At 47.7% G+C, this 574,158-nt stretch overlaps 6 protein-coding genes and 3 pseudogenes across 63 annotated transcripts; 5 read left to right on the top strand and 4 right to left on the bottom strand.

The window, feature by feature from the left end:
* Nucleotides 1-29,408: 29,408 nt before the first annotated feature.
* Nucleotides 29,409-63,638, top strand: Ccdc63 (coiled-coil domain containing 63). Its single transcript, XM_021257486.2, has 12 exons — nucleotides 29,409-29,878; nucleotides 32,294-32,395; nucleotides 32,774-32,937; nucleotides 35,806-35,995; nucleotides 41,851-41,970; nucleotides 50,937-51,118; nucleotides 52,139-52,320; nucleotides 53,949-54,169; nucleotides 58,446-58,520; nucleotides 60,622-60,814; nucleotides 61,328-61,516; nucleotides 62,171-63,638. Exons 2-12 carry the CDS (start codon nucleotides 32,387-32,389, stop codon nucleotides 62,314-62,316), a joined length of 1,671 nt encoding a protein of 556 aa, XP_021113145.2. The 5' UTR covers nucleotides 29,409-29,878; nucleotides 32,294-32,386; the 3' UTR covers nucleotides 62,317-63,638.
* On the bottom strand, nucleotides 63,483-68,493 carry Myl2 (myosin light chain 2). Of its 3 annotated transcripts, XM_004843807.4 has the most exons (7): nucleotides 68,340-68,493; nucleotides 67,488-67,577; nucleotides 66,217-66,292; nucleotides 64,993-65,097; nucleotides 64,529-64,607; nucleotides 64,405-64,453; nucleotides 63,483-63,639 (listed from the first exon to the last, which is right to left on the bottom strand). In XM_004843807.4, exons 1-7 carry the CDS (start codon nucleotides 68,340-68,342, stop codon nucleotides 63,541-63,543), a joined length of 501 nt encoding a protein of 166 aa, XP_004843864.1. In that variant the 5' UTR covers nucleotides 68,343-68,493; the 3' UTR covers nucleotides 63,483-63,540. The 3 variants fall into 3 exon arrangements, with proteins under 3 accessions (XP_004843864.1, XP_004843865.1, XP_087054679.1); XM_004843808.2 differs by lacking the exon at nucleotides 67,488-67,577 and having other exon boundaries at nucleotides 68,340-68,457; XM_087198553.1 differs by lacking the exons at nucleotides 66,217-66,292; nucleotides 67,488-67,577 and having other exon boundaries at nucleotides 68,340-68,463.
* Nucleotides 68,494-156,335: 87,842 nt separating this feature from the next.
* On the top strand, nucleotides 156,336-393,232 carry Cux2 (cut like homeobox 2). 23 transcript variants are annotated; one of them, XM_087198182.1, is made up of 23 exons: nucleotides 156,336-156,564; nucleotides 219,433-219,641; nucleotides 305,860-305,970; nucleotides 309,457-309,504; nucleotides 341,904-341,982; nucleotides 360,699-360,851; nucleotides 363,747-363,870; nucleotides 365,206-365,282; nucleotides 366,005-366,071; nucleotides 367,041-367,089; nucleotides 373,012-373,116; nucleotides 375,422-375,613; nucleotides 375,705-375,763; nucleotides 376,434-376,482; nucleotides 376,557-376,677; nucleotides 377,501-378,169; nucleotides 378,567-378,668; nucleotides 382,614-383,377; nucleotides 383,747-383,906; nucleotides 386,231-386,500; nucleotides 388,381-388,569; nucleotides 389,745-390,018; nucleotides 390,293-393,232. In XM_087198182.1, exons 2-23 carry the CDS (start codon nucleotides 219,591-219,593, stop codon nucleotides 391,092-391,094), a joined length of 4,515 nt encoding a protein of 1,504 aa, XP_087054308.1. In that variant the 5' UTR covers nucleotides 156,336-156,564; nucleotides 219,433-219,590; the 3' UTR covers nucleotides 391,095-393,232. The 23 variants fall into 23 exon arrangements, with proteins under 23 accessions (XP_087054308.1, XP_021113136.1, XP_087054310.1 ...); XM_087198183.1 differs by lacking the exon at nucleotides 156,336-156,564 and adding an exon at nucleotides 157,113-157,253; XM_087198179.1 differs by lacking the exons at nucleotides 156,336-156,564; nucleotides 219,433-219,641 and adding exons at nucleotides 192,904-193,028; nucleotides 194,161-202,455.
* A 5,070-nt stretch (nucleotides 393,233-398,302) lies between these two features.
* On the bottom strand, nucleotides 398,303-405,600 carry Pheta1 (PH domain containing endocytic trafficking adaptor 1). Of its 13 annotated transcripts, none has more exons than XR_001183365.3 (6): nucleotides 404,575-405,595; nucleotides 404,181-404,261; nucleotides 403,676-403,785; nucleotides 399,994-402,066; nucleotides 398,690-398,736; nucleotides 398,303-398,487 (listed from the first exon to the last, which is right to left on the bottom strand). XR_001183365.3 is itself a non-coding variant. In XM_004843796.4 (6 exons), coding segments are annotated over exons 4-6 (672 nt in total). In that variant the 5' UTR covers nucleotides 401,969-402,066; nucleotides 403,676-403,785; nucleotides 404,181-404,261; nucleotides 404,575-405,600; the 3' UTR covers nucleotides 398,303-398,485. The 13 variants fall into 13 exon arrangements, 12 of the variants coding, with proteins under 12 accessions (XP_004843853.2, XP_087054320.1, XP_087054319.1 ...); XM_004843796.4 differs by having other exon boundaries at nucleotides 401,346-402,066; nucleotides 404,575-405,600; XM_087198194.1 differs by having other exon boundaries at nucleotides 401,346-401,940; nucleotides 404,575-404,667.
* Nucleotides 405,214-406,760, top strand: LOC147822026 (uncharacterized; annotated as a pseudogene).
* An 11,143-nt stretch (nucleotides 406,761-417,903) lies between these two features.
* On the top strand, nucleotides 417,904-449,526 carry Sh2b3 (SH2B adaptor protein 3). 3 transcript variants are annotated; one of them, XM_004843791.3, is made up of 8 exons: nucleotides 417,914-418,299; nucleotides 428,737-429,480; nucleotides 443,851-443,952; nucleotides 444,036-444,127; nucleotides 444,216-444,310; nucleotides 444,382-444,599; nucleotides 444,683-444,851; nucleotides 445,008-449,526. In XM_004843791.3, the coding sequence occupies exons 2-8, from the start codon at nucleotides 428,764-428,766 to the stop codon at nucleotides 445,301-445,303; spliced, it is 1,689 nt and encodes a 562-aa protein (XP_004843848.2). In that variant the 5' UTR covers nucleotides 417,914-418,299; nucleotides 428,737-428,763; the 3' UTR covers nucleotides 445,304-449,526. The 3 variants fall into 3 exon arrangements, with proteins under 3 accessions (XP_087054531.1, XP_004843848.2, XP_004843849.2); XM_004843792.3 differs by having other exon boundaries at nucleotides 417,917-418,299; nucleotides 444,385-444,599; XM_087198405.1 differs by having other exon boundaries at nucleotides 417,904-418,299; nucleotides 444,683-445,191.
* On the bottom strand, nucleotides 448,995-569,697 carry Atxn2 (ataxin 2). Of its 19 annotated transcripts, none has more exons than XM_087198371.1 (25): nucleotides 569,154-569,697; nucleotides 537,766-537,802; nucleotides 535,995-536,054; nucleotides 535,336-535,407; nucleotides 533,852-534,002; nucleotides 504,970-505,094; nucleotides 501,334-501,425; nucleotides 500,625-500,822; nucleotides 499,207-499,385; nucleotides 497,091-497,336; nucleotides 493,763-493,945; nucleotides 490,660-490,857; nucleotides 490,228-490,335; nucleotides 489,563-489,633; nucleotides 475,924-476,225; nucleotides 474,792-474,855; nucleotides 473,743-473,895; nucleotides 473,315-473,381; nucleotides 465,631-465,815; nucleotides 465,200-465,332; nucleotides 459,858-459,911; nucleotides 453,934-454,079; nucleotides 452,713-452,940; nucleotides 450,440-450,608; nucleotides 448,995-449,626 (listed from the first exon to the last, which is right to left on the bottom strand). In XM_087198371.1, the coding sequence occupies exons 1-25, from the start codon at nucleotides 569,360-569,362 to the stop codon at nucleotides 449,598-449,600; spliced, it is 3,459 nt and encodes a 1,152-aa protein (XP_087054497.1). In that variant the 5' UTR covers nucleotides 569,363-569,697; the 3' UTR covers nucleotides 448,995-449,597. The 19 variants fall into 19 exon arrangements, with proteins under 19 accessions (XP_087054497.1, XP_087054498.1, XP_087054499.1 ...); XM_087198372.1 differs by having other exon boundaries at nucleotides 473,321-473,381; XM_087198373.1 differs by having other exon boundaries at nucleotides 497,091-497,300.
* Nucleotides 483,897-489,208, top strand: LOC110348909 (eukaryotic translation initiation factor 1A, X-chromosomal-like; annotated as a pseudogene). Its single transcript, XR_015446288.1, has one exon. The product of XR_015446288.1 is annotated as a eukaryotic translation initiation factor 1A, X-chromosomal-like (transcript).
* Nucleotides 552,469-552,604, bottom strand: LOC147822025 (U2 spliceosomal RNA; annotated as a pseudogene).
* Nucleotides 569,698-574,158: the final 4,461 nt, after the last annotated feature.

Here is a 574,158-nt window from a genome sequence, read left to right as displayed (position 1 = left end):
TCTTGTATTTTTAAAGTGTTTGAAAAAAAAGGTTTGAGAATCACAGCTATCACAAACTGATTAGTTAAAAAATAAGTATTATATTTGATGGGGAAATAAGTATTATGTTTGGTGGCTTAGAATTGAGAAGCGAAGGGCCGGGGATTTAACTCAATGCTTCCGCCACCTGCCTCGCAAGCCCGAGGTCCTGAGTTCGATCCCTGGAACCAAAAAAAAGAATTGAGAAGCGAACCAGGCATGGTGGCACAGGCCTGTAATCTCAGCTCTGGAAAGTCTGAGGCCAGTGGATCGCTGCAAGTTCAAGGCCAGCCTGAATTTCGTAACTACATAGCAAGACCCTGCTTCAATACCCTCCCCCCCAAACCCAAACAAATGAAAAAAAGAATTGAGAGAGAAATATTTGGCCTTTGGTGATTTATTTAAAAATACAATATTTCTAGAAAACATGAATCAATAAAGATTTTAAATTACAAAAAAAAAAAAAGAAATCATACATGCTTTGGGTACTTATTGTCACTTAAGAACTTCACATGGCTTATTTCATCCGACTCTCACAACACCCCTCTGATGTAGACACTGCTATTCCCATTCTATAGATGAGGCCACTGAGGCCCGGAGAGCTAAAGCAGCTTGCCTAAGGCCACACAGCTTGTAGGTCCCAGGAGAGGGATTTGAACTCAGAGAGTGAGAAGTACAGAGAAACACCTGCCACCGGAGCTTGAGGCAGCCTGCTACTCCAGCCTGACCCATCTGGGATGGCTTTCTGGGCTCCGCTGGTGCCTGATGCTGGGGCTGAGTTGCATCCGGGAAGCTAGGAGTTCTAGGTGCTGGTTTTGTTGAGCTTTCAGACCACAGGGTCTGCCCCTCAGTGTTTGCATGTGTGAAATGGGGCAGAGCACAAGGCAGGGCCTTCCGGGATGTGTTCTCCCAGCAGTCCCCAGGGTGGCCCTAGAGGCTCCTTCCTGTCTTACCCCATCTTCCCCAGGCCCTGCTCGGGTAAAGATCACCGGACCAGGCCAGCACCAGGTTCCTTTGCTGTGTGCTGCAGGAGGAGGCAGGAATGGGGAGCCGTGGAAGGGTGCCTCGGAGCGCTGGGGACCAGAGGTGGCCTCTGCACAGGGTCTTGTGAGATGATTCGCGGCGGGGTTCAGGGAAAACCAGGAAGGTGTTCGGTGATTCAGCTGTTCTGTCTAAATACTGCACATCTGGTGGCCTAGAAATCTCCGGTGGCTTTTCACTTTATAGGCATTGATTTGCTGCCTGGAGCCGTTGTCTGAGCTGTAGAGAAGGAAGGAGGGGAGAAAAAAATGGGTGGAGTGGAGTCTGGGGATGGGAAAGGAAAGAGAAAGAGAGAGAGAGAGAGGGAGAGAGGGAAGGGAGGGGAGAGAAAGGAAGAAAGGAAGAAAAAGAAAGAAGAAGAAAAGAAAAGAGATGGGGTGTGGTGGTTCACCTCTATATAATCCCAGAACTCTGGGAAACTGAGGTAGGAGGATCTCAAATTTGAGCTTACCTTGGGCAATTTAGTACTTTAGCAAGATCCTATTTCAAAGTAAAAAATAAAAAAGGGGTGTGTAGCTCACTGTAAAGGTCCTGGATTCAATCCCCAGTACCACATACACACACACACACACACACACATACACACACGCACGCATGCACACGCGCACAACAAGAGGTGAGGCTGTAGCTTAGTGGTACAGCAATTACCTAGCATTCAGGAGGCCCTGGGTTTAATCTCCTCACTGCCAAAAAAAAAAAAGATGAGCTGGACGAGATTCACATAGTTAATCCAATGCCAATAGCATAAGACAAATAGAGATTGAGAATGAGAGACCCACATGCAGAGAGAGACAAAGAAACATAGGGACATGCAGGCACACAGATACTGCAGAAGATAAAGTCACACAAAGCCATGGCAGAGGAAGAGGGAGAGAGAGGGAAAGAGAGACACAGAAGAGAGCTGGAGGGAAAGAGAGAGAGGGAGGGGGAGGGGAAGGGGGAGGGGGAGAGGCTGAAGCTCCTGGAAATCTGAACATTAGATCTTTGTACAAAACATCATCTGTTCAGAGGAAAGAGTGGGCTTAGAAATGTTCTCTTTTTTTTTTTGGTATCAGGAATCGAACTCAGGACCTTGGGCTTGTGAAGGAGGCGTCAGAACCACTGAGCTAAATCCCCAGCCCAGAAATGTTCTTACTATAAGTCATAGCTCCCAAAATGAGTTATTTCATGTATTTATTTTTTTCTCCTTGTAATATCAGAACTTTCTGAGCCGCAGCAAAGACAATATTCAAGTGTTGTTTATCTACTTTCTACTATGTAGCATCAGTGGTTTCTTTTCAGCAGCAGAAAAAGTTTCCAGGTAAGAATGAGGCCTCCTGATGAATGTTGTGAGGTACAGAGAAGACTGCATGTAGAAAGTGTTGGAACAGGAAGGGAAGTGGCCTGGCCCCTCTGGTGCCAGTAGGTGATTGATTAGTAGCAGCTGCCTGGAGCATTGTGTAATAAGATGTTCCCAGGAGACCATTCAGGGAAAAAGAGTGCTGTAATCCACTAGTGATGTCTGCCAGGATATGGAATGGGCAGCGGGGTGGGTTTGCTGTGTACAGTCAGCCCCCAAACCTGCAGGCTCCACATTCACACATTCAACCAACCATATATTGAAAATATTTGGGGAAAAGGTTTGCATCTATACTGAACATATACACCATTTCCTAAACAATACAGTATAATAGTAACAACTATTTATGTAGCATTCACGCTGTATTAGGTATTATAAATCACCCTGAGATGATCTAAAATATACATGAGGAGGTAAATATTTGTTTAAAAACAGTGAAGCCATCCTCCAAATGGACTTCTTTGTATATGAGTTCATTTTAGTCAATGTCAAGCCTTATACTCAGCAATCTTCTCAAAGGGGAGGGGCCAGGGAGTGCTGAGGAGCAGGAGCTGCTGGTTCTATTTTATATTTTTGTGATGCTGGGAATCAAAGTCAGGGCCTTGCACATGGTAGTAAGTGGTGCACCCCTGAGCTACACCCCCAGACCCTGCTTCTGTTTTATACAGGTGGTCAACCGAGGACTCTGGCAAAGTGACGCATGAGCAACCACAGAGGAAGTGAATGAGCCCTGAGGATCTGTGGATGATGTTCTGGGTGGACAAAACAACCAGTGCAAAGGCCCTGGAGGCAGGATGGTGGCTGGTAGGCTTAAGGAACTGTGGGAAGTCTGGTGTGGCTGGGACAAAGTGAATGGAAGCGGAAAGTTCAGTGTGGCTGTAGTTCGCACTATATCTCTTTCCGTGATGTCAGATCTTTGCAACCTGGGTTTCCCACAGTGACTGTAATAAAGAGCAGTTATTACCGATAATCAACATGGAACAGGAAATAAGATGGTTTACAATCTGATTCTGAGGCTTGAGAATCTGTGCTGTCCTCAACAGCCACACATATCCCATTCAACAGCAACTATGGTTAAGAATGAAGGGCTGGGGATTTAGCTCAGTGGTTTCACCGCCGCCTGCTGTGCAAGTGCAAGGACCTGAGTTCGATCCCTGGTACCAAAAAAATAAAAAATGTTTTCTTTCATTTTACCCTTTCATATATCTGCTAAATTGTTAGACCATAAATACTTACTAAGTTGTTTGGACCTAACTACTCAATAATTAGGTCCATTTAAGTATTTCTTTTGATCTAAAAACACCATGACCAAAACAAACAAACAAAAAATCAAGATTCTAAGACCAACTTGAAGTGAGAATGTTTGGAAACTGCTTTGCCTGTTAGAGAGACTCTGATTGATTACTGGCCAGCCAATGAGTTGACTGGCTTTAGATCAGATGGCCATGGATGGTCCAATTGAGGACCAGCCTGTTTAGAGCCACAGTTTATGGAAGGAAGGAAGGAAGGAGAGAAGGAAGGAAAGAAGGAGAGAAGTATGGGTTGACAGATCAGCAAATCACTGTTTTCATTAAAAATGCCCCTACCCTTTGATTTTGGTGTTGGGGATTGAGCCCAGTGTTTTTACACTGAGCTACATTCCCAGTCTTTTCTCCATTTTTTTCTTTTCCCCATTTTTTATTTTGAGCCAGGGTCTCATTAAGTTGCTAAACTGCCTGAGCTGGACCTGAAATTGTGATCCTCCTGCCTTGACCTCCCACACTGCTGGGATTACAGGCATGTGCCACCACACCCACCCAAAAATACCCCTTTTCCTAGCCATCACCAGTCAAGAGTTAACTGCAAAAACTTCACTGTAAATCTTAACCTGAGCCTGCTGGTGACAATTCTCATATCTGACCACCATTAAGATCCTTAAGGATCTACATTGGTGTCTGTCCCTAGTTTGTGACCCACTAGGCAGGGTGAACATTGCAGCCTGTCATTTTTCAGCTGCTCAGCATTAGTGTCGCCACACTGAATTTGTGCCTTCCCCAGATTATGGCTCTCATGGGGGCAGGCAGCATCCACCTCAAAGAGGCAGGTGATGCCCAGTCTCCCTTTCCCAGCATCCCTTGCAGGCAGCTCAACCAATCAGCTGCACCCCCTGAGGATGTCCACCTGGGAGTGGGCCAAGAAGCAGTGAGAAGTCTGGACTGAGGGATGGCAGTACCAGCTAGGTTGCAGGGACAGCAGCAGCAGGCAGTGGTAGGGAAAAGTTTTAAAGTAAATTTAGTAGATCAGCTATTAAAGTAGTTGTGGAAGCAAAATAGGCAGTGTATCCCTTTAAAAGCTTGCCTTAGCCCATTGCTTTTGTTGTTTAAAGTGAATGTTATATAGCTCCTTTGATCTGTAGCTCCACTATAGACAACATCCTAGCTCTGAAGAACGAAGTGGAAATCCTTGAACAAACTTGTGATATATGTGCCTTAACTGTCATGTGTTTAGGACTGTAATCAGTGACAGAAACCACCTGTGTCTAACCATTAAACAGGAATTGGAACTTTATTTACTTAACAAAGACCACTAGGGATGAGATAATGACTAACAAAAGTATAAAAGGTGATGGACAAAGAAGGCAGCAGGGGAAACTGACCAGATTCATTTTCTGGTGGTCCCTGCCTGCTTGCAAGTAAAGCCTTTTGTTCTTTTACCCAAATTCTGTGTCTCCGTGCATTTCTTTCTGTGATTCTGGAACAGCAGGGCTCAGCAGGAGGAGCCACGGCCCTCAGCTACCTGGATCCCAGCAGGTTTCTGGCTGTCGTTCCCACGTGTGCCTTCTTGGCAACCATGTGAGCTCATGGCTCTGCCTGTGGTAAATCCCTTTTCTGCTGAATTTAGCTAATCTGAATCTGTGACTGGAACTGCTACTAAAAACCCCAAACTGGATTCTAGAACCCATTTATTGTTTGGGGAAAAAAATAGTCTTGGAAAGATATCAAACATAGAAAATACACATTGTGTGTGTGTGTGTGTGTGTGTGTGTGTGTGTGTGTGTGCGTTCTGTCCTTATAACAGAAACCCTTAGATAATTAACTTATACAGAGAAATGGTTCTTTTGGCTCATGTTTTTAGAAGTTTCAGCCCATGACTGGTGGACCCACTGCTTCGGGTTCCTGGTGGGGGTCCTGGATGGCAATAGTGGGGCAAACTGCTCCCCACCTGTGCAGTAGGCAAAAAGGAAATGGATAGGGCTGGGCTCCCACTATCCCCTTTGCGGGCATGCCCCCAGTGACCCCAGAGCTCCCACTAGGCCCCACCTCTTAAAGGTTCTACTACCTTCCAATAGTGCCAAGCTGAGGACCAAGCCTGTAACATGAGGGCAGTTGGGAAATGTTCCAGAACTAAACCATAGCAGATCTTTCAGAATGCTTCACAGTATATCTTCTCCCTTTTAAAAAAACTAAGATATAACTACAGATAGGAAAGTGTCCAGTTCCTAAGTGCAAATCAATGAATTTTTAACCACATTTGCACTTACATAATCACCACTAAGGTCAAGATGTAGAACAAACAAGTTTGTCTCTTTCTAGATTTTTGTTCTACTTATAGGCCTGTAACCACATACATACACTTATGTACTAATACATGCACTGATATATACAGGCATGTGCTAATATGCAATACAATATATATATATATGTAATGATCTTATTTTTAAAAAATGAGATCATCCTCAATGCAATAGTCTGTACTTTTCCATATCAATATGTAAAGATCAAGAGACAAAGCATGATCTGGCTCCCTCACACATGTATTAATTTACTCAATCAACCCACTCTTGTTGGAGCTTGTATAACACGCTCAGCTGGAGTCATTGAAAGGATTTAAATAGAAGAGGGACACAGGAGGGGCAATGCAGCCAGCTTTCCTTTTTTCATAGATCATTCGGGAAGAAATGCACTACTCTCTACCCACTTTAGTGGAAGATGAGGGCCAAGGCAATTCCCAAGGTGCGTGGCAGCTGTGTTTTTCTTTTAGAATATCAAGAACTGATTTCTGAATAGGTATTATGCTCAAGTGAGTCAATATTCAGAAGGGATGAAAGGCTATTTTCCTGGAAAATCTTCCTGCCATCCCATTCCATCCTGTGACCACTCACTTCTGCTCTGGGGAGGGGACCACTATTACTAGCTTTCTTTTTTGGACTGGGGATTGAACCTAGCCTTTACACTGAATATTCTCTTTCTCAAAATGTTGTATAATTATTTCACTAAGATCTTTTATTAACATTTTGTAAGAAAAGTTATTTTCAAAATGTGTACTATTATCCAAGGGTCCCAAACACTTCACAAATTACTGTTCTTCAATCACTTTTTTTTTTTTTTTGAGCTATGGTGTTGCTCTGCAGTTTAGTCTGGCCTTGAACTCACTAGTACCCCAGGCTTGCCTTGAACTCACAGTAATCCTCCTGCCTCAGCCTCCTGATTGCTGGGATTATAGGCATGCACCGAGATGCCCAACATTTTAATCAATCAATCTTTCTTTCTTTCTAGTTTTTTTGAGACAGGGTCTTGCTATATAGTCCAGGCTGGCCTTGAACTCTCTGTGTAGCCTAGGCTGGCCTCAAGCTCACAGTGATCCTCCTGCCTCAGACTCTCGAGTGCTGGGATTACAGGCATGTCCCAGCCACCTCAATCACTTTTAAACACCATCCTTAGTAGGGATGTACATTTATGAAGTCAGCCAGCAGTAGCAGACCGAATGTGTCCTAAGTAATCTCTACTTCTAAATTTCTCTCAAGAGCCCTCCTTTCATATTTTTCCAAACTTTTTTTCTTTAAAGAAACAATTAATTTAGTCTCCTTAAAAAACCAAACCAAAACAAAAAAACCCAAAAACTGAAAGCCAGGCACAGTGATCCTGGTGAGTTCAAGGCCAGCCTGAACTATAGAGCAAGACCCTGCCTCAAAAAACCAACACAAGGGCCGGGGATTTAGCTCAGTGGTTCCACTGCCTGCCTCACAAGTGCAAGGACCCGAGTTCTATCCCTGGTACTGCAAAAAACAAAAACAAAACCCCCCCCCACAAAATGCTGAGTATATCTTCTATCTGTGATCTATGCTGGGGTTGCAAGTGTGTACCACCATGCCCAGCAACAGGTTTGTCATCCCCAGGGTTTGTTTTACGAAGCCAGGGAACCAGAGTCTGAGTGCAAGGAGGCAGCGCTGAGCCAGTGGCTTACCTTGAGCTGCGTCTCGTCTCTTGACTGGCGACAACGGGGACAGAGATGCGGAGTCTTTATTGCCCAAGGCAGGCATTTGCTCCACAGCAATCCTTGCCTGGATTTATCACCTTTCTCTCCCCTTCTTTCCTTGGCTCCTCCTGCTTCCTGTAAGATCCTGGGACTCCTGATTATTATGTTCTTGTTTCCTTGCCCAGACGTAAGTGATGCCCTCCCACCAGGTCTCAGGAGTCCAACAAGCTCTTGGCGAGCTGGGCTCTCTGCCCTGCTGCTGCCAAACGGTGAATAACAGCGATGGGGATACAGCCAGCCAGGAGACCCGCTGTGGACCAAAACTGCCCTCGTCTTGCAGGCAGAGGCTTGGGATGGCCTTTCTGTACAGTTCTCCACAAGGTTTTGACTAGGACCACAGGGGATCCTTCTGCCTCAGCCTCCCACTCCAGCTGTGTGCCAACATGGCTGGCAATGCTTCTTTACCATTCTCTGGAAATAAGGGAGGAGTCTCTTTCCTCTGGCTGTCACGACCAAAGAGAAACCCATGGGCCCAAAGATATGTAGATTCTCCTGTCATTGCTAGAAAATCCCACAAGGCAACATCATTGGCACAGTGACGCCGCCTGGGTGAACTTAAAATCCATACCAACCTCTGACCCCAAACTGACAGACGATCTTGTCCTCAGCGGCAGAATGTGTGTTGTGAGCAGGAATTCCTGGCCGGGGCCAGACTGATTTGTAGTCATGGACAGGGTGAAGTTTAATGTCATCTTCCTTTTCTCCACAGCACCACAGGCCCGCAGGAAGCCCCTCAGGAAGCAGCTCATCTTTCTCCACACTGCTGTTCTCACGGTAGAATTCACAGCCAAAGTGCCTGAAGCCCCAGCTCCTTCCATTATGCTCCTTCTCAACATTCAAGAACAGAATTGTCTTTTGTGCTAAATAATCCACTGCTTCTTCCTGATTGAGGGTAACATCAGCACTGCTGGATTCTTCTGCAGTTTTGTGTCTTACAGGGCAGTGGGGTGCATGCAGTGGCATTAGGCAAGCCCACATTTCTCTATAACAGGAGCAGTTGCTTCCTCCACATGCCATTATCCAAACCACCACTGACAACAACCAGGCTCTTTGTGCCTCAGCAATGTATGCCTGGTTTTAATCTATTTCCTTAAGAACTCAATTTTACCGGGCGTGGTGGTGCACACCTCTAATCCAAGTACGCAAGAGGCTGAGGCAGGAGGATCGCCATGAGTTTGAGGCCAGTCTGGACTACACAGTGAGATCCTGTCTCCCACACACACACACACACACACACACACACACACAATGAAGAACTTCTGATTTTTATTGTTTATTTATTTATTTTGAGATAGTGTCTTGCTATGTAGTTCAGGCTGTCCTTGAACTCACTGTGTATGTAGCTCAGGCTAGCCTGCAACTTGTGGTGATCCTCCTACCTCAGCCTCCTAAGTGCTGGGAGTACAGACATGCACCACCACACCTGGCTCTTGTTTTACTGAATTTGAAATTATTTTGATGGTTGATGTCCATAGCAATACCACACATGACCATGTAGCACATCTACATCCCAGCTCTTTTTTATTTTCGCTTTGAAGTAGGGTCACTATGTCACTAAGTCACCCATGCTGGGGTCAAATTTGTGATCTTCCTGCTTCAGCCTCCCAGAGTGCTGGGATTACAGGCTTGTTAGTAGCTTCTTACACATCCTTCCAGAGATGGTGGCAGTGTACATTTGCAAATCCATATAAAAGTTTTTAAATTCTCTTAGAACTCATCTTTCCTAACAGCGTATCTTATGAGCACAGAGGGCAGCCTGGTGACTCTGAGTCCTTGCCAGGGTTCTCGTGTCCCCAGCCCGTGGACACATAGGTGGCAGCATGTTAGCCTGCCTGCAGAGCCGGGGAGGCTGCAGCAGAGGGGTGCACAAATTCCCCACCTCCTGACCTGGACCCCTGGAAGCCACCCTGCAGCCTGAGGCAGTTCCACTCTGTTATTTCAAGATGTTGCCCTGCTCATTTTTGGTCTTTTTCTCGCTTCTTCCTGTGGCCAAGTGGGTCACTGCAGGCCTCAGGGCTCTCCCTGTCCCACATCCGTTCTTGAGCTCCCACCTACACATGTACCCCGCTGTTCACAGCTGTCAGTGCCCGTATTTTCCAGGTTGGCTGCAAGCAGAGCTACCCTTGGCTGAGAGCCACATGAGTACCTAGGTGCTAGGCAGTCTGGCTGGCTTTTACAAGGAAATGTTTAATTCTTACAGCAAGTCTGCCTAGTAAGTATTGTTCCTGTTTTGTGGATGGAGAAACAGAGGCTTTGAGAGGGGAGGCAGAATTGGGGAATGGTAGAGACTAGATTTGAAACCCCTGATAACATATCTTTTTTGGGGGGGGTGTACAGGGGATCAAACTTGGGTCCTTGAGCTTACGCAGCAGGTGGCGAAACCACTGAGCTAAATCCTTGGCCCGATAACAGACATCTTAGTTACCCTTCCACACTTGAGTCACAAAGCAGGGAGCCTGAATAGGCATGTGCTCAATGAGTGAATGCATGACCTTGAGAGATATTTCCTGAGCAGATCCTGAATGTCAGGGACTGGGCCAGACAGAATTTTTAGAGTTGAAATTCTAACAGGGAAGATAATCCAGACAAATAAGCATTCAACAAAAATAAGATAATGAGAGCAGTTGGTTCCGTGTAGGAGATGTAATGAGATGAAGCAGTGGGTGGGGACTGGGTAGGAGGATGGGCAGGTGACCCAATGTTAGGTAGGTGATCTTCGGACTGAGAGCTGAATGGCAAGGAGGAGGCGACTTCACAGATTGGTGGGAGGAGGGAGGATACCAGGCAGAGGAAGAACACATGCAAAGGTCCTGTGGTTGCTCGAACTTGGTGTGTTTTGGAAGCTACAGCAGAGCAGTAGGGGAGAGTGGCAGGTGTGGAGCCCAAGATGGCAGGCGAGGGCAGTACAAGACCCACGTCAGCCACATAGACGCCAGGAGATGCCATATTTCCTCAGGTTGCTGTGTGCAGAACGGCCTGTGGTAGATAGAGCAAGAGAGGAAGCGGGGAAGCAGGAAAGGAGGCTCTTGTGGTCACCATTCCCAAGATGACTGTTACCAGGACGGAGGTGGGGCCATGGAGACAGAGGAGAAAAATGAACGGGGAAAGTTTTCGTTTGTTTCTTTTTTGAGACAGAATTTTGCTATGTAGTTCAGGCAGTGAACTCACTGTGCAGCCCAGGCTGGCCTTGAACTCACCCAGATCCTCCTGCCTCAGCCTCCCAAGTGCTGGGATTCCAGGTGTGTGCCACTACACATGCCCAGTTTGGGGAAACATTTTGAAAGGAGGACCAATAAAACTTCTTGCTGAATTCTAGTTGGCCGATAGGAGGAAGAGCAGAGCTGAGGATAAGCAGCTGAGTGGGTGGTGATTGAACCACTTATGGAGTAGAGAGATGGTTTGGTGCCAGCAGTGGGGAGCGAGGAGGAAGAAACAGAGCTCTGCCTGGACCTGGGCAGCCTGCATCCTGGTGGATGGGAGATTCATGAGTCGCCCTATCAATGGGATGAAAGCCATAAGTTGGATGAGATGGTAGGGGAGCGAGTGAAGATTGTTCCCTCTTCAGAGAAAGGAGGGAGGAAGATGCTTGTCCAGGATGGAGTCGGACTTCCAGAATCCTGAATGGTGACATCCGGCCTCATGTCCAAGCTCAGAGGGCCCCTGAGCTGCCCTGGCTGGATCCTGGCCACTGTGCTCAGGACCTTTGACCTCTCTGCCAGTGCTCCCCCACCCTGGGGACCTCCGATGGTCATTCCTGGATTTGCTGTTAACTGAACACCTTCCTCCAAGAGCATCCAAAGCTTGGCCAGGGTCCCAGAGAGCTGCCGTTCTCCCCAGAGGGTCTTCGCCAGGATGCAGGCAACAAAGCTGGGACAGCAATGATCTCATTCAAGGTCACCAGGGCTGGGGGCGGGCACCGCCTGGAGACCCAGGGAGGCCAGTCATACCATCCTCATCCAGGCTGGTTCAGTGCCCAGTGGGATATGGAAATGAAAATGAACTTCTAAGAGCTACAGAGATGTTGAGCAGGGAGGGGAGAGAGGGGAATTTAATCCAGAAGCTTGAGAATGTCGAGTCGGTTGTGTGTGACAGGATGACCCCGTCGCTGGTCTCTACTGGGCCACTTCTGCAAGATCCGTTGTACTTCAGTGCTTTGGAAGTTAGACTCAGGGCTTGAGTGTGGAGCAGTGTGTTGGCAGGGACCCTGCGGCCACAGGGATGTAGCAGAAGTGATGGCGTGTGACTCCAAGGCTTGGTCATAAAGGACACTGCGACTTCTCCCTCCCTCGCTCTTTCTTGGATCACTCACTTTGCATGAGTCCAGCCAGCATATGTGAGGAGACTCAGGAGGCCCTGACAATCACAGACACACACAACAGACTCAGGATAAAATACATGGGGGCCTGTGTCGCCTGGAGCCTGGCACTGGGAGCTGTGTCTGAGCACAGTTTCGCTGCCAACTGGGAGACGCCTGTGCTTCCAGAGCAGGGAGGATTTCAGGTAAGAGAAAAGACAGATGAGCGACTTGCCAAATGCTTCCTCTGTGACAGCAGAGTGCACAGGAAACACTTGGCCTCCTTGTGTGTTTCTGTCCAGCTCAAGAGGTACTCACACATAGCCGGCTGTGGGGGTGCACCTTTTAATCCAAGTACTTGGGAGGCTGAGGCAGGAGGACTGCCATGAGTTCAAGACCAGCCTGAACTATATAGTGAGGCCCTGTCTGAAAAAAAAAATGAAAACAAACAAAAAAAGAGGTACTCACACATGAGTATCATACTGCAACAAGCGTAAGGGACTGATACTGAATGCTCCTCAGTGATGCTGCCTCCTGAAATTCACACCTGTGCTGGGGGCTGGGCGGGAAGTGGATACAGCCAGGTGTTAGGATTTCATGCCTGCGACTACCTTACAGAAGATCAGAACTGCTATCTGGCTTGCTGACTCTCTCAATTGACCTCGCCTTTGCCAGCTTTGATTAACAAGTGTTTGGTAGATGTTAAAGATAGGGTAGTCCAGGGCCGGGGATTTAGCTCAGTGGTTCCGCCGCCTGCCTCGCAAGTGCAATAATCCAAGTTCAATCCCCGGTACAAAAAAAAAAAGCTACACTAGTCCCACACTGAGACTTCCTCCATAATAGTCATTTTCTTTCCCCTTGCGGTACTGGGGATTGAATCCAGGGTATTTGGACAGAGCTACATCCCCAGCCGTTTTAGACAATTTCCCCAAGCTGATAAATTGCCAAAGCTAGGCTCAAACTCAGCTTCTCAGAGTGCCAGGTTTACAGGCAGGTTTTTCAACTCCATAATATTCTCGAACCACATTATCATGAGCTTGTGACAATCACACCACACCTTACAAAAGTGCGTGAAAGGGGTCTTACTTTGCTCATGATTGGGACCAAACATCTGGAACCCACAATTTAAAGGCGGAGAGGTTTATTTTGGCTCATGGTTTGTAGAGGGTTCAGTCCCTAGTGGGCAGGGTGGCATGGCACAGGGACATGATGCAGGATCAGCTGCTCACAGCATGGTGGACAGGAAGCAGAGTCAAGGGAGGAGCGGGGGAGGGAGACAAGTATGCCCTTCCAGGCTACGCCCCCAGCGGCCTTCCTCCTCTGATCAGACTCCACCTCCCAAGATCACAGCCGTAAACTCATCAGCAGAGCAATCCACTGATGAGTATCACACACCCATGGTCCAATCACCTCCCCAAAGCCCCACCTGTGAGTACATGAGGCTCTGGGGGGACATCTACATAAAAAGCATAACAAGGGGAAAGAAAGATGAATAATTTTTTTTTTTTGGTACTGGGGATCAAAGTTGGGTCCTTGCGCTTGCGCAGCAGGTGATGAAACCACTGAGCTAAATCCCCGCCCAAGATGAATAATTTTTAAACATTTCTTATGGAAAACTTCCAACATACACGCGCGCACACACACACACACACACACACAAGCGTGTCATAAGCCCCATACTACACATTACCTAACTTCAATAGCTACCATCTCCACTATTCTTATTACATCTATTACCCCTACACTTACCTACTTCCTTTCCTTGCTGGCTTGTCTTTAAATTTGTACTGCACAGCACATAAATAAAAATACTTCAGTATGTACTTCTAACAATAAGGACATTAAAAAATTGATATTACCATTATTGTACAATTCCTTATTACCACTTAAGATCAGTCAATGTCTAATTTTCCCTAATGACTGCCAAAATGAGGTTTCACAATTGATTTAAGTCAAAATCTAAACAAGAGCACATATTGTGTTTGGTTGATATATACTTTTTTCTTTTTTGAGATGGGATCTCACTATGTAGTTCAGGTTGGACTTGAACTCACTGTGTAGCCCAGGCTGGCCTCAAAAGCACAAGGATCCTCCTGCCTCAGCCTCCCAAGTGCTGGGATTACAGGTGTGTGCCACCAGGCCTGGCTGGTTGATATATGCTATTAAAAGAGAAAATTACAACAAATCTAGTTTTACAGAACGTAATTGGCTTTAATTGCCATTAGAGTCAACCAAGAAGCATTAGCGAACCAAGCAGCAGTCCTGCCCAAAAAAGATTCAGAAACCTTTGCTCCACCAAATGCGCAGGTTGTATTTATAGCCAGAAAAAGGAAGTGACATACAGAAAATGGAAGTGAGGCCGAAACAAACTTATAGGTTATGGCTTGTGTCTGTGTCATCTGAACATAGCTTGAATAGTTGGCCACTGAGATTGGCTGAGATGTAGCTACTTGCTGCGAGAGTAGGTTACAGCCTGCTTACCTATCAAGGTAGGTTACAGTTCATTATGCGTGGAGAAACTTAATTTATGTACAGAGCCAACTTTAGACCAATCTTTAAAGTACTTGGTTTCTTTTAACTTTGTAGTGGATTGATTGCAAAAAAACCCAAAAAAGATCTCTGCAATCATGCCCTTGGCAAGGTGACTTTGCAGCTTTTCTTACTAGGAGGAAGACTCTCTCTCCCACCTTTGAAGCTGGCCTAGATCATATGACTTGCTTTGGCCAATACACTGCAGCAGAAGTGGAGCTGGATGATTTTTGGCTCTTGGGCTTGAAATGTCCAGTGTGATTCCACAGGTCTCCTGGACCCTTGGCTCTGCCAGGAGAGCAAACCCAGGCAGCCTGTTTCAGGGAAGAGGCCCGAGGAGACCCAACTGGTGCCACCTGACCAGCCAGCTGCCCACGGAGCCTCCACAGGCCCTGCACACATCAGCAGAGCTGCCCCCCAGCCACATCACACGACTAATCATAAAGTATTATCTTTAAATTATAACTTAAGTTATAGATTATTTCATAATATTATTGTGACAAATAGAAAACTCATACAACTCTACAGAGCTTCTCTTTTTTAAAAAGTCACTTACTTGCTGAAGATGCTGGCTTTGGACTTTCAGTTTCTCACTAATTACATCCCAGGTGTTATTTATTGTCAGTCTATATTCCTGGAAAACTAGTATTTGATCTACAGGCTGCATTTGATTCCTGTTGGTGTTTTGACCAGAATACTTTACAGGGATGTTTCTCTTCATTGCATCAGAGAGCACTCGATGTTTGGTTACTGCTTGTTGTGATGAGACGTTTGAATAGCTGGGTCCTGTAACTAATTTTGGACACGTTGGGAGACCCACAGGAGGATTCCTGAAGGAGTCAGGTCTGAGTTGGACCTTTTTCTTTTTTTCTTTTTTCCAGGGTACCAGGGATCAAACTCAGGACCTTGGCTTGCAAGGCAGGTGCGGCGCCACTGAGCTAAATCCCCAGACCTGAGTTGGACCTTTTTGAAAGGCAGGTGGGATTTTTTTTTCCTGTTCTAGAGTTTTAAACCCAGGGCCTTTCTACCATGATAGATACCTGCCCATTTTACTTTATTTTATGTCACAGTCTTACTAAGTTGCCCAGCTGGGCTTGAACATCTGGTCTTCCTTCCTGAGCCTCCTGGAGTGCTGGGATCACAGATGTGTGCCATCACGCTGGCTAAGACAGGTAGGATTTAGACAGGTGAAGAGGAGGAAAATCACATGTGAGCAGGGATGAGTGGAGAGTGTGAATCCTGCCCTAAACTACAGAGCAAAAGCCAGCCTGCCCTCCCCTGTGTCAGCGTCCTTTGCTGTCTGCTCCCTGGTACAGAGGCCAGGGCAGGAGCCGAGAGGACTGGGTTGTCATCCTAATGACAGTCCTGGTGCCTGGTGCCCTCTGTGGTGACACCATTCTGTGCCTGGTGCAACCCTTGCTGTGAGGGCTGTGCTGACTCCTCGGGTCCACCCGCTCAGTGATGGCGATTGCTCTGAGTCTGCCTTGGATCAATGACTTTGTCCCTCCCTCTGAGTCTGTGACGTGGGACCCTAGAGGGGAGATCTGAAATGGACCGACTCACAACATTCATTCACCTTTTTTTTTTTTTGCTAATGGAACTTTGGTTGTCTGATGTCAGCGACTGAGTGAGACACGTACAATGACCTAGTTCTGACCAATGTGACTTTCAGGTCTATTCTCGGCATTTCTGCAGAATTTTGTTTTTTTCTTCCCATGAACTAAAAGAAATGCATGAAGAGATGCTTTACCCGCATGCTTCCTCCAGAGTTGGTTGTATGATAACATGATGACTGGCGGTGGCAGCTGTCTTGTCACAATGAGGACATGGGCAACATGTCGAGGACGTAGGAAAAGAACTGCAAAGAATACTGGTTCTTCATAAACTTGCTGAGTTGTGAACTAATCCCGAAGCCACTGTTGCCAAATATGTCATTATGCAAAACACAAACCCCAGTGACTTCATCCATGTTTAGCCAGGCATTCTTTTACTTGTAGCCAAAGACACCCCGTGGGCACAGCCTAGGTTAGCGTTTTCAAATCCATGGCTGAGCGAAATCAATTAGTGGCCCATAACCAACATTGTAAAAAGTGAAATATAGTAATATAGATAATACAAGGATGCTTGGTGCATAGAAGGGATTAAGTATTGTTTTTCGAAACTCTTGACTGAATCACGCATGTCCCAGGTTAGGTTCCCAGAAAGCAGCCCCTGAGGCAGGCTTTAGAATCTGGACAGAATTTCAGGTGCTGTATGATGGACGCCCTGGGGTCCACCCCCGTGGAGGAAAGAGAAAGAGGTTCTGCTTCGGGGAAAAAGTTGCCCTGAGGGTCATGTCCAGTATCCACCTTAACTAACCCTTCCTGGAACCTGGAAGTTCAAATGGCTCTTGGGAATCATCCAGAGTAGGGCCAAAGGGCCATGTCTTTGTACTGTGCCTTGATCGATGGACCAGTCATTGCACAAGGGCCCTTCCAGGGGAGTGGCATGACCTGGGGCAGGGGCTCACATCAAGGGGCCACCAGCTGCAGACTCTCTGAGGACAGTGTCCCCCACAGTGGGAGAAACAGGGCCCTTCTTGGAAGAGAGCGGAACATTTCCTTTCCAATATGGGGCATCCGAGTGCACGTGTGTGGGGGGGATGCAGACCGTGAGGCAAATGTCCTTACTGAGGGTCCTGGTCCCTGAAGTCTGCAAAGCTCCCCGGCCTGCACTCTTCTCCTCCTAATCACTCATGGGGTGGAGTCGGCTCCCCACCTGGCCCCCTGTGAGAAGAAGTCTGGTCCGGCTGAGACAGCCCCGGCACTGAGAAACACCAACACCACACAGAGCTGTTGGTGCCTCGCATGCACTGGGAAACAGCAGCTGCTGCCAGTGTCCCCAAATGAAAATGACTGCGGAGGCTTTGCGCCAGGCAGGACACTGTTCTCCCTGTGAAGTGCACACTCAGGAGCTCGCTGCTTCCCCAGGGCCCCTCCAGCTTGTCTTGCTGCCTCCTCCTTCACCCAGTTTCTTTCTTCCCGTCTCCCTTCCCTAGCTGATTGTCCTCAGTGAATTGTTCTGTGAGCCCTGTAATCCAGAGGACCCTTCCTGCTGGTGGCTTGCGAAGCCTCCCCACTCCCCGTGGCTCCTTCAAGCCTGTGTTATACCAGGGAAAGGAAGGTACAGGCCAGGGGAAGTTCAAGGTTTCTGCCTTCTGATTGGCAAAGAGCGCCTCAGTTTCTGCAGAGCTGGGAATGATAGTCGGCCTTCCTGTGGGTTGGAATCCATGGCAAGCTTGCAGAAATGCAGATTCCTGGGCTGCCCTCCAAAGTTCACTGCATTGGCTCCGCAGGGGACTGAGCCAGGAGTCTGCATCAAACAAACAAACAAACAAGTTTTTCACCAAAATAATTTTACTCTTATAAATTGGGCATAGTGGTTCACATCTATAATCCCAGCACCTGGGAGGCTGAGGCAGGAGGATCACCACAAATTCAAGGCCAGCTTGGGCTACATAGTGAGTTCAAGGCCAGCCTGAACTACAAAGGGAGACCCTGTATCAAAAAACAAAACCAAACAGAACAGAACAAAACAAAGGTGATGTCTCTTTACCTGAAGTTACCTACCTCCTAATAACCAGAGAATTCTCTTACACAGCCAGGTGTGATTATCAAATTCAAGACGTGTATCTGTGATCTAATCCACAGAGGGAATAAATTCCTATAATTTTCCTCACCTTTGAAATAAACACATGGGGCTTTTAGTCACCTCTTTTGATGGATGCCTTTTAATCTGAGATGTCCTTCGCTTCACTTTTTTCCTGTGGTCATCCCTGACCTCGACATCCTTGCAGAGTCCAGACGATTGTTGGGTCCACTGTGCCTCAGTCCATGTGTCCCAGGAATTGTGTGTTGAACATCTCTGTTGACCTTGAAGCCCTGGAGTGGAGGCGGCAGGCCTGTCCAAGATCCCCTTCGTGATTTTAACTCTTACTCTCAATAATTCCAACGCCAAAAGGACTTTCTAAAAAAAATAACTTTGTGGGACACCAGATGTAGTCCCTCAGAGAGATTCTGAGTTGAGGAGTTTTTTAAAGATCCGATTTACTGGAAACTGAAATCCCAGAGACTTCTTTAATTGCCTGGGTCACTAAACTGGCCAAGTCTGAGGGAATCCTGCTGGGTTTTTAATTTCCCTGCCTTTGATCTTCTGGAAGGCAGGAGGGCTCAGGCAGGTCTGAGTAGGCTGAAGCTTTGGGGTGAGAATGGGCTGGGACGAGGGAGGGGTCCAGGCTGGATGGCAGGGACAAAAATAGCCGCAGCGTCATCCATGTGCTAGTGCAGGCAACCTGTGGGCATCTGGGCTGCCTCCTTACCCAGGATCCTCGCTGCTTGGTGGAGGGAAACAGAGCTAGGCATGGTGGCACATGCCTGTAATCCTGGCTCTTGGGAGGCTGAGGCAGGAGGATTGCTGCATATTCCAGGCTAGCCTGAGCTACATAGTGAGTTCAATAGCATTCTGGACTACACGGAAAGACCCAGTCTCAAAAAACCAAAAACATAAATAAATAGGAGGAAAAAGCGTTAGCTCCGTTTTGTAGGCAGGGATTCAACTTAAACCTGTTTAACTGCAGAGCCTGTTTGCTTAACTGTGACTGAACAATGTAAATCAGGTCACGAGTGCTCTGGAAGGAACCCCAGGTCTGAGGCTGAGAATGAGATGAGACCTAACTGAGGCCATGACCTGCTGGTGCTCAGGTCTAAAGATCACTCAACAGAAGCCAAGTGTGGCAGCACAAGCCTATTAGCCCAGCACTCTGGGGTCCATAGTGAGTTCAAGGCCAGCCTGAACTACATAGTATCACCAAAAAATAAAAGAAAAAGAAACAAGAAAATTGGGGTGGGGGCTGAAGTGAATTGGGACGTCCATACCCTCCTCAAAGAGGGCAGTAAGACCCAGGGGCAGCTGGTTGTGGGTCTGGATGCTGCCTCTCTTCCTTTTCCTCTCTGTGTGACATCACCCCCCCTCCCTGTGCCTCAGTTTCCTGATCTGTAAGACTGGCAGGTAACAGACTGCCGCCCCCCCCCCCCCCCGGAGCTGCTCGAGGCCCCAGGTGGGTGTTGGTGCGGCTTCTCCGTTTCTCCCCCGCGCGATCCTCCCGCTCTGCAGTAACTCATTTCCGTCAGGGTGAGGCCGCGGTTCGGCTCTCCCGGCTGGCGTCCGCTCGGCTCCTCAGGGCACCCAGCTGAAGGTGCGGGCGCTGCCTGGAAACACCTCACCGTCGCCCTGCGAGGGAAAGAGCAGCCACACAGCTCTCGGGTCTCCCCAGAAGTGGAGGCTGTGAGCTCTGCTCTTCGTAGAGAAACCGAGGCTCGGAGAGGGGAAGACGCTTGTCCGGACTGCACAGCCGCAAAACAAGGATTCGCACCGGTGGGGCAGACTCGGAAGCCTCTCTTCCCACACCCTGGCGTCCCTTTCTTCTCGTCCACAAACCCGGGAAGAGGCACAAGGGACAGCGGGTGTTGCCCAGGTCCACCGTCACTGGCAGATCCGCCTGCTCCCCGAGAGGCAGGTGCCCTGCAGCTGGGCTTTGGGGCCCCGAAATCTGAACCCTCTCTGGGGTTCGGCTCCAGCCGCCCCCTCCATCCTGTAGCTCAGGCTGCTTGCATCGTCCTGGCTGGCCGTGTATTTCACCTCGTCACGGTCACGCACCGCTGCTGCCAGAATGGAGAGCTGAGCAGGGCGTGGTGGTACAGGCCTGTAATCCCAGCACTCCAGGAGGCTGAGGCAGGAGGATCCAAAGTTCCAGACCAGCCTGGACGACTTAGCAAGACCCTGTCTCAAATATAAAAAATTAAAAAGGCCTGGGGCTGTAGCTCAGTGTGAAGGCCCTGTGCTCAATCCCCTGTGCTGCACACGCACGCGCGCGCACACACACACGCACACACTCAAGAATGAAGTGCTGTCTGTGAGACTCCACTGACTCAAAAACTGAGGCCTAGAGAGGCTGCCTTGCCGAAAACCTCACCACCAGCTAGGGGCAACCTGTAACCCCAGGCCCCCCACCCCAGAGCTGCAGCTGCCCCTCGCTAAGCCCAGCAGGGGCCACGAACAGGGTGGGGGAGGGGAGGAGAGGGGAGAGAAGGGAGAAGGGAGTGCCCCTGGTCTCAGAGCTCTGTCTGTGCGGGGCTGGGAAAGAGAACCAACCTGGTATTTCACTTTTCAAAACAGAATGACCAGATGGTTGTTTTCAAGGTTGTCCATGATTTGAGCTGATTAAGCATAAGGAAGAATCTCTCTCAGAGTGGAAAGCACTCTCTCATTTAGGAAGCTATCTGGATAGAACTTTTTATTTTATTATTATTATCGTTTGTGGGGTTTTTTTAAGACAAGGTCTTGCTTTGTAGTTCAGGCTGGCCTTGAACTATGTGGCCCAAACTGGCCCCAGTGAACTTGTGGCAATCCTCCTGCCTCAGCCTCCTGACTCCTGGGAATATAGGCGTACGCCACAGGTGTATGCCTGGCTTAGATGGAACTTTTTAGTTTGGGGAGAGAATATTCCTCCCTCTCCCAAATCCTCTCCAGGCTGGTCTAGAAGGATAAGGAGACAAAATTAAGGGTTAAATTTATCAGCAGGAAAAAAAAATTATTAGCAGAATTCATTAAACTAGGATTTGGATTTTTGGAGGTGTTCAGGAGAAGCAAAGACTAACTCTACCCACGACCCAGCTGCCTCATCTGTAAAATGGGGATAGATGTGAGTAGCCACCCTGTAGAGTTATTGTGAAGATTTGGGGGGGGGGGGGGTGAGGATTTTTTTTTTGAGCATACATTTTGGTATTTTAAATTAATTGTTGTATGGAAGGTATTTAGAACAATGCCTGGCAGATAGTAAGTTTTTTAACAATTGTTATTAGCCAGGCATCGTGGCTCACACCTGTAATCCTAGCACTCAAGAGGCTGAGGCAGGAGGATTACCATGAGTTTGAGGCCAACCTCGGGTACACAGTGAGTTCAAGGCCAGCCTGCACTACATAGCAAGACTCTGTCACAAAAAAACCCAAACAATTGTTACTATTATTTTTATTATCAGTAGTGTTATGTAGGGAAGAGATTTTGAGTTGCTGGGGTTGGGCAGGAAGTTATAGACTTGCAAAGCCATTAGGGCCTAAGGAGGAAGATAGTCAAGGGAGAGATTTCCTGTGGTGAGAAAGATCATATTTTATTGGCCTAATATATTGGTAGTTATGTAGGCTGCTCTAATATTTGAAAAAGAATTAAAGTACTATTTTTCTCTCTATAAAAGAAGTCTAGAAGAAGTATGAGTGAGGCTACTGATTCCACAAGATTATCAGGAATCCACAGTCCTGTCCTTATGCTTATGCCTATTATGGTTCTAAGATGACTGCAGGAGCTTCAGGCATTACATCTGCATTTCAGGCAGAAAGAGGGATAATGCCAAAAGAAAGAATGAGACAGTGACAACTGAGTCGGCCTTTTGTTGGTTTGGTGTGGTCATTTTGTTGTTGTGTTGCTTTGGTTTTTTGTTTTTTTAAGACAGAGTCTCACTACGCAGTTCAAGGGTGGCCTTGAACTCACTATAGCCCAGGCAGGCCTCACACTCCCTGGGATCCTCCTGCCTCAACCTCCTGAGTGTTGGGATTACAGACATGCACTGTGATGCTCGGCTCTTTGTTCTGTTTTTTGAAGTTGGATCTTGCTTAAGTGTCTTCTCACTTTTTCTTTTCTTTTTTAGTTTTAATTCCTGGGTTGATGCTTGTAAATTACGTATGGCAAGTAGCTTTATTGCTAGTATTTAGAACCCTTAGGAAATGACCACTTCTCAGAGATGTCTGTTTTGTTTTTTGAAACAGGGTCTCATTACATAGTTCAGACTGGCTTTCAACTCATTAAGTAGCCCAGGCTGGCCTTGAACTCACAGATGTCCTCCTCCCTCAGCCTCTTGAGTGCTGGGATTACAGGTGTGCACCACCATGCCTGGCTGAGTCAGTCTTTTTTTAAAAGAGCTTTCTTGAAAGCCCTAGAAGACCACCTAAACCAAGGGGCCAGATATAAGTGATTTATTCAGAAAACAGTCCCACAGAGAGGGAAAGGAAGAAGCTGAGCAAGCTGCAGATCCAGCTCGGCCTCAGGCTGGGCCCAGAGGGAGCTGGGAGTTTGTCCTGCCTCAGAAGAAAGGTGCTGGGCTCCTGCTTGGGGTCCCAGACAGACACTGGCACGGGGTCCCTGGAAGAGACTGGGAGGAAGTCGAACTCCTGGGGACCTGGAGGCAGTGCCTGATTCTGTGCTGGTACCAGAGACGCTGCAGGCGCCGGTGAACGTGGCATGGAGCCAGTCAGGGCAGTGACGGCATTGAGGCCGGGCACCCTGAAGCTTTGGTCCCCTTGAAGAGGAGCTGGACAGAGACAACCTTCTCTTCGTGCAGCCGAGCGCACAGTGAGGACAGAAAAGACCCAGAGCAGGGGCTCTGCTGCCACCTCTGGACGGGTGACCTGGTGTCCCCAGCACCCCGTAGTCCTTGGCAGGGGCTCCTTGAGCTGGGGTGGCAGCGAGAGGCCGGCAGTGGCGCAGAGCCAGGGGAGGGCTGGCTGTTGGCTTCTGCACAAAGATGCAGCATGGGTGCAGCTGCTGGTGCCAAACTGAAATGAACGCTGGCTTCCCTCCCGGGACAGAGTCCCCGTAGCTCTGATTCAGGGTCACCTGCGTGGCACAGAGGAAGGGTGGGAAGAGGCTGTGGCCGTCGGGTCCCAGAAGAAAACAGAATCTGACCTAGGTGGGTCGAGGGACTTTGAAGAGGGGCCTTTCGTCCAAGCGTGGTGGGGCTGAGGGGACAGAGAAGGGAGAAAGACAGCAGCAATGAAGAAAGCCATGGTGCCTGGGGACAGGAGGAGGCAGGGGAAGGGACAGCGTGACTGAAAGCCCCCGAGGGGTCATCTAGACAGGCACTGTAGCTGTGAGGGACGTGACAACCACCAGAGACACAAAGCCAAAGCAAGGGAGGACTTGGGAAGAAATGTCTCACCTGTCCTACCTCTCGCCCTGCAAGTCCCCTGCTGGCCCCTGCCATTGGCCAAACCCGACAGGAAGCCAGAAGGCCAGGGAGCCTGTGAAGACAGGACCACAGTATCCACTTCTGGGGACACAGGGAAGGCAGAGAAGGGCAAAGAATGAATTGGAGCAGGGAATGGACTTGGTAAAACCAGATATGTGGCTGAGTGTGATGCCACACGCCTGTGATCCCAGCAACTCAGGAGGCTGAGGCAGGAGGGTCACAAGTTGGAGGCCAGCCTGGCCTACTTAGCAAGACCCTGTCTCACAATGAAAAATAAAGGAGTGAGGGTGCAGCTCAGTGCCCCCTGGGTTCAATCCCCAGTACTGAAAATTATATTATGTATATGCTCAATAAATGGGGCTATTTTCATAATTATTTTTCAACACTCCAGAATGTTCCACTAATAAATATGCCACAATATACTTAAAAAATTCTCTTCTGGTACATCTTTTTAGAAAACTTTGTGGTACTGGAGATTGAACTCAAGGCCTTTGGATTGAATTTCATCCCCTCCACACTTTTTTTTGTATTTTGAGACAGAATCTCACTAAATTGCTAAACTGCCCAGGCTGGGCTTATGCTTATGATCTGCCTACCTCGGCTTCCCAGGGCACTGAGATTACAGGCGTGTACTACCATATCCTTCCAGAAAACTTTTTCTTTTTTTGTTTTTTTTGAGACAGGGTCTCATTATGTAGTTCAGGTTTGCCTTGACCTCACTATGTGTGTAGCCTAGGGTCGCCTTGACCTCTTGGGGATCCTCCTGCCTCAGCCCCCTGAGGGCTGGGACTATAGATGTGCACCACCATGCCCAGCTTTATACTGTTTTGTTTAGAGAACAAATGACAAGAAAAAGCCTGCGTATTCAAAACAGATGCTGATGTTCTTCCGAATATTTTTGATCCACAGTTGGCTGAATCCCTGGATGTGGAGGTCTGACTGTACCTGGAGAAAATGGTTGCCATAACCATGACTTTACACAACCCCTCAGCTACCTCGACCAACACCATTATCCTATTAATCAGTCCTTGTTGCCCAGGATATGCCATTTCCTGGGAAGGAAGCTGTGACTGGCTCAACCCAGATGGGAGTTCCCTTCTTATCCAATCAGCCATGGTAGGAGGCAGGACCGGTGACATCACACTCTGCAAACCTGAGAGTAGGCCCATTCAGCAGTTTTGCAGATTTAAGTAAGACTAAGCCTGGGCCAACAGCTCCAGGAAGTTGGACGCCCAAAGTGTTTTTGTTTTTTGGTTTTTTTTCTTCCCTGGAACGATTTGCTATGTCATTAACAAACACTCCCTTAATGGTGGAAGGCAGAATGGAGTCAGACAGCCTGACACTTATTTTATGAATTAGCATTATTTTAAATTTCAGTGTCATCCGAGGGATGAAATATTTAACAGTACTTACGGGCTGTAAAGTTTTCCGTTTGGTGCTTGTGGACTCAAGAAATTGAGGCTCAGAGAGTCTCCTGCCTTCCAGGGGCATGCAGCCAACCTCCCTGCCTGTGCCTGTGTCTGGGGACCATTTTCACAGTTTCGGACAGCGGCTTTTTACCACCTGGCCATGGGCCTTGACTCTGTTTGGGCCAGGATGTCAAAGCTAGGCTGGGACAACTGTATTCTCTTTCCTGGGAAGTTGTGATTAAGACTTTAAAAAATAAATAAATAAACTGGGCCCCAAAATGGGAACTCACAAGAAGCAAAGTGAGCAGAAGAGGGGGAAGCAGAGTAAATCGTTTTAAACAGAGGCCAGGTGGTTCCTGAGAGACAGCTGGGGAGAGGCACTGCTCTGGCAGCCTTCTGGTTCTTGGTTCTGGTTGCTTATAGCGCTCTGCTTGTAGCTTGCATGACCTAGCCCTAGTATTCATTCATATAATTCAATCTGCAAGAAGAAACTGCAATCTATACTCAATAAGAAAACTTAGTAATTCATGTAACAGGAAGTACAGAGCTAAGGTGGGTTTCAGGCATAGTATGCTCAGGGTTCAGTCATTTTCTCTATGCTCTTTCCTCCATCATGTCTTGTTTTTTATCTTATACTGCCTTCCCTCAGGGTTACGGAAAGGCTGCCAGCAACAACAGCAGCAGCGTACTTCTTTGTTCCTATCCATGGAGGTAGACTATACATCCTTCCTTCCTGTCTGATTAGGTCACTGTCAGCTATGTCCCTATCCCTGGGGCATCCAGTCTCTCAGAGAACTTACATCTTTGATGCAATCATTGGCAAGAAGAATGGGATGGCAGTGAGTGTCGAAGATGAATGGAGAAATCTACTCTTCTGGGCCTTGGGCTGAGGGAGAGGGCAGTTCCCTGAACTGGGGCATGATGGGAAGGAGGGAGAGGTGACAGGTGCTAGAGGTTTAAAGATCATTTTGATCTATTCTTTTTGTTGGGGTTTTTTTTTTTGGTACCAGGGATTGAACTTGGGACCTTGCATAAAGATCATTTTGAGTAATTTCGGGTGGGATTCTGATCCTTGTCACTAAGCGTCCCTTGGGTCTCAGCCTCCTGGCCTGAGCCCCATGCCTCTGCCTGCCCTCTGCAGCCTGGCCCCAGCCCCCCATCTGCGGCTCCAATCCTGCCAGCTGGTGGCCTGGCCTTCTGGCACCACCTTCCTCTCCAGCCCTGCCAATGGCCACAGAGCCCTTGGAGCAGTGAATGTTCTCACAAAACCAGCCGGTGCTTCTCTGCCATGAAGACAGGGGGAGCGGGTTCTTCTGAGGAAGGCCTATTTTTAACAGTCCCTGAACTAAACTGAACTGAACTTCATCATCTTTGTGTCGCTGACACTTGAAATATATGAGTCACTCACGTGGGGCTGAGGGCTGGCGCGGTGCTTTAAATATCAGACGTGGTAGAGATCAGCGTTCAGAGAGATGCTCAGGCTGGGGGCCGTTGGCTCCCTCAGAGTTGTGGCAAAGCATGGGGCTTTAGAGACAGAAGTCACCAGCTTCAAATCCTGCATACACTCTCCCCTTCCTCTGTTGGGAGCAATGCTACATAATTTTAGGGAAAAAATCCTAGTTCTCCTGCTTACAGGCCAGCTATGGCATTTCGAGACATAATTCCATTTTGGCCCCAGGTCACAACTGAGACCTCAATGATCCGGTGATGCTGTGATGCTCCAGGACAAGATTACAAGAGTGGGAAACATCCTGGGAGGAACAAAATCTTCATCTACTCAGTTCCTCCTTGATCTTGGATTTTCGCTGCCCCCCAGTCATTTGTAGACTTTGTTTATTCTGATGTCCTGAACTCTCTGTAAGTCATTTGTTACATTTGTTTCTTCCGATGTACTGAATAAAAAGGTGCAGCAAGCCGCCCAGAGCAGACCCAAAGTTCAGCTTCTTCTCAAAGTCTCATTTTTCTACCTTTCCTGTATAATAAGTTAATTTGCCTTGAGGCTCGCAGGAGACCAGGACTTACTGCAGAGCTTCTAGTAAAGTCCCCTTTCCCTGTTCCCTACATTCCTCGAGCTTCAGTTCCCTCATCTGTAAAATGATGATGATGTTTTGTGTGTCTGTAACACCTTGATCATTTGGAGGCAAAACTCCACATGGCACTTGGCATGTGTATTCATGTCTTCTTGCAGAAACGTGTTTAAATCCCCATACCTAACATACCATCACACTGACTTCCCTCATGGTTACAACATGGCTGCCAGCAACATTGGGGCCAACATGCTCACTTGTGCACCATATTACCTTTCTAAAACCAAAAATATGATTTAGTTCCAAAATACATCTTGTGCCAGGAGTTTAGGGACAAGAGAGAGGGAACCCCTAGTGTGGCTGGGTTACAATTCACTCAAAGGGCTGGGGGAGAAAGTAGAAATCACAGGGAATTAAAGTGCTCTAGAAGCCGGGGATTTAGCTCAGTGGTTCTGCCACCTGCCTTGCAAGCACAAGGGCCGGAGTTCTATCTCTGGTATCAAAAAAAAAAAACCAAAAAGCAAACCAAGACCTCCAATTATTTCCCACTATCTCTGTGGCTATTTCTTGAGTTCGGCCCCAAAGGAAGTAGTCAGCTTGTCTTTCAGGGCTGCTAAACTAAGAAATTCCGGTAGCACAGTGAAATGCTTATTAGTTACACTTGACCTTGATCAGACTGGGGTTCTGGTCAGGTAATGGTGTGAGGGTGAGGGATGGTGTTTAAAAATTGACAGGCAGAGGGCCAGGGATTTAGTTCAGCGGCACCATGCCTTCTTCACAAGTGCAAGGTCCTGAGTTCAATCCCCGGTTCAAAGAAAAAAAAAACCCAAACAACAACAACAACAGAAAAACAACTGATAGGCAGAGCTGGGTGTAGTGGAGTGTGCCTGTAATCCCAGCTGCACTAGGGAGGCTGAGGCAGGAGAATCACTGCAAGTTAGAGGCCAGCCTGGGCTACATAGCAAGATCCTGTCTCAAAATTAAAAAAAAAAAAAAAAAAAAAAATATATATATATATATATATATATATATATATATATATATGATAGGCAGATTCCTGGACACTGGTGAAATTCTTTTTTTTTCATAAATGATTTCTCTCTTTTGCATCGTGGGAGAACTGGGCTAAGTTAGCTGCGTGTCAAGTCTGATGCTCAGTGCGGTGAGCGGGAGGAGAGGAAGGAGCGGAGGGAGTCACGAAGTTACGCTGTCACCTGAGTCTCCTGAGCAAGGCCGGCCTGCCAGGGGTCTCGGGTCGCAGAGGAGAACGTCGCCCAGTCCCCTCCTGGAGACCGCCGCCCCTGTCTGTGCATTCACAAAGGCGTGCGTTCCTAGGTCTGTGGCTGCCACGTTCCAGCCAGGGCTGGGCAGCGAGGGCCCGGCGAGCGCGGTGGAACCTGCGCGTGGCCTGGGACCGCCTCAGCTGCCTGTGGGTAAGTTCCCTGCCCTCTGCTCCACAGCGCCCCCTGCCGGGGAAAAGCAAAGAAGTGGTGGCTGCCCAGAGCCTAGAGAACGGCAAGGTCCCCCTCAATCAATCACAAATAAGTGACAGTGTGTAAAATAGCTCCAGAAAGCCCAGCAGATTTCCACTTTCCTCCCACAATGGTCCTCGTGTGAAAATGAGTTGTGGAAGTCTTTCTGCGCCCCAACTTGACTGGGAACCCAAACACATGCCTAATCCCATAGCCTCGGTGCACATGGCTGCCTCTGTCCATGAAAGGACCTCTGCCCCGGGGAAACATCATTCAGACTGAGTCTGCCAAGAGCTCACCTGTGCCCAGGACTGCCGGTGCTAGAGTGGTCAGGCTGGGGTGCCGGAAGTAGAGGGCACTTGCCTGTGTCCCTTGACCCGGACCCCAACTTCTCACCACTTTCTCTTCCACACATTGTGTCCTGGAAGCATGCAGGCTTCAGATTTACCCCAGGAATTGCAAACCCAAATCCCTGCTGGTTATAGGAGAGGAGCGGTTAGATGGGGCTTGCAGCCAGGAGCGAGTGCATGGTTGGCCATTCATGATTTAGAACTGTGAGAAGCTGGGTGTGGTGGATACACCTGTATTCCCAGCACTCAGGAAGCTGAGGTGGGAAGACTGCTGTTTGAGGCCAGCCTGGGCTACACAGTGAGTCCAAAGCCAGCCTGAACTACTTAGCGAGACCCTGTCTCAAAAAAACAAAAACAAACAAACAAAAAAACAAAGTAAACCCTGAGATAGGTAGTTCCAGCGGTGGGGCATTAGCAAACAGTGTCAATAAGGACCTAGCATTTCCCTCATCTTTTCTCTTTGCATTCCTGTGTGCTGTATTTCTCCTCATGGTTATGGGACAGTTGCCACAACACCATCTTTTTTTTTTTCTTTTGTACCAGGGATCAAACTCGGGTCGTTGGGTTTGCGAGGCAGGTGCGGTGCCACTGAGGTAAATCCCCAGCCCAGCACCATGTTTCACAGTAAAATGGGGAACTGGGATAGACATCTCCTTATGTCTCATTGGTAGGGAGCTAGGTCACGTGCCCATCCTTTGACCAATCATTGACAAGGAGAAATGGCATCACTGTGATCTGCGGGAACCAATCATAATTCATCTTCTGCGTCTGGATACGTGTGGTGGGGCAAAATTGGAATTGGGTCAGGAAGGAGAAAGTTAACTAGTTAGCTATAGACGTGGGCGCTGCTTGACAAATCAGCCCCCACGTCTCACTGGCATAAATATAACAGAGGCTGCTTTTTCATTTATCTGACAGTCTGATGAGGGTGTTCATGGCTGGCAGGTGACTACTTTCACAAGTTGAGGCAGAAACCTGTTTTATGGCTCAGGCTCCTGCAAGTGTGTCAGCAGGGGAAGAGAGGTCGGAAAAGTCACATCCATTTTTAAGTAAGTCTAGGATCGCACACTTTCTCTCTGTTCATGTCCCATTGGTGAGAATTCATCACACAGTTCTTCCTCGATGCTGGACTCCCTGGGAATTGCAGCTTCTGGCCAGGCAGCAACCTCCAGCAACAACCCTGTGCGTGCGTGTGTGTGTGTGTGTGTGTGTGTGTGTGGCTGTTGGGGAGGAAATGAACTGATCTCTTCAGGCCCATTTTAGGACATCTTTGCCTTTAAGGAACATCCATCCAGCTGTTCCCAGACCTCTTGGCCTGTCTCTTCTCACTGGGTGCTGCCACCTACAATAGACCACAAATCTTTTTCTGAATACTCCTTTTATTTACTTGCTTAACTTTTGCCCAGGCTGTTCTGTCTAGAATTTTTTCCTCCAGTTTTCATCTACTTGATGAACTCCTATTCATCCTTTAAAACCCAAATTAAAAGTCCCCTCTCTCGTGGAGGCTTTCCCACTACATTACCGTGGACTGCCTTCATATCTTGAAGGCTACTCACCACTGGATTCCCTACAATGTTTAGCACACTCTAGGGCCTCAGTTTTTGTACTAAATGTAAGTACTTCAGGCTGACAGAAAACTCAGATTGGTTTAATGGAATATACTGATTCATATAATCGAACTTGACCCAGAGGTATCATTAGGCTTGGCTAAATCCAGGAGCTTACACATTTTCTTTCTTTCTTTTTTTCCCATACTGGGGATGAACTCAGGACCTTGCACTTGTGAGGCAGGCATGGTGCCACTGAGCTAAATCCCCAGCTCTGCTTATACGTTTTCAAGATTTAGTCTTTTAACATATAAGCTTTAGGGGCTGGGGATTTAGCTCAGTGGTTCCACCGCCTGCCTCGCAAGCGCAAGGTCCCAAGTTTGACCCCCGGTACCCCCCCAAAAATATATATATATATACACATACATATACATATATATACACATACATATACATATATATGACATATAAGCTTTATTTTTGGGTCCCTGCAGAGGCAAGACTGCTTTCAGCCACTACTGATCTCCCTTACCTATGTTCGAGTAGAGCAGGAAGAAAAAGCTCTCCCTTCCCTCCTGTCCAAGCGCAAATTCCTCTGTTCAATCACTTGGACTAGCTAGGGTCATGCACCATTCCTGAAGGAACTCCCCCACCCCCTGGGGGGGCTGGGTTATGCAGATTGGGCAGTTATCTGGTACCCTGATTGGCCCATCCAGAGTCACATGCTCCAATCATAAAACTGGTGGAGTGTAGTCTGCTCCAGGGCAGAAACAAAACTAGCTTTGGGAGGCTGAGGCAGTAGGATTGAAATTCCGAGTTCTGATTGGAGAATTTAGCTTGACCTTATCTCATAGTAAAAGTAAAAAGCTGGGCATGGTGGCACACACCTGTTAATCCCTTCTGAGGTAGAATTATTGAGTTTGAGGCCACACAGTGAGTTCAAGGACAGCCTGCACTACAAAGCAAGACTCTGTCTCAAAAAAACAGAAAAGAAAAGAAAAGAAAGGAAAAGAAAAAAGAAAGCTTGGGTTCAATCCCCAGTATCAGAAAAAAAAAAAAAGAAAAAAGAAGAAAGGAAGTTTATGGTGAGAGAGGACACAGCTTCCCACAGGAAATTTGGAGCATCCCTATCAGGAAGTGAGAGAAAGCTGAGTGCCCTCAAACTCTCAGGAACATTCACTGTGTTCTCAGGAACACCTCACTGGGCTTTGAGCTTTTGAGATAATCCGTGTCACACCAGCCACTGTATGCTGAGCACTCCCTACCTGCAAGGCACAATGCCGTCCACACAGTGAATGACCAGTAAGGTGGCTTCTAGAATTTTTTCCAATTACCAGATGAGGCCAAACGACTTGTCCAAGGCTGACAAGTGGCTCTGGAGGAATCGGAGCTGAGACCTGATGACCAACACAAGCCCTTACCTGGCAGGACCCCTTGGGGGCTCTGTTCTAGGAACCCAGCAGTCTGGACCAGAGTGGCCACAGTGGGTCTCACGGCCCCGAAGGCCTTCTGAGGCTAATGCCCCCTCCTCTGAGTCAGGACCTGACAAATTGTCTCTCAGTGCCAGCGGCTCCTGTTCTAGGACAAGGGCCGGGGGTCCACCCACAGCTGCAGCCAAGGTTGGGCACATTTTGCTTTAACCCATCAGGGGGCACAATACCCCGACGCCATGTTGCCCCCTCTCCCCTGGGAACACAGGAGCAGAAGGGTAAGTGACACGCTGGAACCATCTGCCCAGCTCCTAATAATAAACGGTGAGAGGAACAAGTTCCCAGACAAATACTGCTTTGGGGGGGCTCTCCCTGCACCCGACCACCATCTGCCGTGTCCTCCTCACGTGCCAAGCTGTGGGTGGAGGAAGGGACGGGAGAGAGGGCTGGAGGAGGTGCAGCCAGGTTCACAGTCCTCTTCCTCTAGCCACTTTGGACAGGACATTTTGGAGAAGGAGGTGCCCTCACTGGCTTTGACTTCCCTGGTCCCTGAGCAGAGGACAAGCTCCATTCCTTCAAGATGCTGATGGTAGGTAACGACAGCTGCTGGGCCAGTCAGGTGCTGTGCCATCCTGCTCCTGAGTATCACCATGACACATCCATGTGCACCCACTTTACAGATGGGAGCCTGAAGGCTCAGAGACTTCAGAGTCTTGCCTAAGAGGGCAGAGGCAAGGCTTGAAGCCAGGTCCCCAGGGAACACCCTCTTCCCAACATGGCCAGGCCCCTCTTCAGATCCAACAATGAGGCCAGCTGCATGGTGTGCCATGTAACAGACCAGCAGCTAATGTCACTGGGGGGTGGGCTTCCACCTCTAGTCCTGCCCCGGCTGCCCTCTGCCCTCGACCACCATGCAGCTTCTCTGGTCACCTGATCCCTGGCTCTCTGTTGTCTCCCTCACTCGAAGAAGTACAGGAGAAAAGACTCGGAGGCCCCTCCAGAACTTTCAGAGAAGGTCAAGGAGCAGCTGGCCGAGGCAGAGCTCTGCAAGCTCAGGCAGCAGCTCCGGAAGATGGTGGAGAGCCAGAAGTCCTTCAACTTCCTCAGCCAGCAGAAGATTACCAGCCAGTGGTGAGGGACAGCGAGGGTTTGCACCAAGGGCCCTGGGGGACAGGTGGGGTTCACTCTCATGGCCCCTACCTTCTCCCTGGTGGCTGCTGGGGCAGGGATCCCCTTCTGAGCCCAGTCAGGGTCTTTTAACCAGACTCTGGTGTGGAGAGAACCCCATTTGGAGTGGCTACGGTGGGAGGCAGGATTGTTTATCAGGGTGTCTGGGGCCCCTCTGGGAGCAGGAGACCCACATTTCAAGGGAAAGCCTTCAATGAGGAACCATTTCCGGTTCCTATTTCTCTTTACACATGTTTTACTCTTTCCTCTCTTTCTCTCTCTGAATTTTAGCCCTGGCTGGCTCCAATCTTGAGTTTGCCAGTGACCAAGGGCCAGGTGAAGAGATTGTCTTCAATGACTCCAACGCCAAATTCCCAGGAGAGGCAGAATCTGATTGGCTCAGCTTGGGTTAGGTATCTACTCCTGGTCCAATCAGCTCCATCATGGGTGTGGCTATCGCTGCCCAGTTCTAGCCGGAAGCAGGAGAGTCCCAGGGCCCTGAGATGTGATATTTAGCAGCGTTTCCTCTTTGTGTGTCCTTGTGGGAACCTCAAGATAGACTGAGATTGGATTGCTCTAGAAACAACATGGTGTACGTTTCGCTAGGCAATAGAAAGGTATTCCCTTGAGCTGCATAAATAAACGTTAACATTCTTCGATTCTACCAAAATAATTTTTTTAAATTTTGTACCGGGGATCAAACTCGGGACCTTGCGCTTGCAAGGCAGGCGCAGCACGCTGAGCTAAATTTCCAGCCCCCTCTTTTATTACCTTTATTAAAATTCTCATGTACAGGGCCAGGGATTTAGCTCAGTGACATTGCGCCTGCCTCACAAACGAAAGGTCCTGAGTTTGATCCCCGGTACAAAAAAAAAAATCTCATGTACATAAAAAAAAGAAAGTCTCACTGATAGATGATGCGTGAAGTTCAGAGGATGGAGAAGAAGCATTCTCTAGATTTTCCATAGATTCACTTATCAGGGCCAGGACTCGTCCTTTTGGAACATTCATGGACATTTTTAAAAGGCATCTTTTCTCAAGACTCTTTACTGCCATCTGTTGGGAAAATGGTCATTATGCAGGGATTGTATTAGAACAAGAAAAAGTGTGTCCTAGAAAAGAATACTACATCAACAAATCAGTGATGCTTTGCTGGAGCTCCCTCGGGTTGTGCAGTCCACAACCTGCACATCTGGCCCAGCCAGCCTGATTCTCAGTCCACTCCTAATAAGCATCAGGAAATTCCTCCTTCCCGTGTGACTCTAAATCAATCATTTGATCTGGCTTCCCTTTGATGGCACTGAAGGGCAGGAGTGTGGGAGAGTAGAGATTTTAGGTTCTTTATAGGATCAGAATTAGGCAAGGTGCCTGGGGCATGATATTTAAGGAGGCTCTTTCCCCAGCACTGAACTGCATCACACCATCCTGAGAGTGAGCACCTCCTTAAATTTGGGGTGCCTTACTACCCTCACCCAGTCTCAGCCCTGCCTACAAGACACAAACCTCCTTTTGCTCTAACTTCCTCCTTCTGGCAGACTACCTTGGAGCTGTCTCTGTTTTTCTCTCCGCTATGTTAACAAAGACCCCTTCTAGGAGCAGGGAATTGGGGGGAAAAGTCCCAGCTGCAGATGGACCTTGTGCTCTGGTCATGGGCGTGTGTGACTATTGAAGTTGTAAATCAAATGAAAACTTCAGTTCTTCAGCACATCAGCCGTGTTTCAGTGCTCACTAAACATGCATGTGTCAGTGGATCCTCCTGGGCAGGGCCAGGCGGGGTGGGGGGGCATTCCCATCTTTGCAGAACGTGCTATGGGACAGCATTGCTGCAGGACAGCTGGCAACCCAAGGGCCAGCTCTGGCTGGCTGCTGGCTTTTGTAAAATAAAGTTTTATTGGCACACAGCTGTGCCTATTTGCCCCTGCATTGCCTTATGGGTACTTTCCCACTGCAGGGAGAGGCGAGGGGTTGCAGAAGGGACTGTGTGGCTTCCAAAGCCTCAAATGTCTACTCTTTGGTCTTTTATAGAGACAGTTTGCCAATCCCTGCCCTAGAACATTCTACAGCCGTGCTTCCCACTCTATAACGTGCATATAGAGCACTTAAGGATCTTGTTACAAAGCAGATTCTGCCCCACCAAGTCCAGGGCTGGTGCCTGAGAGTCTGCATTTCTCCAGGCTCCCAAAGGACACTGAGGCAGTTGGTCTGCAAACCACACCACAGCCAGTGTTGTTGGCAGGAAGGTGGTTACTGTGCCACTTCCCACTGTTTGGATGCGTGTGCTGTACAGTCTCCTGAGCCTCCTTTTCTTTTCACAGAACCTCACCCCCATTCCCAGCTCTTCTCTAGTATAGAAAGAGGGAGGGAGAGGAGGAGACTCACATCCACTAACAATCCATCGCTCTCCCCACCCCAGCACAGAAACTGGCAGGGTTCAGGGCTATCTTGCATCTCCCATCTCTGTGTTGATGCAAACTTGAAAATTCCTGCCTGATGGTTTGCCCCTCATAACCAGAGCTAATTGGCTGCAAAGTCTGGGAAGATGATCAGCAGAATCCAGAGGATGCCAGTGAGCTGCCGTGAGAGTGAACTTCCCCTTCTAGCTAATGGGTTTTGACAGGGACAGCTGCAAATTATTCCCTGGGAAGAAAACACCCCCCAGAGCAGACAGAGCAGGGGGAACTGTGGCCACCCGGGGCTCGGTGATCCAGCCTCTAGCCCTGGATCTGGGACCTCTAGGCCACCCCCTTCACTAGCTGGGGCAAAGTCTGTCCCCCAGGCTCTATCCAGGTCATTTTGGGGTGCAGGACTAACTCTGGGCTGCTTTTGTGACAGCAAGGAAATCCAGACTCTGAAAGCAGAGCAAGAAGAGATCACCCTGCTTCTGAATCTCATGAAGTCCCCCAAGAACCTGGATCTGAATCAGAAAAACTACCTGGAGCTGCACTTCCTAATACAGGCCAAGGAGGACTATGAGGTGCTGATCAAGTCCATGCAGGCACTGCTGGCCGAGATGGATGAAAAGGTGTGGCCTCCTCAAAGGAGCTCAGCTCAGCTCAGGGCAAGGGGAGCAGGGGATACCATGATGCCTCACGTGGACCTGACACTGCCTGCTGTGACTTCCCCAGGGGGATCTCTAAATGCCACTGGCCGTGGTCCCCACTGCCTGTGTGCCCTCAGGGCTCCCCTAAAGCTCCAGTACAACTGGAGCCTATCCACACATCCCTAGCACAGCGGGGGCACGGGGAGGTTTTATGCTGGCAGCAGCGCCACCCTGATGAGCTAGGAGGACAGAGAGCCCTGGATGGTCTCACCCTGGCCACTGAGCCCATGAATTGCTTCTGCTTGTTACTCTGTGGCTCAAAACAGACCTGTGACTTCCCTGCCTACGGAGGGGCTCAAGCAGCAAAACCTTCCCATGTGGACCCAAAGGCAAAGAGCTAAGGGTTAGTAGGTAGGTTAACAATGGTGCCCTGGACTACGCTTGAAAGGCCCTGAAGGATCTGCCCCTGAATTTTTCCTTGGCTGCAGACTCCAGAAATTTCCAGGGGCTGGGGATTTAGCTCAGTGGTTCCACTGCCTGCCTCGAAAGCGCAAGGACCCGAGTTCAATCCCTGGTATCAAAAAAAAAAAGAAAAAAAAAAGAAAGGAATTTCCTGCTGCCCTTGTGGCAGAGGCCAAACTCCCTAGTGGGGATGCCTGGCCCAGCTGCACGGGGCTCTCCTGCCTCTCCAGTCCTTTCTGCCTCCACATCCCACCCACTCGTGTTCTTCCTTCTGCCAGCCATGTGCCTCCCCCTCCTTGACCTCTCTGCTTGACAAACTCCTATTCATCTGCTAGATCCCAGCTCAAATGCTATTGCACTCCCGGGAGGTGCCCCACATACCTTGTCTGTCCCTTTCCAGAGGGTCATCACCCTCCATGGCTTGTTCCGGTACTAGATTACAAGTTCTCTGAGTGCAGGGACCTCAGGGTATCTTGGTTACTATCATAGGCCTGCTGTCTGGCACAGAGCAAGTGGTCAGTACACATGAATGAATGAATGGGAAAGGAGGCCATAGCAGTGAAGAGGAAAATTGTAAAAGGAAGGGGACCTGGGTCTTTAGAAGCATTAGGAAAAGGCAGCTTAGTTTGGGATCCTCCACAGGTCATGGTGTCCCCTTCCGAAGCAGGGTGCCACATGCCCCCTCCCCAGGTTGGCAGTGTCCAGAACTGCATTTCTTTGGCCCAACACACAATAGCAGAGCCTCGTCCTTGCAGGATGTCCCTGAAAGGGGGGGACCTCATTTGGCCCTGCCTGGCCTCTGGGAACATTATCAGCCAATGGGAAGGTGGCATCTTGCTTGGGGGCTGTACTTCTCCTGCAGCCGTGGTCTGGGATAGTGGCTCCCATTGGCCTCCAGCCTGACTCTCAGCATGGAGGGGAGGAACTGTGAGCTACACAGGACCCCTGGGGACATGCTCTGCAGGGGGCAGAGGCTCCTGGGCTCTGGGATTCCCTCTAGGGTGGAGGGGAACATCCCTGCAGGGAAGCTGATGTCACAGTCTCCACATGTCAAAGCTCACTTGTAGATATTAAAATGAGTGAATGAAGACTTTTTTTTTTCAGTTCTAGGATTGAACTTCACATTGAGCTATACTCCCAGCCCTTCTCATTTTTTATTTTGAGACAAGGTCTCATTAAATCACTAAACTGCCCAGGCTGGGCTCCTTTTGATCCTCCTGCCTCAGCCACCCAGAGTGCTGGGATTACACCCTGCTATTTTGTCATTTTATTTCGTACACAAAAACAAGCTAGTGAGGCTTTGTGTTGAGGATGCTGCCTGTGCTTAGAACAGGAGAGAAGGAGAAAGCAGAGCAGGAAATCTGAAATTTGATGAAAGGTCAGGCTCAGGGAGCCCTGCAGAGCTTCTTTGAGAGACTTCAGAGGGAGAATATTTGTGTCCCAGCTGTCTTCCCATGTTTTTAGTCACTTTCCAGTACTCTTACACATACCTGAGATAATCAGCTTACAAAGAGGAAAGGTTTGTTTGGGCTCACAGTGACCAAGGGCCCTTCCATTCACTCCCCCCTCTTAAGGGTTCCACAGCCTCAAATGTCCCAGCTCTGGGCCATTGGTCCTTGGGAACAACCCAGACCCAAACCACAGCACTCTGCATCCTGCATTGTCCTGCTGGCCCATTTGACTTTTTTTTTTTTTTGGTACTGGGGATCAAACATAGGACCTTGTGCTTCTGAGGCAGGTGGTAGAACCACTGAGCTAAATCCCTGGCCCTGGTCCATTTGACTTCTGTGTGCCACCTGCCTGCCATGGCTTGTGGCCATCAGCATAGATTTTTCTCTCAGTGCCCCATGGTGACAGCTGGAACCGTACTCTATCTGTGACCATTTAGAAACAAGTGAGGGCAATGAAAACTCCAGGACACTAACACAGGTTCCCAGGGGCACCTGCTCCCAGAAGTTACCAGCCTAAGCTTGGCACTGGGGCCTGTGTGGCCGGTAAGGTTTCTAGTTCACTACAGCCTTGTTTAAAACCTCTCAAATCTGGAGCAGGCCCTGGGATATAGACTGTTCTCGAAGGGGTATAGAGCTGCCACCTCTCCACAAACAGGGATGCAGCAGGCTGCTTTAAATGGAAATGGTGCCTTTGTTGTCCTCCTGCCCTTGCCCACAAGCACCCCCCAAATAAGTAAGTAAATAAAAAGTCAGAGCTTCGTCTCGGCCACTCAGAGGATGTGGCCCTAGTGTACGAGGACCCAGTCCTTGCCAGCCTCGAAGGATACTTTTCTTCAGAGGACAATTCCACAAGTGTGTGCAAGGTCTCCTGGGATTTCACATAAGCCAGCTGCATCTTGAAGGAGCTAAATATTGGGCAGAGAATAAAGCTGGTTGCCTGGTTGTGGACTGAAGCTCACAGTGGGCCGGTTGCCACAGCTGGTGGTGTGTGGGAATAACACGTGAGTGACTGTGGCATGAGATTTATGGGACAGTGTCCGAGGTGGGTTTGGATCTGGACCACTGATCCTGAGTTTACAAGAACAGAGAGAGACACCAAAGTCCTTCCCTGTTCACTCTGGTGGGGCGAGTGTTCCTGATCTGAAGCCAGAGCCAGTTATCCCAGTGGGGAGATTGGACGTTGTCTCATAGGACTGCTTTAGGCTGCAAGTAATATTATACCCAACCAAGGGAGGCCGGCACCAAAGGATATGTATTTATCCATTTTTTTAAGTAAACCTTTTACCTTGGGATCATTTTAAATGTGCAGAACAGTTACAAAGATAACAGATTTCTCACAGACCCTTCATCCTGCTTCCCCTAATGTGAACATCTTATGTTACCTTGGGACCTTCATCAAAACTAAGAAACTAACCTTGGCACATGACTAAATCAAACTGTGATCTTTATTGATTGGGATCTTGCCAGGTTTTCCACTCATGTCCTTTTACTGTCCCAGGGTCCCATCCAGGGCACCACATTACTTTTAGGTTATTTATTTTTTCACTTAACAAGAAGTTCCGTGGGCACAGGTGGTCTCAGGATCCATTGGCCTGATATAAAGATTGTAACAGCTGACTTCCCTGAAGCTGGACCCTGCCTCCCTCCATCCTGGGCCACATCCACTTCCTTGGAGGTAGAAGGTCCCACTGCCCTTTGATAAGGCTGGGCCCCGCCTGAGCTCAGTGAGTCCCTTCCTTCACGATGACCTGACCATCTCAGTGACTACCCCATGGCTCTCAATGGAACCCTCTTTCTCCAAGGTATCCTTCTCCAAGGCCCTCCTTAAAATAACCCAAAATCCGAGCACAAATACAAAACAAAACCAACTCTTCTGCAACTCCAAACCACTGCCCACTTCTGTCCTAGAAAATTCTGTGAGGACTTGACTATGCTCTGTTTCTTTTTTTTTTTTTGGTACCGGGGATCAAACTCAGGATCTTGCGCTTTCGAGGCAGGCGGTACCACTGAGCTAAATCCCCAGCCCCTGCTCTGTTTCTTTTCATGGGAGGTGTGATCTCCACTTCCACCCCCAGTGGAGCAACATATTCTCCACCGAGTCTCCTTTCTCTGGGGCCACCAGGGTCCTCGATCTCTCCAGATCTAATGGCCTTGCCTCAGCTTTCACCCAGAGACTTTGAATCTGTGAACACTGAACTTCCCAGCAGGAAGTGGCCTCCCAATGCAAAGGCCATTGTTAAATCCCTCGAGGATGGTGGCTCTTAAACCTACCACCTCCAATGCCCATTTCTTTTCCTTTCTTTCTGTTTCCCTCCCCTCACTGAGTTATTAAGTATACACAGTCAAGTACAAGCATCTTACAAGTGGTAGTCAATGAACTTTTATTTCAGTACCCAGAGAAGGATGTAGATCATTCTAGAACCCAAGGGCTCCCTTGGTCCCTTTCCTCTAACGCCCCTCAAGGAGTCCCCATCCTCCTATCTAGCATCCTGGGTTTGTTTTGCCTACCTAATGAGCTGTATGTAAATGTCCTCTTCCGGATGTGCTCTTCTGTCTGACTTCTTTTATTAAACATCATCAGCAAGCATCACCTTTTTAACACTAAATAAATACCCTGTTACAATCCTAAAATGCAATTCATAGATGGCATAGTTCTTTGCCCTTATTCTTTTTTGGGGGGAGGGTACTGGGGATCAAATTCATGATCTTGTGCTTGTGAGGCAGGCGCAGTGCCACTGAGCTAAATCCCTGGCCCTTTTGCCCTTATTCTTTAAAATCAATATGATAGGGCTGGGAATTTAGCTCCGTGGTTCCACTGCCTGCCTTGCAACCGCAAGGTCCCAAGTTCGATCCCCAGTACCAAAAAATAAAAAAGATAAATTCAATATGATGGCCTAAGTATAATAAAAATGAGAAATTTAAGGAAATCCATTTATAGAACAATAAAATTTATTTTGACATGTGAATGTTCTGGTCTACAGCAAAGTCAGTAAATAGTGTCTGCAGAGGACCAGATGGTAGATATTTAGGCTTTGTGAGCCACATGGTCCGCAAGGAAACAACTTAACTTCACCTGTGTAGTGTGAAGTCTGAGGCCATACACAATATGTAAATGAATGGGCAGAGCTGTGTTCCAATAAAACTTTATTTATAAAAATAAGCAATGAGCCAGATTGGGCCATAGATGTAGTTTGCAGACCCCACACTGAAGACTGATTCAGGCTTGTGTATCCCTGACTCAAAACTGGATCTGGAGAGTGCTGGTAGCAAAATTTCCACAATGGTGACTAACTCTTGGTGAAGGTCCAAACAAAGAACAATTTTCTCTTGATTTATGCAGTGACTCGATCACTGGATAATTCAGTGTTTATTAGAACTGAATGAAAAGCAATGTATTCACATATACAAAACAGTTTGGTTACAGGTACAGAAAAGCATAATTTTTTTTCACTTATGCAATGCCCTGATGGGAACTGGGTGGTTACAAGGGCTGGGGGACAAGTCTTGGATGTCTGGTGCTGTCCCAAACACTGCAAGGTGTGTGGCATTTGGTGACCCAACCATTAAATGCCAGAAGCACCCCAGTCATTGCAAGCACCTAACAGCACTTGTGCACGGTTACAGAAAGTCCCTTGGAGGACAATGTCCTGTCTGCTAGAAAGCAGGGCTTAGGGAGGCCAAACTTGTATCTGCAGGTGATAAAATTCATGGCCACAGGTGAGAAGCAGAACTCAAAATTGCCTCATTTTACCCTAAATTGTCTAAGATTAAGTTCAATTGAACAGGCACCAAAGAGATAAATCACACTTCTCTTTACAAGACAAGAAAACCTACTACAGATTTTGCTTTAGCCCACATCAGGGGGTGAACTGTAGAATTTGTATCCCTGCAGATATTAACACAGCTGGGTGCCCTCTTTTTCAGATTTTTCAAATGGAAAAAAAAATCAAAACCCAAAAACAAATCTTCATAAAAATGCAGGAGGCCAGTAACCCCCGGAAACTGCAAAAACAGATCCAAATTTTGGAAACCCGTTTGAACCTGGTAAGTTGTCCCCTTTGCTCAGGACACACTCATTTCTGTGGTTACCTCAGGAGATGAGGATGGACAAACCGGCTGGGAGGCTGCTGTGTGTCTCCTCCCCCACCTTCACTCTCTACCCAGCCCCCACCATGCCTTTGATGTCTGCTCTTAGTTTCCTGCCTCAAAAACTCCTGCTTCTAGCCTGGGGGTGTAGCTCAGTGGTAGAGCACATGCTTTAGCATATGTGAGGCCCTGAGTTCAGTCTTCAGCACAACACCAAACAAAACAAAAATGCTTGCTTGTTTTTTAGAAGCAATTTGAATGTTACCCTTTTTCAGGCAGAATCAGACCCTCCTCCTCCACAGCAATCTGCTCAGAGCAAGCGCCTTCTTGTTGCTGAGCTTATCGTCTCTATGAATAACTAGACATACACTCACAGAGCTTGATCATGGGGAAGGTGATGTCTGAGGACTCTCAATTTTCAGTGACTTTTGCATTAAGCTGTTGAATTCAGAGCCTCACACATGCTGGACAAGCTCTCTACCCAAACTCCATTCCTCACCTCTTTTAAAAATTTTATTTTGAGAAAGGTTCTCCCTAAGTTGCCCAGTCTGGCCTGGAACTTGCAATCTTCCTGCCTCAGCCTCCCAACTAACTGGGATTACAGGCATACACCACCATGCCCAGCTTAAACTAGAATCTCTCAATTGCATACTGGCTCAAAACCAACAAATAGGGACTTCGGGGAAGATAGCAGCAGAAAAAGAGCCTCTCTGAGATTTGGTGTCCAGACACTGAAATCATAGCAACATGAGGAAGAGAAGAAGGAAGGAAGTGGGTCCCTGGGTCCCAGGAAGGATCTGAAGGAAGAAGTGAAGGCGGAGAGAACAAAGAGAGAAACTTCAACAAAGAAGAAGGAAGTAGCAAGCGACGCTTTCTCCCTGAGCCCTGACTCACTGCATGGGAGGGGTGGCTTGAACCTGCAGATGCATGGTGAGTGCTGGCAACCCCAGAGGCCTCCACAGAGAAATGCACCAGTAGAATGGACTGCAGTGGCTGGTGTGTTATTTGGGTTCAGACATCCCCCAGGAGAGGGTGATTGGATGGTAGCCATCTTGATGAGGGGTCAACCAAGCTCAGAACTCAGAACAGCTGTGGGCTGGCTCCATCTAGTGGCTCCCAGCATCGGTGAGTTCAAGTTCAAGTTCAAGTCAGCAAGAGGTCAGGGAGCCAAATTCAAGCTGGCAGAGAGCCGAGTTTAGGGCAACAGGAAGCACACAGACTGTTGCATGCTCAATAAATCTGGTTCCATCCTCACAGCCAGAAATCAACCTGAGCTTCAGTGGAACTGATGGTGTAGGCTTGCTAGGATTATCCACTACCCTGCCATAAAGCTATGTCTGGCTTGCTGGGATTAATTAACCTGGACCTGGGCTCTGTCTGGCCATGTTGTCTATCAGTGGCAGCAGAGACATGCCTTGAAGTGGACTTTTTTTTTCTCTTATTTTCTTCTGCGTGTTTGTGTGTGTGGTACCAGTGATCAAATTCAGGACTTTGCCCTTGTGAGGCAGGTATAGCACTACTGAGCTAAATCCCCAGCCCTGCTGTTTTTTCTTTTTTGTTTTTGTTTTGTTTTGTTTTTTCTTTTTTTTTGGTACCAGGGATTGAACTTGGGTCCTTGCACTTGCGCAGCAGGCAGTGAAACCACTGAGCTAAATCCCCGGCCCTATTTTGTTTTTTCTTGATTGTTTGTTCTTGTTTTTATATGAGTGTGAACACACTTTCTAGTTTTATTGTTATTCTGTTCTGTTCTTGTTTTTAGTTCTTCCCTCTCTCTTTCCCTCCTGTTGTTATGGGTGAGTGAGTTAGAACAATACAGATGTGCCACACTCTGCATCAGATTTGAGTCTGTTTATTAAGCCGGTGACCAAGAGGGGATTAGTGCCCAGAAAGTTCTCTCAGCACCAAGGAGTGGTTTGGTTTCTCCTTTTAAATCATACTTTCACTTGGGAAGGGCTCAAGGGGCAAGGAAGCAGAATTTTATAGAAGCAGAATCATGCCAGGTTAGTGGGGGGCAAAAAGAACTTTCACACACTAGGTGAGCTACAAAAAAACAACTTACAACTGCAGCAAGTGTTCTGCCAAATAGGATGTGGGTTCTGGGGGCTTTGTCCATACACAAGCACACAATGGTGGTAAGATTCAAGATGGAGTCAGGTTGGTTAGCACACTGTCTTTTTCACCAGTTTCCCAAAGTTTGCATGATCTTCTTTGATCTCCAGCCTTGCTTCTAATCTCTTCCTCTTCTATTTCTCTAATTTCCCCCATAACCCCTTTTAAATTTTCTTCCCTGAGGGCAAAATTGCCATATTGAGGGCTTATTCATTGCATCCAATTTTCTGGTTTGGTTTAGATTTTGTTATATAACCACAAATCTAGTTCTTAGGGTTATAGGTGGCAAATTAATAGTTTGTCATTTTCTAGGCTGTGTTTGATGCTATTATTATTGTTGATTGTACTACTTTAGCCAAGGTGACATAACTGTGCTAAGTAATTGCCTAAGGGTCTTAAGAAATAATGCCAAAATAAATATTAAAATAATAAATTCAAAATAAATAATGCCAATGCCAAAGAACCAGGGGTTGGGCCAAGTAGGTAGCAACTTTTCATCCCCAATAAATTGAAGAGAAAGGATCTTGCAACAGACTGAAAACCAAAGGCCACTATACCTGGAAGATGCCACTGACAAGTAGCCCTAAGGGTTCAAATACTAGCAATAAAGCTACTCACCATAAGCAAATTTACAAGCACCAACCCAGGTATTAAACTAAAAAAGAAAGAAAGAAAATGAGAAGACACTTAAAGATGCAGTCCCAGACTTTCAGCTCACCAAAAGCAAACTGAGGGATCAATGAGGTGGAACAATCCAAAAGCCACCCACCTGGACTCTCTGAAGTAACCAAGCAGATGAATGAGGCTTTAGAAAAAATCATTCAGAAATAATTTCTCAGGTAACTACAGAGATGGTGATCAGAATGAAAGACATGCTTAGTAACTCTAGAGCAGATAAATATTTAAAAAATAGAGTTTAGGAAAATGATGGATATCATGAACACCCAGCATAGAAAAGAAATGGAACCCACAAAACAGATTCAAACAGATATTCAGGAGATTAAAAATTTCACTGAAAGTATACACAGCAGAATGAGCCAATATGAGGACAGAATATCAGATATGCAAGATAGGATTATGGTTAGCAATGATGAAAAGAAAAAAATTCTTAAAAATAACAAGGGAGGGGCTGGAGATTTACCTCAGTGGTTTCACCGCCTGCCTTGTAAGCAGCAGGTCCCGAGTTCAATCCCTGGTACCAAAAACAAAAAATGAAAAACAAAAAAATACCAAGGGAGCATGAGAAATCAAACCAGCAGCTGATAGATGATGCAAAGAAGAATAACATAAGATTGATCAGAATCAATGAAAAAGCAGGAGATGGCACAAATGACATAAAAATTTGTTCACAGAAGTAATGGCAGAAAACTTCCCAAACAAGGAAAAAGAATTTGACACACAGATAAGTGAGGCATATAGAACTCCAATTAGTGATGATCAAAAAAATCTACACCAAGGCATATAATAGTCAAGATTCCAGAAATTCAACATAAGAACAGAATATTAAAAGCAGTTACAGAAAAGAAACAAATCACCTATAAAGGAAAGCCCATCAGAATCACAGCATACTTCTCAACACAAACCCTCAAGTCAAGGAGAGCCTGGAGTGAAGTATTTCAAGCCCTAAAAGAAAACAATCTCCTACCCAGATTGATGTACCCTGCAAAACTATATTGCAAAGTTAATGGAGATATAAGACACTTCCATGACAAAGAACACCTGAGGAAATTCATGAACACCAAAACAGCACTCTAAAGTGTTCTGAAGTATACTCTAGAAAGAAATAGCAAGGATTATAACTCTATGAACTCCAACAGAATGAATCCACCAGGCAAGGCAAGGAATTAAACAGAGGAGAAAAAAAGGGAGCTAAGAACAAGAAAATAACATGGCAAGGGTAAGCCAATACATGTCAGTTATAAACATCAATGATAATGGTCTCAATTCACCAGTCAAAAGAAGCAGACTGGGAGAATGGATCAAGAAGCAATATCTGACAATATGCTGTATACAAGAAACAAATTTAATTCAAAAAGAAATTTATAGACTGAAAGTCAAAGGATGGAAAAAAATACTCCATGTGACAGGAACCCAGAAAAAAAGCAGAGGTAGCTATTCTGTTTGCAGACAAAGTGGATTTCAAGCCAAGGCTGACTGAGAGACAAAGAAGGTCACTACATCCTTGTAAAGGGAACAATCCAAGAGGAAGACATAACAATCATAAATATATATGCACCAAATACCAGCACACCCAACTATATAAAACAAATATCAACAGACAAGAAAAGTTAAACAAGCATTAATACAATTGTAGTGGGGGACCTGAAAACCCCACTGTCACAAATAGATCAACTAGACAAAAAAAGCAACAAAGAAATATCAGAACTGAACCAAACTTTTGAACAAATGGACTTAGTAGATGTCTACAGAGTCCTACCAAGTCTATCTTCCAGCAGATTTAGTGTTTCTGTTCTAATAGTTAGATCTTTGATCCATTTTTATTTTATTTTAGTACATGGTAAAAGATGTGGGTCTAGTTTTAATCTTGGGCATGTGGGAAGCCACTTTTCCAGCACCATTTATTAAACAAGTTATCTTTCTTTCAGTGAAGGTGTTTGGCTCTTTTGTCAAAGATAAGATGGCTGAATATGCCTGGAGTTGCTTCTGCATCTTCTGATCTGTTCCATTGATCCTCAGGTCTGTTCTTTTGCCAGTACCATGCTGTTTTGTTGTTGTTGTTGTTTTGGTACCAGGGATTGAACTCCAGACCTTGAGCTTGTGAGGCAGGGGGTGGCACCACTGAACTAAATCCCCAGCCCAGTACCATGCTGTTTTTTTATCACAGTAGCTTTGTAGCATAATTTGAAATCAGGGATTGTGATGCCCCCTGCCTTGCCTCTGTTGCACACAACTGCTTTTGCTATTCTAGGTCTATTTTGGTTCCAAATGAATTTTACAATTGTTTTCTCTAATTCTGTGAGATATGCTATTGGTATTTTGATCTGGATTGCATCAAATCTGTATAACAATTTTGGAATATGGCCATTTTCACTATATTGGTTCTTCCTACCCAAGAACAAGGGAAATCTTTCCTTTTTTTTTTGGTACTGGGGATTGAACTCAGGACCTTGGGCTTGGCGGCAGCATCACTGAGCTAAATCCCCGGCCCCTAAGCTAAATCCCTGGCCTTTCCATTTTCTGATATCCTCTTCAATCTCTTTTTTCAGAGTACTGTAGTTTTCATGTGAAGGTCTTTTATTTCCTTCATTAGATTGGTCCCTAGGTATTTAATTTTTCTGGATGCTATTGTGAAAGGTATTGCTTCCCTAATTTCTCTCTTCTTGAGTTTGTTATTTGTGTACAGGAAGGCTATTGATTTTTGAGTGTTGACTTTGTATCCAGATATGCTATTGAATTTGGTTATTAAATCTAGAAATCTTTTAGTGGAGTTTTTGTGGTCTTCTATGTGGAGTATCACGTCATCTGCAAATAATGATAATTTACCTTCTTCCTTTCCTATCCTCATTCCTTTTATTTCTTTCTCTTGTCTAATTGCTCTGGCTAATGTTTCCAGAACTATATTGAATAAGAGTGGTGATACTGGACATCTTTGTCTTGTTCCTGATTTTAGAGTGAAAGCTTTCCATTTTTGTCCATTTAGTATGATGCTGGCTATTGGTTAGCCATAGATGGCTTTTATCAGAATGAGATAAAGACTATCTAGTCCAATTTTCTGTAGGTTTTTCATCATGAATGGGTGTTGGACTTTGTCAAATGCTATTTTCTGCATCTATTGACATGATCATATGGCTTTTGTCCTTGGCTCTGTTAATATAGTGTATTACATTAATTGATTTGTGTATGTTGAACCATCGCTGCATCCCTGGGATGAATCCTACTTGGTCATGGTATATAACTTTCTTGATGATTCACTGCATTCTATTTTCCAGTATTTTGTTGAGGAGTTTTAAATCTATGTTCATTAGGGAGATTGGCCTGTAGTTCTCTGTTTTGATTGGATCTTTCTCTGGCTTTGGTATTAGAGTAATGCTTGCTTTCAGAAATTAATTTGGGAGTATTGTGTCCCTTTCAACTTCATTAAAGAGTTTGAGAACCAGTAGCATTATATCTTCTCTAAATTTCTCTCTTTCTTTCTTTCTTTCTTTTTAATTTTTTTGGTACTGGGGATCAAACTTAGACCAAGTGTTTGAGAGGCAGGTGCTGTGCCACTGAGCTAAATCCCAGGCCCTCTTTTCTAAATTTCTTGTAGAATTCAGCAGTGAATCTGTCAGCGCCTGGGCTTTTCTTTATTGGTAGGCTTTTAATACAGCTTCAATTTTATTGACTGATATTGATTTATTTAGAATGGTTATATCTCTTTTTTCTTTTTAGTACCAGGGATTGAACTCAGGACCTTGAGCTTGTGAGGCAGACATGGCACCACTGAGCTAAATCCCCAGCTGTTATACCTTTTTGATTCAGCTTTGGCAATTCATATGTCCCCTTGGCTAAAGTAGTACAATCACCAATAAGAATAGCATCAAACCCAACCTAGAAAATGACAAACTATGATAATTATTGATTTACCACCTGTAACTGTATGAACTAGATTTGTGATTATATAACAAAATCTAAAATAAACAAAAAAATTGTATACAGTAAGTAAATGTGCCCTCAGTATGGTGATTTTATCCTGAGTGGAGAAAAGTTAAAAGGGGTTGGGGGAAAAATAGAGAAACAGAAGAAGAGGAAGAGAGGACAAGACAGACTACGCCAGCTTTGAGAAACTGTTGAAGACAGGAGGGAAAGAGAGAAGGAAGAAATAAAAATAAGACTAGAAGGCTGGGGATTTAGCTCAGCGCTTTCGCCGTCTGCTGTGCAAGCACAAGGACCCGAGTTCGATCCCTGGTACAAAAAAAAAAAAAAAAAGACTAGAATAGAACAACAACAAAAAGTACTAGAAACAATGTTCACTCATATAAAAACAAGAACAAACAATCAAAAAAGCAAAGAAACAAAACAAAACAAAAACAAGAGAAGGAAAACAAAAAGTCCACTTCAAGGCATGTCTCTGCTGTCACTGGTAGATAGAATGGGCAGACAGTGCCCAGATCTGAGTTAATTAATCCCAGAAAGCTAGCCATAGATTTACAGTGGGATAGTGGATAATCCACCAAGTCTGTACCTTTACTTCTGAAGCTGAGAGTGGTTTCTGCTGTGAGGCTGGAACCCAATTTGTTCAGTATGCAACACTTCTTGTGCCTCCTCCCAGCTTGAACTTGGCTCCTTGACCTCCTGCTGACTTGAATTTGATTCTCCCTCACCCTGACACTGGAGCCTCTACATGGAGCCAGACCATAGCTGCTCTGAGTTCTGGGCTCAGTTGGCCCCTCTCCACGATGGCTACTGGCCAATTACCCTCTCCTGGGGGACGGCTGAGCCCAAATAACTGAGCAGTCACTGCAGTGTGCTGAGTCGACTGCTCTGTTCCATTGGTGCATTTCTCTGTGGAGGCCTCCAGGGTTTCTAGCAGTCACTGTGGATCTGAAAGTTTGAGCTTCCCTTTCTAGGCAATGAGACAGAGAGAAAGTGCTGCTTGCCACCTCCTTCTTCATTGAAATCTCTTTTCTTGCTCTCCCTATGGGCCTCACTTCTTGCTTTAGATCTTTAGATCCCTTAGATCTCTTCCTTCCTTCTCTTCCTCATGCTGTTATATTCCAGCATCTGGATACCAAATCTCAGAGAGGCTGTTTCTCTGCTGTTCACCACTTCATCTCTTAAAATTAACAGTTTTCTGTTACAATCACAATACCAGTATTGTGCTTTAGAAGATGAATATTTCCTTAAGTATTACCCAATGCTATATTAAAATTTCTCTCATTGGTCCCCAAATCTCTTTAAAAGTTGATTCAATCAAGGTTCATACAATTGTTTTGAGAATTTTTTTTTTTGGTACTGGGGATTGAACTTGGGTCCTTACACTTTCAAGACAGGTGGCATAACCACTGAGCTAAATCCCCAGCCCTAGTTCACGTAATTGTTATTGTGTCTTATGTTTCTTTAATGTAGAATAGTAGTTTTTAGTTGGAGTGTGATTTTTGTCCCCAAAGGGATACTGTCACGTAAGGGAGACACTTTCAGTTGGCACACTGGGTTGGGGTTGGGGTTGCTACTGACATCTCGTGGATATTTAACCTCCTATGAAGCACACTAGCTCCTGTCAAAGCCATATCACCCAAAACACCAGTGATGCTGAGTTTGAGAAATTCAGCTTCAAACAGCCCCATGGAAATTGTTTCATGCCACCAACTTGCTGAAAGGTCCAAGCCAATTGTCCTGTAGAAAGTTCTGTTTGTTTTGAGACAGTGTCTCATTATGTAGTTCAGGCTGGCCTTGAACTCACTATGTAGCCCAGGCTGTCCTCAAATTCATGGCAATCCTCCTGCCTCAGCCTCCTGAGTACTGGAATTACAGGTGTGCTCCACCACTCCAGGCTAATTCTGTAGAAAGTTCTGCCTTCTTGATTTGGCCAATTATCTGCATTTCCCATGGTGCCATTCACCTTGTTCCTGCCTTGCATGTAACCGCTGAAAATTAGAAGTTTGGACTAAAGGCAGTTGAGAAATGTGAAACTAGAATAAAGACCCACCAAAGACCACTTGGCCAATTGGTGGCCAACTCAGGCTCTCACCCAGTGCTCCAGTCCTTGTTCCGTGGCCCTAGGATGGGAGGTAGGGAAAGAACTTCTGAACCCCCAGATGTCTTCTGGAAACTTCTCTCTTGCCCCAAGGGTGACCCCTATGTCCACCCAACAGGTCACTGTGCACTTTGACAAGATGCTGACGACCAATGCCAAGCTCCGGAAGGAGATTGAGGATCTGCGGTTCGAGAAGGCCACTTATGACAATGTGTATCAGCAGCTGCAGCACCGCCTGCTCATGCAGAAGAAGACCATGAATGTGGCCATCGAGCAGTCTGCCCAGGCCTACGAGCAGAGGTGTGGGGCAGTGCTGGGGCCGTGGCCCATGGCTCCTGGCTGAGCTTGGCCTCCTAGTATGTGGGGGACCTTAAATCACAATGGCGATAGTTCCACGTGCTGCCTACATGCCCAGCACGATGCCAGGCACTCTGTGCAGTGTTTCAACCTTCACGACTCCCCTAGGAGTTGTTGTCCCCCTTTTCTAGACCAGGGCGTGGAGACTTGGAGATGCTAGAATACTCAGCTGGAATCCACGGAAGCGGTGGGTGGGGTGGAGCTGAGACTCAAACCTCTGGTTGGCACCAACCCCTCCAGGTGTCCTGCTGCTAGTCCCAGGATCTTTCTCAATCTAGGTCTCTGGAAAGAGAGTTCAGCTAAGAAGAGAACAGGTGTTAGAGTCAGACACTGCCGGGTTTGCAGCCTGGCTCCATCACTGCTGTGTTGTTATAGGGTCTCTTTTAGTGGTAGAGAGATTCAATAATATACGCACGAGGCCCGGGTATTTAGCTCAGTGGTTCTGCCACCTGCCTTGCAAGGGAAAGGTCCTGAGTTCAATCCCCGGTACCAAAAAAAATTATATATATATATGCATGTAAGGGAGCACTGCGACTCAGCAACTGACAGGTGATGGAGATGGTAGTGATGTTGGTGGTGTGATGATGGTGATGATGGTGATGGTGGTGATGGTGATGGTGGTGATGGTGGTGATGGTGATCGTTATGATGATGATGGTGATGACGGTAGTAGCCATGCTGCTGTTGATGGTGGTGATGATGATGATCTTGGTGATGAGTCTAGTGATGATGGTGATGGTGACAGTGCTAACAGAGAGGGGCTGGGGACAGGAAAATCACTCCCTGGGGATGGCCTAGAGCTTCCAGCTCCAGTAGCTCAGGTAAGAAGAGCTGTCCTTCTGCTCCAGAAACTTTTATTAAGAAACCCAGTGGTCCATGGTGAACCAGAAAGTGCCTGGGCTGGCAGGGAGAGGGCAGAAGGAGGGCGGAGCCTCAGGATGCCCCAGCTCTGCACCCTTCCCAGGCTGGAGGCCATGGCCCGCATGGCAGCCATGAAGGACCGCCAGCAGAAGGACGTCTCCCAGTACAACCTGGAGATCCGTGAGCTGGAGCGGCTCTACACCCATGAGACCAAACTCAAGTCCTTCCTGCTTCTCAAGCTCAATGACCGCACCGAATTTGAGGAGCAGGCCAAAAGGGAGGAAGGTACACTCCCCAGGGGCTCTCTCTCTATCTCTCTCTGTCTCTGATCTTTGTATAGCAGCGTTGCCAATTTTACCAAATAAAACTCCAAGGTGCCAGGTTAAGTTTAAATTTCAAATAAACAATGAATATTTACATGGGTTAATTATGGGGATATACTTACACTAAAGCATATTTATACTTTGAGGGATGTAAAGCGTGCCTGCAGTTCACATGTACCTGGTTGCCCTCTGTTTTGTCCAGGTTCTCACACCAAGACTCTCCTTCCATTGTTCAGGGGAGACTAGTGTGTCTCGGGTCCCTTAGGGCACCCCTAGGTTTGGGGATTTGCAGGGAGGATGACAGGGAAAGTGCAGGGATGAAGACCAGAGAAAGCCAGGAGTGGGTATCTGCTGGTGATGACACATGAGAAGAGTTGGCTGCTGGGGGAGCACACCAGAGACACTGCACCCCACATTCTTACAGGGGCTGGCCACGTGGATGCCCCCTGCCTGGCACATACCTGGCTCCCAGCCTCCCGGGGGAAAGCAGGCGCCCCCATAGGCTGTGCTGTGTGCAGCCAGGGGCTGTGAGCCCCTGATCAGATGGGAAGTTTTATATCAGTGACTAGTGAAACTGGTGACTCTCTGAGTTCCCAGATGCCAAACAGAGCCCAGCCTTTGAGCAGGCCTTTCTATACCTGTCACAAGGTCAGAAGCAGGTGGGACCCAGTACAGCAGCCAGAGCAAGTCAGGCGGAGGAAAGTGTGAGCACAGAGGCCCTGAGCTATGGATAGGGTGGTTTGCTTCCAGAACAGAGAGAAGGTCGTGTGGTTGGAATGAATTGTTGCCATGAGGAGAGGCAGGAGAGATGAGATCAAAGAGGTGGGGAGGGCTAGATCATGGGGTCATCTAGGCTACAGAAGGGGGCACACATTTATCCTGCATGTGGTGGGAATCATCAGAGGAGCCAGGCAAAGTAGTGACAACATCTGGTGGTGATAGGCTCTGGGTGGTAGAGGAGATCAGATCTTAATTAATGCTGAGAAGCTTTTACTTTCTTCCAGGGACAGGAGGGAGCTACAACTTGGAAGGGGTCACATGGCCAGAAGTACCTAGAAAAATCTAGAAAAGATCCTCTAATTGCCATGTGAAAGCTGATCAGAGAGATAATGCCAGGTTCAGGAGAGTCAGGGCTGATGCAGGATTCATGGCTGGAGAGAGCGAGGCTCAAAGAACTTTCTGGAATCTAATTGCATTTCCTAAGCTCTGAGCCTGCCTAAGAACCCACCCTGGGGCCTTCCTTGGCCACTTCCTTGACCTTCATCCTGCTCAAATGTCACCTCATAGAGAGGCCTCCCCTGTCCCCATCTAAAGCAGAACAATGAGTGGATTTTTCTGTTTACTGGGGTAGCTTCTTTTCCTTCCTCTCTTTGTCTGACTCCTCCACTAAAGGCTCCATGGGGCAGGGATTCTGCATGAGTGAGCCTGGTCCAGTGTGTGATGCATAGTAAATGCTTAGTTAGAATAACAAGGGGGCTTCTTCCCTCACTTGGAAAGATCCAGCCCCCTCCCCAAGGCACCTACTCTCTGCCTGTCACTGAGCTGAGTGGCTTCCAGTATGGACTCTGGCTCTGGTTTCCCCTTTTCTAGCTCTCAAGGCAAAGAAGCATGGAAAGAAGAGCAGGGGCACGAGCTTCAAGAGCTACGAGGTGGCTCAGCTGCGGCTGCTGAAGCTGGTGGAGGACGGGAACCTGAACCACCTCATCGAGGACTTCCTGGCCAAGGAGGAGAAGAACTTTGCCCGCTTCACCTACGTCACGGAGCTCAACAATGACGTGGAGATGATGCAGAAGAAGACGCAGAGGATCCAGGTCAGGCCAGCCCTCACTTCCCTGGGCCCTGGGCCGTTGGTCCCCACAGCAGCCCTCCCCAGAGCAGGCTCCTGGGGCCACCTGTGAGTGGCTCAGAGGAAAAGGGCCTCAAGTTTGCCCCCAGGTCTCCCCTGCATTTTCGCTTCTCTGAAATCAGATTTGTCTTTCCGTTGACATCTACAGTTAAGGTGTTCAGGGCCTCCTGCCTCCAGGGGTGATGTTTATATTCCAAGGCTCATTTTATAATCCAGGGTTCAGTCGACCATAGCCCATGGCTGTTTTTCCATGCTCACGTGCTAAAAATGATTTTATACTTTTAAAGGACTGTAAGGAGGTGGGGAGAAAACTTTGTGAAAGAGACATAGTATTTACTCTCTGGCCCTTTGCCTTAAAAGTTTGCTAACCCTGGTTTATCAACAGCTTCAGAGAACTGAGGAGAGATGGTTACCTCTCATCTCAGAGAAACTTGATGCACATGAGGATAGTAAAGTCCTGCAGGGAGGAAACCTATTTACCTTCTTTAGAACCCATAATTTCCCAAACTTAATTGTCTCTTTGGGCTACTTCCTTCCCAGAACCTAAACAAACACAATTTCCTCCTGCTGTTCCCTCTCCCTCTCCTCACCCCTTCTGATGACATCCTGCTCTGATGATCCTGCAAATGTCACCTCCTTTGGGAATTCGTTACTCCTTCCTTCTGCCTTGTGTTCTGTTTATGTGACAAGAGGAGCTGCTCTCTGTCACATAAGTCACTGTCCCCAAATGTGAGGCGTGTGTGCTGGCCATGTGCAGCCTGCAGCTGGAATATAGGTGAGAACACTAACCTTTCCCAGTGATGGATTAATTGTAATGAGTATTAGGAAAATACAATTTTAATGAGCAGAGCAAACTTGCGATTTAGTGGATATTATTACTCAGGGAGGTAATGCCAGCAAATACAGGCCTAGTAAACTAACTAATATTGGCTGATTTACAGAATATTGTTAACAGATAACAATAGGTATTAACAGACCATAATAATCCAGGTGAGACTGGCAGGAAGAAAGGTAGTTCTGAGTTTTCATAGACGCAGATGGCACAAAGGGGTAAACTGAGGCGAGTTTCTTAAAGGGATCATTTAAGTAAATTATGCAGGGCGAGTACAGGCCCAGTCTGCTCCAGAGAGGATGAAGAAGGAAACACTTTCTGGAAACACAAGGGGAAATGTGTTGCCAGTTTTGACCTCCCATTGGCTAGGCCCGACAGGAAGCCAATGCCAAAGATACCTCCCATTGGTTGAGTCTAAGAGGAACCAGGCAACAAGGAAATCCTAGGCACTGCCTAGGCTGCTGATGCGAGGCATAGAAGGGTGGTAGGTGGCTCAGAGGCAAGTGGCAACTGTCCAGCTCCATGTGGGGTGGCCAGGGGAGGGGCTGCTCTTGACCCTTCCTGGAGGGATCATACATAGGACAGGCCTGGCATCCAGAGGGGCACCAAGCGAATGGGTTCTAAACAGAATTGACCTTGACCTCCCCATTCACCTTGAGGGTGCTCTTGTAGGGAACAGGGGAAGGGGACGTTGCCAGAACCTCTGCAGTGAGTCCTGGTCTCCTGCGAGCCACGGCAGCACACAGCGAATTACAGGAAAGGTAGAAAAATGACACTGAGAAGAAGCTGAGCTTTGGGTCTGATGAGTGCTGCTCTGGGCAGCAAAGACAAAAGCCCCCAGTTTACTGCACATTTTAGTCAGTACATTGGGAGAAACAAACGTAACAAATGACTTGCAGAGAGTTCAGTAGTTCACATTGGGATAAACAAGGTGTAACAAAAGGCTTGCAGAGAGCTCAGTACATCTTGGGTAAACAAGATGTTAACAGTCCAAGAACAATGAAGAACTGAGCAGATGTTTGTTCTCCCAGGATGTTTCTTGTCCTGGAGAATCACAGCATCACTGGATCACTGAAGTCTCAGTTGTGACCGGAGGCCAAACTGGAGTTATTCTGTAGCTGGGCTGTAGGCAGGAGAACTAGGCTAACCAAATGATTTTTCCCTAGAATTATGTAGCATTGCTCCCAACATGCTCTCTCCTCTTAGCCACTGCCTGTCTTCCAGGGTTAGGGGGACACACGTTTGCCTGCCCCCTCTCAGCCTCAGTGTCCCCACCTGTAGGATGACATAGTTGGACTAGAGGAGTTTCCAAACTTGTGTCAAAAAGCTACAGAGCATTTTCGTTTAAGCCCATATTATGAGGAACCTGGTATATAAGACAGAGAGCTGTCCTGGGTGAGAGGGTTACTGGGGCGGGGGATAGGAAGGGATACCCAGGCCTTTCACCCTACCTAGAGGGCTGGGGTCCCGTGGGGCCCAGGCAATGGGAGGCCAAACTGGCGACACGCCTCTCCACGTTAATCTGCTTGGTCTTGTCACCCTCCAAACCCTCCAATTTATTAATTTATTCACGGCCAGCATTTACAGATCACTGTATTCTACATGAGAATCCGAATTTATGGTTTCTCTTGGAAAATCGGATCTGACAACTTTGGCATACATTCTCCCGGGGAGCTGAGTTCCTATAAAAGTCCAGGCTCTCCCTCGCCATCCATCGGAATCAGCTGGTTCTGGTTCTGATTCAGTGGCGGGAGGGCCACGGGCTGGGCTTTGAGTATGACAAACGTAGGCGCACCGCTACTGCCCTCTGGTGGGGATCCATGGTATTGCGGGGAAGGCTTTGCAGGGCCCTGGACTCGCGTTCTTCAGGAGGGAGCACCTCGCAGGTCCCAGTGGGATGATGAAGACCAGCTCCTGCTGAGGAGTGAACGGACGCCAGCTGGATGCTCGGTGTTCCTGAGCAGAGGCGACCTTAATCTTCCCACGAGGACCTTGTCTCTCAGCTGCGCAGCTGATCCCCAGCTTTAGCATGAGCGTGCATGTGTAAGACGGGCCAGTCTCGCCCTTCCTGGGCCTCAGTTTCCCCGTCTGTAGAATGATGTGTGGACCAGAACAGCAGCTTCCCAGGCCATTTTTTTTGGCCACAGAACTGTGCAGTTTGGGGCACAGAGCTGCCAAGTGCCAGCTGGATGCGTCTGGAAAACATGGATTTCCAATAGGGAGGTTTAATTTCACAAACACACACACACACACACACACACACACACACACACACCCCTGGGTGCCCGTTTATGTACAGGATTGCACTGTTCGTCTGTTTAGCACCCCCCTCCCCCCGCAAGGGTTTACCATAGATAATGCCCAGCGCCATCTAGGGGTTCCGGGACCCCGGTGCCCCACCGCAGAATCACAAGATGCTTCGTGAAATGCAGATCCTCGGGGCCCAGCTCATATCCGCAGCCCTAGATTCTCTTCGAGGGGCCAGGAATCTGCATTTAGCTGTGTTTCTGTTTGAGATTTGTCCCGTGTGTTGACGGACCAGCAGCGATTTAACCAAGCACCCTGCAGTAAGCACTTGGATTGGCCCCGAGCAGACGGCCTGGAGGGTCCACCTTGGTCCTCTTGTTCTGTTGCGTTGGGAACAAGGTCCTGGGGGTAGAATTACTCAAAAAGTTTGGACACCCTGCTCAAGCCCCAGTGGTTCTCAAAGCCCAGCTCTGCAGCCGAAGCGAAGCACCTAGCACCAGGTTAGAAATGCACATTCTCAGCCGGGCATGGTAGTGCACTCCTGCAATCCCAGCATTTGAGAGGCTGAGGCAGAAGGATTGCCATGAGTTTGAAGGCAGCCTGCAGTACACTGTGAGTTCAAGACCAGCCTGGGCTGGACTACAAAGCGAGACCCTCTCTCAAAAAACAAATAAAAATTACACTCTCATCTACGCTTCTTCCTGAAAGAGTTAAAGAGATCACATTACAGTGATACATGAATAGCCATGTTTATAGCAGCATAACTCATAATAGCTAAATCTTGGAAGCGGCCTATACGTTCATCGATGGATGACTGGATAAATAAAATGTGGTATTTACACACAAAGGAGTATTACTCTGCTGTAAAGAAGAATAAACTTGAGTCATTTGTAGGAAAATGGATGCACATTGACCCTAATGTTAAGTGAAATAAATCAGACACACAAGCTTAAATAGTTCACGATTTCTCCTATGAAACCCAAATCATAAATAATTTAAAGATCAAAATAAAAGACAGATAATAGGAAACAGATAAAGTGGCAATTTCGGTTTAAAGTCATTCCTGTGAAAGAAAACCAGACCTCGCACCTCCGTGGCAGCGCCCCCGTGTGGCCGCTCCCGCAGCGTCGGCCCCGCACCTCACGCACTCCTCTCCCTGCAGGATGAGATCGCCCTCCTGCGGTCGCAGCAGAAATCGTCGCACGAGGACAGCCGCTCGGCACTGAGGCAGCTGGAGGTAAGCCCGGAGGGCCGTCCAGTCTGTAGGTCCATCTGTCCGTCCGTCGGTCAGGCCTGTCGGGGGCTCTTTTTTTCTCTCACTAATGGGCATTGAGTGTAGGGTCTCCTACCTGCCAGGAGAGTGCTGGCCCACGGAGCCCCGTCCCCAGCCCTGTTTTGAGAGAGGGTCTTGCTAAATTGCCCAGGCTGGCCTGAAACTTGTGAACCTCTGGTCTCAGCCTCCCGATGGCTGGGATTACGGGCATGCGCCACCACGCCACAACTGTTTTCATTTGTTGAGACAGGGTCTCACTAAATTGACCAAGCTGGGCTCAGACTTTCCATCCTCCTGCCTCAGGCTCCCAGTCCTGGGATCACAGGTGTACGCCACCACTTCTGGCCTGTAGATTTAATTTAACAAAGTACTGTAACTATCTTGCTTTGGCCACTTTATTAGCAGCTGAATACAATTAAGTAAAACCAGAAAAGGGCAGACCATGGCCTTGGCTCCTTCTAGCTTTTTGTTTTGCTATCTTTAATGTGTGGCTTACATTCCAAGGGTGCCATGTGGTTGCAATGAAGTTGTCACAGATCTAGCTATCATATCCATTCTAGGCAGGAAGAAAGTGGGGGAGAAAAAAAAGCTTAAAAGTTCTTTGCCTGAAGTCTAAACCAACACTTCTGTATTAACATCTTATCGGCCATCCCTATTCCAGGAGAGGTTGGAAATAGGATTTTTCGCTGGTCACAGTGCCACTTAAGAGTCAGGGTTTTGTCATTAAGAGATAAGGGGGTCCTAACAAAAATATGAGCTTTGAGCGTCTGGCCACAGAGTCCTGTTCCAAGCCGGCAGGTCCTGGCCAGGGACTGTGGCCCTGGGTCATTTCCAGTTCCCACCCAAGACCGGTGGTTCCTATTCTGAGCCCGGTGGACCGGATGGCAGCGCCACTGCTGCTGGCCACCAGGGGGTGGCAGCGCACACGTGGCCAAAGGAGCCACCTGCGGAGGGAGACCCGGGGTGGGCGCTGCAGACTCGGGTCTGAGGACGCCATTCCCAAGCGGGTCCCACGTGCTCCCTGGGGGCCTCCCGGAGTCCAGGCTCTTTCCCAGGGGACCCCCGGGGTTTACCCCGAGTCCTCACAGGTCCCTCTGGCCCTGGTGACTCGGACTCTCTGCTGCGTTGAATGCCACCCGTCCCACCCTGCCCTCTGGGGACCGGGTGGCCTCCCTGGGACGTCACACCCTCGCTGGGTGACTTTCAAATAGTGACGTCACCACTCTGAGCCTCAGTTTCCTCATCTGTAAAATGGTTTGAGCCCCGCCGCAGCCAAGGGCTGTGAAGGTTAGACCGCGCCTGCGCACCCAGGGCAGTAGCCCAGAGAGCTGGGAAACAGGCTCTTATCCTTGTTGTTTATCACCACAGTGAGAAAACATCTGATCACCACCTCCTTGTTGCTAAATCCCTGCGGATTAAAGAGCTGAGCCTTCCTGCCCTGCGGCTCCATGCCTGAGTGTGTGTCGTGCCCCCCCCCCCCCCAGAGCCTGTGGCAGGAGGGTTGTGAGCCCAGCCTGGGCAATTCAGTGGCCTAGTGTGAGCCTGTCTCAAAATAGAAGAGAAAAAAGGGGCTGGGATGCAGCTCAGTGTGAAGGCCCGGGGTTCAATCCCAGAGCTCGAGCACACAGCTTCATGTGTGCACACATACACATATGTGCACGGAATGAAACTTCCATGAAACTATTTACCCCTGTGGCCCTTAATGCACAATGCTATTTTCTCTTCCTTTCTTTTCTCTTGTATTTTATTTCATTTTCATATTTATTACTTATTTATTTTGAGACAGGGTCTCGCTATCTAATTTGGATAGGCCTTGAACTCACTGTGTATCCCAGGCTGGTCTCAAACTCACAGAGATCCTCCTGCCTCAGCCTTGAGTGCTGGGATCACAGACGTGTACTACCATAGGCAGCCCTTACTTGAGTTTTTAAAAAATGGCAATGGGACCCATTCAATTGGCCCTGTGCCCTTGGAGGGCTGAAAACCTGCAGCGACATAGGGCACAGGGTCTGCAGCTTCAGCAGCCAGGAGGACAGGCTGATGGCAGGGTGGCGTCTGTCCCCAGGAGAAACTGAGGAAGACCTCGGAGGAGGCAAATGAGTACGAGAACAGAGCCAGGGAGATGGGCAAGACCCTGGAGCGCCTCAAGAGCGCGGTGGAGAGCCTGTTTCAGAAGATCGACTGCAATGCCAGCAGGATCCTGGTGCAGCTGGGAGAAACGGGGAAGATCACCGATGCCAACCTGCTCCAGTACCTCGGTGAGTCCCTCCCCGCGCACTGACCTGCACCCAGGCTGGCCTCGAACTTGCAGCAATCCTCCTGCCTCAGCCTCCTGAGTGCTGGGCTCACAGACGTGTGCCACTATGCCTGGCTCTGTGGCAGGTACAGTACTTGTGGCCCCTGATTTTCACATAGAATAGCAACAGCTTGGAGGTGAAGACTAGTCAGGGTCATTCCAGGAGTGTAGGGAACAGCATTTCAGGCAAAAGGAACAGCATAAGCAAAGGCTCAGAAGCCGGAGCAGAGCAGACTGGGGAAAGACAACAGTTTAATAAGGCTGCACTGGCCCCGTCCCTGATTTGTAGGGTAACCCAGGGTTCCTCAGCCTCAGCCACCTCACGGGGACCCTGCAGCTTAGGGTGTCCTGTGTGCATCTCTGGGCTTTGTGCACTTAGAAGTCAGGGCCTTGGGGCTACCTAGAACTAAATGTTGCCCTGCAAGGGTGACTGTGCGGTGTGCCCCGTGGCCATGCGCTGTGTGCTGTCTTGCAGCCATCATTGAGAAGCGGACCAATGACCTGCTGCTGCTGGAGGCATACCGGCGCATGCAGGAGGCCGAGGGCCCACAGCCCTTCGTCAACCCGTTCTGGGGTGGCTCTGCACTCCTCAAGCCCCCTGAGTCCATCAAGGTTGTGCCCCCCATGTTCGGGCCTGAGCCCTTCAGGGACAGGCTGGAGGACGGTGAGTCCTGGCACCCATGCCTGGCCAGAGAGGCCTCGGTCCCCTCTACGAGCCCCTGGGAAGCCGCTTGGGAGCCCCCTGGTATCCCACTCGTCACTCAAGGGGACTTTCCTCCTTGTGACCCAGGGAGGTGACCCAGTCACAGAGCTCCAAGCTTTGTTCTCCTAGCTATTTTTAAAAATCACGGCTGCCAGGTGTTATGGAGTTCACCTGTAATCCCAGCACTCTGGGAGGCTGAGGCAGGAGGACTGCACGTTAGAGTTCAGCCTAAGCAATTTAGTGAGACCATCTCAAATTTTTTTTAAAAAAGTGACAGCTGATCACTGGCAGTTGGTCAGGTATCCCCCCACCTTAGCACAATGTCCTCAGCCCTTCCAGTTCCTATGATGGGTGGGCACAGCTGTTGGCAATACTACCCTCACAAGGGCAATGATGTCTTTGTGCAGTGCACATCTTGAACAGCTGCACATCAGAGCCCTGTCTCCTCACATTCTTCTCTGGGAGAAAAAGCAGTCCGTTGTCTAGGCGTCCCTGGAAGTACATCTCTGCCCACCCGCCCCTCCTTGAGCCCTGAGAGCTTTTCCCAGCACTTCGAGGGTCCCCAGTCAGTCTGGGCAAACTTGCACGCCCCTCACGAGCCTGTCTTCGGCGCAGTCGATCACCCCCTGGAGCACAGCAACCTCCGGCAGCTGGTGCTGGACGCCTACCTCGCCAGGGAGCCTCAGAACAAGGACCTGCGCCCGGACAGCCTCCCTGAGAAGGGCGACGAGCTGAGGCCGGAGAAGAAGCTGACGTTCTGAACCCCGCCGCGTTTGTACCGGAACCGGAAAGAATAGATGTTTTTTTCCGTAACTTCCGGGCCCCTGAGCGCCGGGACCTGGGCTCTCGGGGTGGTGTGGGGCGCGGAGGGCGGGGCTGCCACAGGCTGGAGGAGTGGGTGGGCCAGTGCTGTCCCCAAGAACCCCGAGAGGGTGACCAGCCCGGGGCCCCCTTGCTGGGCCACTGGACAAAGCAGGGACGAGCAAAGTGTGGAGGCCGCATTGTGCCCCAAGTATTGCTTGATGGTTGTTTTTTTTTTTTCTTTCTGGATGCTAGGGATTGAACTCATGGCTTTTGCACTGAGCTGCACCCCCCAGCCCCCTTTTTTTTCAAATTTTGAGACAGGGTCTTGCTAAGTTGGTGAGTTGCCCAGGCTGGACTCCCAGAGATCCTCCTGCCTCAGCCTCCCGGAGTGCTAGATCCTAGACGTGCACTACCACACCCGGTCAGTGTATTGCTCTTGAGACTACAGGGCCACACAGGGCCCCTCGGGTGCTCACAGCAGGGCCTCAGGCGTCGGGGGCTGGGGCTGTATCTCTGCGCATGCGTGTGTGCACCGTGTGTCAGACCTGGTGTCTCTCAGGGGCCAGCAGGTGGCCCTGAAGTGGAGCACAGACGGATGGGGCTGGCACGGTGTGATTCCTGGGCCCTAGGATGCCCCTTCCGGCTCCTTCGGCCTCGGGCCCTTTGTTTCCTCCCGAAACCCCGGCCATGCCCTGTGTGGTCAATCCCGTGACCAGGCTGCCAGTCCCCAGCTCGGCCCTGAGCCCAGGTGCCCAGTTCCCAACTGCGTGCGGCCGGGCAGAGGGACGCACCCGTGTCTGCCGGGTCGCTGAGGGCCAGGAGAGAGCCCGGAGCAGGGGGGAGCTCCCGGCCACCACAGGGAGCTGCGGGGCCCCCGGGCGGGCGCGCTGAGCTCCTGAATGCAGCTGCGCCTGAAGCCCAGGGACTCAGTCCCGCGCACCCATCTGTTTCCTATGCTGGGAATCCTGCCCCGCCACAGGCCTGACTGCTTCCGCTGTGACTTCGGTCAAGATGAGGTGAGCCAGAGGCCAGGTCTGGACCCCGCCGGCCGGCAGCAGGGCCCCGACCGCCTGTGGGCGCCTCAGCGAGGGCTCGTCGGTCGGCAGACAGGAGGACGCCAGGCCAGATTCGCACCTCCTGTTTATTGGGCCGCGCTCGGGCGGGGTTTGCAGCGGGGCCGCTCAGTCCTTCTCCTCGCCGTGGGTGATGATGTGCACCAGGTTCCGGTAGTCCAGGTTGCCGGTCACGTCCGGCGGGAAGGCCGCGAACATCTGGTCCATCTGCAAACAACCGGCAGGGGGCGCTGCGGGCCTCGCCCCGCCTCCTGCCGCGGTAGTGGGGACCCAGCATTCTGGCTCATTTTTTATCCGCAGACAGCGTCTCCCAAACAGGGCTTGAACCTGTGATCCTCCTGCCTCAGCCTCCAAGACTACTGGGATGACAGTTGTGAGCCACCACGCCTGGCTGACAACTTTAATAAAATGCGGAATCTGATGGAAACAGGCCCGAGAGGCCACAAGGGCGCTGTTTTAAATGGACTCATTAAGGTTCATTAATAATGTTGCTAGGACCCCGGCTTGCTCTTACAGGACCTTTGGCAAACTGACAAGTGGCCTTTCTTCCACACGCATTACTGCTGCCTGTTGAAAAACGACTGCAACAAATACTACTGCATGGTGCCTATTATGAGGTCAGTGGCTGGGAGAGTTGTGCAGTGCTCAACTTACACAACAGTATGGGGGAGCCCCTCGGGGCACAAGACAGGAAGGCTGTCACCATTGCCTCTATGGATCCTGGGAAGACAGATCTGGTTTGAATTTTAGTATTGTCATTTTTGGCAAGTGACTTTACTTCCTCTGGCCTCTGTTTCCCCATCTGCAAAACGACAGTGATACCGATCCTCACGGGGTGATGGAGGGAATGAAAGCGAGGCAAGGGCTGATTAAGGAGGAGCCAGTCTTGGTGTGGGGTGAGTGGTGCAGACCCCTGTGGCCCGAGCCTGGGTGCTGGGTTTCAGGGAGCACCCAGAGGACCCCGTTAGTTACCTCCTCCTTGGAGAACCTCTCTGCCTGCGTGGTCAGCATCTCCCGGACGCTGCAGAGAGGAAAGCAGGGCCGTGTCAGGGGCCGGAGAGGAAGCCGGGGTCCCTCCACCCCAGAACCCACTCACTAGTCAGCCTTCAGCACGCCTTTGCCTTCGGGGTCGAACACCTTGAACGCGTTGAGGATGGTCTCCTCGGGGTCCGCGCCTGCAAGGGAGGGTGGGGCTGGCAGCAGGGAAGCCTGGGCCAGTGGGAGCTGGCGGCCGCCTGACACCAGAGACGAGGGCTGATACCAGGTCAGGTGAGGCGGGTTTGTGGTTTTTGGAGACCAGGTCTCACTATGTAGCCCAGGAGGGCCTGGAACTCCGCAGTGACCCTCCTGTCTCAGCCTCCCCAGTGCTGGGATCACAGACGTGCGCCACCACACTGGTTTTGGGCAGCCAGATGTAGAGAGATGAGAAATTCTGACTTGGTGACCCCAGGAAAGTGGAGCTGTACCTGTGTCCTCAGCACCTAGAGAGCCACCAGCTCCGCCCACCCTGCTCCTCTCCTCCAGACGCAGGCACGCAGGCAGGCACGCACATGTGCTTACCCTTCAGCTTCTCCCCAAACATGGTCAGGAACACAGTGAAGTTAATTGGCCCAGGAGCCTCCTTGAGCATTTCATCAATTTCTTCATTCTTCACATTCACACGCCCTGGGGGACACAGGGGCCTCAGAGCTGAGGGAAGTGGCTGCCCGTCTGGCCTCCTCCCTGGGGATCTGGTCTAGGTCTGGTGGGGGAGTGAGATGTTTTTGTCCCATCGGGGTAGGGTGAACGTCTTTAGAATGGTGTCCTTAGAACCTGAAACCTGCTAGACAGATTTTCATTTATTTATTAGTCTTTTGGTCTTCTGAGCCAGGGTCTCCTTCTGAACTTTAGGCTGGCCTTGAACTCACACCAGTCCTCCTGCCTCAGCCTCCCAAGCGCTGGGATTTGCACACCGGCTCATTTTTGACTCAAATGGAAAATGTTAGTATTGTAAATGCTCCCCAGTGGGAGGTGGGAAACAGATCTGAATCACCCAGGGGAACTTTTTCAAATTACACCTGCTGTAGCCCACAGCAGTGGAGATTCTGACACACCTGCTCTCTCTCCTGCCGCAAGCCTACAGAGCAACTTTGCGGTCCACACACATGAAAAAGCAGCCCTTTCTTAAGATGATTTATGTTTTAAATATAAAAAGTGACAGGGGCCGGGGATTTAGCTTAGTGGTTCCGAGGTGCCTGTCTCAAAAGTGCAAGGACCCGAGTTCGATCCCCAGTATCAAAAAAAAAAAAGAGCTACAAACACAAACAGTGCCCTGTAGAACTGTGCAGTGCCCAACCTGCACAGCTGTTCATGGGGGTCCTGAGTTCTGAGGACAGGAATTAGTGATGCTGGGTGGTGACAGATTGGATGTGTGCATTTTGAAAAATCTCCACGCAGTCCTGCTCATGCTGCTGAAATGTTAAACTGAACCCAAAATAGATCTCAATTATTTGAAAAACCCAAACCAAACAGGCCTAGAAAGACTTGGAGGAAAGAGATCAAAATGTCAGCGGTGGGATGTGGCCTTTCGGGTAATGTTTTCTCCTTTCTACCTGTCTCTGTGTTGTAAGTTTTCTACTGTGCGCTGCCTTGGCACTCAAGTCACACAGAAGAAACCATCTCAAAAGCAAAAGGAAAGGTGTGAAGAGGCTGAGCTCTTCTTTCCCAAGTCTGTGTCATTTCACGAGCGGTGGCGGGTGGCTCTGCTGCTGTCTGCTCCAGCCCGGTGTGGGGCAGGAGACGTACCCAGAGCAGCAAACGTGTCCCTCAGGTCATTCTTGTCAATGAAGCCATCACGGTTCTGGTCCATGATGGTGAAGGCCTGCGGAGGGAGGGTTGGCATCAGCCCGGTGACAGCTGGAGGGCCTGAGAAGGCCGGGGATGGGGTGGGGTTTGGGGGTCACCAAGGAGCTCGTAGGATGTTAGGTCAAGAGCCAAAGATCAAAGCTGGGCTCAGGGTACACAACTGGAATCCCAGAACTCTGGGAGGCTGAGGCAGGAGGATTGCAAGTTCAAGCCCAGCTTGGGCAACTTAGACCCTGGGAGGGGGTGTAGTTCAGTGTGAAGGCCGTGGGTTCAATTCCCAGTTATTTAAAAAAAAGACTACATTTTACAGCTCTCAACATGCTGCTTTTCCCTCCCAAATGGCAAAAAAGAAAAATGAAAAGAAAGTTTCCACTTAATAACTAATGACCCAGTATGGAGGGAAAGGCGGGGAAAGGTGGACTCCAAGGCTGCAGAGGGAACCGGGATTCACACGGCTCAGAGCTCTGGAAAGCAATTCCAACAGCAGGTCTGCTCCCTCCCTCCTTTCAGGTTCTTTGACCCCAAGGTTCTGGTATTAGGGTTTTACCAAGGAAATAGCCTGAGATATTAGCAAAGACTTGTGTATCATCCAACCATAGGAAGCTGTTTAAATAAGCAAGAGAAAATGTTGATGCTGAACTGCTCAAAGAAAAAAAATGTAGGCACTCATAGGAGGCCAGGAGAGTATAACTGTTTAACAACTATGTAACCAAAATGGCTTGGACAACACCAGCTGATAGAATTGCGGGTAGCTAAAGAATTTTCCTACATTTTAAATAAGGAATATATTTGTTTGATAACCAGAAAAAGTTATTAAAATAATTTCTTGGGCTGGGGATTTAGCTCAGTGGTTCCAGCTCCTGCCTTGAAAGCACAAGGTCCTGAGTTCGATCTCAGGTACCAAAAAAAAAATTTCTTGAAAAGGTTCACATATAAACCAGGCATGGTGGTGCACGCCTGTAGTCCCAGCTCTCAGGAGGCTGAGGCAGGAGGATCACTGTGAGTTTGAGGCCAGCCTGGGCTACACTGTAAGACCCTGTCTCAAAAACAACAAAAAAGGCACACGCAGGCGCGGAGCAGACTCTGGAGGAGACAGACCTCCGTCCCAGGTCCTGGCTGGGAACAGGGAGGACAGGAGGGCTCTGCATACAGGGAGCTGGGAAGTGGCCAGGGGCTGAGCCCTCGCCGGGCACGCAGGACCCCGCTCCTACCTCCTTGAACTCCTGGATCTGGGTCTGCTCGAACATGGAGAACACGTTGGAGTTGGCCCCCTCCGCCCTCTTCTTGGCTTTCTTGGGGGCCTGGGGGACAGTGGCGGTCAGAGGAGGCCGGGGTGGAAGCCGCGACGGAGGACCCTTTCCTGGGGTTGCGACCCATCTGCGCTACCTCCCCAAAACTCGCCTGTGGCCCACACGGGAGTGAGGGCTCAGCGAATGGACATGGGCGGTGCAGAGCAGAGCGCACACCCCGCCTACTTCACTGACCCCAACAATTCAGGATTAATTCTCCTAACCACGCCGTCAAGTGAATGCAATGATTGCTGTGCCCCTTTCACAGGGAAGCAACTGTGGCTCAGAGAGGTTAGGTCACCCGCCCAAGGTCACACAGCCTCAAAAATGCAGAGTCTGAATTGAACTCTGGCTGTCTGACTCCAGACTCTGTGTGTGCTCCTGACCGCTGACCCACCCTGTCCCTGTGCTGGGGCCTGGGAGGGGACACTGCCCAGACAACACAGGAGGAAAGGTTTTAAATTTGCAAGTTCAAAAGGTGAAAAAAAAGATTCTTTTCCCCAGCTGCCTGAACAAGAGAAAAGAATTACAATTTGATCCTTAAAAGCGCTCGATCCCATTTTGCAAGCCCTGAGAGTTATTGATTCCTCGAGAGGTCAGTAGACAAGCCATAAAAAGCCAACTCTCTCATTTTGTTTCTGAGTCTCTGGGGCTGCTGTTATTTGTGGCCGACTCAGGCATTGACAGGGGTTCCTTCGCACGGGCGGATCCTCAAAGCCACCCTCTCCCTCTTGGCTCAGGTCCTGTCGACCCCAGCATCCTCCAGCCACTCACCATGGTGCAGCGACAGCACGGCTTCCCGAGAAGAATTCCACCCGCTGCCCGGCTCTCCTGCGCCCTCGAACAATAAATACTTCCTCCCCGGGGTTAAAAATAACCTCATGACCACTTTTGGCAGTAATAGGTGAGGCAGGCACCACCTAAGGCCCCCCCACCCCATGCCGTTCTTCTGAAGTAAGGGTTGCTTGCTGGCTGCCATCACCGCCCAGTGACACGTGAGACCCAAAAATGCATTCAAGGTTAAAGAGGCACAGCTGGGTCACAGTCAAGGGGAGAGATGCTGTGTGCTCTCTGCCACTCGTGGGCGGGCGACACTTGTGCTTGTCAATTTGGGGAAAGAAAAAGGAAGAGGAGATCTCGAGCCTTCTGTGACACTATCAGGCACGGGCAGCCCCAGGGCCTTTGCGCCTATGGTCTGCTGTACCAGGCACACCTGTCGGGCATCACCCTGGCTCCCTCCTTCCATCTTTGCTTGAATGTCACTCCCATCTCCCTTCTCTGCTTTGTTTTCCTCCACAGCTTCTATGGGTCCCCAGCATCTGGTGCAACTCGCTAATTATTTTATTGGGTCCCCTTCTGGTCTCCTCCAGTTCCTGCCTCCTGCCTGGTGCCCAGCTGCTGCTCAGCAACAGATGTCTGTTGACTAAAGAAATGGCAACTCTACGTGCTGCGACCACGTGCTTTCCCTGTGCCAGGCTCGTAGGAAAGCATCCAACCCCCTGTGGGCTGGGGACCACCGGATCATCTGTGTCCCCATTTTACAGATGTGGAAACTGAGGCTCAGAGAGGCAAAGTGAGCTTCCTGGGGCCACGGAAGACTGGAGTGGGAGTGGATGTGAGGCCCGTTATGGGCTCTGAGTGGAGCCAGGTGTGGGCACGCAGTGGCTTCCTCCATGGCCTCGAAGCGGCCAGGACTGCAGGCGAACTCCTGCAGGCGAACTCCGTCCTGGGCTTACCCAGGGGCTGTGGGCGGCAGGTCTGAGCAGCAGGCCCCCGCCTCAGGGAACATCTGCTCCACCCCGGGGTGTGGCACAGGGTGAGGCCACACAGGGGTTCAGTCTGCTGGGGCGGGGTGACAGCCCCAAGTGACAAAGACCCGTCCCTCTCTCGTGCTGCTTCCATGCCAGGCGCAAGTGTATGAAAATAAGCCAGTACATGGCCCAGGCCGAGCTGCGCAGGAGACGCCGCGCAGGGAGGAGCTGGTCGTGCACGGTGATGACCAAGCGGAGGTGCTCCAGCTGGGGTCCAGGCGTCGCCCTGAGCGACTAAAAAATAAAATAAACAATGTACGGGTATCTCCTCTCTTCCGCCACACATAGGCCGGAATTACTCAAGAGCCCCTTATATTGGAATTTCTAACAGCAAAGGGTTTTGGGATGTGTGCACACACGCATGCGCGCGGAGGCAACCACACCAATACATGCGCACAGACAAAAAGCAAATCACATGTGCATGTGCAGAGAAAAGCAAGTTTGCTCGTGTGCCTGCAGACAGACGAAAGCGCTCCCGTGAGTTTGCACCCATGCAGGACGCACGCACCTGCCTGTGTGCGTAGATGGGCCAAGAGGGTCTTGTTGGATAGGGCTCTATGCCAGCCCCATCGCCGTGGTCTCTCCCATGGCTAGTTGGTGTGCCAGGGATTTTCATTAAAGCATCATGTGAGCAGTCGGGAACTATCACGGCCGAGCGAAGCGTGTGTCACAGTTGCCGCAGACATGGAGAGCACCGTAGGGTGAGGAGCCGTGGGTGGGAGAGGTGTGGGTTCTCAGGGCCCCCGAATCACTTAGGGTCTCGGTTCATCATCTGGACCGTGGACAGCATGACAGGCCCATGAGGGAGGTCGGAGTGGGTTGAGTCAGGGGCTGGGGGGGCGCAGTGGCCGCAATGGGTGTGGGCTGTGTCAGGCTTTGGGGTCTAGGGAGGAGACTTGGAGACCCAGTTTCTCCTCACCCCTACTAATGGGTTGGGTCACCCCACTCCCCAAAACCAGAGACAAGGTCCTGGGAGTGGGGAACCTTGGGAGAATTTGGAGTTTGATTCTGTGTGGACTTGAGGGGTGTGTGTCAGTCTGCACTGCCAGAGCGCATGGCGTGGTGGAGGTAGGAGCCTCGAGGGCACCTCCAGGCTGGTGGCTGAGGGCCATCCCCTATGAACCCCCCTTTGCTGACCCTGGGATTCCTACAGCAAAGAAGTTTCCAGCGCCCAGATCTGAGTACCACTGAGCCCAGGAGAAAAATAACTGCACACCGGAGGCTTTCAGAGGCCAGAGAGAAGACTGGGCAGAACAATCAGACAGCAACTTCTAGAACAATCAGAAAATAAACCAAGTGCGTTCATTTCCTATTACTGCTATAAAAATATTATCATAAACCTGGCAGCTTAAACCAGCACATATTTATCATCTGGCAGTACTGGTGGAGGTCAGAAGTGGAAAATGACCGGCAGGGCTGTGTTCCTCCTTCAGGCTCTTGTGGAGAATCTGCTACTGCCTTTTCCAGCTCCCCACATTCCTTGGCCCATGTCCCCATCATTCCAGCCTCTGAATCCAGCCACTCAGACTCGTCTGCTTCCCTCTCATCTTTTGAGGACCCTGTGACTGCTTGGTCCAGCTGGCAAATTCAGGATCATCTCTATCTCAAGGCTCTTACTTAAGTCACCTCTGCAAAGACTTTCTGTCCCGGAAGGTCGCATATTTTCAGGCTCCGGGGCTTAGGACATGAGCTTCTCTGGGAAACCTTTTTGGTGCCTTCCACACCTAAAGAAATAGGACCCTGCAGGAAACAGCTCAACAGCTTAGTAGCATTAACAACAATAAAGCTTAGGTATGCTAAAATGCTTGGAAATATACACCAGAAAAACCCCCAAAACCAAGACACCGAAATCTCAGCCCCCCTCAAGAAAACCTCCAGAATTATCAGAACTAAATTTCTCATCTCTGTAAATTTCCCAATCTGTGGTGTTGTGTAATAGCAACACAAACTGGACCAAATCCAGGGAGATACATACATATAAGAACCTTAAATTTGAGAAAAGTGCGAGTTTAGGGTCAACTGTGCAACCTTCAATTTTGGAAAGGTAGTAATGTATTAACTTGCTTATTTTTAAAAGCCCAGACATTAGTTTACTCCATAAAACAAAACCAAAAACTCAAAAATGAAAAACAAAACCTTAGGGAAATTCAAGTGAAGCAACAGATGACTTCTGGAAGCTTTCATCCTGATTTCCACACCAGGAATTGAGTACATGAGTTACAGGAAGGCTGGTCCCTATTACAATCCAAATAGCAGGCTGGAAGATGATGTCTCAGAGCAAATGAAGAGATGCAAATAATAAACATTCCAGAAACAAAATCAGTAAGTCATAGAAGAAAATGTTCTTAGGCTGAGAAAAGAACAAAATGTGTAGACTGAAAAAACTCCCAAGCTCTAAGAAGGAAAAGATTGAAAAATGTACACCATCCAAGGGTGTCAGTGTGTCCCTGGAATCCCAGCAATCGGGAGCCTGAGGCAGGAGGACTGCTAGGAGTTCAAGGCCATTCTGGGGTACAGTGAGTTCAAGGCCAGCCTGAACTGCATAGCGAGACCCTGTCTCAAAAAACAAAATAAACAAAAACGCACACACTAAAGTATATCCTGGCAAAATCCATGCACTCCAAGGATCAAGAGAAAATCTGATGTGTTTCAGAGGAAAAAGAACATACCTGGTGAAAGCAATTGGACTTGCCCCATACTTCTTGGCAAGGACTAAGGCAAGGACACAGAAATCAGAGAGCTTTGATCCAGAGACCCTGTCTGTAATGTATTTGTCACCTTCTGGAGTGGGGACAGGAGGAATATTGGGTTTCATTGCTCCTTGTCCCAGCCTAATGTGGTAGCCCAGAGCTTTGTCAGTGGACAAGCCAAGGTTTGAATCCATGCCAGCTTGGGCACTTTAGGTAGACTTCGCCTCTCAGAGTCTCAGTTTTCTTGTCTGTAAAATGGGGACAATATGTTCACCTCATTGGGTTGTCATGAGGATTATATCCAAGCAGAAGTGCTCAGTAAGTATTAGTCACTGTGATTATTTTGGGATGTTTGTTCATTCTTGGAATGCCCAGTTGGGACCAGGTGATTTCTGGCTTCTTCCCTGGCCTGGGAAATGTATTCTTATTAGGTGGCAGGGAATCGATGTCCGGGGACAGTCCTCTCTCCACTTACCGTTTGGAGACCCATGGTGTGCCACAGGGTCTCAGCTCAGTGCTTCCATCTGGACTTGCGTTCAGCACCCTTGCCGGATGCACCCTGCTCTTAATAGGAGGGAGGGCGTGGAATGAGGGAGAGAGGTAAGGAGCTTTTGGATCCCTAGAAACCCTGGAGCCCTGCTTTGCAGATCATTGCTCCTGATGGCTTTTTCAAGTCAATATGAGTTTCAATTTCCAAACAACGTGAGCAAGAACAGGCGAGACAAAGTCTGTGCTCTTCAACGCCCGGCTAGCAGAGGGCAGTGACTAAGGGATGATCAGAGCTGGGGCGGGGGTCCAAGTTGAGCATAAGAGCAAAAGCAGAAGCAGAAAGTCCAGGTTAGGCAGAATTTGAGATAATAGTGAGAAATGGGGCCCTTTGTGGGGTGGGAGGTCATGTGTCTGAAGATACTGTGCCAGGCAGATCTAGGGATGTGACCCAGTGGTAGAGCCCTTGCTTAGCATGTATGAGTTTAATCCTCCTTGCAGCCAAAAAAGAAAAACATTAATTCATGCTATTGTGTGTGAATACGTTCTATAGAGCAGTTCCAGAAATGCATGGATTTCAGAGAGCCTTTCAAGGGTCTCCTCCCGTCATGGCAGCCAAATACTCCCTACTGGGAACCTGTTGTAGCTGCCTGGTGTTCAGTTCGTTTGTTTTTCAGTACTGGGTATTAAACCCAGAGTCTTCACTCTGAGCTACATCTTTCCCTGGCCATTTTTTAAATTTTGAGACAGGGTCTTGCTAAGAGTCACTAAATCGCCTGGGCTAGGCTTGACTTTCAATCCTCCTGCCACAGCCTCCCAGAGTGCTGGGATTCAGGCATGTACAGTCATGTGTGACCTGATTCTTTGCTTTTAAAACTGAGATACACCTGTGGTACAGTGCATGTAATCTCCCAAATGTCCAGCGTGGTGACTTTTCACATCGGTGTTCACTGTGTGACCCAGGTCAGGATGCAGAGCCTTCTGGCTCCCTGATTTTTTCTAGTTGCCCCCCTCCGGCAGTGCCCCTGAAAGTCCTGACTTCCCAGCCTTGCACCATGGCCTGGTTTTGTGGTTCTAAAATTTCTTTCTAAGTTAAACTTTTGTTTTAGAATTTGCATAGAAGTCATGGACTTCACCACACCAGCCTTAACATCAGTTTTTCCTGATGTTAACATCTTCTGTGACCACATCGGCCTGTCACCGTTGACTACATGTCGGAAGATATTCAAATGCCACAGGTTTTCCACTCTTGTCCCTTGTCTGCTCCAGGTTCTAACCCAGGACACAGGTTGGATTTGGCCTCCCAGACTTCTCTGTCTCACATACACCTGTACACGCAAATAGACCTTGGTCATGTTAATGGCATCACATCATGGACATACGCACACACCCCTGCTGTGGGTTTGCCACTCCACGCCAGGCCTTGGAGATCTGCCTCGCAGTCCCTTGATCCCCGAGATGGTGGTGGCCACGTGAGCTCCTCTTTGCAGCTGAGCCCAGCTGTGATTCACACTCAGAGCGCCAGCTAAGCAGGGTGCCAACAGTGACAGCAAAATACCAACAAACTTTGTGGAAGGACTAGGTCTGTTTCTTTAAAGGGCTAAGGTCGCCATGAGGAAATCGGAGCGTTATGAGATGTTCTTGTGCTAGTTGGATCTCAGGCGAGTGTGTCACAGAGTCGGCATCTTTTCAGCCTTTCGGGTTCCCAGCCCTGTTGGCACATTTTAATTTTTCTCCTTTGCAGGTGTTTTTTCCACTTTTGTTTCCAGAATCCAAGTCTAAGTCTTTACGACCTCCATTGTCAGGAAAGAAAGGAAATCCTTTTCCACATGGTTTTGGAGGACCCAGCGGCCCACAAGGGGGTCCACTGGTATCAGTGGACTGAGGCATTCACTAGTGACACATTAACATTTAAGACAGCCTGGCGGGGCAAGTCTCCTGTAATTGCCGCACTACACTGGTCAGTCTGCCTCAGGCGGGAGGCCCAGTGAGGAGGGTGTGGAGTCGGTTGTCTCTCACAGAACAAATGCCTACCAGGCCCTGCCAACCTGGGCTGATGGGCTCTGTCACCAAGTGATAGCCCTATCTCCTCTGTCAGGGCCCCAGCGTGTCAGTGAGCACCGGGAGGGGAGGTGGCTTCTCTAGCAGGTCAGACAGCATAATGTCAGGCACCCATTGTGTCCTAATTGCCAGTCAGGCAAACAACGTCAGCCTCCATGACTCGGTTTCCTCATTTGTGAAACGGGAAGGTAGTGTTCCTGTCTTCAAAGAATTATTGTGAGCCAGGCACTGTGGCACATGTCTATAATCCCAGCTACTCAGGAAGCTGAGGCAGGAGGATTGCCAGTTCAAGGCCAGCCTAAGCAACTTAGTGAGACCCTGTCTCTAAGTAAATAAATAAAATAGGCAAGGGGTGTAGCTCACTGGTAGAGTGTTTGCTTACATGCTTGAGGGCCTGGGTTCATTGCCAGCCCAGCAAAAACACACTCCCCCTCCTGATCCTCCATGCCCTACTCTGATACCCCTCCATGAGGACTCCAGTGGCTCCCTACTGCCCTGAAGGAAGTCTGTCCTCCCTGGCCTGCCACTTGACCCTGACCTGACATCACTGAAGCCAGCTTCCAGGTCAGCTCCTCTACTTTCCTCCCTGGAGGTCTGGACAGATGGCTTCACCACCCTCAGCCTCAGACTCTTCAGTGAGAATCAAGGAAAATGATGCAAGCCTTTGGAGACTGCCAGTGCTAGCAGTTCTTGTGTCCCATGCTGACTCTGCCAGGCACTGTCCTTGGCCCTGGCCTTGTGGTCACTCATGCAGCAATGTAGTTGGCTTTGCACATGCCAGGCACCGTGGGAGAGAGGAGAAGGAATGAGTGTGTGTGTGTGTGTGTGTGTGTGTGTGATCGGTTACCTTTCCAGCCTCATTTCCTCCTCCAGGCCCCATGCAGAGCCCTTGGAGGCAGACGCTGACGTGTACTGAGTCCTGGGGGAAGTCACGGTTTGAGCTCAGTCCCTGTGGGTGCATAACAAGCACTGGGAAAAGCAGACCTGCCCACCATGGCCACCACCCAGCCACTGCACACAACCTCACCAAGCTGATGTCCTCCAAGAAATCCAGCCATGATGTCCCATTTCTATGGCTGCCTGTGCTCAGTACGGTGGGGCAGGCACTAATACAAGCCCATTTTCCAGATGAAGAAACAGAGGCTCAGAGAGGAGCTGTCACTCCCCAAGGTTGTCTTCCTTCAGGCCTGGGACCCAGCCTCGTCCTCACCCTGCTGCCCCCTGCCTGGGAGCATGGAGCTGCAGCCCCAGGCAGCCAGACAGCCCTGGTGGCTTTTTCTCCCCAGGTATTTTTAGCCTGTGGCCACCTGCCTGGCCTCTGTGGGGGACACAGGCACCCGGACAGTCCCATTTTCACTGGCGCCCTTCAGATGCCCATGGCTCAGCTGTTGTGCAGCATGCCTGGCGTTCCGGACCATTGTCCTCCGCTCGGCCTGCTGCCAGCAACAGCTGCACCCAGCTGCCCCCCAGCCAGAGCCCCTTGAGAGGAACTTGGCATAGTAACAGCTGGGCCGGCTCCCTCCTTCGGGCCTGTAGCTATATAAAGGCCATGGGGCCGGCTCCTTAGTCATCCGACCTGGGGTCATGGGGTGAAGGACCTTTCAGGTGGTCTTCAGCCAGCACCAGCTCTGCAGTGGGCAGGCCTTTCCAGTCACTGCATGGGCCTTTGCGGCTGTGACTCGGCCACAGGGCCTTGGCCTTGGCTGTGGGAACCTTTGGGCCAGATCCTCTTCTGCTGTGCCGGCCGGAGGGTGGGGCGTCCTGTGCATTGCTGGGTGTTGTTGAGTGGTATCCTTGGCATCCCAAGCCCTGAGACCAGAAATGTCCCCAGACATTGGCAGCTATCTGCAGGGGAGTGGTCCCGGTTTGAGGCCCACCGACCCAGAGAATGATGCCCGGGCAGGACAGACAGGCCTTGGCAGCAGGGTGTGAGGGTCGGAGCCCACCCCTCCTGTCTCCTGGCCAGGGCCTTGGGAAGGGAGGGGAGCCCAACCCTTCCCCTCAGGGCCCAGACAGTGGTGGGCCAGCGTTCCATTCCTCTTGGTAAATCCCTCTTTCCCCTGCAAGTGGGTCGGGTCAGAACTCAGCTTCACTGGGTATGTGCGGCTTCGTTGTGGGGTTGTTTTGAAATACGTCTTCTTAAACTCCACTCCTCCACTGATCCACATGAGGCCTTGGGTGAGAAGTGGAGGCTTCCTGCTCACTCTTAGCAACCACGACTGGCGGTTGTTCAGTCCCAAGCCCCTCCCTCCGGTACTGAGAATGCCAGGCCCTAACGGTCGTGCAGATCAGGATGCCTCCGTGACTTCACTGGACTTAGCTGTCTTCCCTCTGCCTAGGGCCACTGTGGGCACACAGCCGCCCTGTCCAGGCCCCATAGCTGCTCACCTGGGTGACACCCACAGCCTGGGCCAGAGGGACCTTTGCTGAAGTCACTGCATGCACTTGCAGGTGGCAGCCGCTCCCTCGGGAGAGGACCCTGTCCTTGACCTCTCTCGGGTCCTCCAGCCAACACCTAGCTCTTGGGAGCCCTAGCCACCATGCCAGCCTTCTCCCCTCCATCAAGACCGGAGCTCCCCACCCAACCCAGCCCTTTGGAGGGGCTCCTGTGCCAGGACTGTCCCTAGGTGCCACCAAAGATGCCTCCAGACATTGCTCAGTATCTCCTGGAGACAAAGTCACCTCCACGGCGAATTGCTGGTCCGTATCCCTGTGGTTCCTTCTTGCTCAAGCCCTTGAAGCCGGCTTTCCTGTCATCATGCTCCTCTCCCCTGACGCTGGGCCACAGTTGCAGTGCATGCATTGCTTCCTCCAGCGCATATTGATGCCTGGACGTGCAGTTGTGGAATGAAGAAGTGAATGAATGATGGTCTCTGTAGCATTCCTTGCACTCTGCCTTATGTTTTTTGTTAGTGTTTTCTTCTCTAGAACTTTCCAGGACAGGAACCAGGATTTGTTCATCTTTGTAGGGTCCATGGTTCTGGCACATGATGAGTCACCAGTATAGACTTGTTCCACCGAATTGGATTCCACAGAGACCGAAGATGCTGAGGAGCGAGTCCAGGACGCTCTTCTTCAGCAAGCTCTTTGCCATATTTCCTATGTCTTTCTACCTGCCCTGCCCAACAAGGCTCTGTGGGCCAGCAGGGTGTTGTATCTGAGGAGCTCAGCCTTTACTCTCCAACTCCTGCCTCCAGCCATGGGGCCGAGGTCACAGATGTCACCTTCTTTCCCCTGCTGACTCCCCTAGGCTCAGGAAGACAGAGCATTGGGTTCAAGTCGCAGTGTCTGCCCTGGGTACGGATGAAGGAGGGGCCGTGTGTGCTGTGATCAGTGAGCACTGTCTGCCATAGGTTCTGGCTAAAGGAATGGAGCCATGTTTGCCCTTTGCCATGTTTGTTTTTCCTTCCTTGTAGGTGTCCTCTGAGACCTGGGACAGGAAGAAAGCTCTTGGCGCTGTGTGGTAAGAAGAAAGGGAGAGAATTTCGGGCTAGTCAAACATGGAGCAGCTCTGTTTCCCCAGGAAAAGCCAGGCAGAAAAAGCTAAGTGGACCTTATTCTCCTGGGTGACTTTGGACAGGGGAACAGGAGCCTGAGGGATTAAGGGCGGGGTGTGCTAATACCTCTGTATCCTAGTTGGGGGCCAGGGCATTTCACAAAAGACGAAAATAGACAAGATGAGAAAGACAGAGGGCTGGATTATAGAGGAATGGAAGTGAGCGGCCAGCCGGGCTGCTGAGGTGAGTCATGGTTTCCCAAAGGGAACAGGCCCCTGGCAGGGCATGGTGCTGCTCAGCCAGTGGCCAGGGACTGTCCTAAGGTGACCAGGAGCACCGAGACACGGGGAGAAACCTGGCCCATGTCAGTCCGGAACGGATTGCTAGGACCCTGGGTCAGTGAGGGATGCTTTGGTGGCAGGTGTTAGAACCCATTCACAGCATCTTAAACCTATGGCAGATGCGTTTTCTCTTCTAATGGAGTTTGGGAGTGGGCGCTGCTCTGTATGAGGAGACTCTGCCTTCCAGGCAAGCCTCCAGGAGATGTAAATCTCAGCTCACGGCTGACCACGGTGCGGTGCCCTAATCCTCACCAGGCCTAGCCTACCTTCTTTCTTATCAAAGCCTCTTTGGCCAAGTCCTGAACACAATCAGAGTTCTGTTAGCAAGAACAAAGGTGGCAAATTATTTGGAGTAGGGAGTAAATACTGTCTGCCCCACACCCCCAAATAGTTTAACTAAAGCAGTATTTCCCAATGTATGTAGTGTGTCCCAAAATGTGTAACAGAGTGTCTCCAGCCGCTGAATGAGTCCAGTTTCATAGCTTCCTCAACTGCAGAACTTCTCAGAGTCTTTATGAGTAGTAATGACCACTTATTGAATAATTGCTACTTGCCAGGCTCAGTATCAATTACTATATTTTAATTATCTCATTAAGTCCCTATAATATCTATGGGCAAAAGAAGGCGAAACCAAGCAAGAGAACACAGCCAGATTTCAAATCTAGGGCCTTGATTCTAAACCCTAATGCCGTACTGTTTTCTGCAGAGCAAACCTCAACTAAAATGGACAAATTGCTCCTCTCTGGGGAGATGTTTCTCTAAAGCTGAAAGCCTAGAAAGTTCTAGCTTCTCTCGCTGTCTTTCCTCCTACCCGACTGTCCTTTGCCACTGGGAGAAATCAAATCAAGTAGATTCCCACAACTGATGTCTGCTTGGGCTACTTTTTCATAGCATCCTTGTTCCTCTCTTTCTGAGCACTTAACTATAGGTTTTTGTTTTGTTTCATTCTGTTTTGAGATAGGGTCTCAATATGTATTTCAGGCTGGCCTTGAAGTCACTGTGTAACCAGGATGTCCTCAAACTTGTGGAGATCCTCCTGCCTCAGCCTCCTGAGTGCTGGGATTACAGGCGTGCACTGCTTATGCCCATCTAGAGCACTTACCATAGTTTTGAGTCAGATATTTGCATCTGTTTCTGTGTTGAGCTCCTGTCTCCCCTACTAGAGTGTCAGCTCCCTGAGGAGCTGAAATTTGTGTCTTTTTTCACTACTGTATTAATTCCTTGCACCTACAACCATGCAGGACTCACTAAACGCTCAGTAAAAATACCAAATCAATGAAAAGTCTTGCACATTTGTTAAAAGGTGAAAATTGGATTTAAATTCTGATGGTTTGGGGAGGGTTGGGTAAAAGAAGACACACTAAACACAAAACCTGGAAGAAACTAAGGGAAGCCTGAAGTTCTGAAGAAGACCCCCAAGGAGTTGACCTTGGCTTGCAACTGATTTCTTCAAGGTCAGTCGCGGGGAGTCTCTCAGCAGGGAAAATCCACCCACAGCTGCAGCTGACTGCCTGAATCTGGATCCCACAGCTGAGATGGGGTTCCTTTCCTTCTGGGCAACAGTTCCAGCCCGAACCCCACCCCTCAAAATTTCTGTCTTCCTGAGGAAAACACAGGCAAGCATCTCCATAACCTGTCCATCAAGTCCCTCTCCCTCGCAGTTCAATTGTTGCGTATTCATTGGAGCTGAGGTTGTGTCCTGCAGTTCTCTAGATGTCCCAGCAGGGGGCGCTGCGACTTTAGTGCTCAACTCCACGTCTCGCTGGAGTCGCCGCCGAGGGAGCGGAAATCTGGAAAGGGAGAGGAACATCTTTCGTCCCACCTGACCTTGCCAGGCCTGCCAGACCCATCTCATCCATGCTGCTGCTTCTGGAAATCACATAGGTGAAGGTGGAATAGAGGCCTCCTATAGGAAAACCTTTGCCGGTTTATATTTCATTCATGGATTCGTGACTCAAATATGAAGCTCCTACTATTCACGGAGCCCTGTTGGTGGTCCTGTGAGTCACCAGTGAGCAAAACTCAAAAATCCCTGCTCTCCTGGAGCTGGGGGCGGGGTCCGAGGTTAGAGGTTGGTAAGTTCTATGGGATAAAGGGGAAATGAAGCCGGATAAAAGGGAAGAGAGAAAAGACAGAGGGAAGGCAGTCCCCCTCCCCCATTGTGGGGTTTGAATCCGGGGGTGCTGTACCACTGAGCTACATCCTCAGCCCTTTTAAAAATACATTTTGAGACAACAATTCACTAAGTTGCCCAGGCTCACCTGGGACTTGAGATCCTCCTGCCTCAGCCTCCCAAATAGCTAGGGTTATAAGGATGCACCAGCTAGATAATGGTAATTTCAAGTACAGTGGTCAGGGAAGGGTCTTGCAGAAAATGACATTTGAGCAAAGACTTCAAAAGGTAGTATTTTGGCAAAAGCATTCCAGGTACAGGGAACTGTCATGGCAAAGGGCCCAGGGCGGGACTGTGTTGGTGTGTTAGTTTTAGTTAAGAGCTAGGTAGGGCTCGGGTGTAGCTTCGTGAGGCCCTGGGTTCATCCCCAGCACTACAGACAAGTAAACAAGCTAGAAATGGTGCAAGCTCTGATATCTATTTATGGTGGGGAAATATTAAAAAAGAAAAATGCCACTTGTAGTCCCTCTACCCACAATAGCAACTGTTCATGTGGTGGTGTACATTTTTCTGGTCTATTTTTAAGCATATTCACGTACTTGGGAAGGTATACATTTCTTCTTTCTTTTTACAGAAACGAGAGACATTCGGAATAGTTTCATAACCATTTATTTGCTCAGCAGTGTCGCACGCCGATGGTTCTGTGTTGATCAGTATTGACCCACACGATTGATTATTAGACCTGCTGTAGAATGTCCCACTGGGTGAAGGTCCTGTATATAGTCCGACTATTCCCCCGTTAGTGGGCATCTAGGTCACCTCCCATGTTCCCCAATCCCATGAGGCCACCATTCTTACAGCATTCCTTTTTGTTTGTTTTTGTTTTTTGAGACACTGTCTCACTTTGTATTGCAGAGTGGCCTTGAGCTCACTATGTAGCCCAGGCTGGCCTTGAAGTTGTGGCGATCCTCCTGCCTCAGCCTCCTAGTGCCGGGATTACAGGCCTGTGCCACCACACCTGGATTGGGTTTCACAGCATTTTTTTTTTTTTGGTACCGGGGATTGAACTCGGGTCCTTGTGCTTGCACAGCAGGCGGTGAAACCACTGAGCTAAATCCCCGGCCCTCAACACAGCATTTTTAATGAAACATTCTCCTGCCAAACATTCTCAAGCCAAACATCAATTCCACTTTCTGTCGCTATGATTCTGTCCACTCTAGGAACTTCATACAAGTGAAATCACACAATGTTTGCCCTTTTGTGTGTCTGGCTTATCTCACTATGCATAATGTCTTTAAGGTTCATCCACATTGTAGCGTGTATTAGAATTTCTTTCCTTTTTAAGGCTGCATAATATTCCATTGTGTGTATTAGACCACATTTTGTTCATCCATTCATGGACGTATGGGCTGTCTACCTTTTGGCTGTTGTGGCCAGTGCTGCCATGAACATGGTTGTGCAAGCATCTGTTTGAGACCTTGCTTTCAGTTTTTTTCCATATACATCCAGAAGAGGGTGTCTTTAACTTTTAATGCTGTTTATGACTCCTTTTGACTACAGGAGCTTCCCATTTTAGAGTCCTCATCTGTCTGTTTTTTTTTCTTACTGCTTTGGCTCCGTGGCCTGTTAAGAACCTAGGTCGCACAGTGTGGAGTAAGTGGCAGATGAGAGAGCAAAGCTTCATCTCTTTCCACCAGCTGCCCCCTCAGAGCTTCGCCTCCTGTCAGGTCACCTGTGGCATTAGATTCTCACAGGAATGCAGACTCTGCTGTGACTGTGAACTGCACGTGTGAGGGATCTGGCTTGCCTGCTCTCTATGAGACTCTCATCCCAAACCACCCAACTCCCAGAATTGTGGAAAAACTGTCTTCCACAAAATCGGTCCCTGGTGCCAAAAAGTTGGGGACTTGGGGCCGGGGATTTAGCTCAGTGGTTTCGCCGCCTGCTGCATAAGTGCAAGGACCCGAGTTTGATCCCCGGTACCAAAAAAAAAGAAAAAAGTTGGGGACTCCTGCTACACATTATACACTATTTTAGAAAGATGTCTATGTAAGGACTCTGTGTGTTCATTAAACACCCCCAAAACTCTGTAGCTTGAAAAACTGAGAATCATTTATTTTGCTCATGAGTTGGCAATCTGGACAGGACTCCGAGTGGTCAGCTTGTCCCTGCTTTGCGGGCTTCAGTTCCCAAGGCCCTAGCTAAGGACTGCGGTCTCTCTCCACGGGCGCCTCTGGAAGGGTGTCTTGGGTTCCCACAGCGTGGTGGCTGAGTGAAAGAGTTGGCATCTTAGGAGATCACGGCAGAAGTGTGTGATCTTGTGATCTTATGATCTTGTTACAGAAGTCAACATGCTGTCATTTTTGCGGTCCTCCATTGGTCAGGGAAGGCCAACCCAAGCTCAAGGGAATGGAACATAGTTTTGCTCTCTTGATGTAGGCATTAGGAAATTCTAGAAGACCATATGGGATGGGAATACTGTTAAAGCTGTTTTTGGAAAACATAATCCTCAAGTCTGCTGTGGGGCCACCTTCTCCCACATGCAAGAGACGCTGGAGACCTCCCAAGTTCCAGCCCCTTATGGGATTCAGCTCAGTGGCTAAATCAAGGCCCAGGTGCTCAAGAGGCTCCTCAGGGAACATGCCTTGGGGACAGTTCCTCGAGTGCTTCTCAGTGGGAAACCTGTGATGAGCGCTCACCATGCAGAGATGAGACAGGCATAGGACGGGTGCTCTGGTCGCTCTGTCCAGTGAGGGAGAAGACGGGAAGTACGCAGCAGTCACTGGTCCATAGCAGTTTTGAAATCCAGTGGGCAGGTGTTGGTAAATGTTGTAAGCTCCTTGGTTAGTACTGTCTTGTTTCCTGAATAAGATGCTGAGCTGTTGTTCTTTTGCTGTAAATAGACACCATGTTTGCTACTGAGTGGTTTTCATGGATTGCTTCTTATCCATACAAGTTTGGGGACCCAAGCCCTCATTTTATGTTGTAGTGGCCCTGCTTCTCTCAGTTCAAGTGGGCCCTGCCCGCCTCAGAACACTTTTATGAAAAAGCTACAAGCTGTGTGTGAAGGTACACACATGTAGCCCCACCCTGCTGTTTTCTGCATTGGAGCCAGCTGACTATGGACGGAATCCCCCAAAAACCATGAACCAAATTAAACCTCTTCTAAGTTGTGGGTGTTGGATATTTTTGTGCCAGCAAAGGGAAAGTTGACTAATATGTAGGCTAATTTGATGTTGTACATGAGAAATATATGCCTAATCCAAAGTCACGAAAATACTCTTTCTTCTAGGAATCCTTAAATCCTTACAGTTGTTTGTTTGGACTGAGGATTGAACCCAGGACTTCTGCATTGATCTATATCCTACAGCCCCCCTTTTTTTGAGACAAAAGTCTTGCTGTGTAGCCCTGGCTGGCCTCACACTCGCAGCAATTCTCCTGCCTCAGCCCCCCAAGTGCTAGGATTTACAGGCATGGGCAACCATGCCCAGCCTATAAAGCATTTTGAGCCACTTTTGTTTATGGGATGAGTGTGTCCATTCTCACCATTTAGTAAGGAAAATAAATAAATGGCATTAACATTAGAAAATAAGTCACATTGACAGATGACATGATCATCTGTGTAACAAATCTGATGGAATCTACAAAAAAAATGCTACTCAAACTAGCAAGGGAGCTTAGCAGGGTTGCAGGATACAAGCTCATTATACAAAAACCAATTGCATTTCTACATACAGGTGATGAATTACTGGAAATGAGAATTTCAAAACAGTACCACTTACGAGAGCATCAGAAATAAATAGGGATGAATCTGACAAAAGATGTGAAGAAAGACTTATAAACTAAAAACTATAAAACTCTGCTGACGGCAAGGGATTTAGCTCAGTGGTTTTGCCGCCTGCTGTGCAAGCGCAAGGACCCGAGTTCAATCTCTGGTACCTAAAAACACCCAACAACAACAAAAATAAAACTCTGCTGAGTAAATTAAAAAGATCTAAATGACTGGAAAGGGCTAGTCTGTTCATAGGTTGGAAGACTGAGATTTCAGATAAGAAAATAGATTAACTCCAGTTCCAGTCAAAATCCCAGATGGCTTTTTTTTTAGAAATTGACAAGCTAATTCTAAAATTCATACAGAAATGAAAAGGAGTAGGAAGCCAAAAAAGTGTTAAAAATAATAACAAAGCCGGAGACCGAGTATTACCTGATTTCAAGACTTACTATAAATCTACCATATTCAAGACATTGTGCTGTTTGTTGGTCAAAAGACAGGAAAATGGGTCAATGAAACAGAATAGAGTGTCCATAAATAGACTCACACATAAGTGGCCAACTAATTTTATTTTATTTATTTATTGGTATGTTTTAGGTATACAGTATAGTTAAATTCATCATTGGGATCTTGTACCTGTACATGATGTATCTTGGTTCTTATTTTTTCCCCATTCCCCGGCCTCCCTTCACCCCCTCCACCCTTCCCTATTTATAAATAATTTGTTTCCATTTTTGCTTTTTCTCATATTTTTTCTTTTCCCTTCTTTCCTTTCTCCTACCCCTCCCATTTCCCCTATTCCTTTAGATCTTTTCTTTCTATTTCACAATATCAATTATACATTTTGATCCTTATTTATGCTTTTAGTTTTTCACACCGGAGAAACTTATTCGGTATTTGCACAAGTGTGTCCTATTTATTTCACTTAAGAGTATGGCCTCAATATGCATCCACTTAGGTATAAATGTCTCTAGTTTCTTGTTCTTTATGGCTGAGTACTCCATTTTATTAAAAAACCACGTTCTTTATCCAGTCTCCAGTTGGTGGGCAATTGGGCTGTTTCCAAGTTTTAGCTATTACAAACTGCCACTGTAAACATGGGTGTGCATATATCACTGTGGTATGATTCTTTTGGGAAGATACCCAGCAGAAGAATTGCTGGGTCAAATGAGACTTCTAATCCTAGTTGTTCGAGTTATCACCATATTGATTTCCACAGTGGTTGCACCAGTCTGCACTCCCACCAACAATGAAGAAGGGTTCCTTTCTTCCCACAACCCCACCAGCATTTGTTATTGGTTGATTTCTTGATAGCAGCCATTCTTTCTGGGGTGAGGTGGAATCTCAGTGTTGTTTTCATCTGCATCTCTCGAATGACCAGTGTTGTTGAACATTTTTTCATATGTTTATTTGGTGCTTTTACTTCTTTGTCTGAGAAATGTCTGTTCATTTCAGATGCCCATTTTTGAATTGGGTCTTTAAATTTGGGGGGTCTGATTTTATTGAGTTCTTCATATATTCTAGATAGTAAACCTTTGTCTGAGGAACAGCTGGTAAAATTTTTTTCCCACATGTAGGTTGTCTTTTAGCTCTGTTGGTTTCGCTTGCAGTGCAGAAGCTTTTTAATAAGATGAGATCCTAGTTGTTGATTCTTTGTGCTAGTTCCTGTGCTACTGAGGATTTGTTCATAAAGTCTTTTCCTATGCCAATGTCTTCAAGAGTTTTACCTAACTTATCTTTGAGCAACTCTAATGTTTCTGTTTTAATATTTAGATCTTTAATCCACTTGGATTTTAGTCTAGTGCATGATGCAAGATAGGGGTCTAGTTTTAATCTTTGGCAAGTTGAAATCCAGTTTTTCCAACACCATTTATTAAAGAGGCTGTCTTTCCTCCAATGAGGGTGGTTGGCTCCTTTGTCAAAGATGAGGTGGCTGAGTATGTCTGGAGTTTTTCTGCATCTTCTGATCTATTCCACTGATCCTCGGGTCTGTTTTTTTGCCAGTACCATGCTGTTTTATCACAGTGGCTTTGTAGTATAGTTTCAAGTTGGGGATTGTGATACCCCCAGCCATGTCTCTGTTGCCTATAATTGCTTTTGCTATTCTAGGTCTCTTCTGGTTCCAGATAAATTTTTGGATTGTTTTCTCTAGTTCTGTGAAATATACTGTTGGGATTTCAATCGGGATTGCATTGAATCTGTATAGCAGTTTTGGAAGTATGGCCATTTTCACTATATTGGTTGTTCATACCCAGGAACAAGGGATGTCTATCCATTTTCTTATATCCTCTTCAATCTCTTTTTTCAGAGTGCTGTAGTTTTCAGTGTAGAGGTCTTTTGCTTCCTTTGTTAAATTGATTGCTAGATATTTCATTTTTGGGGATGCTATTGTAAAAGGAATTGTTTCCCTAATTTCTCTCTCAGTGAATTCGCTATTTGTGTATAAGAAGGCTATTGTTTTTTGAGTGTTGACCTTGTATCCAGCTACTCTACTGAATCTGTCAATTAAGTCTAGAAGTCTTTTGGCCGAGTTTTTTGGGTCTTCTATGTAAAGTATCATATTGTCAGCAAATAATGACAGTTTAACTTCTTCTTTTTATTTCTTTCTCTTTTCTAATTGCTGTGGCTGTTTCCAGAACTATATTGAACAGGAGTGGTGATAGTGGGCATCCTTGTCTTGTTTCTGATTTTAGCATGAAAGTTTTCAGTTTTTGACCATTTTGTATGATGTTGGCTATTGGTTTTTCATAGATAGCCTTAATCAGGTTGAGACAAAGACCTTCTATTCCAATTTTCTGTAGGGTTTTTATCATGAATGGGTGTTGAATTTTGTTGAATGCCTTTTCTGCATCTATTGAGATGATCATATGGTTTTTGTCCTTGACTCTGTTATTATAGTGTATTACATTTATTGATTTATGTATGTTGAACCATCCTGGCATCCCTGGGATAAATCCGACTTGGTCATGGTGTATGATCTTCCTTTTTTTTTTTTTGTATGATCTTCTTGATGACCCTCTGTATTCTGTTTGCCAGTATCTTATTGAGGATTTTTGCATCTATGTTCATTAGGGAGATTGGCCTGTAGTTCTCTTTTTTGGTTGGGTCTTTCCCTGGTTTTGGAATTAAAGTAACACTTGCTTCCAGGAATTTGGAAGTATTGCTTCCCTTTCAATTTTATTGAAAAGTTTAAAGAGTAGTGGCAATAATTCTTCTTTAAATGTCTTGTAGAATTCAGCAGTGAAGCCATCAGGACCTGGACTTTTCTTTGTTGGTAAATTTTAAATTATGTTTTCAATTTCACTCATTGTAATTGGGGTGTTTAGAATTTTTATATCTTCTTCATTCAACTTTGGTAATTGATATGTATCTAGAAATCTGTCCATTTCTTCTGTGTTTTCCATTTTATTAGAGTACAGGTTCTCGAAGTAGGTATTGATGGTTCTCTGCTAGATCGGTTGTGACTTCACCTTTTTCATTCCCAATTGCATGGATTTGAGCCTTTTCTTTCCTTTTTTTTTTTTTTTTTTTTGGTACTGGGGATCGAACTCGGGTCCTTGCATTTGCACAGCAGGCAGTGATACCACTGAGCTAAATCCCCAGCCTTTCTTTCCTTTTTTTGATAAAGTTAGCTAAGGGTTTATTGATTTTATTCTTTCAAAAAAGCAACTCTTCGATTCGTTGATTTTTTTTGTATTGTTCTATTAGTCTCCATTGCATTGATTTCTGCTCTGATCTTTATAATTTCCTCCCTTGTACAAGCTTTGGGTTTGTCCTCCCCTTCTTTTTCTAGGAGCTTAAGATTAAGCATTAGGTTGTTTATTTGAGCTCGCTCTGTTTTCCTAGTGTGGGCATTCACTGCTATGAATTTCCCTTGTAGAACTGCTTTCATTGTGTCCCATAGATTCCTGTATGTTGTACTGGCAATATCATTTACTTGTAGAAACTGTCTAATTTCTTCTTTAATTTCCTCTGTGACCCATTGGTTGTTCAGGAGAGTGTTATTCAATTTCCATGTGTTTGTGAAGTTCTTGTGGCTTCTTATGCTATTGATCTCCAGTTTAATTGCACTATGGTCTGATAATATACACAGGAAAACTTCAGTTCCTTTGCATTTACTTAAACATGTTCTATGCACTAGTATGTGGTCTATTTTGAAGAATGACTCATGTGCAGCCAAAAAGAATGTATATTCTGATGTTGTGGGGTGGAACACTCTGTAGATGTCTATTAAGTCCATTTGTTCAAAAGCTTGGTTCAGTTCTATTATTTCATTGTTGATTTTTTGTCTAGATGATCTGTCTATTTGTGACAGTGGAGTATTGAGGTCCCCTACTACAATTGTATTAGTGCTTATTTGGTTTTTCATGTCCCTTATTATTTGTTTTGTATAGTTGGGGGCATTAGTATTTGGTGCATATATATTTATGATTATCATCTCTTCCTCTTGGATTGTTCCCTTTACAAAGATGTAGTGACCTTCTTTGTCTCTCTTAATTAGTTTTGGTTTGCAATTTACTTTGTCTGCAAATAAGATTGCTACCCCTGCTTTTTTCCAGGGTTCCTGTTACATGGAGAACTGTTTTCCATCCTTTTACTTTCAGTCTATGGGTTTCTTTTTGAACTAGGTGCATTTCTTGTATTCAGGATATTGTTGGATTTTGCTTCTTAGTCCATTCTGCTAGTCTATTTCTTTTGATTGGTGAATTGAGGCCATTAATATTGATGGTTATAACTGATATATATTGACTTATCATTGTCATGTTATTTTTCTTTTGTTGACTTTTATTTTTTCCCCTCTACCTTTAATTTCTTACTGTGCCTGATGGATTTGCTCTGTTGGGCCTCATGGAGTTGTTACCTTCATTGTCTTTTTCTAGGCTAGTTTTTAGAATTGTTTGGAGTGCTGGTTTGGTATTCCTGAAGTTTCTCAGGTGTTCTTTTTCATGGAAGTATCTTATTTCCCCATCAATTTTGAAAGATAGTTTTTCAGGATACATCAATCTAGGTTGGAGATTGTTTTCTTTTAGGGCTTGAAATACCTCACTCCAGGCTCTCCTTGACTTGAGGGTTTGTGTTGAAAAGTCTGCTGTGATTCTCATGGGCTTTCCTTTGCATGTGACTTGTTTCTTTTCTCTAACTGCTTGTAGTATTTTGTTCTTCTGTTGGGTTTCCGGGATTTTGATTATTATATATCTAGGTGCAGTTTTTCTTTTTTTTTGGTACCGCGGATTGAACTGGGGGCCTTGCACTTGTGCAGCAGGTGGCGAAACCCCTGAGCTAAATCCCCAGCCCCTGTAGATTTTTTTTTTTGATCATGGATAGTTGGAGTCCTATATGCCTCACTTATCTGTATGTCAAATTCTTTTGCTCTGTTTGGGAAGTTTTCTATCATTAATTCTGTGAACAGTTTTTTTAATGTCATTTGTACATTCTCCTGTTTTTTCATGGACTCCTATCAGTCTTATGTTATTCTTCTTTGCATCATCTAGGAGCTGTTGAATTGATTTCTCATGGTCCCTTACAATTTTTAAGAAATCTCTCTTTTCATGGTCACTGACTGCCATCCTGTCTTCTATATCTGATATCCTATCTTCAGATTGGCTCAGTCTGCTGTGTATACTTTTGGTAGAGTTTTTAATCTCCTGGATATCTGTTTGAATCTGTTTCATGGATTCCATTGCTTTCCTATGTTGGGTGTTTATGGTTTCCATTTATTTCCTACACTGGGCATTCATGGCTTCCATCATGGTCCTGAACTCATCTATTTTTTTTTTATTTGTTTCTGTTCTAGAGTCTCTAATCGTGTCTTTCATTCTGCTCACCATCTCTGTAGTTATCTGGGAAATTATTTCTGTTTTGAATTTTTCTAGAGCCTCACTCATCTGTTTTGTTACTTCCTGGGCTATCAGTTCGGGGTGTCCAGGTGGTTGATTATCAGTCTGGGATTGTGCCTTGCTTAGACGTATTCGCATTTCTATTTTTGTTGTTGGTACTATCCTTGGTTAAATTCCAGGATTGATACTTTGATAATGCTTATTGTAAGTATCTTTGTTGCTTGTATTTAGAACCCTTATGGAATGATTGCTTCTCAGAGGTGTCTTCCAGATATAGCTGGTCTTTAGGTTTTGAGTCTCTAGTGACTCTTGGGCAATCTCATTTTCATTATACCAGTAAGGTACCTGATTAGATCAATCACAACAGCTTAGCCCAAGTGATACAATTAGCAACAACAATAGCATCAAGCACAGTTTAGAAAATGACAAATTTGTAGTAGTTATTAATCTATCACTGTTAACCATGTGAATTAAATCAAAATCAAGGACGAGCCCAAAATATGTTTATAGTGAATAAACTCTTCAATATAGCAACTTTACCCTTCGGATGGGGACTTAGAAGGAGTTGGGGAGGGAGGGATAGATAGGTAGAAGGATAGGGAAAGGTTAGCAGTGAGGCCAGAGGACAGAGGAAGATTGCCCAAACTCTAGGAAACTGTTGAAGACAAGAGGAAAAGAGAGAACGAAAGAACAAAGACAAGAACAGAATAACCTAACAGCAATAGGGAAGCTAGAAACTGTAAGAAAAAGGGAGATGAAGAACAATGTGGGAGAGCAAGAGTGAGAGGAAGAGAAAGAAAAAAAATTGAAAAGAGTAGAGAAAAAAAATGAAAAATTAAAATTAAAAATAAGAGAAAAAAATAATTTTGAAAATAAAAAAATAAAAATGAAGGGCCTCCTTCAGGGTATGTCTCTGCTGTCACAGTAGACAACCTGGGCAGCAGTGTGCAGATATAAGTCAATGAGTCTCAGCAAGCCAGAGGCAAACCCCTGAGATTCAGGCAGATTTCTGGCTGCAAGGCCCAAGTTGAGCTCCCTGACCTCCTGCAGGGTTGAACTCTGCAAGGTTCTACTGCAGGTTCCAGCTGCCCTTCCCCTGAAGATAGTCTGGGTTCCGATGGGAGGTGAGGATCCCTCCAGTTTACCAACTGCAGTGGTCTGGTGTGCCTTTATTGCAGAGATTCTCTTCACTTTTTCAGTGGGCTTCAATTTTCATCAAGGAGCCTGAGAGAGGCCCTCTTCCTGTTGTTCACTTCTGCTGTATCTTCTGGAGCTCAGGACAATGGTCTTTATGAACCCCTGTGCCTCTGTGGTGTGGATCCAGGTACAGGCGCAGTCCGAAGGCGGGGGGTGGGGGTGGGAGTGCTGCAGGCGCCCGCGCGGCTCTGCTGCTCACCTCCTCCATCGGACACCGGACTGCTCCTGGCTGGGAGGCGCCGGTGGAGGCGGGGCAGCGCCAACGGCTCCAGGAGGCTCCACTTCTCACCGGAGGGCTCCTCTGAGCAGCTAATTTTAGACAAAGGTGCAAAAGCAATTCAGCAGGAAGCAGATAGTTTTTTGCCAATTTTAAATTGGGTGGTTTGTTTTATGATAAAATAGTTTCTTTTTCAAATTGAGTTTTGGGAGTTTTTATCTACTTAGTCTGGAAACCAGCCCTTCATAAGATACGACTTTTGCAAATATTTTCTCCTGATAGGTAGTTCCTTGTCATTTCATTTTCTTAATCATGTCTTTGAAATTCTAAATTTTTTTTTTGTATCGGGTATCAAACTCGGGTTCTTGTGCTTGCGCAGCAGGCGGCAAAACCAGTGAGCTAAATCCTCGGCCAGAAATTCTAAATTTTGATGAAGCCCAATTTATCTTTTCTTTTTATAATTTGTGTTTTCATGTCCTGTATGAGAAATCTTTGCTGAACTCAAGTCACAACGATGTTCTCTTACGTCATCTCCTAGAATTGTTATTGTCTCAGTCTTCACATTAAGTCTATGATCCATTTTAAGTTAATTTTGTATAGAGAGCCAGGTATGAGTTAGGAGCCCCACTCCCTCAAACCCACCCTCCCTCCCTCTCTGCTCATGTCCAGTTGTTCAAGCACGATTATTGAAAAGACTATCCTTTCTTTATTGAATTGCCTTTGAACCTTAGTTGAAAATCAATTGACCCTATATGCGTGGGTCTATTTCTGGACTCTGTTCTGTCCCATTGTTCTATGTGTCTGTTCTTTCACCAATACCACACTGTCTTGATTACTGTAGCTTTATAGTAAGCCTTGAAGTCAGGTGATGATAGCCTGAGATCTTTTCTCAGAGTGAGAAATATTTTTTTTCCATCTAAAGAGGCCAAGAATGAGAAAGTTTGTTATTTGAGCTCAGCAAGTCCTGGCTTTAGGTTTAAGAGCTTCTTCTTCAGTTCGTTTCCTTTGTTTTGCATTTTACCTTAGATAGCAAGAAAAAGCCAGGTGACACTTTTGATATTGCGCTGTCTCACTGCGCTCATTAGGTGCCTTTCCTCTTCCCCATCCTGCTGCAGGTGGGAAACTTTCTGCCGCCCCATAACAAAGATCCTCTTTGCTCTAATTCCAACGGCAACGGCGTTGTTCTTAAGTCTATGCTGACCTCCTTCTCAAAGCTGGAGACTTCGAGGTCTTCAAGCCCAGAATCAGGTCTCAGATGCAGCTCTTCCCCCGCCTCTTGTGCAGTTGGAGTAAAGTGGCGCTGGGCGAGGCCGGGAGGGGGCGCTGGAGGCCGCCCGAGCGCGTCGGCACAGTTTCCAAGCTCCAGGTGAGGACCCTGTGTAGGTTTGTGGGCCTCCACCCAGCGTGGTGGCTAGGTCGTCAGACTCCTAACGAGGAGGCTGCGGGCTTAATGTGTTCCAGCTCCCAAGGAGGCCAGTGCGACATCTTTTCTGACCTGGCCTCAGAAGTCACATATGAACGGAATCCACTTCTTTTTTTTTTTAATTAAATTCTTTTATTGGTACATTGTAGGTATACAACACAATTACATTTCTCAGTAAAGGTGCAAATTTCCAATGATGAATGTCATTATATTGTATACCTAAAATGTACCAGTGATTAGAATGAATAATCGAAAATGTAAAATAGGAAGAAAAGGTCCAAAGGGGTAGGCATAGTGGGAGGGGCAGGGGAGAGGAAAGAAGGGAAAGGAAAAATGATGAGAAAGGGAAAAAATGGAAATAAAGTCTTTGTAAATAGGGAAGGGTGGAGGGAATCCACTTCTATACTATTTGCCCGTGCAGTCCCGAGCTCAAGGAGGGAGAATGTTGTCCCCACCTCTTGATAGAGGCCGGTAGAATTGTAGAACACTGGAAAATAAGAGAGATCTGGGGGAGCCACTTGGGAAATTATGATCTAACATGGTAAGGAAACCTCTCATTTATGGAAATTTTTTTCTTTATGGCTAATTAAAAATGTCCCATAATTATTTGATCCATTTCCTCATTTATTTTTCTTGAAGCTTCCTCTGGTGATTTAGGTATCAAAACCAGTGATGAGCTGAACATAGCTCACACAAGGTTCATGAAAGCTTGATTGTTAAATTTTGGAGAATTTTGCAAGCTGGTTGTAAAACATAGTAATTGTTTTAAATTGTATAACCTTACACTTGAATAGGTTAAATTTATTTATTTGTTTATTTTGTGGGGCTGGGCATTGAACTTGAGACCTTTGCACTGAGACCCATCCCCAGCCCTTTTCTGAGGCAGTGTCTCAGTCAGGCTGGACAGTGTGTCTGCAAGGCCTGCACGGGGCTCAGCTCCACTCTGTTTGCCGGTGGCCCCCTGCAAAGTCTACCCACTGGACTTTGTGTGGAGCAGAGGCCAGGCCTGGCAGGAGGACCTCACAAAACAGACAGCCCATGTTTCAGTGGTTGCAGAGATCCAGCTGGGGCTCCCATTTCTCTCTCCCATCGCTCCTTGCTTCCAGAGAGAAAAGACCAGGCCACGTGGAATGTTTGCAACGTCCAGTCACATGGACGTTCCTTCTGTGTTCCCAGCATTCACTGCACTCTCTTGGAACTGTGCCTACCCTTCTGCATAGGCCCATGGGCTTCTGGGAAGCAGATGCGCTTGTCTGGGGGTGGAGCCAATCAGGCTGACCCACCACCACCACAGTGACTGGTCTAAGAATGGGCATGTGGCCCAAGCTGATCCAGTCAGAGTTAAAGCGAGGATTTCACACATTGTGGAAGGAGACTCCTTTTCTTGCCTGGTTCGCAGCAGGAATGATCCTTCTCCAGGTGCTGCTGACAGCCATCATATGCAGCAGAGCAGCCCTGCCTGAGAACAGAGCCATTAAGGAGGAAATGGGGCAGAAACATTGAAATCAAATCTCATCTTTTCAGCTCTAGATAAACCTGCCTTCTTGTTTCCCATCACCCCGCCCCCTCATCAGACTACCAAGTTGTGAATTTCTAATTTTATTCTGTTATCTTTTATGTTTCAGCTGGTTTAGCCCTGCCTGGCTGTACTGGGGATGAGCCCGGGCCTCACACAAGCTCTACCTCTGAGCCACACCCAGGCCTATAGCTGGCTGCCTGCAACCTCAACTTTCTAGTGCATGTTTTGAGCTTAACAGACTTTATCCAGGATTTCGTGAAGGAAGGAGTTGGCCTGGACAGTGGCTCAACTGAAACACTGTCTTGCTGGCTCTCTTACTTCTCTCCAGCCTTCATCATTCATTGAAAGGTGAAGCTTCAAATTCTTTCCGCTATTACAAGGAACCCATAGGTTCTCCTTTGCTGCTGCTGCTTGGCGCCTTCTCTAGGAAGGAGCAGTGCACCGTGGCTTCAGCCCTTGGCGGGGTATTTGTCTATATTGAAAGCAATTCCCTTCCTGAGAGATCCAGGTGTTGCTGATAAGAGAGAAATGGAGGAGGAAGGGATGTTATGGTAGACACTGTTTGCCTGCTAATGGAGCACTCTTCCTCTTTCCTTGCTGGCAGGACTTTAGTTTATTCAGATATTCAAGGAAGACAGACTTAGCAACTGGCCTTGAAGGTGAACATGCAATCTTGTTGGGCTATGAAGGTGCAAGGGGCAATCTCTGGGGCGTTCTGTGGATGTTTTTCTTCCCTGATAAGAGGAAAGCATGTTCTAAGATAATCTCTCTGCTATATGCTTCTGATTACTTCCTCCCCTGACTGCAGTTGTGTGGGGATGTGATGCCTGGAGCTATGGCAGCAATTCTGTGACCAGGAGGAGAAGACTAAGAAGATAACAGACATCAGCCTAGTGCTTTGAGTATTGCTCAGCCACCGCACTAACCCTGAGAGCCACCTCCTCCAGACTTTTTGTTATATGAGAAAAATCAAGTCATATTTAGGCCAGGGTTTAGCAAATGTTTTCTTTAAAGGGCCACATAGTAGATATTTTAAGCTTTGCAAGCCATATGGTCTCAGTTGAGACTACTCAACTCTGCATTTATATCATGAAAGCAGCCATAGACAATATGTTAACAAATGGCTGTGACTGTGTTCCAACAAAACTTTATTTTCAAAAACGGGCAGTGTCAGATTTTCCCTGTGGGCCAGCCTCTACTTTTGGCCCTGTGAGCAGGATTCCCTGTTACTTGCACCCAAAGCTTTCCTTGGGTGGCAGTCTCCCACCCCAAACACAGCTGTGCTCACTGCCCCTCGTGTTGCTGGTAGCACTGATTTATTTTTTTCTGTCCACCAGCATTCATTCATTCAGCAAGCGTCTATTAAGCACCTATGAATGGGAAACTGATCTGATGGTAGAGCCACAATAGAGACTGTCAGACCCTGGCCTTAGGAAGCTGCATTATGTAACAGTGGCAATCAAGAAAGCCTTCCGGGAGGAGGTGACAACTGAAGGCTCTCAAGGGATGCGGGGGAGATGGGAGGGAGGGGCAAAAGCTGTGGGGCGCCGGGCTAGTGGAGCGCCTTCGGGCACACACGTGCCTCCAATATAGACTGAGGGAATCAGGGAGGGAGCAAAGCTGGAGGAGTCATGCGGGACCCAACCCCGCGTGTTCTGCTGGGCCTGAGTTCTGGCACCACCACACCAATGGCTTCCAGGCCAGGTGGCTGCAGGGGAGATGCCAGGGACAGGCCTGGAAGGACTGGAGGAGGCAAAAAAGAAGTGGCGGAGGGAGGTGGGGTAGCTTGCTGGACCCTGACTCCCGGAGTAGCTGCGTCTTCATCTGATGAGCTGAGCCAGGTGGAGGGGAGGTCAGGACAGCGTGGCCTCCATGCAGACAGTGCCTCAGATGGCATGAAAGGTTGTGCCACTCGGCTCAGGCTCCATCGCAGTCGCCTTGGCCTTGTTTCCGTCCCGAGAATCTCATGAGGTTCATGGACTTCTTCATCTGTGGCATCAGGTAAAATCTGTAAATGTCAGGATACAAAGCCCAGCAATGTGCCAGGCCGTCCTAGAGGCTGGCACATCTGGAGGATTCTTCCCTGAGCAGCAAGGGCCATGTCCCTGCAGGGGACATGGCCTGCTGGACAGGGAGCTGAGCCCCAACCCAAATGTGAGGCGACCCTGGGTGTACTGGGCAGTCCCTGCGGCCAGTTCCAGATAATATTTTATTATTTTTATTTAGTTAGTTAGCATTTTTGGGCCAGGGTCTCACTATGTAGTCCAGGCTGGCCTTCAACTCATTATGTAGCCCAGGCTGGCCTTGAACTCACAGCAATCCTCCTGCCTCAGCCTCCTGAGTGCTAGGATTACAGGGGTGCACCACTACACATGGCTTAAATTTAATGTCTCTCAAAACATTGTGTATACATTGATTTAAAAGTCAATCAGTCCTTAAAAATCAGCTCCAGATTACACATAGATGCAAGTAACAGAAAATCCAATTGTTGATAACATAAACTGTCGGAGTTGATTTTCATATTTTTGTTGTGATTCACAACTAAAAGTCCAAAGATAAGCAGCTGGTTAGGTAACTCAGTGCCATCAGGTCAGATGTTTCATTTTGTTGGCCTTTTCCTCATGGCCACAAGATGGCTGCTGTAGCTCCTCCATTTGTGTTCCAGATTGGAGGAGGGTAGTAGAGACTTTCACAGAAATCCTCATCAGGTTTCTGGTTTATGTTATTTGGCCGGAACTGGGTGTTGTGACTATTCTAGCAGCAAGACAGGCTGGGAAGTGAAAGTTTTTCTTTTGTAGTTTTTCAGCCTCCATGGTAGAAAGTCAAAGAAAATAAGGTTGAGAGGGGTGAGGAGTGAATCAGTTCTCAGCATCTGCCGTGTCCAGCCCCTCCTCATCCTGAATTCATGCTTTGCCAAAGCAATGACTTTCAACTCTTATTTATTTATTTATTTTGGTACCGGGAATCGAACTTGGGTCCTTGCGCTTTCGAGGCAGATGGTGGAACCACTCAGCTAAATCCCCCACCCTTTCAACTCTTTTTGAAATCTTCTTTCTCCATTTTTCTAAATAAAATGTGTATTTTGTTTCTCATTTGTTTTTATCCCATTCAGATGTTGTCGCTCACTTTGGAAAATAAAGACATCTTTCCTCATTACTGCTCTCCCTATTCCACATGACTCATGTATACAAATTTCCCCACTCCAAATTCCAAGTGTAGTTTGACAGTATTTAAATTTTTCATTTATATTTTTACTTTATATATATATATATATATATATATATATATATTTTTTTTTTTTTTTTTTTTTTTTTTTGTACCGGGAATTGAACTCAGGGCCCTGTACTTGTGAGGCAGGAGACGGAATCACTGAGCTAAATCCCCGGCCTTTATATTTAATATTATTGGAGTCAATTTATTGTTCAATTTGAAATCTCAACAACATTCAGTCTTTCAACCTATGAACAGAATAGCCCTTTCTAGTCATTTAGATCTTTCTGATTTTTTTTTTTCCAGTACCAGGGGTCGAACTCAGTACCTTGTGCTTTCAAGGCAGGTGAGGCACCACTGAGCTAAATTCCGGGCCCTAGATCTTTTTCATTTACTCAGCAGAGTTTTATAGTTCTTAGTTTATAAGTCTTCACATCTTTTGTCAGATTCATCCCTATTTATTTTTGATGCTCTCGTAAGCGGTACTCTTTTAAAATTCTCATTTCCAGTTGTTCATCACCTTTATGTAGAAATGCAATTGGTTTTTGTATAATGAGCTTGTATCCTGCAACCTTGCTAAGCTCCCTTGCTAGTTCGAGTAGCATTTTTTGTAGATTCCATCAGATTTGTTACACAGATGATCATATCATCTGCCAATGTGGCTTACTTTCTAATATTAATGCCATTTATTTCTTTTCTTTGCATTTTCTGTGTTGTGTTTGCCTTCAGTGACCAAAGTCAACATCAACAGTGATAAAACAGTTGATAATGTGTCCCTTTGATGCAATGTGCAGATTGATGCTTTACCTCTGGGTCTTCCGCACAGCACCCACCACCCAGGCTCATTGAGGGGGGAAACACTAGACAGTCCTCTAGTGGGGGCAGACATAAAATACATGACTAGGCCTGCTCAAAACAGTCAAGGTCATCAAAAGCAAAGCAAGTTTGAGAAACTTCCCACAGGAGGTTAGGGAGACATGATGATTAAGTATGATACAGATTTTTCCTGGCTTGGGTCCTCGAAACAGACTTTAGAGAAAACAGGATCTGAATCACCTGTGGGCTACAGTTGATAATAATGGAGACATTATTAATCCATTCATTGTAACACATTTGCTGTTCTGATCTAAGATGTTGGTGACAGGGGAGATGGAATGGAGGGTGCGGGAACTTTCTGAGCTATCTGTGCTATTGGATTTTCTGTAAATCTATTCAATGTTTATATTATGATGATTATTTCTATTGTTTATAACAGGACACTGTGTACTCTGACTACATTTGCTTTTCCTAGAGTTAGCAGTTGCCTTTTTTTTTGTTTTTTTTTTTGTTATCAGTGACTCACCCCTGATATTGTATTAGCATGAATCTCCTAACACATTCAACCACACTGAGTAATTCACCCATTTAGTTTTTCAGCTCTAAGCACTGCTTCATTGTCTTTTCATACTCCCCCAGTCAGAAGGTAGCAGGGGTTTTTAAGCATTTGAAAGTTTTTTTAAATCTCTCTTTTAAAAAAGTCTTTATTTTACACCTGGAAAAAACTATAGAATTCATCAAAAGGACTAGGAACTGGACTCACCTCTAACTACTGAATAGTCCTTTCTTTTCAAAACCTGGCTCTTCTTATCCTATTCTTTTCTTTTATTAATTTTAAGATTTTTATGTGTATGTTTGCAGTGCATAATGATTACTTCTCTTCTCCTTTCCCTCCTCTCTCACCATTTTTTGGCCCCCTTCCTTGCAAAATATCTACCTCTCTGTTTCCTATTATTTGTCTTTTATTTTCTTCTTCTTCTTCTTTTTTTTTTTTGGTACTGGGGATCGAATTCTGGACCTTCTGCTTGTGAGGCAGGTGGCAGAACCACTGAGCTAAATCCCCGGCCCTTTTATTTTGTCCTTTAAATTACTTATACATTGAATTTCTCATATAAGAGAAACTATGATATTTCACTTAACATGAGTGTGTGAAGTTGCATCCATTTTCCTACAAATGACTCAAATTTATCCTTCTTTATGGCAGAATAGTGCTCCATTGTGTATAAATACCACATTTTCTTTATTCATGCATCTGTGGATGGACATACAGGCTGCTTCCAAGATTTAGCTACTGTGAGTTGTGCTACTATAAACATGGGCATGTATATGTCACTGTAATATGACGTCTTCAACTCTTTCGGGAAGACACCTAGAAGGGGAATGGCTGGGTTGAATGGAATTTCATAGACTGCAGTCACAGAATCAGTAGGACTTTGGACTTCTTGGGGATTTAACATCTTCAGTGTAGAACTTCCTTTCAGCCTGATGTGCAGCAACAGCAAGAATCATAGCCACCATGGTTCTGCCACCTGCCTTGCAAGCACAAGGTCCCAAGTTCGATCCCCGGAACAAAAAAAAAGAATCATAGCCACCATCTCTTGAGCCCCATCTGGGGGCCGGCACTGTGCCAGGCACCCACATGCAGGATCGCATGTGCCCTTTGGAGCCCCTCAAGGAATTCCCCACCTTGGGCCCAGGCCACCACCCTCCCCAAGGAACCATTGGCAGGGGTCTTTTGCCACCTAAGTTTGGCACCGCCAGGACTCGCCACTCGAGGGAGGCCTGTGTCCCCAAATCTTGGGCGAGATGGCGTGTCAGGGCCAGTGGCCTCCTGTGCAGCCCACACCCTCATCCTGCAGGCGCTGCCCTGGGCTCCACTCCCCCCGTGCAGGACGTGGTGACAACCAGGAGGGCCCGAGCTGAGGCTGTGGGGGTGGGAAGCTCTCCAGACCCCTGTGGTTGAGAAGTCGCAGCTCAAGTGCCAGCGCTGCCTGGGCTGACCCCTCTCGAGTCATTTCCTCTGAGTTCTTGCTTCCCGTTAGGAGTAACTCGTGTCACCTCCTGTGTGTCTGGTACAGTGTCAGGCACTGGTGGGTCTACCCCACAAGGTCACACGCCCTGCCGTCTTCCTGCTGTGTGTTTCCATCCCCCCCCCCCCCCGCAGCCAACCTAAATGCCAGGCACCACAGTCTGTGCCCTTGGGAGCAGCTGCTGTGTCCCGGGCCCCAGGTCCTCTCTCTGAGTTTCTCAAACTTCAGTCTTTGCTTTGCATTTTTAGTACGGAGATTGAACATAAGTCCTTCACACTAAACTACATCCCCAGCCCCTTAAAAATTTTTTTTGAAGACAGAAGTTCACTAAATTGTTAAATCGCCCAGGCAGGGCTAGAGATTATGATCCTGCCTCGGCCTCCCAAAGTGCTGGGAATACAGATGTGTGCCCTCATGCCTGTCTTTTGAGTTCCACTTCATAACTGTTTGAAAGTTTCATCTACACGACTTTTCATTTATTATTTTTTTAAAATTGGTTTCCTTTTTTATTTCAATACATTTATTTTGAGAAGGAATTCTCAATCTGCCATCAGTGGAGAACCAGCCCAAAGTAGAGAATAACCTTGAAGATGAATACATAACTATTAAAACAAGGATGATCGGTCTCTGTCTCATACCCCTTGTCACACCTGTACCCAGGGGAAGCTGCTTCTCACCTCTGCAAAGTGAGTCCATCATCTCCCCTGCCTACAGTTGTGGGGACTGAGGCTCAGAGAAGCGAAGGCAAGGAGGTCTCAGGAGAAGGTGTTGGCTGCCAGGCGCCCATTCCAAAGAAATCCATGAAAATCCACCTGCATCACACTTAAATCTAGTGACACTGAGCATTTTCTATTTCTATCAGGCCTCTCAGGGTGTAGGAAAGAGGTTTCATAACATTGTGAATATTTCAAAAAATGACCCAGTAGCTGAGCATGGTGGTGCTTCCCTGGAACCCCAGCCCTGGAAGGCTGAGGCTGGAGGATCTCAAGTTCAAGGTCGCCCTGGGCAATTTAGCAAGGCTATTTCTCAAAAGAAATAAAAATAAAAATAAAAACGCTGGGGCTGTAGCTCAGTGCAAAGGCCCTAGGTTCAATCCTGAGTACCGGGTGGGAGGGGGCCCAGCAACTGTCGGTCAGAGACCACCAGAACTGAGTGCTGGGCTCAGAACTGCCGGGCACAGAGGATGGGGATCTGGGCTCCACATCACACATGTGCGGGTGACGGATTGCTGGACCTCGGCAGCCTGGCTGCGCTGCTAAAAACATATGACTCCATATGGCAGCGCATGGCGCGGGGTGGAATCCTGGCCGGCACGCGGCTGCAGATGGCCATGTATAATTCACGGCATTTGGAAGACTCTGCATCTGCTCCGTTGCTCATTCTTCAGTTGTCAGACAGACATAATCCCGAGCCTCTTATTTTATAACACAGATCTGCCAGCGGGAGTGGGAGGGGCCGGTGGGGCGGGCGCTGCCTGCAGAACTCAGAAATAATTCTGGGGGAGCGGGGCGCCGAGCCTGGCCCACTCCAGGCAGCTTTCTGTGCGGTGGGCAGCGGGTGGGAGGCCGGGAGGGTGAGGCTGGCCTGGTGCAGCCTTTCCTGCAGACCCTGCGGCATCACACGGGCGGGAGGGGGGGTTAGATTGTGCATTGTCCCAAGTGCTGGGATTATAAGCATGTGCCACCACACCAGCTTCACTTCTTTTCTTTCATCTTTTTCTATTTTTTTCTCCTCTCCCCTCTCCCCTCTCTCCTCCCCTCCCCTCCCCTCTCCTCTTTTCTCTATGCCAGAGCTGGTTGGGCTGTGTGTGGGACAGGACAGGCCAGTGTGTCAGTGAGTTGACATCCCCTGAGGCTGGAGAGGTAGTGGATAAATAACCCGGCTACTCCCCTTCCCAGTCAACTCTGCGATGAGACGATGAGACGATGAGACGTGTTCTGTGCAGGTCCCAGAGTAGTGGCGGCGAACCTTTTAGAGCGGTCAATAGCAAACAGCCCACCATAGCACATGTGCCATAGGTTCACCATCACTGTCACAGAGCCAGGGCAGCATAACCCTGGCCCTTAACACACTTTTCCTTGTTCAACTTCCTCTTGCCGCTGTGGACCCAAGTCCATTTGCCCTCAGGTTCTTGCCTCAAGTTCGGTTTTGGAAATCCAAATTAAGACAGAGACCCTTTTTCTTTTTTCTTTTAAATTTATGAATTAATTTTTGAGACAGGTTCTCACTGTCGCCTGCCTGGGCTGGTCTCAAACTTGGGGACTTAGGAGATCCTCTCAAGTAGCTGGGCTTACGCCTGGCTCAGAGACCCTCTTTCGCCGATGCTTAGACTTAGATTTCCTCTCTCCTCTACTTGATCCTATTAGGCTGCTGGTGTGTTTCATTTCCTGTCTCCCCGGGCCTCTGTGGGGACAGAAGCCATGCTGTCTTATTCCTCATGCTAAGCGTGGCAGCTGTGGAGGCCCTGGCTGACCACTCCTCGGCATTGAGCTCTGTGGTAGTCACTTACACCCCTCAGGCCTGTCTAACACATGGACAATAACTGCTGCATTGTCGGCTTCATGGTGTTGGAGTGGAGAATAAATGAACGGATGATGAGGAGAAATGTAGTGGATTCTGGCACACTCAGCCAAAGAACGAACCCTGCCGGGACAGAATTTTTCAGAAGTGTTACCCTCCCCAGGCTTATATGAGTTAATTTCGGATAGTACCCACAGACAATTTTATTTGAACAAGTGTGTATTTATTTGAATTAATGTTGAGAAAAAGTAAGCAAGACATCAAGCTCAAACTGTTAGTAAGGAATGCATTTGGCTTCAAATAACTGAAAGCTCAACCAACAGTAGCATAAACGAGGGAGGGGTTAATTGTTTTCAGGTAACCAAATTTTCAGACCTCAACAGTCCAAGGCTGTGGCAGCTATCCAAGGGTGTTGGCTCCTTCTAGCTTTCTGTCTTCAACCATAGCATGAGGCTTTTATCCTTTCGGCCTCCAAATGGCTGCTCCACCCCCAGCCATTATAGCATCATTACAGGCAGGAAGAAAGGAAAGGGAGGAAGAAAAAGGTGTAGGTGTCCACCACCACAGCTACCATCACTACCACTGCCATCATCAGTTTTTTAATTAGAAAAACAAGAAATCCTCTGGGACCTTTATCCGCCAAACTACTGCTTATGACTCATTGAGAGAACTGTCCCCCAGCCATCCTAGCTGCATGGGAGTGTGAGAAGGCTTAGCCCTGTTGCTTCCCTGTCCGAACACCAGTGACTTCAGAGATAGCTCAGCAGAATAAAGGGAATAGGGTTAAAGAAAAACATCCTACACAACAGTGGTGTTCGTGTCACGTTTGAGAAACTTCCACCTCGTTGCTCCATCCTTATGCCTCCTACTCACAACTGTGCTTTGAGTTTTGGCTCTTTCCTCCTGGCCCTCATGCCTGTGACCTTCTTGAGGACAGGGCTGTGCTCTGGTCAACACTGTGTCCTACACACCCACCACAGTGCCCGATGCCAAGCGGGTGGCACACTCACCACTGTTGACCAGTTTGGTTATTACCCTTTCCGGCATGGTGTTAAAGCATTTTGGACCCAGTCTCACGGCTTTCTCAAAGGAAGAACGGATCAAAAACGCCATAGTGGGTGAGAGCAGCCTGACCCCAAGGCGCACATGCTGCATGACCCTGTGAGTGCGAATTCTGGATCACGCTAGACTAAGCCTCGGTGGGAAAAATCAGGACAATGTTGGAACCAGCTGGCCACGGACTGAATCCCCAGAAACTGTAAGGCAGTTTCTTCCCTGCAGTTGTCTATATCCAGTATCTGTCCTGGTGATAAAAAGCTAACCCAGGTATGGACAGGGAAGGGCCCAAGAGAGCTTTCTGAGTTGGTGATGATCTATTGTCTCTGTAAGGATTGGGTCACCTGGTTGAGACATTTGCCAAAGCTTATACAGTGACGCAGAGAGATTTGTGCATTTCACTGTATTTCAGTTTCACCTTAAAAAAAAAAAAAAAAGGAAAGCAAATACTGAAGTCTAGTTCATGACATACATAAGAATGAAGTGAATAATGTCTGGAGCTCACTTTGAAATGCAAAAAAAGAGATGAATTAATTGATAGATGGAAAGGATGGAGAGACAGAGCACCATCTACTAAAACATCGTTAATGCTGTGGCCTGCTGTTAACCGTAGAGTGGAGGAAGTGGTTTCTGAGTGTTTCCAACTCTTCTTACTCTTTCTATATGTTGGAACTGTTCATGATAAAATATATTGTGAAAAAAACCCTAAAACTGCCATCAGCAACAACATACATAAGAAGAGAGTTGTGCTGATTTCCCAGGGCTGGTGTAAGTCGGTGCCACACACTGAGTGGCTTCAGTGACAGGAGTGTATGGTCTCAGGGTCCTGGGAGCTGGAACCCTGAGATCCAAGTACAGGCAGGTGGCTCTTTCTGTTCTTTCCTTCAAAGAATCAGCTCCAGCCTCTCCTCAGCTCCTGTCATCCGCAATCCTCGGGGTGCCCTGGCTTGTGGATGCATCACGGATCTCTGCCTGTGTCCTCTTTCAGCGTTCTCCCCGTGCCAGTCTGTCTTGGCCCCAATTGTCCCTTTGTGGAAGGATGCCAGTCATATTGGGTTAGAGCCACCCTAGTGGCCTCATTTTAACTTGATCACCTCCTGTAAAGACCCTGTCTCCAAATAAGGCCACATTTTGAAAGTCCTCAGGGTTAGGATTCCAACATATCTTTTTTGAGAGACACAGTTCAACCCATAGGAGGCCCATGTGCAGACTGAACTCAGTTGAGGGTAGGAGTAACTGTGCGCACTCACTAAAAGAGTAGCGTTAGATGGGGCGAACACTTGCTCTCAAATGTCTCCTGCCTACACAGTCCCCGTTTGGAAATCTCAGAAGGCTGTGAGGATATTTTTATGCTGAGGAGGGGACAGCTGTCCCTGGGAGCCCCACCCTTCCTGGCCGCAGCTCTGTCCTGGCCCAGTGCTGGACCCTTCACTGCGCAGACACAGCTGGGGCTGACGGAGGCAGAGCAGGAGGCAGTGAAGGACATGGCGGGGACATGGTGGCCTCTGGGAAGAGCCTTGGGGAGGAGGACAGGGGAGACTGCTCCCACAAGCACGGCCCAAGTGACTCTGAGGCAGCCTGGGGAGGCCTGGCTGTCACAAGACCAGGTAGCTGGCACCTGGGGACCTAGCATGGCCGCCCTTGCTAAAGCCCCAGAAAGGACTCCTGCTCTCCCTGGCCTCTTTGTCCCTCAGCTCCCAGCTGTTATTTAGGGGCCAGAGCTCCTGACCTGCTGAGTGTGGTCATGGACCTATGACATAGGCCACCCTGCCGGGGAGACAGGGACAGTGAGTACCAGGCTTCCCACTTCCATGGAGGGATGAAGGCTCTGCCTGAGCAGCTTCCTTGACTGATGCCGCCAAGGGTCCCCCAAATGCAGGAAGGGACCCCAAGTGCCAGACGATAAAAGGGGTGACAGAGCCTTTGGCATCGATGCTCTTGTCCACCCTCACAGGAGCTCAGGGCAGGAGGCCCATCAGGGCCTCAGGGCCCCACCTTCAGCCAGGACATCCAAGGCTTTTTGAAGCTAATTCACCAGCTCTGGTCACACAGCTCAGCAGTTCTCACCAGGACTGCCACCAGTCAGGACATCATCCAGAGCCGCCGCGTGGCCCAGCTCCAGGTGGCAGGGGCACAGTCCCATTGAGCTCGGGAGCTCAACACAGCAACACGGCAGCCCCAACCCTCTCCAGCTCTGAGCACCGGAGTTCTGTTCTTCACCCCCACGTTATGAGGCCAGCACCCTGTGGCCTTCGTGCAGGACGGGTGAGTCCCTGGAGGACCTCAGACCTGAAGTCACTGTGTCTTTTCCGGCCCCACCTTTGTACACCCAGTCAGGAGCCCACTGATAATCGAAGGACACCCCTGCATTCTTTTCCTGCTGTCCCAGAGTGTCAGCCTCACAGGCAGGGTTTGGCTGGCTGAGTCTTCTGCAGGGTGGAGAGATGGCTGGGGCCAGTGTGCTGGGGCGTCCACTCCCCTGCCTGGTGGCGTCCTGTGCTTCCTGGAAGTCTGGGCTCTGCTGGGGACCCCACTGAAGCTCCAGCACGTGTCCTGTCCAGCATGGTGGCCGTCACCACCCTCTGCAGATCTAAGTGACAGCAGAGACCCCCTCCCGATGCGCAAGCTGTCAGCAATCCTCGGTCCTGTTTTGCAGCCACCACCCCCATCTCGAGAGATGTCACCTGCCACCTAGCCTGACCCTCTGAATGAGGAGGAGAAAGAAGTGTCTAATTTCCACATCAACAAGAGAAACATGAAATCAATGAACACATTGCTCCATGACCTGCTTTGACCTCAGCTTTTTGGGCCACAAGTGTCACTGAGAAAGCCAGCAGACAGACACCCAGTGGTCACAATAGCTACGCCTGCCTGTCCCTTTCTGTCCCGGCTCAGTCCCTGACCTTTTAACTTTGAGTACACACAGGGCCACCCTTCCAGATGTTTCCTCCCATCTCTGCTTGGCCCAAACCTCCCACCGTGGGTCTTGGGCTGAACGAAATGTATTATTTAGGGACAAAGGAAGCCTTTGTCGCCTTTCCTCCCCAGGGTGGGCCGCTTCTGCAGGAGCATCCAGATTACCCTTGCGAAGCCTCGAGCAGCCGCGGGGGCGGTCACCTCGGAGCCCCGAGGTCCGAGCTGTCCTGCTAGGCGCGCCGAGCGGGCTCACGGAGGAAGAATGTTATCGCGGGAAGCCAGGAGGAGCCCGGCTTGGCTCCGTTGCAGAAAGCACATTTCACTCATGCGGAAAACGCCAAATTGAAAAGATCGTGGGTTAATCAACTCCTTTTCTCCTCTGTTTTTTATCAAACTCAAGAGGGGCTGGTCTATTAATTAGAAACGCTTTTTCATGTAAAACACGGGCGCTTTGGAGATAAGGAGGGAAGACCCTTGATTCCGCAGTCACAATGATGTTTCAGTTATTTCGTTACAAGGCACCGCGCTCCTGCAGCCCGGTGGCCACAGCACGCACCTCCCAGCGCTCTCCTGGCAAAGTCCCCGCGATTCAGAGAGGTTTCCGCCGGCCGACAAGGCGAGAGCTCCTTTTACGGGAGTCCTGAAGCAGTGCGGGTCTCGGGTCTACACAGCACTGACAGAAACGTGTAGCAGACCTCCCTCCCCACCTTGGTGGCACTAGGAATTGGAGCTACATCCCCAGCTCTTTTAATTTTTTTGTTTTTTGGACAGGGTCTCGCTAAGTTGCTAAGTTGCCCAGGCTAGGCTCGAACTTGCCATCCTCCTGCCTCAGCTTCCCAGAGTGCAGGGGTTACAGGCGTGCGCCCCCATACCCAGCTCAGATTCTCTTTTTGAGAATTGGATATAAAGATGAAATTGACTAGTTGAGAGTGGATTCATAGTGGGCGCACTAGACTGAGAGCGCATGCGCTTGAGTTGCTGCGAATCCTGACGCTGCTGTTCTCACCGCGCCCCCCCCCCCGCCTCTTTTTTGTACCGGGAATCGAACTGCGATCCTTGTGTTTGCGCAGCAGGTGGTGAAATCACTGAGCTAAATCCCCAGTCCCTTCACCCCTTTTAACAAACCATCCTGACCTTGAGCTGGTTCAAATGGGTGTCTGTCTGTCCCTGACCGTCAAAAGTTTGGAAAATGTTTTATTTGGACCAATTAATTCTATTTCTAGGAATTTATTTCCAGAAAACAGTTGAAGTATATGTACGAAGATTTAACCACATAGATATTTCATATAATCCTCTGTATCATGTTGGGAAGAACCTAGATACAGTTATGGAGGCTCAATTAAATAAATCCTCAGACACAACCTTAGGTGCTCAGTAGTTGCTGAGTACATGAATGAAATAATGAATAGCTATAAAATTATGTTGGAGAAATGTATTTATGAACATGGAATCTATCATGAAATATTAAATGAGAAAAATGTTATGCAGTGGTATATTCTGTAGGATCTCAGAATTGACAAAGAGAATCCCATATAGGTATAGAAGGTTGGAAGAACTATTAGCACCAAGATTTTTATAGTAAAGGCTTCTGAGTAGGTGGAAATGTAAGGGTTTTAAAATTTGTGTTCTTTTTAAACATTTTCTTCTTTTTGCTTCTTTGCTTAATTTTTGTTTTGATTTTTGGTAATGAAAGTACTCTTACTAAAGTACTCTTATTAGAAGGTACTGGCTTCCTCTTCCCTTATATAAAATAGTCAAGCCAGGTGTGGTGGTGCAGGCCTATAATCCCAGCACGGGGGGAGGTGGAGGCAGGAGGATCGTGGGAGTTCAAGGCCAGCCTAGACTACACAGTGAGACCCTGTCTCAAAAAAACAAGCAAACCAAAAACTTGCCTGGCACTCAGTCAGGGCTCCCCAGACAAGATTACTACTCCTCAGAGGAAGTAGAGGGGTGGGAAGCAGAATCCCCATATGACCCAGCCATCTTGCTCCTGGGTATGTATGGAAATGTGTTGAAAACAGGGACTTGAGCAGATACTTGGTCACCAATGTTCACACATCACTACATGCAGCCACCAAAAGTGGAAACCACCCAAGTGTCCATTAGCAGAACAAACAAACAGAATGTGGCATCTCCGTGCAGTGGAATATTACTCAGCCAGCAAAAGGAATGAAGCACCAACGCAGGCTACCACATGGCTGAACCTTGAAACATGATGCTCAGTGAAAGAAGCAGACAAGAAGGCTACATAGTGTGATTCTATTTACAGGAAATGACTAGAAGAGATGAATCCATTGCTCGAGGCTACCAGGGGCTGGGAGGAAGGGAGAATGGGAAGAATTATTACTTTACTACAGAGACTTTCTGACTGGGGTAATGAGCAAGTTTTGGAAATAGTAGTGGTGGTCACACAACATTGTGAATGCATTTAATGTCACTGGATTATATTCTTAAAAGTGGTGGAAATAGCAAATTTTACATTACAGATATGTAATGATGATTAATTATTTTTCTTCGAAAACAATAGGGGATTGTGTACTGAGAGCAGAATGCTTGCTTGAAGCAACTCATCCCTGCCCTTGTGGTGACCAAGTCAGCGCTAATTGCCAAATGCAACCTGCCATATCAATTTGCCCCCAAATGGGGCACTGGGAGTCTGTCCAAGGAGTAGAAATGCACGTCCAGCCTCACCAGCCAGTGAAGTGATTATTGAGCACCTACTATGTGCTGGGTGCTGAGCTGTGTTGTCGGAAATGCAGTGAGGAATAAGGTGTGCGCTATCCCTGCTCCACAGAGTTTATGTCATAGTTAGAGATCTGGGTCATTAAATGGAGATAAAATCGCCTACTTGATCTTTGCTGCCATAGAGGGAGAGTAGAGGGCTCTGGCTTCCTAGAAGGAGGCCACTTAGCTGGACTCCAGGTGCAGGGACAGGAGTCACTGCAGTTTTTCTGGGGACGTTGCATTTATTCTAAAATCTGAAGAATAAAGAAAATTAAAGACAGTGCCAGAAATACGCCAGGTTAAGACATACTCTGGAGGAGACTATGGTGGAGATTTATGTATGATATTGTGCAGCCAAGTAGGTAGCAGAAGACTCGAAAGTATACTGAGATTCTACTTGTGTTCCATGCTTTTTTATTTGTTTTTATTGGTGGGGGGGCGGGTACCAGGGATTAAGCTCAGGACTTTGTGCTTGCCAGGCAGGCGTAGCACCATTGAGCTACATCCCCGGCCCTTGTTTTTATTTTTTAAATTTTTGCTGTACTGGGCATTGAACCCAGGGCCTTTGCACTGAGCTACATCCCCAGGCCTCTTTATTTTTTAAATTTTGAAACAGGATCTCACTAAATTGCCCAGGTTGGGGTTGAATTTGTAATCCTCCTGCCTCAACCTCCCAGAGTGTTGCGATTATAGGTGCGCACCACTGTGCCTGGCTTCAGTGCTGTTTTGGGTGGAGATTAACATCTAGAGCATTTCAGATATTTGGAGTATCTGGTTTCCTGGCACCCTGCACATGAACTGAATTGGTTGCAGGGTTAGAAGAGTGTTCTGGATGGAGGAAACAGCAAGCACAAAAGCTCAGAGCAGAGGGGCGTGGCTTCTATTTGGAATTTTCAACCTGGGAGTGACAAAATTGGGCGGGAGGGCACATCCAGCTGTGACTGGAGATGGGCCAGCAGAACCGAAGCGTGAAGGGCTTGTGGGTCATTGGGAGAGTTTCAGCTTGACCTGCAGGCTGATAGCAAATCGTTGAAAGGTTTTAAGCTAGGACAGGCTGTGCTACAGTATTTCTGAAGACCTTCTTTCCCAGTTAACAAAATGAGATATTATTAGCCAGAGTGGCTAGGGAAATTGCTGTAGAAAAAAAACCCTACAGGCACGATTTTTAACTTGACAGTGTTTCCCAGACGTGCTGGAGTGGATTTTTTTTTTTAATTCATTATGCTGACACTAACTATCAAACCCCATTCCCTGGAGCTCAGCTGTGTTGTAGCTGGAAACTTGCTCAGTCTGTTTACTCTACACAGCACCCAATTTTCCAAATCTCTGCAAATTTGCCCTTAACAGTAAAATACTGGGTACAGAGCAGTTTCCCACTCCACCCAAATTATCCCCCTTGGTGTGTGCTAACAGTTTGATGCTATGATTATTGTTATGACGGAAAAGATCAGAACCATGTCTTCGCAAGCCTCCCAGGAGGAACCTGGGGGTGTTTTCTGCTTAACATTGTTGATAGCACAGATTAGGGCCATGGTGCAGTTCATTTACCCTTGTAACAGTCAGGAGAGACTGGGTTATGCTGCATAACAAACATCTCCTAAGTCTCTGTGGTTTATAACCACACAGTGAACTTCTCACTCAGGTTATATGTGGATCACAGGTAGGTTGTGGCTCTGTCCCCTGTCTTGCTGGGGAGCAGGCCAGTGGAGGAGTGTCTATCTGGGTCATCACTGGTCTCGAGGTAAAGGAAAAAAACATGATGAGCCACATACTGACTCTTGAACATTCTGTTGGAGAGGAAGCTGAACTCGTTGTTTCCCCACTGCTGTGCTCTCTACTGGCTGCCCTGCTAGACATTCTTAATTGTGCCCTGAATCATGAGCGTGATGATAAAATAATTATACTGAGTCCCATTTGTTGAGAACCTACAATGTCCCGGATGTCAAGAGTGTCTTGCATGCCTCATCTCGTTTAATCCTTCACCTCGGATGCTTATTATCAGGAAGATGGAACCTCCCACATTTTTCAAAGCTTTCCCCTCCCCTTCTGTCCTCTCCCCCTCCTTCCACCTCCTCCTTTTCCTTCTTCTTCTTTGTGGAACTAAGGATCAAACCCAGGGCCTTCATGCTGAGCCACGGCATTTGCCCTTTTCTATTTTTTATTTTGAGAGTGGGTCTCAGTAAGTTGCTAGGTTGTCCAGACCGGGCTTGAACATGCCGTCCTCTTGCCTCAGCCTTCCAGAGAGCTGGGATCACAGGCATGCGCCACCACATCTAGCTAAGCTTTCCTTCTCTTGCTTTTGAAGTGGAGATAGTAAGGTTATGAGCCGTGCCTAAAATCGACATCTAGACTGTGGGAGGACCAGACTCAAGGCCAGGCAGCCTCAGTCCAGAGTCCAGGCTCCCACTGCCAGGCCTTTACGCCCTCTATATCAGCAATTCCTCTCTCATCCGTCACATTACCGGTGGCATCTATCCCCTCCTCTCTAGTTCCACTGAGCCCCGCTTCTTCTTGCCTGGACTATTGCAGTATCCTCTTGCCTGGTTTCCCAGCTTCCAGCTTTGCCTCCCACTGCCACTTTTCCTTGGGAAAGATTGGGCTTGATCATGCTCCTTTCTGCTCAAGCACCTCCAGTCGCTCCCCAGGGTCTCTAAAACAAGCCGTGGCTTGGCATCCAAGTCCTCCCTGACCTCATCTCAGCTGTGGGCCCACTTTGCTCTTCCTGGCTCCCAGAAGGTGGGACTAATTGCTCTGAGCTCGCCCTTCCCATTCTTGCCTTAACCCTTGGAGATTCTTACTCTCCGTCCCCAGCCCCCCTTGGAACTCTCCAGTGCTGTTGGAATGGGGCTCAGCTTCCCTAAAGGGAGAATCACAAGAGGAGGGTGATATCCAAGAGTAAGTTTGTTTTTTTTTTGGTACTGGGGATCGAACTCAGGTCCTTGCGCTTGCGCAGCAGGCGGCGAAACCACTGCACTAAATCCCTGGCTTCCAAGAGTAATTTAACTCCTTAAAAATAAGTCCGCAGGGCTGGAGATTTAGCTCAGTGGCGCCACACCTGCCTTGCAAGCCCAAGGTCCTGAATTTAATCACTGGTACACACACACACAGAAAAAGTCAACGGAAATCTAGAACAACACTTTTTTGCCAGCAAAGCAAGCCAAGGGTACAGAGGACAGCAGAAAATAGAGAAATGTTAGTACTCAGTCGCATTGGAAAGAAACTAGCTGGCATGTATGGTGTTATTTAATTACCTATCTAGCTGTCTGTCTGTCTGTCTGTTGGGTTTTTGTTTTCCAAGACAGGGTCTCACTGTGTAGCCCAGGCTGGCCTTGAGCTCGAGGTGATCTCCTCAGCTCCCTGTGTCCTCTCATTACAAGCGTGCGCCGCCATATTGTTTTAGACCCAGGTGGAATGTGTGAAAAGTACTGCTATCATCTAAATATGGTTTGTCCCCCAGAATTCACGTGCTGGGGATCTGGCTCCGATATTGTAGTGCTAAGAGGAGGTGGGAGTTGTAAGAGGTAATTGGGACCCAGGGTGCTACCCTAGGATTGAGCAGTGCCTTCTCTCAGGAATGGCTCAGCGTGTGGGAAGGGATCCAGTCTGGCAAGCGAGTTTCTAAGAAGTGTCTGGCATCTCCCTGTCTCTCCTGCTCGTGCCTCTGAAAGCACCCATGTCCCCCTCTGCCTCACCACCATGGAGTGAGGGCTCTGAGGTGCTCACAGAGGCAGAGAAGATGCTGGCAACATGCTCCTGGACCTTCAGCATCATGAGCCACACAAACCTCTGTTCTTTATAAATTATCCAGCCACAGGTATCTTGTTACAGCAACAGAAAATGGACTAAGATAAGTGCATATCAGAAGTGTCTGACTCTGGGTGTGTTGACAAATAGATGCACCTGTCGGAACGCCATTCACATCAAGATGTGACAGAAGGAACGTGTCCAGCACCACATGCTGCTTGCCCACCAGCCCTGCCCCATCAGACAGAGTCATCATCTGACCTGATTCATCTTCCTGTCTTTACCCTAATGTAAATGAATTCCTACAGCGTCTGGCGTCTTTTGCTCAACATAATGTCTGTCTCGCATGGTTTTGATTACAGGATAAAGCATAAAACAATTTGCACACACTTAGAAGAAAAACAATTATTAAAATTAGGGTTTTTCAGCAAGAAAGAACGTGGAAGACCCAAATAAATTTAGGACATTTAAGCCTTCCCCTGTAGCAGAAGTTTGCAAAGATGAAAGGAAGCAGAAGTTTGGGCTTAATTTTTATTTGTTTGGTTTTTTGAGACAGGTCTCACTATGTAGTTCAGGCTGGCCTTGAACACACTATGCAGCTGGGGCTGGCCTCAAACTCACAGCAATTCTCCTGCCTCAGCCTCCCAGGACAAATAGCACATAAAGACTTTTCTGAAGGAGATTACAAGTAGGAACTGAGTGGATGGAAGAGAGGGGTGGAAGAAGGAGGGGTCTGTAGTTCTGTGTGAGGGCATAAAACCAAGTCTGGTCCAAGGTTCTGGAATGAAGCATTTCCTTCTGGTGAGCCCCTAATCTGTGTGCCTTCAACGGAGGAGATCAACTCGGATCAGCAGCTCTGCCAAGTAGCTGCCCCAGGCCGGCCTGAGCTTGCTCCATGGTTGCAGCCCAGCAGAAAGCCACAGCCCTTGCTATTCTGCACCCCACCTCTTTCTTACATGTGAATGACAGCATCTCAGAGTCAAAATCACTGAGAGTGGAGAAAGTTCAAGGACCAAGTTAGTTTTCTGGCCAACTCCACAAGATAGTGTCTGGGGGGTAATTACTATTAGCCTTGCAGAAATCCATTGTATTCTTTTTTTGGGGGGGGGATGTGTTTTTGAGACAGGGTCTCTCTTTGTAGTTCAGGCTGGCCCTGGACTCACTATTGTGTTCTTTTTTATTGGAGATCCCTATTTCTGCAGATCTGGGTGCAGCGAGGGAGACGGGTGATCTGACCTCAGTAGGGGTGCCTGTGTGTCACACTCAGGGTATCTCCTGATGATATGCACCCAGAGGCACCTACTAAGAGCTTGCTGAGTGGAAGAGAGAAAGGGACAAAGGGAGAGGGAAAATAGAGAGAGAGGGAAGCGAGGTGGATAGGGAGAGAACATGAAAGAACAGAGCAAGGGAGGAGTGAGGTAGTGAAGGCTGGGCAGCTGGCATCTGCATGAGGGTCTCTCCTGGTCAGTGGTGAGGGCTACAAACCACAGTGGGACAGGGCTGCTCCCACCTCCCCCTCAGAAACTCATCTCTCCTGCCTCCAATAGGACCAGTTACCCTGTTGCCAGGAACACTTCCAGCATGGAGAAGAGGCTAGGACAGGTCGCTGCCCTCTTTCAAACTGTGCTTCCTTATCTATCAAGTGGGTGTAATGGACCCAGTTCCCAGTTCTCAACTTGCCAGCTTCCACTTGATCACTTCATCTGCCAACAACACTGGCTGATCCCTAAAGGAGAAGGGTCCTGGAACCCTGGTCTGGAGGCTTCATCATGTTCCACTTCTCTCCTGGATGACAGGGTGCCATTTCTGGGCTCCTAAGATGCACATCTGATGCCTGACCATCCACACAGGGTCTTAGGAAAGATGGGAGTAGTCGAGACAGTCCTACAGGCTGTACATGTAAGCATGAACTTAATTCTGGTAGCAGATTCGTGGAAAGAATTAAGTTTGTGAACCAAGGTACCACTGTACTGCAGGAGTTTTTCAGACTCTATTTATTATTTATATGATCATCATCAAATATTGGTCAGCCTTGTTATTCCTGGAAAGATTGCTGTGAAACAGAACCCTCCATTCAATGGCTTTCCAATTCAGGCATCCTTTGATTCAGATTCACTTCTTGGTTGACTAGAGTGTATTTCTAAGTAGCTTTTTCACAATCTCATAGAAGTGTTATATTCTGACCCTTTAATTATCTGAGACTGTTTCTTGGTTGCTTTTACATGTGAATAATGATTTGACTAAGGATAAAATGACAGTTATCTATTTACTCTTCCATGATCTTGAAAATATCACTCTAATTTTGGGGGTTGCATATGAGAACTGGTTTTTATTTTTCTCAGGTGGCCTGTGCTTTGCAACTGGGATCCTTACAGGATTTTCCTTAAATATCTTCCTTTCTTTGCTTTTTTTGGTACTGGGGATCAAACTTGGGACCTTGCACTTTCGAGGCTGGCAGTGGAACCACTGAGCTAAATCCCCAGCCCCTTCCCTTAAATATTGACAATGTGTTGGTGTGAATGGGAGCTTGGCTGCCACTACTTCCTCTCAATGAGAAGTATACTGTCTTTCTCCACTCCTTTGATTTGACCAATAGAGTGAAATAGGAGGAGCATGTGACTTCTGAGGTGAGTTCATACGAGCCTTGAAGCTTACCTTGGGCCTCAAAGAACATTCATCCTGAAAGAAGCAACCACCACTGGAGAAGTCCAATGACTTTGATTATTGAGGCTACCATGCTGAGAGGAAGCACAAGCTAAGTGCTCATCTGAAGAGAAAGAAGTGCCCAGCCTGCTGCTAGCTGGTCCAGTCATCCCAGCTCGGGCACCAGACATGCAAGGGAAGTAACCTTTTGTGTCAGATAGCTTTTCCATACTGTGACAAAATACCTGAGAATAGCAACTTGAAGGAGGAAAGGCTTACAGTTTCAGAGGTTCCAGTCCATGGCCTGGGGCTTCGTGGCTGTAGGTCTGTGCTGAAGCAGAATATCAGAGAAAGGCAGAGAAGGGTGGTGGGGTAAAGCTCTCACCTTAAGGGAGTGTAAAAGCAGAGAGTGAAAGAGCCAGAAAGAAGGAGCTGGAGACAATATATATCTTCAAAGGTAGCCCCAGTGACCTACTTCCTCCTGTGGTCCCTTTCCACCAACGGCCATTCAGCTATGAACTATCAATGGATTAACCCATTCATGGTCACCCAGCCATGTTGCCTAAAAAACTATGTCTAATAATGAAATTGATGTGGTTTGTTACAAAAGATAACCCCAAAATGTGTGCCTCCTCCCATTCATTTTGCATGACATGTGACATGACCTTTTTTCACTGTACTTGAGCCGTGTTTTTCCTGAGCCAGAAAGCTTCCTGTAATTTTTTTGTCCTTACTTGTTATTTTGTTTTAGTCTTTTTTTTTCTTTCCTTGTGAAGACCCATTTTCCCCAAGATGATCATAAGTAACTTTTATAGTCAAAACTTTTACCGTTTTCTTCTCCTCTTTTTTCTATGAAAGTTTCTTGGGTTTGCTTTCCACACTACTGATTTGGATTTTCTGCAAGATTGGTTCTACACATTAACCACTTCCCCTGGGAATTTACATTCTGTTGTAATTTTAGTTTTCCTTTTGTTTTTAAATCTCCACCTATACTATCCTTTAAAATTTCTGCTCTTATTTGATCAAAATTATGTTCCTTTTTTAAACATTCCATTTAGTATGTAGAGTAACTTCCCTTTTTTTCCCTTCTGGGACATATGATAATTTTTTCAGGGATAGTTTCTTCCTTTCCCTTATTTACTTATTCTTTTCTTGCCCTTTGGTTTACTCATCCTTGCATGTGCTGGTCAGAATCTCACACAGGTCTAGTGTGAGGATTGTCCTCAGGACTTCTCACTGTCAACTTAAACTACCAGTCAGCTTCTTCACCTCACTCCCTGCCACTTTATCATCCAAACTAGGAGAGGGAAGGCTGGTTTGTGTAGCAACCAGAACCAGTGTCTACAAGGAATTTTATCTATCACACTGTGCTGAACCGCTGAGGGTCCTCATCTATTGTACTGCCCAGTGGGCTCCTTGGCATGGTGAACTAAGAGAAGTACATAAAAAACTACCATTCCCAGCATGCACTCTGACTCAGCATCTTCTTTGGCCTATAGGATTCCAGGGAGCTGATCACCCCTGGATACTCTCGGGATGTCTGTAACTTCCTTTTCTGGGTTCACCCCTCATCTACTGTCTTCTGGAAACTTCAGTCCCTAAATGGTAGGAGTATGGGCCAGCAGGAAGAAAGAGCACCTTGTCTACAGTCACATGCCCTTAAACCAGGCAGGGTGGCACATATTTGTAATCCCAACATTCTGGGAGGATGAGGCAGGAGGATTGCAAGTTCAAGCCCAGCTTGGGCAACTCAGCCACATAATGAGACCCTGTCTCAAAATATAAAATTTTTAAAAAGGAGTGGAGAGGCTGGGGATGCAAGTTGGCATGAAGGCCCTAGGTTCAATCCTCAATATATACCAAAAGAAAAAAATTGCGTGCCTGACCACCCCCCAGTGGAGAACACTTCCTTCACTCCCTATCCCAGTTTTCTGTCTGGCCCAAGCTCTGGGGCCCAGAGTCTGTGGATGCTAATGGGCAAGGGTTCAGCATTTTCCTGCTTCCTTTTGGCTCCGATGGCTGCCCTATCCAAGAGATAAAACTTGAACAGGCTTCTGATTGTTTATTGAAACCCAGCTCCATCTGCCTTGTATTTATGGAAATTCCTCCCAGACCCTGGCATCGGGTGCCTGTCAGTCTTAGTCTCAGCACTGTGAGTTTTTAATTTTTCTGCCTTCTTAGGTGTTTTAGTGGGAAGCTGGGAAAATACATCTCAGAGGTTGCTGCTCTGCTGCCAGCTTCAACCAAGCACACCCAACCTCTTCTACAGCTTCCTCTACTTTTTCACTCATTCAGTCAACAAACATTTATGGAGTATAAAGTATGCTGGGTGTGGTACCATGTGTCGGGAATGAGGAGGTGAATTGGAGCTCCTGCTTGCCCTTAGAGGGACTTTTTGAGAAAGCAAAGTCATAATCACAGTCGACCTGTGCCAGGCTGCGGAGTAACTGGGAGTGAGGTCCAGAAGAGAGGCTGGTGCCCTCAGCCCATGTTCTCCTGCTGTGGCTCCTTCACATCACCTCTGCCAGGGTGGGTGCTGGCTGCTGCTCCCTTCCTTGGAGATCCTGAGCATCTTTCCTAGCTCGCCACAGCCTGTTGCCTCTCACCTAGACCCTCTTCCCAGGCTATGCACAAAAATGAGCAGTCTAGAGGACCCTGCTGCTCTCCTATCAACTTGGTGGCTTATGGCTTAACCCAGCTGCTTTTCTCCTTTGACCAAGGAGTCCTTGGGCACATCAGGTGCTCTTAAGCCCCAGAGTCGGACTCAGAGCCCTCGCCTGCCACCTCTGCTGTGTGCCCTTGGGCAACTTTCTTAGTGTCTCTGAACTCAGACTTTCACCTGAAGAATGCCAATAATAACCCTGATTTCTCCATTGTTGTGTTTAAATGAGCTTGTCTAAACACATGTTTAATACCGGACTTGGTGTACAGTAGGGGCTCAGTAAATGACACCCACTGTTATTATTGTTGTCACTGTTGTTGGTATTGCTAGTATTCTACCCTGCTTCCCTCCCAGCACTGACACTGGTGAAATGTTCATCCAGTGTGTTGTTTTGCTGTCCTGGAACTGGGGATTGAACCTAGGGAATGCCAAGCTCTATCTCCAGATTTTGAGACAAGGTTGCACTATGTAAGCCAGGCCGGCCTTGAACTCGTGATCCTTCTACCGCAGCCCCCTGAGTGTTGGGATTACAGGTGTGTGTCATCTCATCCCTCTCCCCCTTCCCTTTTAAGGGAAAATCAGGATATTAAAGTGTCTGACAACTCCTGTCTGAAACAAAACGGTGGGACTTTGTTGATCCTCCTGTCATTTACCGTTTCTCATGGAACATCTGTCACCAGCCTGCCAATTTTTTCTGCTAGAGCACACTCTCCAGAGCACCTGGTCCACACTGTTCCTGAATCCCATCCTGTAGCTGCCATCCAGGAGGACAGAACGGCCTATCTGATGGGCTTCTAGAATATCTGATAGGACAGAGTGCACTCAGGACATGGCTCTGCCAGCATCCTTTAAGTGGCCATGGGCAGATGGGGAAGCAAAGGCACAGCAACTTTTTTTAAACAACTGAATAGTCATCAATATGTATTTTTTGAAGTCTTTGATTTGTGGTGGAAACAACAATATAAACTGGTTTTCTTTAAAGACATAGTTCACATGGACTCACCAAAAGTTGATGTGAACAATGAGCCATTTGCAACTGACCTGAAACTGTTCTTATGATGGTCTCTTTGCAAGCAGTCTCGCACTAAGTTCCCAGCAGAATAACTGTTTTCTTTTCTGATACAAGGCATGATGTGAGAGCCAGCTACTTTAGCATTGCAATAAATGTTACAGTCAGAAGGTGGGGATTCCTGAGTCCCCTCCAGCATATTAGGTGGTGTCTAGAGGAGGCAGATTCTGCCACCAGCCCCTCCAGTCACCCCTGGTCCCACAGGCCCCTTGCCGGGCACAGGCCTCACTGGGTCCCTGCAGGTCTCTCCCCTCACCTGTATGAAAGTTGATAATAATAGTAACTTCCTTCGTTGGGTCACTTACTACAGGCCGGATCTGCCAAGACCTTTATCTGGCCTAACCATCACTGATTGATTTCTTCCCACAACTCTCTGAGGTGGAAGTTTCTTGCTTACAGTTTGCAGTGAGGAAACTGAGGTACCGAGAGGTTACGAGACAGATGACAGGGTACTATCTCCACTCCAAATGGTCACCAGGCAGGCAGAGCATTTTCACCCTGGTACTTCGGGTTGGATTTTGTTTTTACTGAGGTGAAATTCACATAACCATTTTTTTGTTTTGTTTTTGTTTTTGTTTTTTTGAGACAGGGTCTCAATAGACAGTTCAGAGTGTCCTTACCTTAGGTAGCCCAGGCTGGCCTTGAACTCCTAGTGGTCCTCCTGCCTCAGCCTCCCAAGTGCTGGGACTACAGGTGTGCACCACCACACCCAGCTACATAACCATTTTAAAGTGATCAATTCTGTAATATGTGGTGAAAAGTCTTGTTTGGTGTGTGTGTGTGTGTGTGTGTGTTACAAAAACAGTTAAAACTTGAGTTCCTGAGGATAGAGGCCAGGTCTCAACCACTTCTCCCTCCCCAGAAATCAACACTGGAATGCCACAGATATTTACTGAAATAAAGCAAGCTTAAGGTTTTGCCTCTTTTTTTTTTTTTTTTTTTTTTTTTTGGTACTGGGGATCAAACTCCGGACCTCGCACTTGTGAGGCAGGCGGTGGAACCACAGAGCTAAATCCCCAGCCCATGTTTTGCCTCATTCTTAGCTGTTGTTTTCTTTATTACCTGTTGAGTTTATTGAGCACCTTTGTGCCACAGTATGAATCCTCAAGCTAACTCAGGAGGAGGCAGGAAAGATTGTATCCCATGATGCAGAAGAAGAAACTGAGGCCAGTTCCTCTGTGCTTTCACAGCTGCTGTTCTGTCACCCTGAACACCCTTCCACTAAGTTCTCCACTCCTAATGCCTTTGCCATCTCTCCCCTCTCTGTCTGGGGCCTGGCTTTGCTCCTGTGCTAATAAAGCCAACCCTAACCCCAAAAGGTACCACACATTGGCCTTCCCTGAGCTGCCCCAGCTCCTCAGACACCCAACTTTGCTCTTGGCTAGAATTCTCTCAGCCCCAGGAGCCCTGCTAATCGGAGCCCTCCTGTCTGCAGTCTGTGGATCTTTGCGGAATAAAAAAGGGGAAAGCGAATTAATTATTACTTAATAAATTCAGTTTGGTTGACAAAAATCTTTCTAAACAGAAGGCCCCCAAAGTTGGAGGCAGACCAGATGTCCATCAACGAGTGACTGGTGCAACAGACGATGACGTCTTTGCACTGTGGGTGCCAGGGAGGGACAGCCCCTGGCAGTGACACAGGAAGGTGGCTGGAACATTGCATCAAAAGGGTAAGGGAAATTGCAGAGGAGTTTGGGTGGTGCGAGCTCATTCTTGTGGATAGAAAAGAAATACGCAAGCGCATGAATGTAAATATGATGAATTCATGGAGAAGATCCTAGAATGGGAAGTTTTTATCCAGAGTGATCTGTGGGTAAGAGGGTGGAATTATGGAGGAACTTTTGCTTCCTTTCCCATGTTGCTGGTAATTTATTTTAAATTACAAAATGATATAGGTGTGAAACTTTGAAGTGCTACAGAAATATCCCTAGTACCCATGCATCTTACTCATGTATAGTCACAGTTTGGAATATATTCTTCCAAGATTTTCCTTTGCATACATCAGCATAGTATGCATGTAAGGTACTTTTGAAAATAAAAACTAGACTGTGGCAATATATAGCTTGTTCTGTCCTCAGACTGCTATCTGATGGGCATTTAACCAAGTGTGCTTAAGGGCATCTGCTTTATTCCTTTTCACCCTTCATAAAGTTCTCTTACCTCTGCATTGCAGGGCTTCAATGTTTAGCCAAAGCTCTGGCATCAACACTTAGCATTTAGTTTGTATCTCAGGTTTTTTCTGTGATAAACTGCAAACATTTGTCTATGTATGAAGTGAGTGTAACTCATTGAGAGATGCTAGTTGGATCTTGAATGTTCCAAATACCCATGAATTAAGCACTTGGTTATCCCATCACCTCCACTGGGAGGTGTTGGAGCCTCTGAGAGGTTTGGCCTAGCAGAGGTTCTCAGGTCACTCGAGGGTGCCCCCCAAGGCTCTCTTTGCTCCCTGGCCTGTGAGGTGAACAGCCACAGCTGCCACCATGACAAGCTGTCTTACCGCCAGCCCTGGGTCGTGGGGCCAACTGATCATGGACCAAACCCTCTGAAACTGTGAGCCGAGAGAACCCTTTTTCTGCGTAAGTCAGCTGTCTCAGGTGTTTTGTTACAACACAAAGCGGACTAACCCTAAAGCTACATTCCCAGAAGCAGAATTGCTGGGTGATGGAGATGCGTATTGCCACAGCTTCTCCCCCAGAGTGGTTCTGATTCACCCCCATCAGCTGTGTGAGCGGAAGCACCTTTCTCCCATCTTCACCAATGACAGGTATTCTTCCAGTTTTTATTCTGATAAAGATGAAGCTTATTACCATTTCCACCTGCCATCTTCTTTCTTTTTGTTTTCTTTTTAAAAATTTATTCTTATTTTTGTATTGTTGTGGATGGAACCTAGGGCCTCACGCATGCTAGGCAAGCACTCTACCACTGAGCTACATCCCCGGCCCTTCCATCTTCAGTTACAAGCCCAGTTGAACTCTTTCCCAATTTAGCAGCCACTTGTGTTTCTTCTGTGAGTATTTATGTGCTTTGCCTACTTTGGGTCTAAGTGAGTTTTCTGTTTCCTTGAGGTATTCCTTTCTACATCATGGCATTTGACTTTCTTATCACGACCCAGCTCAAGTCTGTGCTCCCTTACCTGAAACCTGTGGGAAGATGTGTTTCAGAATTCAAAATTTTTCTCAGCTCTTAGAAAAGCATCCGGTCCATGCACCTTATCTAAACTTCCCAGTAAGGTACGGGGCTGCCGCATGCGATCAAGAACAGTAATATTTCTTTTTTTTTTAATTCTTTCATTGGTACATTTTAGGTATACAATACGTTTACATTTATCATTGGGTGCCTGTACCTGTACATGATGAACCTTGGAAGAACAGTAATATTTCTTCAGTGAGAAGCATAAATATTCTCACAAAGTGAGATGGATAAAGAATAGAAAGAACCTCATAGCTGTTCAAATCGGATTTTGCCACCAAATGTGTTACCCCATAAGAATGCAGTTCTCAGAGCTTTTCGGGTTGTAGAACTTGAAATGATGAGAAGGGGAAGGAACCAATGCTGGGCTTCACTCCCGGTGCTTTTTATTTATTATTCTGAGACAGGATCTCGTTAAGTTGCCCAGCCTGGATATGAAATGGAGGTCTTCCTGCCTCAGCCTCCCAAATAGTTGGGATTGGCCCAGCTTGTAGAATTTGAGCTAATGGGTTTTGGACCTGCCATTGCTTTTGTTTGCAGGGAGGAAAAAAACCTAACATAGATAACTTTAAAAAACTAATGCCCACTGCAGGAAAACTAGCAGCAGGTGACAAGACTGGGATCTGTTCTCCATGTGCAGACCAAGAGCACACAGGCAGGAGGCCAGTTGGGTGCTGGTTGGGAGCCCGGGCTCTCAGGGATAGGCACACACACTTCATCAAGGCCACTAGCTGGCTCCAGCCCTCTCCCCAACACATGGTTTCTGTTTCCAGCTCAGCAGCTCTAAACCCACTGCCCACCCCATCCCCCAGCATGCTCCCTGGGTATGGGGACCATCAAAGGCCACCTTTCATCAGTCACTTCCCGCTTGACCACTGCGTCCCATTTTCTTCCCTCTGCATCTGAACATAGATGACACCAATTTCCTCCTTGGAAGAGTCCAGCATAAAGTCCCTCACCTCCTCCCCAGGCATAAGTCAGTGATTCCCAAGAGGAAGCCATGACGCTAATTCTTCCCCCAATATATAAAAACCAGGTACTTCCAGGAACTGTAAATATGAATCTACTTTAGGCTTTTGGAGCTACTGTGCAATTGAATAATCATAAAAGATACTTCTTCTGTGGAGATTTATGTCTTCCGTGCACCCCCAGCTCCACTTCCCTACTGATAAAAAACCATATTTTACCAAAATATATCTCCCATCAGCGGTGTTGGAACACCTCACTAACTGACTATATTTATTGGGAAATGATTCCCATTAATTTCAGGCATCATCCTAATATTATATTTATGACCCACCATGTGAGCATGGGCAAGGGCCCACCTCGTTCCGTTCCGGGCCGACATTCTCTGCTTCTGCAAATGCATTTTGTAAACTCTGCCTGCAGGGATGGAGTCATAAAACCAAAATAGGTTATCTTTGGAAAATCTGTTAATCCTAATCAAATAAGACAACTGCTTGCCTGGTTTGAGAAGCTAAGAGGCTTCACCAGAGGTCTGAGCTTTTCTCTTGGAACTTTCTTTTCCAATACCACCCCCTCCATTCCCATTCTAAGATGGAGACCACTTTTTCACACTGGAATGATCTTCATAATGAACAAGCTTGACTGATAAATCCTGCTGAGTGAGTAGTTGCTTACTGTGAGGAAGAAGTTAAATGGAGAGAAGATGGAGGTTTATTTGTTCACTGAATCCATTTTGTGTGGCCCAGGCACTAAGACATGGGCAGAGACCTGGAGAGAAAATAACAAAACATCTGCCCCAGGGCCAGGGTTACTTTGGACAAGCCAAAGGCTTTTCAGGGAGGAGTCCCTGATGCTGAGAGGCAAAGGCCCAAGGGTTTTTCAAGAATTCAGGAATCTGACATGGGATCTTAAATTGTGTTGAGTGTTGTGTGGTGTGACAGTGACACACACCATGAAAGGTGCCATGTCCAGTGAAAGCCACCATCCAGCACAACCTTGTAGGGGAATCCTTTGGAGAAAAGGAACCAAGGCCTTTACTCCACTTTGGGGTTACTGCCCCAGGCAGCTATTCCCACCTGTTCTTCCTTCAGCCTTACATCTGGGACCAGCACCCTCACCCTTCCCTCCCCACAGCCCAGAGACTTGGGTGAAGTTCACCTCATCACTTGGCCCCATGGATAGGCCTGGCCAGAGCATTTTATCCCCCTCCACGTACAATGATTGGCCCTTGGTGCCCATGTGACTAGGCTTGGCCAATTAGAGCATGTTATCCCCCTGTACACAATGATTAGTTCTTGGTGCCCAAGTGACTCAGGTTGGCCAATCAGAGCATCTTATCTCCCTCCACACAATATTGGTTCTTGGTATTCATGTGACTCATCCTGGCCAATCAGAGTGTTTTATCCCCCAGAGACAATAGTTGGGGTCAGACCTTGTCAATCAAAAACTTCTGGTCACAGTGATTGGTTCTTGGATTGACATGTGAGCCAAGATTGGCTAATAAAGCAGCCCCATCTCCCTGACCCTAGAGATTGGAAAGGTCAGGGCTCAGAGCCAGGCCAAAGAAAACTACTGCCAGGGTTTCTGCTGGAATTTTGGGGAACGAAAGGACAGCTTTCTCTAGATTGAGGTTTTTGAGGGATGGGATATAATCTTGAATACCCGACAATCATTTTGCCACCAGGGAGAGAACATATCTGAGAATAGACCACAAATGAAAACAAAGCAGATAAGAAAGCTAGGTTCCCGATTATGAAAAGTGACCATAATACTAATAATGGCTGACTCGTATGTATATAATACTAATAAAATGGCTGACTCTGTGTATTGGTTTGTTTATGCTGCTGTAACAACATACCTCAAACTTGGTGGCTAAAAGAATAGAAATTTATTTTCTCTCACTTCTACAGGTTAGAGTCCAAGCTCAGAGTACCATCGGAGTAGATTTCTTGTGAGGGCTCTCATCCTGTGTTGTAGAGGGCCACCTTCTTGCTGTGTCCTCACCTGGCCTCTTTGTGTGTGCACACAGGAAGAGGGGGAGAGCTGATATCTCTCCCTCATTTCCCAAGCACCAGTCCTGGTGGATGGAACCTCACCCTCACGGCCTTGCTGAACCTTAACTGAGTTCCTTGAGGCCCTGTGTGCACACAGAGTCACGTAGGCCATTAGGGCTTCTGCATATGAATTTGTGGGAGGCACAAGTACCTGCTCTCCAGGAGCTTGAGGAGGAGGACAGGCCTGTGTGTGGGACCCAGCTGAGTCTAGGCCAGTTGCCCTCCCCCTGCGACTGTCACCACCTACTTCGATTTGCAGAGAAACTCATTCCATCAGAAGAGCAGCTCTGGCCTTAACAGGCCTTCACAAATGTCAGGGGTATTTTTAGCCTGGAGAGCTGGTATGTCCAGTGGCAGATCAGAGAAACAGGCTGCTTGAGGGGAAACAAAATGTGAAGCCACACGGAATACTATTTCAGGAGAGGGGCTGGGCTCCGGGAGGTCTGGGAGCTTCCAGGGGGCACAGAGACCAGGCAGGCTACAGGGCAGCAGGAACTGGACACATGGTCATGTTCAGAGTTCTGGGGCTTGGATGCTTCCCTGGTCCTCTCCAGAAAGCATCACTTTAGCAGTGTCCATGGGGAGTGGCACTCAGAGAGAGATGGCCAAGTGAGCACACGTCACGGGGACAGGTTTGTTAGTCATGCAACAAACCCATATGTTATTGCTCCAGAGCCCAGCATACTATCAGGGCCCCAAGCACTTTGTTGAACAAAGAGCACCCATCCCCTGGGTGAGCAACTATGGTGTGTCAGAACCCAGCCGGGAGCCTGGCCTGATGGCTGGTGGAAATGGAAAACTACAGAACCATGTGGTCAGGACGAATGCAATTTGGCAGCCTGTGGGGCTGAAGTTATGCAGGAGATGGTCTCTTGGCCCATTTTGCAAGGTGAGTGAAGGCTACCTGGAAGAGGTGACCTTGAATTGAGGCCACAAAGATCATCTGAAGGGAGCCAGCCAAGAGGGAGTCAGGTGCAAAGGTCTTGGGGTGTATCGAGAAGAAAGATAAATAATAACAAGTAAAATGCAGGAGTGCCTGAATAAATGCTCCGATTTTCCTATCACACATACATCTGGTGGAGTCTAACTTATAAATCAGGCACAGTAAGAGATTAACAACAGCTAGTGATAAAATAGAACAACAATAACAATATGCTATGTAAAACTTATTTCAGGCCAGGGATTTAGCTCAGTGGTTCCTCTGCCTGCCTTGCAAGCGCAAGGTCCTGAGTTCTATCCCCAGTATCGCCCCCCCCCAAAAAATAACTTATTTCAAACTTGTGAATCACTTATTTCTGGAGTTTTTCATTTAATACTTTCTGACTGCACTTGATCACAGGAAATTGAAACCTCAGACAGCAAAACCACAGACACAGGGGGACACAGCGCAGGTCTCTGTCTGCTCCCACCCTGAGCACTAGGTGTCAGGTGAGCCCACGAAGGCAGAGCCACCCATACTCTCGCAGCGTCCTGAGGAGGAGTCGCTGTTTTAACCTCCAGTTGGGACCTGGGTGTGGTGGTGTGTGCCTGTGAACCCAGCAGTAGGGGTTGAGCAGGAGGATTGCTGAGAGTTGGAGGCCAGCCCGAACTACATAGCGAGACTGTCTCAAACACCAAAAACAACAAGCAAACAAACAAAAACCGTCTAATTTGCAAAGGGGATACATGGCCCCAAAAGTAAAGAGCCAGACGACCTGAATTCGAATCCTAACTTTGACCCTTGCTAGCTGTGCCAACCAGGGTGAGTGACTTCCCCTCTCTGGCTTCTGGTCACCTCGCTGTAGAACAGGGATCCTGATTGCACCCAGCTCATTTAGGGTTAGATGAGCTCCTATGAACTGCTCCTAGCAGGGGCTCAGAGTCCTGCTTGGCATAAAGCCATATGTGAGAAGTATTGCCAAATGGACAGATGAAATTAAGGCTCAAATAGAGTGACTTTCTAAGGTCACATAAAGAGGAAGGTTACGGCCTGAATTTGAACCCAGTACAACTCTGGATTCCAAGCCTCTATTATTGTTGAGGCTGGGGATTTAGCTCAGTGGTGCTGCCACCTGCCTCAAAAGTGCAAGGTCCCGAGTTCGATCCCCAGTACCAAAGAAAAAAAATTACATGCATATTTCTTACTGTCAACTTGGGTTTAGAACAATCAAATAATGAAAAAAATCATAATCCCCAAGGCTGGCGTAGGTGGATGGGGTGCTAACTGTGTGCTGGGTATCAGGCTAAGTGTTTTCCATGTGCCAACGCCTCACTTAGCCCTGTGACCACCACAGGGGACAGGTACTAATACTTTCCCCGTTTCACAGAGGAAGAAACTGAGAGTCAGAGTGACAGACTTCCTGAGCCACACAAACAGCCAAGGGGCCAAGCTCTATGTGGCCAATTACACAAGTCCCTAAAGAAACAGCTAGGCATGGTGACATGCATCTGTAGTCACAGCTGTTGGGGGAAGGGTGAGGCAGAGGCAGAGGCAGGAGGATTGCTGAGTCTGGGAGTTCAAAGTCAGCCTAGGCATTGTAGCAAGATCCTGTATTGGGGAGTGGGGGGTGAGGAGAAGGAGAAACAGGGAAGGAAGAAGGAAAGGAGGAACAGAAAGGGAAGGAGGGAGAAAAGAATAAGAGAAAGAAATGGAATGGATCAGTGACTTGCTACAGTGCATGGATGACTTATAGATAGGTAGTGGGCTGTCTTTCCCATTTTAAAGGTAAAGAAAGCAAAGCTCAGAGAGGTCAGTTGACTTGTGTAAGGCCACGGAGAGAATAACAGCAGCTCCCTTGGTCTAGCACCCTCTGAAAAGAAAAGGGCTCTGCAGTTTGTCAGCTCAGCTGCCTCTGGAGCTGCTCAGGCCACAAGTCCTGGGCCTCTGTGTTCACAAACAGCCAAGCTGGGCCCAGCTGGGGCCACAGGCTGCCACCCGGCCCTTGTCCCACCTCCCCGGCCATCCCACCAGCCATGTGCTCCCTCTGCTTCTGGCCCCCAGTGGAGTTCTGTCCCCTCAGCTATAGCTAGGGGTTTGTTGCTCTTGGCCACTGTGTGCTTTGTCTGTCCCATGCTGATTGTTGGTTAGTTCTGCACCAGTTCCCGGGTGTGGGGTCCACACAGGCCTGGGAACAGCTCCAGCTGTGGGTTGCCCTGCCAGGGACTCAAAGCTGATGGTGATAGCTCCAGGCCTGGGAGAAGAAAGCCCTTCACCTTGTCCTTCCTCTTTCTCAAAACCTGTCCTGGGCCATCCTTACTGCCCAACTTGCAGACATTGTCACCGGCCAGGCCAGCAAGGTCCCTCCTGAACAGCTACAGTGGCCACACACTGGTCTCCTGCAGGGATGCTGTCACCACCCCCTAGTCCAGTGGCGGAGACTCAAGAGGACTGAGAGCTAGAGCTGAGCCAAGTATTTGTCACATGTTCGTAGCAGCACAATACCCTACAGTCCAAGGTCTGAGAGCAGAGAGGGCTACACAAACCGTGCACTTCTGTGCTTTGAACATGCTTCAGCTATGAAAAGGAGCGAAGCACAGACATAGTCTGCCACTTGGGTGAACTAGAAAGCATGGTGCTGAGTGAAAGAACCCAAACACAAAGGGGCACAAGTGTACAATTCCATGTGTGTGAAATGTCCAGAAGGGCGGGTCCACTGAAACAGAAAGCAGACTGCTGGGAAAACTGATGCGATGGTTTGAGTTTGTCCCCCAAGAGTTGGTATTCTGTGAGCTTGGTCCTCAGTGTGGTGGTGATGGGAGGCAGTAGAGCTTTAAGAGGTGGGGCCAAGTGGTAGGCTCTTAGGTCATGGGGGCGGTGCCCTTGGAAGAGAGTTCTCATGGGCTCCTGAGTTAGTTCTCTTACATAGGAAAAAGTAACAGTGCACAAGCCAGCCAGACCCCACAATATGGAGAATGTCAGGTTTATAACACCAGAAGTGTGGCCTTGGCCACAAAGCACCAAGAAGGAGACAGCTCCACTCCTGGGGTCTTACTGCCCTGAGTGTATAACCTGAGTCTAGTCTCAGGAAGCATCAAGCAGCCTAAGGTGAGGGACAGTGAAAAATGTCAAGGCCAGTGGGTTTGTGGCAGAGGTAATACACATTCATTATGACAAATTCAAGCAATGAGCTGGATGTGGTGGCCCATGCCTGTAATCCCAGCGCTCTAGGAGGCTGAGGCAGGAGGATTGAAAGTTTGAGCCCCGCCTCAATTTAGTGACTTAGCAAGACCCTAGCTCAAACTAAAAAATAATAAAAGGCTAGGGATGTAGCTCAGCACAAAGGCCTTGGGTTCAATCTCCAGTACTGGGGGAAAAAAAACAACAAAAAACAAGGTCAAGACAGGCAAAAGAACTATTCTTGATTAAAGAAGACAAAAGAGACAAGTCAGCTCATTTCAATGTGTGATCCTAGATTACATCCCGAACTGGAAAAATAATTGCTGTGAAATATGGTATGAGGACAAGTCGGGCAGTTTGAGGATGGAATTCTAAACTTCAGATTACAGATTTATATTAATGTTAAGTATCCTGCATGTGATAATCACACAGTAATTATACACGAGGAGGGCCTCACTCCTGGGGGCTGCACCCTGAACTGAGTGTGGAAAGGATCCGGCAGTGACTGCGTGAATTCACAGTGGTTCTAGGGGTGAGAAACAGAAAGAGACCAACACACAGAGTAGAAATATGGTAAAATGTCAACATTTGGCGAATCTGGAGAAGTTCTGGGAGTTCATTTTACTTACTTTTCTTGTAGCGGTTCTGGTATAATTTTTTTCCACAATAAAAATGTCCACCTAAGGACAGCAAAAACAACTCCCACATCAGCGGGGTGGGGCCCCCACTTGGGGATATGCTATTCACTTGGTCACAATTTCTCCACCTTTAATTCTTACTCTTTGGTTGTTCTCCCCTTAGAGATTCTTGACCCACATTAGCATATTAAAGGCTCTGAAAAGTCCTGCAGCCACAAGAATATGTGGAGTTTCACTGAGAGCCTTAGGAGATGGATGTGGTCATTAGACCCATTTCACAGATGAGGGAGTCAAGGCTCAATGAGGCCAGTCACTTATCCCATGATTTCCAGATTGGAAGCTGTTGAGCCGAGATTAGAATATTCTTCCTTAAATACCATGGTACAAACTAGTTGTGGTGCACATGTCCATCGTCTCAGTGCTCTAGAGGCTGAGGCAGTTAGATTGCAAGTTCCAGCCTAACCTAGGCAACATTTGTGAGACCCTGTCTCAAAATAAAATAATCATCATCATAATAAAAAAGGCTAGGAGGGTGGGGATTTAGCTCAGTGGCGCCAAGCCTGTCTCTCAAGTGCAAGGTCCTGAGTTCGATCCCCAGTACCACAGCTCAGTGTGAAGGCCTGGGTCTAAGGCCTAGTACCACCAAAAACTGTAAAAGTAAATTGAAAATAAACCTGTCACACTTGCCATGCACACCTCAGTGCAAATACCAGCTCCACCTCTTGGTGGCTGAGTGACCCAGGATAAGTCATAGTAAGTGAACCAGTAGATACGAGGCACTGAGAGCAATGTGTGCCAGTTTTGGGGAAGAACAGAGACTAGAGAGGGCAAGTGACCTTGGGGAGGTCACAGAGAAGTGTCGGGTACAGGATCAAATCCCAGGGCGAGGTTGGCCCCAGAGCCCCGACTGCGTTCCATGTTCCATGGACCCTGAGTTCACCTCCCAGTTCTAGTCCCCACCTGTCCCGATTTGAAGGCTTCTTTGCAGTTCCCCAGGCCCTATCAAACCCTGCAGCTGGCTCATGATGAGGGTGTGGCTCCCACAGCAGCCTTCAGGACACAGGAGGTGCAGCTCCCCGCCCATCACTCGGCTGAGGGGCTCACATCTCACAGTCACCTGGGCAGGGAAGCTGGATGCACCCTGGGTGTCACTGAGGCTGCATCTGCAAACCCACGCACCCTGAGTTCCCTACCTGCCTGCCTGCCGGTGAACTGGGCCACACTCAGGCCTGTGGGAGAGATTTATTCAGCAAGAGAGAATAAAACAACAACAATGAGGATGACAACAGGGTTGGAATCCATTTCAGCCTAACTGGTATTTTACACAATTGGATACGTTTGACTAAACTAATACATATGTATGGAGACGGGTGCATTTCCATTCAAACCAATGTAAATTACCTTTGACCAATATATTTTCCTGGAAATCAATGCATTTTAACACGAGATAATATTTATGAAATTGAATTTTTTATTGAAGCTAATGCAATTCTATTCTATTTTATGCATTTTTATTAAACTAATGCATTTTAAATTAATCCATTGTATATTAAGTACAACAGACATTGGTACTTACAGTAAAATAATATATGCCCGCTGAAATCAATACAGTTTCAAAATTCACTCTTTTCCATTTACCTGAAGGATGTCAAGAATACACAGCTGTGAGGGAGTTCAGGGCATGTGAATGCGAAATCCCATCTTTTCTCTTTTTTTCCAAAATCATTATCACATAGAAGATATCATGCCTCAGGATATGGCCTGAAGCCCAAGGATTTAGAATTAATTCCCAATTATAACAGCCAAATAAATAAAAACATTGGCATTGACTGACTTTTTGACCAGGTGGACAGGTAATTCTTAATGCTGAGATATGACACGAGTCGCTTATTGTTACTAAGAAAACACGAAAGTTTGCAAATAATTTACCTAGCAAAAAATGTTCCAAATTAGTCAGACTCTTGGCAGGAAAAAAATCACATGCTCCGGTTGGTGCAGCCACCCTGGGTGAGAACCCAGGACCGACAGACGGAAGCTGTGACTGTGAGCCCCTGGCAGCCCCCGGGAGGAAGCCGAGGGCGGGAAGAGACCGGAGTTCCCTCTTACCTCTCTGTCTCATCTCCTGTGGATGACTTCCGGGAAACAGGCAGAGAAGGGTGAATCTAGACCGGCAAGTAGAAGACATCAGCATTCCTACCAAGTGCTTGTGATATGCCAACCGCTTTATCACTTAATTCTCACAATACTCCATGAGGAAGACAATATCTCCATTTCCAGAAGGGGTAAGTTGAGGCTCAGAGAGATTAAGTGGAAGAGCTAGGGTTTAGATAGAAGTCCATCTGATTTTGCTGATGAAGGGGATAGTGTCTGGAAAATATCTTCCATAAAAGAAGATAAGGTTCTCTTTCGCCTTGTCAAACCCCCTTCCTTACTGCACTGGGCTGCAGTGTGAGGACTTGACTTGTGGTGTCGTGGCAGCCATGTGACCTTGAGGGGAGACTTCACCAACACACTGAGTCGAGCAGAACGGAAAGAGCAAAAGAGTACGGCTCCTTGTTATCATTCTTGGGACTCTAAATCAAGCTCAAAACTCCTACTTTCAGGTTTTGTGCTAATTAACAATAAACACCCTTGTCTTTGAAGCTGGTGTTGGTACAGTTTTACTGTAACTTGTAGCTAGAAGCATTCCTAATAATACACCACTACCTATTTATTTATTTGTTTACTTAATTGTATTGAAGGTTGAACCCAGGATCTTATCACCGAGCTACATCCTCAGACCTTTTTTAAAATTTTGAGATAGGGTCTTGCTCAGTTGTCAAATTGCCCATTCTGGAACTTGAGATTCTCCTGCCTCAGCCTCCCAGAGGGCTGGGATTATGGGCATGGGCCACCATGTCCAGATCTGTGTTTGCTTTTCATCATGATTATATATTACCTTTGTGAATAATACAAAATCAAATAGTGAATAAACTGCACCACACCCTCACCCCACTCCTCCACCCTCATGGTGGGATTTTTCTTCCCTTCACGACAAAACCCAGATGTGCATGGTTTTCAAAGGCTGGACTCACAGACCCATTTTCCTGCATTTTTATGTGGGTTCCTCTCATTGTGCACATTTAGACGGCAGAACAGCCTGAGCTGTGCGTACCAGCGTCCCCTCTCTGAGGACCCACACGCAGCTCTCCCCCAGAAGCAGTGCTGCTGTGGTGACATTGCCTGTGAGGGTCCCTGACAAGCCTGCTCCTGCCCACCCCCGGAGCTCTGAATTTGCCTGGGGAGACTCCGGGGCTCTCAGGTCCCAGGGAGCTTGTAGCATTTCCCCGATTGCTCTCTTGACACCAGAGAAGAATTCTGCTCCGAAGTGCGATCTTGCTCCTTTCTCTGAATATAGACTCCTAAGATTCTGGCCCTCAAGGGTTGAGGAAATTTTCTTGTACCTCTCTGATTACCAGTGGTGAGATGCCCTGACCTCACCCACTCGTCTGAGCTGAGCCTCAGTTCCCTTGTTTGGAACATAGGAGCAGCCTAGGACCTCCTTCAGGACTGTTGTGAGGGAAGGGCTGGGACCTGTGGGATGATGGGCCTGGAGCACAGGTCCTTGTGAATGGCAAAAGCCACATCATCGTATCTCTCTCGAGTTCATACTCAGGCTGAGTGTGTTCATCCATGCCACAGTTGCTTCGGTGGGGACCACCTTCTCATGGAGACATTTAGGTCACAATCGTGGCTCACCTTTTTTTTTTTGGTTCCAGGAATCGAACTCAGGGCCTGTGCTTGCCAGGCAGGTGCTGTGCCACTGAGCTACATCCCCGGCCCCTGTGGCTCACCTTTGATGAGTGTGTAGTCTATGAATTTCTCCCTAGGCCCGATGAGACAAGCAGAATCACAGGGAGCCAAGAGTTTGGCCTTCAAAGCTAGAGAGTCTCAGATTCAAATCTCAGCTCTATTTCCCAGCTGTGTGACCTCAGGCAAATCACTTGGCCTCTCTGCGCCTTGGCTGCCTTATTTGGAAACTGGGATAGCAGTAGCTGCCTCACTGCCTGGCTTGAAGATTAAATGAGGTTATACACGGAAAGCCTTGAACACAGGGCACTTGGGAACATCTGCCATCTCTCTTTATATAGACGTCATTTTTTTTTTTCTCTTGCCGTGCATGGAAATAAGTAGGGAAAGACGAATGCAAAGTTCCGTGGTCTACGTGCCGTTCCATCTCCGGAGACAGATGGAGAGAGGAAGAAAGTGCAAGGAGGTTATTGGTTAGGTTGGAATATTTTTCTTCAATAAAAAAAATGATCTCAAAGTTACTAAAAAGTTAGAAGGGATCCTTTACTAATATTTTAATACTGCTTCTAGGTTCCAAGCTCCTAGTGGGCTGAGACCCAGCTGTGAACCTTTGTGCCCTGGACAGTGTCTGGCACAAATGCTTGTGGCTCTACAAAGTCTAAATGGAGTCCCTGTATTAGCCAGCTCAGGCCCCCATAGCAAACTGCCATACAGAGGGTGCCCTGGCCAACAGGAAGTAATTTTCTCACCATTCTAGAGGCCGGAATTCTGAAGTCAGGGTGCCAGCCTGGTTGGGCTCAGGTGATGCCCTCTTCCTGGTTTGCAGATGGCTGCCTTCCCAATGTCCTGTCACATGGGGAAAGAGGGGATTCTTGGGTATCTCTTCTTATAAAAGCACTAATCCCATCATGACAGCTCTACCCTCACGACCTCATCAAAGCTATAATCTTGCAAAGGCCCCATCTCACAGTACCATCACTCCGGGAGTTAGGGCCTCAGTGTATACGTTTGGGAGGGCCACATTCAATCCATAGCAATGCCCTAAAATGTCACGTTTCAACTGCAAAGTAACCTCCAGTTTAGGAAAATTCATGGGAATCCTTGGATGAGGAGCTGGGGAAAGAAAGGGAATTTAGAGGAAGCTGATAGGGAAGCCCAGGCCCACCCATTCTCTTGCCTCTTGCTGGCAGGGGGTGGAATGGCTAAGCATTCAGGATCTAAGTTTCTGTATCAGTAAAACTAAGACTATGGGACGCAAGTGCTGCTTTTGCCTTTCTTGATTTTCTTTGACCAGTTTATGTCCTTGTGGCTTTACCCCTCATCACCACTCTGCCCAAGTATAGAACTGGGTATGTGACCTGGGCCTGATCTAGCAATCACGATGATTGGTTCAGGCACAGGCACGTGATCTAATCTGGCCCAATAAGAATCTTCTCCAGGAGTTCTGATGAAACTTTCAGGAGTAGGCATTCTTTTCCCTGAGGATATTAATTGGGTGTTGGGGGGGGGGGGAGTAAAAATCGTCTAAGTCTAGCACACAGCGCTGCCACCTTGGGAGGAGAGGGCTATCTGAGAATGAAGACAACAAGGAAGAAATCAGATTCCAGAGGAGAAATGCAATTTCAGAGCCTTTGATCCAGCTGTGCCTGCAACCACTCACATCATTACTCTCCAAAATTATTTTTGGCTTAAACCTACTGGAGTTGTGCTTCCAAAAGTTGAAATCAGGATCATGTGACTAGTTCAAATATGCCGTTTAGAACTATCCTAGGGTGTGCATAAATGTCACTTGATCCTCTTAGGTTTGGGATGACCGGTTCCTCATTCACAAAATTGAAGAGAATTACCAGTTGAATAACTCAATCTTACTTCTGGGGTGGGGTAGCCTTGCAGCGGTCGTAATCTGCAGCAGACACAGTTGGTTGCCTTTCCTTCCTCTTTTTCCCTCTTCCTGCTCTATTTTGCTCAAGTTCCCAGTCATCTCCTCGCTAAAACATTTGCTTCAGGGGCAGATAAGCCCACCGGAAGTCAGAAACAGAGATGTGAACAATGCAGGCCAATGAGGTTGGAGCAAAGCTCTGATGGGTGGGACTTCTGGGAGATGCCTTCTGGGTTGGTCAGCCCGGACCTGCTCTTGGCGTCAATTTTCAGTTAGCTTTTAGTGGTGTCACAAGGTACGTGAGGAAATTAATTTAAAGGAGGACAGATTTATTTGGGTCATGGTTCCCAAAGTTTCAGTCCATGGTCGCTAGGCACACTTGTCCCCAGCGAGCGAGCGGGTGGAGCAGAGCTGCTCAGGTCCTGGAGGCCAGCAAGGGGAGAGGGAGAAGGTAGTTTAACAATAAAGCCCCTCTCAGAAACCACCAACCTCTGAATCCTTGAAAAATTTAATCCATTCATGGAGTCAGAGCCCTCTCAGTCCAGTCATCACCCAAAGGCTCCACGTCTGAGCACTGCTGCAGTGGGGACCGAGCCTGCAACACGTGAGCTTTTGGAACCACTGCCTCCATCTTGCTTTGTGCTGAGGAAAACCCTGAGGACAGTAGCGCAAAAGGTGGCACCCGCCCGTGCCAGGGATGACGGAGTTGTGCCACCAAATCAGTCTCCGTGAGATCCGGTCCGGTCCACGTGAGGCATCCCCCAGACCCCCTTATGGAAGTAATAATTGTCTCTTTCCTTTAAACCAGTGTGGAGTCCAGATGTCTGTTACACTCAAAGCTGTCTTAAGGAACACTCTTATCTTATAGAGGATCGGATTTCAGAGCTGGAAGTGGCTTTCTCTAAGGTTTGTCAAGGTGATTTTGGTTGCAGGTGTCAGAAACCTACCTCAAACAACCTAAGAAAAGAAAAAGGAATTTATAGGCTCAAGTAAATGCAGAAGATAGGAGTAGACAGATGTCACTCAGGCTGATGAATGGTAAACTGATGGAATGGAATATTGTTACTCAGCAGTAAGAAGGGATGCAGTACTGCTGTGCCAGCGACATGGATGAGCCTCAGATACGTGAGACTGAGTGATGAAGCCAGTTGCAAAAGTCTGCATACTTGTGATTTCATATATATGGCATTCTGGAAGTAAACCTTTACAAACAATGGGGCTTGGAGGGAAGGGATATGGGGAAACAGATTAAAAAGGAAATTGAGCAGCCAGGTATGGTAGTGCACGCCTGTAACCCCAGCACTGTGGGAGGCTGAGGCAGGAAGATCACAAGTCTGAGCCCAGCCTATACAATTTAGTGAGGCCATATCTCAAAATGAAAAAGGAGCTTGAGGCACTTGGGGATGTGAAGGGGGGAACTGTTTTGTACCTGGACAACAGTGCTGGTTACACGAGTTAGGACTCAGAACCACACAGTAACAGGTGAGTTTTACTGTATGTTTATTGTACATTTTTTAAAAAGTTGGGGTGTAGAATGAGGAATTATTGTTTAATGGGCACAGTTTCTGTTTTGGATAGTGAAAAAGCTTTGGAAATAGTGATTGTGGTTCCAGTGTTGTGAGTCTCATTAATGCTACTGAATTGTACATTTAAAAATGGTTAGACTGACAAATTTTATGTTATAGATACTTTATTACAATTTTTTTTTTTGGTACTGAGTATCGAACTCAGGACCTTGCGCTTGCAAGGCAAGTGGCAGAACCACTGAGCTAAATCCCCGGCCCACTTTATTACAATTTTGAAAGAAAGAGGAAGAAAGGAAGGAGGGATGGAAGGAAGGAAGAAAGGTATGTAGGGAGTTCATTTATAAATTTCAGGTATGGCTGGATCCAGGATTCTTTCCATCAATCAGACTCTTTTCCACCAGCTTGGCTTTATTCTCAGCAGGCTCTTTCCAAGTGGTAACAATAATGGTCTCTGGCAGTTTCAGGTACCATTTTAGATAGGAGCTAGCAATTTAGATGGATGCTCCATCTGTGCCAATAATTCTGAAAGTTCCATTGTTTAGGTTCATTGGCTGGCCTAAGGCATGAGCTCTGCCTCAATTAACATCTGGGTCCAGTAGGTTAGAATGATCTGATTGGCCAGGCCTAAGTCACATGCCCACTCCTGGGGGATGAGAGGAGCCCTGAACAAAGCCCACCAAGGGAGAGTAGGGAAGGTTGGAGCACAGAGAAAACTAGGCTTTTGCCAGTGGTCCTATACACCCAAGTTAAATGTTGAATGGCTCAGTCCCAGTTCCCTGCCCGACATTGAGGCCGGGTGTGCCATTCTGTCCTTGCATTCTCTCCAGCAAAGCCCACGTAGGTACAACATACACTCATCATTTCATCCCTGGGTTTGCATAAAAACCCACGTCCATGAAGTAGCAACTGCAATGTTTTTCAATCACACAGCAAAGATATTTAAAAATATCACCCATATGTGTTTTAAATACAGGCAAATAGCTGGCAAGGCAGCCGGCTTCACACCCGCGTGCCATTCTGAGTTATAATCTTCTCGCTTCCAACTCTCAAAATCACACGTTGAAGGCCAGACAAGCCCAGAATGCTGAGGAGGCTGCGCATCTACCCACAATCTTCCCGACCTGTGCAGCTGGGATTTCTTTTCATATGGTCCCAGGGAGGAACGTAAGGGTCCTAGGCTTCAGCTGGGTCATTTGCTTGTGATTGAGAATACAAAAATGGAACCAGGTTTTAATGGCCCTCCAGTCCAACCTCCCTTATGAAACCATCCTTAGCAGCCCAGCCCCCACCACTCCCCTGCATGCCAGGAGTGTCATCTCTCTTGTGTCAGTCTTCAAAGACCAGCCCTGTCTGTGTGGGGTCTTATCCCTTGAGACTCTACCCCACTTTCTCACTTTCCAGATTTATACTCCTTTTAATATCTAAATTATTCTTCGATTATAGCATATAATACCCAAACCAGCTAAAAATGTGTTTTCTTTATATAGTCATGCATCATTTAACCATGGGAATACATTCTGAGAAATAAGGGATTTTCATCATTATGTGACTATTAGAGTGTACTTACACAACCAAGACAGCTATGATGTCATTAGGCAACATGATCTTACTCGACACTGTCATATATGCAGTCCATTGTTGAGTTAAACATTGGTATGTGGCACATGACTAATTACCCAAGAAATGCAGAGGTAGGCAAATTCATGTTTGGTACGAGTAGTGGCTATGTGATGTCAACTCTCTACTCTGCTGTCCTCTGTGTGATCTTTACCCTCAGCCTGCTTTTCTCCTGGCTCTAATATGGCTGCTCCAGCACCAAGTATCACATCTAGATGCAAGACACAGTAAGCTTTCCCTAGAAACATTTTCTCCTCATCTCTCATTGGCTAGACTTAAATCACATGTCCATTCCTAAACCAATCATCACCAAGGGTAATAGTGAGCATCATGATTGGCTTAGACTCTAGATCAATCAGGATTTGGCTCTGTAGTGGGGGAGTATTATTTCTACTTCCCTGAAACATGATTTGGGGCAGGTGGACATTGTGAAAAAATAGGGGCTAGGTCAGCAAGGAAATAGGAGTTATGGCTGTTGGTTTGATGTAACACAGCCCATTAGTACCCTGCCCCTACTCCCTTAACCCTCTCATTTCAGTGCATGTCTTCAGACTGCCAGCCACTGTGGCCTACATGTCATTGTCAAGGGACTTCAACCTGCTGCCTGAGCCTGCTCACCCATCTGCAGGTCCCCAGGAATGAAACCCCACTGGGAGCAGCCCTGAGCAATGACTGATAGGTCAGTGGGTAAATTGCCCCAGCTCCCACATTCCTCGGGTGGGAGAACACTGAGGAATGTGTGTTATGCTGTCTCCCAGTGTCCTGGTCTAGTAAACGCCAGTTGGGTTGCCCACTGTAGTGACTGGCTTAATAAGGCATTGTGTTTGTGGGCTTCCTTCTCTTCCCTGTGTTACTTCCCCACACAGCTCAGTGTGTCCTCCCCACAGACTCTGCGTTCGAGTGCTTATGGGGGGGTCTTGAGACAGTTGGACAGGACTGCCTACTACTACAGAGTGAAGATGGAGGAAGAGGGAATGAGAAGAAAGAAGGGAAGGAGGAAAAAAGAAGAGCCGGAGAGGCAGGGTCACAGGGAGAGTTCTCAGAAATTTGTGACACCCTTAAATCCCTCCTGCCGTCATTGATGCCACAGTCCACTCGATGGTATCCCGTGCTCTTTCTAGATCCTTTTCTGGGGCTCTGTCATCTCTTAACCCCCTGACCCAGAGCCACATGAACTTGCTTGGACACTTACTTTGAGCCAGTCATTCTGGGGGCTTTGTACCTCACTTAGTCTGCTTCATCCCCACCTGCTCAACTTCCCTTGAAGCTGTGCAAAACCCACAGCTCATGGTCTGTGGTGCCCAAATCCCAAGTTTTGGAATAGGAAAAGTTTTATTTTTGAGTTTATAGAAAATTCTTTTGCCTGAAAAATTTGGCGATGACTGGTAGAATGCATAGACTCTTTAAAGAAAATGCCATTTTATATGAACAGACACACATTTATTGCAGAAATATCTGGGTGCTTGGTCACAGGGTGCTGCCTGATCCAGCCCATAATATATGGGATTGGGTATTTCAAAAATCTGAAAAGTTCTGCATTCTTAAATACATCTGGTCCCAAGGGATTTGGATAAAGGGGATTATGAGCTCTAATGATGATGGTGATGATGGAGATGATGCCCTCCATTTCACAGATGGCGAATCTGAGAACCAGCTATGTGCAACAGCTTACCCAAGTTTATATCACAAGCATGGCCCAGATTGAAATTTAGGACTTCCAAGGTCAAAGTTTAGCCCACTATCCAACACAATCCTTCAGTTCCCCCCGTACACCTTCACGATTTTTGCCATATCTATTGTACTCTCATTATTTATTTAATATTTTTCTCTAACCTAGATTATTTTTTACTTAAATGTATTTGTAAAAGGAAACCTCCTATCACCTAAGTAGAAACTGGCATCTCTTGCTGTAAATCGAAAGTAGCTATACAGAAATATGTTGAGAATAAAATGATGAATTAATTCTTGCCTATCAGAGGAGCTGAGCCTGAGACCTGTCATCTATTTATCTATCTATCTATTTGGTTCTGCTATGTAGTTCAGGCTGGCCTTGAACTCACTATGTAGCCCAGGCTGGCCTCAAACTTGCAGCAATCCTCCTGCCTCAGCCTCCTCAGGATTATAGGTGTGCACCACCCTAACTGGCTCTTCCTATTTAAAAGAGAGACTTCGAGAGGCCGAGGTGGTCCACTAGCCTAGGCATGTGCCTTTAGGGTGATGAGAGACGGAGTGCGTGAGAGATAAAGGGGACTGACAGCTACCACGGGTTGCCCATCTTTCGCCTGAGATGAGGAGGGGTTTGCAGTAGAAATTAAGTTGCCTTGTAAACTATTTCTTGTGTCCCTGTTCTGTGAGCTGAGAGTTATATTAGTGCACATAGAGCTGGCAGTCTGGTATCCCTGTACACTGGGGGTCTGTTTGACCCATGTTGCCCAAGGACTCCCCGTGCAGCCCCCTCTCTTAGCCCTGGACAACCTCACAAGCTGAGGCCTGCTCCTTCTACCTGACTGTCCCTTCTCTCACGCTCTCTTAGAGGACAGGAACTTTTTTGCTCCCAGCCCTGGGACACTTAGAGGAGGCCACACATTGGTTGGCATCGTAACAATTTCTTTACCTAAAATTGTCTGTGTGTTTCCCTCTGATTAAGAAAAACAGATTAACTGTGGATCCTGTTTTGTATCACCGATGGCTCATGAAAGTGTTCCCCCCCAAAGCACCCAAAGCACCCGCTCCTACCCCCAGTACCTCCAGAGCTTGGTGCAAACTGGAGGATTGGAGAGATGCTAAGGTTGGCATCCAACTCAGCTCTCCTTGGGGCTCATGGTGGCACTGTCCTCACTTCTTTGAGGCTGGGCAGAGAGACCTGTTTTGGCCGGTGGGGTGTGAACAGATGTGTGTCATAGCCAGGCAAAGCTTTTTTGAGGCAATACATGATTTACTGTTTCCATTTGTCCTGTCCTGACCTTCAGTAACAGGGGCTCCGTCATCCTGGGTTCCTGAGTGAGGATGGAGCAGCTCCCTCAGCTGGCCCACCATGAACACACAGTGGGACTGAGCACAGGGAGCCAGGACAAATGTGATGCGCATAAATCCTCTAAGGAGTCTCTATCCGAGAGCACCAGAGCACAGGCAGCAAAACCACTGAGCTACATCCCCGGCCCAACAAGGATTTTCTAAATACCTACTCTGCCCCAGTCACCCAGAATCCAGTTACATCAGTGCTTGATTCCAGGCTATATTGTGCACTGTTACTCTCTGATTGCCTCTCGTAAGTCAGTTGCACATCCTTTGGGCTGTGATCACCTAAACGACAGGAACTCAGGATTATCTCGTGGTTGTCTCCACCACTAAGCAGAGAGTGGGTTTTGATCAGTGACTGGTTGGCTGACTGAAGGAAGGCATCGAAAGTTCCGGGAGAACTGTGCTTGGTGATATCATGTGCGGACCCACTGGCACATTGCCCTGGGCTCATGGAAGAGCCTCAGTGTCTTCTATGGACTGGGATGTGTGCAGAATGGTGTGGGAAGTCCACATCTGGAGCGCATTCCTTCTGTCTGCCAAGCCTCAGTGTCAGAGCCACAGCCAGGCTGGACTGCATCTCTTTCCAGCCATGGGAGAACATGCTGATCATGAAGATGAGCAAGCATCAGAGTACAGCGACTTCTTCCGTGCCTTCCTCAATATTCATATTTTGGGGGACTCCAAGACACCTTGTTCTAAGAAAACTGACATGAAAATTGGAACTTACCCATGGGATCAACTGTCAGCTCCAACAACTATCATGTACTTATTCACACCAGTTATACTCCTGCCATGATTTCAGACTTTCACAGTTGCCCTGGAAGGAAACTAAGGTCCAGACACCTAGGGAGCCTTGCGTTCCCCATGAAACCAAACAACCCTCCCTGACATTGTCGTGTTTTGAAATATATTTTGATCTATTTCAGATATGAGAAGATAGAAAAAATAACATCATGCCACCTATATACCTACCACCCAGCTTCAAAAGTAAAAGATTACTACCTAAGCCCATACCTGTCTTTCCCCACACTTGGTCTTTCCCCACTCCCATCGGGAATCTGCCTCCTGAATTTGGTGTTTATCATCCCTGTGAATTATACTTTATTGAGACATGAATACATCCCTAAACAATATAAAGTGTAAAGTTCATATGAACATTACCATGCTGCTTGAGTTCTTTCCCAATGTGCTTTCTTCACTCAGCTTTAGTGTGTTGACTAGTGGAGATCTAATTCATTTATTTTCCCCTCTTACAAATTTCATTGTGTGAGTGCAGTAAATTTTATTTATCTAGTCTATGGTTGAAGAGCATTTGGGTGACTATCTCTTTCCTGTTTTGAATAATCTTTTATAAACAATCTTATGTAAAGATGCAAATCACTTGGGGGTGAGAAAAAATGTGATAAATGTTTAAAATTTTTAAAAATTTAGTACAGTAAAAGACATCATGACATTAATCTTCCTCAAAATATCCCCTAACCCCCCACTTCCAATGCATTTATCCCACTTTGTTCTTGCCATTCCTTGAAGCAGTTCTGGAAGTCTTCTTTCATGAATGTCTTTAAGTTACACTGTGGTGGTTGTCTTGTTGTCCAGAATAGAGTCAAAATATTTTCCTTTCATGGTCATTTTGACTTTAAGGAAGAGCCAGAAGTTGCATGGTACCAGATCTGGTGAATAAGGTGGATAAGGATGAACTGTAATGTTTTTACAAGCCTGTGTTTCCATTAGATGACACTCAGTAGTGGCATTCACCACACTTTTGTTTTTATCACACCTCATAAAGACATGAAAGAGGACTTCCAGAACTGGTTCCCAAAGTGGCAAGGATGATGGAATGAGTGTGTTTGAAGCAAGAGGGAATATTTTGAGGGGGATAAATGGCAATGTGCCTTTTATTGTAACAAAATTTTACATTTAAACATTCACTGTATATTTCAATCACACCTCTTGCTTCCTGTTCTTAGATGAGAATTCCTGCTGGAATCTGTTCCAGGAGTGGACTCCTGGGAGGGAGCCACATGCATGTCTTCTACTTCACTAGGTCATGCCAGATTGTTTCTTCAGTGGCGGTTCCAGTTACACCCCCACCACAGTGTATGAAGGCTCTATTTGTTCCACATCCTTGTTAACACTTGATATTGTCAGGTTTTACAGTTTTGGCCAATTTGGTGAGTGTTAAAAGGTACCTCATTTTGATTTTAATTTGAACGTTTCCTCATTACTAGGGAGGCCGAGTAGCTTTTTAACTATTGGCCATTTGAGTTGCTTCTTCTGTGAAATGCCTGTCCAAAGCTTAGAAAGGGATCTTTTCACAAGACCATTTTGGGAAAAATTAGTTAATTGCACCAGCTGGCTAAAAAGGTTGAAATTTAAGGCCTTAACAAAGAGGACAAAGAGGAAGAGGGCCAGGGTAATCTGGGGTAAAGGCAAAGGGTTTCTCCTCTTTTTAACTCAGTGATGTTCCTTAAAGCCAGTGTGGAATGATGGTCTCATGACACCTGATGTTCCAGGAGGACCCACACTTGTCAGTTGTGAATCATCATGCCACCAAACCTGGATCAGGCAACAGCACTCTCCTTTTACCAGTGTGAAAAATGAAGCCTTAAAGGGGCTAGATGCCAGGGAACTTGCCCAAAGCCACATGGCATTGTGACTGTGGCTAGGTGTATGCAAGACCTGCTGGGACCTCAGAACCCAGGGATAGGCCCGGAGGCCAACAGGGAACATCACTCCTGGGCCAAGGAGGATCCTGCCAGGCGACTGAATGGCCCAAGGGAGGACTCAAGGAGCCGAGGACTGAGTGCAGGGAGCCCACAGTCTTAAGGCAAGAGACAACAGCTGAAAGCACAGAGTCCCAAGGCATCCAGACTGTGTGTCTGTCCATGGAGGTACATCAAAGTTGGAAGACCACAGGATTGGCTTGGGAATGGGTGCACGGTGCAGCTGCCAGGAGGACAGCACATGATCCACTTGCTGCAGTAACAAAGAGGCCGCCGGTGCACAGTCACTCAACACTAGAGATGTTGGGTTCTTAGCCATGCAACTGTCCTCAGCTGGTGAGCTTTTGGTGCAGAGACTTCTATTATCCCAGGCTCCTCCTGATCCTTTGTGTCCTGTCTCCTCCTCCTGAGACCAGTGGGCTGGCTCAGGGTGAAGGCAGAGATACAGCAAAGCAGGTGAAAACACATTTCTGGAGATGCAGTCAGAATTGGAAGCCAACACTTCTGCCTCATTCTGTTCGCCAAAGCAAGTGATAGGCCCAAACTCAAGGTTGAGGCAGGAAAGTATGCCTCACCCACGAGGGGAAGGGCAAAGTCACATGGCCTTGGGCATGAATAAAGGAGGGAAAGGTGAAGAATTGGGGCCAGTGACACCGTCTAACACAAGGAAGTATCACTCTTCCCTTTCTCTGAAGGAGAAAGCTGATGTCCAGAGAGGTTGAGCAACTGGACTTAGACCATACAGCCAGGTCATCGCAGATTCAGGATCCAAACCCCATAACTGTAGAACTTCCAAATCAAGGCTCCTGCCCCACACCACACCATGCCACATCCAACCTGACTCCACTGTGGTTGGCAGCACTGGGCAGCCATTTCCCAGTGAATGACTTTTAAATAAAGTGTGGAGTGTACAATTTCTCACTCCTAAGCTCTCATTTACATTTGTCTCTTGTCTGAGCCGCCATCTGTCCCTCTACTCTGCAGTGTTACTTCAGCAGTGGGGCAAGGCCTTGCCAGCCAGGTTCCCTCCACCTTCGTGCCACTTAGCAACATCCAGCAGATGCAAGTTTTCTGAAACAGGCGCCCACGATTAGCAGATGCTCTCTAATTATTGTAATTTCCATCACGTTTATTGCCTCCCTGAGATTATCTTAATTCTGTAGCCCTGTGGGACATGAATGATGCTTATGTGGCCATTTGCCTCCCTGGTGATTGGGAGGAAGAGTGGGCCTATCGGGGACACTCATGGTGGAACACTTGACCTCTGGAATCAGTCTTGGGGCCTTAGAGAAGCTTCCAGACTGGAGGGGCTGGGAGGTCAGCACTGGTAGGATGGCTCAGTGGGAGCAGGGAAAGAGAGAAGTCCAGAAGGCTCTGGAATTAGTCTGCCTGGATTTTAATTCACTCTCTGACCCATGATCCTGAGCAAGTTCTATCACCACTATGCCTCAGTGGCCTCACCTATAGAGTGGGGATTATGCTTTGTGGGGTCACTGTGAAGTTAAATGAGTTAATGAATGCTTTGAATAGTGCCTGGTACACAGTAATTAAATTATAATTACATTGGACCCCTAAGGGTCAGCTTCCACCCCCTAGTTATCACATATCCCACCCCCCAAATAGCCACACTCATCATGACAGCCTGCATTCAAGAGTACTTCACAAGTACCGGGATTATCTCATTTAATTCTCATCACAGCACTGAGAGGTTCCCATCGTGCAGTGGGGGAAACAGGTTCAGGGAGGTAGAGTCCAAGGTTACATCTCAAAAGTGGAAGAGCCAGGACTCAAATAAGACTTCAGACCAGGTCCCTCTGATTCCATCCCTGCTTCTGGTTACCCCTGAACTATCCCTGTAGTTGGTTTGAGAGAAATGGAGACAGAAAGTAATAGATTTTGCCTCCATTATGTTGATTGTTTGTTCCAGCTGCCTTGTCAGGGATGTTGACCCTCTTGAGCATTAGCAGGTTCGGGAGGTGGAGTGACGTGCTCAGGGTCCCCACACACCTAGATAGGGGCAGAGCTAGGATTTGCACTCTTGTCTGAACTGGGCTCTGACTACAGACGTCTGGACTGGCTGTCTAGAGACACACAGCAATTGCTTTGATGTCATTTGTGAGCTTTGCCCCTGTTTTATAGCTGAGCAGGTGAGGCCTGGCCAGAGAGCCAGCTCTCCATTTGATCCTCTTTCCTACACCAGTGCCCAAGGAAATTGCTGTGTGGAGAAGGGAAAGGAGAAAAGAAAGGAACTGTAAAGGGGTGGGAGCCCCAAAATTTACAGGCATTACTAGCCAGCCTGGTCCCGGGGGCTCCCTGCTTTGCTGTGGGGTTGGCAGATACACTGAGTGTCCACCAGGTGGGGCTTTCTCCAAAGGCCGGGCTCTGGGAAGCCCCTGGAGAGTCAGCATTGCCCCACTGGGAAGTTTCAAGCCGACACACACACACTTCGTGTATCCATCCCCTCAGTGCACTTGCCGCTGTGCACACGCAGGCCGTGCAAATGTGTGTGAGCAAACAGGTGCATCTCAGAGAACCTGCTTTTGAATGTGCGTATGTGTGCACACACGTGCAAACCTCTCCCTGGGTGTGTGCAGACGGGTGTGGGCACCCGATGTCTATGAGTGGAGGTGTGAGCGAGTGTAGAGGAGCCTGTGCCTATGACTGTATCCCTGTCCACACGTGTGCAGATTTGTACGTGTGTGTGCAAGAAAGGATGTGGGGACACAGCAGATTAGACCTGGCCTTGGGTCCTGAGGCTCATTTTAGAGTAGCCTTTCTACCCTGTTTGGAGACGGGGGGGGGGACAAATGACCTCTTGGGGTCCCTGATGCCTGGGACATTTACCAGAGACCCCAGTGGATGCCGAAAATGTGCAGCAATAGGGCCATTGCTGGATTATTCAGTTTGCTTCTTGGGTCAGGGAGTGATTGACTGGGGGGACCTTTGTGTCCCTACATGCTGAGTTCTTTAGTCCTCCAAGGTTTCTGGAGTTGGAGAAGAGGCGAGTTTCTAGGACCATCATCCTGGACCCAAGGAATCCTGGGGAGCATGGATGAAGGCTGTGTGTGCAAAAGAGCTCTGTGTGCTACCCGAACCCAGCCCCTTACCAGGTGGGGAGTGAATTCAGCACTACATGAAGGAGTCAGAGCCACCGAGAAAGGGAAGAAGGAAGAGGGTGTTGTTAAAAGTCCCTGCCTCAAACAAAATAGGATTTGACCTCCTAGCTCTGTGGCTCACAGGCTGAGTGACCTTAGACAAGTCACTTACCCTCTCTGAGCTCCCATTTCCTCAGCTGTGAAAGGCAGGAAATGACCATGCTTACCTCCAAGTGCCATTAGGAGGAGGGAATAAGCCAGCTTGTAGAAATCAGGCCATACGTAGCAGCATTTTCATTGTCTGTCCTTTGAGGCCAACTGGATCATCTTTTGGTTTGTGGAAGCCAAGTGCTGAGGAACCGAAGACTCTGAGGAAGCAGTGAGAGTGCTTCCAAGACCAGCTGCCAGGCAGCAGACATCTTCCTCTCCCCACTGCCCAGCCCTAGTGTCTCCACCTATCTTAATGGCACCCTCCCAGCTCAAGGCCGAAGGGTGCACTTCCCACCCAGCTTCCAAATCACTTGCTGAGTGAACCTGGGTGTGCTTCTGCCTCTCTGAGCCTGTTTGTTCATCTGTAAAGTGGATACAACTAGGCTTGATGTGAGATTTGAGGCAAATGCTGGTGAAGTCCCCGGTGCATAGTAGGCACGATTAAGTCAAGACAATGGCAATGATGTTGATTGGACAGGGACGAAGAGATTCTTGTAAGATTCACATCTCCCCATCTTGCCAAAGGAGTAAAAGAATTCTTTCTTTTTTGTTTGGCTCCTTGCCCAGTTTGCTGACTAGATTAAACGTGTGAAGCTCAGATCTGAAGAAGAGGGAAGAGAAAGAAATGAGAAGAAGGAGAAGTAGTGGGGAAGATGAAGAGAAGCCCAGAAAGAGAGATATGCCAGAGAAGACAGATGAGCTGAGCGGTTGTAGGGAAAGAAATTAAAAGCAGAGACAGGAGAGGTCGCTTTAATGCAGGTAACTTTGGGGGAAAGAAAGAAGCCAAAAGGCACTAAAACCCTTGTGTTTGCCCTGACAAAACCTGTGCGAACAGCCAGCACTCTCCATTGAGGCCTTCGGTCCAGGGTGGGGGTTGGGGCTGGTGGAGGGCTCAGTTCCCAGAGTACAGCGAATGCCCAGGCTGATGGAGGAGTGGTGGCTGCTCAGGTCAGATGCTGGGATAGACAAATCAGTATCTTGAATTTTATGATGGTTCTTTATGAGGACTTCTGTCACTCTGAGATTTGAACACTCAGCTGCCAAAATAGGCATGTGGAGCTGGGAGGTGGGCCCCTGCCCTGCTGGAGGCTTCTGTGTGCCTAGGAGCCCCCGCCAGTGCAGAGCAGCACCCAGGAGCCCTTGCTAGCTAAAGTTTCTAAGTCTCCTGGGATCTGCCAAGTGGCATTTTGTTTTAGGGCTGTTCCAAGAAAATACAGTCCTGGTTCTGGGTACAGATCTAGTTCTGGAAGGTATCCTGGACTATTGTAGGACTAGAACTATAAGAATGTGTAAAAAGCAGAAAAGAAGTGGTATAGTGGGATCAGCTTAATAAGGACGTAGTTTTTTCAGTATAAATGTTCTGTGCTGTTGGGAAAAAGCAATAGGTTGAGTTTCTTACTTTAACTCCATTGTGTGTGGCCAGCTCCACCTGCAGCTGATCCTTGTGTGTGGTGTGAGGTAGGGACCTGATAGTATTTGTCCCATGGGGTCAGCCAGTTGGTTCAGTATCATATTAAACAAAGTCTATTATTTCCCCTCTAGTTTATAGCTTCAGCCTTGCCATCTACCTGTGCATGTATGAATCTATTTCTGGGTTTTAAAATTTTGTCCATGGGGTCTATTTTTTCTGCCTCACTCTTTGTTATTGCAGCTTTATAAGAATTTGTGATATCTGGTGGGAAAAGTTCTACTTGGTTATTCCTCAAACTTGCTTAGGCAACTGTTGAGCATTGTATCTTCATAACCATTTTAAGATGGGCTTATCAAGTTCCATGAAAAACCTCATTGAGGTTTTGATTGAAATGGCCTTAAATTTATGGTCTAACTTGAGAAGTAACATCTTCACCCAGTTAACTCTTCCAGCCCTTGAACATGGCATCTCTCTATTGAGTCAAATCTTCTTTTATAGACATGTCTAATGGCTGTGGACTCTGAGGGATGTATGCTAGTCAAGGTCCCACAAGGAAACAAGCCCTTCTACCCTATTCAATGAAGGTTCCTGATAACAAAAGTCATTTGTGTTTATAAAACAAATTAAGGACTTGGGGTATAGCTCAGTGGTAGAATGCTTCCCTAGCATGCACAAGGCCATCGGTTTGATCTCCAGCACCACAAAAAAGCAAAGACAAAAATTAAGATGATGATGTAGAAATTATAAGAGATCTCTAACCCCATTTTTCAGAACTGTTAGCCGTTTGAAATCTAATTTTCCCTGGCCTTTCCCTAAGAACTACATTTTAAGCAAAGATGGGAATGTTCTATAATACTGCTCTATAATCTGCTTATTTCTACTTCACCACACGTCATGGACACATATAAACATGTGCTTCCACACATATAAATAAATGCCCTCATGTTTCTTAATGATGGAATAGTATTCTAGTGGAGGTATGCTGGTAGTTCCAGCAGGCCCCCTCAACTGGGATTTTTTAAAGAGGGGACTGCAGTAGTTCCCCCCAATCTTGATATCACTTCCCATGGTTTCAGTTATCTGTGGTGAACTGAGGTCTGAAAATATTAAATGGAAAATTCCAGAGAGACCACATTCATATAACCTTTACTACAATATATTGTTATAGTTGTTTTATTATCATATGATTAAATATTGTTGTTAGGGTTTGGTACTCTTTGAGGTTTTAGGCATCACCTGGGGTTTGGGACCTCATGTCCTCATGGGTAAGGGGGACCCTGCAGAGGTGTGGGCAGGGCTTGTTGAGCACCAGGGGAAGCCACGCAGTGGACCGGAAGCAGAGGGACAGAGAGCAAGAGACTGGCAGGTGACGGGGCTGTGGCTGTGGAAGGGCCCAGTCGAGCTCTAAACAGTGGCGAGGAAGGGCGGGGGCTGGGGAGCACATGCTCCCACCTCTCTCTTACATCCTACCTCCTGTCAGGGCCGCCATAGGCCAAGCCCAAGAGAGCAGGGGAGCAGGGACACCTGGGACATGCTGGCCACTGAGGTCAGTGGCGGGGGCGGGGGGAATGGAGGAGGAGAGCCCAAAGAGAACAATTAGCACAGTGAATGCGTGGTTGTTTGTTCAGCCTGGCCTTGAACTTACTGCATAACCCAGGCTGTCCTCAAACTCATGGCGATCCCCTCAGCCTCCTGAGTGCTAGAGTTACAGGATGCGCCTCACCTGGTTCCTCTGCAGTTTGATTGGTCAGTGAGAGTTGCCGAATTTAAGCTGCTGGCCTGCCTATCTCACATGCTGCATTTCATCCTATTCTCCTTCCCCATGAGAGGCAGAGCAGCATGAGGTACAAAGAACCTCGGGTTGCTGTGAACAAACCCAGGTGTGAGTCCTGGTTCTGCTTCTTTCCAACTATGGGACCTTGAGCCAGCCACTTCTCGCAGGACTTCAGTCTTTCCATCTGCAATATGGGAATCCTGGTTCCTGGCCTGTGTATTGTGAGACTGGTAAGGGTGAGAGCTGGCAGATACCACACTTTAGACAGTGTTTCACATAGATCAGTGCATTGTATCCTCATTGTACAATTATTAGCACCACTGTGCCCATGGAGAAAGTGAGGCACAGAAAAGGAAAATAACTTGCCCAAGGTCACAAAGCTTATAGATGGCAGAGTAGGAATCCATACCCAAACTCTCTGATTGCTGACCCACCACTCCTAACCACCATGTCATGGTAATGATTTATTTATAAAGCATCCACCAACAGGTAGGTGCTCAATAATGGCAGAGGTTGTCAGCACCAAGTATCTTGTAGCCAGTCATGCCAGCCACTGGCTCGTGGACCTGACCATGGGCAGCCTCCCTGAGAACACCCCGGAGCTGTCTGCTGGACTGGCTTAGTCTCTCCTAGGGTGCAGGTACTCCCAGATGCACTGGAAGTCTCTAGTTGTGTTTTTCTCTAAATGGTAGCTACGGTGGGTGATGCAGAGCTACTGAGGGACATTTTCTTTTGTTTCAGCTTTGATGCTGGGGATTGCGCATATCATTATGATTGTGGCTAAGGACTTGCCATTATCTTCCCCGGGATTCTTGCACAGTTTATGAATTTCCTGAAGGATCCTGCCTTTCTTGACTGCATCTGGTTTTAGGAAAGGCTACCCCAAGCTGCTCTGTGCAGATGGTATCTTCTTGTCCATTATAATTTAATATTTATCTTGATGTGTGTGTGACTCTTTGGGAATTCAGAATCAATCATGGACCTGTTTTAAGTTTTTGCATATCTGTGAATCTGTGTGTTTGTGGCAGGGAGTGTGCTAAGGACATGAAAGCAGCTTTTCACAAAAATATTTAAAATTTTATTGCTTTAGTTACCAAATCCAAGGGTATTGTCTTCTGAAAAAAGTCTGAATTTCCTGGCTTACCATCTTTCATTAAGGACCACCCATAATAATATCATTTCTCCAGCTAACTCTATTTAGGGGGTAAACACTTAACTGCTTAATTCATTATTGCGAGTCTGAGACAGTTACAGATGCCTTTGGAATATAAGCCCCCACATCTAATAAGGCACAGGCTCACTATGTGCTCCGAGTATGGCGGTGAAAGACGGCTAAAATTTATTTTGTGAATAAAGCAATAAGCCACTAAGCAAAGCTAATATGTTTCAGCCTAGACAGAAAGACACAATCATTCAGTATTTATGTAGCAACCCATTCCTCGGCAGGGCTGCAAGTTTCTACCATTAAAATTGTCGGAATTCTTTAGAGACCTGCTGCATTAAGTCATTTAAAAATATCACAGACTTAAAACAATCTGAATTATTGGATTTTCTAGCCACTCCTTGGTAAGCATGTTTGCTATGGCAATTTCCTGCTTGGTCAAAGGTGCAGCCTCCCTCAGTCAGGAAAGTCGAAAAGTTCCATGCAGAATTCTTATTTGTAAGCCCAGTAGTTCCCAACAGCTAAAACCAAATCAGAGCTAGATTTATTTTTTCTGTTAACTTTTAGTTTTGACATAATTTCAGATTCCCAGAAATGTTGCAAGCACAGTATGAAGAACCTCTGTACTCTCCACCTAGAATCCTCACATTAATATTTTGCAACATTTCGCAACATTTCTTTGTCATTGTCTCTATATAGATAGATACATATTATTTTCATCTGTACTGTTTGAGAGCCTTAGACATGATGCCTGTCCTTTTATCTCTAAATATTTCAGCATTTTCTCTAAAGCCAGGATATTTTGTTACTTAGCCACAGTAGAATGCTCAGAATCGGGAATAATCAGGATAAACTGTTAGGATACTATAATCTATTGATATCATTCTAAATTTGCCATTGGCTCCAATTAATACACTTTATAGAAAAAGAAAATCCTGGGTCATATGTTTTAATCAGTTGTCCCATCTCTTTAGTTTCCTTTAATCTGGAATAGTTCTTCTGGAATAGTCTTTCTGTGTGTTTCATGTAACATTGACATTTTTGAAGAGAACAGCCTGTTTATTTTGGAGAAATTTCCCTCCATTTGTGATTGTTTCATGTTTCTTCACAGTCAGATTCAGATTCTGTACTTTTGGTGGGTATACCACAGACGTGAGGTGTCTGTCTCAGCACATTATACAGGAGGCTCACTGCGTCCCATGCTGCAAGCCAGACATAAATGTTAAATACCATTTTATCAGAAGCTGGTTTGTTAAACATTCTTGGAAGGGCTTCACACTCACTCTAGATTTTTTTATCACAGGTCTTTTAAAATCAGACTCAAAGACAAGGAAGCTCTAGGCTTTACAGATGCTCAGGAGAAAATGTAGCCATTTTAAAAAAATTGCAATGCGATAGTTATGAAATTTCCCTAAATTCATTTTGCAGAATGAGAGCTGTAATTTAAACGTGAAGTTATCAAGAGCTGAGATAAACCACACATCACGTGCAATTTAATCTGGCAGGGAAACAGGCCACTCGGAATTGCTAACTAGGCCTAATTCATTACATCTTGGTGAACACTGTACTTTTGGTCTTATGAGTCTTTCAACTCCTGCATTAATATATTTGCCCAGACACACAGAAAATGTATGGGGATGGTAAGAGAAATACTGTATCCTTGTTTAAATCACATTTTTTAAACAGTTCGAATGGTTGCTCAGAAATATCACACCTTCTTCTGAAGCATTTATGAAACAATTATTTACATTACATTAAAAACTTTAATTGCCTCCAAGCACGTGTTCTGAGACACAAATATTGGAAAATCATCAAAAATATCCATCATGATTCTCTCTCCTTTACAACTCTTCTAAACTTTATCTTTTTTATAACCCACTGTATTGATCTATTGTCCCAGACCAAGAGTGATGTCAGAAGTCCAAGCTGGGTCATAAAAAGAGAATATAATTTCCATTTGCTGTCCATAAAAGCAAATCTTTTGATCAGAGAACAAGGCAAAAATGCCTGTTCTTTTGGGTGGGGAAAAAGGTGGCGTGGTGTTTGGGTCATTCCAGACAGGGCCAGCGATCCAAGGCCAGGAGAGGGCAAGTGGGTTGGCGACTGGGGGAGGTAGGGGTGAGATGCGGGGAGGGGACCGGAGAACTGCAAGAGACCAGGACCTCCCTCCAGAGCCCTTAGGACCCTTTCCCCAAGGACAGTCATAATAAAGGACGCCACACGCAAGCCACCTGGAGTTCCCACTAGGCTTTGTACCCCCAAATAGTAATGCTGATAACAATAGTGTATAACCTCCATAGGATCCACAACAAGGCTAGAGTCTCCTCAACAAGGGCATAACAATAATGATCAATAGCCCGCGGGGGAGAAGGCCCTCCAGAGGTCTGGCTAAGACTTCTTTCAATAATAATCATACCCATAAAAGAGTCTCGCATTGCAAAGTTCTAGGAAGCCTCTACAATCGAATTAAAGACCCCTGAAATAATAACAATGATAGGAATTCCTGAAGGACCTGAAGAACTTCCCTTCTCTCCCCTCAGAGAACCTCCAGCTGTGGCAAAGACGCCCCCCCTCATAATAACAATTTGTGTGTAAGGGCGTGAAAACGGCTCGCGGCTGTGGTGACATTTCCCCCAACTCAGTGGCGCCCCCGGGCGGCTGCCCCCGGTCCCCCGCGAGCCGGCGGGAGCGTCTACGCAGCTCCTCGCGGGCTGCTGTCCTTGTATCCCAAAGCCTCGCCGGCGGAGGAGCGGCGGCAGCCGAGGCACGTGTTGTCTGTGCTTCCCTTGCAAAAGGGGAAAAATGCATTGCAAACTATTAACTTTTTTTTTTTAAGTATGCAATGCTGGAAGCGGGACTTAAGCAGGTGCGGGGTAAGGCAGACGCCCCGCACGCCCGTCCCCCCTTCCGCAGCCCCCCTCACAAACTTCCCTTCGCATTGATCAACACGTTACGTCAGTATTGATAAGTTTGCAAAAAGCCAAAGTCAAGTGCAATCGCGCGGCACACCGACCCCGGACTTGGGGGGGAGATGCAGCGAGCGCTCCGCGGGCCGGGAGCCGGCTGCAGGCAGGGCAGCGGCGGCGCCGGCGCCTCTCGGCGAAGCTGCCTCCCCCCAACCCCTCCCCTCCCACCCCGTCCCCGGCCGCCTCCCCCAGGCGGGCGCCGAGCTCCCCGCCCGGCGCGCCCCGCCCGCGCCCTCCGGGGGTCGGGGGGGCGCACGGCTCCCGGGCCCGCGGCGGCGGCGGCTCGGCGGCGCCGAGGGGCAGCGGGAGGCCGGGGGACGCCCGAGGGGCTCCGGGCGGTGGCGCGCAGGGCCCGGGCGGCCGGCGGCGGCCCCGGGGCTGGGGGGAGTCCAGCCCGGATATTGAGTGCAGCCATTGAGAAAAGCCAAACTCTTGTGTGTGCGCGTCTCGAATAGCCCCCAAGATGGCCGCCAATGTGGGATCGATGTTTCAATATTGGAAGCGATTTGATCTACGGCGACTCCAGGTTAGTGCGGGCAGCGCCGGCTGCGCGGCCGTGGGGACCCGGGGCGCGCCCTAGGCGCACTGGGGAGGTCCCCGGGCTGGCGGGCGGGCGCCCCGGGGCGGCGGGCGGCGGCTGCCAGGGCTCGCCGGGACTCGGCTGCCCGCTGCCCATCGATAGGTATTAGGAATTGATCTCGCCGCTGCTCTTTGTTCGGTTCAATCATCGATTAGCCGCCGCGACCACAGAGAAGCGCTAGAGAGCCCGCGGTCAGGGGAGCGAGCCGGCAGGCAGCGGCCGGGCGAGGCGCGGGCAAGGCAGAGGCTTCGGCCCCCGGCTGGGGGCTGCCGCCGGGACCCCCGCCCGCCCCCCGCGCGCCGCGCCGCACTTTGCGCACCTCCCAACTTCGCGGCGCCGGGGGAGGCCGAGGAGCGCGCCGCGTGCAGTCCGAGCCCGGCTAGGGCTCGGGGAGGGAGGGAGGGAGCTGGCGGGCAGGGAGGAGGAGGAGGAGAAGAGAGGAGGAGGCAGCCCGGGTTGGCGAAGAGGCGGCTCCACGCCCCGCCGCCCGCCGGCACCTCCGCCGCCGCAGCCCGCCTGGCCGCGCAGCCCGGACGCGCCGCCACCCGGGGCTGCCGCCGCCGCCGCCTGAGCCGCCGCCGCCGGACAGGTCGCCAGCGCAGGCAGACCGCTCCTCCTCTGGCCGGGGTCTCGGGGTTCGTCCTTGCTTCTTGCCTTTTCCCCTTCGCCCCTTCCCAAATCTAGACGCAGACGGCAGTGAAGATGGGCCCGGGAGCGCGCAAGTTTGCGCTCCTGCCTGCCGGGCCGTGCAGAGCCCGGAGCGGCGCGGAGCAGGTGACTGCCGGTTCCCGGGCCCATGGGAACTTTTAAATGGGAGATTCCCTCGCGCTGTGCAGCCTCCTGCTTCTCCCCGTCGCTCCTGTTTTTTCTCCTTTCGTTAGTCTCTCCCTTTCTTCTCTTTCTCTCCCCTCCTTCCCTTTCCTTCCCTAGGGCAACTCCCTCCCAGTTAGCACTTTCGCCCCATTCCTCCTTTCGGGAGATCGGTGTCTCCTGCAGATTTGGAGTGTTTTCTGCCTTCTAGGAGCCAGGCCTGGGGAGATTCACAGAGTACCCCTCACTAGAAACACAGCCTCGGTCCCTCTTTATTCCAGGGGTGCCTGGGACGCTCCCGACAAGGCCCCCAAGCCCTGGAGTCTCGCGGCTGTGGCTGGTGAGGAGAATAAGGGGCGGGGAAATGGTGTGGTTAGCGGGGATTAGAGCATCCTGCCTTGGCCGTGACATTCTCCAACGGGAGAGACCCCCAGTCTGGAGATAAAAGGGGACCCACTTTATTTTTTAAAATCCTCCTGCAAATCTCATTAAGTTTCTTCTGATAGGTAGGTCCCTCAGCCCCCTGCTCCTGGCCGATTCCCAGTTCCCCTCCTTCCTCACCCCCTGCTCCTTGCTCCCCCTTCCCCGAAGCCATTGAGCTGGAGAGAAAAATCGGGGCACTCAGGCATGCAGTTAATAACTGCGAGTGCCTTGCAATTCCAGGTCCTCACTCGAGTTGGGGCTACAGTTTGGTGGTGGGCTGAAATGGGTAGGGCTGTGAACTGTGCTTGCTGGCTTAAATGATGCTAAAGTGGCCTTTCTTGAAGAGTTGGGGCGGGGAGAAGGAGAGGGAGAGGAGTTGGGCAGCCACATTGGGCTTGGCACGAAGGCCAATGGTAATCGTATTCCCTGCTAATGTTTGTAAATGAGACCCGGGCACGGCTAGGGGACAGCGTCTTTATTTATGATTGATGTTCTGTAACATAAGGAATGACAAGAACGTGGCAGACAAGAGGAGAGAAACCAGAAGGGCTGGCGAGAGCCCTTTGCAGGGTCCTATTGTTATTCTGGGCTGAAGAAAATTTCCTCGGTGAGATTTACAGCTCTGGTATTTGCTCCTGGTCGGCAGGAATGTCAGTTAACACAATTTTCATTAGATAACTCGTTTTCCATCAGGGAGCCAGGCTGCATCTGGGAGAGGCTCAGGCTGGGTGCGGCTCCCAGGGTGCTAATTTCTGAGCTGGGGAAGCTTCAACCTTACTCTCTTTATTCTTTGCTCAGTGGTCTTTTGCAGGGCTGTGGAGGTCACCCAAATCTGGATTCCAGCTGGACTCCCTGGGATCTTGGAACCCTTTGTTAAGGGTTTAAAAGATGCTGAGGCAGAAAAGCAGATTTGAACTGGAAAAGATGGAGGTGGGGGTGGTAGAGAGGCTTGTCCAGGTGACGGTGACCCCTGTGGGCCAAGACCTCCCCCCTGACAGGGCTATCTGCAGGGTGGGAGCTGCTCATTAAGACAATGGGTGTGTGTCAGGCACAAAACTCAAGGCTTGGGGGGTGGTTTTAGCTGATTTACATCGATATTAAGTGGATGGTGTGTCCCCCAGGGAGTTGGGAAGGCTGCACACTTGTATGGCACAGGGAAATAAACGTGGCAGCCGTGGCAAACAGACATTCAGGCCTGCACATCTGCTCCCTGCCCCCATTTGAAATCTCCCCCGTCCCCCTGCCCAGCGAGTGCCGCTCCCCCACATTCTCCCGGGTGGCATTTTTGTTGGAAACAGATTGTGAACCTCAGCACTTTCGCCTGGGATCCTCTCTGGTACATAATGCTGATGACTCCTACGCCACACTTGGGTTTTCATTTTTCCTTTCCCGTGCTCTTCTAGTGAAGATGACCTGAAAGGACAACTTCTGCTGGTTCGTTCTTAGGGGCAGGTGAGGCACGTCCCCAGCCCAGCTTGGTGCAGGCCAAGAGCCGTGGGCTCACTCTCTCGGGCTGGCCGCCTGTGAGGAGGTGGCGTGACTTTCCTTCTTGAGTTCAGGTTGGGTGGTTTCTCGAAGCCTGGTTGCTGAGCATGAAAGTGGCCAAGGCGGCAACGGTGGTCCCGTGTCCCCCTGGACCACACTGCTGATGCCATCCCATCCTGGCAAGAAAGGTGACCTTGTGTCAGCCCAGCGAACAGCCTTCCAGAAGTACGTATTTTTCAAATAGGAAATGGTCCAGTTTTTATTTCTTCCAGTGGCATCTCTAAGCACAGCAGGGCTGTTTCTGCCTGCTGCAACTCAGTCAACAGCTGTAGGGACTTGTGGGCTGAAGGCAAAGGTGAGGCAGCCTGGTACCCTTCTCCGACACCCTCGGAAACTGCCTCCTCTCTTCTTTTCTTTCCCCCCTCTGCTTCTATAGCAGCTCAGGAAATAAGAAGAAATAAAATTCCATCCACAGATAATGCGGGGCATATTTCATTTGGTTATAAGATTGCTTTATGGCGAACATTACTAATGCAGTATTTTTTTATGTCTTTTCTGTGTATAATCATCGTAACCGGATTCATACCTTTATGATTTTCTTTTTCTGCTTTCCTTTGCCACTTTTTTACAATACTGTGAGTCCAGTCTCTCAAGCCATCTTTTCTTCCTCTTCCAAAGAGGGTTACCCACACTAACACGAGTTGAGGGCATGCAGACTAAATGAGGGCCCAGGTTCCAAATGTATGTCCGTGTTTCCGGAGATGGAAAGAGCTCAGCTGGTGTGACCACACAGTACAAGTTTTGGAGGAAAAGGCAAATTCTGCTTCTCAAGTCAGCAATAAGGAGGAAGACTCATGGTTACCAGCAAGAGGGAGGCTGTACTTCTCTAAGGAGTTCACAGAACCTTTCGGGCCAGCACATGCGTGTCTTGGAGCTGGGGAATGAGATGGTGCTTGATAGACTGTTGTTCCCTGCTCAAAAGTTTAGAAAAGAGCATAGATGTGATTAAAATATTATAACCTTATGATATTCTGAAGTGCATAAATTTTACATATCAGCCACAGAGAGTTTAGACATCCATTAGAACCTCTGACAGCTTGACTTATCTAAATGTGCTATCATTTAACAATGTGTCAAAATTCCTTTCTATAGATGACAGCAGTAAATAAGCTATCAGCTCTGTTGGCGGAATCCTAACTTTGGAAACTTCGCAATCAGAATTGCTGTTGGGGTAGGGAGCCCGAGTAGGCAGGGCTTGGTATGATGCAGGCCAGTAAGAGGGTGGGCATGAGGCCAGGGCTGTGGGAGGGTCAGGGGGGCACAGGGAGAGGAGGGCACAGGGGGAGGGGCTTCCAGAAGCATTTTGGGAACCAGATCAAGCACAGTTGTCTGGACTCCTGCACGCTCTTGTTAGTCCAGCCAGCAGGTGACCCATTCCAACTGCCTCCCCAGTTCCTGTGGACCCACCCCAGTGGGCTTTTTCTGCAGAAAGAGCTAGAAACAGGTGTTGAGTATTTAAGGATCTCAGCAGTCTTTTCTGGGCATCCTAAAATTCTAGTTTCTCAACTTGCCAGGAATTGCTTCCCAAAGATGGGTCCCCCCTTGGAACGCAGGCACAAACCGAGCAGCATCTCATCCCACACTGATTTTGCTGTTGGGGGTCTTAAAATTTCTATTATTAATGTCTGAACTCACTGTAGAAAATTGGGAAACCTTGGACAACCCTGAAGAAGCACATCAGCATCTCAGTGGGTTATTTCAGATGAGCACAGGGCTGTTTTGACTAGAGGGAACAGTGTCTGTGATGGTGGCCTGCCCTTCCTTCCTTCCTTCCTTCCTTATTTCCTTCCTTCCTTCCTTCCTTCCCTCCCTCCCTCCCTCCTTCCTTCCTCCCTCCCCCCCCTTCTCTCTTTCTTTCTTTCTGCTCTCCTGTTAAAAAGAGGATTCTATCTTCGAACTTGACATTCTGTCATGGTAACCTTTCTTCCAGCAGATGGGATTTCACATGTGAGCACCTTGGCTGGTGCTAAATTTGGGCCTGGTGGATGGTAGATGGGGCTGCCCAGAAACTGGTTTTCTGGGCTGCTCCCTGCAAGGGCTGAGCTTTCAGCTGCTTCCTGGTTATCTCATTCAGCCCAGGACTGGCACAGGTGGAGCAGGGATGGGAGTGAGGCCTGCCTTTGATCCTGGCCTTGGGAGTTGGGTCTGTTCACCTTTTCTCTCAGGGTGGGGGATGGTGCTCAGTATTTACCACAGTGGCTTGTGTTGATGGTGTTAGGGATGCTGGAGGTGGTTGGCAGAGGGAGAAGGACCAGGAACTATAGTTCATGTGGCCTCCAGCACTCCTGGGGGAATCATCCAGTGTCTCAAGTGTCCTGTTTCTCAGTGTACCACACAAGTCTGCTGTGCCTACCAGGTTGTGTTCAACATGAAGGATGCTGTCCTACTCTGTGGGCCATTTAAGTGTGGAGTCTTCTAATGACCTGGCCCCCAACCCTGCCATGGCACTTGTTGGTGGTAGGAGTCTTTTGGCCTTTTAAGCATTTTTTTTTTGAGACAGGGAATTATGTCTAAAATGGAGTAATTTGCTTTCTGAGCCTCCATGAGCTCTTGACAAAAATGGTTTGTAGTGTTTTGTAGGGTAGGGACAGTATATTCCTATCATGCATACATTCAAATCCCAGTGCTTTTCCCTGATTGACTCTCCATGCTCTTCCCTCTTCCTCTCATCTCTCTGGCCTCCTGTCTAACCACTCTGCCCCACTTCATTCCCTTGTTTCAGCCACGGTAGCCTTTGATGGCCTCCTGTTTGTCCCTCGGTCACATTGAGCACATTCCCACAGGGCCTTCGGACTTGCAGTTCCCCCCACCTATGACTCATCGTCCCAGGGCTAGCTCCTTCTGTTTCATTCAGTCTCAGCCCTAAAGTCCTGACCTCTTAGCCTAAAGAAGTTTCTATAACTTTTCCTGCTTTAATATGCAAATGTGCATCCCTGTCTTTAAGGACACAGCACTTTCTCTGGATTTGACCTCAGAACCTTCTTGGGGTGTTGTGTCTTTAGGCACCCTAGGCCATCCATAGAGCAACTCCCCTCACCTAAAGACTCAGGTAATAATGTACTTCAGGCTCTGTGAGCCATAGGTTTCTGTTATAACCCTCTGCCCTTGTGGCATGAAAGCTACAAGCCAATCAGCTATTGGCTATTAGCCAATCAGAATGAATGGGTGTGGCTGTCTGCCAATAAAACTTTATTTACAAAAACAGGCAGCCCCTGGTCTAGTGGCCTGTGATGGCTACCATAGAAGCTGTGGCCTGCCTGATGTGTTCACTTTTCAATTAAATGTGTTAATGTGAATCAAACTTACTTCCAAAATTTAGTTCTTTACCTGTTCCCTCAAGGGGGAAGCAGCAAGAATCAGGGTGGTGAGGAGTTGGCTTTAAATTCTGGTTCCATCACCTGCCGGCTCTGTGAACTTGGACAAACCACTTAACCTCTCTGGGCCTTCCTTACTTTCTTTATTTTTAAGTGGAACTACTAATAGTCTTCGGGAAGATTAAGCCACTTTGAACATAAACATGTTCAGCGCAGTGTGTTGTGCACAGGTAACACTTTGTAAGGGCCTTATTTCTTCTTGTTGATGTTTTTGGAGCATGAGAGGAGGTGAGAAAGCCAAATAAACAGTGGTTGATGGATTTCACGGGCCCTGCAGGCTGTTTCAGAGATTTCTGTGCAAATTTTCTCTTCTTTTACTCTACTGGAGGTTTGCTCTGTTAACCTAGCACTAATATTGTATGGAATGTCTTGTATTTTTGGAGCTCTGACCACAGAGGTCGCAGATGGGGAGTTGTGGCTGGCCCACAGAAGTGTCTGTCTGGATTAGTATAGTATTTAAAAACATTTTTATGAAAGTTGTCAGCATTTATAACACGGGAGATTTTATTCAAGAAATGCAGGTGTCCAGTGCCCCTTCCAGCCCAGGAGCTCCGGCTGCATTGGGCAGGTCCCACGAAGAAGGGGAGCCGGGAGCAGAGACCTGGGAAGGTGTGCAAGCAGAGGGAACAGCCAGTGCAAAGGCTCCAGGTCCACAGAGGGCTGGGGCCAGCTGGAGGGATCTCAGAGGATCAAAGTCACTGGCTGTCAAGGTCACTGGCTGCCTCTCCAAGGGCCTGGTGTCAGCAGGGGCTGCATTTCTAGAAGAACCAAAAAGCCCCTGATGGCCCTTGAAGAGAGGCAATTGGGATGGGGAATAGGGCCTGCTGTCTCTATTTCTCCCCAGTAGCTCAGGCAATCCCCCCACAAAGTATATTGGGGCTGCCTGCTCGCACCCCTCCCTGCCCCCCAGGCTCCACCATCCTTCAGTTCAGCCAAATGAAACAGCAGTTCCTGGATACACATTTGTCATTAAAAAAGAAAGACAGAAAAAAAATCAATCCTTCGGCCTCTCTGGCCTGAGCTGGTCGTCTGCCCAAGACTCCTGGAGACGCCCGGAGCCCAGCAGCGCTTAAGACTCCACGCTGCTGTCCCTCAAAGTGTACGGGGTGAATGGCTCCCCGGGAGCCATTATGGTCAATTGACTGGCCCAGCCGACTGTTTGGGTGTGGGTGCTGCAGATGGGGAGACCACAGGGATCACCAGGGCTGCCTGGTCTGGGGCACATTTCCCTGAGTGCTGGGGTCACTCAGAGGCCAAGCTGCTGGGGACGTCTTCCTGGGGTGACTCCTGTCCTCTCCTCCATGGACACCACCGGTCTGGCTATCTGAGAGGGTGTGGTGCAGCTGCAGAACCCAGACCTGCGCCTTCCTACTCCCACAACATTTAGTGTGGACTCTCGAGCCAGGCAGCCTGGCTTCACATCCCAACTCTGCTACTTATGAACTGTGTGGCCTTGGATGAGTCACTTAACCTCTTTTAACCTCAGTATTCTCTTATGTTAAAATGGGGATAATGTAGTAGCTACTTCCTTAAGGATTTTTGTGAGGACTGAGTTGATATATGCAAAGTGCTGAGATCTTTACCCAACACATGGAAGTGCTATCTAATGTTAAGGTTAATAATAATTGATATTAGTTTTACTCTAGACATGTGTATTTACTGCTCATGGTAGAACTAATAATTAACAATTATAGAAATAATAGCAAATGTAATAAGTAACATAATATGATAAGCAGTAACTATATATTAGAGATGCCATAGTGAACAGAGAAGTCAAGGTGTAGGCTCTCGTTGAGCCCCCAGACAATGGGAAAGGTGGATGCACAGGTCATTGGACAGATGCAGGAATGTAATCAGACAATGGGAGAAAATCCTGAGGCAGAATGGGCCAAAGGAACTCCTGTGTCCGGGCCTGAGGGAAGGCTTCCTGAAGAGCTGGTGCTTCAACAGAGATGTCAAAGTTGAGGTCAGGGAAAAGCATCCCAGAAGTGGGAACAGCATGTGCAAAGACCCTGAGGCAGGCAGAAGAGCTGTGCGTGCAAAGAGCGAAAGGAAGAAGTGAGGTGAGGTGCAGACTGAGTGGATCTTGGAGCCCCTGCCCTCACTCTTGCCTTCTGTCAGCGGGCGGTAAGAATGGAGGATAAAATGAGACATTGTGGGCATGGCTCTTGGTGAACTCTCTCTCAGTGGCACTTTGTATACCGTCAAGCCTCAGAAAAGCCTTAGGTACTACTTTTATTGTTTAATAAATTATTGCGCCCAGTTCCTGATCTGTTGGAAAATTTCTCTCTCCCATTTCCCATTTCTAGGACTGTGCACAGGGCAGCCAGGATTTCAGTCCCAGTGTTGCCCCTTCCTAGCGTATCCTTGGGCAGGTTGTTTTCCCTTTCTGGGGCTTATTTTCTCATCTGGAAGGTGGGGGTAGGAATGGACTCCCATGGCACTGGCCACGAGGGTGCGTCTTGTGGTCTGACTACAGCCAGTGGGACTGGCCCCTGCTGCCCCAGCGTGAGACTGCCAGCTCCCTGCAGTCCAGCAGCTCCTGCCCGTCAGCCCGCCTTCCTTCCCTCTCTCCTCCATGCTGCCTCCTCTGGCAGTGGCAGGCCCTGGCTCTGATACGTTTCTTTGCCATATAACCCCAGCTCTGTCTGCTTCTCAGAGGCCCACACTCCCCAGGGAAAATGAAAGGAGCCTTACGTCTGCATAAGGCTCTGGGTGCCTGGACAACTGTTGAGGACCCTGTGGCATCTTTTTGGGGTGCCTCTTTCTGGTGGCCTGTCCTTACTTGGCCCACAGGCTCTGGGTGATGAGGTCCCCCTTCCTGTTACCATTCTCTCAGTATCTCTCCCTTCTGTCTCCTTCCATCATTTTATACAAGCCACTCTGTCCTCCTCACTACTCTTCAAACACACCAACTTGTTCTAACCTCAGGCTTACTCTCTATCTGGGCCACTCTCCCTGACGTTTCCATAAGTCGTTCCCTCAGCCTGTTGTCCTCTGCCTGTCCTCCTCAGAGAGGCCCCCATTGCTCTTTAAAAAATAACCTCCTTTATCTTCTTACCCTGCTTCATCTGATGCGGTGATGTCTGTTCATTCAGTCATTTACTCTGTCTCCCTCCCTGGGGATGGCAGGGGCATAATAAGTGCTCAGCAGATGTTTGCCTCATGGGGTGGCTGAATGCCACAGAAATCGAGCTCCGGGCAAGTGCCCCAGACTCCACCTTGTGGGTAGCTGTGTGTGGGAGGGGCTTCTCCTCTCAGCTCCTCAGCTCCTTTACCCATCTCTGGCTCTTGAAAGTCACTTGCCCTGGGTCTGGCGGTTGGGTGCGGGCCTCAGGCCTGAGGCGAGTGAGGGTTTATCTTTAGCTCCATCAGTCTCACTTTAGAAACTGGTGACCCCAATTCCAGCCTGGGAGGTGGCTCCTATCCTAATTAATACATCCATTAATTAATTGCCGGCAGGCTGCGGGCCATTAGCAATGGTTTGGTGGCCTCAACCACAGAGTGCTCAGAGAAGATCCTTGCAGTCCGTGGGATGGCTGTGTTCTTGGACACAGGACAGCCTGGTAATGTTTTCACAGCAGATGACATTCCTCTCCCACAGCTGGCTCACTGGTCTGCCTGATCAGCACAGCAGTCTTTGGAAAGGGACAGGGGTCTCAGGTCAGGGACCGCAGGGGTGAGGGGCTTCTTTTCTCAGCCTCCTCATTTATGATCAGGTGGGAGAACAAGATGTCAGTCCTGTCTTCCTCCTGGTCTAATGTTCTTCCTCTCCCGGCTCCTGTTTTTCTGCCTTATGTGGAGCTTCCTTGGACCGTCGAGACAGGCCACCCATTTTTTCATTCATTTATTTACTGAGTGTTCTTCAACCCCTTCTGGGTGTCAGGTGCTGATGGGGTCATGGAAACGCAGGCTGGGGATAGCAAAGACCAAGGCCCTGTCCTCTGAAACTTCTAGTTTATAATTATTGGAGACAGAAGTACTTTTCTTCAAGAATTATAAAAAAGAGCAATAACTCAATATAGACGCTGGGCCTAGGGCTGGGCACATTGCTTTTCCTGAATGGTGACTATTACTGAGCAGTGTTTATTATCCTTACTAACTAGTATTATTGTCATTAAAATCTGAGGACACTTCCTGTTGAATTTTGGTTACCTTGGGAGAAACATCTGAAATGAGCAGGGGCTTGGAGCAGTCAGACCTTACCTTGGACCCTGGTCTTGCTGCTTTCTTACTGGGAGGCCTTGGGCAACTCTCTCAACTCTAACCCTCAGTTTCCCCATCTGCAAAGTAGGCATTAAATGCAGTCTGGATGTATCTCATAGGAATATCGCAAGGATCTGGTGAAGCACGGAAGGCCTGTCATGCCCGGTTTGGAACATGCTCCTTCCCCAGCAAACAAGAGCATCCATTTTTACTTTTATTACGATTATCACTGTCACTGTGGCCGTTCCCCTCCTGGGCCTCTCTGGTCAGCTGGAGGTGGAGCCTGGAAACTGGGATCAGGCAGGTGCAGCTCAACGGGACTCCAGCCAGCCACAGGTACCCCACTGCACCCCACAGCTTAGGACTAAACCTGGCCTTCCTTGCAAGTGCTGGAGACTCCCTGGCTGGTCCACTGGGAGTCAGCAGCCAGGTGGATAGGCTCCTCCTCGAGAAGCACCAGTGGGAGGTCCAGGCTGGCCTTGGCGAGACTGGAACTGTCTTTGGCAGGCAGATGCTCACACTTGGAGGGGCCCTGCAGGCCTCAGTCTCTGGAGCCATTAACTCGTGCACCATTATTCCATGCCCAGTGGCGTGCAGAGCCGTTTACTGCCATTATCCCCATTAATTTCACAGCAGCTCTGGGAAGGGGATGCTATTGCTGTTCCCATTTCACAGCTGAGCAGAGTGAGGCTCGGTCAACTCAGTCCAAGGCCACATTGCCAGCAGGTGGCAGCCCTGTGCTTGAACCCAGGACTCAGATCTGTTGGCCACCCACGTCCTCATTCTTGACCAGAGTAGCCAGGGTTGTCCTCCCAGGGCTGATGCCTGCACTCCTGGTCCTCTCCCGAGGGCTCTACCATCTTCAGTGATTATGCTTGCATTTTTCCTTTATTTTCTTTTTAAAAGACTTAAAACAACCTTCCACTGTCAATTCATGGACATGAATCCCAGTCCCAAAGCCTGAGTGGCATGGGGCAGGAGGAGTTTTATTGATGGAGAACATTCCCAACTCCCAGCCTGGAAAATGAGGGCCAGCCACCCATCCATCCCAGCCGCCCACAGGACCCCCAAGCCGCATGGCACCCCTGTCGTCGAGCCCGAGTTCCAAAAGATGGAATTCTCAGCCTGGGCTGATAATAAGCAGGTATTGATTGCTGCCGTGGTCATTATCAAGATTTATTTAGTCAATATGGCCTCCCCGGTCAATAAATCGTGTCGTTGATAAAGAAGGAAGGAGATAGACTTGTAGGCTTTATTAAAAAAGTTTTTTAGATTTTTTTTTAAACTGCTAACTCCAGCCCCCACCCCCTTCTATGGCTGTGGCAGCGCCACTGTATACTTTATATCTGGTGTTCAAAGCTCTTGCCTTTCCTGGCAGGAGTTTCCTCCCTGGCTGTGGTTTCAGAGAGCAGACAGGGCAGGGCCAGGCCTCCGAATGGCCCCTGGGCCTTCGATGCCCCTCACTTTTCTGTACTCCAACCCCAACAGTATCCTATTCTCTCATTTAATCCTGCAACCGCTTTGGGGGGACACTAGTATTATCCCATTTTGCAGATGAGGAAACTGAGGTCCTGGTCATCCAGGATTCTAACTCAGACAGTCTGGCTGGATTCTTTGCTCTGAATCTGATATTCATTCATTAAATAGCAAATATTTATCAAGTATGTGTTTTGAGCCCAGCCCAGGGCCAGGTGCTGGGTATAGAGGGGACAGCTGAAGAAATAAATGTGTAATTTCAGACATGGAAAGAATAGAGGAAAGAAATGATCAGAGTGCTGAAGTCCAGGTAGATGGGGCACTACCCTGAGTGGGTGACATTCAGGCTATGAAAATGATGAGGAGTCACTTAGGCAAATTTTAGGTAGAAGAGAGTTCATGGCTATAGGAACAGCCTGTGCAAAGGCCCTGAGGTAGGAATCAGCTTGGCACATCAAGGAACTGAAAGGCCAGTGTGAGTGGATAGGGGGGGAAATGGGGAGGGACAATGAGGTCAGAGTAGGAGGTAGATCTGGCACAGGCCCTTAGAGACCCCAGTAGGGGGTGGGTTAGGTTGGATTCTACTCCCAGGGAAGTGGGAAGACACTGCGAGTTTGAAGCAAGGAAGGATCAAGATCCAATTTATGTTTGGGTCCTACAGGGAACATAGAAGGGAGGGAGGGGGCATTTGGAGAATAGGTAAAAGAGCTGTGACAGACTGGATGTTGTCATCTCTGCTGACAAGGCTCTTAGTGGTCAGATGGCTTTGGGCACATAAATGTGTTAATGACTAGCAGCTTCTGGTCTTGGGGGTGTTGAGAAGTTTGCCGTGCAGACAGGCCTGATGCCTCCAACAAGGTAGAAGCTCCACTTCCTTGAGAAATAGGAAGTGGTTTGTCCCCCGTACAAGAGGCCAGGAGCTGTGGGTTCAGAGGCCTTTGGTGACAAGGATGCAGTGGGCGAGGGTGCTGTGTCTGCCCTCCACTGACACAGCTGGTTGGAGGTGGGTATGGGGCTGATAAGGTTGTGTTCTGAGAAGTTCCTTCGCCTGTCGGTTATTGTGGGCCTGGTTTCCAGTGTGTTCCCAGGCACTTCTTGTTGCAAAGGTCATGAGGAGATGAGATGACCAAGGTGGTGTGGCCATCAGAACCAGGCTGTGGGAGGGTGCCCTGTCCCCGGAGGCCATGTCCTGGCCTTCATATGTGGGAATGTTCTCAGGTGGGAGAGGGGTTGGATGTCTGCTTAGGGGATTACAGGGCATGTGGGCTGGGGTACAGAATGAAGAGAAATATTTTTACCTTTACCTTTGTCCAATCCATGAACATTTATAGATGGGAAGTCTAGCAGGGGCTAGGTGATCACTTCCTGCCATGCATCCTCCCACCCACCCACCACCACCTATCCAACATCCTCGTTCATTCATAAGTCTGCTCACTCATCCATCTGTATTCATGCATACAATACCTTATCTGCTTTCCCATTACCACTGACTTAAATCATCCACCTACCCTGTCTAGCCATCCATCCATTCTTCTGTCCATTAGTTTACTTAGCCCCTAGCAACCTTCTTATCTACTATCTATTTGTCCATCTACCTGACTACAATTCCTTCCTCCGTGCTTGGAACCATCCAACATCGATTCAGCGATGCAGCATATACCAGGAATGCAAAGATGGAGTGGGAACCGTCCCTATTCTTGAGGATTTTACAAACTGGTGGAGGAGCTGTAGAAAATAACCCCAAAGTGGCACCATCAGCACAGCCATCGGAGGTTCTACCTGGAGCTGTGGGACCGAGAGGACAGACAGAACTGGCCTCCCAGGCCTGGAAGTGGGCAGAGGGCTGCAGGAAGGGTTCTACTCTGCATTCAGCGATGCTCTCCTGTAGCCTAGGCAGTGGGTGGGCAGTCTCAGAGCCAGTCTGCCTCCAAGGAGACCCCACAAGAGCTACTGTCCCCAGGCCCTGACAGATCCAGGAAGGATCAACTCTGCCCCGTAGCACATTGGAGCCCAGCAAGGTACTTGAGAGAGACTTAGGGGCAGGGGCTCCGTGACCGAGGAGGTGGACGGGCTGATCTCCAGGTGGCTGCTATGCCAGGCCTTCCAGGTTTCCCTGTGCTGTGCAGGCCAATAGTACCTGACCTCTGAGTGGCAGTTGGAGCCTGTCAGAAGTGGTCCCCCACGCTGCTGGGCCGCTCCCATTCTGCAAAGGAGGACATGAGGCACAGGGTGTACCATTCCACGGAGGCAGAGAAATGCACCACATTTCTAGAATGTCCACTCGTTCTCTCCGTTTTTACATCTTCCACCCACACTGCAGCCAGGGGCGCCCACTGCTGTCCTCATAGATCGCCCCCCACAGCCCTTCCTCCACCATGGCCTCCTGACCGTGTTCTCTTCATTTTCCTCCTATGTCCTGCACTACTGCCTAGTGTTTTTTCAGGCCCAGTCTTTGTGGGCTGACCTCTAAGTGTGTTGATCTGTCCAAGGTCCATCTCTTCTCACTCTGTCCCTTCCGTGACTTCTGTTCCGCAATACCACTACCTCTCCCAAACCCAACTCTCCATTTCCACCTCTGAGTTCTAAACCTATCAACTCAACAGCTTTCTTGATCTCTCTCCCTCCCTCCCCCCTCCTTCCTCTTCCTCTTCCTCTTCTTCCTCTCTCTCTCTCTCTGTCACCATTAATAGTTGTTTGTGTTTTTTTCTGTTACCAGGGATCGAACTCAGGACCTTGCACTTTAATAGTTTTTAAATGTCTGTATTGAAGATGTCTCCAGCTCAAGAAAACCAAAATTTAACTCTCCTTAACAGTCTCCATCTTAGGTCAATCCTGTTTATCCACTGCACCCCACACATCTAATTCCTCACTAAATCCTAAGACTTTACCTCCTACAAGCCTGCATCCTCTCCCCTACCTCCTCCTCCTCCTCCTTCTCCTCATTGGCACTTGGATCCTTGTCCCATTACTAGCCTTGGACTTTGGTTTGCCAGTTTGCTTTCCTAGACTGGCTTTGTCCTCTGCTCTTTGGTACATGACAGGTATTGCAATTATTTACAAATCTGTTAAGAACTATTTCCAATGCCTCTGCATTGTTTTTCAGGCAAAGTTTCCAACATGACCTTCCAGGCTCAGAATGTCTGGTCATTGCCCTCTATTCCTGGTGGATAGTGTTTTTGATCGAATATTTCATTCAGTCTACTTTTGGAAGTGGGATATTGAAGTCTCAACTGTGATTGTTGAATGGGCTATTTTGCCCCTCATTCTGTCAGTCTTTGCTTTGTGTGTTTGGCTATTTTTTCATTAGGTGCATACACATTTGTAATTGTTGTGTATTCCTCATGTTCATTAGCAACCAATCCTCATTCTCTAAACATTTTCTTCTAATTGTAAAGTCTATTTTATGTGATAGTTGTATGGCCACTTCCACTTTCTTTTTCTTTTCTTTTTTTTTTTTGAGGGGGGTACTGGAGACTGAACTCAGGACCTTGCGCTTTTGAGGCAGGCAGCGGAACCACTGAGCTAAATCCCTGGCCCCTACTCCCACTTTCTTATGGCTGCTATTTACATAATGTATCTTTCTGGAGTCTTTTACTTTCAATCCATATATATCTTTGAATCTAAAGTGTCTCCTATAGACAACATATAGCTGGATCATGTTTTAAAAATCCAGTCTGAAACCTCTGCCCTTTGATTAGACTGTTTAATCCATTCACATTTAATGCATTATTGATGTAGTAGGATTTATATCTGCCATTTTGCTTTCTGGTTTCTGTGTGTCTAATGACCTTTTTGTTCCGCTATTCCTCTTTTACTGTTTTCTTTTGCATTGAGTGAATATTTTGTAGTGTAACATCTTAATTTCAGTAATAAATTTTTACTCTATTTTTTGAGGGTTTTGTTAGTAGTTGCTTTAGAGTTAACCATATTCATCTTAACTTGTCAGAATCAGATACAGATTTATATTCATTTGATTCCTTTATGCCCTCTGTTCTTGATCTGGATCGTGAGCCACTTTCCCTGCATCCTCCATATTCCAGCCACACATCTTCCTGTAGATTCCCTGCCCTACATCTCATCCCTGCAACACTCTACTTCCCTCACCCTCACCTCTCAGCAACTCTTCCACCTCAGCATGTTCTCAGTGTCACTTCTGGGAGCTTCCCTGCTCCTCTTCATTCAGCCCTGTGGTCTCTGAACCCCTCTCCATGGCCCGCACCACACTTCAAGTCAGATGTAGCCAGAGCTCTGTGGGTTACTGATTAAACCTGCTCCTTGTGTGGACTGCAGCCTCTGTGAGGACTCTGAGCAGCAGAGGGCTGAATACATAGCCTCAAAAATACCACTCAAGTGAACAGACAGGTTGGGTGTGACTATCGTGTGCCTGTATTTATGTGTGTATGCCTGTATCTTTGAATACAAGTATCTTTGTGGGCCTTTGCATGTTTGTGTGTGTGTATATCTCAATGTATTTCTGTAGGAGTGTGTGTCTTTGAAGTTGCATCCATCTATGAGTATCTCTGTGTGCAAACGTGTATCAGTGTGCTTTTGTGTGTGTGTGTGTACGTTTGTGGGCTTACATTCCTAGGCAGAGCTCTTTTTGACTTCTCCTTGCTATGCAATTACTTTTTGACTAGTTTGGCGTAGCATTTAATGATTTCCCCAAAGCCAAGCACAGCTCCCCAAGTATTGATCTCTCTGCAGTGGAGGTGACACGAGGTGACGTGGGGCCAGCCGTCAGGTGCTGCCTCCACAGAATTGGCTCTTGCACCTGCCCTACCTCCACAGCCCAGCTTGATCCCTTGGGGGAAAAACCCCAGGTTGGCAGCTTGGTGTGGGGCAGAGTGGGGCTCCTGCCAAACAGCCTGGGTCGGCTCTCACTGGCCGCATGACAGCTAGGAGACGGCCACCACATGCTCCCCAGTTCCTGGTTGGTCCCTCCATCAGATCACGAGCTCATTACTGTGAGGAGCAGTACCTGGTGTGATGATGGGCGAGTGCTGAATGTCTGGTGGCCTGATCAGAGGTCCGGAGGAGGAGAGCTGTTGTCCCTGAGACTGCATTTCATGCAGGGCTGGGTGACAGGGCTTCCCATTTTGGAAAGCCCCTGCCAAGGTCAGTCCTCCTGTGTGGCTCCCTGTGTAGCACCTCAGTCTCTTGCATTAGCAACCTCATTCTGAGGTTCAGCTGCACCAATTCTGTGACTGGTGCAGAGGTGATTTGGCCTTTTCTGGCCTCAGTGCTGTTATACCAGAAAATGGCTGGAATTTACATGACTAGGGATGAGAGAAGCTCTGAACTTTAAAAAAAATTTAAATTTTATTTATTTTTAATTTAGCAAACACTTGCCAAAGATAGCAGTGTGCTAGGCACATCTCAGTGCTTCTAAATACCATCATGTAAACGATTTTATTCCCATACCAATGCTATGGTATACATACTGTTCATATCCTGTTAACAGAAGAGGAAGTTGAGGCACAGAGATGTTGAGTGACTTGCCCAAGGTCATACAACAGAGCCAGGCAATCTGATTGCAGAGTTTTTGCACACAAGCCCTCCTGCTTCTTACTTCTGTTGATGTCCAAGGCAGAGGCCATGTGTAGTTAGGAAGTGCCCACAGTGTTTAGGTCCCCCTTTCCTCTCCAGAAGCCATGTGTGTGCCCTTTTGCCTGATGAGGTCTTATGCGAGGGCAGGTTGCATGCAAGGGACAGAGCTGCTTGGCACAAGTGTGGGCCATGGCCGGGATTCCTGGGAGTGGCACCAAACACTGAAGCCCAGATGTCCAGGCCCAGAGACCAAGGTCAGAGCTGGTTACCACAGCAGGAGACACTGGAAAGAGCTAGGCCCATTTCCTGCCCTTCACCTCCTGGGGTTGCTGGACCCAGGTCCCTCGGGCCAGCAGCCTGGGAGCAATCTGAGCCAGCCCCTGTCCCCTCAGAGGACATCCTCTGCAGCCTCCATGAACAAGAGGGTTGGTCCCACAGCCCGTGGCCTACTTTGTGAAATTCATCTCTGGAAGTAAATTACTCTCCAAACAGAGCAGGGCAGTACAGAGCAGCTTGGCATCTCATGGTGGGCAAGGCCTGCTGAGGCCTGCTGTCTCCCCAGAGTGGCAAGAGAAAGACCCAGACCCAGCTGCTACTTCCCACTTGGCCACCAAGGTGGAGGGGCCAAAGAAGGCAGCTCCCAGCTTCCAAGCTGGCCTGGCGGCCTTAGCTGCCTCGTTGTCACCTCTTTCCTCCTGCCCTACCCAAGATGGTGCCCTTAGCAGGGTGGGCTGGCCCAGCGCCCAGCAGGTGAGTGGGCTTTGGCTAAGTGCGCTTATGTGCTGCGGGAGGACTGGCCGTGTGGCCTAATAAGAATCAAACCCTTTCCCAGGATTTCGTGGATGTGAGCCCTTGGCCTCAGGGAAGATGCTCAGCTGTGCAGGTTCTCTGTTTTGTCTTCCACAAGATGGGGCTTCCTGGGTTCTCCTGTTCTATGGCTAGACCGTGCTGTTTCCTGCACACTTCCTGCCATTACACCCTGAAGCCCTGGGAGGATTTGGGGCTTTTGAGAGCTGAGGTACAAGGCAGAAGCTAACTATGGCTTTCTTTGGGAGAAGTTCTTGTCACTGGTGGTCAGATCCATTGGCCTGTTTCTCATACGCGTAGGTAGGTGAGGAAAGGCAGTGCTGGGGACGAGTCAAATTTTTAAGAAACATGATGGCGTGTGCCTGTGTATCAGTCATGTATTGCTGTGTAACAAGCCACCACATTCATGGAGTGCAACAGCTCTGAGGACAGAGGCAGCTGAATCAGCTTTTCTCCTCTCCATGATACCTGGACTTCTCCTGGGAAGATTCAGTTTGGGGTGACTTGACAACTCATTCATCTGACAGCTGCTGCTGGCTGTGGGTGAACCTCAGCTACCTGAGGGAGCACTAGTTAGTATATGGCCTGTCCCCATGGTCCTGCTGTGCAGCCCCTTGTCACAGCACGATGACTGGGTTCCAAGAGAACAAGGTGGAGGTGAAGGTGTTTTCATAACCTCACCTTGGAAATTGCTTAGTGTCACTTCTGTCCTCTCTTCTGGTTAACCAATGGTCAGTACAGGCCCAAAAGGAGAGGCCTAGACTCTTCTTGTTGGGAGGAGTGTCAGGTTAGATTGCAAGAAGAGTCTGGGTGGTGAGAGATCTTGGCAGCCATCTTTGGAAAAGATTATCTTCTAATGGTGATTCAGTGGCTGAGGGTGACAGGAAGTGACTGAACAAAAAAGTAGTCACAGAAGGCTGGGTGGGTTGACTGGGTATGACAGAAAGTGGCCAAGTAGGAAGTGTGACAGAAGGTTGTATGAGGGTAGTGGGTATGACAAGAGGTTATGTGAAGGGAGAAAGTGCCATAGGGAGTATCTGAATATGGAGAGAGTGTGACAGGAAGTAGCTGAAGAGGCAGGTCTAGTTTAGCCAGTGTCCACCATGATGGAAGTGAGCCTGCCCGTCACGGTACCCAAGATGCCTGCAGCACCATCTTTCCTTGCTTTGCAAGCTGTCCTCTTGAGGACCTTGGAGTGACCATGCTGATTCCAACATAGGGACCCAGCCTCAGCTGGCCAGCCAGCATCATCCTTGATGGCTCTGCCTTGCTCCTTGCTCCAGCCTCTGCCAACTCTCTCCCTTCCTGTGGGCTCTCAAGCTCCCCACTCCCACCAGCAGCCTCCCCTTCTTCCAGAAAGAGCGACTCCCACCTCAGCAGCCCTGGAAGCCCTCCAACTACCGTACTTTTCTTCAAATAAAAGCAGCTAATTAACATTATTCTTTAATTATTGCCTTTATCAACAAGGGGTCTGATTTGTACCAGCAGGATAGTTGCTTTCCCTTAAACTACCCAAGTGAATGCTTCAGTTCCTGGTGCTTTTGAAATGAATTTGATGTCATCTGCCCAGAGTCACTTAATGGGGACGCCTGGGTAATGACTGAACCGCTAACTCCGTTAGCAGCCCTGGAAGCATGTAATTTGGCCCCTCAGGCAACAGCACTTTGGAAATCTCTGGATAGTTTTGAACTCTCTGTTCTTAATTAAATATGCAATTTTTCACGGTAACCAGGTTAATTCTTTTGTGTTGTGTTGTAATACTGTTAGGAATTTTCATAGTTCTTATTAAACATTATTCAGGCATTGTGAATTCCATAATTAAAAAAAATGAAAAGAACAAAGCTTGATTCACTTCTTTCTTTTCCCTGGCTAATTTATCAAATGAATTTTGCAAATTTTTCTTTCTGTCCCCAGACAGTGTGGCAAGAGTTTTAAAGGGGAAGGATTTAATTGCCCTGTAGGGATTGGCTGGTTATGAAGGATTTGGCTGTTTGATTAGTAAACCCAGTTGGGAATGGTCTAATGCTCCATGATCTTAAAAATTGTCTGATTGTACCCTCTCCAAGGAGGCCTCGCTTTTCGTTATGTAGAGCATCAACTTCACAAAGTGTGATTATTAGGTAGGGAGAAAAGGGAGAGAAAGAGATCCAACTTTACACTGGGGGTCTTGGGGGGATTTTTACCCCCAACTCCCTGGCTGGGGAGGAAGGGAGAAAACAGAGACACAGAGTGAGACAGAGATAGAGAGACAGAGAGAGAGAAACACGGGGAGGAAGAGACAGAGGGAGAAAGAGACTGAGACACAGAGAGAGAGAGAGAGAGAGAGACAGAGACAGAGACAGAGACAGAGACAGAACATATATACAGAGAAAAACAGAGACAGCAATTCTCAAACCTCAGGTACAATAGAAGATGGAAGGCGGCTGAGAGGGTGGGGCCGAGGGAGCATTTTGCCGTGTCCTCGCAGACACTGGTGTGCTGGAGCTGGAGTGTGGCTCATTAGGCCCCACTTTGCAGGGCTTCTGGGGCAGGGTGGGCAGGGGGGATGTGTCCCGTTCTGAAGTGGGGCCATTCTGGGAAAGCTGTGCAGCCCCGCCCCCGCCGAGCATGCTGGGTGGAGAGGAGAGGGCAGGGCCTCTCTCTCCGTGATAAGGACAGGGCCCATGGAAGGGGTGCAGGGCAGGGATAGCTAGGCCCATCGTGAGGGAGCAGGGCCACTGCTGACCCTGGGCCTTCTGTTTCCGGTGAGGGTCCCACTTTGCCTCCTTTTCCTCCATCTAGAAGATGAGGCAAGTGATTTCCAAACTCTTCTTCCTTTCCTGGCCTCCCAGCCCTAGAGGAGTCGGGGGAGATGAGGTAGAAGAGGAAGCATGGCCCAGGTCCTGCAGGGCCTTGAGGGCCATGGCCTTAGGCACTGGAGGAAGGGAAGGGTGACTTGCCGGGGGACCTCAGGCTTGACTGGAAAGGACCCAGAGGGGACCTTTGTGCCAGAAGTTGGGCTCTGCAAAGCAGCCCTTTACTCCCTGATCTACGTCTTCCAGACTTGGCGTCTCCAGCTCCGACCTTGGTCACATGGCCAGTCACAGGACTGTAGGCAGAAGCTATCCCTGGAAAATCGGCAGGGAGGTGGCAGTGACTTTAAGTTTGATCATGTGCCAATGCCCATGCTTGATTCTGAGGTTAAAGCCAAGAGACTCGGCCCCTGAGCTCCATCTTGAATGATCATTATAAAAGGTTAAGCTGAGTTCGGTGGTGCCTACTTATAATCCCAGCTACTCGGGACTCCAAGGCTGGAGGATCTCAAGTTTGAGGCCAGCATGGGCAACTTAGGGAGACTCTGTCTGAAAATAAGAAGGGTGGGGAATGGAACTCAGCAGTAGAGTGCTTGCCTACCAGGTGTGAGGCCCTGGGTACGGTCTCAGGACAGGAGAGAAAGAAAAAATTAAAAAGTTAAATCAGGGGGCCGGGGATTTAGCTCAGTGGTTCCACCGCCTGCCTCGAAAGCGCAAGGTCCTGAGTTTGATCCCTGGTACCAAAAAACAAAAGTTCAATCAGGACACCACATCGTCTTCTCCACTTTTAAACTTTCCCTGGCTCCCCACTGCTTTGGGGATGTAATCTAGGCTTTTTACCTCTGCTAACGAGGCTTATCACAATCACCTCCTACCCTGTCATCTGCCTCCATGGTCTTCTCTTTTACTAGACTTCCTTGCCCTCAGCTCCCCCAACCAGACTCAAACTCTTTCCACATCCTCAAATCCCTTGTGCTTTTGTACCTCTGAGTCTTTGCATATGTCGCCCTCCCTGCCTGGACCTTTCTTCTCATCACTCTGTCTGACAAACGAATCCTTCACCTTTAATCTAAGAGGCTCTTCTGAACCTCCTGCTGGATCAGGGGGCTCCCCCTGTATTTTACACACATTGCAGTTGGTTGGGATTCCTTGCCTGGCCTTTTAAGACCCACGAGGGCAGCTTTTGTGTCTGTTGTGTGGACTCTGCTCACAAGCACAGAGCCTTGCACATTATTAGATGCTCAATGATACCCATTGATGACACCCTACTTGTGCTGCTCCTGGAGTTTTTGGGAACAGGGATCTTACTCCTAAACTTGCCAGACCCCTGCAGAAAGTGGGGGCTCTGTTGGATTTGAAGATGCTGGGAGAAGCCAAGTCCACTTCCTAGCCCTAGCCCGCTCAGCCTGCCGCTCTGGAAAGGCTGTGTTGGAGCTGATGATCATCCAGAAATGAGGCAGACAGGGCCCCTTCTCTAAGGGCCCAGGAGAGCTGGGCTGTTTCAGCCGCCTCAGGAACAGAAAGAGGAGAGACTGGCCCCTTGCTTTTCCTTCCTCCCTCGCATCAGCCTGACCTTCTGGATGGGTGGGGCTCAGGTGAAAATGAAGGGAGACAGCACAAGCATCTTCCCTCCCAGAAGAACAGGAGGCCAGGAGGAAAGCAGGTGGTGACACCTCCACTTCCCCGCCACCTTGTCCTCTGGCCTGCCCTGCTGTCCCCTTCTCTGAGCCAGCGTGAGAAAGTTTGCTGGTGATGGCTGTGGCCATGTGGAGGCTACTCCCTTACTGGCGACATTCTGGCTGGTCACCTGCAGGCCTAGAGCATCCTTAGGCATGTGTGTGCACGAGCGCACACACACACACACACACACACACGATTCCTACACACCATCGCACATGGTGTCATTTTCTCTCTTCTTCCTTTTTTTTTTTTTGGGTACTGGGGATTGAACTCAGGTCCTTGCGCTTGCACAGCAGTCGGCAAAATGACTGAGCTAAATCTCCGGCCCCCTCTTCTTCCTATTTTTACTCCTTTTTAAGTCGTTAGGGGACAAAGAGGAGCTGAGTAAAGCTTTTTGGGATTTGAGGTGGGCAGGGAGGCATAGGCCACAGAAGGATTTCACAGGGAATCCCACTATTGCAAGGAAAAGAAGGGATTTAAAAAATTAATTTTGTATTATGAAAGTCACGTAGCCGTGTGATAGGAGGGCTTTTTTTTTTTTTTTGTACCGGGGATCGAACTCGGGTCCTTGTGCTTCTGAGGCAGATGGCAGAACCATTGAGCTAAATCCCCGGCCCTAGGAGGTCTTTGAACATGGAGAAAAGAGGGGGAACAAAACGCCCAGAGTGCAGCCCTGCCGGCCTTTCCCTGTGTTCCTGGGTACTTTCTGCTCAGCCCAGGAAGGACATCTGATTCTGCGCAGTGGTCTTGTTGCTGGACATCCACTTTCTCCCTTTGTGTATCATTGTGCTGCCTTTAGATCTGGAAGTTTACCAGCCTAATTTCCACTGAGTGTGTTGCAAAATCCCCCCCACCCCACCCCCAGCTTGGACCTGGGCCTTCCTGGGATTCTGCTTTTAAATGCTCTTTCGTTCTGCCTGCATGTACAAGGCCCTGTGCTCTGTGGAGAGGGCTGGACCTGGCTTTAGCGTCAGGCACACACTACCTCTGTGCTGGGGCTCTCTCCTCTGTGAAGTGGGTCCCCTTGCTGCCTCACTCAGAAGAGTGTGTTCAGGATCCGAAGAGTGTGTTTACCTGCAGTGTTTAACCCAGGACTAGCACCCAGCAAGCGCCCAGTACGGGTTAGTGCTGCTCCATGGCCTAGCAGTGGTGTGGCTCATTCTCTTGCCCTGGAGCTCGAGTGTGGTTGGTTCTTACTTAACCCAGGAATGAATGGGATGTGGGTACTTCTCTGCCTGTAATATGTGGGGCTCTTGTGTGGAGGTCCAGATGAATGCACACGCACACACATGCACACACACATACACATCACACACATACCCTCATACCCACACTCAGCTAAACCAAAGAGAGGGCACAGGGCCATCCTCACTGAGGGTTCATGGTGTTTTAGGCTGATTAAATATTTATCTGGGCCTTGTAATGTGAACATGGCACTTTGCAGTACATAAAACAATGTCATGTGTAAGATGCAGGCCCAACTCAGCAAAGAGGCTGTGGCATGGAGGATGCAGAGCGGGTAGGCTTGGCCAGGGCCTGCACTGATCAGCCCGCCAGTGGTCTATTGCACAAGTTTTTACCCAGCATCTACTAGGTGCCAGGCCCGGGCCATGTCCCCAGTGTGCCTTAGGGATAAAAATGGACGTGCTCCGTGCCCTCTTTGTACTGTTGATGCTTAGAAGTAACCTCCCCCCTAAGACTCTGACATTAATCAAATAATCACACACATTTGAAATTACAAACCCTACTAATGGCTGCAGAGGAATGCGGCACTTATATAGCAGGACCAAGATTTAGTGTGGATGTCAGGAAAGAGCACAGTTCGGGCAGCGGAAGGAAGCAGTTTGTGCAAAGGTCCTGAAGTGGGAGGGTGCAGCTGTAGTTCCAGGACACGAAAGGCAGCCAGTGTGGCTGGATCACAGCGGGAGGGACAATGAAGTGGGCGGGCTGGGAGATGGATTGGGCCAGTTCAGACCCTGCTGAGTTCTGTATCCTGGACAGAGGGGAACAGTGGCTGCAGAGGTTGAGGAATGGACAAGGAGGAGGACTGGAGAGACTTGAAGGCTTAGAGCTTGGGGTGGGAGAAGTGGCAAGAGGAGGAAGCTCAACTTCTCCCACCACTGTCCTCTGGGCCGAGACTGGCATGCTTGGCCTCTCCAGGCATCCAAGAGATCCGTCAGTCTCTGGGATGCAGCAAGGCAGCGTAGGGGCTGGAGAAAAGTGCTTTCCTTGGGCAGATTGCGGGGGGTGGGGTGGGTACAATATCAAATATATGCTTCCTTTCTGCCATTCATTATTTATTTAGGAGCTTGTGAAAAAGATCCAAACCCCCCCAAAAAACTCCAACTCAAAACCAACATAGCTTCAGGCGCGCAGCCCGAGGGAACAAGTATTTTCTTCTGTGCGAGTGTACGAAATGCCTTGTGAGCACTCCAGGCCCTGCCAGAAAAGGGGGTTCTGGGATTTTGGGGCTGCTGGGATGGGACCACCATTGCCTCCCACCCCTCCAAAGCCTGGTAAAGGCTGGCATGGTGGGGTCCGGACTCTGCAAGATTCTGTGCTCTTGCCTCTCATCTGTTCTCATATCAAGTGTGGCCACCCTGGGAGCCAAGAGCTCTCAGGCAGGATGGTGTCTGGCGCGGTGAGGTTCCCGAATGGGAGCTGGGAGTTCAGGGGATTCCGGGGCAACCCTTGCTTCGTGATATTTTGTGCCTCACACATTCTTATTAGCATCGTAATCGCTCCCAAATACTGATTCATTATTGCACTGTGAGCTGCAGACGGAGGCAATGGGGTTTAATAGTTCCATATGAGCCATTCTGGGCTATTGAGTAAATATTGCTCATTCTGAAAAACTGGGTAAATTGTTTAGCTATTGCTGAGCATGGCACCAGCCAAGCAAGTACTTGGTGTCTGGGCCAGTGGCAGGCAAGGTGGTGGGGAACAGAGGAACATGTACTTTCTTTTTTTAGGGGGGTGCCAGGGATCGAACTCGGGTCCTTGCATTTGCGAGGCAGGCAGTAGAACCACTGAGCTAAATCCCTGGCCCGCCCGGAACATGCACTTTCTGAGAAATGGCTGTTTGCATTGGCTGGCCTTGGGCACAGCCTCTGGATGTGGAGATTGGAATTAGGAAAGGGGAATCATTCCAAAGTCAGGGTAGAAGGAGCCTCCTGTTTGTAGGCATAGGAGGCGGGCAGGAAAGACCCTGAGCCTTCTAGCCTGTGTAGACGTGTGACTAGATCCTGAACGCGAAGGCTGGTTGCTGGTGGTAGCAAGAGGATGCATGGAAGGTGGAAAGGCTGCAGGTGAGAGAGTTTGACTTGGGGGTCCCTGTCTGGCACTTGCTAATTGTGCGACCCGAGGCAAATTCTTTGATGCCTGTGTGGCATCAGTTTTCTCATCTGTAAAGTGGGCTGATGAAAGAACTTCTTGTAGGACCCACGTGGGATTTAAACAAGCAAACCCTTAGGATGTGTTTATGAATGTAATTCTGTTACAGAATAAACAGAAGGCTTGCATTGGGGTCTGGATAGCTTTGGTTCTTTGACTTTGAGAACCAGATGAAAGTTGCCAATCCTCTTCAGACACCTGATAGAGACATCCAGCATTATGCATATTGTTTTAAGGGGTTGTAGACTCCCCCAGATCTAGCCATGTGTCCTAAGTTCAGAGCTCCTTATTTCCATTTCAGGTCACCTTGCTCTAGGGTGGAAGTGAGGCATAGCATTTGGAAACTGCAAGAACTTGGTTTCAGCCCAGGGTGTGAGTTTCATCCTGGCTCTGCCTTGGATTTGCTGTGTCGGCTTAGGCAAGTGGAGACCCCTCTCTGACCTCAGGCTTATACCTTCATGTGGAAAAGAAAAGCATTGAGCTACATAAAGAATGGGCCCACTGTCTGGCACATAGTAGGCACTCAGTAAATGGCATCATCATTACTCTTGGTGAAGACCTAAGAACTGCTAAGTGTAGACTCTGCCCCATCATTGCTTTTAGAGTGTTATGTGTTATAATTCCATTGTCTGAAGTTCTTAAGTCTGATCCTGCTCTTGTGTCTGTTGATTCTTGCACATGGTAGTGCCTCGTGTGTTTTGTACTTTTGGATTGAGAGGTCACCTTAGGTAGGATTGTATCTCTGGAATTCTGTGTGACCTGCATTGATCCTAGTAACTAGAAGTCAGCAAATAATAAATATTTTTGAATTTGAAGTCCACATACAGTCTCTCTTGTGCAACTGCTTGACTCTTTCATTGTGCAAAAGCAGCCATAAACCAATGAGTATGGCTGGATCTGGCCCCTGGGTAGATGAGATTTAGCTCAAAGGTCATAGATTATTCACCCCTGTGCTCGAGGGATTTTGTATTTGCTTTTGCTTAATGTCCAGCAGTGTTCCAAGAGAGAATAAATTTTTAAATTAATTTCTTAGCTGGGAGCAGTAGCTCTCAAAGTGTCGTCCTTGGGCCAGCAGCCTCAGCATTCCCTGGAAATTTGTTGACATGCAAATTCTGAGGCTCCCACCCACATCTACTGAGTTTGGAATTGGGGTTGAGGGGTGGGGCCAGGATCCAGGAGTCCCTCGCTTAGCAAGCAAGCCATGCAGGTGATTGTGCTGCACACTCAAGTCACAGAATGCCAGAGACGGTACTGTATCACTTTGAACTCCATGGGGACAGATTCGCAGGGGAGACTTCTTTTTGATTTTCTAGTCTAGAAATAAGGCTGATACTGATCAAGCTATGTCTTTTTCTAGTATTAGTGGACAGAAGTGCTCTGGCTCACACTGTTATGCAGGTGGCAAAAGATGCCTGAATACCGAGATGGGCACCTGTGCCATCCCTCTGGTGCAGAGGGCATGGAAGTGTCAGTTCTCCTACTTAGTGCTCTAATTTTGCACTTCCTCTTTAGTTTTGGCCTTGGGAATTTCTCTTACTTTCTCATGGAGCTGACCTACATATCTAGGGTGCTGGTCCACTCCATGCAGCTTCTCAGGGTGTTTGGGAGTGGCATTTCAGGTTATATTGCCTCCTGTGTTGCCCAATACAGAAGTCCTCAGAACTGAAAGAAAAGTTGAGTTTTTGCTTCTTCTTTAGAGTATCTGGCAGCCCCCCTGCTTCTCTGGTGACCAGACACTTGTCACTAACCCTGAGGTCAGAGTCACTCATAGGGACCACAAACTACCCTGCCCTGGGGGCTCTCCATCTTACTTATTGCCAGGAGTTTGAGTCCAGTTCAGCACCCCACTGGGTGAGGCATGAGAGTGTTCACTCTCTACAAGGGGCAAGAGTCTTTACTAGAATTCACTGCCCATGGTCAGTGTACCTGGGGACCTCTCCCTATCCCAGCATGTAAACCTCCTGTACCACTCTAGGGGGACTTGTCTCCCTCCAGGTTTTTTCTCTGGGGGTCAGAATGGTGTCAAGGTTCAGGTTAAGAACACTGGCTTTGAAATCCACTGGAATCAGGTTCCACTCCCAGTTCTGCTTCTTTTAGGCTGTCATCTTCACAAGCCCCTGTACCTCTCTGAGCATTAGCTTCCTCATCTCTAAGATGGGGGTGACAGAGGGCTTCCTGTAAGCGTCTAGTGAGATCATTCAGGGGGCGCAGTTGGTAGAGCACCTAGGCCACTGAGTCTTCAATGAGTGTTCCTGCTTGTGACTGGAATGACCATTGTGAGTTGGCCTCCCATGATAATGGACTTGGAGAAGTCAGGCTGGGGAAGTGGATGGGCCTTGGCTGCTCATGAAACAGCAAAACCAGGCAAAGGGCAAGGGCCATTATGTAGCAGATGCATCTTAGGGGTGCCTGCTCTGCAACCCCCACTCCTGCAGTGACTTTCATACTTCCTGGTATGTGACTTGACCCAGGGAGAGGAGGGAGCTGTCAATCCTAGTACCCCATCCCTCTGACCACAGTGACTGGTTTAAGGGGCTGTCACATGACTCAATCAGAATTCTCTGGGATTTTTCAGTTGGAACAGAGAGAGTTCTCTGTTTTCTCTCTAGTCAGGTTTATGGATAGCTTCTTGGGGATACAGCAAAACCAGCTTTCATGGAGAGGCCGAGAGAGACAGAGCCTGGTTAAATTATCCCTGAGGCCACTTTGTCCTGTTTCTTTATAGTTTGGTTATAGGAGCCCACCTTGGTCCTTTTGTTTGTTTGTCTCAGCTCATTCAGATTGTTTCTATCACCTAGATCAGAAACACCTCCCTAAATATGTCTCCCCAAGGAAGGGTCTGGGAATTCTTGGCCACTCCATTCTGCACAATCAAGTTTTTACAAAGGTGAACCATCACCCGGCTCCATGTGCCCTGTTACTTGAAGAACATGATGTTAAGAATGAAGGGGACAGGCCAGGGATTTAGCTCAGTGGCACCGTGACTGCCTCACAAGCAAAAGGTCCTAAGTTCGATCCCTGGTACTGGAAAAAAAAAAAAAGAATGAAGGGCCAGAGGGAGGTCACACTGTATGCCAGGATGGAGCCATGGCGGAAGCCCACTTCCCTAAGGATTTGAAACTTCCTCTCTCTGTAGGAACCTTTGGTCAGTGACTTGGCTGTGTTCATATCAGAATCCACCTGAGAAATAAGTTCCCACAGAAGCCACTTGAGACTCCCTAGCAGAAGTCATCCATCTTCTTTCTCTGTCGTACCGTAGCCCAGCAAGTCTGGCACATTGGCCATGGATTCTGCCCGCTTATTAAAAGTGGCCTGCAGACACCTGCAAAGTTCTCCATGCCCCCTGCAGCCTGCTGCACCTGCTGATGTTCTCAGCACAATTCTCCCACCATTATCTTTGATCTCAAAAAAGATCATCTTGAAAAAGATTGTTTTGTGTGCAGTTTACCCACACACCACTTTTTCTAATTTTGGCGGAGTTGCTCCCCCCCCTCTTTTATTTCTTTCTTGGATTTGTACTGAGGTTGGCTTCCTCAAACCAAAATAACTCTCACAATGCGCGGGGAAAAGTGCTTCCTGTGGATGAATGACAACTGTATAAAAGCCAGCAAGCCGGCCGATTTCTGTCCTTTGAAGATGCTTGTCAGCCAGTGCTGCGGTGAAGTGTCAGGCATCACCCAGGGTGACTGTGGAGATGCCTGCAACAGTGAGCTTTTTTTCCAGAAAGCCTTCAGCCCAAACTTTGAGCTCTCAGGGGACCCAGAGCAGCATCCATTTTCTGCAGAGATGAAAGGCGAGGCTGGCTGGAGCAGCTGGTGTTTGCCGCTGTTCCCAGCAGGGCCCTGCAGCACTGGCTTTGTAGCTCACCTGCTCTGCTCTCCCAGTTCAACTCTGCTCCCTCCTTTTCTGACTGCTGAGCCTGCTGAGGACCAGGCCAGCAGCTGCAGGCAGACCTGTGAGAGGAGACAGGGTGCTCTAGTGCCTGCCCTATGGCTCTCCTATGGGAGAGGAGGGGAAATCTCAGGGTGAAGAGTGTGGCTCTGGAGTCAGACTCTGTCTGGGTTCAAATCCCAGCTCTGCCATATGCACTAAACCAATGCCATCACCTCTGAGCCTTAATTTTCCTATCTGCAGAATGGAGTTGTTGGGCTTAGTGAAGATAAATAGGCGCCTGACACCTAGTACATTGTAGCTGCTGCTCACCTGTCCAGTTTCACCTTGGCTGACTCTCCCTTGTGGCTCATTACCAGATCTACTATGTTGAAATAGCACAGCTTCCAGAGGGCAGCATTATTCCCCCTGTTCCGAGTGATTCTCCCTGTTCACAGCAGCTTTCCATACTTGGTCTATCTGGTGGGCTCCTAGTCATCTGGTGGGTTGGCCCTTAGGCATCACCCAGCCTAGGGCATCACTTCTCTGTAGGTCTCAACCCCCTGCCCAAGGCCAACCATGAAGAAAACATTGATGTGTGTGTGTGTGTGTGTGTGTGTGTGTGTGTCTGTGTCTGTGTGTGTGTGTGTGTTTTCTCATAATTCAGAGGTTGGAAGTCAGATCAAGGAACCAACATGGTTTTAAGGCATCCCTCTTCAGCTTGTAGATAACCGTCATTTTTCTGTGTCTTCTGTTCCTTCTGTATACGTCTGTGTATTTCTCTCCTCTTCTTGTGAGGACACCAGTCAGACTGGATCAAGGCCCACTGTAATGTTCTCATTTTTACCTTAAATATCTCTTTAAAGGTCTTATCTCTAAAAATGGTCACATTCTGAAGCACTGGGGCTCAAGACCTCAGTATAGAAACTGGTAGACACAATTCGGCCTGTACCAAAAGAAAGTCACCATCCGAAGGTAGTAGACAACCCCTGCATAGACTTCAGTCCCTGCAGGACCCCGAAGGTGGGATTTTGATGTCTCTATCACCCCGTTTCCTTGGCACCTGTGTGGAAGGGAGGAGAGGGCTGGTCTCTTCATGGAGGATGCCTGCCTGGGGACTCTTTACCTTCCTTCCCAGACTGAGGCCCAGCTAAGCCTAGGCACATACTTCCACACTGTGCCTGTTGGTCTTGCAAGGAGTTTGTAGGTCTCTGGTTCCTCACCCCTCCTCTCCTGTCTTGGAGGAACCCAGAAACAGAATCTCAGCTACCCAGAGAGTGATGGGAAGGCACCTGCTCAAGTAGGTGCTGCATGTATGCATGGAGCCCCACATAAGTAGTAGGGCTCCTGTTGACATGTCTGGAAGTTCTTTTCTTTTTTAAAAGACTGTATTTCTTCTTTGGAGCAGTTTTAGGTTCACAGCATTATCAAATTGATGCATCTGTATGGACTGATGAACTTACAGGATGCATCATAATCACCTAGAGTCTGTGGTTTGTGTTAGGGTTGGCCCTTAGCATCAAGTAGTCTATGAGTTGGGCAAGTGTAAAATGATACATGTCCACCATTTCAGTATCACACAGGGTAGCTTCACTGTCTTAAAATCCTCTGTGCTCCAGTTATCCACACCCTCCACCCCTCAGTGCCTGGCAGTCATTCATTGTTTTACTGTCCCAAAACTTTGTCCTTTCCAGAATGCGATATACTTGGGATCATACCATGGAAGCCTTTCAGACTGGCTTTTCACTTTGTCATGTGTGTGCCCCCCTCCCATTGATAGTTCATTTCTTTGAATGAAATTCCATTATCTGGATGTACCACAGTTTCTTTTTCTATTCACCTTCTGAAGGACATCTTAGTTAATTCCAAGTTTTGCTATGCATATCTATGTGCAGGTATTTGTGTGAACATAAGTGTTCAACTCCTTTGGACAAATGCTAGGGAGCATAATTGCTGGATCATATGGTAAGAGTATGTTTAGGGTTTTTTTTGGTACCTGGGATCGAACTTGGGACCTTGGACTTGCAAAGCAGGCGGTGGAACCACTGAGCTAAATCCCTGGCCCAAGTATGTTTAGTTTTGATAGAGCCTGCTACACTGTCTTCCAAAGGGCTATAGCATTCTGCACTCCTACCAACAATGACTGAAGTTCCTGTTGTTCCATGTCTTCACCAGCACTTGGTGTTGTCAGTGTTCTGGATTTGGGCCATTCTAATTTACAGGTGTGTCATGGTATCCCATTGTTTTAATTTATGTCTTCCTGATGACATGATGTGGAGTATCTTCTCATATGCTTGTTTGTCTATGCTGTACATCTACTTTTTAAGGTCAGTGAACCATTTTTAAATCAGAAAATTTTCTTATTGTTAAGTATTGAGAATTCTTTGTATATTTTGGATAAAAGTCTTTTATCAGATGTGTCTTTTGCAAATATTTTCTTCCGGTCTTCTCTTGATGTTGTCTTTAGTTTTTTGTTTTCATTTTAATGAAGTCAGTTCTTTCATAGATGATGTCTTTGGTACTGTGTTTAAAATGTCATCACCATGTCCAAGGTTATTGTAGGCTTTCTCCTATGTTATCTTCTAGGAATTTGATAAAAGTTTTGCATTTTACACTTAGGTCTATATCCATTTTTAGTTAATTTTTGTAAAAAGCAAAAAGACTGTGTCTAGATCAGTGTTTTTCCATATGGATGTCCAGTTCTAGCACTGTTTACTAAAAAGTAAAATATTTTTGCTCTTTTGTGTTGTCTTTGCTCTTTTGTCAAAGATCAGTTAATTATGTTTATGAAGATCTGTTTTTCTGGGCTCTCTGTTTTGTTCCATTGATCTATTTGTCTGTTCTTTCTCCAATATCATACTGACTTCATTACTATAGTAATAAGTCTTAAAGTTTGGTGGTGTCCGCCCTAGACTCTGTTCTTCTCTTTCCCTTTTATATTGAGTATTCTATGTCTTTTGTCTTTTCATATAAACTTTAGAATCAGCTTGTCCATATCCAACAAATAGCTTGCTGGGATTTTACTTAGAACTGCATCTAGTTGGAAAGAACCAACATCTTGACAATATTGATTCTTTCTATCCATGAACATGGGCTATTTCTCCATCTATGTAGTTCTTTTGTTCATCATTTTTGTAGTTTTCCTCATATAGATCCTGTACACATGAAGTGTGATCAAAATACCTGATGAACATTAAATTTAAAAACTTTATTATGATGATAAAAGACACATCACCACTAGAATTATTCCATCATTCTTGCCACTGGCTGAAGCAGGTCTGGAGCCCTCCTTTGTGAGTGCCTTTAGTTGCACCATTGTGGCTGCCTTGATGTTCTGAATCAACTCAAAATGTTTACCTTTCATGGTCATTTTGACTTTGGGGAAGAACCAGAAGTCACATGGTGCCAGATTCAGTGAATAAGGTCAATGAGGACACACTATAATGTTTTTATGACCCTGCCTTTCCATTAGATGGCACATCGCAAGCACATTCACTTTTTTTTTCATTCACTTATTTTTGATGATACCTTGCAAAGACACAAAAGAGGATTTCCAGAACTGCTTCAGAAAGTGGCAAAAATAATGGAATAAGTATGTTTGAAGTGAGGGGGAGTATTTTGAGGGGCATTAATAGTAATGTGTCTTTTATTATAATAAAATTTTTAAATTTAAATATTCATGTATATTTAGATTACACCTCCTGTTTTCTTAGGTTTAGCTTTGCTTTATTTATAGAGTGGCAAATTAACCACATATGTGTATTCCTGTCAAGAGCACAATCCCCCAGGCCCCCCCCTACAGTTTTGCTCCCTCTGTTTTAGCTCTTCATCCATCTTTCTTTTACAAGACAGTGCTTATTACAGTATCTAATTCAGAGAGTCTCTCAGAAGCACAGGGACAGGCAAGTAACATTAATGATGGATTTGACTCTAGGTAAAGCTGAAGGAAATGTGTGTGTGTGTGTTTGTGTGTGTGTGTGTTTGTGCACACATACAACAGGGGAGAGCTGGCCCTGCTGGGTAGATGAAATACCCAGCTGCTGGCTGGCCATGGCCTTGTGCCTGCTTGTTTACAGATGCTGGTTGTACTCACATCCTTTCCTCAGCCCCACCAAGACTATGAGCTCCTTCAGGGCAGGGACACTCCCGCCCTCCAGTGTCCTGCACTGCACAATTTTGATGAATGAGTAACTGCATTTGTTGTCATCTTATTCATTCATTGAAAAATAAAGTATGTTTGGTGTGGCAATTATAGAAAGAACAGATAAAAAGAAAACAGAAATCTACTTCTGAGATAAATACCAGTTTCTTTAGACCTTTTGTCAACATGTAATAAGCATACAGAGAAGGGCACAGATCAGTGTATGTTCAGCTTGACTAATTGTCACAACTGAACCTCCCTGGCCCATCTGAACACCCTTCGTTCCCTTCCCATGGTTTCCAGCCACCTCACCCCAAGGATGATTGCGTGCTAACTTCTTACAGCCCAGATCAGTTTTGCCTGTTGGGAGCCATCCGGTGCTTCTTGGTTTGTCTGGCTTCTTTCAACATTGTATTCTTGAGATTCACCTGTGTTATGTGGTATTGCTGGCCAGCATTCTGTGGTGTGAGTCCTGTGTTCCCCTATTTGTTCTTCCGTTTTCCTGTTGGGCATTGGAGTGGCTTTTAGTCTGGGGTTCCTACCAACAGTGCTTTTAGGAACATTGGTACATGAGTGTCTTCTGATGCACAGGGACACATAGGTTTCTGGAGGATAGATCTAAATTCCTCAATCTTGACACTGTTGTTATTTGGAGGTTGGTAATTCTTTGTTATAGGAGCTTCCCTGGGCATTGTAGGGTGTCTACCCACTAGAATTATGTATGCATTCCCCCATGTTGGGACAATCAGAAATGTCTCCAGGGGTAGGACTGTCCCTAGTTGAGGAGTTGTCTATATTGAGGACTATATTGAGGACATGGGGTCTGGCCAGGTGTGTGCCAACCTTTAGTATAGCTGCTGTCAAGTGTCTGTCCAAAGTGGTTGTACCACCTCCTCAAGCTCTGTGTGACCTATAAATACATTTATATATAATATTTGTGGAATAGCGTCATACTTTAAATATTATCCTACCTCACACTAATTTGCATGGCCTCGTCTTTTATATTTTATCATTTCTTCTTTGATTAGGGAGCAATGAAGGGAATTAAGTCTATATTTATCTCAGAGATCTGACTTCCTCAGTTTAGTACCTGGCTGTACATCTTTCTAGCTCTGTGTCTTTGGCTAAGTGGCTTCTATTCTCTATGTTTCAGTCTCCTCATCTGTAAAACAGGGACACTAACACTGCCTACCTCAGTTACTTGGTGGATCAGAAGAGTACCTTAACATGCATGGGGGATGAGGAACAGGGCCTGGCACACAGCAAGTGTTGTGCTGACCATTAGTATCCAGTTGAGTGACGGTGTAAGACTCCGTCCTGTGGATGAGTTACAGTTTATGTTTCAGATTGGGTTGCCAGGTTTTGCACTGAACAAATAAAAAAAAATAATAATGTAAGATGCCTGGTTAAATTTAAATTTCAGATAAAAAATTTTATCCCATGCAATATATGGGTTGTACTTATACTTTAAAAATATATTATCTGAATTATTTTGTTTATCCCAACAGTTTAGGCATCTTGTATTTTATCTAGTAATCCTCTTAATTCCTTTCTCTCTTCTGAACTCTGAAATATTAGCACCCTCCAACCTGAGTCTTCACACACAAATTGTGTTTCTTAAACTTAGCTTCTCCTTTGAATTACCCGAAGGGCTTGTGAGAGTGTGGAATCCTGGCCCCTCCTCATCCCCACTCCTAAGTCTCTTGAAACCCAACCTCAGAGGCTGGGGTGAGATTCTGAATTCTTTGTTTTCGGTACCGGGGATCGAACTCGGGTCCTTCTGCTTGCCAGGCAGGCGGTGAAACCACTGAGCTAAATCCCCGGCTGAGATTCTGAATTCTTAACCAAGGCTCAGGGTGGGTTCCCAGCCTACCTGCCAGCTGTTCATGATGTGCTCCCTGGATGTGGGGCAGGACAGGCTTCCTGAGCACACCCTGCTTTCCACGGTGGGTGTCTCTGTTCATTCTCTCCTGGACTCCTCTGCCCGAGGCCTTGAGCTGGGACAGGGGGCTGAGGACTCACCCCCACACTGGGCTGTGCTTTCATGTGGCTCAGCCCCTGCCCAGCCTTTCAGGAAGCAGCAGCTGAACCTTGGCAATGGGAGGAAGGCTGAGAGCTGTGGGCACCAGAACCTGCTGCATTGATCTGATGTTCTTGGAAGGCCTGTCACGAGGAAAACAGGCAGCAAGTAAATAGCAGACAGAGGGCTGGCTGCAGCGAGGGTCTGGCTCAGCCTAAGGACCTGTCTGACTTTGAGGAACTGGCCAGGTCTGGCTACCTCTTTGGAAGGCATGGTGCCCCTTGGCCCCAGGCTCGAGACCTCCTGAGACCCTATGGTCTGGCCAGGTAGGTTTGGGCCTGTCCAAGGGCCAGGTTGCTGACCTTCCAGATTGATCCAGCTCATCCTGTCCTGGTCTGGCCAGAGCCCCAGGAGCGTAGGGTTTGTTCATTCATTCATTCATTCATTCCCTGCTGGCTTCCTCTGGTGGGACCCAGGGTGGTGGACAGAGACCTCCTACTGCAGCCCCAGTGCCTCCCTCTGGAGCAGCTGCCTGCTTTAGCTTAAGGGGCAGATCTCATTTCTCTTTCACTCCAGCCGCTCCTGGGCACCCCTTGAGCCCTGGACAAGCCAACTCTGTCTGTGCAGAGCTGCCATGAAATGACAGCTCAGACAGATCAATATGGTCAGGTCAAGGGGCCTGTGGAGGGTGATTCTGCTTTGAGGATAGGTGGGCTCTGGACTTATGAATACATTATTATTTAAGAGAGGGTTCCTGGTATCCAAAAGAGTGTCGGATGGGGAGTCAGCCTCTCTCTGGCTTCCTGGCTGCTCTCCAGGGCAGAGTCAAATGGTCCAAGTGGTTTAGCGGGGGGTGGGGTAGGTGCCTCCCCCAGCAACACAGAGTCCTTAGGGTGTGGGGAGGGTAGTATTCACCTTCCCTTTGCTTTGGGCAGCCTGTGCTGGTGCTGACATTTTCTGGAGGAGAACACATTGAACAAGTATATTTATTTGTAGTGTTTATTTATATGAGTCCTTATTGCAGGCCAGGCATTATTCTAGACTCTAGGCAGGTAGGGCTTTTTGCCTCATTGTATCTTATTTAGGAGGAACCCAGGGCTCAGAGAGGCCAAGTGTCTCGCCCAAGGTCACACAGCAAGAGGCCTCAGCAGTTTCAAGTAAACTTTACCAAGAATTCCTCTAAGGAACACAGCACGTCTGCCATCCTAATAACAGAGACCTGAACAGCAGCAACAGGTGCCACGTGTTGAGCATTTGAGTTATTCCCCCGAGCTGCATGCCATGTAGCTATGGCCCGGAGAGCTTAAAATGCCCACCTGCTTTATTATTCCCATTTGACAGATGAGGAAACTGAGGCTAAGAGAAGTTGAGTCACTAGCCCAACTCACACAGCCAGGGACTGGCTAAGGTGGGATTCAGGCTATGTCTACTCAGCTCACAGAACCTTGGTTCCCCCAGCAGGTGCTCCAAGGAGCCTGGGGAGGCGTCTACACACCTCCAGTCTCTCAGAAGCTCAGAACACAGAGGCAGTGGCTTCCCCTAGTCTCCTGCTTCACTTAGAAGATGGCTCAGCCTCCTTTGGCCTTGCCCAAGACTCTTCTATTTCCCTTCCTCAATTCTTCTTTGTAATCAAGTCAGCTGTTGAATAAAGGCCCTAAACTCACCATGCCAAGCTGCCTCTGGGTTTCCTGCTTGCTTAGCAGGATGGAAACTTTGGTGTGGGTATGTGAGTGTCCTTTAAAAATGAAAAAAAAAATCCTTTATTTATTCTGCTCTTGTTTTTATAAGATATGACTCTTAATGAGGCTTTAATTCAAGGTCAAAGAGTCTGGAAGTTGGTGAGAAAGCCCATTGCCCCTCTGGGCCCTGCTAGACACGTAAACAGCCAGTGGATGGCTGTTTTCAACAGTCCCATTGCAACAGAGCTATTCCATGCACGAGGAGGTAAAATATTTGAACTGACCGTATTGCCTCTTCTTGTTTGCAAAATGCTGCTGTGCCCCCCTTGTCTTTATTTATTCTTTCCTTTTCTGTAGTTCAAGGGAAATAATTTATTAACTTGGGAATTAGAAATATCCTTCCACAGCCCCTTTGTCCCCCAAGGCCCGGGCCAACCAGCCTGCCCAGATGAGGGAGTCGGGAGAGGCCTTTCTGTCAAAGGCACAACCAAGGCGAGGCCCCGGTGGACCCCGTAATATATTCACAGCCATGACACTCAGGCCCTGTGGGTCTTGAACCCCAGCCTCCGGGGACTGGCGGGGCCATGCCATCGACCTGAACCCCTGGACTGCCGCCCCAGTCTAAATCCATCAGGCTCACCAGCCCTGGTCCTGGACCACTGAATAATTTACGGTCCCTGGGAGCGGCAGGGAGCGGGTCACTGGAGTTCATGGGTTAATAACAGGTTTGGTTTTCGATGTCAGCAGCTCTCTTGATAACGTATGAAAGAATCCTATTCTGTTGATTAGATTTTGAAATGGATCAATTTTTAATCAGCCAAACACCTGACTCACTCAATAAGAGTTGCATTGTGGAGACAGGATGGAGGCTGGCTTTATTTACAGGAGTGTTTGTTTTTTGGGGGCCATACGCAAATTCCCACCCAGCTCCCTCCTCCTGGCAGAAATTGACCGGGTTATCTCCCACCTCAAATGGCAGCGTTTGATTCCCCTTCTGATTAGTTGGGAAATCCATGGGTCTGTTTAAGAGATAAGAACAGCAGCTAAAGGTTTGATTTAGTCATCCGTGGTTATTGATGGAAAAAGCATTTATTTGCCAATGAAGAAATTTTGCTTAATGTAACAGCAAGAAAAAAGAGAGGAAACAAAGGGAGCCCAAGCTGTACCAGGGGTGGCCAAGGGCCGGGAGTGCTGGGGGCTGCTTCCCTGTCCTCTGAGATTCTCAGAACGACAGCATGGAAATCAGCAAATGAAACACTGAATTTGTAGACGTGATGGGGAGAGGAGTGTTGGTTCTGGTCATTTTATTTATTCGGTAAACACCTGAGCCCTCACCATGTGCCAGGCATTGTGCTAGGAATTGGGATGAAGCTGTCACTGGGACAGATGAGGTTCCTGCCCTCCTGGAGCTTCTGATGGTTGTGGGGAGCAGGTCATAAAAAGGGCAAGGTGGACAGTCAGTGTGGGGAGGAAGAGATCCAGAGGAAGAAACCACTAGAGCACCGCTTCCCACTGGTGTCAAGAAAGGTCATGGGGTGAAGAGAACAGCAAAGAGGGAGAGGCCAGGGCCAGCAAGGGAGGCTCTGGAAGCTGTGGGCCGGGGGAGCCAGGGAAGGCGGGGCAGCAGGGAGCAAATAGCACCTGTCCCCCCCTGCCCCCAGCTGGTGCCCATGAGGTCGGGCAGGAATCTGGGTTTTGTCTCCAGGCACTGGGGAGCTAGGGAGAGGTTTGGACAGTGGAGAGGCTGGTGAGTTTTACGTGGGAAAAGGTTGACCCAGTATGGGAGACCGTTAAGGGGTCTACCATAGCTAACTGGCTGGCGATGATGGGAGCTCTGACCAGAGCCAGCCTGGAGGGGGCAGACAGGACAGATTTGGCAGTTCTGGTCCATGGCCAATGAGGAGACAGTTTGGTGCCTGGCCTGACAAGGCCTACTTCCCAAGCCTGCAGTGACCTGGTCCCACAGGGCCGAGGGATGATTTGTAGCAGAACATTGCCCATCTGTGGACCGGGCCTCAGACTCCCTCAGACTAAAGACTTGGGAATAGGTGGCAGAGAGGCTGGGGACTTGGGCCATGAAATCAGATGGATATGCAGGCTTCAGGTCTCAGCACTGCCTTTTACAAGCTGGTGACTTCAGACAAATTGTCCTTTGCATGTACAAGTTAGAATAGCTTCTGGTGTAGACCTTTGCAGAAGGACTCCTAAGAAGCTGCCAACAGTGGTTGCCCCTGGGAACAAGGTCTTGGAGTGGATAGGAGACCCTTCTCTCTCTTCCCAGCTAGGGTTGCCTTTCTTGTTGCTGTTGGTCAAGGTCACGGACTTGGTGGAACTTAGAGGAGTTGGGTTTTCCCGGCACGAGAAGCGATTTCTTGCTCCCCGGTGCTCTACTCCAGGAACCATCGATTGGGCAGCTTTATTTATTAGTTTAATCTTTGCACATCCCTCAGTGACACTGTTCTCTCACCCACTCTGTCGGGGGACAGAAAGGCCTATGAGTACCCCTGTGTGTGTGCCTGGGTAGGTTTGTGCCAGTGTCCACAGGCCTGCAGGTGTCCACGTGGGATGTCTGAGCCTGCCTTTGGTCCTGAATGGAAGGACGCCTCACCTTACAACTCTGTGACACACAGGCCTTGCAAGCATCTTAATCCAGGTGTGGTGTGCAGTACTTGCTCATCATGGGATCCCAATGGAAGGAACCATCTGATCTTGCGTCAGAAGTCCTGGGTTCTGGTCCCCTCATATCCATTTAGCTGCTGTGTGGCCTGAGCAGGTCACTTCTGTTCTCTGGGCTTTAGTTTCTCATCTGTAAAATGGGAATGACAAATTTCTTGCTGAGCACCTTCCAACCTCAGCCTTTGCACTTGCGGTTCCCTCTTTTCTCATGTGCAGGCCTATCTTGCTTCTTCACTTCGTCTGGTGGTTTCTCAAAAGATACCTTCTCAGGAAGCCTTCCCTGCTGCTCTAACAAAACTCTTTGCATGCACAGGCACGTACATAACTTCCTGTATTTTTCTTTCTTCCTTAACATTTAACATGATTGAACATGTATTTTACCCATTTCTCTTGTTCACTGACTGCCCTCATTAAAATGTCAGCTCCAGGAGGGCAGGCATTTTTTTTTCCTGTTTTGCTTAACACCGCGTTCCAGGCACCTAAAACAGCTCTTGGCACATAGCACATGCTCAGTAAATAGCCGCTAAGTGAATGAAGTAAGTCAGTATAATGGAAGGCACTTAGAACAATGACTGGCACAGAGTAAGCACTCAGCAAGGCAGTTATCACTACTCAGGTTTCTGCCATTAAACTGTCTGGAGCCTCAGTTTCCTCATCTATCAAATGGAGATGGTGCTGATAATAGCTGTCCTAGAGTTGTGAACATTCAGTGATGTGGATGTCAAGTTTTTGGGGCCGAGCCCTAGGGGCTGTTAGGGGCTGTATAATAAAGATGCTCCCCCAGGAGGTGTTTCTGGGGAGTGGAGTTAGTGTGTGGGACCCTGGGACTGGGCCTCACCACACAGCCACTTGTCTTGATTGACTGCTGCAGGATGGGGGTCTGCTCCTCTCATCTGCCTCCAGCTACTCTACCCAGAGTGCCCAGCCGAAGTTCACAGACAGCCTCTGAAATTCTAGCTTTCTCAAGGGGTGTCTCACTCTTCCAAAGTTTATTTGATTTTATTTTAAATTTAATTAATTAATTGTTTCCTCTTTTTGTGGGACTGGAGATTGAATGCAAGGCCTCATGTATGCTGCTGGGCAAGTGCTCTGCCACAGAGCTACACCCCTTGTTTTCATTTTTATAAAAAAAAAATATGGCGGGGCCGGGGATTTAGCTCAGTGGTTTCACTGCCTGCTGCGCAAGCACAAGGACCCGAGTTCGATCCCTGGTACCAAAAAAAAAAAAAAAAAGGAAAGTTTTGTGTGCATGTGCTTTGGGGAGGGAAAGACCAGTTGGCATTTATTGTCCCGGGGAAGCATCCCCAGCACTTGCCGTGTAGATAAAAACCAGTATCAAGCAGCATGTACTGTTGCAATTTCTGTAAATTAAAAACTCAGAGCCTTCCTTGGCCGGGGGTGGGGAGTGAGGTTGTTTGTTGGCAAGGCCTGGCTCCCGAGCCTCAGCCCTGGACTCTGGGTTGCAAGCTGCAGAAACCAGCACCTCTCCCGCGACCGGTGCGAGGAGAGCTCGGCCCACAAGAGGAGATGCAGAGGCTGCTGTCCCAAAGCACGGCAGATGTTCATGCCAGTTGGGAGGGCCTGGGACAGGGTGGGGAGCGGGTCCCCAAATGAGAATGTGGGGCAACTGCTGGGGGCAGCGAGAGATGGTGCTGGGGCAGGGGCAGCCAGCCCCTTACAACCCGAGTGCCCTTGGCCTTCAGTGTCTTCCTACAGTGTCTTCCTGTGCTTGCTGGGGCTGTGTCTGTGCCTGGGCGCCTTTCCCCAACCCGCAGGACCACGTTGTCCCCAGGAGCAGCCCTCTCGCCAGCAGACACTCCTCCAAGTGACAGGGCGCTGAGTCTGGTCTGTTCTTTCTCTGGGTAGTGGAAATTATGATGTTTGTGTTTGGCTTTCTCAAGGAGGCTTTTAGGTTTTCAGCATTGAGAATGTATTTGTTATGTGAAATCAGTATGCCCCAAAGGACAGGAATGCCCCTGGGAAGGCTGGGGCAGGACAGCACGTAGTTTGGTAGCGTCCATGTTCCTATTCTTATTGTGGACAGAGCAATTTGGACCTCTTCATCCAGCTGAGATGAAGGGGAAAGACAAAGAAGAGAAGGGAAAATCACAGTGCGAAATTGAAGGATTTGGCGTTGGAACAAATAAAAGGCTCAAATTGCTCTACATTCAGTTTTCTAGATTTGGAGCTTCTGTAGGAAGAGGGTTTGAATTAACTCCACATCTCTTGGGCACCTACTGTGTGCCAGTTCTGTACTTGGCACTTTTGGGGGCAGACATGAGTGAGGGGAAGTTCCTGAAATTGCCCACAAGAAGCAGCAAATAGCAGTGGCCCAAGTTGAGCAGGGTGGCACGTGGCTAAGGGAAGCTCGAGCCCAGGTTTAGGACAGAGGAGAGACAGGACCGGAGCAGCCAGGTCATGGGGGTAAGGATAGGCATTTGAAGCAGCCTTGAACCTGGAAGCCTCGACAAACCCAGAGACAGAGAAGGTGGGTCCTCTGGGGGCAGCGTGGATGAAGGCTGGAGAGGAAGGGCAGAGCCATGCCCCAGGAGCCAGAGCAGGGCAGTTTCACCCACGTGTGGAAGAATGATGTGGAAGCTAGGCTGGGAGGATGGGGGAGCCTGACCCTCAGAAAGGGGATTGCTGTATTCCTTGGTGGGCCGCAGGAACCATGGAAGGTATTTGAGCAGGGGAGTGGGATGTTTAGAGCTGCATTTAAAAGATTCTTCTATCGTTTCCCACACTGTTGATGCTTGAGGCTGTTTTGTGTGGGGCCTGCCCTGAATGTTGAGGTGTTTAGCAGCGTGCCTGGCTTTTCCCTGGGGTTATGGTAACCATAAATGTGTCTAGATGTGGGCAATTGTCCCCAGGAGCAAATGTGAAGGAGGATGGGCCAGGGTCTGAGGACCGGGGCCTGATGGGCCATGGGGCCAGGGACAGCTGGAAGCCAAAGAGGAGCCCTCTGGGCCAAGTGGGACTCAGGGACCCCAGAGCTGAGGCATCTTGGGCTATCTCTAGGGCTTGGCACAAGGCCGGTCCTTTGTGTTCTTGAGTGAATGAATGAATGAATGAATGAGCCAAGTAGAAGGCTTAGGAGGAAGGCCTGAGGTTGAGGAGGGAGTTAGGAGAATGTTTCCCCATGATGTTTAGTGGGCACCATGGAGATTGCAGCCTGTGGGAGAAGGGTGCCCAGGTATACGTGAGCAGGGAAGGTGCCAGGTGCTGTAAAGGGACACACAAGGCTCGTATGTTGGAAGTCTTGCGGCTAGCAGGGAGGCTGGGAGAGGAGGCCAGGCAGCCGGCGAGGGGCTGCCATGAACAGGGTGGCCCACTTTCAGCGCAGAGAGCTCACTCATTCAAGGTCATGTTTCTAGTGGCAGAGCCACAGGCCACCCTTGACACAGAATGGTGAGAGCAGACAGCAAGGCCATGTCTTCCAGAACTAGGGTGAGTGTCATCAAGGAAGGCTTCCAAGAGGAGGCAACCCTTGGATCAAGAACAGGAGGCTGAGCAGAAGTTTGCAGTAGGCAGGGTGAGGGAATAGCGTGTGTAGAGACCCGGAAGCTGTGCTTGTTGGAGCCTGGGTTTGTGGGGGTGACCGTGCCTTAGCTCATCTATCTCCCTGGACCTTCTGAGTGGATGGGGTTCCCCCGGCCCTCAGCGGGGAGGACTGGCTGAGCAGGTGTGGAGTGGTCATGGGGTCTTGGCGGGGACATTCCCAGTGCAGGAGACAGTAGGGTTCCCCTGTACCCTTCTTCCCATCTGGCTCAGCACCATCTCTGCTTCCAAGAGGGCAGATAGAGGGGCCCACAGATGTCCCCGCCTCCACCCTCACGGCTGGCAACCTGTGGCTTTTTGAGAGCGTGATTTTCAGTGCCTCAGTGCGCTGCTGGAGAGAGCAAACTTAACTTTATCGCCCACCCCCCAGCACCGATTTAAAAAAGAAAAAAAAATTTTCCAGAACAGGCCACCCGCTATTACGGAAATAGTAAACAGGAGTCAGAGACAGGGCAGAAGTGGTCTGTTTTAATTAGAACATTAAAGTATCTTAACGCTTACACTTTATATTTTTGCGAACTTGATTATATAGCATTTTAAATACCTGTGAACATTTTAAGGACTCTCAGCAGTGAATTATTTGCAGTTTCACAGGAAACTTCTATTTTAAAAGCAGAGCGGCGTGAGAGCGGCTGTGAGGGCTTTGCGGCTGCGGCTGCGGCTGCGCTGTATAATGAGGAGCTGCGTGGCGGCCGGCTGGCACATGGCCCGTGGTGCCCACCTGTCACGCAGGTTCCCCGTGCCCCCTTTCAAAAGTGGCCCTGCCGGGTGCTGGGGGGTGGGGAGGCTTCTGGGCCCAGCCAGAGCCCCATGTCCCCAAGTGCCCCCTAGGACCTGGTGGTTCTTCCTCCAAAAGGTGTCTCAAGTATGCTTCTTCGTCTCCCAGACACCTGGGTGACCACAGACGCCTCCTCATGGGGCTTCTGGCTTCTTTTGTCCCCTGCAGCCTCCTTCCCACCCAGCATCCTAAGACATCTTTCTAACACACAAATCTGCCTCCTTGCACACTTGTGCAGAAACCTTCCGGGGCTTCTGCTGTGGCAGGAAGGAACATCGGAGCCCTGTCAGCTCTCCAGGGCCTTGGGCACTTGGCCTCCAGGGACCCTGCTGAGTTGGCGCCAGCTTCCCCCTGCTCTGTGCCAGCACCTCCCAGGCACATGGTTCTTAGTCTTCTATTCTCTTGCTGTTTCTTGACTGTCTCCTGTGTGTGGGCATTGTTCTAGGCCCTAGTGATAGGATAATGAGTGAGCCTGGCAGAACTCCCCGCCCTCATGGGGTGACCCTCCAAATGGGGTAGCCCTCCAAATGGGGTAGCAGGCCATTTGTTATCACTGAAAGCTCTAAAAGGTTCGCCATGACCTAGAGGGTCCCCCAACGACCACCCTATGGCATTTTGGGGGGGAGGTGGAGGCTTTAGAGGGTAGGGAGGACCTAGCAGAAAGAAGTCAGCCCTTTGAGGGTGAGCCCTTGAAAGGGATATTGGCACCTGGTCCTTGTCTTTCTCTCTGTTTGCTTCCTGGCCACCGCAAGATGAGCAACTTCCTCTGTCACGCTCCCCCTTGTGATGTGTTGCCTTGCTACAGGGCCAAAGGCAATGAGGCCAGTGGATCATGTGCTGAAATCCCTCAAACAGAGCCAAAATAAACCTTTGCTCTTTCCCAGCTGATTTAGCCCAGGTACTTGTTACAGTAGTGGAAAGCTGGAGAAGGTGGGGACAGGGAGCTGCTTTTGCTGTGAAGAGGTTTCTCTAAGAAGGTGGTACTGTGAGCCCTGAATGAAGTCGGAGAGCAGCACAGAAACTGGCATATGTCACAAATGGAGCGAGCCCATTATTAAACAGGTACTGGCACACATCTGGAGCAGGTCATATGGAAACCCAGAGGAGGCTTGAGAAGGACATCCCCTGCAGTGGGACTGTGTTCCAGACGTTTGAGGAACATTGTGGAAGCCAGTGGGGATGGGACTGGGTGAGTGAAAGGGAGAGTGGAAGGAAATAAACCCAGTAACATTTCTTGCCTGTTTTTGGTTTCTGAAATACTCACCTCCTATTTCCTGTGCCCAGATTACTCCCCTGGCTGGGTCCTTCAGTTTCTGCCTCCGAACATTTTTGCTAACACACACCCTCCCCGCTTATTCTTATATTGGCACCACTTGGTGCCCTCCCTGGTGTTTGCCTCAGATTGTAATCAGTATGGGTTGTGTATTCCAGGTCAGTCTGTCTCTCCCACTGAGCTCAAGTTCTGAGAGATCTTGTTGTTCCCTGCTGTCCCCTCACATTCCAGCAAGGGTCTGAACAGTGAATGCTGATGGAGAACCTTTTCTGAATCCAAGATTGGTTTGGAAGATGTTGTGAATGGTGTGAGATCAGGAATCAGGACTCATGCGGCCCTTAAAGAAACCAGAGGCTCCTCCTGACCTGGGGTCCAGCCAGATCACTATAGCATAATTCCAGGAGCCCTTCTAGTTACTCTTGAAGCAGTGTGGCAGAAAGTCCTCAGTAATGCCCACAGTGACCCCCACCCCACAGACACACATACACTCCAGCCACCAAATCTGTCATCGAGGAAAAGCATGGCTGCCATTCCTGCCAAAGACATTGGCCACATGGGAAGTTTAATATTCCCTTTATGCCATGTCTAGGGCTTGTAGTGTCACGAGAGCAGTGGAGCTCAGGAGGTCAAGACTTAAGGTACAGTTTGATGGAGAAACCACTGAGGTCCTGGTGCCTGGGACTGTGTGGCCCCAGGTGCATCTGGGGGGGAAACATTTTGATCAAAGGAAACGTGTTCAGCTGACCTGATGATTTCTTATTTTAATGATGAGAGCTTAGAACATATTGATTGAGGTGATCAGCGTTTAGATCTTTCATAGTTAATGAGGAACTGTCTGATTTATATTGGAAACAGTCACTGCCCAGGGCTTTTAATGAAGCCTGCTGTGTCCAAGAGACAAAGACACTTGACCTTAAAGACATGGGTGTGGAGCAAGGGAGGAAGAGAACTCCACTTCTAGGCCATTGAATTGACTCCCTCTGTCCTTGAAGGTCAAATCCTGGCTCTGTCTTCCTTGGAACCTTTGTTTCCTCTTCTGTCAAGTGGGGCTAGGACTGCAGTTATCTCAGGGAATGGTTTATGGTTTATGAAGATTAAAAGTGACATTGGATGTAAAAATCTTGGAGTGATGCTAAACAAGATAGGCACTCAAGAAAAGTTACCCATTGTTTAAAATGGAACATTGCAGGATTTTTCCACTCTAGCCAGGAACTTCCTAAAGAAGTCACCCTGAATGAGAAGTTGCCATGGAGTTACGTGGCCCACTGACTGGTCACTTGTCAGGAGGCCATGGGTGTTAAACCAGAAAGCAATGCTTTTCCTTGAGAAAATGCACTTAGAGGCCCAGCCTCTGATCTGGCTCACCCGAGTGGCTGCTAATTTGATCATTACTTGGTGAGCTCCTTCAGTTTCTGTGTGTCTTGCTGTAGACCAGGCTTCACCATGAGTCATCTGTCCAATTATTCAGTACTAGCCGAGGGGGCGGAGGGCTTCACTTTCATATCCTCCTTTCTGGAACAGTGCTGCACACAGTAGGTGCTCAGCCCCTATCTGTTGAGTGCACGAAATTGCATGCCCTTAGGGGCTTAAGAACAAAGGGCTGCATGCCAGAGAAATGAAGACTTCAGTTCACACAGAAACCTGCACAGGAATGTCCTCAGCAGTTTTCAGCATAACAGCCACACAGTAGAAGCAAGCCACTGTTCTTCCCTGAGCCAGTGACTAAGCTGTGGTACATCCATCCACGCCATGGACAATGCTCAGTGATAAAGAGGAATGAGCCATTAACACACAAACAACTTGGATGAAGCAACTCGGGTGATGCTGAGTGAAAAAAGCCAATACCGAAGGACTCACAGACTGATTCCATTTATATGGGATTTTTTGGAAAACAAAGTTAGTGAAGTGGAGAACAGAGTAAGGATGGACAGGGAGGGAAATAAGTGTGGTTTTAGGGCACCGTGTTGGGTGTGCTGGCATATGCCTGGTAATCGAAGCACTCGGGAGGCTGAGGCAGGGGGATTGCTGTGATTCGAGGCCAGTCTGAACCACATAACTTGAGCCTGTCTCAAAAAAAAAAAGGCACCATGAGGGACCCTTATCATAATGGGAATTTCTGTGTCTCAATTGTGTCAGTGTCAATGCCCTGGCTGTGACATTGTGCTCTAGCATTTTGAAGTGGTACCAAGAGGTCTCTCTGTTTTCTTTGTTGTAGCTGCATGTGAAATCTGTGATTATCTGAAAATTAAAGGTTCAATTATAAAAGTGAAGGGCTAAAAGTACTTCATTAAATATCAAAACTGCAATGGCAGGAACCCCTGGTATGTGCTCCATTACCTCAGGTCTTCCTAACAGCAGTGTGAAGTATGTGGCTGCAGTGTCACAGAGAAGGAAACACTCAGAGAGGCTAAGGTTCTTGCCTAAAGACATGCAGCTGGCCAGTGGTGGAGATGGGACTCCAGCCTGGGAGCATCAGGCTCAAACCCCAAGTTTGTGCCTGGGCGCATGTGGTGTAGAACCCCCATGGTTTGGATGCTGGCATGTCACCCATGATCATGTGCTGTCTGACCATGTGCTGGGCCCCTCTTCTTTAATGACTGATAGTTCTTGGGACGGGGAGCTGATAGTTGGCCTGGGCTTTGCACCTGGCTGTTCCTGGGTGAGCCACAGATCTTGAGTCCCTGCCCTCTCCCCACTCTACTTCCTTTGCCCTAAGCAAGGACATTGGTGTGCTATGGTGGATGTTGTTATACCCATTTCACAGGTGGGGAAGCTGAGGCACAGGAGAAGGAACTGGCCGTCCCAGCTCTAGCACCCTGAGCTGATGGTCACAACTTCGTTGACTTGTCTCTCACAGCTGCTTTTCTCAGGGCATCCGCACCCTGTGACAGTGGTCAAGGGCACAGGTTCTTAGCAGGCAGTCTGGCTGCACTGGGGGCGAGTTTGCCCTGAACATCCCTTGACTGGGGCCTTGAACACTTGACTTTTCCTCTCCAAGCTTTAGCTCCTTCATCTGAGAAATGAGAACAATAACACAGATTAAATAAGAAAACACTGTGCAGCACATTGTAGGAGCAAAGACCTCTGGCAGTGCCTAACATCCAAAATGTGGGACTCTGGTTTGTCTGCCGAGACCCTGGGCTCCCAGTGCAGTGTGCAGAGAGGAGCAAAGCCAAGGCCCCTGTGGCTCCTCCCACCTCTGTGCCTGTGTTTGGCTTCCAGTTCTGCTCAGCTGGTGGTTTCCTGAGCTGCACAGCATGGTGGTCACAGGAGGCCACACTAATCTGAGAGGTGACAAGGACTGGGAGCTGACAGGTGAGGGAGGTGGGGAAAGGAACGGAACATGCAGAGGCTCAGAGGATGCACGGGGTTTGGGGCAATAGTAACCAGGGCATTAATATATAAGCACAATCAAAAACCAGTCATCTTGGGCCTGGGTGTCTTGTTGAAACAGCCCAATGCAGGCTAGAGGAGTTTTTTTGGGGCGTGGGGTGGGTCATGCCTGGGTAGGAAGTTTGGGTTTTATTTTTATTTTTTTCCTGAGATGAGATCTTGTTGTGTAGTTCAGCCTGGCCTAAAACTCATAGTGATCCTCCTGTCTCAGCCTCTGAGTGCTGAGATTATAGGTATGCGCCACCACACCAGCTGGGTTTCATTTTGAACAGAGAAATGCAGATGGATTTACATGGGAGAAAGGGGCCTCTGGCTGCCAGGTGAGGGGGAGGCCGCAAAGGCAGGGAGGAGGCTGCTGCAGCACTGTAGGGAGAGCAGAGCAGAGGAGATGGAGGAGAGCAGAGTCGGGGACAGACTTGGTAGAACAGATGAATTCAGGACATTTATGGTATAGAACTGACGGAGCTCTACGAGGACAAAGAGTAGTGGTAGTGAACATCTAGGGTGAGTGGGGTTTTGGTCTTGAGTTCTGGGCTGCTCAGAGGGAGAGATCCCTTCCTTCTCCTCATCTAGAAACATCCTTTACCTCTGAGGGTCACAGGCTGTCTGCCCTGAGCCAGTGCCACACTGTGAACAGCAAAACCCAGGCCCAATGCAAAGGATTCCCAGGGGATGAGGCCCTTGGCGTTGCAGACACAAATTCCCCCTCTTCATCCAGTGGGTTTTCCAGTGCACCTCAACTTGATTGGCCTAACAGAGATGCCAACCTTCTTTTCTCCTCTTTTCAACCATAAAGCCTGGTCTGGGGTGCTCTCTCTTCTCCTGCTGGAGTTAGGAGAGGAGCTGAGAACACTGCCGTCTCCGAGCAGGGTCCAAAGCAAGCACAGACAGCCATCATGGAGACCTGCTGAGTGGCGGGCTCCCTGCTGGCTCCTTGGCCTTTCAGGTTAAGGGTGCGGGTGATGGAGCTCAACAGGCTGAACTTTGTGTCTGGCCTTGCCGGGTCCTAGCTAAGGGGGATCTTGGGCAAGGGACTTCAACCACTCAATCTCAGTTTGCACATCTGTGTAAGGGGTCAGGAGAGTCCACCTCAGATGGTGGCACAAGAAATCCATGAGCCTGTTCCAGCAGAGACAGGACTCTGGATGTGGTGCCTGGTGGAGACAATGGCCTGTGTCAGAGGCAACTGGCAATAAGTGACCCAAGGAGGTTGGCTTTGGGGAGGGCAATGAGATCCATAGCCCCAAAGCAGCCAAGGTGGGTTTCCTGACTCAGCTGAGCCCTTTCCATGAAGGCCAGGAAGAGACAGCTTGTGTCATCCTGGTGAGAGTCAAGAATAACCTGAAGCTTCTGCTCCTCTCTGTGCAGGCCTCCAAGTCTAGGGAGAAAGGCAGTGGGACCACTGAGGGGTATGGGATTGTACCGCCTGTCCTGGTTTTCCAACTGATGGTGTGATTTTTTTCCACCCCAGTCCATCTGGAAGCTTCCAAAAGCCCAGGTAACTCACCTGGGATCCATGCACTTTTTTGTTTGCTTGTTTATTTATTTTTGTGGTACTGAGGATTGAACCCAGAGCCTTTGTACTGAGCTACATCCCAAGCTTCTTTGTAGTTTGGTTTTAGTATACGTGCTGCTGAAGTGAGCCCTATTTTTTATTTTGAGACAGGGTCCCACTAAGGCTCCAGGTTGTTCAGGCTGGGCTTGAATTTTTGATCCTCCTGCCTCAACCTCCCAGAGTGCTAGGATTATAGGCATGCACCACCATGCCCAGCTCTACATATTTTTTATAGAAAAGCCTTGTATTCAGCAACTTAGAGAGACCCTGTCTCAAAAATGAAAAATAAAAAGAGCTGGAGAATGGAGCTCCTTGTGAAGGCTCTAGGTTCAATCCTCAGTACCACAAGAAAGAAGACCCTTATATTCAGGGCTGCTGTTGTCAACTACCACAGGCTAGGGAACTTAAGACAACATTTATCTTCTTCTGAATCTGGAAGCCGGAAGTCCAAAGTCAAGGGGTCTGTATGGCCGTCTCCTCCTGAAGGCTCGAGGGAGAATCATCCTTCCCCTCCCTCCTCCAGCTCTAGATCCTGCCTGCTGTCCTTTTCTTGCCTGTAGCTGCACTGCTCCATCTCTGCTTTGTCCTTCCCTGGTCACCCCTCTCTGTGAACGTCTTTATTGTCTGTTCTTATGATGATGAAGGTTATTCAATTTGGGGCCCCTCTGACCCCATATGACCTCACCTTAATTTAACTGATGAAATCTGCAAATATCCTAGTTCCAATCATGTCACCATTCTGAGGCTGTGGATGGTTGTGAATTTGGGGGGCCACAGTTCCACCAAGCCAAGCATCATTAGAAGGTGCTGGGGGCAAGTGTGTCCTTTCCACTCAGAACTTTGTTTGGAGCTTTGTGGGAAGAACCAGGGCATGGGGACAACTGCTCCAAGCATGGGCAGGAAGAAGGGCTCCACTTATTCATCCTAAATGTGTCGCTGACTGAACAACTGAGACTTGGTCTTGCCTACAGATGGGAGGGAGGGAGGGAGGGAGGGAGGAGTAGAAGCTTGAGCGGGGATCCATGGCATCTAGTGTTTCCTGGGTCCTGATGGATTGCTTCTCCTGAGTCTGTTTCCCTCTCTGTACAGTGGGGTGACAGCAGTACTTTCCCTGTGTGGGTCATGAAGACATCGCCATGGACTTTAATGCCAGAAATGCCCTCGCTGGACAAAGAATCTGGGATTCAGGGAAGTGCCAGGACTGGCAGTAACAGGCCTAGAATCCTGGCTGGATCTGAGACTCCATGAAGCGTGCTTCTTCTGCTCCCATCCAGCTCCGGTCCTGCCAATGATTGGGTAGGAAGCTCTAAGCCCTTTAGTACTAACACCCACAAATGCAAATTTAGAGGCTTATCTTGCAGGGACCCTGTGAGAGGAGACCACTGTCACTTCATTTTGCAGATCAGGAAACCTGCCCAAGATTGAAGTTACCTGCCAAGGCCATGTGGCAGGAAGGTGGCAGAACTGAGATCTAAATGCAGTTGCACCGAGTCTACTTCTGCCTGCCTTAGGCCCCTCCATGCCTCAGTTTCCTCACCCGTGAAGTGACCTGTACTGCAGGTTCCCCGAACAGCAGAACCGCTGCAGTAGCATCCAGCTGAGTCTGAGGCTGGAGAGTTACATAAACCCCGCTTGCCTTGAGGGGTCTCAGCTTTCTCATCTCCTGTTCCTCGCACCACTGTGACTTGAGATTTTTACAGACGAGAACTGTGTGTGGGGTGGCGAGCAACTGAGTGTGTGTGTCTGTGTGTGTGTTTGCAACAAATATTTTATAATAGACAAGCCTTGTCTGCCACTTCTAAAAGTAGTGAAAAAAACCCCACTTTGAGAAAGTAAAAATAACCCAGTGCCTGAGACTCTGAAGTCACTGAAGTCAGCTGGAGCTGGCTGCTCTAGCTCCCCAGGGCAGCAGGTCCCAGGCCAAGAATGTGGCGGACAGACATCCATGCACTTAGGGGCAAGTCCTAGTGGTGACTTTATGGGTAAAGCGACTGTCCATCTCCCATGTATTTTTCAAGCCACGGAAAGAACTGTCTCCCAGAAATGCTCATCTTCTTTCTCTTTTAAAAGTGACTTGACAATTGATAATTTTGCCCTGGCGACGGCCACCTTAGAGCTTTTATTTCTTGGAGGCCAAACATTGATGTTGTGTGAAATGGGAGCTTGGCGGAGCCTTTGTGCGGATCTCAAGCTTCCTGAAAAATTTATTTACTGTGACTGTGATCCGCAGGAGCGAATTGATGTTTATCTAGAGTCGTTCTCGCCAGCAAGGAGGGGAAAATGCATAACTGCACTTTCTTCAGCAGCCTTGCGAGGCTGTTTAAATAAGTATCTCATGGTGGACTCTCAATAGCAGGCAAGCAGCTTGACGGACAGGGCACAGTACAATATTAACCACAAGTGGGCTTCATCTTTCCCCCGCGTGCTGGAGGAAGCTTCCTAACCTTCTGGCTGAGGGATTCATGAGAACCAGGTATTTGAAGCTAAGCAAAATTATCCTGGCCGATCCAGTGGCAGAATCGATACCGCCGAGAACTGCATGAAGGAGGAGAGGCAGAGGCTGCGGCTGGGCCCTGCACGAGCAGCCACGAGCCACCTCCTTGTGGCCGAAGGTCAGGAGAAGTTGTCAGGGACCTGGAGCTGGTGGGGGAGGTCAGGGACGCACCCGGAACCCGGCTTTCCTGCCAGGTAAGTAACTTCTGCCATTGCCTGAGCGTGGAGCATGGTGGGGACAGGGCCGAGGGCTGCATCTTCTCTGCACACCCTGGCTGCAGCAGGGCCCGGCCTTCTGGTGCCAGTCACCTTTAAGCAATAGGAATGATGCATGTCTGTCTTGCCTGTTGGACTAGACGTGTCTTGCAGCCTGGCAGCTGCCTTGCCCACTCTTGGTCTCTGGGAGGAGGAATCCGGCCCCAGTCCCCTGTGTGGTCCTCATCACCTTGAGTGATAGAACCTGCTTCGATGTTTTGCCTTCCCCTTTTAGAAGGTCAGCCATATGAGCACTGGGACTCTTCACCCTTGGCTCAGTCTCCCCAGTACCAAATGGCCCCTGACAGTTCTAGGGGGCTCAGCCGACTGGCTGTGGGTTTTCCCGGGGAGGGAATAGCAGTAGTGAAGAGCATGAAGATCAGATCTGTTGCCTGCTGTGTGTCCTGAGGCAAGTGACATGCCCTCTCTTGAGTTTTGTTTCTTGGTCTGTAAAATGGAGCAAAAGGGGAAATGATCTCACCAGTTAAATCTCAACTTCCTAGCTTGTAAAATAAAGATGACAGTGCTGCTTTCCTCAAGGGCTGGAGTAGGCATGAGAGGGTGCCAGGGGAGCACTCGGTGAGGCCAGGCCTGGCGCTGAGTTCACTGAGTGACGGCTGTTATTATTACAGTTGTTATTATCCGTATTGTGCTTATTACCATCACCTCTTTTACTCTCCCTGACCCAAAGGAAACCCACAGCCTCTGTCCGTTTTGTCTGCCTTTGATACTGTCACCCCCTCCAGCGTATCTTGAAGCCATAATAGGGTACGCATTGGCACTGCACACAGTCAGGAAGCACTGAGTCTGAGCACTTGGCCCCAAACTGGCCTGGAATGAGCCCTCAAAATCCGGGCAGCTCTGGTGGGTCTGCTCGGTGCCATCTGTGACCTGCCTTGGAGCCCAGCATCCGAGCCAGCCTGAGCTTCCTCCAGCAAGGGCCCTAGGCCCGCAGAGCCCAGGGTCCCTGGGGGCAGGAGGGATCAAGCCTGAGCTGAGTGACTCAGGGATGAGTCACAGCCCCAGGCTGCCAGTGCTTGAGACCACACCAGCGGGGAGAAGTGAGAGTTGCTCAGCACTCAAACTCTTGTCATCTCTGGAGCCTGGTTCATGTCCTTGAAACCTCTCAGGGGCCCAAGATGGAGCACTTCTGGGTGAGGGGAGGAGAACTGGGCCCTGGTCTCAAGCTCCCTAACTGCCAGGCAAGACGCTTTGTCCTCTCTGGGCTGTCCTAGAACCCAGGGAGTTTACTCAAACCATTGTCATAAGGGCCACCGTGCGTGGAGCCGAGCGGGAGGCCAGGCCCCAAGCCAGGTGCTCCCCGTGTGGCATCTCAGGAGCTCTTATGACTTTGCTCCTTTTCCATATGAGGAAACAGGTTCAGAGAATCAAAGTCGCTTGCCCAAGGCTTCATGACACTCCTAGTGCCTGTCCTTTTCCTCTGCTTAGCCCTGGGTAGCTTTCTGAATGGATGTGGAGTTGCCCTGGGAGCCCTGGCCAGAAGTTGGAGGGCAGCAAAGATCTTGGCCTCACGGGGGGAGTCCCTGTTCTCTGACTAAAAAGTGCTAAATCCTAAAGGTAGAGTCTTGGCCACACTTTGGCAGGGCCCAGGTCTTCCTTCCTGCTGTCTTCTCATGCCAACCCCAATGTCCTGACTTCTGATGACGGCTCTGCTCTAAAAAGGCTGATGGGGACCCCTCAGATCTGTGTGTGTCCCTGAACCCACCAGGTGTGGCCTTGCAGTGAAAACCCTGTTCTGTGCTGGGCAAGAGGGTCTCAGATACTCAGGTCCTACGTCTCCCCCTGCTTCCTATTTCATTTCTGGGGCACAGCTTCCCCTCATTGCCCACCTGCTGGTCCCCCAGCCCTCCCTGCTCCAGACTGCAGCCCAGGGTGCTGGGGAGGAAGCCAAGGAGCCTGGATCATTCTTTTTGGCTTTATTTATTAAAGACAAACTAAGCTGAGAGCAAGGCACCAGCAGCAAAGGGAGCTTAAAAATTATATTAACTGCAGCAGCAGTAACCAATATATGTTAATGTATCTACCCTGGGCCAGAGCTGGGGAGCCCCTAAATAAATACGATGGGCTGCTTCTCTCGAGGGGCTCACTGGAGAGAGAAGACCACCGGTGAGAGGACAAGCTGACATTTTTCTGCAGCAGTGGGTCCCACCCTCGGTAGGTGCTCAGAGCCAGGAACTGGGAAGGGACTATAAAGAGATTTCAGAGGGTCTCAAAAGACAAGTTTGCCAGCAGGAATCAGGGTGCTGTATTATACCTGGAAACAGTGTTAGACACCAGGAATGGTATGGCCGCTGGCACAGAGGGTGAGAGCCTGCGGTCTGGGGAATTGGGAGTCATTTTATTAGGATCAAGGTTAAAATGGAGTGCTTGGTGAAAGTCAGGTCAGGCAAGGCCCCTTGTACCTCCATACAGAGTTTGACTTTTCCGAGGCTGAGGGTGTTGACTTGGGGGCTTAATTTCCTGAACTACAGGGAGCTGTAAAGGGTTTAAGCTGGGGGTAGTAGTGATGGTTTGCCCTTGTGTTTTGCAAAAAGGTTTCAGGCTAATGGAGAGGAGGTTGGGGGGAAGACCAGAGTGGGGAGATAGGAGGAGCTACTGTTCTCAGCCAGGCCTGTGTACCAGGGACCTGAGCCAGTACAGCACTGGGACTCCCCAGGGGAGGGCTGATGTGGGGCCATTTTAAAGGGCCACTCCAGGGGAGGAATGGAGGCTGCTGGGAACGATCTGCTGACATTTCTCTCTTCCACCCGCCTTGGCCATATAGTGTCGTGTTCATGGTTGGGAATAGCCAGAGAGTCCTGTGCCCCCAGCCCCAGAGCCTTGTAGACAGGAACAAGGAGCCTCTGTACCCTCCCTTTCTCTAACCAGGACTTGCCTAGGTCTCCCTCTCCTGGTTTTTCTGTGCGAGTCCAGTGGAGAAAAAGCCAGAGCCATGCAAGAGGGAAGGGACCTGGGCCGGCACGACCTAGCCATTCCCTTATTCATTCATTCACCAGACCCACAGGCTGCTCCCTGGCCCCCGGAGTTCCCAGGCAGGAACAGACCTGGAGCAAGACAAGATAGACAGAACCAGCCTGAAAAGAGCTGTCCCCTGAGCTAGAGCTGAGGGCAGGCTTCTTGGAGAAGGCCACTTCCTGCAGGAGGCTGCTCCCTGGAGGAGGCACCTGTGTTACATAGCTCAGTGGATGCAGGGATTGGGTCGCCCACTCAGCATGGGATCGAAGACGCCCAGCAGCGTGACATGTAGTGACTTGGAAGCGCAGACCTGATGGGTGGCCAGGAGAGTGTGTTCAAGGAAGAAGAGACAGCTTGGGAAAGGTCAGAGGTGGGCTTTGAAGAGGGCACTAGTCAGAGGTTCTGAGACCTCTGCTTCACAGGGTGGGGCAAGAGCTGAGGCTGGAGGCTGGGAAGCATTTTGGTGCCTGGGGCCCTTGGACCTCTTACGGACACACCTGGCTTTCCCCGACCTCGTGTGGTTTCCCTTCTCCCCTGAGCCCTTGCTAAGTCTGGAAATCCAGGGTGGGTTCTGCTGGGAGTTATAAGGTGAGACAGGGTTGCAGGCCGGGTGGGAGTGAAGAATGGAGCCCCAGTTCACGCACTGTTCCCCGATTGTTGGGGGCAGACCTGCCACCTGGAAGCCACCTTCCTCGTGCATGGCACTCACAGTGGCAAGCAGAACTGGATCCACAGGGATCCTAGCTGGGTTGAGATACCAGATGCTATCTTGCGGGGAGGTGGGGGATGTCTCTCTGCCACCTAACTGTTTTATCGGGTGCTAAGTCCAGGGCCCACAGGAATGGTGCAAAATCAGACCTCAGTGGCCAGTAGGTCACTGAGCCAGTGCCCATGGTGTAAGTAAGTGCCTGTGTCCCCTCAGTGCCCAATGTGTCTGGTGGGCAGCGTGAGAGGCGAGGTACCGTCTGGCTGGATCGAGAGCCAAAGAGGTAATGCTAATGTCTTTTAAAATTAGAATGGAAATGTTTGTTGCAGAGCAGAACCTGCGTCAGCCTAGAGTCCTGTGGGAAGGGACGGCTTTATCCCAGCCTTTCATTTTTATTTTTGCACATCCACTTTTCTTGAGCCGGTGGTGTGCTGACAGCCTCGCAGTGGCTCTGGCTGCCTGGCTGGGCCCAGTGCGGACACTACTGAGGGCCGCAGACCTCTCTGGGAGGGCAGGAGCTGCCCAGGGTGAGTTCAGGAGCTGGGACTCTGTGTCCTTGTGTCTGTGTGTGCATCCAGCCCACTGTGTGTGTGACACGTGTGGCTTTCCACGTGTCTTTCTCTGGATCATTGTGGCTTTGGGAGTCATCCACCTACAAGACTGGGTGCGGATCTTCACCTGTGTGTGTTCATCAATTGTGTGTTTCAGTGTCTGCCTGTGTACATCTTGAGGAGGTGGGTGAGGGTGTGGCTGAGTGTGGGTCTAGGCTACCGAGAGTCCTCTCCTGTCTGTGTGTGGGTATGAGCATGGGTCTGGGGGCACGTGAGCATGTAGTTGTGGGGCTCTGAGCACGCAGCCATCCTGTGTCTGTGTTTGTACATGTCAGGGTGTGCATTGTGAATATGAGTGTGCATATGTAAGTGTGTGTGTATTTAAATGTGTGCTTGTACATGTGAACATGCATGGGGAGGGTGTTGTGAGAAACTAGTGCATGGATGTTGCATGCACGTTGCATGTGAGTGTTGTGTGAGAGTGTGCTGAGTGTGTGCACGCAGTGCATGTCCAGGTGTGAGCAGTGCTGTCTGAACGCACACCACGTTGCATGTGAGCATATGTGTGATGCTCCTCCTTCCCTGGTGCTGGAACCCCCAGCTGGGTCTCCCTGGGTATCTTGGCTGTCAGGAACCTTGTCAGCCCTGAGAACACCATGTAGGCTCTGGGGAAGACGCATACCTCCCACCTCCTATCGGCTCCTTCTGAGGGTTGTGGCCATTTTTAACTCACTCAGCTTTGACCGAGAAGGTCCTGTGCTCTGCCTTCTGTGGCTTGGACGATAAAAACAACGGGTGTGTGTTTGTGGAGGGAGTGTTGTGTTCCAAATATAAAATGGGGCCAGGGATTTAGCTCAGTGGTTTGGCTGCCTGCCTCGAAAGCTCAAGGTCCCAAGTTCGATCCCCAGTACCAAAAAAAATTTCCTTATCCAAATGTAAAATGACCGTATGGTACAGAATGTGCTTTTTCAGGATGCGCCCGTCCTGGTGGGGGACTCCCGGTTGACTGTTAATCTGAAGGGGCTCTCAGGGAGGATCCCCCAAGCTGGGTAGTGGGAGCACTGGCCACAGCCATGGACATAGTCAGGGTCCCCCCAAGTGGGTACAGTGCACCAGCCCTCAACCCTGTTGCCAGCAGGGTGTGACCTGCCACCATCCTTCTCCAGGGCAAAAACCTTCACTCCTCAGGGGTCTTGGTGTCTGCTGAGCTTCTCCACGGAACCACAGGACCTCTTTAATCTCTGTCCCTGACCAGCTCACTACGCTTCTGGGATTTGACTTGTTGAGTTATCATCCTCTGCAGAATGGGGTGGTGGAGGTAGGGACGTCGGATTTTACAAAGCGGACACCAGGTTCAATATAATCAAGGCCAGTGCTGAATGTGTAACTGGAGCTTGGCTTTGAATGCTGTGTGGCCTTGAGCTTGTTGCTCAGCTTCTCTAAGCTTTGGTCTTCTCACCTATAAAGTGGGATCCTGACGGTGCCAAGCTCAGGGCTATCTCTTACTTGTTACCCCCAAGTCTTGAATAAACAGATTTTTGTGGGCTAAATGGTTTGGGTTCAACGTGTCCTATCTTTGTGGGATCTCACACCTCTCATTTTTTCTGAGCCTTGGTTTCCTTACCTGTAAAATAGAGCTAATAATAGGATCTATTGCTTGGCGATGTTGTGAGGGTTAAATTTCTTACTTTGTATAAAAGGTTATAGAAAGTGCTATGGAGCATGAGCTATTATTGTTCTTTCTGGAACACCAGAGCCCAGATTAAAGTATCTTATCCACACGAAATATCATCTTTTTTTGAACACGACACAGAACCCACTCCTTCTGCAGACTTGACTGCTCTGTGCTGCAGGCAGCTGCCGGGAGCCAGGCACCTGGCTGGGCATGCTGAGGCAGTGTGGCACGGGTTACGGTGGGTGCCCTGTGTGGGTGGGCTACCCCGAGTGCTTGTCTCTCCTCCAGTGATTTGGCAAGGCAGGCAGATGGGTTAAGCCACTGGGGGCAGCAGGCAGGGGTGGGAGCCAGGCAGCCAGAGACCCACCTGGCAGTGCTCCCCTCCAAGGGTGGATCCAGCGAGCTCAGGCTTGTGGTGGCTGTGGGCGCCCAAACCTTTCTGTGCACTTGTCCACGGCCGACTGACATCTGAACATCGGTGGCAGACAGCAAAGGGGAACAGCGAGTGATTCCCCAGAGCCTGGCACCCACCACGCCCTGAGGCCACCCACTGTAAACCTGTCAGGGACACGCGTTGATGATGAAATACTACTGAGGCTCACAGGGCAAAGCACTCTGCACTGGCAGGCTCTGTGCTCAAACACCCTTCATGTGGTACTCCTTCCTATCTTCATAGAAACTCCTCAAGGTGGCCCCTACCGACTCCAGTGTTACAACAAAGTTCAGCCTTGGAGATATTTTAGAATCTTCCAAATCTATTGTAGAAATCGTGGTTCTTCCAGTTTGCTGAGTGACTGAGCCAGCTATTTAACCTCTCTGAGCCTCTGTTTACCCACTTTGTAAGATTATAGCAAAGATTTATTGAATCGGTGAGGCTAAAACATTTAGCCTAACAGCTGGCATAGTATGTGATCAAAAATAAACAAAAACGTTGTTATTATTTTATCTTTTTGCAAAGGAATACTCCTTGCTGGTTTAACCGAGATATTAACCAGATTCAGAGTTGGTGCTGTTTTGAGGAGAAAAACATTTTATTTTTATCGACAACAGATAAGTGTAAGTTTCCTGCCTAGAGGGGGCACTCCTCTCATCTGAAGGGTCTTAATGGGTTTGTTGGGTTGGAGCCTCTACAATTTCATGGAAAAGGAACTCAGTCCCACGGCCAGTCTCATTCGCATGCTTTAGCACAGGTCAAGTGTGCAGTGGTACCCAGCAGATGCTTGGACAGGTGGGTGGATGGGGCTCCTGAGCCCACCATGGCTAAGGAGTAAGTGGATTCCGGCACAGCCTGGCAGCTTTCCGTGCAGAGGAGCCTATTGAGCATCTCTCCTGTTTCCCCTTCCCTGCAGAGCTGCGGGTGCCAGGAACTTCTCTTAGAGTTGGTCACTTAACTGTGACTGGTAAGCTGGAGACAGGAGCTAGCAGGAAACTAAGCTACTCTCACACGGCTAGAAGAGCAGGGAATGTTAGAGGCAGTGAATCTGACCTCAGTTGTGCATCAGCAGTAGGAGGGAACTTTGTTCATTCAATGAGTGTTTCTGTGTTCAGTACCCGGATGCAAGTGAAGGAGGAGAACTGTTTGATCCTTGAATCTCTAGTGGATTTTCCCAGGATGCTATTTTATTGAGCAATATCTGGGGCCAATGTCAACTATAACAAGCAGGCCTCTTCTGGTGCTATACTATGTGAGGGAAACTCATCAGGAACCCACGTACACAAAAGAGGACTTTTAATTGGCTCACGTGACCTGCTTCAGGTCTGGCTGTGTCCAGCCGCTTAGACGATGTTATCTCCTCCTCCTCATCTCCTGGCTCACCTTCTGTTATGTGGGTGGGCTTTGCCCTCAGCCAGGGTGCTCCCCTGGCAGCTCTTTCACCAGGTTGACACCTCCTAGGACAACAAGCAACTCTTTCCCATTCGTGCTAGCAAATGCCCCAGGGTTTGCACTGATTGGACCCACTCCTGACCACTGGGAGCGTCCCTCCTAACCACCCCAACCTGCCTGCACGTCAAGTCCCGCTTGGGCACTGTCCCTGCCACCACCTGCCTCTCTCTCTTGCTGCCCGTGTTGTCTTCCTTATTTTCTTTATCTCTGAGCACCGTCATCTTTTGTGGTGTGTATCTCATTCTGCTGTGTCCTAGCTACACTGTGTCTGTGTCAGGTGGGCTGGGGTCCGTGACAGTCCAGAACTTCATTTTTACACCCCCCGCCCCCTGCATAGTATAAAAAACAGGATATGTGCGTGTTTGTTGATGAGTTTGGGGCATTAGGGAGGATCGAATTTAGAAGCCAAATCCCAGGATGTCTCATGGGAGGCTCATGGGCCAACAGAGTCCAAAGGGAAGGCCAGGAATCATCTTGTTGAACCTTGTCTTGTACAGATGGCCTCAAAGGCTTGGACAGTCTCCCCAGGCTTTCCCAGTCTCGTATCCCGGCTCTCTGCCCTTCTGTAGTGTGACGTGGGGCTAGTTACTTCACCTCTCTGAACCAGTGACTCCTCATCTGTAAGGCGAGAGGATTCGCACAGTGAATGCTCGCGGGCCCCTTCCTGCCTGTTGTCATTGCTGGGCTGTTTGCAGACACAGGAGAGGAAGGAGCAGACCAAGGAGCCCCAGAGACACCCTTGGGTCACAGAGCAGAGGACCAGAGCAGCCCTGGCCAGGCTGCTCTTCACCTCCACACTCCCGCGGGGGCCCTTGGGGGATATTGAATCCCCTTCTGAAGAAACGGCTGTACTGGGCACAGGGTGGCCCACATAGGCTGAAGTCTTGCTGGCTTTGCCTCAAGCACTGTTTCTCCCTCTCTTGCTCCTTAACTTGTGACTTGCTCTCCCGCAAGATGCAGCCCTTGGCTGGTCACCCAGTGAGCCAGGCTTATTGCTGCCCCCCAAATAGCCCCAGGGGTCACACTGAGGGTCCAGGCTTTGCCTGGGGACAGGCTCTGTCCTGTGAACACCCATCACCTGGCTTTCTCCTTGGGAGTTACTTCTTCCTCCTCAAAAATATTTGGGGGTGATTAAAAGGAAATGTTCTTTTAACCATAATGAAATGGGGTTTGGGGATTTTGGAGTAATTGGCCATGGCCTTGGGGGCCTGATGCCAGTTGATTTGATAATGGAGTTGATAGGGAACGAGTTTTGATTTCTCTCCTCCTCCTCCCAGGAAGGGCTGACAGAGGAGGTGACTCAGCGAAGGGGAGACGGTTTGAAATCAGGAGAGAGCTGCCGAGGGAAGCCAGGAAGCTCAGTGCGTGTGTCCATGTGAGCGTAAGCTTGGCCTCTCCCTCCCAGGCCGAGAGCCCAGCCACCAGGAGTTGGGCAATGTGGATTGCTACTCCCCACCTCCCTTTCCTGGCACACAGCAGGAGAAAAGTGAGTACTTTGGAGCCACACAGAAGCCTGCCTCTGTCATTTCCTAGCTAGGGGACCTTGTGCCAGTGGCTTCACATCTCTGTGACTCAGTTTCCCTGTCTGTGAAGTGGCTGAACAATAGAGCTGTTCAGAGGACTAGAATTTTGCTGAATAGTAGTTGCTGGCAGCTCCAAGTACAGTGAAGCTGTGCGTAGCTAATAATGAGTCTTAATTGTGGGCGGACCCAGGAGCAAAGTGCACAGGGGTGCAAAGGAAGTAGTGATGGATTTTGACTCAGGCGATCCTGGAATGCTTGTAGGGATGGGGCTTGAATCACATCACTTCTGACAACATGATAAAGAGGTGGGAGCAGGAGAAAGTTTTCTGTTTCAGGATAGTGTAGGCAGAAAGGCAGGCAGGTATAGAGGCTCTGGTGAGATGGGAGGACACCTGTTGTAGAGGACGGCCAGGAGAGAGGGACAGCTGGGGACAGGGCAAGGTAAGGATGTTGCAGAAGGGAGTCAGAGGATTGTCAGGTCGGCCACTCCACTGATGGACCCCTGTTGATCGACTGCGTGGTTGATCCATTTTACAGGTGAGAAAATGGAGGCGCTCGGTCACTTGTACAGGTGCACCCAAATGTGCAGTTTTCTGTAACGCTAGCCCTGGCCCCCTCCTCCATCATGTTCAAGGCCTGGAAAAGCCCTGGGCAATCTTCCTGCCCTCACCCAGCCCACCCACCTGGTGTGGCTCGAACTTCCCAAACCCCAAATGAGTTTCTCCTTTTCGGAGACCTTTTTGACACTCAACTGGCTGTATCCATGCCTCCTCACAATTCTCTGCCTAATTTAATTGGGCAAAGATGTCATGTAGACATCACTTACAATTCTTTTTCCTGTGCTCCCAGCTGAATTTTTTGGTTGCCTCTGAGAATTCCCCAAGTGTGGGCTTCAGCTGGGCAGCGCCTGATGCTCCACTGCCCACCTTGGTTACTCTGTCCTCCTGGCATGGGGAAGGTAGAGGTGTAGGGGCATCTGCCTTGATAGGCCGAGCCCCCACCCCTAGGTGGGAGGCCAGTGTGTGCAGAGAGGGAAAAGGTCTGGGATGGGACTTGTGAGCTCCGGTGAGAAGAATGCCTGAAGGTACAGTTCATAAAGACAAAAAACAAATAAATGAGATAAGCTAATTGGGGAAGGTTTCACATGTAATCTATTTAAAAGTCTTACTTTTTAACTTTTCATTTTCAGACAGTTGCAAAAAAATTTACAAAAAGTTGCAAAGACAGAATTCATGATTTCTTGAATGCTAACATCCAGCTTAAACACAGAACAATAACAAGATCAGGAAGCTAACGGGGTGGAGCCCTATTATTACTCAGCTCTAACTCACACTTGCATATGTCCCTTCTGCCAGTCTGGGGTGCATTTCTGGGTCCTATATCACACTGAGTTGTCCTGTTCCTCTAACCTGGAACTAGTTCTTTAGTCTCTTGTCTTTGGCGATCTTGACACTTTTAGTGCAAACTGGCTGTTTATTGGGTAGATGTCCATCTATTTGGGGCATCAGGAGTTTATTCGTGTTCAGACTCAGGCTGTGCTACAGGAGGGGCCTGGGTGCTGCTCCAAGCATCGTGGTGGGAGCTGCCTGTTCTCAGCCCACCCCACCACCTGGGATGTCGTCACCCTTGGCCACTTACTCTAGGAGATGCCCGAGAGGATCCTCTACTGAAACTTTATGTTTTCCCTTTATAATTAATAAGTATCTTGTGGGGAGACACTTGGAGACAATGTAATGCTCTGTTTCTCATCATTCTTCTGTCCACTAATTTAAGCATCTGTTGATGCCTCCTGCCTAAAAACAGTTATGGCCTTGGTGTTTGCCAAATGGCAATTTTCTATTTCCATCATTACTTTTTACATTTATTAGTTGAAGAGCTTTCCATCTTCCCCCAATTATTTATATATCCAATTGTCTATTATTTATTCGTGTTAGTATAGATTCATAGGGTATTTTTTTTTAAGTACTGAGGATCAGATCCAGAGACCCTCCACCGCTGAGCTACATCCCCAGCCCTTTTTATTATTATTATTTGGGGACAGGGTCTTGCTAGGTTGCCCAGGCAGGACTTAAACTTGCAACCCTTCTGTCTCAGCCACCTTAAGTGCATTTCTCTCCCTACCCCAGCTCTGTCTCTCTCTTACTCCCATCCCCACTCTTTTCCTGTCTTCCCTCTCCTTTCTTCCTGCCCTCCCTTCCCTCTGGGTCCCCATCCCACCTTCCTCTGTCTTTGTTTCTCTTCCTCTCTTTATTTTTCTTGCCAAAGAAGCCAAATTATTTGTCCAGGAGGGTTTCTCTCCACCGGACTTGACTGAGCACGTCCCCGTGGTGTCATTTAACACTCTCTTCTAGCCCCCGAGTCTCCTGTTAACTGGTGATGGCCCCAACAGGCTTGATCGGATGCAGGTTTGATATTTTTGGCAAGACTACATGGCATGTGGCTGTATGTCCTTCCCTCAGGAAGCGCGTGAGGTCTGGCTGCCTCCCTCTCTGTGACATTGAGATTGATTGGTGGAGCTGTCAGCCTGATCCATCCGTTGTCAGATTCCCCAGCAGCTTTCTATGCTGGGTTTTGTGCCCACTGATACTCACTGCCTGGGTCCATTAATTCATTAGGAGCTGGTGAACATGGATATGCTGATTCTGTCCCTCCTCCTCTCAGTCTTAGCTAGGAGATTGCTGTACAGAGAAACCACCCCTCATCAATTATTTGCTTACCCCGAAGGGAAGTGTGTCCAGGAAAGAGAAGATAAATGCTTAGTTCTTTCCCTTTATCTGCCAGTTTTCAAAATAAGCTAGTTCCCAGACATCTTTCAAAGGTGGTCAAAGAAAGTTTTAAAAAAATATCATTCAAAAGCTGGGCACAGTGGTGCACACCTGTGATCCTAGCATTTGGAAAGCTGAGGCAGGAGGATTGTGCATTTGAGACCAACCTGAACTACATAGTGAGAATCTGTCAAAAAACAAAAAACCCCACACGAACAAAAAGTCATTAGAAGCCCGTGGAGAAGCTCATGGACACAGGTGTAATGGAACTGCCTTAATCCATTTCCGTTACAATTGTTACTTGTGTTCAGGCCGCCCCATCTCAGACATGTGGGGGTTTCTGCTCCTGACATCAGCTCCTGAACCCCCTGGGCCTCCTTGGTGGCCTTGGAGGCTTCCTTGCTTTCTGGGAGAACAAGTTGTTCCAAGTCCACCGTGTACATTTGGAGCCACGGTGTTAGAGACCACAGTCCTGGTGTGGAATGAATGTTCAGAACACCTGGAGCCATGCAGCTGGGATCATTTTCACAGGACCTCAGTGGATGGGATGATGGAGAAGAGGGCAAAGCGGTGGCTTTGAATTTGGATCTTGTCTCCTTCCTAGCCCTGTCACAGCCCTCCCCAAAGGATCCCTTTATTCACTTTTACTCCAGCTTCTTCATTTAGAAAACACTAGTGGATCTCCCCTATCCAGCTCCTCACTCCTGCTGGTGTTTTCTTGGGGAACGTCTTTGAGATCAAAGACATCTAGAAGAGGGAGGCCACCTGTGGTCCCTCAGTCCACATTTGGGTCCTGCTGTGCTTTGCTGTGTTGTTGACTTGTCACTGCTGTTTGCCTCATGGTGTCTTTGGGGGTGCGGAGTAACAAGAGAATTCACTGAGGGACCCCTTCTTCCCCATCAAATCCAGACCAGAAAAATGACATATAATATCCTTCACCAGAGCAACTTAAAAATTAATACAGGCCTCCGCGCGTCACCCCCGCCTTCATCTAAGCAGCCTGCATTCTACATTTGAGATTAAAACTCACATTTCATTTTTATATGCTGTGCTTAATCCAATAATGATTTCATGTTACAAACAGCAATAATATCTTTCAGCATAGTTAATCAGAATAGACTTAATGCTGTCACTATTTATTAACCTTTGTTGAAAAGCAAGAAGTTTCTCTCTAATCTGTGATTGTTGGTCTTGTCAGGCTCTATCAAGTGAAAAAACAGTTTTGGCATTCATTAAAACGGTGTGAGCCCTGAAATGACAATTGCAGCCGGATGGTATTTGGTGCATGAAATCTTTGTTGCATTCGTTGGGATAACTGGTGAGGCCAGGGAGGCACACGGTGGGGACCCACACAGTCAAGAGACGAGGGGTTTCACCCTTGAGTTCCTCTTGGATAAAGAAACTGTTCTCTCTTTTTTTTTTTTTTTTTTTGCCCCATTAAGTTATTGGTACATTTTAGGTATAAAACACATATTACATTCATCATTGGGATCTTGTACCTTTACATGAGTCTCTTGGTTCTTATTTTTTTTCCCCTTCCCCTGCCCTCCCTTCACCCCCTCCACCCTTCCCTATTTGCAAAGATTTTGTTTCCATTTTTTTTCCTTTTCTCACATTTTAAGAAACTGTTCTTATACACTAGGAAAGGGGGCCAAAATCAGGGTGCAGGACAAGGGTCGCATTGGGTCTCTTGGTTCCCTTGCCAAAGAAACTCATCATTAATTGAAGACAGTGGCTTTGCACTTGGATTCTAGATGCCTCACTCATCTCTTCCCCAACCCTGCGCACATTAATGGCCCTTGGACAGTCATTTGTCCCTTACATTCTTTCCCCCACCATCTTCTTTATTTGGAAAACAAGTGTGGCTTTCCCCTACCTCCAGCACCTATGTTGAGCTGGAGTCCATTTGAAGGAGTCCATGAAAACAAGGTGATGGCCATTAGATGTCAGACTGTACTTCAGTGGGGGCCCCTGGGCAAGTGATCTCAATTGGTCGACTCGACACTTGGCTTGCAGGAGAATGTGCCTGGCTGCTAGGAATTCCATAGGCCTGGACGCCTTGAGACTGCCTTTCTAGCAAACTCCCAAGTGAGCTAATGCTGCGGGTGTGGGTAGCCCTGAGGGGGTTGTGGTTTGGAGTTTTCTGGACCATGTCAGGATGTCCTTCTGGGTCAAGAGGCCATTGACCTTGCCTGGTGAGTGGATGGAAAGTGCTTTGTCTCTGGTGGTTCTTGATGCCAGCGCTGGGCATTGTGGTTTGGGACAAGCAAACAGAAGCCATGCTTCTTATCCTCTCAAGGGATGGTAGGGTGTCAATGTTTGGAAGCAGCCCTTCTGCACCAGTGTGCATGTGGACACCCAGGGATCTCACTAAAATGCAGATTCCGATTCACTAGGACATGGGTGGGGCCTGAGAGTCTGCATCCCTCAGACTCCCTGCTGATATGGGGAAAAACAGACCGCATCTGGCGGGGGTGTGGGTAGCAAAGCTCTGCCACATAGGTACTCTTGGCCAACTTCTGGTCCTTCCTGGATTTAAATTACAGAGTCTGAGCCTTGCTCACTGCACCAAAGGGAAATTTGTCATTAGAAAAAGGAAAGTTTCATCTTGCAGAAGCCTCTTGACGGCTCCAAAGAGAAGGTGCTCTCCCAAAAGGCTTGTCCTTCCATTTTTGTTTCCAGGACATGCTTCTCAGAAAGTCCCTGTTGGGTCTTTATCTTCCAAAGATGATTCAGAGAAAAATCTAATCTGGTGAAGAAGCGCCGATGCCAGAGGCCTAGGAGGGACATTCCACTAAGCAAATAAAGTGCTTGTTTGGGACTGGATGGTGTTGGCTGAGATCAGTGATTGATGGACCCCTTCTCTCCCAGGAAGGGTTGAGCAGGGCAGGAAGTTTTGCCCAAGTAAATGGGGAGGTGAGCAGGTGCTGTTAATTATTTAGGAAGAATTAAGCTGTCTGGGTGGGTGGGTTTTATGCTCTGTTTGGTAATAAAGGTTGCTGCAGAAAGGCATTTTAAAATTCAGTATTCTCATTTGCCTCATATTGCAAAGAAGCCGAGCCTGGCTTTGACTGGTGGGAGCATCTGGAATTAATGAACCAGCTTCTTACAGTGCAGAAATCAATGTTTGCTGCATTAATTGCACAACGCTGAAACCTCGCTTTTTATTTCTGACTTGCAGAGCCCTGGCCTAAGAAATCTCTCTTAAGCAGCGTTCTGGGGCTTTGCTGTTTCCTTAATCCATCTGGGCGTGGAGAAGGAATTGCTTCTTCCCCATGGAGGTGTGACCTAGGGGGCCGTGGGGGACACTCGGAACAGGTTGGGTGCTGTCGGGGCCCAGAGGGGCAGGTCCGGGGAACACCACAGCAAGACTTAGGGCTCAGGCCCTTCTGCAGTAGCCACACTCTGCTCTTCCATCTCCTGAGAGTTTCAGCTTGTCATTTCTTATTTTATTTTTTTATTTTTTATTTTTGGTACCGGGGATCAAACTCGGGACCTTGCAGTTGCGAGGCAGGCAGGCAGCGGAACCACTGAGTTAACTCCCCAGCCCAGTTTGTCATTTCTTTAGGTTAAAATGCGCCACATTGAGGAATTGCATAAGTTTCAGCTGGGTGTGTGTCTCTTGCCTTCTCCATTTTTCCCCTGTGAAAACCCCTTTGGAGTGTGGATCTCTGGATCCGAGATGTCACTTGACCACCATGTCCTTAAGTATGAGAGCATTGCACAGCATCATCTGCTCCCCCTGGCTGAGCAGCATCTGTGGACCCAGTGCTTGGTGCTTCAGACAATGACTCAAGGAGACGACGTTTGAGCCACATGTGGAGAAATGGATAGGAGCTCACTAAGGAGGGAGGGAAGTAAGGGCATCCCAGGTAGATGAACAGCGTGAACAAAGGCCCTGAGGCACAAAGGTGCTGGCTTCGAGGCCTGAAGCTCCTGCTGGCTGGAGTGGTGGTGGGGAGCCAGGAATGTGGGTGGGCAGAGTTTTAGCAGAGGAGGAGCTGGGGAGGAACTTGCAGATCTTCCAGTAGGTGGTGGGAATGCCTAAGCAGGGGACAAGATGACTGGTTGAGCTGTACTTCTTACTTACATACTGACTCTGAGCTTTGACATAAATCAGAATATGGCACCATTCCATCATTCCCCAAGCTCCTTTGTGCTGCTCCCTCATATTCAAACTCTTCTCCCCACTTCCCCCATACCTGTCGCCACTGACCTGGTCCCTGACTCCATAGCTTTGACTTTCCAGATGCTCTATAAATGGAATAGTGAGGCTTTTGTCTTTTGAATCTCACTTCTTCCGCTAAGCACAGTGTTCTTGAGTTTCCTTCGTGTTGTTGCACGTATTCACAGTTTGTTCCTTTTTATTGCTGAATAGTATTCCATTGAGTGGTTTATTCATTCACTTGTTAAGTGGTATTTGAGTCGTTTACAGTTTCTGATAGTTACAGTTAAGCAGCTGTGAACACTTGCATTCAGGTTGTATGTGGCCATAGTTTTTATCTCTCTAGGGTAAATACCAAGGAGTGGGATTTCTAGGTGATTTGATCAGTAAATGTTTCACCTTTTAAGAAACAGCCCAGGCTGAGGATTTAGCTCAGTGGTTCCACCACTTGCCTCGCAAGCACAAGGACCCGAGTTCGATCTCCGGTACCAAAAAGAGAAGAAGAAACAGCCCGACTTTTTTTCTAAAGTAGCTATACCATCTTGCATTTCTCCCAGTAACATGAGAATTCCAGTTGCTTCACATGCTCACCAACACTTGCTATTATTAGGTGTGTTTTTTTCCTCAATTGTAGCTATCTTTTTTTTGGTACTGGGGATCGCACTCGGGACCTTGCGCTTGCAAGGCAAGCGGTGGAACCACTGAGCTAAATCCCCAGCCCAGTTGTAGCTGTCTTAACAGATGTATAGTAGTATCTTATTTAATTTGCATTTCCTTAATGACTAATGATGTTGAGCATTTTTTTAAGGTATTTACTTGCTATCCATATCCCCATTTTTAAGTTGGGTTGTTTGGTTTCTTATTGTTGAGTTGTGAGTATAGATATAGATATAGATATATGCTGGGGATCAGTCCTCTGTCAGATAAATGATTTGTAAATATTTTCTCCCAGCTGTTGGCTTGTCTTTTCATTCTTTTAAAGTACAGAGTTTTTATAAAGATCATTGCAGTTGAGCATGTCTAACCTCTGACACCTCACTTGCCACAATCAAGCCATGCTTACCTTTTTTTAATTCCTCGAAGAAATCCGAGTCTTTCCTTCTCTAAGGCCTTTACCCATGCTGTGGCTTCTGTGTGGAATACTCTTCCACTTGGGAAGAAATCTTGCCCTGCCTGCATATCACAGAGACATTCTCCTGTGTGTTTTTTTTAAAAGCTTTGTTTTTTTAGCATTTCAGTTTCAGTCCTTGATCTGTCTTAGATTAGTATTTGTGAATGTGAGATAGGGTTTGAGGGTCATTTTTATTTTCTTTAATATGGCTATCCAGTTGTTCCTACTTCATTTTAAAGATTTTTCTTTCCCTTAAGATTGCTTTGGTTTCTTTATTCAAAACTCAAATGAGCATCTATGTATGAGTCTATTTGTTCTTTTTCAGTGACCAGTATGTCTGACCCTACAGCACTACCACATTTTACTAATTACTATCATCACAGTAGATTTTGGAATTAGGTAAAATCGTCCAGTTTTCTTCTTCTGTTTCAAGTTTTGATAGTCTATGTCCTTTCAATTTCCTTATAAGTTTTAAAATTGACTTTTTAATTTCTACAACAAATAAACCTAGAGTTTGAATTGGATTGCATTGAATCTATAGATCATTCTGGAGAGAATACGATTTCTTAATAGTATTGAGTCTTCCAATCCATGAACATGGTATTTCTCCAGTTCCTTCCCTTTGATCTTCTCTATGCTTACTTTTGCTCCTCTTCAGTTCCCAGCCTAAGTGTCATCTCCTCAAGGAGGTGTTTGTTGACCCCTGATTAGATGCTGTAGCTTCTGTCATGCCCTCTAGTGCTACTTCCCTTCCTTCTTGGCACTAATCAAAATAGTAATAATGATCTGTGTGATTATCTGTTTGACGTTTGTCTCCCTCACTGGACCATAAAGCTCCATAAGCTCAAGGACCAGGTCTGCCCTGTCCACAGACTAGCATGCAGTAAGTTTTTAGTAAAGATTTATGAATACATGAATGAATGCCCTCTTTTTTTGTTTTTTGCTTTTTGGTTTTTTTGTGGGGGGGGACAGAAGGATTTGTTTAGGTTTTATGTGAATGCCAACTGAACAGACTATGTCCAAAGGAAGAGCCGAATGCCCTCTGTATTTTGGCACATATCTCCAGGTCACTGGCTGTTGCCATTTATAGTTCAGTGCACACTTTGGTCTCTGTTTTTAGATGGAGAAACCAAGGCCTCATCTTCCAACCCCTTTCTTAGCCTCTGCCTAATGCTTAGTTCCTGCTGACACACATTATACATTGAGTGCTCCTATTCATTTGACAGGTAGATGTGTGTAATTATGATTTTTAAAAACTCATACATCTACAGAGAGTTTTTAGGTAATGATTATAATACAGACATTTAATTTATTTTGAGAGAAAAAAAAAAAGGTGTTGCTTTCACAGCACCAGTCAGGGCATTAGAAAAACCAGTGGCAGAATCTTGATTGAATTAGGCTGTGCTCATAATTAGGGAATGCTGGGGCCCACGGAACATCAACAAGCAGTAAGGACAAAGTGATAGAATTAACAGTCTCTCTCTCTCTCTCTCGCTCTCTCTGTCTCTCTCTCTCATTTGAGAGTTGGCATTTTAGGGGCATTGTGTTGTTAATTAATTGGTTTGTAGACACTATTTGGATGTATAGATTTTATTCTACAGTTTGATCCTAAATCAATATATAGGCACTGGAATTAATTAAATCCCCAGGGTAAGCATTTCTAAGGAAGATTTTAGGAAGAACTCTCTGAGAAAGCCTGAGATTGTTGGGATGAGTTGTCAAGTTGTACTGTAGAATGTTGGAATTCAGAGCAAAATAAAAGAGAGAAGCTCAATAACACGAAGTCCTTTGCAGGAATCCGGAAGGGAGAATATTTACTCCAAATTGGATCTCTAGACTAATACAAACAAAACAAAAATTCAACTGGAAGTCCTTTGGGGGCTTGCATGAAGAGCAGTGGAAAAATCTAACATTATTACAAGCTGAGATTGTAATTTCCTCCTACCATAATAGCTTATGTTTTATACAGTGCTTTCATTTCATTTGCAAAATAGCTTGGTAAAGCAAAGGCAAATATGATCATTATTATTATTGTTGTTATTATTCCCATATCACAGATCAGCAAACTGAGGCCCAGAGACCTGGCAAGATTGGCCTGCAGTTACAGAACTAGCAAGGGGAAGATTTATGTGTAGATCTTTAGAACTTGATACCACGTTCAGTTCTGTACACTTTGTCAATGAATTAGTAGTAGTTAAAGTTTTCCTCGAGCCAGGGATTTAGCTCAGTGGTTCCACTTGCTGATTCCACCACCTGCCTCGACAGTGCAAGGTCTCAAGTTCGATCCCAGGTACCAAAAAAAAAAAAAAAAAAAAAAGTTTTCCTCTTAGAGGTATAGGATCTGAGTTGGGGAAGGGGTTGAGTGGCATTTGTGGTTTTGGGGAATGTGATGATGTTGATAATAACTATAGTAATGAATACCATTCATTTAGCAATGTCTCAGTTATTGTACGTTACGTTATGCTACTGTAATGAAAGACTCCAAAAATTTCAATCACTTAACACAACAAAGGCATATTTCTTGCTCACTTGACATGTCCCCTGGCTATGTGTCCGTAATGCCTGGGCAGTGGACTCCACTCGTTGTAGTTATTTGGGGACTCAGGCTAATAGAACAGCCACCAGCTCTAATATGTGTATCATCCAGCATGCTAGAAGTATGGAGACCTCTAGATGGTCTTGTACCAACAATAAAATGCTCCATCCTGGATGTGACACATCACTTCTGCTTTCAATTCATTGTCCAAAATTAGTCACATGGGCTCACTCAGCCTTGAGGAGCTAAGAAGTACATGGAAAGAAGAGAGCCAGAAATATTTGGCAAAAGCATTAATGACTGCCATAGACACCAATAAAGAAGTAGTTCATCTGATTGTACAGCAAACCTGTAAGGTATCAAAGAGAGCTAACAGTTATTGATTGTTTACCATGTGCCTTGCGCCTAGAAGAGCACATTTAACTGCATGATAACCCCATCAAGTAGATACTGTAATTCTTTCAATTACATCTCATTTTCATCTAATTACAGATGAAAAACCAGATTCACAGAGGTAAAGTTACCTGCCCAAGGTCACAAAGCTAGAAAAATGGTAGAGCTAGTGTTTGAATCTGTACCATCTTGGCTGCAAAGCCCACATTATAATAACCCCATTAATAGATGAGAAATCTGAGGCCCAGAGAAGCAAACCAACATGCCCAAGGTCACACAGCCGAGAAGCAGAAAGCTCCGCCTTTTGCCTTACATTCTCCCATGTAATGTTGGGAGACTTCCTTTTTTAGTTTCTATGGGTGATTGCCAGCTGTCCCTCCCCAACTCTTTCCTAGGCAGGCCAATCCCAACCCTTGGCCTTCTGTGTCCCTGAAGTAAGCACTGGTTTATTACACAAGTCAGCTTGCATGGGATCAAAATGCTAAATTCCCAGGACTTTTCAAACCACTGATAAACACAGACATTATTAAAAATTAAATCACAAAAACTTACCATGGTTACACACAGGAATCCCCCCTTATCCTCAGGGGATACATCTCAAACCCCCCGGTGGATGCCTGAAACCTCAGTATTAAACCCTGTGTACACTGTTTTTTCCCTGTGCATACATGTCTGTGATCAAATTTAATTTATAAATTAGGCAAAGTAAGAGATTAACAACAACAATAATAAAATAGAACCATTTTATAATTGTTCCAACAACAATTGGTATAAGTTATGAGAATGTTATCTCTCTGTGTCTTGCAATATCTCACTGCCCGCCCCCCCCCCCGTGACATGTGAGACCTTATGGTGCCTGCTTAATGTGAACGATGGTGTGGACATTGTAATGTATTGTTGGACTACTGCCTATGGGTTACCTGAACATAAGTACCGAGATTCTGTGACAGTGGATGGGATAATTGAGATGGCTACTAAATAACCAGCAGGTGAGTAACTGGACACTGAAAAACACATGATTCACTTTGTGGTTGGGACAGAGCAGGACTGGGAGAGATTTCATCATGCTACTCAGAATACGGCACAATTTAAAACTTCTGAATAATTTATTCTGGAATTTCCATTTAATATTTTTGGACTGTAGTTGATTATAGTTAACTCAAACCATGGAAGGTTAAACCATAGGTACGTGAAGGCTTGCTGTAGGTATTTTTTACATTATGGCCTCTGTTGCCGCTACCCATCCCTGCCATGGCTGTACAAAAGCAGCCTTAGACGATACCTAAAGACATGAACATGGCTGAGTTCCAGTAAAACTTTATTTACAAAATAGGATGAACTAAATTTGGCGCATGGATCATAGTTTGCCAACCCCCATCTATGGTATCTCTTTGAACAGTAGCCATGACAGGTTGAGTGGGCCTGTTGAGTATCCTTCCAACCCCTAAAATTCTTTAACAAGTTTTAGCTATTTTTATGGAGCTGATAGGCAAAAATGATGATGTGAGCATTGATAGACTAGAAGTTCTTTGAAAGGGAGAATCTTTTTGTCTTGTCCTCCTGGCATAGTACCTGACCCTTGGGTATTATTTAACAAATATTTGTTGGGTGAATAAATTAATAAAATGAATAACAGTTACTATTTTTGAAAAAGTTGTATTATGGAGAATCTCAAAGGTACACAGAAAGTGAATAGAGCAGAGAGTCCATCTCCAAGGCCCAGCTCCAACACTGTACTGACATTGCTTATTGGCCTGTGCTCAGTTCATTCTGTTAGGACAGTGACTCTGGCATCCAGTACATGCCAGCGTGCCCTGGTGCTGTGCACAGGCGAGGGCTCAGTAGGTGCTCAGTACCTATGCGGGGAAAATGAAAGAATGAGTGAATGACAAGCTAGTGTGCTTGGATCTGATCTATAAGACTTCTAGAGGGTTTTAGAGTCTTATTGCATAGATTTGGGAAAAATGTGGGTTAAATCAGTTCTTACTATTTAAACCACAGCGTTGGACATCAGAATTCCTGAGAACCTTCATAATCGTGTTGGTTCCCAGCTCTGCTCTGAGGAGTGGGGCTGCTGAGAAAATGGTGTTTGGCAAGCCCAGTAGGATCCTGCAGGTAAAGGAAGATCCAGTGCCTGGGGTTTTAAAGGATGCCCTTGGTCCTGCACTCTTTGACACTTTCTCTCCAGAGTCCTGGTGAGTAAGGAAGAGAATGACCACACACCCAAGATCTGGTCTAATTCGGCCTCTTTAAAGTAACCAGGATATTGGAATGAGTTTAGAGAAAATATGTCAGGTCTGCTCTGATTTGCAATTTGAGATAAATGTAGGAAACGTGTGTTTGCTTCTTATAAGAGGATTATGTTGCCTTGCAAGTTGGGTCATTGTCACTTTTGATTTTAGAACACTTACTTGTGCCTCCAGTAATGAACAAAAACCAAACCACACTGAGACCAGCCCAGGAGGTCCTGCTGTTGCAGAGTCCAAAGTATTCTTGTTTCCACTGAATTCCTATTTCTGAATTCCAGCTTGTCACACACCAGACATTTAAGGGCCCTGCACTGGGCTATATCAACACTGGTGGTTTATTTCGGATATAAACTAATCTTTTTAAAATTATTATTTTTAAAAACTCCTAACTTGGTGTCTTGTACTTTGGAGTGAATTGTTCTTTGCCATATTGATTTGGTGTGTAATATTAGACCTTGCTCTCGTAATCATTATCCATCCCCCATTCATCCTCAACTGGGATAGCAGTGAACTCAGTCAAATTTTGGATTCATTAAAAATGATCATGGAGCTTAAACTGGGAGCCAGGTGATGAAATAAACATATTTCCTATGAATAGCACCCTGTTTTACTTTATCTACTAATTAACCTGATAAGAGAGGCCAGTTTTAAGGTAATTTTTCCAATTCAAAAATGACTATATATACATTATAAGCCACAGATGTCCCTCTGGGTGTGAACTGGGCAGTGTTTGAGTGGAGTAACATTTGGAGTGAGGTCTTCCCAAACCCTTAGGCTTCCCCAGGGTTTGACTAGCCAAGAACTCCTTCCACTGATACCTAAAATGCAGGCACTATTCTAAGTGCTCTCTGTACCTTGGAAACAAATCACTCCTAGCAGGATAAGTCCCAATTCTATAGCTAATATCGAAACACCATCCTGGGTCTCCCATGCATTCCCCCTGCTAGAGTTTCTGGTTGGACTGGCTGAGTGCTCTGTGGTCTAAATATAGCCATTTAAAAAGAAGATTACAGGCCCATCCACTTGGGACTGCTAAAAAGCCTTTCACGATAACTCTTGAAAGCCCGATGCCTTTAATCCTTAACTTTAATTTAAAATAGAGAAATCTTCTCAACTCATATTCCATCTCCACATTCTCTCCCCTGGCCTTGGTCCACCACGACACATCTTTTAATTTGCCCCCACCCCACCTTTTCATGATGGAAGAATAAGAGTCTTTATAAGTAGCTGCTGGAACAAGGACGGACTAAGCTGTTTTAATTTCTTGCAAGGATGTTTTTATAGAAGAAAATCAAGTCAACACTCGAGAGTATACACGGCCCTTTACAGAGATGGGGAGAATTAATCAGGCCAGAAAGTTCGGAATATAAAAGGGGAGGGCTGGGTGGAAGGATGTTTCATCAAACCCACTGCTCTGGGAGCCGCAGAGATGAAAGGATTTCCCTCTCCCAGCGCCTTAAATATTGGCAGGCAGCGGGTCAAGATGTTTTCTTTTGTTGTTATGGAAAGCCATACAGATAATTAATGCTGTTGAAAGAAGATTGTTCTGTTGGCGTCTGCAAGGCTGGCCCCCCAGTCTGGGATCTTCTGGGAAGAAACTAGTCAGGGAAAAAAGTTATGCACCCAGGGAAATCCTGCCAATTTACAGGAGCAATAAATAACGCCCGAGCAAATAGCCTCAGGCCAGGGCCTTGTGGCTGCAGACATTTGATATGTGGACACAAGTCTGTCCGTGCAGTGAACTTTAAATGGAGCAGGGGACCCACCTCCCCACCCCGCCCTGCCCCACCCTGTCACAGGCAGCTGCTTTTGAACAAGAATTACTAAGGGAAGTTGTAACAGAAGCCCAGGAAGGATATGCATTGGCTTTGATATTTGCAGTTCTTATTTCTTCCTAGATAGACAGGCTCTTGCTCTCATTTAATGGCAGGAAATGTTTGATCCCATCCTTAGATATCAGATGTAGCCATGGGGGAGGAGTCCTGGCCAGGCCTGCGGGGCCCTTGGGAGTCATTTGTGCCTCCGGCCAGTCCCATCCTGAAGGAACAGGAATGCACTGAGGAGATGCAGTAAACCCCAAGGCATACGACAGAAGGCTTGCTTCCTGCGGGTCCGGTCCTTTGTACTTTGTGGACATTAGTCACTTAGGCCTACGGTTGGTTGCACTGTACCAGTCAGGAAACACAGGTGTGAGCTAACACAGCTAGCAAATGTTGGAACTGGGATTCGAACCCATGCAGTCTGGCTCCAGAAGTGACACTTTTCTAAAAAAGTTGAGGTGAAATTCACATAACATAAAGTTTTCATAACATAACATTTTATAAGTGAAAAATCTAGTGGCATTTAGTGACGTTCATGATTTTGTGCACTCATCACCTCCAGCTAGTTCCAAAAACATTTTCATTTCCTGCCCATTAAATTTCCCAAAAGGAAACCTAATGCCCATCAGCAGTTGTTCTCCATAGGCCATTTGCCTGTCCCTGGCAAGCACCAGTCTGTGATCTGTCATGGTGGCTTTACCTGTTCTAGACATTTCCTATATACAGAATTATGCAGCATTTGACCTTTTGTGCCTGGCATCTTTCACCTAACAGTTTTCAAGGTCCATGAATGTTGTAGCATATGTCGGTACCTCATTCCTTTTTATGGCTAATTAATATTCTGTCACATAGATGTATCACATTTTATCCCTCCACCTGTTGCTGGTATTTGGATTGTTTCTTCCATTTGGCCATTGTGAATAGTGCTGCTGTGGACATGCAGGTACAAGTATTTGTTTTCAATTCCTTGAGGTATATACCTAAGTGTGGAATTGGTGTGTTGTGTGATAATTCTGTACTTAACTTTTTGAGGAACCACAAGACTGTTGAGGGCTGACAATCTTAACTACTATACTGTACTGAAGCTAAATCCTCCAGGACTGGGTTGTTTTAGAAGGAAGCTACTGTGGCTGCATCTTACAGGCACTTCTGACTTTTTTCTTGAGTGCATGGAAAATTCATTCATTCAACATATTTTGAGCACTAGCTTTGCAGCAGATGTTGTACCAGATGCTGGGGGTACATTGTTGATCACATTCATTATCCCTACATTTAGGGCTCACTGTCTAGTGGGGGAAGGGACATGTGAAACAGAAACTACAAACTAAAATTCCTGCAGGTGCCCAGGGGTAGAATTAGTGAGGGAGGCAGAGCAGAAGCAAGACTACAGGGTGTGGTAGAGTCTGTGGCTAAGAAGAGAATGGATGCTCAGGTTAAAGGCTCTGATTGATAATTGCTGGGCAAGAATCCAGCCATGGTGTGGTCAGATCTTCCTCTTTTTTCTCTCTCTCTTAAAGAAACTGGTAATTTGGATCTTTGTATAAAATCTCTGATATTTAAGATCTCAAACTAAACAGAACATGTCTAAGAGGCCAAATGGGCTACCAGGTTATAAACTATATTAAGGTTCTCCAGAGAAACAGAATGAACAGGATATACTGCAGATACACGTGTCAGTCAGCAGCAGACCAGATTTGTAACAGTAGTCCCATAAAAGAACTTAAGGTTTTCTATTGCCTAGTATTTTTGCTGTACCTTTTCTGTTTAAATATGTGTAGATATGCAAATATTTACTGTTGTATTGTGATTGCTTACAGTACTCAGAACAATAACATACTGTAATGTTTGTAGCCTCGGAGCTGTAGGCTGTACCATATAGACTTTGTGTAGTAGGCATCTAGATTTGTGTAAGTACACTATGGTGTTTGCGTGAAATCACCTGTCTACACATTTCTCCGAACATATCCTGGTTATCAAGCAATGCATGAATCTGTGAGAGAGAGAGAGAGAGAGAGAGAGAGAGAGAGAGAGAGAGAGAGATCTTAAGGCACTGGCTCCTGCGATGGGGAAGCTGAGGAATCCCAATATCTGAGTGGGAGTGCTGCAGCCTTAGGAGACTTGATCTGAAAGCCAGCAGCTTGAGACTTAGGAAGAGCTAGTGTTTCAATTCAAGCCCAAAGGGAGAAAGAGACTGCTGTCCTAGCTCTTACTGGGGGAAAGATCATGCTTTTTGTTCTACGGAGGCCTTCCGCTGAGGGGAAGAGGCCCACCCGTGTTAGGAAGCCCCTCTGCCCTATTCCGTCTGCCTGTTCAAATGCTGCTGTCATCTAGCGCCACTCTCACAGACGCTTCCAGGGTGTGTCACCAGACGCCCGGGCACCTCAGCCCAGTCAGACTGACACATAAAGTTAACCGTCACAAGTCCAGCCTTTGTAAACTTAGCACCCATAGGCCTCTCATTAATCATACTTAATAATATCCAGATGAAGACACTCACAAAGTCTTAATCCTGCCTGACATGATACAACTACCCTGTGTACAATCAAACAAACACCAGTCCCTCCCCCAGACGAGGAAGGAAAGAGTCACCTTGAGTGATGGTGACTCTTCCTTAGCATCCCATAACTTAAATAATTCAGTGTAAGTCAGTAGTACTTAAATATCATAATATAAATCAGTACATCTTATGTTACTTAATAAGAGAACAAGATAAGGGAACTTAATACAGGAACAAGAGGAAAGAAAAAGGTATTTGCTTTATAGTATTGAGATATACACACACAAATATATTTATAACAAAATAAAGAGATACCCATAATGGTTGCGGTCCTTGGTTCTCTAACTGGCCGCATGGTTAAATTGTAGCTAGGCATGATGGCACATGCTTGAAATCTCAGTACTCAGGAGGCTTAGGCAGGAAGATTGTGAATTTGAGAACAGCCTGGGGTTCATAGTGAGTTCAGGGAGAGCCTGGATTACGTTGTGAGACCTTGTCCCCCCAAAAGAAAAAGAAATCTAAATTATGACATAACACTGGAGAGCTGATAGACTTCTGAGGAAAGTCAGTGAAGATATATTGCTGGCATTGCCAGCTGAAAGCAGATTGCCTCTGGTGGGCCTTGTGGACAAGGGTGGAGACAAAGGTATCTGCCAGATCAGTAGCTGTACACCAGGTACCAGGGAATGTGTTATTCTGCTCAAGCAGTGAAACCACATCTGGTACAGTAGCTGCAGTTGAAGTCACCACGTGGTTAAACTTACAGTAATCCAGTGTCATTCCCTGAGATCCATAGATCTCCTGTACTGGCCATATAAGTGAGTTGAGTGGGGGTGTGGAATGATCCCCACCCCTGTGTCTTTTCTGTCCTTGCTGATAGCAGTGAGCTCAGCAGTCCATCTAGGAATACGACATTGCTTCTGGCTTACAATTTCCTAGGTAGAAGCAGATCTAGTCACTTCTAGTGCCATTTCCCACCATTACAGCCCTTACTCCACAGGTCAGAGAACGCTGGGATGCTGCCATTTACTGTTCCAGTTATGCATTCTAGAACTGGGGAAATCGCCACAGATGAGTTTGGGAACACACCAGCTCCGCTGTGAGATGAACCTGAGCAAAAGCTCCATTGATCATCTGAACTGCATAAGCCCCTGTGCTGACCGGCGGCTCCCAGGGACATTTGGGGTCTCCTGGGGCCAGAGTCAGTTTAGAACTAGTGTTCAGTATTGCTCCCAAATGCTGATCATTTCCTTTGTCCCAGTGCACAGTCATCCTGGAAAAAGGCCTAAGTCCCTTTGGGAAAGTTTGGGGAAAGATCAACAGTACAAACTTTTGGCAGTATCCCGGATCCTTTCTCTAGGGGACCCAGCCTCCTAGCTGGGTCAGGAGGTTCTAAGTCTATAAACTGGCTAAAGTTTGTGAATGGATTGAAGGGGTGTGACTTTTTTTCATGATGCAGTTAGACTTCACTTGATCTGGAACTTTCCCATTTAGGCTTCTTCTGTGTTTCACTTCTGGGAACACCACGATTAATTAACTGATACCATGGGTCTGTGAGACCCTGACCATCCCGACTGCTGCTTTGGCTCTGCAGTCCATTCCGATGCCCACACCCGTGATGGAGGGCCATCAGTTGGCCCTCCCACCCTGGTGTCCAGTTACTCCCTCTGTTTAGGTTTCCCAGGTTAGTGCCCTTGGATCCTGCTCTAAGGACCAGCCTACAGAGAAGCGTGGTCCTGAGCACCTCAAGGCTGCCAAGGCTCCCCTCTCCAATTCACTTCTCACCATACAGATGAATATTGTGTCTTCTGGACCCTCCCAGTGTAAGTGAGTAGGTCTTTAAAAATGACAAATCCGTGCTAATGTTTCATCTCCCAAAACCTTTGAATCCCTTCCTCTAGATTAAACTGTAATAGGTCTGGCATTTCAATTCACTGACTGTGGATCACTTTTGGTCCATGCTTCAGCCAACCAAGCAAACCCTCGGAGACCTTTTAACTCCCAGCTGCAACATCAAATGCAGAATCTCAGCTTAGGGATCTCAAAATCCTGCCTCTTCCAATTTTATATTCCTTCCACTTTATCCCATGTCTTCATATCCATTCCCATGAATATTCCCTAGATTTCTGTCTATAAATTAGAAAACTCAAGTAGTTCTTTCGAAGAATAGCATGCCTCTACTCCTCATGGGTCACACTTTGTACCTCATCATTTGGGATCTGCTGAGACTTGAGTCTAGGTACAGGTATAGAAGCAAAGGGTGGGGTGGGTCCTGAAGAGACTGAGCATTTTCTTGCTTGGCAGCTAGCTACCTCAGGGGAGACCAAATGGTTTCTTCAAGAAACGTAAGTTGATTCTCATTGGAGGGTGGAGAGGCAGCTCCCACAGAGGATAGGGGAACTCTTCCCCTGACAAAGAAGTCTTGTCAGAATCTAGGGGCTCAGTGTGCCCAGCTTCAGTGTCTTCCCACATGTCCCAACTTTCAGATCCCTTTTCCTGGTCAGTGCCCTCACTGTTAACAGCAGATACCCTACAAGGACAGGAGTTGAACTTGTGTTGTAATTTAGCCAGTGGTGGGATGAGATTCTGGGTTTGATTTGCAGCACTCTCAGCCCCTCAGCCACCGGAGAAAGGGGTCTCCTTCGGGTCACATGTGGAAGCTTTCAGGTTGTTTATGTGGCACTCGAGTGGGAGGTTCATATCACTGAACTTGTCCTTTCCGTATTCTGTCCAGAAGAAGCATTAGGAGCTGCCAGCCAATCTCACTGTATTCATTAGTTTGCCCAAAGTGTTCCAAAGTACTGTATCACCCAGATCCTTGCTCCTTATGAGTGATTGACTAGGAGGATGAGAGGAGATGTTTTGTGTGTCTCTATTGCCAGATCATACCACAGTGTTTGTATTCCCTTCATTACTTCGAATAGAGTCATGAGTGTCTTTAAATCTAATCAGATTAAAATTCCAACCCCAGAAACCTTCAAAGCAATTCAAAAAAGTCCATCTTCAGCTAGTCATGGTAGTATAGGCCTGTAATCCCAGCACTTGGGAGGCTGAGGCAGAAGGATTGCCCAGAGTTTGAGACTAGCCCTAAAAAATGAGTTCAAGGCTAGCTTGGAATACATAGTGAGACCCTGTCTCAAGAAAAAAATAAAATCCATCTTTAATATTACATTCCTCTAGGACCACTCCTGCTGCAAAAATCTGTATTAGCCAGGGTTCTCCAGAGACATAGAACCAAAGGGATATATACATGCATATATATCTTGTTTAGCTACTTTATGTATCTACAAGCTGATACTATAATTAAATGAAATGTGAACCAGAGCAGTCTGATAGAGGCAAGAAGGAGATATACAGGGCGACCAACTAAATCCTGCCTGGGGAAGTCAGGGGAGGCTCTCATCAGGGAGGCAGCACTTGAGGTGTGTTGTGAAGGATAAAGAAGAATGAGCCAGGAAAAGCATGTAGGAAAGGAAGTCCAGGTAGACGGGTCCATATATGCTTGGATTCCCACACATAGTCAGTGTGACCTAAGCTTGGGGTATGTGAGGGACATGACAAGGACATATGCCTGGGGAGTGGGGCAAGGCATGCTTCCCTGAGGGCTATAGCAGCTACCCAGGTCTTTGAGCAGGAGTGGCTGGCTTCCATTGTATACTAGACTGGCTGCTCTGGGGGCTCTGTTTAGCACCTACTGCATACCAGGCCAGATAATAAGACCCTGAACAACGGAAAAGTGAATGTGCAGTCTTTCCACAGTGATAAGTGCTCAGAGGAATAAGGAGCAGTCAGGGGAGTCAAGGGTGTACTGGGGAGTGTGAGTGTGCAGCGTATGGAGTGAACATAGTCTTGAGTACTATACTTCCCCTCAGCAGGACTTGAAGGGGAAAGTGGGAGAAAGTCCAAGATTTGGCCTGAGCTCTCAGAAGGATAGAGCTGCCTTTTCGTGAGATGGGGGTACCTAGGAGAGGAGTAGGGATCTGGAGTGGGGCAGGGGCTCAGCCTTGGGCTGGGGAGTTTGGGGAGAGCTCTGACCTCACCAAACCTGATGACAGCCGAGGTCTCCTGGTGGCCCAGCAGGCTCCAGGGATCAGAGAGGGTTTCTCTCCAATGATAAAATGACCAGAATATTTATCAAGTCCTCCATGCATGCAGGGCACTGTGCTGAGCTTTGCCTGCATCATCTCATTTAATGCTTGCAGGTGAGTGTGGAAGGCTCAGAGAATTTGTGAGACTTGCCCAAGATTCCCCAGCAGGTAAGCTGGCAGCGGGGATTTGATCTCTTAGACCAGGCTTTAGGATCTTCCTGCTTACTTGTCAGGAATTCTTGTCTCCCAGTACTAGAAGGGCCAACACCTTTGAAGTTAGTGAGGGAGTGTAGTCCCAGAAAGGTCTCACTCTGAAAACTCTCAGGTGGACGAAGCAGGGCCAAGATTTGGTCCAAGAGTCCTCAGATTAAAGGGCAGCAGGGGCTGCTCGGGGCCAGGTGAGAGACATGCTGGTAGTCTTGCTACCCTCCTCCGCTGACATTACTGTTACTAGGATCTCATTGGGTTGAAGTCAGCTGTGGGGGTTGAGGAGCCGGAAGGGAAGAGGCCAGAACATGACTAGCAGCTGTCACAGGTGATAGGACTTTAAAAACCTTTATTATGGAAAATCCTTGGCATTTTAGAAATACAATAAAATAAGTCCCTTTGTCCTAATCACCCAGCACCAACTCTTGTCACCATCCTGCAGTTGTTTATCCAACTGCTCCTCCACTTTCTTTCCTTTCTTCCTAGAATATTTGGAAGAAAATCTCAGAGATGTTGTTTCATCGTAGATGCTGGTGGGATTTTGAGTAATCATTATTTTGATTCATCTGGGTGTGTATATCAAGATTTGTATTTCTATTTTTGTTTGTTTGACTGTTAAAATCACTGCACTTTTTAGGTTCCCAAGCTTTAGACACTTGCATTTCTTCATCTGTAAAATGGGGTGCCTGCAGAACCCCTCTCTGAGCTCATTTCTGCAAGTGCTGATGACAGGGTCTGCCACCACATATTTTTATTATTTTGTTATTGTGGTATAATTTTTGAAGTGGAGATCCTGCCCCTCAAATCCCTGGGATCAGGCCTCACTAAGAGGGCATTTGGGGTTCCTGGATTCCAGACTGGAACTTTCCAGAGCTTGTGTGCCAGGCTCAGACTTACCAACCCCTGACTTCGCAGTGAGTGTGGCAGGATCCACAGGACTTGGGTGAAGCTCAGCTGTGTGCTCCCAGGCCAGCAGACCCTGGGCAGAAACCCAACCTCTCCAAGCCTCAGTTTCCACCTCTGTAAGTCAGAGTTGTCATGGCACCTACTGGTGCAATGAGCTAATGCAAATAAAGGTGCAGTACAGTGCTTGGCATACAGTGAGTGCCCAGTAATTGTTCTCTGGCAACTTTCCTCCAGAATTTGCTTAGAAATGAGCACAGGGAAGGAGGTATTGAGCCATTACCCCCATGCCCCTAACTGTGGCCACAGGACAGTAGAACCAGCTCTGGCAATGACAGTCCAGGTCACTTGGGTCCAGCCCTGCTACGAGGCCTTAGCTGAATGTGTCAACCTCCCTGGGCACGTGGAAAGGGACTGTGTGGGCCAGCTGTGCCAGAGGCTGCAGCCTGGAATGGTGCAGAGGTGGGGGCTGCAGCTGCCAGGACCCCTGCAGCCCTCCCATGGACCCCTCCCTCAGAGCAGTGGCCTCTGCCAGGCCGGCCGCCAGGGGGGCTTGGCATGAGGACCAGCAGATGCCAGTCTCGCTCCACGCACAGATGTATCTGCCAGTTTCTGATGGGGAGAAGCGATCTGGGAGTCGCTCACTTCATTGATAATTAAATTCAAATTAAGAGAGATTTGCATTTATCAAATGCCTGTTTGACAAGGTGTCACTGTTCCCATCCAGTACCCAGGCGCTGGGGAGCCAGCAAGGGGAGGTGCAGCTATGTGGGGGTAGGGGTAGGGGGTGGAGATGGAGAAGGGAGAGCTTCAGAGACACTGCTGTCAGCCCTTCATTACTGCAGGGCCATTATGCGGTGGTAAATTGAATGAAATGCTGTGTGACCTCCATCAGGCTGCTGAACCTGTCTGAGCCTCAGTTTCCTCACAGCAGCCCCCAGGCTCTCCCTTGGAGAAAACAGATGGCTACCATTGGCCACAGGTAAGGTGAGGCATTCGCATATCTATCACCCCTCTGGGCTGTATGCTGGGGAGTCTCTGTGGACATTGTGGTGACCCACAAGATCCCTGCACATGCAGCACTCCTGCCCCCCAGCTGCTGTGAGGTGACTGTCTCCTTCTGCAGGGACTCTCAAGGTGTTTTGTCCCACTCAACGCTGGGGCAGCCTATCTGGCTGGTTCAGTAGAGGAGTGGAAGCCGCATCTCCTTCCCCAAAGGCAGGACACCTGGTGGATGGCCCCTGAGGAGCTGGTCTGTGGGAGCTCATCCCTGCCTCACCTGCTGCCGCTCCCTCATGCTGTCCCCTGAGGCACATCTCCCCCGCCCCAGCCCCTGTGCCAGAGTCCCCACCTCAGGTTCCACCTGACCCAAGACGGGATCCCACCTGGTCCCAGGGCTGTCCCTGATCGCTGCTGGAGCTCCAGCTGTTTTTAGCCTCCCAGCCTCAGTGTCCTCACGGGGAGCACAGGCACAAGATAGCTTCACCCTCCTAGGCGGTTTAGAAGTATCAAGGGAGGTTGTGGGTGTGGCATTCCTTCTTCCAGGCTTCGAAGTCTGGTGTAGCTGAGGGCCATCTCCGGAGACAAGAGGGATCCTGCCTGCCCCCCTGGTCCTGTGTGCTTGGAGGGAGGAGAATGGAGGGGGCTTGAGGGAAGAAAGGAGAGGGAGTGTGAAGGGTACTTATTCTCACTCGAAGGGCAGGTTGGGCAGAGCAAATGGCATTTGTGGGCAGTGGTCCAAGAAAGGGGCTTAAGTTCGGAAATGATGGTGGCCGAGCTGGTAGCTCCTGAAATTGTGAACTACAGAGCCTTCAGCCTCACAGGAGCTTGGCCAAGGCAGTGCAGTTTCTAGCTCTTTCCGATCCAGCCTCCTTTCAGACCCAGCTCAGTGTGTCCTCCCTTTGGAAGGCTTTTGTATCACAGCAGGCAAGACCCAGCAGGAGAAGGTCTACTATACACAGTGGACACACAAAGGGATGTTGTGTGCACTTCACAAGGCCCCTTCATTCCTCCCACAGGGCTGAGCTTCCCAAGGTCATTTCAAATAGGGTAAGATTTGAGAAGAACAATTTTGCTGCCAAGAATCTACCCATTTTGTGAAAGGTGGTAGAACCTGCCTTCACTCTGCTGAAGGGTCATTCATAATTATAGATCCAGATGTGAAAATGAGATCTAGGTTTAGATCCCAGCTCTACCTTGAACTAGATGTATGGTCTTGGGTAAACCACTGAACCTCTTAGAGCTCTACTTTCTTGTCTGTAAAATGGGGATTATAAATGGGGTTGGTTGGGAGGAGCAGTGAGGGGAACACAGAGCCTGACCCACAGTGTAAATGTCAGTGTTTGCACTTTCAGTTACTCCTCCCTTATGTTTTCTGCCTGTTCTGGTTCCGCTTGATCCCTCACTCTGTTCCTTAAAGGCATCTTTTCCAGTGCTGAGGCGTTCAGTGTCAGCTGTGCTGGAAAAGTAGAGGCAGACGGGGCTGAGCTGGAACCTCATGCAGCAACTTTCCAGGGAAAGGTTGTAGAGGGGCCCCAGGCCTGGGCAGGGGATCAGAGGCACCAGGCCGGGCGTTGCATGGGGGACCGTTGACAAGTCTCACCTTTTCATTGATGCCACACATGGCAGTGGCAGCAAAGTAGATTTTGGAATTTCACCAAGGATTTCTCTTTATGAGTTACAGCTCTGCCTGTCAAACCAAGAACTACTCCTTTTTTGTAGTGCTAAAGATCGAACCCAGGGCCTTGCACACAGAGAACCCTCATTGGATACCGAAATATCCATATGGAAAGTAATTTTATTTTCCCAGCCCCAGCAAAGGCAGGACTTCAGAAGCAGTCAGCTTCCAGCTTCCTGACCAGATGTATCCTCCTCTTTTATATTAGTAAGTTTCTTCCAGTAGATGTTCTGCATTTATACACAAGGCAGGGAAAAAACAGCAGCTAAATATAGCCTGCACCAGTGAGCTGTGGTGGTCTGAAGATAGGGAGTGAGGAGGGTGGGTTTGGGCTTTTGTGCAGGCTCAGAATAGGGAGAATCTGTGGGCCCCTATCAGACCCTGGTTGAGGCACAAAAGCAGCAGAGGGTCCTAATGTGACCTCAAAAGCTCTGTGACCTTTGGCAGTTTATACCACCTCTCGGAGCCTCACTTTTCCCCTCTGTAAAGCAGCATTGTCACTTTATGAAGTTTCCAGTTTGACTTATCCGCACTTCTGCTTTCTATCAGGGGACAATGCCTGAGAATGAGCAAGGAGCCTCTGGTGACATCTAACAGACTTGTTTCGCTGGTCTCATTTTTTAGTATCCTCCCAAAAGTTGACAGGAGACAGTACATGAAGGGAAATGTTTTTGGTTGTTGTTTTTTTTTTGGTACTGGGGATTGAACTCAGGACCTTGCACTTGCAAGGCAGGCAGCGAAACCACTGAGCTAAATCCCCGGGCCAGAAATGTTCTTTATTGACCACTAAACCTTGATTCTTGAGCTCTTAGAATTAAGATTATAATTTAGTTCTACATACAAAACAGACACACACTTCTTGGAGAAGTGTTTTGCCTTCTCTTCTTAAAAAGAGACATTATTTTGTGGTTGACAAATCAGGTGCTCTGGGTACAGATACCTGGGCCTGCCACGTGCTTGCTCAGTATCTTGAATAAACCCTTTTCCAAGTCTCAGTTTTCCCATCTATAAAATGAGCAGGATACTTTCTCCTTGGGCTAAATGAGGTGACAATAAGTTGAGTATTCCCATTCCACACAGTCCCATGCTCAGCACCTAAATATTGGCTGCAGTGACCATGATGACTGCAGTGCCGCTTGGAAAGCCATCCCTTGGGAGCAGGGTGGGGGTGGGAAGACAGAATGTAGGCTGCGTGTCCTAGCGAGTCCTGCCGTGGATTCACAAATTTCCATCAGATTTCCAAATGAGAAGGATGCAGCTGAGATAAGCCACATGCAAAGTGCAGTCCCACAATCCAAAATAAAAGGGATGTATTTATATACATGTGAGAGCACATCTTGGTATCTCAGAAACCAGGCAGAATATTGTAAAGCAATGTACAATGGCGTAAAATATCATCCCAATTTAATCCATCTATCTAGGGTTCCATCTAATTACTATACTAGAAAAGTCTTCAGACCATGTATTGAACATTATAAATGGGAATAAAATGATTCTGGTAATGGCTTAATAAAGCAGGTGAGGTAGCTCCGTCTGTCTGCCTGTATCCTTGGACCATGGCCAGATTGATTTGTCAGGGAAGGAAAAAAAAGAAGAAATGGGTTTGTGTTGTTGCACTTTGGAGATTGTCTCCATTAGGGGCCTTTGATTTTATTCTTGTTTTTCCTTATGAGAAGTGGTTATCGGTTCCTTTTGTTAACAGCAAAATATGTAGAACTGATGGAAAAACTGACAGCAGCCGTTTCATATTTTATAAAGCCGCTCCCGGCTTGTAATTTGCTGGTTGGGATGAATCGAGGAACCCTGAAACTCCTGGCAAATTTGCAGCTGATGACTGCAGTCTTGTCCGAGGGTGTGTATAACTGCTGAAATTTCGCTGCTCTGAGGAGCTGCAGCTCAGGGAGGTAAAAATGAGCCCCAGGGTAAGAAATTATACATCAGTCATTTGAAGCCGGAGTTGTCCAATCAGAAGAGATCTGAGCTCTTTGTGCACGAAATCACCTTTTCTCCTTGTGCCTAGAAAGCTGCTTGCTTTTGGGGGGATCTCAGGCTTTCTGTACAGATCAAACAATGGCTTTCCCTTCTCGCCTCTCTTCAAATGCTCAGTGTCTTTGTCTTCTGCCCTGAGCCTTCTGTCCCCATTCCTTAAAAGCTGCCATTGTCACTGAGACTTGACACATCCCCAGCCTGAATTTGCTCCTGGTTTGGGGACTGGCATCCAGTGACCAGTGACAGGAAACCACACAACCCGTTGGTATATACCCTTCCCCGCTTCCAAGTGGCCACACCCTGATGGAGGAGGGAAGATCCCCCTTTTCCCCCCAAGTGCTTTGCATGTTTCCAGCCCCAAACTCTAATTTCTTCCTCAGACTAGACTAATGTGGGTGTTGGAGGTTAAATTCCAGCACATTAAGGAGGTACCCACCTCTCCCAGAGCCCTGGTATTCGCACCAGGCGTCATCCATGTTGTCATGGCTACGAGGGCCCGGGACCCCAGAGACTGAAGCACAGAATTAATGGCAGTCCCGAGTAAAGGATTCCTGTCTTGGCGAGGTTGATGGATTACATTGATGTACCATTTGTCATACTGTAATTGTTCTGGCAAATGTAATACCCACTAGTATAAACATTGTACTGCTTTGCTAATAAAACCCAAAATAGGAAGAGAAAGGATGATACAGTGTTATACTCACTTAAAGAGACAATGCCTCCTTTCCAAGTTGGAGCTCACTTCTTTTTCTGGAGGCCTCACATGCCCGATTCCTTCTCCATCGATGTGCATGCGTGTGCTAAACAGTTGTCTGCCACCTGCCCTCCCAGCACGCTTGGCGTGGGCCACCTGGGCTGAGCATGCGGGTATTTGAAGGAGGGGGGCCAGCATTCGAGGTACTCAGTTTCCCGCTCCATCAGCACTTCTGGTGATTCCTCTTCTTGGGTGTAGTTGTTGCCCAAAACCTCTTTGCCTTTCTTGGTGTCTGCAAGGTTTTCCTTTGGAATCTGTTTATTTAAGTTGACTTCGAGTCTAAGTCTCTCCGCTGGTGGGCTGCTACCCCTCAAGAACACTTTTCTGACCCTGCAGACCCTCCTCTGAGCCCTCACCTCACTCAAGCCCATATGTGTACTGTGCTCGGCTCCCTCCTGTTAGATCATGAGGTCCTGAAAGGCCAAGACCAACCACTAAATGTCGCTATCTCGTCCCTTCCCCACCCCAACCAGTGGTGCTGAGAACACTGTGTGGAACACAGGTGGTACTTAATGAATGCTCAGGGACTGACTGACTCAGTGGCTCCCCACTGACCACAAGAGGCTTAACCTGAAGCCTCGCTGGCCCATGTCAGGATTTCAGGACCCCAGATGCCCACTTGCCTCCTCCACAGCCGATGGTAATACCTGCTTCTCCCTGGTGGTTCTGAGCTTCTCCATTTTGTCTCTGCCCTGCCTTCATCAATGGTCTTCCCACTCAGGAGACTGCCCTTGCCCCATGCCTTAACTGGTTAACTCCCAACACAAATGTTACCTCTCCCAGAAACGCTCCCCAGCGCCCACACTGGGGGAGGGTGCCCCTTGGGCCCTCAGCAGCTCAGGCTTCCCTGTGGCAAGGAGCCCACGCACAGTGGGAGCACAGCATCCTCCCCTGACTTTTGCCAAGATACCTTTGGCCATGTGTTCACCTGGAGCCCCACCCAGCTTGAATTTCCTGTGTGCATAGGAGATCAGTGAGTGACCGAATGCTTTTCACTGCCTCCACCCTCCTTGAGTTGGGCTCACCCAGCCAGGCAGCAGTGGGGTAGAACTGGGGCCCTGTCCACAGACCTTTATCCAGACGGCCTGGGTGTGGGGAAAGTGGGCCATCAGGAAGCTCGTGATCTTGTCACTAGATTGGGCTGCGAAGGAATTGAGCTGGGCCCTCACCCTCTCCCCAGGGAGGCCTCTTTACCCATCCCACTTTCCTGCCCCTGGGATAAACAGGGCAGAGTCTTATCTGGGAAGTTGGGGAAGGATGATATGGTGGAGGCTCTGGAGGCAGCTTTGGCCTCCTTAATCTCATCAGCGTGAGCCTTTTGAGCCTGACTCTCCCAGGAAGTCTTCGAGCCATCAGCATGTATCTGTTTGACCCCTGCCCTGACCACCTCCCCTCAGGCTATGGGCATGATTGTGGAAGGGCCCACACAGGGTCCCTGATCCTGTATAATGTTGTCCGGGATCACTGGTGCCCACATCTTAACATGCTGGTCCCTTTTACTCTGTGCAAAACCCTCTACTCCAAGGGCCCAGCCAGCGGCCCTGGTGCCCTCTGAAGTTCTGCTCCTGTAGGGAATGAATTGGGCTACAAGCAACTGCAAGCCTGGTGAACTGCACCTTAAACTCATATGGGTGCATTTATTATTTTGTTTAATATCTGTCTACTTAGAGCACTTTTAGGTTGACAGAAAAATTGAGAGGAAACCAGAGTTCCCGTGAATACTGGTTCAGGGTATACGAAGTCTCCCCACCATCTTCAGTCCGTACCAGAGGGCGACTGACCTTTGGTATAGCTGATGAACCTACAGTGACAGGTCATTATCACCAAGTCCACAGTTTGCACTAGGGTTCACTCTTGGGGTTGCATAATCTTTGGATTTGGACAGATGTTAAGTAATGACGTGTCCACTGTGTAGTGTCATACAGAGTGGTCTTGCCGCCCTAAAAACCCCGTGTTCTGCCTATTCATCTCTCTCTGACTCTCTCCTCCCAGACCCTTGTAATAACCGAATGCTTCACCATAGCTTTTCCATTTTCAGAACGTCTTACCATTGGTGTCTTAGTCTGTTTTTTGTTGCTGTAACAAAATATCTGAGACCAGGAAATGTATAAGGAACTGGAGGCAAGGAAGTCCAAGAGCATGGTATTGGCACCTGGTGACGGCCTTATTGCTTCATTGAAGCATAGCAGAGAGCATGAGCAAGCAAGACAGAGCGGGTGTTCAAGGTTGGGTCTCTCTTCTTATGAAGCCACTAATGCTATCATGGGGGCCCCACTCTCCAGACCTCATCTAATCCTAATTACTTCCAAAGGCCCCATCTCCAAATACTGTTACCATATGAATCCAGGGTGGAGTTTCCAACACCTGAACTTCAGAGTGATGCATTCAAACCATGCAGTTTAAATCATAGTGTGTAGCCTTCTCACCCTGCCTTTTTTTATGTAGCAGTGGGCAGAGGTTCCTCAGCGACTATTCATGGCATGTTAACTCATTTCTTCCTTGTGTGGAATAATATTCCGTTGCCCAGATATATCCCCATGCATTTATCCTCTGAGCTCCTGAAGAACATTGTGGATGTTTGTTTTTCTGACATAGCAGAGTCAGAGGGAGGCCACCTTTGTCTTTTCATTTCCCCTCTTGGCTTTTTCAACTTTGTAGCTCACTATGTCTGTTCCTCCTCCAGGGCTCATGTCTGCAAGCCAGGAAGGAATGAGATGGGAGAGCCAAAGGGGCAGAGAGGGAAGGTTTTCTCCTGGTAAGGATTTTACCTCTCAGTTCAGGAAGGGAAGCCTCATAGGGGACATCACCTCATTGTCCAGGACTGGCCACTCGTAGCTGCTGGGATGGAGCTGTTAGAAGATGGAGCTATGGGCTAAGTCGTGTCCCTCCCGACATCACATGTGACAATCTCGAGATGTATTCAAGTCTTTGGCATCTCAGAGTGGGCCTGTATTTGGAGTAGGGTCTTTAAAGGAGTAATGAAGTTAAAATGAGGTCAGTAGGGTAGGCCCTCATCCAGTATGACTGGTGTCCTAGTAATCTGAGGAGATCAGGACACAGACATGCACTGAGGGAGGGCCATGTGAGGACACAGCAGATGTAAATGTTCTGGAGGCAGATGGTGGTGATGGCTTAATGACTGAACATCACAGTTCTTGACACTTAAAAATGGTTAAAATCACAAGTTTTATGTTGTGTGCATTTTACCCCAATAAAAGAATTCTACCTTTATTACTATTGCTGCTGTACTTCTAGTAACAATATTATTCTGCTATTAAGTAAAGCAGCACTGTATTCTTGACATAAATTATCTCACCTAATCCTCCTGCTGATCCTAAGAAAAAGATCCTGTGAATAACTAGGGAAGGGCACATACCTACAGTACTGAGCACTACTGAGGCTCAGAAAGGTTAAATCATTTGTCCAAAGTCACACAGCTTGCAAGCAGCTCAACTGGGCCTTAAACACAGGGTGTCTGGGTCCCAGACCTGTTCTCTCACCCACACTATTCTAGGCTGCCCCAGGCTTTAGTTAAAGCAAAGTTTTCAACCTTGACACTAGTGACATTTGGTAATCCTTGGTTGTTGGGGGCTGTCTCCCTTTTAGGGTGTTTAGCGACATCCCTGGCCTCTCCCCACCTGATGTCAGTATCATGACCCCCGACCTCGAAATGAAATGATCCAAAATGTCCCCAGACCTTGCCAGGTGTTCACTGAGGGGAAAAGTCAGCCTGGTTAAGAACCAGCGGTTTAACGGGGGCCTCCTGGCAATGTGGAGGATATTGGATAGTTGCTCACTTTTAAAGTCCATCAGTCCATGGAGATCTGCTGTGTATGAGAGAGAATTTGAAGCGGGGAGGGCACAGATCCTTTCTTTTGTCTGTTGGAAGGGTGTTTTCTGCAGGAGCATTCCAACTCCCCACACCCTCTTACCCTTAAAATGTTAGGACATGTGGAACATCCATTTTTGGTGTAAGACTGGGCACACCACCCTCAGAGCTTACACAGTGCTCATTTGCAAGATGGTTTATATTAGCAAGAAACAGCGCCATCCAGGGCTGGGGAAGTGCACGGCCTGTACGAAGTGGAATTGTAGCCTTTCAGGTAAAGAAGTCTAGGACACTTTGTTTAATGAACAAAGCAAGTAGTAGAATGTGACCTCGTTTTTATGAGAAATTCTTCCTGTGTGTGTACATGGTGGCTGACACAAAGAGAAAAGCCCGGAAGGGTTTCCCAGGGGGTCATGATGGTTTTGTTCACTGCTGCACCCCCCACCCCGGGCCCTGGCACGTAGTAGGTGCTTAATTATTATTTCTTCATAGCCAAATGTGAAGTGGCAAGGCAAGGCTGTCAGCTTTTTTCTTTGCGTTTTCCATCATTTGAATTTTTTATAACGAGCATATATTAACTTTGTGGCTTTAAAAAACCTTCCTCCAAAAAAAGGAAATTAAAAAAAAAAAAAGAATCACGGCTTGAACTTGCCTGGCTCTTCCTTCTGCAGCGCTCGACAGGCACGTGCCTGTCTTGCCAAAGCCACGCAGAGAAACGAGGCTGGTGTTTTATGGTCCTTGTTCAGTCATGCATTGATAACATTGGGCTTCTGAAGAAAGCTGCTGCTTTGTTCGTTTCTCTCACTTTGGTTTTTCCCTTGGGCTTTTGCAAGAGAGCAGAAACCAACAGACAGGAGGAATGGACAGGAAGGCAGAAGGGGAAGAGAGCAGGGGCCTGGAAACCTCTGTCTTCTGCTCCAGGCGGAAGGCAGCTGGGTGGACCAAATGACCTCTTGGTGGGGACTGAGCATCCATTTCCGTGGCTTCCTCCTTCGTCCTTGAGATCTTCCCAAGTGCTGAAGGAAGCTTGGGGATGAGTGGAGGAGAGGGAAGAAAAAAAGGAATTAGCATCTTTTGGGAAGCAAGTTTCTGGATCACAAGGATGAGGGTTTGGGGGATCTTGTGGGGGGGTTGTTTCTTGGTTTTGAGATGTTTTGGGTAGCAATGTGAGGAAGAAGAGTCCCCTTCCCAGTCTTACGATTTCTAAATATTCCAAAGGTCTTTGAGTTTGTACAACTGCATCTCAAATGTTTTTCAAAGTTTACAACTGACCTGATTCATAGAAAAAGATAAACACCCTTCCCATGTTTGGAGTCATATGTAATTTTTATCTCTTGACCTTTAAATGTAAGCAGCAGTAAAATGAAGAACTATTGCCGTCATTTAACACTCCGGCTGTACTAACTGGTTCCTGCCTGAGAACCGTGGCTTTAAATTGGCTAATGCAGAATACTTGCAGAGCTAATAATAATTCAGATTATTCCTGTCAGCTATTCCGGTTTCATGGGTAATTTAGTAGTTGAATAAATTTTTAAAAAAATTCATTCGTTACCATGCGCTGTTATGAATCAGTAGATGGTTTACCATTGGCAGCAGTAACTGTAAGAAGATTTAAATTGCTACTGAAAAGGATTTGAGTGAAGGTAATGTTTTATAATGTTCTAAGCCATATGCACTACTTTCAGGCCTCATCAGTTTTACATTGATTCCTAGTGAAGTGTTTAATTGCATCATGAATGCAATATAATTCAGTTCTTTCTGCTAATATGGTATATATCTCAAAGTGATATACAGCACTGACAGGGAGAATTCGCAGTTCCGTCTGGATTTGGGAGGGCAGCGAGAAATGGGGGCCTACTGGATGCGTGGAGGGCAGACGCCCCGGAGGAGGGCTGCAGCCAGGCTCCATCTTACTGACACTAGGGGAGTGTCACTGCACGTGTGGAGAGGCGGGCTGTGTCTGTCACTGGCTCCTGCTGCTACTGGCCAGCGAGAGGGGGGTCTGGTGTGTTGGCCTCCCCTAGGAGGCAGGGAGATCCCTCAGCTGGCGAAAAGCTGCAGTGGGCTGGCCAGGCCCATCGTGTGCTGATGAATTGGCTCCGGGGATCTCACTGGCTGTTTCTAAGTGGGGACTGAGGACTGGGCTTCTGCTGCCATTTGTTTAATCATTCAGTGAATATTCATTTAGCACCTACTGTGTTCCATAGCATTTGGTGGCCAGGAATGCCTTTTTGGGAGCTGGGCTTGACTCATGTCTGTGCTCGGTTTTGATATAGGTCTCAAGGGCCCCGAAGCAAAGGCCTAAAAGGGGCTCAAACCTCTCACCCCTGCAGGTGCCACAGGCAGTGGCCAGACACTGAGACCTCAGCTCCTGGGGCAGACTGCAGGGTGTGTCCCCAGGAGGGCACAGCTGCTCCACAGCTCCATCTGTGTCTCCATAGGTCTGGTGTTATTGGCGTCTTTGGTTTCTCATGAGACGCTAGGCATCCGGATTTGTAAGCAAAATCACCCTTTTAAAAAAAAAATTTATATATTAATTGGTACATTTTAGGTATACAATGCGTTTCCATTTATCATTGGGTGCTTGTACCTGAACATGATGAATCTTGGTTCTTATTTTTTTCCCCATTACCTGTGCACCCTTCACCCTCACCACCCTTCCCTATTTACATAGATTTTGTTTCCATTTTTTTTTCTTTCTCATAATTTTTCCTTTCCTTTCTTCCCTTTCCCCTTCCCCTCCCACCACCCCAAATCACCCATTTTTAAAGAAAAATTAAAACGTATACACCATACAGGCCAAACTAAATGCAGTATGTCTGTGGGCACAGCCTGCCTGAGGGCCACCTGTTTACAGTGTCTGTTCATGGGCATGACTCTGCTGTTCAAGTGAAAAACATTTGCTCTCGGCCGACAAAATGTATGCAGTTCGAGGCAGTGGGACTCTTGACAGGCTGGGACGTCGTTCTGTGGAGCATCGGACTCTGAGAGTGGGGATTGGGGGGGCCGATGAAGGAGGCGGCTGCTTCCCATCTGGCGGTCATGGATTTGGGGACAAGCTGCCCGGGATGGGACAGGCAAGCCTACTTGCTGCTTCCCTAGAAATGTAAAGGAGGCATCTTCGCAACAGAACTAACAACAAGAGGGACATTGTAGCCTGCGGCTTATAACATGGCATCCGCGGCAGAGTGGAGTAGTGTGGAACCTGAAGATGGTAGGGAGGGGCAGGATGGATAGAGCTGGAGCAGACGTTCCCCTTATGCTTTTTCTTCTCTGAATCTCAGCAGGCAGCCCAAGGCTCGGGCAGTCCTGTAGGGAAAGCCCCTGGCTTCCATTTCTAGAAGCTTCACTGGCTACCCTCCTTTCAGGTGGAAGGATCCAGCCTTCTGAAATGCGGTGTGTGAAAGCGAGACTCAGGCTAGCTGGCTTTCTCTGTTCATTCAGAAATATTTCGGAACTGGGCATGTTCTGGGGAGATTGTGGTGACCAGGACTGAGGGGCCTGCCCCGCTGAGCATCTCTACCAAAGTACGATGAGAGCAAATGAACGATGAGAACACAGATTAGCTCAGATACTGCTGACCTCAGCCCAGCAGCATCCACTTGACCATACCTTGGTTCCAGCCTTTTAAAAAGTGTGTCTCAGTGTATTTGTCAAGGCTGCAATGACAAAGCGCCACCATCAGGCTGGCTTACCACAGAAATTTGTCTTCTCAAGGTTCTGGAGACTAGAAGTTCATACTCAAGGTGGTTCCTTCTGACGCCTCTCTCCTTGGCTTGTGGCCAGTCCTCTTCATGATCTGAAGCCGTCCACCCTCTGTGCTTCTGTGTCCCAAATGTCCCCCATTTCATAAAGACAACAGCCATATTGGATTAGGCCCACCCCGATGACCTCATGTGAACTTGATTTCCTCTGTAAAGAGCCTGTCTCCAAATCAGGCCACATTTTGAGGTACTGGGGCATATGGATTTGGTGGAGGGGGTCAAAATTCACCCCCTGAAACTCCACATATACGTAGTATGGGTGTGATTGCAGCAAGGTAGGAGGACTTTCAGCAAAGGGAACCGGAAAACAGTGCCCGTGTATTCTCTTCAGAGAGCTGTCTCTGCCAGCCCCCATGAGTGATGCTGGTCACGTCCATCCCTCTGGAGCAGGACCTTCAAAGCAGAGTTCATGCATTTTCAGCCATCTGATCCTGTGTAGCCACAAAGCAGCAGCCCGGGCCCTGGGGCTCCACCCTCAGCCTGGCGCCGAGATGTAATCAGAGCCTTCTTTCTACCCCCACTCTTGAGAAAGGCCAGCCGGGCCACCTTTTTGATCATCGTAACCTTGACACAGAAGAATAATTTATCCATGCCCCCAGATGAGGAAATTGCAAAATATTATTTATGAAGGCGAGCCACTACGTCGTAATTCTGGCCCTGTGTTGCTGGATACAGCTGGCCGTGAGTGAAGACATGGGCAATGTTTGATACTAAAATGGGACGTCTTACCCATGAGATGCAGGTGTGGGGGAAACAGGAGTGAGTTCCACTGGAGAGACCGTGGGGAACATATCATTCTGGAAGTTGATACAAACTATCCTTCCAGGTACTCCCAAGTCCGAAGTAGGAGGACAAAAGTCTCCATGAAAATTAGCTCAGTGGCACTGCACCTGCCTTGCAAGTGCAAGGTCCTGAGTTCAATCCCCGGTACCAAAAAAAAAAAAAAAAAATCAAGGGCATGAAGGGGATGCTGAACACGAAATAAGGGTGGGAAAATGTGTGTAGACCATTGTTTGGGGACATGGCCTTGGTTCCGGGGACTTAGGAGATTATGTAGCACAGTAGTGATGAGCTCTGGCTTTGTAGTCAGCCAGGCTTGGGTTTGACCCCCCAGCTCTGTCACTTGCTATGTGCCATTTAGCAGGTCAGATCTGTAAACCTTAGCTTGTTCATCTGTCCAATAGGAATAAGAACAAATTTAACCCAGGGATTATCTTGAGGTTAATGGGAGATCATGCAGATATAATGAAATTGTCAGATCAGTGGACCCCACTTCTTACTTGGTAGCAATTAAAGTGAATGGTGAAGGCAGCTCTGAGCCACCCAGCCTGGCTTTGCATCCCTGTTCCTTACTGGCTGTGTGAACTGGGGTGAGTCATATCACCTCTCTGAACCTCCATTTTCTGTATCTGTCAAATGGGTATAGAAATGGTTCCCGTTTCCTAGAGTGGGCTTGCAGGTGGAATGAATGAATGACAGGAAAGGGCTTAGAAAAGTGACTGTCACAGAGTAAATGCTCAGTAAATGTTGTCTGCTCATGTTACTTCCTAGGCCACAATCTGCAGTAGTCTTCCTTCAGAGAAGCTGTTCCCAACTTTGACTCAGATTTAGAAGCAGCCTGTCCCCCATCTGCTGACAATGTTAACGACATGCTTAGTTTAAAAATCTGAACAGATTTGCATTCCTTGTGATTTGAAACATTCTCCTGAGCATTGGTAAGTTTCTCCTGAGGTGACAAGGGCGTGTGTCCCCAGGGGAACTGCCCCTGCATCTGTCTGCTGCAGACAGGATGGTGGACTCTGACAGCTCTGAACACCCATGTACAGAACCAGAAACACCACCAGCCGTTCTCAGGCACCAGCCAGAAAGTTCAGCCCAGCAAACGTTTTGCAGCCTCTCAGCACTTTGCGGTTCTACCAAATTAGTGTTTGGTATTGAATTAGTATTCATTTTCTCTAATATGATATAAAAGTATAATCACATTAGTGACTTTTATAGCACATTAGATTATACATTTGGAACATGTCCCCACTTGAAACAGCTTACAAAAAAAAAAAAGAAAGCAGCCAACAACAATAACAACAAGCGAACCACTCTCCGTCCTAGCTCACAAGTCCTAGCTTTTCAACTGGGCTGCAGCAACCTGGATAGAAAATGCTTTCCCTGCCTCTTGGTCCCCACAGAGAAAGAATTTTCATTCCCCTGCCCTGATTTGTGAAGCAGTGCTTTAAGACCTGAATAGTCGTTCCAAATGAATGTTTCTTTAATCCCGGGGCAGAAACGTAGGCTGTGCTGGAGATGTAATTAATAGCACTAATTACTCTTCTCTTGTTCCCTTTCCTTCTCCTGCCCTCGCCCCCACCCCCAAGACACCTGGCGAGATCCCCCGGAATGTTCACCTTTGGTTCCCAAATGCTCCTGGCCAAGGAAACCAGCAAGCTCAGAGCCCACCCTACCCTAGAGTCCCTGTTCCAAAACATGTTCCTCTACTTCCCAGTGGTTCCTCCAGTTCTGGGATTTCTGGGCTTTCCAGAAGGTTAGATTTTCTGTTCCCAGCTGTTGTAGTGACTCTGCCAGTTGTGAAGGGGATATTTCAGAGCAGTACCAGCAGCTTAGAACCTGACTTTCCCAAGCATCCTTCCCTGCCAGGACAACTTCACTGAGGCACTGGTACAAACACAGGAATTGTTTCTCAGAAAGAATCCCCAAGGCCCTCCCACAGACACTCAAAACCTGAGGGATCCATCTGTAGCCTTGTTAAGGCCAAAGTTCAACCCCCACAAACTGTTTCCCATTACAAAGAGTACAGGATTCCAAAGCTTTCCACGTACAATAAAAACTGGGAAAACTGGGGAAAGGACTAAGATGATGTATTGGTACCTTTCCTCATTCCTGAACCACAGAGATGAGCAGAACCTCCTGAGATTAGGGCAGGCTTTGGCAGCAGGCTGCATTTTATGTGCTGACTCCAAATTCAGCAGTAGCTTTCTGCTTGGAAAAGGATTTCTAGACCAGCTTCTGGATCAACAAAAGAGGCCCATGCAATCTTTAAATATGCTAGAGCACCTACTGTATGCCAAGTTCTACTGTCAGCACCAGGGACACAGCTTTTAACCAGGATCCAGAATCCTCCTGTATAGAAATTCAAACTCCAGTGGGTCAGCTTTTGTGAGGCTCAAGCACAAGATAGAGCTTGCGTCTCTAAATGTGCTAAATGCAATGGGAAGCCACTAGAGGATCTGGCTTATGTTTAAAGGATTTCTCAAACAAGCAAACAAACACCCTGGGTTGTATATGGAAAGTTGATAGGAAAGAGGACCAAGTTAGAAGGCCAGGTTCAAGGTGATTACAGGTATCTGTGCAAGGAATTAGGGATGGATATAAATTGACTCATTGACAGGTTTGAATGGTATTGGCAATCCATTAGTAATGTCTGCCACAGAGGCAGTGGCCAACCGCATACTCTGTATTTTCTATCTCTCCCTTGAAAGTCATTGGGAATTGGGGAAGATGAAGGGTCATCCATCCATGGATAGTAATTTGTGGCTTTAGCAACAGTGACAGACATTCTGAGAGGTGTATTTGAAGGCGGCAGGCGGGGGGGATTTGCCAGATTTTGAGGGAGGCGTTAAGCAGAGAGGCAGGCCAGTACGTGGGGGTGAGATGGTACACTGTCTCAACCTGAGATTGATGGGGATCAGACAGGCAAGTGGGACCCTTAGAAGATGGAGAAAGTAGACCAAATACCTAGAGAGTTGTGCAGGAACCCAACATGCTTCCATAGAGACACAATCAGGAAGGCTCAAGAAAAATAGGCAAGGAGGGCCGGGGATTTAGCTCAGTGGTTTCGCTCCCTGCTGCACATGTGCAAGGACCCGAGTTTGATCCCCGGTACCAAAAAGAAAAAGAGGCAAGGCAGGCAGCTATCAGTGCAATTAAAAAAAGGTTTTCAATTATATCAGGTGGAAACAGGGTCAGAGACAATATCATCCCCTTTTCCCCACCCCACAAACCAAAGGACCGAGCCAGTGGTAAATGATCAGTTGGAAGTGAGTTTGGTTTGTGTTGCTGTTGTTTCCTGTGAACTCTGTTTTCTCTACGAAGATCAGCCATGGTCAGACACTTAGAGACAGGGAGGGCAGTGAAAGCCAGCCTGGGGCTGGAAGGGAAGCCTGGCTTTGAAGGGGGAAGAGCTGCTTTGAAAGCTGGGGTGACCCACATGAGGATGTGAAAACAGCAGGTGTCGAAGGGACCAGGAATCTTAGCACACTATTTTGTTTTGTTTTGTTTTAAGAAATACTTTAGGATAAGAGAAATTTCATAAGATTATGATATTGAGTAAGGCCATACATAATCTTTTTCTATTAAAATAGTCTGAGGGCAGCCTTTATGAGTTTGGCCCAGTTAGCTCAGCTTCCAGGCCTGGGGGGAGGAGGGCATCCAGAAAAACCGTCAAACTGTGATCCAGTCTCTACCCTTGTACCCTCGGCCATCACAGCCAGCATCCTGCCTTCGGGCATGATGTTTAGCCCTGGACAACAGAATTCCTTCATTAGCAGACAGGCTGGCCACAGAGACAGAGGAGCACAGGGCCCTGGGAAGGGCCTCAAGCCTGGCCAGCAATGGGTCCCCTTACCATGCCCAGGAAGGTGTTGACAGACCCTACCAGGAACCCAAGCCAACAGCTCCTGCCAGAATTTTAGAAACACTTCCCAAGGGTTCTGATGCTAGGCCAGATTGGAGAACATCTGGGGTAGACCATTTTAAAGTGTGCATTTTTCAAAGATATATTCTTCTATAAGCACCATACATGTGATTTTACAAATTGTGATTAAAGCTGAATTTGAATGAACATCCAGCCACCTCCTGGATGTGAGCATGTAGAGGTCCTTGACTTCCCATGGTTCAACTTGCAGATCTTTAACTTTATGCTAGCACAGTGGTGTGAAAATGATACGCATTCAGTACTTCGGAGCTTGAATTTAAACCTTTTCCCAGGCAAACTAGATACAAGGTCCAGTCCTCTCTCACAACTCTGGGCAGTGGCAGAGAACACAGCTCCCTGTCAGCTCCACAACCCTGAGGGGAGCAGCCATCATTTACAGTGTGCTAGATTGTAAGCTCGGATGTTCAGAAGGTAGGGTGTACTGAATGCATTTTCCTTGTCTGATATTTTCAACTTACAGTGGGCTTGTCAGGACACGTCCCCATTGTAAGGCAGGGAGCAGCCATATTTCTTAACCTGTTTTTGCAGAGTATTTTGACCCGTAGATAGGCGTGAATGTGCAGATCCGCCACCCCACCCCCGTCACAGTATTGGGCATTTGCACTGAGCTGCAAGGCGTGACTAAAAGATATAAGAATGCTTACATTTTAAAAAAAAACTTATGTAAAAACACATTGCCAAGAACAATGGAATAAGTACGTTCAAATTGAGGGGAAATATTTTGGAGGGGATTCTTGGCGATGTGTCTTTTAGTGTAATATATTTTAAATGTAAACAATCACCGCATTTTTATCACACCTCATTAATCTAATATTTATGTCAATTTCTGTTCAATAAAAATGTGATGGTGTATCCTTATCCACCTTATTCACTGGATCTGACACCGTGTGACTTTTGCCTCTACCCCAAAGTTAAGATGACAATGAGCAATAAACATTTTGAGTTGATTGAAGACATTGAAGCAGCCAGGACAGCACAACTAAAGACACTCAAAAGAGAGGACTTCCAGAACTGCTTCAGAATCTGGCAAGAACAATGGGATAAGTGTATTTGAAGTGAGAGGGTGCAGTGTGTCTTTTACTGTAATCATTTTTTTAACTGAAATATTCATCACATTTTTTTTGATAACCATTCATTTCCAGCTCTTTTTATTTTTTACTTCAAGATAGGGTCTCACTAGGTTGTCTAGTTGTCCAGGCTGAGCTCAAACCTGGGACCCTCCTGCATCAGCCTCCCAGAGTGCTAGGATCACGGGTGTGCACCACCATACCCAGCTGTAGCTCCTTTTTAAACAGAGAAAGGGCTAAGGATGATTCCTCCTTTCCTTCAGGACTAATTGAGAATAGCCTGGGCTCTCAGCATGGACAGTCTCAGTGGAGGCAGGACAGATGCCAAGAGTGTAAGCAAAGTAGGATAGAAGAAAGTGAGTCTGCAGCAGAAATAAGCAGTGTGCTGGGGTCCAGCAGTGGGAAGGGGGTACTGAATGGCCCCTGAAGGGGAGTAGTTGGGACAGAGGAGGGCGTGTCTGGGATATGTGTGTAAGTATGTGCCAATGTCTGCTTATGTAGGTGTTGGTAGGTGGGTGTGTTGAGTAGTATAGGGTGTGTGCGTGCACATGTGTGTGTCAGAGAAGTTGCCTCTGGGTCTCAGCCAGTGTCACTGGAGCTCAGAGGGGTCGGGAAATGTGGGCAAAGGCAGGATGGCACACAGCTCTGGGGCTCTCTTAGCCACACGGAGGGGCCTGAGCTGTTGTTCCAGTGCCCAGGCAGCAGATGGAGATATACACGGAGGAGTGACAAGATGCAGCGACCTCTGCAGAGATCTCCCTGGAATAGCATCATGGTGGGCACGCCAGTGGCCCAAGGAGGCTGGATGGTGGCCAAGTGGGGCTTGGCTTGGCCTTGGAAGTGGAGCTGATGGGCTTACTGGGGCATGAGGTAATGCGGTGGGACAGAATGAATGAAAATGCCTCCCAGGCCCCAGGACTGAGCAGCTGGCAGATGCAGTTTGGCCTCCTGAGATGGGAGAAATGGTGGGAGCAGGAGGGAGGTGGAAGTTCACAATTGCCTCTTGGCCCTGGGAAATCCGACATGCCTGTGGCCTGCCCAAGGGGATATCAGGTCCACAGTGGACAAACGAGTGGAGCTGAGTCCTGTGGACTGGAGGTGAAACCCAGGCTCTGCCGCAGGTGGAACAGGCAGGTTTCCCTGGCTCAGAAGCCCCAGGCTAGAGCACTGAGTCACTGGGAGGGCATTTAAGCTTGGCCACTTGATCTCTGTCCCCCCATCCGTGATCTTACCACAACCTCACGGGCATAGACACCCACTAAAAGAATGTCCTCTCTGGGGACCCGGCCAAGAATGATCCCATGCCACAGCAGCCGAGCCACATGGTGCTGGGGCATTTGTGAGGTTTCTCCCCTGGTGGTGGAAGGTAGGACTGGCTTCCCAGGCTGGTTCCTGTCACCCTTATCCCAGAAAATAAGGATACATTTTGTCACTGAATTAATGTCCCACACACCTAAAAGGATGCTGGCCCTAAAATCCCACACTGAGCATTTTCCTGTGAGTCAGCTCAGTTCATTTTTACAACAAACCCTGGAAAGGAGGCCTATACTTATTTTCATTGTATAGATGAGGAAACTGAGGCTTGGCAAAGGAGTCATTGTACAGCAGTGTGGTATAGACAGGGTTTGAAACCAAGCCAGTTCAACTGCATACTGTATGCCAAGCAGAGACTAAATGTCCTTTTTTAAAGTCAAAACAACCCCTCAATGGGGATTGTTACCGTGACACCCATTATACAGAAAGGGAAACTGAAGGAAGCCCAGAGACAAAATGTTTTGCTTTGAGTCCCTCGAAGCTGCTAAGTGCCATCACCAGGACTCAAACTGAGGCCTGTGGGAAAATCTAAATTCTCTCCCAGACATGTGACCAGCACCTGCCTCCCTTCCTGACAGTACAAGTCCCTGTCTCTTCTAGCCCAGCCCCAAGCATCCCAGTGACTATAAAGGGAGGAGGTGGGCTTGATCTTTAGGGCTGCACCAACAACTCCCAGACAAAGCTTCCCAAAGGGACAGGAATGCAGAGGCTGGGGGCCCTTTGGAGCTGTGGCCAGGCCAGCTAAGACCCTGCGTCGCTAGGCGTGGTCATCCCTAGAGCCTGCGTGTGCAGCTGCAAGCGTGCAAGGGACGGTGCTCGTGCTTATGGCCCAGCCCCACCACAGATGCACAGCTTCAGCCCACTGTTTCCCGCTGCTCACTGAGACAGCTCTGTCCATCAGAGCCTCAGCGGGACAGCAGTGAACAGCTCGCTGCCAGAGGGAGTCTGTGGGATTTACTGCTTGCTTCAGCAAAATTGTGTGTGTGTGTGTGTGTGTGTGTGTCTGTGTGTGTCTGTGTGTGTCTGTGTTTCTTGAACCATTATTGGAAAATCATACCTTGATTTAGACACCTACTACTGAAGCTTCCACAAGACCTGTGTTTGGTTAGCAGAGCTACTAAGAGCATAGGATTTGAGGTCACGCTACTGAATCTGAATCCCAGCTCCACTGCTTACTGGCTGCATGACCTTGAGCTTGCCTGCTCTTAATTTCTTCATGCCTCAGTTTCCCCATCTTGTTGAGTTGCTATAAGAAGTACAATAAACTGTACTGTATCTGGCATACAGAACATGCTCACTGTACGCTAGTTAAGTATTGTTTTTGTTGCTGTCTTAAAACAGGTGCTTCTGGAAATGGCCAGGTAGCAAATATTTTCTGCTTCACAAGCCCTGTGGTCTCTGTCGCCTCTATTCTCTTCCATTGTGACAAGAAGCAAACCATGAACAGCATGTCAATGATTGCACATGGTTTTGTTCCAGTCAAACTTCCCTCTTAGTTATATCTGAACACAAGGGAGAGAAATCCTTTTTTCTCTGTGAGCATGTGACCCTAGGGCTGCCGGAGGCCATTTTTTCCTAGATTATGGGGAGAAGTCAGCCGTGGTGGGATAGGACAGCTCAGGTGGAAGCAGCCACTTGCCCACTTACATCTGACTCACTCCTCTCTACCAGCCAGGGATCAAGGTCACACACTCCACCCAGGAGCATCTCTCAGTTCCAACAGAACCACCTGCCACCCATAGTTTTCCTATGGGCATTTCTCTTTCCCTTTCCTGGTTGTATATCCTTGAGCCAGGTATTTCCCAGCTTATTTACATGAACTTTATCCACTTTAACTGTAAATTAGGGTTAATCATTAGATCTACTGCATGGAGTCAGTTAAAAGGACTAAGTGGGTTAATATTTATAAAGGGCTTAGAGCAGTCCCTGCTGTGTGGCCAGTACTATAGGTATATGCTATTATTGTTGCTACCTGGAGACTGAGCACATAGACCCTCTCGAGTTTTCCTGCTAAATGAGGGAACCAACAGTTCCCTGTGGCAGGGACTGGAACCCTCAGCATCCCCAGTATCAGCCCAGGACTGGTATTGGGTGGGCACTTAGTGATTTGCTTAGCAAAAGGCAGTAACAGAAAGTGAACACAAGGAAGCTATGTGGATTGGAGCAACCTCCAAGGTATCGTGGTTCTGAGTCATGCTGTAATTATTCTGGGGATTTATAAAACCTTTAAACACTGAGCAGTGTTAGGGATCTTATGAGCAGTTTGGGAATTTAGACTCTCGCTACTTAGTTTGGCCCACAGTAGACCCGTAGCAAGGGCACCTGAATGCTCATGAGCCATGCAGGTCTCCCCTGGCCTCCTAGAACAGAATCTATACTTCAACAAGATCCACAGGTAATTGACATTAGAGTCTGAGCCATCTGTGCCAAGAGAGGAGGACGACTGAGAGAAGTAGCACCAAGAGGGAGAGTCATGCCTTGCTAATATTTTTTGCAGTGCTGGGTCATCTATGCCTGAAGCTACTCCTGCACTGTTCACTTACATAAGCAACAATGCCCTTGTTCTGATTAAGCCACTTTGTAGATGCTGCCAATAGGACCTCTGTAGGGGCTGTTCGTGGGGGTGATGTGGGACCATCAGTTGTTTTATTAGGAACATATGATGGCTGGATGGGTGGACAGGAGGAGATTCCTCCTTCTGCCACCTGGGAAAGGAGAAGTGGGAGGTCATGGCGACCACAATGGGCTGGGCATCAGGAAGGTCTTCAGAGCCAGAGCAGTGATCTTGGTGGGACAGTGGCCTCAAACAGTAGTAAAGAGGGGTGAGCATGGGAGATGCAAGTTTTGGGCAGAAGTGGACACACACTGCTATCAAGAAGGTCAGTGTTTTGTGCTAATGGGGGTGTGGAGGTCCAGTGCAGAGAGCGTGAACATTGAAGTCAACACAGCTCTCTCGATCCTGATGCTGCTGCCACTTGCTTGCTGTATGACCCTGGGCAAGGAAACATGTCTCTGAGCCTCATTGTTCTTGTCTATAAAATGGGGGTTAAAGTGACACTGGCTCCATAGGGACAAGGGCAGAGGGGATGTATCAGTGACCAGGGCTGGTGGCATTGCTCCCTGGCTCCATGTGTGGTGACATCATAGTGGGGCCTTGAAATCCACCGAGGCTGGAGAATTTGCACCATGGAAGTGGTGCGCAGCAGAACTTTCCTGCCCGACCCCCCCAAAGCTGGTTGTTAAACATTTACCAGCATGTTGCTGGTTACATGACAAGGTGTGTTTAAATTGCCATGCCCAGGGCTGGGGTCCAGGCTGGTTCCTAATTACTGTTATATTAAGTACATTGTTATAGCATCATAGAAAATGTTTTTCATGGTCAGGCTTTTCATGTGCCCACTTTGTGACAGCTGTTTTAGCTGCTCGGAGGCCCTATTCTGGTGTCCCTCTGGTTCCCAGCCCTTTCCTGGAAAGCTGAGATGATTGGTTACCTGAGTTCTGCACAGAGAAAGTATTATAGTTGGTAATACCTGAAATTAACATTTATTGAACATGAACTAAATGCCAGGCACTGGAAAAGCACTTTTTGTGCATGTTCTTATTAGATTTCCCCAATACTCTGTGAGCTAGAAGTGGTTCAGTGAACCTCATAATGTGGAGACGACTAGAGCCCAGAGAAGTTAATGAGTTAGCCTGGGTTACACAGCTGCTTGACGGAGGGGCCAGGCTTTGACCGCTTGCACTTTGACCCTAGACCCTGAGCCCTCATCAGGTGGATCTACAGAAGTTAAAGGTGGAGGGAGCAGGTGTTTTGTCCTTGGGGTATGGATCCCCTCCTTGCTTGAAGGCCTGGTGGACACCGGGCAGGGCTGAGAAGTCCTGGCAGCATCATCTGCTTGGTGGACGGCGTTGGCCCAGGTTTCTGGCACGTGTGCAGCGGCGTTCTGATCGGCGAGGGGATGTCTCTGTTAGAAGGGAATCTTGGCCTCGTGCCTCTTGGCAGCGGCCTCTTGGCTGCCACGTGGAGTGGCGTTTGGAGGCGGTGGGAATTACCAGGCAACTTTGCCGGGAGAGCTTGGAGTGGAGTGTGGTCCAGCTGAGCGGGGGTGGGGGGTGCTCTGCCTGTGCCCCAGGCAGGCTGGCAGAGCACAAGAGATCAAGCACTGTCAACGAAAAGCCACAGAGCTCATTCTCTCTCCTCCCTGCCTCTGTCTGTCTCTGCCCCTTACCATCCCTCAGCCTCTCTGCCAGGACTTCACAGAGCCAGTCAGATGACAGGTGGTTTGGCAGTGAGGGCCACCATGTCTTTTCCTTCCACTGTTCCCCATATCTCTCCAGATGAAGTTCAGACCCCTTGGGGTGGTTTGAGAACCCTTGTGATATGACTTCTGCCTCCTGCTTCTGGCTTTTGTCTCCTTGGTAGGCAGTGAACTTGAGTGGAAACTCAGCTCTCCTTTTTGTGCAGTGCCTAACCCGGCGCTTACCGGAACACACTGATGACCTGGAAAGGCCGGGAGGGATGCCTGTCCCTTTGGTGTGGAGAGGGCTGATGCCCTTCATGACCTGCAGTCACTGCCATCGCTGCATCTTAAGGCTGACTTAGCACATGCAAGGTGCTGTGCAAGGGTCTGAGTCAGTGGTGGCGAACATATGGCATGTGTGCCACAGTGGGCACCCTGAGCCCTCTCTGCAATGCTGTCACAGGTTGTATGAGTTGTTTTTTCTTAACCAAAACCTCAGTATTCAGGTGTAATTGCAGTTTTGGCACTTTTGCAAGTGCATTTTGAGTTGTAGTTTGGGCACTTAGTCTAAAAGGTTCACCATCACTGGCCTAAGTGCTTTCTGTTCTCATAACGACTCTATTAGGTAGGCTGCGTTGTATCCTCCTTTTACAGAGGAGAAAACTGAGGCACTGGGAGATTAAATTACCTGCCCAAGATCACCCATCTAGGACATAGCAGTGCTGAGACTTGAATTCCAGCCAATCTAGAGCCCAGGCTGGCTTGAGAAGTTTTTCCTTCAACCACTTTGTGACATCCCATACCAGCTCAGTGTTGTCCCCTGCCACTTTCCCATGGCCTTACCAGTGCAACCACGCTGCTGCCGGCTCGTCCCTCACCCCAGCTCTGTGCCCATGCACACTTGACATAGCAGCCTTGGCAATCCCAGCCCTACTGGTCACCCCAATGAAGGCAGAGTGCAGAAGACTGGGTTGTGGAAGGTGTAATGGGCCCCTCTCTCTGCCTGTCACCTTTTCCCTACAGATGCCAGGGCTGCTTCGACAGTTAGGAGAAGACCCAGACCATTCTATAAGGACTGAGAGGTGGGATCTTTGGGGATAGGAGAGACGCCATAAGTCAGTGCCTTCCAAAGGGGACCTTGCTTCGTACTTGAACCTCACCCAGTCAGTCGAGGTGACTGTGCTCTCCAGCGACTGATAGCTTCAGCATGCCCTGGCATCACTCAACACAGACCAGCAGTCCTGTGCAGAGAAGTCATGTTGCGTTAGCAATTCTCCATCACACTGTGTCATATCAGGACTGTATTGTATTCACAGTTGCTTCTGCTAATGTGACACGAAAGTTACTAATCTGAGGAGACTCTTGAGCATTGTATCAGGGAAAACAAATATTAATGTGAATCGATGGAAGTGGCTAATAGGAAACCAGGTTGGTTATGTGACATGATGGGTAGGTGGGAGGAATTGGGGTTGGTGCTTGAGCTTTTCTGGAAGGCTTAACAGAGTTGGGGTGCAGGAGCTCCATGGTAGTCACTCAGAGAGTTAAGATCAGTGTCTTTCCGTACAATGTCACTTCCACCCCCAGACCCTCACCCTTTTACTGGGTTGAATCCTGTCTCCCCAAAATTCCAAGCTACTCAGACCCTTGAGATAGGAGCTTGTTTGGGAATAGGGTCTTTGCAGGTGTCATTAGTTAAGGTGAGGACATTCTGGGGAGGATGAACCCTTAATCCAGTGCCAGAATCCTTGTAAGAAAGCCTATGAAAAATAGACACACAGAGAGGCACCTGTGTAACAACAGAGGCAGAGATTGAAGTGATGCAGCTACAAGTCACACAAGCCAAGGATGGCCAGGGCCACCAGAGCTGGAGGAAGCCAGGAGGATCCTCCCCAGAGACCAGAGCAAGTGTGGCTCTGTCAGCCCTCGTCTTGACTTTGGACTTCTGGCCTCCAGAGCTGTGCGAAAGTCATTCCTTGTTGCTGTAAGCCACCTGGTTTGTGATAATTCATTTCTGCAGCCCCAGGAAGTTAACATACCCCTTTCCCATCACACCCCAGAAAATCAGGGATGGGAACAGTAGCACTTATTTAGCTCAGAGATAGCAAAACATATCAGGGATGTTCTTGCAGCCATGGTGGGCTGGCCTGGATGCTTAACCAGACCTGGGGACAGGGGCCTTATTCTCTGCCCTGCTTTTTTCTTTGTTGAGATGGAAAAGGCCTCTCTGTCGCAGGGTGGTTGGCATATGGGCTCCACAGCCTGCTTCGCATCACGTTAATATGTGATTAAAGGGGTCTTAAAACACCCATTAGTCCCCCTCTGGTATCTAATAGCACTTTTGGATTTAGAACAGAATATTATTTACTCATTAGCTGATAATAGACCCTGAGTACACGCTGTATGTATTGGGACAATTATTAGAGTCAATTACACACAGAGACATGGTGCTGCTGGTGTCACTGGTGGCAGGACAGGTGCTCCATTGGGCATGGGGGTGGCACAGGATGACCAACAAGAAAAGCAGAGGCTTTCCTAGAGATTGTTCAGGGGCTACAGCAGACAAAAAGGAATTCCAGATGCAAACAGAGCCTCTTGGAGGCCCCAGTGGAAGGGATGTTGAGGGGTAGGATTTGAGATAACGTCCAAGAATGGGGTGCCAACAGCAACAGCCCTCTGCCCCACAGCAGTAAGGAGTGGTACCCAAGCATGGCCCAAATCCCCCAAGATGAGAGTATGAATTACCAGTGAATGCCAACACCAGGATCCAGGGGTGGCTGGTTTGCCCAAGACACAGAGTAAGTAGCTCGGTGCAAACTCAGATCTTCCTGTGACAAGACCTGGCTTCTTTGCAACATTCCACTCTACCCACTGCAGAAACTTCTAGCTGATTCCAAGCTTCCTTTTGTTCAGTGGAAAGAGGAATTCTAACCCATTTCCTCTTGTGTTTACTTTGTTGGAGAGATGAAGGTGGAAGGTTGTGCCTCTTATGGCTGGGTCCTTAGCCTCAGGTCCAGTGTACTGGAATGGCAGAGGTGGAGGAGGAGGATTGGGTAGGGTCAGGAAGCAAGAAAAATCAGCAGTGACCGGATTCAGCTAGTGGTGGGGGTCAGTGTCTCTACTCAAGGTATCTGGGAACTAGGATGGAGTGGGAAAGCAGGCAGAGCCCAGTGAAGTTTTCTAGTACCCGGGTGAGGCCTTTTGGTGCCTGATGGTGTTGGCATCATCAGGAGGGAACAGACCCTGGAGAGACCCAGCATCTGTTTTGCAGGTGTCTTTGGCTGATTCCTCTTGTGGTGATGAAGGTAGAGAAGTTTAGGCAGCCCAGTTTAATGAGCATGATGCAGTGTGCAAAGAAAGTTCCAAGTTTGATCTTCACACATCTTTGACCTTAGCAAGCCTGACCTTCAGGTCATCAATTTGCCATGATTTTGCAAGTGAGCATGTAAACCTCTTAGTACATATGCTTTTCATCTTATGATGAGGATGCATCCTAATGAACCCATTATAATATGAAAATACTGTAAATTGAAAATGCATTTGATACACCTAACCTCCCAACTGTCCTGGCTGAAGCCCAGGAAGGGCAGTCCTTTCAGCAGTGTGGCCACCAGGGACACCACAGGAGCTGAAGGTGGGTGCCAGGTGTAATTAGGGACCCAGTCTCTCCTTTGTTATTGCCTGAGCTAAGAATAGGCTCCTGTGAAAGACTCTCAGGGTCGCTATCCACTGCCCTGGGAAGGAGCCAGGGAGAGGGCACAGCTTGGCAAGGGTGCTCCCATGTCATCTCCCGCCCCAAACATGTGGGTCCCATACCTCAGCCAAGCCAGATAAATAAGCCAGTTCCCAGGGGTGTGCGGCAGGTAGGGTGTGTGTGTGTGTGTGTGTGTGTGTGTGTGTGTGTGTGTGTTAATAAAACTCACCAGGAGCCAGATATCAATTTCTGTCAGAGAGACGCAGAGCATCTGAACCAGAACTAAATAAAAATAAACATTAAACAATTATTGGAATTTAGGTTTATTTAAAAAATCAGCGGGGTTGAGGGAACAAGCCACCCATTAGCGAGGCACAACTATTGGGCCTTTTAACAACCCGCTGTTTCTTGGCTGCCAGAGAGATTTGGGCTGTCCAAGCTGAGGAAACTCCGGATCCTATTGATTAAAGATGATGCAGTAACAGGCCAATTATATCGTGGCGGCTGCTTGTGGCGCTGGCCGACCCTGGCTTCCCATTTGTCTTTATGGAAATGGTTTTGTTGGGGTTCTTAGGGAGGGTGGCAGAGTGTCCCCATCCTGAACACAGCTTTCTACCTTCCATGGCCCCTGCAGTGGGATGGGGGCTTCAAACCCTAGCTGCCCCAGATTCATGTGTTTTTCTCCTCCGGGTCCCCTCCGTAGACATCGGTAGTTCAAAAGAAGCCTGTGCCTTGTCAACCAAATCAATGCAAATAACCAGTGAGCATTTCTCAACTTTTCAGTAATAATTGATCTTCCCAGAACTGATAAGGTTTGGAAAATGTAAGCAAGGAGAGCAGCAGCGAGCCAGATGTCAGCATTAAGAGAATATAATTGCTCTGAATTATAGGAAAAGAAATGATTTCCCTTCCAGCCTTAGCTCCAGAAGAGCTGAGCAAAGTGTCACGAAGCACCAAGGAGCTTCCCATAAACTCGGGGCTTAGCACAGCCTCCGTCTCTCTGCAAGAAGATTTGGGTAGCTGCGGGACTAGAATCCTCTGAGCTGACAGGCAGATTTCCCACCTGCAATTTTTTTGGCCTCCAGGTTTTTCTTTGGAAAATGTCTGCACAGCCAGTGACTGCTGGGGAGGGAGAGAGGGAGAAAAGATGCACCACCCTTCTAGAGAGACAGCCAGGTGCAGCCAGAGTTGTTGGCCCAGCGGTGGCGGTCTCCTGTGAGCTCGTTTCTTCTTCCTCTTTGCTGCTGTGAAAGTCAGATGGGACAGTGTCTTAGTTACTTTTCTCGTTGCTGAGACAAAATACCCAACACCCAAAGTTAAAGGAGGAAAGGTTTGTTTAGCTCACAGTTGGTAGAGGTGTCAGTCCATAATCGGCTGGCTCCAAGGCAGGGTGGCATGGCAGAGAAGAAACAGTTCGTGGTGGGCAGAAGGTAGTAGAGCAACAAGGGACGGCCACAGCTCTTTCTACCTCTTATGTCTTATCCAGGCTACTTAGGGCAGGTAGCACTCATACCCTTAGTCCTACTGCCCTTGATCCTAGCATTGCGCCATAAATCAATTCCAGCATCACACACTGTAGATCCGGCCACCTCTACCTATGACCATGAGAAGCTTTGGGGGCACATCTAAACACAAGCCATAACAGACAGACGGGATGGAGGCAGGGATCATCTATGGTTCAGGGGGGTGGAGAATAGGATGCCTCGGGCACTTTCATTATGAGCTTCTCATTCTTCCAGGACTCATTCATTTGTTCATTCAAGCATTCATTCATGTGCTCCTTCAGCACATCATTCTCTGCCAGGCACCTTAGGTGCTGGGAGCACAGGGGTGCCTGCCTTTCTGGCTGTGAAGGCGTAGACACTGGACAGTTAGTGATTACATCCCAGTTGCCACGGTGCTCCATAGAAATGAAAAGGGAAAACTGAGGGCCAGACCATAGGAATGTGACCTCGTCTTGGAGTGCTGGCCTTGTGGAGCAGTGTCTAAGCCACAACTTGACTGATGGGTAGGATGGAGCAAGGCCATAGGTTGTCAGACTCAAATGTGCAGTAGAGTCACCTGGAGGTTTCCTTGAAAGGAATGTCTAACCCCATTCCCGGACCTTCCCCATCACTGGTTCTGGAAGCGGTCCAAGAATTTGCACTTCTCAGAAATTCCTGGGTGACACTGATGGTGCTGGTCCAAGGCCCACATTTTGGGAACCACTTAAGTATAAATAAGAGGAGAGGGCATTCAAGTTGTGGAAACTGCATGTGTGAAGGCCCTGACGTGGTAGGAGCTTAACAGTCTCCAGGAACAGAAAGGAGGGTCAGAATGGTGAGAGCAAAGTAAAGGGATGGTGGAGGATACATTGGAAAAGCAGTCAGGCTCTGATCACACTGGCCTGCACGCTGAGCTGGAGAGTTCCCGTTTGATCTGAAATCTGGGGAGGCTTGAAGCAGGAAGGGCCAGCATCTGGTTTCTATCTTAAAATGTCCTTTTTGGTTGCTGAGAGGGAATGAGATGGCAGAGAATTAACTGCTTGGGGCGGGGGAACCCCTCATGGTGGCATCCAGGCAGTGACTGGACCAGGCTGGTGACAGAGGACATGGAGAGGCACAGGACATGTCTGAGTGTTTTGAGTCCAGCCTCCCACTTCCCAGGATCAGCGTGCGTCCACTCTTCAATCCCAGAAACTCATGTTTTATCTGAGGAAGTCATACGTTGATAGCGACATTGTGGTCAGAGCTGACTCTAGCTTCCCTGCAGCCCCCTGCTGCCACACAACCCCTCTGACAGTGGGTGGGTCTAAAACACTTGACCATTGACCAGCTAGGATCCCGCCTGTGACCTCATTTTCCCAAATAACCTAGGGGAAAAGATGGAGTTGGCCAATGCCAAAAATTGGGGTTCGCAAAGGGTGAGGGATTCTCCCAGGCTCACCCAGCTGGGGTGAGTAACAGGCAGGGCTCCCCACCTGGCCTGAGATGCCATCTGCTAGGCAGACACGGGAGCTGACACCTCCAATGGAGTACCTCAGAAGGTGACCACATTCCTCTCCAGTAGCGTGAGCCATCTGTCCCCAGGATGCTGGCCAGTCCACCAGAAACATTCAGATGAAATTACCACTTGGGGGCGGTCATATGGTCACATATCAGCAGTTTCCTATGGTTCAACCTAAATCAAAGTACGAGGGGGTTGCATTTCTAGAAAATTCTGCCGCAGCAGGAAGAAGAGGAACGCTGTGCAGTCTGAACCCTCTCTGTGAGCCACTTCCCACATGCAAAAGCTGATGAGGGGCCGTACAGGGATGCAGCATCTTAGAATCAGTCTATAATGCAATCAATTTTGTATATCCCTGGTGAAACAGCAACATTTATTTAACGTCTTTTATAGAGCAGCTGAGTTTTATCACAAATCACATTCCATTTCTATTCATCTGGGACTCCTTGAAGGCTAAAATGCACTTACTTTTCTCAGAGGAAATTTACCAATTCCTCAATAAAGACCATTTGCCTCTGTATGTAAAATTGACACATTTATTGAATATTAAACATTTAAGGGGTTTTTTTCCAGCTCACCCACACCTCCTTATACATTTCCACGAAGCTTCATAGTCACCAGGCTTCCCCGAATGGTGAGAAATGGGACATTTAAATTGGGGCTTTCTTATTACTGGAAAATGGTCGTGTTACATCATCAACGTATACGGCAACACCCAAGCTCAGAGTAGCCTCTTGAAGCCATGTGCTTTTGCTGTCTCTCTGTGGTAGACTTGGTCACAGGGCCATACTGTGTTGGGTTCATGATAAAAGTTTTTTTGCCTACACTTGTAACATTTGCAGAAGGCAGGCACTGCCTCCCTGACAATAAATTGTGCTAATTAGCATGAGGGCCTATTAATAAAGCAAGTTTCCTTTTATCCATGTTCCTGAATGGTTGGGGACATCAATTAAAGTGCGTGCTTGGGACAATGTCTTTTCACTGCTAGTTGCTCTGTTTTTGTTTTAAGAAAAAAAAAAAAAAAAACAGGGGGCTGGGCAACTGATTGTTTTTGTGTCCTCAACATGAGAGAAGGCTGAACTGTTGAACTTGGGGCTCAGTCACCAGGTCCACATTTCCTAACTGCGATTCTCAAAGCGTGGTGGGGGAGGGCGGTGATGGGTGCTTACCCTGGATTTAATTTTAAATTAAAAGCATTGGGAACTGTGCTTTAGAGCAAATGGGTTGAGTTGGAGGGGTATCTCATGAGGTTGGCAAGCAGGCAGACTCAAGTTCAAATCCTGGCTTCTCTATTTACCAGCTTTGTGACCTCAAACTAGTGATTTTACTTCTTTGAGCCTCAGTGTCCTATACAATAAGGATAATCACAGTGCCTAAGTCCTAGGGCTAGCGATAGGATTAAAAGAGATGATCTATAAGGAAGTTCTGGAAGGAACCTCAAACCCCAGCCCCCAGATTCAGGCTTGAGTTTCCTGCTCACAGAAATCAGTTGATCAGTTGATGCTGGGATGGCTTTGGGGACGAAGGACTCACTGCTGGTCACCAGGGCCATCATCCTTATGTTGGTCTGAAACCTGTCTGTGGGAACTTCCTTTGCTTACCTGGATCTGAGCTTCTCTCCTATCTAGTCCTCTGTGCTCCGAGGGAACCACCTGTCACTTTTTGTAGAGCCACGTGCTCAGCGTTGTGCACGGTTGACATTTCAGACCGGGTGGTTGTTTGTTGCAGGGAGTGCTGTGGGCACTGCAAGGTGTTTATCAGTGTCCCTCCCTGCCCTCTGCCCCTAGGTCCCCATAGCACCCCTCTCCAGTTGTAATAATCAAAATATCTCCAGAGGGCTGGGGCTCAGTGGTAGAGCACTTGCCCAGCATGCGCAAGGCTCTGGGTTCCATCCCCAGCATTACAACAACAATAAAAAGTATCTCTGCCCACTGCCAAATGTGTAGGAGAGTCCTGATTGAGAACTACCATTCTAGAGTTTGGGTCTTCCCAGTGCCGGCCTCCTCCAGCCACGCACGTTCCATCTCTCCTCACTGCCCCCTTTTTCATGCCCACCTGCCTGTGTGCCCAACAGAAGCTACAACTCAGATCCTGAGAACCCAGTGGCAAACACCATGAGAAGCCAAATCCCATGGCCTGGGTTTTTTTAGGGGGTGGGGTGGGGGTTGTGTTTTTTCCTGCAGCTGCCTTTGCTGGGCTTCCTCATAGGAATTTCCAGTCTGGGCACAGGAATGGTAAGTTCTGGGTGTCTTGAAGCTTCTGTCTATTTCTTTTTTTTTTTATGGTACCAGGGATTGAACTTGGGACCTTGTGCTTGCAAGGCAGGCAGTGGAATCACTGAGCTAAATCCCTGGCTTGAAGCTTCTGTCTGAACAAGAAGAGCTAACTTTTCCCAGAGAGAAGGTCATGGTCACAGCAGGTCTCTGTCTGGGGTTGGCCCAGGTCTGGGTTCGCAGACTTTGCCCCTGGCTATCCCGGTAACCATACTTCTCCGAGCCTCACGCAAATAATGGGACAAAAATAGTCACTGTCACAGGGGGCTATTGCCACAATTCACCTTCTCACCTCACAGAAATCTGTACTATTCTTATATTTTTTTATGTACCAGTCAAAACAATAATTTTTAAAAATAATAAAACCATTTAAAAATCAAAGAGTCACTCCATACAGAATGCCCAGCATATAGTAAGAAATCAATGATTTTTTGCTATTATTTTTTGTTATTGTTGTTGCTTACAAATAAGAAACATACATCCAAAGAATGAATGTAATTCGCCCAAGGTCACCCTGCAGGTCAGTGTGAAAACATCGAGCCCAGCATCTTTTTCCAGAAACCCCAGGGTTTTCCACAAAGGTCTGTGTGTGCATACAGAGGAAGAGATTCGAAGAGAATCCATTTTATGTGATTCTCACCCTATTAACAGCCCTCGGTTTTGCCAGAATATCCTCTTTTCACTTTCATTTTAAAAACCCGCCAGTGTAATAAATCTTGCTCTGAAATCTCGGCAGCACATCTTGGCTGGAGTGTATGATAAATCTAATATACTGTGGCCTCTCTGTATGAGAGACCCTGGGACATATCTGTATTTTGGGCGGACAGCCCCATGGTCTGGCAGGATTGTAACTTGCTCTTGGGTTGACAAGACCAGCCCTCTGACTGGGTTTATCTCTGCTCCGCAGCTTCCCTGGCTTGATGAGGGTAGACTCACAACCCTTTCCTCTCCTTTTCCACTTTCTTTCCTTCTTCTCTCTTTCATTTCTTTCCTTCCTTCTTTCTAGTCTGGCTGTTCCCTTCTCACATTTCGTTCACAGAATGTGACTCAGAACTAGGGAAGAATTTGGAAGGGACTCAGCTGGGGTTGGGGGAGGCCATAGGGCACCCATTTGGACTCTGTAGACTTGGGGGACACTGGCAGAGCAGGACTCCCTACTTTGATTGCTCAGCAAATATTTCTTTAATACCTCCTGTGTGCCTGACATTGTGCTGAGAGCTGAGTGTAGAGTCGGAGGCCAGTGGAGAGGCATATTTACAGGCAGCCATCCGAAATGAAGTCCAGTTATGGAAGCCCAGGATGAGAGCTCAGATGTTCCTACAGTCATGGCATCTTAGATCCGGACCAGAGCATGGTGGGCATTCGCTAGACTCAGGGGAGCCCACAGCCCAAGAGTGGGAGTGACAGGAGGGCAGGGGCCAACATGGGGCAGGGCCAGGCTGAGAGGGGCTGGGCACAGGCCCATCAGGCTTTTGCTCCTACCTGGGACAGCCCAATCCAGAGGGTTGGGAGGAGCAGTTTCTTTTTTCACATTTCCTGCCTGGGGCTGGAGCGGGAGCCCTGTGAGGGGCTGGGACTCCCCTCCTCCCCTCGGAGCCCTGCAGGAACCCAGCAAAGCCCCTGGAAAACCTGGAAACAGTCTTCAAAGGGGTCAGGACTTTGCCCAGTCCCAGCCCCACTCCTCACTGGCCTGCTTACTTCCCCATCCCGAGCGTGTTTCTCTGAGGCGCCCCTGTGAAACAGGGGTAGTGTCAGTACCCCTTGTGGAGGAGTATTAGAAAGACAAGTCATCGCTTCTCGGCCTTTTGGCTGAGATCAAGTGTAGAAAGACAAGTCAAGGAAATGCGTTTTGGGTACACAGAACAAGGAACTCTATAAGCACCTGAGAAATGTTCATGATCAATTTTATTTACTCACAGCATGGCCCTCAGAGGGTTAACTTTGCCTCTTAGGCCTCAGTTGCTAATCTGCAAAATGGAGATAATAATTTTCTGGCTTCACAGTGTCACTGAGAGGATGAAATGAGTCAGAGCCATGCCTGGCACAGAGTAGGGCTGAAACGTTGTAGCTGTCACTACTGGTACCGTCGTCATCATTACTCCTCTCTCCCCTTCAGTTCCGCATCCCAGGTTGGTCACAGGCTACATGACACCTGCCTCACCAACTATTCCTTCTACCTCATCCTGCCGAACCCTGAAAATTGCTTCTCTCTGCCCAGGAGGCTGTAAGCGTCTGCCAAAGAAGTTTTAACAGTAGGATATTCAGATCGTGGACTACAAAATGGTCACTCAGCTCTTAGATACCCCTGTAAAGGAGAATTTGGGCCTTCACAACAGGCTAAGGGATCGTTTCTTTGGGTTAGTGTCAACCTGAAAAAGAAAAGGTCCCGGGGAACTCCAATTTGGAAAATTCTGGCTTTAGCTCACATTTTCCCAGCTGTCTTACTCTGGAACTTTCTTACTCCTTGCCATGTAGGACCCACAACAAAAGCCCTGTTGGGATCTGGTGAAGCTGAGGCCTTCAGTCTTCTTGTCCTGGACCCCTTAGCTCCTGCAGCTCCTGCAGCCAAGGTGGCCCTGTGTGTGGGTCCTGGGGACTCATAGTCCTCACCTGGCCACCCTGGGCAGCCTGTCCTCAAAATGAGAAGGCTGGTGGGCAAGGCTTCCCATGTTATTGAGGAAAGAAATACGACCTAGAAACCTTTCTATAAAAATAACCTCCTGGCTCCTCCTTTATGGGTGAGGGAAAGTGCTTAAAATGCTTAGAGGGAATAAACAGCTTTTAATGAAGTTACATTGCCACATAATGGGTATCATAAAATTGCCTTCATACTACAGGGTCCCAGGATGGCATTTATTATCGACTGTGCCGGAACAGTCTTTGCAGAGCTCCAGCAGCTGCAGAGAGAAGAATGCAAAAGTCTCCTTAAATTATCTGATTGAAATAACCGGTGGAATATTCCGCGGGGCCACCGCGTGCCAGGGAAGCCGCCTTTGGGGTGGTCTGTCAGAGGCGGTTTGCACATTCTGAAGAACACAGGAGTTTCATTGCAGCAAAACAGATGTTCATCTTGTTTCTCCATCGGCTGTTTGATGAGAAATTTATTGCTCTTCCGCTGGGCAGGAGGCCCCTCTCGGCTGTGGAGTCTATTAGACAAGCCAGCAGCTGGCAGGAAGCCAAGGTGAGGCTGTTTTGATGAAACCCATGAAAAGCTTTGGCTTCAAGGCGCCGGTAATAATGCACTGGCTAGACTCTCCTGATTGGGCGATTGATTGGCCTGATTTGATTTATTGATCAATACCCTCAAATTTGGCGTCTGAGAAGCTGCACTAATCTTTAACTGTTGTGAACATCTCTGCCTGCTGGAGAATGAGCCCCTGATAAGGAATGTATGAAAGGAATCGGGGCTTATCTTAATCACACACTGGGCCCCGGCACTGCCCGAGCTGGCGAGGGCCTCCGCGCGCCAGCCCCATCCCGGGCAGGCCTGTGCAGATCTATAAATTGATGGAATTCAAAGCCTCCAGCATCGATTACCGTTATAACAAACAGTGGTGCACAGAATGTCTGATTATTTTTAGACAAAGATTCTGTTCTCTCAGCAGCAATTTTGCTGAGGCTGTCACTGACTCAGATGTCTACTGTTGATTGCAATTAGATGCGATACAAAAAAAAAAATTAAACTCTCCACATCCTTACTCTTATTTCCAGTTATTAAATCTCTCTCTTTGTTTGCTGTTTCCTCATGATATCTACAGCTGGATGAAATATTCAGTTTGCAGGAGAAATCCCTGGAATCCAGTGGGACGGCGGTGGCCGATCGCTCACTGGATTATGTCTGATGGGGCGCACCTAATCTTAGGGGGAGGGGAGCCCAATGACGGTGCATCCGGAGGTCCATTTAAAAGTGTCTGAGGGGAAGGCTTGGGCAGGAAGGTTTCCGGGCAGGCTCAGGGATAAAAATCAATCTCCAAATCCCTCCCAATGCCTCTGATGCATTTAGTCTCTTTTCCCATGCATATGGGGCAGGTCCTAACCAGGGATGTGCCCCACCCCAAGGGCCTTGGAGGTTATCCAAAGCCATCAGAGCTCAAAGGTTGGCGCCACTTGAAATAATTAATTCCTCCAAACCCAGACGGTGCTCCGGACCCCTTCCACACTAAATCATAACCTGAAGAGCAGGCTCCAGGTAATTGTGGGGACAAACAAATTAGGCATTCCCTTTTACACGCAGTCTGGCGGCCAGCATCTTGGCATTGGGCGAGTCCATTCATCATCCTGATGCTCTCCAGTTGATCTGTCTTCTCAGAGCCATTAGCCCCAGAGTCCTTGACGGTGGAACAGCTGTAAACTTGAGACCGTCGGTGGGGTGGCCAAGACTGACAATTCATTACACAGTTGGATGGGGAAGAAGGCTCAGGTGACAATGCCAAGGCCTTCCAGTTCCCAGGCGCCAGATCTGCATGGAATTGGCAACTGCCAGCTAATTTTAGAATGCTGAGAACTGGGGGTCCGGAAGGAGGGGGTGGCTGCTCTGACTTTGGGGTCAGACAAATGGGTCCTGCAGAAATTGGCTGCACTCAGAAAGCCATCGATCACCAAGGGGAGCATGGGCAAGGTCATCTTCTGGTGGGCTCGGGACACTGGTTCCTGAGCCAGCCCGGGGTCAGACATTCAAACACCCCAGGAAGGACGCTACTCAGGATGAGTGGAGCAGACTCCAAGGCTTCCGAGGGCAGGTGAGAGCAGGGTGGATCTGTTCAGTGATCACCAGGGTAACTCCTGCCATTTGTTCATCATCAGTTACTCCAGGTCCGAAGGCCTACGCCTCCTACTGTCCATTTACCCTCAGAGGGTGGGAAGATCCCGAAACTGAGGCTCTGGGAGAGGCCTGGCCAAGGTCACACAGCAAAGAAGTGGTGACACTGGAATTCAGATTCATTTGGCTCAATCAGTATTTGCTGAAGAGATGAATGAATGACGCAGAGGCTTCCAGTGGGGACTCCTGGATAGCCAAGGTTGAAAAGACCTCCAGGCAGGCCCAGCATTTGAGCTGCTAGGGCAGCTCCTGCTTCATCCTCATGGCGCAGAGCTATGCCCAGGCCCCAGCACCCTCAGTGAGAAGAACCAGTTTGATGTCACCAGGAAGCTCCATCAGAGAACACATCAGGGTCTGACCGTAGGGAGGAGCAATACTGGGGTCTCAGGAAGCAGAGTGAACTCACTGGTCCCCTGGCCGGGACAGACACCCTCAGCCAGATAGCACTGCAGTTGATAGTTTAAACCCTGAAGTCAGACTGACCTTGGTTCGAATCCCAGGGTCATCATGCTCTTAGTTCTTTGTGACCTTGGACAAGTGATGAGCTTATCTGGGCTTTTCCCTCTCAAGGTGACTGTGAGGACATAGCGAAGTGACGCACATCACAGTGCCTGGCACATGTTTAATGGTGCAGTCCTTGTGGTCTAGGGGATGTGGGGACACTCTGCACCCCCTGGCGGACAGTTGTGACTAACAAATGCATTTGGCTCAGAATTCCAAGCCAGGGCAAACAGTCATCCAATAACCTCTCTGAAGTCACAGAGCAAGTGACCGGCCAACTCACCGTCTTATCACCCACTGTCACCCTTTTCTGGACATATTGTCTGTGTCACTCCCCTCTTTCCCTGTCACATCCTTGATGTCCAGCCTGCTTAGGACAGGTGGTCCCGGCACGCTGTGGGGAGGGCAGCAATCCCCCACAGGTGGGTGGGGCAAGCTGGCAACATCTATCACATTTACAAATGTGCTTGCCCCATGACTGGCCCTGCCTCGTCTAAGAACTTACCTTTTAGGTACATTTGTCTTTTTAGATATGTGGTACCAAAATGAACGTCTCACATTGATGTGGCATCAACAGTAAGAGCAAAGCCTTGCACTAACCAAAGTGTCCATGAGTTGGGGATTGGGCATAACCTAAGTGTCCATGAGGGGGCCCTGATGCACAAAATAAGGTGCATCCACACCAAATACTCTGCGCTTGTAGAGAGGGAAAGAGATGCTCTTTAGGTCCTAATGAAAAGAGGCAGATACGGTCAATCCTCTGAAAATGGCACATTGTATAACACAGTGTGTAATATGCTCTGGGTAAAACGAAAGGAAAAAAGGGAAATGGGTATGTATTTGCTTGGATATTTATGGAATATCTTCGGAAGGACACAAACATGCTGGACACCTCTGGAGAAAGGAATTTTAATGTTAAATCCTATCTCAGTAAAATGTTACTCTTTTTTTTAAAAAAAATGATATAATGGAAAGAGCTTGGACTCTTGGAGTCAAATATGGAAGCAAATACTGACTCTATTACTTACTGGCTGGGTGATCCTTGATAAGCAACACCAACTCTTTGTGCCTCGGGTTTGGGGGTTTCTTTTGTGGATTTTCGTCATTTGTTTGTTTTTGTTTTGTGGTACAGGGTCTTGTGCTGCTAGGCAAATGCTTTACCACTGAGCTACATCCTCAACCCTCTTCAATTTTATTTTGAGACAAGGTCTCGCCAAGTGGCCCAGGCTGACCTCAAACTTGAGATCCTCCTGCCTCAGCCTCCCTGTCAGTTGTGATTGCAGGTATTCACCAATGCATCCAGCTTTGCCTCCGTTTTGATGCCTATAAAATCATGACAATGTGGGGAGTGGCAGGTGTCTGAGATATGCATCAACCATAGTTATCGGTGGTTATTGTCTCCAGCCCCAGGCTGAAAGGAGGGGCTGTTTATGTCAGCACTGGGCGCAGAGTCCTTCCCAGGGGTGCCCAAGCCCTAGCCTGTGGGCAGGGTCCTGAGGATGAAGGCAGCTCCCTTAGCCTCTCAAGAGACATGACACTCACTCAGAGCAGCCCCTGACCCCATTAGCCTGGAAGGCTCAGTGACAGATCCTCCCCAGAGCTCAGCTCCCAGAGGTTGAAGTTCCTGTAATGAGACTCAGTTCCCAGCTCGGCCAAGAGGGTCATGGTGGGGGCTCTGTACGTGGAGCTGCTGATGTGAGGTAGGAATGTCAGGCAGCTGTTCTCTCTCCTTGTCTCATCTTCTCTCCTGATCTCCTCTGCCCATCTCTTCCTCCCTCCCTCTCTCTGAATTCCTCCTTCCCTCTTGGTTCTTCTGCCTTTCTACTCCCTCTGCACCTCTCTCCCATAGACCTTCTTCTCAGAACCTAAGCACTTACCGGGGCTTCCTAGAAGCTGTGAACCTTAAGCTGAGACCAGAATGAATTAGACAATGAGGTGGTAGCTAGCAAGGGAGCAGTCCAGACAGTGAGGACTGCATGTGCAAAGGTCCTGAGGTTGGGTGGGACTGCAAGCTGAGTATTCACTTCACACCCAGAGACTCCATGCAGCAAACCTCCTGCTGTACACAGGGTAGGAAGGATGGAGCATGGAGCCAGAAGTCCTCGGATTTGCTTTCCATGCCCACTGCCTGCCAGCCGTGTGACTTTGTGTGACCTTCCCAGTCTGAGGCTCTGCTTTCTCCTTGTGGAGATGGTGATGGTGTAAACCTGAGAGGGTCACTGTACACAGCAGTATTCGTAAATGTGCTGAGCGCATGCTGGTGCTCGCCAGGGTTCTGCTCTTTGTAACCTTGTTGGGCTCCCTGATGCACTGTGCCCCCGGCTAGGAATCCCTGTCGTATGGGCAGCTGGCGGGAGGCTCTGAACCTGCATCTCATCCGTTCTTCCTTGGAACCCAGGCCTGCGCAGATGTGGCCCGAATGCTCCTGCTGCCTCGGGGGCTTGCGTTTGCTGTGCCCTTTCAGTAAAAGGCTCCTCCCCGACATAGCTGTGTGCCTTGACTGGCTGCCCCCTGTAGGCCTTTACCAAAAGTCCCCCTTCACCAGGCATAATGGCTCACATCTGTCATCCTAGCTGCTGTGGAAACTGATGCAGGAGGATCACAAGTTCAAGGCCAGCCTGAGCAATTTAAGAAGAGCCTATCTCAAAGTAAAATTTAGAAAGGGATGGGAAGTAGCTCAGTGGTGGAGCACTTACACACAGCCGCCCTGGGTTCACTCCCTAGTACCAAAAGGAAAAAAGGAAGTTCCCTCCTCAGAGGCCTGCCCTGGCTGTGTCCTCTGAAGCCCTCCCACCCCTTCCCTCACCTCTCCTGGCCCCTTCCCTGCTTGATCTTTCTCCCTCCCTGTGTCCCTGCTTAAAAGCATTCGGTAACCCCCCACTGCTCAGCAGAGATCTTTGTGGCCCTGGGGTATCCTTGGGGCCTGCCACCCCCACGTGAAGATGTATGACGGGCCCTGTATGCTCATGACAGGCTGCTGGGTTATCCGAGGCAGCAGTCAGTGACACCCGTCCCTGCAGAGCTCTGGTGGAAGTGGCTTCCCCAGCCCCCTCCCAGGGACTGCAGACAGACTGGCCCGTGGCTGCTTCCTCACCACTGGCTTCGGCTCACAGATGTCCATCTCAGGGGCAGGGGTGGTGGAGACCAGAGCAGGCCTGGGATCCTGGCCATGACCTGGTGCAAGTCACGCCCCCTGGCTGCATGTAGGAAATTGATAGAGTCACATCCATCTGCCTCTGGCTGCTGACTACAGGGCTGCCAGTCTTTGGGACTGGCTCAGGGGCTGACAGGCCATTGTGGTCAAAAGCTTGGGTACTGGAACCAGGCTGCCTGGGTTCGATTCCAGCTTTGCTCTTTGCTTGCAGTGTGCCCTGGGGCAGGTAAGTTGACCTCTGTGCTTTAGCTTCCTTGCTAGAGTGGGAAGCGTGACTAAGGACTGTGATGAGGATGAAGGGTGTTCATGTGTGCACAGGTGCTCGGTCTGTGTTTGGTGGAACAAGCAGGTGTAGTTGGGGGCCCTTGTCTGTGGCTTCTGTGTAAATGCTGTCCCAGACTTGAGGCTAGTTCCTCCACGGGCCTTGCCAGGCTGCCAAATGGCTATGGCACAGTTTTCTCTTTCCTTTCCATTGATTACCATTTGGTTATGGCGGGTGCAGTTGGCACAGGTAGGCAAATGCAGCCTTGGGTCCTCCCCTCCATTCACCAGTTTGGTTATGGCGGGTGCAGTTGGCACAGGTAGGCAAATGCAGCCTTGGGTCCTCCCCTCCATTCACCAGGCTTTGGACCAGTGCGTTGGTTCCCCCGCACCCTCCAAAGTGACCAGGGAAGCTGTTTCTTGATATCATCGTGAACTCTTGGATTTAAATCTCTGGTGGATTCAGTCCCTTGCAGTCACTGTCCTTGAAGCTCAAGTCCCTGCCCCCCTTGCCTGTAGGATCCCCTTTAAATCAACACCTGTGGCCTTAACCTTGACCAAGTCCCCTTGAGGGAGGTGGGCAGGACAGGTGATAACAAGGTGAAGCTCCATGAGGCCTCAGGACCTGCTTTGGATGCTGTGAGTCATGGTGACAACCTAGAATTAGATGCTTGATGTAGAAGAAATAAAGGAGAAGCCAGGCATGCATAGGCCTAGGCACAGTGTCTGATCCTGCCCACTTTCTGGCAACATACCAAGCCCCTCTAAACTTCAATTTATCCATCTATAAAATGGAGTTAAGCCAGGCATAGTGGTGCAAGTCTGTAATCCAGGCTGCTCCAGAGGCTGAGGCAGGAGGATCGCCAGTTTGAGGTCAGCCTGGGCAACTTAGCAAGAACTATCTCAAAATAAAATAAAAAGGGCTGAGGGTGTAGCTCATTGATAGGGTGCACAAGCTCAGTCTCCAAAATGACAAAACATTTTAAAAGGAGATTAATAACATTGACAACCTGGGATATGTGATAGTTTAAATGACATCATTGTGTAAAGTCTTTGGCACAGGGCCTTGTACCCAGCCAGCAGTCGGTGAGTGGCAACAGTATTATCCTCAGGATTATTATCATCAGGACTCAGTAAGACACCAACCCACAGAGAGCTGTGTGGGACCCAGTGCTCCCTCCTTTCTTCCCTTCCCAAGGGTCTCCAGACTCTCCCCTCCTTCAGTGTTGGAATGGGGTTTCTCAAAGGACAAAGTCAGAGACCTCACCCACTTTCTAATGAATCTTTCAAGCTGGATGCTGTTCAGAGAAAGAAACCTAATTTTTTACTAGGTTTTACTTTGTCATCTGACCTTCTAGGCCAGCTCAACATTTCCAGGGTTGCTGGGCCTCTGAAAGCCATTTGTAAGCCTTTATAGGTGACCCCCAGCCCCAGCCCCTCAATCTTTCTTTGGTCACATCACTTCCACTTCCACGACAGAGCTGTCCCCTGGCTCAAGTCAGTGACGGGTGGGTCAGACAGAGGCCTGGCTGCCAGTCACCTCATAACCCAAAAGCCATCAATCCAGTGTTTTTACTGAGTCATTTTGATTTTAAAGTTGGCCTTTCTGTTTCACTTTCTTACCTGCCCTCAAGAACATATTTTCAAAAACCCTAAGTGAGCCAGCCAGGCTGTGGCTCAGCCATTAAAATCGATGAGAGCCGAGCATCACCTGATGGAGGTGCTCTGGAACGCTTTGCAAATACATCTTTTGGCTCTGGAGCCCACCTCTTGCCTTGTTCATTCAGCAGGCATTTAATGAACACCTACTGCACACACATTCCTGAATGGGTGTTCTCCCTCAATTGATAGTTACTACCATAGTATCCACGGCATCAGGAATAAAGAACAGAAGCAATGGAGGAGACGGAAGAGGATGGAGGAGAATAGAGAAGTGCTGGGGCAGGAAGGGCCAGCTCTGCCTTGTGCCCAAGGAAGCAGGCACTGAGTGCCAGGTGTCTTCATAGGCCTGAGACACAATAGAAGAGACACAGATCCTACCATCAGCCTTGAGTGGGGGAGACTGCATAAGACAGACAGATCTGGACAGCCTGCAGAATGCTGTGAAGGAAGCCACCAGGCTGAGAGAATAAGAACAGGATCTCCTGCAGTATGGATGGTGAAGAAGGCCTGGAGGATCCAGTTACAGGGACGAGAGATCAAGCAAGGGGCAGCAACAGGTGCAAAGGCCCTGAAGTGGCTAAGAAAGTCAGAGTGGCTGTAACCCGGAGACCAGGAGAGTGTGAGGGAGAGAAGTGGGCAGAGCCTGACCACACTCCCCTTGCTGACCCAGGTGAAGACATGAGATTTCAGCCTCAAGAGTGGCAGGGTAGCACCTTTCTTTGTCATGACAGAGTTTTTAGGCCATGCAGTGATGGCTTCTGATTCATGTCTGTGAATGCACAGCAGGAGGACGGGGAGAGACTGTTGCACCAGTCCAAGCAATGATGGGAGTGTGGGGCAGTGGATATGATACATATGGGCACATTCAAGGGAATTTTGGTTAGAGGAAAGTTTCCCCTCCCACCCCCTGGAACATTCAGAAAAATGCCCAGATCAAAGGGCACAGCTCAGCAAATGGCCACACCAAACACACCAGCCCTGAGACCAAGCTGCCCCGTCAGCCAGAAACGTCTCTTGGACCCTCTGCAGTCTATGTCCTCGAAGACAGAACCACGATCCTGACTTCTCTGGCCAGTGTCCATGCCTCACGTGAATGAAATCTTACAGTGTGTTTCCTTTTGCATCTAGCTTCTTGCTCAACATTACGTGTGTAAGATTTATCAATATTGCTTCTTGTTGTAGTTCATTCATGCCCGAGGCTGCGCTGTAGTATTCCGTGGGGTGAATACATCACAGAGTTATTTATCCATTCTATGTTAATGGGCATTTGGGTTGATTCCAGTCGGGTGCTATTATGAATGGTGCTTCTGTGAACATTCCAGACCGGCGCTTCTCAAACTTTAATGTACACATGAATCACCTAGAGAGCTTGTTAAAATACAGATCCAGATGCCAGAGGTAGGGGAGGGGCCTGAGCTTTTACATTTATAGAAAGTTCTCGGGTGATGCTGGTGCTGCTCACCCACAGGTGTACTTTGCAAAGTAAGACTTTATTTTGGTGGATTCATGTCTCTGGGGCAGGTACCCAGCAGGGGACATGCTGGAGCGTAGAGACACATGTTCCCTTTAACAGACTCCACTGACACCTCCTCCAGCACTATCTGAGGTTCTGGTTGCCTCTCGTCCTTGTCAGCCCTTAGTACTGTCTACCTTTCTCTGTGACCATTCTGGTGGGTAGGCAGCCGCTTCTCATGGTGGTCTGAACTTGGCCTTCTCTGATGGCAGTGAGGTTCAGCATCTTTTCCTGTGCCCACTGCCCATTGGGTTCCTCATTGGTGTGGCACTGGTCCAGTCTCTTGCCCGCTTTGAAGTTGTTTCTCTCTTTCTAACCGAACTTTTAGGAGTTCTCAATTGTGGACACACTCCTTTATCAGAAAAACTGCATATCCCTTCTCCCTCCCACACTGTGGCCTTTGCACTGTTATTTCACCTGTTCTTTTAAATTCAGCAATCACTGCTGGGGGTGGGGAGGGGACAGTGATTCTCTTTTGCTGTTCTAACCAGCTTACAGGGTGTCACCGGAAGGATCATTCTATTGGTTTCTTACCCTATCTACTGGCACTCTCATCCACTTAACTGTGAGCTCCTTTGACCTTTTCCCGCCTCCTGATGGTTTTGACTACCAGATGAGTCCATCTTTCCTGGGCATCCAGAGAGGTGCCTGGGATTGGTAGCAGATCAACAGACCCCTTGTGGCTTGCAGAGATAACATTAGAAGGTGGTGGGTCCCAGCCCCACAGCCCAGAGGGGTGAAGCCAAGAGGGGCAGGTGGGGAGTCTGCCTCCCTCCCTGTGTGACTCCCGTGAGTCTCCTGTGAGCCCGACTTCGTTCTCATCAGATCAAGAACCTACACCATCGTGCTTGCTGAGCGCCGGGCTTTGAATCTGGGTGTGCATGGGGCCCTGCAGTCCAGGCCTCTCCTCTCACCCACTCCCACCACGTTCTCCTAGATGCTGGTCTCTAACCTTTCATTTCTGGCTCAGCAGGGCTGCGAGGGTCCCCAGAACCCCCTGAGCACAGCTCACCAGCTCACAGACCTTGCACACCAGGAGCATCCTACTGTCCCCGATCCCCAGGAGACACCACTCCCCACTGGCACCCATTGAGGACAAGCAGTGGAGGGGCGGAGCTGGAGCCTCCAAAGCTGGCCATGCAGTGATTGCTCACCTGTCAGCCCGTTTCCCCAGCCATCGATAAAGACCATCGATAATGGTGGTACTCAACTTCAACTCAGAGCTGTTGGGGAACTGGCAAAAGTAACATGTAAAGCACTGAGAATGCGCCTGACCCGGAGTGATCATGGTGCAGCGCCCTGCTATAACCATTGCTATTTCGATTGTGACTCTTAGGGTGCCCAGCCCCCTTGCTCACATTCTTTCTTCCCTCAAATCTAAGATCCCTGTGCCTTTCCTCACCTGCCAGCCTTTGGATTTGCTGATCCTGTGGCCTAGAGTGTGCTTTTCCCATTCTCTTCCTGGAGACCCCCTCTTCATGCCCCAAAGCCAGCACCTCCCCCCTTCAGGCACCCCTGCTGACCTCCTAGGTGGGGTACAGGTGCCCCAAGCTTGCCTGGGAGGTGCATGGCTAGGCCTTAGGTTGTGGTGTGGAGAGCAGGACAGGGTCTCACAGTGCTGTTCATAGAAGAGTGTTTACTGGGCACTTACCATGTGCCGGCTCTCTGGCGAGGGCTTTTCAGTGAGAACCTCATTTGGTTCCCCCACATGACCACTGGTGACAGACACTCACCCCACTGACCACACTTCCCCATCAGGACCCCAGGGAGGGGAATGCAGCTTGGTCTGGGATACAGAGCAGGACCAAGAAGCATCGGTCATGTCAACAGCTCTCAGGGTGGGTCAGTCACCCTCCCAAGGGTCCCCGAGTCCTTTTCAGGGATTCCACAAGATCAGATTCCTTTTACAACATAGTAAGCTGTGGTCTACCCTCTTCACTCGTAGACTCTCATGAATATATGGTGCGATTTTCCAAAAGCCTCACGAGGTGCAATGATGTCACCACTGAGGACTAATGGAGTGTGTGCTTGTGTCTTCTTGTGCTTCAAGAATTTCTGTTTTAATTTTCAGTGCGGTAAACATCGATTGCTCTAATCTATATGGATAGTGCTCTTTGGGGACCTCAGTCATTTCTAAGTAGGTAAAAGGGTCCTAAGACCAAAAAAAGAAAAAATTGAGAGCTACTACATTCAGTGACTAGGAAGGAAAGAAGGGAGAGTGTTCAGCGCTTGGACTCTGTGCAAGGGACAGTGGTTTGGATGGAATCCTAAGGCCCACAGGGGAGGAGAAGCTCTGGAGTCCCGGAGAGGCTGGCCTGGCATTACTCAAATCCCATTGCCCCACTATCCTTGAGCCCACAGAACTGCCCAGAAGCCTTTGACCCAGCGCAGGCGGACACAGCACCACCAACGGCCGGCTGCTCCAAGGTGTTTTCTACAGCAGAACAATTTGAAATAATTAGAACTTTACAAAATGTCTTTAAACACGCTGGTCATGGGCATAAGAAAACACTTGTGAAGTGTAATCAGTTATTAGCAGCTGATCAATTATCCCCATGGATAGCTGTTGAAGGGGGAGAGGAGAAGCAATAATAAGCCCCTTGATTAACTAATTTGAATATCTTTGGAGAACAAATTCCGAAATTTCTTTCTATTTTCTCATGCTATTGTAACGGGCTGCACATCTGCTGGTAAGGCAAGATGGAAATGGTAATGAGCACTGTGCTGTGAACGGGCTTCTTGTTTGGGATCCAGGGAGGAGGCCCCGGGGGTTGTGGCCAACCAGCCGGGCCTGGGGACCTCATGCTGGCTGGAAGGTGGGAATGGGTGGCTGCGATTAGCCCTGCCGTGCTATGCAGCTTGCCATCTGCCTCCCAGTGGAGTGTCAAGGTCAGAGAAGGTCAGGGGAGCAAGTTCCCGCAGGCTGAACGAGGGCTGAGGTGGGCAGCGCCCTCTGGGAAGCAGCACCGATTCTCCTGAAGGCCCACCGGGGCCAGCTGGGGCTGGGGCAGTCCCAGGGTAGAGCAGACAGCTCGAGAGACCTATGTTCTGGTCTCCTGTCAGCCTTGGGCTCCTCCTGAACCTCCCTAGGTGACAAGTTTATACAAGGCAAGCGGAACAGGTCTGCACAATGGTAAGGGCTCCCTTGTCCCCAGAGGTCTCTGGTTCCCATAGGGAGGCATGGGCACCTCACCCCAGTGGCCACCTCTCTTGCCATTTTCTTGTGGTTAGATCGAGAACCGGGTGCCAGACACGCTGACTCACAGCCAGGTCTGCCACCTCAGCTGTGTGACTTTAGGCCAGTGACTTAATCCCTCTGCGCTCAGCATACTCATCTGTAAACGGGTAAAACACCACTCACCTTGTGGGCCTCTTGGTAGCACAGGTCCACGCGTACTGTAAGCACGATAAAAATGTGAGCGGTAGTCGTTGTTATTCTCTACCCCATGTAATTAACAGGCTAGACTGGAGTTTGCAAACTGGCAGGCCAGGGTCCAAATCCCCCAATAAATCTGTTTGGTTTGGCACAAACTGCATTGTTAGGTTTCTCTCTGAATTAGTTGCCAATATTAAAATTTGGGAGATTTTCACATTTTAAAAAACCTGGATTTGGGGCTTTTCTGAGAATCAGACTCCTGCATATACACTGGGCCCACAGACCAAGGTGGTGTCAATGGGCCAGATGTTCAGTTGAGCATCTGAACCCCCTATTATGGGGCGATTGTCACCCTGAGCCTTCATCCCATGCCATCACCAGCTGGGCCCCTGTAGTCTCCTTCCTCTAAGCCTCTTGAGGTCAGCTGGGGACAGGTGGGCCGTGTTCCTGATGTGCCTGGCACCTGTCACATAGTAGGCACCTACTTACACTTAAAAGAGTGTGCATTGCCATTAGAGTCTCACGTAATGCAGCAGGTCTATTTAATGAGGACCCTCAGCACCTGAGGAAGGGTGGCAAACTCCAGCCTCGATTGTGTCTACTTGGGGTCTCCCAGTTCCCCAGCTCTCCTACCACCCAGTGGCCATTAGAAGACAATCTCATTTTCCACCCTCTTCATCTCCCTCTGTCTAGTCCTCCCCTCCCCTCTATAGATGTCCTAGAGACCCACACACAGTGGGGTCCAGTCGCCCACCCTGGGACCTGGTCTGAGGCCCAAAGCACCAGAAAAAGCCACCGATGGCCCCAGGACTTGCAGCCACTGCTCCCTGTTCATTTCATTCAAACACAAGCCTTTTTAAATTTTTAGTTTGAAGGTATTTTTTAAAAATCTGAAACTACCTTTAAAATCCCTCCTTTTCCCTCCCCTGACTATTCCTTTGCTTAAAAATGGCATAACCGATTTGGGTTATTTTTAGAAAAATGCCTGGCATGTTGGCTGACAACCTGTATTCTAAGTTTCAACCTGATAGGGAAAAGACAGAGTTTATAAACCTCTAGGGGGGAAAAGAAAATACACAAAACATTGCTTTGGAATAGAAATCATTTGAAACTCACCCCATATGTCTCAGCCCCTGCGGTGTAACTGGGCACCAGCCACCAGCTTGAGATTTCAAGGTTAGGGAGTGGAATTTGTTCTGCTGAGCTTCCATGCACATTGCTGGGAGAATGGGACACAGCATCTGCGGCCTGAGAGAGGCAAGGTAGACGGGCATGGGTTTGAGCCCTACTTCACTGTACTCTGTGTCAGTGAGCTGGAGAAAGAAGCACCTTCTCCGAGGCTTCGGTTTTGCTCTTTGGGATGCGGGGATGCCATGACAGACGGGTGCCCAGTGACCTGGCCATGACGTTGGTGATTGTCATGATGCCACAATCCACAGACAAGAACTCTGGAAACAAAACTTGGGCAAGCTTTGTGAATATGAGAGGCTGCTGAGCATAGCTTGCCAACTTGATTTGAGTATTTTTGAACACCTTTATTGAAGCATGATTTGCATACTATGAAATTCACCAGCAGTACATGGACAGTACAGTGGTTTTTAGTGTATGGATGAAGTTGTGCCACCATCCCCACAATCTACTTTTAGACATTTCCATCACCTTCTAAAAAGATCTTCCGTGTCAATTTACAGTCCCTTTTCAATTCCACTCCCAGCGCCTGGCAACCACAAATCTCCTTTCTGCCTTGGTGGATTTACCTTTCCTGGTCATTTAGTATAAATGGACTCTGCAGCCTGTGGTCTTCTGTACCAAGTTCTGTGCTTAGAATCGCACTCCCCGGGTTCACTCATGTTGTCAGGTGTCTGCGTATTTTGTTCTTTTTATTGCTAAACGATATCCTGATGTATGACTAGACCACATTTTATCCATTCATCAGCTGATGGACATTTGGGTTGTTTTCGCTCTTTGGCCATTGTGACTAGAGCTGCTGTGAACAATTTGTGTGCAGATGTTTGTGTGAACATGTTTCCAATTCTCTTGGGTAGAGAAGTGGAAACCTGGGTCATAGGGCACACTGATGTTTAACTCGTGAAGGAACTACAAAACTGTTTTCCAAAGTGACTGTGCTGCTTTGCATTCCTCTGGCAGTGCCTGGGTGTGATAGTGTCTGTCTTCACTGAAATTTGAGTGTGTGTTTTTGGTCCTTGATTTCAATGAGGGTTTGGGCTGGGAATTCTAGGAGCAATAGAGCTTGAAGAGGGGACAGGCAAGGGAGAGGGCACAGGACATGGGTCAAAGCCACATGTCCTTAGATGCCCTGAAATGGCACCATCCTACGGAACTTTTATGATGATGTAAGCAGTGTGTATCTTAACTTCCAATATGGTAGCCACAGCAACTGTGATTATTGAGCACTTGAACTATATGACATATGGGAGGAACTGAATTTGTGATTGTATTTTACTTGAGCTCTTTTTTTAAGACAGGGTCTTACTATGTTGCCCAGGTTGGCCTGGAGCTCTTGGGAGTCTCCTGCCTCAGCCTCCTGAGAAGGTAGGGCTACAGGCATGGCCCAGCACCCAGCCCACTTAAGTTCACTTTGATGTTTTAAATGTAAATAACCATATGGTGACCTTATTGGGTGGCTCCATTCTAGAAGCTCAGGGTCACGGCTCAGTGGGTTCTACACCTTTGAGGATTGGTCAGAGTTCCATTCTCGTGATCATAGACAGCTGGGGTGGGCGTGGGGCTCAGGGGTCATGGGGCTGCATATGCACAGGAAGATCGTGTCTAGATGGCACTTGGTGCTTGTGGGAGGAGAGGTTGTGTGTGCATGGAGTCACAAGAAGAATGTGGATGGGCTCGAGCTGGCAGGACCCAGGTTCAAATACCAGCCATCACTTATCACATCTGTGATGTGAGACAAGAAACCTATCCCCTCTGAGCCTCAGTTTTCTCATCTGAAAAAACGGAAGTTCTACCACTCCCAAAGGACTGCTGTAAGACTCAGAGAATAACGACTACAAATCCTGTAGCTCAAGTTGATTGTGCAGGAGGAAATGGGAGTGACCCCTTTCCCCGCCCACTGTGAAGATCAGACCAGCACCCCCACAATAACAGCAGAGGGGCAGAGGCAAGGGTCACATGTTCATTTGAACATAGTTTTATATGACACAGGAGCCTTTAGAATGAAGACCCGAAGGCCCAGGTGAACTGTCCACTTTCATGCCCACCTGCCGCAGGGCACGAACAGGCATGTAGGATGGGCTTGGACCTAAGGGTCTGATGTGAGACAGACAGTCTTGGGAACACCCAGCCAGGCCATTTGTTCAGATGCTTCCCATCTTCCTCCTGGGCCAGGGGGCAGGGCTCTGTCTGGAGTGGGGTGTGTCTTATGACCTACACCAAACAAGTCACAGGTCAGAGAACTTCTTCAGGGAGTTTTTACACAAAAGGTCAGGGGAAAGCTAGAGCAATAACTTTAGGTTTTGTGACTGGGTTGGGGAAAAAAGGGTTCTGGTTTCTAAGACTCGTGTTAGGGAAGAAAAAATTCTAGTTTCTGTGGCTCACTTAGGGGAGGATGGGGGACCAGAGACAGGACAGCAGGGGAAGGTCAGAGAGGAGCCTTGCTTCTGAGGCCGTCATGTCGGGGATCATTTTCCAGGTGCCACAAGCGAGCATGGGAAAACATCAGCTTCTGTTATTACCCTTGTCTTGACTTTTGCTCCGCCTGGTCCCCAAGTCCAGATGAATAAGGCCAGAGAAGCCCTGCATCCCACATTCTCTTCCTGGAAGCCAAGCTGTTAGACTGTCAGCACCACGGCCACCAGGGCTGTGGCTACTTCTCTTCCCCAGCACCTGGGACAGTGCCTGGCTGAGAGAGGAGGCCCTCAGCCCGTGTTGGTTGAATGAATGAATGATCTCATTGGCTTGCCGTTGAGCAGGTATAAGGGGCATGGGCTTCCTGGAGAGAACACTTTCCTTTAGAAAGTGTGCGGGCAGGGGCTTCTTGGAGGCAGGACGAGGCTGCAGTGTGGACCAGCCTGGAACCCTGAAGTGGGTGTGGGATGGAGGAAGGTGGCCAGGGCGGCCACCCAGACTGGCCTCCATCCCCAGCCCTGCTGGACCCACAGCCAGGGTGTGCACAGTGGGAAATAAAGCCTCAGGTGTGTGTGGCCTCACATCCAAGTAATTGTGCCAGGCCCCGGACTGTTCCTCTAAATTCTCCCCACTTTTTCCTTCTCTCTCCTCCTGTATTTTTCTTGCTCTTTCCTTCTTACCTCTCTGGACACCAAAGTAAAATACTTCTATTTTTATATATTTAACTGTTATCTTTCTTTGATTTGTGTAGGCCGGGGATTTAGCTCAGTGATGCCGCCGCCTGCCCCGCAAGTGCAAGGACCCGAGTTTGATCAAAACAAACAAAAATCTTGTCATATTTACTGTTTTCGTTCAATATGCAAAGAAACTGGGAGAGGCGAACATTCATTCAAAAAATGCCTTTTGAGTTTTGTACAGGCCTAGAAGCGGAGGTGAACTAAGCAACTAAACACCAGACCCTCTGGGAGCTTCCAGCCTTAGGATGGAGGCAAACAATTAAACATGCAGAGTATTGTCTTCACAAATGATGGATGCTCCGTGGGAAAAGAGAAACAGGGTATCTGCTTTAGGGTTAGGATGGGATGAGATCAGGGAGGGTCCTCCAGAAGAGCTTGCAAAGAGTTATGGGGAAGGGGAGGGACTGCAGATAGAGAGAACTGCATGTGCAAATGTCCTGGGGTAGGAAAGAGGCTGGCTCCTTGGAACACCAGAAATGGTCAGTGTGACTGGAATACCTAGAGAAAAGGAAAAAGGGGTCTCTATTAAGGCCAGAGCATGAGCGGGGGACTGGACCCATGGGCCCCACTGAAGTGTCTGATTTAATCTAAGATGGGGACAAATAAATCAGAAGTGAATTTCAAGCCAGGGAGAGACAAGAACTGGTTCACATTTAAGCAGCTCACTCTGTCTGCCACGTGAGGGTGGGCATGGGGAGAGGAGGAGGCAGCCCTAGAAATAGCCCAAGCCAGGGAGAGGCGGGGGAGGGCTGGCAGCTTGGACAAAGGCAGAGCGGGGGTGGTGCTTATTTCTGGACAGCAAGAGGTATTTGGGAGAGAGGCTGAGTTTCCTTTAGTATCATTGTCAGCCTCACACTGCAGGTGGGGAGACTGGGGCTCCGAGAAGTGACTGCCAGGCTCAGAGCTGGCAAGTGTGCCAGGGAAATCCCACCCCAGGTCTGCAGGGCCGCTGAGATCCCCGTGTCTGTCCTGCACTGTCCTGCAGTGTGATGCCCAGCCTGAGTCTCCCCAGCTGGAGTAATGCCCACAAAGCATCCTCCCCATTTTACAGGTCGAGGCACTGAGGCTCAGGCATTAGGAGCGCCCAGCTGGAGCATCCAGCAGCAGCTGATCCCAGCCAAGCTCCTGGGCTTTCAGCCGGCTCCGTGCTGGCCCTGTCTCTGTAGGCTCTGCTGCAGTGAGGAGGGCAGGACAGGAGCAGCCCCGCCCGGGCCTCAGCTCAGGTCTCTTAGTCACAGCAGCGCAGGCCCAGTCCTGCTCAGACTGTGTCGGAGTCTGAGTCTCCCCATGAACGTGCGTCTGTGGGTCGGTCCCACATGTCTGTCTTTGGGTCCATGTGTCATTGTGTCTCTTCTTCTCTTTTCTCTTTTCTTTCATGGTGCTAGGGATCGAGCCCAGGGCCTGGTGCATGCTAGGCAAGTGCTCTGTCACTGAGCCCATGTATTTGTGTGCACGCGCGCGTGTGTGTGTGTGTGTGTGTGTTTATTTGAGATACCAGGGATTGAACCCAGGGCCTCACACCTGCGAGGCAAGTACTTTACCACTCAGCTGCACCATCAGCCCTTACCCTTTCCTTTCTGGAAGTGGCAAAAAATGTATCCCAGGGCCTCACACAGCTCGAAGGGAAGTAGGACCTTCAATCAGTGGCCTAGGCACAGCCAACCAGATCCCCATCACTTTTGAAATATTGGGAGGAGGCTGGAGCAGGAGTCCTGTCGGAGAGTCCTCGCAGGTGACCCCACCCAGTCAACCCCTTTCAATGCAGGCCTCCTTCCCGGAGGTGTCAGCTTGGGGGTGAATGTCTTCAGCCCTAAAAGGAGCAGTCGTGGCAGCATGTGTGGGATACCTAGTTAGGGTGGCCCTGAGGGCATCCCTGGGGGCCAGGACCACAGCAGAGTGGGGAGGTCATTCATTTGTCCTCTGCTTCTCTCCTTATCAGCCCTACCAAATGTTTTTCTTTAAAAATGGTTCCTAGGGGTGAAAATTTTTTAAATGAAATAAGAATGTTTCCATCTCCACACTTACCAAGTAGGCTCCATGGAATATTTATTAACAGTAATGCCTCCCATTTGTTTAGGAAGAAATTGCATCTACAAATTTCTTCTGGCCCTTTCAGGAGATCCTTGAGGCATCCTTGCCCTCATTTAACTGACGATGGGGCAGCAGGAGGTCAGGCACTTGCCGAAGCCAGCAGCAAATTGGGGAACAATGCCAAGCACCCCTGGTGTGGCCCACTCCTGCCCAAGCCAACCCCGCCCCATGGCAGGGCCTTCTCTCAATCCTGCCAAGCGCCTCACCTGCCAGGGTGGCATTGACTCTGATCTGCCCCCTCCCTCTCCTCCCTGTTGTTCCCACACATTTGCTAGGTGCCAGGTCACAGGAGACCCTACTTCTGCTCTCCCAGGCTCCAGGCTCAGGCTCCAGCCTGCTGCTCAAGAGCAGGTGCTTCTCCTCAGGCCAGCAGTCCCCCTGGCTCTCAGTGGCTTTTTACTTTTGTCCCATGACATTCTGACTCAATCCCCATGGTCCCCAGTAGGTATCCAGGTGATCAGCCATGCCTCACGAAGCCAGGTTCCCAGCCCCACATCCATACCCCAGTGCCTCCTCCCCATGCCGTCTCCACTTCTGCTGAAGGCAGCTCTCCCCTGCGGAGCTGCTCTCCCCGACTCAGCTACAAAAGGCCCTCAGAACTCTGCCTCACATAAATGCTTCCTTCTCTGCCTGGATTGCACACCTGTTCCTTTCTTAGCCCAGTACACTGGTGAGTTTTACCAGAGCTTCCTGAGGTTCCCACAGACCTTCCTCCCATCCCCAATCTTAAAAGAGAGGGAGCTGAGAGAAATGACCTGGAGGACGACGTGGTTGCTAGTGGCCCCAGCTGCTGAGATGGTGCGATGTCTGGAGAATGGTGGAGCAAGTTCAGAGCCCCGCTCCACTTCCTCCTGGCCCTGCCCTTGGAACAGGGTTGTGATCTCTGGGAGGCTGCTCATTGCTCGTTGCTGAGGAGTCATCAGGAGCACAGGCCACTAAGGAGACAAGGGGGGCTGAGGAAAGTGCCATCCATGGTGAGCACTCGATCCCGTAATGGATGAGGAATCATTGCTGTGGCCCTAGCAGGTGCCTGGCACATAGCAGGTACTCAGGAGACACTTGCTGAATGAATGCAAGAGTGAGGACTTCAGTAGCCCCATTTGACCAAGGAAGACAAGGCCCGTGCACCCAGCTGCACCAGATGTGCTGGCCCTAAGAGGGCACTAGAGGGAGCCCCAGCCCCCACCTGACATGGGCAGAGTGGGACTACTTTGTTTTCCTGGTGCCATGGGGTGATAAACTCTGAGAACTCCGGAATATAAAACAGCAATCAAGGGCAGGAAGAAGTGATCAGATGCAGCTCCGGTTTTCGGGGCTTGTCACGAGGTAATTAGGCATTTGATTGGCATCCATGCTCAAGGACAGCCACCTCCAGTGCCCACCCGCCTGCAGCGGCGTGGCCTGCCTTCCTGCCTGTTGCTTGGGGAGCCAGATGTTGGCCGGTCCATGTTTCATATGTCCATTTGTTCATACATTCACTCAGCAGGTGTCGAGCGCCTAGTATGCACTGGGTATGGAGGATACAGCAGAAACACCGGGAACAAAGTCCTCCTGTGGACCTGACATTGGAGGGGCCGGGCAGTAGAAGCAGTCTATAAACAAATGGAGAAGCAACTACATAAACTTGTCAAGCCAGATGCTACAGAGAGAAATGGGCAGGGAAGGGCCCAGGAGATAAAGAGGCACTTGCTGTTTTAAATAGGAGAGTGGGAGAGACCTGAGGCGGGAAAGCAGGACCCTGCGTGACCAGAGCAGAGTGAGCAAGCGGGGAGCAAAGGGCAGGAAGGCCAGAGATGACTCACATGGGACCTTGACTCTGATTCGGGTGGGAGCCATGGAAGGTTCCTGAGCAGAGGAAGGGCAGGGTGTGGTTGGTTTGACAGGAACCCTGTGGCTACTGGGTGGGAAAGGGGCTGTGGGAAGGTGAGGGCAGCAGCAGAGAGCCCAGAGAGGAGGCGGTCATAGTCACCCAGAGAGCGAGAGCAATGACAGAGACTTTGCCCAGGGTCACATCAGTAGAGAAGATGAGAAATTGTTAGATCAACTGGACAGAATTTGCTGATTTGTGTCAGCCTAACGTTCAGCACAGGGCAGGGTAGGGCAAGTGGCTGCCCCCCGCCCATACCTCCAGGATCCTGGGGCTGGCAGCCACCCCATCCCAAACGCCAGCCTCGGTCCCAAGGATCCAGAGGCCCAGGCACTTCCTAGATGCCTTCCGCGGCTCTGACACCCTGCAGGTGCCTCTAGAGGGAGGTGAGGTGAGACCCTGTTCACAGTGAGGAGGCCCCAAGGCTGCCTGAGAGCAAGACTGGGAGGCCTGGTCTGCCTGCCTGGCGTTGGCTCTTGGCCTCCCTCAGACTGGAAGCAAATTACTGCCCACATTTCCTGGAAGCCAGAGCTGCTTCTGAGAGGGGTGGAGAGGCTGTGGCATTAACTGTCTTTGCTGTCTATGGCCAAAGGCTCCGTGCAGGCAGGACTTGGGTCTCTCTTGTCCTTGACTATATTTTAAACACCCAAAGAATAGCTGTTGAGTAAATGAGTCAATGGATGGGTGGATGCATGGACAGACAGGCAAACAGACCAATGGATGGACTGACCAGGCCCACCCATGCTCCCAGATCTTCAGGCCAGAGCAGTCCTTGTCAAGGACAGACAGTCCAGGGAATGATGCCCTTGTCCATATCTGAAGTAGAGATCCAAGGAAACAGCCCAGAGGATCCCAGCACTCAAGAGCCTGAGGTTGGAGAATCACCATGAATTTGAGGCCAGCCCGGCCTTCATAGAGAGCTCAAGCCCAGCCTGAGCTATATAGTGAGACCCTGTCTCAAAAACCAAGAAGAAAGAACCAAAAGACATTAATTCAATTTCTCATCAATCCACTGTCTAGCTGAGTGACTTTGGGCAAGTGGCTTTGTCTCTTTACAGGTACCGTGTGTCCCGTGGTACCTGCAACATAAGTCAATTTTTTCCCTCAGCAGATGTTTCTGGAGATTCTGCCCTGCTCCTAGCACATCTGGGAGGTTTGAGTGGCTTTCTCTGTGCTGGTTAGCACGCACCTAGTACAGGAGAGTGATTATAAGGTGATCACTGTCCTGGAAGTCTCCTAAGACATTGTTAGCAGCCTCTCGGCACAGGGTTTGAGCTCGCTGAGTGTGACCTGTCCATCACCCATGCTGCTGGAATGCAGCAAGGCCAGCTTGCCCTGGAGCCCTTCCTCACAGGCCCCGCCCCTTGCCCTAGCCTCAGATAATTGGCCCAATACATCTTGGCATGGGAAATTTACATACAGTGCAGGGAGTGATGGATGACTCTGGTAACCCAGGCTGTCTCTCAGCCCGGCTCAGTTATCCATCTCGGCGGGCTGCAGAGCCATCCGTCTTGTCTGTCTCCTTGCTCGTGGCAGGCCAGCATGTGCCCTCCATCCCAGGTTGTCCCCAGCTCCCTCCCAGAGCCACCCTCTGCTGGGGACACTGCCAGTCTGCCCCACCGCACACAGATTAAGCCCCTTTGCTGTGACTGACCCCAGAAATCTACCTCTTTGTGGTGTGTCGGGGATGATAACAGGAACGCTGGGAAATGCTGTGTGGGCCTGAGATGTGGCTCCCCTAAATGATGACCTCATCTTGCCCTGGCCACTAGCCACAGCTCCATGCATATTCGCACTAACCGTCACTCGTTCCACAAATATCTTCAAATGCCTACTTTGTATGAGGTATTGAGCAAGAATCTGCAGATAAAGCTGTGAAACAAAGTCCCACTCTTAAGGGACTGACATCTCCCTGGACATGGTACTGGGCAGTTTACCTGGTTGGTGGCTGCACTCAGGAGGCCGAAACAGGATCTCTGTGAGTTCGAGGACAGCCTGGGCTACATAGTGAGTTCAAGGCCAGCCTGAACTACATAGCGAGACCCTGTCTCAAAAAAACACAAAACTTTACCTGTTTATGGTCAAGATGTTTCAGGCCAATTATTACAGTAGCTGTAGAGACACAAACTGTCATCCCCATTTTACAGATGCAGAAACTACGGCTGAATCTCTTGTCCAAGGTCACACCTCCCACACTTTGCTAACCTTTTGTAAGGACAGACCTCAGTGCATTGTTTTTGTTGTACTTTTATTTTTAAGGCATTATTTATGGCACAGGATACCTTAGTGGGAAAGGTTCCTTTTCAAATGCGGTTATTTAGGTTTGAGGGGAATCATATGTAGGTTAAGAACAGTCATGCTGTACCTATGATGTTAGAGTCAGATTAATGGTTACCTTGGGAGGCTGAGGCAGGAGGATCACCACAAGTTCAAGGCCAGCCTGGGCTACACAGTAAGTTCAAGCCCGGGCTGAGCTACATAACAAGGCCCTGTCTCAAAAAATAATAATAATAGATACATTTAGGGGCACAAAGGAGCTTCTGGGGCTAGGATATGTGTGCTCCATGTCTTGAGCTGGGTGGAAATGATGAGGATATAAAAACTCATCAAGTTTATCATTGAACTTAAAGCTATACCTATCTCAATCAAGGAAACTCTAGGAGTCAATTTGAAGATAAATATTTTTTTTTTTTGGTACCGGGGATCAAACTCAGGACCTTGCGCTCGCAAGGCAGGCACCCAAACCACTGAGCTAAATCCCCAGCCCTGAAGATAAATATTAAGTGAATAGCAATTTAGGTGAAATGGTAATATGACAAAATTTATGCAGAGGGGCAGGTGTCTAGATTTGGGCCATGAGGCTCCTTGTGGCTTGTGTGTTCTGAGATCTTGAGGTCTGAGTCTTGAGATTGCCCCACATGCCTCTGGCAGACCCTCTTGGATCTGGGGCATTCGCCGGGCAGCGGGCACTTGCAGCTCGTAAGCAATGGGGGCTGCTGGGTCTCAGCAGAAAAGCCCCTTCCTCCAAACCCCTGCTTCCTGCAGCGCCTGGTCTTGGGTAGCAGCTCAAATCCAGCTTCCTTTCTCTCTGCACATTGGTCTGAGCCTCAGCTGCATCTATCATCTGCTTCAAGCTCATTAAAATTATTTCTTTTTAGTTGCAAATGGGCTGTTTATGATGATCATTATTTGAATGGTCTGCGCCCGGGCTCCGGGCTGTCTGTCTGCTGCTGATGGCCGGTTAATCAGATGAGTCTCCTCCCCACTTGGGCCTGGCCCAAAGTCTGGGGCTCTGTTAATCATGGCTCCCCTCGGGCTGGGGGCTGGGGCCAGGCCAGGAGAGGCCCGAGTTCTGCCGGATTGTGGAAGGAGAGGCCCTGCTAGCTGGGTGCATGGTGGTTTGCACACATGTTTCTAAAACTCCACTTCAGATGAGGGCTGGTTTCTGTTCATGACAGAATTTTTTTGTTCCTTTGAAATAAATATAGTGCCGTGAGCTTTTTATTTTAAGTGTGTTTATTTTAAAAGACCATTGTCAATTCTGTTTGGCCCTGTTGCTTTGTTGATGTTCCAATATCCATTGTTTTAGGGTAGGAAGGAGTAGTTTTTATTCTCACTTGCAGTAAAGCTTGGCAATGCTCTGAGTGTTGTTTTTGTTTATTTTTGTTTTGTTTCATTTTTGGTAAGATTTATACGACCCATAAACCTCAGAACTCTTAGAATCCCTGATCCATTGAGGCATTCGTTGAGCTCTCAGTGTATCTAAAATAAGATTAATATCAGCTCATGTTTATTGAACTCTTGGTACTTTGCATGATGCTTACACATTTACATTACATCATTTGAAACAAGCTCCCCCAAACACCCCCCAGCTAATGGGGAAGTGGAGCAAAAGACTGCTAAAGAGCAAGGCATTAAAAATTTGCCTTTATAATCCACCAAGGGGATAATCTATACCTCAATTATTAGAATTGACTGTAATTTATATCCTAGACCCCATTTGGATCACCTTACAGATGCATTAATGTGTTTGTTACATGAGATGATATATATTAGGAACACAGGATGGTCCCTGGTATATGTAAGCACTGGATTAATAATGCTAGGGTTTTTTTGCTATTAATGTTGTTATTATTACTAACGTTAGTGTGTTTACCATAGAAATGTGGCAAGAATTCAGGGTTGAAGGATGAACATAGATTTAGGCAAAGTTGAGGAGAATGTGGACGTCAGTGAATTCATCTGCCCTTCAACAGCCAAGCAGGAGACCTGGGCTTGAGCCAGGGCCAGGACTGGGTGCCGCGTGGGTGCAGCAAACATCATGCCTGTCAGATTTGCATCCACAAGCAGCCTGGGAGGTGCAGGTGGAAGGAGCCAGGCATGATGGTCAGACACACATCCAGCAGTTGGACTCACCTGCTCTGAGATTTCTTTTCAGAGCATGGGTTGGATGTTTTTAATGAGGAGTCAAAATCCGGCTTCCAGCACCTATCCTGGTTGCCATGGTGTGGAGAGGTACAGTGTCCCTGAGATAAGAGCACGGTGTCAAATACGATAGCCCCAAATCAAGTGATGTACATCTAAGTTCCAGTTCTGTTTGTCCTGCAGCAATGTAAAAATCACATCTTTGTCTTCAAAAGAAATAAGAAAGACTTTGACAAGTGCTTTGCTACAACTCAAATTGACCATGGCACTCCAGTTCTTTGTCTCCTGCCAAGTGAGATTCTGTCCACCTGGCTGCACCAGCTGTTGGCTTTTGTCAACCTTTATCTATCGCTACAAACACTATCTCCCCAGTCACTCGATGTTTTGGTGGTGGCCAGTTACAGTTTCTTTATTGGAAGCTACAATTAGTTTTAAATGGTGGTAGAAGAAATATCTTTCTCTTTTTTCTCATGCCACCTTGTTCCTCAACTGGCTCAAAATTACAGGGAAGTCTTGGGCTGAAAGCAGTTTTACCCTGTGCTCCTGCAAGAATTGGTTTCAGCACCTTGGAGAGCGCCCGCTTCCCACCTCTGTTTTCAGTTATTTTTGTACCTCTGCCTCCTCCCTTCTCACCTCAAGATTCTCCTAAGAGGCTAGACATCTCTCTAGAAACAGAAATTATCTCCTGGATTACTCCAGAAGTCTCCATAGGCCAAAGGCAGCAGTCCCAGGCTTGGGATACCAGGTTTACGGTGGTAAAGTGAATTGCTATTGAGCAGGCTTAGCGACTCTCAGACATGATATAAGACAATTACCATGCATTTTGTCTCTTAGAGGGAAAGGGATTTGCAGTGGGTTAATAGTACTTTTATTTCATTATCTAATGGTAAAAGTGTTTCATTGTGTGTGCAAGATGAATGTGTATTAGCGATGACAAATGGGGTCTTTCAACACGGTGCCGGGCCTCATCATACAAATGTTAGATTAAAGAGTTCACCCTGGAAATACACTCTGCATCTGCGTGTGTGTTTTTAATAAATCTGATTGAAGAAATTTATTGCACCACCGGATTTAGGAAATTATGGGGCTTGATTGCTGCAAATATAATCGGGTGATATATACAGAAATGCTCCTCGAGTTATGGTCCAGAAAAAAAGCCCATCTCGGGATGGTGCCAGAAAGCAGCAGACCACATAAACAGAGCATTTCTTGAATTATGCAAATGAATCCATGACAACTCATGGTGAATTGTACTCCCCCTGTGAAACTGCCACCGTTAAAGTGAAGAACGCTTCAAGAAGGGTGACCGAATGACATGTATGACCAGCAGGCATTGTCTGTGATGAGTGTGAACTGCAGCATCTCTCCTTCCTTCTCACTTTCTTTTTTCCCTTGCTGGTACCTCGAGAAAAACCCTAGTCTGACGCCTTCGCTGCACATATGCAGGCAAGGTGCCTTCCAATCCATTTCCTCCAATCTAGGAGTCTTCAATGAAATATTTCTTATACTTGAAGTGAACCTTAAATGATTTACCATAGGGTACACAAAAGGTCAGCATGCTGCTTATTGGCACCTTCATTTTTCCAAAATCTACTGAAATTAAAAAGCCATCTATATCTTAAGAGGCGTATTTATGAACCTTTAAGTGTAAGTAAGTCATAGTTGGAACAGTTCCCACCTCTGATATATGAAAGCTGTCGACAGCACTTTCTTACACTATAATATGCCCATACAATATGCCGCACTTTACTATTTTGACACGGTTTGGAGATGTTTTCTACAGTTACTGACAAGCTTATGCCATCACTCCTTTGGAAATTTAAGAGGTGGGGCGGGGGTGGGGAAGAGATGGGAAAAAAACCTAACAACTCCACCCAACTTTCTGGGAGATTATTGATCTGGCCAGACTTCCAGGGAGCAAAAGAGCTGTCCTGGATTTTTTTTCCTGGTTGCCTCCCCAGTTTCATAAATTATTCCTTTGTGCCAGGGATCAATGTCTTTTCTAAGCTTTGTAAGTTACAAAAACTTGTTCAGGATGCTATTTTGTGTGATGATTAAAAAGGAAAAAGAGGGAAAAATCTTTTTCTTCTCTCTCTCTCTCTCTCTCTCTTTCTCTCTTTTATTGTTTCAGAAGGAGCTTAATTCCGTCGCTTCCGAGCTGTCTGCACGGCAGGAGGAGAGTGAACATTCTCATAAACATTTAATTGAACTCCGCCGGGAATTTAAGAAAAATGTACCTGAGGTACAGTATATTTGCTGTTATAGAATTAACTCAGTAGGAATGCAGATTTTTCTCTGTTCAAACTATATTTTGAAAACTGTAGACATAAGTGACTAACAAGAAAAGAAGCTAATTAGCCACAAAGAAAAATTACAGCCCCCAGCCTTTCGGGGTTTCTTGGCATAGCAGTGCTCAGCAGTGCTGTCTGAAGTTAGGGCAAACCACTTCTCCATTAAAGTCATTGTTTTTGAGGACTCCAAGAGAGCTCCATCTTCCCTCCATGGCCACATCTAAGTCCAGTGCTTAACCTTGACAGCAAAAACAGTTTGGCTCTGGCTCTTGATTTTATTTTCCTTTTCCATTGCCACCTGTGAGGTGGCAGAGATAGATCCCACCACCATCCCCAAAATTGTCCCCACCACCTGTTAAATGCACCTCTTCTTCCCCTTCCATATCACCTGCCTCCTGGTTCCAGCTGCCAGCTTCTCTCTCTGCCATGGAGTGGCCCCGAGAGTGACCAGCCTCCAGCAATGGAAGGAGCCCCGGAGGCACAGACCCGCACAGACATGTTTCTGTTCTTGCCAGGGGGAATGTGAGAATTCTTTTCCCTCCTCTATCAGGCCCCCTATTGCTTCTCAAATTAAAAAAAAAAAATGATGAGCATAAACACAAACAAAAAAAATAAAGCCCCCTGACTCTCTATAACATAGGCAGGGATGTGATACATCAGCACTATCACAGGAAGCAGACCCGAGGCCAGACCTAACCCACAGCCACCTGTGTTTCCCTCTGGGTAGCAGATGGTTAATGCTCCAGTGCTCAGTCCTTATCTACTCAGGTGAGCTGGACCCTGGAGGAGGGTGGCAGAGTCCGCCATCAGATGGAGACCCGGAGTCCACCAGTTATATCCGGCCTCTCCACATCCCCCGAGCTCCTGTTATGTCTTGCTGATGGAGGAGGGCCTAGGCAGGAATCAGGCCTTCTGCAAGTCGGCCTCAGTCCCTGCAATGTAAAATTCTTCTCGCACAGGTCATAGATATCTTTGGTTAAGGCAAGAGCAGAGCCTGGGGTTTAGCTAGAAATCGTCAGTGGACCAAGTCTAGAAGGAAGCTTTGGTTTGAGGGCTGAGAGGAGCTGCATGGAAAAGAGCCATGAATCTCAGGTCTGAGGGTGTCTCCCATGTCACAGCCTCAGAAAGGCCAAGTCAGATCCTTGCTTTAACTCAGAGCTAAAAAGCCCTAGTCGAGGGGCTGGGGATTTAGTTCAGTGGTTCTGATGCCTGCCTTGAAAGCGCAAGGTCCCAAGTTCGATCCCTGGTACCAAAAAAACAATAAAAAGGGCCTAGGCGATGCTGGTGGACACAACCTTACCCCCACCCCTCCGCCTAAACACAGCGCAGCTTGGTCTTTAAGCCAAGTTTTCTCCCCGGGATGAGAGTGTCCCTGACTTGCCCATCGCTGACAAGCAGAGCTTAGTCAGCTGCAGATCTTCACAGCCCTGTACACACCTTCTCTCTCTTTCTCTCTCTCTCTCTCTCTCTCTCTCTGGTCCGCTTAGACCCTCAGTCTTATCCTCTTTCCCCCAGAGCAGTGAACTCCCCTCCTCACCCTACCTCTGTCCTTGCAGAAGCCCCAGGTGATGAAAGAAATCCAGGCCAGGTTTTAAGCCTCTGACTTTGACTTATGTAATTTTAATACTGCATAATTATGCAATTATGTAATTAGGAGGAATAAGTTTCCACTCCTATTATAGTCAAGGCTCTGAAAATTCTCATTTTTGGAATTTGTCTCATCCGATGGCAGAGTTGTGCCAAGGCTTTATTTAAGAGCATCGTCTGGCTGGTGCCAGCTCACCTGCTGCTCGTGCCTCTGCCTGGCCTCCCCCACAGTTCAGCAGATGGGGCAGAGGGCCCAGAAATGGCCACAGCCCCTGTCAGACTACCCCTCCAGTGGCTCCCAGATTCCTGTCCTTTGCACTCAGTTGAGTGTAGGGTTATGAAAAGAGCCCATGTGGGTAGTCTGATGACCTGGTCTTAAGTCCCAGCTGTGCCACCTTCCTGCTGTGTGACCCTGAAGAGGCCCCTTCTGTCACTAACACTTCCTGACCCTGGACCAGAGGCACCTGCTGTGTGTTTCATTTAGTCTGTAAAGTCTCCAGCATTTAGTGTCTCAGATTTCACCTGAAAATTGACTTTCTGGTATCTTATGAGACTGTCTGGCAGATCTTGAAGCCCACAGGCTCCATGTCCATGCTGGGGTTGTCAGCTGGACCTGTGGCCCTATGTCCTCCTGGTCCAGCTCCTTCCTGCCCACTGCCTGCCTAGCCTCGGTGGGCAACTGGGTTCACCACTGTGACCTGGCGACTCATACTCCGTCTCTTCCATTGCCCAGCCTGTGCACCGAGGCCCCTTGGGACCAGATCCATGGGGTTCACAGGCACTGTCTGCATCCCCCCTGTAGGGCTCCATTTATGTCAGTGTATCAGCAGTTCAGAGAGGACCTGGGGGCAGAAATTAGTGAGGAGGGGTCCCAGGACTGAGAGACCTTTCCAAGGGCAAAAGCAGCACAGCTTTATTTTCACGATTAGGGGGTTTCTTCTTTCCCTGACCACCTGTATCCTTCTGCGTATCTCTTCTGTTTCTCTCTGTCCCCCATCCAGCTCCCTCACCTCCCCCTCCTGTCAGTTTTCTTGTGGCTATGGCTGATTGTGGATCCCAGAGGAAATCAGAGGTTTCAGAGTTAGTGTTTTGGGATATGTGGTTCTAAGGCTTCCCCCTTACACTGGGGAAAAGAGCCAATAGAAATCTTCCAGGGGACCCCTTGGGTCTGAGAACCACAGGTTACTTAAGAAAGTCAGGAAATCCAAGTCTGGAAATTGGAGGCCCCCGGTGGCCAGAGCAGATGCCCGCTGGAGACAGCTCCCATCCCTAGCATTGTCCATCAACATTGGTGGAGCCCTTCTTCTGAGCTGAGCACTGCAGGACCCGGGGGACCCACAAGTCCCCAGAAATTAGCTGTGCATTGTGGTGATGAAGGAGAGACAAGTAGAGGAGCAGACACTAGATGTAGTCATGTGGGGTGGTGGCAATGGGAGTCGGCAACTGGCAAAAGGTAGCCCCTGAGTGACAGAGGGACTTGCTCTTGGGCTTTGATGATAGCAGGGAGAGGAAAGAATTGGGCCACTTCTCCAGTGACTTACCCATTCCACAAGATGCTTTGCCTAAAAGACCGAGCCGTAATCAATCCATCTGGAAAATACCACTTCTTCTCTCCCTCTTCTAGAAAGTTCTAGTGCGTATCACATTAAAGGCTCTGAAAAGTCCTGCAGGAAAGGGACCTCTTGGACTTGCTGTTTGTCAATCTGATTTGGTTTGATACCCTGAGTGTATGTGTGTCCTTTATGAAATTCCATGGAGTGCAGGTCCTGTGGGACCCGAGGGGACAACAGTCGGGCTGTGGGGGTGCCCACCTGGCACTGCGATGAATCCTTCACTGATCTCTTTTTCAGGAAATCAGAGAGATGGTGGCACCCGTATTAAAAAGCTTCCAAGCTGAGGTAAGACCCAAGGCCCAAGGCATGTGAGAAAAGCAAACCCAGCTCCCCCTCTCATTCCACCTGGAGTTGGCAGAGGAAGACAGTGGCCTACCAGCCCCTCAGCAAGCCTTTCCACTGGCCCACTCTGTGGATAAAGTCAGCACTGTCCCAACTCTTCCTGCCAACCTGTGAGCCCTGGTTCTCCGCAGCAGCCAAGTCCTCCCAGGCACGTCCCTCCTCTTGCCTTTCCAGGGCACTGTGATGGGGCAGAACCTCCTCGTTTCTCCTGTCGCTTGACTTTGTGGCCAGGATTCTAAGAATGTCCACTCACCTGGCTGGCACAGTCTAGGAAAAGACTAGAATCACCCCGGGTCAGCAAGTGAAGGGGAGGCTGGGCGGGGGGCTCCTTCTCAGAACTGGCACGGTTCAGAGCTCACCGGTAGGGATGCATTTGAATTCTGTTGTCCACCAACGGTCACAGAGCCCTGTAAGCACATAAGTCAATGTTGAAAGTAAACAAAACTTAGCTCTGTGGGAGGCTGAGGCAGAAGGATGGCAAATTCCAGTCTAGTCTAGGCAACTTAGAGACTTAGTGAGACGCTATAACAAAATTTTAAAAATTTCTCTTTTGGTACCAGGAATCAATCTTAGGGCCTCAAGCTTGCCAGGGAGGCTCTGTGCCACTGAGCTACATCCTCAACCCTAATAAAAAATTTTAAAGGGTTGGGGATGTAGCTCAGTGTGAAGACCCTGGATTCAATCCCAAGCACCATGAGGAAGGAAAGAAAGAAGGGAACTGTATTTATACCAGTGCTGCTGATCTCCATATTTTTCAGCCCTTTGTTTCATCACAAAGTAGACTGATATCCTTATTTATATTTATTGATAAGGCCAGCCAGTATTGGTTCATTTGGTTGCGAGGTCCCTGGACCAGGAGGTAGGTGGAGCCAAAAACCAAAAGAAGAAAGAATGTTGGGAATGTGTTTTTCTGGCTTTGTAGTTTTTAAAAGGCAGAACTCCCCATCTGCTGACCCCTGTGCCCGGAGGGCCGCTCAGCACACAGGCTTCCTCAGCAGCCCTGCTTCCCTGGCAGCCCAGACAGGCACAGGGCCGTTCTGGGGACAGCTCACCTTCTCAGCCCTTCCTGTGCTTGGCTTGGCGGGGCAGAGCTTCTCTTAGCCTCCTACAGCCTCAGTTGCCCTATCTGTGAGGTGGGGTGAAGACACTAGAGGCCTTTTTGTGTGGTTTGGGGGATTAACTGAAGTATAATGCAGGGGGAGGGGTTAATGTCATGTTTGGCACTCGGAGAGCTTCAAGGGAGATTTGAATCTTGCTTCTGCTGCTTACGAACTATGTGACCTTAGGTGAATTACTTGCCTCTCTGTGCCTCCATTTCCTCATCTGTAAAATGGATAATAATTATAACCACGTCATAAGGTTGTGATTGAGGAAGAACAAAACAGTGACCTCCAGGACAGGAAGTTTTGCCCTCTGCTACGGCTGGACTGGCAGTTGCCTTTCCCTATATCCAGAAGAAGGGGATTCCTGTCCCTGTAGGAAGTAGGTTACCTTTTCAGTAGGAGAAAGGGCGAAACACTGGGTGTGCGCTGGGATCACTGTGAAGCACAGGTCCTCAGAAGACTGGGGCAGCCTGCTTTGAATCTCAGCCCTGCTGCCCGAACCAGCTCTGTGGCCTAAGGAAGTTCCTTAACCTCTTTGAACTTCAGCTTCCCTCCTGTGCCAGTTAAGGATTCAAAGAACTAAGCAGCTCTGAGACATCACCATAGCACGGTGGCAGTGGTGTACAGTTGGTTCTCAGCTAAGTACTAGGGCAGAGAAAAGTCTTCATGGAGCTGAGGGGCAGACAGAGCTGAGCACTTGTTTCCGAAACCCATGTGGTGTGTTGCATGGACGCGGCTTTAGTAGCTGGAGATCTTCAAAGAATTTTGTTAATTTTCTTAAGAGGGCTTTGCATTGTGCCTTCAATGTACCAAAAGACTATATTTGTCTAGAATTGTATTCCCAAACCCCCTGCTTTCCTCATGATCTGTTGACAAAGCCCTCGAACTACCAGTTTCCTCCCCACGCCTGGGGGTGGGGCGAGCACAGCTGTCAAAGAAAGGTGTTAATAACGAGCCTCCTCTTGGTCCTGAGCAAGCTGCTCACGCACGGGCTGTTTATAATCCAAATATGATTTTCGTTTTAATTTTTTTAATGAGGGCTTATCCTTTATGCCACTTCCCTCCTGCAATTCACTGGGCTCTGGGCTGGAGCTGCAGGTTCCCAAGTGGGCATTAATCACTTCTGGAAAGATTCCCTGGGGAAAATACTGTCCCAAGTCACATAAACTAGCCCATAAAAAGCCGCTTCAGCGGAATATCCCTCCCATCATTCCTGCCTCCCCAACTCCACTTGGGTCTTTGGTTGCAGTATAACATGTTCAAGTTTGTTCCTGAAATTCACTCCACCAGCCCTGGCGTGTACAGATTCTGAGCGTTCTTTTTATCTTCATATACTGTATATGAATGGGTCCTTTTCTTTCTTTTTTTTCTGCCGGGGAGGGGGTGGTGGAGAGGAAGTGAATTTGCCCTGCTGTGAATCAAGGAAAATTCTCTTTCTGCCTTGATTGCTTAAAGGACAGTTATGATTTCCCCTGCTCAGGGAAACAAAGACAGCCAGAGAAGGTGGCTTAATGGAGGCAGCTTGAAATGGCTAAAGTTTGAGTATCCTTGTGTGCAGAGAAAAGAGCAAGACGAAAGCCCCGCTAATTACAAAAGTTGCTTTATGAAAGATAATTCAAAGCAATAATTTAGCAAACATAATCAAGTCGCACAGATGGGGTTGTTGATGGATGGATTGCAACATGCAATTAGCAGTTCTCGCAGTTACATATCATTAACCCTCCGAGCACAAAAATTATTTTCTCATTATTAGTTGAAAAGGTAAAATTAAGCTGACTAGACAGTAAAGGAACAAACTACAATTAATTACCTTCATTTATTACAGTCATTATTTTAAACTTATTTTTACTTGGAGAGGAGATGAAAACATCTAAATTAAAAGTTTTGTTAGGGTAACTCCAAGGTGAGACTTTTCCAAAGAGCAAGACTGGCCTGACTGGGAGGACACAGATTTTCTCCGCCTCCTTCAGCCACTGCGAAGGGGTGTGGCCTGCATGGCTGGAGCAAGCCCCCTCTCCCGCCAGGGTCTGACTGAAACAGCAGACTGAGAAGGAGGGGGCCGACCTGGCCTCTGACTCCACAGGGTCAGGAGAGTTGTGGTTGCTGGGCACTGTGGTCCTAGGCCCACCCTGATGCTGATGGGCTTGTGTGATCTTGCAAAGGAACTTCATATCTCTGAGCCGCTGTCTCCTCATCTGTACATAGGTAGAGCTCACAGAATTGTGTGAGAGTCTCAATGAGATACCGTGTGTCAAGGAGCCGGTGAGTCTCGAGCTCCCACCATGGTGGTGTTGCTCAAGTCTGTGAACATTTTCCCTCACACAACATAGTCTAAGGGAGCTTGTGTGGTGTGACCACCTTCCTGGACTGTAGGGAGGTAACCAAGATCCCACTTCCCAAATGATGTTTGGATCGTCACTGGAGTCCACACAGTCATGTACTCATTCAGTGTTTGCTGAGGAACTGCAGCATATCAGGCAGCAGGATACATGCTGACATGCTCGCCCACCTCCTTGGCATGAAGAAGAGCAGGCACTCCTGGAGAAGCCAGGGCCACCCTTTCACTGGGCCCTCTGCAGGTCCACTTCGGTAGACCTACTGTGTGCCGGGCATAACAAGGGCTGTGGAGGAACCAGAGATGGCAAGAGACCATTCCTGCCCTCAAAGAATGACCCTAGAATTGGGTCCTTGTGGTTGAAATTACGTCCAGGAGCCCATCTGGAGCCCCAGAAAGCCCTCTGGGGCCCCCTCAGAGCTGCCTCATCTTTGCTGAACTTGCTGTTTGTGCCCGTCCCCCTGCTGACCACTGCTTCCTCTCCCAGCCAGGCACATCTGCCTGTGTCCTTGTCCTCCCTCGTCGAAACGCAGAGTCTCGGTCTTGTCCTTGCTCCTGGGCCTGGGAGGTTTGATCTGCCTAAAGGTTTGATTTTGGGACAGGGGCCTGGGGGTGGAGAAGAAGAGAGAGGGAGGAGGGGGAGGCCGGGTGAGCTGAGGAGGAGAGAGCTGGCTCTCGGTACACGTGGGTGCTCTGCTTCTCTACTGCTAAGAACCGAGTGCCCAAACGGAGGAGCCCTACACAACCACTGATCACGACCTCCGGTTCAGCAGGGTGGGTGGGTGGTCCCCTCATTGTCTCTCGGGTGGTCACAGGCAGGTGGCACTTGGGGCTGTGGTTATCTGATGGCTCAACTGGGCTGCAAATGCAGTGTGTGGCCCGGAGCTCTCGGCTCCTCTCTTCCTCATGGCAACTCAGGCCCCAGGCTCCTGCTGGTCAAGGAGGGGCACAGGGATAGATGCAGCCTCCTTGTCTCAGGCCCAGCCTTGCCCTTCAAGAACCCAGGTGAGGGACACCAGCCGTGCCTTGGCTCTCGGGACCTTTCCTTTGAGTGTCCGCGCATGGAATCAGGGGTCTCCAAGATCCCCACTGGCCAAAGGGAGGTGAGAGCAGACTCAGTAGGAGTCTTGTTGGTTGTGGACAGAGGTGGCGTGGGTGTAGGGACTGGCAGGAAAGCCCGAGATGGGGTTCTGCTGCCTCCTGTGGGAGGTCAGGTGGAGAGTGAGGCACGTGGCCAGGGTGACAGCTCCCAGCCAAGGACAGTGTTCCTTGATGGCGAGAATGATGAGTCACTGACAGAAAGTCTAATCATGGTGGAGCCGGCCATCCTGTACTGTGGCATCTGAAAAATGGATGGTGACAGTTTGCTGGCCTGAGTCGTGTGGGTCTTGGGGTTGGCCCCCAGGTCGGAGATTTAAGGCATTGTGACCTGCCATGGCCCACAAGATGCCAGACCCTTCCCCACCAGCCTTACCCAGACACGGGACCTGGACATCCACCCTGGGCGACCACTTACAGGTGGGCGGAGGGCTGCATGTCCTTTCTTCTGCCTACAGGCACCTGTCATCGAGTCCCCCCCCCCCCCAGGCCAGACCAGCAGGTGACAGGGAGTGAGCAAAGCCAGGCTGCTGACAGCGCCACCTCCTAATGGGCTATCACTGCAACTTGGGGCCGCCCACTCACATCACTGAGCAGCCGTGCTCGGCATGGAAGTTGGTTGCTGCCTTTCTAAGAGAAGGCTCCCACCGTGACTGACTGCACACCTACTCTGTGCCACATGCTCTCTAGTGACTATTTCACATATCATTCAGTGTTTCTGTCGGGGGAACACCTGTGTGGTGACCCCTGAGGAGGATGCTGAGGCCCAGAAATGGCCAGTGTCCATCCGGGGACAAGTCTGTACCCCAGGCTGGAAGAGGATGGGGCGTGAGGGGCAGGGGCTCCATGCACTGTGAGGGCCAGAAACGAAAGGCCAGTGCCCCTCTGCGCTCTGCCACACCTGCCTCTCCCTCAGCCAGAAGACAAGCCTGGCGCATCCCCACCTCGGGGTGCTGGTGTCTGTCCTTCCCTGTACCACCTGTACCAAGAACTCCTTTCAAGCATCCTGTGCCCAAGAACAGGGAAGTGCTCTCCCATCAGTCGCTGCCAGCAAGGCACATAGCATGATCTGCCCGGGCAGAGCGTCAAGACAAATTATGCTATGTGCCTCACTGGGTAAGTTCAGGGCTATCACAGTCAGTGTCTGAAGGTGCTGGACCTGGTGCTGCAGGCCTGTCATCCCAGCACTCTGGGAGGCTGAGGCAGGAGGGTCACAAGTTCAAGCCCAGCCTAAGAAGTCAATGACTTAACAAGACCCCCATCTCAAAAAAATGTTAAAAGGAGGAGAGGGTGCTGTGTAAAGGCCCTAGGTTAAATCCCTGATACCACAAAAGTGTAGTATCATATAATGAGCAGCAGATCACTTGGGACCCTGGGGCTGCCTTAAGTATTTGCTGTGACTATGAGTGAGCTACGGGGAACTATAAGGGGCTTTAGAGCAGGGGAAAACCAGCTCTGACTCAGGTTTTAGCAGGATCCCTCCAGCTGTTAATCAGTGAGAGGAGGAACTGTCCTCTCTGCGGTCCCTCTCAGAGCCCAGGCCTGAAGTCATCACCGACACCCCCACCCTCTGTCCCAGCTCTGGACCCTGCACTTTCTGAGACTGAGGACTTCCTGTCTTTCCCTCCCAGACAGTGGTGGGTGCCCAAGGGTGGTCCTGACCCAAGGCAAGAGCCCCAGGGGGTCAGTACCTGTTCCTGAAGCTAAGTGACTGAGATGTGCTCATCCCTCCTGCCATACGATGTGTCCTCTTTCTCAGCCTGTGTTCCTCCTGCTCCACATCTGCCTGAGGACTCTGCCCTCTAAACTGATATTTAATTACAGGGCTTTTCCTCCTCTCCCAACTGCCTTTGAAGTCCTAATCCTCTCACTCCCCAGACTGCACTTTCTCTGGCACTCTCTGCAGTGTGACCAACCCTTTGTACATGAGGGGCCCCTATGTGGTCCTAACCAGCGGGCAAGTCAGGGAGAAATGGCCCTGCTGACCAGCAGGACTGGTCTGGGAAGAGGAGCAATAGAGGCAACTATGGGCACCAGAGCCACATTGGCAGGGACTGCATCCCAGCTCAGCTACTTCTTGGCTGTGTCTCCTTGGGCAAGTCACCTAACCAGAGTCCACTTCCTCTGCTTAGATGGAGATGGTATAATGCCCATGTTAGAGGCTCAGCGGCAGAGCCCAGTGAATTGAGACTTGAAAAGCCCAAGAACAAAGCCTGCCATAGTGGAGAGCGCTCTAGGGGCTGTAGTCGGCATTCCTAGTGGACAAGAGGAGACAGGCCACATCACCTTTGTTCCTCCCAGGAGGAGGCTCTGCTCTCCCTCACTTCTCAGGTGAGGAAACTGGGACTCGGCCCCTGGCCTGATGTGAGGGGTAACTCAAGCCAGAACATCAGCTAGCAAAGTGATAACCCCCCAGCATTGCCTCTGCTCAGCAGCACATAGGTATCACCCCCTTTCATAGGTGGGAAATGGGCTCAGAGAGGGAAACTCCTTGCCCAACCCCACACAGCTCTTCAGCAGCAGTACAGAGGGTGGGAGATGCCCCAGCTTGGAGGGCTGAGCTGCCCCTCAGGGGACCTAGGAGTACAGGAGAAGCTGAGGTCTCGTGTCCAGATTGAGGTCTGAATTGGAGATTCACAGGCAGCCAGAGCGGAAGTAGATGCCCTCACTGAGCGGGGACCTGACCTCTCAGATGTGTCTTTGCTGAGCCGTTCTTTCCAGCAGAATCTTCAGGGAAGCCTATGCATACACAGAGGTGAGACTCAAAGCTGAGTCTGCACACCCAGCCCAGGACTTGGCCATAGTAGGTCCTCAGTAAACGAGGGTGTCACTTGCAGCTTGAGTCAGATGCAATAAGGGGAGCTGCAAGTCACTCCCTCTTACCTCAACACTTGAGTGTGCATGCACACCTTCCATACCCCTCTGTGGTGACATAAGGACTTTGGGGAGGGGGGTTCTGGGGATTGAACCCACAGCCTTCACACTGAGCTAGATCCTCGGCCCTTTTTCATTTTCTGAGACAGGGTTTCACCAGCTTTTCCAAGCCGAGGTCGGACTTGCCATCCTCCGGCCTCAGCTCCCCAGAGCACTGGGGTCGTGGGTGTGCCACACATCTGGCTGACACATGGCTTCGATGCACATCTCCTTGGCTGCTCATACCAGTCTTTGCCCTCTGGAGCCTGCCCCGACAGCTCAGGGTAAAACTTCCGCTGAACTGAACATCCTTCCGAAGCTAATATCAAGAACCTACCACAGCATCATTGAACCTGTCATGCCATATTATAACCAAATTAAGAATCAGCAGCAATCCTCTTTTGTTTGGTATCATATGCCTTATAAAGTAAATTATTAATGCTTTTTCCCCCCAGTTAAGCAGTTATTTGCAGTTGTTCCGGGTATTTCTCATTAGAAATAACATCATCTAAAGAACGATATTGATTGATTTTTTTAATCTTGGAATCATGGACGTGAACCACATTTATATGACATTCCCTTTAACTAGAATTCTCATGCTTTATTTTTATATTATTGATCTTTTTGACACGAATTGCTTTTTGGCCTTGTGCAAATGTTGTAAGCTTTCCGCCTGCAGAAGAATGGGCCAGGCTGGGAAGAATGATCGCTCCAGCCGCATGGCAGTAACATTCCCGCACATTTAACAACAATTAGTCTGTGCTGGCGCCGTGGTAGACTTTCGTGTGTGAAAATTTACAAGCCTTTTAATGGACTGCATTATGGAAGACCGTGTGGGGCTGGTCGGTGGGCAGATAAGGCCGCCAGACGCACATCTGTCTCATGGCTCTGGCAGCCTGGTGGCTCTCCGTCCCTACATCTGCCTCCTGAGCAGGGTGGAAGCCCCTGAAACAGCAGCCCTGTGACGCCACCAGGGAGCAGTGGCCATTCGCAGCCACACGTTCATCCCCTCAGTGAATGTTTGTGGAGCAAACGTGTGTGGCAGGCATGGTGCTGGGTGCTGGGTGCTGGATGGAGGTGGTGAGCGTTGCCATTCGCTCGTGTGCAGAAGGGCTTGACTGTCCGTGGCTCCAGGACCCTGCTCAGTGCCGCAGGAAAGCGTGAGCATACATTCCTGGTGCATCTTGCACCAGGGCAGAGTGGAAAGGATGTGAGCCCAGAGTCACTCAGCAAACCTCAGTTTCTCTGTCTGTAAAATAAAGGTGGAAAGAGCCTGCCACTCAGGGAGGTGTGAGGGTTTGGTGCAGAAGAAGAACTTGATGCATGGGGCTGTGTTATTTCACTAAGCATAGTGGCCTCAAGGTTCACCCCTGTTTTAGTGACTTTATTTTTAATATAATTTGTTTAACTGTGAGTTTAAAATAGAGTTCCTGAAAATTTAAAAATCAGTTTTGGCAAGCTACTGCAGGCCAGCTCCCAGCACACCACCAGAACTAATCCCTGTAGTGAGTGAGAACAGAGGTAAAAATGGTAAGACTTTCGGTCAGAGAGCCCTTGAGCCAAAGTCACTTTTTATAAATAAAGTTTTATTGGAACATAGCAACACCCACCCACTTACCATTGTCTGTTGCTGCTTTCCCACCATGGCAGAGCCGAGCAGTTGCAACAGAACCTGTGTGACCCCCTGGAGCCGAAAGTTATTTATTATCTGCCCTTGCTAAAGAAGTTTGCCGACCTCTGCTTTTAGGCAGGGGGAGAGATTGAATCTCCTCATTCATTCGTTCGTTCGTTCATTCAGCAAGGATTTACAGAGCACGTACTGTGTTCCAGACACTATCACCAGGCACAGGAACAAATGAACCAGAGACCAGAGCTCTGGTTCCCTCCCAATGCTGGCCTTGTGAGGAAAAGACAGACATAGTTCAGCTGCCCAAAACAAGTAAATTCAGTCACCAACCTCAGCAGGGCTGTGCTGTACGTGGAGCTCTATGGGGCTGGGAAAGCATCCTGGAGAGTCAGGGAGGGCTTCCAGGAAGAAGTAACTGTGACCTGAAGCAAGGGCGGGGACAGTCTAGTTATCAGAAGCCCAGAATGCCACGCCAGGTAGAAGGTCGGCATACGCCAATGCTCTGGGCAGGAGGCAAATGGGAATCTCAGGCCCTGAAAGCCCAGAGACCCCAGGGCCCTTCCTGTCTCCGGGGCCCCCTATCCTCTTCAGTCCGCTCTGTCAAGCATAAGATCACACCAGGAGCCAGGCTTCTCCCAGGCTCCCTGTTGCCTCTCCATCCTCGTAGGCCACCCTTAAGCTCTCACCGTCTTCCTGCCTGTCCTAGAGCCTCCACTGCAAAAGATAGAAGTTCTTATTTGTTTCTTCCCTGAGATTTATAAATTCCTCTCTGTAATAAAATTATTCTCAGCACAAAATAATAGCACTTCATTAAAATATATAAAATCAAAGACTAGTGCAGACCAGTGCAAATGAAGATCAGCACGATTCTGCATCCAGATTTGAGCAGGGGTCCTGCCCTGAGCCCCAAGGACTGAAAGACAGAGTGGGGCTCCACTTCCTGAGCACTTGTTGGCATCACCCTCGGGGCTGGGTATCTGACATCGGATATTGTGGAGCATCTACTGCGTGGCAGGCATGGTGTGGAGTATAGGATGTGGCGTATTCTAGAGAGCCCTAAAATGGAGGAGACTGAATTTCTCTTACAGAGGAGAAATGGACCCAAAGAGGGTGAGATGCCAAGATCCTTTGACTGAGAAGCAGGAGAGCTGGGATTCGAACCCAGGTCAGTTTGGATTCATCAGCATGGCTGTTGATCCAGCTCTGCTGTCTCTGCATCCCAGAGTCCTTCACTTAGCTGGCCCATGGAGAAAGAAAAACAGGGTGGATCTTGCAGGAGTCCTCAAGGACCAGTCCCAAAAGTGCCCACACTGCTTCTGCCCTTGTTCCCTGGGTCAGAGCTCTGTAACGAAACCACACCCGATTCCGAGGGTATGGTCAGACCTCATGTACCCAGAGGGGAAGAAAACCCGGGCAAGGCAAGTTCATAGCCCTGTCTGCTGTACAGTGGCTCCCCAGGGACCAACCATCTCCCTGGCTGTTGGACACAGTACAGAGCCCTGAAGCAGAGCCTTGCACATGGTACTATGTTTGGACAAATGAAAGGGAAATGGATCACAAGGGGCCTGCCAAGCCCAGGAGTTGGCACTGAGGGAGCAAGGAAGTATGTGAACGATGTGGCAGATGTTGTAAAGCACCTTCCATGTGTTCTGTTCTGTATGGGGCCAGCTGTGGGAAGAGATGAGCTCTGTCCAACAGGGAAGCCAAGCCACCATAGGGAGTCCACCCGAGGACCATTAAGAAAGAAAGCATATGTGCAGTAGAAGCAAACTGTGTCAAGGAGAAAGCAGTTAATTTTCAGGCAGGCAGTTCAGGAAGACTCCCTGGAGAAAGTGAGAGCCCAGCAGAGATTAGGAAGTTTAGGACCGGGAGGAGCATGGGAACTGGGGTGTGGTGATTGAAAGCACAGACCTTGGCCTCAGTCAGACCAAGGTTCAAGCCCCAGTTTGATCAGTGCCTAGAGCTTTGGGCCCTTGGGCAAGTCACTTCTGAGCCTGTTTCCTCTTCAGTAGTAGAATGGTCTATGGTGAGGATGAAATGAAATGGTAATGCACATGCCATGTTCATCAGGATGCATAACACCCAGGAAGCTGGAAGTAGAGAATGACTGTCCCTGCTGCCAGGTGTCTGGAGCTGGGCTGAGGTCACATGTGGGACTGGACATGGGGTCCCAAGTGCTGACTTACTCCGAGTGCTGTCTGTGGACAGAGGAAGCACTGTGGAAGCTTTTTGGATGTATGAAGACAGCATGACCAGTAGCTTGTGGTAGAAAGATCTCCATGGAGGTACACGAGGTAGGAGGGAGTAGACTCAGAATTCAGGGCAGGTGGCCTGGCCTGAGGCAGAGGCAGAGAAGCAGGAATAGGGATGCTGGTTGGCCCAACCCTCTGGGGGAGCAGAACATGAATCCATTAGCAGGAGGCTGGGGGAGCTAGTTTTGGGGAGATGATGGGGTTCAGCCTGGTAGGTCTCTGGGTGTGTGACCTTGGGCTCATCACCCCCATCTGGAAGATAGGGTGATAGATAGATTTCCCTCCGATTTAGGGTGGCTGCTGTATATAACAGTGAAGTTCTTCCCAACATGCCCCTACTCCCACCAAAAGAGTAACCTAATACTTGCTCTCCTCCTAACAGCTAGTGAGGGCACAGGCTCCTCCAGTCCCCAGCCACTACCTCATTCAACCCCACCTCAGCTCCTATAAGAAGCGCTCCCCGTCCTGGCCATATTGCTTTTGTCTCTCCTTTGTTCAGAGGCAGCCCAGCAGGTCGTCCCTGCAATAAAGGCTTGTTGTGGCCTCGTCTGGTCTTGGTTTTTGGCTTTTTTTAATCTGACCTAGGGAACTACTTACCCCTCCTTAATAGGGCTGTTGGTAAGGGTTCTGTGAGGTCGTGTTTGGCACGTAGTTGGGGCTTAGAAATGGCCCTTGGCATCACTGTCCTGTTTCCTGTTGAGTGGGACTAATGGCATGAGAGGGCTGAGGCTGAAGCCAGCAGGTCCCTCCCACGCCAGCAAACTGTGAGGGCTGTGGCTGGTGACATCAGTGACCGCAGCAGCAGCCTGAGCTCCTGTGTTCCCAGTATACACCTGGCATTCTCTTTACCTTTCTGCACAGATCAACTTTAAACCATTGTCACCATACCCAAGCAAAGGGGTGTTATTGTGCCTGTTGTACAGATGAACAAACTGAGGCACCAAAGCTGGACAGTGAGGAGGTGGGACAACCACTGGCAGCCTCAGTTTACACAGAGCAGATCTGTGTAAGTGGATGATTCATTATCTGTGAAGTGGATGATTCATCTTGGGTGCCATGTAGTACCCTGAGGGTTTCCAAGAGGCCTCAGGACCAGAGGGCATGATCTGGTTTGGCATTGGTTCAAGAGAAAAGCCCAGGAGAGCCTATTCTATGTTTAATGGTGTGATGCCTGCACCCTGACTAGCAGCTCCAAGGTACTAACTGATCCCGTGCTTCGGTGTTCTTTTCTACAGTGATTGCAAACATAGTTAGTTGTCCAAAACCCATTGCCTCTTACGACCATCAAAGCTCTCCAGCAAGGAAGGGTCTCTCCAAGGAAGGGTCATCGTGTCATCTCCCACACCTGCCAGCTTGATCCCCGGTCCTCCTGCTTGGAGAGCTAAGATGTCTTTCACATTCTGTTCCCTTCTCTCAGAATGCTCTTCTTCCCCTGAGTGCCTGAAGACCCGCACTGTCCTTCAAGGCCCCACCCAGATGTGGGGTGCAAGGCTTTGTGCCCCTCTAGTCTGTGTCCTCTCTGTGCCTCCTGAATGAGGGGCCTTTCTGTCCCAGGCAGCAGGAGCTGTGGACATCCTGCCTCTCCCAAAAACCGCTCTGGCTCCACCGAATCCAGCCCCTCTGTTCCCAGATTAATTTATCCAGTGCTTTTGCCAGCAGCCTTCGTGAGCTCTTCCGGGGCTGACATCCCCCTCGAGCCTCCCTGATTAAAACCCTCCATAACTTCAGTGGCCCCTGACGTCCCCCCACTCCCGTGAGGCCCTCTGCCAGCCAGCACTGCCTTACCTCCTGCCCTGCTCCCTTCCCCCTCTCTGCTCCATCTCAGGACCTTTGCACACACTCTGCCCTCTGCCTGACGCCCCTTGCCCCCAGTTTGGCCACTTAATGCAGGATTCTCAGCCTCTGCACTATGACATTTCCGACCAGATGCTCCTTTGTTATGGGGCTGTCCTGGGCATTAGAAGGTGTTCACCAGCATCTCTCGGATTTACCCACGAAACACCAGCAGCACCTCCCTCGGTGACAACCAGAAATGTCTCTAGACATGGGCAGGCCCCCAGGGGCACCATTGCCAGGAACCTACATGTCCCTTGGTCTCTAATCAAATGTCATTTCCTTGGAAAGGCCTTTGTGACCTCCCAAACTTAATCCTCCCCATTACATGAACTCATAGGACCCTCTACAGTGCTTAGCATGGTCTGTGCTTGTATATTTGTTTGCTTAATTATTCAAGTAATGCTCACTCCTCCCACTTAATAAAAGGAAGGAGCGCATGCCTTGGAGACTATTGTGCTACGCAGTCCCACGTGGTGGTTGACACAATAGGTGCAGAATAAATATTTATTAAGTGACTGTTGACACATAATAATATTGGCAGACATCACTAGCTGTTTGTGTTCCAGGCAGCATTCTGAGTGCTTTGCAGATACCAATTCATTTTCCCCCATGACCAGCTGATGAAGTAGATATTGCTGTGGTCATTATTTACAAATGAGAAGAGGCTCAGAGAGGTCAGGTAACTTGTCCAGGATCACACAGCTGCTTTCCTGAATGCAGAGATTTGAACCCAAGCAGTCACACAACATATGGCTCAGGGCCAGAGAGGTGCTCTGTGCGCAGGTGCAGATGGGCAGGTGCGATGTGCTCAGATGCTGAGCCGGGTCACAGCCAGCTGGGGGCAGATTCCCAGTCCTCGTTCCAGGCCTTGTGCCCTTCCACACCCCATGTCCATGGGCAGGGACACTTTGACAGTTTAACCAGTCAATTATAATAATATTTTTCTCTCTGAATGTTTAAAAGGGAAAAAAAGTTGGCTTGCTAAGGTATAATCATGGCTCAGAGGCCAACCTGACATTAGTTATTAATTAGGCCATTATGCATTCCACAGTGATAATTGCTTTGCTGCGGAGTCACCAAGCATGAAACGGACCCACACAGAAACGCAATCTATCAATCTGAGAAGCCGCAGCCCAGTTGCGTTCTCTCACCTTGAGCTGGGTGTACACCTTAGTGGGAAACAAAAAGAAATTAATGGAACGTCGATAGGCAATGCTAGCTGGCCCCAGCCCCAGCCCCAGCCCAGCCCAGGGGATTTCACGCCTGGCCAGGGGGACAGCATTTGAGCCAAGTTTATCAGGAAAAATGGCCATTTCTCTTTGCTCTCCTTCCCACTTTCCACCTAGTTGTTTAGGGGGAGAGGAGAAGCCATCTCAGTTGCATCTGTCTGCCTTGCCTGTTGCTCTCGGCAGTGAGTGGGGTGGGGAGCAGCATCTGCTAGGTGGCCCCAAGCCTAAGGGAACAGATGCAGCCTCTCTGCCTTCATTCCCCTGTGCCTGGGCACCCCTCAGCCTGGGTTCTTCCCCTGCCCTGGCCTTGATGGGAGAGGGAAGGAGACCCCAGCATATCCTGGAGGCTTCCAAGTGGGAGTGGTCATAATAAGGGCCACCTGAAGTCAATCTTAAGAGAAAACTGGAGATGCAAGAAACAGGATTCACCCAAGTGCACTTGTACCAGAGAATTGATTACAAAATTAACTGTCACTCTTATAGGACATCTGTTGTATGCCAGATGTCCTTACTGTGCCATTTCATTCTCCTCACAGCCCTGTGAGGGAAGTACAGTGGACCCTTGACTTACGAACTCGATCAGTTCCAGGGGACTGGTTGTAACTCAAGTTGGTTGTAAGTCAGTACAGCTGAGATCTGGATGTTTACCTGGTATCTACGCTGTAGATAACAAGACCCAGATGAATCTTCCATTAACCTAATTAACCCAAGTTGTTTGTATGTCAGGCCTATCGTAACTTGAGAGTCCACTCTATTGGTATTCTGCCCATTTATAAGCAAAGAAGTTGAGCTCGTCAAGGTGAGGTAACTTGCCCAAGGTCCCACAGCTGGTGGAACTGTGATTGGAGCCCAAGTTAGTGAGGACAGAATGCTCCTGCAACTCTAGTCTGAGAGGCCAGGAAGCTGAGTTGGGCTCCCAGAGCGGGGAACAAGCATCTAGGATAGTCCAGAACCAAGGTGGGTATCCCCACAGTGGGTGAGGCCCTCCTGCAGGGAAGTACCCCAAAAAGGCTGCCTACACTCACCCCACAGTCATTCATGCTAATAACCCCAAAGAATCAAAACTAACCAATTCCCATTTCAAATTCCCAAGGTAATAAATAGTACTAGCTTAGCTTGAGACCAGGGTTGCTCCCAGTCCACAGCTGCGGGTGGGGAGATGCTTCTGTGCAAACATGGCTGCTGCAGCTGTCCTTGGGAAAGGCAGATCACAAACTAGTATCCTGGCCATCGGCCCCATCAGCCTCATATTGATTATGTCTGCCTGGCATAGAAGCTTCTTAAAAAGTGGATATGAGCGTCTTTAGGAGAGTCCGCTCTCTCCACAGCCACCCCCTCTCATCCCTTCTCCTAGCCGCTTCACAAACTGAGCTTACCTGCTGGCTTCCTGCAGGCCTTTGGTGCTTTCTCCCTGGAGGAATGATCAGGTGCTTCACAGCAAACAGAGGTGGTAGCCAGGTGTCTGCAGCGCTGAAAGTATGCATGTGTCAACCAGGCCCACATTAAAGGTTGAGCAGAGATACTCCCAGGGTGGGACCACTCCACATCAAGAGGGCCCAGTAGGGCTGAGGATGGGGCTAAGTGGCAGAGTACATGCTTAGCATGCACAAGGCCCTAGGTTCAAAGCCTAGCACTGCCAAAAAAGCAAAGGGGTGTCATCAGTGAGACAAATTCATATTGCTGAGAAGGGGTTGCTTCAGTTTCTTGCCCATTTGGTGCCATTTTCCAATGCTGCCCTCTTTTGTCCTTCCACATAATTTGCCTACACCAAGACTTGACACATCCTCTCTCTCTCTCTCTCTCTCTCTCTCTCTCTCGTACTCTATAAAAGAGATGCATAAACCAAGAAACTCTTCTCCAGTGATTGAGTTCTCTTCCACTTCAAACAAGATGGCAGCCAAGGCTAGATGAAGACGTCCACATTGGCCCAGCCTTGTGGTTCATCCAATCCATATCCCTGTCTGGTCAGACCTCTGGCAGGACATTTAGAGCAGTGATGTTGATCACTGGAACTTGGGCTGACCCACTTCCCTGATCCACCCTTCCAGTTGAGCTGATGCCCTGAAATATTTCTGACACTTTAGGAAACAACTTGAGCTGCACAGCCTCTTAGGAAGTCGGTCTGGCGAGCCAACTCCTTACGGTGCCAAGCAGAGCTTGCACATCCCTGCTCTGCATTTCCTCTTTCAGCCTACAAGGTGGGGAGACCCTGGTAATTTGAAAAGTGGTGAGAAGACCATGTTTTCCTATTTGTGCTTTTTTCGCTTGCTGGGCACAGACATAATCATTCATCATCTCAGCAAATATTTATTGGGCTTCTCCTACGTGCCAGATGCTGTTCTAAGCAGTGAACAAAACATTCTAGCAGGGTGTGACAAATCGATAACAGTATCACCTGCTGTTTGTTGAGCAAGGACCTACTCACTTTGACGCTGGGCCAACCTTCCTTCTTTCATTATTGCATTTCATCCTGGCCACATATAGTGCTATCCTTAATCTCCACCTTACAGAGGAGGAAACTATGTCTCAGAAAGGTCAAGTGGCTTTCCCAAGGCACAACAGTAAGTAACCTTCTAGACCAAGGGTTGGCAAATTATAGCCTGGGGGCCAGTTCCCATAGCTCTGCTGTCTGTCTCTATAAATAAAGTTTTATTGGAACAAGTCATGCTCATGCATTTAAATTTTGTCTCAGCCTCCAAGAAAAAGGTTGAGCATATTTGACAGAAAGACCATATAGCCTAAAAAGTTGAAACCATTTACTGTCTAGCCCTTCACAGCAAAGGTTTGCTGACTCATGCCCTAGATCAGACTTGTAAACTTTGGTCAAATTTGACTTAGAACATGTTTATCTTTACCATGTCCTTCCCTTTCCTCCCTCCTTCCCTTTCTTCCTCTTCCTTCATTTCTTCCTCTTTATTATAGTAAAATTCAAACAAATAACCATAAAGAGAGTAAAATAATGAGCCACATGTATCCCATTTCAACACCTAGTCACACTTGGCTTCTCCTATCACATCCCCTGTATTATCAAGAAGCAATCAAAGTCATCGCGACATTTCAGCTGTTAATATTTTAGTGTATGTCTCTAAAAACATAAGCAATCTCTTTTGAAACATAGCCACAATATCATCATTTAACAGTAGTTTCTTCATAGCATCAAACCTCCTGGCAGTCTCAGGGTCCCTGATGAGCTCTTCTAGTTTTGAGGTAGTTTTGCTCATATCAAAACTCAAGGTTCATACATCGTGATTGGTTGATGTGGCTCTGAAATAAGGTGACAACTGTCACAGTTCAGCCCTTGACCCAGCAGGCTTCTGGGATGCAGAACTTTGAATTTTTAAACTGGGACAGTCTTGAGGTACAGAAAAGTCCCTAAGCTCAGGAAAGTCCAAGGGAAACTGAGACAAGTTGGTGACCCTGTCTCTCTGTCCTGTCCTGTGTGTGTGTGTGTGTGTGTGTACTGTTTATGTATATGTGGAAAGAACTGGGCCATTTTCCTGACATCCTTCCCCTGACCACAGTTGATTGTACACACACTGACGCTGGCTTCAAGCTAAGCCTGTGATATTCATCATCCTGGATGAACTTGGAGCTGGTCGATTTTGATTCTTCTGTGTGTTTAGCTTGAATGACTGTTGAGGGCAGCCACCTTCCACCAGGAAATCTGCAGAAGCTGAGAAAGCAGGCTTGGAGAAAGGGCAGGAGGAGATCTCACCCCTTGTGGCAGAAGTGCCAGCCTTGGTTGCCATTGAACTTGTGTGTTTTGTGCATGGACATTTAGATCTGGGGGTCTGATTACCTCAGGGTCGGTATTTTTAGCAAATCTACTCACAAGTGGCACTGCTTGCTTCCATTAGGAGATGCCCAGTGCACCACCCGCTTACTTCCAAGGCAGGGCTGGAGCTCAGGACCAGCCTGACTGGGGACAAGCCTGGTATGGCTGGGACACCTGAGCCCCTGCCTCATCCATGTTCTCAGAGCATGGGAAATACAGTGACACATGCATTTCCAGCCCAGAGGAACAATGTTTTCTATTTTTTTCCCTCTAAATCATGTTGTACCCAGATTGGACACAGAGGGGACAGAAAAATTCTTCCTTTTAGCCTGATGCTGTCGGTGCTCCTGGCAAAGGAAGAATGAAAAGGAAGTGTGGAGTATCTATTGACATTTGGTGTCAGGTGCTGGGGACAGGATCAGGGTATGAAGAGGAGCCGGGGCTCATGTGCCCCAGGAACCTTTTGTTTGTGTCCAGGTACCTGGCATGGGTGGGTCCCATGAGATGGGGGCAGAGTGACATTTCATCCCCTAAAGCAGGGAGGCAACCTCAGATACTCACAGGGACCCCACAGGTAAGCAAATGCCCAACACAGGCACAGGGGAGGTAAAGAGGTAGCAGCGAGAAATGGGGACTCCCATCTGCCACTTCAAGGGAGCTTGCCCTGCTTAGGTAGACTATAGAAGTTAGGTCTTGCTTGCATTGCAGGGGCCAAGAGCACAAATTTCAGTCTGTAAATCCCTCCTCTGCCTGTTTTCCTACTGTGTGACCTGTGGTAAGCCTCTTGGCCTCTCTGTGCCCCAGTTTCCTCATTGTGGAAGTAGAGATGAGAGCCGTATGCCAGGGTTCATACAGAGGGCCACCATCAGTGACTTTGGTAGTGTGAAATCTGCCGTGATGGGATTATTTACACCACAAAAATTGGCAAGCGCTACATAGAGGGACCTTTTTCCCCCCACCAGCCAGCCTGCCATGGGGCCCCTGCCAGCCCCTCACCCCTACCCCTACCCCTCAGGGGAATCAAGGCTTTGGAAACGAAAAGCACCTGAAACCATCAGCACTCAGCATTCACCGTATTCACTGTGTTTGTCAATGACGTTCTCATTATGGCATTATTGCAGGAATGTGAGCCCACGGTGGGCACATTTTCCACTTTTTAATTTTTTTTTTTTTTTTTTTTTTTGGTACCGGGGATAGAACTCGGGTCCTTGTGCTTTCGAGGCAAGCGGCGGAATCACTGAGCTAAATCCCCGGCCCCATTTTCCACTTTTTTAGAGAAGCTGAAAATCTCATACCTGTGTAAAATCCCATGATATTTAAATGTTGCCTAATATCAGACATTTTCCAAACCTGAGCCAAATGCAGCTCATACGGAGATTTGGACCTCGAGCCTCACGTTTACAGCCAGGCTCAGAGGCCTCTGCTCAGTGTCTCACAGCTGTGCGAAGCCTTTCCTCTCCTCTGCCTTGGCAGGCACTGGGCACACTCCCTCCCCTGCAAATCAGCAACCTGCAGGGCCTTTGCAAGCAAGGCCACCTCCTCCTTGCAGTCCCCGGTAGCCAGCTCCCTGGAGAGTGAATCACTCCCTGCAAGTGCTGCTGCCCTTTGCCATCTGAGGCACTTGCCTGCTTGCCTGGCTGCCTGCTGCCTTCGCAGTGTCACCTTAGCCTGAAGATCAGTCTGCAGAGGAAGAGGCAGCCCAGAGAAGGCACGAGGCCGTCCAAGGCCACAAACAAGCAAGAGACTTGGTGAGAATCACACCAGCCCAGGCCCTCCACTCTGGACCGCCTGCAGAGCACCAGGGCCCTGCAGGCAAAGCTGGGCACACACAGTGGAGCCCACATGTCCATCTGAGGCTCTGGGGAGTCTGTCCCCAGCCACACTCCACAGAGACCCCCAGAAAGGATGCTGCTATATTTAAAAGCCTGGGCAGGGTGGCACTTGTGTGGGATTTGGTGGCTGCCTCTCCTTAAAGGGCGCGTACATTCTTTAGCTTCACACTTCTGGGCTGGCATTTTGGAGAACTTGCTAGAATCACTTCAAGAAGGGGAGGCTGCTGCCACCTGGGACCCCTGCAGGTCTCCCAGGAGCAAGGCCACCAAGGCACATGATACAGAGCTCAGGATGACCAAGCGCGTGGGCCGGGCGTGCAGACCCCGGACAGGCCCAGGACTCAGCAGGCGCTTGCTGCAGGGGCAGGCTGGGGTGGTGCTTGGCATCATGCTGTCTCCTGCACTCTGGCCATCTGACACCAGCCCTCGTGTTCCAGCAGCTTCCACCCCTCACAATCCCCCTGGATGGTGACATTTTGTGGACATTTTGTGACCTTAGCAAGTGTTTCTAAGGACTGTAGCCTGGTCAGCCTCACCCCATACTTTACAGTGAACAAAGCAGATCTTTTAACTCCTGCTGTTGTCATACATCAGCTGGGCCTCGGTGTTCCTGCTTTCTAGATGGGGAAACTGAGGCACAGGCAGGTCAAGGAAAGTCATTCATTCTTTCAAGCATATATCCATCCATCCATTCAATGCACATTCATTAAGCACTGGCTGGTGACTGCTTCACCTCCCCGAGCTGACTCCAGGCAGCTCTGTACATTGTTGTACCCATTTAACAGTTGAGAATGTGGAGGTTCCTAATGCATGAAAATCACATAGCCAGGGATCCTGGCTTCAGACTTGACTCCAAAGTCCACCATTGCCTTGAACCCACAGGCCTTTACTAAGCCTGCCCACCCTTCCCTTCCTGGTCTCTGTCCCCACCAGGACACACAGAATGCCAAGCCCTGTGGGGTCTCCTGCCTGGGGAGGTACAGAACCATCCAGGTGCCCTGTGTGGCCCTATTTCTCTGAGCCCAGGTCGCCCAGGCCTTCCCAGAAGGAGAAGGAGGACTCGCTGCTGCTTGGAAGGCAGTTGGCCAACCATGCTGGGCAGCCCCAGAGCCAGGAAGCAGAAGCAGGACCAGCATGGATCCTGAGATCTGTTTCGCCTGTTTAGCAACTGACTGGAAAATTGCTCTTTCAAGGCAGCAGGCTTCAAAAAAAGTAGAGGGGACACAGGCAGGAGAGAGGGCATGTCAGCCTAGATCAAAGAGAAAATGCCCACCCCTACTGCAGGTGAATGAAGGACCTGAGGGGGGCGCTTCAGACCCATTCTGTCCCAGCCAACGGCTGCTAGCCGGCTCCAGGTGGCTGTTGGAACAGGCTCTGGTGGCCAGATCCCCTCATTTTCCTGGAGAAGCCAGTGATTTGGAACTCTCCTGGTTTTTAAATACCGGCTCCATATATATGCACATATTTTCATGCTCATAGTCCTTAACGGAGGTATCATTTACATACAGTAAAACGCACCAATTTGAAGTATATAATTTGATGAATTTTGACAGCTCCAATATTTTTAAAACATTGGAAGGTCCAAGAAAATATGATCATAGGATGCATCTGGCCCTGGGCCAGATTCATGCCCCCTAATCTAACATGGCCTCACAAGCAAAGTGGGGCACCTGCACAAGGACTGCGCACTACAGTATCCTCAGGGAGGAGGTGGCTTTGCCCAGCAGAACCTTCACATTGAGCTACATCCCCGTCCCTTCTTTTTCTTTTTCTTTTTTTTAAAATTTTGAAACAAGGTCACAGTAAATCGCATAGGCTAGCCTCAGACTTGTAATCCTCCTGTCTCAGCCTCCCAGAGTGCTGGGATCACAGGCGTGCACCACCACGCCCAGCTTAATCTTGTTGCTCTCACAACAAGAGCACAGGCTCTGGAGCCTGTGGTGTGAGTCCTAGCTCTGCCACTTGCTGTGTGACTCTGCACAGGTTCCTTCACCTCTCTGAAGTCTTGTTTTCTTCATCTGTGAAACAGGGACAATGATTATGGTGACTTCATAGGGCTGTTGTTAGGATTAAATTGGTTCTCGTGCCAAGCACTTGGACCGGTGCCTAGTATATAGTAAATGCTTTATGTATGTTCATTGTCTTTTTTCTCTTTTTTCTTTTTTCTTTTTTTTTTTTTTGTACGGAGGATCGAACTTGGGACCTTGCTCTTGCAAAGCAGGCAGCGGAACCACTGAGCTAAATCCCTGGCCCCTTTTTTTTCTCAATAGTTAATAAATAGGCCTGTTTGTTAGAGTAGTTGTGGATTTGGAGAGAATTTGAGCCAAAAATTCCCCTGTACTTTCCCCCTACTGCCACCCCATTTGCCCTTTTGAACATCCTCCTTTAGCGTGGGGATTTACCATTGATGAACCAATATTGAGACATCGTTATCAGCTAAAATCCATAGTTTACAGCAGGCCTCGAAGTGTTGTGCAGCTCTGGGATTTGATGATGCCATCAGGAATCTGTTAGTCCTCACAGTGGCTAGAAGAGCAGCCTTGTGGCTTCTGAGCGACTTATGCTGAGCTGGTGGGGGCCATGCATCCTCTCCTACTCAGGAGGGAGAGCACAACCCATTCCAGCGAGGGAAGGGCACACCATGGGAATGCACTTGAGCCTGTTCTAACTGCCCAAAATGCAAGCCATTCACCCACTTTGAACAGGAGGCCCACACCAACTCCAGCCCCAGATTCCCTGCCACATGGCTGGTTCTAAAGCCAGAGACACCTCCAGACCCCCATCCACACCCGCCTCTATTCCCCTATGTGACTAGGAGCCGTGTCTCAGCCTCTCTGAGCCTCCATCACCAGAACTGTCCTGCCCAGAGCTGCCTCGGGGACTGTTTGGAGGCCCGGATGTGCTTGTTCCCATAGAAGGTCTTTGTATGCTATAAAAAGCTCTGGATTAAAATTGGGAGGTATTATGATTTAATATTATGCAGAAAAACTGAGCCATTAATGAAGGGGGATCGACCTTCAGAGGCTGAGCAGCTGGAAGACAACCTGTGAGCTTCGTGTAGGGTCTTGGTGACAGTCATCTGGGGCTTGACCCTCAGAGGTGAGGTAGCCAGAAAGACACCTACCCAGAGACGCCTCTGGCTGCAGTGGCAAGGTCAGACCCAAAGTGCCAACTCCTGGGCTGTTCTGGTTCTGCGTTGTCTCTGATATCAGCAGCACCTGCAAGAAAATCCAGATGCAGATGCTTCCCAGTGCCCCGGGACAATGAGTTTCTATTGTCCAGCTTCATCCATGGCCACACCCCAGGCACGGCAGGAAACACAACTTCCGTCCTGCCCCCATCTATGCGTATGGCCTTGCCAAATAAGGGATAGATGTTCAGTTCATTATATGAGCCTATAGTTTCTTTTATTACCCCAAAGCAAAATTTATTTGTAAGGCACTAAAGAAAGCCTCCTGTCCCTTTTATGCTGGGAGCCCTCGGAAGAGAAGTGAAATTGTGTATTCGCTGCTAAAAAAAGCCCCAGCTTATACAATTTTAACAATAGAAAAATGATCTTTGTGCTCCGGTGCGTGGATGCTTAGAGGAAAACAGGCAGTCTGTTCAGGTGGCTGGTGAATTACAAATGAGTGGTTCGCCTTTGTTTTGAGTGACAAGCAATTTAAATGCAGTCTTACATGGAAGCCTGGAAAAAATTTTTTCCCAGAAGAGAAAGAGGAGAGGCGGGGGGGGGGGGGGGGTGGAAAAAGGAAAAAAAAAGCTTCCTTTTTGAACTGAGAGATTATATTAGTTGCCACTGTGCGGAGGTGAGAAGTTAGAACTTCATTTGATAATTATAAAATCAGTAGTTTGTGATTGGATGTAATTGATGATTATACCGTTGCTAATAGCAGGCCTGCCAGCCTTCGCTTGCGGGACGTTGCATTTTTGCAAAGCTTTGGAGTCGTGAAAGCTGCCCGGCATGGAGCGCCGCCTGTGGGGGTCTCAGGGAGCTTGACATAAATGCATTCAGGGGCCTGTATTATGTCAGATAAAAAGTGTTCTTAATGCCGACATTTGAAAACACTTTGCTCGGTGTCTTATTTTTAGCCTGGGGATAATTACAAATATGAGAATAAAATTGCACAGTGGTTCTCCTGCCCACCAGACTCTGCTCCCCTCCCCCAGCCCTCTGGCAGGGCCTGGCAGGCTTCCTTGGCCTCCCCACCCCGGCCTCATTAAAACCCAGTGGGAGGGGTCCGTGTGCTGGAGGACACCGTCTGTCTGTCTGCCTCTCTCCCCAGGGAATTAGAATTGATGCACAAATGGGCCTGTAGTCTGACACTTTGACTTTACAGATGGGGAAACTGAGGCTCAGAAAGTAGCAGGACTGGCCCTGGGTGAACAGGATGCAGGCCCTGGCTGAGATGAAAGCCAGGTCTCTTCACTCCCCGGTCCAATGGCTTCTGTTTCCTTGTTTCCGGCCTTGCTGTGGGTGTGCCCAGGACTGGGGCTGGGGCCTTAGTGCAGATCTTTGGCCCTTGTTCCTGTCCCCGCTGTGGACAGCTCCACCAGGGAGCCTGCAGGATCTGCACAGAGCAGTCCAGACCCGAGCCGAGGCCAGGCCACCTGGAAGGCTTCGTCGCCATGGCTCTCTGGCCTCTGGGTTGTCAGCTTGCAGTTTGGAAGGATGAGCTCAGGCCCCCTCTTCTCCTTCCCAATCTCACTCGTTGGTTTATTCGTTCACCCGGTACCAGTCCATGCCCATCCCTGTCCTGGGCCCTCGGGGAGGAAAATATATCAGTGACCATTGAAGATCATCCAGTTCTTCAAGCCCCAAATCATGGAGTCATCCTTGATTCTTCTTATGCCCCATATCAACTCTGTGCTCCCCACGAGCGAATCCTATGGCTCAGCCTTCAAAACTGATCCAGAATCTAAGCACTTCTCCCCATCTCTGCTGCCACCAGGACCTTGGCGTAGACACCTCCCTGATCCTCCTGCTTCTGCCCCAACCCTGCCATGCTGACCCAAACACACTCCTGCCCCAGGGCTTTGGCACCTGCTCCTCTCTGTCTGGAACATTCTTCTCCCACATATCCCCATGACTCATTCCCTCTCCTTCTGTAATCAGCTCAACTGTCCTCTTCACCCAAGGCCTTCCCTGGTCGTACTATGCAGCACACGTACCCTTCCTACCTCATTCTCCTCCCTTGCATTTGACCAGTTCCTGATGCTCTATATTGTGATTTATTTTACTGCCCACTTTTGCCTCTAGATGTGTCAGCTCCACCAGGCTAGGTATTTGGGTCCACTTTCCTGGGTGCCGAATGCCCAGTACCCCCTGTCCCTAAGGACATGCTCCGTAACTGTCCGTTGGGAAGATGAATTGGTTGGACATGTGCACTGTCTGCATTTTCGTGCACTGTTTTGTTTCACCTTTTAAATGCCAACCTGTGTCCTCTAGGTGCTCACTGTGTCTGGGGCAATGGAAGTGTCCAGATAGAGAGCCAGCGTCAGCCAGGCCATCAGCATCCGTCAGTGCCCCACTGCCCGAGTTCAGAGGTCACAACGCCACCACACTAGCTGAGCACAAACATGTCCTGTAAATAAAATAGGCACAAACTGGGGTGCCTTTCCAGACATCTGTCAGGCCCCGGATGTGTTTGGGAGGGGGAGGGGCACGATGACCCACTGGGACACGTGTAGTAGGAGCTCAGCCCCTTGCCTGCAGTTGGTGTGATCACTGGGCCCTCTGTACCCAGCACACTGGCAGGACTGGGGGCCTCTGAGCACAGGTGCTCGGTGACTTCCACCCAAGGGTTCAGAATGGATTAGCGGTTTACACCTGGGGATTCTAAAAGACTGACTTAAACCTAGAATTCAACATGAATTAATGATTTACACCTAAAATCAAAGTGGATTAATGATTTACATCTAAAAACATTTCAAAACAGTGACAGGTGGCCAAAGGCATGAATTCTGTTCCGTCCCATCTGTCTCTGGGACCACCTGGTGCTGGTCCCTGAGCCACAGCTAGGGCAGGACTCTGGGACCTCCAGGGACTCCCCAGGCAACCAGGGAGGGACTTGGGCCTCTACCCCATGCCTGCAGGAGCCCGGAGAGCCCAGATCGACACCAGCAATGAGAATCAAGAGTCAGACTCTTATTTCTTATTTAAGCATTGACATTAAATTGTAATTTTCATTTGCTCAGCCACATCAAAGATTTATTTATGGCAGAGAACTAGCGCTCCCCGGGAACAGAGCCCCCAGCGAACCCTCTGGGAGGAGGACAAAGTTGGTCCTGCTGGCCCCTCCTCCCCTGCGTGTCCCCACCGACCTGACCCCCCAGGCTCTTTTGGCTCTTCGGGTTGCTCCCTCGAACCCCACCACCATCAGAGAGGGCTCAAGAGTGGGGGTTACAAGTACAGGCCTCGGAGTCAGCTAAACTGGGTCTAAGTCCCAGCTGCCAAGGCAGTGTGGCCTTTACCCCCTCTGCCTTGATATCTTTACCATGAAAGGGCCGTTAACACTCCTGGTTCCTCTTCTCCCCAGCCTCCCACCTCCTCTCATTGTCCACCAGTCTGCAGTTTCCCCCAGGATCCCTGCCACCTTAGATCCTCTCATCTCCCAGAACGGCTGGGCCCCGCCATCCTCAGAGCCCTGACCCAGTGGAAGAGGGCCACTGTTGTCAAAGCGTGTTCCACAGAACCCTAGGTATGTTCTGTGGCCAAACACACGTGGGGAGGCACTGGGTTAGTCTGAGTTAAAAGGACCCGTCCTGTGGATCAGAGCATCCAGCACACTCATGTGTTCTGTGCCTGTCTTCAGAGAAAGGTCACTGACTCCATCTCAGGTCCCCTGTTCATGCCACAGGACTGGGTGACACACTGTGAGAGTGCCGCTTCTTGTTCCAAGTCCGGGCCTGGAGCAGGAGGCATCTGGCACTGGTCCCTCCCCTGCCACTGATGGGTTATCTTCTTGGCCAGGCAGCTGAGCTTGACTGGCCTGGGGTTCATCCTCCATCCAGCGGGCACTCACAGTGCTGTGTCTTGGGGTACAGGGCCCTGGCCATGGGTGGTGAAGAGCAAGTGCAGGTTCCTGGGTTGTAACCACTGGCAGACAAGAGCAGGCTGGAACAGACCCGCCTCCCCCCCCTCCCTGCATCTGCACCTTTATGCTCCTGCTCAGGGACCAGACATATCCTCACCCCTACTGCCCAGCAGCAGTATAAATGCCACGGCTCTGTCAGACACTCTGCTCTTTCTGATGGTGACCTTCTGGGGGTGAGCGTAGCTGGCCCCTGTCACCTCCTCCTCCTCCTTCCCCAGATGGCCTTGAAAGATCTTCCCATCACTAGCCAAACCTGTCATTCTGGACACTTTTCTTCTGGCTTTCTGCGTGACAGGGCACAGCCACGAGGCAGCCCCACATGGCCTTTTATTTCTGCTGAGCCCACCTGGTCGGGTGCAGATGACATGCGCAGTCACTGTCCTTGGGAAAGCCATCCTTTGTGGCTAAAAGAACTGTCCGATTCATTAGGAAGCTTTGGCCAACATCCACAGCACAGAGGGCACCTTTCCGCCCCAACACCTTCGTAGGCAGGGGGTTATCTTCCACCTTCGTGGAAAAACAAACCGAGGCTACACAGTGCTTAGTGACATTATCCCAAAACTGGGTCAGAGTGTGGAATTAAGAATGTCAGGGCCTGGCCATCTAGAAGCAGACAGGGCCACTGTTCTAAACCAAGAGCAAGCGAGGCAGGGTCTCCAAATTGCTGTTGTACTTGAGAGGCACACGGACTGTGGGAAGCCTGAACACCAGCTGACCCAAGCCGACTGCTGTTCTGGGACAGTTTTTGATCTCTGCTTCTGAAAATATTGTCCAGCTGTTAGATGAAGCACTAAAGCAGGGATCAGCACACTTGTTTCTGTAAAGGCCCATCAGTATTTTTAACCTTGAAGATCACAGGGTCTCTGTCACAACTACCCAGCTCTGCCTTATAAGCATAAAAGCAGCCGTAGAACCAGGCATGGTGGCACACCCTTGCGATCCCAGCATTCTGGAAGGCTGAGGCAGGAAGATTGCAAATTTGAGGCCAGCCTGGGAAACTTAATGAGATCCTGCCTCAAAAAAAAAATTTTTTTTGTTAAAGAGCTGGGTAAACCCAGGCATGATGGTACATGCCTGTAATCCCAGCACTCGGGAGGCTGAGGTAGGAGGATCAACAGGAGTTCAAGGCCAGCCTAGGCTAATAGTGAGTTCAAGACCAGCCTGAAGTACCCAGTGAGACCCTGTCTCAAGAAAGCAAACAAATAAATAACTGGGTATGTACCTCAGTGCAAGAAAGAAAGAAAGAAAGGAGAAAAAGAAGAAAGGAAAGGAAAGAAAAAGAAGCTGTAGACAATATATAAAAGAATGATGGTGGCTGTGTTCCAATAAAGCTTTATTTACACCAGAGCATGGTACTGCACACCTGGGAGACTGAGGCAGGAGAATCTCACACTCAAACCCAGGCTGATCAACCTCAATAAAAAATTTTAAAATTATAATAAGTTAATAAAAAAGAGCTGGGTTTGAATTGCAACACTCCCTGGGCTCAATCCTCATTACTCCCTCACCCCAATCTTTATTTATACAAATGGTGAAAGCCCAGATTTGACCTAAGGGCCATAGTTTGCTAACCCTTGATCATTGGCTTAGCACTTTACAGAAGATACAAAATGCAAGGTGCATGTGTAACTTAAATGTTTGCATAGTAGCTATATTGTTAAGAGTTAAAGAAGCAGATGAGTTTAATTTCAATAATATCTTTTATTTAACCTAATCTGACCATTACATTATCATTTCAACATATAATCAGTATAAAGTATTGAGACCTTTTACAGTCCTTTTTTGTGCTAAGACTTAGAAATCCTGTATTTTATTTTATTTTTTTTATTATTTTTTTTTTATTTTTTGGTACTGGGGACTGAACTCGGGTCCTTGAGCTTGCAAGGCAGGCAGCGGGACCCCTGAGCTAAATCCCCGGCCCAAGAAATCCTATATTTTAAACTTGCAGCTCATCTCAGTTTGGAATGGGCACATTTGGAGAGACTGGTGTCACAGGGGCTGGTGGCCATTGTGTGGCACAGCTTAGCTCTCAGGGGAAGGTGGACATTCTGAGGAGACAGTCACAGAGAGAAATAATACACCATCACCAACTGATGAGCACCGTGAAGGAAAAGCAGCAGGTGCCGTGGGCAGGGCCAGGGAGACAGTAAGACTCTTCCAGCACTTGCCCAACCTCTTCAGAGTTCTTGTTTTGTTTTGGGGGGTTTTTTTGGCTTTTGAGACCGAGTCTTGCTATGTGGCTCAGGGTGGCTTGAAACTGTGTCACTATGTCACTCACACTGGCTTTAAACTTGCAGTGATCCTCCTGCCTCAGCTGGGATGATGGGCCTGCACTATCATGCCCAGCTCATAGTTCCTTATCAGGAGTCAAGGGAACCTTCGAGTGCCTTTCCCCAAGCCCCAGTCACCACCCGTGCTCAGCATGGATGGCTGTAACATGGAGCATTCAGACTTTGTGCCTGTTGGTCTTGGGTAGCTGTTGGAGGGCTGGAGAGAGGAGTTGCTTTTGTTTCTCACAACTTCCTTGTGGGCCAGGTCTGCTGCACAGCAGCTGCTAATCACGTGAGGCCATAGAGGACATGGGAGGCAGCAGCATCCAAGCGGGGTCCAAGTGGCTGGTCCCTGGCTGCAGTAGTTCTTCTACCCAGGAGCAGAAGGGCGGCATCTGGATTCAGAACCCTAGTCTGAACTTGCAGACCTGGTGTGAATCCTGGCCTTGCCATTTGCTAACTGGGTGACCTTGGGCAAGGAATTTAAACTCACTGAGCCTCAGTTTCCTCATCCACATGAGGAGGACAATGTCAGCAGAGAATCAGACAATCAAGAATAGAAGGAGTAGTTCAATCCCCGGTACCAAAAGAAAAAAAAAAAAAAAAGAATAGAAGGAGTATCTGATGTGATACACATTAAGTGGGTGACCCTCAGACTCTGAATTAATTCCCCTCACACCCTGTCCAGGAGACCCCTTCCTGTATTGTGGTTCTTAATGGTGTGGCTGTGTTTCCCATTTAACTGGGTGTACCCAGAGCAGGAACTGTCTTGTCCATCTTAGCAAGAATGAGTCTGCCTGCATTTGGTGATTTTCCCTTTGCCTTGATTCTAGCACATTCTTTCTAAACTTTCCCCTCCTCCTGCCATGTTTCCCTTCTCAGGGAGTTAATTCCTTATGTTCTGTGAGCAAACTGGATCAGCCTCCCCCCACTTATATCCTCTTCCAGCACCCCTATACTTTTCCTCCCAAGCATTTAGCACTTGTAATTAATGAATCCTCTGGGGACATTACTATGTCAATCTCCCCCCTGGACCAGTCCCATAAGGGGACCAAGTCTTGCAGCATTTATACCTGGGTTCATACGAACCCAGTGCTGGGCACATAGCAGGTGCTGAGGAAGTGTTTCCTCAGTGAATGAGAGTCAGTCTCTCTCTCTCCCTCTTTCTCTCTCTCTCTCTCTCTCTCTCTCTGGAAGCTCAGAGACCAGAGACTCTTCTTTGAAGAGCAATGAGAGAGATTAAGGCACTTTCGTAACTGACCTTTTAAAAGTCACTTGTTTGACACTAGCCATACATTTCTCTCTACCTCTCTTAATTAAACTGCTTCTACACAGGCTTTATAAAATCTTCAAACTGTGTTGTCCAACAAATATAATGTGATACACAAATGTAATTTTACTTTTTCCAGTAGGAAATGAAAAAGTGATTTTAAAAAAAGAAAAAGTAATTACACATTATCACTTTGATATGTAATCAATATTAAAAACAATATTGATGAGCTATTGTATTATCTTTTTCTCATGCTGGGTCTTCTAAATCCTGTGTGTATTTCACACTCACCACACACCTTAACTCGGACTGGCTACATTTCAAGTGCTCAGTAGCCAGAAGTGGCTTGTGGCTGCCATATTGAACCACTATGGTTTTCAAATTCTTCTTCCCAGAATACACTGCAGTTTGGGGAGCCTTTCTCAGCTGAGGCTGAGTCCCAGGCTCAGTACTGAGGCTGTCCTGATACCAGGACAAACACAACTGAGGTAATCCCCTGGTACCTGCAGAACCTATCACTCTTCCAGGCAAGGAGGGGATTAATTGGCCATACTTGGAAGTAAAAAAATCTATGCGATCTAAAGTATCCCAGGAGTTTTTCAAATGGCTTCATGTGTATTAAATCATTTGATGCCCCCAGCACCCATTAGAGGGAAATCGTTGTATGATCTCTACTTTACAAATGGGGAAATAGAGGCACAGAGGTTTAAGTGACCTTTCTTCCCAAAGACACAGACATAGTAAGTGGTGGAGCTGGAATGTGAACCCAAATGGCCAACTCCAGGACCTGTGCCTCAGTTACCCGCCTTCCTGAGCTGACTCAGAAAGAGCCCCCGCGGGTGAGAATAAAGATAAGCCCCAAGATGGTGTCACAGTCGGGACCTAGAGCTGCTTCGATCCACTTGGATTTGTGCACTCAACAAACTGTGTTGAGCTCTTTTCTCGGCTTCCTCTGAGAGGTCGGTGTGAGACGGTGCTGAGCCCCAGTTACCAGCAGCACCCAGGCCCTTCGAGAGTCCGCACTTCGCAGGACAATGTGTCTTGTCACCAGCGTCTCCTGGGGTCTCATCACAGAACAAGGAAGATCCATGACCAACAGAACGACGGCCCCCTCTAGTGACAGCCCCTCACCACTGGGCCATCCTGCCATCCATTCATCTGTTCAGTTAGGAAGCATCAGTCCAGCGCTTTCAGTATACTGGAAGCCATCTTTATATAACCCTGTCATTCCACCATTTGCTGAAGTTGTTTGATGTCTTTCAATTCCTCTTTCATTTTTCCATAGCAAGAAATATTCCTAGCCATGTCCCAGTTTCTCCCAAAATACATGTATTTGAACTTCCAGCATTCCCTTTAATAAGAAGAAAATTAATAATCACTGTTAATAACCCACTTTGTACCATTACTGTGTTCAGCACTTACAGGCAGCTTCATTTAATCCCCACAACAGGCCTAGGAGGTAGGTCCTATTGTGTGCTCCCCATTTTACAGATGAGAATACTAAGGATCAGAGAGAGACAGTGGCTTACCCAGGGTCACACAGCCTACACACAGTGGAGCTGGGCTTTGAACTCAGTTCCTATCTTCTGAAGCCAGACTTGTAACCTTCATTTCCCCTTCCCCATCCCATGTTTGTGCAGGTAGGAAATGATTTGCTTGCAGCCCCAGATGCTGTGGCTACACGTGACACTTTCTCTTGTTTCCAAAGGTGGTGGCCCTTAGTAAGAGAAGTCAGGAGGCGGAGGCGGCTTTTCTGAGTGTTTACAAGCAATTAATTGAAGCACCAGGTAAGAAACACTTGGCTCCATAAGTGAATAATTACCAACAAGGACCTGCCATGAGCAGGCTCACAGGGGCTTCCTGAAGCGGGATCTGGGACAGACCTGGGCTTCCAGGTGAGGCCAGGCACTCCGGGGCTGGGGGCCACACCCCTCTGCTGTGACACCCCCACCGCCTTCCGACATTAACCAGGTACCCACTGTGGGGGCTTCTGATGAGGTATCCCACCAAATGTCTAATCATCGGAACCCCCAAACCATGGCTGCAAGTGACAGAAGGTGCCATTGCTCTCTGTCAGCAGGGAGACTAGAGGGGCAGCTACCAAGTCTCCCCAGAGTGACTCAGGCTTCCTCAGAACTTGCTATCGAAGGAAAGCCAGGCCCAGAAGAGTGCATACTGGATGGCCCCATTTCCAGAAAACACACAGACAGGCCAGAGGCTGTCTGTTGGCAGTGCTCACAGTGGCCCAAAGGGAAGCACCCCCACGTTCAGCAGGGGTAATGGAGCTTTAAAATGTGGTCTCCATGCTGAGCAATATTATTCGGCCATGACAAGGAATGAGGTGCTGATCCACGCTACAACTGGGTAACCTCAAAGAACATGGTGCCAAATGGAAGAAGTCAGATACAAAAGGCCACCGAGAACATGATTCCATTTATAGGAACATCCAGAAAAGGTGAATCTGTAGGGATGAAAAGCGATTTGGCCATTGCAGGGGTTGGGGGGACAGGAATTGGGGAGCAACTGCTTGATGCAAATGAGTTTCCTTTTGGGGAGATAAAAATGTTCTGGAACTAGAGCTGGGCCTTGTGACCCACACCTGTAATCGCAGCACTGTGGTAGGGCGAGGCAGGAGAATTGCAGATTCGAGCCCAGCTTGGACAACTTGGCGACTTAGCAAGACCTTGTCTCAAAATTTAAAAATAAGAAAAGGGTTGGAGATGTAGCTCTGTGCAGAGGCCCTGGGTTCAATTCCCAGTACCTTGAAAAGAAAAAAAGCGATCTGGAGCTAAATAGACGTGGCAGAACATTGTGAGTTTACTAAATGTCACTGAGTTGTTCACTTTAAAACAATAAATTTTATGTTATGTGAACTTTACATCCATTGGGGAAAAAATTGCCTGGTGCTGTAGGAAGTGCTGTTGCTCAGTCTGGGTACAGTTCGCAGAAGTGTTGTCACTTTGGGGACATCTGGTGGTACACTTAGGGTACATGGGGACGTTGTACACCTGTGAAGTTTCCCTTTTCTCACAGAGCCCATCTCCTGCCACATTCCCATCTCCTGACCGGGGAACAGGAGGCCAGTGCTCAGAAGTTCATGTTCTGGTGACGGAGGACATAGATGACCAGACCATAGCTCACCTAAGCTGCCATCACAAACCCAGGGCCATGCCAGCAGTTTAGAGCTTGGGGTGTAGGGGCCAACAGACACAGGGAACAGCGGGAAGGGCTACAGCCCATCAGATGCGAGGCTTCATTGCAGGATCCCTAGGGAAACTGCATCCTTTTGGACTCCAGGATGCTGAAACACAGGCACAGGGCCAGCCAAGGACCCTGAGAACCCCCAGAGACTGGCGAGGAGCTTTCCCTGGTGCCCTCTCCCCTCTCCCCAAAGCCTGGGAGCGCCGAGGTCACTCCAAGCCTGTGCTGACTTGTGTGTCTGATTTCCCAGCTCTCCTCCCCAGAAATGGAGGGGCGGGGGGATGTCCCCAGCTGTCACCGAGTTAGAGAATGAGGAGCCTTAACTGATGGAGACGTACCACACAAACAGCCCCTTTAGGGGCTCTAATTCATTTTCGAGACATTTAAGAATAACAAAATGTTTTAATGATTTCTTAGGGGAATTAGGAAGACATATTTTTGTTCTCATTAAATTTTATCCTCAGACACAAGAACCAAATGTCAGATGCGTTTTTGGTGCTCAGAGCAGCCCTGCTTGCTGCCCCCCGCCCCCTGCCGCCCCAACCCCCACCCTAAAAATACCACGCCTGAAAAACGGGCAAGGATGGGATATGCGTGCCCCTGTTAGTGTATTTCTTGACAGGAAAATTATTTGTTGAAATTCTCCCCCCACACACACCCCCAAAGCCACACACAAGTCCTGATTCAACATTTTTGTTTTGAATGACTGCTGCCAACACAAATCTTTGGCAGAGAATGGGATATAGCCTGATTGCTCAGCAAGTATTTTGATAAGTGTGCAGCCTGTATGTCTGTAATTACGAAAGAAAACCGTAAATCTTTTGGATATTGTTCACACAGATGTGGCGTGAAGTGAGAAAAAAAGCAGTAAAACGTGTTAAAAGCATAATTAATGTCATTGTTGTGGAGGAAGATTTGATTTAAACCCCTCTGACTTCTGTATTGGTGACGGCTGATTTCTTTATCGCGCACATAGAGTCACTAGGTACCGACCCGAGCTTCAGAACGCTAACTTGTTAACTGAGTGATTAGTTAAAAGACAGGGAGAAAAAAGGAAAAGACAAAGAAAGAGCAAGTGAGAGGGCAGGCAGAGGAACACTGCTGAGGAGATGAGAAGCGAGAGGTGAGTGCCCCAAAATGGGTTTTTTCTGCTTTTCTTTGGTGTGAGATCTGATGCAGGATTGTACGATTTCTGGCAGGTGTTTCCAGCCCTGCTCCTTCTTTGGGGAGTCAAGGCAGCCAGCAGGGTGGTTGCGTGGGCACACTGCAGCATCGGGCACTACTGAGTGGGACACTCGGCTTAGTGTTCTGAGCTGTGTGGCCTAGGCCAGGGATCTTAACCTCTCTGAACTCTCGGCTTTAGAAGAGGGGTAATGATCGGACCTGCTCATCAGTCAACGCAAGGATTCAGTACTTTGCGCCCGATCGCATTTAGCAGGGTTGAATAACCCAGAGCCCGATGACATCAGGACCTAAGAGGTACAGGCACCTGCCGTGAACTACATGAGGTTCTGCCAACTGTCAGGGATGCGGGGGGAATGCAGGCAAGAGGGTTCCTGAGTCTGTGGAGCAGCAAAAGTGCTTTACCATGTTTAGGGTTTCCATATTTGTCTCCCCAATTATAAAAGTAGCAGATACACACTGTCAACCTCAGAATAACCAGAAATACTCGAATACGCGCAAGCTCAAGGTCCCAAGTTCAATCCCCAATACCAAAATATATATATATATATATATACACATACACAGAAATATTAGAAGAAAGTAATCCACTAGAAAAACAATTTACTGAGGCTTTTGCCCCTGGTCTTTTCCCTGTGTCCTTTTCCCAAACAGCTGCTGACTCTGCCTGGAGCGCTTTGTGTCCTGCATCCCTGAGCCACGAGAGCATCCTTACTTCCCTGGGAGGTCACAGGTCCTAGGGACTTTGGTTTGTCTTGGCTAACAGTCTCTCGTGTGGCCATATTGAAACTTACTGAGCCCCTGCCGGACACTGGGCTTCTGGGTGCTCAGGGGATGTAGCTTATTGGCACTGCTCTTTAGACCTGAGGACAAGGAAGAAAACTTGGGAAGAAAATATGCTGTAGTGACGTATTGGCCACAAACCCATGATCAGTGGTCAGAAAAAATGGGACTATTTTTCTCTCGTTTTTGCTCCTTTATTTGCTCATCTACTAAATATCTTCTCATATGTTATGAGCCACTTCTGTTTATTCTTTTGTAAGTCACTGATTTGTATGTCCTTTCTGTCAGAGGGTAAATCATTTTCTTGTTGATTTGTAGATGCTCTTTGTATATTAAGGATATTTACCTTTGTGCTGGTGCACATTTCATGTCTTCTCCCCTAGTTTGCCTTTTGTTTTTTACCTTTGTGATAATGTCTCGTATATAGAACATAGCAAGTATTCAAGAATCATTTGAAGAAATAGAGAATCTTACCAAATCTTTGCTTTATGGCTTCTGATTCATGTGTCTTGTTTTTTAAAGGCTTTCTCACCTCAATGTTATAGAAATTTTTTGAGTACTTTCCTTGTCTTAGTTTTTAAAAATTTAAATCCAAACCATCTGAGATAGATTTTGATGGAAATAATGAAGGCGGTTAAGTATCTAGCTTTTTGTCCCAAATAACTAATTCTAGCGCCATCTAGTGGCTGAGCCACCTCCACGTGTAGTTATTTAGATTTTTGTATAATTAGAAACTGTAGTCTGCCTTCTCTGCCTTTTCACTATCCCTCTCCCCTCCCCCCCTCCCCCCCCCCCCGCCACTTGTGCCTCTGCTCAGGTAGTCCTGTTGGGATTATGGGACACCAGAGGATAACGTAAATGAGTTTTTGTTTTGTTTTGTTCTGTTTTTTGCTGGGTTTGGGTTTGGGTTTTGGTTGAACCTCTGCAGAGAACTACATCCCCAGCCCTTTATTTTGTTTTGAGACAGGGTCTCACTAAATTGCTCAGGCTCGAACATGAAATCCTCCTGCCTCAGCCTCCCAGAGTGCTGGAATTACAGACATGCACCACAACACCTAGCATAAAGTTTCGGTTCTTGTTTTCAGTACTAGGGATTGAACCCAGGGCCTTGCACATGCTAGGCAAGTGTGCTGCCACTGAGCTACATCCCCACCCCTCATAAGATAGTTTCGGTGCATAAAAAAGGGAAAGCTTAATGATGTCAGATTTTCCTAAAGACAGTGGTGACTTGGGAAGGCACATTCCCTCCCCATCCCCTCCGCCAGTACCACCCTCTCCTCAAGGCCACCTGCCCAAGCCTGACTGCCTCGGGGAGCTCGGGGTTAGAGAGTGGGTTAGGGAAAGCAGCTCCTATGCACTGGCACCCAGGACAGGACTGTTCTCGACCAAACAGGAGGGCGGGCACTGCTGCTGTGGCCTTGCCCGGTCCTGACACCTACTTCAAGCCAAGCACTATGGAAACTCAGTTGGGGACCCACAAGGACCCTGACCCAAAAGCAGACAAGCAGAACACACAGAAGAGAACAGGCTCTGAGGACAATGGCTGGGGGCAGGGCCTCAGAGAGGGTGGCCTGGAACTTGGTTCAGAAGGCTGAGGTACCATCCTGCTGTGCCCCTCTGGGTGCTTCTTCCTGTGTGATCCGCTGAGGAAGGGCAGGCTCAGGTCAAGCCACCCACCCGAGGTCACACGGCAGAGACAGGACAGCCAGCTCCTGACCGCTACCCCAGTTGCAGAATTTTTAAAATCCAGGGAGTTTGAACAACAAAGCCTCTGGGGACTCAACTCCACAGACCCACAACCACAGGGACAGGGTCCCTGCTGCCACTGAGAGGGACCGGGTGGGGGTTGGGGTCTGTGCTGAGAGGCAGGAAGAGCAATGTGGCCTTCACTGGCCAGGAACTCCTGCTCCCTCTGGCCCTGGGCTCCAGAGCCGTGGTGCCTGGCAGAGGGGGAACAAGGGGCTCCAAACTTGGGGGACAGGGGCCGGGGATTTAGCTCAGTGGTTTTGCCGCCTGCTGCGCAAGCACAAGGACCTGAGTTCAATCCCCGATACCAAAAAAAAAACAAACTTGGGGGACGGAGGAAAGGGGAACAGGGCCCTAAGCCTGAGATGCCACCTGTAACACTGGGCCAGTCCTCATTCAGACATTTTGCTTCCCATGCACACTTGACTTTTCCAGGCCTCAATTTTCCCACGTGTACAATGCACATAATGATCTTTCCTAATTTCGTATACGGCCATTGACCTGGCTCAGTGAGCATGGCACCTGGCACAGTTGTTGCCCCCAGCCAAATCATGCAAACAGTATTGCGCACCTGCTGTGTATCAGGTGCCATGTGCAACAACAGGAACACAATGTTGAAAAACACAGACATCCTCCCTGCCCTCCTCAGGACTTCCAGTGCAGCTCAGCGTGTGGGCACTCATGTGACTATAATGCACATAGGTCTGAGTCCTGTCTCTGGAGGGCCTTGTGCAACTGACTGTACCTCTCTGAGCCTCCATTTCCTTCTCTGGAAAAGCAAACGTGGCTCCTGGATCCTCTGGCAGGGGTCAGCGAAGTGAAGAGTACATAGCCTCAGCAGCTGCCACTGCTATTATTATTGCTGTTGGTATTATTGTTATTACCTTCAGTACCCAGCGCCAGGAAGGAAGGACCTCCTTTTTGGCCCCTCTGCCTTTGTTCAACCCAGGACACCCCCTAAGCCAGCCAGCTCTGGCCATGGCAGGAGGAAAGGAGTGGGTGGGCGCATGGCTCCGGCCTACATGCAAGGGCTCCGCACCCCATCTGCTATCAGAAAGTTAAGACTAAAGGATCAGAGTTAGTCTCGCTGCCACTGTCAGTAGCCTGAGCCTCCCACCCACGCGGGCGCGTAGCTCGGGCCCAGATGGGAGCAGGCTTCTGTCTCGGAGATATTTTGGAGGGGCGCATGCATACTTCTGCATATATGTGTTTCTAAACAGCTTCTCGGACAGCCTTCCGGCTCCAGCTTTCCTTAAAAAGCTCCGAATGGCACTTTCCCTCACATGGACAGAGTGGGAGGACTGAACTGCTTTTCCTCCATCCCAGCCTCCTCCTCCCACCTCGATGTTTTTAAAAACACCACCAGCATCAGCTAGCGGCGGCAGAAGGAATAGACGGTGGTTTTGGAAAGCCTGGTGTGGCATTAACGTGTTCTAAATCCTTCGTCCGTGTTCTCCAGGGGTTCCAATCCCATGTAACCAAGATGGATTAGTCGTTTGGTTAAGCAGCATATGCATAAAGAGCAGGCAGCCGGTTGTGAGATAAAGCCTCTCCCTGTCCCCCAGCCCCCTTCCCCTGCCTGTCAGGACCTGCCGCCTCTCGGCCTTCATATTTGACCTTCCCGTCTGCACTGTTTTCAACTCATCAAAGGTGCGTCATGTTCAAATATTCCAACACTTCAAGTTGGGGGTCCCTATCTTCGGTTTTTATAAATCCAGGGTGGGGCTGGGGGTTTAGCTCAGTGGTTCCGCTGCCTGCCTCGCAAGTGCAAGGTCCCGAGTTCGATCCCCAGTACCAAAAAAACACAAAAACCATAAATCCAGGGTGGATTTCAGGTCACTGGGCTCTTGATGCCCTTGTCTATGTGTAGACTATCAGTTGCAAAAGGATGTGGGGCAATAAAATCCACTGGCTCGTGTCTCTGGGCAGCAACTCTGGTCGCCCCGAGTGTGGGCTGGAAAGTTTCAGTACATGTGCTCGCCGGGCAGATACCTGGGCTGCGAGCTCCAGGGGAGTTGTGTGAATGCTCTGTCACCTCTCCTGACGCCGGGACACCGGGATGTAAGGCCAGCCCGATGCTGGAGGAGACACAGGCCATTCTGGCCATCAAAGGCTGGGCAGCACCCAGAGTTTCTCCAAGGAGGGTCCCCTAATATCAGGGGCACAAAACTTGGACTGTGAACACAGTGGGGCCATGACGGGTGGTGTCGTTGTATACTTGTTGCAGGTAAAGCAAGCTCTGCAGTCAGGGGCGAGAATGTCTTCAGTACCCTGCAGAATTTAACAGCAGCGAATTTCTTGGGAGTTTTTGTTTGTTTTTTATTCCTTGTGGTTTTCTGTTGTTTTGTTTCATTTTGTTTTGAGACAGGGTCTCACCACCTTACCCAGCCTGGCCTTGAACCCCTGGCCTCAAGTGATTGTCCCATCTTAGCCTCCCAAGTGGCTGGGGTGACAGGCATGTGCCACCACACTCGGCTTTGGGTTTATTTTTATGGTTGAAACACCTTCAATTTATGATATGAGATCCCAGTTTTCTATTTACAACAGGGAAACAAAACACACATTGAATATCCCTCATCTGGAATGTTTGGGTCTAGAAGTATTGCAGATTTCAGGGTATTTTTCAGGTTTGAAAATGTTTGCATGTATATAATGAACTATCTTAGGGATAGAGCCCAAGTCTAAACACAGAATTCATGTATGTTTCATGAATGTGTATTTTTTTATACACATGCATTCAAAGTAATTTTATACAATACTTTAAATGATTTTGTATGAGACCAAACTTCATGGTATCGAATTTCTCATTTGTAGTTCACGTCGATACTTAAAAAGCTTGAGGCAGTAGAGGATATCAGATTTCAGAAGATGTGCTAAGACAAGCATCAGGCTGTTCATCTTTTTTTTTTTTTTTTTTTTTTTGGTACCAGGGATCGAACTCAGGACCTTGCACTTGTAAGGCAGGCGGCGGAACCACTGAGCTAAATCCCCGGCCCCTGGCTGGTCATCTTTTGAGAGGAGAATATGGGTATGGCAGAATGTGTGAATGGCTAGGGAAAGGCCTGTGTGCGAATCCAGTGCTACCTTTTTCTTTCTCAGGGACTTTGAACAAGTGGCTTCCCTAACTCTTTCCTGGGAAACCACTTTCTCACCTGGAAAACAAGGGTGATGGCAGTATCTCAAGTGCTTGTTTCGATGATTAATGAGATAGAAATATAGGCAAAGTGTCCAGTGCATGTGCACAAGGAGTTAAGTTCCTCTGAGCTCCTGGCTCAAGATACTGGGTGACATCTCACCTGCCCTGTGCCCCATCTGCTCAAGGGTGGGTTGCTGCTGTGGTTTGGGGGGTGAAAACCAGAAACTCATGTTTGGGGACTGGAGCCCACTCCGAACCCAACCCCCTGACCCAGACCAGGCCCCAGGGACGGAAGGGGACACTGGCCCTGGACTCGCCTGGGCATTGCCAGCCTCCTGAGTCCACATCGGCATCTGTAAAAGTGGCCAGTGGTATGGGGATCCAGCGAGGTCATGTTTCTGGGACAATAGCCCCAGGGGAGATGGGTCAGGCTGGGCGCCCATCCTCCCAGACTGACTTGAGCTGTTCCTCTGGATGTTTCCTGTGTCTGGAACTTCTCTCTCTCTCTCTCTCTCATCCCCCGTGGGTGCCCTCATTCTTTCAGGCCCTGCTCAGGTTTCATCACTTCAGAGAAGTCTTCCCTGACCAGTCTGACTATGACGCATGCCTAGCCTCCCTCCCTCTTTCAGCCCCAACCCTGCCGCGGCCACATTTCTCCTTTGTCCATCTTTTCCCAGTAGCCTGCCAGACCTGAGAGGGCAGGGATCTCCTCTCGCCACTGCCCTGTCCCCTGCCACACAGAAGGCACTCACGAGCTATTAGACAGTTGAAGAAATTGTGCCTGGCATTTAGTAGATGCTCAATAAACATGACTCGGTGAGTGTATTAGAGATTCTTAGTTTCCTGTGGCTGCTGTAACAAGGACCTTGAACCCAGTGGCTTAAAACCACACACATTTATTATCACAGCTCTGGAGGTCAGAAGTCCACAGTGAGTCTCACTGGGCTGAAATCAAAATGTTGGCAGGGCTGGCTCCTGGAGGAACCAGAGAGAATCCATTCCTTGAGTTCCCAGCTCTGCAGGAAGTATCACATCTTCCTGGGAGGTCTTCTTCCATCAGCAGAGCCTGCAGCAGGCATCTTCAGTCTCTAGATTCCATCCCTTTTCTCTCTGCGGCCTCTGTTCTCCCCTGAAGCCCAGGCCCTGGGGGTCAGGAAATGGTATCTGAGACACCCCTACCCGCTGAGGGCCTCACACCCAGGGCCCTACTAACTTCCTTGTTCTCTGACAACTCACGTTTATTGAGTACCTGCCATGTGAAGAGCCACAGCTGATCCAGGGAGGGGTAGTGAAGACTTGAAATGCACACAACTGCCCTCTGGCCCCTGTCCCTGCCAGGTCCTCTGAGAAACCTCTTCCAACCAGTTTAAAGATTTCTGTTGTCCTTTCTCTCTCTTTCAATTTGTGTCCACAAGAGCAGTCAGTGACATTTAGCTGGTGCACTGGATAATACCACTGGACCAAGTGAAGGGGAAGCCCTGGGTTTGCTGGCCACCCTACAGCCTCTACTGCATGGAGTCACAGAATCCTCCAGTTGGCTGCATGCTGATGATGTTTTTCTTATTGAAACCCCCAACTCCCCAACAGGGTGGCTCAGGGAAGCTCTTTTTTGAGGTAAAAAGGGAGTTACCCATGTGACCTAGGCACCCAGCTGGGCATAGTGGCACATAACTGTAATCCCAGCTCTCTGGGAAGCTGAGGCAGGAGATCACGAGTTCAAGTCCAACCTGAGCAATGCAGCAAGACCCTGTCTCAAAATTAAAAAGGGATGGGGCCGTAGCCCAATGCAGAGGTCCCGGCTTCATTCCCAAGTATGGGGGGCACCTCTAGGAACCTGCTCTGTGTGCTAGGGGAGTAAGCTAAGAGTGGAAAACACCCAGAGAAGGACAGGATATCCATTGCATTGTGCTTCTCAGGGCAGGGGCCTGAATCAGCCACAGCCCGATTGCTCAGCAGTAGGAGAGAAAGGAAATGCTGGAAGACCTGAGCCCAGCACGTGCTGCCTCTTCATGGATTGGGCTCTTCTCCCTGGAAGACAGAAGAAATGGAAATGGGTACAACAGGAGGGAAGCAGCTTAGACTTGAGTGAGGACCTGCTTCCTGCCTCTCTCACAGTTTGTATCCAGACTGTTGCCAAGTGCCTTGGGTTGAATTGTGTCCCCAAAAAGATAGGTTGAAGTCCTCACCACCAGTACCTGTGAATGGAACCTCATTTGCGCAGGTCTTCACAGGATCTATTCAAGTTACAGTGAGGGCTTTAGCGTGGCTATTGATCCATGATGACTAGTGTGAGAAGAGGAGAGGGACTGGGCCTGGTGGAGCACGTCAGCAGTCCCGGTGCTCTGGGAGCCTGAGGCAGGAAGACGGTGAGCTTGAGCCCGGCCCAGGCAACTTAGGGACTTAGCAAGACCCTGCCTCAAAATGAAAAATTAAAAAGCGGCCAATGGTGTATGTAGCCCATGGTGAAGGCCCTGGGCTCGATCTCCAGTACCAGGAGGAAGAAAAATGTGGAGGGGGTAGAGAGGAAAAGCCCATGAGACAAGTGATGATGGAGGCGAGACAGAGGAACACAGCTGCCAGCAGAAGAGACCCGGAAGCTGGAAGAAAGGCCGGATTCTCCCCTGGAGCCTGCGTGACAGTGCAGCTCTGCCCGCACCTGGCTTTCAGACTTCCAGCCTCCAAAACACAGCAGTAGTTTCCTAAGGCTGCTGTCCCAATTTACCTCCAGCCACCCTGCCAGGTGCGGTGGCACATGCCTATGATCCCAGCATCTGGGAGGCTGAGGCAGGAAGATTGCTGTGAGTTTGAGGCCAGCCTGAGCTACATAGTGAGTTCAAGACCACCTTGCACTACAAAGTGAGACCCTGTCTCAAAAAACAAAAAGAATTTACTTCCAGCCAGGTGAGAAGGGAAATTTACCCTCCTGGTCTGCAGTCAAGAAGCCAGAAGCCAAACAAGTTGGTGCAGGTGGGTCCTAGAGGTGCTGAGAAAGAAGCTGGCCAGGCCTCTCCCCAACCTCTGGTGGCTGTGGCAGACTTGGTGCTCCCCGGTTCTGATGCCTCCATCTCCCTGTGGCTGTGTCTATGTCCCTGGGTGTCCCCCTCTCTAAGGACCCTGGCCATGGGACCAGGGTCCACCCTACTCCAGTGTAACCCGCTGTAACCTGACCATATCTACAAAAGCCCAGTTTCCACCTAAGCTCACTTTCTGAAGTTCCAGATGGGCGCAGACTTGGGGGAACCCTGTTGGACCCAGCATGGTGACTCCATGCCACCAGTGCTTCCTGTCTAACTGCTGAACCAGTGCCTCCTCCCTGGGCTGCCTGGACCATTGCAATGGCCTCCTGTTGAGCACCCTCTACAGCCCACCTTTGGCATAGCACCCGTCACTCCCCACCACCTTTCACATAGCAGGAAGTCACTCCCCAAGGCCCTGAGGATCAGTGGTGTCCCAGGCCACATTCTCAAGGGCAGGCTTTGGGATCTTCCTGCCCAACTCCTTCCAGCCACCAGGCTCTGAGATCACACCCCGAAACACTACAGCACTTTGCACGGAGTCCTTCCACTCGGGCTCTTCCCCCAACTCCTCCCTGCTCTCCCCACCAGCTCCTCTGTCTCAGCTCCCGGGTCACCTGCTCAGAGCAGTGTTTGTCCCCATCTTACAGGCTGAAAGCTGAGACTGAGTGGTGAAGTAGCGGCATGTGCTGGTGGGCCCTCTGGGAACAGACACCAGGCTGGCGTTCGCCTGCAGAGAGTGGGAGGAGAAAGGGAGGGAGCAGGAGGAGCTCAGGGTGCAGGTCTGACCCCAGGCAGCACAAGGGAGGAAGGCCGGGTGGCAGCACAGAATGCAGCAGGATCCATGGCAGTCACCATACCAGGCTGACAGGAGCTCAGGGGATGCAACTGCGGGCAGCCTGGGCCCACAGCAAAACAACAGAGCCCAGGCTTGATCAAGAGACACCTTCCCAGGGCCGGGGATTTAGCTCAGTGGTGCCACCACCTGCCTCGAAAGCCCAAGGACCTGAGTTTGATCCCTGGTACCAAAAACAAAAAAGAGAGAGAGAGACACCTTCCTGGCTCTGGAGGCCGGAGTCCAAGGTCCGAGTGTCATCTAGTCGGTTTCTGCTGGGGCCTCTCACAGGCGCTTTCCTCCGTGTGTGCGTGGAGAGAGATGTTCTCTCCTCTTATAAAGGAACCAGCCCCGTGGAACTAGGGTCCCTCTTTGTGACCACATGTAGCCTTCATCCCACCAGATCCACCCTCAGTGGAGCAAGGCTTCAACACACGCACTAGGGGACAGGGTCACAGTTCCATCCCAGAACACCTGCCTGTCGCAGGTTGGGCAGGAGTGACCCAGATCCACCACCTGACCACGCCCGGTCATCAGCCTGGTCGAGGCTGGCATGGCCTCAAGTGTGCCTGGACGCTGCCCCCACCTCCTTGCACGCAAGTGGTTCTCTTGGGCACGTTCCGCACCACACAGGTCACTAACAACAGCAGGAGCATTGTGTGGAGTCTTCAGACCGCTGGCATGGGGACTCTGTTCACAGGATTCCCGCACACAACTCTGGAGTAGGTCCTGTTATTCCTCCTTTTACTGACGGGGAAACCAAGGTTTGGAGTCCTAGGTGACTTTGCCTGGTGTCACAGCCAGAATCTGATCTGCAGCCTCCCAGCCTGCCCTGCCCCTTTCTTCAGGGGTGGCTTTGGATGCCTTGGGGATTCCAAATGTGGGCTGGGGATTTAGCTCAGTGGTTCTGCCGCCTGCCTTGCAAGATCAAGGACCCGAGTTTGAACCCCGGTACCAAAAAAAAAATCCAAATGTTCCCACCTCTCAGATGAGTTTCAGCCATGAAAGTGTTTAATAATCACCCTCCCTGAACATCTCAGCTCCATGGGAGAGGCCAGGGCCTGCAGCACTCACCTCACTGGGCCCCTGCTCCATCTGATGCACCGTTATTGAGTGTGTGCCTGGGTATACTTGTGCCCAGAGAGGTTAGTCCACCACTCAGAGTCACACAGCAAGCCAGCAGCAGAGCCACAGAGACCCCTCAGTCTCGAACTTCTGGTCTAAGAGCGAGAAATACAATTCCCCCTACACCTGCCTCAAAAGTGAACTGGCTCTGAGTTTGAATCCCACCTCCGCCATTTCTGAGCTGGATGACTTGGGCACATGACACCTTCTCTCTGGGCCTTCATTTGCTTGTTAGGAAAATGGGGACAATAGCAAAGTCTACTTAATTGTGCCTTTATGAGGAGGAAGACAGGGCCCAGAGCAGCTGGTATAGGAGGGGTTGCCTATAAGCCCTAAGACTCCAAGTTGCCTGGAGCCAGTTAGAGCAAAGTACCCCATCCTTAAGCCAGATCATTGGCATCTGCCCCCAGATTTTGGTACCAAATATGTAAATCTACAATGTGGATGTCACTCCCATGAATGCCCTTGTGCTGTGCACCATCTGCTCGACTGTACACAGCAGGCCCTGAGTGTCACAGTGCTGTTAACCGTAGTCTTACTTTCGTGTCTCTCTCCCCTTGCTTAGCCTGTGTCCTCTCCTAGGACCTCCTTCTGTTTCTTTCTTGATGACGCTTTAGCCCCCAGAGTTCCACAATAAAATCCTTCCCTGGCTCCATTCCCTCTATCCATGGCTCTGCCTGGAAGAGGTACAAAACCCATGGCCTGGTATCTCTGCCTTATGTTTTGGCCCTCTGAGGACCCTGGACTGCTCCCAAGGGTCCAGTGAGGGGTCCTGTTGTGAAGGTCTGTATCAGGCCCCCAAGAGGCTGCTGCCCTGTGCTCTGTCCCACCCAGACATCTGGAGCTTCCGATTCTTGTCGTGCAGTTATGTTACTGGCAAAACCCAAGAGACAAAGCTGGCTGGTGCCACAGTGGGGCCGGGCTGTGAGAGTGGATTCCCACTCCCCTGAACACTTACCAAGTACTGTGCTAATCACTTTGCAAAAGCTCTATCATCAAATCCTTATAGTTGCTTTGGTAGAAGCTGTTAGTGTCTTTAGTGTCTTCATTTTACAGGCAGGAAGACTGAGGCTTAAAGTGGTGAAATAGTTTATCTGAGACCCCACATTAAGTGGTAGCGATGGGGTTCAAACCCAGATTTCTCTGCCCTCAGAGCCCATGCCCAAGCTCACCTCCCTCCTCCTTTGCCTGGTTTAATCCAACTTCTGCCCAAGTCAGCTCCCCTTCTTTGACTTGTCCTGTGAACCTGCTTCCCATTACGCACTTAGTGAGCAGATTTATTAAGCACCTGCTGTGCGCCAGCAAACATACCAGACCAGTGGGGCCTCTTTTGTCCTTTTCTCTTCCTGAGGCTCACTGTGGGTCTGGACTTCCTAACTTCTCTGAGAGTCAGCCAAGCTGTTTGTTTTTGTCCCCTAAACCTGTGACATTGGCTAGGAAAGCTCTGGTGTGCCAGGTGGCCACATTCTTCCAGAAATTCACTCCTCAATCCCTTTACTCTTTGGCCCAATCTTTACTCAGGCTTGAAATGAACCTGTTGAAGCAGTGATTTCTCAGATCTCCCTTTGTCAAAAATCATTTGTAATGTGCATTGATCAGGGTTCTTTAGTGACATGCAGCAGAAGCCAACTCTAGCCAAGCTCTTAAGCAGGAAAGGGATTTATTAGGGAGCTGAAGGTGAGGCAGAATGGTGAGACTGCCAGGCTGACAGGGCCAGGGCCACCCATAACTGGGTACAGGGGTTCAGATTCCCAAGGCAGCATATGATTGGCCAGGCTGAGTCAGGTGACCCTTATCAAAAGAAGGTGGGGCATCTTGATTGACAGCCCTGTTGGAAGCTAGATGGGAATCAAAACTGCGCTTCCATTCTGGCCTACTGGGGAGAAACAGGAAGGTCTAGCAGTGAGCCGAGCCGTGAAGATCGACACCTACTTCCCCAAAGGCCCTGGAGGGACACACAGACCATCAGCAGGAGAATCTCCAGGTTGGAGGCCTGACATGCTTGACGAATTCCCCAGGGGACTCTGGTGTGCTGCTACCTAGGAGCCAGCCGAGATGCTCCAGGACCTCCAGTTGTCCTGTCAGGCCCACTTGCCTGGATCCAGCCCAGCCCTCACTGCCTCGCCTGTAGGTGCCTCACTTTCCCCACCTACAAAATGGGGCCACAGCAGCACCTGCCTCATCATGTGGTGGTGACAAGAATCCGTGCAAAGAGATTGGAGCTGACTGTGGCCACAGCGTCTGAGCACCCCACACACACCTCTCCTCACTCAAATTCAGGAACCGAGGGGCAGAGGAGCGTGGGGGAAAGTGGCCTGCAGCCCATGTCTACCCTGCCACCAACTGTCTGCCAGGTTTCGTGGACATCGCCGGACCCTGGCCTTCCCATATATATACCGGGATGGGGAGCTGTGGGACCAGTTCAGCTGACAGGTCCCTCCCCAGTGGGACTTTCTGAGCTAGAATCCTCAGCTCCCAGAGCGGTGGTAGTTTGAGATGAGATTATTGGCCTAGGGCCAACATGAAGCCACACCCTGTCCTCAAACTCTATGAGGGTCACTTTGTGGACAGCCAGCTCCCAGCAAGGCGAGCTCTGCTGTACCCGCTTCTCTCAGGGTAGCAAGCCATGCCATGTGCTTCGCCCTACGTAGTGCTGTGCACACCTTCCCTCCATGGGGCCTCACAACTACCCTCCGTGCATGGCCCATCTGCAGACAGGAAAACAGAGGCCCTGAGCCATCCGCTAGCTGTCCAGAGGCCATGTGGCCAACAGGAGCTAGAACTGACACCTGACCCTAAGTCATGCAGCCTCTCTCAGTGACTCGATCTCCCCAGTAGTCCCTCCTGGGAAGCAGGACTTGTTACACTGTTCTCACTCTACAGGCCAAGAAACCAAGACTTGAGGGACTTAGGCCCAGAGTTGAATTTCAGATTGTGGGAGCTTAACAACCATCTTCTACACCAACAAACAAGGCAAAAAGCAGGGCCTTAAAACCTCCCACAGGCTGGGCATTTAGCTCAGTGGTTCTGCCGCCTGCCTCACATGCTCAAGGTCCTGAGTTCGATCCCCAGTACCAAAAAAAAAAAAGAATAGGTAATTTTGGGCCAGGGATTTAGCTCAGGGGTTCTCCTGCCTGCCTTGCAAGCGCAAGGTCCCGAGTTCAAGCCCCGGTACCAAAAAAAACCCACAAACCTACCACACCTGTATCAAGGCCTCCCTCCCCCTGTCCCACTGGCCTCACTGGGGGCCACTGAGGCAGCTTCCCAGGACAGGGCACACAAGCCAGCCACAAATGACCCAAGGGCCTCAGAGCAGAGCAGAACGTCAGTACCTCGTCCCTATGGAAGAGGCAGCGGACACGCATCCTGTCCCATCTCGGAGTAATCGCTTGCCACAGCCAGCTGGGGTCTGGTCTCGAGCTAGAACTTCGCCTCCTCCCCAGACCCAGGGCCAGCTGGTGACGGTCGCTCCAGCCCACAGCCTCCTGTGTTTATCTAACTTCCCTGACCCCAGCGAGCGCTGTCGTTTTTTTCTTCCTTTCTCAAAAAACAAGACAAAATAGGAAGCAATTCCTTGAACTTATTAAAAAATCCAGACTTGTAAATTAATTTGTTCGTGTTGTACAAAGGCAGTGCAGATGGACTCATTAGCATGCACACAACAAATAATTATAGATGAATTTTTAGCTGGCCTGCCTAATGCGCTCGCTGGGTTAATTATGTCAATGTATAATTACATCAGCCCGGGGAGACATAATGGCGAACCCTGCTGAGCAGGCCCTGCCTAATGACGGGCGTGGGGGCGCTGCTGACAGAGGAGAGCACGCCACTCTCCAACGCACCTGCTCACCTCGGCCCAAGCACCACTGTCCCTCCGAAAGGCCACCTTGTTTCACCTGGACCTGAAGGCCCAGAATACAGGCACTACCCCATCTTCTTCCAGCAAAAATGCACTGGGAAGACTGTGTCGGACTTCGGTGCTGGGTGTGAGGGGTCTAGTAGGGAAGCAAAACCAGATGCAGCCCCGGCCCGCCCTTGCTGCGGAGTTTGTAGCCGAGTGGTGTTCATTAGGTGGCCTTGCAGGGAGACACAGATGTGACTGCAAAATGGTGTGGGTAGCTGGCAGAGCTCGTCTTGGGCTGACAAGGTTTAGGTGCTGTGTTGAGCACTTTACCTGGATCCTCATCACAATCCTGGGAGATTGCCACTTTCATGGTAAAGCACAGAGAGGTAGAGTCACTCTCCAGGGTCACACAGCAATGCCAAGAAGCAAGTATGGCTTAGAGCAGAGTGCAGACATGTCTGACTCCAAAGTCCATCCTCTTCATCCCTCTACTCCCCACCAGAGAGCAGTGGCCAGCAAATGCAAGGTGGCAGGAGATGTTGAGAAAGGCATCCAGAGAATTAGAAAGGAGCAGAGTGGACCCCAGGCCTTGTGGTCCAGGGCAGGGAGGCCCTGGCTTTCTGGGACCCCGTGAATACTGCCTGCAGCTGCTGGGACTGTAATTGGCACACACCAGGGCAGGAAGCCTTCGTGCCATCAGAGCAGGAGAGCCAGGGTCCTGTCGCCTCCACGCCACCTGGCTTCCGTGAGCCTGCTTCCTCAGCCGTGAAAACAGGTTGGGTCCAATCCTGCCTCCAGGGAGCACTGTGAGGACCATGGGAACTGCTCCTGTAACTCAGGAGTCATCCAGGGAACATTTGTACCTGCCCTGGGTGGGGAGTTGGGGATGTCCTGGGGACACTCTGGGGCTGGGCTCAAAGTGGAAAGAAGAAAAAATGACACAGAGGTGCAGGCTGGGAGAGGGAGCTGAATTCCAGGCAGAGGAAGCCACATGTTCTTAACTTGTTATCAAAGGGGAAATTGGGAGACGCCTCACATGGAGGTGAAGATTTTGCTTCCAGGAAAGCTGCCATTTAATCACAAAGGATTGTAGCATCCAGGTCCCCTAGGAGGGAGGGAAGAAGCCAGGAGAGGTGGGAAGAGCCACAGGCCATGTGGCAAGTTTGACCCCTGGGGACGGAGAGGCAGGGGCTGGCTGCAGGGGAGGTCTCAAGTGGGAGTTGGCCACAGAGAAGTCCTGCCTTGGTTTCCCTGTGGCATCCAGGCATTGTCTGGGGAGGCCTGGAGGAGGCGCAGCCTCAGAGATGGTTTCAGAGAGTGGCAGCTCAGAATGGTTGGAGGTCTGTGGGGCACAGTCTCAAGGCCACCACCAATGGCACTGCCAAGTCAAGAAAATGTGTTATGATGATGACTGTTACTGCTGTCCTCCCCAGCTGGAGAGGACACTCACACCCTGGGAAGGCGCATGTGCCCCAGGCAGGGGCCCAAGAAGGCTGCTCTTTCGGAGCAGAAAGTCCGTGCTCTCCCTGAGCTGGCAGTGACTGCAGGTGGCACTTGTGGATGGTCCTCCAGCCCACGTGGAAGGATCCCCCAGGCCCCACAGCCTGAGCCCACACATCCCCATCCCATCCTCCCAGCTCTCTCCATCTCTGCAGACCCTGTGCCTGCGTTTGAGGTGGCACGCAGCCTAGACGACAGATTGCAGCACCCCGGCTTCGACCCCAGTGCACAGCCCCGGCGAGACATCCACAGCTTGTGGAAGAGGCACCCCGAGCTCCTCAGCCCCAAAGGTACCGATGAGACCTTCATAGGGCACCCCAGACTTTCATGGAGTGCTTTAACAAAACCTAAGGCTTCGGAGCTTCAAACTGGGCCACCCTTGAGGGCAGCAGGGAAGAGGGGCAGGGAGCTGGGCTTTATTATTTCCGGTGACAAACGTTGAGGCACCACTACTGCTGGGGCTACTGAAGGTTAGAGAGACTGCAGGAAGTGCTCTGTGCTGTCACTTTGGGTCCCAGGTCATGGAGGTCAGGCACTTCTACATGTAGTGCAACATAGCACTCTACGTGTAACGTCTAGTCACCATGAATGTTGATAGCCTACCAACAGGCAGAGGAAGAATGTGGAGGTCACTGCCAGGTGTGTGGGACTCAAGGCCCGGCACCAAGACATCCCCTCCACCTCCAACCCATTAGCCCAAACCAGGCCTGCAGCCACACCCAGCTACAAAGGAGGCTGGGAAATGTAGTTTTGCTGTGTTTTCAGGAGGAGAAGGGGTCAGATGGAGAAAACACAGAGGCAGGGGGAGACGAGTTGGAGCCTTAAGACTTTCTGAGCTGATGACAGATTCTAGGCAATATCCCATTTGACTTTCTGCCTCTAAAGATCTAGACCCAGAGCTTATGGTTGTGGGGGCTTAGAGGCCTGGAGTCCTAGTGCTGGTTTAGTGGGGAATATATGATTGTGCTTTTGAGCCTTGTAGCTCAGGACTCATTTTGAAGTAGGCTCTAGATGGCCAGTGGTGGAAGTCAGAGATTAATCCTCTCAGAGCGGGACTGGACAGCCCACAGAGGACCACGTGAGCCTCTCACGATGGCCCCCGGATGCTGCATCAGCCATCCACAAAGGGAGGCAGAGGTGGGAGTGGGACCTCAGGGCCGCCCTCTGAAAGGCAGGCCTGGATCCCACCCAGGGCTGTTTCCACACACAGGAAGGGTGGGCAGGCCGCTGCCAAGGAGGCAGACTCCCCAGGGCTGAGCCAGGCCTGCCCAGCTCTCCCCCGCCCCGCCCGTCAGAGAAGTTCCTGGTCCCACCAACAGAAAGCAACGAAAAGGCACAAGCAGACATTTCTCCTACAGATCGACACAGGAAGAGATGGGGACCTTGTCAGTGGTCCACACAACGCGGCCAGGGCAGGTCCTCACTCAGTCATGGCCACCAGTTATTGAGTCTGATGGCGCCATGGGTCACCAAGGTCATGGGGTAACAGGACTCTAAGCAACTGCCACCAGATTCTGCTCTAGAAATCACTCTTCAGTAAGGCTGCAGATGGGTGCACCTAGGATCCAGCACATTGACTCCTTGGTGCATATCCTGGAGACACACTGCACCCAGAGAATGGGGCGAGAGGGGTTCTGGCCTCTGGCTTTGGAATAGTGCAGATGGGCACAACCAGATGTCCAGTCACAGAGACTGAGTCACTCACTGCATCCCAGACAGCCATCGGAGTGGAAGAACAATATGACAGCTACACTGCACGTCACAGAAGGACCTGCAGGACCTACAGAGGACCACGTGGACCACAGTACTCTTTCTGTAACAGCCACTCAACTACAGCAAAGCTAAAAGTAGCATTTAGATGGACACTTGTTGCTGTTTTTGTGCTGTTTTTTGTTTTTTGTTTTTGGTGGTGGTGGTGCTAGGAACCCAGGACCTCACACATGCTAGGCAAGTGCTCCACCGCTGAGCCACATCCCCAGCCCTTCTTATGTTTTATTTTGAGACAGGATCTTGCTAAGTTAATCGAGCTGGCTTTGGACTTGTGATCCTCCTGCCTCAGCCTCTCAAGTAACTGGGATTACAGGTGTGTGCCACTGTGCCCAGCATAGTGATAGAAATTTTTGAAAACAAGGGAATGATGAACAAATCCAACCTGGGGCTCACCTTGGGTGGGTGAGGCAGAGGGGGTTGAGGTGGGGAGCAGTATTCCAGAAGGCCCTTGTGACTACCGCATTGCTGGCTGTTTAGGGGCTACACACCAGGCACCGTTCTGCCCTCCTGAGTACCATACCTTGCAAGGTCGTGCTGAGTAAGGGAGGTGACCCAACAGCTCAAGTAATCCATGATTCCATTGATAAGAAATGTCCAGAACAGGCAAATCCATAGAGACAGAAAGCAGGTTGGTGGTCACCAGGGTCTGGGGAGAGAAAAATGAACAGTTATTTAAGCCAGGAATAGTGGTACACACTTGTAATTCCAGCTACTCAGGAGACTGAGGCAGGAGGATCATAAGTTCAAGGCCAACCTGGACAACTTAGCAAGATCCTGCCTCAAAATAAAAATTTTAAAGGGCTGGGGATGTAGCTCAGTGGAGCCTAGCATATGCAGGGCTCTGGGTTCCATTTCCAGTACCACAAAACAACAACAGAAAAGTTGGGTGTGGTGGTGCATGCCTGTGAGCCCAGCACTCAGGAGGCTGAGGCAGGAGGATCACTGTGAGTTCAAGGCCAATCACTATGGAGTAAGTTCAAGTCCAGTCCCAACTACATAGTAAGGCCCTGTCTCAAAACACCAAAAGAAAAAAGAAAAAAAAGCTTAATAGAGATAGAGCAGTGTCAATGGTCTAAAATTAGCAGTGATGATTACACAATATCGTGTGTATACTGAATGTCACTTTTAAATGGTGAATTTTATGTATATTTTACCACAATTTTATACAAATAATCAAGAAGGCCAAGGAGACTCAAGTGGATGGAGAAAGCTCCACTGGGTGCTGTCCAAGCCTGGCGTGGGAATGCGACCCACGCATGTGCCAGCCTCTGGCCAGTGCATCCCAACACCTGCTTTACTCCAGTGCCTGAGTTTGGGAGATTGATACTAACCCATCAACAGCTCCGGTTTGTAGAAACCTCTCACCTGTCACATTGCACTTGGCAATGGGTGTTTCTCTCTTTCTCTCTCTGCAGAGCAGAAAGAAGGGCCGTCCCCCACCGGGCCCACGCTGACCGAGGGGACCCGCCTCCCGGGTGGTGCCGGGAAAGCCCTCCTGACCGAAACCTTGCTGCAGAGAAATGAGGCCGAGAAACAAAAGTGAGAAGGATGGGCGGGCCTGGCCGGGAGTCGGGGAGTCGGGGAGTCCAGGTCCCCTGCAGCTGCAGGAGGGAGGGGATGGTGAGGGCTTTGCAGTCCAGCAGGCCCAGACTGGAGCCTCCCTACAGGGGCTCAGTGGCTGGCTCTGGGGAACTCACATCATCCCCCTGAGCCTCAGTTTCCCCATCTGGAAAATTTTTAAAAAGGGATAATAGTGGTATATTAGCATCTCCAGAGAAACAGAGCTAGTAGGATTTTTTAAAAACTTTTTTTAATGAAGTATTTTGAAGACTTCAGTAACTCAGTCAAATCTGAAATTGGTGAATCCAACAGGCACTGCCAGGAAACATAGATGCTGCAGTCTTTTCCCAGTTTGGTCCTAAGACCTTCAACTGAGTGGTTGAGGTTCCCCCACACTATCCGAGGCCTTTACGTAAAGCCAGCCGAGCATCCGCAGTAGGCGCAACTGCAGGATGACTGCACGGGCCCCTGAGTGTGTGGCAGAGTAACTGGCGGCACTGCCCTAGCAGAGTAGACACATAACACTGACTGTCCCCATGGCCTTCACTCCTGGTCTGCTGCAGAAACGAAATGAGCCAGGTGTAGTAGGGCACGCATGTAATCCCAGCATTTGAGAGGCTGAGGCACGGGGATCACCATGAGTTTGAGGCCAGCCTGGGCTACATAGTGAGTCAAGGCCAGCCTGACCTGCATAGCGAGACCCTGTCTCAAAAAACAAAGAAAATCATGAAGTGAGATGGGTCTGAGGAGTGGAGGGTGATGGTAATGGTGCAGTAGGAGTCACTTCCGGGGGCTGGCCTGTGCCATGGTGGTCTCTGCCTCTTTCCTATCACTCAGTCGGTCCTCACTCTGTGTCCCCTTTTCTCTGCTGAGAGGCTTGGGCCATACTGCGCTGGCTAAGTATCCAAGTTCCTGCTACAAACTGGACAGGGATGCACCCTTGTTGAGAATCAGTTGTCATATCTGCTTGGGTTTGTTTCTGGGCTCTCAATTCCATTCCTTTGGAACTGAGACTAGGACAGGAACGGTAACTAGTGACATGGAAGAAAGAACACCCGTGCTTCACCACACCCTCCCAGGCAGAGCCTGCCGGAAACCCCATTTCACAGGTGAGAAAACTGAGGCCCAGAGAGGCAAGGCCTCTTGGTACTAGAAATTTTTGCTTCCACAATTCCTGACAGAAACTTACCAGGGCCAGCCATGATGGGGCCACACAGACAGCAGGACAGTCAGGGCCCCCTAAAGACAGGCGCAGTCACAGGGGGCAGGTGAGGGCAGAGGACGCCAAGCTGGGCCAACCCCATCTCTCCACAGGGGCCTCCAAGAAGTACAGATCACTCTGGCAGCCAGACTGGGGGAGGCAGAGGAGAAAATCAAGGTGCTACATTCAGGTACTTGTGTGGAACACTGGGACACAGTGGGTTGCTGAGGTCAGGGGTTGCAGAATGAGAAGGCTGAAAAGGGAGTGAGCGGAGGGAGGGCAGGGGCCTTGCCAGGGAGTCCCAGCCTCCATCCCCAGAGGCCACTGCACTAGGATGGAAGGGGGCAGCTCGGAAGAGGGCAGCTCGTGCAGTGCCCGCCAGGGACCAGCAGGGCAGCCAGGAGAGGGACAGCAGCAGGGAGGGGAGAGGGCGGGCATCTGGCAGAACCAGCAGGAGTCACTGTGTGGCCCCATGTGCCCCGATCCTCTGATGACAGCTGGCGTTGTGCAGACTGCTCAGTCGTGGGACATCTGTGAGCCTGGGCTGTTGCTCCGCCCTGTCCCCTTGCCTGCCAGGTCAGAGCCTCAGCGGGCCCACCCAGGCCCTGGAGTGACACGAGGTGTTGGGGGCTGAGACCCCAGGCCAGGGGACAGGAACCCCCGCCCCTGCTCTGGTCGGGCCCAGTCCCTGAGCTTCTTAGACTCAAGAGATGCTCCTGCCCTGCCCCCCCGTCGCTCCCACCCTCGAGCACCTCTAGGGCAGGACTCCCAGGACCTCCACCAGCCCCGAGCCCGAGGTCTCCCTTGCTCCCTCAGTCTCCACCGTCAGGCCCACAGCGGGGTGTCACTCCCAGGGAGGCTCAGCCCCTTCCCACCATGGGGTGGGGGCCTCATCTGGCTTCTTACTTCCAGCGTTAAAGACCACGCAGACCGAGCTAATAGAGCTGCGGCGGAAATACGATGAGGAGGCGGCATCCAAGTAAGTGAGCGTCCTGCAGGGTGCGCCTCCTCCCTCCCTTCCTCCACTCAGGCCTCCTCTCCTCACGCTGAATCTCTGCCTGAGCCCCCGTTTCACTAAGCAGCTCTGCTCCCCACCCACCAGGCACACAGCTGTGCCGCTCTGCTGTGCCCTCCACCGGGATGTGGGGCCGGCAGGCCGGGAGTGCCCCTCCACCACCGCCTGGGGCCAAGTAATGCCACTTAAATTACTCTAAGCTCTTAAGATGTCACTCCTTCCGTAAACATTTATTGGGCACCTGCTGTTTACCCAGTGCTGTGCTGGGCCCCTGGGAGAAACACAAGAATGTGACTCTGTCCCCAGTCAGAGGGGACAAGCAATAACTGATAGAGGGGCTCTTGGTCATCAGACGTTAGTGAGCACTTGCTGATTGCTCAGCACTGTTCTCCGCACCCAGTGAATGCCACACAGGGAAGAACTGGGGCAGACAGGGGATAAGGAGGAGGGCCCTTATCCAGAGTGGGTCCCCCGGGTGGGTGGATGAGGACCGAGTGAGGACTGCTGTGCCCAGAGAGGCCCTGAGCATGTGCGTGGGGTGTGTGGCCCAGGTGGGCAGAGGGGAGGCCTGGTCTGCACACTGACTGCAAGCTGTCTGGAGGGCTGTGGGTACCATGAGGGGTAGTTGAGGGGGACACCTGGGAGCTGGGCTGTTCTCTAAAGGAAGGGCACTGGTGGGAGGCATGGCGGGGCAGAGGCCCGGGGATCGCCCTAGAGCAGAGTCCTTCCAGCAGCAGGAGGCCAGGCTGCTTCTGGTATGAATACAGAGCCGAGGCCCGCAGCCGGGTTTCTGTCTGGTAGGAAGCGTGGAAGGCAGGCTCGTTGGCAGCCCCATTGTGAGTGAGACTGGGGTTCAGACAGAGGCTGGGTGTCAGGGTCAGGGGGCCTGCTGGCTGCCAGAAGCCCCCTCAGGGCCTCATCTCTGTGTCTCAGGGCAGATGAAGTCGGCTTGATCATGACGAACCTGGAGAAAGCTAACCAGGTGAGGGGCTTCTGCCGGGTGCGGGTGGCAGGTGCCCAGGGGGAAGGGGACCTGTGTGCCATGTGTCTTTGAGTGCTGCTCCCAGGCAAGACTGCGTGGGGTGGAGAACGCAGACAGACCCTGAAACACCAGGGTGGGGTGGGGACCACAGGGAGGCAGAAAGCTGTCCTCAGAGAAGAGACGCAGAGAAGAGACGCAGAGCAGAGGCTGGGAGAATAAACCAGCGACTGTAGAGGGAGGGAGTCCAGGCGAAGGGAATAGCCAGCAGCCCTACCTGGTGCTCCCTGGGGTCTCCTGACCGAAGGAAGAGGGGTTACAGCAGAAACCCTGAGATACCAGCCCACGAGGGCAGGTCCCCAGGCTGAGCTGTGACACAGGAATCTCTAGCCAGACTGATGGAGCCAGGCGTGGGGGCAGAAGGCTCCCCTGCCCCGTCCAGATCCCCTTGGCCTCCGTCCCCCTCGGTCCATCCCAGCCATTGGGAGCAGGGTGTACACCTGCCGCCCGCCCTCAGTCCCTGTCCACAAGACAGCCTGGTCCCGAGTCCTCTGCCTCCTCCAGTTTCAGGCGTTGGCAAGTGAGGGGCAGAGTCTGGAAGGACTTTGAAGGGAGCCAGCTGTGGCCATGGAGATCCAGTTTGGAGTCTCGTGTGCCCTCCACATCTGTCCTCAGCTCCCCGAAAATCCAGCAGCTGGGGGCATGGCCAAGCACAACCAGCAAGGTCTCAGGCTGGGCCTATTTGCCTGGTGTCACTTTCCTGGGGGTCATTGAGGGAGGCCTCTTGGAAGAGGACCCTTTGGGGCTGAGGTGAAGGATCCATGCTCCGTTCCCTTGAGGAAGGGAGTCCAGGCAGAGGCACAGCAGCCACAAAGCATAGGGGTGAACCCTGCTGCAGAGAAGACTCAGATAGGAAGGTTGATTGCAGCCAGGCTTGGTGGCGCACACCTGTAATCCCAGCACTTGGGAGGCTGGGGCAGGAGGATCACTGAGTTCCAGGCCAGCCTGAGCTACATAGTGAGTTCAAGGCCAGCCTGGACCACATAGTGAGACCCTGTCTCAAGGGAAAAAAAAGATTGATTCTAAGTCCTTGCCCCCACGGGAAACCACCAGAAGATTTCTGCTCCCAGGGTAGGATGTCCCGCTGGGCCCTGGGCTGGGCTGGTGCTGCTGCAGTCCAGTGGACCCCTCCCTGCCCCAACCCAAGAAGCATGGGCCAAGTGGAAGTGGTGGTGATATCCATAGTGGTGTCCCCGGGCTTTGCTCCTATGTTTTGAAACAACCATTAAATCGGTCCCATTTTTTAGGAGTTAAATGTACTTTTAATTCAATTTTTTAAATATGTAAGTGATTTACATAGTTCAAAACTCAAGAAAGGTACACAAAGGACCCTAGGAAACTCTGTGTCTCTCCCTTGCCTCACAGCTACCTCTCTGCTTTCTGAGATCTCCCTCCAGGTGGGCAACCCGTTCACAAGCCCACTTTAACCTCTGGCTTTCTTTTCTTTTCTTTTCCTTTCTTTTTTCTTTTCTTTTATTTCTTTTATTTTATTTTATTTTGAGACAGGGTCTCACTGTGTAGCCCAGGCTGGCCTCAAACTCATGGCAATCCTCCTGCCTCAGCCTCCCAAGTGCTGGGATTACAGGCGTGCACCACCACACCGGGCTCATTTTAACTTCTTTCTCCTCCTCCTCCTCCCCCTCCTCTTCCTCTTCCTCCTCTTTCTTTTTTCTTTCTTCTCCCACTACCCCCTATCTTCTTCCTCTCTCCTTCTTCCTCTCCCTCTCCTCCTGTCCCCTGCTTCCTCCTCCTCCCTTCTTTGTCCTCTTTCCACACTGCTGAGGATTGCACCCAGGGCCTTCTCAATAAGCTGCACCCCTAGCCCTTTTTATTTTTTATTTTGAGACATGGCCTCACTAAGTCACTAAAAGTTGCAATTCTCCTGCCCTCGCTGGGATTACAAGTGTGGGTCATCATGCCAGCTTTAACCTCCTTAAAGCAAAGATGATAATACGCTCTACCCACCATCCTGAACCTTACTTCTCCACGTGTGTATCCTGTGGCTCCCTCGAGTCGAATCAGCATAGAACCCAGTCCCTCCCTCTGATCTCTGACTATACAGTGTGCATTGTGTGGCTGCACTGCCATCCATCCCAGGGGATGCCAAACCTTCTGGAACGTGTTAGAGAGTAATTATCTTCAGCTTTGCGAGCCCCAGGGTGTCTGTCACAGTCACCTTCACCATTACAGCATGAAAGCTTAGACCACATGTACCCAAAAAAAAGGTAAGCTGGACATGGTGGAGCATGCCTGAAATCCCAGCACTCTGGAGGCTGAGACAGGAATTCAAGGCCAGCCTGGGCTACATAGTGAGTTCAAGGCCAGCCTGAACTACAGAGCAAGACCCTGTCTCAAAAAACAAAAAGAGGGAAAAAAAAAATTTTTAATTAAAAAAAAAAAGAGAGAAAGGGCTGGGGATGTAGCTCAGCAGCCCCACACCTGCCTGGCAAGCACAAGGTCCTGAGTTTGATCCCGTATATAAGAGTAGGGTGGTGGGGGGAGAACAGAAGCAAAGACCACATGTAAATGAACAAGATGGCCAAGTGCCAATTAAACTTTATTTATAGCTACAGTCCTCCGCTCTACCAACAGAGCTATCAAAGGGACAAAACTTTATGTATAAGAATGAGCAGCAGGTTGTAGCTCACTGATCACTGGTGTCACCGTTGCCTGTTGATGAACACTTATGATATTTCTAATCTTTTCCTGTCACAGTCAATACTTCCATAAATAACCTTGTACAGATACCATTTCATACATCCACAAGCTAATTTGTAGGGTAAATCCTCAAAGTGGAATTGCTTCGCAAAGGGTCTGTATGTTTGTGACTTGGCAGATGTAGACAAATTGCCCTTCATGAGACTGCACCAATTTCCCTCCCTTCAGTGGGTATTAGAAGGTCCATTGCCCAAGGACTGCACCAGGGCCACATGTCCTCAAACATTCACATCTTTGCCAACCAGATAGGGTCTTTAAAAAGATCTTAGGGCCAGGGATTTAGCTCAGTGGTTTTGCCACCTGCTGTACAAGTGTAGGGACCCGAGTTCGATCCCTGGTACCAAAAAAAAAAGGGATCTTAGAGCCAGATGTGCTTGTACATACCTGTAATCCCAGCACTCAGGAGGCTGAGGCAGGAGAATCACCCCAAATTCAATTCCAGCCTGGGCTACATAGTGAGTTCAAGGGCAGCCTGAACTATATAACAAGACCCTGTCTCAAAAAAACCTTAGAGTAGTTTGAATAGGAAACAGTTTTAATAATGTTTCTCTGCTGATGATTTAGCTCAGTGGTTCCGGTGCCTGCCTCACAAGTGCAAGGTCCCGAGTTTGATCCCTGATACCAAAAAATAATAATAATAATAATGTTTTTTCTTTTCTTGTTTTTTGGAGGGGGGTATCAGGAATCTAACTCGGCACCTTGCACTTGCGAGGCAGGCACCGGAACCACTGAGCTAAATCCCCGGCCCAATAATGTTCCTTTTTTCTTTCCTTTTTTTTGATCTTTTTTTTTCTTTTTTGTTTTGAGACAGGGTCTCACTGTATAGTTCAGGTTAGCCTTGAACTCACTGTGTAGTCCAGGTTGGCCTCAAACTCAGTGATCCTCCTGCCTCAGCCTCCCCAGTGCTGGGATTACAGGCATGCACCACCACACTTGGCTCTTGTTTCTGAATATAAAACTAAAAACCTGCTCATTGATAAGCATAAAGAAGAAAATAAATGTCACCATATTAGGTTTTCAGTATCTGTAGTTATTGATGCCATCCCAAGTGTCACCACAGGGACTGTGGACACAGAGCATCCCCAGCATCACTGACACAGAGTCACCGTGCCCAGTTCCCATCCTGACCACATGAGGAGCCAGTGTTATCCAAGGTGTACTGGAGTTGGTACCCTAAGCAAGGAGCCCCAGAGGCGAAGCTGAAAGTTACACTGGAGAGACATCTTCTGCCAGAACAAGGAAAAGAGCCTTTCTCCCCAGTATCACAGGGCATGGGGCAAGGACCCTGAGTTCTAGCTTTGGACTGTAAATGCATGTCTCCGGGGAAGATAAGACTCCAGCTTTAGACCCCAGCTCAACAAGCCAGGGGAAGTGGCTGTCTCCAGACCTGGCCTCCTCCCCTCTTGGGGTGTAGAGCTGTCTCCCTCAGGAAGGGGGAGCACTCTGGAGTCCTCACTGACTAATCAACCTGGAGTTTGCATCCAGCCTCATCATTGCTTTCCCCCCTCCTCCTCCACCTCCTCCTCCTCCTCCTCCTCCTCCTCCTCCTCCTCTCCTCCCCTCCCCTCCCCCTCCCTCCCCCTCCCCCCTCCCCCTCCCCCCGCCCCTCCTTCCTGCAGTGGTGTGGATCAAATGCAGGCCCTTGTGGACACTAGGACAAGTGTTTTACCACAGAGCTATATCCCCTGCCTTGTTTTTTCTTGTAGCCCAGATTCTAAGTTATATTCACATTTGCTTAGAAAACCCTAACGTAAGAAACTTTTCTCCATAGCCCCACACACCCAAAAATCCTTCCCAAAACAAAATGAAATTGAACCATTTCTAGAAAAATGCAGGGTGCCAATAAATAAATAACAAATTATTTTTTTTAAATGGAGAACATGATGTCTGTGGGTGTCTGTGTGCTGATAGTTGGTCTAGGAGTCTGATTCTCACAATCGGTGTGTTATTAAACACAATCACTGTGCCCTGCTGCACCACTGAGAGTAAAAATATATCCACAGTAATTCAGTGTAAAGCTCTTGCCTAGCATGCATAAGGGCCTGGATTCTATCTCCAGCACCACAAAGGAAAAAATGTTAAGTAACCACAGCCTTTCCAATTTTTCAAGTAATGGCTTAAGTAACATACCCTGATGATACTAGTAAAATAATTAGACACATTGTATGTGTTAGGTGCCAAGGTCAGATACAGAATGAATTGAATTCTACCAAAACCACTTAATTTGCAAAACCACCCTAGGAGAGATGCTTTTACAGTCCCCATTACAGGTAAGGAAACTGAGGCTGGAGAGAGAAAGTCTCTTACCCGAGGTCACATAACCAGGAAGTTGTAAGGATTTGAGCTCAGACTTCCCTCCAAAGCCACAGGCTGCATTATTAACATTTAGATGATTCCTTCTGGATTTTATTCTTAGAAAATTTTGAAGTAAAATCTATTCTTTTTGCTTTGCAGTACTGGGGATCAAACCCAGGGGCACTCTACCATTGAGCTATATCCCTTGTCCTTTTTAGTTTTGTTTTGGGGTTTTTGTGGGGTTTTTGTTGTTGTTTCATTTTGTCTTGTTTTTTGAGACAGGGTCTCACTAAGTTGCCCAAGCTGGGCTCTAACTTCGTGATCCTCCTGCCTCAGCCTCCTGAGTAGCCGGGATCACAGGCGTGCACAACCATGCTCCGTGGTGATTTATACTGCTCAGGACCCTTCTGACACTTCGATTGTCCTTCATTTCACAAAAGGGAAATAGATTGGGAAGGGGAAGTGACTTGCCCAGAGACTTCCGGCAGCTTGTGAGCTGGGAAGCCACTTCTGCAGACGCCCTGTTCTGTGTCTAGTGCCATGAGAGCCCCCCAAAAACCTCAGCTAGCCAGGGCGGAAATGTATGTAGTGGACAGCATGCCTAGAGATGGATGCAAACGTGCTGCCTCCAGCCCACAGCCCCTCCTTCCTGCCCCGGAGGAGGCAGTGTTCTCGCTCCTCTTAGGGTCCCAGGTGCCCTGTGGAGCCCAGGGCTGCCTCAGCAGAGCATATAGCCTTGTCCCCAGTGCTGTGACAGGTCTGGGCAGCTCCCTGTGCAGCCGGCGGCATGAGGAACTGGGGTGCAGCCCCACTCAACTCCCCCCCCCCCCCGTGCACCCCTTCTCCACCCAGCGTGCTGAGGCCGCCCAGCGGGAGGTGGAAAGTCTTCGGGAGCAGCTCGCCTCTGTCAACAGCTCCATCCGCCTGGCCTGCTGCTCCCCCCAGGGACCCAGCGGGGTAAGGATGGGATGGGGAAGGACATGGTCTGGTATAAATAGCGGGGGATAGTTTACGGGTTGATTGTGCGCGTCTCTGAAATTGCAAACACACGTGTGTGGCTCTCTGTGTGTGTACAGGGGCGTCACATCCTTATTGCCAAGGTCAGCGCGTGGCAAAACACAATTACTGTGACCTGTTTCACCAGCTGAGGGTAAAAATGTAGCCACGGTTCTTTTAATTTTTCAAGCTCCAGCTTCCATATGCCCCTGTTTCACCGGAAGGCTAATATCTTCCTTTGGAGGCCTCCCTCGCCCTACTTGCCCAGGAACGCCGGGCGTCTCAGACCAGAGGTCATTCCCGTTGCCACGTGGAGCTGGAGCAATGCGGCAGCGGAGCCGTTCTAGTGGCTGCCACTAGGCCGCGCTAGTGGGCACTGGCCTCGCACACCTTGGTCGCATGGGAGGGACGGAGAGGCAGCTCGTTTCCAGAGCCTGCAGGCACAAGGTGTGAAGTCTCACACCACTGCTCAGCCCTAGGTTCCCCAAACCAGCCAGGCTGGTTCCAGTAGGGTCTCCCACCCCAGCCACAAGCTATGAAGAGAAACTTCTGTCATCAACCCTGAGGTCTGAGTGTTAAGCCTCACTCATCAACTCATCTTTCCCCTTCCTCCTGATCAGAGCTTCTTTGGGGTCTTGCTTTTTTTTTTTTTTTTTTGAGACAGGATCTCCCTATGTAGTCTAGGCTGTCCTAGACTCATTATGTATTCCAGGCTGGGCTCGAACTCACCAGGATCCTCCTGCCTCAGCCTCCCAAGAGTGGGGATTATAGGTGTGCACCACCACACCCAGCCCTGCTCTCTCGTTTCTTTCTTTTTTTTTTTTTTTTTTTGGTACCAGGGATTGAACTCGGGACCTTGCACCTGCAAGGCAGGCAGGGGCACCACTGAGCTAAATACCCGGTCCTGCTCTCATTTCTTGACAAAGGATTTTGATCAGGGCCACCTCACTGAACCCCTCTGCCATTGTCAGCGGTCTCCGTCACTGCTTCCCAGAGAGGCCGGGGTTCCCTGTGGAAATCAGTCAGCCTTTCTTCTGGACCTCTGACACCGGGGCTTAGACACGATTCCTCCCCCAGGGTGACTGGCAGGCCCCACCCCGGAACCCCTCTCCACGCCACCTGATGCCAGGCCCAGGCATCCACGTGTCTCTGTTTGAGCATTGGAATGTGTCTGTGAACATGTGTAATCATATGTGTGTGTGTGTGCTTGTGTGTGTCCACACTTTAGAGCATGGGGCGGTCCTAAATCTGACTGTGCCTCAGCTTCTTCATCTACACAGGCAATACCTCCCCCAGGGTTACTCTTTGAACCTGCACATGTGTGTGCCATGGCCATGCATCTCCTGGGTGCCTGTGCCTGTCGGCGCGCGTGTCCGCGTGTGCTGCACCCATAGGTGTGTGTCCCAGCAGGCAGCGTGCGTGTCCGTGCCTGGCTGACTGCATGGCACAGAGGGAGCTCCGAGGAGGAGCTGTGAGGCGGGCAGTGGAGAGCGACCTCCAAGAGGAATTCGCCAATGGTTCTTAATTAACCCCCTTGGAACCCAGCAAGTGCTGTGCTAATCAGCCACAGGGAGCTGGGCTGGTTTGGGAGGTGAGCTTTTCTGAGCACAACAGTGGTGCTCGATGCTAATTAATTTAATGTATTAATGGCATCCGCTTCCTGTTTTAATTGGCATTTATCTCCATGGAAGAAAGCCAGGTTGGTAGTGGTAGGTTCTGTGTGTGTGTGTGTGTGTGTGTGTGTGTGTGTATGTGTGTGTACACTCACGTTTAATGCTTCTTAAATGTGTTTGGAGCTGTGCCTTGAGGTCCCTCAAACAATAACTTCTCCATCTTCATCTGGGATGAAGGGGCCTTTTCCTAAAACCTGGAGAAGCTACAGGACTTGGGGCTATCAGCAAATAGGCAGAAGGAGCCATCCTTATTGGGGCAAGTGGCTGCAAGGTCACAGGTCTAATCCTGAGGGCCCCAGACAGGGACATCACCTAGGGTGGGACCTGGACTAACTTGAAACCTGTCCAACCTCCGCTGCAGGCTGCTTCCCTTTGTGGTGGCTCTTTATTAACAACACTTGTGACTGCCACATAGCATACATGAGAGGAAGCAGTAAGCATACAGCACTTTGAAGTGTTCAGTGGGAAAACACCTTGTGCCAGCATCCTGATCCACACATAGACCTTTCCATTCTGCTTGGGACTTGCGGGGGCACAGCCTGCAGCCCCCTGTCTGAGGTCGGCAACCCCTCAAAGTCCTGCTCTGCCCCCAGGAGAAGGTGGGCTTTGCACTGTGCTCAGGGCCTCGGCTGGAGGTGGCCCTGGCCTCCAAGGACAGGGAGATCCTGCGGCTGCTGAAGGATGCACAGCACCTCCGAAACTCGCTGCAGGAGCTGGAGGAGGCCTCGGCCAGCCAGATCGCCGACCTGGAGCGGCAGCTCACGGCCAAGTCCGAGGCCATAGAGGCAGGTCCTGGGGGAGGAGACTGGAAGGCACCCGGGCAGAGGTGCAGCCTCGGGCCCCGGGCCAGCCTCACCTTCTGGGTTTCACTTCCAGAAGCTGGAAGAAAAGCTCCAGGCACAGTCGGACTATGAAGAGATTAAGACAGAGCTGAGGTACAGGCTCTTGCCTCCCTCCCTCCTCGCCTCTCCCCCGCTACCTCCTAGCAGCTGCTCTCATGCTCTTGTCTCCCCACACCAGCACCTGGCCAGTAGAGGTCAGGCCAGGTGGCTGTCTTGTCACAGGTGTGGTAACTAGGGACTGATGTGCGAGCCAGATAAGCTCAGCTGCTCCATGGGGGTCAGCTGATGCAGCTGCCTCCAGGAACGTCAGCACGGGTTAGCAAGCCACGACTTCAGACCTGTGGGTGCAGTGGGTCAGCCATACGGTCCACCCCATGGTATCCACGGGGCATCATGGCCGGGGCATCATGGCCAGGACAGCCAAGGGTGCCCAAACCTTCAGATGCCAGAGTCCCTTATAGAACTGGCATAGTGTCTGCATAGGCCCCACGCACATCCTCCCGGGTACTTGAACCCCCCCTGGACCCTTAGGGTTCCTAATACAGTGTCTGCACAACACCCCTTCATGTGGGTTCCTGTGGTCACAGATTTAAGTTTTGCTTGTTGGGACTTGTTGGAAGTTTTCTTTCTCCAAATGTTTCCCATCCATGATGGATACAGAGGGCTGCCCTCCACCCAGGAGGTGAGGGGTCAGTGCCTCTGGTGAGGTCTCTCCTCAGGCCTGGGGCCTGGTTGACTTCCAGTCTCCCCACTTTCTCCGCAGCATCCTGAAAGCCATGAAGCTGGCCTCCAGCACCTGTGGTCTCCCCCAGGTGAGCAGCCCTGCTACTGTACCTGTCCCCAAGGGCAGGCTGTCCCCAGCCTCCTGCCAGCCATGCCCTCTCAGCCCTGCTTCCTGTCTCCTCAGGGCATGGCCAAGCCCGAAGACTCACTGCTCATGGCGAAGGAGGCCTTCTTCCCTGCACAGAAGTTCCTTCTGGAGAAGCCCTGCCTCCTGGCCAGCCCTGGTAGGAGAGGAGGGACACTCTCAGGGGTCACTCAGAGGGGGACACTCAGCCGGGGTCTCTGGCACCAAGGCCTACCACCTTCCGTGTGTCAGGAGAGCCTCAAAGCAAGGGAGTGCACATTGATCGAGCCCCACTGTGCCTGTCCCTTGGGACACCTGCCCATATCATGTTTGAGGTCACACAGCTCAATCCCAAGGCCCCCCACAAGGATCTGGCCCCGGAAGAGCGTGGGACAGGGCCAGCCCAGAGCCCAGAAGGGGCCCTGTACAAGCAGTGAGGAGTCTGGATTCCCTGCCACAGGGTGACACGCTGGGCCCCTGGCTCACAAGCAGGCGATGTCCCCATGGTGGGAGGGGCTCCCAGAACAGGCATTTGTGCCGAGCCCTGAGGATAAGAAGGGTAGAGAACTTGGGGACACCTGTCAGTGTTGGCACTTCTGGTCACTGACGCCCACAGCCCTTCTCCACCACCACCCACCTGTCTTTGTCACCTTTCTCCTGCTCTCCCTCCCTCCCTCCCTCCCTCTCTCCCTCTCTCCCTCTCTCCCTCTCTCCCTCTCTCCCTCCCTCTCTCTCTCTCTCTGAGCTTCTGTCTCTATGTGTGTGTCCCTGTCTGTCTTCCACCACCTCTGTCTCCTTCCTTCTGTCTCTTGTCCCCAACCCTGGCATGTAACTTCTTTCTCTCTCATGTTATCTCTGTCTCTACCCTTGTTTCACATTCTCTCTCCTTTCTATCGGTGTCCTGTCTTCCTGGTTATTTTCCCTCGTGGTCCCTGCATCACGGTCCCCCTCTCTGTCCTTGTCTGTCTGTCTTGGCATCCTAGAGGAGGACCCGTCAGAAGACGACTCCATCAAGGACTCCCTGGGTGCCGAGCCGTCCTACCCCTCCCCACAGCAGCTCCCGCCTCCGCCTGGGCCTGAAGACGCCCTGTCCCCCGGCTCCGGGCAGCCCCTGCTGGGTCCCAGCCTAGGGCCTGATGGCCCACGGACTTTTTCGCTGTCCCCCTTCCCCAGCCTGGCCTCAGGGGAGAGACTGGCTGGGGATGGGCTACTGCCCAAGCATATGATGCCCCCAGCTGCCTTCAAGGGGGAGGCAGGCAGCCTGCTGGTGTTCCCACCAGCCTTCTATGGCACCAAGACGTCTGCCACCCCTGCCACCCCAGCGCCTGGCCCCGAGCCCCCTGGGGTCCCTGAGCAGGCAGATGGTGGCGGGGCCATCACAGCGGCAGCTGGGGCAGAGGAGGAGCAGCTGGACACGGCGGAGATCGCCTTCCAGGTGAAGGAGCAGCTGCTGAAGCACAACATTGGACAGCGGGTATTTGGCCACTACGTGCTAGGGCTGTCACAGGGCTCAGTCAGCGAGATCCTGGCCCGGCCCAAGCCCTGGCGCAAGCTCACGGTGAAGGGTAAGGAGCCCTTCATCAAGATGAAGCAGTTTTTGTCGGATGAGCAGAACGTGCTGGCCCTGCGGACCATCCAGGTGCGGCAGCGAGGTGAGTGTCTCAGGCCCCGGTGGCCGCTTACTACCGCCCCGCTGTGGCACCCAGGGCAGGTGACTGCCTCCTTGTGCTTCCGTTTCCCTGACAGTCTCCTGAGGGTCCTAAGGATTAAATGGGTGCAAAGCACTGACCGCTGCACCCAGCAGTAGAACCTGCCCAAGAACTGCCAGGCAAGGTGCTCATCACTGCTGTTGGCATTGCCACCACTGTGCTTTTATTAGTGTTCTCTCAGGCCTGAGTCAGTCACACAGAGCACAGGCGCTTTGTCACACAGAGTAGGCAGTGGCCCCACCATACCCGGGCAGCCTGACCCTGGAGCCCCTCACACTCAGCTCCTGGACAGACCCCCACTCTGCAAGGGCCAAAACACATGCCTCCTTGCCTCCCCCAGGCAGCATCACCCCGAGAATCCGTACACCGGAGACAGGCTCAGACGACGCCATCAAGAGCATCCTGGAGCAGGCCAAGAAGGAGATCGAGTCGCAGAAGGGGGGTGAGTGTGACTCGGCCAGCGAGGCCTCGTCCACTTCCGTCCATCCCAGGGGCTTCCGAGCGGGTGAGACCTCCAGAGGCCCGCCGCTCTCTCCGGGTCACACCCATGGTCATGGCGCTGCTCCCATCCCTCCCGTGCCCCTCCCTGCCTCCAACATGCACATCTGTAGTGTTTCACACCAGCCCTTGCGCCTCTGGTGCTACCCTCACCTGGACGCCTTCCACCACGGACTCCTGCTCACACCTCAACCCACAGGTCACCTCCTCCAGGAAGCCCCCACCCCTGTCCAGGTGGATTGAATGCCACCCCTTCTTGGTCCCCGGTAATGGTCTGAAATGCTTGATGCAGTGGAGCCAGCTCGCCCACAGATGTTGGCCCTGCTGTTTATTAGTCATGTGACCGTGGACAAGTTACTTGCCTCTCTCTGCCTCCACCTTCTCATCCTCGAAACGGGGACAGTATTAGCCTGCTTTCTGGTCCTGTTTCTTTTCTCTTTTTTTGATACTGGGGATGGAACTTGGGTCCTTGTGCTTGCGCAGCAGGCGGCGAAACCACTGAGCTAAATCCCCGGCCCCCTTACCCTGCTTTCTGAAGTGAGATCATGCCTGGCAAGCTGGGGCCGTCACAAGGAAGGTGCTCCACAAAGATTGTTCCAGTCAGTATTATCCTCATTACCTCTTTCTTGTTATAACTCCACACAGCTGCCAGGGACCAGTGTTCCCGGCACAGGGTAGCTCAGCACTGCAGAGACCGGGCTGACACCAGACTCCCACTCGACTTTTGCAGTATCTACTGCCGCCTGGTGGCTGCTTGGAGCAGGTGTCCCGATTTCCAAGCCACTTGCTACTAGGAGCAAAGATGTTTCCCTATGGCCTGTCCTCCTTCCTGGTAACAGCAATGACAGACTTGCAGGGTGTGGTGGTCACACCTGTAACCCCCGCATTCAGGATGCTGAGGCAGGAGGATTGCAGCAAATTCAAGGCTGGCCTGGGCTACATAGTTCATTCAAGGCCAGCCTAAGCTACATGGTGAGACCTGTCTCAAAAAACTAAACAACCACAAAAAAGTGACAAACTGGAAACAACATACACTTTCAGCAGTGGGGGATCAGTATGTAACGTAATAGCCCTCTGGTCGCTTATGCAGGCATTAAAGCTGGAAGGGTTTTGTTGTGGTTTTTGTTTTGTCTTGTTTTTGTCTTTGTGAGGTTTTTTTTAATTTGGTCTAGTTTGGTCTTTTGAGTACTGGGAATTGAACCCAGGCCTATGCACTAACCTATATCCCCAGCCCTTTTTTTTTTCTTTTGAGACAGGGTCTTGATGAGATAGGACATTACCAAAACTAGGCTCAAGCTTATGATCCTCCTGCCTCAGCCTCCCAGAGTGCTGGGATTACAGACATTTACTACCACAACAGGCTGTGATAGAAGAACTTCTTAAGGATAGGAGAAATTGCACGCTTGTAATCCCAGCTCTTAGGAGGCTAAGGTAGGAAGATCACCATGAGTTTGAGTCCAGGCTAATTACATAGTAAGAACTTGTCTCAAAGAAACAAAATAGGGCTGGGGATGTAGCTCAGTGGCATTGCTCCTGCCTCGCAAGCGCAAGGTCCTGAGTTCAATCCCCAGAACCCCCCCCCACCAAAAGAAACAAAATAAAGATTATTTTTAAAAGAGTAATTTAAAAATGATAGGAGAAATCCTTGATGCTGGTTCTCAGTGGGGACAAACAAAGCCCTCTCTCCACATATCGAGTATGATCATACCATGCATGTGGTGTGGGGAACACACCCAAAGGAAATACATTACACTATTTCAGGTAGTCTCCTTGGGGAGAGAATGGTGAGGGATTCTTATTTTCATCCTAAGTTTTTATGCTTTCTTGTGTGTGTCCATGCCCAAGTCCGTGTCCATGTCCACCATAGTAAGCATATGTAACTTTTTTGCCAAACTTTTAAAAAATGAAGATAAGTCAGGCCTGATGTCACAGCTATAATCTCAGCACTCTGGGAAGCTGAAGCAGGAGGCTCAACCATAAGTTTGAGCCCAGCCTGAACAACTTAGTGACCTAGCAAGACCTTGTCCCAAAATAAAAAGTAAAGAAAAACTGAGGTCAAAGTTCACATAACTTAGAGCTAACAACTGTGTGTGTCATAACAGAGATCAAACCCAAAGCCACTGTACCACTGAACTACATCTCTGTGGCTTTTTATTTTTTCTTTCTGAGATAAGGGTTCATGGACTTGCCCAGGTAGGACTCAAACTTGTGACCCTCCCACCTCAGCCTCCCAAGTATGGAGATTATAAGCATATGCTACTGTGCCTGGTTGAAGTTAACAATTTTATACCCAGGTGTGATGGTGCACACCTGTAATCCCAGCACTCAGGAGGCTGAGGCAGGAGGATTGCCACAAGTTTGAGGCCAGCCTGGGCAACATAGCAAGACCCTGTCTCAAAAAAAGCAAAGACATGGGCCGGGGATTTAGCTCAATGGTTTCGCCGCCTGCTGCACAAGTGCAAGGACCCGAGTTTGATCGCCGGTACCAAAAAAATTTAAAATCTGCAATTCAGTGATATTGAGTACAGTCGTGGTGTTATGCAGTCATCATTTCTTTCTTTTTTTTTTTTTTGGTACCGGGGATCGAACTCCAGTCCTTGCCCTTGCAAGGCAGGCTGTGGAACCACTGAGCTACATCCCCGGCCCCAGTCATCATTTCTTAATTCCAGAACACTCTCTCACCCCAAAAAGACCCCTATCCCATGAGCAGTCACTCCCTAACCCCCTTCCCAGCCCCTGGCAGCCCCTAATTTTCAACCTGATTTCATTTCCCTGCCTAAATCAGATGGTCTTTTGTGTCAGCTTCTCTCCCTTGTTTTTAGAGTTATTCTAGGTTGTAGCGTGGATCAGTGCTGCGTTCCTTTTTATGACTAAATAATGTTCCATCGCTGTTTCAGTTGGAAAACCATAAACATTTTAATGGGTCTGTGGGGAACTCCCCCAGGATGGAAACTGCACAGAGGCTGACCTGACTGACCCATGCAGGGGTGGGGGACCCAGGAGGACGGGCTGCTCTGCAGTTTTCCTTCCTCAGGCACAGATCCATCTGTCCTTGGGTGGTGACACTGCCATGGTAGCTCCCTGCATGGCCTTCTGCTCATGTGTTTATGTGTTCATTTGTTCATTCATTCGTGTAACAGAGAGCACACCTCTGGGAGCCTATAGCCCCACCCAGGATTTAGAAAACTCCCGAGGTCTTCACTCTTCTGGCTTTTGCCTCCTCCATGCCAAACCTGTCTGCTCTCCCAGAGATACCGTCATCCTAAATGTTTTTCATTCCTTTGTGTTTGCTATTTGTTAAAAAAAAAAAAAAAAAAAAAATTCCTCACTGAGTCACACATTGTTTATTTTGCTTCTTTGGAGCTTTATAGAAGACATGTTCATCATGACCATGTGCCATCTTCACTATTGCTCATGGTAGTTTTGCAGGGTGGTTTCCTTTTTCCCTGCTGTATACCATTCCACTGTCTAGCCATGCCATTATTTATTATCCATTCTTCTACCCATGTGCATTGGGTTTGTGCCATTATTTTGCTGTAAAACAAGGAGCATCTGTTATGTATTACAGTCTTTCTTGTCTTTGAACGTTTACATAGTGACATCATAGCATATGTAAAAGATATGCCTCTGCCATGCAGATGAACTATAATTTCCTTAATCCCCAATTGTTTGTTTGTTTGTTTGTTTGGGGTTTGTTTGTTTGTGACAGGGTCTCACTAAGTAGTTCAGGCTGGACTTGAACTCACTGTATCACCTTGAACTCTGGCCTTGAACTTGGCCTTGAACTCTGGCAAGCCTCCTGCCTCAACCTCCCTGAGTGCCGGGACTATAGGCCGAGAACCTCTTTGCCCTGAGGATGGGCCCCCACCGCCCTGTCATCGCCCCACAGGTGAGCCCAAGAACTCGGCGGCGCCCCCGAGTGTGGCCAACAGCACGGCGTCCGCCAGCACCTCGGAGGATGCCATCAAGAACATCCTGGAGCAGGCGCGCCGCGAGATGCAGGCCCAGCAGCAGGCCCTGCTGGAGATGGAGGCCGGGCCCCGTGGCCGCTCGGTGCCCCCGTCGCCCCCCGACCTGCGGCCCTCGCTGGCGGCTGGGAGCCAGAACGGAGCGCCCGCCTTCGTCAAGCAGGAGGACGGCGTGGGCGGGGGCGGCGCCGCGCCAACGCCTCTCACGGTGCTGTCCCCCGCCGCCTTCGTGCAGAGCATCATCCGCAAGGTCAAGTCCGAGATCGGCGACGCCGGCTACTTCGACCACCACTGGGCCTCGGACCGCGGCCTGCTCAGCCGCCCCTACGCCTCCGTGTCGCCCTCGCTGTCCTCGTCCTCCTCCGGCTACTCCGGCCAGCCCAACGGGCGCGCCTGGCCCCGCGCCGACGAGGCCCCCGCGGCCCCCGAGGATGAGGCGGCAGCGGCGGAGGACGAGGCGGCCCGGGCCGGCGAGCTCAAGGCCGAGGGTGCCGAGGCGGGCGGCGGGCGGCTGGCCTACTACCCGGCCTACGTGCCGCGCGCGCTCAAGCCCACCGTGCCTCCGCTCACGCCCGAGCAGTACGAGCTGTACATGTACCGCGAGGTGGACACGCTGGAGCTCACGCGCCAGGTCAAGGAGAAGCTGGCCAAGAACGGCATCTGCCAGCGCATCTTCGGCGAGAAGGTGGGGAGCGGGGAACAGCCGCTAAGGGCTAAGGGGCCCCGGCGCAGGGGTGTCCAGTGCGTTCGGACTGGTCGGGGCACTGCACATATGGGCTCGACCTTGTGATCCTCCTGCCTCGGCCTCTCAGAGCACTAGAATTAGGCATGTGCCGCTGTGCCCAGCTTTCTGCTACAATTTATTAAAACGTCACTTTTGCCCATAGCAGAGGAACAGCTTCCTGGGGGAGGACCCCGGGGGGCTCTCCACTGTCGGACAGGCACTGGGGTTGGGGATGCAGTGCAGCACGTGGCAGGCTCCTGAGGTGTGAGGGACACTTGAAAGCCAAGGCCCGGGGCCTGCTTACCTACCCTGCTTGTCCTGCCATCCCAGGTGCTGGGCCTGTCGCAGGGCAGCGTGAGCGACATGCTGTCCCGGCCGAAGCCATGGAGCAAGCTGACGCAGAAGGGGCGGGAGCCCTTCATCCGCATGCAGCTGTGGCTCTCAGACCAGCTCGGCCAGGCCGTGGGCCAGCAGCCCAGCGCCTCCCAGGGTGAGTCCAGCCTCCTGGGACCTCAGAGACCCCCGCGCCGGGCGGTGGCGCTGTGTCTGGCTGTACGCCCCGTGGGTGTCCCTCTGTCTCTCCTTACTGCCCTGGCTCTGGTCCCACTGCCTGCCCACGCCCCTTTCATTTTTTCCTCAACCAGAGGGACGCTTCCACCTCCTGTCTGCCTCATGGAGCCCTGGTTTTGTGCCTCTAGGGGGCGCCAGGGTGCCCAGAGCGCTTAGAGAAAATATTTTGCCTGGCTTTGGAGATGGACCCCAGCTCTTTTCCCTAAATATCCATTGTACAGCCTTAGGCTCCTTCTTAGCACAGGGACCAGGGCCCCCGTTCCCCATTCTTTTATTTATTTTTTTTCTTTTTTTTGGTACCGGGGATCAAACTCGGGTCCTTGCACTGGCGAAGCAGGTGGCAGAACCACTGAGCTAAATCCCCGGCACTTCCCATTCTTAATGATGGCGGGGGCTGGGTGGGGGGAGACTGAGCTTTTCAGAGCTGAGGAAACTGAGCCAGAAAGCTGCCCAAAGTCTCAGAACTGGAGGGAGTCGTTGGAGGGCAGGGGCAAGCTGTCTCCTGCTCTGATGAGCTGCAGCCGGTTGTGTGGCGGCCCTGGTGAGCCGCCCAGCCAGGCCCCGAACTCAGGTGAGGCCACCTGGTTACAGGAGAGGCCAGGACCTACCTGCTGAGACCTGGAAGGGAAAGACCCAGGGCCCGGGACCTGCGCCTAGCTTCAGTTTCCCGACCTATGAAGTAGGAATCAGTCCATGGAAAAAAACCATGTTTTAGATTCACAGAAATGAGCCCACCTTGGCAGGGTGTGTAGTGACAGAATGGCAGGCAAGAAAGCTAACGTCAAGAGACAAAAACCCAAGTCTCAGGTGACAGTGTGGACATCACTGGTGACACACACAGACAAGAGCACACACCTTTGTTGTCTTAGGTCTGCAAGCCTGTGTGACAGAGAGGGCTGTGCCGCCTGGAGGTGGGGAAGGGCAGCCTGGGCTTTGCCGTATTTACTTAGTTAATTTCCGTTGGTTGATCTTGCAGATCATCACCAACTTCCTTTTGTTGTTTAACTTTTCACTGGACTGAAGAGTAAAATCAGAACAACAGACTACCTGTTCACCACACCCGCATTCACCTCCTGTTCCTTTTGCGGCACTGAGGAACTGGCTGGCCACGTCACGTCCCTTCACCCCTAGTGCTCAGCAAGTGCAGCTTCCCTCAGGTTCTGTGGTCGCAGGGACACCAAAGTGCACAGATGCTGGGGTCCTCATGTCCTGCTTCCTGTGACCTGACCCCTCCTCCTGTTACTTTAGATCACCTCTAGGTGACTCATATCTCCTCACACAAGGTAAATGCTAGGTAAATAGTTGTTGTACTGTATCGTTTATGGGATGGTGATAAGAAAAAAGTCTGTACCTGTCCAGTATAGACACAATTTTGTGGTTGTTGTTTTGAGACAGCATCTAGCTAGGTAGCCCAGGCTGGCCTTGAACTCGTGGTCATCCTCCTGCCTCAGCCTCTCGAGTGCTGGGATTAAAGGCGTGCACCATCACACTCGATTGACACAATTTTTTAAAATTGATCCGTGGGGGCCGGGGATTTAGCTCAGTGATTCAGGTCCCTGTCTCGCAAGCGCAAGGTACCGAGTTCGATCCCCAGTACCAAAAAAATAAAATAATAAAATTGATCAGTGGTTGGTTGAATGAGGATATAAAGGCCATCGGTATTTCCCAAGAAACATGGAAATGTGCCATGATCCAACAGTATTGCACAACCTATCATCTATAGCCACCCTAATAGCGTCCTTTATATATGTATATTATTAGAAATTACAGTGTAAAAAATTACATATATATAATTTTTTTCCTTTCCAGGATCAGATTCAGAATCACTAGTACCCACTTTCCATTTTAAAATTTGGACCATCCTGTCTCCCTGTTTCCCAACTTTTACTTCTTTTTTACTTCCCATAGCTCTGGGGATTGAACCCAGGGCCTGTGGCACCGTGTCCTTTTGGGTGCTTCAATCAGGAAGCACAGATGGTTGCTGCATCTTGTGATGCGTGATTGGGTGGCATCCACTGGGAGCACTGCTGAAAGTGGCTGTCCGCCCTTTGTGGCTAATAAGTGGCTCATGGACAGACACTTGGAGCCCTTGTGAGAGCCCTCAGATGGTCCCTTCCTGGGATGTCACCATGGCGGTGGCAGAATGGGTTGGTGCCAACTCTCCGCTCTAACCAGCCACCTGCCCAACCTGGGTGCACCCCTGCCAGGTGGCAGTGACTGCTTTCTCCTTTGTGTGGCCCACAGCCAGTCCCACGGAGCCCAGGTCCTCACCATCACCACCCCCGAGCCCCACAGAGCCTGAGAAGAACTCCCAGGAGCCCCTGAGCCTGGCGCTGGAGAGCAGCAAGGAGAACCAGCAGCCAGAGGGCCGTTCTGGCTCCACGCTGGGCGGGAAGATGTACTCGGGCAGCCAGGCCACAGGGGGCATCCAGGAGATTGTGGCCATGTCCCCAGAGCTGGACACCTACTCCATCACCAAGAGGGTCAAGGAAGTCCTCACGGACAACAACCTAGGTACAAGGTGGTGGGGACCAGGCACGTTGCCTCCGGCCCTGGGTGGCTCCTCTTGTCTCAGAAAAGGCGCCCTCTGGTCCAGCCCTCAGCATCTGGGGTCTGTGTGAGGCCTCTCACTCTGACCCTGACCACGGTCCCTGTAATGGGACAAAAGGAAGGTGAAGGCTGGACCTCTCACCCCACAGCTCTCAAAATCCCAGTGCTGAAATATTTGTTCTATGGGGACATGCAGAGAAATCTGCTACAGGGCTATGTCTTTTTTTTTCAGTCACAAATTCCTCTGAGTTCCAGATGCAGGTTAGGCCCCTCTCTCAAAGGGAGGCATGCAAGGCCTCTATTTTCCCTATAATTTATATTATAAAAATAATACATGTTCACTGGGCATGGTGGTGCATGCCTGTGATCCCAGCACTCGGGAGGCTGAGACCTGGAGGATCACCTCGAGTTCAAGGCCAGCTTGAACTACATAGTGAGACCTTATATTAAATAAACAAAAAAATAAAATTTAAAAATAAAAAAATACCAAACTGTACAGAAAAAATAAGTTGTAACTAATGTAAGCTAGGGATGTAGCTCACTGTTAGAACGCTTGCCTAAGATGCACCAGGCCCTGGATTTCATCCCAAGCACACTACAGGGAATAAAAAAAAGCAAGTAAATAAATCCCCCAGCCGTCTTAACCACATTACAGTTTTCATATATCCTTGACACTTTCTGAACATGAACGAGAATGTATATACACCTAACTCCTCCTCTTCTTTTTTCTCTATAGATGCAATGATATATGTATTATCTTGCTCTTGAAAAATGAACACTATTTTGTGGATGCCCTTCCACATTAGAATGATTCTATCCCTCATTTTTTTTCCAGCTGTAGATGTGCCATACTTTTTAACCCAAATGCTAGCCATTTTTGTTGTTTTCAATTTCTTGCTACCTTTAAAAATAGCCAGGGGAGGGGTCAGGGATTTAGCTCAGTGGTTCCCCCGCCTGCCTCACAAGCACAAGGTCCCAAGTTCAATCCTTGTACCAAAAAAAAACAATAGCCAGGGATTTAGCTCAGTGGTGCCACCACCTACCTCTAAAGTGCAAGGTCCCAAGTTAGATCCTCAGCACCAAAAATAAATTAATTAATTAAATAAAATAAAACAGGGCTGGGGATTTAGCTCAGTGGTTCCTCCACCTGCCTCGCAAGCCCAAAGACCCAAGTTCCATCCCCGGTACAAAAAAAAAAAAATATTTAGGGGCCGGAGGCAGAGCCCACTGGTAGAGCAGTTGCCTAGCATGTGCAAGGCCATGGGTTTGCTCTCCAGCACTGAAAAAGAAAAGTCTGTACACATCTTTGTGCCCTTGGGCAAGCATTGCTTTAGGATCAATCCCAGGCAGTGGAATTGCTGCATCAAAGGATGTATACATTAAAATTTTGATAGAATCTGTTAGATATCATCTAACAAGATAATAATGAGTGTGTATACATGAAGTTTCCAGGCTTCAGGGAGCCCCTTAGGAGTGAGGAACCTCTTAAATTGAAAAAGCATTTGGAAAAAAAAAAGGGGGCCAGGGATTTAGCTCAGTGGTGCCACCACCTGCCTCACAAGCGCAAGGTCCTGAGTTGGATTCCCTGTACCAAAAAAAATTTTTTTAAAGAAACTAAAAGCATTTTTGTCAGTTGCTGTCTATCCTACCCCCAAATCGCTTTTTCGAGAAGGCCCTCATCAGGTTCCCATTGGGTGCGGGACCCCCACATCCCTGGCTGTCCCTTCTGAGTTAGTGGAGCATCTCAGCTCAGTTCTGCATCTCTGGCCTGTCCCTTGTCCCACTGGGGAGCGGTTTCTCTGCCCAGCCTGGGGTAACAGGCTGCTCCCTGTCCCCATCCCTAGGGCAGCGGCTGTTTGGAGAGAGCATCCTGGGCCTGACACAAGGCTCCGTGTCTGACCTGCTTTCTCGGCCCAAACCCTGGCACAAGCTGAGCCTGAAGGGGAGGGAGCCCTTTGTCCGCATGCAGCTGTGGCTCAGCGACCCCCATAATGTGGAGAAGCTGAGGGACATGAAGAAGCTGGAGAAGAAAGGTAAGAGCTGGACAGGAAAGGGCCCAGTGCTGGACTCTGGGCTGGCCTCAGTTTCCCCTTGAGTCTAGATAAACCCAGTCTCGGCCTGGTACGAGACCACATGAACTAGCAATCCCAAAGAACAATGCAACTGAGCACAATTAAAGTAGGTGCATCTGCCACAAAAGTCCAATGTCCCATCTCTTCGTATCTTTTCATACACCATGGCTGCTCCACAGACTTTCAGGGGAATTGAACCCAGGGCCTTTGCACTGAGCTACATTCCCAGCCTTTTTAAAAATTTTTCATTTTGAGACAAGGTCTTAGTCACTAATTGCCCAGGCTGGGTTTGAACTTTTGATCTTCCTGCCTCAGCCTCCCAGAATGCTGGGATTTCAGGCATGTGCCACCACACCAGGCTGTTGCTCCATGGTCTCTTGCCACCTTCATCTTCATACTTCACCAAACACTCAGTGCTTCCCTCCTCTGCCTCAACTGCATTATACAGTCACCCTCTGCAGATTACCCACCCTCTACCCAACATAGAAAGGAAGCACTGACCAGCAAATAGGAAAGGAAGCAACCAGAGCTCCATAGTCCCTCCAAGGGTACCCCCTGAAAACCTCCCCCTTAAAGTTTCCTCACCTGCCAATAGTGCCTAGTCAGCAACCAAGTCTTTAACACACTGGGCTTTATCGGGGTATGGTAGTACATGCCCAGAATCTCAGCAGTGAGGGGTCTGAGGTCAGTGAATCATGAGTTCGAGGCCAGCATGTGCTATATAGCAAGACCCTGCCTCAAAAATCCCCCATGGGCTTTAGGGGGACAATCCAGATCCAACCCATAGCAGTGCTTTTTTTGCCCCAAATTTTGATAATTTGGGTTCACTTAATGCCCATCTCCCCTCTTCCTACCAAAGACTGCTGTGAAACCCAGGGGCTCCTCTGACAGTTGAGAGGATGACATAGACCACCCTTGGTTTGAGCGTTTCCTATAGGCGAGGCACCCTGCCAAGCCCTCAGCACAGGTTGGCACTCAGAGCCAGGAGCAGAGCTGCAGGTGGAGGGGCTGGGAGAATGTGGGCAACGAGTGAGGGTTGGCATGGCCACGGGAGCACCCGCTCGGGCTCCTGCTATGCCCAGGGAGCTGGTGCTGGTGCCAACAGCCCCTCCCGGCCTTGCTCCCTCCCCACACAGCCTACCTGAAGCGCCGCTATGGCCTGATCAGCACGGGCTCCGACAGTGAGTCCCCGGCTGCGCGCTCTGAGTGCCCCAGCCCCAGCCTGCAGCCGCAGGACCTGAGCCTCCTACAGATCAAGAAGCCCCGAGTGGTGCTAGCGCCTGAGGAGAAGGAGGCGCTGCGGAAGGCCTACCAGCTGGAGCCCTACCCCTCACAACAGACCATTGAGCTGCTGTCCTTCCAGCTCAACCTCAAGACCAACACGGTCATCAACTGGTTCCACAACTACAGGTGGGCACAGGGCACCCGTGGGCAGGCGGACTGGTGGGCACCTCCAAGACCCCACCCCACCCAGGGCCCCCAGGGCCCCTAAGTCCATTTCATAGGCTTGAACTAAGAGGTTGAAGGACCAACACATTTGTATGAACTGCTCTGCACATAGCCCAGGTTAGGGAGTCATCTGGGGCAGGGGTACAGTCAGTGCCACCCAAGAGTACTGAGTCCAGGCTCCCAGGGTCCGTGGGGTCCCCCTCCAGCCCTAGGCTCACCACCATCTTTGCCCCAGGTCCCGGATGCGCCGGGAGATGTTGGTGGAGGGAACCCAGGATGAGCCAGACCTCGACCCCAGTGGGGGTCCTGGTGTCCTGCCGCCAGGCCACTCCCACCCGGACCCCACCCCACAGAGCCCAGACTCGGAGGCTGAGGATCAGAAGCCCACTGTGAAGGAGCTGGAGCCACAGGAGGGCTGTGAAGATGGTGGCACAGCCCTGGCTGCCCCGGACAGGGTCCACGTGCAGATCAAGCAGGAACAGACTGAGGAGGATGCGGAGGAGGAAGTGGCCGGCCAGCCCCAGGACTTAGGGGAGCTGGACAAAGGCCAAGGGCCTCCCAAAGAGGAGCATCCTGGCCTCCCGAGTAGTGAAGAGCTCCCAGAGGCCGCCACAGGGCCCCTCCTTCCAGGGGGGCCCACCCCAGACTGCGCCTCACTTCACCCCGCCCAGGAGAATGAGGCCAGGGAGCGGCTGCACTCGGACCCTCTAAGTTTTAAGTCGGCCTCAGAGTCCTCACGCTGCAGCCTGGAGGTGACTCTGAACTCACCCTCTGCAGCATCCTCACCTGGTCTCCTGATGTCTGTGTCACCTGTCCCCTCTTCCTCGGCTCCCATCTCCCCATCCCTGCCCGGCGCCCCCCCTGCCAAAGTGCCGAGTGCCAGCCCCCCTGCTGACACGGCCGGGGCCTTGCACCCCAGCGCCAAGGTGAACCCCAATCTGCAGCGGCGGCATGAGAAGATGGCCAACCTGAACAGCATCATCTACCGACTGGAGAGGGCTGCCAACCGGGAGGAGGCCCTGGAGTGGGAGTTCTGAGGGTGGGGTGAGGGGCCAGGGCACACCCATGACCACCACCCTCCGCCACCCACTCTCCTGGACAGAATGCCCCGTCCGAATGTGGACAGCAATGTTATGCCGTTTACGTTTTTTGTTGTAACCCTAGTGCTATGAAGCTGTGAGTGCGCAGGTGAGGCAGATGCATCACCCCTTCCTTCGGCAGCCCCTGCCCAGGGGCCCAGGAATCCTGCCCTCCTCCCCACCTGTGCCCCTCCGCAGGAGGCAGGAGCAAAATGGCACCACATTTTCACCCCAAAACTCCAAACTCTTTTAGAGAAATAAAGAAATATTTATAGACCTCTTTTAGATATTTTAATAAAGGATCCTTTGGAATTTATTCCCAGCTAATGCTGTTTTGATATTACAGAGTTATGAAATCAGGATGCTGTCACAACTGTTGCAAAGTATACACTGAAGTTGTGTCGTTTTTTTGTTGTTTTTTTTTGCCACTAGATGAGATTAAAAGAAGATAATTGTTCAAAGCCATCATAAAACACTGTAAGACTGACCAAATTTAGATACCCTTCGAACCACGGTTTTTCCCCACACCCGTCTGTGAGACACAGTGCATTGCTACTGCCCTTCTAGAAACCGTGCCGAAAGGAGAAAAGTCCAAAAGACTCTAAATAAAACCTCGATGCTGTTGAGGATGTGTTCCATTCTGGTGGTCTGTCTGCAACCTTGAGAACCCAGACTGCCCTGTGCTGTGGTCACTGTTGCAGAGATGCGGCCCAGCCGTCCCATAGGAGATGCAACACAGTGCAACGCGAACTGCTCACACTCCCCGAGTCAGAAAGCTGTGGGCACAGGGGTCAGACATCCACCTTGTCCATCTGCAGACAAGACCTAGGACAGCCGAGTGTGGGGGCCAATGTCAGAGTCACGCCGGGGCCAGAGTGACCCCATTTCCCAACCTGAGTCATGGCCACCCCAGGAAGCTTCCCCACTGGGATGAGCACAGGCATTCCAGAGATGACTGCAGCTGCCATCTTCCCTCCTACGTTTGGAGAAAGTGACAGTGTTGGTCACCCCACAAGCACTGAAGCTCAGCAACCAGCGCCAAAAAGTAGACTCATCAAACCAGAAAACCCCAACTCCTCTTTTTGCCATCTTTGTCTTAAGTTTGACCTTGGTGGTATCGCCGGAAGGTGTCGTCTGCAGCTCCCAAGTCTACATGAAAGTCTGGACTGTCCCCATGTCCACGCTCACCTTCCTTTCCAACACATGGGCTTCTGGGAGCAGAGACTCAACTCCCCAATCTGAGGACCGCCTCCTCCAGCATCTTCGTCAGAGCTTCTAGGGAGAGAGGGCACCATATTGGTTGTTGGACCGCTCTAGTTTTTACTTCTTTTTTCAAATTCTGTGGGAAGGGTGAATTGGGTGGCACCCCAGAAGGAAAATGAAAAGGTGACCATAATGTGTCAGGGGGAGAGGGACAGAGTGAGATGGATGCCATAAACATTTGGAACCACACAGGCAAAACCCCGTGACCAGCAAGGGACTGTTCCAGAAATCTCAACTCTCATGCACCCAGCCAGGCTGCAGTCTCCACACCAAACAGTCAACATCCAACATGCCCTGAAGGAGGACCTCCTTTTCCATACACCCAGGCTATGCATTGAAGAGTTTTCCACTGTAGACATTTTTATCCAGATGAAGGTATTTTTATATTGTGACAATAGGAAACAGTGACCAATTTTCAGAGTAGCCCAGTCTGGAACAAATGAAACATCTCCTTTTAGCTACTAGCACCCTGTTGCAATTAGACACCCATGGGGGAAACACACCACTTTGTACTCTTGAAACCAACACAAGTGTTCAAATCCAGGCTTCCATGCAAACTGCGATTCTTCGAGAACTCACTTAGGCTTTAGTGTGACGGGATTTGATCAAGCACTTAGTCTAGTCTTTTGAACACAGAAATCCTGTTATACTTAAAGCTGGTGGACCCGTGAACACCTTTGTCTGGTTCACGTCCTGCAACGGTTAAATAAATAAATAAATAAATAAATCCACAAAACTGTTTCTATGAAAGATTGATGAACTTTGTTTAAAATTTTAAAAAAAAAGGAACCCATTCTGTAAACGAGTCGCTAAATATAGAATTGTATAATAATTCTGGGTGTCCGGCTTCTTTGTTCTGGAGATGGGATTGCAAACTGGGGGTCGCATCTGGCCTTCAGAGGTGTTCCACAAAGCGGTATTTTTAGAAACTACTTTTTGGCATACAGCTGTGATCCAAGCTACTCGGGAGGCCAGGGTTGGAACATCGGTCACCCTGGGAAACTTAGCAAGATTATGTCTCAAAAAAAAAAAAAAAAAAAGTACAGGCTTCTCTTTAAAGCCCTAAAACCTAGCCACACATCAGGTCACATTCAAATGTGACAGTAGCCAGCTGAGGAATGGCCTCTCGTAGACGGGGCACAAGCCATCACTTGCTCACGTGGGCCACCTGCTTGGCCCTGTGCCATCCAGTTGGCAACTATTCTTTGGGCTCCAGCTGGTTTATAAATTGTGGAGCGTGGGAGCATTGCAGCCTGGCCTCCTGACGGGAAAATACCGAGTGACTTCCACCACCAACACAGCTTCCCCCTCCCCAAGCGTGTAACTTGGGCCTCAGCTTCGTCGATCATAAACAGGTTGTCGTGGCAGCCAGCTCAGAGCGACCTTCTGAGGACTGATGCTTGGAGCATGTGGAGCGTAAGAGCCAGTGCAGAGTGTGCAACACACACAGCTGACCTGCGTGCCCAAGACCCCCACCTCCGCTCCTTGTCACCCTGAGTGGCCTGGGGCCTTTCAATCCTATGTGGGTGACCAATAATGCCCAGAGAGCCTGAAGGGCCATTGAACATTACTCACTCGTGAGCCAAAGCCACATGGTGTCCCAAGACAAACACCCCTCTTGCCTGAAAACCTTCCACTTGCCTCGTCTTTCCACATGTCTGTGCTGTGGGAATTAAGCGATCATCTCATCTCACCTAGGAAACTATGGCTCTCAGGCCAGCAGGAAAGGCCTTGGGATGCCTGAACACCTAAGGCAGGGCCCAGGGCCAGGGGAGTTGGGGGTGAGGGCCAGGCCCAAGCACCCCTGCAGCTCCAGTGCCATCCCCAGCCATACCTGGAGGCTAGGAAGTCCTCCCTCACTAACCGTGTGTAAAGATCCAAAGTGGCTGTAAAATCTGAATTCCAAAGGGACCCTTCCTTTGGAGCCTCAGTTCTCAGCTCTTCAGAAACCAGGCAGGGGCACGGCACATGCCTGTGGTCCCAGCTACTACTCAGGTTGAGGCAGGGGGATCACCTGAGCCCACCCTAAGCAACATAAGGAAGGAAAGAGTGGTGGGATTTGGGACGTGAAAGCCTCCTGAGAGCCTGAGGAGTCCCATCGGCTCTGGGGACTGAGGCTCCATGCTACATCACCAGCTCTGGCGTGGACATTGTGTCATTGCCCTAGAGTGAAAATTGCAGGTGAAACAGAGAAATGTGAATTGTGGACTGGGGAAGGGGAGGTGCAGGTGAGATGGTCCCGGGCGTTCCACAAGGAGGTAGGTTTGAGTGGAGGCAGAGGAGAGCTGCAGCCAAGTCAGTGTTTATTTCGTACCTGGGGTGTATTCCTCAATTTGATGGGATCAGATGATGGGAATACAAAGGCCTGGAAGGTTGGGAGGGGGAGAGAACCGGCAAGCACTGTAACCAGGTTCTGGGGTGCTGGGGTCTCCTCCTGGAGGTGGTTTCTAGGTTCTTACTGCCTTGGATAAAACAAGCACAAAAGGTAGTCGCAAGGTTTTACGTTTCTTAAAGGTAGGAAAAGAAACATGCTCTGCAAAGCGAATTTGGGCCAAGTAAGAGTAGGAGAAAAGATACACTGCGGCTTGAGAGAAGACTCCTGTGAGAGAGAACACAGTACCCCCAGGTCAATGGCAATGGTCTTTTGTATCTCCCACATGCTCAGCCAGAGGTCAGGTCTAGGCCAATAGAAAACTCGTTCCAGTTCTCGCGAGAAGAATTGGAACACCCACTCTCCGGCTCCCGGTGCACAGGGCTTTAGGAACTGTTCTGCGCATGTGTCCTGGAACTTTGTAAGGAACAGATCACGCCCACCAGGTTGCCTCTTCCTAACCTTCTGCTTCAGCAGAGGGACCACAGCGAGGAAGGAGAGGTAAGGAGAGCAGAGCGGGAGGCTGGCATATGGGCGGGAGTGTAGGAGGGAGGGAGATAAGCCCTGCGGAAGCCCCTCAGGGCACGTGGGAAGCAGGCCTTTCTCCTGAGAGCCTTGGGGAGCCTTGGGAGGTGTGAGGCAGCGGTTTGCTATGGTCAGAGTTGCACTTTTAGGCAGAAGTTTGCATCTAGGGAGGCGGCAGGCTGGAAGACAGTGGTTTGGCTGCCCCATAGGCCTCCGTGCCCAAGCTTCCTACAATGCCCCTCTTGTGTCCTGGTTTGTTTGGTTGTTGTTTGTGGTCCTGGGGGATTGAACCCAGAGCGCTGTACCACTGAGCTACGTGGTTTTGTTTTTTGTTGTTGTTGTTGTTTTGGGGGGTTGCTTTGTGTTGGGTTTTGTTGTTGTTTTTTTGAGACAAGTTCTCACTAAGTTGCCCAGGCAGGACTTGAACTTCAGTTGTCCTGCCTTAGCCTCCCAAGAGCTGGGATTACAGGTGCGAACCTTGTCTCCTAGTTTGGCTCCTCCTGTTCAGCCTCTCATCCCTGGTGAATGAACAAAACCAAACCTTACTTGGGTGTCTAAGACCACTGGAGCAAAACTATTCTAAAGGTCTAGCCCCCATGGCCAAGACACCGAGTTTCCGCTGCTGTGGAAACTGGGCTGCTCTCACCAGTACTCTGACGCTGAAGCCACCCCTAGGCAGGGAACTGCACAAGACAGCAACTGAGTTACCTTGGACCAGGTGCTCTGTACACCAGGTAACAGTTTCCCCTTCATGGCCTGTGACCTGTCCCTGTCCACATCCTGACACTGATTTGAACTCAGCCACCAGGGAATTCTAGGGCTTTGAATGACACCATTTCCTTACCTGTAAAATGGCCCTGAGTGTAACCTGTTGGCATAGGTTGTCTTATTACTGCATAACAAATGATGCCAAGGAAAGGAAAGGGCTGGGGATATAGCTCAGTATGAAGGGCCTGGGTTCAAACCCCAATACTCCCCCCACCCCAAATATTTCCCAGACCCTGCCCCAGAATTCCTGGAGCCAGGGCCAGGAATCTGCATTTGCCATGCCCTAGGCAAACCAGATTCAGGCCCTGGCAAAACAGGAGAATGAGAATAGAGGTCAGAACAAACACAGTGGGTATCTCCTCTTAGCCAGGAACTGTTGGGTTGAAAGAAATCACAGCCAAGTGATAGATGTGCATGGCTTATGAGGAGGATCAGACATCTCCTCGGACCCATGCAGTTCTTTCTCCCGCCTGGTGTCATGGCCTTTAGGGTTAGGGTTAGGGTTAGGCTACGGCTACTCACTGGCCAAGCCGTCTGTTCAGTGCCCACAGATGCCTTAGCTCAGAACTCTTAGCACCCTGATTGGCTCGGCTCAAGTCTTGGAACCAGCTCTTGTTCACATGGCTGCAGTCAGGGAGGAGCTGTGGGAGCTGAGGGAGGGGCAGGGCTGAAGCCAGGCACAGTGCCACATACCTGTAATCCCAGCTACATGAGAGGCTGAGGCAATTTAGGGGGGGCCCTGTCTCAAAAAAGAGAAAAGGAGGTGATCATAGGGCTGTTGGTGCCAACCTTGAGTGCACTGAGCAACTCCCCTGGCCCCATCTTTTTTAAATTTATTTTTGTTTGGGGGGGGGGGGTTTGTGGTACTGAGGATCGAACTCCGGACCTTGCGCTTGCGAAGCAGGTGACGGAACCACTAAGCTAAATCCCCAGCCCTATTTTTGCTTTTTTGGAGACAGAGTCTATTTAGTTTAGGTTGGTCTTGAACTATGAAGCCCGAGCAGATCTCCAACTTGTGGCAATCCTCCTGCCTCAGCCTCCTGAGTGCTGGGACTACTGGTATGCACCACCATGCCCAGCCCAACCCCCTTAACCATTCCAAACAGTGCTGTGGTGCTGAATGTAGACTGCCACCACCATGTCCAGATGGCTCCTCACCTGTAACCCTAACTCCATTCCCATGAAGGACCTTCTCCCTGTGTGCTTCTCACCCTCCTGCTGTGTGTGTATGTCAGACTGTTGGGCACCTCACTGCGGAGAACCACACAGGATTGGTTCGGAAGCACACCCATGTGTGGCCTGCGTCAGCCTTTCCTTCCCCTCTAAGGCTGCATGTGTCCCCTGTGTGTAGGGACCCCACCGTGTGTACCCATTCCCGCCCAGTGATCACTTGCGTTGCTTTTGCTTCGTGGCTGTCGTGAACAGCACTGCTGTGAACATGAGTGTGTGGGTCACCCTGGGACCTGGCTGCATTGTCTGGCTCTAGTTTGAACTGTGTGAAGACCGACAGCCCGGTCTCCACAGTGGCTGCCCCTTTGCGCTGTGTCTCTCCACATCTTTGCCAACACCACTTACTCTCCTGCTGCCACAGCAGCCACCCTAAGGGCTGTGAGGTGATGACTGTTTTTTCTTGTTTCTGTTTGTCCAGTAGGGCAGCTAAACCCCCAGCCCTTTTTTTATTTTTTATTTTGAGACAAGGTCTCACTAAGTTGCTAAGTTGCCCAGGCTGGCCTCAAACTTGGAATCCTCCTGCCTCAGCCTTCCAGAGTGCCGGGGTCTTAGGTGTCCACGGCCCAGCTGAATTTATCTTTGCCCATTTTAAAATCAGGTTCCTTTGTGGTTGTTTTTTAGAGTTCCCTAGATTTTCTACGTTCCAGTCCCTTACATGATTGCCAGTGATTTGCAGGTATTTTCTCAAGCACCCACCAGCTTAAAAGCCTTCATCAAAAAACGCAAAAATCTACAGCTGAGTTTAAAGTTGTGTCGATTTCGCCCCCTTCGACGCCGAGAGTGTAGAAAGTGTGGGAGAAGGTTTACACCTCCACAGAATGTGCAGTCGGGGAGGTAAGGTGTAGGGGTGGCGGGGGGGAGCAGTTGGCACCAGATCTCACCGGAGAGCAGGGCAGAGCCCCACACAGGAGCACAAGCTGCAGGGCCACATAGCGACGTGGTGTGGTCAGTAGGTGTTCACTCTGGAGAAGAGGAAGCCTCTTAGTAACGAAAATGTCCTGCACACAGCTTCAAACAGGGACATTTATTACACCAAATAACAGGACGTAGGATAGGTTCCCAGATCCTCTCCGCAGCGGTTCAAGGCCATTTTCAAGTGTGTGCCAAGCTCAGGTGTGGCACTGTCTTTAGCGGTGGCCTACTCCACAACTCCAGGATGGCTGCCATAGTGCCATGAATCACGGGCAGAACCTCCTGCCAGGGAACAATAAAGAGCTCTTTATTAGAGTCCCTCTTTTTTCTTGTAATAGAGTGACTTTTTTTTTTTTTGGTACCAGGGATCGAACTCGGGTCCTTCCGCTTGCGAGGCAGGCGGCAGAACCACTTAGCTAAATCCCAGGCCCAAAGAGCTCTTTATTGAGTCTCTTTTTAAAGGCAAGAAGACCCTTCTACTCACATCTTATACGACAAAGTAGTCCTTGGCAGCTAAAGTTTAGCCAGTGCCTGTAAGTCAAACATCAGCAACATCACCAAACGGGACTGATCATTTAGGGTGGATGGATGTTGGCAGGCAGTCGTAACCTCTAACCTGAGGGTCTCACCCCCTGGCCTAAGTGGCTTCTCAGAATATTCCTCAGACCACACAGTGTCCCCTGAACACCCCTGCCCTGGGCCAGGAGGTAATGGGCACAGGTTGGCAGTGGATGTCCAGCACTAGTGGACTCAGGGCAAACACTGGCAGGCGAGGGCACTCCTGTGACCCTCTGTCTCGGAGCTGCCTCTCTCCTAGTGTCTCCCCACTCTGTGTCCCATGCCCTGCAGCTGCTGTGGTCACCAACACCACAGGCAGAACCGACTCAGCCTGTTTAGGGAGCCACTTCCCCAGCACTGGTCAGCTGCAGTCCCACGAAACAGGAAGAATTACTCAGCATGTAAGTGGCCCGATTCCCTCAGCTGAGTTTTCTTTTCTTTCTTTCTTTCTTTTTTTTTTTTTTTGAGACATTCTTGATGTATAGCCCAGGCTGGCCTCAAACTTGCTGCGATCTTCCTGCCTCAGCCTCCTGTGTCAGGATTACAGGTGTGGCTCACAGTTGACTTTCAAATCTTCTCTCCACGCTCCATCCTCCCCCAGCTCCTGAAGACTGCTCTCCACAGGATTCCAGAAATTTACTCCCACTCTGCTACTTTCTAGCTGTGTGGCCTGGGAAAATGGCATGATCTCTCTAAGCCTCAGTTTCCTCATCTAGAAAATGGGGCCTGTATCTGCCCTGAGGTTATAAGAACGTGTCTGGCCTGGGATCAGCCACCAGGGACCACACACACAGTCACTTCCCTTGGAGGGTCTGCTCTAGGCTGTCACCAAATTAGTGGGCCTCCCAGACTGCTGGGATTACAGGCATGTGCCACCATGCCCAGCTTGCAGGGATATTGATGGAGGCCGACATGAGACAATCAGCCATTGCTTGATAAACTTGTTTATTTTAGCCCTTGCATTCCCCTCCCTGGCTGCCATCTCTCCCACACCCAACAGCAGAGGCAGGGCTACCCTGTCATCTTCGAGTCAGGAAGGGAACGTTCCCGCCTCTACCCCCGGAGATGAGGCCACAGTACCTTTAATCTGTAAACCTGCACCAGACTGGGCTCAACGTGTCACTTCAAACCACTCCCGAGCTCGGCCTGCCCAGGCCCTCCCACACACCAGAGCCCTTGGACAAGAGCTGCACACCCACACCACGGGAGGAGAGGGACTGGGGAGCGTACCAGACCCAGCAGCTCTGCCAGGGAGAAAGCAGGGCCTGCTGGGGAGAAGATCCAACTGGGGGCCTGGCCCTGCAGGGCTGCTGTGTCCTGTCCTGTCCCACTGGAACACGACAGGAACAAAAGCAGTGAAAACACACAGCTTTGTTGCCAGGGGAAAGAAGAACACCCTACATATTTAAAACTAAAATTCTCAGCCAAGCTCCAGCCCACTGAGCCAGCAGGGAGCTGGGGAGGCCTTGACTGCAGACAGAAACCCCTGGTCTTCCAAAAACAGAAGGAAGGGGCCAGGGCTGAGTGTGTTATCACCATGGGCAAAGTCAAGGTGGGGGTGGAGGTGTCCCCTGGGGTCCCCATTTGGGGCACTGAGAACTGTAAACATGACCCAGGGGAGGCTGGAGTGTCCCACCACCCTGGGAATCTTCCTGGTTGAAGAGCTGTCAGGCACTGTGGTGAGTGAGAGGATAACCTAGGCTGGACAGGGAGCCCAGTCTCCCCAGAGACAACTGGGGCATGACAAGGGTGACTGGCAGGAGCTGGAGTGGGGTTCCGGAGCCCAACACAGCTCTGCAGCCACCTTCTCTTTGTGCCTGGAGCAGCACCTGGGCCCCTCCTGAGCGGTGAACCTGTACAAAGTCAGCTTGGGCCACGCAGCTCCTGGGAGCCCCGCCCCAGGCTAGGACAGATGACAGAGAGCCCCAGAGGGCCGCCAGCCTGGGCAAAGTCCTTCCTTGGCTGTTCCAGCCCAGGGACCCCAGGCACCAGGGAGCTAGCTGGTCACACTCACTGCCTCTGGGCTACTGTCCCCACCAACCACCTCCTTCCAAAAGTGGAAGGTGGGTGGGCCAGCCTGGTGCAGGTGCAGGAGCAAAAGGGCAGGCCTGGTAAGGTCCCTGGCCCCACCCTATCCCCATCCACAGCCAGGGCCTGGCAGGAGTGGCTGGGCCTGAGCCACAGGCTCCAGTCAGGCTGGTTCTGGCCTGTGGCCAGCAGGAGGCCTTGTAGGGTACCAAGCCCAGGCCTGGGGCTTGGCCCATCAGGATCCTTAGGTGCCTCCAGGCCCGGATTCTCTGTGGAGTCAGACACAATGGTCTCCTCATGGATGGGTCTTTGGAGTCACAAGGTCCTAAAGTTCCCCTTGGGGACTGGCATCTCCCCAGAGCTTGAATCCCCTGAAACCAGGCCACTCAGGGCCCTTGGGGCTGCCTTGACCGCCATTCCCTAGACTAGGGGTTTGGGGCCAGGCAAGGGGGGCTGGGGCTTGAGTCCCCCGGGGAACAAGACTGTGGTGACTTCAGGGCTGGGTCTGGCCCCCGAGCCACTGACCCCTGAGCGCGCGGACCTCCTGCCCATACCACTCATGCAGCTGTGCAAAGGGTGCCGAGTCCGGGGGTCTGTCGGGCGTCGAGGCCCTGCGTCGGCGGGGTGGCAGCGGGGGACAGCGGGGGCCGGCCGCAGGGGGCTCCGCGCTCCACACAGCAGAGCAGCAGCCATTCTCCTTGGGCCGCCGGGGTGGGACCGTGACCTCGCCATCGACGCCCGTGCCACGCATGGCCGCCAGCTGCTGCTCCAGCTCTCGCACCACCAGGCGCAGGTAGTGGAAGCTGGCGCGGGACAGCGCCTTCACCCAGCCCTCCAGTGCCGCCTGGCTCTCGGCCGCCAGCGCGTAGCAGCGCGCATGCGCCCCTGTGAAGCGCACAGCGAAGGCGAACTCCTCGGCCGCCTCCACCAGCTCCACGGTGCAGCCCTCCAGCACGATGACACCCAGCGGCTCGCGGCTGCCCGGGCCCTCGAAGTAGAAGAGCATGTTGCCGCGCAGCACGAACCAGCGGCGGTGCGAGGCCGTGTGCCGCCCGCCCTTCTTGTGCAGGAAGCCTGCGTGGTCCACCGGCGCATCGCATGTCGCGTAGAAGGCCAGGCTGCGCTCGTTCAGCTTCATGGTGCCCGGGCCTGTCCCCACCCCGGAACAGCGCGTCATTCACCAGACCTCGCCAGCTGCTCACAGCAGACTTTGGGGGTCGGGGGAGACGGAGGCTCAGATAAGAGGGGAGGCAGCCTGCAGAGCTCACACAGTTCCTAAGAAGCAAATAAAGGTGCTGAGCTGGGCAGGGGATTTAGCTCTGGTTTCGCCACTTGCTGCACAAGCGCAAGGACCCGAGTTCGATCCCCGGTACCAAAAGAAAAGGTGCTGGGCAGGGTGTTGGATGCCTGTAATCCCAGCACTCGGGAGGCTGAGGCAGGAGGATCACCAAGAGGTCAAGGCCAGCCTGGGATACACAGGTCCAGGCTGGCCTGAGCTACATAGTGAGACCCTGTCTCAAAAAATCAAACAAACAAACAAACAAAAAAGTACTCAATCTCGATTCTGCCTGGCCCAGGAGTAACTCTACAGGCCCCCTGCTGGTCTGAGTCTCCCAAATACCGTGCAGAGTTCCTGCTGCAGGCCAGATACTTAACATATACGAACACACAGCCTCAGATGCAAACTGAAGTGGGCAGGATCTAGACTTACTGCCATTGGGCAGATGGGGAAACAGGCACATTAATCATTCACCTGGGGTCACAGCACTCTGAGCAGAGGTAAAATTCAACCCCAAGCCTCATGATAGCCACTGTGATTCCTACCATCCCTAGGACAAGAGCCACAGAACAAGCTCTGGTTTCTTGGCTCAGGCCTGGTTTCTCTATCATAAAACAGGGATATGAAAAGAATCTACTCCACAGTTGCAGGAATTACCTCCATGCATCAGAGATGTCACGCCTATTGTGTGCCAGCACTGTCCTAGACACCACAGACACAGCGATAAGCCAGATGGCTGGGGTCCACCCTCCTGGTGCTGACGCACTAGTGCAGCTGGGAGGAGCACAGAATGGACAGACTCTGAAGGGCCATGTGGAGGAGCAGCATGAGGGAACAGTGTGTGCAAAGGCCCTGCAGCAGGAAGTATGCGGGGGGGGGGGGGCGGCAGTGGGGTCAAAGCAGAGTGCAGGAGATGGGGACAGGAGGAAGATGAGAGCAGCCATGAAGCAACTGTTTGGAAATAATCTGGATGAAGAGGCAGGCCCAGGCCTCAGCCCCACCTCCTAGGCAGAAAGCAGCAAGGAACGCTATGTCCCTGTCCAACAGAGAGGGCTGACTCCATGCATTTGGCCACAGTGGTGTCACCCACCTTCCTGGTCTGTCCCCAGGTGTTCCCTGGCCACTTAGAGGACCTGCATGTCACATTCCCTGCTTAGGACAGCAGCTACAGTTCCCCAGAGCTGAGGAGGTAAAGTCCCTGGGATGCAGTAGGTGCTCAATTCATGTTTACTCCCCTGGCTGGGTGGTGCCTTGCTTGGCCCTGGAGGAATGAGGTCAGGGTGGCAGCTCTCCTGGGAGAAAGACAGTGAGGCCCAGCCAGGCCAGCTGACCCAGGGTGGAGGGGTAATTGCCACTCTGTGCCACCACCTGGGCAGTCCAGGAAGGCAGCCTGGCAGTGGCGATGAGTTGTGGCTGAGATCTGCCTGTTCCAGCCTGGAAGCAGGGCTGAGGGCTGATACCCTGAAGGCTCAAGGTGCTTCCTTCCTTGAGCTGTGTGACTTCAAAAGAAAGCTGTCCCTCTCTGAGCCACAAATGACACCCACGTGGACCCTGACCCCATTTCTCCCAGGAACCTCCTGCGCCATCTGCCCGTCTCCCTCCTACCTTGCAGGTTCTACTCAGCTCTGGTTGTACTTGGTTCAAGGGGTGGCTCTGCAGTCTCCAGGCTGGGTGGCCCTGGGCAAGCTGACCTTTCCAGGCCTCTGATTGCACAGCTGTAGAATGGGATCATGACAGCACCTGGTCAAGGCACGTGACCCCTGCAGTGGCAACTGTGGACGTCCTCCTGGACTCCCCAAATGCTCCCTGTAGTGCAACCTGTCTCAGAAGATGGGCTTTGGTGTCCCTGTTATCCCCATATCCCATCACTAAGGCCAGGTGACTCCAGTGTCCCTTGCTGCCTCAGCTCCAGCCACCCCGGCCTCCACCTCTGCCATGCCTCAGATGGCCTGGCCCCATGCCCACCTCAGGGCCTTCTCCCCCCATAACGCCCCTGTGTGGCCAAGTCTTCATCTTTGCCTCAGTCCGACCACCATTCCCCAGAGAGGCAGCCCCCAACTGTGCACCAAGGAGCCACCTGCCACCCTCCTGTACACCAGCCCAAGATTACCAGTGTCATTTCCACCTGCTGCAGGAGGGCGGGCCTTCCCTCTGAACCCCAGTGACTGGCAGGTGGTAGGTAAACAAATACCTGTAGGAGGAATCAAGGAGTTACCTCTCAGCACCCACGTAATTACCCAAGAGTATGGCTGAGTAAACAGCCCCAAGGGGACTGATCTTGGGGTCTCCCCACCCCATTAAGACCAAGGAGGAGCAAGTTCCCTGGTGCCCAACATCCCTCCTTCCCCTGCTGCCCAGATGGGGCCAACATGGTTCAAGGTCCCCAGCCAGCGCCAGACCCAGCTCCCCTATGGCCCCTACCTCCTACTGGCAGGCAAGAATGGGGAGGGCAGGGAGTTCCAGAGCCCAGGCCCCAGCAGCCTGCATCGAGGGCTTGGTCCTACCTGCCTTATCTCCTGGTGCTGCTTTCCAGAGTTCAGAGTCCACTGCTGCTGCTGCTGCTGTCCTCACTGCCACAGCCACAGGCACAGGCACTGCTGCTGATCCAACAGCCTGTGACCATGCAGAGAGCCGGGCTGCCCCCCCACCCCAGCCTCACACCTGGAGCCAACTTCCTGCCTCAGTTGTCTAGCCCGGAAGACCCTGGACAAGTCACTTCACCTTCCCATGCCTCGGTTTCCCCATCTGTTAAACGAGCTGTGAAGAGGATTTTCAACGAGCTGAAATAAGGACATCCCACGGGTAAAGTAGGGGAAAGTCACTGAAAAATATTAATTGCTCTGAGGTGGGGTTTTTACAACTGCATCTACACAGGGAGAAATGTGGACATCCATTCCCCTTGGGAAGCTTGACTCAATTCATTCTAAAGAGTCGTTTTGCAAACTGCCAGATGGGTAGCAGCCAACCAGGAAAAGAGCTGCCAGAAAGGCAAATCTTTAGCCCAGGGCTGCAGGGGCACAGCTGGCCCCAGGTCGAGGGGAAACTGAGGCATAGCATTTTGCCACTCACTTCATGGAAGGAAGCCAAAACCACAAGTCCTGGGGAATGAGTGTAGCTGGCCCGAGTGTCCCCGAGCAGTGGGCATGGGAGAGGGCGGGGCGGGCACAGACAGGAAAACGTGCCGGTACGCCAAGAGCCGCCGTCCAGCAGGGACCCCCAAGGACGCCGGGACCGACCTCTGGGGCTCAAGGCAGTCCCTCGGCAGCAGCTGTAATGCGGTGTGGGCTGCCCCCTGTCCCTTTGTGCCTCGTGTGGGAACCTCTCGAGTTCCTGGAGGAGCGCCCCGCGCGCCCAAGGGGAGACCAAGGCAGAATGGGGCGCCAACTAGAGGGCCGTCCGGAGGGTTCCTTACAGCGCTGGGGGAGGGGGTGACTGGCCCGGGTCGCCCGGCAGCTGGGGAATGAAGGTTCCCAGCAGCGCGGCCTCCAGGCGACCGGAGGTCACCGCGCCCCTCGCTGGCCCGACCCCAGCCCGCGTCCCCGTTCCCCGCGTCCCCTCGCAGGTCCTCCTGCAGTCCCCCGCCTGGCCGGCCTTACCTCGCGGGCAGGCCTACGGTGGAGTCGGAACGGGAGGCGCGCGGCCGAGGCCCCAGCCGGCCATGGCCCACGACCCGCTCGGTAGCAGCGGTGGCGGCGGCGCTTTGTCTCCGGGGCGGCCGCGCTGGCGCAGCCGCGGGAGAGCGCGCCTGGGACTGAAGCAGGCGGGGCGGCCGGACAGTAAGCGACCCGCGGGCGCGCCCCTTCAACCCTCCCGACCGCCCGTGCAGGGCCCGCCCCCACGTGCCTCCCGCCCCCGGATTGGCCGGCTCCGACCCGGCACGCCCACTGTGAGCCCGCTCCTGAAACCACTCTTAAGGGGACCGCGGCTGGTTCAGGAATCCCCACGGACCTGTTCCAGAAAGCATGAGGATTTGAACCCGGATAACTCAATGCAGGATAACTCCAGGCTGCCGATTGACCTGGGAAAAGCACAGGGGCCCTAGGGGAGGCCGCAAGCTGAAGTCCTAGGTTTAGGGTCCAAACTTGCCTCTGTGGGGTTGCCAGATTTAGCCAATTTAACAATGGCCGGCTCCGTTTGAAAAATAACCCTAGATCCTGGAAATGTGTGATTTGTAGAAATAAAGCTGACTATAGGGCAGAAGTACAAGACCGCGCTAAATGTACATGATGCCTGGTAGTCCAACCTTGTATCCCTAAGAAGAGAGAGATTAGAAATGAGCAGAGTTCGAATCCACTAGGCTTACTGAATCCCACCTTAGGTCGCTTCACTTCTGAGGCTTCCTTTGTTTCCTGTGAAACAGAGACAAGCACAGCATATAAAGTGGACGTCAGCAGATCCTATCAGTAAGTAGAAATTGCTTCAGGCAGGGTTGTTTGATTTTTTAAATTGTTTGTATGTATGTATGTATTTATTTTTGGACACAGTCTTGCTGAATTGCCCAGGTTGAGCTCGAACTTGTGATCCTCCTGCCTCAGCCTCCTGACTTTGGGTGTGGACTTCCTAGCAGGGGAGGTCCCTACTGAGACTCCCACACCTTCTGCTCTACCCTGAAGCCTCCTACACACCTCCACCCTGCCGGCAGCAAGGAAAGCCCTCCCCTGTGCCAGAGCAGGGCCTGGAGCCTCTCACCCTCAGTCAGGGGGAAAGGAGCCAGGGACTCTGGGCTGTATAATCTTGGGGAAGTCCCTTCCGGCCCTGGGGTTCACTCTGCTCTGGGAGACCAGACAGTCTGGTTTTGTTGTTGTTTTACGGGAAATTGAACCCAGGGCTTTTGCACTGAGCTACATTCCCAGCTCTTTCCTCCTTTTTTATTTTGAGACAGGATCTCTGTGTTCAACCTTGTGATCTTCCTGCCTCAGCCTCCCAGAGTGTGCCACATGCCCTTTTGGTGTGTCCCCTGGAGGTTCACAGTTACTCAGGAAGAATCTGCGAGACCCACAGCAAGACCATTCAGAGTGGTCCCTGCCCCCTGGCCATGATGATTGGTTCATGTGACCCTGGCCAAGCCAATGGTACTGCCCTGCCTCGGTATGGGGCGGAGCCATAGCCTGCCCGAGGAAAGGTAAAGAGCCGCTGGGTCCCGAGGTACCTGCCGCCACCCCCTTACCTGGATTGGAAATCAAGGTGGCGTTGAACCCCCAGGGCTGTGAGTCTAGGTTCTCGGAGCTGCCCTGCCAGAGAGCCCAGGCAGAGATCAGCGCGAATGTGGCACTTTTGGAGGGGTCGGGTCCTTATTACTCATTTATTAAAACTGATGTGAAGGGCCGGGGATTTAGCTCAGTGGTTCTGCCGCCTGCCTCGAAAGCGCAAGGACCCGAGTTCAATCCCCGGTACCAAAACAACAACAACAACAAAAAACGGATGTGAAAATGCACATAACAAAAACCAACAGGTTAGGTGACGTTCAGTACATCCATAATGTTACCAACTACCAACTCACAGGCATGCTCCTATAATCCTGGCTGCTCAGGAGGCTGAAGCAGGAGGATCACAAGTTCGAGGCCAGCTTCAGCTCCATAACAAGACCCTGTCTTAAAATAAAAAAGTAAAAATAAAAAGGGTTGGGCATGTAGGTCAGTGGTAGAGAGCCCTGGGTTTAATGCCCAGTACTGCAATAAAAAATAAAGAAAGATGGGGCCAGGGATTTAGCTCAGTGGTTCTGCCGCCTGCTCCAAAAGCGCAAGGACCCGAGTTCGATCCCCGGTACCAAAAAAGAAGAGAGAGAGAGAGAGAGAGAAAAGAAAGAAATATCACCTCTATCCAGGTCCCAAACTTGGGAGTGATGGTTGAGGGGGTTGAGACAGGGCCTCACTACGTAGTTCAGGCAGGCCCTGAACTCACTATGTAGCTGAGGCTGGCCTGGAACTTGTAACAATCCTCCTGCCTCAGCCTCCCCAATCCTCAGGTGACAGGCGCACACCACCATGCTTCAAGTATTTCCAAGACACTTTTATCACCTCAAAAGGAGACTCTGTAGCCATGAGCAGTCCCTTCCAGTTCCCCCTTGTCTCCAGCCCCTTGGGGGGCGCCCCACGCTATTTTCTGTCTCTGGATTTGCCCTTTCTGAACATTTCTGGTGAGCGGAACCAGATATGCGGTCCCATGTGCCTGGCTTCTTCCACTCCCCTGTGTCCCCAGGACCCATCCATGCTGTCACCGGTATCAGGCGTCTGTCCTCTTCCTGGCTGAGCAGCAGGCCATTGTCCAGACAGACTATTCTGTTTGTCCGCCCCTCCACGCGTGCATGGACCTTGGGGTGTCCCCACCGTTGGGTTCCTGTGCCTCACTGGGCATCTTTGTGTCTGGGGATGCGGAGGTGAGGGGAAGGGGATAGTGACTCAGTGGACAGAAAGGGAACTTGGGAGCCGGAACTGGGCTGTGGTCACTGTCACCAACTCCTGATGGTTTTATGTCCAAACCGTGTCTGGAGTCTGCCACTTCTCCACCTCTGCTGCGCTTCCCACCCCAGGCCACTGTCATCTCCTGCTAGGTCAGTAGCAATAGCATTCTTTCCCGTTCCTTCTGCCACTCAGACACCCAGCCCCCAGACCTCTTCTCTGTGGAGCCTGAAGGATCCTCTCAGGACATCTGTGACATCAAGCGAGGGGAACACTCCTGCTCAGCCTTGATGTGCCTCCCCATTGCCTGTTCCAAGTCCAGGCTCTGGCCCTGAGCACCAAGGCCCTGCTTGCCCTGGGGTCTGGCCACCCTGGAGCCTCCCCTATGCCAGTTTCTCTGCCCACTCAGTGTGGGCCACCTGTCCCCCTGCCATTCCCAGGATGCACCGCGCTGCAGACCTGTGTGCATCTGTGAGCTTCTTGGATGATTTCTTCCTGCACCCTCCCTTCCCCAGCATCACCCTCACCAATGAACCCTTCACTGGGCCATCGCCTCTTCCAGTAAGGACAGGACCCCTACCCGTCCGCCACTCGTCTCCCCAATCAGTCATTCGGTCCATCAGTATCAGTGCGCACTACTTTGTCCTGACACTAGGGACACAGGCTAAGAAAACAGTCACGTGCATGGTCATAGCAGTATTATTCTCCAGGAATACAAAGTATTAAGAGGGAAGAGGTTTTGGTGCCAGACTGAGATTCAAATCCCAGCTCCAAATCTGGGCAGCTGTACAACCTGGAAGAGTCACTTCACTTCTGTGCCTCAGTTTCCTCATCCGGAAAATGGGGACAGGAAGGGTTGTTGGAAGGATTCAGGGAGCTTCAGAGCCCCTCCTACTTTGTCACTCCCTGCCTAGGGATTCCTTACCTGTGGCCTGTCTCCTGTTTTATCTGTGGCATTCACCGTTGTCTTCAGCCCCGAGAGATTCAAACCTCATCTGGTGACAGATATGAGGCCAGAGGGGACCTTCAGGTGACCTTTGGCTGGAGAGTCCAAGTATCCGCCTTCCCATGTGGCTGAGTCCAGTCCACAGACACTGGTGTCGGACTCAGTTTCTCGGCCTCTGGGCTTCTCTTTGCTCCGGTTCATTGTCAGGCACCGGAGGGTTTCCCGAAGCTCAGCTTATGCAGTCCCAGCTCTAAGCCCAGTGGAAGGAGATCGCCTCTTACTGGGCTGTCCTGCCCACGGCTGGAATCCAGTCTCACTGGTCTCGTGCCGTCACCTGTCACCTGCCCATCTATGAACCAGTCACTGGGGCAGGGGCAGAAGGATCCACCCCAGGGGCTGTGTGGAGTTGAGCCTGTCCAGAGAATCAGAACCAAGGAAAGTGGGGAGCCAGGACCCACATCCCCACTCATGGGATGTCACCTCACAGTGAATGGAGACCGGCTTGGGGACAAGAGAAGCAAACCCCCATTCCTGCCCTGAGCTTCTGCTTCTAAGAGCAGTGCCAAGTACTTCCCACCCTCTTCCTGCCTATGCCAGTGGCCCCTGCTGCCTCAGAAGTGAAGCGACACAGCCAGATATAGCCATGGCTGAGAGCTCTCCTTGCCCAACCCCAGCCCAGCCATGGGTCTGGAGGGGACTGGAGTCCAGATTTCTGAAGAAGCCAGGCGTGGTGGCACCAGCACTCAGGAAGCTGAGGCAGGAGGATCACTGAAAGTTCGAGGCCAGCCTGGGTGAGATCCTGTCTCAAAAGGAAAAAAAAAAACCCAGATTTCTGAAGGGAAGTTACTCAGAAGCCTGGGCTCTCAGATAATTCCTTCCATCCTGGTGATTAATGACCCCGAAACCCTTTCAGGTCCTGGAGAGGACACTGCAGCTTCCACCACCAGTTATGACTGCCCTTAAAGTCCCCCCTGCCCTGTCTGTAGCCTGCAGCCTCCCTTCTGGCTGCTTCTGGCCCTGATGGTGACTCTGAGCACTGTCACCTTCCCCTCCCTGCAGCCCCAGACCCTCCCGAGGCCCCCGTGGTGCCTGTGGGTGGCAGGGCTCAGTGGCCTTGAACTTGGCACCCAAGGCTGTGCAGCCAGTGCATTTGGGTCGCAGTGAGGCTCAGCCTGCGCTCTGGACTGGGATGGCCGAGATGAGGGCAACAGAGTGCACCATGCCACCCCCGCCCCACCACCAGCTCTTGTCCGCGGGTGTTTGGTGTGGGGGCACACACTGAGCATTTGCCCTGCCACCAAGCCACACCCCAGCCTCCCCTTTTTTATTGTTCATTTTCTAAAAATTGAGGGCCAGGTAGGGTTCAGTGGTAGAGCACTTGACTGGCGTGCACTAGGCCCCGGGTCCCATCCCTGGCACCTAAAAAAACAAAAGGTGCCAGCTCTAAATACAACTCAAAGTAGAAAAGATGGAGATGTGTTATGCACATGTGCTGAACCCCACGGCAAATGTGACCCTTCACCTTGCAGACACAGACTAAATGCAACTCAGTGGCATTCGGCGTGTCCACAGGGTTGTACAGCCTCACCTCTACAAGTTCTAAACATTTCACCACCCAGGACAGGAAACCCGGTGGATGCAGCAGAAGTTGCCCCCCGCTCTACTTCCCCCAGGCCCTGTAACCACTAATCTACTTTGTCTCTACAGCTTGCCCTGTTTTGTGTTGTACAAGTAGAGTGTTCTGCTTGTTGGCTTTTCTTAAGGTTCATGTGCAGCATATGGCAACTGTCATTCTTGTTTGTTTGTTTTGACACGGGCTCCCAACCTTTTTTATGGCTGAGTAATATTCCATTGTGTGATGATGCCATATTTATTGACAGCCATTGTTGTTCCTTTTGCCTGTTGGGAATACCCAGTGCTACAGTGAGGGTTCAGTACGCAGGAATGCCCCTGTCCACTTCACTTGGATCTATATTTAATTTTAATTTTTTTTTTTTTGCAGTACCAGGGATCAAACTCAGGACCTTGCACTTTCGAGGACAGCGCAGTACCACTGAGCTAAATCCCCGGCCCTTGGATCCATCCATATTTTAGCTGAGATTGATGTTTCTTTTAATGTAAATAGGGAGGGAAGCATTAAACTGTTTTGGTAATCCACTGTTCATTATACAAGAAATAACCAAGAGCTGAATATGATGCATACCTGTAATCCCGAACTAGAGAGGCCAAGACAGGAGTATTGGAAGTTCTGGAAGTTAAGGGCAGCCTGCACTACATGGTGAGACCTTGTCTCAAAAGGCGGGGTGGAAGATTCAGAGTAGAGAAAAGACATGACACATCAGATCTGTGCCTCGGAAATAGTTGATAATTATATAATAACTGACAACATTTATTGAGCACATAACTGTGTAATAGGGAGTCGTACATACATTATTTTATCTATTTTTCTGCAATTCTATGAAACAGGTTCATTGTCCCCATTTTACAGATGAGGATTTGTGAGCTGCATCCCCCTGCCCCTTAGAGACAGAGCCTTACTACGCTGCACGCAGGGCTCGAACCTGCCACCCTCCTCCCTCAGCCTCCCTGGGTGCTGGGGTCGCAGCAGATGAGGACTTGAGGCTCACTTGACCAAGGTGACCCAACACTAAAGGGAGAAGCCGGGCATTAAGCCAGGCCCTTGTCCTCGGCCTCGGTAGTCATTCAACGGTGGATTAGAGGCGTCCACCTCAGAGCCTGGAAGCTTAGCGAAGGCTTCGGGGAGCCGGCGGGGAGGGGGGGGCGAGCCCTCGGCCCTTGGAGCTCCAAGAAGCGGCTTCCGCCCGCACCGCCAGAGGCCACCAGGGGGCGCCAGAGCTCCGTGCAACCCGGTGCCGGCTGGACCAGCTGAGCGGCCGCCCAGGAAGCGCGTGGCCCGCGCTGATCCTGACGGGCGGGGACGACTGCAGGCCTGGGGTTGTTGGACTTCTGCGGAGCTATTAGGCCCTTTAATTACCGGGATTGGAAGTGAATAATTATCTGCGGGGCCTCAGGCCACTGAGTCACTTCCCCCAGAAGCCAGATTCTGAGGCTGGCGGAAGAGGGGGCGGCTGGCAGCTTCCCAGCCCGGCCCTGGGCTTGGAGGGGGGCGGTGCGCCGCTGCCAGGGACGGAGCTCTGCAGTCTGGGTGCAATCCCTGCTGGGCCGCTTACAGCTGTGTGACTTCAGCGGTCATTCCACCTCCCTGCGCCTCAGTTTCCTCCTCTGACAAAGGAGAAACAATATTGTCTTTTTCATACAATTGTCTCCTTTGTCCAATGGGCAAAGGAAATCATTAATCTGGAGAAAGGCCTCCAAACACTGCCCGGGACATCATGCCGTAATAATTAGTTGTTAGCCAGGAGTGGAGGTGCACCCCTGTAATCCCAGCACTGGGGAGGCTGAGGCAGGAGGATCACTGCAGTTCTAGGCCAGCGTGGGTACATAGTGAGACCTTGTTTGACAACCCCCCCCCCCATTAGTTGTTGGTTCTGACATTACTGTCGGAATTATTATCAGTGGGGCGTAGGAAGTGGAGGAGGCCTGGAGTCCAGCTAGGTGTGTGGCCTTGGACACACCACTGATCTGTGCCTCAGTCTCCCTGCCTGAGAAACGGAGAAGTGAATCGCCAGCCTTTCATTTGGGCTGGAATCAGACAATGCCTGTGACTGAGGCTCACTTCCATAAACACAGTTGGACTTCATTCTCTTCTAGGGCAAGGACTTGTGGCAATTTTACAGCCCAAGGAAGACACTGAGAGGACAGAAAGCAGAACCCAGACCACGGGAAGGGAAGGAAGCAGGAGTACATGGCATCCAGCACCTAAGCTCAGCAGATTAGACCCTGCGCCCAGGAATCTGGCTTGGGAGCTGTGACTGGCCAGGGAAAAAGAGGAAGAATCCGATTACATAATTCTCTTCTAGCCCAGGACAAACCTATGTTAGCTGAGGCCAAAGCCAGGCCACCCTTTCCTGAACCCTCCCAGGCCCCTCTGGACCTAATGAGTGGAGGGTGGCTTGGTCAGACATCCCAGAGCCTTTGTGAGCTCTGTATTTGCAAGCAGTCGCTGCATAACAAATTACTCCCACACTTAATGGCTTAAAACAAGTCAATCTTGGGTTTTTGTGGTACTAGGCACTGAACCCAGGGCATCTGCACTGAATCCCTCCCCAGCCCCCCCCCCCTTTTGCACCCAGGATCAAACTAGGGACCCTTGCGGTTGTGAGGTAGGCGGTGGAATCACTGAGCTAAGTCCCCAGCCCAAAATAAAAATATTTTTTTTAAAAGGGCTGGGGAGGGCCAGGGATTTAGCTCAGTGGTTCTGCTGCCTGCCTTGAAAGTCCAAGGTCCCAAGTTCAATCTCTGGCACCAAAAAAAAAAAAATTTTTTTATTTTGAGACAGGATCTCACAAAGTTGAAGAGTTATCCAGGGTGGGCCCAAACTTGCAATCCTCCTGCTTCAGCCTCCCAGAGTGTGGGGATTACAGCCTGCTCTACCATGCCCAGCCAGGGAACAGGTTGGTTCAGGCTGTGGTTTAAACTGTCTCAAGAAGTTGTTGTCCAAATAAAAGGGCTGGGGCTCTAGGGCCTACTTCCAAAATAGTGCATGTTGGGGCTGTTCCTTGCCAGCCAGTGGCAGGAGGCCTTGGTTCCTCATCTCATGGGCCTCTTCTCACAGCTGCTGGAGCCGGCTCATGACATGGTGGCCAGATCCTCTCCGAGTGGACGGGTTCCAGACAGAACAAGAAACCACAGTGCCTCTGATAACTTGGTCTCTGAAGTCACGTGGTATCATTTCTGTCCTATTGTATTTGTTGGGCACGAGTCATTAAGTCTTCCCAGGCTCCTGGCGAGGGGGTCAGGCTCTGCCTTTTCAAGGGAGGTGTGTGCAAGAACTCGGGGACTGTGTGTGTGGTACTGGGGATCAAAGCCAGGCCTTTATGCACGAGACATAAGTGCTCTGCCACTGAGCTATAACTCCAGCTACTAGAAAGTTTTTTTGTTTTTTGAGACATATATGTATGTAATTCAAGCTACCTTTGAACTCAACATGTAGCCCAGGCTGGCCTCAATCTTGTGGTGATCTTCCTGTCTCAGCCTCCCTAGTGCTAGGATCACAGGCCTGTGACACTATACCCTGCACAAATTCAGTTCTTTAACGATGCTGGCCACATCTCAAGAGCTCAAAGATGTTACCTTTATCATCATTACTCTTAGGACTATCCTATTGCTATTTTATATTTGTTACCCTATTATTTTATTAAATATAAAATTATAGGGGCCAGGGATTTAGCTCAGTAGTTCTGCCACCTGCCTCGAAAGCAGAAGGACCCGAGTTCAATCCCTGGTACCAAAAAATGTATATATATATAAAATTATATTTATTGCTTTCAAAATTAATAGATTTATTATTTTATTTTTGTTATATATTTTTGGCTGAGCCAAAAACATACTTGAGCATGTTAAGTATGCACTCTATACCTCCAGGCCCTATGTTATTTATGTTTAGAATCCTAGACCAGTTTACTGCTGCTATTATTATGAATTATTATTACTATCCTATTGTCACTCACCTTCACTCGCCCCCACCAGTCTTGGAGATGGAGCCTAGAAAACACTGAGCTACATCCCAAGCCCCCTTTTATTTAATTCTTTTCCTTTTTATTCTTTGAGATGGTGTCTCACTAAGTTGCCCAGGCTGGCCTTTAGCTCAGCAAGCCTCCTTGCCTCAATTTTGAAAGCAGCTGAGATTCTAGGTGTGTGCCACTCTGACTGGCTTCTATCTTCACTATTAATCCTATAATACTTAACAGTGTTATTAATTAGACCTGTAACTACTGTTTACATTATTGATGGTTATTAGTGCTTTTATTATTATTAATCCTGTACCAGTTTTGTCATTAATAGCATTGATTTTTGTTGATTTGTTAGTGATTCTGGTGAACTGTGGATATTAATATTGCTGATATGGATATTAATGGCATCGACTTGTCGATTTATTCGTCCTTCTGTGGCCTCGGGCCTGGTTCTGGCTCCTGAGAGAGGCCTCGGCCTCTTTCGAAGTAAGAATGTGCTAGGACCTGCCCAGGCTGGCCTTGCCCGCTCACTTCCGGAGCCACCAATCAGCTGGGAATCGGAGTGACGCTTTCTCCAGCCCTGCGAGGTGGGGCCACCCCGACCCGTGTGGCCCAGAAGGGGGGATTCCCGTGATAGGGGCGGGCTACCAGGTGCAAACCCTCTGCCTAAAGAAAAAGACGAGGGCCGGGGATTTAGCTCAGTGGTTTTTTTGCCGCTTACTGCGCAAGCGCAAGGACCTGAGTTCGATCGCCGGTACCCAAAAGGAAAAAAAAGAAAAAAGAAAAAGACGAGGAGAAAGGGAGCAGTTTCAGGATTGCAGGACTGAACCATCAACCTGGGCTCTAGTGGGGCCTGGGGCGAGACCTAAGCAAGGAAGGAAGCTCATTTGGGCCTCTGAGAAATCTGGCCGGTGCTCCAGCCGAGCCACGGAGGAGGAGGCCAGAACTGTGATTAAAAAGGGGAAGAACCACAAGTCCCCATTTAAGTCAGCAGAGCAGCCCTGGGGCAGCGAGAGGGAAAGTGCTTGCGGCTGGCAGATTTCAGCAAGCACTCGGCAAAGACTGCCTACCTGGTTGCTCCCTGTCAGAGGCCACCAGGCAGCTAGGAGTGTGGGCATGGGGCTACAGGAGATAACAGGGAGGGGGCTTGAGGGGGCAGGGATAAAAATTATTTTTTAAAAAGATAATATGGGCTTATCAGTTTCCACTTCCTGAAAACCTGCCCTCCTCATCCCACCTCCTCAGATGTTACTTCCTAGTGGGGCTGCCAACTGCAGACTGGAGCTTGCATGGAAGCCCAACAGGGCCTTCTGCTGCTCAGAACCCTCCGTGGCTCCCCACTGCCCTGAAACAATTCCAACTCCCCACTTGGACCTTGAAGACACCATGTGATGGCCCTGCCTCTCCAACTTCATCTCTGCCCCACTGATCAGTGTGGATATCACCACTGCTTTTTTGGCTTTCCCCCGACTCACCATATATTCCCACCCCAGGAGCTTTGCACTTGCGGTTCCTTTAGCCTGGAATGCCCTATCATTGTCATAGGGGAGGGGGTGGACCCTCAGCTCAAATGTTAGCTGCTCTGAAATGTAGTCAGACAGCTCCTTCCTACTCTCCATGGAGTTACTGTTTTGTCATCTTTATAAGTTGTCCCCTTCATTTATTTGTTCACGGTTTTGTGGTTTCTTCAAGGCCGTTGGACTCCAGGGATCCCACAGTGGAACAGCTGCCTTGGCTATATGCTTGGAGACTGGAAATCCCCGCTTTCTGGGGTCCCCTTCCCTCAGCCCGAGGGGAGGAAGACACTCCAGCAACACCTGGTGGGTTAGCAGGAGCCAGGGCTTGTGCTGCCTGCGGCAACGTGAGCCCACTGCACCCTCCCAATCACCAGTGGGCTGGGCACGCTGTTTCCACCTCACAGCGGAGGAAACTGCGGAATGGAGAAGTCAAGTCACTGGCCCCCGCCCCGGGCAGTTGGTGGCCCGAGGCCTGGGAAGGGCTGAAGTGGCCCTGGGGGGGCGTGGGCGGCCGGCTTCCTGCTGGGAGGGGAGGGGAGGGGAGCAGGCTCCCCCCCCCCGCCCCTCTGCCTGTGTGGGGAGGCCGGCGACTGCCCGCCGCTACCAGGTTAGGGCCACCCCACTCCCCTCACCCCCATGAAGACCTAGAGGACAAGGTAGGGCCCCGGGACCCGCAGACTTGGAGGCCCACAGGGCACGGTCGCCGACAGCCCGCAGGGCTCCTTGGTGAAGCAGACACCGCTCAGGACGGTCGGGCGGCCGGGCCGGGGCAGGTCTACGGCCACACACCGCCAAGGCCGCGCTGAGGTGTGGACGGAGTCCGAAGGCGGGCGGGGGGCGCAGCAGGACGGCTGGGCAGCGGCAGCGTGGCGGGTAATCAGGGCTGGGCCCCCTTCCTCGGGCGATGATGAAAGCAGCCGTCGCTATTGCACCGCCAGGCCCGGCGGTCGCCGATAAGGCCCCGCTCGAGGATTCAACAGGGGCGCGCGCCCACGAGGCCCAGCGGCTCGGCCCGCCCGCCCATGCCCCGCCCCCACGTGGCCCCGCCCGCGGGGGCTCCCGGTGACTGGTAGATTTAGGTGGGTGGGGCCAAGGGTGCCTCGTCTCTGGCCGTCCCCTAGCTTTAGGTTGCTTGCTGGAAAATCGGATGGGCATGTTGTGGGCGTGGCTCGGTGAGGCCTCGCCTCTCGTCCGGCCCGCGGCAGGAGCTCCCAGGACCTGGACAGCCTCGAGGAGCATGGTTGGTGGGCGGAGCCGATGTCAGACTCCTCCCCTAGGCCCTGCCCCTGCCGCCGAGGCGGCTCGTGGCGGGCGGGGAGGGGAGGGGAGGGGCGGGGAGGGGCTCCCCGAGGCCCCGCCCCCGAGGACTGACGCCCTCCCCGGCCGGGCGCTGCGTTCGCAGCCGGTTCCTCTTTACATAACGGCGCGGGGCGGCATGGGCTCGGGCCACCGCCTGCGGCCGGCTGCCCGCCCGGACTGTCGCGGCCCGCAGTGGCCACGGTGGCGGCAGCAGCAACAAAGTTTCCCCGGTGGCGGCTCAGGGGCGCATCCTCCCGCGACTGTCAAGCGCTGGCGGCGGAAATGATGAGGCGCTGGCCATTTTCCGAGCCCGGGTTTCCTGCCTGAGCCTTGCTCCTCAGAGCCGCGGGTGAGGAGCCGGCGCGCGGCAGAGGACGCGCCGGGGGCGGGGACCCGCCCGCCCCCCTCGGGACTTCGGGGGGCCGGGGGCGCGCGCCGCCATGGGCCGGCCAGGCCCCGACCCCCTGCCTCTCAGGTAAGTCCGCGCCCCTCCTCGAGGCTGGAGGGGGAAGAGGAGGCCCCGCGCGCGGTTCTTCCCGGTCCGCGCACCCCCGGGGCGGCCTCAGCACTGTCCTGCGCCGACTCGGATGGAGGTGTCCGAGGGCAACCCTTTCCTGGCTCTGGCGACACCCCCCACACACGTGCTGAGCATGTAATGGTAGCCCAGGCAGCCAGGAGTGCTGAGAAAGGGCAGCGCCAACACCCGCGGGCCGTCCTAAAGCAGCCACGGGAGGGAGCGGCCCCCCAGCCTCCGCCTGGTGACTGCGTGGGGAGGTCACGCAGGCTACCTTGAAAGTGAAAGTCAACCCGAGGCTGAGAATGGGTGAGCCCTTGGTGGGGAGCGCTGGGACTAGGAGGATGGCCCTGTGGTCTGCCAAACCCCTCTCCCCACTCCCTGCGCTGCCCAGGTGGGCCCAGCGGGGCACGCACACCTCTCAACTTGGGGGTTCACCAGGGTTAGACGTCTTAGAGCCTAGCTGTCTCTGGACTGGGGCTCCCAGGGAATTCCCCCACCGAAACAAGAGCAGGGGTGTGGATCCTGTAGGTCAGCACTGCCCAGCGGTATTTCAGAGGCCTCTAATTCCTTCTGCAGAAATCCCCGCCCTTCCTTCCCTCTGGCCAGGGAGCTTTTTTCTTTTGTGGGGGGGGTACTACATTTGAGGAACTGGGGAGGGGTCTGCCTGCCTGTCCTGCTGCTTTTCTCTTAAGTTTCCTCATTCTCCTGTTTCTCTTCCCCATTCCCGGGGCCACAGTGATGTAGGTGAGGAGGTCATTGCTCGCAGCTGGGGACCTCCAGGGAGGGCCGTGCCAGGCTGGGCTGAGTGGAAGGAAGTGAAATTGGGTGGTGGGTGGGGGCTTCAGAGCAGAGGGCCTGGCAAGGCGACATCTGCAGAACCAAAGTCCAGCTTTGGTGACAGGAGGGGCTGACATTCGACTCACACCCCATTGCCTGGGAAATGAGCATCCCTTGATACCTACCAGTGCCTGCCTGGCCTTAGGGGGCAGCCAGGCCATCCAGCCTTCATTTACAGTCAGTCACTGCCAGGGCTGTGGGTACTTGTGCCTTCCAGGGACATGAGTGCAAGTTGTGTCCGGATTTCCCATTGCTGACCTGGCAGAGTGGAAACACCTTCAAGGGTCCTCGGCACCTGCAGGGGCCAGAGACCCAGTCCTGATGGGGGTGGGAGGGCAGAGCCACCTGGGGCAGTGGGGATCAGGGGCCAAGAAGCCAGGGCCCAATGGGGAAGATGAAAGGGTTTTTCAGAACACTTTTCTGAGCCTTTTCCCACAGCCCCTCTCTGGGAGGGAAGATCCTTCCCAGCCAAAGGGTGAACATTCCTACAACTTGTGTGTGTCCCTGTGGGCTATAGAGGCAGCCAGCTGGGAAGGGGCTGGCCTGGAGGATCAGCAGCTGGGGTCCGAGGGCTTTTAGGGGCTCAGGGTGGCAGAGGAGGAACCAGAACAGGTTGTGGAAGCTGAGCTTCAATTCTCCCTCTGCCTCTTCTGAAGCTGTGGGCGTGAGCAAGTGATCCTGTCTACCTCACTTTTTCCCTTTGTAAAATGGGGTAATAACAGGTTTTCAGTGGGGCTTAATGACCCAGTATGTGAAAGTACCTGCTGGCTAGCACAGAGAAAGGACACAATTATGGGGGTGGTGGGAGGGGTTATTTTTATCATTACCAACATCAGTGTCATTGTCACTTGCTGTGATGTTTTTTGTCAGCTCCCTGGAGCACGTCCTGCAGCACTCTGGAATTCCCTCAGTCTCTAGGAGAAAGAGTTTGATAACTTGGACAGCATGAGGTGATAGCACTTCCTTGCTTACCCACCCGGGGCACAGTTTTCTCCTGTGTCAACAGAACCATAACTGAGTGAATTCACGGGGTGTTTAGGAATGGTCATCATCTTTGTTGTTGGGAAGGGTAGCTCTGCTCATTTTCCTTCCTTCTCCCCCTACCTCTGCTCCTGTGAGTCTCTGAACTTTCTAATTGAACTCAGTTGTGGGCCCGCCAGGCCACTCTGAGATGTTCTCCACCTCTGGGATGGAGCTTCCTCAGCAGTGGGGCAGAAGGAAGGCACTTGGAGGGACCTCCTAGCTTCCAGATTCAGTACCACCTGCTCCTGATGAGGGGAGAGGGTGTCTGTCCAGGCATGAGGGGACCTGGCAGGAAATCATTCTGGATCAGCGTCACTCACTTTGCTAAAAAGGCCTTTGGGGAGCAGTTTATGTTCCCCGAACCTCATGAGGGCTGATTTCCTCCAGGATTTCCCATTGCTGGAATCCTAGAGTGGATTGCTTAACCTCTCTGAGGCAGTTAAGCTGATACGCAACTGTGGAGGGGTGGTAACAGCTGTGGAGCTTGAGCAGGCGGCAATACAGTGCATATTATTATCATCTTTATTATTAAAATGAGAGGGCTTTCCTGTTAAATTCCCTGCAGTAGCATGGACTTTGGAGCCAAATCCAAGCTCTGTCAGCTTCTAGCTGTGGGGCCTTGGAGAAGTTATCTGGCCTTTTCTGGAACCTGCTCTGTGGGTTCCAAGAGACTGGGTCACTTTGAGGGATTGTGTGAAGTATATGAGCCTGACATGGAGTGGGAACTTAAACTGTTGGCAGTAATTGCCCTGGCTGTGTGACCTCAGGCTTGTTCTCAGCCTCTCTGAGCTACTAACGGCACCCTGACAGGTGTTTAGAGAAGGCATGTGCCGTTTCAGCATGCAGGCAGAGCTCACTAAGTGCACTTGCAGTTAATCCCCAAGAGGGGATGGCACTTAATTGCCAGGTTTCCTGGGAAAATGGCTCCAGGACTTGGGGGTCCAACACCTTTGTTTGGGTGTGGCAGGAAGCTGCTTCCATCTGGCCGATGAGCTGCGCTGCCTGGCGAGTCCACCGGGTTGTACAAGCTGGTGTTCCCAGCAGGCCTGGTCCCAGCTGCTCACCCTCCCTGAGGAAACTGAGGCTGGCAGGCTGCCCAGAGGAAGTGACTCAGCCGGGGTCACTTGCTGCGTCAGGCCTAATTGGACCCAGGAGCCCTGACGCCCAGCTCTCTGGCTTCCGGGGGCTTGAAGTCCCTCGAGGACTGGGCAGGTCCAAGGCCTGGCAGTACATCCTTGGCCACATCTGGACACCCGCCTGCTTGGGCAACCAGCACCCCTCTGTCACAGCTCCCAGTCCTGCTGGTCCTTTGTGACCTGCCCAACTTAGTATCCTTCCTCTCATCAGGGGCAAGGGACACTTCCTCAGGGGAGCAGGTCCTCCTGGAGGCCCTAGCCCTGCCCTGGCCGGAAACCCAGCAGCTGAGCAGATGGCTGGAAGATTTTTCCTCCCACGCCACCCTGTCAGGGGTCGGCAAGGGGGGGCAGGCTGCGGGCTTCCTCATGCGCCAGGCCTGGAGCCCCTGGGGGCCCGCCCGGATGTCCGCCCCCCCCCCGCCCTCTCCCTGGCTAGTGGGGGAGCAGGCTGCTGCCCGGGACGTGTGTCCCCAGGGAGGCCTGGGGGGGAGGAAGTCTGTGCCCTGCTAGCAGGGGCTGACTCACACGGTGCCTGATGGGGGGCCCTGGTGGAGGGGCACTGGGGACTCAGCATAGTCCAGCTGCTGCAAGGTGGACACAAAAGAAGGCCTTGACATGGAGCCTGGCCTTTCAGATCTGTCATTCTGATGCCATCTCCAAGAGAGGGCTACAGAAAATAGCATGTGTGGGGCACAGGAGCTAGAGGCCTTGAGTGCCCGCTTGGGATCCTGGGACTGTTGGTGACCTTCAGGGGGCTCCCTTCATTAGGTCTCACCTGCCCTCAACCCCAAGCTAGTAGAGGAAGGTGCCACATCCTGGGACAGGGAGGGGGTAAGCCATCCTGGCTTTCCCCACTCTAGAGCCCTGTTTAGGGCCTTGGCTGGGTGGGGGTGTCATGCTGGGGGCACAGAGGAAGCCAGAGGACACTTCCTGTGCTGGCAGACTGTACTGGCCTGATAAATGTTTCTGGGGCACCAAGTGACCGGAGAGGGGATCAGGGTACTGCCAGGTGCCCAGTGAAGAACCTACCCCTCAGCTGCCCCAGGGCCTTTGACCCCTGCTTCTTGTGGCTTCTGTTCACTGGCCAGCTGGAGGTGAGGGGCAGAGTGTACTGGACCCCCCACCCCCTCTGGCCTCCTTGGGCATGTGGTTCAGTGGTACATAAGATGGCTGGGTATGATGATGCACGCCTCTAATCCCAGCACTCAGGAGGCTGAGGCAGCCTGGGCTACATAGTGAGTTCAAAGACTAGCCTAAACTACATGGCAAGACCCTATCTCAAAAACAAAAATTTAAAAACATACAAATATTCCCTGTGGCCTGGAGTCCACCCAGAGGCCTCCTGGGAGGAGGTCACCCATCTGCGGGTGTGACACTTCCTGCCCAAGCATCTGGGAGCTGGGGCTATGAAGCGCGTGGGTGGAGAGGGGAGCTGGCCCAGCTTGCTTTACCTTTACAGTTTAAATAGTCTGCCCTACACCTGTATGTGGAATTCCCATAGTGGGTGGAGGCTTTCGGTGTGTGTGGTCATTAAAGAAAATGTGTTTCCCTGAATTTTCTTACTACCCAGGGCCCTGGGAGAGAGGAGAGGCTGTTGAGCCCTGATCTCTGGGGTCGTGGGCCAGGGGCTCCCAGCTGTTTGGGATCTGAGGATGGATGTGCTGGGCGGGGGAGAACTGGGCACGTGGGCAGCTTGCCCGTGGCAGGCCTCCAGGAGACACAGCTGCGTTCCTCGCTCAGCTCAAGATGCAGACCCAGTCCTGTGGTGGATGGAGTGGCTGTCCCCATGTGTTTGCTGTGGGGACTTGGGGGTGTAGTACCAGGATGCACCAGTGCCACATTGTCCTAATCCTTTCCCCAGGTGTGGGATTTGGAGAAATCTTGGACACCCCCAGAGCTAGCAGTTCCCGTCCCAGAAGTCCAGATGAGACAGATGCCCCAGATGCACAGGGCCCTCTGTGTGGGAGGGGGTGTATCCCTCCAGCTGCCCTAGTTCTGCTGGCCCGGGTGGCATGCCCTATGGTAGTCTATGCCTGCTGGCTCCTGGGTCCCCCCTAGTGACGATCAGCAATTGCCTCCTACCCATAGCTTCTCAGCCCCGATCCCAGGGTTGCCATTCTGATCACCTGCTCTTCCTATGCTGGCACATAGTAAGCACTCAATGTCGCCGCCTGGCCCAGCATGCAGGAGGGGACCACCTTCTGCAGCTTGGTGGCCCTCCTGGTCAGCAAACCCCCTGGCACAGTCTCCTTGCTGGCTTGGGCTTGGGCTGCAGCTAGCTCTCCCGGTGGGCAGTTTCTTGCCTAAAGCTGCAGCCACCAGGCCTCCGCCTCTCCTCTGCAAAGGCCTTTTGTTTGGGCTCCTGTGACACCCCTCAGTAGCCCAGCCCACCATGAGGAGGCTGTCCCCTAGGCTGCTGAGGGCAAGAGGCCCTCTGCCTTTCTAATTAAAACAGTAATATGACCGAGGCAGCCACTGGTTTCCAGCCCCATGCCAAACATTTCACAGACACCACTTCTTAGAGTGCTGCCAGCTGGCACCAAGGAAAGGACATCAGCCTCCCCTGTGGTCGGGGACACTGAAGCACAAAGAGGGAAGTCCACTTCCTGGTGAGGACAGACAGAGGTAGGACGCGAACCCAGCTTTGGGTGGCAGCTCTAAGTCATCTGAGTAGTATCGCTGTGGTTTTCTCCAAGTCCCTCACCTTTTTCTGGTTTCCTTGGACACTGGGACCCTGACTCCTTGGGACTACCAAGCTGCCCATCCAACCCTGGGCATACATTGGCTCATACAGCTCTCAGTTCTGGGGCCACTTGCTCCATCTGGGGTGCACACCCAGGGTGGGGGCAATGGAATGTTTAGCCAACTGTGATGCAGCCCTGGCCCTCTTTGGCCAGCAGTGTGACCAGGAGCAAGCCTCACCTCCCACACCTCCATTAATATATGCAGGGTGTTCAGCCCAGCAGAGACGCAGAAAACCTGAAACAGTATCATTTATTGCATTGTTTTTGTTTTCTTATTTTCTGGCCATTTGGTGGCTTTGGGACCTGGACAGAATTACTGAGAATTCCTGACCCAAGCAGGAACTGAATGAGACCTTTATATCCCCTCCTTGGGTCTCCCTCACTCATTCAGTGACCGTGCATTGGTAAGCGAGTCCCCTTGGTGTGTTTAGCTCCAATCAGATGCTGTGGGGTGCGCACTGTGTGAGGTTTCTGGTATTCACTGGCTCTGGGGGGTTTCCTGATCCTCAGTTTTTCCATTTGTGAAAGGGGAGCAGTAATTGACAGACTTTCTAGGGCGGTGGTGAAGCTCAAGGAAATGGCGAGAACAGTGCCTGGAGTGTGGCAAGTGTCAGTAGGTGTCACTGTGTGTGGGGCGGGGTCGGGCTAGAAGGGGTGCAGGGCACAGAAGGAGGGCACTCAGCCCTGGCCTGGACACAGTGGGGTGTGGCAGCCTCCCCCTGAGGTTTGGCCCTGTAGATCAGCTTCAAGACTGACATGGAAGGGTGGACAGGAACAGGTGCTCTGGGAACAAAGGCTCAGGGTACCCAGAAGGCAGCCTGGCTCTAGGGAGGTGGCCGTTGGTTGATGTTGGCCTCAGTGTATCCACCAGAAGAGCCAGAAGTTGTGAACCCATCTGATCATTTGAGCTCAGAAGCTCATTTGCACCTGGTATATGCTACGGACTGAGATAGACAGGAATGAGTGCTGGCCTCAAGGAGGCCACATTCTGTGGGGACATCCCTAGTGAAATCACCCCAACTGCTGGATGGCAGCATGTGATCAGGCTGCTGAAGGACATGTTCAGGAGGGTTTGCAGCTTTTCTAGACTCCTCTGGGAGAAGACAGGCAGAGGGACCGGTAGTACCAGCACTGTGGCTGGGGTGGGCCACATAGGGCCACAGAGGTGGGCTCTGGTATCAGGCCCCTGTGGGCCTCCCACGTCATGAGACAGTGCCTGTCTCACTGGAATCAAGGGATGGTTTTGGGGGACTGTGGCGCTGACCCTGTGTGGGGTATGATGCCTTACAGCTTCAGAGCGTGGGGGCCTAGGGCAGGTGTGGTCCTGCTCTTTTTTGCCTGAAAGCTTTCATTGATTACTTCACTGTGCAAAGCAACTCTGTACGAAGATGCTGAGACCCCTGTGACTGTGTGCAGAGCACTGGCCCCCAAAGTGCTCAGAGGCCGCCTGCCGTGGGGTCACTGCTGAGGCCTGGAAGTGGAGGCCAGAACCCTTGTCGCAGCTGTTCCTGTGTGCCATACCAAGGGGGCCACATGAGAAGGTGCATGTGGGGAGCACTTCCTGCCACACCCCTGCACACTGAGCCCTTTTCCCTGATCCTTCACAAACCTGATCAGAGGTGAAGCTCAATTACCTGCTTGGGATCTGAGGAGACCAAGGGTCAGAAGGCCAGCCAGGTATCAGAACCCACACGGCCAGTGTGTAGTCCCCTTTGCAGTGGGAGGGAGCCCCGGAGGGCAGGAATTTTTGTCTGTCCTCTTCACTGTTGTGTCTCCAGAGCCCAGCATGGTGCCTGTGCGCACACAGTAGGCCCTAAGGAATATTTGGGGGAGTGAATGAAAGGGAATAGACAGAGGCAGGCTTCATGCCCAGGCCCATGTGGTCCTGCAGCCTGTACCCCACACCTCTGCCATGTCTCATGATGGAGAGGCCTAGGGTGGCAATGTTCACTCGGGCCGTGTACAGCTTCATGCCAGAGCAGGGGGGGCATTTCTCTTTCTCCATCCTGAAGAGCCCCGAATGGGACCCGCCCAGCAGGCTGAGAGGAAGGACGGAGGACCAGTGGCTACCTGCAGCATCACAGCCATTCTGCACCAGGGGAGCAGAGGGGGCATGGGATTGGGGCCCTGCAGCCATGGGGCTGGAGGGATCCCTGCTTGGGGTGAGCAAGACTGCTTGTCCTGAGTCTCCATCAGAGCAGGAGATCCTTTCTCCTTTTGTGAGTTTCATTTAGTTATTCTTTTTTTTTTTTTTTTTTAAGATACTGGGGATTAAACCCCGGGCCTTTACACTGAGTGACATCCCTATCCCTTTTTGTTTTTTCTTTTTTTGTTGTTGTTTTTTGTTTTTTGTTTTTCCATTTTGAGACAGGGTCTTGCTAAGTCACTAAGTTGCCCAGACTGGGCTGGAATTTGCAGTCCTCTGGCCTCAGTCTTTTAGAGTGCTGGGATTACAGGCTCTTTTTATTTGTGGCTTTATATTTTTTGTATAGACGTCAATAAACTCTCACTGCAACATTTAAATAAGGGAGACCACAGTCAGCCCTTACTCAGCTTTTCCTGGATTCTAAGGCTTTTATATTTAACTCACTGTTTTGTTTTATTTGGTACTGGGGATTGAACCCAGGCCTTCACACTGAATTACTTCGTCAGACCTTTTAATTTTTTTATTTTGAGACAGAGTTTCACTAAGTCAGTAAGTTGTCCCAGCTGGGCTTGAATTTGTGATCCACTTGCCTTAGCCTCCTAGCTTGCTGGGATTACAGGTTGGGGGCACCATGCCAGCTTCAACTCAGTCTGCATAACACTGCCATGAGGTGGGCAGATGGTGGCTCTCCTTTGACAAGTAGGGAAACTGAAGCAGAGAGGAAGTAGGTCACTCAGGGTCACATTAACTAGTTACACACTGTTGCTGGGGTTTGAACCCAAGCTCCCAAATCTCCTTAGCCATAGTCTACATATACATGGGAAGCTTTCTTTGGCTGTTTTCTCCCTGCATCCCAGATTTGGTTTGGGGTGTGACCACTGTTTCCAGATGAGCTTGTTTTTCCCAGGCCTTTCTTGTCCACCATTTAAAGGTGTTAATGTACATGGATAAACTGTAGTTTGGTTTTCTGTGTGTTTATATAGACAGGATTGTACATTTGCACTGTTCTATGGTTTGCTTTGTGGCTTACCTTTGTGCCTTGCGGCGCTCCTGGAAGTGGCAGTTAGGAGCTACTATACCCTTTCCAATGGCTTGTAGAACATTCCACCCTATGGAATGGGCCCTAGTTCATTCCAGTAGCTCCTGACTGTTTGGCATTTGGGTTGTAACTAATTTTCCGCTATTATGAACATTGCCATAGGAAGTATCCAGCAGAAAATTGTTCTGTACTTGCCTTTCTGTGCATATGAGCAAGTGTGTATCTCAAATACTTAAACATGAGTTGCTGGGTTTAAAATTGGTTGTGTCAAGAACCAGCAGCATTGTAGGGGAGTTCCTATTTCCCAGCCTTTTCACCAGCACTAGGTATTAACTAGTAATTTAAAAATTTTTAATTGACTTTTTTTTTTTTTGGTACCAGGAATCAAACTCAGCACCTTTCACTTGCCAGGCAGGCATGGTTCCAATTCATTGACTTTTTGAGGCTGAGTTTTACAATATAGTACAGGCTGACCTGAAACTCCTATGTAGCCCAGCCTAGGAACTATTAATTGTCATGAACTATTATTGATCACCCTGCCTCAGGCCCTAGGTGCTAGGATTAAAGGCATGTGGTGGTGGTAATTTTTATTTTTTGTTTTTGTGGTGCTGGGGATTAAACCCAGGTCCTTGTACATGCTAGCTGGGTGAACTGAGTTCCATTCCATTCCTAGCCCTCCCCACCCCCCCGGCAATGTGAGTAGGTATGTATTTTGCTGTTTTGTGTGTTGGTTGTTTCTTGAGACAGGGTCTTGCTATGTAGTTCAGGCTGGCCCTGAACTCTTAGCAGTGCTCCTGCCTTTGCCTTGCTAGTGCTCGGATGACAGGTATATGCTCCACACCCAGCCTTGTTACTGTATTTTAAACCTGGCACCTGGAAATGCTAGACAAGCACTCCACTGCTGAGCTACATCCCCAGCCCTTTTTCCCCTTCTCCTTCTTCCTCCTCTTTCCCATCTTCTTCCTTCTCTTCCTCTTCTTCCTCCTCCTCTTCCTCTTCCTTCTCATCTTATTTTTTTTTTAAAATTTTGAGATTGTCTTGCTATAAATTGCCCAGGCTGGCCTCAAACTTGAACCTCTTGCTTTGCCTTCCTGAGTAGCTGGGATTACAGGTGTCCGCCCATGCTCTGTGCCCAGTTTTTGATTTTGATGCAGTACAGGTGAACAGCTTTCTGGTGGTGGCTTGAAGTGCAGTCCTTCCTCCGGCCTCCATCCACTTAATGTGGTTTCAGTTGCCTGTGGTCAACCAGGGTCTGAAAATATTCAATGGAAACTTCTAGAAATAAGAATCAATGCATCTGAAATATCCCTGGCTCAGCCAGTGTGATTAGAATTTCCCCGCCGCCCGCGTCCATGCTGTATGTGCCCAGCACCCAGGCCTTCCTGGGGTGGGAGGTGCTCCTGGTTTCCGGATCTCCGGGGTCCCCACCACCCGCGCCTGTCGCTCACCCTGTGCCCTTTTGCCTTTCAGCCTGGCCGCCCAGCCTCGGTCTCCGCCATGAATGGGCCCACCCTGCAGCCTCCCGCGCCGCAGCCTGCTGCCCCGCAGTCCCCCGCGCCCCCGCGTGCCTGGAGCGAGTTCTGCGAGCTGCACGCCGTGGCTGCGGCCCGCGAGCTGGCACGGCAGTACTGGGCCTTCGCGCGTCAGCACCCGCAGCACGCTCCGCCGCGCGCCGAGCTCGTGTCGCTGCGCTTCGCAGACCTCTTCCAGCACTACTTCTGCCTTGAGCTGCGCGACGCCCGAGCTGGCGGACCCCCGGGCCGTGACTACCGTGAGGCGGCTCGTGGGCCAGCTGCCAAGGCCGAGGTGCCCGAGCCGGGTCCTGTCCCCGCCGCTGCGCTGCCCAAGGCCCGCAGCTCCGAGGACCTGGCCCTGCCACGCATGCCAGGTGCCTGCGCCCTCCAGCAGCTGCGCCGCGGCCTGCGCCACCTCTTCCGCCGCCGCTCGGCCGGGGAGCTGCCCGCTGCCTGCGGCCCCGGGGACCCAGGTGAGGCCCCTGCTCGGTCTGGCCCCGCCCGGAAGCTGCTGCCCTGGAGCCTGGCCCGGGAGCCGCCGCCTGACGCCCTCAAAGAAGAGGCGCTACGCTACAGCGTGGCTGATGAGGCGTCCATGGATAGCGGCGCACGCTGGCAGAGAGGTAGACTGGTGCTCCGCCGTGTGCCCGGCCCCGCCGGCGGCTCAGACCGCGTGCTGCAGCTCTTCGACCCGCCCAAGGTAAGCACTGTTTTGGGCTGCGCACAGCGCCAGGGGAACCCTGGGGAGGTAGGCACGGTAACATTTTCCCAGGCTGTAGGAAAGTAGGACATTTTAATTGAACCTTTTATCGCAGAATCTGTTGCAAAAAAGTACAAGGTTCAGTACTATCGTGTGTGTTTGTCATAATTTAGGAACCTGCCCTGGCATACTGCTGTTACGGAAGTCCACGAACTTTGTAGATTGCCCGGGGAAACTATTTTTGAGTCACAGGTGGCTGTCATGTGGGCTAGATCCAAAGTCCTTGAAAATCTTGAAGTAGCTGACAGCGACAAATGGATGTTTTATTTCCAGAGGGGTCAGAACTGTTAAATTCCTTTGCATCACCCACGCTTTATCTGTCTTCTTTTCTTTCGAGTTAAGACAAATTTTGTCACGGGGCCTGGCGGTGCAACCTGTAATCCCTGCACCCTGGGAGGCTGAAGCTGGTGATCTGTAAATTTGAGCCCGCCCTGGGCAGTTTAGCAAATAGTGAGATATGCTGTATCAAAATAAAAAAGGGCTGGGGATGTAGCTCAATGTGAAGGCCCTGTGTTCAACTCCCAGCACCGCTAAATAAATAATATAAAAGGGGCTGGGGTCACAGCCCCTGTGGGTTTGATCCCTCATACCACACACAAAACATTTTTGTCCTTTTCCTTGGCAGCCAGCCTAATGCCTCCTGTGCAGCTGAAGCTGCAGATCATGCACTCTGCACACTGAGCTCCATCTTTGGGTCAGGTGCGTGGTCCTCTTATGTGCCAGGGCCTCTCTGTAGGATGAGCAGAACAGAGAGAGCTCTCTGAGTGTGCTGTCTGTGGGCTCAGGCTGGGTTAGGGGAGCTGCACTCCAGGCAGGCAGTTGAAGGACAAAGCACAGGTGAGCCCCGGGGTCACAAACCAAGTGTGCCCTGGAGGTCTTCGGGAGGGGAACTAAGGGGTGGGGCTTCTCCCAGTGCCCTTGCTTGCAGTGACCTTTTTAAACTTCAACACAGTGTCACGTGCATCTGCTGCAGTTCTGACCGGCTTTCTGTGTGTGTGCACCCACGTCACCCAGTGTCCGAGGGCTCCCCATGCTCCCATGCCAACACCGTACACCACACAGATGTCTCTGAACATCATGCACATGGATCACACAGCCTGTCACCTTTATGTCCGGCTCCTTTATTGTGTTAGAGATTCACATGTCCTTCTGTGTATTGAAACAGTCCTTGTTTTTTTAAAATTTTGCACAGATGGGGATGGAACCTAGAACTTTGCACATGCTAGGCAAGCACTCTGCTACTGAGCCAAAAACTCCAGCCCTTTTTAGTTTTCTTTCTGAGCCAAGGCCCCAGTTGCCCAGGTTGACTTTGAACTTGGGATCTTCCGGCCTCAGCCTCCTGTATAGCTGTGTTGGCAGGTGTGTGCCACTGTTCCTGGGTCTACTTTGGGACTTGGATGAAGTTTATGTGTAGGTCTTTGTGGGGACACATGCTGCCATTTCTCCTGATAGGATTTCTAGGAGTGGTATTGCTAGATCATAGGGTAAGCACACGTTTAATCTTATAAGAAACTGCTATATATTTCACAAAGTGGCCACCCCATTTTGTGTCCCTGGTAGCAGTGCCTCAGAGTCTCCTGGTTGCATACCCTCAGTAGAACTCGGGGTTGGATGTGCACAATGTCTCTTCTAGTGGGGTGTGTGTGTGTGTCAGTGTGACTTTAGTTTGCATTCCCTGACAAATATCACTGTTTATCAGCCATGGGAATTCACTCTTTGGTGAAGCACCTGCTGTTTTGATTCTTCCTGTCCTTGTGTGAGAGATTTTATATACTCTGGGCACTTGCTTGGCACTGAATATCCTTTCCCACCTCATGGGCTGCCTTTGTAACCCCAGAGTCCTTGAGTCTAATGAAGTGTGGTCATCAGTTGCCTCCCTTTATAGGTGGTGCTTTTTGTGTCCTGCTTCCAGCGTCTTTGCCTGAGCTGTGCCAGGCAGTGTGCTCTGGTCTTTCGGAGGCCTTGCTGTCTGGGCCTTCACATTTTGGACTGGGAGGTCCCTGGGTCAGCTTTATGGTTGGTATGAGGCAGTAGATGCTGCAGTCTTCCCTTCCACCTGTGCCGTCCCCTGCTGTGACCGTTTTGGCCTACCAGACTATAGCATCATGTTCATCCTGAGTCTGGGGTGCATCGTGGGCTGTTCCTTGGGACAGTATTCAGTTTTGTTGGCCGAGGCAGCCGTCAGACCAATACTCTGTCCTGTTGCCACTGTTTTACATGAGTCTCACAGGGTGACTTTTGGACTGAGGGGCTGGATCCAGGCAGCAATGGGAAATGTTCAGCGTGGTTTGTTTTTTTTCTTTTTTCTTTTTTTTTTGAGACAAGGTCTCACTATGTAGTTCAGGCTGGCCTTGAACTCACTGTGTAGCCCAGGCTGACCTCAAACTAGAAATATCCTCCTGCCTCAGCCTCCTGAGTCCTGGGATTACAGGTGTGTGCCACTATATTGGCTTATTCAGTGTGTTTTGCAGAACAAGGAAAAAGGTCATAGGAAGGAGCGAGGAAGCCCATGAAGGGGATGCCCTGAGGCCTGAGCATCAATTCCATGAAGCCGTCAGAAAGCTCCATGTGCAGACAAAAGCTTACTCACCATTTGTAAAAGGCAAGGATAGGACACAACTTCTGCTCACAGTGGCCATCTGGGAAGTTGGTGTCAGCAGTGGACAGCCCTGGAATTGCAGGGTGAATCCTCGTCTGCAGCTCGGGGCTGCTTCTCCTGGTCCTAGCTAACCCTCTCTGCTCTTGGGCCCCAGGGTGGGAACTGGGGAGTGGCTGTAGCTGGGACTCTGGTTCTCATCTTGTTGCAGTGTGTTTTAGGGGTGCCTCTGGGCTGAGAATAGGTTTTTTGTGTGTGCTGGGGATCGAACTCGGGACCTTGGGCTTGGGCGGCAGGCGCTGGAACCACTGAGCTAAATCCCCGGCCCGAGAACAGGTTTGTTTCCAGTGCTGGGCTGGTCCTTCGGGCCCTGATGGTGGCCCCGGTCGATGTCCTTTGGGCTCTGCCGCTCTGGGGAAGCCAAGTGTGGGTGCTGCTGTCCTATGGGCTCGTCCCGGGCCACCTAGGGCTCTGTCTCAGGCCCAGGGTTACTGTGAAGTTGAGGGTTTGTCTGCAGAGTGGGTCACTCCTGGTCTGGCCCGCCAGTTTCTGGCCTGACAGCTGGTTGGGAGCACTCAGAGCATCTGCTGTCCAGGCTGAGGGTCCTGTGTGCACCCGAGCAGAGATCACCCTTGCCCTTGCCTGTGGGGAGGGCTGGGGCTTTGGGTTCCCTTCTGAACTGTTACCTCAGGAGCTCTGCCTGGAGGGAACAGGTACCATCCTGCTGCCAGCCTGGAGGAGGCCCTGTGGCTTGAAGCAGGAAGACTGGAGCACAGCAGTGGCCAGAGGGCTGTCACCTACTGTGTCTCTCAGGCTCAGCCAAGCAGACTGTCCTAGAAGTCCCAGGCTGGGTGGCCCAAGGCCCTGGACCAGCCTCCTGTAAAGCCAGGTCAGCTCCCTGTGAGCTGCAGTGGCCCTGACCTTCTACTCTCGGAGTCTTAGTCTTGCTTATTTATGTGCTAGGGGTGATACCAGTGACCACTCGAGGGCCACCATGAGGGCTGCAGTGGGAGAGAGCCTGTTACTGGGGGCGTGCAAAGGGAGGCCCCTGTCTGCTACAGGTAGGGGAGGTCAGAGGAGACAATGTGCTGTCCCAAGGTCAGGAGATGGAGAAGTCACAGCCCTGGTTTCAGTGATGTCCCTGCAGCTGGCAGGAGCCGAAGTGACTCCTGCTGAGCTCTGGTCCTTGGTCCTTGGGAGGAGGCCTGGCCTCTGCTAGGGGACAGCCCTGGAAGCACCTCAGCAGGAAGTGTAGGGCTCTGGACCTCTGTAATGCAGGGCCCTGGGGGCACACACACCAGGCAGGCAGGGCTTGCATGGGGCCAGAAAGGTGATGGGGCCTTGAGGCCATGAGAACAATCAAATGGCTTAGCCCACAGGCTGCCTGGTGAGGACAGTGAGCTAGAGCTTTTGGAGCCACCTGTGGCCTCTAATCAGGTTGGGGAGAGAGAGCGTGGCCCAGTTCTTGCCCTGAAAGACCCTGGGCAGGCCTGGGGGAGCCTGGCAGGCTGCTGAGGGAGTGTGGGGCTCTTAGCAGACACCGCCTTAGGCCCACCCTGCTGTGAGGCAGCTGCTGTGACATCCTTTGTCTCGCAGATGGGGACGCTCAGGCTGAGAGAGGTCAGGCGACTTTCCCACCGTCACTCTGGTTGTGAGTGGGCAAGGGAACGGAACCTAAGCAGCGCCCATGCCCTCAGAAGGACCTGGTGCTGCTGTGATTGTTTTTGGTGTGATTACACCTGGGGCCCTTCCTGGCTGGCACATCTGCTTTGGGTCCTGTGGCAATTGTCTGGGTCACTGTTCTACAGATGGGTACACTGAGGCCCGTGGGGCTGCCCAGCGACCCTTCACCTGGACCTCGTCTGTGGTTTCCAATGCACAGCCTGGCAGAGAGGTGCAGGAAAGCAGTGGGGACAGCATGGGCCCAGCCCTGCGCATCCCTGCATGGAGGAGGTCTGGCCAGGCCTTGGGGCCACTCACTGTGTTCAGAGCTGTCCTCTGTGCTCCTTGGGCAGGGGGCTGGGCCTCAGTGTTCCCGTCGTGGTGTCCAGCAGGGGACAGCGCAGGGTGGTTGGAGCCTCAGTCTGGTGCCCCTCTCTGGAGTGAACTTAACTATGGGCTGGGCTGCCCAGCTGCGCCTGCTGCACAGATGAGGAAACTGAGGCCCGGGCAGGGCCCAGGGAGCCCCTGCCACCCAGTCGGCCTGTGGGAAAGAGGAAGCAGAGAGCAAGGACGTCCGCCGGGGCCTGGCGGTTTCCTCTGAGGTGGGAGCAGGAGCTGAGGCTCGGTGGGCAGGAAGCAGCCGGGCGGGGTGCGGCCTCCTGTGGGCGCACAGGCCTGGGTGTCAGTGCTGCCCTGCACACTGTGGCCCTCAGGGAGGGTGCTTTGCCTGCTCTGTGCTTGGTTTCCTCACGAAGGCACAGCTGAACAAAGGCCCCCAGAGTCGGCTGGGCTGTGGGGTCCGTGTCCATCGTGTTCCCCCTGATTGTCCTTACTGTGTCCATGTGACAGGCACCGCATTTGATACGAACCCCATGAGGGGGACAGTTATGAAACCATCTCACAGTTGAGGACACTGAGGCCCAGATAGAGACACCTGCCTGAAGCCACACAACTGGGCAACGGAGGAGTCAGAACCAGAGTCCTGTGTGGGCCATCAGGACCCGAGCACCAGGGGCTGGGGCAGAGCAAACACCCCTGCCCAACAGGACTCACTCTGCCCTGGGCTGCCGTGTGGTGCGGGCAAGTGCCACTCCTGTCTGAGCTGTGAAGTGGATTCGGTGACCACGGGCTTGATCTGGATGGTCTAGGACTGGTGGGGGAAGAAGGAAGGGGGCGTGCAGGGCGCTCTGGGGTCCCCACCACATGCAGAGTAGCCCTGTTGGCTCCCTTATTGGGGTTCTGAATAAAATCGCTTTTGAAAAAGTGCTTTGCCGCTTAGAAGAAACCCCGACCGCGCTGAGACCGCGGGCAGATGGTATCGGTGTGCTTCCTTTCTGCTCAAATTCTATGAATCCACAGCCTGGAAAGTTCCCCAGTGGGGAGGTGCTGTTATCGCCCACCCTGGTGCCTGGGGGCCCTGTTCCCCCTCCTGCTCCAAGGCCTCTGAAGCGGGTCTCGTTTGTGTGTAGGGGCTGGGTGTTGAGATGAGGCCATCCTGGAGTCAGAGCTGTGGGCTTGGAGGCTGGGGTCAGTGTGGGGATCGTGGGTGCAGCGGAAGGGCAGGTGAGGCGGTGCGAGTTCAGACCTTGCCCTGTAGGTCCAGGCTGAGAATTTGGCCACTCTCCGCAGGCTGGGGCGGGGTTGGCAGGACTGGCTCCCACCCGTAGGGCTTCTTCCACTGGCAGCACCAGGTCCGGGGCCCTGACGGGCAGCGGCAAGGCAGGCACCGCTGGCGGGCAGGGCTGTGGAAATCCCCCGCCTACCGCGCAGCGGAGGGAAAGGAAATGGAGCGCAGAGTGGGGGAGGGGAGGGGGCTTCCTCCTCAGGCGGCGGCGGGGCCACAGCCCTGGTTCCTATCTCCCTGAGCTGCCTCGCCAGGAGCCAGGGCATGGTGTTCACCTGGGGGAGCCGGAGGGCCGCCTGGTCTGGGGACAGCCACCCCTCCCCTGGCTCACAGGCTCCCCTGCTGCAGGCTGGGAGGAGCGGCCAGCCTCCAAGGCCCTTAGCTTGGCTCCATAGGGAGCCCCGAGACGTGCAGTCTTCTCTGAAAGCTGTGGTAATCTAGGAAATCTTCGTGATGTGCAGCAGCCTCCACACCTGACTTCCCAGTGTTTGGTTTTTCAGTTTCCAAAAACGCTCAGGGCAGAAATTATGTATTAAAGTAAAAAATAACCAAACAACTACACATTGCCTCACTATGTAGAGAGGCCGAGCCGTGGGCATTTGTCTTTGTAGTCTTGTCTCCTTGTCTGTCTTTAACTCCCCTCCACCCACAAGTTGCAGTTCCTTCAGGGTCTGCTTACCTGTCTATCTCTCTCTCTCCCCCTGCTGCTCCCCCTCTCCCCCTTCTATTGTGGTGCCAAGGATGGAACCCAGGGCTAGGCAAGCACTCCACCACTGCATCCCCAGCCCCTTTTGAGACAGGGCCTTGCTAAATTGCCCTGCCTGGTCTTGAACTAGACCCTCCTGCCTCAGCCTCCTGAAGAGTGGAATCACAGGTGCGCACCTCCATGCCATTTGCTCCTATCCTTGCAGCTCTCTGGAGACCCCACGGCCTTCCAGGCCCTTGCTTACTGCTGGGGACACAGCTGGGAATTATGGGAAGAAAACTCCAGTCCTTGTGGGCCTCACCGTCCCTCAACTAAACTGTGGCCTTGCTTTTTGTTTCATGATTTTGAACTTTTCTGTATCCCTAGTTTTCAAGGACGTATTTTTAGCTATACAGTGATCTACTGGTATAAATAACCCACGGTACGTGTATCTTGTCCCTGTTTGTTATTCTTTCTTTCAAGACACGGTTTCCCTGTGTAGTCCAGGCCGGCCTTGAACTCACTATGTAGCCCAGGCTGGCCTCTGATACATGATCCTCCTGCATCAGCCTCCCAAGTGCTGGACTACAGGCATAGGCCATCACTCTCAGATTTTTATCCCTTCTATTGTCTGGACCCATTTCTGACTGTTTTGCTAATGTAGATAGCCTGTGACATCTGGCTGGCGTAGGAATCTGTTTTGTGTGTGTGTGTGGGGGGGTGCTTTTTGAGACAGGGTCTTGTTACATGGCCCAGGCTGGCCTAGAACTTGTGATTCTCCTGCCACAGCCTCCCCAGTGCTGGGACTATAGGCGTGCACCACCATGGCCAGCTGGCACAGGAATCTTGGTGCCCTTCTTGGATTATTTCCATAGGGGACATTCTTAGAAAGGGGGAGTGCTGGGCCAGGGTTCTAGGAGCACTTGTAATTCATGCCGAACCTCAAGCCCAAAGCCACACTGAGAGATCATTCACATGCTCTAAACTCACGTGTATGCAGAGCAGCAGGGCCGTTACTGAGTCTGTGTGAGGATATCTTCATCTCACAGGAAACCTGTCCCCACGAGCAGTTCTTCCTCAGCCTTCTCTCACCCTCTGGTGACCACCCTGCTCCCGACTCTGTGGGTTTGTCTATCTAAGGTATTTTGTGGAATCACACAATATGCAGTCCCTTTTGTCTGGCTTACTTCCCTTAGCTTGATGTTCTGCGAAGCTCACCCAATGCCATGTCATGTGTCAGTATTTGGTTTCTATTTTTGGCGGATATTCCGGGTGCGTGGATTCACCACATTTTGTTTATTCATTTGTCAACTGGCGGGCATTGGGTGGGTCCCACTTTTTGCTATTGTTAATGCCGCTTTGGACTCCATGCATAAGCGGGCATGTGTTTTCATTTATCTTGCTTCTCTTCTGTGTTCAGGAGTGCGTAATTGTTTTTGTGGAGCTGCCAAGCTGTTTTCCAAAACTGCAGCACAGTGTTGCAGTTCCATGAGGGCTTGAGGTTCTGGTTTCCCCACCTCCTGGCCATCCCACCGCCTCATCCTGGCTTTGAGTGACTCTTCCCTGGGGCCACTGATGTGGAGCACCTTTCATGTGCTTGAGGCTCCCCGCCACCTTTAGATGCACTGGCTCAGACCCAGGGTCTTAAGCTCAAACTCTTACCACTACCCAAACCCCTCAACCATAACTGGCTTTCTGCTGTGCTATTCCAAGTAGCTTCCGGAAAGCTTGCACCCATTTATCTTCTCATCACCAATGTTGCTAGCACTGGGTTTTCTTTTGGTACTGGGGACTGAACTCAGGACCTTGGGCTTGCAAGGCAGGCGGTGGAACCACTGAGCTAAATCCCCGGCCCAGCACTGGGTATTCTTAACATTTTGCTCCTGGGTGTGGTGATGCATACCTGTAATCCCAGCTGGCTGATCACCACGGGTTTGAGGCCAACCTGGGTTACGTAGTGAGACCCTGTCTCACCCCCCCCCCAAAAAAAACCCCTTTGCTAGGTTCTGGATAAAAAGTGGTTGTCACCTGGGCATGGTAGCACAAATCTGTGATCCCTGCACTCAGGAGGCTTGCCAAGAGCTCAAGGCCAATCTGAACTACATAGCAAGACTCCATCTCAAAAAGCCAAAAACAAAACAAAACTTGGGATGTAGTTCAGTGCATAGGCCCTAGGTTCAGTCCCTAGTGCCCCCCCTCAACACCAGTTTACCTTTTCTGATTCTGATTGACCATATATTTTTAAAAACTGAGATATAATCCCCTACCATAGAATTCCTATACCTGTTACCAAACCCTAGCCTCCTTTCCCCCAGTCCCTGACAGCCACTAATCTACTGCCTGTCCCCGTGGGCTCCACTCTGTTTCTTGGTCATATGTGCTATTGTGACTTATGAGGCATTTACTTTGCTTGCTTTTCTGTACTGTCTGGCCTTTTTCTTGTTGTTGATTTGCAAGTGCCTTTTACATGTCACAGATTTTAGCTATTCCTGTCACAGCTTACAAGTATTTTTCTAGTTCATCATTTCACCTTGCTTTGTTCGAGTCCTTGGCCTACTGAGGTATTTTAAAGTTTTAGGCAGTGAAGTCTAGGCAGTCTCATTTGTTGTTTTTCTGCTTAGAAAGACCCCCACTCCACCAATAATTGCTTCTGTGGGGTGGCCAGGAGCCCCAGTGGCTCTTTTTACCTTTTCTTCTGAATCATCATTCTTCGAAGGCAGCAGTGGCCACCGCCCAGGGCTTCTGGTGGTGATGAGCCCCTCCTCAGGTGCATTCTCCCGTCAGAGTGCAGCTCATGACAGAGGCTATCTTGACTCTAACCACAGCTTTTTCCACCTCCCTGGCACCGAGCCTGCCCGGCTGGGCTGGGGCTTCCCCAGCTGCTCCTGCTCTGTGGGGCTGGAGCTGGGGCCATCCTGTGGTTCCCCTGACACAGGGCACCCCCTCCCACTGTGACACCCACAGGCCCATGGGCCCTCCTGCTCAGGGCCTGGCACATGGTGTGGCCTTGGGTTGAGCCCAGCCTGGTGCTGGTGGCCTGGGGTGGCTGGGACCTTGAAGCAGAGGGAGGGACAGCCTGGTTGCTGTGGAAGCAGAAGGCCCAGCAGTGCAATGGCTGGTGTAGGATGCGTCTCCTGCATGGTACCTGAAGGGCGGCCTGTGTCAAGAAATCTCAGGTCAGTGTGGTGGGACCTGGCCCCATTCCCTCTGCCTGCTGGGCCTACCACTGTCCCCAGGTGAGCTGGGAGGGCACTGGTCCCCATGAAAGGCAGGAGAGTGGGCTCCTGGGTGTCGCCATAGGCTGGCCCACCATCATGTGGCTGTGGGCTGTGCCTGTCACTCATTCTGATGGGGGCAGGTGCCTCCTAGGATTGAGAGGTGTTCACTTGGGTGCATTTAGGCAAGTCCCCACTGCTGCCTGTGCCCCCTTCCCCCTATGCCCAGGACCTGTCTTGGGCAGGTGACTCCATGCAGGAAGGGGTGAGGAGGGGACCCAGGAGGAGGGCTGTGTTAGGGCCTCACCTGCTGGTCTCTGGCTGGGGCAGTCTCTGGGCCTGGGGGGGGGGGGGCTGTGTCAGGAAGGGGGAAGACGAAGCCATCATCACTTTCCTAGAACCTTCTCCCACCTTTCTTGACCGCTGTGGGGAGAGCGCACATAGGGCAGGAGTTCTCAGCACAGGTCTTCTCAGCATCCCCATTTTATGGAGGGGACTCACTTGGGTCAGAGAGGAAAAAGTGTCTGGGGCAGAGCAAGGAAGCAACCTGTGGCCTCTGTCTTAACACCGGTCAGCTCCTGGGATGGCTCATTGCCTTCACTTGCCACCAAGGAGCCAGGGAATAAGGGGTGAGAACCCCTTTATCACCAGTCACCTCTGCTACCAGACACAGGGCATCCCTGCAGCTGCGCTGGCTGGGAACAAGGCGTGGCACCTGCCTCGAACGGAAGGGGACTCCCAGTCAGGTGGCGGAGGCAGCTGTGTCACCAGGAAACTATGGCCAGCCTGATAAGCTGAAGGGGGGCCGGGAATCACACTGCCGGTGGCTGGGTGGTTGGGGCAGGCGCCAAGGAAGGGGGGCTTCCTCTGTTCAGATGTGTAGTTAGGATCAGGCAGGGTGACGCAAAAGGGGGAGAATGCGAGGCCCAGAGGGCAGATGCCAGACTCCGGGGCTGTGGCCAGGGACTCTGCCTGTCTCCATTTCCTGCCTGCAGCACGAGGTTCCCAGCAGAGCTGCTGTGGGTGTTTGGGCCCCAAACCTGAGAAGCAGCTCTCTGCTGCCCTTTTCCTGGCCAGCGTGCCTGGGAGCCTGCCCAATTGTGCCGGTTCTCATCCCTCACCTGAAATCCTTGCTGCGGAGTGGACCCAGTAGGGGCCATACCACTGTGTCCCCACTGAGTGCCCAGGATGCTGCAGAAAGGAGCCCCACTGAATCCGGGCACCAGAGCCAGGCTCTAGGCTCATGCCGGGGTTGCCACGCATGCAAAACCAAGTCCCCACAGAGTTCAGGAGCCCAGAAATGAGCAAGTGGTCACTGACCGTTTCCCAGGCTGTTAATGGTGGTGGTGGTGACTGTAGTCAGCAGGGCCTCCCTGAGGGGATGCTGGAGCTGTGCCCTGGATCTGAGCAGCAGCCAGGACTGTAAAGATGCGGGGCACTTGTCTCAGGCAGAGGCACAGTGGTGCAAAGGCTGCGCGCATGCTTGGTGCGCCACAACAGCGGCAGAAGCCCAAGGGCTGGATCAGAGTGGGTGGGAGGTCAGGAGCCCCTGGGGTCTTGGGGCCACAATAGATGGGCAGGGCCATGAGCTGGCAAGTGACGAATTTTGGATCTGGAGTCTCTGACGGAGCTGAGCTCATAGCAGTTCCTTTTGGTGCCGCCCACCTGTTGGGGCTCAGGCTATCACCCTGTTCCAGCTGGACACCTCACCCCAAAGCAGGGTTTCCCTCTGAGCCCCGCCTTTGGCTCCAGGCTGCCTGGCCCCCAGCTCATGCTCCAGTTATCTATAGTTCTGCTTTGGAGGGGGATGCACCCCCTCCTCCAAGTCTTCAGTGGCTCCCTAGTACCTCAGGCCCCAGGCTCCATCATGCACACACCACTCACCCGGATGCTGGTGGGTTTTAGCCCTCCCTCACCCAGGGCCCATATCCAGAGGCTCCATGCCAGGCTGTAGTGTTTCTCTGCTGTGATCAGTACCCCAGAAAGCCACCTGAGCCTCTGTTTCCCCATTTGTGAAGCACAATCAAGCACCAGGCTGTGGGCTACTGCAGTGTCAAGTGAGGCCTTCCATGCTCTGTTCTGCACCTGGAGACGACCCAGGGTGGGGTGAGGAGGGCTCCCCTCACAAATGCAACATTGCTCGATATTAAGAATTCCTCCTGAAACTGTCCAACTCCTTAGTCCTGCTGTCTCCTCCCCATGCTGTGCAGCTCACTCCTGTGACTTCCTCTTGGGGAATTTCTGAAATGTCACCAGCCTGTGAATTCCACCTTCTGGAAGCCAGTGTGGGACAGCCTGGCTCCAGCACTCACATGGTGGGAGCTTGCCCAGAGGGGTGGGCCAGGGCTAAGGTGACATTCTAGCCACAGCCCAATCTCCTGGGCTCATTCTTGGTGGCCCCCACTTCAGAAAACAGCTGAGAGGACCAGGCTTAGGAAGTCGGTGAGGTGAGGCTTCTTCAAGTCAGTTCCCATCCCGTTGCCTTCTGATGGGAATGAGCTGTGTGGAAGGACAAGGTCTGGGGGGATGCATGCCTTCACCAGGTTTCTCTGCTCAGAACTTCTCTGAGCCCTTGATAGGCTGCAGGGCACCAACAGCTGTCATCCCTTAAGAGAATCCCGCTTTGCCTTGGCTGCCAGGAAGCTCACAGAGTTGGGACAAATGGGACTCTGGTTTGTTTTAGCAGTTGTCTCCTTCCTAGTTTTTCCTGGGTATCTCTATAACCTAAAATCTTTTTTGGAACAAGGCCTATTTTTTTTCTTAGGTTGGCTTTTTGTTTGAGACAGGGTCTTGCTGCGTAGCTCAGGCTAGCCTAGAACTCACGACTCACACCGACCCTTGTGTCCTTATGGGTGTGCGCCCATCATGCCTGGGTAGGTTGGCTTTTTGACACCAACAAACTGGATCGAGTGTTTCCTGTTAATAGTGTTCATCTATCTGTCTAGGCAGCATCCATGAGCTGGGTCGGACAACCCAGGTATCCACAAGGGGCTGGCACTGTCTCAGCCTTTCCTGTATCTGCAGGACCTGCTCGTCAGCCCCATGTTACTGAAAGGAAACCATGGCAAGGCCACAAGGCAGTTGTTGGCAGAGCCAGGCCCCAGGTTGCACGAAGCCTCCCTGAGGGTGTGGGCCTGGCCAGACTGTGGGCTTTGAGACACAGGCTGCCAAGGGAGCGGTTGTGCCAGGGAGTGGAGGTCTCTTCTTGAGGCTTTGTGAGTCCCTCGCTGGCAGTCTGGCCTGCAGTGGCTGGGAAGAGGTGGCACAGAGGTGGGGGAAGGCGACTGTGAGAGGCTTGCTGTCCTCCCTTGGGACTGGGTCTTCAGTGCCAGGTCCCTGGCTGCTTGGTTGTGAATTAGATGCCCCTGACCCTACCTTTTCCCGTTTCCCAAGGAGCAGGGACAACTCGCCAGCCTGCTTCTTGGTGAGGGTTGTGTGCCACATCTGTCTAGCCACCACTTACTTGCACTGTGCCACCTCGGAGAAGTTGAGGTGCATCTCTCTGGCCAGAGCTCCCTCGCTGGCTTCTGGGGATTCCTGACACAGCCTCACTTCCTGCATCTTCCTGGGGGGCAGGCCCTCTCTTCACGAAGCCTCCACGCTGGAAGGGAAGCTCCATGAGGTCAGGGCAGAGCGGGTGCAGCCCTGGAAGGTGCCAGGGCACCGAGGTGGGTCCACACGGCCGGGGAAGCAGTGGGGCTCCAGCTTGTCACTGCTGTCCTCCACGCAGGGCTGGAGGCTCAAAGCCTGGGTGGGAGGGTGGGGGTCAGCAGCATTTGGGGCTCAGCTGGACAAACTCCTTCTGTCCGATGCCTCTAAAGGGACAAGACATGACAAGCCTAGAGCCAGGCACTGCTGTCTTCAGAAACACACAGGGTGCTCTGCCCAGCCTGCATGCCTCTGAGGGAGAGGAGCCCAGCCAGCTGCCTCTGGCCGTCTCCCACCGCCTCCCGGGCTTCTTCCCCCTGTGCAGCCACCTGGCATCAAATGGCTCTGGAGGAACAATCTCACGAACTTGGCAAGGGAGGAGAGGGGTGTGTGTGGTGCTGGTGGTGCTTCTGAGGCAACTCCCCCTTCACAGGAAGCTGGCTGCTCAGTTCTAGGGTGACCCTGAACCTTCTGCTTGAGCACAGGCTCCTACTGCACCAGCCCCAGCCCCAGCCCCAGCCCTTTAGGCCCAGGAAGGTGGCCTCCCACCTTGCAGGCAGCCCTGTGTGTGATCACCAGTGTGGGGCTGCGCTCATTAGCTGCAGGCATGCTACACTTTGCCCCTTTGTGTTTGGTGTGATGTGGCAGGTCACTGACTGGGTACAGACCCCTGTGTGTGGCCAGTGGCAGGCAGGCAAACTCGGTCAAAGATGGAATGTGGCCATGAATCAGCATAGGTCCTTAGGCTTCAGTGGTGGCCAGGACCCGAGGGGAAGGCGTGCTGGACCTGCCTCCAGGTCCCACCTGCTCAGCACCAACAGCACTCTGGGGAGTCTTGGGAACCATGGGAAGCCTGGAGCACCCCCTCTCCATTTCCTAGAGTTCAAAGCCCAAGCTGCAGGCAGCCTGCTCCAGCATCCAGGAGGTCCGGCGGTGCACGCGCCTGGAGATGCCTGACAACCTCTATACCTTCGTGCTGAAGGTGAGTGATGGCAAGACTCTGACACCTGAGGGTGGGGGCGACACTCCTCGGACTCACACAGCCATCCCCTTCCTACCTGCCAGGTAAAGGATAGGACAGACATCATCTTCGAGGTGGGAGATGAGCAGCAGCTGAACTCGTGGATGGCCGAGCTCTGGGAGTACACTGGCCAAGGGTGAGGCCTGCTCCGAGCTTCCCCATTTGGCTACCTGATCCCAACCCCCCAACCCCACCCTATCCTCAGACCGAGCTTCTGTCCACAGGCCAGAGAGCATGGACACTGAGATGCACCATCCCTCTGGCCCAGAGCTCAGCACATCCAGCTCGCCAGGGGGAAGCACAGACTCCCTGAACCACGGTGAGCTGGGGGGCCAGGCACCCTGGCTGTGTGGCACCCACATGGGGTCACCACCAACCTGTCTTCTCTAGCAGGTGCTTCTCCTGGGGGATTGCTAGACCCCACCTGCCAGAAAACAGATCACTTCCTGTCCTGCTACCCCTGGTTCCACGGCCCCATCTCCAGGGTGAAGGCAGCCCAGCTGGTGCAGCTGCAGGGCCCTGACGCCCACGGCCTGTTCCTGGTGCGGCAGAGCGAGTCCCGGCGCGGGGAGTACGTGCTCACCTTCAACTTCCAGGGGAGAGCTAAGGTATGGGCAGGGCGGTGGGGCTGCGCTGCCACTCCCCTGGAGCTCGGCCCCCGGGGAAAGTGCACTACCTTCGCCTTCTGCAGCACCTGCGCCTGTCGCTGACCGAGCGGGGCCAGTGCCGAGTGCAGCACCTGCACTTCCCCTCAGTTGTGGACATGCTGCACCACTTCCAGTGCTCGCCCATCCCGCTCGAGTGCGGGGCTGCCTGCGACGTCCGGCTCTCCAGCTACGTGGTTGTCTCCCAGCCACCAGGTGTGACACCGAGGCCTTTTGCTAACAGGGGTGGCTGGCACAGGGAGCCACACGGAGGGTAAAAGCTTGCTGTGGACCAAACCACAGAGACGTGGTTTCGTGTCCGCCAGCACTTGTATTGAGACTGACGTGAGGTCTCTTGGTCACTTGTCCTAGGTTCCTGCAACACTGTCCCCTTCCCTTTCTCCCTCCCTCGCTGGGACTCAGAGCTGGGCCTTGCCCACCTCAGCTCTTCTGGCTGTCCTCAAGGGGTTGGCCCCGAGGGTCTCACAGGCCGCCCGTCACCCCCAGAGCAGATCTTCCACCTGGTGCCTTCGCCTGAGGAACTGGCCAGCAGCCTGCGGCACCTGGAGCCTGAGCCCAGCAGTCGAGCCCGGGACTCAGACTATGAAATGGACTCATCCTCCCGGAGTCACCTTCGGGCCATAGACAACCAGTACACACCCCTCTGACGGTGGGCCCAGCCCCCAGGACGAGCAAAGATGCAAACTTGTGAATGTAATGATCTTTCCTTCCTTCCAGAGAGAGATTCAAGGGACACTCAACTGCTCTTTCCAGTTGGACGTGACCCTTCTATTAGGCCTGTTAAAAGGCCTCCTGTAAGTCTCCCCTGTCCTTGGCTTTCTCCTTGTTGTTTACAGCAGTGGTTCCTGTCTGCAGATGCCACCAGCTCTTGCCCTGGGTCCCTAATCCCAGTCCCCATCACTCTCAGAAGAGGTGGACTGAGAGCCGGAGCTGGCAGTAGAAACTCACTCTCCCTTGCTGACACTGTCACAGCTGATGACAGACTTCCTGCTGGGGGGAGGGCTGTCATCAGGAAGCTCAGAACACTAAGCCCTGGACCCTCAGGTGGTTCCCACTGGAGCATCAGTCCCGTGGCAGGAGGCCACTCCTAATCCTGCTTCTCTCGGCTGCAGGACAAAAGCTCTCGCACAAGGGCAAGCTGAAGGTCAAAAATGATTTTAAACATTTTACCTCGGATTAGTTTTTTAAAGGATTCAGGTTTCAAGACTAAACCATTGCTTACTTCATTGCACTGTTTCAACTCGTACCCATGCCTGTTCTGCAGCCAGGGGTCGCTATGCAAACCCTGCCTGTCTTGTTCACGGTCCGAGCCACCACTGCGCCTGATGGCTTTGTCCACCCTTGGGACAGTCACCTGCTGCTGAGCGGCCACTGTCCTCCCTGAACACTGAGAAGTGAAATGTGTCACCTTTTCAGGGAAATTCAGGCAATTACTGAAATAGGAGGGTGGCAAGAACAGTTCTACCCTGGTGCCTTAATAAAAAACTGGACCCCAGTTTGCAGCAGCCTTATGGAGAATGCACGTCACCGGGGAGCGGAGCAGGAAGGGGCGGGTGGGCAAAAAGAGGAGGCAGCTCCTGGGCTCTTTCTAGGGAGCTCTTGTGTGTCCCCGGCTTATTAAGTTATCCTACAAGTGGGCTTTCAGCTCCTTTTTAAGCCAAATGGAAGCTAGGACTCTGGTGCCACAGCCCAGGAAAAAGCAAGAGCCCATGGTCTGGCCTCTCTCAGCACGCGTCTCTCCCCACAGGGCCTGAAGCCAAACCTCCATCTACTTGCCTTTCAAAATGATACAATTCATGGGGGCTGGCTCCTCCCAGAACTTTCCTGTTGGGGTACAGGGACAGGGGCGGGCAGTGACAGTAGTCAGCTCTTCCTGGGCGCCAACAGCCACCAGCATCATCATGGTGCTTCTAGGGGACCGGGAGCAGAGCAGAGCGAGCTTGCATTGCTCAGAAGTGAGCGTGAACCCGTAGCCTCAAACCACCAGCACTACCTGCCTTCTCAGGGCAGGGCTTGGTCTCTCCACTTACTGTCTTTATGCCAAGAGGTCAGGGTTCTGCTTCTACAACTTGCTGATCTTTAGAGGGCTCTAGGCCAGGTGTGGTGCCACAAACCTGTAATCCCAGCACTCGGGAGGCTGAGGCAGGAGGATTTCGTCTGAGCTACATAGTGAGTTCAAGGCCAGACTGAACTACCTAGCTGAGGAGACCCTGTCTCAAGAAACCAAGAGAAAAAATAGGGCTTTAGAGCCGCTTTCTGTGCCACTCCAAAGACACTCCAGTGTTCTTATGAACCATACAGCACACCCAACACTGGTCCAGGTTTGCGTCCAGGTCTGAGGGCACCTGTCTGTCTTCTACAAGCAGGTTTCTCTAGAATACAAATGTTAGTAAGTGTGGCCGGGCATGGTGGCGCTCACCTGTAACCCCCGCACTTGGGAGTATAGGCAAGAGGATCACCATGAGTTCAAGGTCAGCCTGGGCTACATAGTGTGACTGTCTCAAAAGAAAGAACCAAGTCAGTCAGCAATGCTCTGGATTGTTTTGAAAGACAAAAGTCACCAAGAAGGCAACCCTGATGAGTGAGCTGTCTGCTCTCTCCTGTCTGCATAGGAAGTGGTGGAGCGAGTTCCCTTGTTCCAGCCAGTTTAACCCTCTTCCAGCTCCGGCAGTGCCAGAGCTGTGCGGGCCCTGCACACACAGGGGCTCCAACTCAGTTCACTGTGACAGTGAATGCAAGTCACCTACCCGATGGCTTCCTAATATGTCTCATTCTGACAAACACCTAATGGCCCTGGGACTAAGTGACACTATGCCAATGCCTCTTCCTTCCCCTGGAGCAGGTGACCGCTGGACGCTCTCACTGTTGCGCCTGGCCCACCTTGGGCGCAGCACATCCCACGCCCCTCCCACCAGGCCTGATGTGAGCACCACTGGCAGCTGAGGCCAAGCCAGCAGCTTCCACCAGAGCAAGGGTGAGCGCCAGCCTGGACGGTGAAGCAGCGTCAGGGTCCCTCCTGCTCACAAGTCACAGCTCCCAGCACCATCACTTCCTTCTCGCCTGACTACTGAACTTCACCAACTAACAGTCACCAGCACCAAAGAATTAAGTCAACTAACCTGCCTTGAATTTTAGACCAGCAATCCAAATGGCTTTATCTGGTATAAATCTTCTGCCTTTGATCACTTCTGGACCGTGTAGGAAAAAGGAATAGCAGTCATTAAAATCCTGGGCCAGAGAACACTATTTGTACCTAACAAGTTTCTTAACCTTACTCAAGGCCTTAAACTTTTCCCTGAGGGCTGCCTGAGATTCCTTCCTGCTTTTTATTCAGGGCCATCTTGCAGAAGATGTGTCCGCACTAACACCTTGACAGTAGATCACCCACTGTCTCTTAACAAGGACACACCTGATGTCCAGGGGCTGAAGGATCAGCACAGTGTGGTAACGCAATAGAAGATTCATCTTGTATCACTTTAGGCAGAAAGTATTTGGCAAATTCTTATGTATTGTTTATGTACTGTATAAGTAACTTATTATTGAATAATGCAAATTTTGCTATAATGTACAAATGGCTATATGTGAATTAAAATAAGTTTTCAGAATCTTGATTTGTTGCCACCAATGTATGAAGGCTGTATAAGCCCATGTTCTCTCCTTACCCTGCTTAACTACTTGTTTTTCCTCTGTCTTCAGACTGGGGGTATTAAATACTTAGGAGTCTGTATGTATTAGTAAACTGCTTCATATATCTGTATCTTATCTTTCAGCCTTACTATGGTCTGGATCTCTCTGTGTCTCTGTGTCAGGCTGGCCTGGAACTCACAATCCTCCTGCCTCAGCCTCCCCAGTGAAGGGATTACAGCCCTCTGGATTTTTAAATTGCAGTTTTTTTGGTACCGGGGAGCGAACTTGGGACCTTGTGCTTGCGAGGCAGGTGGCGGAACAACTGAGCTAAATCCCCGGCCCCTAAATTGCAGTTTTTAATAAAATAAAGTATCTCCTGCCCCTACTGGTAAAATAGCTGAATTTGGACAACTGCAGATCTACAGCAAGTGCTTGTGTTCTGAAGACAGGAAATGGGAGCTTACAGAATCCATGCTGTGTGGGCACTGCCCTTCAGCGCTGCCCAGTGGTGGCCAGCCTTCCTCCTCCTGATGTCGACCACTAATCCAGCAAGGAATAGCACAGTCTTGTCTTTCTCTAGAGACAGCTTGGGCCAGAACTAAAGGTGAAGAAGAAAGATCATTTGACAACTACCGTACAGAAGCAGCATACATAGCCCACCTGCCGTACAGCCTCCTACAGCACAGGCAGCTTACACAAACACACATTAACTTATCAGTTTTTAAAACTTTTTTTATTTTTTAATTTTTTTAAAGTTTTTATTTTATATTATCTACAAAGTAAAAGTTTTTTCCCTTAACTTAAAAGTTGAACCACTGTAGACAGTGATCACCTCATCAAACCTGATTTATAAATAATGATCCATCAGTTTGACGGTAAGAATTTACTGAACCTTTGTCAAGTTTAGTAAAAGGGTGTTCTAAGTCTTGATTTTTTTTCTTTTTTTTTTTTTTAGCGGTAATAGCAGCAAGAATCACTCTTGTTACTTCTTTTGCTAGCTGATGTGTTCATGACTTTCAAGGACCATTAAAAAATAAATAACTTCCAGTTTCGGCAAGCAGAGCTGGGGTACCTGCGGGACTTTGAAACAGCACATGGAATTATGGAACAGCCCACAAGGCCCTAAATGCCTCTACTCGGTCCAGATATCTTCCACTGCAAGTGAACTGTTAGCATTCCTACTGAATGTTACAAGAAATCAACGTATATTTTTAAAAAACAAAATAAATGAAATTCTAGTTTTCTGTGCTTCCAGTTGGTAGAAGCAGTAGAAGGGAGGAGGGAATTTGGCCTTTCGGTTCCTCCAGGGCAGCCTTACAACTGCTGTTGGTGGTGGGCTTGTACTGTAAAAAAGAAAAGTGCACATTTAAACAGAACACTGGCAATACTGCACATTAGCCTAGTGTCTCTGTAGCACAGACTGCGGACTACCCTTGTGCTAGCTGAACAAGACTTGAAATTCAATTCATTTCCTCCCTCCCATCTGCACCAAGGTGGAGAAGGATGGGGAGGTGGGAGGGTAGAAACAAACCAGTCAGACGTAGAACTTGTTCAGATAAAACTCCCACAAGACTTGTTGATCCGGGGGAGGAGAAAAGGCCCTAACATACCCCCTCCCCAAATAGTAGCCGAGCACCAGCATTGCTCTCAGAGCCACAGGTGAGACTGCAGTACCGCCATGCAGCCATCCAGTACTGGAGCACCATCAGGGCGTAGGCTGGGGCTGACACTACACTCAAACCAGTCCACACACAGCACTTGCTCATCAGTACCTTCTCCAAGCTACAATCGAACTGCCATGGCCATAACCCCCCGCGTGTCAGCCTGTGGGGACTCAGGAAGGAACACACTGCCCTGCCCAGCCTGTCATAACAAGGAAGGCCAACTGAGCCCTAGGCATGCACCAGCGACCCGAATGCGGCGGCTGCTGCTGCTCATCAAGCCACATCCTGCATACCATCAGAACACACACAGACCGGCTCCCAGAAGCCTCAGGCCCTGACACTGACTGATCATCGAAGTCCCTCCTGGGCACTCCTGGATGGGTCTTGCTATTCTCGAGCGCGGGGCTTGCAGTGTTGGCCCTGCCTGCCATTCGACCTGTGCGAGCAGAATGCTTGGGGTGCCCCGGCGGCCCCTGCACACACACGCCTCACCTGAAGGGTGCGTCATATAGGGGAAATGCGCTGTTGTCGAGACTGGAATGGGCTGTAGTGCACTTTGAGCGAGGGCGGCCTGGGGACCGCCGGGTGGCTGTGTCGTCATTAGCATCATTGGCGCATGGGCAGTTGGATGAGAAGGAACCATTCCTGACTGTACATGAGCCTGAAACAGAGAGCTCTTTTACGCATACAGGCAACATCTCCAGCTTAAACAACAAATTAACTGTTCCTTTCGCTAGCCTGGGACCCTCAGAAAGGGCAAGGCTGGGCCTCGGGCCCCTCTTTTTTCTCTGGGGACATTCCCTGGTTCACCTTTTTGGTGGCTGCTGCAGGGCTGGGGGGCAGCCACCAAGTGAGCCTGGGTAAACATTAGGGCTACAATGTTCTAGTCGCCACCACTGCTCATCATTGAGTTCTGCATTCTGGGCAAGGTCTCAGAAAGGGCAGCCCTGATCCTGACCAGCTTTCTCAACTAGGACAAGACACAATGGTGCTTCAGAATATGGGGCTACCCTGTTGGGCCTGAAGATGTTTGACAGAGACAACCCTTTCCAATAGGAAAGCAGATCACTACAGGATAAGCAGGAACCGTCGGATGCCACTGTCCGGGGGTCATGTCTCCTTGCTTCTACTCCCCTTGCTGAGGCCTGCTCACCAGGCAGAAAGGCAAAGAAACTCAGGTTCCCTTCTTTCTCTGAAAGGTTCACTACTGCAGCAGGGATGAGGAGGCCGAAGGTGACAACTCCAGTGAGATGGGAAGAACAGTCTCAAATTATCTGACCAGCCCAGTTGTCCCTACACCAAGTGACAGCAAGTTCAAGTAGGAAAGGAGATTTTAGCCCAGACAGCAAGACCCCAGCTCAGCAAGGGGTTGGCAGGGCTAAGAAAAGCCCTCGTTTCCTGCCTCCCATACTGTGTGCTGTTCTAAGACCGTGAACTTTGAATGAAACACTCTTTTTACTCTCACATAATCAAATGGCATATGTGGACTTCTCTGTAAAAGCCTTTCTGCACAAAAACACAAGTGAGGTTTTTAGGAGGTTTTCAACTTATATTTAAGTTCACATACCTACTTAGCCACCAGCCTCGGTTAGACACCTGCAGGACCCCAGCTCTCATGAAGCTGATTCCATCAAAGCACGCTGACCCACACTGACCACACCGGCCCCCTCCCTGCTACAGAGCCACTGTAGCATACTGGACTACATACAGCACCTGACCTCCACAGGGTATAGATTCCAAACGTGCCAGCAACTGTGGACCTCCAGTAACAAGGTAGCCTAAGACAGAGCTCCAACTGAATCGAATCTCTGGCCCACACCTTGCCAGAGCCTCACGGGCGCACTACTTGACAGGAAATGGAGGTGAGTGAGGTGGGTCTTGCTTAGACCCACTTGAGAGCTCTGGTATGAAAGTAGCAGAGACAGCTAATACAGCCAGTTCACCCTGAACAGATAGCTCCGCGGATGGCCTTGAGACAGCACCAGAGCCCAACTCAGTGCCATTTTCCTCAGGACAAGCCAACGCCCCTGGCCTGCATAGGACCTCCATCAGCAGCTGAGGCAGACAGCACCACACCTTTCCACCTTCACAGGCTCACCGTGGAGGATCTCCAGAGATCTCCAGGGCCGCACCTTAAGAACAGGACACCTGGGTGTGTCCAGCTTCTAGCTACACTGGATCAAATACAAGGCCCGGCCCTCCAAGAACCACAACACATGACTAAAGCAGATGGGGGATGACCAGGGAAAACAGCTGGACAGACTGCCCTGGTACTCATGGGACTGACATTCAGGCTGCCAGGCCTGGTGCAGTCATCTCAGGGAGCGGAGACTGATGGCCTCTATCCCTGCCAGGCTTCCGTGTACATGTGGAGGGGATATCTATATATATAGAGATATATATATAGATATCTAGATATCTATATATATATATATATATATGGTGACATATATATAGGAAGAAAACTATAGACGGAGCAAAGCAGACACAAAAAGGAAAGGACTGGGGTGCATTCCAGAGTCAAAGATGTTTTTAAGGTCTCAGCTGGAAAACGTTAAAGGACTGACTGATAAGCAACTTCACTGATCCCCTTACAAAACCACACCAACATTTACTGAGGGCCAGATCACAGGTGTACTGAGCGGGGAAGGGAGACAGGCAATGGCATCACACATGGGGGTCCTGGCCTGGAGAGCGGCTGGCTCTTCGCTGCTTATGACAACCATCACGTCCTACTCACTAGAGTAGGTGGCTACCCTGATTACCTGAGGTACATGGGCCATGTGGGGCGGGTTGGTATATGCTGGCTGGACATGAGAAGGATGAATTGTGAAGACGGTCTGTTGTGCTGCTGGGAAACTATTCTGTGGCGACTGCGTATTGGAGGCAGGTGTCATGGAAGGTGGGGTTGGCGCAAGCCCCGCGTGGTAAATGGCTGACTGCTGCTGTGGACTGGCCAGATGGAGAGCCTGGGCGGCCTGGTGCTGATGGTGCTGCAAAGCATCGGGAAGATTTGAGAGAGAGACTTCTTTTATAAGTTCCCATCCAAGCAGAGATAAAACAAGACCATGGACCCAGGGAATTGACAAATGTCCAAAAAACAAACATAAAAACCCTAACTGCTTCCTGAACCAACATGACTACAGACGTTATTAAAAAACAAACAAAACCCTCATTACATAAACTTTAGGAATGAAATGTTTTTTGGGGGGTACTGGAGATCGAACTCAGAACCTTGTGCTTACAAGGCAGGCGTGGCACCACTGAGCTAAATCCCTGGCAAGAATGAAATTTTTTTTTTGGTACCGGGGATTGAACTCAGGTCCTTGCATTTGCGCAGCAGGCGGAGAAACCACTGAGCTAAATCCCCAGCCAAGAATGAAATTTTTTTTTTTTTTTTGGCAAGAATGAAATTTTTAAAGTCCCAAGCAAGTAAGAATTTGCTTCATCTTAAATCATGAATTTTACATTAAATTTGGTTTTTTCAGCCAGGCACGGTGGTGCATGCCTATAATCCCAGCACTCAGAGAAGCTGAGGCAGGAGGAGAATCCTAACTTCAAGGCCAGTTTTGGTAATTCAGTGACACAGCAAGATAAAAAGGGCTGGGGATAAAGCTGGGTGGCTACTGGGCCCCAGTAGCACCCCTCCAGAGCTTTCAATTAATAGGTTTCCCGAGCTTATCCAATCCCCTCATTATCAATTATGGATCTTTTTAAAACATTTTATTTGTTGCAGTACTAAGGACTGAGCTCATGGACACTCTGCCACTGACCTACATCCTTAGCCCTTTTTATGTTGAGACAGGGTCTTGCTAAGTTGCCTGGGCTGGTCTCAAACTTGTGATCTTCCTGCTTCAGACTTCTGAGTAGCTGGGATTACAGGTGTGGAGCACCACACCCAGCCTTACTGTGATTTTTAAAAACCTCTACTCCTACCCTAGAGCAGCACAGCTGTGTGGGGTGCCTGGCACTGAGCTCCTCCTTACCTGAACAGGACTGGGTGCAGGATGACTTCCACCATGCTGGCTCTGCTGCTGTCCAGTGGGGGTGGCTGAAGGCTGAGGATGTGGAGTATGTGGGTGCAGGGTTGCATTAGGGTGTGCGTACTGCTGCGCGAGGGAGCCCGTGGAAACTGAAGTAAAAGGAAAAGCAGCGTGTACAACTGACATGTGGAGGACCAGCATCGCTCCTCTACCCCTCAGCAGCTGGGCTTTCTTGAAGGCTGCAATCTCGGACACATGCCACTACCAACCTCTGTAACTATTTACACCATCATGGTCGTAAATGTAATGTTACTGCCTAACAATCAGACTAGCATTTGATTTGTATAATACAGCTCTATGTGTTACATTAAAATCTAGTTTGAATTTACTCCTGGACACTAGTCAGAAACAGTTCAAACAATGGCACTCCTGTGCACAAAGGTGCACTTTCTTCTCCATGCCCAGCAGCCCTGTCCTCCCTCCCCAAGGCCATTCCCTGGCTAGCCTCACCATGCTACTGCCCTGGAGAGGGCACACTGTCCCAGGGGCACGCTCTGGCCTGGAGCTGAGAGAGGGACTGTGTCAGGAACATGACACGGTCAGGGCTCTCACCGAGGGCCAAATGACCATCATCTCTGTAATCACAGAAGCCACTCTGCCATGTAGTTTGTTCCCTGGGGTCCTAATAAAGATTTCTCACCTTTGTTTTTTAAAAAATGTAGAAGCTGAAATTGCCTAAATTATGTACGAAAATGAACTCACCTCAAAGAACTTCAACCCCTTTAAAAGAAACTTCAAAGGAAGTATGACGGGCCCATTTAAGATAAAATGTGATCATTAAAGATAGGAACCCAGAGCCAATTCTTTACTCTCAGCCTGGGTCATACAGGTACACAGTCATTTGTCCACATCTTCCTCAAACAGCAATTAGAGAATCAATGAGGGGGTCCCGCTGCTCAGTGACTCTAGAGAGCACATGGCAACATATTTAACCTCGCAGTGGCGGTGAGCAGACAATAGAGCGCTCCAACAGAGCCACAGCTCCAACAGCGATTCTCAGCTCTCTTTCAAGAAATGAATCCTGCAATCCTTTAGAAGCTAAGCCCACACACAGGAATGATACCCAAAGTGGTTCCTCACGCACTTCACATAATGCGTTAGCAAACACAGACAGGTGAGAAGCAAGCACACATAGGACCAGGCATCCACAGCTGCCGAGGCACCATCATGGATGACTGCTATGGCCCACAGCGATGGGATGCGGGGGTTAGGTGCACAAAGCAGTCCTGCAATGCCTGATGCTGCAGGGCTGAGAGCCACCACAGCTCCAGCCCAACATTTTATCTCAGCTCCAAATGTATCGCTTAGAAGAGGGAAGGACAAGGCAAAGTGTCAGTGCTAGGATCACCTGTGCATCCACTGCCAACCCCACAGCTGGCATTTCTATTCTTTACTGGGCATTTAGAACAAGGAAGTTCTGTCTGCACACTAGAAAAGATTTCCGGACTGTCAGAGTAACACACATTGGAACATTTTAAGAAAACTGTAGCAACCTATCTCTGAACCTTTTTAAGAGTCACAACTGTCTGTGCTAACTGCCCTCCTGAGCATCACGCAGTCTCATGCGTCTGTGAAGTGGCCTCTTCTCCTTCACACTTATTCCGCTTACCTTTAGTTCCCCCAAATTGTTTGGACACTGACTTGGTCTAAAAGACTTGACATAAATTTTGAATCTGACTTTATCATTCTTGTAAAAATCCTAATACATTTTAAAATTAAAAAATTTTTATTCTGGGGAAATTTGGCTACTAGATTGGACAGCAGAGTTTCATAGCATATTTCCATTATCACAAAAAGTTCTGCTGGATAGTGATGTCTAATTATTTATAGTTACGTTTAAACTGCTAACATTAAAATTACACCCACTAGTTTGTCTGTTTTTTAAGACAGAGTTTCACAGTATAGTTCAGGCTGGCCTAGAACTCACAGTGATCCTCCTGCCCCAGCCTCCCAAGGGCTAGGATTACAGATGTGCAGTACCATGCCTGGGTCCTTAGCTTCTTAAATGTTTCATTTGTATCAATACTAAATCTGTCTGAAGGAAAGCAACTCCAAAATTCCATTTGTGGGTTTTCATAAAGTATAGAATTTCAAATATTTAAATGTTTAAACTATAGTCAGGAAGTTTTGTACTGGAATTTTTTAAACTTCACTTTTCTTTCTAAGAAAGGTATTAAGAATATTACAAAGTAACAAATTTAAAAATAGGGCTAGAGACAGCTCAGTGATAAGAGTGCTTGCCTAGTATGCTTGTAGTCCTGGGTATAATCTCCAGCACTGCAAAACAATAAACTCAATCTGAGTGCTGTATTATTTTGTGCATAAATACACGGTCATTGCAGAAAATGATTGTGCCCATGAAGTCTCACAATTAAAGTATTCATCAATTGAAAAAAATGTAAGAATGCTCAAATTATGTGAAAGAAAATTAAAGACAGAATATTTTGCTATGAATTTTTAAACTTTTGTGTTGCTGGGGGCCTCACTTATGCTGAGACATGCTCTATCCCTTAGCTACACCCCTAGCTCATGTATTTCTTAGAGTTTATTTTTCTCTGGTACCGGGGATTGAACTCAGGCCCTTGTGCTTGCGAGGCAGGCACGGCACCACTGAGCTAAATCCCCAGCCCAGCTCATGTATTTCTTAGAGATAGGGTCTTACTAGATTGCCCAGGGTAGCCCCAAACCTTGGGGCTCAAACAATCCTCCTGCCTCAGCCTCCCAAGTAGCTGGGACTATATGCCCGGCACCACCACACCTGGCTTCTGCTACACATTTTTAAAAAAATGCATCTGTGATATAAGTTTATCAACGTTCTAAGACTACAGAGTGTTCTGAACTTTAGCTAATTTGCACACAACGCAAAAATACTGAAAGGAACCAAGCTTGACAAATGTACATGGGCTTTAAAATGAAGGGCAACCCACTTTTGGGTCCCCTCCTGTCTCTCAAGAGCTCTCTCTCTCTCTCAGTAATTTTTTCTACTCTGAAAAAAAAGGAAACAAACAAAAGAAACAAAACTCATCTTCTCCCTACCTAAATACCAGTAAACTACAAGGTATTAAAAAAAAAGAGAGAAAATAAGGAGATGTAATATATACATCATAAACTGCAAATAAAATTTTAAGGAGGCTTAGAAATATTTTTCTTCATATTCTAACATAAAATATCTTAAAGCAAGTACCACACCAAGGAACTCTTTTCTGCTTGAATAGAAAAATGAGTGGGGCCGGGGATTTAGCTTAGTGGTTTCGCTGCCTGCTGCGCAAGTGCAAAGTCCCGAGTTTGATCCCTGGTACCAAAAAAAAAAGAAAAATGAGTGGGGAAAATGTGAAACTTATACTTTAATTCAATATTTTGAACAAAAATATAGTTTGGTTCCTTGAAAGGGCAGTTAAAACTGATACAAAGGAGTAGGAAGAAATTAAAAGGACAACAAAAAAATATCTGAAAGAGAATAGAGACACAGAAAAAGAACCAAGACAAAATAAACAAGGAAGTACAGCAAAAACGTGGAAAGAGAAATGAGAGAACAGGGTTGTAGGTAAATTTATTTAACTGCTCCCCTCCCCCACCCCCAGAGTCTTGCTATGTAGTTCACCTATCCTTAAACTCACTACGTATCCCAGGGTAGCTCTGAACTCATGGCAATCCTCCTACTTTCAGCCTCCCTAGTCCTGGGATTACAGGTGTGGGGCACCATGCCCAGCCTTAACTGCTTGTTAAACCTGCTAATTTTAACTAAAGATTCAAGGGAGGTTAAAAATAAAGTGAGTTTTCTTTGAAATTCTGAGGTAGCTGCTTACCATTTAAACGTCTATAAAATTTAGCTAGCTTTCATGTAATCTTCTGAAATAGGTCAATATAATACAGTAGTAATGGCCAGGAGTGGTAGCCCAAGCCTATAGTTCCAGCACTTGGGAGGCTGAGGCAGGAGGATCACAGTGAGTTCAAGGGCAGCCTGAACGGCAAGGTGAGACCCCGTCTCAAAAAAAAAAAAAAAAAAAAAAAAATATTGCTCTGGGCCAGACTTGGTCCAGAAGCTTGCCACTCAACATGTTCCTTGGCGTAAATATTTAAAATTCTAAACATTACCATCAGTCAAATCCTTATAACAAATACATTCTAAAAATAGTTTCCTAAGCCATGACCTTAAGTGAAGAAACCTGTAACTTGGTTTTGCCATTTTGACCTTGGATGCACAAAGTAACAAGAGATCACCAGCACTGCAAAAGTTTAAAAATGAAACAAAACAAAATCTTTCAACTTTTAGTTCTGAAAAGTAGATGTGAACAAAAGCTGAAAACTCTGGAAGGAGAAAAAGGGCAACTTGATCAAACTATGACAAAATGGCTTAGAGAGAAAGTAAAGCAGCAAATTAAATTACAAATAGCAGCCCGTTAGTTTCTTTTAGCAGATACAGATATTCCCTCCAGGGGAAGCCGTGCTTAGGTGTGATGATTAGGGCCATTTAGCTACTTACCAGGAAAACGCTCCATAACTACTAACAGAGACAGTAAGATGGTGAGGACAACTACATTTGAGACCTCAAACTGCACACATCATAAAGTTAACCACTGACACTGTCTTTTACACACTATAGTCACAGACACACTTTCCTTTTAATAGTATATACATACAGCAAGACTCCTTTTTAAAGAGCATCTATTAAAGGATTAAATTATTTAAAATTTCCTAGCACCATGTAAATGAATACCTATTAACTTATTTTTGGATACCAAGTCATGGGACAATAAACAACAATTTAAGGTTAAAATGCTTCTAAATGCTAAATCTAGCATTTAGTAGAGCCAGATGATGAATCATTTGAAGAGTTTCCAAAATTTATTACCTGACAGAAGAATGTTAATCCTTAATATCTTCTAGAATACAGTATCTCACACAAAGTGACACATATAAAACTGCATAACTCTGTAATGGATTTTTACTAATTAGCACCCTCCCTATCCAAATGCCCAAGTCCATGACCTGCTTTATTTTAAGAATTGCCCTATAAACAACCCATCTTACAAGTTCACTTCTCAAACAAAGCCTTGCCAAGACTTTCTCCATTTAGGAGCGACCAGTCCCTTTTCAATGTGTCCAGAAGAGCTGTGTGCTGCCAGAGGCAGTCTCTGGACGTAGTATTTTCCTGTTGAATGAAGCTCACATCCTGAATGTATCCGATATCTTAGTATTACAAACTTTTTTTTTCTGTAGTAATGGAGACTGAACACAGGGCCTCATCCAGGCTGGTTAAGTGTTCTCACACTGAACTACATCCCCAGGCCTTTGGTTTTATTTTGAGGAAGGGTGTCACTAAGCATTAAGACAGGCTGGCCTGGAACTCGTAATTCCCCTGCCTCATTCTCCCTAGTAGCTGAGATTTCAGCCACATGCGGCTTACTTTAAACCTTTAGTCAGACAAAGACTGAAAAGACAAGTGTTTCTCCCCTATCTCATCAACTCTACCTCTATTAAAAATCCTAGTGAGGACACAGATTTTTTTCTTTTACTAAGAAAACTAATGTGTCAAGTTCTACACATCTAACTTTATAGCTTGGTATAAAAATTATTAGCTATTCAGGAAAAGTTTCCCTGAATAAGGAAAGTATCAGGCATTTCCCAAATAGTTATGTGTTTGCTTGGTATGCAAAAATTAATTTCTGAAACAATTTTTTAACTCCAGCTTTCTTAAGCTGGGTCATATGTCCTTTTTCAAAACTGAATTATTTATAGATATACATTCTTTGAATGATTTTGTCTGGCACAAGGAAAATATTGTTCAACAAGTCTGCTCCCTTAACATGTATTCTTTAAAAAGTGTTTTACTGTACAATAAAATTAGTATAAAAAACCCAACTCACTGGCAAAGTAGAAAGAAGGGCTTGTCTCCTTGTTGTATGGTAATTTGGGACATGCTGAATTTGGGAAATAGAAAGGTAAATTAGCCTTGTGAAGTGTGCATTTTCCTAATTTTCTGGAAAGGTCAACATATTTAATAATCTTTTTGTATTCATGCATAATCCATTTTTATTTTATAAGAGATGACAAGCACTTTCAATACTGCTACAGAATTTAAAAAGGACTGAACCAGAAGACACTTTTCTTCTGTACTGAAGTGTCAAGTTCTGCAGGCTGATTTGCTTAAATGAAAGGAATAAATTCATTACCTGATAAAAAGACCGACATGACATTCCACTGAACAACATTGATATAAGTAATGTACCCAAATAAAGCAATATTTAGCAAATTCAAGTAACACATGATTTTGCAGAACAGAAATGTCCATTACAGGCATCTGGTAGCAGATCCAAAAGTTCTAATAATATAAACATGAGGGCTGGGGATTTAGCTCAGCAGCCCCGCCGTCTGCCTCACAAGCGCAAGGTTCTGAGTTCGATCCCTGGTACCAGGAAACAAACAAACAAAAACCAAACCAAAAAAACATGAGTATGCTATCTATAGAGGTGCTGCTGTGTATTTGTGTATGTGCCCCAGGAAGGACACATCCGACACTACCTGATGGCCGTCAGGTGTGTGTGTGGGGTGGCTAATGTTGCTTTGTATTTCTTTTTTGCTTATGGTATTTTTTTTAACTTATCTGCATCGAACTACTAAAAAACAAACCAAAAAAGGATTCTGGATCTAACTCTTCCAGATGACTCTAGTTAAAAAAAAAAAAAAGTTTTATAGGTACTGTTTCTGAAAGTTGAAATCATCACAAATTAGATGAATTAGCACACTAGATGCGAGGAACAGGAGGGTAGAGGAAATGATGAAAGTTAGGCTACAGTCAAAGGAGATGAGGTTTGTAGTAAATGTCCTTTCTAAACTGGTTATACAGATTACAAGCTCAACAATAATTTCAAATGTATGCATCTCTTATTCTGTCAATTTAAATGTTCTGTAACCTCTTATATAAAATTTTTTTTTAAAATCATTTTGCAGGGCCAGGGATTTAGCTCAGTGGTTTTGCTCCCTGCTGTGCAGGCGCAAGGACCCGAGTTCAATCCCGGTACCAAAAAAACAACAACAAAAAATCATTTTGCAGTCCTTTATATTTTCAAAGACTTTTGATTTGACGATAAGCATTATGACTGACAAAAAAGGTAACAAAGTTATCACCAACCTCTGGGTACATAGCCTTATTTTGCATTGAAAAGAATTTAAAAATCTACATAAGATGTAGCTTAAAAATAAAGTATTTGATTCTTTTGGGAATATAAAATATACATTGTTCAAGAGAAATGAATATAAAATTGGCGTTTCCATTCAACAGTTTTGTCTTATTTTTTTTGTCTTGTAAGAATGTACATAAAATCTTCTGTTTAAATTTGACATAGTAGGGCCGGGGATTTAGCTAGTGGTTTCGCTGCCCGCTGCGCAAGGGCAAGGACCTGAGTTTGATCCCCGGTACCAAACAAAACAAAACAAAAAAACAATAATTTGGCATAATAAAGCTTTAAAAGGTCTAATATAATTCAAATTAATTACTGACAAGTAATGAAGAATTTGTTTTAGCAGATTAAATTATGACTTATAATGGCATAGAACAAAATACAGTAAACCTTGGATTTCAAGTCCATGTTTTGAGAATGTCCTGCAAGACAAGCAAACATTTCTAATGAATTTAAACTTGATAAACAAGCGATGTCTTGCAATGCAAATAGTACGTGATGTCAAATGTCACAAGATCATAGGTGAGCCAGTGGTTTCCCCCCACCCCCGAGGGACTGAGGAGGTGTCTGCAGAGGGGGAGGAAAAACGGGTGGACGAATCACTCACTTCAAATGAGATTAGAGAGACATGTAAAATGTGGGAAAATGCAAAATTGTATAAAAAAGTACCAACCAAATAAGGCAGTAGCAGTACAAGCGATGAATCTGTTTAATGACAATGCAATGTCACATTTCTGCAAAATCCTCAAAAGGAGGCAAAAGCAAATGTTGTTGGATAGGTTCCTTGTTAAAACTGTGCAAAAAGAAAGATTCCATTGAGCCAACAGACAGCAGTGATTCTGTGAGAGTCAAAGCCGACTCATACAATAACGTTCCTCTCTTGCCTCTCTCTCTAGCCACAAAAGGTTTTCAAAGTAAGTGTGGGTTAATTTGTTTTTTCTTTATAATTTTATATTACAGTATTGTAATCATTTTATCTGAATATTTTTGAGGTGCAGAACAAATCATCTGTTTCCATTATTATTATTATTATTTTTTTTTTGGTACCAGGGATTGAACTCAGGTCCTTGTGCTTGTGGGGCAGGCGGTGGAACCACTGAGCTTAATTCCCGGCCCTCCATTATTTTTAATGGGGAAATTTGCTTTCATGTACAAGTGCTTTGGATTACAAGCCTGTTTCCGGAATGAATTATGCTCACAGAGCAAGGTTTTACTGTAACTCATGTCCTAGTGTACTTTTTAAGATCTGAAATACTCAAAAGATAATCTTGACCAACCAGCAATGATCGTACCAAGTCCACAGTTTTACCCCTCGTATGACCCCACAAAAGAGCAATTAAATACAACTTGTGTAAATTACAGAATAACTCTGATTTTGTTGATGAACTTTCTCCTGGCATGACAGAACTGGCTGATCAGTTCATTCCAATCAGCCCCCAAGTTACCACCAGTGTTTTCTTTGCCCCATTTCCTATTTGTTCACTCCTGAATGGACTTCAGGGTACCAGGCCAAATGCTTTTCAGATGAAAATGTTTAGGGATCACAGTTACAAAAATCACGAGTGCCTCAAATACAGCATTTACTATGCAGATTGTTTCAAACGAATGGCCCTTCACCCAGAGACAAAGCCACACAATTGGCAGTGAGCGTGCACACTGAGGAGCAGGATTCTGTGCAACATCACAGCACTACTACAGTGGCTCAAAAGCACAGTAAACAAATGGCTCTAGAAGCAATGGAGATTCAGCTCAAAAGCTTTCTTATTCCAAGGCGTGTGTCAGAAAAAAGGAAAAAAACATTTTTTCCCACTTGTTAAAAAATGTTGTATTCACCAGAAATATATTAACAATCATAATGAGCTTTTCACCGAAGCTTTCAGCAAACTGGAAACTGCTGAAATGTGTATCAGTGGCATGAAAGCCAGTGTGAGGACTCAACTCTGCCTTTTCACATATGTACTTGGTCCTGGTTAAGACAACTAACACAAGCTGAACGACAGACTGTAACTCAAATAATAAACCAAATCAGTCTCTGTCACTGTATTTTTTTTTTTTTTGTACCAGGGATCAAACTCGGGTCCTTGCACTTGTGAGGCAGGCAGCGGAACCACTGAGCTAAATCCTTAGCCTGTCACTGTATTTTTAAATCAAATTAGCAATGAGCTTCTTGAAAGAAATGTTTTCTAAAATATGGCAAATATACTTTTAAATTTAAAATGTCTAATTTATAATAAAAGGCTTTAAGATCAAACCTCAGCATTTTATAAAAGTAAATGCCTTTATTCTACATTAAAAAAAATTTTTTTTGGTTTTTTTTTTGATACAGGGTCTCATTAACTAGTTCAGGGTGGCCTTGAACTTTGCAGAGACCCTCTTGCCTCAGCCATCCCCAATGCTGGAATTACAGATGTGAGCTTCCATGCCCACTCTCCCACACAAGTTTTAAAAATGTAAAAAATACTACATTCTCAGTCATTCAAAAAGTTAAAAGAGGTTTTAAAAATAACCTCATGTAGCTGCATGTAATTATAATTTTTTTGTTTGTTTGTTTGTTTCTGTACCGGGGATCAACTCAGGACCTCACACTGGCGAGGCAGGCGGCAGAACCACTGAGCTAAATCCCTGGTCCTATAATTTCATTCTCATAGTAGTACCTTTTTTTTTTTTTTTTGGTACCAGAGATCAAACTCAGGACCTTGCACTTGCTAGTCAGGCAGTGGAACCACTGAGCTACATCCCTGGTCTTTTTTTGAGATAGGGTCTCACTATGCAGTTCAGGCTGGCCTTGAACTATGTAGCCCAGGCTGGCCTCAAACTTGGGGTGAGTCTCCTGCCTCAACCTTCCAAGTGCTGGGATTACAGGCGTGTGCCAACATACTTAATTAGTGGCACATTTTTAAATTGTATGAATAAACTTAAAAAAACCCCTGAAATACCAATGGGAAAACAAATGACAAAACAGCAATTCTTAGAAAAATTAAGAACAAAACTAACATCTTAAACTGGTAGTAATTAAGGGTGTATTTTGAAAAACATAGTATGAGGTTATCCTTTACTCCTGTAAGACATTTAAGTGGAAATTTCATTTTAAATTCTCAACACTGAAAAATGTATTATTTTAGAATTTTAGACAGATGCCAAGTTAATCTATACAAAATTCTCTGGCCACAAAAATCAAGATGAGTTTTTTTTTTTTTGGTACCGGGGATCAAACTAGGGACCTTGCACTTAGAAAGCAGGTGGCAGAACCACTGAGCTAAATCCTTGGCACAAGATGAGTTTAAAAAAATTATCCTTCTACAATAAATTAATTTTATGTAAAATACTTCTCATTTCCATTTTAGTTTTTTTTCTTTTGAGACAAAGTCTTGCTATGTAGTTCATGGTGGCCTTGAACTCACTACTGAGACCATGCTGACCTTGAACCCACAGCGATTCTCCTGCTTCAGTTTCTCAAGTGCTGGGACTACATGTGTGCATCACCATGCCTAGCCCATTGTTTATATTGATTACATATAAAGTGTGAATCATGTCTAAAACAGATCTATTCTCACACAATTCTGACTACTTACAATAAAGCATGATGCAGAAACACAGTAACATAATAGAAATAAAAAATATATAATGTCAATGACCCCAGAGCCAAGAGTGCAGCAGTATGTTTTCATGCTGGAGAACGCTGTTCAACTTCGATTCTGGTCAGCACTTTCCTGCGTCTTAGGTATGCTATACTGATGAGGAAGAGGAAGCTGTCTTTCACCAAAAAAGATGCTCTGCTGTTACATACATCATTATATTTTAGCCAGAGGGGCCAAGTAAAGACAGAAGAAGTACAGGTACAGAAGTAGAAATTATTTGCCAAGATTTACATAGCAAGTAAGAGGCAGAAATGGGTTCATCTTTTCCTTTAGATTCTTGACCCTCAATGTCATCAAAGGACAGGTTATTCTCAAAAGTATCTTTCAGAGCTCTAAAACAAATTAAGAATAGTCAGGCACACTGGAAAAGACAGACAAAGTGCTTCCTACCATACATTGCATGCGTCTGCTCATGAGCCCCGTACTGTGTTGCTGAAGAAGACACTAACGCAGGCTGGGCGTGTGCTGGCGGCGCCATCATTCTAGCATTACCCTGTATCACAGGACTGTAGACATGAGGGTGCTGTGTTCAAACAAAAAATAAAGGAAGAATATTAAAACATCATAAAGAGCCAAGCAGATTTTAGTAAGATTGTTAACTCTGGTTTTCAGAAACAACAGACAATTCTAAGACCTTGCTTGACGGCTTCCTTTGAAACTCTTACACTGATCAGTAACCCTGACGTATGTATTTAAAGGGCTCCAAGTCCTTAGTTATCTAATCCACCGTTAACACAAAGCAAAAAATGTAGAAGAAAATCCCTTGACTATATTAAAAGTTCTTAAATGGAATAAAAATTAGGAAGCCATCTGTGTCTTACCTGAGACTGATAATGTGGCATATGTTGAACTAGTGGCTGATTCGGGAACTGCTGAGGACTATAGGCCACATACTGAGTCGAGTACGCTGGCGGGGTGGCTACGATGGGCGGGCCTGCTGCTGAGGCTGGGTGCATCATGGTGCTCTGATGATGCTGGTCTTGCCGCTGCTGAGGCATATTTGGCACTGCAGGGGAAGAGAGAGACTTACTAACCTAAAATATCAGCTCCTTAGTAACACGTATGTTAACATACTATATACACTCACATGGTACAAGACTGCATAGTTTGACCCTCCTTGCTTGCCTCTCCAACACCATCTCATTTTATGACTATTTTATTTTGTCTTAGGTACTGGGGATTGAGCCCAGGGCCATCACACTGAGCTATATCCCCATGCCCTTTTTAAAATTTTGAGACAAGGTCTTGCTAAATTGCCTGGGCTGGACTTAACCCTGCCATCCTCCTGCCTCAGCCTCCCAGAGTGCTAGGATTATAGGCGTGCCCTACAATGCTATCTTATGCCACTCCTGCCATCACTTCAGATACCATAGGGTATTTTCCTATCACACGTGCTTGTCTCATCCTCAAATACCAGTTCCCAACTCAAAGTCGGAGAGACTGTGACTCATCCTTCAGGTGTCAGCTTGAAAACCTGTTCTCAGGGAGAGCTTTTATGATGACCCTCAGACACCCACAGCACTATCAATAACTTCTGCTTCTCTCCACTTCTCAGATACCCCATTTACTTTTTATCTCTACCACAAGACCTTGGGGGTTGACAGACCTTTACTTTCTCATATATAAATTATGCCACTGCCAGGGACGAGGACTGGGTTCATTGAGAGAGAAAAAAAGGCATGACAAGAGCCTAACAGATCCAACACCAAATAATGAATCTTCAACATCTCCCTCCTTCTCAAACCCAGTATCACACAGCACCAGGCAGCAACTGGCAGGTTTGTAAATGACAGCTGTTCTGTTTTTTTTTTTGGTAGCGGGGATGGAACTCAGGTCCTTGCGCTTGTGCAGCAGGGGGAGAAACCACTGAGCTAAATCCCCGCCCATGTAAATGACAGCTCTTTAAAAACCCCTTTATGACTTGCATTATTCCACACTTTTTCCTCTCCCTGTTAAAGCTCTAGTTAAAGACCTTAGCTACTAGCATATATTTGTTTGCCATTTCTACTTCATCTGAGAAATGCCTATTCATTTCAGATGCCCATTTCTGGATTGGGTCTTTAAATTTAGGGGGGGTCCTGATTTGATTTCTTTCTATGTTTTAAACAGTAGTCCTTTATCGGAGGAAAAGCTGGCAAAAATTTTTTTCCCACATGGTGGGTTATCTCTTCATTCTGTTGGTGATTTCTTTTGCTGCGCAAAAGCTTTTTAATGAGAGCCCAGTTGTTGATTTTTCATAATACTTCCTGTGCGATCAGCGTTTCGTTCATAAAGTCTTTGCCTACACCAATGTCTTCAAGAGTTCTATCTATTCTATCTTCCAGCAGATTTAGTGTTTCTGTTTTAATATTTAGGTCTTTGATACATTTTAATTTGAGTTTAGTACATGGTGACAGATATGGGTCTAGTTTTAATCTTCAGCATGTGGAAAGCCAGTTTTCCCACTTATTAAAGACGCTATCTTTCCTCCAGTGAAGGTAAATTTACCTTAATCGGGTTTTTTTGTTGTTGTTTTTGGTACTGGGGATGAACTCAGGACCTTGTGCTCGCGAGGCAGGCGGCAGCACCACTGAGCTAAATCTCCAGCCCCCTTATCTTAATCTTAATTTATAGTTTAGATGAAATATACTTTCATCCTTTCTTGTGTCAGTGGTTCTCCCCTTGAAAAGGACATCTGGCAATGTCTGGAGACATTGTCAGTTGTTACAACTGAGGGATGGGTGATGTAACCTCTAGGATCTACTGAATAGAGGCCAAGAATGATGCTAGACATTCTACAGTTTACAGGACATGCCACCACCTTATACAAAAGAGTATCAGTAACAAATGTAAATAGTGCATGGCTAAAAAGTTGGGCTTTAAGTTGATTTAAGTCCTTGACTTTGGCATGTTTTCAATATAACCTGCCCTAAAGATAACTCTGCAGTTTACAGCAAGAGGACAAGGAGATGGTTTTATGCAAAGATCTAATTATCATGGAGAAAAAATATGCCTTATACAATCCATGGCTACATTTTAGAACCATGCCTTTTGACTGTTACCTGAAAAATACTAAAATACCTTTACTCAATATCTCAAATGATTAGAATTTAGTAAAATTAACAGGATATAAAATTGACATATAGATAGCATCAGCTTTCACATATAATACAATACTTCAAAAGTAACTACTTAGGAGGAAACAATGGCAGGGAAAAACATTGCATGAACACAGAAGAACATACTTGCAGTCTAATCTGAAGAAATGCACAACAACTTAAGGAGAAACTTTACATTTGATACAGATACTAAAAACAATAGCAATGATAACAAACACCACATCGGTCATCTTTGGAGGGGAAACCAAGTTATTACTCTGAAGATTGCCTATGAAAAGCAAAGAAGGGCCAGGGATTTAGCTCAGTGGCACCGTGTCTGCCTTGCAAGTGCAAGGTCCAAGAGTTTGATCTCTGGTACTGAAAAAAAAAAAAAGCAAAGAAGCTTTTTAGTTATCTTTCCTATACAAGTTATACCTCAGGGTAAATAAAGAGTTTGATGAAGTAAAGTTTTTATAGAAACATTCCAGCTAAGTGAAGGAAAGAGAATGTCACCATTTTGCATCCCCTAATGAAATACTGGATCTATATACTACTTTATGATCACCAATGGCAGCTGCTAAAAACTACCAGGAAAGAGCCATGGGAAATGTTAAAGACAAAGTACACCCACCATCAACTTAAAAAAATCCAATTCAGTCTCATCAAACCTCCATTATATAATAACCTGCTTACAAGGATTATAGGATACAGATGACTTTAAACACCACATAAGGATGCATTCAGCAAAACTTGTATGGTAGGAAAGAGTAAAGGACAAAAAAAGTTGGATTTAAATAAGATATGAATGGGGACAGCACTAAGGGAAAAACTGTAATTAAACTATGACTTATGAAAGAGAGAATAAAACAACTCCCAAAGATATACACTGATAGTACTTTTTTTTTAATCTTTATTTTCTGGTACCAGGGATCGAACTTGGTACCTTGCGCTTGTGAGGCAGGCGGCAGAACCACTGAGCTAAATCCCCGGCCCTACACTGAAATACTGATAGAAAAAATGATATGGTGTCCAAGATTTGTTTCAGAATAAACCAGTGAAGAGAGGGCATAAGAAACAAGGGTATGAATGAAGCATGACTGCTCAAAGTTATTAATGTCTTTAAAAACTTCATAATGAAAAGTTACTACAACATGAAACTAAAAAAAAAAAGACATGATAAATACAACTTATGAATTGTAAAAAATATATTTAATGGAGAAAAACAAAGACATTAGGAAATTATTTTTAATTTTTTGTCAATGGGATAATGGTATTGTAGATTTTTAATGATGTCATCTTTTAGAATTACAAAATTAAGCAATTTCCAGACAAAATGTTATGCCTGAGGTGTGCCCCCCCAAATAACCTGAGGACAGAGAGGAGCTATGAGTTTATGACAGGTAAAGGTGAGTGATAACTAGTTCTATCATACGTTTTTTTTGGAGACAAGAATCTTGCTGCGTAGTTCAGGCTGGTCTTAAACTCACTATGTATCCCAGGCTGGCCTTGAACTCGTGATCCTCCAGCCTCAGCCTCCTAACTTCTATTATACTATTTAAACTGCTAATTTGTATGTGCTTCAAATTTGTAAAAGAGAAGTTTTTAAAAGACAACTAATTTTTTTTAAGTAGAAATGCTAAGTATAAAGATTATATGAAAAATAAAAGTCAAGAAAACCTGAAAAATAAATAAATGATAAAATCCAGATATAGATCCAACTGCACATGAATAATCAGCATCTAATGAAATGGCCTTTGCATGTTTGTTCTTTGACTATAATGGAATTAAAAGTAAAAAGTAAACACATCTGGAAATATGAAAATATTTGGAAATTTAAAGCATACTTAAATCCACTGGTTAATGAAATTATAAGGTAAAAAATTTGCAACTGAATCAAAATATAACATCAGGTTTGTGGAATGTAAATAAGGCAATGTTTAGAAATTTGTAGCTTTAAATGGTTTCTTGCCAGGTGTGGTGGCACATGCCTGCAATCCCAGAACTTGAGAGGCTGAGGCAAGAGGATCCCCATTGAGTTCAAGGCCAGGCTGGGCTACATAGTGAGATCCTGTCTCAAAAACAAATCAAAACAAAACAAAAAGTGTGGATGCAGCTCACAGCACAGGTCCAGAGTTCAATCCCCAGTACCCACCCAGACAAACATAAAAATGAAAAGAGAAAAAAGATTCAAAAACCAAATGTATCTTTTTACACACACTGAAAAATTTAAAAACATTCTCCAGTATAAAAATTATGAAATACTAAGATAAATTTAAGAAAGTATGCATGAACTCAATACAATTAAAACGACAAAACTGATGAAATTGAAGACCTAAATAAATGGGAGTGATATATGGGATCAATATCAAGGTATTTTCCAAGACATGATCTACACATTTAATGCATGATCCCAAGATGACTAAATATCTGAAAATTCAAAGAACCTACAAAACCAAAATAAAATTTTGTTAAAAGAAAAAACCAAGGAATTTACATAAACTTTTAGATTTATTATAAAGTAGTAATAATCAAGAAAATGAATATTGGCATGATGATAGATACATGACCAATGCCAAGACCAATGCCACAAAGTAGTTCACAAATAGGGACCGCAGAGATGATAAACTGAATTCTGCCCCCCTAAAAATACAGCCTAGTACATCACTATCTTTACATCTAAAAAAAAATTCAGTCATTTTAACCTAGCTAACCTAGCTAACTGATCAAGCTGCTGATGTCACCACATAGTAAGTTCAGATGACAGCACTTTTGTAAGTACCTAGAGTACCAACTCTTCACTCTGAAAACTGGTGCTTAGAGATTTTTTTAGTAAAATAGACAGAGAGATAAGAAATACTCCAAAAAAATTTTAAATTTTACTGTGTAGTATAATTATTAGACAGTAAAAATTCTTAAAATATGTTATACATGCTGCAGGAAGATAAAAATTAGCTGGCTGGTATTCAGCTTACGCCTGGTATTCATCTCCTTCTGCTCCCCAGATATTCTGTCCGGGGCTGTTCTGTGTGACCAACAGTACCCAGCAGAAATGACAATGTGTCACAGCTGAGATGAGTTGTAAAGCACATTGCAGTTTCTGGCTAGGACTGTTTCACTATTTTCTTTTTGGATTTTTTTTTTTGGTACCGGGGATCGAACTTGGGTCCTTGTGTTTGTGGGGCACGCGGCGGAACCACTGAGCTAAATCCTTGGCCCACCCTTTTAGGATTTTTTGAGATAGAGACTCACTATTACTTCAGGCTGGCCTTGAACCCAGGCTGGCTTCAAAATTGAAGTGGTCCTCCTGTCTCAGCCTCCCGAGTGCTGGGATCACAGGCATGTACCACACCTGGCTATATTGTTTTTAACCTTTAGAATTTTGATCCATTTTGATTTTAATTTAGTATGTAATGAGATAATGGATCTAAGACTCAATCTTTTGCATGTGGATATCCGATTTTCCCAGCACCATTTTCTAGAGAGGCTATCTTTCCTCCAGTGTATCCCTGTACCTTTTTATTCCTTATTGTTGAGAGAAGGTCTTGCTAAGTTGCTAAACTGCCCTAATGCCCAGGGTGGGCTTGAACCTTCAAGACTCCTTTCTCAGCCTCCCAGACAGTATGCTAGGATTACAGGTATGCACAACCATGGTCGGTTTTGAGATTTATTTGAAATCTTCAGCAGAGAAAAAAGGACATATAAAGTAAGCATGGCAAATCTTATTAATCACAGAATCTGAATGATGGCTAAAACCAAGTATCTAATCACTTCCTACCTACTTAGCCAGCCCTGTTCATAGCTGGTACCCTTGACAGTATCGCTATTTTGTTTTAACAGAAACGCTTTTATAAGACATGCTGAACTACCCTCAGGATACATAATTTCTATGAAAATGACAGAGCCTCCTCAGGTCAGAATGCAGTTCTCACTTCAGAGAGCTATACTGGCACACTTGCTTTTACTGCACTGATCTTTTCCATTTTAACACAAGTCTCTTTTTTATTAAGTAACCACAAAAACCAGCAACAAAGCTAGGCATGGTGGCGCCCATCTGTAATTCCAGCAATCAGGAGGCTGAGGCAAGTGGCTCACCTGGAGTTCAAGGCCAGACTGGCTACACAGTGAATGAAAGGTCAGCCTGAACTACATAGCCAGACCTTATCTCAAAAAAATAAAAACAAACCAAAAGAACCCACACACACCCACAAACAGCAGAAAGTATCTTGATAATGACACACTAAAAAATCCTTTTCTTCCTTGATCCCTTCAAGTCCTCACAATAAGATTAATTCCTGTAACTAAGAATTACTTTAAATGACCTAAGGTAAGAGTTTTTTTAAGGCTGGTCAATTTTCTTATCTTTTTAATGATCCAGTTTTTAAATATTTCTCTATTGTTTTAAAATTTTTATTTCATTAATTTCCACTCTAACGTTTACTTCCTTTTTTGTTTTTGCTTTTTTTTTGCAGTTCTGGGGATCAAACTCAGGACCTTGCGCTTGTGAGGTAGGTGTGGTGCCACTGAGCTAAATCCCAGGACCCCATTTCCAAATTTTTTTAAATTTTATTGGTACATTTTAGATATACATAATGATCACATTCATAATAGGGAATTTGTACCTGTACATGATGTATCTTGCTGCTTTTTTTCCCAGTTCCCTCCTCTCGCTTCAATCCCAATTTTTCGTCCTTATGTATAGAAGCTTTGTTTCCATTTTTTCCTTCTAGTCTCTGTTCTTCTTGTCCCTTCCTTTCCACTGAGAAATGTCTTTTCGATATAAGTCCTATTTTGTTTCTCAATAATAATTAATTGCTCTAAATTAACTAAATGGTAAAAAGGAATCCTTTAGCATTTCTCAACATTATAAGATTTCTTTTGTGTTTTTTTATTTATTAATTTTTTTTTTTTGGTACTGAGGATCAAACTCCGGGACCTTGCGCTTGCGCAGCAGGTGCCAGAACCACTGAGCTAAATCCCTGGCCCTCTTTTGTGTTTTTTTAAACCACAAAAGTCCAGAAAACTAGTTTATACAATGAGGAAACATTTCTCTAACAGGATTCTGACACTGTCTTTTGTTTCAAAAGAAATTCTGGATGTTAAAGAAATAATTGCACTTTAATGCAAAATAAGGTCAGTAGTCTAGTAAATTAATCTAGCAAACCTTGTTTATCAAATTTAAGTACAAATTTAAATTCAGACTTCAGACTCCAAGTTCGGAATGCAGTAAGATACTGAATCACAAGTAAGCCATTTCTCCTCCCTTTTTTTGTTCATAAAAATTCATCTAAACATTTTAGTGCTGGTCATCAAAATTCAATGTACAGCCTAATCAAAAGTTGAAGCTAAGCCATGAATATTCATTATAAATGAGAGGTTTAATTCATGCAGCATGCAGGCTACAAGTAAACACAGGCAGGATTATTCTCACCTTTACCTGCTCTATATGTCTTGGCTTGATTCACTGGCATGGGCGTCATGGGTATTGGGTATAAAGGCTTGAGGGAATTGAAAGAAAAACAAAAACCATTAGATTCTTACAATGAGAAGGTGGTCTACCACTGTCAGTTTATCTTGCTAGAGAGCTAGATCTGGGGTTTCCTCATCTCCTAGGAGTTAAAAAAATAAAATCACACCCAAGCTAAAAGGATAAACTCCAACAAACTCTAGGAACTAAATCATCTTTCTCACCAGAAAACATTCTTAGATTCAGGTCCTTATTCTAACCACAGACCAAGCCACTGCACACCTCCCTCTTTCAAGTACCTCTGCATGTGAATGTGCCTCAAATCAAGGCAAATCTAAAAAATGCTGGTGTCAAGCGGAGTAGCCGAGTGAATGTCAAATTCCATGACTTACTTGCACGCCTGGACTCACTGGGACTGGATACATCATATTTGGTGCAAAACAAACAGGCTGAGTATAAACTGGAGTCGGTGGCTGATGACCCACCATAGATGGGCTAGGTTGTGCTTGAGGTCGAGGTGAAGTTGGGGTGGTAGAAGGCTTTGGCTACAAAAAGAAAAATAAAATTCAACAGTCTCAAGGTGAAAAGTTAACTATTATTGCAATTTTCAGGTTGATTTTACTAATCTTTACAATTTTTATTTACTTTTTTTTGGTACCATGGATTGAACTCAGGATCTTGTGCTGCTCTTGGCCAGGCAGGCACAGCGGCACTGAGCTAAATTCCCAGCCCATTTGTTTGTTCGTTTGTTCATTTGTTTTGGTACCGGGGATTGAACTTGGGACCTTGCTCTTGCAAGGCAGGTGGTGGAACCACTGAGGTAAATCCCTGGCCCTTTGGGCAGTGATTTTTACTTCTTTTTTTTTTTTGGTACTGGGGATCGAACTCAGGTCCTTGCGCTTGCGCAGCAGGTGGCAAAACCACTGAGCTAAATCCCTGGCCCCAGGCAGTGATTTTTAAAAGTTCCAGAGAATGTGTTTTTCAATTTAAAAAAAATAATTTTATAAATCCAGTAGAAAAACAGAACAGTGTAAACTATGAACCTGACAGCCTATGTAGCCAACCTTCTTCAACTTCTGTCTAAATCAGAAAGATTCACAAATTTTCCCCCAGATAACACCTGAGGACCAAACAAGAATCTTTTTTTTAAATTTTATTTTAAAGACAGGGTTTCACTATGTAGTCTAGGCTGGCCTTGAACTCCCAGCAATGCTCCAGCCTCAGCTGCCCAAGTGCTGCAATTATAGGCGTGCCCCACCACGCCTGGCAAGAATTTTTTTTTGCAGCTAGAAAGCATTCACCAATGACCCATATGAGCAAAAGAAACAGTTGTTTTAGCATAGTAAACTGAACTTAACATCAGGTATGGGAGGGGGTAGACTATAACCAATTATAATTCTTTTCAGACACTAGATTACCTAGAAGAAAATAACAAAGTTACCTGAGAAAAAGAACGAGGGTTGAACTCCTTTGCATTGGGATTCAATGTTGACTTTCTAACTTGCCTAAATCAGAAAAAAATACAAAGGCCAGTGAAATCTGCATGGGCTTTGTGTTTCCCTAAAATTTTCCATACCTTATCTGTTTTTAAAATTGTTAAACATATAAATATAAGCAATTCTCACCAGACCATTAGTCTTTATAAAATACACGCATGCATGCACACATGTGTGCACACCCCCACACAACCACCCCACATTACCCTTTCCTTAATTTGATAAAGAAGCTGGCTAAGCAAGAACAAAATTTGTTCTTAAAAATTCTTAGTACACAACTGCTTGTCTTATAGGCTATCAACAAATACTTAAGCTAAAAAGACAGTAGCTCCTTATAACATATCCTTGTATGAAAAGCAATGCTTACTACATCTGTATTCTATAATCTGCAATCATTTTTTTTTTTTGGTACCAGTCATCGAACTTGGGTCCTTGCGCTTGCACAGCAGGCAGCAAAACCACGGAGCTAAATCCCCGGCCCTCTGCAATCATTTTTAATGTGATAAGATACTTTTTACATATCTTGAGAAAAGTTACGGGTCTAATGAAATTTTTGCCTCAAACCAAGAATAAGCAATTCCCCAATTTAAAAAGCTGTATCTCAAAAATTCAGCTATAACCGGGTTGATAGTCAGAACACATAAATCACTGGTGGTTAGGGTCTGAGGCATTTTTCTTTTGTTTTGTAATTTTGTTTTATGAGTCAGAGTCTCACTATGTAGCTCAGGCTGGCCTCAAACTTACAGTGATCCTCTTGCCTTGGCCTCCAGAGTACTGAGGTTCCAGGCTCACACCACAATACCTGGCTTCTGAAGCCATTTAACTGATGAAACACCAGGTATGTACAATTTATGCCTGGCTCCCTCACCTGGGAGCACAAAACAAACAGAAGAGCAGCGAAGGTGGAATGATCTAATCTGCCTAAGACAACATTTGTTTAGGTCAATTGTTTGTAACTTAATGCATTTTATAAAGCAGTCTAAAAGTCCAGATAGACTGAGTTGAAAAGACAGAATACACTAAACAAAAATAAAGTTATCTGAATAACAGGATTTGTTAAATTCCAGTTTTACTCACTCAGCTGCATCTTTCTTCTCCTCTTTATCGTCTTTCTCTTGTTTACACGCGGGACCAGAAGTCTGTACTCCTTGGGATGTGACCTCGGGGCCCCTCTTGTGCTCTGTGTTACTAAGTATTGAAGGGGAGATGCTGGGGCTACTCGGCTTGCTGCTGCCACTGGTGCAGTTGCTGCTATTTTCAATGAAAGAGTCCTTAGCACTTGGTTCAATTTTCTCTTTGATCAAATCTCTTGATTTTTCTCCCTCTCTATTTTTGTTTAGTACTTGATCCATAGATTCAGAAGTGGAACTTGGCTGTAACTAAATAAAGGAAATAATCACACTTAAATATTTTAAATAGCTCTAGTAATCAATTTTTTCCATGAGTACAAGCAAAGTAATATTATCTATGAACATGAAGTATTTTGAGTAAGGGTATTTTCCATATTTTAAGAGTAATGCTTTTATTACAAGTCAACAATAATACAGTACCTATACAATACACAGTCATACAAGACTCAAATACCTTAAAGCTAAATATTTACTGCATGCCTATCACACATGAACAACTGTGCTTATTGGCTATGGAAACTATGAAGTAGTTTAATCCTCCTATACTTGCCATCTGCATAAGATCAGACACAACAACAAAATACAGAAAAATGCTACAGGAGCCCCATAGGAAAAGCAACCCACAGGAAGGGAAGGCTTCTCAATGGTATTGTCATCTAGTCTAAGGTGTGAACAATCTCTAGGAGATGAGTTTAGAAAAGGGAACACTCTAAACAAGAGAAGCTGCATGTTTAAAAACCCAAAGGAAAGGAAAGAGACAGCTCCATCACAAAAGAGGAAAGATCTAGCGGCTACAGGGTGGTACTCACAGGCACCATGAAGGCAGAAAAGACAAACTGGCCCAGAAGGAGCTAGATGATAAAGGAGCTTCAAGGCCATGCTGAGGACTGATTCTAATTTTCAGGGACATGGAAAGCCACTGAGGAATTTTAAGCAGGGTATCATACTGAGCAGTTTGCAGTTCAGAAAGAGGAACAGTGCACCTGTGCAGAGACAACCAACCTGGAGGGAGGCAAGTGAAGGTGTGGAGACCACTGTAGGCTGGGCTACAACCGGAGCACAGCAGGCTTGGGGAAGCAGGAGATGGATATAGAGGGGATGTGATTAGAGGGTTGAGTCAGTGAGGACTTCTAAACACTTAAGAAGGGTGGGACCATCAAGAGCAGAAAACATAAATGTTTGTTAAATAATTGAGGGTTTTAAAATTTACAGACCACAAGAAATAAATGCTACCAACGGTTGAAGATGATTTTAGATGTCATCTTCCACAAAAGAGAGAAAACAGGGACAGATTACAGAAATGACAAGAAACTGGGCAGAAAAAGATAAAGCCCGGCACAGTGGTGCACACCTATGATACCAGCACTGAGGAAGACTGAAGCAAGAGGACTGCAAATTTGAGTACTGCCTGGGCAACTAACTTAGCAAAACCCTGTCTCAAAATTTAAAAAAATATACTAAAAGTGTTGGTGATGTGGCTCTGGGATAGGGTGCCCCTGCTTTAATCCCCATTAGCACACAAACACACACGAAAAGAAAAGAAAGAGCAAATAGGAGCAGCAAACGCTGAAATGAGAGCAGACACAAGCAGCAGCCCAGGAAACAAGAACACGCAAAAGAGCAATCTGTACAACAGAGGTCACTCAAGGTTGTGCGAGCTGATACCTCTTCAGCCTCAGCACTTCCACCTGTACGGGGAGCGCACCTGTACTACCCATGCTGAGACTGAGTTTTAGGCCAGCCTTGGCAATACAGTAAGACCTCCGCCTCAAATAACAACCAACCAAAGGTGTCCTACCGAGGCCCATGTGTCAAAGCGAACAACAACTCAATCACTACCTCACCAACACAGCTGCTGGGTCCTCAAGTAGCTCAGGGCAAAAATTAATAGAGGCATCTATTTGGGCCCTGTGGCAAATTAAGTCACAATATAGGAACTTACTGTTGGGTCTGCCTTTATTCCCAAAGTAGTTGAGGCTACATACATAACAGACCAACTGTGTCCTACAGAAGACTTCAAGAGTATTCACCACAAGGTTCCTTGAGGGCAAAAATAAGACTTTAGTCGTTGCTATTATTCCTACAATGGGAAATACACCCATAGTGCTTCCTGCGGGCTGGATGCTGTTAAAAATATTTACTCATACATTTAGTCTGTATAAAGAACTCTCTGATATAGGCACTATTACTGCCATCTTACAAATGGCAAGTCCACAGGGAAACTAACATGTAATTCACACCCTCATTTGGGGATGGAACCCAAGGCCTCACACAAACTAAGCATGTACTCTGCCACCGAGCATCATCCTCAGACAGAAAGAAAACACTGACAGTCATCTATATTTTGGTAATAGGAATTAGCATGATTGAAAACCAGGTTTAGTGCCACATACCTGCAATGCAAGCACTTGAGAAGCTGAGGTAGGAGGATCACAGCAAGCTTAAGGGCAGCCTGGGCTACACAGTTCAAGGCTAGCCTGAACTACATAGTGAGACCCTGTCTGTACCCTGTCCCTCCAAAAATAGGAATTGACATGACTGAGTGCATGGGTACTATGCGCCAAGCACTATCTTAAACAACCCACAGGTAATTCTCATTTAAATCTCACAAGAACAAATCTACAATTATATACATTATCCTACAATTAAAACAGGTTCTACAACTATTCCCTCTTAGCTTGGGAAGAGTGGAGAGGGTGTTCCATGTCCCATTGATGGGGTATGTGGGCCAATATTCAAATGCAGGTCTTGTTACATCACAATACCAGCAATTCTTTTTTTTTTTTTTTTTTTTTTTTTTTGTACCGGGGATCGAACTCGGGACCTTATGCTTTCGAGGCAGGCGCCAGAACCACTGAGCTAAATCCCCGGCCCAATTCTTACACATATAAAACAATCAGCCTCCTGAACATAGGTATCCCTAGAACCTATAGATAGCTCTCAAGGGTAAAAGGCAGGGCTAAAGCTAAAAACTCACAGGATATTTCCATTTCTGACTCAGTGAAAGACTAGATTTTTGTGAAAAAATGTAATTCAGGGCCAGGGATTTAGCTCAGTGGTTCCGCTTCCGGCCTCGAAAGTGCAAGGTCCAGAGTTCGATCCCTGGTCCCCCAAAAAATGTAATTCAAGGCCACACACACCTGTCACAAGGGTGACTCTGATGATTCACTCATAACAGTGCAATACATGCCATTCGCGGCTGTTTAAAGCATTAGCAGCTTAAACATCAGATGGCCAGGTGGCATTATTTACCAGCAGTGTGACTTTGAGAAATAACTTCTCTTTGCCTCAGTTTCCTCATATACATACTGCACGATGCCTTGTCATTGTCATAACCTGCTTCAGTGGAAAATCAGGATTATAAGGATGCATAAGCACTCAGAATACTGTCTGGTATGTAGAAAATGCTCCATAATTGTAAGCTAATATTACTTTACCTTAATAATCCTAGGGCTGGGGATTTAGCTCAATGGCACTGTGCCTGCCTCACAAGTACAAGGTCCTAAGTTTGATCCCCACTACCAAACAAAACAAAACAAAACAAAAATAATCCTAAGGCTCACCTTATGATTTTAAGAAATGTTTCTTAAAACCATGCATTTCTTGGACTGGGGATTTAGCTCAGTGGTACACCGCCTGCCTGGCAAGCATGAGCACCACTGAGCTAAACCCCAGCCCGGAACTATTCTTGTAATCTTATTGGTTGATAATAGTTTTGTCCCATCTTATACCCACCTTGTGATTTTGCTCTATAAAAACTTATTTGAGAAGTGGACTCGTGGGCAATCCTCTCCTGTCTCTCTCAGGCCAGAGCTATCTATTCTTCAAACATTTCTTACTCTTAACCTTGTTTCTAGAATGCATTCTTCGATTTTATAGAACATGAACTAGGGGTAGCACACATTTAGCAGGCTGGGATTTCCCTTATATCATTTGGAGGTCCTTACATCATCCTTGTATCATTCTTGGAGGTCCCAATGAGATAACTGAAAAGAGGTTAAGAGTTTACTTTCATTTCATAGATTCTGGATTGTGACTTGCTTAGGTAATCAAAAATTGTCATCCTTGTTCATAAAGTGCTTATGCTTTAAATTTTTATTCCCTGTCTTTGTCAGTTACTTATGCTTTGAATTTTTATACCTTGTCATTGACAGTTGCTTATACCTTATATTTTTATGCCTTATTTCTCTTATGCATTGTCTTTTGTTAAAATGATGGTGAGTTAAAAAAAAAAAAAGATGGGGCCAGGGATTTAGCTCAGTGGTTTTGCTGCCTACTGCTCAAGCGCAAGGACCTGAGTTCGATCCCCGGTACCAAAAAAAAAAAAAAAAGATGGTGAATTTAAGTTGAGAACATGGGAAGATTATGCTTCTTTGATGAGATATTTTATATATGCTGTATTTGGACTTAAGTTACTGGACTTGGTATAGTGTCCCTTGTTTGACCTGTTCAACTGTTGTGGTCTGTTAGCTTAGGCAGCAGCGCTAGGGAAAAGTAATATTAGAGTGTCCCCTAGTGGACTCTGACATGAAATGCTATAGAATGATTCTTTTATGAAATCTTGTTTATATTCAGGAAATACATGTGCCTATTAAATCATGAGACTCCTTCTGCCAATTAAAAGGCAATAGCCCAGCAGGTGTTTTTAAGACTTGGAGGACAGGTTTCACTGGGACAAACTGGCCCCAACCGCCCCTCTACATCCTAGAGGCAATGTCATGCCTGTTCTGCCTCAGTTTCCTTTTTGGTCTGATTTTCTGCTTGTGAAAAGGCAATCTTAGCTCTTGAGATTCCCCATTCTCGCCTTTCCAGGCTGAGAGTGACAACTCATGAGCAAGTTGTCTCTATTAATAACTCACCGTGAGCATAAGAAAAGACTTTCTTTTGCTGATCTCATTTCTGATCTTTCCCTGCCACTTTGTACTTTCGTTTTTAGGAGGCACATAAGACTAGAGAGAAAGGAACCATAAAGTGCCCCAACCTTTTCCTCCTAAGAAATTTTTTTAAGTTACGCCCATAGAGAACAAGCGCTTGTTAACACCAAAGACAGGGAAGTCATCTTAGATGAAGACAGCTCAGGCGTTTATGTCCTTTATAGAACTCCTAACGGGTTACTCTGCCAACTAGTTAAACACTCTTAGAGCAGCTGCCCATCTTAAAGCAGAGGACAGGTTTCTCTAGCACTTTTTGGCCAATCCCCTTTGAAGCCAATGGAATGCTGACCAGACAGGCAGCCAGATTCCTTTCTAGAGACAAATCTCAGGTTGTGTGGAACTAGTGAAAGTAGAGAGGACAACTGAGGGGTCATGGCCAGGGCAACTCTCTGGTTCCAAAGGTTTCTCAGTTGAAGCTGCGTCTCAACAGCCCGACTGGATAACCAGCAGAAAAATCTCCATTTATCTATTGTCCCTACCTGCACTCCTCAGTGAGGTGAGAGGTAACTCTCTCAATGATCTTCTGGTATCTTCCGTCCAAGAGTGACCAGAGACTACACTTTAGAGCCCTCTCTTAAGCCTCCATTAAGAGTTGAGCTATAGGTTTGGACTTTTCTCTCTGCCAGTAAGTTAGAAAATCCCCCTAAATTTTTCTCCTACTTGCTGAGAGTTAACTGTAGAACTCCCCGATTAGCTAAACCACCTTGTAGCTAAACCACCCCCTACACCAGAGGTCAGGCTGAGGCAGCTTGCTACAACTGTTAAGAGAACAGCTATCAGCTAGCAATTTACACTTGTGCCTTGTATATGCTAACTAGAATTAAAAAAGGGATTTTAGCCTTTCTCTTCTTTCATGTGCATGTCGGAAAGTGATAAATGTGCCTTTACTAACATGTAAATTGTGGTTGCTAGGCAATGGGTATAAGTTTAACCTGTGAGCATTAGAGACAGAAAATTTAGGATGGATTTTGTATAAAACTTAGCCTTGTCTTGCTGCTAAGGAAGACTGCCTAGGTGATTAGGTAGACAGAACAAATGTCTTAGAGGCTTCTCTGTCCTAGGGCCGGGGCGGGGGGGGGGGGGTTTCTCCAAGCCATTCATTTGACTCTGTCTCTAGAAAGAATCTCTTTTGTAGGCTGAGAAGTTCTCCAATTTGCCCGTTGATCTATTTTCCTCACTCTCTTTCAAAGAATTAGAGAGCAGTGGTTTAGATCTCTTGATTATTGATTTTGTTAGCATGCTTCCTTCTCTAAACATGACTGTAAGAGCAGAAATCAACTGTAACTCGTGCTTTTGGAAACACCTGCTGCAGTTAAAAATACAAGTTCCTGGGGAAGTCACGGCAGAAGAACACATTACAACTGTGGTTGGAGGTGCATTCACTGAAGACCAGGCCTCAAGATAAAGATGGAATGACTATACCTACGTATCTTGAGGGATAAACAATAATGATCAATATTCTAAATAGGCATCAGTCACCTTGGGAAGGGGACCAAGACCTCCTGGCCCATCCCCTCCAGGAAAGTTTCTTGTTCTTTTCATGTACACATGCTACATGACTTGCTTCCCCACTGGATCAACATTACCTCAGTGACTATACTTGTAATCTTATTGGCTGACCATAGTTTTGTCCCACCTTATGCCCACCTCGTGATTTTGTACCCACCTCGTGATTTTGTTCTATAAAACATTTGAGAAGTGGGCTCATGGGCAACCCACTTTTTTCTGGGTTCCTTCCTGTCTCTCTCAAGCAGGAGCTATCTCTCCCTCAATAAATATTTTCTACTCTTAGGAAACTGTTGTTCCTAGAATTCATTCTTCAATTTTAGAGAACACAAACTCAGCATATCAGACATCTAGAAGGTTGGGGGTTATAATACTTCTATCTTTTGGAGGTCCTATATCATCAATGTTGGCATAGAGATAAGATATACAGATAAATGGAGAAATTCAGACACCAGTAATAAACGCTCACATTTGCAGTTAACTGACTTTCAAAAGAATGCAAAGATTGCTGGGCGGGGTCACATACCCCTGTAACTCCAGCACTTGGAGGGCTGAAGCAGGAGGATTACTGAAAGTTTCAGGACAGTCTGGGCTACATGAGTTCAAGGCCAGCCTGGATTACATAGTGAGACCCTACCTCAAAATACAAAAAATCCCAAAAGAATGTGAAGATAATTCAACAGGGGCAAGAAAAGGTTTTTCGTGGGTTTTTTTTTTTTTTTGTGACAAGGTCTTGCTATGCATTTCAGGCTCACCTTAAACTCACTATGTAGCCCAGGCTGGCCTTGAACTTGCAGCAATCCTCCAGCCTCAGCCTCCCAAGTGCTAGGATTACAGGGGTGTGCCATCACAGCCAGCAAGAAAAGTATTTTCAAAAAATGATGCTCAGATAACTGCTATCTACACGCAAAAAGAATGAATTCAGACATCTTTCATAGGGTATGTGCATCTGTATTATAATATAAACATACATATACTGTATACATATATAACTCAAAATGGATCACAGCCTTAAAGGTAACTCTCAGAAGAAAAGAAAGTGTAAGTCTTCATGACTATGAATCAGACAATGATTTCTTAGGTGTGACACCAAAAAACACAAGCAACAGCAATAAAAAGTGAAATAAATTGGACTTCATCAGAAAAAAATGTGCAAACATAAGAGACTTGTACCCAGAACACACAAAAAACTATTACAACCCAATAAAAACACAACCCAATTTTTAAAGCATACAACTTGGACAGTAATCCAAACAAGATATAAATGGCCAATAAATACTTATTATGCTCAAAATCATTAGCCATGAAAGAGCTACATGTGTAAACTACAGTAAGCCAGGCCTGGTGGCTCATTCCTGTAATCCCATCTAGTTCAAAGGTCAAAGGAGAAATATTCCAAGTTTTCAAGGCCAGCCTGGGCAACTTATTGAGATCTTGTCTCAAACTAAAAAATAAAAAAAGACTGAAGATGTAATGTAGTTCAGTGGTACAGCACATAGCTTGCATGTGCAAGCTCCTGGATTCACTCTCCAGTCACGCAGTTAAAAAAAAAAAACCCTCAAAAAACAAAAGGCAAAACCACAGTAAGACACCACTTCATATCCACAAGAATGACTACAATAAATAAAAAAGACATATAATCACAAATGCCTGGCTACTGATGAGCATGGGCAAAAGCAGATCTCAGAAGAGCTTGGCTGTGAGACTTGCATGCACACTACCTCCAGCACTAGCCTAGTCCCACATGCTCCTTCACCGTGTCTTTCATGTCCCTCAAGCCCCTCAGAGGAATCACCGAGACCATGGTCATCCTGAAAGAACAGAAGCCATGTGGCTGCCATAACCGCCATGCCCAAGAATAAAGGTAAAGGAAGTAAAAACAGGCACAGAGGTAAGAATGAGAATGAATCTGAAAAAAGAGAACTGGTGCTTAAAGACAATGGGCAAGAATATACTCGGGGAATCAAGATGTTGGGAAATGGATAATTAGAAGTGATGTGTTTTGATGGAGTGAAGAGGTTATGTCACATCAGAGGGAAGTTGGGAAAAAAGGTTTGGATAACTACCTCAGACATCATATTGGTTGGTCTCCGAGATTATCAGGGTAACAAAGCTGATGTGACTCTAAAATACAGTGTGGATGAAGCAAGAAGTCTGAAAGCATATGTGAGCTTCCTGAGCATGCTAAGATCAGTGAAACTGATACATTTGGTCCTGGAGATGGTGATGAAATTTAGTTTGATGACACTGAAGATGATGATGATGAAGACACTGATGATATCTTAATTGAACCCAGTATTTTATATTCCAGTTTTTCCAAAGACTGTCCTACAGTTTGGATTTTGGTCATAGAAGAACTTCCTCTAAGAAGAATTTTTCATTAGCATGATTGTAATTTATTGACAGTTTGATTTGTTTGTAAGGTATTTGTTTCTATAAAAACTTAATGCTGAATTATCTTAAGTGAAATGTTAAGCCCACTTCATTCTTTTGATGTAATGGAGCTCAGGGGAAGAAGACCTTGTGAATTTCAAAAATAGTGCATTACTGCCTTTCTTGCTTTGACCATTCCCAGTAGTTATTTCGAATAAGCCATTTGCCTGGTATTCATTATAGACTGTGATTAACCCCTAACTTCTGACTAGCCTATTAACTGTACAGAATCCCTCTGCATATTCTATTCTAGTTATCGAGATGTTCCTTAGAGATTTTGATACAATTTAAAGGAGGCCTAAATCTGCATTTGAATTAAAAAACAGGTCCTCCCCCATACTTTAGTAGCATATGGCTATTTTATATTAATGTTTTCATGATTTTACTTTACCATCATAAATATAAAGATATGGGCTGGGGGAAGCATTTGTTGAGGTTTTTTTTTTTTTAAATTACTGTACATGGGCTACTTTTATAGAACAGAAAGATTATGTTTAAAAATGTTATTTTCGGAAGTCAGTGTGTAGCTGAAATTGTGAATGCTTTATAAGCATTTAACTGAGGGCTGGGTGTGTAGCTCAGTGCAAAGTCCCTGGGTTCAATCCTCAGTACAGTACAGGGAGAAAAAAAAAAGATGGGTCTCTACTTTCTGCATGGAAGAGAGCGACCATGAGAAATATAATAAAACGCCATGCTGTAGAGTATGCTATATCCTCACTTTGTATTAAGGTTGCATTACGTGGGCAATTTTGGTTGGTGGTTATTTGTTTTTTATATTAGGAATTTAGGTTTACCCTTCCTTATTTCGCTCATCAGCTTTTCTAAAAAAATGAAGTTAGGGCTGGGCTAGTCAAACCCCACTAGTTATATTGAAATCATATGCCATTTTAAAGCAGATACATCATGTAGCTTGTGGAACTTTTACTGTGTTGGTCTGCAGGGAACTTTTTAGTGATGGAAAACACACAAGGGAATAAACAAGATTTTTTAAAATCCCACTTTTAACTAATTTTCTTCCTTAAGTATGCAAACCCTTGAATTCAAAATATGAGGTACTATAAACATTATTACAATGCATTGTTGCGGTTCCTGTTTCTTATACTATGGGACTTCTGTGCACTTACCTAAGTGGAATGCATCTAAGACCAAGGGCTGGTTTTTAATAACTCAGAAGAAACCATCCTTGAACAATTTATTTGGCAACTGTTTTCCTCAGAAACTCAAACCTAGGATATTTATACTTGTATATGTAACAATATTTTGCTAAATTTATAGTGCATATATGTCCCTGTGATTTTACAAAGAATGTTTGAACTTTTCACATGTGATACAGTTTTGGAAGGGATGTGCAACTCAAAACTAACCTCCTCTATCAAATATGGTTTAAGAGTTTTTAAAAAGTTACTATGACTCCAATTTATGTAACCTGCTGATGGTACATTTTCTCATGTGTTGGTAATAACAGTCCAATCTAGTGCTGTTTACATCCTGGAAAATCTAGACTCATAATATTAAAAATAGTTGAGGTATAGTTGTAGCTCATACACAGTGATACTTTGAGAAATTCTTTGACTAACTTATATTCAATGTGGAAATTGTAGTTTCACTGATTTGATTATATTTCAAGTAAGGAATGGACGTGGTCCATAAGAAAACCTGTTCTTGTTTTGTTTGCTTGGATGGTTGTTTTTTTTTTTTGGTTGTATTTTTGATTCCCATAATACAGTGCTATAAGCTATACTCAGAAAATAAAATATTTGAAATAAAAAAACAAAACAAAAAAGCCTACCAGGATGTGAAGAAATAAAAAATCCTCATATACTGCTGGTAGGAATGTAAAATAGTACAGTTTCCCTGGCAAAAAACTTTGCTGTTCCTCAAAAGGTTTGACACAAGAATTACCGTATGACCCCAAAATTCCACTGGAAGGTACATATCCAAGAGAAATTAAAACATTATGTCTATACAAAAACTGTACACTAGTGTTTGTAGAAACATTATTCATAATTCTAGAATCACGAGAATAACTCAGGGACCCACTGATGAACAGACAAAAGGTGGCATTATTCGTAAGTAGGAAAGTATTCAGCCAAAAACTGGAATGAACTAGCATGAACCAGCATGGATGAACCTTGGAAAAATGTTGCTATGTGAAAGAGGCCGACATAAAAGGCCACATATTGCATGACTCCATTTATGTGTAATGTCCAGAATATGCAAATCTATAGCGACAGAAAGCAGATATGTGGTTGCTTAGACAGGGGAGGTGGAAAGGGGCAAAGGCAAACAGTAACTGTTAAGAGGGTACTGGGTTTCTTTTAGAGCATGATGAATATATTCTGAAGTCAGCTGTGGCGATAGCTGTAAACACTGCAAATACACTAAAGACCATTGAATTGTATATTTTAAAGGGTTGAATTATATGATACTTAAGTTATATCTCGGGCCAGGGATTTAGGTCAGTGATGCTGCTTCCTGCTTTGCAAGCCTGAGGTCCTGAGTTTGATCCCCAGTACCAAAAAAAAAGTTCATAAGTTATATCTCAATAAAGTTGGTACAAAAATACACTCATTGCTACAATATAAAAATCTCTTTAACATTTAATGCCAGTGTACTATAAACAAGTACTAAATGGTTATAAAACAATGCTGAAAAAAAAACTCAAATGGGCAAGAGTATCAATAGTATAACGTCATTTATAACAAATTTAAAATTATACAAAACAGTATGATCTGTTAGGGAGCTTTTCATATGCAGTGTAAGTAGAAAGAACTGCCAGAAAAGAAAGCTTCCCTGTGAAAGGGAGGAGGAAGCAGCTGAGCAGGGTAAGTACACAAGAGGATCTTGTGCTGAAAGGCTTGACTGAGTAGTGGGCATATGGTGACTTATTTATTATTCTTTGTATTATCTGTATTAATTACTGCTTAACAAATTAAAATTTAAATTAACAACTACTAATAACATTAACGCTGAATAGATATGATAATGTTATTATAATTACTGGATTTTGTCAATAAGTCAAGAATGAAATGATTAGTAAAAAAAAATTAACAAATGTTAGAAAAATTTAGGGAGCTGGAACACAGGCTGAGAAAATGCTGTTTCATCCCTTTGATTCACTCATCTTTTAATCCAGTTATTTATTTTTAAGGCTGATAATCATATCTATCTCCTCTAATAAGTTAAGTTTCAAGATTTTTTGTGTGTGCTGGGAATCAAAACCAGGCCCTTTGGGCCAGGGATTTAGCTCAGTGGTTTCACCCCCTGCTGCACAAGCGCAAGGACCCAAGTTCAACCCCCCCGTACCAAAAAACAAAACGAAAAACCAGGCCCTTCACATGGTAGGTAAGCACTCTACCACTGAGCTATCCCAAAAAGATTTCCTATCCCAAGATTTCTTGAATTAGTCTCAAAATCTACCTTGATGTCTATAGTATAATACATTTCATGAAAAAGAATGAAATTGTTATCAAGGAAAGTTCAGGGTGTGTTCAGAAAAGCCTCTGGTAAAACAGAGCAATATGTACAAAGCTTTCTGCCAGAGCAGCTATGGATGTAGTTCATTGTACAGCACTTGCCTAGAATGCTAGGTTTGATCTCTAGCACTGTAAAAACTATATACATGAAAGATTTCTACCACAATTAGTACATTTATTCACAAAAAGGGCATTTTCTCAGAACACCAAGCTCTAGTATACCTCTACCAACCACACCAGATAATTAATGACTTGGCCTTGCTTTATCAAATTTTGGCCAGACTAAGCAAGGTAATCAAATGAGCACCAAGGATAAGCTACCTTATCATGGCTTCAAATGTCAAAATTATACTCCTTTTTTTACCTCTGAGACAAGATTTTCCTTTGTAGTGCAGACTGGCCTTGAACTCCCAGGATCCACCTACCTCAGCCTCTTGAGTGCTGGGACTATAGGCTGTGCTACCACACTCAGCTATATGATTCCGGTATATTTCTTACCAAATCATGATTTTAGGTTATTACACTTAAAGGACAGATAAAGACAACTTTAAGCATGTTTAGCTTCCTGTACACATGGTCCGATGTTGTAAATTGATGATCTAAAAATGATTAATGTTTTATTACTTTTAATTTTATTTTTATTATTTTATATTTTTTTGGTACCTGGGATCAATCTCGGGTCCTTGCACTTTCGAGGCAGGTAGCAGAACCACTGAGCTAAATCCCTGGGCCCCTTAATTTTATTTATTTTTTTGTTTGTTTTTTTGTTTTTGTACCAGGGATCGAACTCGGGTCCTTGCGCTTCCTTAATTTTATGTGAGGATCAAACTTGGGACCTTGCACTTGCAAGGCAGGTGCTGGAACCACTGAGTTAAATCCCTGGCCCTCCTTAATTTTATTTTTAATTATTCTTTTTGTTGTACTGGAGATTGAACCCAGGGGCCCTTGATCACTGAGCTACATCTCCAGACCCTTTTTATTTTTTATTTATTTTTTATTTTCTTGGTACCAGGGATTGAACTTGGGTCCTTGCTCTTGCACAGCAGGTGGCGAAACCACTGAGCTAAATCCCCAGCCTGACAGACCCTTTTTATTTAAATTCTGAGACAGGATCTTAATAAGTTGCCCAGGCTGGCCTTTAACTCATGATCCTCCTGCTTCATGCCTCCTGAATAGCTGTACTCAGCTTATCACTTATTTTTTAAAATTCTAATTCATTAGTCAACATAATACTTACCCTAAAATCATTCTTAAATTTCTTTAAATCATCAATCTGTTTTCTATGTTCAGAAACAACTGGTGATATACCTGTAAAACCAAGAATTGTTAGATACAAACTTATTTCTAACCTTTGTCTTAAAATTCTTCTAGTAAAGATGTTAGAAATGAGAGTAAGATTTACCATCAAAAGAATAACGACTTCAAATGTCAATTTTGCATACTAGCGTTTATCAAACTATGTGTTTACATACACAAAATACCAGGAAAAACTGAACAAAAATATTCTGTATAGGCCCCGGGGATTTAGCTCAGTGGTTCTGGCGCCGGCCTCACAAGTGCAAGGTCCCGAGTTTGATCCCCGTTACCAAAAAAAAAAAAAAAAAAAGACAAATACTTTGGGCCGGGGGTTTAGCTCAGTGGTTCCGGCGCCTGCCTTGCAAGTTCAAGGTCCCAAGGAGTTCAATCCCCGGTACCAAAAAAAAAAAAAAAAAAAAAAAAAAAAAATTCTGTATAGAGCACAAAATTAGACATATTCCTTTCCACTTCTACAGTTATGTCTGAAAACTTTTTAAGATTCTAACTTTTATCATGTAAAGGTACAAGATCCCAATGATGAATGTAACTGTATTGTATACCTAAAATGTACCAATAAACTTAATGGAAAAAAAAAAAGACTCTAACCTTTATTTTCAGCTTTTGAGAAGGTAGGTGATGTTTCACTGGGTTTAATATTTTCTTTATTCCCTGCAGGAGAATTCTGCCTCTGATCCTGAAGCCTAGAATCTTTAGCTAGAAAAAAAAAAATCAGAATGAGATAGTTAGAAAAGTAAAGTGAAGTTATTTTTTCTTATCTTTTTTTAAAAAAATAGGCTTTTCTCCTTTGCAGGCAACCTATGAAATACTAGTCATTATATTTTTATAGGTATTTAGTGGGCAGGGAAATTTAACTTTCATAATACCAGATATTAAAGAATAATATATATGAAATCAATGGTATTATGTAAGCAACTAAATTTACACCAAAATGTACATGTGTATTCAAAAAACATATCTAAGAATAAAACAACAAGTTTGGGCTATCATGTAAACCTCTGGAATTCCTCTCTCACATACCCTCAACAGACGGGGTCACAGCTCTGTTGGATGCAGGACTTGCAGGTGTAGGAGATGCAGCTGGAACAGGCATGGCAACAGCTTCAGCCGGAATAATACCAGCTTGGGGAGAAGCAAGAACTGACCCACCGGCAGTACTTCCAATACTGTTTGGTCTGGGAGACCGGGGTCTATGAGTTTTGGGAGATAATCTTGGAACTAGAAGTAAGAGAAACATTACTGATTACATTCTTGGCTCAAATGTCACTTCCTCAAAGAGGCTTCTCTAAAGACCTAAGTAAACCAGTCCCCCTCAGCTCCCCTCCTTTATCCCACCACCCTATTTTCTTTTTCAAATCTTAGAAATAGTGGTAGTAACTGAGAACATAAGCATCTGAAAAAGACAGCAATTACTAAATACCTACAATTTTAGTTTTCCCTAAGTAATCATATTAACTTTATTTATTGGGTGGGGGCTTTTTGAGACAGGGTCTCACTATGTAGTAGTTTAAGTTGGCCTTGAACTCAATCTTTCTGCCTCAGTTTCTTTTTTTTTAAAATTTATTTACCAGTTTTTTGGGGTTTTTTTGGTACCGGGGATCGAACTTGGGTCCTTGCGCTTTCGCAGCAGGCGGCGAAACCACTGAGCTAAATCCTCGGCCCTCTGCCTCAGTTTCTTGAGTGCTGAGATTATAGGTATGTGCCACCTCACTTGGCTTCACATTGAATTTAAATGAAGTTGAACATTAGATTTCTGTGACAAAATAAATGCTACTTTTTTGGGGGGGAGGTACCAGGGATTGAACTTGGGACCTTGTGCTTTCGAAGCAGGCGGCAGCACCATCGAGCTAAATCCCTGGCCCTAATGCCACTTTTATAAAAAGATAAAGACAGCAACATTTTGTACTAAAAAGTTGGATTATTTCTTTTAAGACGGTAGAAGAGATCCCTGAGAGGTAGGATTATTTCTTTCTCCTTATATTAATATACTAACATACTGCGGTTTATAGACCATCCTATGTGCTCTTTCTATTTTCTAATTTTTTTAAGACGAGGTCTTGCTATGTAGTTTAGGCTGGCCTTGAACTATGTAGCCCAGGCTAGCCTTGAACTCACAGAGATCCTCCTGCTTCAGCCTTTCAAGTGCTGGGATTATGGGCATGTGCCACCACACCTGGCTTATGCTCCTTCTTTCAACATCAAGATCCACTGCACGGTAACTAAGGAAATCAGGACCAAATTTAGCAAAAAGGGCTTGATAATGCAAGAAAATAGTTCAAAATGGTTGATATTACATGTGATTTCAAAATAATCATCTAACAAGCTTCACATTCCATTATAAGCCAATTTGTAGAGCTCAGAGATTCAAGGTTTAGAGAAAATGCCTCGACTTACTTCAGTCTAGTACAGTAGTTATTTTCTTTACAATACAAGAACAATGGAAGGAAATTATTATTCATCTGTCATTTTTCCTAATCAGTTTAAAGAACAAACTTGTAATGCTATTCTGTTTTTTAGAGGAGGAGGGGATTTGAGACAGGGTGTCTCACTACATAGTCCAGGCTGACTTTAAACTTGCAGCAATCTTTCTACCTCAGCCTCAAGTGCTAGAACTACAGCACCACAGCCAGATTATTCTGGGTGGATCTCTAACAACTATTTTTTTTTTATAACAACTATGTTTTTACTCTCTTGCTTATAATGATGTTGTTCTCAAAGTTCATTTCTAGATCATCTGAGTAATGTCAAAGGATTACCACTGCAGCTAAACATTTTTAAAATTTTGACTTTCTTGTTAATCTTCATTGAAGACCAACAAAGCACAAAGGAATTTACAGTACAGTTTTGTGAATGTTTATCTCACAAAGCTCAGCAAATTGTACTTTTCTTTTTCAGACAGACTCTTGCTATGCAGTTCAGGCTGGCTGTGAACTCACTATGTAGCCCAGGGTGGCCTGGATCTCAGAGATTGTGTGCCTCCACACCTGGCAGCACATACAAAATAAAAACAGACATTAATAGGGCCCGGGGGGCCGAGGATTTAGCTCCGTGGTTCCTCTGCCTGACTTGCAAGCACAAGGTCCTGAGTTCGATCTCTAGTACCAAAAAACAAAACAAAACAAAACAAGAAAACAGGGGCCAGGGTTGTAGCTCAGCTGCATAGCGCCTGCCTGGCAAGAGCAAGGCCCTGAGTTCGATTCCCAACACCAAAGAAAAACCAAAAAAACCCCCACCAAAACCAGACATTAACAACACTGGGTGTTATGTTTAAGCTTTGAAGACCTTTTTCTGTTAAAGTTTCTATGACAGAGTAAGATAGATTAACACGAAAAAAGAAAAGCGATCATTGTATGTTCTAGCTCTCCACAATTATCATGGAAACCAAGCATTAAGGACTGATTGACAAAGTAGCCAAAGCAATCTCAGCTGAACTGTAAAAGCTTGTCAAAATGTAATTTTTATACTTTTTTATAACTGCTGACTATCAATCAGCACATTCCCCAGGCTAATCACAGATTAAAGTTGGGCCACTCACTTGTGTGTTTGATATTTCTTATAAGGGAAATATATAGGTGTTAGTGCCCTATACAGACCATGAGAACACACTGCACTACAGCCCAAAATCAATGTTTGTGGAATGAATTAATGAGCAAAGCTGCTAAAAAGACGAGAAATACAGTCTCTTCAAATAGTGTTATAAACTGTATTTGCCTTATATTACAGTATTTTCTATAATTACCAACAAAATTGTAGACCTTATATTTATGGGATCACAAGCCCATGAAGTATACTAAATTAGAATGACATTACTCACAGAGAAACGTGAAATTCAGATGTTTGCATTACTTTCCCTAACATGATAAATAAGTGGAGGAGCCCAGAATAAAAATGTAACTTCTCTAATTCCTGGCTAATCCACTTTTTTTTTTGGTACCAGGGATCCAACTTAGGACCTTGCAAGGCAGGCGGCAGCACCACTGAGCTAAATCCCTAGCCCTAACCCAGTATTTTTAATATATACATTTAACAATTCCTCAAACAGAGCTTTAGCTTGGCCCATTTTATATCAGAGGAAATTACAAAATGAACACTGCTGCTATGCCCGAAGCCAAATGATACCTACCCCCACTGACCACTGATGACCATGTTCCCCCTGCGGGACTGGTCCTTGCCACTGGAGGAGTAGTTGCTTCACTTGGTGGGTTATGGGATACAAATTCTAGACCACTGGATATGGAGCCCCTCCCAGCAGAGACTCTGTGATTTCGAGGGTGCCGCTGGGCCTTTGGGGACATCCTTGGAGGCCCTAAGAGAGGAACAGTAAACATCACATAAATGCTACAATGCCCATCACTACTACTTTTCTGCCAAATATGCACATTCTCTTTCTCACTCACTCAACAGTTTCTCCTTGGTTAAAATAATGAAAGGGGGAAAAAATTCCACAACATACATATATTCAGCCACATGTAACTCAGAATCATTTTGTGGAGTTCTACAAGTTAATAAACTTTACATCCCTTTATTTTTAAAGAAAGAGAGGGATGAAGTTGGTGTTAAGAAATCAAACAGCAAGATATCATAACTCTTAAAAGAATTTAGCAGTCTGTTTAGTCTGCTTCCATTATTTGCAGGCATATAAAAATAAATATAAGTTATTAATGTATGTTATAGCTACACAATGGAAAAATTTTTACATTACCATGTACTTTTACCTTTTTGCCTCAAACTTTCTAAAATATATTACTTCATATTTTTCATATATACATATAGTTATATAGATACACAGATATACATTCCCCTCTTTTTTCTTTTGTGGTAGTGAGTGTAGAACTCAGGGCCCTGCCTATACTAAGCAAGTATTCTACCACTGAGCTACATCCCTAACTCTTTTTATTTTGAGACGGGGTCTTGCTAAGTTACCAGGGTGGCCTCAAACCTATAATTTCTTCCACCTTCAGCCTTCTGAGTAGGAAAAAAAAATTTTTATATTTTAATTTTTTATTTTACAGGGCTAGATATCAAATGCAAGGCCTTAGGCAAGTGCTCTACCACTGAACTATATTCCCAAGGAAAAAATATTTTTAGGCAAAAAGACTACTGATCCCTAAACTACTGAAATAAATGCATATACCTTCTTAAATTTTTCTAAATGTTAGTTTATCTATCTGCCATGATCATCAGCTTTACAACTCATGGCTTAAAAGCATCCTCACCTATAAGTAGTTTTCTCTACTATGCCATAAACTGACAATTCTGTTAAAGGATGACTTTCAAGACTGGATCAATTGACACTCAGGGAGGAAATCTGAACGATATGATTGCCCAAATTCTACATCAGATTCTGTCACCCCATTAAGTGATTTCTCTCTCACGCTATATACTGTGCATCAGACCTAATGTCAAGTGAAAACACTGTACAGAACTGCTCTCACCACACAGACAGGGCCAAACACACAGAAAACATCCTTAGTGTCACAGCCTTTACCTATACTGTAAGATCAAATTCTTCAAGAACTCCAAATTAATGTATGTTCCCACAGTAAATTTAATCCCAGACATAATCTTTAAAAAAAATTGCTAAGGGGCCAGGGATTTAGCTCAGTGGTTCTGCCGCCTGCTGCGCAAGCCCAAGGACCCGAGTTCAATCCCCGGTGCAAAAAAACCCACAAAAAATGCTAAGGGTACAGAGTCTGTCAACTGGAACTATCCAGAATCCAAGAATAATGCAGCCATGAATTTCTGTATGAACTCCATTAGCACACCTTATATCTTAGCGTCACAAAGATGCTCTCAACTCATGAATGAATGTACTTCATCTAACACATTCTTATAATATACACATCATGTAGTACAACAATGGACTATAATAAATATTTCAACAGGACTCTGCATTTGGTGGCCAGTATTAAGAGAAACTTTTTTTTTTTTGGTGCTGGAGATCAAACTCGGGACCTTGTGCTTGCGAGGCAGGCGCCAGAACCACTGAGCTAAATCCCTCGCCCAAGAGAAACTTTTGAGGAAAGAAGTCACCTTGAAAATCTGTGACAGACACTGTTCAGTGTTAAATGCTTTAGCCAGGGTCATGAGCTCCCTGCCTGGATGGCAACAATTTATTCAAAAGCAACCAGGGCTGGGGATTTAGCTCAGTGGTTCCACCGCCTGCCTCAAAAGCAACCAAAGAAACTTTACATAGGCTGTTCCAATTACGATTTTAATGAACAAATCTGATTAAAATTTTAACACAAACATTCTGAATATGAAAAGGCCATTATCATTTAGAAGGCACGCAGTATTTTAAATTTATTCACTACATTTAGATTATTACCTTCTTATAACACATCCAAGTATTCTGATATATAGCAATGATGGGTTTAGTATCAAATAATGAATAAGAATTACATAATTTTATTCTTGTTTTAGACAAGGGCACCAAAAAAGTCTAAAGATGCAAATTCATGTGGTTTTTTTTGCAGATAGGGTACTACTGTACTGCCCAAGGCTAGCTTCAAACCTGCAACCCTCCAGCCTCAGCCATACACCACCATGCCCAGCTTATACCCATTTTTCATCAACAATTTTATTTTAGAACAAAGACTTCTCTCAGATTAAATCAGCCTTTCATTACAATACTGTAAAGCTAATTTTTTTTTTTTTTTGGTACTGGGGATGGAACTCAGGTCCTTGCACTTGCGCACAGGTAGTAAAACCACTGAGCTAAATCCCCAGCCCTAATTTTTATTTCTGAGACAGGTTCTCACCACGTAGTTCAGGCTGGTCTTGAACTCACTATGTAGCCCAGGCTGGCCTTGAACTCTAGGAGAGCTTCCTGCCTCGGGTCTCCCAAGTGCTGGGATTATAGGCGTGTGCTACCACAGCTGATGCAAAGCTTATTTCTCAAAACTACTCCAATTTAGAATTCCTCAGACACTCTAAGAAACACAATCTGTACTGTAACGTGAAGGCAGACCTTCAAAGGCAGGTGGATGGAATGTCATGCTCAAACGAGAATCCTTAAAACACCATTCCTGCCTATGACCAACAGGAAGGTTCACTAGCATATTGGCCAAGGAGCTGTAAAATGACAAGTTCTACAGTCAGTCCAATACAGGGTGGATATGTTCACTATCCACCATTAACTGCTGCGTCTATTATCAGTTGGGAGGGAGAGGTCCTCAGCAGACCTTCCTGGGGCTGTACATGGGCATCATTACCAGGCAGAGAGAGTAATCCCCCTTTCTTACAATTCAGGATAATTCATAGCATCACACAGCATTTATCATATTTCTCTCTAATGAACAAAAGGTTAATAGAAATAGTTTTAACAAACTAAAGTTAAAACACAAATTATAGATTATTAAATAATGAAGAGGAAATTATTTTATAATTATAAATTCACATAGGAGTTGAACAAAGACAAACAAAAACATGAACAAATTGTGGTATTGTACCTTCTGAAGACATGCGTTTAGGCATAGTAGAGACAGGAGCTGGAGAACCATGAGCAGAGGGGTGAGACGGGGGCCTGGATGGCCGCGAGGGGGGCCTGGAGGGCGGCCGTGTAGGGGTGGCTGCCCGAGGTGGAAGAGAGTTGGGACCTGACTGGTAGCGAGAAGGTGGGCGAGAGGAAGGAGATGGGCAAGGCGATGGCCAGGGAACACCTGACAGAACAAATGATATGAAGGAAAGTATAAAAACTAAAGAAAAAAATGAGGGAAAAAAGTAAACAGAAAAAAAGTAAAATGACAAAAATGATTTCTTGTACATTTTAACCCTTTGAGGACAGTCATTTGATTTGTGATAAGTTTTAGCATAACTCAACTGACATAATGCACATTTTACTTTAACTTCCTTAAAATTAAGTCTGTTTAAATGAATGAATACACGTTCCCAAAGGGTTAATCAGGAGCTACACATACTACTGAAGAAGACAGTTAAGACTTTGCCTAGAAATCCTGCTTCTGTAACTGTTTCTCAGTAAACAACTGTTACAAGGAATATAACATTATATACTAGATGATTCCATACAATAAAACACAGTGATTTCCAGTCAAGATTATTTACTGTATTAGTTTTAGCTCTAAAACATAATGAAAATAAGCAGCAGATAATATGACTAATTTTAAAAGCTGGTTTCTTACAATCATATATGATTTTTCATCAGGTTTTTATCCAAACATAAGGTTCACTTTGAAATCTCATTAAACAAGTTCTACTCAACTAGAAATAAAACATTATTTCCATTTTTGAGGGTCACAGAAGTAAAAGAGGCTAATATTCTTCTGTTTCAAGACAAATCTCTTAATCTCACTGAACTAGAAAAGGGGGAACTATCTAAATAATTTATGCAACAGCAGTAGTCTTATATAACAGACTACTTAATAAACAATGCAACTGCAAAGCAGTCACCACCAAATAAAACTGATACTGACGGGTATGCACAGGTCAAATGAGGCTGTCATCTATTAACACAGATCACTTACCCGAACCTTGGGAAACAGTCCAGTTCTCCTCTCCACAGGGCTTCACACACTTGAGTATCACACGTTTCCCAGCCCCCTTCAGGTTTTTACTTTGAAAATTCTGTTTATGAACAACTAAAAATCTTTACTCAGTGAGTAAAGAAATTTCACCCCTAATATTAAGTACAGAAAATACTCAAGAGTGTTCATTTGGAGAGGAATTCTGGAGAAAAGACACTCAATAAAAATGAATGAAACTGGAAACTTAGTGTTCTCTATTTTATCTTTCCAATTTTCTGAATTTTTCCATACCACTCACAATTCTGTCCTTCAGTATCCTAGAATTTCATAAACCATGAGCAGTAGTATTTGACTTAGATTTAGAGGCATAGGAGAAAATATCTTCCCACTAAAGACTCGAGTTTCTTTTATGTAAATTGCTCAACTGTAACAAGACAGAGAGTTGTTTGTTGCATTTTGGAGCACATTTCTCACATCACTTTCTTCACATGACTGCAGGTCATGTCTTATATCACAAATTATCTCAACCCACGCCCCCTTTTGGAGACAGGGTCATGCTATGTAGTCCAAGCTGGCCTCAAATTTGTGGCCATCCTCCTGCCTCAGCCTCCTGAGTGCTGGGAGTACATGCCCAGCTTCAAATCCTTTCTTGAAGTAAGCAGAATGTAAATACATAAACAGTAATGAAAACAAATACTAACTACTGTTTCACATATATTAGGATTTTACATATAAACTAGGTCTAAATTATTTTACTGTCCAGGGTTTTGAAACTTGAGAACCTACCCAAAGTTTCCAATTTCTTTATATGTGGAATGTTTTTTTTGGCTATGTCAATGTCTGAGATAAATTTTGCGCCTTATCTTTAAAAAATATTTTGTCATGCTGAATATTTATATGCCAGTGACTTCCACAAGATTTTTCTAATTTGTTATCCACAAATCTTGTATAATTTTGAAGTGTAAACGCCACAGAAATCATTAGTGGTGTGCACATTCCTGTCAATTATGTAAAAAGTCTTTTAAGTAGTTAGAAAACTATGTATCTGATCAATGACACTGACAAATTTGGTCAAAATACTTGCCTCCATTAACTACTCTTTGGTCTGAACCAGAATTCGGGTTGAAATCTGAAGTGTGAGAAGTGGATCTTGATGGCATGGAGCCGGATCCAGGCTGGCCCATACGCGGTGAATTCTGTCTCCCACTTCCCCAGGATATGACTTCTCTATTTCTTTGTCCAGGAGGAATATATTTATTTTCCCTGAAAATGAGAGATCTTCTAAATCATTTTTTCCTAAAAGGCACCAAGCTAATGAAACATATCTAAAAGTAATTTAGGCAGATGGGAATGTCTGTTATAAAAAGATTCAACACTAAACCAACTGCTTCACTCCTCTACTCTTCCATCTTACCACTGAGTTCCAGCCTCTGACTTTTCCCTTCCCCCAGATTCCTCTCCTAAGCACAAAATTTAAGACACATGTCAATTCAAATCACCAGGCTCTAAGCTGTGAATGTCTTGAAGACAGGATGCATATCCTGGTCTACCAGGTATCTGTAGCAAGTATTCCTCAATGCAATGATTATGCATAAATGAAAAACTCACAAGCCCCATAAATACAATAAATTATACAAATGGACTCACCCTTTATCCCCTCTTCCTTCTTCTATATCCTAATCTCTATTATCAGTACTATCATCAATGTAGTTATTACATATACCTCAGGGGCAGCCCTGAATTTTCTAACCTTTTTATCACTGGCCTTAATCTAGCTGGTTATTAAATTCTCACAGCTGAACTACTGCAATACACAACGGGACTCCCTGCCTCACTGCTCCTCGATGGCCCAGAGTCTGTTCCCCCCACCTCCCGTCCAGAGTGCTCTTTAGCAGGAAACACAAAGTCTTTCCACTACCTCAGTTCTTATCACCATGTACCACTACACCCACAACACAGGCCCTGGGTTCTAGACACAGGGCACTAGCCTCTTCCTAATCTGTGGATTCTCTCACAACGCATGTCTCCACACTGTCTCTTCACTAGGAGAGAAATTCTTCCATATCCCTCTGAGTGGAAGGTAGATTCCATTACCCTATCATAGCATGTCACCTCCTCAGTGAGGCGTTCTCAACCACACAAGTGATGCTAATTCCTCCTCACTCTGCCTGTTCCTAGTACTTTGAATACATCTTCAATCTAGAATCACACTATCCTGACACTATGTTGCACATGTCCCCCTCTGGTAATTATTCTTTAACAACTCTCCAGGACTTTGGCTTGCCCTTCATGTATTCTCAGCATTTTGGCTCCACAGAGCTGCGTCAAAATATATCTTCCAAGATTACCATAATCTTTAACAGAACCTGAAACCAATTCCATTTGCATTCTCTACCTAAGCTTCATTAAAGAGAAATAAAACAATAATAATAACAACACACTTTCTCACACAGACCTTGAGTTGTGTATCCAAAATACTGCATCATGATTTCCTTTAAATACCTAGTGTTTATGTTGTGCCCCTCACGTTCACTGGAATTTCTCTGAACTGCTGTATATTTTTCTTCCTCGCTCCTATCATCATTTTCCAGGGCCACTCGAGCTTTGTATTGAGCACTTGATTCAATTTCTTCTGCTAACTGGTTTGCCCTTGCTTCTCGTTTTAAAAATTCTTCTGAGTTATCCCTCTCTAAGGGTACCCTAAAACATGAGGAAAAGAAAATTGATTACTAAAGTTATACTTTATGTACCTATCACAATCAACTATTAAGAAAGTTTAGGGTGTGGAATACAGGAAAAACTGTCAGTTACTGTGCTCAGTTTATTTATAAATCAAAATCTGAATTTTTCAGTTTTCTTTTACATGGAAGAACATTTAGTACTTCAAACACACATTAAACAGTTCACCATAACCCCTGCAAAGTTAATTTTTTGCAATTTAAAAACAAAATTTCTTTCGAGCACAAAAATGAGGTTCAGTCTCAATGGGCATTTACCACCCTAAATAGGAGCAGAATAATTCTTTTTTTTGGTACCGGGGATCGAACTCAGGTCCCTGCGCTTGCACAGCAGGCGGCAAAACCACTGAGCTAAATCCCCGGCCCTATAATTGTATAACTTAAAAACCTAGCAGAAACGTTTATTCAACATCATAAGGTGATGAAAATTAAAGACAAATGAACTAAAATAAAAACAAACTTTTTAAACTTACGTATATGAAGATAAACTGCTATCATATGTAGATACTACACCATAATTTTCTTCATTATATCGAAACATATCATTGGGATCCCATCCATTAGACTAGAAGAAAAATGAAGCTTATTTTTCAAAATGACAAAGTATTTGTCTTCTTCAGTTACAATCAATATTTACAACAGCAATAACTAACAAACTATACTAGTTAAATCTAACAAATTAAAAAATGATCAGAAATGTCCTTTAAAAATGATTTAAGGAATATTTTTCTTCTCCGTATCAGTCCCTCAAGTTAGTAAGTAACTAACAACACAATTATACTTGAGGTTACTAGAAAAGGTTACATCTTAGTTACTGCATAAATTCTGAGCCTTGGCACAAGGGTTCTCTTCCCTTACCCTCAGCAGAGACAGCTCTATGTTACCTGGACCATTCTTGAGATCACCGCCATCAAGTCTATGAAAGGGAGGAGGTGACTTCTAACAGCCAAGAACATTCCCAACATTTAGGGGAAAGAAGGGAGAAACCAAAGCTTCCCCACTGAATCATTACTTCAAAGTGAGACCATGGTATCAGACCCCAGTCATTTTCCCCTTCCTCCTAGGAATTCTGGAAGAATGGGCAGCATGAAGCAATGGACCAAGTTACAAGGGCCAGATTTTAGAACTGGTTTTGCCATTAGCAGTTGTGGGGCCTCAGTAACTCTGGATGTCAGCACCCTGACTTATAATCACTGCAAATAACTTTTAGTTTCTATAAGGGAACTACAGGAAACTCCCACTCTCAAAAGTTAAGCTACATTCTTTTTATTTTTTCTCTTATGATTCTGGGGATTGAACCCAGGGCCTCTGCACTGAGCTATATTTGCAGCCCTTTTTTTTTTTTTGGTACCAGGGATCGAACTCGGGTCCTTGCACTTGCGAGGCAGGCAGCAGAACCACTGAGCTAAACCCCCAGCCCTGCAGCCCTTTTTTTAAAATTAAAATTTTTTTTTCTTTTTGCGGTACTGGGAATCAAAATCAGGATCTTGCATTTGCGAGGCAAGCGCAGCACAACTGAGCTAAATTCCCGGCCCTAAGAATGAAATTTTTTAGAAGAAATGTTAAGGCAAGATCTTGTTAAGGCATTAAGTTGCCCAGTTTGGGCTAGAACTTGTGATCTTGCCCCTTTGGCCTCCAGGAGTGCTAGGATTACAGGCATGTGTCACCATACTCAGCAGGTTGCACTCTTTAATCTGTAACAATCAACTAATTGGGGCAAATAATAAATAATCCTCAAGGGCAAATATTAATCCCTGGTTAATCATTTATCTATTATTTCACCTCTTCTTTCAAAGCCAGACTAGATGGGTGGTGAGAAGGACACAGTCCCTAACTATATCATGCAAGCAATGCAAGCAATGGCAACACACAAGCTTTCATTAGAGTTCATTAACCCTGGGTCCTCCTGTGTTGTTCTGATAAGACTTGCCATTATAATTTTATCACTATAGTTAATCCTTTCACCTAACACATGCAGGCAGGAAATCACCAATGGAGACTAAATTTATTTAAGCAATGTATGCTCTATGTAAAAAATCCACATCAGGGCCAGGGATTTAGCTCAGTGGTTCCGGCACCTGCCTCACAAGCAACCAAGGTCTCGAGTTCAATCCCCAGTACCTAAATAAATAAATAAATAAATAAATAAAATCTACATCAGATAAAAAGATATCTAGTACAAAGTAAAGATATTCCAATCCCAGTGTGCATACACAGCTGTTATCAACAGTTTCCTGGGTATAATTCCAGATTATGTAGTCCAGGGTGGCCTTGAACTTGCAAATCCTCCTGCTTCAGCCTCCCAAGTGCTAGTATATTACAAGCAGCATCATGGTGCCTCACTCTTCCTTTTTAAAAATTCAAATCAGACGTATTGTTCTGTAACTTGTTTTTTTCTTCTAATAAATCTTCAATTATCATTTCATATTGGAACACCATTCTTTTGGTAGATATACAGAATTTCTATTGAATAACAGCACCATAAATCTATTTAGTTCATGCTCTACTGTGGGACACCTAACTAGTGAAACAATGCTGCAAAAACATCCTCATATATAATTATTTGCAGGAATTAAGACATGTTGGGGTAAAAAATAAATTCTTAGACGTAAAATTGCTGGAACAGGGCCAGGGATTTAGCTCAGAGGTTCCGCCACCTGCCTCGCAAGTGCAAGGACCCAAGGTCGATCCCCAGTACCAAAAAAAAAAAAAAAATTGCTGGAACACATTCTAGGTGGATTTAAATTTTTTATAAACACTGCTCAATTCATCCCAGAAAGTCTCAAATTTTCTACACTTTACTAATAAAGTAAAAGAAGGCTCCGATTCCTCATCTTCTGCCCAGATAAATGATGTGATGCACCCTTGAGAACAATTACATTAGTTTCCACATGATTTGGGGGGCCGGGGGGGCAGTTTGAGACAGGGTATCGATATGCAGTCCAGACTGGCCTTGAACATACAGCAACCCTTCTGCTTCAGCCTCCCGAGTGCTGGGATTACAAGCATGCACCAACACACCCAGCCCACATGATTCTTTAAAATTTACACTTGGGCCAGGGATTTAAGCTCAGTGGCGCCCAAGCGCAAGGTCCCGAGTTCAATCCCCGGTACCAAAAAAAAAAAATTTACACTTGATTTTAGCCAAAAGGCTGAGGAACAATGATTCTTTAAAAATTGAAAATTCAGGTTTCGCTGCCTGCTGCACAAGTGCAAGGACCCAGGTTCGATCCCCTGTACCAAAAAAAAAAAATTTTGAAAATTCAAAACGATATGCTGCCTATGAATTTCTCATTGTATAACTAGAGGTAAATTCTGAGAAAGAGAAGGTACAAATTACTAAATTATTCTTTAAACACTGAAGACAGATTTCTCTGTTCTCAGTGGAAGGCTCTTCATTCAATTCAGATTTTGTGACCTAAATACACTTTTTTGGCAAGATTTTACATCTCTATGCTCTCTATACTAAAGGTAGGCTACCAAGCATTCGATTTGTAGATGATGTGTCAGGGGAAAAGCAAGTAACAAGACATTTTTAAAAATATGGGGGTTTTTTTTGGTACCGGTGATCAAACTCGGGATCTTGTGCTTGCAAGGCAGGTGCTGGAACCACTGAGCTAAATCCCCAGCCCCTAAAAAATGTTTTTATAGAAATGATTCCAATTTAAGGCCAAAAAATTACAAAATGATTTAATCCTAATGCAACCAAATTACGTATCTTCTCTTCCTCAGACAGGAAGCCTAAAATGTACATGTCCACACACTCTCTAGGTAAAGTCAAGGGACAAAACCCCACTCTCCTTAGGGTATCTCCAAGGCATTCCAAGCTAAACACACTGGCCATTCTCAGGGTTTCTGTTTAAATCTGTCAACTGCTTATTGTCATTTAACCACAAGCAAATAGTTTATGAGCACAAGAACAGATCACATCCCTGCTTAGCCCTCACAAATAAAATAAGACAGAACAATTTTATTTGCTGAGAAAAAGGCTCCATTTGCACAAATGCAAAAATAGTCACTAAAACAACAAACACAAATTAGATTAAAACCAAATGAGAGGACATCATATGTCAACCAGAGACTGCTAACCACTCAAAGATGACACTTACAACATCATTTTCCAAAGCCTCTAGTTCTTCACTGGCTGTGAGTTCCCCGGCATCCCAGGGCTCCAGGTCCTTCTCTTTGTGTTCACCGTTCACTTTAGCACTGATAGCAGAGTCAGTAAAAGCATCTGCAAAAATGATTTTGATTGAAAAATCATACAACCAAATATTAATCATCAACAAAGACAAATGTTTTAAAAAATTACAGAAAATGAATTTCTGATATGCTTTCAAACGTTTTGGTAAATGGCATCATAGATGATTATCAGTAAGTGTTTTTTCTCATAATTTTTTTTTTTTGAGGCAAGGTCTTGGCTTTGTAGTGCAGGCTTGCCATGAGCTCACTACGCAGCCCAGGCTGGCCTCGAACTCACAGTGATCCTCCTGCCTCGGCCTCCTGAGTGCTGGGATCACCATGCCCGGCTTTTTCTCATAATTGTAACTCATGACATATACTTAATATACTCACATAATTCATCACATTAAAGATAAATGTTTGTGTTTCAGAAGTGACCCAGAAAATTTCTACTAATTAGATATAACTTCACAGCACATACACTCAAATATATGCGGATGTTTAACTTTCTAAATCCAGGGGGTCAGTATCTAAATATACTGTTGCCAACAGTAAATGACACCATTCTGAGTAACCCATTCCTTCACAGAAAGGAGTTCAGGCCTTACAGTGTTACCTATCTCCAGAAGGTTCAGGTGGCAGACCTACCTAGACTTCCTTTAACACATTCTCACTTATTTGTGTTGTCTCCGACTCTACTGATATTGTGAGAGCAATGTGGCATCTGTATGTCCCACTGAGCATACTGCTCTCTGGCAAAGGATACTCTCTCTAGTTGGGGGTTAGGACCCAGTTAAACAGCTAAATACCATAAGGCATTGCTTTGCAGCTACAGGGTTACTTTTTTTTTTTTTTTTTTGGTACCAGGGATCAAACTCAGGTCCTTGTGCTTGTGAGGCATGTGGCGGAACCACTGAGCTAAATCCCTGGCCCTACAGGGTTACATTTAAATACCTAGACCCACAGTTGGAACCTACTGCTGACTACGAAGAAATACTTCTATTCTGGCTCTGCTGCAGAGCACTAAAGGCTCCCAGCCGCCACCGTGCCCTGCCACTTGCAAGTTGCCACAAAGAGGAAAAAAGGAAGACTCAGTCTAAATGAAACACACAATTCTCCTTCAAAAGAACCAACTCTAGAGAGATTTTTTTTAAAAAAAAACAACTTGGCATTGTTTCTGTAACTGTCATTGCCTTCCTAATTGTCAAGGTGATATCAAAGAAAAGAAATTTGATCAGGCAAGCTGGGCTTGGTGGTACACACATGTAATCACAGCATTCTGGGAGGCTGAGGCAGGAGAATCACAAATTTGAACCACACCTGGGCAACTCAATAACTCAGTGAGACCTTGTCTCAAACTAAAAAAAAATTTAAAAGGCTAGTGATGCAGTCCAGTGCAAAAGCCCTGGGTTCAATCCCCAGTACTGCCAAAAAAAGAAAAAATAAAAAAGAAAGGAGAGGAAGAGAAGATGAAAGAAAAGAAGGGAGGAAAGGAGGGTGGGAGACAAGGAGGGAGGAATGGAAGCAGAGGGAAATAAATAAATCTGAGCAGGTGAATTCTGGCAGAGCATTGCAGCCTAGCTAACTCTAACTGCCTCTCATCCCAAATGGGGTGGGTGAGCATGGATATACATGGATGCATCTTAGAGAACAAAAATCATTGGGCTGGGGATTTAGCTCAGTGGTTCTGCCGCCTGCCTCGAAAGCGCAAGGTCCTGAGTTCGATTCCCAGTACCAAAAAAAAAACAACCCAAAAAATCAGCTGTCAGCTCCACCAGCAGCCGTACTCTCACTGCTAGTAATTATAAAAGCCAAGAGCAGAGAGAGGGAGTTCTCCAGAGCAGCCAGCCTTAGCAGGGGTGGGATAGAGCGTACACTAGAAGATAAGCCCACTTTGGAAAAGCTACGAGATTTTAAGAGACTGATACTGTCTTCCCAACACTCCATCTTCAACTGGAAGCCATGTATAACCCTAAAGATTTAGCCTTACTTGACACTAGCCTCTGTCAGGCCATAGTTATGTGAGTTCTTGGTAAAAATTAAGGTATCCATGTGTATTTTTCAAGAATATGAAATGTTCTAAGAAAACATCAAATAATAACTTACATTAGGGTTATGAAATTCCTTTTTTTTTTCACACAACTAGAAAAAAGAAAATTAAAGTACAGGAATTTGAAACCAGTTCTGTGAACTGTGAGAAGCAACAGAATTATTAATTTATATATAAAATCCTGCTAAAGTTTTGATCATACTAGTTCCAGAAAACTACATACTTAAATGAATAAAACATTTTGACAAAAATTTAGCATAAAAAGATAAAAACTCTTTTTATTCAAGAAATTAAAGGGCCAGGGATGTAGCTCAGCTGCACAGCACCTGCCTGGCAAGCGTGAGGTCCTGAGTTCAATCACTGGTACTCCCCCCAAATTAAAAGAAATTAAAGCTCGAAACAGTTAGGAAGTTTTACAGAACCAAAATGGTCTTTTTCTCATGGGAGGACAGTGTGTATAAAAACATACACAGTGTATGTGTGTACATAAGAAAATATTCAGAAAAGGGCCAAGGATTTAGCTCAGTGGTTTTGCCGCCTGCTGTGCAAGCACAAGGACCCGAGTTTGATCCCCGGTACCAAAAAAAAAAAAGCAAAAACAAGAAGAAAATATTCAGAAAAGACTGGGGACTGAGCCCAACTATTCTCAAATCAAACAATACAGAAGTACAAAATAAAATAAATAGCTTAACTATATGATTCTAAACAGCAAAAAGGAATCCCCAAATGAGTCAATGTGACAAAGCAAAGTAAATGTCTAAAACTTCACTGAATCAAGGTTTATTCAGCTGACAACAACTTTGGTTGTACTGAGAGACTATTATTAAGTGACCTGGTTTTTTCAACACTACACCTTTTATCTTAAATCTTCTGTTTACAGTATCAGTCTTATAAAGGAATTAACTATTTACATGTCTTAACTTACCAGTATGGTTTTCTTTCAAGGCAGAAATAAGGGAAAATGCAAAAATATGATCCTATAAGTAATAATATTCCTTGATTTTTAAAATTCCTCCAAAAATAGCTCCCTTTTTAAAGATAAGTAGAAGGTTCAGGGAAAGATGTGCAAGAATGGAACATCAGCACAAAATGAGGTGACACTATCAGGTTGCTGAAAAAAATCTGGCCATAAAAGTACTGTATCTTATTTTGGGACCTCAATAGGATCATGAGCTAGAAGGAAGCAAAATCTGGATATTCCATTAATACTCTCACCGGTATCCACCACTGTAAATTCTGATTTATTTTACAATCTGAAATTATAGACATTTTATTAACAGCTACATTCAGACTTTTTTTTTTTTGGTACGGGGGATCGAACCCAGGACCCTGCGCTTGCGAGGCAGGCGGTGGAACCACTGAGCTAAATCCCTGGCCCCAGATTTTTTTTTTAAAGCCACTGTTGGTATTAAATAGCACAATGCTGTAACGAGGATTCCTGCAAAATTCAGAAACTGGCTAATGTATTTTAATCATAATTGTGGGAATTTGCACATAGGCTAATATTCATGGTAAAAGTCACAGTATATTAATTTGCCATTATCCTCTATGGTGAGAAACAAAAGCATTGCAAGAGAAAGACACAAGAATACAAAGTGAATGTTAGAAAACTATTACCTGTTTCTGAAGAAATTACAGGTATTTAAAAAAAGAAAAACAATAAAAATTATAAGATGAGATAGAGTAGTTTTTTCCTGTGCTTTACTCTGTGCCTTACAAACATCCACTTTACAAAAGCCTCCCTACTAGAGGAGGAAAAAAAAAAAGGCACCTTCTCAACACTTCCAATCCCTGTGATTCTGGGCAGAACCTAGTTATTTTGGGCCTCTGCTGCCACCTGGTGGTGGTCAGAAAGAAACACCTGATTCAAGGGTATCTTTGGGTCAGACTCAGGAAACAGGGTTAAGGATTCTGTTACCCTCATCTTTCCTTTTACCTCTTAAATCAATTACGCCTATGGAAAATTTAAATAATATAGGAAACTTTACAGGGACAGAACACTGGTCAAATAAATAAAATGTGTTATGTTATGAATAAATTTATAAAAACTACTAAATGACATGAAACGGAAAGAAATAATAATCATTAACATCAGACATGCCAAGGATTTAGCTCAGTGGTTCCGCCACCTGCCTTGCAAGCACAAGGTCCCGAGTTCAATCCCTGGTACCAAAAAACCAAAACAAAAAAAAATCAGATTTAAGTTCAGAAATACTCAAATGACATTCCAGAAAAGCCTTCACCAAAAACATTCCACTATTCATCTAATTAAATTAAATGTGAGGTTTCCCCAGTACCAAAAAAAAAAAAAAAAAGAAGCCACCTGTTGGCTGGGCATGGTGGTGTACGCCTATAATCCCAGCACCTGGGAGACTGAGGCTGGAGGATCACCACCAGTTCAAGGGCAGCCCGGACTACATAGTGAATTCAAGGCCGGCATGAACTACATAGTGAGGCTCTGTCTCCAAAATTAATTAAACAACAGGTTTTTTTACATAACCATAAAACTCAAGTCTTTAAGGTGGCACCCATAAAAGTCAGTCCAACAGTCTGTCCTTCAGCTGAAAACTTTTCAGCAAAGAATAAGTGCGTAAGAGCTAAAATATCAAAACAAAACAGGTCATCCTGAGTTCATAGGATGGGAAACCAGATTCTCTCTGCAGCACATGTGCCCCGAAACTGGCAATAGACTTCCCTGATTGTAATTTTTTGTTTCAGAAGATGAAATTCTTTAAAATGTCTTTTAGAAGCCATTTTGCCCTTCATAGGAAGAGTGACTTGCAGTAGATGGAAATGTTACCATAAAGAATACATTGGTGGGCCAGGGATTTAGCTCAGTGGTTTTGACACCTGCCTTGCAAGAGCAAGGACCCAAGTTCGTTCCCTGATACCAAAAAAAATAAAAACCAAACCAGGGCCAGGGATTTAGCTCAGTGGTTCTGCTGCCTGCCTCACAAGCACAAGGTCCCGAGTTCGATCCCCAGTGCCAAAAAACAAAAAACAAAACCAAATCAAAACAAAACAAAAAGAACAGGGGTGGGAATATAGCTCAGTGGTAGAGTCCTTGCCTAGCATATATGAGGTCCTAGCTTCAATCTCCAACACACACACACACACACACACACACACACACACACACACACACACACAGAGAACATAAAGGTGACCACCCAAATTACCAACGTTTAAATAAAAATTTAAATAATTTTTTAAAATTCCATAATCGTAATTTTGATTTTAGGACATTCAACAACACTGAAAATAGGTTTTCTGACCCCCAGGTAGGAAAGGGATGGTTTTCACCAGGACTCACAGGGGAAAAAAAAATCATAAATAAATAATCTCTAAGATATGGTATCTTTTAATCTTGATTTCAAACTGAACCATAGTGAAGTTGGCTTCATACTACTCTTTACAAATGGATACACTAAGTACAGTACCTCACTATATTTCAGATAGTTGTGCATGTCTCACACAAGAGCTAGGACAAAATAATCTTTTAAAGGGTCTTCCAATAGCTCATATACACACTTCCATACTTTACTCTGTATATGGGCTTGTGACTTTTCTGATTTATCTAAGACTCATAAGCCTTATCTTTAAAGTTAAAAGTTGGGATTTTGTTTACTTCTCAAAAGGGTATCTGGTATTAAAATAGCTAGAAACAACATTTCATCAGAAAAATATGCTTGGGTATGTGATGCTATAAGGAAGCTGGTAATTACAATTTTAGTTGTTGTCTATGATAGAATGTCTGTAAGAAAAAAATAACCAGTTTTCCCTGGTTTGGTTCAAGCAATTTGACTTTTTTAAAAAATCAAGTGAAAGAATAAACATATGTCAAGTACCTACTACTTATAAGGCATTATACTAAACACCATGGGAAGACAGCATAGTTCTATGAATATGATTTCTAAAGTCCAGAAAATTATAATGCATTGGGAAATACAAAATATACTGACAAAAAATAGCATCTAATGCCGAGTACTCAATACAGATTTAGACCACTGGTTATTCAACTGAAATTCTTTAAAATGCCCTAGTAGATAGGGAGAGTAAGTAGGGTTGTGGGACACCTTTGCTCACCTCACCCACCAATACCTTGTTCAACTGCAATTCAGCTGGGGACTTCATGGGGTAGGGGATATTCTATGCTAAAAATAAAATGCAAAGGTTTATAACTACTGGCATAAGCAATAAAAATGACCTTGAAAGCTGGGTGTGGTGGCACACACCTGTAATCCCAGCACTCGGGAGGCTGAGGTAGGAGGATCAGCGAGAGTTCAGTCCAACCTGGGCTACATATAGAGTTCAGGGCCAGCCTGAACTACAAAGGGAGACCCTGCCTTAAAAGACCAAAAAAAAGGGCTGAGGATTTAGCTCAGTGGTTCCAGCGCCTGGCTTGCAAGCGCAAGGTCCCGAGTTCAATCCCCGGTACCAAAAAAAACAAAAACAAAACCCAAGAAAAAAAAAAAAAGACCACGATGAGTAAGGAAGGTCTGAGAAGAGTCTAACAAGGAAGGTTGAGCGTGATCTTGAAAAAGTATCTAACATTCATTCTGTTGAGTACAGCCGATTTTTTTAGGTGGAGAGTAAATGCAGAAGTAAGATAAGCTTAAAGTTGGCACTAGGAAGGTCCAACAGGCAGAATATGCCAACTTCCTCAAGAAATGCACAGATATCGAGGAATAAGACATGAGGTTGAGAAAGAGAAGTGCCACTGGAAAGGGCCCTGAGTTCCAAGGTTTGCCATCCCAACTTTATTTTAATAATGGATACTGAAGATTCTGAGCAAGCCGTGCTATGATATTAAGCACTGTGCCTAAGAATTTATACCAATGCCCAAGACTGACTGGAAAAGAGGAATCTAGAGAAAGTTAATTAAGAGATATCAGCATTGTTTAGATGCAGGGGAACAGACAGGATGCTAAGAATGTGGATGTGAAATTACCAATGAAAAGTTTATAGAGCAAGGAAAAAAAAAAAGAAAATAACATTTTTCACAAACTGAAGCGAAAAGATTTCTTACATTTGTGTTATTTCATCTCAAATACCTGAAGAAAAAGAATAGATGAGAAAGATACAAAATTCTTTCTGGAAGTCCACCATCAAGAGTTAGAACACTAAACTCTGCTGACTAAGGCAGGTCTTTCAACAGGTATCTTGTCTATGTCTAGTCTTGTAGTAGAATGACCAGACATTCTACCTTATTATTTCCTTCAAGTGAAGTTTTTTGCTTTTATGTCCCAAACATGTTTCATGAAATTTTACTATTTGAAGCTATTTAAAAAACATAATGAGAATTTGACCCCCAATTATAACAATTACAAAATTCCTTGGGATAGTAGAGAGAAGGAATCCTACAAAGCAGACATGCATAAATGGCTCTGGATCTCAGTGGGAAAACCATTAAGTCAGCAACAAGTGGCAGAAGAGACATTCTCAAAGTGTATTCTCACTCCAAAGCATGAAAAATTCAGTGTTTATCCTTCTAAGAGTCAAAAGGAAGATTTATATTAATTGGATGTAAGGATATCAAAATAATACATACTGCTCCAAGCTACAAATGGAATTGAAGAAAAATTCCACCTTAAAATAGCATTCAAAAAATAAATACTGAGGAATAATGCTAATGAAAGAAGTATAAAACATGTACCCTGAATACTGACAGGCATTTCTGAAAGAAAGCGAATGACCTAAATAAGTAAAAGGGACATCTCATGTTCTTGGAAGATTTAATATTGTTAAGAAGGCAGGACACCACCAAATTAAGCTAGAGATTCAATGCAATTACTATCAAAATCCCAGCTGCAATTTTGTAAAAATGAAAAAAATAACCTTAAAATCCACATGGAAATTCAAAGGTCCTGAACAATCAAAACAATCTTAAAAAATACACTTACAGGGGCCGGGGATTTAGCTCAGTGGTTCCAGCGCCTGCCGTGCAAGCGGGAAGTCCCGAGTTCGATCCCCGGTACCAAAAAAAAAAAAAAAATACACTTACAGGATTTATACATCTCAAATTCAAAACTTAACTACAAAGGTACATTAATAAATACAGTGTGGTAATGGAAATAGGCCAGACATACAGCTCTACTGGAGAATTTAAATTCATAATTCTTTACCTTTATGATCAACTGATTTTCAATAAAGATGTAAACACAATTTAATTGGAAAAGAGCCTTTTCTTTTTTTTTTGTACCGGGGATAGAAGTCAGGACCTTGAGCTTGCAAGGTAGGCGGAGGAACCACTGAGCTAAATCCCTGGCCCAAAGAGCCTTTTCTTCACATGGACAACTAGATATCCACATGCAAAATAATGAAGCTGGACCCTACTTCACAATTAAAGTTAACTCAAAATGCGTGCTAAATGGCAGAAGTTGAAAATCTCAGAAGAAAGCACAGAAATAAATCTTTATGGTCTCAATTAGGCAATACCTTCATAGTCATAACTCCAAAAAGCAAAAAACAACAAAACAGATAACCATTTATGTGTTGCAGGACACTATCAAGAAAATGGCAACCCACTTTCAGGTCCCCCTTCTATTTCTCTTAGGCAGAAGCTTTCTTTTTCCCAATAAATTTTTCCTACTCTTAAGAAAAAAAAAAAAAAAAAAAAGAGGGTTGGGGTGTAAGTAACTTCAGTTGTGGCGCAGAGCCTGCCCAGCACACACAGGCCCTGAGTTCCATCCTCAGCTCTGGGAAGAAAAGAAACAAGAGGAGGACATGAGAGGGAAGGGGTGAAGTACAGGGATACATACATCAGTATGTATACTGATGCATACAATTTAGATAACTCTTGAAAACGTCATTCTAAGTAAAGTCAGCTTATCACAAAAGGTCAAATATGCTTCCAATGTCCAGAACAGGCAAATCTACAGAGACAGAAAGATCATCAGCTGAGGATTGGGGAGATAGAAAGCAAGTGGGGAATCACTGCAAAGGGTATGAGGATTCTTTTTAGTGCGATGAAGATGTTCTAAAGTTTACTATAGTAAGAGTTGTACAATTCTGCAATTATACAAAAAAAAAAATTAGACAATTTAAATTGATGAACTGCAATGCGTGAGTTACAACTCAACAACACTTAAAAAAAAAAATCCAGCATTGCTTTTAACAGTCCAGGTAATGAGGACTACATGCTGATAATTCCAAATCAAAGATGATTTATTTTACTGAAAAGCTATTCAAAAGATGGAGGTATTTCAAAGCTTAAAATCTTTTATTTTATTTTCAATTTTTTGGTGCTGAGGACTGAACCCGGGACCTCGTGACTGCCAGGTAAGCACTCTACCTGAGCTAAATCCCCCACTGACCCTGAAATCTTTTATTTCTACAATGCTGTTTTGTAATTCAGTAATGAAGAAAAGTATCAGTATTACAACAGACAAGACCTTTACTTGTTTGCAAAACTATATGCTCTAACAGAACAAATGACATATTTTCTAAGGAACTTCAGATACTGTTGTCAAACTCAAGCTTTATATCAGATGTGTACAGTTCTAGAAACTAGCATATAAAAATATCAGTAAAAGGAAAGTTTACAGTGAAAAACACAAATTCACTTTGTGTAATTTTAGTCGTTGTGACACTCATTTTGACAACTTTCAAGTAACCAGTCACTATAATGGCCTGTCATTCATACTACTCTGCATCCAAATCAATAATATGCATTTGGCTAATAATTATATATCAGCTGATTTTAATGCTACACATTAACTACTTTATATTAATCTGAAATAAGGTTACCTAAATATCTTGGCATGTTGTTTTATCTTTGCATTTATTTTCTATAGCAAAACATTTATTGGTACATTTTAGGCATACATAATGATAACTGATCATAGAGAATTTGCACCTGTACGTGATATATCCCACCTCTTTTTTCCCATTCACCCCTTCCCACCCATGTACAAAATCTTTGTTTACATTTTTTCCTTCTATTTTCTTTTTTTTCTTGTCCCTTCCTTCCTGCCTCTCTCCTCCCTTGTGCCCCTTCCCATCTGAACATTTTCTTCCCATTTCCCAGTACCTATTATACATTTTAGTCCTTATTTCCACTTTCAGTTTCTCCAGAGAAACAATGCGGTATTAAATATGTGTGTTTGACTGCATTTAAAAGAGTATGCACCTTTCAAAGAGCCTGCAAAAATACAGGCTCTCTTAAGAAACTGCACATCCATCTCAGATGTTGAATCACAATGGTAATTTAGGACTTTAGTCACTTCTCTGTGTTTCGATTTTGTTTCTGTTTCTCGAGACAGGGTTTCACTACATAGCCCAGGCTGGCCTTGAACTCACAGCAATCCTCCTGCCTCAGCCTCCCAAGTGCTGGGATTACAGGTGTGTGTCACCATGCCTGGTCACTTCTGTTTTAAAGTGATAGCCAAATGGTGAAATTACAAAAACTTTAAAGCTAAAAGCCTCAGATTACCAATTCTTTTAAGAATGAAATCAACAGGGGCTGGGGATTTAGCTCAGTGGTTTGGCCGCCTGCTGTACAAGTGCAAGGACCTGAGTTCAATCCCCGGTACCAAAAAAAAAAAAAGAATGAAATTAACAGATTTTAACATGGACACAATTATTTTGGGGGACAGGACATTTAGTCATACAGAAATAAAGACTCCACCAAATTGAAAAGATTCAAGTGATACCACTTAAAAGCTCAGTAACACATTTTTTTTTTTTACAAACCCTACAGTTCAAATTGTAACAGTGAAAAGGCAGGAGGTAAAGAGGAGCTTCTCTTCCTGAGAGCTCAATATACCTAACTATGAGGGAAATTCTGCAATTCTCCGCTTTCTGACAACAAGATGATACAGCCTGAAGCAGAAATTATTTTTTTTGGTACCAGGGATCGAACTCAGGACCTTGTGCTTGTGAGGCAGGCACAGTGGCACTGAGCTAAATCCCCAGCCCAGGCTACACAGTGAGTTTAAGGCCAGCCTGAACTGCATAGCAAGACTCCATCTCAAAAGGCCAAAACAACAAAAAATAAAATAAAATAAAATAAAACACAGGGAGAGAGAAAGAGAGAAGGATCCTATGCACTGTCTGAATCAAACCAAATTAAAATAACTGAAGAACCACTTCATTTTGTTCTTTTCTCAGATCTGACCTACGTACCCTTTTGACCTTAGCACAGAACAAGTCCATTGATTTGGAAAAGCAAATCCCAAAGTCTCTTTAAAAATATAACTTGCTACTTTAAATTGTCCCTGTTATGGAGCCCACAAGAAAAGCCTAGAATCTGACTATGAAACAGGACAGAAGCTTCGCTCAATGTACTATGTGCTAAGTGCACCATACAGGGTTCTACACCAAAGGAGTATACTAAACCTTCAGATGCTGTAAGATTTGATTATAAGTTTGAATTTAAAAGTGCTTAGAGAGGTTAGGAATATAGTTCAGTGGTCTCCCTAGCATGTGCAAGGCCCTAGGTTCAATCTCTAGCACAGCAAATAATAATACGATAACAATAATGATGATGATGATGAAGTAATTTAAAAGGGGCTTTGAGCCAAAACTGTATAGACAATGTCAATTTTGTGCCAAAATGCATTAATAATGAACTTTTCTTCCCAATGAGATAAATGACTAAATTTTATAATACTATAATAAACTGAGATTAGAAATTTTAAAAATCCATGAGAAAAATATATTCTACTTAAATCATAAAAAAGCAGTTGTTCTTATTTTTTCTACTAAAAAGTTGTTTATATGCTATAAAAGATAAATTTGTGTCTTTTGGAGGAAAATGTATGCACCTAAAGACCAAATGCTAAGTGAAATAAATCAGACACACGAGTTTAAATGTCATATGGTTTCTCAGAGAAGCCCAAATTATACATAATTTCAAGAGCAAAGAGATGGATAATAGGAATCAGGCAGACAGATCTTTCTCAAATGGGAAAGGGATGGGGGAAGTAAAAGGATGAAGATGTGTTATGCACAGGTACCAATTGCCTTCCATAGTGATGGACTCACAAGGCACTGCAAACATGTAATAAGAAAGAAGTTGCTTTATGAGATGGATAATCTGGATAGTCTGAGTTAAAATTTAAGGGAAAACATTTTTAAAATAAAATGTATCAGCTGGGTATGATGGCAAATGTCTATAATCCCAGCACCCTAGGAGGCTGAGACAAGAGGATCACAAATTCAAGCCCAGCCTGAATAATTTACCAAAACTTTGTCTCAAAATAAAAAAATACAAAAGGAAATGGGATGTAGCTCAGTGCAAAGGACCTGGGTTCAATAACAAGTACCTCAGGGGCCGGGGATTTAGCTCAGTGGTTTCACTGACTGCTGCAAAAGTGCAAGGACCCGAGTTCGATCCCCGGTACCAAAAATAAATAAATAAATAAATAAATAACTACCTCAAAAATTAAAAAGGTGAAGGATTCCACAAACTACCAGATTTCTCATTCCCACACTATCTCCAAAAAAGGTCAAGAGAAATTCAAGCAAAGATGCCATCTGAAATTAGCCTCATCATTCTTCACACAGCTCATAAACCTAAAGAAAAACAGGAAAAAGAGTGATTCCGCACAAAAGCTAAGACAAAAAAACTTTTTTAAAGCAAATTCGGATAGGTTTAGGAATCAAAAGAATTTGGTGCCTAAAATGTCAACGCTATCAGCCAAGTACAGCAGTCGTTTTATAACCTACTCTCAAAATTATGTCAAAAGTGTTAGGGAACTGCTTAAGAAAAAGTAAAATGAGGGGCTGGGGGTTTAGCTCAGCAGTTCCACTGCCTGCCTCGCAAGTGCAAGGTCTCGAGTTTGATACCCGATACCAAAAAAAGAAAAAGTAAAATGAAATGAATTCCAATTCTTACAGCTGTACAAACACCTTTCTGTTTCCCTAGCAAATGTATAAAGTGTTTTGCAGATCTATTATTTTCCATTGTAAATCAGAACAACTATTCAAGTATAAGTACTTAATATGCTGCCAGGACTGATCTGGGTGAAAAAGCAATCAACTTCATTCACAGTTAGACTAGAAACAAAATTGAGGCAACTTATCCATATTCCTTCACTGCTCAGCTTTGTTACTGATTTTAATATATTTGCTATTCCAAAGACTCCACTGAGACTACACACAGCAAGAGAAAAAACCAGACAGTAATTGGTATACTACCGTTACACAACACTGCCAAGCAAACTCTCTTACTGAAAAACGTCCTTGGATTTATTTCATTTTCTTATCCACTACAGAGCTCAAGAATGCTACCTGTGTGAGGCAAGAGAAGCACAAGTTTGAGCCCAGCCTTGGCAATTTAAGAATTTTGGTGAGGCCCTATTTAAAAAAAAAAAAAGTAGAAGGACAGAGGATATAGATAGCTCAGTGTGAAGGCCCTGGGTTCAATCCCTAGTGTTCCTAACTCCCTGAAAGATCTACTTGTTTTTACTTAAACCACCCCAGTGCAGAAAGTAACTGCCTATTTTCTCTCATTATCACCAGATAGTGTATCACTGGCAAGTTGAGAAATGAAAAATCCTAATTCCACTGCTTTGAAACTGCATCTCTTTGGTTACTAATGGGGTGGACATCCATCTACCCTCCCATCCTCTGGTCCTTTCCTTGTTTGTTTGTTTTGAGACAAGGTCTTGCTATATATTCCACGCTAGCCTTGAACTCACTATATATAGCCCAGAGGGGCCTCAAACTTAATAGTGATCTTGTGTGCACCACCATGGCTGGCTCTTCTACCTCTGTTGTTGTTGTTGTTGTGTTATTTTGGATTGGTTTTTTCAGTCAGGATCTCACTATGTATTCCTGGCTGGCCTTGAACTTCAGGTGATTCTCCTGACCCAGCCTCCCCAGTGCTGGGATTACAGGTGTATGCCACCACACCTGGCCTTTTTATTTTTAAACCTCAATTACTGTACCTCCTCCATATTGGCTTCTTTATTACAAAAACTAGCCTCCATTTACAACTTAGCCCAGCATGAACACATACCCATCTCTCAATAATCTACAGCAAAACTGAAGAAATAAACTTTCAAAGGGTTCAGTTGTTTTGTTGGGTTTTTTTGGAGTACGGGGGATCAAACTTGGGTCCTTGTGCTTGTGCGCCAGGCGGTGAAACCACTGAGCTAAACCTCCTGCCCAGGTTCAGTTGTTTTTGTTGTTCTGGGGATTGAACGTGGGACCTTGCAATTTCGAAGCTGGCGGCAGCAATACTGAGCTAAATCCCCGGCCTCAAAGGATTCAGTTTTAAGAGAAGAGCATTACGTGTATGATTCAGAGTTACAGCTAGCTCACTAGAATGGCTACTCCTTAAAAGTCCACAACCCAAGCTAAGCCAACCCATAGTTCCTGCCCCCTTTCCAACCACAAGATAACCACCTACCCATCTTCCAACCTAACACAGGGTACCACAAGGGACATTATGTCCGTCCTGATCACTTGCTCAGCTTTAGAGATGCCTGCCTGTCCAACTTGAGCACTTTCTGCACTGCTGTATAGTCTACCGCACTCCTACCTACAAGAAAGTGTCTACAGGGGCTGAGTGAATGAAAGTGGATCATGCTGGTTTGTTTACTCTTGTGGACTATGTTTTGACCCCAGGCTACATCCTGCTCTGGGATTTGACCCTTCCTTAGATGACTAACATATTAGGTATTCCTACCACCATGCCCTTCAGAAAAGATCCCTCTCTGTGGTTATTCATAGGGCGATGCCCTAACAAACTAAAAAGTCAACCACATCAAAACATAAGAATAAAACAATCTGTAGGATTTTATTTCTTACTGCTAATTACACCTTCACACTTCAACTTCCTCTGACTACAACTATAATCAATAAAATTCTTTGTACCTCTAACTTCATTTGGAATTCAATGCCGCCAAATTCAACACTCCATTTTTTTTAGTTTTTTCATATACTTTGGTATCTGCAAATTTTTTTTTTGGTACTGGGGATCAAACTTGGGTCCTCGCGCTTGCGAGGCAGGTGGCGACATCACTGAGCTAAATTCCCAGCCCTGTATCTGCAAATATAAAGGCAACTCAGAGTGTGCACATGTTTAGGGTAACCTTATACAGTTTCACTAGGTTATCAAAAGTGATCCAATATAGATTTTCTTTTTTTTTTTTGGCACCAGGGATCGAACTTGGGACCTTGCGCTTTCGAGGCAGGCGCCAGAACCACTGAGCTAAATCCCTGGCCCCAGCCAATATAGATTCTTGTGTTTCTCTGTACTATCCATGGCAACAAGTATAGCAATCAACATACTCCAGAGCTCAGTATTTGTTGGACAGCACACACATGTATACATACACACACACTGCTTACAGTTTTTTTGCTGTAATGCTCCATTAAAAATGTATTAAAGGGCCGGGGATTTAGCTCAGTGGTTCTGCCGCCTGCCTTCAAAGTGCAAGGACCCAAGTTCCATCCCCAGTACCCCCCCCCCAAAAGTATTAAGCCCTAAATTTCATTTATTCAGAGAACCAAACTATATGCCAAAACTTATTCTAGGCCCTAAGAATGAAAAATTAAGGACCTAAAGACAGTATCCAAACCCAAGCAACTCAAATAATGGGGGAGACAAACCTAACTATAACACAATTGGCATAAACGGAATGACATGGAGGTGCTGGGAAGGGAATGTGTATGTGGTGGGAAATCCTAAGAGTGCATAAGCAAGTATCATTCAGGCAAAGAATGAAACACTGGGAATACAAATACATTTAAGGGTAGTGTGAAGGAAAAGAAGCCAAAGAATGAGGCAGGGATGGAGCAATCAATAAACACTTAGAAACAGAGAAGAGCAGATTCAGAAGGAGGGTGAAATCAAAATACAACAGGAAGGGACTGGGGATTTAGCTCAGTGGTTCTGCCGCCTGCTGCGCAAGCTCAAGGACCTGAGTTCGATCCCCAGTACCAAAAGAGAAAAAAAAAAAACAACAGGAGAGACTGAAAAAAGTTCAAAGGACCTAGTAATTAGAGGTTACTCGTTGGCAGCTTCAGACAGGATTAGACAGAAGAATGCAACATTTTTTTAAAAATCCCTTTTAGGATAAGAGATGAATTTGAATAGGTTTTCTCTTTTTTTTTTTTTTTTTTGGTACCGGGGATCTAACTCAGGTCCTTGTGCTTGCGCAGCAGGTGGTGAAAACACTGAGCTAAATCCGCGGCCCAGAATAGGTTTTCAAGCTGAAGGAAAGGAGTGAGAACAAAGCAAGAAGCTCAAGAGTCCAGAAATAAGTGGTATAAAAGATCAATGTGAGCAAACAGACAAAATCAAGAGAATAACTGGAGAAGTCACACTTAAACAGTCTACTAAAGCCAGAGAAAACAGAATAAGAATAGCAAGGGGGAAGATAAATTTGTAGATCAACAGGGAGTTGGTAGTTGATGAAGATAATTTCTATTAAGCAATTTTTTCACTGTATGATTTTTCACTGAACATAACAAAGGGTCTGGCAAGTCAAAGTGATTCTTTGCATGAAATCCATTTAGAATGGTCATAAATAAGGAACTAAGAGTATATAAAATTAGAGTCAAGCATGAGTTTAGAGGTAAAGCAGATTCTATTATTTCACCAAAAATGGTATACCATATATTTTTTATTAGCCCTAAGAACTCCAACGCAGCAGAAAAATGATGTAGGCCAAAGCCAACGTTAAAGTGCCACTGCAAGTCATCAGTCTGTTACAGCTACTCAACTATCCTATAGCATGAAAAAAAACCATGAACAACACAAAAATGAATGGACACAGCTGTGTTAAAACTTTATTTACTAATGAGTAGTTTGCTGACACATTATCTGACCCGAGAATATGATCAAGGAAATGAAGCAGTAGGAAGAAGGATGAAGGACACTGACATAAGCAAGCAGAAGAGAAGCCAAAGAACTGTTTAACTGAACACAGTTCAACTGAAATAATTAAACCAAAGAACAAAAGAGTAACTGAGAAGAAGGGGGACAACTCACTCCCGGTGGTTGAGCCTGTGTCTGGCATTCACAAGGCCTTGGGTTCAATCCCCAGCACACACACAAACAAAATCAATGGGAAGAGCATAAAAGAAAAAAGGAAAAAAGATGAGAAAGAAATACTAGAAACAGACAAGAAATCAAGTAAAAAGCAAGCAGAGATTCAAGATAAAAATAAAGACAAAGGCAGCCAATATCCTAAAAAGTAAATGCCAAAACTGAAAATTAGAGTATCTCAAATCTGTCTACACTGAAATTCAAATAAAGGACAAAACACAAACCAATTTTCAAATGATAACCTGAAGGTCTCTTCTAATTATGTGTGTGCCAAAGGGACTAAGTGTTCCTAAGGTAAGCCATTTTCATTCTGGCCATATATCAAACTGGCACATGTATAACGTTCGAGAGCAAATGAAATTTACTCATCATACATGAGGATATCAATTATTTCTAGCCCTTTTATTCATTTGTATACATGCATGAGTATGACTTTTAAAGTTTCTTGAAATTAATGACGTTAGCATCGAGAACTTAATAATCACACTGATGTTACTTATTTTACCCCCAAAATAGAGCTGGGGATGTAGCTCACTGGTACAATGCTTGCTTAGTATGTGTAAGGCCCTGAATTTGACTGCCAGCATTGCCCACCCCCCAAAAAAATCTCCAAAGACAAAAGGCCAAGACTTAAAAAGGGAGAGCCAGGAGTGGTGTAACATGTCTGCAACCCCAGCTGGGAGGATCTGGAGTTTAAGGTCAGTCTGGACTACACAGCAAGACTCTGTCTCAAAAAACAAATAAAAAACAAACATAAAAAGGCAGCATTTTGAATGATATAATAATCTACTTTTTTTTTTTTTTTTTGAGACAGGGTCTCACTATGTAGCCCAGGCTGGCTTGAAACTCACAGTGATCCTCCTGCCTCTGCCTCCCCAGTGTTGGGATTATAGACATGCACCACCACACCCAGCCTTCTACATCTTACATTGGCTGAGATTTTCCTTTAAATTTTTTGGCTTTATGGGGAAACCTTATACTCCAATATTGATGCGGATTAATTATGCAATAGCTTGGCAAAACAACTTCTCACATCATATAATTTTTCATCACTATAGTACAATGTTAAGGATACAAGCAGGGGTTAAAAAGGTGGGTCTGTGTCTCATTTGACCAAATTACTTAAGTACATCTCCATCGCTTCATCTACAACATGTGGGTAATAGTCATACTCATTTTAAAAAGTTGTGATAAGGGGCCGGAGATTTAGTTCAGTGGTTTCGCTGCCTGCTGCGCAAGCACAAGGACCTGAGTTCGATCTCCGGTGACAAAAAAAAAAAAAGTTGCGATAATTAAATTTTAAAAAGTGTGTAAGGGCCAGGGATTTAGCTCAGTGGTTCTGCCACCTGCCTCACAAGTACAAAGTCCCAAGTTTGATCCCCAGTACCAAAAAAAAAAAAAGCGTGTAAAACTTAGTACACAGAAGCTGGACATGGTGGTGCATGCCTGTTTCCCAGCCCTTGGGAGGCTGAGGCAGGAAGACTGCAAGGAATTCAAGCCCAGCAGGGTTACCGAGTGAGTTCAAGGCCATCCTGAACTATAAGTCTCAAACCAGCCCCCACAAAAAAGTACAGACTCATTCAGAATATACATTCAAAATTTAGTTAGTACTGCAATCTTAAGATTTTGTTTACTTTTCTTTGATTTTTTTTTGAAAATGTCTTTTTTTTTTTTTTTTGGTACAGGGATTGAACTCAGGTTGTTGTGCTTGTGAGGCAGGTGGCAGCACCACTGAGCAAAATCCCTGGCCCTTTTTTTTTTTTGGTTTTTTGAGACAAGGTCTTGCTATTTGTTCCAGGCTGGCCTTGAACTCACTGTGTGGCCCAGGCTGACCTCAAACTCCCATCAATCCTCCTGCCTCAGTCTCCCCAGTGCTGGGATTACAGGGAAGATTTTATTCTTGTTAGGGTTTTTTTTTTTTTTGGTGTATACTAGGGATTGAACCCAGGGCATCAGGCACATTATGCCAACCGCTCTACTGCTCAGCTATATCCCCAGGCCTTAAGTTTTATCTGTAACATTACAGAAGAGAATTATAAAACAGAAGCTCAAAAAGGAAATGCATTTCCCTCTTCCTTCCGAAAGCTCTAATGTCTATTATTTTCATTTTCATCACTCATTCACTTCTATTAATGCTTGTAAGATTCAGTCCGTCTATTTAAGATGTAGGAAAATATGAAATGTCAACAGCAAGACTGTTTAAGATAATCTTCCATTCTGAGATGGAAAGGTCCCTGCTGTGAGGCAAGGAAAGAAAGCACAAAGGCCAGGGATTTAGCACAGTGGTGCCTATGCCTGCCTTGAAAGCACAAGGTCCTGAGTTTGATCCCCAGTAAAAAAAAAAAAGCACAAACCCTCAAGACCCCAGAACAGAGTCACTTCCAGCTGGGTACAGTGGTGCATGCCTGTAATTCCAGCTACATACATGGGAAGCTGAGGTAAGGATGGCAAGTTCAAGCACAGTATGGGCAACTTGGTGACTTACCAAGAGTCTGTCTCAAAATTTTAAAAAGGGCTGGAGATGTAGCTCAGTGATCCCTTGATTCAGTTTCCAGTACAGCAAAAGCAAACAGAACCATTCTTCTGATCTCATATGAAACCCATGACTCATATCCCTGAAAGCACCTCTGAATGACATGACTAGAGCCTCAGCCAGAAGAATTACAATAAAACAAGAATCTCTAGAAGAACTGAAAATCTTAAAAAAAAAAAAAAAAAAAAAAAATCCCAAGTGCCTAAATGTAAATCAGCATTGACAAGCATTGGTTAAATCCTATCTTCCTTTAATTCCAGGAGACAAGAAACTGAGTAAGTTTCTAGTACAAAATAACAAAAATCTGAAAGTAGCACTAACAAGTCAGGAGTAGTGGTGCACACCTATAACCCCATCTACTCAGAGACTAAGGCAGGGGAATTGCAAGTTTGAGGCCAGCCTTGCCAACTCCGTGAGACCTTGTCCCAAAATTTAAAATTTTCAGAAAGGACTAAGGATGCAGCTCAGTAGCATGCATGAGACTCCAGGTTAAGTCCCCAATATGAAAGAAGGAAGGAAGGAAAGAAAGAAAAAGAAAGAACTAAATGTCTTAATTTCTACCATTAATGAACCATGCCAATTAATAACCCAAAAATGGATTTCTGCATTCTAATTCTATCTTCAAATTAATATTTTTGTTTCACAGAGGCCAAGTTCTACCACAAGTTTTTGTAGTTGTTGTTTGGTTTTGTTTTTCTGAAACAGGGTCTCACTATGTAGTCCAAGCTAGCTAGCCTTGAACTTAAAGCAATCCTCCTGCTTCAGCATCCTGAGTACTGGAATTACAGGCATGTGTCACCATTCCTGGCCACAACAGTTTTAAGAGGCCTGAAATCCTAAAGACATGACAATGCTATTTCAGGATACTATGCACTGGACACAACTGTATAATTTACTAAACTGCTACAGCCTTAAAATATTTCAAATTAATATCAGATATCTTCATAAAGAAAAATAAAATTTTAGTATACAGAAAAGTACATTACTTGGCCGGGGATTTAGCTCAGTGGTTTCACTGCCTGCTGTGCAAGAGAGCAAGAACCTGAGTTTGATCCTCGGTACCAAAAAAAAAAAAAAAAAAAAAAGAAAAGTACATTACATCTCCTTACGAGTGTACTGAATATTTCAAAGCTATCGCTCTGATTTGTATTTTCTTGGCTTTCTACAGTGAATCCAAATTACCAGAGAAATGAGGGTATTAATAAAATAATAAGCAAAACAAAACAAAACAATTTAAAGACATTTTTAAAAGTTTACAAAGAATGGACTATCACAAATACTTCTAATATTCATTTCTCCAAATTAGGGAAATGCCAATTCACTGTTAAAAAAAAAAGCCAGGTGGGCTGGGGATTTAGCTCAGTGGTTCCATCACCTGCCTCACAAGCACAAGGTCCTGAGTTCGATCCCCAGTACCAAAAAAAAAAAAAAGCCAGGTGAGGTGATGCACACTTGTAATGCCAGCATTTGGGAGGCTGAGAAAGGAAGATTGCTGTGAGTTCAAGGCCATCCTGAACTACATACTGAAGCTTTATCACAAAAAAACCCCCAATCCGCCCCCCCCCAATAAGGAGGGCTGGGAATATAACTCAGTAGTGGACTGCATCCCTAGTGTGGTTCAATCCCCCTCTCTCAAACAAAAACAAAAACAAAAAACAAAAAGCAGAAAATGGCCCTCAAAGCATACTGCAAACAGCTGTTAAATAGCCTGGTATCGGTTGTGGCATCTGCCTCGCAAGCACAAGGTCCCGAGTTCGATCCCAGGTACCAAGAAAAAAAAAAAAAAAAAAAAACAACAAGCCCAGTATCCAACACTGTTAGGGAATATTGTTTATGTTAAGGCCAATATGTAACAATGAATTAAAATTTTACTTTCCTTTTTCAATTTTTAAAACTTAAAACCATGAAATATTTCAAAAGTTTAAGTATAAATATAATGATTTGGTGTTTTTAGGCACAAACAAGATCAATTCCAAGGGAGTAATGAAAGACTTGTTTCCTTATATGGGTCACTAAAGGCACCTTAAGATGAAGGGCTATGAATAAAGACACAGGACCTCTGCTTTCAACAGCATTTCCAAGCAGTCACAGAAGCTAACTAACCCTTGGGGCATTACAGTGGGTTAAATATACCTATTCCATACTTTTCTACTGTAAATCTGTACTTTAGCATAATAGTAGCTGGCTGTGTATCTCACTACCATTCACAGAGGGATACAGGAAGCAATCTTTGTGTTTACCCACTTGGTACAAATGGCAAGGTGTGTGCCTGTGTTAAAGTGTCAAACTGAGATTTCCACCCACATTATGCTCTGCCTAACAGGGTTCAAATATGTTTACGTGAGCATCACACAAGGTAGAATACGCCCACACTACTCTAGGATTTGTTTTTTTTAAGAAGTTTTCTTTTGATTTTTCTAGTAGTAGCAGCCCAGTTCAGTACAATGGCACACATAAAACTAGATTTGCAAGTTTTGGGGGAGGTCAAAAGTGAGTCATCAGATTACTCATGCATGGACAATGAAGATGATCCATTATGGTAAAATAAATGTTTTCATAACAGAAGAGTGGTGTAGGTGAATGACAATGGAGATTTTGATGTTAGCCATGTGAGATAAAGTTCTTGTGACAGTGAAATGGAGCAATAATCCTCTGATACAGATACAGGGAATACAGACCTCCTTGATTCAGATGACGAAGAAAACAGCAATGTGAGTGATAGATTTCTTTCTCCTTAAAATAGCTGCTACATATAATGGCCACCTTCTCCTTCCCATAATACCCCATTTCCCACCACAGGCTCTTCTTCTTCTTCCCATAATCCACTGTGTTCCCCCGCTAAAACCCAACCCCAAGATGGCATCCTTCCTGCCCAAAGTGGTCTTCTTCTTCCCATGATGCAGTGTTTCGCGCCTAAACCTAGCCCTCAGAATGGTTTCTCCCACCAAAGGACAACCTTCTTCTTCCCAACATGCCCCTCTTCCCGCCAGAAGAGTAACCTGGTACTCACTCCCTTCCTGGCAACTAGTGATGTCACAAGTTCCTCCAATCCCTTGGTGACATGCCTTGTAGACCCTCCAATCCCTCACCGTCATATCTCCCAATCCCCGCCCAACCTCCATAAAGGTGCTCCAACCCCTGCCATGTTGCTTCACTCTTTGTTCAAGAGGCGGCCCGGCAGACTGTCCCTTCTCTTTAATAAAGGCTCGTTGTGGTACTGGTCTGGTCTTGGTTTTCAGCTCTTTTACCCAACATATCTGGTGCCGAAACCTGGGAGGCAGGCAGTCTCAGGGTCGACTGGCCTTTCAGCTGTCTCCTCCAGACCACATCTACTGAGCCAGGACCTTCTTGGGGCTCCATCCCTTTGCCAATGCCAATGTCATACATCCACACCAGTTACCGATCTCTTGGTGAGTAGGCAGCTCGGCCTCCCTCTCTTGGGTCCTCTGACTGTCTCTGTCTGAAATCCTAGTGCTAGGTCAGAGAGACCCCTCGGCCACTGTCTCAGGACCACACCCCTAAGGGATGCCCCATTGGCCCGGCTACTCTTGTTTTCTCCCTCCAGAGACTCTGGAGATTGTCAAAGAGGAAAAGGACACTCCTCCCTTTTGCCCTTCTGGGGGGGGGGGCCCTACCTCCTCACCCACCCTAATATGGGAACCCAACAATCCAACCCCACCCCCCCACCCCCCACTCAACACCTCTTAGCTGCCTTCTGGCACAACTACAGCCCCTCGGATTGTTAGGACCAGACTTCAAACCAAAAAGACTCATTTTCTATTGTAATCAGGTCTGGCCACAATACAAATTGGACAGTTGGCCTCAATGGCCTGAAAATGGTACTTTTGATTTTAATATGCTGCATGACTTACATAATTTTTGTCAACAAAATGGCAAATGGTCAGAAGCTTTCTTCTACCTACACACTTGTCCCTCTGTCAAACCTGTTCACCCTCTCAGATATTTCTAGCCCAAACCCCACCGTTCACCCCTCCCGACTCTGACACGTTCTATCCCGCCAATCACTCTCCTTTAACCCCTCCTCCTCCCTACAATCTGGCATCATCATCCTTGGCCTCTTCTAGTACCTTGTCATGCTCTGCCTCCCCTTCACATCCACAACCCCCTTCTCCTCGGCACCCACCTTCACTCCCACACTCTCCACCCCACACCCGTTCTCACTACCCTACCCTTCCAACGTCAACCCCAGCTACACAGAAGCCTCTCCAAGAGGTCGCCAGAACTGAGGGCATTGTTAGAGTACATGTTCCCTTCTCTTTCTCTGATCTTTCTCAGATTGAAAAACGCTTAGGCTCTTTCTTCTCCGATCCCAATGTCTAGATTAAAGAATTCCACTACTTTACTAAGTCCTATGATACGACCTGGTGAGACATCTACACGATTCCCTCCACCACTCTCTCCCCAGAGGAGCGTCAGAGGGTCTGGAGGGCAGCCCAAGTGGCAGCAGATGATTTCCATGTCAAAGACCCGACTAGTAGGCACACAGGGAGTACCAGACAACCAACCTAATTGGACTTACCATGACGATGACCCAGGCAGGGAACTTCAAGATTATATGATTGTCTGTCTCATAGAAGGCTTAAAGAGGATTTCCCAAAAGACAGTCAATTTTGACAAGATCAGAGAGATAACTCAGGGACCCCCAAGAAAACCCAGCAGTTTCTTTCCTGATTGACTGATGTTCTTCAGAAGTATACCAAGATTGATCCTACATCTCAGGCAGGCATGATTGTTATTGACATTCATTTCATTTCAGTCTGCCCCTGGCATTAGAAAAAAACTTTAAAAGGTCAAGGAGGGACCCCAAGTCACACAAACCGAACTCCTCAACGTCACCTTTAAGGTATTCAACAACAGTGAGAAACAGGCAAAACAACAGAAAATGGCCAATTACCAGATGCTGGCTGCAGCCCTAGGGCAAACCACCTTCCTACAAGAGGACATTCACCTGTAAAGGGCTCCCCAGGGCTTGCTTTAAATGTGATCAAACTGGGCACTGGGCCAAAGACTGCCCCAATACCAAACCACCGCCTGGCCCCTGTCCTGACTGCAAACAGATGGGCCACCAGAGGGTTGACTGTCCTCTTTGCCAAAAAGATTAAGGGGCCATCCCCTCCTCAAACCCAGGCAGCAGGTACAGAGACATCCCTGTCAGAGCTCGTCAGCCTGGTGACGGAGGATTGATGGTGCCCAGGGTCACCTGCAGCCCCCACAGCCATCACTTCCAGCGAGCCCAGGGTAACTGTCAACCTCTCAGGTAGGCCTATTTCGTTTTTGGTTTTTTTCCCTTGACACGGAGGCTACATACTCGGCCTTACGACAATACTCAGGCCCTACTCGTTCCTCCACAGTAACCATTACAGAGGTTCAAGGGATGCCTTCAAACCCACTAATCGCCCCACCCCTAACCTGTTCCCTGTTAGGCAGCACGTTCTCAGTTTAATTATCCCTAGCTGCCCCACCCCCATCCCGGGCAGGGATATCCTTTCCAAATTTAGAGCCTCCCTCATTCTCCATCCCACAAATTTAAACCCCAGCAACATTCTGCTGCTCCAGGCTGCTCTCTTGACAGATCTATCCTCCAGCTCCTCTGATACATCTCTTCTATATACGTCAATCCCTCGGTATGGGATATCTCTACCCCCTCCATTGCCAGTCACCATTCTCCTAATCTCCTGCAAAGAAGCCACTCACTTCCCCAACATCCCCCAATATCTCATAGCTCTAAAACATCTACAAGGGCTCAAACCCCTTGTCACAGACCTCCTAAACAAGGGACTCCTACGGTCCACCCATTCCCCATACAACAATCCCATTTTGCCAGTCTTAAAGCCCAACCGCTCCTACTGATTGGTCCAAGACCTGAGGGCCATCAATGCTACCATTCTCCCCATACACCCTGTAATTCCTAACCCCTACATGCTCTTGTCCCACATTCCGTCTTCCTCTCATTACTTCACTATCCTGGACCTTAAGGATGCCTTCTTTACAATTCCCTTACACCCAACATCCCAAGACCTTTTCGCCTTTACCTGGACAGACCCTGATTCTGGTCATTCCCAACAACTCACCTGGACAGTCCTCCCACAGGGGTTTTGGGACAGCCCACACCTTTTCAGACAGGCCTTTTCTGCTGACCTTCTGATGTTAGATTTATCGCCCTCTAAACTGCTCCAATACGTGGATGACTTACTCCTACGCAGTCCCTCCCTTGAGCTCTCCCAACAACACACACCCTCACTCCTCAACTTCTTGTGCCAACAAGGGTACCTACCGAATCTCAAAAAACAAGGCCCAACTCTCCCAATCCACAGTCCAATGCCTTGGGGTGAAGACCTCATACTAGAAGCGAGAGATCACATTGGACTGCAAACAGCTTATTTGAGACCTCCTAGTTCCTTCCTCCAAAGCCGAGATTCTGTCTTTTCCGAGACTCTTGGGCTTTCTTTGCCTATGGATAGCCAATGTCAATCTGCTTGCCAAAGCCCTATATGATGCTTCCAAGGGGGACCCATTTGAACCTGTAGACAGCGTATCCATCAGAGGACTGTTTCATAAACTTCAGGCTGCTATTCTCTCTGCCCCAGCATTAGCTCTTCTGGACCTTCAAAAGCCATTCACCCTCTATGTCATCGAGTGAGCAGGCAGGCATTGGCGGTCTTGGGACAAAACACTGAGGCACATTTCGCCACTATCGCCTACTTATCCAAACAACTCGATCACACCGTCAGGGGCTGGCCCACATGTTTATGTGCCTTGGCAGCTGCTTCTCTCCTAGCCCAAGAAAGCTCTAAATTAACTTTTGGCCAACCAATGATAAAAAAGTCACCCCACTGCCTGCAGGACTTACTCACTCACTGTAGTCTCTCGCGCCTGTCACCATCCCGATTAGAACTTTTTCATGCTACCTTCATAGAAAACCCATCCTTCTCTCTTTAGTCCTGCCCCTCTCTTAAACCAGCCACTCTCCTCCCTGCGGCTGCTTGGGCACTCTCCCACTCCTGCACAGAGACAATCGAAGACCTGCTCCCCTTCCTTTCCAATGGCTCCTCAGAAGCCATCCCAAATCCAGAGTTCACATGGTTTATTGATGGCAGCTCAATTCTCACTCATGTACCAAGCCAAAAAGGGGGCAGGATATGCCATGGTCTCTCTCACACAGATCACTGAGGCTAATACACTCCCACTAAACACCACCTCCCAACAGGCTGAACTGATTGCTCTCACCCAAGCTCTCACTCTGGCTCAGAATAGACTAGGCAACATCTACACTGACTCCAAATACGCCTACCATATCCTACATTTCACAACTGTACCTGGAAGGACAGAGGCTTTATGACTACAAAGGGAACTCCCATTGTCAACAGGCGCTTAATACATGCTCTCCTCAAAGCAGCAACTCTTCCAACACAATCCTCATCTCCCACAGCCCAGGGAAATAACAAGGCTGCTGATCAGACCGCCCGAGGGATGGCACAGTCCTCCATTTCTCAAAACCAAATGTTAATTATCCCACATCTGGAGCCCGAAACACCCCCTAGGAAAAGGCCACTTACACAGAAAAGGGTGTTACACTAAGAGATAACTGGCTCCTCTATAGAGGATGCCACGTCATACCACCTCCACAACTCACTTCACATAGGGACCCAACCCCTCCTACACCTTCTTAGGCCTTTTCTATATCATCCATCTCTGACAACACACACACTAGCTGTAACTCAGGCCTGTTCCATCTGCTCCACCACCAGCCCCCAAAGAAGTCTCCAGACACATATGGGAACTCATCAGTCCCGGGGACAGCTACCACGGAAAGATTGGCAAGTTGATTTTACCCATATGCCCCCCATCAAAAGGGTCAAGTATCTTCTGACCCTGGTAGACACCTTCACGGGGCGGATAGAGGCATTTCCATGTACATCGGAGGGAGCAGCCGCTGTAGTCCGTGTACTCCTAACAAAGATCATTCCTCAATTTGGACTCCCCCGCTCCATCCAATCCGATAATGGACCTGCCTTTGTCTCCCCGATCACCCAACAGGTAACAGAGGCACTCAGCATACAATGGAAACTCCACATCCCCTATAGGCCCCAGTCATCAGACAAGGTGGAATGGGCCAATGGGCTTATTAAGACTCAGTTAATTGGGCCGGAGATTTAGCTCAGTGGTTCCTGTGCCTGCCGAGCAAGTGCAAGCACAAAGTCCCAAGTCCGAATCCCAGTACCGAAAAAAAGGACTCAGTTAACCAAACTTTCCATGGAATTAAAACAAAGCTGGGTCTCCCGCCTCCCTTTGGCTCTCATGGGGCTTCGCTCAACTCCTCAAAAACCATCAAATTTAACCCCCTTTGAGTTAATATATGGGTGACCCCTCCTATTCTCCAACTTACCTGATCCTTCGCCACCTCTCACTGATTACATTCCAATGCTCAATTACACTAAAATTACCGGTGTGCATCACCATGCTCAGCTCATATTTTACTTACCTTTTTTTCATCTTCATTAAACAACTGCTTTCTAGCCACAGTTCTCTGCCTTTCTTTCTTAGCCCTATGCTTCAATTTCTTCTCAGACTTAATGGCTCACTTAAAAACTCAAGCTTCATAGACCAAATGGTATTGAGTATAATCAATAGGAATTCTTGACTGTCAAACTGCAGGAAACCCTTTATAAACCATTTTTGTTTTTGTTTTTGTTTTTTTGTACCAGGGATTGAACTTGGGTCCTTGCGCTTGCGCAGCAGACGGCGAAACCACTGAGCTAAATCCCTGGCCCTATAAACCATTTTGTGTTTGTTTTTTGGTACCAGGGATCAAACTCGGGTCCTTGAGCTTTCAAGGCAAGTGATGGAACCACTGAGCTAAATCCCCAGTCCAGTATAAACCATTTTGAATAGAACACAGTAAGTCATTATTTATGCTGCTAAAAGTACCAAGAAATATTTTTCTGAAGCATTAAAATCTCCATTTTTCTAAAATAAAACCTGCCTCGATCATGTTATTCTAGAAAGCACACATTTCTTTTTTTAAAAAGTCCACATGATTACTGTGGAGAATCACTGCTTGAATAAATCCATTAAACCATAAGACAAAAATAAGAATCAAGATATATTATGCAAAGGTACAAATCTCCAATAATGAATGTCATTATACTGTATACCTAAAATGTACTAATAAACCACGAGACATAGTAGATAAAAGCCCACCTCTTCTTGCGTAACTGGAGTCCATATCTTTAAACTGCACCACAACAAAGTCAGAACATTTGAACAAAATACTCTCCATTATTTCTTCACGTTTTGGGCCCGAACTGGATTCTGGACTTTTCTCGTGTGCAGCATCAAGTACCAAATCACACTAAAAAATAAGTGTAAATATTAAAATCATTTATAAAATAAAATCTGATAGAAATCTTTTATTTCATCAAAGTGCTATTCCTTATATGCCTTTGGCAAAGATCATCATCGCAAGAGAATCTGATAACGATGTCCTTTTTTTCCAGAAAGGTGATCTATTATCCATTCTATCATTAAAAAATCCTCAAGTCTAAAGTTTGCTATGGTCTGTCTTAAGTACAATAATAATTATAAAGGGCTGGGAATTTAGCTCAGTGGTGCCATGCCTGCCTCGCAAGAGCAAGGTCCTGAGTTTGATCCCCAGTGCCACACACACACAAAAAAGATAAATAAATAATAATAAAAAAAGAGAGAAAATTAACCGCCCTATCTCAATTCTAGTTCACAATTTATGAAAGCAGCTAAAATATTATAATAAGCACATAAATCAAGAAATCTCGGGCCAGGGATTTAGCTCAGTGGTGCTGTACCTGCCTCACAAGTGCAAGGTCCCAAATTCGATCCCTGGTACAAAAAAAAAAGCAAAATTGATTCTTTTTTCTTTTGGTACCAGGGAATCAAATTCAGGACCTTGCTCTTGTGAGGCAGGCAGGGCACCACTGAGCTATATTCTCGGCCCCAATAAAACGGATTTTTTAAATTGGCTAAGACCAGGCATGGTGGCACACGCCTGTAATCTCAGCCCTTGAGCGAATGAGACAGGAGGATTACAAGGCCAGCCTGGGCTACTCATCGAGACCCTGACTCAAACAAACAAACAAACTTTAGGGTAAGGACCAAACATGAAGCTATTATTTTTTTGGTACCAAGGATCGAAACTCAGGACCTCATGCTTGCCAGGCAGGCGCTGTGCCACTGAGCTAAATCCCCAGCCCTATGAAACTATTTTTTTGTTTGTTTTGAGACAGGGGATCACTCTGTAATTCAGGCTGGCCTTGAACTCACTATGTAGCCAAGGCTAGTCTTGAACTGACTGTGATCCTCCTGCTTCAGCTTCCAAGTGCTGGGATTACAAGGTTGCGCCACCATGTCCTTCTTTTCTTTTTTATTTTTTGAAATGGAGTCTCACTAAATTGCCCAGGATAGCCCTGAACTAACAATCCTCCTGGCTTCAGCCTCCTAAATGCTGAGATTATAAGCATGCACCACCACACCTGGCTCAAAATGTTCTTTTACTTTATAGGAAAAACTATCATACAAGCTTAACAATGACAAATATATTCAGCTCATAACTATAAACTGTTAAGTCAGAAAGTAACAGATACTATTCAGGAAGAGATACAAACATACAGTAATTGATTTACCTTAACAAAAAAGAAAAGAGTAAAAATTACCTTAGGACTGTATGTTTTAAAAACTCCTTCATATATACCTCCATTTTTCACTTGTACTTCACATTTGGATCCCTAAAAACATACAATTAATTTTTAAGGAAACAATTATCTACCCCATCATCAGGGAAAATGTTTTCATTTTAGATTTATAATTCATCAGGCTTCATTCCATAGTAGGTGTCCACTAACAGAATGACAGAAAATTTCAAAATAAAATACACTGACAGCACCTGCCTGGCAAGTGCAAGGCCCTGAGTTTGATTCCCAGTACCAAAAAGATAAATAAATAAAATAAAATACACTAAATCCTTGAAATTCTTCAGGAAGCTCTACTCAGTGTATAGTATGAATTTAAATATTAAACAATTAGATTCCCACACTGTGAATAAAACATTTCTGACCTCCATCTACATTAGATGAAAAGAATGCACGAAAGACAACTGACTATAAACACTATTTCACACACTGCAGAGTTAACAAGAATAAGTATACAGTAAATTACAATAGATCCAATAGTTAATAATGTATCTTTTCTAAATTATCTTGATTAAATATGATCTAACAGTTATCATTTTGAGAATCATCCATTACCATTTTAACTTCATGAAATTGTCTTATTCCACCCGAGGCAATTTATCCCCAATAATATGATAACTTACAACAACTGACGTAAGTATATGAACCATCCTCATATTTGCATAGATTCCATCAAAAGAAATCTGGAATGTTAAAAATAAAATGCACTATTACAAATTAATATTTCTACTTGCATATACATTAAAAATTAATATTTCTTTTGCTTATGTTAAAGTTAGGCTTATAATATCTTACATGTGTTAAAGATTTGATTTACTATAATCTTTTGCTTCCTTAGAGAACAGAGGGTTAAGGTTTTTAACAGTAAAATCATTCATACCAAAAGAATAAAAATAACAAATAAAATCATTCATACCAACTAAGAATGTGACTATGATTACAAGAAAAATAGTAAGAAAAACTAAACACTATATATGAGGAAAGACAGACAAAACCACTGGGACATATAACAAATCAATGGTTAGAAAATGAGGATTCACTTCAAAATGACACAAGGGATTTGGGTGGGTGGTGAAACTGTCCTATCTTGACTGTAGTGGTAGTTACAGGGTTATATGTACTTTGAGGGGTTGGGAGTATATAGCTCAGAGGAAAAGAGTCCTGGATTCAATTCCCAGCATTGCAAAACAAGAAACAAAAACAATAATAAAAAAACATACAGACCTATAGCCTAAAAAGGGTGAAATACATCTTAATAAATAAATGAGGTGTGAAATAAGGACACACTTTTGTATAAGAACCCTCGCTAGTTTCATTCAGCACGTCTGAATCAGTGTGTGCTTAAAGAAATGAGGTCAGGGCCAGGGATGTAGCTCAGTGGTTTCCACACCTGCCTCTCTAGTGCAAGGTCCGAGTTCAACCCCCGGTACCAAAACAAAACAAAACAAAACAAAACAAAACTCCTGGTTGTAAAGAAATGAGGTTAGCTGGGTGTAATCCCTGTAATCCCAGCACTCTGGAGGCTGAATCAGGAGGACTGTGGGAGTTCAAGGCCAGCCTGAGCTACATAGTGAGATCTTGTTTCAAGAAAAAAGAAAAGTAGTGCTAGGAATGTAGCTCAGCGGTGCAGCATCTGCCTGGCAAGTTCGAGTCCCTGAGTTCAATTCCCAGTCCAAAAAAAAAAGAAAAGATGTGGTCACCATACCAGTCCATAACATATACATTATGTATTAAGTGTGTGTTCTTCTGATTCCTATGAAGTCAATCTGTCCAATAAAGGTAGAAACTAAAATATTAGTGACAGCTTCTCAGTTAATCAATCATATGGAATTTATGTCATTTTAACTTTATTGATAAAGTTCCAAAACCTAAGACCAGAAGGCCCTTTCCAATGGAAAAAAAACAAAAGGAATTTAAAAAGATTGCACATTAATTAGAAATAAAAAGACCACAGAACTTTTCAAACTCCAGTCTTGTCCTAGTTCTCTTTTGGAGGTTACTCATTTAGATTCGCTTTTAATCATTTACAAGAGAACAAATAATTTATTACACGTAACAAAAATACTACTTGCAGGCAATTTTACATTTTATAGTCATCACCAAAAAACAACACATATAATAATTTTATACTACATTACTGATCTGTATAAAAGTTATTTGTAATAAAATTCAAGGGAATTGGGCCAGGGATTCAGCTCAGTGGTTCCACTGCCTGCCCCGCAAGCGCAAGGACCCGAGTTCAATCCCCGGTACCAAAAAGAGAAAAAAAAAAATTCAAGGGAATTTTCTTAGGCTGGCATTTGGTCTACAGTTAAAACTCATGTTTAAAAAAAAAAAAAAACCTCATGTTTTAGCTACCATTTTTTTCAAACAGGTAACACTGAAGTTACTCACCGTAGACTGAGGCAGTCCTTTGCTACTGTTCCGACCTCTGAAAAAAATTAAATATTTTTATTAAATTCAATGGGCTAAATTAAAAAACAATGTTATTTTTTTCTTTTCAGACACGTTCTCACTATATAGTTTAGGGTGGCCTTGAACTTACCACATAGCCCATGTTGACCTTAAACTCACGGTGATCCTCCTGCCTCAGAAAATTCTAAAATTTCAAATGTCTAATAATGTCATTCAAATAAAGGATAGATCTCTGTGGTGAGGGCTCAGCTACTGTTATGGACTCTAAAGGTTGCCTCTGTATGGCTCTATCTGTGCTTGGCCAGACCAGAGACCCAGAATAGAGAGGGGCAGAGAAAGAGTGGGAAGAATGCGCATTGCATCACAATCAGATACATGATGAGCTGGCCTTGTGGCACATGCCTGTGACCCTACCTACTTGCTACTTGAAAGACTGAGGCAGAAGAATTGCAAGCTTGAAGACAACCTGGGCAGTTTAACAAGAGTCTGCTTCAATCTCTCTCTATATATGGCTTAGCATTCCCTAGGTTCAATCCCCAGAACCACCAAAATAATAATGATAATAATAATTCTTAAAAATGAAATTAAAATAGCCTACTGAAAGAAAAAAACTAACATTAAACCAAAAGTAACCAATCACTAGTGAACTAAAGACCAAATACAGTTTATTCCTGATTCAATGTAGTTCACTGATACCAAGTCACCTGTATTTTTTCCAAGCCTCTAAAAACAGCACATATGTTTGTAACTGCAGAAAAACTGAAAATAACCCAAATCATTCAAAACATTTTCACTTCTAAATAACATGCAATTCTACTAGGATCTGTGTAACAAGTGCCTTTCCTTGCCAACTACCTCCCTCAGAAAAGTTCCAGTACACAAAAACTGGCTCTCAAGTAAGACCCAATAAGGTGGACTCCATTTTCAAGAGAATTTAATTACAAACCAATACTGTCCCTTAGTAACCTGGGAGGTTGGTTCCAGGACCCCTACATAAGCCAAAGTCTAAGGATGCTCAAGTTCTTTTTTTTTTTTTGGTACAAGGGATCAAACTCGAGACCTTGTGCTTGCAAGGCAAGCAGCAGAACCACTGAGCTAAATCCCCGCCCTCAAGTTCTTTAAATAGTATGGTATTTGCATACAACCTATGCAGCTCTAGACTATTTAAAATACCTAATACAATGTAAATGTATGTAAATAGTTGTTAAATTGTATTTTCTTTTTTGGTACTGGGGCTCAAACTCAGGACCTTGCATTTGCCAGGCAGGCGCTGTGCTGTTGAGCTATGTCCCTGGCCTGTTGTTACACGGTATTGTTTAGGAAATAACAAGAAAAAAATTACGTGCATGTTCAAAATAGATGCAAATCTTCTCTCAAATATTTCTGACCCAGGATTAAACAAATCTTCAAATGTGGAACCTGTAGAAAACAACAGCTGACTGTACAACCTAAGGCTTATTCTACTGGAAATGACCTAAGTAATAATAGGAACATTAATAAAGATAATGTTATGTACCTTACAAACATCGGCCACTCTGCTGGACATGGTGGCATACACCTGTAATCCCAGCACTTGGGAGGCTGAGGCAGGAGGACCGCCACAAGTTTGAGGAAAGCCTGGGCTACATAGTGAGTTCAAGGCCAGCCTGAACTACACAGCGAGACCCTGTCTCAAAAAATAAATAAAATAAAAAATAAAAAATTAGTCACTGGAACACTAGAACTACACTCCCATTTAATAAAATAATCACAACACTCAAGCCAAAATTTTAGGTTTAGGTCCAAAGTCTAGCACTCTGACTTCAACAGAGTAACACTGGTTTTAGCTGAGGCCAGTCCTGTGTGTTTTCCAACACTGTTACCTTCCCTCACCTTCTCTCACCTAGAAAATAATTGCTTAGAACAAATGACCTAAGATTACTTTCATTTCTAACATTCTGATTCTGTAACTCTTTATCTCACACACAGTACAAAGAGAGAAATAAAAAAACATGACTAATAACCTGTCATTTTCAGTACTTCGTATGAACCAGATCCTATGGTAAACCTTTCACATTATGTCTAACCACCTCTGCTTTGCGTTAAGAGGAAATTGAGCCTCAGCAGTTAACTTTTTGGACCAAAACCATCCATTTCACAAGCAAAAGAGTTGTACTGAAACCATATTTATCTGATCCCACAGCCAAGATTTTCATTTCTGTTATGCTGCCTCTGAAACTGCATCACAAGAAATAAACTACCTGTACAATGCAACTTCACAATGAAGCTAAAAGAATTTCCATCCTTTTTTCAAACATCGTTTGAATTTACTGTTTTTCTTTTTCCCAGGACTGGGAACTGAACCTAGGATCTTTGTAATGAACTACATCACAGCCTCATTTTTATTTCTGATAGCCTCACTAACTTGCCCTGGCTGGGCTCAAACTTGCTATCTTCCTGCCCCAACTTTCCAGCATAATGGGATAGCAGGCATGTGCCACCATACCCAGCTGGTTTGTTTTCTTTTCTTCCCTTCTTTCCTTCCTTTTTGTCTATTTACTTGTAGCTGAGTTGTAAAACCAGTTACAAAGCCTTGAACAAATACCACTAAGTGTCTTTAAACTCATGTAACCTCCCCAAAGAAGCTCTTTAAAAGACTAAAATAGCTAGGGATTTAGCTCAGGGATGCTGCGCCTGCCTCACAAGTGCAAGGTCCTGAGTTTGAGTCCCGGTACAGCAAAAATAAATGAATGAATGACTAAAACACTGCTGGGCACTGTATGATGGTGCATGCCTGTAACTTAGAGGCTTAGTGAATCACTGTCTTAAAATAAAAAAGGGCTGGGGATGCAGCTCAGTGCAAAGGCTCTGTTCAATCCCCAATAAGTCGCCAGGCAGTTGGGGAGGAGAGGACTAAAAGATAACCACTTTTAAAAAGTCATACTTTTTTTGTTTTGTTTTTGGTACCAGGGATCAAACTCAGGACCTTGTGCTTGGAAGGCAGGTGGCAGAACCTCTGAGCTAAATCCCCAGCCCCATACTAACTTTTATACTGATTATAGTTACATCTTTTTTTTTTGGTACCGGGGATCAAACTCAGGACCTTGCCTTTTGAGGCAGGTGCCAGAACCACTGAGCTAAATCCCCAGCCCTAGTTACATCTTTAATAAAGTGCAACTGTTTGACTATACAGGTTTTTTTGTTTGAGACAGGGTCTTGCTATCTACTTCAAGCTAGCCTTGAACTATGTAGCCCAGGGTGACCTTGAACTTGCAATGATTCTCTTGCTTCAGCCTCCCAGAGTGCTGGATTTACAGCCACGCACTACCACATTCTGATGTTTTATATACATCTTACACAAATAGCCTGACAGTAATTTCATAAAATATTTTTAGTGCACCTGCATTTAACTGCAACCCATCACATCTGGTTTTCCACTGTGTTGTGGCATTATGATTTTGAAACATCTTGGATTTGAGACTGATTGGGGGATGCTGAATCTATTAATACCGAACCTCCTAAAAGATCACGATCATATTACAGTCCTAATTATGATCAGATGGATCAGGTATAACCTAACAACCCTACCCAGGAGTCTATGCTTTCAATAGTTACTGAATATGAACTTAAAGCATGATTCAAAGTACCAGTCAAACACACACAAAAAATTAAGGGTGAGGGATAGAGGTCAGTGGCAAAGCATGTTTTAACACATGCAAGACCCTGGGTTCAATCCTCAATGGGGTGGGGGTCACATTTCTGTAAAGAAATTTACACAAACAGAAATGGAGTTGATACTGCGTGAAAATAACACAGGAGGGGCCGGGGATTTAGCTCAGTGGTTCCTCCGCCTCGCAAGCTCAAGGTTCCGAGTTTGATTCCTGATACCAAAAAAAAAAAAAAAAAAAAAAAAAAAAACACAGGAGAGAGGAAGTGCATGAGGTATATAAATGAAACAAAACCAGGACCGGGGATTTAGCTCAGTGGTTTCACCGCCTGCTGCGCAAGCGCAAGGACCTGAGTTCGATCCCTGGTACAAAAAGAAAAAAAAAGAAACAAAACCAGCATAACTTGTTCGGTGCTGACGCCAGGTGACAGGTTTATATGGTTCATCATATCATCCTGTATACTTTTATACATTTAAGGTTTTTTTTTTTTAGTTCTTTAAAAAGAAGTTTCTGATGTGATACAATAGGAGGCTGGATCTAATCAAGCTTACTGACATCAGTTTATAGGAAACATGAGGACATAATACATTAATTGATACCATTAGGTTATAGATATCAATTAAATTCAGAATATAGTAATTTCAACATAAAATTATATACTTCCTTTAACCAAAAAAAATGTTAAGGTAAGAAAAATTAGTATGTGTGGAAGAAATATAAATTTAAAGACCCAGGGCTGTAGGTGTAGTGCAGTGATAACAGTGCTTGTCTACCACATGCAAGGCTCTGGGTTAAGCCAGTAGCACAGCAAAATAAAACATCACACACACACACACACACACAACACACACCCCAAAAGCAATATGTAAATTAAAAGTAACTAAAAAAAATAAAACCAAACATCAGAAGGACTTCCTGATTTCAAATATCTTTTTGGTTTTGTGACTGTGAGGCTGGAACCTGGGGCACTCTACCACTGAACTACATCCTCAGCCCTTTTTCTCCTTTGTGATGGGTGCACTAAATTTCCCAGGCTGAACTCAAACTTGCAATCCTCCTGCCTCAGCCTCCCAAGTACTAGGATTACAGGGGTGCACTACTGCACCCAGCTGATTTCAAATCTTACTACAAAGATACAGAAAAAGTTTGAGGTACGAGCATAAAGACATGAAAAGCAACAGAATGGAACAGAGAGCCCAGAAATCAACCTAAACACAAAATAGCTATCTATTGCTTTTTAACAAGAGTGTCAAGTCACTCAGTGGGAAAAGGTCAGTCTTTCCAACAAACAGTTCTAGAAAACTAGCTATCCACAGGTAAAAGAATGAGTTTGAACCCTCACAAGCAGTTTATGGCCCAAGGCATCATTAAAAATAATGTAAAAATCAGCTAGCAATTAGTAGCTAAATAGAGAGGTGAGGTCAGAACAGACAAACCACTGTAATCCGTGAGTGTGGTGGGCATACTCATACTCAAGACTACATAGTATCAGAGGCTCACACTGTAGAGGGAAAGGAAAAGGACACACCTCACTAAAAACAGCCAACCAGACATTTAAAATTATAAAGCAAACAAAGTCATGCACCACAGATATCACATTCCTGGTGGCCCCAAAAGAAGGTATGGTCTTGCTAAATGTGGTGGCACACACCTGTAGTCCCAGCACTCAGGAGGCTGAAATGGGACAATCAGCAGGAGTTCAGGGTCAGCCTGGGCTACAAAGTGAGTTCAAGGTCAGCCTGAACTATACAACTAGACCCTGTCTCAAAACACACACACACACATAAACATACGTATACGTGTGTGTGTGTGTGTGTGTGTGTGTGTGTATATATAAAGTTCCCAACTTACAAATATTCGAGTTGTGAACCTTCACAGATATGAATGGACCTGGAATTATGAACATTTGTAGACATGAACAAAACTGCAGAAGTAGCTCATGTGTTTGTTGGTAAAAAGTTTGTTTAGGCTGGGTGTGGTGGCACACGCCTGTAATCCCAGCACTGGAGAGGCTGAGGCAGGAGGATCAAGAGTTCAAGGCCAGCCTGAGTTCAAATCCAACCTGAACTACGTAGCAAGACCTTGTCTCAAAAAACAAACAAAAAAAGTTTATTAGGGCCGGGGATTTAGCTCAGTGGTTTTCTGCTGCCTGCCTCGCAAGCACAAGGAACCGAGTTCGATCCCTGGTACCAAAAAAAAAAAAAAAGTTTACAGTATTTGTGTGTGTATCTGTGTTTGGATAATGCTTTACAATGTGTATCTGTGCCAAAGGTGTAATCAGACTTACAAATCCAACTTACAAATGTTCTCAACAAACGAACTCATTGGTTGTCAGAGACTTACTGTGTATATATGTGACCTAGTGACGACAGAGCCAACATAGCTTGTGTAACTACACAATATGAAGTTTTCACAGTAACAAAACTGTCTAAGAAAACATTTCTTGATTACATTCCCATCATTAAGGGAGGCATGATTTTAACAATAACCACCCCCACCAAGAACCCAGTTAAATGGACTAAAATGTCTAGTTTTGAACAAAAAATTATAAGACACAAGAAAGCTTGACCCCATCATTGGGAAAAAAAGCAGGCAATATAAATCATGTGACCAGATATCAGGTTTAACAGATGAAAACAGAAATATTTACTACACCTGGGGATTTAGCTCAGTGGTTCCGGTGCCTGCATCGCAAGCACAAGGCCCCGAGTTCAATCCCTGGTACAAAAAAAAAAGTATTTACTACAAATCAACTCAAAGAACTAAAGAACTATGATTAAAGCAGTAAAGACAGGAAGATGAGGAAGGAAGACTGCAAGTCAGAGGCCAACACCCAAGCACCACAGTTGAGACTATCTCAAAATAAAAAGGGCTAGAGATGGAGCTGACCAGTAGTGGACCCTTAGGTTCAATACCCAGTACTTAAAAACAAAAAAATTAGTAAAGAAAGGTATGATTACAATATTACACCAAATACAGAACGTCAATCAAGAAAAATTATTTAAAAAGAACCAACAGAAACCCTCTAGTTGAAGAGTGCAACTAAAACAAAATAATTCATCAGAGGAGCTCAAAAAACATTTAAACTGACAGAAAAAGTAATTAACAAACTTGTAGATCAATATAAGATTATGAAATCCAAAGGAGAGGAGACAGAATGAAAAAAATGAACAGCCCAGAGAAATTTTAGTCACCAGTGAGCCCAAATGTATGTAACAGGTATGTCAGCAGGACAGGGGTAAAAAAGCCAAAGAAATATAATATTAAACCCACACAATTCAGGAAGGCCACAGATGCTAGTCCTTGGCACGTCAGTGCAAACTTGTAGTCCCAGCTACACAGGAGAGTGAGGAAGCAAGATGATTACCTCAGTTCATGAGTTCAGGACTCCATCTTTAAAAAAAAAAAAAAAAAGTCCAGACACATCATCATAAAAGATGCCTGTTTTTTTCTCCAGCGATGGGATCATGCTTTTCTGTGTCTTGTAAATTTTTTGATAAAAACTAAGCATTTATAAAAAGGACTAGATGTGGGTCAGTGGCTGAACATTTGCCTGGCATGTTGAGAGGCCCTGAGTTCAATCTCCAGTACCACCAAAAACACAAAGTTAAGATAAACATACGTATAAAACCTAGCAATCCAATTCTTAGTTATCTAAGAAGAATGAATCAATGTTCAGAGGCAGTTTATTCATAAGAGCCCAAACTGGAAATAACCCAAGGGTCTATTACCTGGTAAATAAACAATGGTATACTACATCCTTAACTATGAAATAAGATTCAGCAATAAAATTACAAATTACTGGTATGAGCTACACACAACATGGATATAGTTCAAAAGCACTGTGCTAAGTGAAAGAAACCAGACACAAAAAATTACATAAGGTATGATTCCATTTCTGTAACATCCTGGAAAAGACAAATCTAGAAATATAGAGGTCAGATCAATGATAGCCAGGGGTGAGGATGAAGATAGAAGATTTACTATAAAAGTACAAGAAGAAACTTTTTGAGAAGGATCTTAATTATGATAGTGGTTACATGACTATAGATACCAAAACAGAACTATGCATTAAATACAATGACTTTACTATATGTAAATCATAGCTCATGAAATTTGAGACTTCTCAAAATAAAGGTAGATCCACAGAAACCCCTGCACACATAATTTTTTTTTTGGTGGTGGTCCTGGGAATCAAACCCAAGGCCTCACATATGCTGCTAGCCAAGTGCTCTAAGTGCTCTACCTCTGAGCTACATCCCTGGCCCCTAAAGGTGAATTTTATCATTCATATATTTTAATTAAATGAACCTGATGTTTATAAACAAATCTGTTATACTGTATAATTAAAATTGGCAATTTTTGTTATATATATATTCCAAATTATACCTCAGTAAGATTTATTTTTAAGAGATATAATTGGGAAAATCTGAACCAACTGGATATTAAATACTACTAAGGAATCAATTTTTTTTCACATGTATCTTCATTTTGCTTTGCTTTTTCAAGACAAGATCTTGCTAAGTAATGCAGGCTGGCCTCGAACTTGCAATGATACTCCTGCCTCAGCCTCTCAAGTGCTGGGATTACAAGCGTGCTTGGCTCTCACTAGTACAGTGGACCCTTGACTTATGAACTTGATCAGGTCCCAGGTACCAGTTGTAACTCAATACAGCTGAGATGTGGATGTTTACCTGGGTACACACCATAGATTATCTTCCATTAATCTGATTAACCCAAGTTGTTCATATGTCAGGCTGGTTGTTACTTGAGGGTCCATTGTATATTTTTTTAAGCTTTCATTCTCACCCAGGTATGATGACTTATAACTGTAATCTCAGCACTTGGGAAGGTGAGGCAGGATTACAAATTTGAGTCCAGTCCGGGCAGCTTGGTGATTTAGCAAGATCCAGTCTCAAAACAGAAAATACAAAATAAAAATGAGCTGGGGATGTAGCTCAGTATGAAGGCCCTGGGTTCAATTTCCATATCAAAAAAGAAGAAAAGAGAGAGAGAGAGAGATTACTTAGCAACACTGGCCTCTAGTTTGCTTATTTGTTAAACAGAAATAAGAGGAAAGGCCACAGAGCTCTTGTGAGGGTCAAATAAAATAATAAACACAAGATATACATACAGATATGTACATGCATTCATTTGGTCAAGACATTGTATACTTTATTTATTTCTGGTACCAGGGATCGAACTCAGGACCTTGGACCTGCGAGGCAGGCGGCAGAACCACTGAGCTAAATCCCCAGCCCAACTATATACTTTAAAATGTAGAGATTACTGTCCATCAATTATACTTCAATATAAATTATAAAATAGAGAGTTTGAGCATTGAGAAAGTACTCAAAAATTATAATTTTTAACTTTACAATTAACAAATATTTATCCAATGAGCAAGATAAACAGTCTTAGCCAGCTGTGGTGGGTGCATGTCTGTAAGCCGAGTACTCAGGAGGCTGCAGCAAGAAGATTGCAGAGAGCTTGAGGCCAGCCTGGGCTACACAGTGAGAACCTGTCTCAAAAAAACAGAAAAAAACCAAAAGGATAAACACAGCCTTGGCCACAGGCAACTTACACTCCAGAAGTTATGATTAGGACAACTTAAAAGTGTATACAGTGATACCTCAATTCATGAACTTAATTCTTTCCAGGATTCTGGTTGCAGAATTCATTCCACAATTCTGGTTGCAACCGAGAGTTTGAAACCAGAAAACCTTGGATCGAATTCTGAGGCCAGAATCATGGAAAGAACTAAGTTTGTGAATCGAGGTACCGCTGTATGTCTGTATGTATATTTTCTTTGTTTTGTTACTATTATTATTTACAAGTGTATATACATATAAGCAATCTAATGGCATTCTAACAACATTAAATAGTTTAAAGATAAAATCTCCAGGCAGGCATGGTGGTGCATGCCCATAATCTCAGCACTTAGGAGGCTGAGGCAGGAGCATTGCCTCAATTTCAAGGCCAGCCAGGGCTACATAGTGAGTTCAAGGTTACCTGGACTACACAGTGAGACCTTGTCTCAAAAAATAAATAAATGAGTGAATAAAGATAAAATCTCCCATTACTGTTTCAAACTTTGCAGTGGGATGAAATTTCTGATACTGCCACCATACAGTCTAATTATAAAACATTTTACTAGTTTCATTTTTCACCATTCTGCTCATTCACCACCATTTTTCAACACTGTACCTCTACATGTTATTCACCGGTTCCTAACGCTATTTCAATAAGCCTGGGTTAACAGAGTTTTACAATCAGTTTTCACTGATCAGAGTAGTTATATAATTATTTTCTCTGGCACAGTAGAGTATTTCATACTTCCAACCCCTTCTGGTAAAGATGTAAGAATGTTCTTCCCCCCTAGTCACATGGCTGGTTCTTTATTATTTGGATTTTAACTTAAATGTTACCTGAAGCCTTCCCTGACTATGCCATCTAAAGCAGCTCCCCAACCACTATTACAATTAATAACACTTAGTACATCATACTACTTAGTATCTGAAACTACCTTATTTATTGTGTGTTCACATATTTCCTAACTATACCCACCCAACCTACAGGGAATATAAGCTTCACAAGGACCGATCTTTCAGTCTGTGTAGTTCACCAATGCGTGCCCAGGACTTAAGAAAATAGCCTGGTAGGGCCGGGGATTTAGCTCAGTGGTTCCGGCGCCTGCCTCGCAAGTTCGATCCCCAGTACCAAAAAAAAACCAAAAACAAAACAAACCAAGAAAATAGCCTGGTATAGTTAAGTACAGTCATCCCTCAGGAGGGACTGGTTCCAAGACCCCACAGATAACAAAATACAAAGATCTCGAGTCCCTTCTATAAAATGGCACAGTAATTATATATAATCTAGCATTCTCCCATATACTTTAAATCACCTCTAGGCTATGTATAATATTTAATATAAGTGCTACATAGGCAGTTGTTATTGTTTAGGGAATGATCTCTTCACAGTCTATGTATGCTCAATACAGACAATTATTTTTCAAAAAATTTTTTTTCAGACAGGAGTCTCAATGTTACCAGGCTGGTGTCAAACTCATAGGCCCAAATGACCCTCGTGCCTCAGGATCGAGTATCTGGGATTACAGGTTATGGACCACCATGCCCTGCATCAAATATTTTTGAGCAGGTTTTAGTCTGTGGTTGGTTAAATCCAGAGACCTGCAGATACAGAAGGCCAACTCTATTCTAAATTGTTGAATAAATTAAATCTACAGTATAGTTTATGTGAATGATGACAAGGATTAACTAATTCCGTATCTCTCTCACCTCCCTTCTTCTCTCCTCTTCCCCGACCCCCTCCTGTCACATCCTCAATTTTCCTTTAGTTTTGCGGGGGGTTTTTTGGTACTGGGGATTGAACTCGGGACCTTGCGCTTTTGGGGCAGGTGGTGGAACCACTGAGCTAAATCCCCAGCTCTAGTTTTTAAATTTTTTTTTTTGGTACTGGGGATCGAACTCAGGACCTTGCGCTTGCAAGGCAGACGCCAGAACCACTAAGCTAAATCCCCGGTCCCTCTAGTTTTTAAATTTTGAGATAGGATTTCACTAAATTGCCAGGGCTGGCCTAGAACTTGAAATCCTGCTGAATTAAGCCTCCCAGAGTACTGGGATTACAGATTTATGCCACCACCCAGCTCAGTCTCTCTTTTTATACTAAAGCTTTAACTCTTCGATGCCTTATTGTTCCATTTTTGTGTTTCAAATTCTTGTTCCTTGGGGTCGGGGATTTAACTCAGTGGTTCCGACACCTGCCTCGAAAGTGCACAGACCCAAGTTCAATCCCCAGTACCAAAAAAAAAAAAAAAAAATTCTTGTTCCTTGAATTTTTCTAGATAATGTATATGAATTTCATGCAAAAATTTTAAAATAGCAATCTTCCACATAAACGGATTAAGAAAAAACACAATTAGCTAAAAACTAGACATTGAAACCCAGCTCTTACAGTTAACTCACTTAGTGAGAGTCATTCTTCCCACTTCAGGGTATTATTATTATTAGACATTCTAATACATACTGAATGTCTCCTGGAGGTGAAGTAGGAAACAGATGACAGCTCAAACATAACAAAGCTAGTTTCATTTTTTAGCAAACTGAGGGGAGCTGACAACTCTGAATTCAGAGAACTGCCAGATTAATAGAGCCATATAATCATTTAAATCACTGTTTCAAGGGGCAGGGATTTAGCTCAGTGGTTCCGGCACCTGCCTTGCAAGCGCAAGGTCCTGAGTTCGATCCCCGGTACCAAAAAAAAAAAAAAAAAATTCTAATAAATCACTGTTTCAAAGCAACTACTATCCACACAAGAACTAATTTCACTTCTCTAGCAAACTGCTTGGTATTAAATTCTGGCCCTATCACTTCCAACCTCTGTGACTTCCAACCCCATGACTACAGCTCTCTGTGTTTCAATTTCACCACAAAATGGGAATAAAAATACTACCTTTTCCCAAAAAAAAGTATCTTTTCATAAGGTTATGAACATTAAATGATATTCTATACACAACTTGACTTTTAAGAAAAAGACAGCTTGACTTAAAACAGTCTAATACATTAAATGCTTACCAACTGTTAACTGATATTTTGTCATCACATTCTATCACACACTAGTGTTAAAAAAAACCTGTCCATATGCAGTTTTACTTAAGAGGAAGGTTCACGAGTTTAGTCATGAACCCATGCGGTATTATACCTGATCAAGAGTATCAAAAACTCTGTAAGACCTAGGTAGAATGGGATCTTAGGGCTCTAGTCCAATGCTGTCCAACAAGCCAGGCATGGTGCCTCATGCCTGTATACCAGCACTTGGAAGGCTGAGGCAGGAGGATCTCCATGAGTTTGAGGCCAGCCTGGGATACACAGTGAGTTCAAGGGCAGCTTGGACTACATAGCAAGACAATGTCTCAAAACAAAACAAAGGAACCAATACTGTCCAACAGAACTTTCTGTAAAGATAAAACTGCCCACGTGAGGCAGTCACTCACTCACTCCTCAGTGCTAGCACTTTATACTAACTGCATGCCTGCCTTTGCCACTACATGGGGTAACTTGGAAACAGAGATGATGTTTCGCTCATCTTTCTAAATGCCCCAGTCAACTTCAACTTCAACTTTTCACTGAATTAATAAACAATATACAATCTTAACAGAATGTTAGGCTGCATCCAATCATATGGCACTATATAAAACCCTCTACCAATCATTTTTCAGCTTTAAGTTTTCATGCAGTTTTTAGTGGCTTCCAAACATGTTAAGAACAACTGGAGCCAGGCATAGTGGCACATCCCATAATCCCAGCACTTGGGAGGCTGAGGCAGAAAGATTGCCGAGAGTTTCAGGCCAGCTTGGGCTACCTAGTGAGTTCAAAGCCAGCTTGAACTACATAGCGAGACTCTGTCTCAAAAAAAAAAACGAACAAAAACAGCTAAAAGTTACTAGGCATGTACTACATGACAGGCCTTGACTTAACACACTTTAGATAAGTAATATTTTAAGTCCTCATCATCCCCATTTTATACAGGAAGAAAACCAACCATAAGTTAAACAACTTGCCCTATATTACAAAGTAACAAAGAGACTGAGATACTAAATAAATATTAGTTGTATGGCTTTGGACAAGCCATTTAAGCTTCTGCTCCTGTGTAAAATAAAGATGAGTTAGAATTATCTCAAATGCAAGCTTTGAATTATAAAATTGGGATTTGAGTAAGGAAATAAAAAGGTTGCCAAATAGAAGGAAGTTTGACAGGTAAAAAGAGAAAATAACTTTAGGCATTCTCCATAAAGTAGTTTGAGAGAAAATGTCAATCTGTTTATTCTTGTAGTTTTTAGCAAGCTATTATGGAAAAACAGGGAAATGTGTCCTTAACTTAGAAACCTGGGCATGGTAGCACATGCCCATAACCCCAGAATTCTGGGAGTCAGAGGCAGGAGGATCTCAAGTGCGAGCTCAGCCTGGACAGTGATTCAGTAAGACCCTGTCACAAAATAAAGGCTGGGGATGTAGCTCAGTACAAAAGCTCTAGAGTCAATCCCTAGTACTGCAAAATATAGATATATATATAGATAGATAGACAGACAGACAGACAGACAAAATTAACATTTTACATCTGAAACTAAAAATTTTTTAAATTAAAAACAAAAAGAAGAGGGCTGGGTATTTAGCTCAGTAGCACCATGCAAGGTCCTGAGTTCAATCCCTGGTACTGAACGAAAAAAGAAGACAGAGTGAGTACCAGGAGTGATGGCACATGCCTGTAATATCAGCACTCAGGAAGCTGAGGCAGGATTGCCACAAGTTCAAGGCCAGCCTGGGCTACATAGTGAGACCCGTTTAAATAAATACTGTAAATGAGTGAATGAATAAAGCCAACTAAGCTGAGCATGGTGGCACACACCTGTAATTCCAGCTGCTCAGGAGGCTGAGGAGGATCCTAAATTTGAGGTTAGTCTGGGCAACTTCACAGGACCCTACTGCAAAAAGGCCTCTGGGGGCTGGGGATTTAGCTCAGTGGTTTCACTGCCTGCTGCGCAAGTGCAAGAACCCGAGTTCAATCCCTGGTACCAAAAAATAAAAAAAAGGGCTCTGAATCTAGCATGCAAGAGCCTCTAGCTTCAATGCCCAGTGTGTGTGTAGGGCAGGGTTTAGGATAAACTGGTGGGCAAAATTTAAGTATTATAGTCATTAAAAATAAAGTATATTAGGGCTGGGGATTTAGTTCAGTGGCACCACGCCTGCCTCACAAGCGCAAGGTCTTGAGTTTGATCCCTGGTACTGAGGGGAAAAAAAAGAAAGAAAAAGAGAATATATTATCTCCTGACATTTTTTGGTCCATACAAAGACCTTTGGCAAAACCAGGATTTCCTGAAAGCCACAGATGATGGCAATTATTTCTGTAACTATTTTACCCATTCCTTCTGGAGTGTGTGCTGCTAGTCTTGTTCGCTGTGTCCTTGCAGCCAGTCCATGCAGCCTCCACAAGCAACTAAACCGGAGAAAAGAGTGAACTGGGTTCTACACTCTTAATTTTCCTACAGAAATATTGTAAGTGGTGTTTGGGTCCTTACACCAAGCCACAAACACTATAACTCATGACATGATATAATACTACACTTGATCTTAGCCAAAAGGCCGAGAAGCAATGACATGATATAATACTACTTAGTTCAAATTACATAATTATAAATTACAATGGACTATTGGTTAAATAGGCAGATGCATAAAACTACCATTTATACCAGTTTCCAAACGTTAAAATAAAAAAAAATTATAAACAAACTTTTGCATTCAGACATATTTACAAACAGAACAGCTAGGACTAAGGTACAGATAACTGAAGCCATTTTATGGCTAACAATGACGACTTGTATTTTTCATTGACTTTTTTTTTGGTACTGGGGATCGAACTCGGGTCCTTGCGCTTGGGTAGCAGGCAGCGAAACCACTGAGCTAAATCCCCGGCCCTTCATTGTTTATCAGCTTTATTTTGCACAGCTCTATTTTAGAGGCTTAGCCAAACACAGTGGCATATGCCTGTAATCTTAGTTAATGGGGAGGCTGAGGCAGGAGGATCCCAAGTTCAAGGCCTGTCTAGGCAACTTAGCAAAACCCTGTTTCAAAATAAAAATTAGAAAGGGTAGGGATGTAGCTCAGTTGTAGAGGGCTCCTGGGTTAAATTCCCAATGACACACACCTTTTAAAGTATTAGGAGAGTTAAAATCTCAGCTCCATCACTTCCTCGCTCTTTGACCTTGGGGGCAAGTTCCTTAGTTTATCTGAACTACCACTTCCTTATGTGTGAGATGGATACTGCACGAGCAGCCTGACAGGATGGGTCTATTGTAAGGCTATGTAAGCAATGCACTTGGCACTTTCTGAAACCTAAGAGGCAGACAAAACATGCTATCATAATAAAAAGTACCCTCCCCCCCCCCAAAAAGTTCCACACAAACTTTTTTTTTTTCTGGTTCGGGGATAGAACTCAGGTCCTTGCGCTTGCGGGGCAGGTGGCAGAACCAATGAGCTAAATCCCTGGCCCCCAACAAACTTGTTTTTGAGACAGGGTCTTGCTATGTAGTTTAGGCTGCCCTTGCTGCAATCATCCTGCCTCAGCCTCCCAAGAGCCAGGATTATAAGTGTGTGCCACCATGCCCAGCTAATATCTAAATGTTTTTCTCCAGAAAAAGTGCTACCATCACCACTTGGCTGAGAAATGGTAGGAGTTTTATATTTTTGTTTTTTGAGACAAGGTCTCACCAAATAGTCCAGGCTTCCCTTGAATTTCCCTAGCTTTGTAGCCCAGGCTGGCCTCAAATTCTCAATCCTGCTTCAACCTCCCAACTGCTGGGATTCAAGGGTTGACTGTTCACTACCATACCCAACAATTTATATGTTTTACAAGGGAAAAAAAAAACTTTATAGGGCCGGGAATTTAGCTCAGTGGCACCATGTCTGCCTTGAAAGCTCAAGGTCAGGTTTGATCCCCAGTACCAAAAAAACCCTTTATAATAAATAGAAATTTTTACGTATTCCTGACCTTTAAGACTGGGTTAAAAAAATATAAAGACTTCCTACACCATTACAGACCATGAGTAACTAAATTTCTTATGTGTCATAAATGCAAATTCCTCATTTTCTTCTCTAGGTTGGTTTGTTTCTGGTTTTGTTTGTTTTGTTTTTTTGAGGCAGGGTCTCCCTTTATAGTTCAAGCTGGCCCTGAACTCATTATGTAGCCCAGGTTTGCCTTGAACTTTTTTTTTTTTTTTTTTTTTTGGCCTTGAACTCCTTATGGTCCTCCTGCCTCAGCCTCTGGAGTGCTAGGATTACAGGCATTCGCCATCACACTAGGTTCTTTTTCTCTAGTTTTTATCCTGAGGAGCCTACTGAGTACATTCACTCCATGAAGCTAATAACTCAAGTTCCTGGTTAATTAAATAAGAAAATAATCGTAATACTCCTTAACTCTACCACTACTTTTCTTGTTCTCACCTGTGTGTACTTACCAGAGATCCTCAACATGATGGTAGCAAGACATTCCATCTCTAGCTGAGTGAATCTAAATAAGGCCCTTAACTTCTCTGTGCTTTAGTCCCCTTGGGTGTAAAATGGGAATGGAATAACAGATTATCCAATAGAGTTAGGTGGTAAGTACATGAGATTCATTATACATATGCCCTAGCAGAATATCTCAGTGGGGTCCATTCAGTAACTGTTTCCTTCCTTTTCCATCATGACCCTAATAAGCTATAACAAGCTTAGAAAAGGATTCTCTAACATACTGATTTAAGTAGCCAGTGGCTGTCCCAAAGGGATTAAAAGAAGCAAGACCTTTGGCAGCATACTAGATTGCTCATACAAGGGCCTACCTTTTAATAAAAATGGCCAATCTTCTTCCTCTTAACCTAGGAGAACTCCCAAGATTTTATAAAACAGAAGTAAACATAGACAACTCTGTACGAGGCAACAAAAAACAGTTTAAACTTTCCTCCTGTCTACCCTGTTTATGTCATCTGTCTTACTACTCCATCCTGAAGTCTGACAAACGTAAGGTACTTTTAAAAAAAGGGCCGGGGGGCTGGGGATTTACCTCAGTGGTTTCGCTGACTGCCCTGCAAGCGCAAGGACCCGAGTTCGATCCCTAGTACCAAAAAAAAAGGGTTGGGGGTGGTGGCAAATACCAATAACCCCACCACTCTGGAGGCTGAGCCACAAGGATCACCACAAGTTCAAGGTCAGCCGGGGCTACATAGTGAGTTCAAGGCTATCCTGAACTACACAGTGAGACCTTCTCTCAAAAAACCAAACTAAATAAAAAATAGCCAGGCATGGTAGTGCACACCTGTAATCCCAGCACTTGGAAGGCTGAAGCTGGAGAATCGCCTTGAGTTTGAGGCCAGCCTGGACTACACAATGAGTTTGAGCCCATCCTGGACTACTTAGTGAGATCCTGTCTCAAAAAAACAAATAAAAATAATGATGATGATAATTTTTAAAATGGCATGCCCATCATCAAACAAATACTCACAAAGTCAATAAATAACTGACCATTTACTAAACACACAAAGTGCTCTAAATCTAGAAGACAATGCAAGTATCTCCAAACAAGTTAAATCCCACAGTTTCACATCACCAACGGATCATATACAAATAGTATATATGAGCACATGAAAGATGCTCAACATCACCTGGCATGGTGGTACACACCTATAATTCCACCACTGAAGAGTCTGAGGTTGAAGGATTGCTACAAGTTCAAGGCCAGCCCAAACTAGAGTGAGATCTTGCCAGACCATGGCAAAAAAAAAACCCCCAAAACACTGCCAAGTATAATGGTACAAAAGAGAAGCCAGGCACAAAAGGCAGTTTGCTGTGATTCCATGACATTTTAGAAAAAACACTACAGTATACCCAGGTATAGTGGCACATGCCTGTAATCCCAGCCCTTGAGAGGCTGAGGATGGAGTATAGCCATGAGTTCGAGGCCATCCTGGGCTACACAGCGAGACCCTGTCTCAAAAACAAACAAAAGGGCCAGGGATTTAGCTCAGTGGTTTTGCCACCTGTTGCACAAGTCCAAGGACCTGAGTTTGATTCTCGGTACCAAAAAAAACAAACAAAAAAGGGCCGGGAATGTCGCTCAGTGGTGCTGCCACCTGCCTCTCGAAAGCACAAGGTCGTGAGTTTGATCCCCCATACAAAAAAAAAAAAAAAAAAAAAGGGGCTACAGTATAAGAACAAGAAATAAAACAGTGACTCCCTAGATTGGGAAAGAAGACTCACTGAAAAGTCACAAGGAATAGTAATACCTTGACTGTGGTGGTGGCTACATGACTATGTATGTTTATCAAAACTTAAGAACCGTAATAAGAGTGAATTTTATGTAAATTATACCTCGATAAACTTTTTGGGGGAGTTTTTATAGACAAAGTCTCCCTATGTAGTAGTGCAGGCTGATCTTGAATTTACTATGTAGGCCAGGCTGACCTCAAGCTCAAAATGATCCTCCTGCCTCAGCCTGAGTGCTAGGATTACACACGTGCACTATCACAACCAGCCTCAGTAAGCTAACATATAATCTACCACGAAAGTCTGTAGCAGTTTGAGCTTACTCATAGTGCATTACACAAAATCCCTTCTGTAAATCCATTTGTTCCTAAATTCAAAGTAGACACAAGGCTTTGAAACTTATAGGCCCAATAAACAAACCTTGTTGGACATCTCACCCCAAAAGACAACCTTCTCTTATTCTCCAATGTCACTGAAAACTGCTTACTCTCCATCCAATGGACTGTGACTGTGTAACAATGTGTGTGGGTCCTGATGAGCTTCAGCAGTTGCACTGTAACTGAATGTAGCCTTCTCCCAAATTCATACCATCTGCTAAAAATTGCCAAGCTTTTCCCATTTCATCCACTGATTCTCTTTATCTTCCACTGATCACTGAATAAACACAGTACTTTTGGTACTTTTGCTCATTCTTCAGAATTTGTCCTGTCTTAAACCACCTCTTTCCTACCACCTACAATTTTTAAAACTTTGCCATTTCTACCATAATTAAATGCTTTTGTTCTGACACACTGTCAATATCATTACTGCTGCAGTTGAATATGAGAGCTTAAAAAATAAAATTTAAACAGAGTACACCATGGAGATTTTAAAAACAGAGATGGTTAACTGTGAATTTGACCATCAACAGCAACAAAAAGTAATCTTGTTGGTGTTATCCCACTTCTGTTCTGGGGTGTAACTCTGCCCTTTCTCAGAGTTCACCCTAAGCCACTGGTGGCAAACCTATAGCATGCATGCTGTGGCGGGCTGTTTTCATCAACTGAAAGGTCTAAAAAGATTGCCATCACTGCCCTAAACCCAAGTGTCTAGCTGAATGAGCTGCTGCACTTATACGCAAGGCACTGTGCACTGAATCCCACATGAATGACACGTTCCAAAAGCTATGGGACAACTGAGGAAAAAGCATGTTTTCCAATGGTAAGATAGCATGCAAGAGAAGGTCTCTGTACCTGGTGTGTGAAAAAATGGTACCTGGCTGTACTGTTTTGCATTTCTTTTAGTATAAATAAAGTTAAACAGTATCCATTTGTTTAAAAAGAAAAAAAAAAAGAGACAATCTTTGGACTAAGCCTTTAAAGATTAGTTTAAAAGCTGGGCATGGTGGTGCACGTCTGTAATCCCAGTACTTGTGAAGCAGGAGGATTGCCTAGAGTTCAAGGCCAGCCTGGTCTACACAGTGAGACCTTGTCTCAACACCACCTCCCAAAAAAGACTAGCCTAAGAGGTCAAGATGAGCCACGCATGGTATAGTATGCTTGTAATTCCAGCACTCTCGTAGGCTGAAGCAGGAAGATCCCAAGTTCAAGTCCAACCTGGACAATTTAGCAAGACCCTGTCTTAAAATAAAAATTTTTTAAAGGGCTAGGAAGGTAGCTCAGTGTAAAGGCCCCAAGTGCTATCCCCAGCACTACCCACCCCTCAAAAAAAGATAAGATTGGCAGACTCTGTTGTACATTAAAGAATGAGTATTGTGCGCTCAATCTGTGGATAGACTTGATTGAAAAACTGAATAGTGTAGATTTCATTCCACCAGTGATGACAGCCACTAAAAGTTTCTCAATATAATCAGGACACAATGAAAGATGTTTTGAGCCAGGGATGGTGGCATACACCCATAATCCCAGCACTTGCGAAGCTGAGGCAGGAAGACTGCCTGGAGTTCAAGACCAGCCTGAACTACATAGCAAGACTGTGTCTCAAAAAACAAAACAAAACAAGATGTTTTGAGAAGATTCTTACGCCTACAGAGTCTGTAGATCAGCTTAGTAAGTGTCTGGACAAGGAGCAAACAATCAGAAAGTTTACTAAGAAACCAAACATATTACCAAAAAAAGTAGGGCTGGGGGTGTATACTTCAGTGGCAGAGCAGGTGCGAAACACTTGGTTCAATCCCAGTGCACACACAGAAAGGTAAAAAAAAGAAAAGAAAACTGAAAGTAGACCTGATTCTAATGCCAGGTTTGGGGCTTTGGCAAATAATCTGCTCGGCCTTAAATTTCCATACTTGTAGACAGAATCACAGAATGAGTAATAACAGACCACTAGACCCCTACCAACTTCAAATAAGCATGATTCTAATGAAAAGCCTACTATGTGCCAAGGATGAAATGTAAAGAGAACTCATTGCCTCACTTTTAAAGAATGTGTTCTTTACTAGACACAGAAACTGAGCTGAGAGCAACTTGCCTGTTCACTCATTCAAACATCCAACCACATAGTATGTCCCAAGCACAGTGCCAACAAACAGATACAGTAGTCAACCTAAAGAAGCTGCCCAAAAGCTTAGTTACTAAGCGGTGAGCCAAAATTCTAGTTTAGACTTTGGTTGCCAGATACAAAAAGTCCATTTACATTTGAATCGTAGCCTCACAAGCACAAGGTCCTGAGTTTGATCTCCCCTGCCCCTGGGGTGGGGTGGGGATTTGCATTCCAGATAGTAATTCTGATCCATAAAATTTGAGACACACTTATAATTTTTAAAAATATTCATTACAGATTTTTTTGGTGATGCTAGGGGCTAAACTCAGGGTCTTCAGTATGATAGGCAAGCACTCTATTATTAAGTTACATCTCCAGCTCCTACAAATCCAATTTTTTGGTACCGAGGCTTGAACTCAGGACCTGGCACTTGTGAGGCAGGCACAGCACCACTGAGCTAAATGCCCGGTGCTACAAATCCAAATTTAATTGAACATCCTGTATTTTTATTTGCTAAATCTGACAATCATACTCTAGATAAAACTTCAAAACAATTATGCAATTCTTTTACTGTATTTCCATCTCTAAAGCAGTAATTATTTACTACATCAATGAAAAATTACACTTTAAAAGTGTAAGTTTAAAACAATCCTTACCCTTAATAATGCATTACATTCTAACATTCTTTATTCTTTTTTCTAAAAATGCTTTGTCATGACCCACTAAAGTGATTTCACAATCTACTAAGGGGCTATTACCTGCAGTATAAAAAATAGTTCGAGATACAAAAAACAATTTAACTTTTACCTTATAAGTCACCATTAGAAGCACATTAATTAACTACATTGTGCTATAAAATAGTAATGCCCCTGGACCTTAGGCACAGAGCTATAAAATTATAGTCAAAACTCCCAAGATGATATATTTTTTGAGCTCTTCTATGTGTTTTTTATTTTATTTATTTTTATTTTTTTGGTACCGGGGCTGAACTCGGGTCCCTGTGCTTGCAAGGTAGGCGGCGAAACCACTGAGCTAAATCCCCAGCCCTTGTACGTGTTTAAACTTACCAGCCTCGTAACTATTATCCTATTATAGTTCTTGATTCTCTAAATTTTACCTTTCAACTTGCTGGCAATATAGAAATCATTTTTTAAAAATCTAAGTATAATCATGTGTAAAATATAAAGTAAATGATGGGCCAGGGATTTGGCTCATTGGCACCCGCGCCTGCCCTGCAAGCGCAAGGTCCTGAGTTCAATCCCCGGTACCAAAAAAATAAAATAAATAAAATTTTTTTAAAAGTAAATGAGCTCTGGGCCGGGGATTTAGCTCAGTGGTTTCACTGCCTGCTGCGCAAGCGCAAGGACCCAAGTTCAATCACCAGTACCCAAAAAAAAAAAAAAAAGTAAATGAGCTCTGAAAAAGGCTCTAAGAAGCCAGGTGTGGTGGCACATCCCTGTGATTCCCAGTACTCAGGAGGCTGAGGCAGGAGGATTGTCACTAGTTCGAAGCCAGCCTAAACTACACAGTGAGTTCAAGGACAGCCTGAACTACATAGCGAGACCCTGTCTCAAAAAACAAAACGAGAGAGAGAGACAACAAAACTGGGCACAGTGATGCCAGCACTCTGGGGAGGCTAAGGCAGGAGAACTCTCCAGCTTCCTGGCAATTCAACAATTTATCAAGACCCTTGTTTCAAAAATTTAAAAAGCACTGGGGATGTAGCTTTATGAGATAGTCCTGGGTTCAGTTCCCAGTACAAAAAAAAGGATTAATTTTAACTATTTACATCAATTACTGCTGAGACTATTTGACCACTGACAATACTACTGAATAAGTCTCGCAAGATAATACTTTGCAAACGACAACATACTACAGTTATAATATACTTAATAAAAAGAAGTCATATTCATTTATAATTACATCATAGACAAGCCTCATGCCATAAACTAAAAGACTCCATTAGAGAATGACATTCAATTCTATTCCCAAAATGTAGTTCTATGGCATGAAACTGTTATTTTACAGCCACCTGACTCAACTCCAAAACTTAAATTATAAGCAAACTACCTAAGAATCTTTAAAAAGTAGATCCCCGGTACCAAAAAAAAAAAGTAAAGAAAATTTTAAATTTTCACATAAATACAATCACAAAGAACTGTCAGTCAATAAAAGCCTAAGGTTAAACAGGTATGGCAAGTTTTCATAAACTCAGACCCGTAACAATGAATTCATAACTCAGATCCATAAATCATTAAAAATAATAATAAAACCAAGGATTTAAGACTTTAGGTTTTATTATATATTATACATACACACACAGAATTAAATATATCAAAAACAAAGAAAAGAAATAAGACCTCTTATTTTTTGCAAGCCAAACTCAAGGTTGCAAAAGATATCCTGAAGGGCAAGAACTGTCTGACTGTGTACTCTTTAAATCTACAGTAGAATCTTGTGTATATATTTGCCTGTGTGTATTTAAAGGGAGGGTGTAATAAAGTTCCTTAAATGTTACTTTGAGCAAGTAACCTAATCTCCTGAAGTTTAGGCATTTTCTCCCTTCTATTTTGTAAGATTTTTCTTCTATATTTTCATGCACTAAAATTCTATTATTTTAGGAAAAATACATAAATATCTTAAAATACAGGGCTGGGGATTTAGCTCAGTGGTACTGTGCCTGCTTTGTAACCGCAAGGTCCTGAGATTGATCCCCGGTACCATAAAAAAAAAAAAGCCAATACACACTACTGAATTCAAAACCATACATATGCCAGGTGTGCTGGCACATACCTGTAATCCCAGCTACTTTTCAGGCGAAGGCAGGAGGATCACCAATTCCAAGCTAAGCTGGGGAACTAAGGAAGACACTCAAAAATCTCTTTAAAAGGGCTTCCATGCAGTAGTTCAGTGGCAGAGCACTTGCCTACCACACAGAAAGTTCTGGGGTAAATCCCTAGTACTTCAAAAAACAAAAATAAAACAAAAGCATCATATCTCATTTTGCCATTATGTTTACAAATGCTCTAAAATCACATACATCAAACTAATAGTAAACCAGGAATGGTGGTACACACCTGTAGTCCCAGCACTCAGGAGGCTGAGACAGGAGGATTACTGAGTTCAAGGCCAGCCTGGACTGCCTAGAGAGACCTTGTTTCAAAAAATAAAAATAAATAAATGACAAACTCCAATAGTGGTCATCTCAAAAAAATTATATGGGCCTGGGATTTAGCTCAGTGGTTCCACCATCTGCCTTGCAGGCGGAAGGACCCAAGTTCGACTCCCGGTACAAAAAAAAAATTATACAGGGCCAGGGATTTAGCTCAGTGGTTCTGGTGCCTGCCTCAAAAGCGCAAGGTCCCAAGTACGATCCCTGGTACAAAAAAGAAAAAAAAAATTACACATTATTTTAATTCTTAAGGAATTTTTTATCTCTCTGCAGTATTTTTTTTTTCTACAAAGAGTAGTTAAACTTCTTTTTTTTTTTTTTTGGTGCTGGGAATCGAACTCAGATCCTTCTGCTTGCACAGCAGGCGGCGAAACCAGCGAGCCAAATCCCCGGCCCTTAAACTTCTTATTCTAGCTAGGAATGGAGGCATACTTGTAATTCCAGAACTCTGGTACACTGAGGCAAAAAGACCACAATTTCCAAGCACAGCCTTAAGAGACTTAGCAAGATCCTATCTCAAAAAGTAAAAAAAAAAAAGCCAGGCGTGGTAACACAAGCCTGTAATCCCAGCACTTGGGAGCCTAAGGCAGGAGGATCGCCATAAATTTGAGGCCAGCCTGGGCTGCATAGTGAGTTCAAGGCCAGCCTGAACTACAAAGCAACACCCTGTCTCAAAACAAGAAGTAAAAAATGGTCTGAAGACATAGCTCAGTGCAAAAGCCCTGAGTTGAATCTCCAGTACCACTAAAATAAGCAAATACCTCTTACTCAGGACTAGGGATGTAGCTCAGTGTACTTAGGCAAGTACTTACTTGCCTAGGAAGCCTTGAGTTGGATGGCTTTTGTTCAACATTCAACATTATTTCCAATCATAAGTAACGCTAATAAAGCTGGATTCAAAAGTATCTACAGTATATATTCTAGATTTAAATGTTACAATTTAAAGACTTCATACTAGCTTCATACGCACAGATGAGTAAGTTTTCTGAGAAAAACATCCCTACTTTTGAAGTGTCCAACAGCTAAGGCAAAAGGACCTTAAGGAAAAAAAAAACTTGTACTTCTAGTGATACTTGCTAAGTGGACAACAGTGGTAACCTCTTAAAACCTTAGTATGATTAAGTCATAGATGATCCACATTATGCTTTCAAAAAACCCAAATACTTTCAGCTAAAAGCAGGTAAGCTTGCTAATAAACTCTACTTATATTTCCACAGACACTGTCACATATGAATTAGGTACCACTCAGTTCAACTCTTTATACAATATCAAACTAGTATTACTATCTAGACAAAATAGAAAATTACAATCCTAGGAAGAAAACTAAAACCTTAAAATTTTTTTCAAGGTAAAATACACACACACACGCACACGGCTCTGGTTAGTTCTAACACAGCTGTAGCTATTTAGGACAAAAAAAAAAAATCAGATCCTCCTTTAAGTCGAAACATATGGCTATTAAATAGCTATGATATGAGTTAATATCCCCTGTGTAAAATTGTAACTAATTAGAGAGAAACAAAAAATACAAGTTTACATTTAACCAAAATAGGAACACCATGTCTGATCCCATAAATGTTTTCACTATGTTTCAGAGTACAAAATCTCTAAGCAACTACAGGATGTCTTTTTTGACAAACATAGAGAATCGTTAATTATAGGCTTTGACCCAACTTTTTTTTCTTTCTTTCTTTCCAGATGGAGTCCTCCTCTGTAGCCCAGGCTGGCCTCAAACTTCACTTCTCTAGTAAGAGCCTCCACAGTGCTAGGATTACAGGATGTATTTTCTCACGGTACTTAGAATGAAGACAAAACTAGAAGCCGGGGATTTAAAATGCTCAGTGGTTCCACCGCCTGCCTTCAAACCACAAGGTCCCAAGTTCGATCCCTGGTATGGGGGGGGGGGGGGGCTTTCAAGACAAAACTAGGTAAAATAAATAACCCAAAAACAAAAGCCAAGGGCTGTGGATTTAGCTCAATGGCACTGAGCCTGACTGGCAAGCACAATGTCCTGAGTTTGATTCCTGCTGCCCCCCAAAAAAGGCAAAAGCATGGCTCTTTCATTAACTGACATCTAACAGTTTACCACTAATGGCCTAAATGTCAATTAACTTTCCTGGTCTAACTTTAAATTTAGTACTAACCAAATGCATTATTAGCAGTGTGTGGTGGCACATGCCAAAGAATTTGTAGGCTGAGGCAGGATATCACCAGTCTAAGGCCCGACTGGACTGCACATTAAGACCGGGTCTTCCTTGAAAGCACAAGGTCCTGAGTTCTATCCCTAGTACAAAAGAAAAAAAAAAAAGACCCTGTCTTTCTGTAATCCCAGCACTCAGGAGAATGAAGCAGGAGGATCGCCACAAGTCCGAGGTCATCCTAGGCTAGGCTATGCAGTGAATTCAAGGTCAGCCTGAACTACATAACAAGACCCTGTTTCAAAAAAGAAGTTATTAACACCCACACAAAAGAATGATTTAACAAAGGATTGTGCAGTTTAAACCTTATAAATTACAAATGAGGCCATGATTAATTAATCTAGATTAAAAAGGCAATGGAAAAATACTTGACTCTTCCTCAAATCTTTGCTCAATTGCTACCTCTTCAATACTTCCTCTAATCCACTTAAAAAAGCAACCCAGAAGGATCACCATGTGCTGGAGGCCAGGCTAGGCTACATGGCCAGATACTGTCTCAAAAATGCCCATTCCCCTTCCCAAGCTCCCTATACAGTTTTATCTAACATTTTACACAGGCTACCGACTTAATGTCTTATTGTCTGCCTATCAGAATGTAAACTCCCACAGAGCAACCATCTTTGTTTTATTCATAAATATATCCCATGACCTACACCTGCCTTATACACAGAGGTTCAATAAATTTGTGTTGAATGTAGACGTGTCATACCCTTTTATAAGGTTTTTTTGGGGGGGGCGGGTACTAGGGATCGAACTCTCCTTCCACTTTCGAGGCAGGCAGCAGGAACCTCTGAGTTAAATCCCCAACCCCTTATAAGGTATTTTAATGAGAATGTCTCACTGCTATTGGGGGGGTGAAACGGGGTCTCATTGTGTAGTTCAGGCAGGCCTTGGACTCACTATGTAGCTCAGGCTGGTCTTGACTTGAGTCCATCCTCCTGCCTTAGCCTCCTGAGAAATCCCAGTTCTGAGGAAGCTGAAGCAGGAGGACCACAAGTTTCAAGGCTAGCCTTGGCAATTTAAGGAGAGCTTGTATAAAAATTTTTAAAGGGAGGGGGGATGCCAGGTGTGGTGGTGCACACCTGTAATCCCAGCACTCAGGAGGCTGAGGCAGGATGATTGCCGTTAAGTTCAAGGCCAACCTGGACTACATAGCAAGACCCTGTCTCAAAAAAGGGAGAGATGTGGCTAGAGCACCTCTGAGTTCAATCCCCCAATAGCACTGAATCCTGTATCCAAAGAAATATGTGTATTAATGTATTAGAGTCAAGAATAAGATAATTACATTGTAAACCCATTATTGCAAAAAATAGGGAAGGGGCCAGGAATAGTTGTATTGTACATGCTTGTAATCCTAGCGCTTAAGAGGCTGAGGCAGGGGGTTTATGAATTCAAGGTCAGCCTGAGCTATACATGGTAAGTTCAAGGCCAGTCTGGACTATATGGTAGACTTTGTATTAAAAAAAAAAAAAAAAAGCCACAGAGAAGGAACTATAAAAGGGAGAGAGATGAATTAACCAATGATAATTCCTAAAAAAAAACGAATGTATGAAATTGTAAAAATTCCCAGAAATACGTTGGTCATAGGCTAATAGCTAATAACACTTAGATGAAAGAGGAGGGTTAAGAACAAAAGGCCGAAAAATGTTAGAGCCATTCCCCTCAGCAAAATAGATGAACTATGTTTCTTCATTAGCAATATTGATTAGAGGTTTCAAAGCATCTTCACATACATTCTCACTAAATCCTCATAAAAGCCAAACTCAAACTCATATAAATCAGATAACCAGCAAAAGTAAGTATGTATGCATTTGACAGTAAGTTCAACTTTTCCTTTGAAAAATCCCGGCAACATCTGACAAGCTACAAAGCAACTATTCTATGAAGAGCTACTTTCTTGGCCTTGAAAACTGTGAGGTCTTCTGAAGAATAGGGCACAGCGAGCAAGAGCCATAAAAACCCTGAAGCCCTTTGACCTAGTAAAACCACTCCTGGGAACTTTCGCTCAGGAAATAATGACACTGAAGCAAAAAGCTATTATTATAAAGATTTCCACTGAAGTAACTGTGTAAAGGTAAAAAAAGTGGACATGCAAATTTCAACAACAGTTAAGCAGAAACTTCACTTAGTAGATCAGTCATGATTCATTAAAAAATTGAATTCATACTACAATGCTAAGAGGAAGATAGCTAACCACATACAATATATACCCATCTCCACAACTACATAAAAACAAGAAAGTAAGTGGGGATTTAGCTCAGTGGTTCTGCCGCCTGCCTTACAAGCGCAAGGTCCTAAGTTCGATCCCAGGAACCAAAAAAAAAAAAAAGAGAGAAAGTAAAAAGGAAAAATAAGAATAGGGCTATGGGGCCAGGATTTAGCTCAGTGGCACCGCACCTGCCTTGCAAGTTCCTGGGTTTGATCCCCAGTACCAAAAAAAATAGGACTATGGTAAAATTACATTCAAAATTTAAGAATGTGATCACATTCTTCCTAAAATAAAATAGCCACCTTCAGATGTATATGATAAAAACTGAGTAAGCCACTTTTGAAACAAATCTATAGACAAAAACCAAGTCAGATATGCAGTTATTTAAAGCAAACATGAATTTCACAATTTCCAAGAATATTCTACCTCAAACATGTCAAAACCAGTACACCTCTTTTTTCACCCTTACTTCCAGAATCATATTGTAATTGTTAAAAACAAAGAACAAGTGAGGAACATTTCAGTTGTAATGGATTTACAAAGAACCCAGTGAAGTGACTAAAAATTGAAGCAATTCTACAACCAAAGAGTTGTACAGTAAAACTTTACATCCTATGAATCATTAAACAAAACTTCATTAAAAAGAGTAAGAGCTCCGGGACCTGAGATTTAGCTCAGTGCTTCCACTGCTTGCCTCGAAAGCGCAAGGACCCAAGTTCGATCCCCAGGACCACAAAAAAAAAAAAAAAAAAAGGTGTTTAAAGGTCTAGAGACACCTTCGTTGTAAAAAGCATAAGAGCTCCACTTTATGCTCAAGTAAAACAATTTAAAGGAAGAATGGAAATTAACCTTTAGTATTTGTGAAGCATCAAGTAACAGACTTTTAGCACTAAAACATCCCGAATATCTTTGACCATTCAACCTACTCTGGAGCAAGTTCTTTGTTATAATCTAATTTTTCGGCCTAAAAAGAAAATAATTTTTCAATTATTGGAACAAGTTGAATATTTCGGCCAGATTTCCTGATACTTGAAAAAAACCGAACGTACCCTTTTCTACGAAAATTATATTAAAAAAATTTTTTTCTCACTAAACACCACTGAAAACGGGAAACAAGCTACAGAATGATGTAACTTGGTTGTACATGGACTGAGCTGGGAAAATGATCACTTCAAAAGAACTAGCTGGACTAAGTAGTATTCGGAGTGCTTACAAGGTGAAACCGGGAGCTGGGGGGTTATAAGTCAAAGCGAGGAAGTTACCAACAGCAGAATTCCTCAAAACCCAGCTCTGACTCATCTTGACAGGTAGCTACTTATGCTGTACGTGAAAATTCTTTGGAAATGGACTGCTGAAAACGCGTTTTCAAAAAGAAAACTCAGCGCATGAAATATCCCCGTTCCACCACGGGAAGCCCTGGCTGTCTATTTAAGGAGGTCGCTGGTCATTGGCCCTGCCAACCAAGCCTCAGCCTGAGAGGAACAGCAGTGCCCGCAACACGGATGGACAGGGGCATAGGAGAAATGGACTTGCGTGCCCTTGGTAAGCTCCGGTAACACTCCCCCAGTTAAGGACACCGGCCACAATGGAATGGAGTCTATTGGCAGTTGCTTCTCCGACTGAATACTAAGCATTTTCTTAGTTCATGAAATACGAACTGACAGCCACCCCGACCCCACCCCCACCGGCCTTCCCGCACAAACACACCCTCCGGAGTCAAACCCTTTTAGCTAGGACTACACCGAGCCTCCAGCTTCCCCCACAAACTGGGTCAGGAGAAGGGGAGAAGGGGCGAGTACGCAAGTAAACACCCGCGTTCCTGCCTTCGGGAAGCCCACCGTGTCCTCTGCTGCAATTCCTATCCCCTAGGAATTTCAGAAATTGGGGCGGGGGTTAGGGAAAAATGCGCAGCAAGCGTGCCCGCTGCCTGCCGCCACCACCCCCGCCGCCCCCATCTCCCAAGTCCGGCCATTGCCCACCGCTACCCAAAGGCGTCTTCTCCGCGGCCTAGGAACGGCAATGCGGATCCGGCCACCACCCGCGTGCCGGGGACCTGGCGGGGAAGGAAGGAGGCGGCGAGGGGGCCAGGCACTCCCCACTCCGTGCCCAGGTGGGGGAGGGCGGAACGCTGCAGGAGACTGCACCGGACCCGGCGTTCCACGCGAGTTCTGGAGCCCTAGCCACGCCGCCGCCGCCTCAGGGTTAAAGAGAAGGGGGTTCGGGAGGCCACTGCCCACCCACCTCACCCGGTCTTTTCATCTTCTCCATGGCAGGGAGTGCGGGGTGGCAGAGCACGCGGGACGAACACTAACGACTTCAGAAGAGCCCTTCACCAGGGACACTGTCTTAACTCTGTCGTCCCCCGCCCCCCGACATTCCCCAACCCGGAAATCAGCATGTTTCAGCAGAGCAGACCAAAGCCTTAAAAACCCTTCCAACATTAGATCTAAGCTGGAGGTGGGGATCATCTCCCCATATGGGACGGGGAAGGCTTAAAGAGGGTGAAACAGTGACTGACAACTGCTGAAACTCGTGAATCCCTTGCACACACTTAGACCGGGGGGGGGGGGGGGCTGCCCGGTCCCTCCATCTTGACCGTTTGGGGAAGGGGGAGGGGATGTTGCATGCAGGAGGATGGACATGGCCTGACAATCCCAGAAGAATCCTGCAGCGCCCCGAGCCCAGTCCACCCCGAGCTTCAGACCCTAAAGGGGACCCCTGGCCCACCCCCACCCCCCAGCCGGCCGGCCGCGGGGCGGGAACGGTGGCGTGGGACGCGGGGGAGGGGACGCGAGGGCCCGACTCGTCCAGGCCCGCAGCGGAGGGGGCTGGGACACCGACACCCACCTGCCCAGGCCAGGCCGCCCGCCGCCTGCGCCCGCCGCGGCCGCCGAGGAGGAGGAGGAGGAAGAGGAGGAGGAGGAGGAAGCCGCGGCCGAGGACGACGAGACTGAGGACGGTGACGGCGCAGCGGCGGGCGATGTGAGAAGGCCGCCGCCGGGCTTGCGGACACTGGCAGCCGCGGGCGGCTGCTGCTGCTGGGGCTTCAGCGACATGGTGAGGGGCCCATACACCGGCTCGCACGCCGGGCGGGGACAGCCGAGAGCCGGGCGCGCCGAGGAGACGCCGGAGCGCGGCAGGGACGCACGGGCGCCGAGCGAGGAGGCGCGCAGTAGCGCGGCTGGGGGGGCGGCCGGGCTGGCGACGGGTAGAAGGAGGAGGACGAAGGGGCGGGGAGGCCCGCCGAGACCGAGGAGCTGCTGGGAGCCGGGCCGGGACTCACTGCCGCTGTTGCCGTTGCTACCAAAACAGTTTAAGGCGGAGGGAGGCGAGCGCTGCGCGGAGGGCGGGGGGCCGGGGCCGGGGCCGGGCGGGGGAGGGGCGGCGGAGGGATACGCGCCCGGCTCCGCGCCGCCGCCCCTCCCGCCGCGCCGCGCCGTCCGCGAGAGCGAGCGTCGCCCGGGCCACCTGGCTGCGGCGCGGCGGCGAGGCTCGAGAGCCGTGGCGGGGCTCCGAGGAGCTGTGGCCTCCGAGCGCATCGGGGGCCTGGCTCACCGAAGCGCCAGGCGGCGGTGCCGGGTGGGCGCGGAGGTGCGGGAGGGGGGGGGACTCTTTACCGGAAGTCGGAAGGGTCGGGCGGAAGCAGAACGTGAGGCGGCCCGAGAGGGACACGTGAGGAGCGGGCGCCGCGCTGGGCCGCGTTCGCGGGGTCGGATGAGTGCCCGGCTGCCGGCCTTGCCGGCATCCGCTCTCCGCCCTCTTTGAGGCGGGTCTGCCCTTCGGAGAGGGCGTGTCGGTCTTTGCTTTCGGGGCCTGCCTAGCCCAGAGGACTCGACGGAAGCGTTTCTTCCCCCGGGATGTTTCTTCAGCGTCCTCGGGCTCGCGGGATTACCTGTCTTGGCCCCACCTGATAGAACCTAGAAAATGGACTGCGAGTGCCTTCGGGGCGGAGACTGTGTCTTGCAACGTGTAAATCACCTAGAACCCTGCCAGGCTCAAGGAACACAGCATCCCGTGGTTTTGTGTCCCAAGGCCTGGCACACAGTAGGCCTTTTAAAGTGTCCCCGGCTGTCCCCGAAGGCAGGCCCTGCTTGCTGTCCCTGAAACAGGAGTGAGCCACGTCCTGGAGCTTCTGCCACGTGGTTAACTTTTCCCCCACTTTTTCCACCCGGGCCGCACAATAACCCGAAAACTCTTGCGTATCTGACCTTCATTTGAACCCATTTTCCCACCCTTGAACTTCTTTTTCCTCATTCATGAGACTCAAAAGGAAATGTATGTGATTGGTAGAGCTATGGATAATGGGGATCTCCCCTGGTAAAGACTAAACAGATCGCCCAAGAATGTGAACTTTAGACCTTGACCCCTTGGAAGTTTTACTTTAATTTAGGGAGCCAGCACAGTAGTCCGATTTTTAAGTATGTTGCAATTAAACTGGAAGGAAGTAGGTAACTTTTTTTAGGCTGAATCAAATTTTTAAAAAGCGAAGCTATTTCAGGAATAGTAGGGGGGAAAGCACCAAAATCCCCCACAATCTGCTAGAATTGTCCAGATAAAGGTAGAGACCTAGAAAAACTTGCAGAATGATGAAACCAGGTCTCTCTAGTAGCCTAATTGAACTTAATTAAAATTAACCTCCTAGTCTAGGCAAAAATGGTCCTGGTACTTAGCAAATACTTGAAAGGTAGGAAATCAGAAATCGGCTTTATTTTCCATCTAAGGTATAAGAAGGTCGAGGAGATAGAAGAGCCATGTAGAAATACAGTCACGTTTCTCTGATTTAATGGTTTGACAGCCACATCTGGAGCCAGGCTTCCAGAATTCAATTGTAGGACCAAGGTCCAAGCAGATGGGAAGAAAAAGAGAAATTGAATAAGAAAGCCTGAAACTGATATGGCTGAAATTGATTTCATTTTAGCTGAGAAAGCTCAAGTTGTAATCCATTATTACTGAAGAAAAAAATTAACAGTTTTATTGAAGCATAATTTACATGCTATGAAATTCACCCACTTTGGGTATAGTTCCATGATCCTCAGTGAATTTAGCCACACAACCAGTGCCACTGACTTTAAAAACATTTCTGGGCTGTGGATTTAGCTCAGTGGCACCACACCTGCCTTGCAAGCCCAAGGTCCTGAATTCGATCCCTGGTACAAAAAAAAAAAAAAATATCTATCTCTCCCAAGAGATTCTTTATGCCCATTTGCAGTTACTCCTGATTTCTATGATTTCTATCCTCAGCTCAAGGCCACAAAAGACACATGCATATGTGTCTTTTGTAGCTACAAATAGAATCTACCTTACCTTCTTTCACTCAACATGATGTGTTTAGTTGTTTTTTTGATATTGATTTTCAGTGCTGGAGACCAAACCCAGGGCCTCGCACATGCCAGGTACATGCTTCATCCATGGCCCCCATTTTTTTTTTGGAGGGGGGGACAGTTGCCCAAGCTGACAACAAATTGGCAATCAGCCTGCCAAATTACTGGGATTACAAACATGTACTTACACTCAGCTTAACAGAATGTTTTTGAGGTTTATCCATTTTGCTTCACACATCAGTGTTTCATTCCTTATCATTGCTGAATAGTATCCCTTTGTATGGATGTGGTTCATTTTGTGTCTCTTTTTGCCAGTTGGTGGACATTTTGATGGTTTCAAGTTTTTGGCTACTATGAATAATGTTGCTATGAACATTTGTAAACACAGATCTACGTGGGGATGTATGTCTTCCTATCTTTGGGGTATTTTCCTACAATAGATGGTGTGGTAATCTTATTTTTTTAACTTTTTTTGAGTGTGGTACTGGGGATTGAGCCCGGGCCTTTGCACTAAACTACATCCTCAGCTCTTTTTATTTTTTATTTTTGAGACAGCATATCCCTAAACTGCCCAGGCTGATCTTGAACTTGCATTCCCCCTGCCTCAGCCTCCCAAGTAGCTGGAATTACAAGTGTATGCTACCATGCTTGGTATTATTTAAAAACTTTTACCATCAAACATTTTTTTAATTGGAGACAGGATCTTGCTTTCTACTTCAGGCTGGCCTTGAACCCTCTGTGATCCTCGTGCCCCAGCCTCAAAAGTGCTGGGATTACAGGCGTGCACCACCATGACCAGTTTACTGTCAGACTGTTTTTCCAAAGTAATAGTGCCATTTTATATTTACACCTAGAATATGCGAATTTGTTATTGTTTTTGTGTTTTGTTTTGTTTTGTTTTGTTGGTACCGGGGATCAAACTCGGGTCCTTTATTGTTTTTGTGTTTGAGGCAGAGTCTCACCCTGTAGTCCAGGCTGGCCTTGAACTCAGTGTTGATCCTCCTCCCTCAGCCTCTTGGTGCTGGGATATAGGGTGTACCACCACACCTGGCTGGAGTATGTTAATGTTTATTACAAAATTTGATATCTGTTTCTCATTAAAATGGAAATCAAAAGAACTTTCATTAACTTTATATTATACCCTTCCTTCTTTTCTTTTTGGAGGAAGGATCACTTGCCTAAACTAAGGAATCTCTTTTTTTGCAAACCCTTCACCTGAATCCTAGGCCTCTGAAAATGTGGCTAACTGCAATTTTGATATCAGAGTGTTTTACATTATATCAAAATGTTCGGGGGTATAGCTCAGTGGTGGAGCACATGCTTAGGAGGCCCCAGCACTAGAAGGAAAAGGGGAACAAGAGAGGGAGGGAGATGTCATGGTCATGCACCCTAAAACAAATGATCTGGCAAGCAGCTTCAAGATGGCCCCAAATGACCCCTGCCTCCTGATGGTCAAACCCTGTGAAATCCTCTGCACCTGAGAATAACCTGTGCCTTGTGACTCCCTCCTAACTAAAAGCTGGTGAGAGCCAGTATGGTGGCACATACCTGTGATCCCAGCACTTGGGAGGCTGAGGCAGGAAGATGGCTGGGAGTTTCAATTCTAGGCCGGCCTGGGATACTAGCAAGTTCAAGGCCATCTTGAACTAGTAAGACCCTGTCTCAAAAACCAAAAGAAGGGCGGGGGATTTAGCTCAGTGGTTCCGCTGCCTGCCTCGCAAGCACAAGGTCCCAAGTTCGATCCCCCAGTACCAAAAAAATCCCCCCCCCAAAACCAAAAGAAGCCAGGTGTGGTGATGCACACCTGTAATCCCAGCACTCAGGAGGCTGAGGCAAGAGGATTGCGGTGAGTTTGAGACCACCCTGGACTACATAGTTCAAGGCCAGCCTGAACTACATAGCAAGACTCTGTCTCAATAAATAAATTTTAAAAAGCAGGGGGTCGGGGGCGGTAGGGATTATGGCTTTCACTTCAAAGATTAGGGCACAAAAAGACTGGCTTCTGCTTTGGACGCCTTCTCACTTGCTTGGGGGAAAGTTAGCTGCCAAGTTGTGAGCTGCCCTCTGGGGATGCCCACAGGGCAAGGTTCTGAAGTCTCCAACCAAAAGGAAGTGAGGACCTAATGACCTTCAAGAGCCATATGAGTGAGCTTGGAAGGCCATCAACCCCTAGTTAAACCACCATATAACTATAGCCTTGAGCCATGCATGGTAGCACACACCTATGATCCCAGTACTCAGGAGGCTGAGGCAGAGGATCGCTGCAAGTTCAAGGCCAACCTGGAATACATAGTGAGACCCTGTCTCAAACAAACAAATAACCATAGCCTTGGCCTACATCTTATTCAGTGCTGTTAGAGACCCTGAGGTAAAGACAACCAGCTAAGCTCAATCTGGACTCCTAGTCCTTATATTGCTGTATACTACTAAATTTTGGGTCAATTTGCTATGCAGCAGCAGATAAATAATACAAAACACACACACAAAAAATACATATCCTATGATATTCATATGCATTCAGTCTTTTTTTT

Source organism: Heterocephalus glaber, unplaced genomic scaffold (assembly GCF_053883595.1).
Source record: "Heterocephalus glaber isolate CG9 unplaced genomic scaffold, H.glaber_assembly_v1.0 deba00001687, whole genome shotgun sequence".
NCBI lineage: Eukaryota > Metazoa > Chordata > Mammalia > Rodentia > Bathyergidae > Heterocephalus > Heterocephalus glaber.
The sequence above is the reverse complement of the archived record's forward strand: the minus strand, read 5'-3'. Positions and strand labels throughout refer to the sequence as shown.

Bases quoted from the DNA above. Each gene is read 5' to 3' on its own strand.
- Myl2 (XM_004843807.4), bottom strand. The intron at 65,098-66,216 runs GTACGTCTCCTG...TGTGTCCCCCAG, and splicing joins GGACACGTTTGCTGCTCTGG to GGCGTGTGAATGTGAAGAAT. The intron at 64,608-64,992 runs GTAAGCACATGT...CCTCCCTTGCAG, and splicing joins GTTTGGGGAGAAGCTGAAGG to GCGCGGACCCCGAGGAGACC.
- Pheta1 (XM_004843793.4), bottom strand. From the start codon at position 401,968: ATGACGCGCTGTTCCGGGGTGGGGACAGGCCCGGGCACCATGAAGCTG.
- Atxn2 (XM_087198370.1), bottom strand. From the start codon at position 569,362: ATGTCGCTGAAGCCCCAGCAGCAGCAGCCGCCCGCGGCTGCCAGTGTC. The intron at 535,408-535,994 runs GTAAGTTATCAT...GTATGTTTTTAG, and splicing joins ATATACTTACGTCAGTTGTT to GGATCCAAATGTGAAGTACA. The intron at 473,896-474,791 runs GTAACTTTGTTA...TTCTTTTTGTAG, and splicing joins ACCCTCGTTCTTTTTCTCAG to CCAAAGCCTTCTACCACCCC.
- Sh2b3 (XM_004843791.3), top strand. From the start codon at position 428,764: ATGAATGGGCCCACCCTGCAGCCTCCCGCGCCGCAGCCTGCTGCCCCG. The intron at 443,953-444,035 runs GTGAGTGATGGC...CCTACCTGCCAG, and splicing joins TCTATACCTTCGTGCTGAAG to GTAAAGGATAGGACAGACAT. The intron at 444,852-445,007 runs GTGTGACACCGA...CACTTGTCCTAG, and splicing joins GGTTGTCTCCCAGCCACCAG to GTTCCTGCAACACTGTCCCC.
- Cux2 (XM_087198170.1), top strand. From the start codon at position 214,331: ATGCTAATGTCTTTTAAAATTAGAATGGAAATGTTTGTTGCAGAGCAG. The intron at 219,642-305,859 runs GTGAGTACTTTG...TTATTGTTTCAG, and splicing joins TGGCACACAGCAGGAGAAAA to AAGGAGCTTAATTCCGTCGC. The intron at 386,501-388,380 runs GTACAAGGTGGT...CCCCATCCCTAG, and splicing joins CCTCACGGACAACAACCTAG to GGCAGCGGCTGTTTGGAGAG.
- Ccdc63 (XM_021257486.2), top strand. The intron at 51,119-52,138 runs GTGTGGGGCAGT...CACCCTTCCCAG, and splicing joins GCCCAGGCCTACGAGCAGAG to GCTGGAGGCCATGGCCCGCA. The intron at 58,521-60,621 runs GTAAGCCCGGAG...GTCTGTCCCCAG, and splicing joins CGGCACTGAGGCAGCTGGAG to GAGAAACTGAGGAAGACCTC.